Genomic DNA, 456,160 nt, shown 5'->3' on the forward strand with positions numbered 1-456,160 from the left:
GAGCCATATTATTTTACTTTGGTTTCTTTTGGATTGGCTCTGGGTTGTATGGCTCTCACATCTTGACCGATTCATAGCAGGGGTTTGAATTGCCTGTGCCTTTATATCTCTAGGTGTTAAAAATTCCAGATGTAAAAACATAAAATGCTATTTTTTTTTTGAAAAAAGTTATTGCGATTTGGAACATTTTGCCGAAAAAGCTTAGTAGAAGCAGATTCAATAATAACTTTCAAAAGGAAATTGGATAAATATTTGAAGAGAAAAAACTTTCAGGGCTATGAGAAAGAGCAGGTGAGTGGAACTAATTGAATAGCTCTTTCAAAGAGCCAACGCAGTTAAGATGACTTCCTTTTGTGCTGTATCATCCTATGTAACTTTTATTGCTCTGAAAGCTCCAACAGTAGAGCCCATTCAGTGTGAGAGTGCAGTATATGTATTTTAAATGCTTATTGGCAGCCTTACCCCATCACAAGACTCTTCAGTGACAGCAAGGAATAGATATGCATTCAGATTTATATCCAGATTTACAGCTGAACAGTGAATTTTAGTTTTGAGTAAATAGATTTATGATTGAGATCCAAAATAAAAAGAAAGACTTGCAATTATATAGTACCTTTCATTAATTTATCATACCCCAGGGTGCTTTACAGCCAAAGGTTCACTTTTGAAGTGTAGTTAATGTTGGAGGAAATACAACAGCCAATTTGCACATCACAAGCTTCCGCAAATAGCAATGTGATAATGACCAGAAAATCTGATTTTTTTTCTAGTGATAATGATTGAGGGATAAATATTGGATAGAACACCAGGGATAAGTCCCCTACTCTTCTTTGAAATAGTGCCATCTGATCTTTTACGCCCATTTGAGGAAACAGACAGTGCCACAGTTTAACATTTCAGTTGAAAGATGGCCGAGAAGTATTTATCATGAAATGGATATTTCAATTTCAGTAAAAGAGTTGTATGAGAATTCAGCAAGCCTAAAGGATGCTAACAATGCCATGAGGACTTTTCTGACTTTAATGGCTTCAATATCAATGACATAGAGTTCCCAGACAGATTGAAGGGACACAAGGATATATGATATTTATCTCAAAGAGACATAAGACTTCTGAACTGCTATAAATAATAATTAAGTATGACAAAAATGATACAGCTGTGTCTTGTTTTAGCTTTGTAGAAGTTCCTTTAATTCAATAACTAGTCGTTAGGGCTTGAATACTCCTTCCATTTGTGGGTTAATTGCAGAGCAGGATTACTAGCTGCCAATGTGGCACTGCTGCTAATCAACTATAGTTTTCTGTATAATTATACATTCAAGGCAGATTTGGAACAGCTATTTACGTAGAACTATAACTCCAAACTACTTTTAGAACTCTTTGCCTTCCAAATTGGGTTTTACCAAGCAGGCAGTCAAGCAGGAACTGCAGGAGTCGCTTGAGGGCATCTCACTCTCCAACCGTGTTCAGTTCTGAACACCAGTGAGAATGATGGTTTCTCTGGGGAATACAGCCAGAGCCAAATCCAAGGTACCAAGGGTGACTCAGTTATTTGCGGACAGGGAGGAGCAAGTTCAGGAAAGCAATAGTGATTGGGAACTCAATAGTTAGGAGAGAAGACAAATATTTCTATGGCAGCAGATATGGCTCCAGGATGGTATGTTCCCTCTCTGGTGCCAGTGTCAAGGATGGCACTGAGCAGTACAGGACATTCTGAGGAAGGGAAGCTGAAGAGCCACAGGTCACAATCCATACTGGTATCAATGGACCCTAACTTCTTGGCTCCTGGCGTTGGATTGTGGGGGGGACCTCCAAAGATACACTGGGGAACCCCTCTCAGAGCTTCACAGGTAAGGGTTTGCACGACAATTGCCCAGAAGAGCAAATTTCCTCTGGGCAATTGCCCTGCTCTGGGAACCATCCGAAAGTGTGATTTAAACTTGGGATGGTTCCAACTGGGTTACACAAATAGTTACTCAGAAAAGTTATAGTCACCAGTCCAGTCTGGGAGGCTGTGGCAGTGGCGGTCAGCACCACTGGAGCACAGAGAAGGTCAGCCATCCAGTGCAGGAAGAGGATGAATTCTCTCATCCATTCCGCCAGGATAAATCAACCACCTCAACACTCTCAACCCACACACTCTCAAACCCATCACACATCCACAGGGATGTCACACATCAAGGGACAACACCACTAACTCTCTCTCACATCTCCATCAGTTTCATATCCAAGGAGCTCGCATCCTCATCCCGCCACGGCTCCACTCACCACATAACCATTCCACGCAGTGCCATGCGTCTCGCTCACATTCTCTCCATCTGCTTTCATGCAACAGAAGCTGGCTCACAACAGCATGGAGAGGTCTCAGACTGAGTGTGAGGTGGTCCACATTAGGCCCCTCACTCACTTTGAGGAGCGTGCCATTGCACTGACTGGTGACGACATGGACCGTGCCTGCAGTGACGGTGAGGTTGCCAGCGAACACTACGAGAGGATCCTGCACCATAACATCCCCCTCTCAACGCAACCATGAGTGATGTCTCTCTCCTGCTTTTACTCTGCTGCCATGCACTAATTATCTCTACTTTGGTTCACAGGGATCTCTGCCAAGCAACCGACGACCTCAGCCAGCCAGTCCCTCAGCTCCATCTAGGTCCTCACCCACAGACAAGAGGACACCTCCTCCATTGAAGAACTGGAAATAAGCAGTCTGGAAGACCCGTCACAGCGCTTACCCACACCTTCCACCAGCACAGACACACACGCCTTGGTGGGACCTATATCTAGAGAAGGCTCGGGTTCACAATCTGGTAACCACCACACGGACAGGTGTCCACAAGAGGAGGAGGCAGGTTCACTCAGAGGACTGCTGGGGAAGAGGCATCTGTGAGGGCCAAGCCAGGTGACAAGCCTTTGGATTCAGCCTTCCAACTCATCATGGAGAATCAGCAGAAGGTGGGGGAACATCATGCAGTCATGCAGAGCTGTTGGAAACCCTCAACAGAGTGGCACATGAGTCATAAAAATGCGTCTGCCTGCTCTCTGATGAAGAGGTGCCCACATGTGTGTGCATGGAGGTCTCCATGGGAAGGATAGTGGATGCCATGGAGGCACTGATCCAGCAGAATGCGGAGATGCGTGCAGACCTACAATTCATCACAATAGCCATGGGTGAGTTCCTGCAGTGGCAACACGACAGGGAAATTGGGCACCTTGATGTCCCTCCAGGTGCTCCTTCCCTTCAAGGAGTCAGGCTGGGGTCCTCGGGTACCCGAAGGGAGGAGGAGCAGCAGCTGGACACCCTGGGGTCATCCACTCAGGACTCTCAGAGGTTGTACACTCCCTCAGAGTCCCCTTTGTCTGTGAGCCCCTCAACCTCACCCTCTGTCACTATAGAGAGAGCAGCTGGCCCACAGCAGGACAGGCAAAGCATGCGAGGCCCTCAAGGCCTTGGCTCTCCAGAGGACGCACATCGAAGCTATCAGAGGCAACAGAGCCAACCATTGCACAGGCTGTCTCCACCCCTGCTGCGGATGTCATGGCAGCACCTAGAAGAAGTGGTAGATCTAGAAAAGTTAAAGTCTAATCACAAGTGGTTGCATGGGTCAAAACATTTTCTCAGTTTATAATCTGAAAATATATTCACTTTCACTGAATAATGTGTAATGTTGTTTTTCAGCTTCATTTATGAGCTTCGCGAGTCCCCCCCCCCCCCCACTGTGTCTCCCACCCCCAATAGCAGTTTGTCTGCACGCACACGAGTGGTTCTGGAAAGAGAAGTGTGTGTGTGGCAGGGCCTCTCGGAACCTCATGCAGGTACTCTCCCACACACGCATCATGCTCATCTCACTGTCTTCAGCATTTTCAATGCTGCCTGCTGGGGCTCTCTTTCAGGTGTCCATCTGAGCTGACCTGCATCTTCGCCCACCCACTGATCACACTCCCATGCAGCACTTGCGCCCGTCCAACACGAGGCTCCGCTCACTTTCGATTTCGACAGCCATGATAGTCGTTAAGTTTCTGATCAGCTCCCCCATATTTTCCCCTCCCCCAGTCACCCATGCCCCTTCCCCCATCACTGTTGAACCCCGGCATCACCTTCCACTTCCACACCATCACTTACCAAACCGAGCCCTTTTCTTTCCAGGATGTCCACATGAATGTGCACGTTCCCTATCCGCCTGAGAGTCCCACCCCATCCAAATTTACCTCCTCGATGACCTCCTTCCCACCCCCATGGTCCGTATCTGCCTCCGAGTCCCCACCAACTACCCTCGCCGTCCCTTCTACTGCTATCGATGCACCTTAACCCTCCCACACTTCAGGCTCCCACTGTACCCATCATACTCACAACGCTCACCCTCAGTTCGCTCTCCAGGAAGCAGCCATTGACTCCACAGACTCCTCCTTTGCACATTCACCTGGACATCCCACCCCACCCCTTACTCCCTTCTCCCCCCTTCCTCAATCTGTAACCTCATGGCCTGGCATATCCTACACTTTACCATTACCACCAAGCCAGGGCATCAACACTGGTTCAATGAAGAGTGCAGGAGGACATGCCAGGAGCAGCACCAGGCATACCTAAAAATCAGGCATCAACCTGGTGAAGCTCTAACACAGGACTACTTGCGTGCCAAACAGCATAAGCAGCAAGTGAGAGACAGAGCTATGCAATCCCACAACCAACAGATCTGAGAACAGATCTGCAGCCCTGCCATATCCAGTCGTGAATGGTGGTAGACAATTAAACAACTCACTGGAGGAAGAGGCTCCACAAATATCCCCATCCTCAATGATGGAGGAGCCCGGCACATCAGTGCAAAAGATAAGGATGAAGCATTTGCTACAAGCTTCAGCCAAAAGTGCTGAGTGGACGATCCATCTCAGCCTCCTCCAGAGGTACCCAGTATCTCAGATGCCAGTCTTCAGCCAATTCGATTCACTCCACATGATATCAAGAAACGGCTGAAGGCACTAGACACTGCAAAGGCTATGGGCCCTGACAATATTCCGGCAATAGTACTGAAGACTTGTGCTCCAGAACTTACCGTGCCCCTAGCCATGCTGTTCCAGTACAGCTACAACACTGGCATCTACCCAGCTATGTGGAAAATTGACCAGGTATGTCCTGTACACAGCCACATTCCCACTGCCCTCCCACTCCCCTAAAAGCAGGACAAATCCAACCCGGCCAAATTACCGCCCCATCAGTCTACACTCGATCATCAGTAGAGTAATGGAAGGGGTCATCAACAGTGCTATCAAGCAGCCTTGCTTAGCAATAACCTGCTCACTGACACCCATTTTGGGTTCAAACATGGCCACTCAGCTCCTGACCTCATTACAGCCTCGGTTCAAACATGGACAAAAGAGCTGAACTCCAGAGGTGAGGTGAGAGCGACTGCCCTTGACATCAAAGCAGAATTTGACCGAGTGTGGCATCAAGAAGTCCGAGCAAAACTGGAGTCAACGTGAATCAGGGGTTAAACTCTCCGCTGGTTGGAGTCATACCTAGCACAAAGGAAGATGGTTGTGGTTGTTGGAGGTCAGTCATCTCAGCTCCAGGACATCATTGCTGGAGTTCCTCAGGGTAGTGTCCTCAGCCCAACCATCTTCAGCTGCTTCATCAATGACCTTCCTTCCATCATAAGGTCAGAAATGGGGATGTTCACTGATGATTGTACAATGTTCAGCACCATTCACGACTCCTCAGATACTGAAGCAGTCCATCTCCAAATACAGAAAGACCTGGACAATATCCAGGCTTGGGCTGACAAGTGGCAAGTAACATTCACACTACACAGGTGTCAGACAATGACCATCTCCAACAAGAGAAAATCCAACCATGTTCAATGGCATTACCATCACTGAATCCCCCACCATCAACATCCTGGGGGTTACCATTGACCAGAAACTGAATTGGACTAGCCATATAAATACTGTGGCTACAAGAGCAGGTCAGAGGCTAGGAATCGTGCAATGAGTAACTCACCTCCTGACTCACCAAAGCCTGTCCACCATCTACATGGCACGTCAGGAGTGTAATGGAATACTCCCCACTTACCTGGATGAGTGCAGCTCCCATAACACTGAAGAAGTTTGACATCATCCAGGACAAAGCAACCCACTTGATTGGCACCACATCCACAAACATTCACTCCCTCCACCACCAAGACATAGTAGCAGCACCATCTACAAGATGCACTGCAGGAATTCACCAAGCCTCCTTTAACAACACTTTCCAAACCCACGACCACTACCACCTAGAAGGACAAGGACAGCAGATAAATGGGAACACAACCACCTGGAGGTTCCCCTCCAATTAACTCACCATCCTGACTTGGAAATATATTGCCGTTCCTTCACTGTCACTGGGTGAAAATCCTGGAACTCCCTTCCTAACAGCACTGTGGGTGTACCTACACCACATGGACTGCAGCGGTTCAAGAAGGCAGCTCACCACCTTCTCAAGGGCAACTAGGGATGGGCAATAAATGTTGGCCCAGCCGGTGAAGTGCACACCATCAATAAAAAAAAAGTCAACCTCGACTTTCCTCTCCCACTGCCCTCCCACTCCCCAAGGCTTTTTAAAATATAATCTACAGGATGTGGGCGTCGCTGGATAGGCTAGCTTTTATTGCCCATAAATTGGCACTAAGGGTACAAAGAGATTGGTAATAAGTTAAAATGCTCAGAGAGCCGGTACAGACAAGATGAGCCAAATGGCCTCCTTCTACTCTGTTACAATTTTGTGATTCTGTGAATTTCTTCACTCAGAGGGTGGTGAATGTTTGGAATTCTCCACCCAGAGAGCTGTGGCAGCTCAGTCACTGAGTAAGTTCAAGACTGAGATTGATAGGCTTCTATATATTAAAAACATCAAGGGTTACGGGGATAGTGCAGGAAAATGGCGTTGAAGTAGATGATCAGCCATGATCTCATTGAATGGTGGAGCAGGCTCAAAGGGCTGAATATCCTATTCCTGATCCTATCTCTTATGTTCTTATGTGTAATGTAGCAGAGTTAATTATTGATGTGTCATGAAGATATTAATTTATATAATGTTATTGGAAATTATTTTAAATTGGACTTGTTGTAGGGTCTGTGTCTGTGGGTGTGAGTGTGTGTATCTTAACTGAATTAAAGCCAACTAGTTTGGGTACTTTGATGTATAGTAGTTTTGAGATGTTAAACAGCAAGGTAGAGGGTACATTTGCATTTTGTTGAATAAACCATTCAAAGGGGGTAAAATCTTGCACCTAGCTAGGAGACACCAAGCAATATGCTTATATTACTAATAAAATTGGTTCTATGAAAGGGGTTTTATTGTTAGAAGAGATGGAGTTCAAAGGGTCTGGTGATACAATGAGAATTTGCATTCAAAGGGAAGGCTAGGTATATACAGAAAAGAGTTTAGTGTGTGTAGGTCAGAGGCATGTCGCCTGTAAGCCTACAATTGTGTGAAGGAACCAAACTGAAGGGAATTTCATTTTGAATTTGGAAGATAATATGTGCTTTGCCTGGTGTCTGTTTAAGTCTATGGGTTATTGTTGCTGTTATGGCCGATGCAGTTGGTAAAGCAGAATTATTTTAAAAATCCCAGAGGGAAACTTTAAACAACTGTCATAACCTATAATTTTAAGCGTTATGTTTGAGATGCGACTCTAAACTCAGGAATCAGACCACTAGTTCGAGGTTTTACATTAAACTAAATGAAACATTTTATTAATTTACATTGGTTAAAATACATATACACATGGCTACAAATTACTACCATCATAACTTAACAAATTCCCAAACTAATCTCCGTTAAGGCAACAACAACCCATAGACTTAACCAAAACACCAGGCAAAGCATTTTCACTTTATGAATTCAAAATGAGGTTCTTTCCACTGTGGAGCCAGTTGGAGGCTTACAGCTGCCTTTTGACCTTACATTGCCTCTGCTTGCACACCCAAAAACAACTGAAGTTATACATACCAGCCCCATTTAATGTTAATTCTCATTACATCAACAACCTCTTTGAACTTTACCTTTTAACAATGAAACCCCATTCATTGTGCCAATTTTATTTGTAATATAAACATATGGCTTGGTAGCTGCTAGATAGGCATCAAGTTTTCACCCCACTTCTTGAATGCTCTATTCAAAAAATGCAAATGCACGCTATCTCTCTGTTTACATCTCAAACAAGTGCATCAATGGACCCAAACTAGCTGGCTTTAATCCAATTAAGACATACCTGCAGATTAAACCTCTATTTTAAAAGAAAAATATTGTCCAAAATTATATACATTAATAGCTTCATAACTGTTGCCTTGGTAAAGATTTACCTAGGAGTGATTAGTTTGGGAATTTGTTTAAAAGTTATTATGGTCGTAATTTGTAGACATGTGTATGTTCTTAATTCCTTGTTAAATTAATAAATGTTTAATTTAATTTATATAAAAACCTCTGTAGGCTTGCTGGTTTCATTTCTGAATTCAGAGATGCATCTCAAACATACCAATTGAAAATATAGGTTATGACAGTTGTTTAAAGTTTCCCTCTGGGATTTTAAAAAACTCAGCCTTTACCAACAGCTGTCATACCAGATGTCACAGAGTAATTATGATACTATTCAATTCCATGCTAAGTTTGAACATGACATATTCCAATTGCAAACAAAGAATCTTAAACTTAAATTAAACCAATTGCATATATATGAGGGGAGAACTTGTTAAGGTTAATTGGGTAAATAGATTAAAAGATATGGAGGTAAATGGACAGTGGGAAATGTTTAAAGAAACAATTCAAAATTTTCAACAAGAATACATTCCATTGATGAACAAAAACTCAGCAAGTGGGACCTATCTGTGGCTCCCTTGAGAAGTTAATGATAGCATTAGATTGAAAGAAGAGGCTTACAATGTTGCAAAAACAGTAGCAAGTCTGAGGATTGGGAGTGTTTCAGACAGCAGCAAAGGGCCACCAAAAAGTTGATGAAAAGGGAAAAAATTAAAAACAGATCGTAAGAGCATTATATAAAAAGGAAGAGAGTCGCTAAAGTTGGTCCCTTGGAAGCAGAGACAGGAGAAATTATCATTGGGAATGAGGAAATGGCAAAGACATTGAACAAGTATTTTGTGTCTGTCTTTACAGTGAAAGGCTAAAGTTCCTTACGAGAACTAGATGGCAATCTAGGGGCTAAAAAGAGTGAGGAAATTAACATCAGCAGAGATAAAGTGTTGGAGAAACTTTAGGAACTAAAATCAACAGATCCCCTTGACCTGATGGCCGACACACGAGGGTTCTAAAAGAGATTAGCTGCAGAGATAGTGGATGTGCTGGCTCTAATTTTCCAAAATTCCTTAGATTTTGGAATGGTCCCATTAGATTGGAAGTTGGCAAATGTTACACTACTTTTCAAGAAAGGAGGAAGAGAGAAAACAGTGTAGCACAGGCCAGTTAACCTAACATCAATTGTTGGGAAAATGCTGGAATTCATTATTAACGAAGTCTTAACAATGCACTTAGAAAAGCATTGTATGATTGGAACAAGTCAACATGGTTTTACTGAAGCAAAATCCTGTTTGACAAATTTAATAGAGCTTTTTGAGGATGAAATTAGTAGGGTAGATAAAGGGGAACCAGTAGATATAGTATATCTGGATTTCCAAAAGTCATTCAATAAGGCGCCATACAAAGGTTAGTATGCAAGATAAGGGCTCATGAGGTTGGGGTAAAATATTAGCATGGATAGAGGATTGATTAATGGATAGAAAACAGCAAGTGGGCATAAACAGAACTTTTGCAAGTTAGCAGGCAGTGAATAGTGGAATGCCACATGGATCAATGCTGGGGCCTCAGCTATTTACAACTGATATTAACAACTTAGATGAAGGGATAGAGAGTAATGTATCTAAGTTTGCTGCTAATACAAAGCTAGGTGGAAAGTTGTGGGGAGGACACAAAGATGCTGCAAAAAGACATAGAACGGAATTTTCTGTGCCCGCTAGCGTCAGACGTGATCAGCGGTGTGAACGGACGTGAAACCAGTTCACAATCGTCTGCTCAGCCCACCAACAACGGGCCGCGTTTCCCGCCATCGGACGTCGGGAACCACATTGTCATACAACAGCACATCATTATCAGCCAGCCCGCCGGAATTACTCTCCCACACTGGATCATCCATCCACATCGGCAGGAAAGTACACCAATGTGTTTCACAACAGCACATAAGTGATGTGCACTTGGTGGCCTGCAGTTTGAGGGGAACTCAGGTGAGTACACAGTAATGTTGTTCAGAGCTCGCCAGGGTTGCCTGTTGAACTTTAAGCCTGAGGTGCTGGAGGTCGGGGGTCAGGGTTAAGGGCAGCCCTGCCATTGAGGCGACTTGTGAGGGGAGGGGGGCGGGTGCAGCAGGCACAGGGGTGCCGCTGAGGCGAATTGTGGAGGGGGGAGGGCGAGGGCCTGCCGTTGAATATAGCGCACAAGCATTCAGGGTGAGGACGTTGGTGAGGGAAGTGGCCACGCATTAGGGAAACCTGTATAAAGTGACCATTCCTCTGCAACTCAGACAGTTCAGGCGCAGCCACATTGACATGATTAGAGTTAGACTCATCTGTCCACTCAGGCAATGCAGAGGCATCAAAGTGCCACTAAGTGCTCGAAAGCTTATCACAACCCCACCCCACCACCCGGCACAGACTGCAAAGTCAAGAGCATTTTAGTGGATTGCAGAACAGTTGGACGGCTGCACACGTATGATCTCCTTGCTAAAGCTGGCCATGGAGCAGTCACTGCTGGAGGCGCTCAGATCCCCTTGCAATGTCAGAATCCTGGCTTGGACCAGTCTCCCCCATGGTTCAAGCTAACAGTGCAGCCTTGCAACACGGGTTAGGAGAATGCTTGCGCCTGAGCTGAGAGCATAGCATGCAGTCCAATGGGAAAAGCTGCCACCAATCGGTCAGGTGGACTGGGGTGGAGGTGGGTGGGGTTTCGGGCAGCCATGCAGCACACTAATCTCTGGCCATCCAAGTGGTGGTCAGCACTCTCCAGAAATCGTTAAGGGGCCGTCACACTTAACCAGGACAGGTTCTTAGTACACCCATGCTAACTACATTTCTCTCTCTCATTCTGCAGGAGGAGTACATCAGGATCATGCAGCCTGGTGAACTAGCTGTATGCCTGATGGCCTACAGAGCGTGAAGAGGACAGAGGAGAGAGTGACTGAGGCTCCTGGCTGTGCGGAGGCAGGAGCAGCGATCTCAGGAAGAAAGGACAGCTGGGGCACCTGCACACACCGCCCAAGAGCCACAGCAAGCTGTCGCAGGCCAGCGCCTAGCAACACCCAGGGTCTATAGACACTGTCTTTTATTCCTACAGATGACCGAGAACCAGTGTCGCCAGAGACTGCACGTCTAGGGAACTGATCGGTCACACCTGCCAGCTACTGCAGGATTTGGCACCACGGGGACATGGAGGTCGTGGCTGGGAAAGTGATGTCAGGGCTCAATTTCTACGCCAGTGGCTCCTTTCAGGGCTCCACAGGTGACCTCTGTGGGATCTCACAAGCCTCCACCCACAAATACATCCATGAGGTCATGGATACCATCTTTGCGAGGGCACATTTCGCCCAGGATAACCAGGATGCAAGAGTGATTGGACTCGCCCAGATGTTGGGTTTCCCACAGGTGCAGGATACGATTGACTGCACTCATGTGGCGCTCAGATCTCCGTCGCATCACACGATGGACTACATCAACCGCAAGGGCTTCCATTCACTGAATGTGCAGCTGGTATGCAACCACCTGAAATGCATCCTGCATGGATGGCTGCTCGGGGACAAGGGCTACCCGCAGAGGCCGTGACTGATGAAACCCGTGTGGCGGCCTCAGACTACAGCATGAGGCTCATGCTGCAACTCGCAACTTGGTGGAGCAGACCACCGGGATGCTGAAGATAAGGTTCTGGACCAGTCTGGTGGAGCCCTGAAATATAGTTCACGCATGTTCGTCATCTGTTGCACCCTTTACAACCTGGTGCTGCAATAGGGAGAGCAGCTGGCTGAGGAGGAGATGGAGGAGCTGAGGCCTCCGCCAATGAGGAGGAAGCCAACGGGGATGAGGGTGAGGAGGTCCTCGGAGGCAACAATGACAAGGATGAGGCCCTCGCACTAGCTAGATGAGGCAGGTGCGCTTGGGAGGCCTAATAGCTGCTAGATTTGTGGAGGATGATGACAACATGCAGTGAGGTGACCCCATAGGAGCCTCACATTGCATCTGTGAATGTTTAACTCCTGTCTGGCTTATGGCAGCATGAATACCCTCTGTGAGAATGCTCCTGTCACAGAGGCGCAGTGGAGGCCCAGATAGTTGCTCAAATGCTAGATGATGATGACGACATGCAGTGAGGACACTCCATAGATCTTCACATAGGAGTCAGACGTTCTCAGAGGCTGTCTGGCTGAGGGCAGCTTGCTTGGACTGGTATATTCTTACATTCAGCTGGTATTCCTACACTTTCTCATGCTGATTCTAACATGGCTTGTATTTTTACACTCGTTTGGTACTGATATCAAAGCAACACTTAAGAGTACATTGGTGGATTAATTGTGCAAATCCAAAGTTGATAAGGGGTGGAGTGGTGCAACCCGATAGGGATGCACAGGGACTGACACACGGGTTTTTGAGATGCGCTATTTTTTCTCTAAAACTGGGAGCCAGTGTTCCCATTGGGATTGACCTCCCACTCTCCCCATCTAGATGTATGTTTCGAGGTTTGTATGTATACTTGTTGGATAGGTCTTCAGAAATTGTGAAGATTCCAAACTGTTTGCCATTTCCCAGTTCTGCTTTCCCATCATAAACATGTAGATAGAATAATGAGATCATGAAAATTTACAGCACAGGAGGAGGGCACTTGGTCAGATCAGTGCTCAATCAAAAAAACTATTCAGCCTAGTTTAATTTCCCAGTTTTTGGCCCACAACCTTTTAGGTTACAATACATCAAGGCATTTTCCAATGCTTTTGAAAGGCAATGAGGATTTCTGCCTCTACCGACCTATCAGGCACTGAGTTCCAAATTTCTACCACCTTCTGAATGAAAGAATTTCTTCTCAACTCCCCTCTAATCCTTCTACTAATTACTTTAAATCTATGTTTCCTTGGTCATTGATCTCTATGCTAAGGGAAATAAATCCTTCCTACCTACTTTATCTAATCCCCTCCTAACTTCATACATCAATAAAATCTCCCCTCGGCATCCTCTGTTGTAAATTAATTAACTCCACCCTATCCAATCTTTCCACATAGCTAAAATTCCCCAGCTGTGGGAGCATCCTTGTAAATCTCCTCTGTATCCTCTCCAGTGCCACCACATCCTTCCTGTAACGCAATGACCAGAACTGCATGAAGCACTCTAACTATGGTCTCACTGGAGTATTATACAATACTAGTATAAATAACATCCCTGCTGTTATATTCTATGCCTCAGCCAATAAAGGAAAGCATCCTCCTTAACCACCTTAACTCCTGTCTCACTACCTTCAGGGATTCGTGGACCTGCACGCCAAGGTAATTCTGTTCCTCTACATTTCTCATAACATTTAATGTGTATTCCTTGCATTATTTACCCTCTCCAAATGCATTACCTCACATCTCTCTGAACTAAATTCCATTTCCCACTATCTGCCCACCTGACCAGCCTATTAATATCTTCCTAAATTCTACAACTTTCTTTGTTAAATTAAGCTATCGTCATTAAGCTTTTCCATTAATGTTTATAAAGATTTGATACCAGTTGAATAAAAGATCCCTGTTTTATAATCTTCATGTAGTCTGTGCTTGAATCTCACATTACACAACACAGAAAGTTAGTATGCAGATACTAACAAGCGATTAGGAAGGCAAAGTCTTGCTACAACTGTTTCGGGGTTTGGTGAAACTGTGTGCAAGTTTGGTCTCTCTATTTAAGGAGAGGTGGTGGTGTAGTGGTAATGTCACTGGACTAGTAATTAAAGAGGCCCATGCTAATGCTTTGGGGACATGGATTCAAATCCCACTACAACAAATTTTTAAAAATGGAATTAAAAGCGAGACTCAATAATGATCTTCTGAAAGATTGTTGTAAAAGCCCATCTGGTTCATGAATTCCCTTTAGGGAAGGAAATTTGCTGTCCTTACCTGGTCTGGTCTATGTGTGACTCCAGATCCACAGCAATGTGGTTGACTCTGAAATGGCCTAGCAAGCCACTAAAAGAAGGAATGAAACCAGATGAACCATTTGGTTTTGACTGATAGGGTGGGCACTGTAAATAACAATGGAAAACCCAGCCCTGTTAACCTGCAAAGTCCTCCCTACTAAGGTCTGAAGGATTGTGCTTACATTTGAAGAGCTGTCCCACAATCCAGTCAAGCAACAGCCTGACATAGCCATACTCACCAAATCATACTTTACTGATAGTGTCAAGTAGGTACATCCCTGGGTATGTCCTGTTCTACTGGCAGGGCAGACCCAGCAGAGGTGGTGGCACAGTGGTATACAGTCAGGAGGGAGTTGGCCTAGGAATCCTCAGCATTGACTCCGGACACCATGAAGTCTCATGGTATCAGGTCAAACATGGGCTGGGAAACCTCCTGCTGGTTACTACCTATCACGCCCACCCCCTCAGCAGATGAATCTTCCATGGATACCCTCCATGTTGAACACCAATTAGAAGAAGCACTGAGGGTAACATAGGCACAGAATGTACTCTGGGTGGGGCACTTCAATGTCGATTATCAAGAGTGGCTCAGTAACACCGTCACTGACCGAGATGGCTGAGTTCTAAAGGATATAGCTGCTAGACTGGGTCTGCGGCAGGTGGTGAGGAAACCAAGAGGGAGAAACCTACTTGACCTCATCCTCACTAATCCACCTGTCATGTGTGCAGCTGTCTATGACAGTAATGGTAGGCTTGAAGGCCTTAATGGCCTACTCCTGCTCATAAGTCCTATGTTCCTATGAATGGCCTCTGCACAGTCCTTGGGCAGACAAAACTAAATGGGATAGGACTGTGTAGAGGTCATTCATAGAAACATAGGACTTAGGAGTAGACCATTAAGGCCTTCAAGCCCACCAATACTGTCATAGACAGCTGCACACATGATTGCTAGATTGATAAGGACAAGGCCAAGTAGGTTTTTTCCTCTTGTTGGTTTCTGAGATGAAACTAAAAGGGATAGATTTCAAACTGATCGAGAAACACAAAACTGGGCATCCATGAGGCATTGTGGGCCATCAGCAGCAGCAAAATTGTATACAACCACAATCTGTATCCTCATGGCCCGGCATATCCCTGACTCTACCATTACCATCAAGCCAGGGTGGTTCAATGAAGAGTGCAAGAGGGCATACCAGGAGCAGCACCATACATGCCTAAAAATGAGGTGTCAACTTGGTGAAGCCACAACACAGGACTACTTGCATGTAAAACAGCAGAAACAGCATGCAATAGACAGAGCTAACCGATCCCACAACCAACGGGTCAGATCCAAGCGCGGCAGTCCCGCCATATCCAGTTGAGAAGGATGGTGGACAATTAAACATATAACTGGAGGAGGAGGCTTTACAAATATCCCCACCTTCAATGATGGGGGAGCACAGCACATCAGTGCAACAAGACTGAAACATTTGGAACCATCTTCAGCCAGAAGTGCCTAGTGGATGATCTATCTCAGCCTCCCCCTGACGTCCCCATCATCACAGATGCCAGTCTTCAGCCAATTCAATTCACTCCACATGATGTCAAGAATTGGCTGAAGACATTGGATAGTGCAAAGGCTATGAGAACTGACAACATTCCGGCAATAGTACTGAAGGCTTATGCGCTGGAACTAGCCACACCCCCAGCCAAATTCTTCCAGTACAGCTACAACACTGGCATCTACCCGGCAGTGTGGAAAACTGCCCAGGTATGTCCAGTACACAAAAAACAGGGCAAATCCCAGCTGGCCAATTACCTCCTCATCAGTCCACTCTCAATCAGCAGCAAAGTGATGTAAAGGATCGTCAACAGTGCTATCAAGCAGCACTTACTCAGCAATAACCTGCTCACTGACGCTCACTTTCGATTCCACCAGGGTCACTTAGCTCCTGACCTCATTACAGCCTTGGTTCAAACATGGACAAAAGAGCTGAACTCACAAGAGATGAGCTGAGATTGACTGCCCTTGACATCAAGGTCGCATTTGACCGAGTGTGGCAAGAAGGAGCCCTAGCAAAACTGGAGTCAATGGGAGTCGGGGAAGGGGGGGAAACTCTCCACTGGTTGGAATCATACCTACCACAAAGGAAAGTGGTTGTGCTTGTTGGAGGTCAATCATCTCAGTCCAAGGACATCGATGCAGGAGTTCCTCAGGTTAGTGTCCTAGGCCCAACCACCTTAAGTCCACTTCATCGACACCCCATCCGCCCACTTAGACATCCATTCCCTCCACCGTTAAAACACAGTGGCAGCAGTATGTACCATCTATGAGAATCACCAAGGCTCCTCTACAGCACTTTCCAAACCCGCTACCACTACCACCCAGAAGGTCAAGGGCAGCAGATGCATGGGAATAGCACCACCTACAAGTACCCCTCCAAGTCACACACCATCCTGACTTGGAACTATGTTGCCGTTCTTTCACTGTCATTGTGTCAAAATCCTGAAATTCCCTTCATAACAGCACTGTGGGTGTACCTAAACCACATGGACTGCAGCGGTTCAAGAAGGTGTCTCGCCACCACCTTCTCAAGGACAATTAGGGATGGGCAACAAATGCTGACCTTGCCAGAAGTGCCCACATCCCATGAACAAATAAATAAAAGGGAAGGAGATACTTGTATTGGAGGCAGTGTAGTGAAGGTTCATTAGATTGGTTCCGGGGTGCGGGGGTTGTCCTATGATGAGAGGATGAGTAAACTGGGCCTATACTCTCTGGAGTTTTGAAGCATGACAGGTGATCTCATTAAAGCATAGAAGCTTCCAAAGGGGTTGATATGATAGACATTGAGAGATTTTTCCCCTGGCTGGGGAATCTAGAACACAGGGACATAGACTCAGAAAGGGGGACTGAAGTGCAGAGAAATTTCTTCACTCAGAGTTGGGAATCTTTGGAATTCTCTATCCCAGGAGGTTGTGAATGCTCCATCATTGAATATATTTAAGATTAAAATAGACGGAGTTGTGGCCTCTCGAGGAATCAAGGGAAAAAGGAAATAGGCGAGAATGGGCTGGGTCAAAATTCTGGAACTCCCTTCCTAACAGCACTATAGATGTACCTACACCACATGGACTTTTAAATTCGTCCTTGGAATGTGGGCATTGCTGGCTAGGCCAGCATTTATTACCCATCCCTAATTGCTCCTGTTCAAAGGGCATTTAAGAGTCAACTACATTGCTGTGGGTCTAGAGTCACATGTAGGCCAGGCCAGGTAAGGATGGCAGATTTCCTTCCCTAAAAGGACATTAGTGAACCAGATGGGTTTTTACAACAAGATAGAAGCAAAATACTGCGGATGCTGGAAATCTAGAACAAAATCAAAAATACCTGGAAAAACTCAGCAGGTCTGACAGCATCTGCGGAGAGGGATACAGTTAACGTTTCGAGTCCATAGGACTCTGCATCAGAACTAAGGAAAAATAGAAAAGAGGTGAAATATAAGCTGGTTTAAGGGGGGGTGGGACAGGTAGAGCTGGATAGAGGGCCAGTGATAGGTGGAGATAGCCAAAAGATGTCATACACAAAAGGACAAAGGGGTGTTTATGGTGGTAATATTAGCTAAGAAATGTGCTCATGGTGACATAAAGGGTAGAAAGCAGGACGAGCAAGGTACAGATAGCCCTAGTGGGGGTGGAGTGGGGGGAAGGGATCGAAATAGGCTAAAAGGTAGAGATAAAACAATGGATAGAAATACATTTAAAAATAATGGAAATAGGTGGGAAAAGAAATATATATATAAATTATTGGAAAAAAAGGGGGATCGGAAAGGGGGTGGGGATGGAGGAGAGAGTTCATGATCTAAAGTTGTTGAACTCAATATTCAGTCCGGAAGGCTGTAAAGTGCCTAGTCGGAAGATGAAGTGCTGTTCCTCCAGTTTGCGTTGAGCTTCACTGGAACATTGCAGCAGGCCAAGGATGGACATGTGGGCATGAGAGCAGGGTGGTGTGTTGAAATGGCAAGCGACAGGGAGGTCTGGGTCATGCTTGCGGACAGGCTGAAGGTGTTCTGCAAAGCGGTCACCCAGTCTGCGTTTGGTCTCTCCAATGTAGAAGAAACCGCATTGGGAGCAGCGAATGCAGTAGACTAAATTGAGGGAAGTGCAAGTGAAATGCTGCTTCACTTGAAAGGAGTGTTTGGGCCCTTGGACGGTGAGGGGGGTGAAGTAAAGGAGCAAGTGTTGCACCTTCTGCAGTTGCATGGGAAAGTGCCATGGGAGGGGGTTAAGGTGTAGGGGGTGATGGAGGAGTGGACCAGGGTGTCCAGGAGGGAACGATCCCTGCGGAATGCCGCCGGGGGGGTGAAGGGAAGATTCGTTTGGTGGTGGCATCATGCTGGAGTTGGCGGAAATGGCGGAGGATGATACTTTGATTGCGGAGGCTGGTGGGGTGATAAGTGAGGACAAGAGGGACCCTATCATGTTTCTGGGAGGGAGAGAAAGGTGTGAGGGCGGACGCGCAGAAGATGGGCCAGACACGGTTGAGGGCCGTCAACCACCGTGGGTGAAAAACCTCGGTTAAAGAAGAAGGAAGACATGTCAGAGGAACTGTTTTTGAAAGTGGCATCATCAGAACAGATGCGACAGAGGCAAAGGAACTGAGAGAATGGGATGGAGTCCTTACAGGAAGCGGGGTGTGAGGAGCTGTTGTCGAGGTAGCTGTGGGAGTCGGTAGGCTTGTAATGAATATTAGTGGACAGTCTATCACCAGAAATTGAGACAGAGAGGTCAAGGAAGGGAAGGGAAGTGTCAGTGTTGGACCACATGAAAATGATGGAGGGGTGGAAATTGGAAGCAAAATTAATACATTTTTCCAGGTCCAGACAAGAGCTTGAAGCAGCACCGAAGCAGTCATCGATGTACCGGAGAAAGAGTTGTGGGAGGGGCCCTGAGTAGGACTGGAACAAGGAATATTCCACATACCCCATAAGGAGACGGGCATAACTGGGGCCTATGCGGGTACCCATGGCCACACCTTTTATTTGGAGGAAGTGAGAGGAGTTTAAGGAGAAATTGTTCAGCGAGAGAACAAGTTCAGCCAGATGGAGGAGAGTAGTGGTGGATGGGGATTGTTCGGGCCTCTGTTCGGAGAGCCCTCAGACCATCCTGGTCCATGGATTGGACGTCCATGGTGAAGAGGAGGTGGTTGGGGCCAGGGAACTGGAAATTGTTGATATGATGTAGGGCGTCAGAGGAATCGCGGATGTAGGTGGGAAGGGAGTGGACAAGGGGAGAGAGAATGGAGTCAAGATAGCAAGAAATGAGTTCCGTGGGGCAGGAACAGGCTGACACGATCGGTCTGCCGGGACAGTCCTGTTTGTGGATTTTGGGTAGGAGGTAGAAGCGGGCCGTCCGAGGTTGGGAGACTATGAGGTTGGAAGCTGTGGAAGGAAGATCTCCAGAGGAGATGAGGTCAGTAACAGTCCTGGAAACAATGGCTTGATATTCAGTTGGGGGGTCATGGTCCAGGGGGAGGTAGGAGAAAGTGACTGCGAGTTGACGCTCAGCCTCTGCGAGGTAGAGGTCAGTGCGCCAGACAACAGCAGCACCACCCTTGTCAGCAGGTTTGATGACAATGCCAGGGTTGGACCTGAGAGAACAGAGTGCAGCAAGTTCAGAGAGAGACAGGTTAGAGACAGGTGGGTGAGAGGAGCAGAGAAATTGAGACAACTGATGTCACGCCGACAGTTCTCAGTGAAAAGATCAAGAGAAGGTAAGAATCCAGAGGGAGGGGTCCAGGTGGAGGGAGAATAATGGAGGTGGGTAAAAGGATCCGTCGAACGGGGAGAGGACTCCTGCCCAAAGAAGTGAGCACGGAGACGAAGGCGGCGGAAGAAGAGTTCAGCATTGTGCCGAGCCCGAAATTCATTGAGATGAGGGCGTAAGGGTATGAAACTGAGTCCTTTGCCGAGCAGTGAACGTTCAGCATCAGAGAGGGGAAGGTCAGGGGGTATGGTGAATACGCAGCCGGGGCTGGGATTGGAAGACGGGATGGGGACAGAGGGACAGGCAGGGGTGGAGGGTCCTGGATTGGCGTTGGTGTCGATGAGTTGTTGGAGCTTGCGTTCCTTCGCACCTGAAAGAAAGAGACAAAGTTTCTTGTTGAGGCGGCGGGTGAGACGAAGAATAAAATGAAACTGAGGGCAAGGGCAGCTTAGAAATAGGGTGCGGCGGTGCTGCTGGAGGGAGAGGTCGAGTGTGTTCATATGGCGGCGCATGGCACTGAGTGTGGATCTCAGGATGCGATGAGAACAGCAGTCAGAGGAGCGTTGTATGTCCCGGAGATACCTGTAATCCTGGGTGGGTTCGAAAAATGAGGGATGGAACTTCAGTTGAAATCCATGTGGGGTAAGTCGGAGACGGAGACGGTCACTGAGTAAGGAAAAATGGCTGTGAAAGCGAGTTTTAGTAAACACCTAGTCAAATCAGGAGAGAAATGGAAAGCAATGAAGGTGAACGAGGCAAAAGAGAGAGGCGGAAATCCTGTAGGAGAGAAGAGCAATGCTTCTTCAAGGTAGGCATTCCTTGAAGAGAAGTGGCAGTCAATTAAACACTAAGATTAAAGCAAAAAACTGTGGATGCTTGAAATCCAAACAAAATCAAAATAAAAATACCTGGAAAAACTCAGCAGGTCTGACAGCATCTGCGGAGAGGAATACAATTAACGTTTCAAGTCCGTATGATTCTTCAACAGAACTAAGGAAAAATAGAAGAGAGGTGAAATATAAGCTGATTTAAGGGGGGGTGGGACAGGTAGAGCTGGATAGAGGACCAGTGATAGGTGGAGATTGCCAAAAGATGTCATAGACAAAAGAACAAAGAGATGTTGACGGTGGTGATATTAGCTAAGAAATGTGCTAATAGGTGACATTAAGGGTAAAAAGCAGAACGCGCAAGTTACAGATAGCCCTAGTGGGGGTGGGGTGGGGGGAAGGGATCGAGATAGGCTAAAAGGGATAAAACAATGGATGGAAAAACCTTTAAAAAAGAAGTGAGGGGAGGTGGCTCTCCCAGGACATGCCAGAATTGAGGGATAAGGTAATGGTGAAGGAAATGCCCGAGAAACCAGGTTTTTCACCCAGGTGGATAGGACTTTACGAGATAATAATGATTAGCAACACTTCCGCCTGTGTGAAAGGGAAGGGGCGCTGGAAGCACTGGTCGCAATTGAGGCATGTTACGAACTGATCTTATTTTACACAACTAATCCCGACCGACCGGTGACGACTGGGATGGCTATTTGTTCAATTTAGAGTGTTGACCGTCACACCAATACTAATGGGATTGGGTAATCCGAGCAGAGGGAACGGGGAATACCGCCCGGCAAACATCACAGATGGGACTATGGCATACCACAAGCAGTGTGGAGTGCAACACCCAACATGGGACAATGAATGTAACAATGGGAGAGCAAGTAATTTTGCATTGCAGTATGGGTCGACTTAAGTTCAGACGCAGAAGCAGTAACAGTTTGACACACATGGACGGTTGGTGGAGACCCCTTTTGGGAGACCGGTTTGTTTGTTAAACTCCCGAGTCTAACTAATATATGTTTCAAACATAAGGAATGGGAGGATTTTGTTTGTGAGAAAGTCACATACATGTGGCATGCCTGACAGGATATGCCTCGTTTTTTTACTCATTCTCTCCCCAAGAATCAGGGATGGGACATTTGTGGTCTGAATCACAGTAATAGACGAATGTGAGCGCAGGACAATAATAGGTGGATGTGGGGAGTACACCCCAAGGAAAGGATCGTTACAACCACTTCACCACCTTTCACAACAACAGGATAATCGATCCCAGCAGATGCATTCAAAACCCCACAGACCACGCCAACTGACCCACCCTGTCCGACATTCAGCCCAGGGCCAGAAAATGGACTTGTGCTGGGTTAATGATAATAAGATCCTGTATAATAATGTACACCATGAGCTGGGACCCGTGGTCCTAAACACTTCTGACATAACCCTGCCCTGATGTTGCTCGACTCACACTCAAGCACTGTACACAGTCAGTTAATGATAGAGGCAGCTCAGTTCAATGGTGGAACACGGCCAATGGCCCAGGGGAAGAACCAGCTGACCCATAGCCTGGTAAATGATGTTGCTACAGTGTCTAATACAGGAAACTCTTTTTAACCTTTCACAACACAATCATGACTTGACCGGTTGCCAGCTCAGGGGCTTAACACGTGTGTATGGAACTGATGCCAAATGTACAGATACACCCGTGGATTCGGATTACCTCCCATGCCCTGGTTATTGCCCAACTGTTCTTAATTTTATATTTAACATGCCTGATCTATCACACCAGGAGGTTGCACAGGGAATGGCAATGGGGACTTAAAAGTTGGGGCAACACAGTGTTAAATCAAGGGCCTAAATTGAAGGGCTGGCTAGTATGGATGGCCTGACCCAGTACCTTACAACCCTGAGCTGGATATCTGGTCAGTATTGGTGGGAGGTGGAACATAAAGGGAAAGAACAGTACCACTGAATTAGCTACCTTGGACCAGGCCAAGGGCCAAAAGTGGGGACTGTAAGAGTAAAACAGGGACTTCTATTAGTAAAATCAAAGGTCAGCAGAATTCTCTAGGCGAACCTTATACACTATAGGGCCGCTATTAGCAGAACTCTCCAGAAGGACCTTGGGCATCATAAGGGATTATCTGGTTAGAAGACAGAAGGGGGGGTGAGGATAAACAGATAAGCAGCCGGCTTGATTGGCACCATGTCCACAAACTTTCACTCCCTCCACCACCTCCACAGTAGCAGCAGTGTGTACCATCTACAAGATGCACTGCAGCAATTCACCCAGGCTCCTTAGACAGCACATTTCAAATCCATGACAACTATCATCTAGAAGGACAAGGGCAGCAGGCACAAGGGAACACCACCACCTGGAAGTTCCCCTCCAGGTCACTCACTATCCTGACTTGGAAATATATCGCCGTTCCTTCACTGTCACTGGGTCAAAATCCTGGAACTTCCTTCCTAACAGCATTGTGGGTGCACCTACACCACAGGGACTGCAGCGGTTCAAGAAGGCAGCTCACCACCACTTTCTCAAGGGCAATTAGGGATGGGCAATAAATGCTGGCCCAGTCAGCAAAGCCCACATCCCATGAATGAATAAAAAAAAAATGAAACCCCTTCCAAGGGCGGGATGAACTCTCCGTTAGGAAATAAAATTAAGAGAAATACCTTTGGTGAAGTTTCATCATTAACAAAGCATCGCCCCAATGCCATGATCCTTTCCTACCCTACCTTGCCCACTGTATAATAGTTAGATGATAACTCTAATATATAGTCATGTGTGTGCCTGCATATTTGGGTGTGTTTGCTTCCCAGTTCATGTATACACATATGTCAGATAATGCAAAAGAAAAGAACATCCCAAAAATCAAAGAGATTTAATTGATCCCACAAAATAATGAAGACACTATGGCTTGAACTTTTTCATGGTCAAGCGTGATTGGCCTCTGACCATGATTTCACACTGGCTGGCCAGTTAACGGCCAGCCAGCATGAAACACACGCTGGAAAGCTCAGCGCTGCTCAGCGTGTACAGTTTTGGTCTCCTTACCTAGGAAAGGACATGCTTGCCATGTTTGCAGTGGAGGTTCACCAGACTGATTCCTGGGGCAGAATTTTATGCTGATTGGCTGGGCGCATTCCCAACCTGATCCAGCGTGATATTGAAGATGCAGAAAATTTGCATTTATTTTAAAGTGCTAGCCAGGACCAGCAGCTAAGGCACCAAAGCAGACACAGGCAATCACAGCCTTACATGAAAGCTAAAAACTTGTACAAAGGGCTCAGCTGTAAATTTGCAATTAGGAAATGGGAGACACACGGGCAGGGACACGGGATAATTCAATCAAGAAATGGGGAAGGCCATTTCGCACCATCTGATAGCCATATTCAAAAAAGGACAATGCCCAGTCTCTGCACTGCAATTACTGTACAAGAACACAATTATCAGCCCACCGGAGGGTCATTGTGCTGTGGCGTTTGTCTAACTAATACCATTAAGTTGTAACTGATAGTAAAAGATATATAAACTCTGCTCATTTGAACCTCGGTGGAGAAGCGCCTGGATTGCCCAGTGTTTGCTCCCCGCATGCGTAATAAAGGAACCACTTGAATATTGCATCTGGACTCCGAGTGTTGAAATTTTGTACCAGACTATTCCTCGTACCTTTCAATTGGCGCTGCGAGCAGGGTACAAAAGGCACAGGACACTGACCGGGAACCAGGACAAGTCACAATGTGAGTACATTTTCATTCATACTAAATCCGACTCCGTCCTGACCCAGGAAGTGTCAGGCGCCCCGCATATCCGAAACCCAGGCTTCAGGCAATATTTCAAGGGGTGGTAAGGGTGGGGTAGAAACGCTTGCATGATAGATTGTTATAATTACATCCAGTATTAGTCGCAAGTAACGAGTTTGGCCAGAAAAGACCCAGGAAAGAACCGTACCGCTGACGACAACTATACCCCGACCGTCTTACCCAGAGATGGCCAGTAGTGACAAACTCGAGAGGGGACCAGAGGGATCCCTGACACAGCAATTAGCTGACAAAATAAGAAATTGAGAGGCAAAATGATAAAGAACAATTGGAACTCATTTGACTCACCCACTGATCAGAGAAAATGGTGGGATAATCTAAAAAAAAAGACAAAGATGATAAAGCATGGATCCTAATGTTAAGACAACACCTAGAGTTAAGTAAGAAAGTAAATAGAGTTTTTCCAGCTATTTTTGGTTTTTGTTTCAGACTTCCAGCATCCGCAGTATTTTGCATTAATCTTAAAGTAAATAGAATGTTGGCCAACAAATCCCAAAATGAAGAGTTAGTACATGCAAAAAATCTCATGTCAGTTTCACCAGCTTTAACACAGCCACCAGTAGCTCCACAATACGCAGATAATGTAGATTGGAACGGGCTGGTGGAACAGACAGCAGGATATGAGGAACCACGGGAAGTGGGTTGGGAATCACCACCCCCATATCCCGTGGTCCCAATTAAGATAGAGTATGTGCCCCCACTGCCCGGACAACCAGGCAGACCAGGCACAGCAGCAAGCCGATTTCCGAGCCTTTCGAGCAGAAATAGCACAAGTCTTAGGGCAAGCCCCAGTTAATTGGAATATAGTGACTGAAGTAAAACAAGATAAGGGCGAGGGTGCCCATGAATATGGCAATCGGAAGTTTGTGGCATATTGTAACCACGGTGGGTGTAGGTGCTGCGCCGAACCGAGATAATGTGCAGTTTATGCAATTGTACAAGGATGGCCTTAGCCTGGCGCACCAGGCAATCCTAGACACCGGGCTAGTAGACAAGAACACATATGATGAGCGAGAAAGATGGGCCACCGGGGTAGATAACCACATAGGGAAAACTAAGATAAAGGTGTCGGCAGTGGAGGTTACAGACCCCACTGAAACGGTGGCCACCGAGACAGCTGTCCCTAAACCCGAGGTGTGCTTTAATCGTAAAAAACCTGACCACCTTCCATTGGGTCACGAGTGAGAAGCTGAGTCTTACAACAGTACAATCTTATAGTATGTAGATGATATCCTAATAGCGTCAGAATCAGAAAAGTGCCACATCGTAGCTCTCCTGATAGTCTTAAGGACACTGAGAAATGCTGGATTTAAGGTAAACCCCTTTATTAGTTAATGACCAGGAGGGCATAGCCACCGGAAGCGAGGATATGGGACCCATCAGAGATAAAATTAAAAACTATATTAAGCAATTGGATGGACAGCTAAAGGAATTACAACAGGAAGTGAAGTACCAACAGGCTATCAGGGATTTAGAAGAGAGGACAAAAGGGGGGCCCCTGTCACCACCAGCTCAGGTCGGAGACATGGTGTTTGTTCAAATCACCCCTGGCCAACCAGGTTTTGCCCCAAAATGGACTGGACCGTACGAAATTATTTTGACCAGCGATTCATGTGCCTGCGTCGATATGAAGGGAAAAGGTAGGTGAAAACATTGGTCACAACTGAAAAGGCATGATGTAAGTAAGAAAGACTGAATTACTGCGCAGTGGGGGGGAAACGGGCAATGAGCAGTCCATACTGTGTTAGCCAAGTGGTTTAGGATTCATTCCCTATCTGGAGGACTGGCCATCCGAAAGACAAAGGGGGAATCCTCAACTATGGAGAGGGTCACTGTGGGCTGTGCACTAGGAGGGGTGAAAAGGAGAAAGCTGCCTCTTATATACAACCTAACCCCTAGTGATCACCAGCAGTATGCTTCATTACAGAAATAACAATAACTGGGTAACCTTCACGCCAAGATGGAGAAAAGCTGGGTGTTGATAATCATTACCAGGGCCCTGGCTATCGCAGCCACCAGCATACAGAACGTAAACCGTGAAGCAGCGGCCGGTATGGCCTTATGCTACAAGAATGTCAACGACAGATATTGCGTGAAAGGAGGTGTGAATGTCACAACGGAAAGGTCAATGCTCTTCAAGTGTGGCACCGGGCTTATGCAACTATCCGTTGGAATGAGCGATGGAGAGGGCCTAGGGCAGAGCTCGGATATGGGAATGGATCTCCGATGGAAAAATGAGGGCCCAACATGCTTCCAGGTCAGCGATGGTTCGGACGGACCCTGGACATGTGCGAAGGGGGCACAGGTCCAGATACAATGTGTGAGAGATTTTTTGCAAGTTACCTTCACACCCCGGGACAACAACAACTGGGGTCACTGTCCCGGGGAGGAGGACTTGGGAATGACAGATACCTGGCATTGGATCTTGAGGCACAAACATGCAGAGTTGACTACAATGGCGGACCCCAGGCCGACACCACCTCGCTATCACAGGACACAACGACACCACAGAGAATATCTTACCCAGACATGACCCCTGGGCCACAGAATGGACTGGTAATGTATATAGACAGTGAACTATTGTATAATAATGTTAAACATGAAATTGTACTGGTAATTGTGAACCTGGCAGGTATACAACTGCCTGAGTATTGCAGTGACCAAGCTCCCCTACAGAAACTATACAAATGACTGAGTAAGGCTGTGATTAATCAGACGGCCGACGCCACGGGTGCCACTAGATCCAGGGGACATGCTGCTTTCCACTGCCAGAAGAGAGGGTTAGTTAACAATGTACTGACAGGGGTGAACACAAGGACTTCCCTGGTAAACTCTCTTGACATTCAAGAAATCAACTCCGAGGTCACAGATCTTAAAGGGATCAGGAGGCTGCTGCTCATAAGAGCAACGAGGGGCGGAGAAACGGCAGCGGCCCCAGGGGGCAAGAGTGTGGCATCTCTATTGGAAAGCGTACACGTTACAGAGACCCATGCTAAAACCACCAACCAATTAATAGAAAGGGAGGAACGACAAGAGGACAGCACACAAAAAAAAAAGCCAGCTTTGCCACACTTACGGCCAGTGGACGATCGGGCAATAAAGACACAATCTGGCCCAGATCCAAAGGGGGGATGTACCGGGCTGGATCAACAGTACCCGGTTGCAGGGGATGGCCAATCATTGACGCCTGTACATTGAAAGGAATGACCAGGGTGTATGTGGTGATTCAGAAGTGCACCACAAACCAAATGAATGTGATAGGCATGGTATGGGCAATCCCCTCAGTCACAGCAGACACAGGCCCGCACCCTCAGTACCAACATTGGGTTAATCCGAGACAATGACTCCCTCAGGTACTACCCCATAGACATGCATGCCATGCACAAGAATGAGGGCATATAAGGGGTATCACTGAGCGGGTGCAGGAGGAAAGGTAGCCTCACGATTTGCCCCCATCCAGTCAGAATGGGGGTGGGTGGGGGCTGGACGAATTACCCACAGAGAAAACCATCACACCCGCTCAGGATACAAGGGAAAGGGGAAATACTGTGTGACAACTACTGAACAGTCATACACGTACAGGAGCCTACATTGCAACATCACCACCCCCAACTTCTGCTTTAAACCCCGGCTCCCAGTTACTATCGGACACACGCGAATGGTGTACATCCAACAAAGGGGTCAGGTCTCAGTCAACACCTCCAACACACTCCACGATACCCTGGAACGGTATAAGGAGCCTAAGCAGGCCCCAATTCCCCACCTTCCTAAAAGTCTGGCAAAGATTAAAGGTGACTTACGAAAGGTGATGAAACAGTATTATGCGTTACAGGCGGTGTTTAAAAGGCTAAGCAATGATACGGAAGAGCAATTGAGAAATCCGGCATGGTGGAAGCAAGTGTGGGACTGGGGTCTGAATGTGGATATACACCCCTGGATAAGAATAATCTCTCATATACTCGTCGCAGTGCAGCTAATGTTAGCATTGGCCTGGGGAATTGCACCTGTAAGAAGAAAGCCCTTAGACATAGGGTAAAAATAATGTTAAAGGAGCAACAACGGCTGCTGGGGCAGGACACAATATTAATCCCAGTCCTAGCCTCCCATCTTGGTGGCCGCGCACCACCGGAAAGACAGGAGTGTTGGACATTAGGAAGCTTAAAAACTCGGGGAGAGGTCCGGGTGATGCCATGGCCTGTAGGACTTGCTCGGATCGGTACCACCGGAGCCATGACAGAACCATCGGACGCAGATTAATTGGCTAGCTTAACCTAACGGTTACACACCCAAAAGGGGGGGACTGAAGATGCAGAAAATTAGGATTTATTTTAAAATGCCAGCCAGGACCAGCAGCTAGGGTGCCAAAGCATACACAGGCAATCACAGCCTTACATGAAAGCTAAAAACTTGTACAAAGGGCTCAGCTGTAAAATTGCAATTAGGAAACGGGAGACACACGGGCGGGGACATGGGATAATTCAGTCAAGAAATGGGGAAGGCCATTTCGCACCGTCTGATAGCCATCTTCAAAAAGGACAATGCCCAGTCTTTGCACTGCAATTACTGTACAAGAACACAATTATCAGCCCACCGGTGGGTCATTGTGCTGTGGCCTTTGTCTAACTAATACCATTAAGTTGTAACTGATAGTAAAAGATATATAAACTCTGCTCATTTGAACTTCGGTGGAGAAGCGCCTGGGTTGCCCAGCGTCTGCTCCCCACATGCGTAATAAAGGAACCACTTGAATATTGCATCTGGATTCCGAGTGTTGAAATTTTGTACCAGAGTATTCCTCGGACCTTTCAATATTGTGCGAGATGACGTCGCGCAAGCGTCCCGATGTCATCCCGCGCTCACATGATATTTCGGTTGGTGGGCACGTGCAAAAGTCGGGATGGTGTCCGCCAACAATTAAGAGGCCAATTAATGTCATTAACAGAGCAATTATCCTTAATTATACATTGCCTGTCCAACCTTACGATTGGCGGACAGACGAATCGGCCAGGCGGCCTTTACAATTTTCATGAAACCTCATCCAAGGCCAGGATGATGTTTCTGTGACGAAATGAAATAAAAATAAAAATCAGTGGAGAGCATTTTCATCATGTATATTTTCAGGTGCCTGACTGGGAATCTGGGACGGTTTTTTTCTGCTTTTCAAAACTTTATTTTTGATTTTTCAGGTCTTCAACTCCCTGAGGCAGCTCTCTGCCTTCAGGGAGCTTTCTGTCAGTGCTGGTCCATGCCATCATTGATGTCAGCGTCTGCCCTCTTCCCGCCCCCACCCTGTCAGTGCTGAGCAGCACACGCTTCATGTTGGCTGGCCGCTAATTGGCTGGCCAGCGTGAAATCGTGGTCGGGGCCCGATTACGGTCGGCGGTCCATTCCACGGTTGATCCCTAGCCTGTCAATCATGCCTGCTGCCGACCTAAAAATTCTTCCCCTGGAGGAGAGATTAAGGAGGCTAGGTCTGTATTTTCTAGAGTTTTGAAGAATGAGAGGCAATCTCATGGAAGCTTACAAAATTCTTAAAAGGCGCGCCAGGGTAGATGCAGAAAGGATTGTTCCCCTGGCTGGGGGGGGGTCTAGAACCAGGGGACACAGTTTCATAAAAAGGAGCAAGCCATTTAGGACTGAGATGAGGAGGAGTTTCTTCACCCAGAGAGTGATAAATCTTTGGAATTTTCTACCCCAAAGAGCTGTGGAGGCTCAGTCATTGTGCATGTTCAAGGCAGAGAGCGATAGATTTCTAGAATTTAAAGACGCCATGGGATATGGAGATAGCATGGCTAAGGGATATTGCGGTAGATGATTAGCCATGATCAAGTTGAATCGTGGAGCAGAATTGAGGGGCTGAATGGCCTACTCCTGCTCCTATGTTCCTATGTTCCTATGAATCAAAGCAAGCACTTCATTCGCCCAAAACATTTTCAGGATTAGTCAATGCCTGGGTAGTGACCTACCTTCCGAGTTCTTGTAAAGATCTTGAAAAGATATAACTGAATTTTCTCTCATTCTGGTTTCAATTTTCTGGACTTCACTGGACATCTAGACCACATATCTACACTGGACCACATTGGAAAAAATTCATGAAGTCTAAATCTAGTTAATAATTCATATGTTTTAGAATATAACTTCTTATTTTTGGAATATAACTTTTAGTTTGGAGAGTGAAACTGAAAGAGAAACTGATAAGCAACTGTGAAGTAAGTGCAATTCAAATCGATCTGGGTGATGATAGCTCAAAGTGTTTGTTTAATGAGATCACGCTTAGAAGGGCAAGGATTTGAACTATAGATGACCCATCTCTAGACATCTGGTGGATTCAGGGTGTTTATCGTTACCTCAATAAAAGAAGCTGAAAGCAGCTTTGTAACCATGGGGGTTTCTTTGTGGATCCAGGGATTCTGGAAAGAGGGCAAATACATCCAGTAGAAATATAAATTATTCATATGGGTTATAGAATCAAAGAGTTGTGTTGAAGGTAAAATAATTTGTTTACATTTCTGTTGAGGCCATCCCAAGGCATGCCATGTTGTCGTAGACATGGGCTGTGGGGTAGAAGGTTCTTCTGTTTGGTTATCTGGATGTTTACACAGAAAGCAGGCAGTTGCAATTTTGCTTTGGTGTAGACTGCATCTCACTGAATTGAGAGGGCCAAAAGGAGAATGCTGTTAATCAGGCCTGCATTTCAAGCACAGAAAATACTAGCTTTTCCATTTACCATGCAGAATGTGGGTGGGACTCAAGCTCAGTTGGATTTTGTGAAGGAAGAAATGGAGCTGGAAGATTTGCCTAGTTTGCAGCTAGAGGACAAATATGCAGTGGACTCACAGAGCTTTGTTGCAGAAAGCAGTTAGCAGAGTTAGTTTAGAAGCTGTGAGAAGGCAGTTGGGTATCTTCAGGCAACCAGAACAAGGAGCTGAGGCATCCACAGTCGTGAGGTATTAAATAAAAGTTGGAGGATCACTTAGCCAAAAAGCTAATGGAAGGATCCCCATGAAATATTACCTTAGAGAATAGTTGGAACATTGAGGAGAATTAAAATGAATTCCAGAGGGCTGTGGCATACTTTGTGGGTTGATCCAAAAGAAGTGAATGAATTTTCAAGATTGTTGTAATGTAAAAGATAATTATTGAGGGGGTGAGGGCTAAGTGAAAATTAGAACTTAGTTCATAGCATAAGTAATTATAAACTATACTGTTCAGTTAATATTGTTTGCTTTGTTTAATTCTTATATACAATACAGTTTGTTTTTATTTAAAAATATGAAACCTCGTGGTGTAGTTCTGTCAGTTAATCTGTCTGCATTTTTCTTAAAACGTTAACAGGTCCGAACAAGATCGTAACATGTAAGACTCTGCTTCTGTCTGGAATCTGCTGCTAATTTTAACTCCTGCACACTTCCTGACATCATGTAGATGTTTCTGCTCTGCTTAGTCAAACTAAGGCCCAACATCTGTCACTGCCTTGCTGCTCTTTGCAATATTTTAAGTATCTTCGATCTGACTACTGCCCTTCCCCCATCACTGCTGTGATTGAGAATCTTCAATCTCCTGCTGAGCCTGTGTCTGGCCACTGGTTTGACTGGTTTCTCAGCTTCAGATAGTGGAGCAGGGAAGTTAGAGTGTGGGCCAGGTAGCGGTGGGGATTGGGTACCGGAGTCCAGTAGCCTGGGGCCAATGGTATTATAGAAACATAGAAAATAGAAGTGGGAGTATGTCATTCAGCCCTTGTAGCCTGCTGCACCATTCAATATAATCATGGCTGATCCTTTATCTCAAAGCCATACTCCCGCTCTCTCCCCATACCCCTTGATGCCTTTAGGGTCTAGATATCTAACTTTTACCTTCTTAAATCTATTCAGACTTCTGTGGTAGAGTATTCCACAGGCTCACCACCCTCTGAGTGAAGAAGTTTCTCCTCACCTCAGTTCTAAATGGCCTACCCTGTATCCTTAGACTGTGACTCCTTGTTCTAAACCTCCCCAGCCAAAGGAAACATCATCTCTGCATCCAGTCTGTCCAGCCCTCTCAGAATTTTATATGTTTCAATGAGATCTCCTCTCATTCTTCTAAACTCCAGTAAATACAGGCCTAGTTGGCCCAATCTCTCCTCATACAACAATCCTGCCATCACAGGAATCAGTCTGGTGAACCTTCGCTGCACTCCCTCTATGGCAAGTATATCCTTTCTTAGGTAAGGAGATCAAAACTGTACACAATACTCCAGGTGTGGTCTCACCAAGGCCCTGTACAGCTGCAGTAAGACATCCTTGCTCCTGTACTCAAGTCCTCTTGCAATGAAGGTCAACAAACCATTTGCCTTCTTAACTGCTTGCTGCACTTGCATGTTTGCTTTCAGTGATTAGTGTACAAGGACACCCAGGTCACTTTGTACATCAACATTTCCCAATCTATCACCATTTAAATAATACTCTGCCATTCTGCTTTTCCTACCAAAGTGGACAACTTCACACTTATCCATGTCATACTGCATCTGCCATGTATCTCCCCACTTACTCAACCTGTCTAAATCGCCTTGACACCTCATGATATCCTGCTCACCAGTCACATTCCCACCTAGTTTTGTGTCATCAGCAAACTTGGAAATATTACATTTGGTTCCCTCAACCAAATCATTGATGTATATTGTGAATAGCTGGGGCCCAAGCACTGATCCCTGCAGCATCCCACTAGTCACCACTTGTCATTCTGAAAAAGGCCCATTTATTCCTATTTTCTGGGGACAATTTTCCCCCCTTCATGGGGGTTGTGCAGGGGTGGGAGTGGACCTGATCAGAAAGATCTTGTGAAAGAGCGCAGAAATCTCCCTGAGGCACAGGGAGATAAGTTTTAAGTTTGAAAAATTTTAATAAAGAGAAAAAAAATTTTAAGACATGCCCTCTCATGTGACAGTGCCACATGAGCCAGGACATGCCAATGAACTTTAATGAAAACTTTATTTAATTTATAAACCCTTCATGAAACCTCATCCCGCCCGTGGATGAGGTTCCATGAAAAACTCAAAGGCTGCCTGGGCTCTTCGCCTGTTTGCCAACCTTAAGGTTGGACTGGCAGCTTTCTCAATAGGGTTAATTAGTTAATTAATGGCCTTAATAGACCTTTGACAGTTCGGCGGGCATGCAGCCAAGTCGGCTGCGTGCCCGCCAAACTGTAAATCTAAATGGCGCGTGGTGACGTCGGGACGCATGCCCGACAGGACCCCGCGTTATTTTACGCCTCAGCGAGTAGGCCCCGCCCCCGCTCACTGAGCCGAAAATTCTCCCCTGTTTCCTGTCTGCTAATCAACTCTCAATCCATGACAATATATTACCCCCAATCCCATGTGCTTTAATTTTACACACTAACCTCTTAGGTGGGACTTTATCAAAAGCTTTCTGAAAATCCAAACGTACCACATCCACTGGTTCTACCTTATCTATTCTGCTAGTTACATCCTCAAAACACTCCTGTAGGCTTGTCAAACATGATTTCCCTTTCATAAATCCATGTTGACTTTGTCTAATCCTGTTGATATTTTCTAAGTGTCTTGTTATCACATCCTTTATAATGGACTCTAGAATTTTCCCTACCACTGATGTTAGGCTAACCGGTCTATAATTCCCTGTTTTTTCCCACCCTCCTTTTTTAAATAGTGGGGTTACACTTGCCATCTTCCAATCTGTTGTGACTGTGGGGTGTGATCTGGGACGTGATATGGGGAACTGAACCTCTTTGCGCTGGAGGATATGAACCTATAAATGATCATGCACGACTCCTGCTAATCCCTTCCCACTGGTCAAGATGGTGTGGCGGTCAGCATGCAACCATCCCACGTTAAAATAAATCACACACAGGCATCTTCCTATGAAGAAGGAGTGAAGTGCAGCACTGTCTTAAATCAACTCACACACGTGGATCTAAAGGTTATTTGTAGTGGAAAACACACATTATGCTTGTTGTGGCCAAACCCAGCACCTATTAATTATCTTAACTGGTGTTTTATTCATGGTGCATTTTATTACTAGCCTGAGGAAATTCAAAATTGAAATGCAGAGTTCAAGCAATCACAGCCTGCGTTGAATTAGCGGTAGTGATAATGTTGGGCCACATGCCGAGTCAAATAACATGGCATTAAAATGCCTGTGTGTTCGTGGTTCACTGGAACATGGTTCACTGATTGCCATGCTTGCATCAGTTATAATAAATTCATTAACGCATTCATTTCAAAAAATGACTGAACATCATTTGAGAGCATCATGATTTACCCACCAGCCACAAATGGCTGTGACCTTATTTCTAGGCCATGCTTGTTTTACAGAATGCTGTACTTTACAAAGTGTGCTGACTATCTGCCAAATGCTGGAGTTGCTGATGAATAGCGCACATTATCCTACCTTTAGCCCCAGCAGAGGGACCGTGATATGCCTGGCTTGCAGTGGTACTGCATGAAAGCAGTCGTATCAGGATGGTCAACAGTCAGCATAGCCTGACAGACCAGGCCCACCACGTTACCATCAATCCAACGAAAAGTACTTCTTGACATCTGAGATTTTGGGGGAAGAATCAGATTATAGGCAGGGATCACAATGTGAAATTAGCACGTGCCAGTTCATAGCAAAGGCATTCTGTGCTGCCTGCTAATTTAAATACCTGTGGCATGCAGCCCAGTGCTAAGTGCAGTGTTGAGCAGCTGTATGCCTCAGCAGGGGATCCAAATTCGTGCAAGTCTAAAACCGCCTAAAGCTGGCCTGCATTACTTAAAGCCAGCCGGCACCTCTTAAAGACGAGGTGCATTCTGGCTGCAGCAAGTGCTGGGACTGGTTTCAGGAGTGTTTGAGTAGGAACAGGAGTGGAAATATTGAAATGGGACAGAGAGCGTGTTCCAAGGTTCTCCAATGAAGCACTGGAGACCTTGGTACAGGAGGTGGATGGAGGAAGAGAGGTGCTTTCCTCTTGGGGGACAGAAGGCTCTCAAGACAGACACTGACAGGGTAGTTGGAGCAGATAACCATTGCAGTCAATGCCAACAGTCTAACTCTGAGGATCGGGAAGCAGTGTTGCAAAATAGATTCAATGGTGGTGTGTGGTAAGGTCAGCATCTTCCCATGTCATATCCTTACAAATGAACCAGTAGCCACACACACTGCTCTGTTCAACATAGCCCATCACTCACCTATCAATTTCTATCAAGCACGACTTATATATACCATTCATTACCTTGCCTAACCTTTACACATTTAGCACTGATGCAAGACTCACCCCACGTCTCACAATCTGAACACACTGTTAGCTATTCAAACTATGAATGGCACATCGCCGAAACTCAAAGCGCTAAAAGGGGAGGGGAAGTGAAGGTGTGTATGGGAGCAGCAGTGCGCTAGAGGTGACAGAAATGGCGAAGGATAATCCTTTGAATGTGAAAGCTGGGTGGGGTGGAAGGTGAGGACAAAGGAATCCTATCATGGCTCTGGGAGGGAGGGGAAGGGCTGAGAGCAGAAGTGCAGGAATTGGGATGGACAAGGTCAAGGATCCTGTCAACCACAGTGGAGGGGAATCCTCTGGTGGAAGAAATGAAAGATATATCGAAAGCACTGGTGTGGACATTGGCACCATCAGAATGGGTGTGACAGAGAAACTGAGTGAATTTTAAAAATTCATTCATGGGGATGTGGGTGTCACTGGCTAGGCTAGCATTTATTGCCCATCCCTAATTGCCCTTGAGAAGGTGGTGGTGAGTGGCCTTTTTGAACCGCTGCAGTCTATGCAATGTAGGTACACCTACAGTGCTGTTGGGGAGGGAGTTCCAGGATTTTGACCGAGCAACAGTGAAGGAACAGTGATATATTTCCACAATGCGAAGTCAGGATGGTGAGTGACTTGGAGGGGAACTTCCAGGTGGTTGTGTTCCCATGTGTCTGCTGCCATTGTCCTTCTAGATGGTAGTGGTTATGGGTTTGGAAGGTGCTGTCTAAGGAGGCTTGATGAGTTCCTGCAGTGCATCTTGCAGATGGTCCACACTACTGCTACTGTGCGTCGGTGGTGGAGGGAGTGAACGTTTGTGGATGGGGTGCCAATCAAGTGGGCTGGTTTGTCCTGGATGGTGTCAAGCTTCATGAGTGTTGTTGGAGCTGCACTCAGTCAGGCAAGTGGGGAGTATTCCATCACACTCCTCACTTGTGCCTTGTAGATGTGGACAGGCTTTGGGGAGTCAGGAGGTAAGGTACTCGTCGCAGTATTCCAAGTCTCTGACATAATCTTGTAGCCACAGTATTTATATAGCTAGTCCAGTTCAGTTTCTGGTCAATGGTAACCCCTAGGATGTTGATGGTGGGGGATTCAGCAATGGTAATGCCATTTAATGTCAAGGGATGATGGTTAGATTCTCTCTTGCTGGAGATGGTCATTGCCTAACACTTGTGGGGTGCAAAAGTTATTTGCCACTTGTCAGCCCAAGCCTGGATATTGTCCCGGTCTTGCTGCATTTGGACATGGACTGCTTCAGTATCTGAGGAGTCGTGAATGGTGCTGAATATTGTGCAATCATCAGTGAACATCCCCACTTCTGACCTTATGATGGAGGGAAGTTCATTGATGAAGCAGCTGAAGATGGCTGGGCCAAGGACACTACCTTAAGGAACTGGAATAGATTACACACAATGACTTGCAGAAATTATAGATTACCAGCTCAGATATGGTTAAGATGAGATATCTAAAATTCTAATGCATGTGTCAGCAACCCTAGTTCCAAAGGTGATTTGCGCTTCACAAAAGCACTTTAAAGCAAAATTTGGCAGTAAACCAAGTAAGGCGATATTAGGGAAGTTAACTGAAAATGATGACAGAATAAATGCTTGCCTAGCCAGCAATGCTCATATCCTGTGAAGGAATAAATAGAATATAGAATAAATAAACTAAAGAAAGCAAGTTTGGAGTCAGCAGATATTCCAAGTAAACAGTAGGTCATATGCCAAGCAGAAATTAAATTAACAATATTGTTATGCTGAGCATAGTATCTTCAGTCAATAACACTCCTGATCTTGGACAGCAATATCTTAATTTACTGACGGGTGTGCTACTTGTAACTGATTACCAAATCCAGCGACAATGAACTCTTTTACTATCTTGTAACGACTAAGGTAACTGAGAGGGAAAGCTGAATAGGCTAATGAATCAGAAATAAAACAAATAGTACACGCTTATTTTTTCCAGCTACAATCATGCTGGGTGGCTGCCCTGAAAGTTGTTCCTGAAATGTTGCCTGGAAAGCCAAAGATTGTTTCTTATCCTTGCTACTCCTCCAAAATTGTAGCACTAAGACAATACAGGGGGAGGGATCAGCCACAGTTCCCAAATGTTTCCAACACACAGTTTTACCATTTCACTGTCCTCTGCCTCATCTACACAAAATCTCCTTCCAACTGAAGCCACTGGCCAAGATCTGTGAAGGGGAACCTGAATCAATGCTTCAACTCAAGAGATGGGATTTTCCAGCCCCTCATTGCTGGCGGAATCTTCTGGTCCTGCCAATGTGAATGGAGATTTCAATGGTACACCAGCCCCCATCGCAGGGGAGCCTGCTGCGGGGGTGGGGTGGGGGGCTGGAAAATTCCAGCCAAGAAGACTGAGACCAATTGAAACCTTTGTTATGGTCACCCCAGTTCAGATCAGCTAATGCTGGATCTGCCTGGAGGCTGAAACTGGGACCCTCTTTATCCACAGAGCTCAGCTATTCACTGTCTACATATTTGTGCCATCACTAAGATTGTCCATTTCCACCACCTAACATCACCTGACTTTGCCCTGTCTCATTTCATTGCTGCTGAAACCTTCACCCGTGCCTTTGTTACCTCTAGATTTGACTACTCCAACACACTCCTGGCTGGTCTCCCACATTCTACCCACCATAAACATGTGGTCATCCAAAACTCTGCTGTAAAACTCTAAACTCGCTCCAGGTTCTGCTCACCTATCACCTCTGTGCTCACTGACCTACTTTGGCTTTGGTTCCAACAATGTCTTGATTTTAAAATTCTCATTCCTGTTTTCAAAACCCTCCCCATCTCGATAATCTCCTCCAGTCTCAGAACCCTCCGATATCTGCACTCATCAAATTCTGGACTATTGAGCATCCCAAATTTTATTCGCTCCACCAGTGGTGGCCTTCTGTTGCCTAGAAACTAAACTCTGGAATTCCCTGCCTACACCTCTCTGCTGCTCTACCTCACTTTCCCCCTTTAAAACACTCTTAAACCTACCTCAAGCCTTTGGTCATCTAATATCTCCCTATGTAGTATGGGGCCTTATTTTGTCCTATAATGATCCCTTGAGGTGTTTTAATATACAAGCAAACATACGAACATACAAATTAGGAGCAGGAGTAGGCCACTCGGCCCTCAAGCCTGTTCCGCCATTCAATAAGATCATGGCTGATCTGAATATAACCTCAACTCCACATTCCCACCTACCTCTGATAATCTTTCACCCCTTTGCTTATCAATTATCTATCTAGCTCTGCCTCAAAACTATTCAAATATTCTGCATTTGAGGAAGACAGCTCCAAACACTCTCAGCCCTCTGAGAGAAAAAAATTGACATCATCTCTGTCTTAAATGAGTGACCCTTTATTTTTAAATAGTGACCCTGTTTCTAGATTATCCCACAAGAGAAAACATCCTCTCCACATCCACCCTGTCAAGACCCCTCAGGATCTTAAAGGTTTCAATCAAGTTGCCCCTTACTCTTCTAAATTCCAGTGGATATAAGCCCAGCCTAACCAACCTTTCCTCAACCCGGCCATTCCTGTATTAGTCTAATAAACATTCTCTGAACTGCTTCTAATGCATTTACACCTGTCTTTAAATAAAGAGACCAAAACTGGACACAGTACTCCAGGTGTGGTCTCACCAGTGCCCTGTACAACTGAAGCACAATCTCCCTACTTATGTATTCAATTCCCCTCGCAATAAGCAATAACGCTCTATTACCATTCCTAATTAATTGCTGTGCCTGCATACTGGCTTTTTGTGATTCATACACTAGGATACCCAGATCTCTCTGAACTTTAATATGTTAAAGATGCTTTATAAATATAAAATGTTTTTGTTGTTGTCAGTGTCTAACTTCCTGAGCCATTGGAGGTATACATAGCTTTCTAAGCCTCAATTTGCATCTTTACATAGCTCTTTACATCCCAGTATTCTCAGCTTGGCGAATCTAATTGGATCCATTAAGTCTATCTTCCTGCAGATCAATGACCATGCGGACACAGTCGCCAATATCAGTTGCATGATAGGAATAGGCACACAATATGCTGCTTCTGCTCAGGCTGGCCGGAAGCAAAGACTCCCTTGATCGCTGCCTCCCATATGTGCATGAATGGTCAGGCTACCCAAGCATCTCATCAGACTGTGCTTCAGCATTCTTTAAAGTTGTTCCAGGCAGCAGAAGCCAGTTAAACATGCATTATGATGGTCATTAATAAAGAATTTATGCATGGTCACATTAATGCAATCATTCATTGAACCTTGAAGAACCCCAAGTCTGAAGTTGCAGTCTCCTGTCTCATTGGCACTTGTCCTCCATGGGGAGGGTGTAGAAAGGGAGTCGTGCTGAGGGTAGCAGTTTCTAAATTTCAGCCTTGACTCGCTAGCAACACTCTTGCCTTTGAATCTGAAACTCATGCATTTAAATTACTCTCCAGAGACTAGAGCACACAAAGGGCGGAATTTTACATCCCACAGGTGGGCGTGCGCCTACCTAATTGAGCGTAAAAAAGTGCGTGATGACGTCAGGTCCCGACATCATCAGACACTCACACGATATTTCGGCGCGAGCGGGTGCTGGAGCCGCGCCCACCATTAAATAAGTGTCCACTTATGACCATTAAAAAGCCAATTGACACCGACATTTCATTTCCCGTGCGATTTCATGCTCATCGCACGAGCAAAATGGGCAGGTGTACAGCTGACATTTTCAAAAACCTCATCCACGGGTGGGAAAAAAGGGGTGAGCAGCATTGCCAGTGTCAATAGTGGGAGTTTGGTATATCGTTTGCTTGTGGTGACTTATTGGTACTTGGCAGCTTCATCTCTGTTCAGGGCTTCATAGCATTTCCAGGCTTCATTTCAGGGCTCCTTGGTGTCTCCAAGGCCTCTGGAGGATTTTGACCATGTGGACTCTTCCAGGTATCGGACAGCCTTCTGTTACCCTGGGAATGGGGATTGTGGTCTCCACTGGAGGCACCTCCTCTGAGGAGGAAGAGAGGGGAAGAAAGGAAAGGAGGCCAGGTGCCCCATGCAACTTCCAGGGGAGCGATCGGTGGGAGGAGAGGCGCAGGCACAAGGGGTGCAGGGCCAGCAGGAAGTCCAAGGCAGAAGGGGCCACAGAAAATGACACTATCCTGCTGCCAGGGTTTACAGTGGATCCTGTGCTGGCCCCATCTGGGAGGGAGCGGCCAGTGTCACGGCTGGCATCTCCCCAGTCAGCACAGTCTCATCAGATGTGACAGTTACTGGCAGAGGGGCGGAGGAGCTGCTGCCATCATCCAGACTGCCCTGAGAGGAGTCCACAGAGATGACAAGCAGCTCATGTGGCAAAGTGAGTTCACTCTGGACCTCCCTGCTCACCATTGATGGACGGGCACCTAGCTGGGATACTGTGTGCTACATCCATCTCCCACACTGACACTGACCACCTGAGGTCATTTTCTGTTTGAGAGCTTGCAGGTCCGAGCACAATCCCAGGAACCCCTCATTCTGTCCCTGGAGCTGCCTCTCCATGAGAGTCACCACTCTGTCATTGGAGGAGGCAGTGCACTCGGCCATGAGGGTCAACACAGTGCTCTTGCTCCCCTGGATTCCTCCACAACAGAGACCGGGGCATGCAGACCCTCATGGATCTCCGCCAGATCCTCCCGCACATCCTGCTAGACATCCAGCATCTGCCGCCTAAAGGACGACTCCAGTGGCTCATCATCAGTCTTCGACTGAGCGTTGTCCTGGTCCCCAGCAGTCCTCCAACTGCCAGTGTCCTGGGCACTCTCTGCCTCCACCTGCACCTCAAATGAGTGCGAAGTGCCCTCACCAATGTGCACCGAGATTCTAGCCGCCGATCTAATGCGGTGCTGGTTCAGAGAATGGGTGTGACGCAGGTGCAAGTGGAGCCTGGTGGCCCTCCAGCATCAGGGGTGGCCCTTCAGAGTCCGCAGAGCAAACACCTGCTGGTGAATCTAAATGGGAGAACAAGGACATGTCATTAGTTAAAGTCATCACTCTGTCACTGTGCATGACAGGCACCCTGGTGAAACAATGGAGATCTGCATCATGGTGCCATCGTCTTCCAATGATCAATGGAGACTCCAGGTTCGAAGTTCCCATCCATGAAGAGACTACACTAGAATGGTTTCACAATCCGAAACTCTCACCTCTGTGCACTGCACTCTTAGCTTCAGCTGACACCTCCACCTCTCCACGCCAGGTTGCATGGGGAGCATGCCAGCTCTCTAGCTCTAGGGCATCCCGCTCGAACCTGCAGCAGCAGGTTGGGCTGCCCTCCGCCTGTACGTGTCCTCTCTGCCTGGGTATGGCTTGTCTTCTCCTGAAACGACAGAGGAGCATTGACTAGTCCACTCTCTACCTGCAGCACCATTGTAGCCTGGCCAAGCCACATTCTGTGCATTCACATACATGAACATTAATCCTGATAGTTGCTTTTTAAACTTTCCCCCTTTCTCTGACCCCGTCTAATGACTTGCTATAGCCTACTGCAGTTCTTTCAAACTCTCCAAGTATTCTATTTACCTTAATGCTACTCTCTGATATATCCACATTATCAGTTAATACTTCTCTACTTCCCACTTCCAGTTTTTCTCCTCTTCCCCCCTGAATTTCTGCTCGGGTTCCCATCCCCCTGCCAATCTAGTTTAAACCCTCCCAACGGCACTAGCAAACATCCCTGTGAGGACACTAGTCCCAGTCCTGTTGAGGTGTAAACCGTCCTTGTACAGGTCCCACCTGCCCCTGAACTGGTCCCAATGCCTCAGAAATCTAAAGCCCTCCCTCTTACTCCATTTCTCCAGCCACGTATTGAGCTGCTCAATCTTCCTATTCTTATGCTCACCAGTGCATGGCACTGGGAGTAATCCTGAGATTACTCAGGATGCATTGGTAGTGGTATTGTCGCTGGACTAGTAACCCAGAGACCCAGGGTAACGCTCCGGGGACCAGGGTTTGAATCCCGCCATAGCAGATGATGGAATTTGAATTCAATAAAAAATATGGAATTTTAAAAAGTCTAATGGTGATCATCAATTGTTGCAAAAACCCATCTGGTTCACTAATGTCCTTTAGGGAAGGAAATCTGCAATCCTTACCTGTGACTGCAGACCCGCAGCAAAGTGGTTGGCTCTTAAATGCCCTCTGAACAAGTAGGGATGGGTAATAAATGTTGGCCTAGCCAGCGATGCCCACATCCCACGAATGAATGAAAAAAAACTCCTGCTTTTCAATTTCCTTCCTAGCTCCCTAAAATCTGCTTTCAGGACCTCGTCCCTTTTCCTGCCTATGTCATTGGTCCCAATGTGGGCCATGACCTGCAGCCGCGCTGTGACACCCTTGACCTTGGCACCAGGGAGGCAACATACCATCCTGGAATCACGTCTATGGCACAGAAACGCCTGTCTACTCCTCAAACTATGGAATCTCCTGCCACTATAGCACTTCCACTCTTCCTCCTGCCCTCCTGTGCAGTCTGAGTCACCCATGGTGCCACGAAATCTTGCTTCAGTCCTCTGAGGAACCATCTCGCTCACCAGTATCCAAAATGGAAAATTGGTTCTAGGGTGAGATAGCCTCGGGGGATTCCTGCACTTCCTGCCTGTTTCTCTTACTCTTCCCCATTACAATTGTGTGTTAACCAGGACTTGCAGCTTGTTAAAAGAAGTTTTGTTTTAAAATAAATTAATCATTCTGAAAGAAGCCTGGTCAGAGTCTCTTTTCTTCTGGGTACTAGAAGTACAGGTACACGATTGGCCATTTCAGTGAGGAAATTAAACATTTAAATTAATGGTACGGCCTGCGGAGTAGTGGGGCTTGATAATCCACGCACTCCTCCCATCCCGGTCGTAGCAGCTGCCTTCCACTGGTGAACAGAAGGAGTTTGGAAAGTTGCAGGCAGGGGGAGGGCCTGATTGTCGAGGCTGAGGGGCATGATCAGCACATCAGGGGCAGCAACCATTCAAAGGGCCAAAGTCAGACCCGTGGAGATCACAGGCATTGTTGGAGGCATGAGCGGTGGAGGGCCAGCGCCCAGGAAGGCGTCTGTAGGCACCAGTGGCACCATCATCAGAGAGGCAGGAGCAGCAAAATGACCCACACCCGCTACATAACTTGGACGGCCTGCCCCACCCCATGTCACTTCCCCGAATTGGTCAGCCGCTTCGTGATTGTAGTTAGCCGGCCCCTTCCGACCCACTCAGCTACTGGGTCCACCAGTGGGACCTGCATCACCTGGATTAAGTTCCACCCCTTGGGTGGAATTTTCCAAGCCCGCTAGTAGCGGGCGTGATGGGTGGCGTGCTTGGAAAATATGACAGGACCCGCTTCACGATGGTGTTAAGGCAGGTCGCGATCTTCCGCTCAGCCCACCGACGGCGGGCTGCATTCCCCGCCATCGGACGGCGGGGAGCTAATTGTGATACATTAGCATATAATTAAAAGGCCATCCCACCAGGCTCTTGGAACCCCGCCCTATCGTCCATCCACGTTGGTGGGAAAGCACACCGAGGTGTTTCACAACAGTACGCAGGCAACGTGCGACGTGCACTTGACGGCCTTCACTTTGGGGGAACTGAGGTGGTGAGCAGCAGCATTCTCCACAGCTCGCCCGTTGTGTACAGGCCACAGGGGCACCGGGGGTGGTGGGGGCAACTGATGCCTGGCCCTGGAGGTGACTGCTGAGGGGGGGGGGGTCTGCGGGCAAGTGCTACCCTGGCGCTGCATCCCACGCACAGGAAATCGAGGACGGGGGGAAGGGGGGGCAGGACAAGTGAAGGGAGTGGCCACTCATTAGGGACACATGCATAAACTGACCGTGCCTCTGTAACTGAGACAGATCAGGCTCAGCCACAGTGATATGATTGGGGTCGGGCTCCTAGCCTGCCCACCCGTGCAAGCAACACGGAGGCACCAAAGGGCCACCAAGCGCTCCATACCTTACCCCTACCCCCCAGCCCCCCACCCCTCCAGGCACAGACTTCGAGTCCGCCACTACTTTATTAGACTGCGAAGCAGTTGGGCTGCACACGTTGTACAATCTCCTCGCCAATCCTGGCCATGTAGCAGTCACTGCTGGAGACGCTCACAGCCCCTTCCAATCTCAGCATCTCGGTTTGGACCAGTGTCCCCCATGTCGCAGGTTGATAGAGCAGCCATGCAGCGCACTAATCCCTGGCCATCCGAGGGTTGACCAGCACTTTCTGGGAAAGGTTAAGGGACGGTCACACAGGGCCAGGAAAGGTGCTAAGTACAACCGTGATAACCATGTCTGTCTCTCTTTCATGCTGCAGGAGAACCACATCAGGATCATGGATCCTGGTGATCTAGCTGTATGCCTGATGGCCTACAGAGACTGTAGAAGACGGAGGAGAGAGTGACTGAGGCTCCTGGCCGTGCAAAGGCAGGAGCAGCAACCTCATGAAGAAGGGGCAGCAGGGGCTCCCACACACGCTGCCCAGGGGTGACAGCGAGCCATGGCTGGTCGGCACCTATCGACACCCTGAGTCTATAAACGCCACCTGCCATTCCTGCAGATGACTGAGAACCAGTGTCGCCGACGACTGTGCATGTCTAGGGACCTGGTGGCTCACATCTGCCACTTACTGCAGGACTTGGCACCAAAGGGACATGGAGGGCAGCCACTGCCAGTGGCTGTAAAAGTGACTGCGGTGCTCAATTTCTATGCCAGTGGCTCCTTTCAGGGCTCCACAGGTGACCTCTGTGGGATTTCACAATCCGCCACCCACAAATACATCCATGAGGTCACCGATGCCATCTTCTCCACGGCACATGACTTTGTGCCTTTTGCCCGGGACCTGGGCAGCCAGGATGCAAGGGCCATTGGATTCACCCTGATCTCAGGATTCCCACAGGTGCAGGGTGCGATTGACTGCACTCATGTGGCGCTCAGGTCTCCGTCGCTACACTCAGTGGACTTAACTGCAAGGGCTTCCACTCACTGAACGTGCAGCTAGTACGTGACCACCAGAAACGCATCCTGCAGGTATAGGCATGGTTTCCAGGGAGTGTGCACAACACCTACATCCTGAGATGCTCGCAGATCCCTGCAGTCTTCCAGGGTCCACAGAAGCTGCAGGGTTGGTTCTTCGGGGACAAGGGCTACCCATAGAGGACATGGCTGATGACACCCGTGCGGCGGCCTCAGACTGCAGCAGAGCGACGCTATAACGAGGCTCATGCAGCAGCTCGCACCTTGATGGAGCAGACCATCGGGATGCTGAAGATAAGGTTCTGGTGCCTGGACCGGTCTGGTGGAGCCCTGCAATACAGCCTGCAGAGGGTGTCACGCATCATCATCTGCTGCACCCTTTACAACCTGGTGCTGCAATGGGGAGAGGAGCTGGCTGAGGAGGAGAAGGAGGAGTTGCACGTTTCCTCTGATGAGGAGGACGCTGACGAGGATAAGGATGAGGGGGCCCTCGTTAGTGACGACGACGGGGATGAGGCCCTTGCACTGGCTAGATGAGGCAGGCGCACTCGGGAGGCCATCATAGCTGCCAGGTTTGTGGAGGATGATGATGACAGGCAGTGAGGACACTCCATAGATCTTCACATAGCCTCTGAGCATGTTTGACTCCTGTCTGGCCGAAGGCAGCTCACTTGCGCTCCATGATCAGTGCCATCTCAGAGAGGCAGCCATGAAACTTTAGACACATCTGATGCTGTGTCTGCCTTCAGCGCCTCAGCCCTTCAGGAGCTGGTGCACAGAATCTCTGGTCACAGATGCTGATGTGATGGGGGCCGGCCCCACCTTAAAGGTGCTGAGAGCACACTGAGAGTATGAGAGAACTCTGCGGTGCCTGCCCACTACATTCTGGCAGCGATGACCAGCACTGCCAAGGTGCAGGCATCAGTAATGTTTCCAGGGAGTGTGAGACTGGACCATCACTGTGGTCTGAAGGCTGCACAGAGCACAGGGAAGAGGCCCTGGACTGAGACATCTGCCTTTATCTTGTGCAGAAAGGTTTCACATCTGAGTGACATGAACACTGCTCATCAGAACAAGGAGCCATAGGCAGGGAGACATTCTTGGGAGTTTATTGACAAAAGTGAACAGTAGGTACAAGTGATCAACACCAGCAGCCTGGCTGTGCAACTACTTTTATCTAACTTTCCTAACAGTGCCATTATGTCTTGGTGGTCCCCGGACATCCACAGCGAGGGTGGAGGCAACCTGCTGACTGTGACGTCTGTGATGTCTTGGGTGGGCGTCCTCTGGAGAGCCGAGACTTGGAGGGCCCTGGCCTGCTTTCAGGGTCCTGCTGTGTGGCAGTGGCACCCTCCTCAGAGTGCTAAGCTGGATCTGCGGAGGTCACAGGAATATAGGATTCGGAAGGGCCGGTCACTAACAGAGTCACCTGGGTGGATGGCCCCGGAGTGTGCACCTGCTGATCCTCCTCCCTGTGGGTGCCCGAGGGTTGCTGGCTGACTCCATGAGCGGAAGGGGTTACTGGAGTGAGACCGAGCTGCCCAGCACCCCTCCCGCGTACACACTGTTGGAGACCATCAGTGATGGAGTTAAGCCTGTGCAGCAATGCAGGAGCGACATCCTGGTCCAAGGTCTCCATGGCGGTATTCATCCTGCCAGTGTTGACCTCGATGCACTGCAATGCCGGCGCTATCATCTCAAGCCTAAAGACAGACGGACTCCTCCATCGTACCTTGCAATCTGAGGAGTGCAGTGGACATCCCTTCCTGATGCTCCCCAGCTTGCCTTTGCAGCTCCAGCAACTGTGACATGACAGAGTCCAGAGGCTCATCATCTGACTCAGATTCAGCAACGTTCTGGCCTCCAGCAGTCCTCTGAGTGCCGGGGACATGGGAAGTCCCTGCCTCCACCTGCTGTGGATCAGACAGTGCGATGTGCTCACCAGATTGTGGTCCCGGGGCTACTCTAAATCTAGGCCCCACCGAGGTGTATCTCTCTGCACTGGTGGAGGGTGTGGGTGAGCGCTGTGACGGGACTTCAGGGAGGGTGCCTTCAGATTCCTCTTCAGAGATTTCTTCGGAGCTTGATTGGAAGTCCTGGGTCATGGACTCTGTTGGCTGTTTGGCAGTTGTGCCTGCGAAAGCAAGGGGAGATAATTAGTGCATGGCAGTGGGCTGTGAAACAGGACACATCACTCACAGCATGGTTATCTGATGGATGTTGCACTGCTGGATCCTCACTTGGTAGAGCAGCGCCGACCTCACCGTCAGCACAGGACCGGTCCCAGTCATCGCTGGCCAGTGGATGGCTCTGTTTTCAAATTCTATCAGAGATATTGATTTCTGGCATCCCTCCACCTGTCTGTGACCTTCTCCTCCTGTTGTGAGCCAGTTTGTCCTGCATGGATAGAGATGGGGAGCGTGTATCAGAATGCCTGCTGGACCAGATGATAAGTATGCCTGGCTTGTGTGGGTGGTGAGTAGTTCCATGGACGGGATAAGGACAATGGCGTGTGTGTGAAAGAGTGAATGTTGATGTCCCTTGCACTGGCAGTGAGTGAGGGTCCTGTGGGTGTGTGATGGGTTTGTGAGTGTGTGAGTTGGGGGGAGTGATGAAAAGAGTGACTTACCCCGGCGGAACGGAGAAGATCATTCATCCTTTTGCGTCACTGGGTGGCTGTCCTCCTCTACAGGGCGTTCGCGCTGACCACCGCTGCCACCACCTCCCAAGCCCAAGGTTGATGACATTGCTGCCCATCCTGCGGCCAGAGCAGGGGTATAGCACATCCCGGCGGGCCTCCACAGCATCCAGTAGTCGCTTGAGGGACCCGTTGTTGAAGCGGGGGGGGGCTGCAGTCTTTTTTGCCTTTGCTGGCCATGCCTCCCAGGCAGCGGTGGTGAGCTGGTGGCGATGAGCACTTTGCTGGCGGCTGCCTTTTAAAGATGGCAGCCGGTGTGATGCAACAGCGGGCGCCATGGAAATGGCGTGTTTCCCGGGAATGCATAAATAATGAGGCACACTCAGGAAGATACGGCGTGAAAACCCACCATTTTCGTCAGCGGGTAGGACTCCATTTTACCCACCCGCTTCCGTGCTTAGTGCAATTCTGGGAAAATTCCACCCATTAACTCTGGGCAGAATTTTTCCGTCGGCGAGTTGGAGGCGGGGCCCGCTCGCCGGCGCAAAAATGACGCGGGTGACATCAGGAGGAACCCCCGATGTCATCCCGCCCCATTTAAATATTCAGGAAGGTGGGCGGACAGCGAAATCAGCTGTCTGCCCGCCGACCTGTCAATGGCCAATTGAGACCATTGACAGGATAATGAAGCCAATTAAAGGTCCAACCTTAAGGCTGGCGGGCAGGCCAGGAGCCCCGGCGGGAACTAGAAAAAACATGAAACCTCTTCCACCGACGGGATGAGATTTCATATCTGTTTTTAAAAAGTTTAACGAAGTTTTTGTCATATTTATTAACATGTCCCATCTCGTGTGACATTTTCACATGAGGGGGACATGTTAATAATTTTTTTGTTATTCCATTTTTGAAGTTTGAAACCCTGTCAGCGCTCTCCCTGAGGCAGCATTTAGTCTCAGGGAGATGTGTGCTCTTTCGTGCGCATGCGTGAAAGAGCACACTCTGACAGTTGGGGAATCCCTCACCGCACCCCCCCACACAGGAAGTGCATAGCACTTCCCGTCGGGCAGCCCGCTGGGCGGGCTTTAATTGACCCGCCCACTTAAAATGGCGGCGCGGCCCGTTTCAGCGGCAGCGATCGGCTGCCCACCTGCCGCTGAGCCGGTGGGGCCCACCCGCCCATCAAGGGCAAAATTCTGCCTTCTGTTTCTATCTCCCCAGGTGCTGCCTGACCTGCTGAGTATTTCTAACATTGTGTCTTTTTATTTCAGGCTTCCAACATCGGCAGTATTTTGTTTGTGAAGAAGTAATTAACCCTTAATACTGCTTCTGGTTAAACACAAAAACAGAGAAAACTTATGGCACTGAAGGAAGACATTCGGCCCATAATGTCAGTGCCAGCCAAAACCTAGCCTAATTCCACTTCCCAGCTTCCAACCCGTAGCACTTCAAGTGCACCTTCAAGTGTTTTTTAAAACGTGATGAAGGCTTCTTCCCCTTTCAGGCAGTGAGCTCCAGGTCTCCATCAGCTTGGGGTGAAAAAGATTCTCTTCAACTTCCCTCCCTTCTGCCAACTACTTTATATCTATGTCCCCTCGTTATTGACCTCTCTACTAAGGGAAATAGGTTCTTCCTATCCATTCCGTCCAGGGCCGTCATAATTTTGTATACCTCAATTAAATGCCCTTCAGTCTCCTCTAAAGAAAGCAACTCCACTCAGTCTTTCCTCTTAGCAATGTCTTTGTAAATCTCCTCTGTAACCTTTCTGGTTTGATCACATTCTTCCTGTGGTTGTCTAATTACATTGCTGAATTTAATTGCTACTTGCTCAACTTGAATTTCTTTAAAAGAAGTTGTTCCCACACGTTTTGAATTTCCAGCACTTCTTCTGCTGCGTCACAGCAGTCTGATTGGAAAGGACTATCGCTGCACAAACTGCTCCATTGTTCCTCAATAAAAACAGCTAAACTCGTGACGGCCATCCGGGTTTTGTAGCACTGACACCATGAGCTCATTCGAACAATCCAAGACATTATTACACAATGCCAGGCATTGACATACATCTTCTTGCTTGACTAAATTCATCAGAGGCTCCTAGAGTCATCAACTATGTTTTTGTCGCTTCCTCCAAATAAAAGGTGTGGCTATGGGTACCCGCATGGGCCCCAGCTATGCCTGTCTCTTTATGGGGTATGTGGAACATTCCTTGTTCCAGTCCTACTCCGGCCCCCTCCCACAACTCTTTCTCCGGTACATCGATGATTACTTCGGTGCTGCTTCATGCTCTTGTCGGGACCTGGAAAAATTTATTAATTTTGCTTCCAATCTCCACCCCTCCATCATTTTCACATGGTCCATCTCTGACACTTCTCTTCCCTTCCTTGACCTCTCTATCTCAATTTCTGATGATAGACTGTCCACCAATATCCATTACAAGCCTACCGACTCCCACAGCTACCTCAACTACAGCTCCTCACAACCCGCTTCCTGTAAGGACTCCATCCCATTCTCTCAGTTCCTTCGCCTCCGTCGCATCTGTTCTGATGACGCTACCTTCAAAAACAGCTCCTCTGACATGTCCTCCTTCTTCCTTAACCGAGGTTTTCCACCCACGGTCGTTGACAGGGCCCTCAACCGTGTACGGCCCATATCCCACGCATCCGCCCTCACGCCTTCTCCTCCCTCCCAGAAACATGATAGTGTCCCCCTTGTCCTCACTTATCACCCAACCAGCCTCCGCATTCAAAGGATCATCCTCCGCCATTTCCGCCAACTCCAGCATGATGCCACCACCAAACACATCTTCCCTTCACCCCCCCTGACGGCATTCCGTAGGGATCGTTCCCTCCGGGACACCCTGGTCCACTCCTCCATCACCCCCTACTCCTCAACCCCCACCTATGGCACCTCCCCATGCCCACGCAGAAGATGCAACACCTGCCCCTTCACTTCCTCTCTCCTCACCGTCCAAGGGCCCAAACACTCCTTTCAAGTGAAGCAGCATTTCACTTGCATTTCCCCTAACATATTTTACTGCATTCGTTGCTCCCAATGCGGTCTCCTCTACATTGGAGAGACCAAACGCAAACTGGGCGACCGCTTTGCAGAACACCTGCAGTCTGTCCGCAAGAAAGACCCAAACCTCCCTGTCGCTTGCCATTTTAACACTCCACCCTGTTCTCTTGCCCACATGTCTGTCCTTGGCTTGCTGCATTGTTCCAGTGAAGCCCAACGCAAACTGGAGGAACAGCACCTCATCTTCCGACTAGGCACTTTACAGCCTTCCGGGCTGAATATTGAATTCAACAACTTTAGATCTTAAACTCCCCCTCCGCCCCCCCATTTCTTCCCCCTCCCTTTTGTTTGTTTTTTTTTCAATAATTTATATAGATTCTTCTTTTCCCACCTATTTCCATTATTTTTAAATCTACAACCAATACCCTGTCAGTCTTTCCACCCCACCCCCACTAGAGCTGTACCTTGAGTGTCCTACCATCCATTCTTAATTAGCACTTTTCTTAGATAATATCACCACCTTCAACACCTCTTTGATCCTTTTTTTCTGTGACATCTTTTGATTATCTGCTCCTATCACTGCTTGCTTGTCCCCACAACCACCCCACCCTCAACTTCTCTCTCCCCCCGCCCCCCACCTTAGACCAGCTTATATTTCACCTCTCTCCTAACTATACTTCAGTTCTGCCGAAGGGTCATGAGGACTCAAAACCTCAACTGTTTTCTTCTCCACCGATGCTGCCAGACCTGCTGAGTTTTTCCAGGTAATCCTGTTTTTGTTTATGTTTTTGTCGCTGTTATTTCTGGCCAAGTTCCACGGACACGCCCAGATGTAACATTCAGAAAGGCTTTGAAAATGAAACTGTACTACTGATAAAAGCAAAATATTGTGGACACTAGAAATCCGGAATAAAAACAGAGAATGCTGGGAAAATTCAGCAGGCCTGGCAGCATTTGTGGAGAGAGAAACCGAGTTAACGTTTTGAGTCTGTATGGCTCTTCTTTAGAGCTAAAGACAAGTAGAAATGTGATGGATTTTATACTATTTAAGAGGGGGTGGAGCAGATGTAACAAGATAGAAGGTCAGGGACCTGGCTGACAGCTGGTTGGCAGCTAAGGAGAGATTGACAAAGATGTCAAGGACACAAGACAAAGGGAGTGTTAATGGTAAAGGGTAAAGAGTAAAGAAGGTCCTGATAGTGGCATAAAGGTAAGATAGCAGAATGTGTTAATAGCAGAACAAGGGTCAGCACTCTGCGAAAGAATAACATAGAAACAAGTGACAGATGGCCCTGTGGGGGGAGGGGGATTTAGGGAAAAAGGATTAAAAAATGAACAAATAGATAAAAGAATAAAATATTTTTTAAATAAATAAAAATTGGATTAAAAAAGATGGAGCAGGGAGTTCATGGTCTGAAGTTGTTAAGCTGTTCAGTTTAACAACTAAAGTTGTTAAGTCCAGAAGGCTGTAAGGTGCCTAATCGGAAGATGAGGTGCTGTTCCTCCAGTTTGCATTGAGCTTCACTGGGACATTGCAGCAGGCCAAAGACGGACATGTGGGCATGAGAGCAGGGTGGAGTGTTGAAATGGCAAGCGACAGGAAGGTCTGGGTCATACCAGCGGACTGAGCAAAGGTGTTCCGCAAAGCGGTCACCCAGTCTGCGTTTGGTCTCTCCAGTGTAGAGGAGACCGCATTGGGAGCAGCGAATACAGTAGACCAAATTGAAGGAGGTACAAGTGAAGTGCTGCTTTATCTGAAAGGAGTGTTTGGGGCCTTGGAAAGTGAGGAGGGAGGAGGTAAAGGGGCAGGTGTTGCACCTTCTGCGATTGCCTGGGAAGGTGCCATGGGAAAGGGATGAGGAGTTTGGGGTGATGGAGATGTGGACCAGGGTGTCCCGGAGGGAATGGTCCCTATGGAATGCTGACGGGGGCGGTGGTAGGGGAAGATGTTTTTGGTGGTGGCATCACGCTGGGGTTAGCAGAAATGACAGAGAATGATCCTTTGAATGCGGATGCTGATGGAGTGAAAAGTGAGGACAAGGGGGAACCTATCATGGTCCTGGGAGGGAGGAGAGGGGAGAACTGCGGGAGATGGGCTGGACACTGTTGAGGGCCCTGTCGACCACCGTGGGGAGGAAACCTCAGTTCAGGGAAAAGAGAGATTTGTCAGAAGTGCCATTTTGGAAAGTGGCATCATCGGAACAGATATGACGGAGGCGAAGGAACTGAGAGGATGGGATGGAGTCCTTACAGGAAGCAGGGTGTGAGGAGCTGTAGTCGAGGTAGCTGTGGGAGTTGGTGGGCTTGTGATGAATATTGGTGGACAGTCTATCACCAGAAATGGAGACAGAGAGGTCAAGGAAGGGGAGAGAAGTGTCAGAGATGGACCATGTGAAGGTGAGAGAGGGGTGGAAATTGGAAGCAAAATCGATAAATTTTTACAGGTCCAGACGAGAGCATGAAGCTTCACCGATGCAGTCATCGATGTACAGAAAGAAGAGCTGTGGGAGGGGGCTTGAGTATGACCGGAACAAGGAATGCTCCATGAACCCCATAAAGAGACAGGCATAACTGGGGCCATGCGGGTACCCATAGCCACACCTTTTATTTGGAGGAAGTGAGACAAGTTAAAGGAGAAATTGTTCAGTGAGAGAACAAGTTCAGCCTGACGGAGGAGAGTGGTAGTGGCTGGGGATTGTTCAGGCCTCTGTTCAAGGAAGAAGTGGAGAGCCCTCAGACCATCCTTGTGGGGGATGGAGGTGTAGAGGGGTTGGACGTCCAAGGTGAAGACGAGACGGTTAGGGCCAGGAAACTGGAAATTGTTGATATGACGTAGGGCATCAGAAGGCACCATACTATTGATACCTTGAATGGCAAAGTATTGGCAAAGTGGGGATTCTATACCTGGACATGGCTAAGGAATTGTCATTCTTCTGCACAGACATGAGGTATGATGGATGGTTTCCTGCACACAGACCTGATTGCAGACAGTTTGGAGTTGATCTAAAAACTGACATTATTGCAACTGATTCTTTAAAGAAAGCACAGGGCAAGGTGCAAACAATATTCATGCCAAACATATGAATGAAGTCATTGACGCAAGCACATGAAGGTTTTTATAACAATTTACGATTAACTAAATGGATGTTAAGTGCTTATCATGCAGTTCTTAGAGAAAGTGTGCACTTCTACTGAACACAGATTGGGAACATATTGAGATGAATTCACATGGAGACAGTGGGAACATGATAAAACAACGATTAGAGGGTTCCTTACAAGTATGAATAGACAGTCAGATGTTACATGAGAACAAGGACAGCCCCTGATTTTCATAAAAGAAAAGACAGAAATAGGACAGGGTAGGAGTAATTGTAGTCATTCATAACGAATTTCAAACACAATTAATCCTGGGATTTTTCTACCTAAGTCAGGTTCAAAATGGTATTAAATAGCATAAACAATCAGATTACAAATTTGCCTCTAGCTAAGCTGTTCCAGCACAGCTACAACACTGGCATCTACCCGGCTATGTGGAAAATTGCCCGGGCATGTCCTGTAAACAAAAGCAGGACAAATCCAACCCAGCCAATTACCACCCCATCAGTCTACTTTCGATCATCAGTAGAAGGAGTCATCAACAGTGCTATCAAGCAATACTTGCTGGGCAATAACCTGCTCACTGATGCCCAGTTTTGATTCTGGATCACTCAGCTCCTGACCTCATTACAGCCTTGGTTCAGACATGGGCCAAAGAGCTGAACTCCAGAGGTGAGGTGAGAGTGACTGCCCTTGATATCAAGGCAGCATTTGACCGAGTGTGACATCAAGGAGCCCTAGCAAAACTGGAGTCAATGGCTGGAGTCATACCCAGCACAAAGTTGTGGTTGTTGGAGGTCAATCCCTTCAGTTCCAGGACATCACTGCAGGAGTTCATCAGAGTAGCATCCTAGGCCCAATCACCTTCAGCAGGAACTCACCAATGCTCCTTAGACAGCACCTTCCAAACCCACAACCACGCACACCTAGGACAAAGGCAGCAGACACATGGGAACCTCCAGGTCACTCACCATCCTGACTTGGAAATATATCGCCGTTCCTTCACTGTCGCTAGATCAAAATCCTGGAACTCCTTCCCTAACAGCACTGTGGCTGTACCTGCGGTGGACTGCGGTGGTTCAAGAAGGCAGCTCACCACCACCTTCTCATGGGCAATTAGCGATGGGCAATTAATGCTGGCCCAGCCAGCGATGCCCACATGCCATCAATGAATAAAAAAAACTAATTCCTGTGATCGTAGCAGTAGCATTGCTCCCTATTGATGATGCAAGTATTTAAAGTGGAATCAATATACTTGTTGGAAGACATATGAACACAGAAATTAGGAGCAGGAGTATCACAGAATCACAGACTGCAGAAGAGGCCCTACGGCCCATCGAGTCTGCACCGACATGTAAGAAACACCTGGCCTACCTACCTAATACCATTTAGCAGCACTTGGCCCATAGCCTTGAATGTTATGACATGCCAAGTGCTCATCCAGGTACTTTTTAAAGGATGTGAGGCAACCTGCCTCCACCACCCTCTCAGGCAGCACATTCCAGACCATCACCACCCTCTGGGTAAAAAAGCTTTTCCTCACATCCCCCCTAAACCTCCTGCCCCTCACCTTGAACTTATATCCCCTCGTGACTGACCCTTCAACTAAGGGGAACAGCTGCTCCCTATCCACCCTGTCCATACCCCTCATAATCATGTACACCTCGATCAGGTCGCCCCTCAGTCTTCTCTGCTCCAACGAAAACAACCCAAGTCTATCCAGCCTCTCTTCATAACTTAAATGTTTCATCCAGGCAACATCCTGGTGAATCTCCTCTGCACCCCCTCCAGTGCAATCACATCCTTCCTATAATGTGGTGATCAGAACTGCACACAGTACTCCAGCTGTGGCCTCACCAAGGTTCTATACAACTCCAACATGACCTCCCTACTTTTGTAATCTATGCCTCAATTGATAAAGGCAAGTGTCCCATATGCCTTTTTCACCACCCCATTACCATGCCCCTCCGCCTTCAGAGATCTATGGACACACACGCCAAGGTCCCTTTGTTCCTCAGAACTTCCTGGTGTCATGCCATTCATTGAATACTTCCTTGTCAAATTACTCCTTCCAAAGTGTATCACCTCACACTTTTCAGGGTTAAATTCCATCTGCCACTTATCTGCCCATATGACCATCCCATCGATATCTTCCTGTAGCCCACTCAACCTCACTGTTAGCCACCCGGCCAATCTTTGTGTCATCCGCAAACTTACTAATCCTACCCCCCACATAGTCATCTATGTCGTTTATATAAGTGACGAATAATAAGGGACCCAGCACAGATCCCTGCGGTACTCCACAGGACACTGGCTTCCAGTCACTAAAGCATCCTTCTGTCATCTGTCTCCTACAACTAAGCCAATTTTGAATCAACCTTATCAAATTACCCTGTATCCCATGTGCATTTGGCTTCTTTATAAGTCTCCCATGTGAGACCTTGTCAAAGGCTTTGCTGAAATCCATATAAACTACATCAACTGCACTACCCTCATCTACACACCTGATCGCCTCCTCAAAAAATTCAATCAAATTTGTTAGGCATGACCTCCCTCTGACAAAGCCATGCTGACCTTGCCTCTCCAAGTGGACTTAGATTCTCTCCTTCAGAATTTTCTCCAATAGTTTCCCTACCACTGACGTGAGACTCACTGGTCTGTAATTCCTTGGCTTATCTCTACAACCCTTCTTAAATAGCAGAACCACATTAGCTGTACTCCAGCCCTCTGGCACCTCTCCTGAGGCCAGAGAGGAATTGAAAATTTGGGTCAGAGCCCCTGCGATCTCCTCCCTTGCCTCCCTCAGCAGTCTGGGACACAAATCATCTGGACTTGGAGATTTGTCCATTTTTAAGCCTGCCAACACCTCCAACACCTTGTCACTCCCTATATCAATTTGTTCAAGAACCGCGCATTCTCTCTCCCCGAGGTCAATACTTTCATCCTCACTCTCTTGGGTGAAGACGGATGTGAAGTATTCATTCAAAACTCTAGCGATGTCCTCTGGCTCCACCCATAGATTGGACCCTTAGGGCCCTACTCTTTCCCTGGTTATCCTCTTCCCATTGATATACTTATAGAATATCTTGAGATTTTTCCTACTTTTACCAGCCAGAGCTTTCTCATATCCCCTCTTTGCTCTCCTAATTGCTTTCTTAAGCTCCACCCTGCACTGCCTGTACTCCATTAATACCTCCACTGATTTGCTTCCCTTGCACCTGCTAAAAGCCTCTCTTTCGCTTCTCATCGTAACCTGAATTTCTCTGGTCACCCATGGTTCTCTGGGCTTGTTACTCCTTCCTATCACCCTAGAGGGAACATGTTGAGTCTGTACCCTCCCCATTTCCTTTTTGAACACCCCCCACTGCTCCTCTGTAGATTTCCCCACAAGTAACTGTTCCCAGTCTACCTTGGCCAGATCCTGCCTTATTTTACTAAAATCCACTCTTTCCAAAACATTTTTTTGCAACTTGTCTATTTCTTTGTCCATAACAAACTTTAACCATGCCATGTTGTCACTATCACTAAAATGCTCCCCCACCACCACCTCAGCCACCTGTCCAGCTTCATTCCCCAGAATTAGGTCCAGCACTGCGCCGTCCCTTGTTGGACCCTCTACATATTGACCTAAAAGAATTTTTTGATCTTCCTGAAATATTAGCGAGGGAAAGCCCTGGATTACACCTGACGGGTCAGGCGGAATTTTACTGATTTTGACTATTTTCTGAGGTCAGGGCCAAAAGGGACATGGAGGCATCCTTGGAGGAGGAGGACAAGGATGAGGATGTGCCGACAGAGCATGAACATTCAAGATGCCTATGCTGCATCCTGGCATGGACCTGCAATTGCCAAAAAAGCCCACAACACCTTCATCCACGCATACTTCAATTGAGGGCAGTACAATCATCATTGCCCTCGTGCCACCATTGCTCTGGCACTCACATAGCAGCCTCACACACCACTCCCTTCCTATATACAAGGTCTCCATTTCAATAAGACCCCTCCCTCACATTACATTTGCTGCCCTGCATTGAGAACCTACATTTCATTCATCGCTAACATTAGAAGCTGCCAAGTAAATCTCTTTGTGCCACTAAGACCATTCCTGTGTGCTCTTTCTCTTACTTCTACATGGTGCTACCCCTGTGGCTGCAGCAGAGCTGGAGGCAGCTGCTCCATTCCAGGCCCAGGCCCAACTTTAGTTGCTAATGAGGGCCTCAATAAAGACTGTCCCACTTGCATCTGTGCAGGGCCAGCCTCAGGGGCATGTGGACTTGAGCCGCCGTGCCTTTGTCAGAGGGGCTGCTGGGAAAGCCCATACATGAGGGCACTTTGAAGAGATTTCCACTCCCTCCCAAACCCCTCCCAAATGCCATCTTCCCTTGCAGGGCTGACCTGCACCTCCCTGTCTCCCTGTTAACCAAGTGTGAGTGAGCACTTCTCTGTATTTGATGTAGTGCTCAGCCCTCAATGCTTTTCAATGTAACCACCATCATGTAGAGGCCAAGGTTTGTGTGCCTACCAACGCATTGGCCTTCCATGCCTGACGCTGCATGAGATTGGCCACTCTTTCAATAACAGTCATCATGCACTCATGCGCCAGAGACATCTCAGCCACCATGGCTGCGATGGACTCCTCTGCTTCCAATGAAAGAGACTGCACTGACTCTGGGGATTCTGAGAGGACCCAGAGACAGTAACCACCGCCTAGAGGAGTGAGAGGACCCGAAGACGGTAACCACCACTTAGAAGAGCGGGTGAAAAGAGAGCCCAGAGACAGTAACAATTGCCTAGAAGAGTGGGAGGACTCGGAGACAGAAACAACCACCTAAAAGAATGGGTGAAAAGAGGACCTAGAAACTCAGAGATTCAACTAGTTCCTTTGTTTAGAACATATAAATTCAGACATTCTCATTGCAACCAACACTGAGCATGCAATCTCAATGGAGTGTGGGAGTTTGGTGAGGGGAGGAAGTTTGGAGACAAGAGGTGGGAGGTGCTCCTTTAACTCTTTCACCCTGTAGGAACTGGTTCTTCCTCTGCTGCAGGGGAAGAAGCTAACTGTTTGGTAAGTATCTGCTAAGTGGTCAAGGTCTATTCTATTCCTAAGGTTTAAAATAGTACAGGAATTTGTGATAAGATTAATAAATATATAAAAGAAAATAAATATTTGAATAAAATAATTAAGTAATTAATTAAAGCACATAAGTATGGAGGGACAGGTGATGTGTCATGGCTGCAGCATGTGGTAGCTACTGGATAACACTGATCCAGGGCAAACATGTCTGCAGTAAGTGTCTGCGGCTTGAGGAGCTTCGGCTCAGAGACATTGAGCTGGAGGCTGAGCTGCAGACACTGTGACACATCAGGGAGGGGGAAAGTTACCTGGACGCTTTGTACCAAGAGGCAGTCACACCTGTTAAGATATGATCTTCTGATTTGTCATAGTCATAGAGTCATAGAGTTATACAGCACAGAAACAGGCCCTTCGACCTATCATGTCCGTGCCGGCCATCAAGAACCTATCTATTCTAATCCCATTTTCCAGTACTTGGCCCGTAGCCTTGAATGCTATGGCATTTCAAGTGACCATCTAAATACTTTTTAAATGTTGTCAGGGTTCCTGCCTCTACCACCCCCTCAAGCAGTGTATTCCAGATTCCAACCACCCTCTGAGTGAAAAAAAATTTCCTCAAATCCCCTCTAAACCTCCTGCCCCTTATCTTAAACCTATGCCCCCTGGTTATTGACATCTCTGCTAAGGGGAAAAGTTTCCTCCTATCTACCCTATCTATGCCCCTCATAATTTTGTATATCACTATCAGCTACCCCCTCTGCCTTCTCTGCTCTAAGGAAAACAACCCTAGCCTATCAAGTCTCTCTTCATAGCTGAAACGCTCCAGCCCAGGCAACATCCTGGTGAATCTCCAGTGCAATCATATCCTTCCTGTAGTGTGGTGACCAGAACTGCACACAGTACTCTAGCTGTGACCTAACTAGCATTTTATACAGCCCCAACATAACCTCCCTGCTCTTATATTCCATGCCTCGGCTAATAAAGGCAAGTATCCCATATGTCTTCTTAGCCACCTTATCTACCTGTGCCTTCAAGGATCTATGGACATGTGCACCAAGGTCCCTCTGATCCTCTGTACTTCCCAGGGTCCTACTATTCATTGTGTATTCCCTTGCCATGTTAGTCCTCCCAAAATACATCACCTCACAATTCCCAGGATTAAATTCCATTTGCCATTGCTCTGCCCATCTAACCAGCCCATCTATATCATATTTTAATCTAAGGTTTTAATCCTCCCTATTTATGACACCAATTTTCGTGTCATCTGTGAACTTACTGATCATACCACTTATATTCATGTCTAAATCATTAATGTACACTACAAACAGCAAGGGTCCCAGCACCAGTCCCTATGGTACATCACTCGTCACAGGCTTCCAATTGCAAAGGTGGTCAGGGACTGTAGCTGAGGCAGGTAAGGGGGCCCAGGGGACAGGAGAGCCCATTATCACACAATATGGAGACAATCCAGGATGCTCTCTCGGTAACACTTCTCTTGAAGACACCTCTATAGGCTGCTCAACTTCCATAGGCAATGCCCACATTTGTGATCCAGCTATATTATTACCCAGAATAAATTGAACCCCTGCAATGGGCAATTTTTCCACCACTCCAACAGTCACTTCGCCTGTTTTCTATTTACTCTTTAAATTTACCTTCCACAATGGACTAGGTTTAGGATCTCCATGAACCTCACTTATTATCACCTGTTCCTGCAATACTCCCTCTAAACAACAAATGTCACTATCCCACAACATTAGGGACTGACTAGCCCCTGTGTCTCTTAAAATTTTAACATCTTTACCTACTTGACCCTGTACACATAGAAAGTCTTTCCCTTCACATACAAAATCTCTAAACATTTCTGCAACCTGCTCCTCTGAATTCTCTTGGGTAAATTGTGAACACATTCCCACTTCTTTACCTACCACTGGTTCGCCCTGTTTTACCCGCACACAAACCATTGGTTTTTCCTGTGCCTGAACCTCAGAACTCACAGTACTCTGACTTCCAGTACTTTTCTGCATCCCTATAATTCCAACAATTTTTCTTGAAATTTCCAGCACACTGACTTCATGTGTCCAACTTTATTACAATGAAAATTTTTGAATTTCAATTTTTGAATGTCACTTCTACCCTCAGCACCTTTCTTTTCATTCTGAGAAAAAGCTTCCTGTGAATTTCCACCTACTCCTTCTCTTCCCTGTCTACCCACCTTCCTCTCACCTTCCCACTTTCTATCCTTTTCCAACTGGAAAGCGTGATGAGAAAAAGGTTTAGTTCTATGAACTAACTCACAATCATCAGCTATTTCTACTGCTTGTCTTACTGTTTGAGCCCTCTGCTCCCCTACATGAGTTCTCACTACCAAAGGCATTGAATCTTTAAATTCTTCCAAAAGAATAACTTCTCTAAGAGCTGCATATGTTGTCTCTATTTTTAATGCCCATATCCACAGTCAAAATTACTTTGTTTTACTCTTTCAAACTCACTATAAGTTTGCCCTGGCTGTTTTCTCATATTCCTAAATTTCTGCCTGTATGCCTCAGGAACCAACTGATGTGCACTCAATATAGCCTTTCTTACCACATCATAATTCATTGACATTTCTTCTGACAGCGAAGCATAAACCTCAAATGTTCTACCCACCAACCTGGATTGTAACAACAATGTCCAGTTTTCCTGTGGCCATTTCATTTGTTTAGCTATCTTCTCAAATGAAATAAAGAATGCTTCAACGTCTCTTCCCTCAAACTTTGGAAGAGCTTGAACAAATTTCAACATCTCCCCACTGAGTTTTAAGTTAAAGGTTTTTGTATCATCAGAACTTTCCTCAGCATTTGTGGTCTCCTTTTTAACTTCCAGCCTTTTAAGCCGATATTCTCTGTCTCTTTCCTTCATTCTCTCTTCCATTGCTAACTTTTCCCTCTGGAAATCAAGTTTTCACATTTCCATTTCTTTTTGAAATAATCTCTTTTTCCTTTCCTTTTTCTGCTGCCTCTAGTTCCAGTTTTTTCATTTCCAATTCTTCTTCCTTTTCGTTTGCCTCCAATTCAAGTTTTCTCAGTTCCTTTGCTTGCTCAAATTCAAGCCTCTTTTAATACCATTTCTAACTAAAGTCTCACTACCTCCAACTGTGACTCACTAGTGGCAGGTATCACTTCCAACTTTAAATGCTGTGTTATACCTTTAATTAGATCTGCTTTCTTAACCCCTGCAGGTAACCCCAATTGTAATTTATCCACCAATTCCAGCAACTTAACTGTAGTTACCTTTTGTAAACCAGCCAAAGTTATAACTTCAAATCCCAAACAAGTCTGAGCAACTGCCAAAGCCATACTGCAGTCTCATCACTTCAAAAAAACCTCACACCAACTCCTGAATTCAAAGTGCTTCTCGTGCTTATAACCTTAAGTTTCATGGACTCCAAAAACATCAAGGAATTTCAAATATATCCCACAAAGAGCCACCAACTACTTTATGACACAGCCGATGGTAAACGCTGAGTTGTTCAAATCCCAGAGGGAAACTTGAAACAACTGTCACAACTAATTTTCAATTTATATAAATTTCGAGATGTCTGCCTTGAATTCAGTAGTAATAAGACCACCTTCTGACACTTCTGTGTCCATTGAAACTTCTTGTTCTTTTTTAATAGTTCAATCAGTGGAGCAACCACACTGCTAAAATTTGGTACAAATTTCCAAAAACCTGCTCATGCCCTGAAATCTCAAAACTTCTCATTGTGTTGTCGGCACTGGGAAATCCATGATAGCTTTGACTTTCACATCTCGGAGCCATCTTACCATACCCAATAGTATGGCCTAGTTACATAACTTGCGCTTTTGCAAATTCATTTTTAGCGAAGTCCATCACCAAATTAGCTTCTTGTAATTGAGTAAATAATTCTTCCAGATGTTGTAAAGGCTCCTCCCACATAGGAACTGAAAACTATCATGCCGTCTATATAAACAACACAATTGCTTAGACCTGCAATTACATTGTCCATCAGTCTTTAAAATGTCACAGGTGCATTCCTCATACCACATGGCATGACTTTAAACTAATATAGTCACAAAAGCTGATATCTCCTTTGCTCCCTCCGACAATGGTGCTTGCCAATATTCTTTTAGCAAGTCAATCTTTGTGATAAATTTTGACTGTCCCACTTTCTCAATGCAATCTTCCAACCTTGGTATAGGATATGAATCTTCTTTTGTCACTGCATTCACCTTTCAATAGTCCACACACAACCTTTGTTTTCCATTCGGTTTTGGTACCAGCACAATAGGCGAACTCCAGTTACTAGACTCAATGATATCATTTTGAAGCATTAATATTATGATAATTATTATATCTTCTTGACAAACAGGTTTGAGGTTCTTTCAGCTTGTTTGGATGAGAGTGGGGGCTGCAGGGTGAATGAGCTAACTGACCATGGCACTGTGGTGCAGGAAACCATTCAAGTGGGGGGACCACAAAGGAATTGTAGGCTGTCCTTCCCTTCTGACCATGCCCTCCCAGGTTCGTAAGTTTATTCTTGATATCAATGGCCCAAAGTCAAATCCTACTCAACTACCACCTAGAAGGACAAGCTCAGAAGATAGATGGGAACACCACCACCTGCAAGTTCCCCTCCAAGACACTCACCATCCTGACTTGGAAATATATCAGCATTCCTTCACTGTCGCTGGGTCAAAATCCTGGAACTCGTTTCCTAACAGCACTGTGGATGTACCTACACCACATGGACTGCAGCGGTTCTAGAAGGCAGCTCACCACCACCTTCTCAAGGGCAACTAAGGATGGGCAATAAATGCTGGCCCAGCCAGTGAAGCCCACAGCCTGTGAATGAATAAAAAAAAACTCACAATAGGCAAGTTTGAATAAAATCATGTTGAACAGAGCAAGAGGGATGATCAGTCCATTGTCTCCATCTCCAAGTGGTGGATCAGACCACTTTCGAGCTAGCTAGCCTGTCCGTCACACGCTGTAAATTTTATCATGTCTACTTCGACTTCCAGCTATGTGTGTATGTGACTTGAATCTCATTTATCCTGCAAGTCCTCCCTGACTGGCATCTGGCCTGGGGAGGAGGGAAGCCAGGTGGGTAGTGTCTCCAGTGCAACTGATTGGCTCCACTGCACATGCCCGTTCACTTCCCCTTTTACATTATTATTGGATGCTTTAGTCAGAGAGAAACCTGCTCCATGTTGCCACAAATGTCTGGTGCCTTTATCTTCAATCCATTTCTTTTCCAAAGTTCATCCACTCCTTCCTCTTTCAATCTCTGTTCCCAGTTGTCAGTTCCAGGCAACCATCACAGGATGGATTGCACAAGTTATAATTACATTTTCTCTATTACAGAAATCTTCTGAACTTTACCCTTAACCCCGATGTCATCCCCTAATCATAAGGTTACTCCGTTAGTTATCAGCTCTTATTTAAAACACACCATTAGACAGAACATGATTAGGTTTAAACACAGTTACATATTATATGCTGTGCTTACAGAACATAGTGGTAGTAAGGGAGAGTATTGTGAGGGAGAGTGACACTGTTCTCTGTAGCAAAGAGTGAGAGTCCAGACAGCTATGTTGCTTGCCCGGTGCCAGGGTTCAGGACATTTGCTCAGGGTTGGAGAGGAACCTGCAAAGAGAGGGGAAGGATCCAGTGGTCATGGTCCTTGGAGGTACCAACAACATAGGCAGATTGAGGAAGGAGGCTCTGTGTAGTCGGTATGAGGAACTAAGCACCATATTAAGAAGCAGAACCTCAAAGATGATAATCTCTGCATTATTACCTGAGCTGTGTACAAATTGGCATAGAACAAATAAGATTAGAAACCACCTCTGTACAACACTCCCACAAGTGACTTCTTGCCTTTATCATTTCTCATTTCAACCAAACCACTTCTACATCCTAGTTTCCTGAACTTGGGTCATCCCTCCCTAATGTGCTAATATCATCATTAATTAACAAAGCCACCCATCCACCTTTTCCTAACTTCCTTTCCTTCCTAAATGTCACGCATCCTTCAATATTCTCAAATGTGTGGGAGAAATGAGTTCCGGTTTGCGGGGCACTGGCACCCGTATTGGGGAAATTGGGATCTGTACCATTGGGACGATCTACACCTGAACCGTACAGGGGCTGGTGTCCTTGTGAGCCGCATAACTGGGGAAGTAGAGAGGGTTTTGAACTGAATAATGGGGGCAAGGGATCAAATTTGGGAAGAAGTGGTAAACCAAATTGTAGAGGCAAGGCAAGAGAGAAAGGTATTAATATGGGAAATGCTAAACAGACCAAGACAGGAAGGGACAAAGAGTACAAATCTAAGAGTAAATCAGCAGATAAGCCTAGACGCTACAAAAATAATAAAAGGACAAAACTAAAGGCTCTGTATCTAAATGCACATAGTATTCAAAACAAAACAAATGAACTGATAGCATAAATAGAAATAAATAAATATGATCTGATAGCTATTACAGAGACATGGCTACAGGATGACATAGATTGGGACCAGAACATTGAAGAGGATGTAAGGAGGCTACAAAGGGACATGGGCAGGTTGTGAATGGGCAAAGATCTGGCAAATGGAGTATAATGTAGGCAAATGTGAAATTGTCCATTTTGGCAGGAAGAGTAAAAAAAGAAGCTTATCTAAATGGTGAGAGATTGCAGAATTCTGAGATTCAGAGGGATCTGGGTGTCCTAGTGCATGAATCACAAAAGGCTAGTATGCAGGTACAGCAGGTAATTAGGAAAGCTAATAGAATGTCACCATTTATTGTGAGGGGAATTGATTGCAAAAGTGGGGAGGCTATGCTTCAGTTGTACAGGGAGTTGATGAGACCATATCTGGAGTATTATGTACAGTACTGGTCTCCTTATTTAAGGAAAGATGTAAATGCGTTAGAAGCAGTTCAGAGAAGGTTTACTAGAATAATACCAGAAATGGATGAGTTGTCTTATGAGGAAAGGCTTTGTCCATTCTTTGCCCATTCACAATCTGCCTATGTCCCTTTGTAGCCTCCTTACATCCTCTTCGCAATTTACTTTCCTACCTATCTTTGTGTTGTCAAATTTAGGCTTGTTTCAACTGGAGTTTAGAAAATTAAGAGGCGACTTGATTGAAACCTTTAATATCCTGAGGGATTTTGACAGAGTGGATATGGGGGGGATGTTTCCTCTTGTGGGGGAATCTAGAACTAGGGGTCACTGTTTAAAAATAAGGGGTCGCCATTTAAGACAGAGACAAGGAGAATTTTTTCCCACAGAAGGTCGTGAGTCTTTGGAACTTTCTTCCTCAAAGGAGGGTGGAAGCAATCTTTGAATAACTTTAAGGCAGAGCTCGATAGATTCTTGATTAACAAGGGGGTGAAAGGTTATCAGGGGTAGGCAGGAATATGGGGTAGAAATTACAATCAGATCAACCATGATCTTATTGAATGGCTGAGCAGGCTCGAGGGGCCGAGTGGCCTACTCCTGCTCCTAGTTCGTATGTTCATATACGACCACACATCTCCCTTTTGCCTGCTTAGTGTAAGGCCCCTGAGGCTCAGCCTCTGTCTCCATAACTGATGCTTCATTAGACCTCTGATGGCTGTCTCTGCCTTCAGCACCTGCTCCTGTTCACATGTGAAGCATTCCTCACCTTGTGCCACCCTTTCTATCTGTACTGCTGGTCCCACCAAGGTGAATGTATCCTCGCTGGAGGAAGGTGGGCATCTGTCATGTGATGGTAGAATCTTAGAGTGCTACTCCACCTATGAGGACTGCACTACCTCCTCCCTCCTCTCTCGCTGCCCCTGTCAGACTTAAAAGACAATGGGCAGTGCAGTGCCTAGCTGACAGGCAAATGAAGCTTTTCCACTTCGCTGAAGGTTATACTTCTATGGTGAACATGGCTCACATAAGTTACATGTTGGAGGCAGCTGCAAGTGCCGTGGCACCCCCATCTTTCTATCAGCGACAGCCTCCACTGATGCCACCCTGCCAAGCTCCAGTGCCTCCTCCTCCATTGGGCTCAGTGTGGCCAAGGATGCCAGTCTGCCCTTGTTTCTGTGCCTCTCCCAGGACTTTTAATGCTCTCTTCTGTAATGTGGAAAGAAAGGGAGTGAGGACTATTATTGCATCAATCTTTGTTTAAGACAAAAGCACAATTTAAGGGGGTAACTGTGGGATTGTTAACTAACTAAGGGAAAGTGACATAGCTATCGACGGAGATGTGGGTTAAGATGCTTCCTGGGCCTTCTTATGCCTGGTTGCAAAGAAAGAGCTTCAAAGGATATGTCTGCTGGAGAAGGCTATAAAGGTAATAAATTGACGGTTGCCACCTAACACTTGAATGCCACTCACCCTGCCAGACCTCAAATGGTCAGTGAAACATTCCCTGTACTGGAACCGCATCTTCTGCACCACAATCTGGCTACTCAACTCCTCCACGGCCTCCAGCTATGCCTGTTCTGAGACTGGTTGGCCTCCTCCTGTCAGCCTCTTGAAGGAGCACCAAGCACCATCCTCAGCCAACCCCCAGTAGATGGCACACTGCTGCCACTGTGCATCGGTGGTGGAGGCAGTAAATGTTTGTGGGTGGGGTGTTAGAACCATACCTCTCAAGACTGAATTTTTCTTGGACAAAATGGAAGGACATAGCATGATTTGGACATCTGGATACTAACCTGGGATTTTTTTTTAAAGAAGGTCATAAGTTCACCTTGGAACTGTCAACAAGCAGGCCTCTTCCAAGAAATCACCTGACCTGTATGGTATTTGAGAAGGGGTTGTTTGTTTATTTTGAACTGTAAAGAATTTTAATTAATATAAAGCTGGAAGACAAAAAGGCAATCACATGGCAGAGGCAAACCTTAAGTTTGAACTTGTGGTTTTGCTTTCAGTCTTGTTGGGGAACAAGCAGAGGGAGGAAGGCTACCTTAACTGGCCCCCTCTCTCCGCCTTGCCTAAAATTGTGTGTGGCTATCAACCTGCAGCCAGAGAAACCTCATCTGAGTGTAACCAGTCTGCAAAGCTGAGACCAGTTGGTGAGAACTTCCAGATATCCACCGGGACCAGCGACCCACCTTCACACGAAGGAACTCCAGGTCAACAGGGTCGAGACCCTGTGGACTTTATCCTTTATTTTATAACGCCCATCCTCCAAAGCCCATCTCTGCAGAGAGAGACTCCATCTGTTTGTGTGTGTATCCATGTGTGTGTGTGTGTGTGTGTGTGTCTGTGTGTGTGTGTACTAGGGGAATTCTTTAGGAAGAGATAGATAGTTGTACTTCCCAAATACAATTGTGCGTTAACCAGTATTTGCAACTTGTTAAAAGCAGTTTTGGTTTAAAATAAATTAATCATTCTGAGTTTTTGAAAGAAGCCTGGTCAGAGTCTCTTTTCTTCTGAATACCATAAGTATAGGTACACAATTGGCCATTTCAGTGAGAAAATTAAATATTTAAATTAATGGTATGGCCTGCGGGGTAGTGGGGCTTGATAATTCACACACTCCTCCCATCCCGGTCATAATGGGTGCCAGTCAAGCAGGTTGTTTTGTCCTTACAGCCCTTTGATCTTCAAGTGTGAATGAGAGAATGAATGTATACCTCTTTACTCCATTTTTTCTTTGGCAAGACCACATGATTAAAAAAAGATGAAATCAAATACATTTTTTCTCAGAGCATGAAAGAAATGTCATGTCCCTAAGACTTGAACAAGATCATAAAGTGTTTAAATAAAACCTTACTTTCTGCTTATTTAAAAAGTAGACCTTGCTGAACCAAAAGATGGCTGCTATAGTTCACATGATTCACAAGTTGGTTACAGTTTCTGGAAATTTCCAATAGCAGTTACAGGACAAAAGCTCAGCCCTCATCCTTGTGGAATCTCACACCTCTCATTGGTGAGGACTACAATCAATGAAACCAGGGGCCAGCAGACAATCGGTCTCAAGCCTGGTCCTATAACACAGGGAGAGCCATTGAAACTCAGTATACCTGCAGAGACACTAAAAGCCACCATCTATCTCCTAAGGTTGAACAATGGATTTTGACCAGAGGCATAGCAACTGACTCATTAATAGGCACCATCACATGACCTAATCTTCTGGTTTTTAGAAAGTTTTAATATTACATTTCTAGACTTGGAGCTCAGTCTGCTGTTCAAACTCCAGCCTGCAAATATCAAAGCAGGACTCCAGGCTGACCAACAGCCTGCATCAAGTCCCAGCCTCCTTGTAGCTTGTTCTCTCTGGATGATTACTGCCATTGTCTGCCAAGCAGGCCAAGTCTCTGTATATGAGCATTACCCTACTGCATCAACATCAATTTTCAAGGAATTCTGCAAATCCTGCTTCAGCTAGCTGAACCCGCCTGAACTGTAGTTCCTCCATGAAGGAACCCTCACTGGACTCTGACTTTCTGAACTGTGGCAATCACATGAATCCATATCTGTGGTGCTTTTTCTTTAAGTTATTCATAGTTATCAAAACTCCTCTTTCCTATCTTCTTGCTTTGTGCTTGTGTGTGTGTGTGTGTGTGTGTGTGTATGAAGTTGCGACCATTCCCTGGGTTTGAACATGTGAATAAACTATACTTCTGATTTAACTCTAAAGAGCATTTGCTGTGATTCACTTCAAAGATTTACCTCACAAACAGGGAGTTTGGGAAACAAGCCACCTATTTCAAAAATTAAAACACCTCTGCTTACAGACAGACTGGGAGAAAATAAAGGAGTTCAGTTTTTGCCTCCCTTCCCTGTCTGTAACAACATAGCTTTGTTTTGGCAATAACCACTTAATGTTCAACCATACAAGGCTCAGAACCTACTAGCAAGGCCAGCATTTGTTGCCCATTCCTAACTGCCCTTGAACTGAGTGGCTTGCTAGGCCATTTCAGAGGGCAGTTAGAAGCCAACTACATTGTATGAACCTGTAGGCCAGGGTGACAGATTTCCTTCCCTAAAGGTTATCAGTGAAATATATGTGTTTGTACAACAAGCAATAAGAGTTTCATGGTCACTATTATTCAGACTAGCTTTACATTCCACATATATTAATTGAATTTAAATTCCACCAACTGCCACGGTCAGATTTGAGCCCATGTCCCCAGAGCATTAGCCTGGGTCTGCTGGATTACTAGCCCAGTGACATTGCCACTACTCTACCATCTCCCCAATTTTGAGGTATTCAGGCAATCCCTTACCTGCCTCAGCAGTGCCCATTTCTCCTATTGGGGCTGCCGGCCACCCAGAGCTTCGGGTCCTCTGATTGGGCCTCCTGCCTCGGGAACCTGACTGCCATCCTTATTTGGGCAGTGAATGCATAGGTGACCTTTTAACTGGCCGTCTCCTTTAAGATCGCAACACCTATGGCCAGTCAACTCCAGGGGGGGTCAGGGTTAGCTTTTGGTCATGACAGCAGAAAAATTCCAAAGCTGGCAAAATTCCACCCTGTATCAATAATTATCCAGGAGCTCTATTCCTCCCTGAGATGTTACTTAGTCTACACCTGAACAATCTCTTTGAAGATTCAAAGATTCCTCTCATTGCTCACTTACTATTACCTGCCAATCTTTGATTCCAATTCACCTGGGTAAGGTCCCTTTTCAACTCACTGAAATTAGCCCCCCTTAGTTGAATATGTTCACTTTTGATTACTTTTTGTCCTTTCCCATAACTACTCACATATAAATGTGAGTTTTTCCTTCTTTGCTTGTGGGTTGGGCCAATTCTCCTATGGCTGATTATGACATCTCTGCAATACCGATGCACAAATAACAATGCTGAGGAAGTCTGCCAGCCTTGGGACAGAAGTGCAGCAGAATGTGCTTTTCTGTCACGTAGGACCTGTCAGGATCCTGTCGGAAAGCACGATGAGGGTGGGTTCTTTTGAATAGTTGGGGTGGGCAACAGTGCCATCCAGTCACTTCAAGCCCTTAACGAGCCTAAGGAAAAGGCAGTACAAACTTATCTCATGTATTTTGGTTGCCTTTATGAGGGGAATTACTCCCACTCCAACTGACTTACTTACACAAAAATATTCTCTTTGGAATTTGGAGGAGTTAAAGCAGTGGAATTTGATGATCACATTAAACAGCTTACACTGTATTGAACTGTTTCATTTCAAGTGTCAATAGGGTATATGTAGAATTGGAATAGCAGCAGGCAAAAACTAGCTTGGGATTTTTATTTGGCCAGCATTATTCAGGCATTACATTCGGGGACTATAATTCCTATAGTGCATGATGCTTTAATAGGAGTAGGGGTGGTGATGGAGGCGGTGGTGGGGTGGGGCGGATTCTTGCTCCTTTCATCTGTGCAGAGGTAGATAAGTTGGGAACCACTGTACAATGGTTGAAAGCAGCCTGTCTCTGATCTGTTTTCCCATAGTGTTTATGGTCTATTGCCTGCGTTCCTTTCCACGGTGGAGTTGATATGTGGGGTTGATATGAGATGGATATTAGTCATTTCCAGGACTGCCGGCACCACTTCATCACAAAGAAGTAAACAGGAACCTTTAAATCATAAAAGCTAAAAACTGCGGATGCTGGAAATCCAAAACAAAAACAAAAATACCTGGAAAAACTCAGCTATCACTGGCCCTCTATCCAGCTCTACCTGTCCCACCCCCCCCCACCCCGCCCCCCGACCCTCAACCAGCTTATATTTAAAACAAAAATACCTGGAAAAACTCAGCAGGTCTGGCAGCATCTGTGGAGAGGAATGCAGTTAAGGTTTCGAGCCCGTGTGACTCTTCAACAGAACTAAGGAAAAATAGAAAAGGGGTGAAATATAAGCTGGTTTAAGGGAGTGGGGTGGGACAAGAAGAGCTGGATAGAGGGCCAGTGATAGGTGGAGATAACCAAAAGATGTCACAGACAAAAGGACAAAGAGGTGTTGAAGGTGGTGTTGACCTTTAAATCATGTTCTGTTATGATGTAAATTACCAATAATGTTTCCTTCATGTAGCAGGCAGCCTGTTAGGGGGAAGAAAGTAAATGAGAATTTATGGTAAGGTAGAATTCATTATAAGGGAATGAATTACTTAAATTAGAATCTATAGGCAGGCCAGCGCAAATCAGTAAATCAACAATTAAACAGTTAAACCAGATGAACTTTATACACTCTCAAACTTTGTACACCCTCAGGGTTTGCAATCACCAGCAAGGTCCTGGGAGTTAGACTGGAGTCAGAGGATGGCAATAACATAGATTAAGTGTGCTCTTCAACAGATAGGGGAAGGACAGATGGCCCCAGCTTAGATAGGAAGGCAGGACTCTGCCCGGGTGAAAATAGGGACATACGATGCATGTACCTGTTACCAGAGATGTCTGTTTAATGTAAACCTGTATGTTGACGAGATCGGAATCTGGAAACTGTTCTTGTATGTGACCAATAATGTATAAATATGTTGAACACTTGTAATTTAGCAGAGTGCTATCTCAAGCTGCATTGAGATGGTTCTCCCCTTGCAATTGCTTGAATAAACGGTCATGACCTGTACCTGAGACTCCTGTGGTCCATTTGTCAAAGTGACCACAACACAGCCCCGGACGGTCTCCACATCATGAGTGTCCATATGGACGGAGGTCATGGCCGGGGGCTCAGAGGCTCAGAGGCAATAATGGGTGTGGCTTTCAATGGCCCCTCCTCCTCCAAATGCCAGGTCCTTCAATTGGACACAGAGTGGCTGATAACAGGAACCTGCCCCCAGGAGGCTGCTGGAAAACCCAATAGGGTTTGCTGGGCGGCTTTTGGGAGGTGCCAGAAAGCCATGTTGCTTTTGATCCCTAAGCTACCACTGATTGCGATGGGCTCAGGTATAATGGGTGTCAATCGACTCATTAATGAGCCTAATTAACATCCCGCTGCCAAGGGCCAGGAATCCCATGTCAGCCCCTTCCATGGACATAATTGGGGGAGGTTTTCCCACTGCATGTTGATTGGCACAAGGCCTCTTCCACAACTAAATGGGCCTAGCTGTCATGGATTCCATTGCAACAGGCTGGATTAAATTCTGCCCATTAACTCTGTTTCTCTTTCCATTGCTACTGCCAGGTGAGTATTTCCAGGATGTTCTGTTCTTATTAGGGCATAATCATCTGTTTATATCAGTGACCGAAATATATGCCAGTTTGGAGAATATGTATGAATAAATTGTCACCACAGTGGATCGTAGCCCCGAATTGCTTAGGGACATATTGAGCTTTTTAAGGAAAGCATGTGTCTACCTTAGCAAAAGTTGGCTGAGACTGTAAAGTAACCACTTTCTGGAAAATTCCTATGTAGATTAAACTTGACCGACTAATCCAAAGAGAACATGGAATGTCACGCCTAAAAAGGTGTAAGGCCTACATCAGACAGAGACAATTAAAAGGAAGAGACGCAATGCAAAAGACTGAACTTTAATCTCCTGTGATTGCGGAGACAATGGCGACTGATTGCCACATCTCAGCAGAAACCATCTTGTGTTGAGTTATATCTCAGAATGTGGAAATGGTCTGAGTTGAAAGAAAGCAGATTCTGGGTGAAAGGCATGTTCATTTTTTTCCCTTCCATGAATACACTAGAAAATGGGTTAAAAAGCCAGCTGCCGACCTGATCTGTGTGTTCTAGTTCTGAAGTGCTAGTATGTGCTGTGAGGGTCACAGCAGAAGAACATCAACTCGGCATCCCTGCAGCTTACAGGTAAATGCCTCTATCTCTCTCTCTCTCTGTTACTGGAGGCAAGTCAGCAAAGACACAATCAAAAAGGAAACCGGACAACTCCTTCAGCTAACCTACAGAACCTTTATGTCTCCAAATCAATTGCTCAACTGCCAAAATCAACTCTACCAGAATCACCCAACTTAACGGCCATAACGTTTCGCCACCTACTCTTCACGGACAAGTCAAAGACTGATTCGTATACCTTTTTAAACTTGATTTTGGACTCAACTTCTCATTTCTGATCTGTGTGTATGAGTGTCACTTTTTTCAATTATTTTTTCTTGGGTTTTTAGTAACTAACAAACTTACTTTTTCTTTGATTCAGGAAAACCTGGTTAAATTGGCTCCTTCGAAAACATAAATACATTTGAACTGGGAAAAGGTATCAACTAGGGAAGGGGTCCCTTTTAAATGAGCCTTTTTGCGACAAACCGAGGGGGTTGAATAAAGAAGGAGAGCCAGTTCATTCTTCCTCACCCGTGATCATAACAAAATTGAGGTCCTGTTCAGAAAGTTAACAATTTAGGGTATCTTGTCCGGGATCATAACTAATTGGGAGGACCTCGCCCGGGTCCTAACAAAATATATATGTTGTTCTCAAGACTTTCTTTTTATCTGGTGTTTATATCCCTTTTCTTTTTCCCTTATTTGTCTTGCTTTTTTGTCTTTCATATATTGGCCTGATGAACGATCTAAACCGAGAATATAAATGTGATTTTTCTTTTTATAGATGCTGACAGGCTTGCCATTTATTTCTGGAATTTCTTGTCTTTGTTTCAAAGTTCCTGCGTTAGCATCTATTTTTATCTCTTTATTGCAATAACAAAACTAACAGAGTGGGCCATCTGGCCACTTAGAATTGGAACCTTTCCCCTTTCAAATTGTGAGGGATCCATTTAATTTAGACTGAATTGAGGAAAGTTCCTTCCCATCAAATGCTCCCCCGGAATGTGCGGCTGGGCAGATTTATTAGCTCCCGGGTTTATAAACTCCAACACCGACTCCCGCCCAAAACTGGCAAAGAATTACGCCACTGCCAGCAGGTGATCAGAGATCATGGGGTGGTGTCAGGCTGTCATTGGGAGCCCACAGAAACAGTTTTTGGCAAGGTAAGTTAGGAGTGGAAGGGTGGTGATGGGGGTGGAGAGGCAATGATTGTGAAAGTTTGTACTTGGATTTGGGGGTGGGATGGGGTGTTAAGGGGCAAGGTAGCACAGTGGTTACATCTTGGACTAGTAATCCAGATGCCTAGGTTAATGCTCATGAGTTCAAGTCCCACTGCAGCACCTGTGGAATTTAAACTCAGTTAATTAATAAATTAGTTAATCAAAAGTAAAATACTCCAGATGCTGGAAATGTAGAACAGAAATCAGCAGGTTAGGCACCATCTCTGGAGAAAGGAATAGAGTAAATGTTTCAGGTTGATGACCTTTTATGGGTTGCAGAGCCTTAGAGGGACGCAGTACAGGCTGTGCAGCCTTCAGCTATGCAGGGGCAGCCACTGTCATTGGGGCTGGCTGCAGCATTCATGCCACTGTCAAAGGGGACAATGCTGCACGTCAACACCAGGAGGGTCTTGAGCAGAGCCTCCGGTATCTGTTCCTCAGTCCTTTCATGACCGACCTGTGCTCCCCTGTTTACCAGGAATGGGACAATGCTCGCTAATGGGCCCATGTGTTGCTGGAATTCTCGCCAACCTTGTGCTCAACACTGCTCAAGCATGAGGCTGTACAGCGGGGACCAGTGCACATCTTCTGCATCCACTTGGTGGTCTGCCGCATGTGGCTTTCCAGGGGGCTAGGTACTTTCTCAATGGAGATGAGCATGCACTCACCACTCCGGATACATGGAGCCATTTATGGCATTGATGACTCCTCCAACATACGCCCATGGGGGAGAATAGTTCCCGGGAACTCTGACTGATGTCCACTCATTTCCTGCTTCTGCTCTAGTGTCAGCCATTTCGCTGATGACTATCGAGGCTCGGTATCTGCAGGAAGCCTGAGCATTGCTGGGCTTGTTCTGAATCCTCCGATGTGGACTGGACTCAGCTGTCACTACCTCCATTATCTGCTCCTACGCGCCTGTGTCTGCTCACCAGCTGGTGCCACCTGTTCTAAACATGGGTCATTGGCCACCAACTTGAGAGCAGCTGCATTGCTGAAGGGTGCGCTGGGCTGGTGTAACATTGCCTCCTTAGTCTGTGACCCCTCCTCTGAGGTCTCAGGTGGCTCTGATGTTCTTGGCAATGCCTCATCCACTACTGGCCCTGTGGGAGAGACGATAGTAGTATTAACAACTTACGCATCCATCCACATCCTGTACTTGTTCTGGAGATTCCTGTAGTCATCAAGTGACACAGGGACACCAGAGCTAATCATTGTCAGAAGGCTTGGCTCCTGCAACCAAAACTTTTTTTCACTCTCTCCTGGCTCGACACCCACCATTTGGAACAGACTGGCCTGCTGCAATCCATCCAATCTTCATTGCTTCCTCTTCAATCAGTGTGGGAAGGTGATGGCGTAGTGATCACCAGAGAAGTAATCCTGTGACCCAGGGTAATGCCCTGGGGATCTGGGTTCAAATCTCACCATGGCAGGTGGTGGAACTTGAATCCAATAAAAATATTAAAAGTCTAATGATGAGTATGAAGCCATTGTTGATTGGTTGTAAAAACCCATCTGGTTCGCTAATGCCCTTTAGGGAATTTTGCCTCTTAGGAGGGGGAAAAAATCTGCTGGTCTGGCCTACATGTGACTCAGCAATGTGGGTGACTCTTAAATGCCCTCTAAACTCACCTCCTCAAGGGCAATCAATGCTGGCTAAGCCAGTGACGCCTGACACCCACATCCCATGAATTAAAAAAAAGAAATGAAGGGCATACCACCTACTGTGTGTCTCTGCTCCAACATTATGAGAATGCTTCTCCTGCAACAACAGAAATAGTCTCCTGGCCCAGCTATGCTTGTCAAATATGCTTCTCATGCTGCTGGAAGGCTATCTACAAATGGTCGTCATGCTTGGCCCAGCAGTAAGTGCCTCTGACTGACCACGGTCCGGTGGCATGAGGCCACACACATGGTCCTTGGTGACTCCCTATGCATGAGTCAGTCATCTGGTCTCTGATCTCATGGCTGCCATAGCATGAACCTTTCCATCATGCATGTCACTCACCTTTCCAGGACTTCATTATAGCCATTGACGCGTTCGCAGCGTGCACAATGTTCACATGACCACTCCGGGTGGAGGCTCAGTTCCTTCCGTCCACTAATAATTGAGCTTCTCTCCATTTCCTTGTTACCTGCAGAAGCACCTCTAGGGAGGTATCACAGAAAGGGGGGGCACCCCTCCTCCCATTGCTGCCATTCCACCATAAGGCCCCTCCTGCCTGCATGCAGCCAGAATGAAGGTTGAATACTGGCCTTTAAAAATGGCACCATTAACCTCCCTCTACTGGCACTCACTTCCACCCAGTACTAGCCGGCTTCACTAGATGCTAATTGACCACAAGTCTAAAGATCACCACAGAAATCCTGCTATGTGCCTGTGCAGCCAAGTGACCTGCAACTGAACCCATGTTGGGAGCTTGCAATGTTTTTTGATATTATCACATTGCTGTTTGCTGTGTGCAACCTGGCTGCCTTGCTCCTACATTGCAACAGTGACTACACTTCAGAAAGGCGCTTTGAGATGTCCAGAGGCTGTGAAAAGAACGATATAAATGAAAGTCCTTTTGATAAAATCCTGCCCTTTCTGGAGGAACACAGTGCATTTATCAAGCTCCAGAGAACACGTCTCAATCACTTTTGCTCAGTTGACTCAGGAGAAGTCAGGGCAAATTGCTTGCTTTTTGTATTTTCTTGGGTAAGTGAACAACTAGCTGAAAGCAGCTGCAAGGGCCTTGAACCCTGGACCCTCAGGTTAAAATTCAGCTTTTTTTAACCTACTGAGCTAAGCAGGCTCTAGTGCCAGGTGCAGGTCAACATTGGCCCAAAGCACTGAAGTTATTTTTAGATCAGACCATTGGATTAATGAGTATATAATACAGGATTTAGCATAGTCCTCCTTAGCATGGGAATAAAGCTCATTCCTCTGCTAGCTTTACAGCAGCAGCGGTAGCTTAACAAGATTGATTTTATGCATCCTTACTGTCATGAGAACTTTATGCACCATTTATAATACTGGCACAGATTCAGCCTTCTATTTGTCAACATAAACATTGAATTGTTTGCTCTCCTGTGATCACCTGTAAGATACATAAATCAGCTGGGTAAGTGCTTTTTGACACTTGAATCACATTGAATGGAATTCCCTGGCTTATCCTCAAGGGCATGTGCTTAACCCTGATATTGCTGCTAAATGTGTGTAAATAGTGAGGGAGAATTTCCACAGGAGTTCCGCTGATCTCCTGCCTTAACTTTGGCGGAACACAACAGGCAGAATGGCCCCCTTCTGTGCTGTAACTATTCGACCATTGGCTGATGCCTCAAAGAAACAGCACAAATACTACTTACGCCACATTTTCAGGGTTTCTGTTTAAGTTATGAAAGGAGATCAGGAGAACCCCACAGAAATTCTTCCCCAGCATTTCCCACCATCGGACATCGGGAACCTCATTGTAATACTTCTACACATCACTATTAGGCCAGCCCACCAGAATTGCCCCCCACCCCCCCACCCCCCTGCTGGATTGTCCATCCACAACGAGGGGAAAACACGCCGACTTGTTTCACAACAGCACATAAGCGACGTGCACCTGGCGGGCTGCACTGCGCTCGGGACTGCAAGGTTTTTTTGCCTACCTTGCTTCGGGCAGCACTCACAGTTATCAGCATCAAGCTTCACAGACAGCACCACATCACTTTTAGATATTTAATGTTTGCTAATGGATGCAGTTGGGCAGCTGGTTGTTTCAGAGTTGGGGAGGCCCAAGATATCGTTGTGGGTGAAGAGGGTGAAGATGCAGAAAATTTGGATTTATTTTAAAATGCCAGCCAGGACCAGCAGCTAGGGTGCCAAAGCAGACACAGACAATCACAGCGTTACATGAAAGCTAAAAACTTGTACAAAGGGCTCAGCTGTAAATTTGCAATGAGGAAATGGGAGGACACGGGATGACTCGATCAAGAAATGAGGAAGGCCATTTAACACCATCTGATAGCCTTGAACTACATCCAGTCAGCCCCCGTTTACCTTTTGTATAGAACAAACATACATTCTTTGCTATCTTCAAAAGGACAATGCCCAGTCTCTGCACTGCAATTACTGTACAAGAACACAATTATCAGCCCAATGGAGGGTTATTGTGCTGTGGTCTTTGTCTAACTAATACCATTAAGTTGTAACTGATAATAAAAGATATATAAACTGTGCTCAATTGAACCTCGGTGGAGAAGCGCCTGGATTGCCCAGGTCTGGATTACTCCCCACATGTGTAATAAAGGAACCACTCGAATATTGCATCTGGACTCCAAGTGTTGAAAGTTTGAACCAGAGTATTCCTCGGACATTTCAAGGGCTAGAACTGCTCCTTTTGTCTCACAAGAAAACTTTAACAGGTTAAAAAAACGAACTGACCTCTTCACTGTTTCCCATCATAGGCTGGGATTTTCCGGTCCTGTTGTGGTAGGCTCCACAGCAGGAGATTCAGCGGAACAGACAAAAGTCCATCTGTTTTCTGCAGGACCAGATGATCCCAGTGTAGGCTGGGGCCAGAAAATCCAGCCCACAGTCTCTCCCGACCCCCTCACTCTTTCCCACTCACAGTCTCTCCCGACCCCCTCACTCTTTCCCACTCACAGTCTCTCCCGATCCCCTCACTCTTTCCCTCTCACAGTCTCTCCCGACCCCCTCACTCTTTCCCACTCACAGTCTCTCCCGACCCCCTCACTCTTTCCCACTCACAGTCTCTCCCGACCCCCTCACTCTTTCCCACTCAGTGTCTCCCGACCAGCTCACTCTTTCCCGCTCACAGTCTCTCCCGACCCCCTCGCTCTTTCCCTCTCACAGTCTCTCCCGACCCCCTCACTCTTTCCCACTCACAGTCTCTCCCGACCAGCTCACTCTTTCCCGCTCACAGTCTCTCCCAACCCCCTCACTCTTTCCCGCTCACAGTCTCTCTGGACCTCCTCACTCTTTCCCACTCACAGTCTCTCCCGACCCCCTCACTCATTCCCAGTCACAGTCTCTCCCGACCACCTCACTCTTTCCCACTCACAGTCTCTCCCGACCCCCTCACTCTTTCCCACTCACAGTCTCTCCCGACCCCCTCACTCTTTCCCAGTCACAGTCTCTCCCGACCCCCTCACTCTTTCCCACTCACAGTCTCTCCCGACCCCCTCACTCTTTCCCAGTCACAGTCTCTCCCGACCACCTCACTCTTTCCCACTCACAGTCTCTCCCGATCCCCTCACTCTTTCCCAGTCACAGTCTCTCCCGACCACCTCACTCTTTCCCGCTCACAGTCTCTCCCGACCCCCTCACTCTTTCCCGCTCACAGTCTCTCCCGACCCCCTCACTCTTTCCCACTCACAGGGCGGAATCGTCCCAGATTTGCACTAAGTGCGATAGCGGGCGGTAAAAAGGATGTTTTACCCCCTGGCTCCAATGGCAGGGTTTGGTGCTGTGTGGTCCCAGTCCCACCTCATTAATCATGCATTGCCAGAAACACGCCATTTTGCTGGTGGGCTGCCTCCAATTTGCCCTCCATGCCGTCACCTCGCCGCTTCCTCATGCCGGGTGCCATATTGCACGTGCAGGAACACGCACACCTCTCTGCTTCCAGCCCAGGACTGCTGCACAGAAGACATGGCCACGAAAGGCAAGAACACTGCAGCCCCCTGATTCAGTGACACATCCCTGGGATGCCTTCTGGACACCATTGGAGCCCGCCACAATGTCCTCTGCCCCCGCTCTGGCTGGCAAGAGGCCCATCAGTGTCAACACTCGGCTTGGGAGGCAGTGGCAGAGGTCATCAGTGCCAACACTGCACAGAAGAGGTTTGCCATCCAGTGCAGAAAGAGGATGAATGATCTTATCCGTGCCGCCAGAGTAAGGAAACCATCTCATCACTCTAAACTCAGACGCTCACAAGGTCATCACACACTCACTGGCATCTCACTCACTGCCAGCTCAAGGCACATCACCATCCATTCTCACACACACCCCCACATCTCCACCTGGCCTCATCTCCTGTGGAGACTGCCTCCTCAGCCCTCACCATTTTGAGGCCACTTGCACAGATCAACATGTGTCCCCACACACACCCTGGGATACCCACCTTACCCAGTGATGCCCTTGCCCTGCAGCCCCTTCCCTTGCCTGGGGCCACTTCTCCCCCTTCCCCAAGCAAGCCCTAGCTCTGCAGCCATTAAAAAGCCACCCCCACCTTATGGTTGGTTTCATAAGTAGAGACCTGCCCATAAGCACCCCCCTAAAAATGACGTGGTGTTGCCAGCAAAGCCTGGCACTGATGACTGTGAGTGCTGCCCGAAGCAAGGTAGGCAAACAAACCTCAAAGTCCCAAGTGAAGCGCAGCTCACCAGATGCACGTCGCTTAAGTTCAGTTGTGAAACATGTCGGCATACAATCACACTGACGTGCCCGATGATCCAGCGTGGGGTTTGATTCCGGCGAGCAGGGCTTATAATGATATGCAGATGTATTAAAATGACGTTCCCAAAGTCCCGGCAGCAGGAAACGCGTCCCACCATTGACGGGTGGAGCAGACAATCACATACTGGTTTCACGACGGCCTGAAACCGACTTTTGGCCTTCCCGGTGTATTGTCCACTCGCACCCGCCATGATGCCCGAAGTCAACCGGGACAGAAAATTCTGCCCTTGGTATCTCCCGACCCCCTCGCTGTTTCTCACTCATGGTCTCTCCAGACCTTCTCACTGTTGCCCACTCATGGAATCGTCATGCATGGTGTTTTTAAAGACTATTGTCCTTCTAGTTTCCATAGGGGAACAAATGGTTCAATGACCCGCACTGTTGGGTGGCAGTTGCTTTGATTGACCCTGCTGCATAAAAGATCGATACGGCAGTATCCTTGACAATCATTGACAGAGATCCCCCCGATCTAGAATTTCCACCGGAATCCTTTTTTTAAATTCATTCGTGGGATGTGGGCTTCTCTGGCTGGGCATTTTATTGCCCATTCCTAGTTGCCCTTGAGAAGATGGTGGTGAGATGCCTTCTTGAACCGCTGCAGTCCATGTGGTGTAGGTACACCCACAGTGCTGTTAGGGAGGGAGTTCCATGATTTTGACACAGTGACAGTGAAGAAACCGCGATATATTTCCAAATCAGGATGGTGAGTGACTTCGAGGTGAACTTCCAGGTGGCGGTGTTCCCATGTGTCAGCTGTCCTTGTCCTTCTAGATGGTAGTGGTCGTGGGTTTGGAACGTGCTGCCAAAGGAGCTTTGGTGAGTTCGTGCATTGCATCTTGTAGATGGTACACACTGCTGCTACTGTGCGTCGGTGGTGAGGGAATTTGAGGATGGGGTGCCAATCAAATGGGCTGCTTTGTCCTGGATGGTGTCAAGCCTCATGAGTGTTGTTGGAGCTGCACTCATCCAGGCAAGTGTGGAGTAATTCCATCAAACTCCTAATTTGTGCTTTGTGGATGGTGCACAGGCTTTGGGGAGCCAGGAGGTGAGTTACTCATCACAGGATTCCTAGCCTCTGACCTGCTCTTGTAGCCACAGTATTTATATGGCTAGCCCAGTTCAGTTTCTGGTCAATGGTAACCCCCAGGATGTTGATAGTGAGGGATTTGGTGATGGTAATGCCATTGAACATCAAGGGGCGATGGATTCTCTCTTGTTGGAGATAGTCATTGCCTGACACTTGTGTGGTGTGAGTGTTACTTGCCACTTGTCAGCCCAAGCCTGGATATTGTCCAAGTCTTGCTGCATTTGGACATGGACTGCTTCAATATCTGAGGTGACGCGAATGGTGCTGAAAATTGTGCAATCATCAGCGAACATCCCCACTTCTGACCTTATGACGGAAGGAAGGTCATTGATGAAGCAGCTGAAGATAGTTGGGCCAAGGACACTACCCTGGGGACCTCCTGCAGTGATGTCCTGGAGCTGAGATGACTGACCTCCAACAACCACAAATATCTTCCTTTGTGCTTGGCATGACTTCAACCAGTGGAAAGTTTTCCCCCTGATTCCCATTGACTCCAGTTTTGCTAAGGCTCCTTGATGCCACACTCGGTCAAAAGCTGCCTTGATGTCAAGGGCAATCACTCTCATCTCACCTCGGGAGTTCAGTTCTTTTGTCCATGTTTGAACCAAGGCTGTAATGAGGTCAGGAGCTGAGTGGCCTTGACGGAACCCAAACTGGGCATCAGTGAGCAGGTTTTTGCTGAGTAAGTGCCACTTGTTAGAGCTGTTGATGATCTCTTCCATTACTTTACTGATGGCCAAGGGTGGCATGATGGGGCGGTAATTAGCTGGGTTGGATTTGTCCTGCATTTTGTGTACAGGACATACCTGGGCAATTTTCCATATTGCCAGGAAGGTGCCAAGGTTGTAGCTGTACTGGAAAAGCTTGGCTAGGGGCGCGGCAAGTTATGGTGCAAAAGTCTTTAGTACTATTGCCAGAATATTGTCAGGGCCCATAGCCTTTGCAGTATCCAGTATCACACGGAGTGAATCGAATTGGCTGAAGACTGGCATTTGTGATGATGGGGACATCCGGAGGAGGCCGAGATGGATCATCCACTCGGCACTTCTAGCTGAACATCCTACTGACGTCCTGCTGTAACTTTTGCGTAAATGGCGTTTCTCTGTAAATTCCCACCAAAATTATAACGTGAGGTCAGGAAATTCTGCTTTGTCCATCAAAACAAATGGAATGAAGCAAGAGGAAGTGGCGAAGCGATACAATAGTAACAACAATCTCCCTTTATCTCCTGCTGTAACTTCAGCATTTTGCCACCAAATTCCCACCAACGTTATTCAGAAGGGTTAACTTTTAAGCCCAAGAATGGAAAGGTTGGGGTGGGTGGGAGGAGGGTTGAAATCAATGATATTTTAGACCACGGCTACTAATTGACTCCAATGCACCAACTTTTGTGTTTAGCTGATGTACCTTTGGGTGCTGGTGAGAATCCTACTCACGGAAGTCAACATACGAACATACATATGAACATATGTATTAGAAGTAAGGGTAGGTCACTCGGCTCCTCAAGCCTGCTTCGCTATTCAATAAGATCATGGCTGACCTGAATGTAGCCAGCCCCACATTCCTGCCTATCCCCGATAACCTTCCACCACTTTGTTAATCAGGAATCTATCTAGTTCTACCTTAACAATATTCAAAGACTCTGCTTCCACTGCCTTTTTTTTATTTGTTCATGGGATGTGGGTATCGCTGGCTGGGTCAGCATTTATTGCCCATCCATAATTACCCTTGTTTAGAGGGCATTTAAGAGTCAACCACATTGATGTGGGTCTTGAGTCACATGTTGGCCAGGCTAGGTAAGGGTGGAAGATTTCCTTCCCTAAAGGACATTAGTGAACCAGGTGGGTTTTTACGACAATCGGCGATGGTTTCATGGTCATCTTCAGACTTTTAATTCCAGATTTTGAGGAAGAGAGTTCTGTCTTCAGCTGCTTCATCAATGGCATTGCTTCCATCATAAGGTCAGAAGTGGGGATGTTCGCTGATGATTGCACAATGTTCAGCACCATTCACGACTCCTCAGATACTGAAGCAGTCCATGTCCAAATGCAGCAAGAGCTGGACAATATCAATATCCAGGCTTGGGCTGACAAGTGGCAAGTAACATTGGTGTGACACAAGTGCCAGGCAATGACCATTTCCAACAAGAGAGAATGTAACCATCACCCCTTGACTTTCAGTGGCATTACTATCACAAAATCCTCCACCAACAATATCTTGGGGGTTACCTTTGACCAGAAACTGAACTGGACTAGCCATTTAAATAATGTGGCTACAAGAGCAGGTCAGAGACTAGGAATCGTGCGACAAGTAACTCACCTCTTGACTCCCCAAAGCCTGTCTATCATCCACCAGGCACAAGTCAGGAGTGTGATGGAATACTCCCCTCTTGCCTAGATGAGTGCAGCTCCAACAACATTCAAGAAGCTTGACGCCATCCAGGACAATGCAGCCCGCTTGACTGGCACCACATCCACAAACATTCATTCCCTCCACCACCAACGCACAGTAGCAGAAGTGTGTACCATCTACAAGATGCACTGCACTGCAGGAATTCACCAAGGGTCCTTTGACAGCACCTTCCAAACCCACGACCACTTCCATCTAGAAGGACAAGTTCAGCTGACACATGGGAACACCACCACCTGGAGGTTCCCCTCCAAGTCAATCACCATCCTGACTTGGAAATATATAACCATTCCTTCACTGTCGCTGGGTAAAAATCCTGGAACTCCCTTCCTAACAGCACTGTGGGTGTATCCACACCACATGGATTGCAGTGGTTCAAGAAGGCAGCTGATCACCACCTTCTCAAGGGCAACTAAGGATGGGCCAGCGAAGCCCACATCCCGTGAATGAATAAAAAAAAGACTCACAATCTTCTGAGAGAAAAAAAATTCTCCTCATCTCTGTTTTAAATGAGCAACCCCTTATTTTTAAACAGTGACACCTAGTTCTCCCACAAAATGAAACACCCCCTCCACATCCACTATGTCAAGACGCCTCAGGATCTTAAAGGTCTCAATTAAGTCGCCTCTTACTCTTCTAAACTCCAGTGGATACAAGTCTAACCTCACCAGCCTTTCCTCATAAGACAACCTGCCCATTCCTGGTATTAGCCTAATAAATCTTCTCTGAACAGTTTCCAACATATTTACGTCTTTCCTTAAATAAGGAAACCAGTGCTGTATACAGTCGAGGATTAATTATTGCAAGTGTACGCATAATTATTGATGCAATTAATGTTCTTGGGAGACATTACGTGCTGGAAATTAAATCTTACTTAGTTCCAATTGAACGTCTCCTGCATGCAGTTTGGGAACCTGACCAGGGGAACAGAGGGTTGATTGACTGGCGGCTCAGGTCGGCATTTAAACTTGTCATTGCTCCTTCTGAATAAAAATTCACCGATTAAGCCACAGTTCTGTGGCAAACATCTTGCAGAGAGCTCTTGTGTAAATATAGCTTTCCTCATCTTTGGAGGCCTTTTTTTAATTCTTTCACAGGATGTGGGCATTGATGGCTAGGCCAGAATTTATTGCCAACCCTAACTACCCTTGAGAAGGTGGTGGCGAATTGTCTTTCTGAACTGGCGTAGGTACACCCACAGTGCTGTTCGGAAGACAGCTCCAGGATTTTGACCCAGCGCCGGTGCAGGAATGGCGATGTATTTCCAAGTCAGGATGATGTGTGACTTGGAGGGGAACTTGCAGGTGGAGATGTTCCCATGCATCTGTTGTCCTTGTCCGTCCGCATGGTAGAGGTCACACATATATTATACCTGTGAATCCTAAAGACACTCACCCACAGATGTGGAAGGCCATGCTGAAACCTACTATTGTGAAACTTTCAGCATACAATGGTTCACTAATTCCATGCGCAGGATCCATAGTCCTGGAGTTCAAGTACAATCAATGCTCCTGTGTGTCACAGATATTCCACATCATGGTAACTAACGGCCCAGTGATGGCAGGTCTACTGGCATGTCGAGATCTAACATTGATAATACTCGTGGAATCAGTCAGATCTCACAAGGGAAGCAAGTCAAAATACCAGAATCTTTGAGACCTGATATTCTTCAACAACTTCATCATTCACACACGGGCATAGTTTGGACAGGAAGACTGCAAGAGAGATATATTGAAGTCATCATCAAGAAGTGCAAGGCATGTCAAGAGAATATGCCAGGTCAGCACAAAGAACTACTGATTCCATATGAGTTTCCTACCGCTACCTGATCCAAAATCACTTCCGACCTCTTTCATGTCCATGGCTCTGACTTCATTGTGATCATCGGCAACTTTACCAATAAACTTTACCATCACGCTAGGCGCCACATTTAATATCCAGCTGCCCGCACACAACTCAGTTCTTCCAGGCTACAACTGCTGCAGGGAAGATGTCCACCAAAGGCATAAAGACGGCAGCCCCCAGGTTTAGTGATGTGTCATTGGAACGCCTTTTGGACGGTGTGGAGTCCCATCGCAATGTCCTCTACCCGGCTCTGGCCGCAGGATGGGCAGCGGCGTGACCAACCAACCTTGGGAGACGGTGCAGTGGTGATCAGTGCCAACGCTGCACAGAAGAGATTGGTCATCCAATGCAGATAGAGGGTGAATGATCTCATCCTTGCAGCCAGGGTATGGCAACCATCTCATCACTCTAAACTCACGCACTCACTGTCAGCTCAAGGGACATCACCAGCCATTCTCACACACATACCCTCACATCTCCATCTGGCCTCATCTCCTGTAGAGACTGCATCCTCAGCCCACACCATCTTGAGGCCACTTTCACAGATCAACATGTGCTCCCACACACACCCTGGGATACCCTCCTTCCCCAGTACAGCCCTCATCATTGCCTGAGGCCACTTCTCCCCCTTTGCCAAGCAAGCCCTAGCCCTGCAGCTATTGAAAAGCCAACCACATATGGCTGATCTGGTAGGTAGAGACCTGGTGTGAGCCCTCCTAAAAGTGATGTGGTGCTGTTTGTGAAGCTTGATGCTGATAACTGTGAGTGCTGACCGAAGCAAGGTAGGCAAAAAAAACCTTGAAGTCCCAAGCGCAGTGCAGCCTGCCAGGTGCACGATGCTTATGTGCTGTTGTGAAACATGTTGGCGTATTTTCCCCTCGTTGTGGATGGACAATCCAGCAAGTTGGGGGGGGGCGATTCTGGTGGGCTGGCCTAATAGTGATGTGTAGAAGTATTACAATGAGGTTCCCGACGTCCGATGGTGGGAAATGCTGGGGAAGAATTTCTGTGGGGTTCTCCTGATCTCCTTTCATAACTTAAACAGAAACCCTGAAAATGTGGCGTAAGTAGTATTTGTGCTGTTTCTTTGAGGCATCAGCCAATGGTCGAATAGTTACAGCACAGAAGGGGGCCATTCTGCCTGTTGTGTTCCGCCAAAGTTAAGGCAGGAGATCAGCGGAACTCCTGTGGAAATTCTCCCTCACGATCAACATTTAGCAGCAATATCAGGGTTAAGCACATGCCCTTGAAGATAAGCCAGGGGATTCCATTCAATGTGATTCAAGTGTCAAAAAGCACTTACCCAGCTGATTTATGTATCTTACTGGTGATCACAGGAGAGCAAACAATTCAATGTTTATGTTGACAAATAGAAGGCTGAATCTGTGCCAGTATTATAAATGGTGCATAAAGTTCCTATGACAGTAAGGATGCATAAAATCAATCTTGTTAAGCTACTGCTGGTGCTGTAAAGCTAGCAGAGGAATGAGCTTTATTCCCATGCTAAGGAGGACAATCCCTCATAGTACGATACCCATACCTGTAAAGTGCTCAATGGGTTAAGTGACAATGTAAAATAGGTATGGCCAGAGAGGTTTCTTCCCATCAATATGGTCCTAGCTGCTAAAGGCACATTTCTGTTCCTGGTGTAGCTTTTAGCAACTGCACTCCATTGGCCCTGCTAAACAAAGCGGTATTTCCTGACCCTTAACTGTGGGCAGGGGCTGAGCTGTAAAATTCAGTGAGCTGTTCAAAGGCCCATTGACTTTGGCGTGACCATAAAACCCTGACGGCGTAAAATTCCGCCCCATATCCCTGACATTAATCCAAAGGCAGCTTCCGAGTCTTCCAGGAAGGTGTGATCCAGGATTTTGACCCAGCGACAGTGAAGGAACAGCAACACGCTTCCTCAGGTGGCAAACTCAGCCCTGTCAATCCTGCAAAGCCCTCCTTGTGAACGTCTGGGGGCTTGTGCCCAAACTGAGAGAGCTGTCTCACAGACCAGTCAAGCAACAGCCTGGCATAGTCATACTCATGAAATCCTACCTTGTAATGTCCCAGACACCACCTTCACCACCCCTGGGTATGTCCTCTCCCACCACCAGGACAGATCCAGCAGAGGTGGTGGCACAGTGGTATACAGGCAGGAGAGAGTTGCCCTGGGACTCCTCAACATTGATTCCGGATCCCATCTCATGGTGTCAGGTCAAACATGGGCAAGTAAATCTCCTGCTGATTACCCTGTACTGACCCCTGATGCCAGCCCCTGCCCAGCACCCAACCCACCCCCCACCTCAGCTGACGAATCAGTGCTCCTTCATGTTGAACACCACTTGGAGGCACTGAGGATGACGAAGGTGCAGAATGTAATCTGGGTGGGGGACTTCAATGTCTGTCACAGAGAGTACCTCGGTAGGACCAAGCTGGCCAAGTCCTAAAGGACAGAGCTGCTAGGCTGGGTCTGCAACAGGTGGTGAGGGAACCAACAGGAGGGAAAAACATAACAAAAACAACTGGAAAAACTCAGCAGGTCTGACAGCATCTGTGAAAAGAAAGATAGAGTTAACGTTTCGAGTCCGTATGACTCTTCTTCAGAGCTAAAGAGAAGTACAAACATGGTGAAATTTGCACTGTTTAAGGCGGGTGGAACAGATGAAGCTGGATAGAAGGCCAGTGATAGGTGGAGGCAAAGGAGAGGCTGCAAAAGATGTGATAAACAAAAGGTCAAAGGGGTGTTAATGGTGGTGATACTGGCTAAAGGAGGTACTAATAGTGACAATAAAGGGAGAAAGCAGAATGAGCGAGTGACAGATGGCCCTAGTGGGGGTGGGGTGGGGGGAGAGGACGGTGGTAGGAAAAATGATCAAAAATAGGCTAAAAGCTGGGGATAAAACAATGAATAAAAATAGCAATAAATGTTAAAACTAATAATAAAAATGTGTGGAAAAAAGTAATAAATAAATAAAAATTGAAAAATAAAAATGAATATTGAAAAAAGGGGATCAAAAGGGGGTGGGGATGGAGGAGAGAGTTCATGATCTGAAGTTGTTGAACTCAATATTCAGTCTGGAAGGTGTTGTTCCTCCAGTTTGCGTTGAGCTTCACTGGAACATTGCAGCAGGCCTAGGACGGACATGTGGGCATGACAGCAGGGTGGGGTGTTGAAATGGCGAGTGACAGGAAGGTCTGGGTCATGCTTGCGGACAGACCGAAGGTGTTCCGCAAAGCGGTCACCCAGTCTGCGTTTGGCCTCTCCAATGTTTGAGCAGTGAATGCAGTAGACCAAATTGAGGGAAATGCAGGTGAAATGCTGCTTCACTTGAAAGGAGTGTATGGGCCCTTGGACGGTGAGGAGGGGGGAAGTAAAGGGGCAGGTGTTGCACCCCCTTCTGCGATTGCATGGGAAGGTGACATGGGTTGAGGTGTTGGGGGTGATGGAGGAGCAGACCAGGGTGTCCCAGAGGGAACGGTCCCTACGGAATGCCGATAAGGGAGGTGAAGGGAAGATGTGTTTGGTGGTGGCACCATGCTGGAATTGGCGGAGGATGATCCTTTGAATGCGGAGGCTGGTGGGGTAAAAAGTGAGGACAAGAGGGGCCCTATCATGGTCCTGGGAGGGAGAGGAAGATGTGAGATTGCTGCTGTTCTGAAGGTCAAAAATCTCTTTTGTGTGAGTCATAGCTAGTTATAGCTTCAGTCAGCTTAAAGCCTTTGTCCGGTTTTAAGAAAAATAATTTCATAGATTAGCCAGAATGATATATATTTTTTTTATTCAGCGTGGGACTTGGGCATCGCTGGCTAGGCCAGCATTTATTGCTCATCCCAATTGCCCTTGTGAAGGTGGTGGTGAGCTGCCTTCTTGAACTGCTGCAGTCCATGTGGTGTAGGTATACCCACAGTGCTGTTAGGGAGTTCCAGGATTTTGACCCAGTGACATTGAAGGAATGGAGGTATATTTCCAAGTCAGGGAGGTGTGTGGTTACTTTAAAAGAATTTCAGACAAATCATGCAATAAGCTCAGCTGAATTATCAATGGCTTGTTCCAAGATTCACCCCTTACCTTCCCTTATCTGTGGATATAGCCTTGCATGATTCCCCTTGCACAGTACTCAGTTTACAATCCTATGATTAACAGATAGTTGTTTTAACTCACTGTGCACTGATCTCGCAGGATTTTGGGACATTGAGGTATTCATGTAGTGTGGACTCTCATTCCCATGCACATTATTGTAATCAGACAAATTTGACACTGAATCACATGCGTAGATATTAGGACAGGCAACCAAAAGTTTGGTCAGAAAGGTAGGTTTCAGGGAGTGTCTTAAAGGAGAAGACAGATGTGCAGAGGTAGAGGGAGAGAATTCAGGAGCTTACAGTCTCGACATAGCTGACAATGGTGGAGCAATTAAAATTGGTGATAAGCAAGGGGCCTCAATTTGAAGAGTGGAGAGGGTTGTGGATGGTTGTAGGGCTGGAAGAGGATACAAAGATATGGAGAGGCAAAGCCGTTGATGCTTTGAAAGGTGAGAAATTTAAAATCAAAAGGGGACCAGACAAGCCCGTTTAGATCATTGAGCACAGGTGTGTTGGGTGAATGGGACTTGGTACCAGTTAGGAGATGGGCAGCAGTGTTTTGGATGAGTTCAAGGTTATGGAGGGTGGAAAATGGGAGGCTGGGCAGAAGGACAGTGGAAAAGTAAATTCTAGAGGTTAAAAAGGTGTGCATAATGGTTTCTTCACCAGCAGGTGAGCTGAAACAGGAGCAGACACGGGCCATCTTACGTAGGTGGAACAAGGCAGTCTTGCTGATGGTGCACACATGGGGTTAGAGGCTCAGCTCCAGGCCAGATAGGACTTGAACGTTGCTCACCCTCTGGTTCGGCCTCAGGCAGTGGTCAGGGAAGAATTCAATGGTTAAGAAAGGAACTTGTGATGAGGATCTTCAAAAGTTAACACAGTATAATGCAATTTCTTAAGAATGATCAAATCATGCCGGTTTTTGTTTACACAAAAGGGAGCAAATGTATGAGTCGCAGGGTAGGGTCATGAAATGTATCATGGATAGTATCTCAGTATTTACTGTCTACACAGAAAATCCCAGAAAAATTTCAAATCAGCTGTCTTTTATTTACCTTTATTTGTATATCTCATGGCAACATTTCCAAACCAAATATATTTTGGTTGGCTGAAGGTGACTTTGAAATAAACTTATTGTACAATCTTCTAAGAATGATTGTTGGGACAGTATTTAAGTCTTCACTGCTCTGGTATCATTTCAATAGGAACATTTGTATGACACCTCGGCAAGATAATGTCGCTAGGTATTGTCCCTTGCAGCCGATGATGAAAATTCTGGTCCCTCAGGTTTGTACCAGATGGTTATGGACTACCAGAAAATATGGGTTCATCACAAACTCCTCATTCCTGCCCCGCTATTATCTGAAACGCTAGTAATCAAAATGATAGGCTATAAATCTTTTAAATAGAAAATATTAATAATTGTCATAAATCTAGTAGTAGGAACATAGAAACAGCAGGAGTAGGCCATTCAGCCCTTCAAGCCTGCTCCGCCATTCATCATGATCATGGCTGATCATCCAACTCAACAGCCTGCTTCCGCTTTCTCCCCATACCCTTTGATCCCTTTCACCCCAAGAGCTATATCTGACTCCTTCTTGAAAACATACAATGTTTTGGCCTCAGCTACTTTCTGTGGTAGTAAATTCCACAGGCTCACCACTCTCTGGGTGAAGAAATTTCTCCTCATCTCAGTCCTAAATGGTCTACCCCGTATTCTCAGACTGTAACCCCTGGTTCTGGACTCCCGCACCATCGGGAACATCCTTCCTGCATCTACCCTGTCTATTCCTGTTAGAATTTTATAGGTTTCCATGAGACGCCCCCCCTCATTCTTCTGAACTCCAGTGAATATAATCTTAACCGACTCAATCTCTCCTCATATGTCAGTCCCGCTACCCAGGAATCAGTCTGGTAAACCTTCGCTGCACTCGCTCCATAGCAAGAACATTCACAAATTTGATTGAATTCTTTGAGGAAGTGACAAGAAGGGTTGATGAAGGTAGTGCAGTGGATGCTGTGTACATGGATTTTAGCAAGGCATTTGACAAGGTCCCACATGGCAGATTGGTCAGGAAAGTAAAAGCCCATGGGATTGAGGGTAATGTGGCAAACTGGATAAAAGGTTGCCTTTGTAACAGGAAACAGGGTAATGGTCATTGGATGTCCTTGCGAATGGAAAGTTGTCTCAAGTGGTGTTCCACAGGGCTCGGTGTTGGGACCCTTGTTGTTTGTGTTACATATTAACGATTTGGATGTGAATGTGGGGGGCACAATTGGGAAATTTGCAGATGACACAAAGATTGGCCAACTAGTGGATAGTGTAGAGGATAGCCATAATCTCCAAAACGATATAGATGGGTTGGTGGAGTGGGCGGTAAAGTGGCAGATGGATTTTACCATAGAGAAGTGTGAGGTCATACATTTAGGGAGGTCAAACAGTTACAGGGATTACACAATAAAGGGGAATATACTAAGAGGGGTAGATGAAGTGAGAGATCTTGGCGTACAAGTGCACAGGTCCCTGAAGGCAGCAGTTTAAGTAGACAAGGTTGTAAAGAAGGCATATGGAATGTTCTCCTTCATTGGCAGAGGTATAGAATATAAAAGTAAGGATATAATGTTGGAATTGTATAAAACACTGGTGAGGCCACAACTGGAGTATTGTGTGCAGTTCTGGTCACCACATTACAGGAAGGACGTAACAGCTCTGGAGAGAGTGCAGAGGAGGTTTACAAGAATGTTGCCAGGGTTAGAAAAGTGTAGCTACGAGGAGAGATTGGATAGGTTGGGGTTATTTTCCTTGGAACAAAGAAGGCTGAGAGGTGACTTGATTGAGGTGTACAAAATTATGAGGGGAATAGATAGAGTGGACAGGATAATATTGTTTCCCTTGGTGGAGAATTTTAGAACCGGGGACATAGATTCAAGATAAGTGGCAGAAGGTGTAGGGGAGACATGAGGAAAAACCTTTTTACACAGAGGGTAGTGGGTGTCTGAAATTCTCTGCCCAAGTTGGTGGTAGAGGCAGAAACTCTAAACTCTTTTAAAAAATACTTGGATCTGCACCTTAAGTGCTGTATGCTGCAGGGCTATGGGCCGGGTGCAGGAAGGTGGGATTAGAAAGGGCACCTGGGTGTCCTCAGGCTGGCATGGTCAAGATGGGCCAAATGGCCTCCTTCTGTGCTATGGTTCTATCCTTCCTCGATAAGGAGACCAAAACTGTGCACAATATTCCAAGTGTGGTCTCACCAAGGCCCTGTATAATTGCAGCAAGACATCCCTGCTCCTGTACGCGAATCCTCTGGCTATGAAGGCCAACATACCATTTGCCTTCTTTACTGCCTGCTGCACCTGCATGCTTACCTTCAGCGACTGGTGTACAAGGACACCCAGGTCTCATTGCACATTCCCCTCTCTCAATTTATAGCCATTTTTTAAAGGACATATCCCATCAGTTACTGTTTCCATATTGATTAATCCTTTTCCACCAGTGCTTTAAAATAGGTGAGTTTTTTTTTGTTTGTTTTTATTTTATGAAACCGACCTTAGATAGCCGACTGGCAGGTTAGGGTCAGGAATTATATCTTTTGCCTTGTAAAATCAGTGTTTATTATCTATATGAGAATCTGATAGCAATTCAAAAAAACAGAACCAGCATCAGTGCCAAAAAAAATTTTGCTTAACAGTATACAAGTCACATGGGATCCACACTCGTGAAAGATTTTTGTCGCGCCAGGCAGGATGACAACAGTGAATATGCTGGTCAGGTTCCAGTGCCTGACACCAACAAACCACAAAACAAGACCAAACAATTCTGAGGCAGCTTCTTAAAAATCTATTGCGTCAAAGAGATCATATGAGGGCAGATTTTCCTATCTGGTGCCAGACCACAACAACCAGATGAAAAAACAATAAGCTTAGAAACTACAATTCTATTCTCATAGCATGTCTTTTTAAATTCATTTAAGGATGTGGGCTTCGCTGGCTGGGCTAGCGTTTATTGCCCATCCCTAATTGCCCTTGAGAAGGTGGTGGTGAGCGGTCTTCTTGAACCACTGCGGTCCATGTGACGTAGATACACCCACAGGCTTTTATAGGGAGGAAGATTCAGGATTTTGACCCAGCGACAGTGAAGGAATGGTGATATATTTCTAAGTCAGGATGGTGATTGACTTGGAGGTGAACTTCCAGGTGGTGGTGTTCCCATCTATCTGCTGCCCTTGTTCTTCTAGTTGGTAGAGCACGAGAGTTTGGAAGGTGCGGTCTAAGGAGCCTTGGCAAGTTTCTGCTGTGCATCTTGTAGATGGTACTCATTGCTGCTACTGTTGTCAGTGGTGGAGGAAGTGAATGTTTGTGGAATGGGTGCCAATCAAGCGAGCTGTGTCCTGGATCATGTCAAGCTTCTTGAGTGTTGTTGGAGCTGCACTCATCCAGGCAAGTGGGGAGTATTCCATCACACTCTTGACTTGGGCCTTGTAGATGGCGGACAGGCTTTGGGGAGTTGGGAGGTGAGTTACTCATCTCACGATTCCTAGCCTTTGACCTGCTCTTGTAGCCACAGTATTTATATGGCTAGTCCAATTCAATTTTTGATGAATGGTAACCCCCAGAATGTTGATAATGGGGGATTCAGTGATGGTAATGCCACTGAATATCAAGGGGCGCTGGTTAGATTCTCTCTTGTTGGAGATGATCATTGTCTGGCATGACTGTAACTTGCCACTTGTTAGCCCAAGCCTAGATATTGTCCCGGTCTTGCTGCATTTGGACATGGACTGCATGAGTACCTGAGGAGTCCCAAATGGTGAACATTGTGCAATCATCAGCGAAAATCTCCACTTCTGACCTTATGATGGAGGGAAGGTCATTGATGAAGCAGCTGAAAATAATTGGGCCGAGGACACAACCCTGAGGAACTCCTGCAGTGATGTCCTGGATCTGAAATGATTGACCTCCAACAACCACAGCCATCTTCCTTTGTGCTATGTATAACTCCAGCCAGTGGAGAGTTGTCGCCCTGATTCCCATTACTCCAGTTTTGCTAGGGCTCCTGGATGCCACACTCGGTCAAATGCTGCCTTGATGTCAAGGGCAGTCACTCTCACCTCACTTCTGCAGTTCACCACTCTTCTCCATGTTTGAACCAAGGCTGTAATGAGGTCAGGAGCTGAGTGACCCTGGCAGAACCCAAACTGAGCTTCATTGAGCAGGTTATTGCTAAGCAAGTGCCAATTGATCGCACGGTTGGTGACTCCTTCCATTTCTTTATTGACGATCGAGTAGACGGATGGGGCAGTAATTGGACGGGTTGGATTTGCTCTGCTTTTTGTGTACAGGACATGCCTGGGCAATTTTCCTCATAGCTAGGTAGGTGCTAGTGTTGTAGCTGTATTGGAACAGCTTGGCTAGGGGTGGAGCACGTTCTGAAGTACGTCTTCAGTACTATTGCCGAATATTGTCAGGGCCCATTGCCTTTGCAGTATCCAGTGCCTTCAGCCATTTCTTGATATCACGTGGAGTGAATCGAATTTGCTGAAGGCTGACATCGGTAATGTTGGGGACCTCCGGAGGAGGCCAAGATGGATCATCCACTCGGAACTTCTGTCTGAAGATTGTTGCAAATGTTTCAGCCACTTGTTTGTGCCCATCTTATATTAAATAGAAAATACTAGGGCAGTGGGGCTAATTGGGTGTACAACTGGGTACAAATGTGTCCATAATTCAGTGCAAAATGATATTAAATAACATTTCATATTAAAACAGCAGTTTTCCCTTACGATTGGTACAGGAAGTCGCAACGCTCTTCAGTTGGAGACCGAGACAGCTGCAGCTATGACACTGATTAACGAATTATTTATTTTGAGACTTGGTTAATGTTTCAAAGCCCCAATAGTGAGTATATGGGAAGCACAGCTACTGAACTGATTGTATTTAACTGGACAGCTCTCCATTTATAGTCCCATTAAAATCCTGTTGAGGCAATATGCATGAAATCAGTCTTTAAACCGATATGACTGCTTTTGAAAAGAAAGCAATTTAGGAAGCAGTGGGTGCAAAAGCTTCATTCCTCAGCAGGTGCAGTCTGAATAATGATTTTGTTTCCATACCCCTGCTCCACTGAAGGGAATGGCTTCTTGCGAGGGGCATTTCCACAAGCTCCAATACTCCATAGAACACTACAGCACAGAAAAACAGGCCATTCGGCCCTTCTAGTCTGTGCCAAAATATTATTCCGCTAGTCCCATTGACCTGCACCTAGTCCATAACCCTCCAGACCTCTCCCATCCATGTATCTATCCAATTTATTCTTAAAACTTAAGAGTGAGCCCGCATTTACCACGTCAGACGGCAGCTCGTTCCACACTCTCACCACTCTCTGAGTGAAGAAGTTCCCCCTAATGTTCCCCCTAAACCTTTCCCCTTTCACCCTAAAGCCATGTCCTCTCATGTTTATCTCTCCTAATCTAAGTAGAAAGAGCCTACTCGCATTTACTCTGTCTATACCCCTCATAATTTTGTAAACTTCTATCAAATCTCCCCTCATTCTTCTACGCTCCAAGGAATAAAGGCCTAACCTGTTTAATCTTTCCCTGTAACTCAACTCCTGAAGACCTGGCAACATCCTAGTAAATCTTTTCTGCACTCTTTCAAACTTACTGATATCCTTCCTGTAGTTAGGCGACCAGAACTGCACACAATACTCCAAAGTTGGCCTCACCAATGTCTTATACAACCTCACCATAACAACCCAACTCCTATACTCAATACTTTGATTTATGAAGGCCAGTATGCCAAAAGCTTCCTTTACAACCCTGTCTACCTGTGACGCCACTTTCAGGGAATTATGTATCTGAACTCCCAGATCCCTTTGTTCCTCCGCACTCCTCAATGCCTTACCATTTATTGTGTATGTCCTACCTTGGTTTGTCCTTCCAAAATGCAACACCTCACACTTTTCTGCATTAAATTCCATCTGCCATTTTCTGGTCCATTTTTCCAGTTGGTCCAGATCCCTCTGCAAGCTTTGAAAGCCTTCCTCGCTGTCCACAACACCTCCAATCTTAGTGTCATCAGCAAACTTGAGATTCAACTTACCACATTATCATCCAGATCACTGATATAGACAACAAACGACAATGGTCCCAGCACAGATCCCTGAGGCACACCACTAGTCGCAGACCTCCAGTCTGAGAAGCAATCATCCACTACCACTCTCTGTCCTACACAGCCAATTTCGAATCCAGTTTACAACCTCTCCATGGATACCATGTGTCTAAACCTTCTGAACTAACCTCCCATGTGGGCCCTTGTCAAAGGCCTTACTAAAGTCCATGTAGACAACATCCACAGCCTTTCCTTCATCTACTTTCTTGGTAACCTCCTCAAAAAACTCTACAAGGTTCGTTAAACACGACCTACCACGCACAAAGCCATGCTGACTATCCTTAATCAGCCCTTGGCTGTCCAAATAATTGTATATCCGATCTCTCAGAACATCTTCCAATAATTTACCTACTACTGACGTCAAGGAGTCATTATTCATGCACAAGCAGTCAGCGAATAGGGAAGAATATCACAACAAAGGTTGACCCCATTCTCACTCCAATTTTCACTTCCAACACTGGTGGATGAATAGCAATCAGGAATCTTGGAAACTTTTCCCATCCAACACAGGGAGGAAATTCGTGAAGGTGGCAGAGCAGGCTGAGAAAGTGGTGAGTAAAGCAGACAGGAACTCGGGCCTTATTAATAGGGACAGGGAGTACAAAAGCAGTAGGGTTATAGTGAACTTTTATAAAACACTGGCTCAGCCTCAGCTGGAGTATTGCGTCCAGCTCTGGGCACCACCCTTCAGTACGAATGCAAAGGCGGTGAAGAGGGTGCAGAAAAGGTTCACAAGAATGACCTTCCAGACCTCTCCCATCCATGTATCTATCCAATTTATTCTTAAAACTTAAGAGTGAGCCCACATTTACCATGTCAGATGGCAGCTCGTTCCACACTCTCACCACTCTCTGAGTGAAGAAGTTCCCCCTAAACCTTTCCCCTTTCACCCTAAAGCCACGTCCTCTTGTGTTTATCTCTCCTAATCTAAGTAGAAAGAGCCTACTCGCATTTACTCTGTCTATACCCCTCACAATTTTGTAAACTTCTATCAAATCTCCCCTCATTCTTCTACGCTCCAAGGAATAAAGTCCTAACCTGTTTAATCTTTCCCTGTAACTCAACTCCTTAAGACCCGGCAACATCCTAGTAAATCTTCTCTGCACTCTCTCAATCTTACTGATATCCTTCCTGTAGTTAGGCGACCAGAACTGCACACAATACTCCAAAGTTGGCCTCACCAATGTCTTATACAACCTCACCATAACATCCCAACTCCTATACTCAATACTTTGATTTATGAAGGCCAGTATGCCAAAAGCTTTCTTTACAACGCTGTCTACCTGTGACGCCACTTTCAGGGAATTATGTATCTGAATTCCCAGATCCCTTTGTTCCTCCGCACTCCTTAGTGCCCTACCATTTACATCTTCCATTTTCAATTTAAAAAAACTAAAAAGGAAGCAATAAAAATGATGAACTAATTTTGCAATGCTCTTCAGTTGGAGACCGAGGCAGCTGCAGCTATGACACTGATTAATGATTTATTTTAAGACTTGGTTAATATCCCAATAGTGAGTATATGGGAAGCACAGCTACTGAACTGACTGTATTTAGCTGGACAGCTCTTCATTTATAGTCCTATTAAAATCCTGTTAAAAATCTGTCAAATACAGTTAAGAATATGAAGCAGAAACTTGCATTCAATTCCACAAATGTGAAGCCGACTTTACAACAAAACTTGCACTGTGTCAATAATTTAATAAAAAGCCCATTTTAATTTTAATATGATTCTTGATGACCAGTGAAATTTAGTTCAACGTTCCTGGGCACACACAGTAATGCAGTTCTTGCTTCTTCGCCCAACAGACAGTGAAAACTCCTCTGCTTTGCTCAAACCAGTTTCTGTCATTTGTGTAACTCCCCATGTGACCTCAATCCATCTGTTCTTCCTGCTTACGGAAAAAGTGGAAATTTGGCTCCTCCGTTGTACTGCAATTGGCAAGTAGCTCAAAGCAACATCAAGTTGTATTCACTGGCTCATCACTTGCTGCTGTAGAGAGGTCTGTGGTACTCACTCCCTTCTCTTTATTTGCCTCTTCGGATCCTGTATTTTACAGAATATATAAAAATATACACAACATAATATCCCATTCTTGCCCACTTCCAATAGCACTCTTTAATCAGACGAGTAATCATTTAAGAGGTTGCTTCAGATCAAAAAGGCCAGTGCCGCCACGGACGACTTTCCCTACCACCAGGCAGGCTGACGGAGACTTCAATTCATCATGAGCACCTGAAGGAAAAGAAATTAGAATTAAGGAATCAATGTTGAAAGAACGAGTGCTGAGCACAATAGATTTTCCTGAATCTCCTGGGATATGACCACTGGAAAGCCATGATGTTCTTCACAAATCACTTTTAAAAAGAAAAAAACCCATTCCTTTCAGTCTCATTCTTACACACTGTATCCTCTCCAGGCTGCTTAACCCGGGCAAGCCACTCTGCTTCTCAGGCACTGACAGAGAGTGCGTGAGTGAGTGCGAGTGAGTGCGTGCGTGAGTTGAGGGGGGGGGTGAGTGAGTGAGTGAGTGAGAAGGTTAAAATGGCATCACATTGGGAAATAGTTTTGGAAGTGCTGGTGTAGAGGGCACAAATTAGGTGAGAACTTGATAACTGTAAGTGTCTTCAAATGTATACTGTGATGACCCTATATTTTATGTGGCGATGGGGGTCCAGTTAAGAACTAGGGTCTGATTCCTGGTTTAAAAAAAAGTGTTCCGGAAATGATCATGTGACTAGTTTGCCTGGAGGATTAACATTAGGGAAAAAGGGGTCAACAAGTTGGAATAGAGATAGGTAGGTTCCTGGGGTGGCTCTCCATTCAAGCAGTTTAGTTTGAGAGCTAAGAACAAGCTGGAGTGAAAGAAACATCTCTTTCAGCAGAATTTGGTTGATATTCTGGATGTTATGAGTTAAAACTCTTGTTAAGTGACACTAGCAAACCTCGCAGCCAGGATATTGGTGCCCCTCCAGTTTAGATGCAACCCGTCCTTCTTGTACAGGTCCCACCTGCCCTGGAAGAGATCCCAATGATCCAGATATCAGAAACCCTCCCTCCTACACCATCTGTTCAGCCACGTGTTTAGCTGCACTATCTTCCTATTTCTAGCCTCACTGGCACGTGACAAAGGGAGTAATCCTGAGATGACAACCCTAGAGGACCTGTTTTTTAACTTTCTGCCTAACATTTATTTCTTAAATAGCGGAATCACATTAGCTGTTCTCCAGTCCATTGGCACCTCCCCCGTGGCCAGAGAGGTATTAAAAATTTGGGTCAGAGCCCCTGCGATCTCCTCCCTTGCCTCCCTCAGCAGCCTGGGACACAAATCATCCGGATTTGTCCACTTTTAAGCCTGCCAACACCTCCAATACCTTATCACTCCCTATATCAATTTGCTCAAGAACCTCGCAGTCTGTCTCCCCAAACTCGATACCTTCAATCTCATTCTCTTGGGTGAAGAAGGATGTGAAGTATTCGTTCAACAGTCTACCGATGTCCTCTGGCTCCACCCATAGATTGCCCCCTTGGTCCCTACTCTTTCCCTGGTTATCCTCTTCCCATTGATATACTTATAGAATATTTTGGGGTTTTTCCTACTTTTACCAGCCAGAGCTTTCTCATATCCCCTTTGCTCTCGTAATTGCTTTCTTAAGCTCCACCCTGCACTTTCTGTACTCCACTAATGCCTCCATTGATTTGCTCCTCTTGTATCTGCTAAAAGCCTCTCTTTTCCTTCTCATCGTATTCTGAATATCTCTGGTCATCCATGGTTCTCTGGGCTTGTTACTCCTTCCTATCACCCTAGAGGGAACATGTTGAGCCTGTACCCTCCCATTTCCTTTTTGAACACCCCCACTGCTCCTCTGTAGATTTCCCCACAAGTAGCTGTTCCCAGTCTACTTTGGCCAGATCCTGCCTTATTTTACTAAAGTCCGCTCTCCCTCAATCCAAAACGTTTTTTTGCAACTTGTCGATTTCTTTGTCCATAACAAGCTTAAGTTGTACCATGTTGCGGTCGCTATCACTAAAATGCTCCCCCACCACCACCTCAGCCACCTGTCCAGCTTCATTCCTCAGAATTAGGTCCAGCGCTGCGCCATCCCTTGTTGGACCCTCTACATATTGACCTAAAAAGTTCTCCTGTACACATTTCAAGAAATCCACTCCATCCAAGCCCTTAACACTATGTCTATCCCAATTAACGTTGGGAAAGTTGAAATCACCTAATATAATTACCCTATTACCCTATGTTTTACACACCTCCGCAAATTGTGCACATATTTGCTCCTCAATTTCCCGCGGACTATCTGGGGGTCTATAATTAACACCTAACAATGTGGTTGCCCCTTTTTTATTCCTAAGCTCTACCCACAAAGCTTCATTCGCTGCCCCCTCCAAGATATCATCTCTCCTTACTGCAGTAACTGGCTCCTTAACTAATAATGCAATGCCTCCTCCTCTTTTACCCCCTCCCGTCTCGCCTGAAGCTTCTATATCCCTGAATGTTGAGTTGCCAATCTTGCCCCTCCCTCAACCATGTCTCAGTGATGGCTACTATACCACAACTCCACGTGTCACTCGTCACCCTTAACTCATCCGTTTTACCTGTAATACTCCTGGCATTAAAGTAGAGGCCATCCAGCCTTGCCTTACTCTCTTGAAACTTAATGCAGTTGTACTCCCTCTGACTTGATTGTTTTACTGTATTATGATGTGTCCCTAGCCTGCTAACATTCTGTGTCCCCTCCCCCTGCCAAATTAGTTTAAACTCCTCCCAACAGCACTAGCATTAGAGAAGGGAAAAATAAAAACCGCTCAGGGTTTCCTGCTCCTGATAGTTGACCAGTGAACCCTGTTGAAAAGTACACATGCATTTATCACTGGAGAGAGAACTGCGTTTGGTTGTTATGTATTTGCAGTCCAATAGCTGAACAGCCACAGGTCATGCAAGGTTTTAAGGGCTGGCATCCAGCATCCACCGAATGATTAGCGCATGGATTTTTGCTGGGTAAATCTGCAACGTGTATAATATCTGAACAACTAAATGAATATATTGGAAGAACTAAACAAGGTGGAATAAATGGCAACCTGGTATCCCAAACAAGACTTGAAAAGCTGACATAAATCTAATAGCGATTGAGTGAAGTCAAGCTTAGATTTTGAAATCTTGAAAATCTTGAACTAAGGTTCAGGGAGGTAAGAAGTTTCATCGTTCCAAGTGGTCAGATAAGTGAGTTGGCGCAGACGTGGCAATGAGTCCTGATTTTAACACAGAAAGGGTGCAAGAAGGAAAACTATGCAGAATGGTTTTATTTGCAACTTAAGAGGGGCAATGACCACAGAAAAAAAATCAATAAAATATAGGAATACAAGTAATAATGAGACATGTGTGGGGTGGAGACACAATGTTGGAAATGGATTAACCAGTAGACTAGAGTGACAATGCAATATAACAAGAAAAGTAAGGGAATAAGCACAGGAACCAGGTATCACGCAAGAATATAAGAAATAGGAGCAGATCAAATTTCCAATAGCCTTAACTTATGTTCCAACAAAAGTAGTTCATCAAGTGATTAATTCTGTATTTAAACCACTTATATGGAAATACAGATACAGTACCTCAAATCCGGCAACCTGAAAACCAGCGGATTCCAAAAGCAGGATTTGTTTTCCCCCGTGCTCCAAGTGGCTCAGCAAACCTTGACCCCACCTGACCCAGCTGCTGCATCGGCACGGTAGCATGCCGAGGACCGATCGGTTTTGTGCGCCTGATGCTTCCCGTGCTCCCAGTGGCTTAGCAAAGCTTGACCCCATCCGTCGGGAAGTAGGGGAGGCATGAAAGAGTTATTAAATCCAACACGTGAGAAGTGAATTAATATGAGCAGCGACATGGCCATTAACCTAAGGTGCTGTGCAATTGGATCATTTGGTTTTCCTATGTGCCCTATTGACTGAATTAAAGGGATCTGATTTTTTTCCCCCAAACCTGGCAAGTTCCAAAATCTGGCACAGCCTCCGTCCCGAGGTTGCCGGGTTTGAGGTATACTACCTGTAACAAGAGTACATTCATAAAATTGGTTTTTCAAAAGGCATTTGATAAGCTACCAAATCGCAGGATAGTTGAGGCTCATAATAAGAAAGTGAATGTGAAAGTATGGATAGCAAGTTGGCTCGGAAACAGACAGCCAATTTACAAACAGCAAGGTGATAATGATCAGATAAAATTCAAAGCAGAGTTCTGTTAAACTTGCACAAAATTTCAGTTGCTTCACAATCAAGAGTACAGTGCACATTTTTGGTTTCCAATATTTCAAAACAGATATGGAAACACTGGGGAAATTGCAAAGATGATTTACCACGTTGATACTAGAATTTAGGTGGTATATCTATCAAGAAGCATTAAACAGACTGGGGCCCTTTTTTCTAGAAAAGAACAGACTGGAAGATGACCTGATAGAGGCCTCCAACATTATGAAGAGATTCAAGAGGATAGCAAAAGAGAAAATGTTTCCGCATTACCATTGCTGAGTTCTTCGCTATTAAATTCTAATGGTTGGGATTAACCAGAAACATGGCTACAAGAGCACGTCAGAGGCTGGGAATTCTGCAGCGAGTAACTCAACTCCTGACACCACCAAAGCTTGTCCACTATCTATAAGCACAAGTCAGCAACATGATGGAATGCACCACGCTTGTCTGGATTAGAATGGCTCCAACAACATTCAAGAAGCTTGATGCCATCCAAGATAAAACAGCCGCTTGATTGGCATCCCATCCACACCTTAAACATTCACTCCCTCCACCACTGGCGCACAGTGGCAACAATGTGTACCATCTACAAAGTGCATTGCAGCAACTCACCAAGCCTCCTTCAACAGCACCTTCCAAAAGCACAACCTCTACCACCCAGAAGGACAAGGACAGCAGACGCAAGGGAACACCACCGCCTATAAGCTCTCCTCCATCCTGACTTGAAACTATATTGCTACCTTCCCTTTTATCCCATGGGCTATAACTTATCTCACAAGCCTGTTGTGCGGCACTGTATCAAGTGCCTTTTGGAAGTCCATGTACACCACATCAACAGCATTGCCCTCAACAACCCTCTCCGTCACCTCTTCAAAAAACTCAAGCAAGTTAGTTTTAAGAAATCTATGCTGGCTTTCCATAATTAACCCACATTTCTCCATGTGACTATTCATTTTGTCCCCAATTATTTTTTCTAGAAGCTACCCTACCACCAAAGTTAAATTGACAGGCCTATAGTTGCAGGGCTCATCTTTACACCCTTTTCTGAACAAGGGTGTAATGTTTGCAATAAAAAGAAAAAAAACCTTGCATTTATATAATGCCTTTCACAGCCTGAGGATGTCCCAAAATGTTTTACAGCCAATTAGGTACATTTTTTTTGAAGTGTCAGCACTGTGTAATGTAGGAAAACGTGACAGCAATTTGCCCACAGCAAGATCTCACAAACAGCAATGTGATAATGACCAGACAATGATGTTTGATTGAGGGATAAATATTGCCCAGGAAACCTGGTCATCTTCAAAACAGTGCCATGGGATCTTTTACATTCACCTGAGATAACAAACGTGGCCTCTGTTGTTTAACATTTTATCTGAAAGACAGCATGTTGGCCCATGCAGCCCTCGCTCGGTAGTACTCTGGAATGTCAGCCTGGATTTTGTGCTCCTCCCTGGTGTGGGACTTGAACACACAAAGTTTTGACTCAGAGACAAGAGTGCTCCAAACTGAGCCATGGCTGTTTCAATTGGCACTTTACAGGTTCAGTCTTTCATTTTGCCAATCGGTTACTGTGCTACTGCTGGACAATTAACCCAGCCTCCACAAAGGATGGTGAAATACAGACCATGACCTAGGCATTGACAAACCCATTAAATGTGGAAAGAAAGAGATAAAGCAAAATTAACATGCATTAAGCAGATGTGAAGGAAAACCAGTTTCCATTACAGTGTAGGCTTGGCAGCAGCACACTACTAGAAGCTGAAAAGACAACTGATCATTTTTACATTGCTTTTTGTGATCTTGTGTGCAACTTGCTCCACATTTCCTACATTGAAGTGCCCGCATTTCAAAATAGGACTTAATTGGCTGCAAAACATTTTGGTTCGCCCTTGGGTTGTGAAAGGTGCTGGACAAGTTCTTACTTTTTCTCGGTCAGCCTTGTATCGGCTTTGGCCCAGTTGGTAACTCACTTGACTGGAGTCAGAAGCTTACAGGTTCCAGGCCCATTCCAGAGGGAGCCTTTACACTGCTGGATGTGACTCTCTCAAGTGACGTTAAAAACTATGGCGTCATTCAAAGAATTGCAGTGTATTTTCTCCATATTTTCTAAGCCAATATTTATCTCCTCAAAGTCACTTAAGAACAGAATACCTGGTGAATTATTTCATTCCTGTTTGCCAGAGTTTGCTGTGAGCAAATTGGCTGCTGCATTTTCGACATTATAACAGTGGCTACACTTCAAAATTACAACTTCATTGGCTGCAAAGAGCTTTGGGATCTGAAGGTGTGAAAAGTGCGACATGAATGCAAGCTTTTACTATCTCCAATATGACGACCGTTAAACAACAAAGCATGAAAAGACAGAGAGCATGTGTAAATGGAGACACAAGCAAAATACATACACACAGGAATGGAGCTAATGAAGTCAAGGCTGCAGAATTCTTTCAAGTCAGAAGGTTATGGGTTCAAGTCACAATCTGGATACTTGAACACAAAGTTTAGGCTGACATTCCAGTCCAGTATCGAGGAAGTGTGCACTGTCGGAGGTGCCAAGGTTTGGATGGGATTTAAACTGAAGTCCTAAGGTAACTTCACCCATGAGTCCAGTCCATGGCGACCTGAATTTCCTGAGGTTACGCTAGAAGACCAGCATCATGTAATTAAGGCTTTCAGACAACATCTCAAACCATAACAGTTAAACTTAATGAATCTTCTAAATCCCAAAAGAGTCAATTTCTGCCTGTAAACACATCTTAGTTTCATGTAGCAGACTTTCACAATTTAATAACTTCAGGGATTAATTTAGGCTGACACCACGGTGCAGTACTGAGGGAGATAACAGCTTTTAGGCTGAACTAGCACCCTGCTTAGATTGCATGAACGGTATTACTCTGAAAAGCAGGATAGTTCTCCAGCTGTCACGGCACACATTCCTCCCTCAGACATCATCTAAATGAGACACATTGTTCTTTCAGCTTGTTTGTTGTTTGTGATATCTTACTGTTTGCAATTTAGCCCCAGTACTTTTGTCTGTATAACAATAATGACTGTTGAAAAGTAATCTTCCGGATATAACTTTGAGATTTCACAGAATCACAGAACTATACAGTGCAGAAGAGGCCCTACAGCCCATCGAGTCTGGAACGACACGTGAGAAACACCTGACCTACCGACTTCATCCCATTTACCAGCATTTGGCCCATAGCCTTGAATATTATGACTTGCCAAGTGCTCACGCAGGTACTTTTTAAAGAATGTGAGGCAACCTGCCTCCACCACTCTCCCAGGCAGCGCATTCCAGACCGTCACCACTCTCTGGGTAAAAAAGTTTTTCCTCACATCCCCGCTAAACCTCCTGCCCCTCACCTTGAACTTATGTCCCCTCGTGACTGACCCTTCAACAAAGGGGAACAGCGGCTCCCTTTCCATCATGCCCCTCATAATCTTGTACACCTTGATCAGGTCGCACCTCAGTCTTCCCCAACGAAAACAACCCAAGTCTATCCAATCTCTCTTCATAACTTAAATGTTTCATCCCAGGCAACATCCTGGTGAATCTCCTCTGCACCCAGTGCAATCACATCCTTCCTATAATGTGGCGGCCAGAACTGCACACTGTACTCCAGCTGTGGCCTCACCAAGGTTCTATACAACTCCAACATGACCTCCCTACTTTTGTAATCTATACCTCGATTGATAAAGGCACGTGTCCCATTTGCCTTTTTCACCACCCCACTAACATGTCCCTCCGCCTTCAGAAATCTATGGACACACATGCCAAGGTCCCTTTGTTCCTCAGAACATCCTAGTGTCATGCCGTTCATTAAATATTTCCTTGTCAAATTACTCCTTCCAAAGTGTATCACCTCACACTTTTCAGGGTTAAATTCCAGGAAATGCCCCGAGGAAATGTAAGATATTTATCAATGCAGATTCCACCTTCCATGCAAATTGTAGCAGAACAATTAATTGTGAAACGCCACACAATGTTCATACTAAAAAATCACCTCCAAGTGAATCAGTTACTGGGGTGGGTGGGTACATGCAGGACAGTGGAGGTAACAGTTCACATGGGGCACTTTCTGCCATGGCTCATCACTCAATAAGGAATTAAAACTCTCCTCCAGCCCAACAATCCTGTTAAGGAGCATGAATTAATCTCAGAAACTTTAATTTATTAAGAAGTCAAGGTGAAGGGCAAAGGTTCACTGTGCAGGACTCTGCCAATGACAGACAAAACTCATGCTAACTTTGTTTTCACAGTTTGATCGCTGAACAATTCATTGAAATTACTACCCTGTAATAACTTTTAGACACATATTTATGTAATAAAAACTCAGTGGTGTTATGCCATCTACAGTGTTTATTTTTAAATTAATATCAGATTTCTTTACATTTAAAAAGAAAGAAACACGGATTCACATTTATCATTGAATCATAGAATGGTTACAGCACAATGGTTACAGGTCTCTCATGTCCAAGCTGGCTCTCTGAAGGAACAATTCACCTACAGCTGCTCCCCGCCTTCTCCCCGTAGCCCTGTATATTCCTTTTCACATAATAAACCAAATCACTCTTGAATCACTCAGTTGAACCTGCCTTCGCCACATTGTCAAGCGGTGCATTCTACATCCTAACGACTCGCTGTGTGAAAAAGATTTTCCAAATGTCGCCATTGCTTCTTTTGCCCATTACCTTAAATCTGTGTCTCCTGGTTCTTGATCCTTCCATCTATGGAAACATTTTTCCTCATATGCTCTGTCCGGATCCCTCATGATTTTGAACACCTCTATCAGATCTCCTCTCAACCTTCTCTTCTCCATGGAGAACAGTCCCAACTTCTCCAATCTCCGTAACAGAAGTTCCTCATTCCTGGAATAATTCTTGTGAATCTTTCCTGCACTCTCTCGAATGCCTTCACATCTTTCCTAAAGTGCAGCGCTCAGATTTGGACACAAGGCTCCAGTGGAGGCTGAACCAGTGTTTCATACAGGTTTAACATAACTTTCTTTCTTTGTATTCAGTACCCCTATTGATAAAGCTCAAGATACTGTATGCTTTATTAACCACTTTCTCAACCTGTCCTGCAACCTTCAATGATTTATGCACATTTACACCCAGATCCCTCTGCTCCTGTGCCCACTTTAGAATTGTACCTTTTATTTTATACCATCTCACTGCATTCTTCCTACCAAAATAAATCACTTCACACCTCTCTGCATTGAATTTCATCTGCCACTTGTTTGCACATTCCACCAAACTGTCGACTTCCTTTTAGAGTTCTACACTATCCTCCTCACAGTTCACAATACTTCCAAATTTTGTATCACCTGCAAGTATTGAAATTGTGCCCTATACACCAAGGTCTAGGTCATTAATATATCAGGAAGACCTGGGATTCTAACACCAATCTCTGAGGAGCACCACTGTAAATCTTCCACCAATTCAAAAAACGACTGTTGACTACTACTCTCTGTTTCCAGTCACTGAGCCAATTTTGCATCCATGTTACTATCCCTTTTAATCCATGAGCTCTAACTTTGTTCACAGGTCCGCGGTGTTGCACTTTATAAAATGCCTTTTGAATGTCCACATACATCACATCAACAGCATTATCCTGATCAACCTTCTCCATGTGTAGTCTTTTTCTATTTATATCGCTAAAGACAACTTTTGGATTCCCTTGTATGTTAGCTGCCAGTCTCTTCTCATACTTGCTGTTTGTTTCCTTTTTTAAATTCATCTTGGGATGTGAGCATCACCGGCTAGGCCAGCGTTTATTGCCTATCTCTAACTGCTCTTGAGAAGATGGTGGTCAGCTGCCTTCTTGAACTGCTGCAGACCATGTGGTGTAAGTGCTCACACAGCGTTGTTAGGGAGGGAGTTCCAGGATTTTGGCCCAGCGTCAGTGAAGGAACGGTGACATATTTCCAAGTCAGGATTGTGAGTGGCTTGGAGGGGAACTTCCAGGTGGTGATGTTTCCATGTGCCTGCTGCCCTTGTCCTTCTAGAGGGTAGTGGCCGTGGATTTAGAAGGTACTGTCTAAGGAGCTTTGGTGAGTCCCTGCAGTGCATCTTGTAGATGGTACACACTGCTGCCACTGTTCATCGGTGGTGGAGCGAGTGAATATTTGTGGATGGGATGCTAATCAAGCGGGTTGCTTTGTCCTAGATGGTGTCAAGCTTCTTGAATGTTGTTGGAGCTGCACTCATCCATGAGAGCGTCCGTCAGCAGTGCTTGCGTCGAATCCTGAGATCAAATGGGAGAATCGCCAGACTAACGCGAGCGTCCTCCATGAAGCTGCGTCTACCAGCACTGAAGCCCTGCTCCTGCCGAACCAACTCCGATGGACAGGCGATTGCGTCCGGATGCCTGAAAACCACTTTGCTTGGCAGGTTCGCTTCTCACAGCTCTCCGTTGGCCAATGCTCAAAAGGCAGCCAAAGGAAAAAGTATGAGGATACACTCAAGGTCGCCCTAAACACAGAGGACTTAACACCACTGACTGGGAGGAGAATGCTGCCAATCGCTTGGCATGGCACCACTTCGTCCACCAAGGTGCAAGCCACTTTGAGGCTCAGCGACTTGACAGCAAGTCTCGACAGCAAGACTTGACAGTGGCGGCTGAGGAAGAAGGAGGAAGCCAACTCGGGGCTGCAATTTCCATCCCCCTCACAGCAATGTGCCCCAACTGCAGAAGAACATGTGGATCCAGAATTGGGCTCCTCAGTCATCTGAATTCTCACCAAGCCTGATGGACGTCATCCTCGATTCCAAAGGGCTGCCAACGACTCATCCAGGCAAGTGGACAATATTCCATCACACTCCTACTGGTGCCTTGTAGATGGTGACAGGCTTTGGGGAGTTAGGAGGTGAGTTACGTGCCGCAGGATTCCTAGTCTTCTCTAATTTGCTTTTTCAGTTCCCCTCTGAACCTTCTACATTCAGCCTGGTTCTTGGTTGTATTCTTTACCTGACATCTGTTGATATCACACGTTTTTTTTTTCAGCTTAATCTCTTCCTCTTTCATCATTCAGGGAGCTCTGGATTTGTTTGCCCTGCTTTTCCTCTCATGGGAATATACATTGACTGTGCCCGAACCCTACCTTCTTTACAGATAGCCCAATATTCAGTACAGTCTTGTCTTTGATTCCAAATTATCTGGCCTGGATCCATTTTTACCCCAATTGAAGATGACTTTGCCCCATTTAATTATTTTTACTCTGGATTATTCCTTGTCCTTTTCCATAGGCAGCCCAAATCTTATGATACAATGATCATTGTCCCCTAAATGTTCTACTGTTACTTGATCCATCTGGCACTCCGCATTCCCAAAAACCAAATCTAGCAATGCCCCCTTCCTCGTTGGACTGGAAATCCACTGCTGCAGAAAAATTTTCTGATCACACTCTAGGAACTCTTGCCACTCTCTGCTCTTTTCACTAGTACTATCCCAGTCAATGCTCAGATAATTAAAGTCCCCGATTATAAATGCTCTATAATTCTTGCACCTCTGTAATTTCCTTGCAAATTTGTTCCACGACAACTTTCCCACGAGTTGGTGGCCAATTGACTACACTGAGCAATGTAATTGCACTTTTTTTGTCCCTTAACCTATTTGGCTAGAGCTACGTTCTCTCTCTCCAGCACTGGAATGTTCTCCTTAATCAATATCACCACACCTCACCTTTTCCTTCCCTTATTCTTTTCCTGGGCACCTTGCATTCAAGGCCAATGGATTCAAAGCACCTTACAGCCAATGCAGTATTTTTTGAAGTGCAGTCAGTGTTGTAAAGGTAAGAAATGAGGCAGCCAATTTGCACTCAGCCAACCCCCCCAATGTGATAATGACAAGATAATCTGTTTTTTTTGTGATATTGATTGAGGGATAAATAGTAGCCAGCACACTGGGGATAACTGTGCTACTCTTCTTCGAAATAGTGCCATGGGATCTTTCATATCCACCCAAGCTGGCTGATGGAGCCTCAGTTTAATGTCCCATCCGAAAGACAGCATCTCTGACAGTGCAATGCCTCCTTAGTACTGCACTGGGGTGTTAGCCTTGATTTTTGTGCTCAACACCTGGAGTGGGTCTGAACCTAGAACCTTCTGATTCAGAGGCAAGTGTGCTACCAACTGAGCCATGGCTGACACTCAACTTAATTTCTACTCATACAACATGATAACATGATTAAACATCATCAAATGATGACAAAACAAAAACAAAAATACCTGGAAAAACTCAGCAGGTCTGGCAGCATCTGTGGAGAGGAGCACAGTTAATGTTTCGAGTCCAAATGATCCTTCAACAGAACTAAGTAAAAATAGAAAAGAGGTGAAATATAAGCTGGTCTGGTGCCCGGGGGGGGGGGGTGGGGGGGGGTGCGCGCGTGTGTGTGTGTGTGTGTGTGTGGGACAAGAAGAGCTGGATAGAGGGCCAGTGATAGGTGGAGATAACCAAAAGTTGTCACAGACAAAAGGACAAAGAGGTGTTGAAGGTGGTGATAATGCTCCTCTCCGCAGATGCTGCCAGACCTGCTGAGTTTTTCCAGGTATTTTTGTTTTTGTTTTGGATTTCCAGCATCCGCAGTGTTTTGCTTTTATCTTAGTATCAAATGATGACTGCTTGTTCTAGAAAAGGAACAAACCTATATTTATATACCGTTTATATATTGTACATTCCAAAGTACTTCACAGTGTGGAAGAATAAAATACATGTATAATGAAATTACTACAGAGTGTTCTTGGGCAGTCACGCAACCAGCACATAAACTAATAGACTAGTCGCGCTATCAGCTACCTTCCCGGACTAATGGGCGCCAGATGTCAGATATGGTTGTAAACTAAGAACTATTGTGTGCATGCCCAAGATATGCCACCATACCACGTTAACAATTAGTGAGGATTAAGCAACCATTGAAACTGCCTAATCTCTAACCATTGAAACTGCCTAATCTCTGTCACGTACTTTTTTGCTATAACTGTGTGTGTACTCTAATGCTTCTCAGAGTGCCGGATCGTTCCATTGTATGCGACTGGGCTCTCCGTGACATCACGATTTAATAAAGACTTCCAAGACAAACCTCCTGGGTCCGAGTGTTCACTCCGTTTTCTGCGACAAATTGGTGACAAAGGTGGGATCCAACTGAAGTCCAGTAGCCTCTTAAGTTGGAGAGGTAACTGAAATCCTGGACCGTCGGAAAAAGAACCCTCGCGGAGAAAGGGAGGAACAACTCTCCTAAATTAGGGAGAGTACGAACTGCAACCTAGCTGAAAGGGGGATTGCAGTGAATTGCTGTCCCAGCTGAAAGGGGTCTGCGAGTAAAAGGGTAGCTACCGACCAAAGAGACTTAAGAGACCCAAAGAATCAGAGGACTTGTTAAGGAACTCTTAAACACCAGTGAGCACATAGGTAGGGAAAACGCGCTGTGCTGTTAATTGTGTTTCCTTTCTAGATATAATGGGAAGTCGTAGCAGCAAAGCGGCATCTGCTGCCTCCCGGTTCCACGGGGTTCCAAAAACAAACCAAAGCCAGAGCCCAAATCAGGAACTTTGAAGATGGGCAAGAAAACGGAAAAACGTATGAAAATGGTAACCAGGGCTCGACAAAAGTTAGGAGACCCGCTGGTCCCTCCGGGGTCGCCAGCCAACATTGTTGTAAAAGAGACAGGTGATGATAGGTATGCGGTGCCTTTTAGCAGTGACTTATATGGCCGGACCAAGGGAAATGGCCGTATGGTGGCAGTTTTAAAATACCCCTCATCCAGGCCTGGTGGGATGGAGTGGCTAATGGGGCCGGAGATCCTACTTGGGATTTTGATTATATGATGGGTTGTTTTGAAAAATGGATGGAGGTGGCCTAGTGACATCAACCCCCCCCAAACAAAAGAATAAACGGGAGGGTTTGGCTCCTGATAATGAAAACCCCTCTGCCCCTCCGCCTTATCCCATTAACCCCGGTCTACTGGGGCCTTATTCCCAGTTCCCTAGACTCATGTCGCCCGCTTCTGGCAGCTCTTGTCGGCCTCCCCTCCCTGATACCCTGACAGATGAACTAATAGAGATGGTAGCGGCTTGGAGACAGTCTAATAGAGTGGCGAGTCCGGGAGCTGGAGCAGAGGCGGAAGCGGGTCCGGGACCATCAAATCCCGTCCCGACTGACGGACAGCGCGATCACCCTCCCCGATCCAGGGAGTCGGAATCTGATAGTGGAAGTAAGGAAGCGACGCGGCAAAATGGAGCCACCATGCGAAATTGCTCTAAAAAGGTAGCAGCTGACTCCACCTCTCATGCACTTCAGGCTCCTAAAATAATGATTGGAGAAACGGCCATACTTAAACCATGGACCCCAGCTGAGGCTCGCGCCATGGTAGCCGAGGCGCCCAACCCCATTAAGCGTCCCACAGCCTTCCTCAATTGGTTGGAGTAAATGTGTGCAATTTATCGACCCCTTCCGGGCGATTTGCAAGCCTTGTTAAAATTTGTTTATGGTAGCTCCTGGGCCACACTGAAGGATACCATTCAGGTGCCGCCTGGGGAAAATGGGGATTGGCGAAAAGATGATGAACAAGCGGAAACTGGCAATGAAAGTTTAGGACATTGGTTACAAGGAAGAGGCCGGATTGCCATTATGGGGGCAGCACAGAGACATGGGGACCTGGGGGAAGTAACTCAGTGTTTGCAGAGGAAAGATGAGGGCGCCCCTGATTTTATCGCCAGATTTCGTAATACCTGGGAAGAGTATGCAGGTGTTCCCTTGGAGGGCAACGGGCCTTTGGCTATTCAGACGCTGCTGAACTGTATGCTGCCCCAACAAGCCCAGGCTTTTAAGATGCGAAATCTGAATTGGCAAACTATGCGCTGGTCCGAAATTACCACTACTTTGGTCAATATGGACCGTAAGGGACTGTTCGTCAGCCCCCAGGAGGGCCCAAAACAACAAAAGACCCAATTCTATCGTCAGGAACAGGGCAGACGTAAGGGACAGGCTAAGGGTCCAAGATGGGACAAATCCCAAGACATTTGCCGTAAGTGCGGGAAGAAAGGGCACTGGGCCAGGGACTGCCAATTTACTTCCCCCAAGGAGCCTGCTATGTCACACGGGCAGCAGATAGCCGCGGTTCCCTCCTTTACTTATAATAACCCTTTTCCGCAGGATTAGCGGGGCCCAGGGGAGTTTATGGTACAGGGAGCAGTTATATCACTTTCCCAAGACTCTGAAGCACAACCTATGGTAACCCTTAGAATAGGAGATACTCATTTGCGAGCCTTGGTGGACACTGGCGCTACCCTGTCCTCTGTACCACCCTCCCTGGGATTACCCCTTAGCCAGAACAGGGTAGTAACTGTGGGAGTGGCTGGTGTTCCCTTATCAGAGCCCCTATCTAAACGGGTTGCTCTGTCATTGAAAGACAACCGTGTAGAGGAGACACTGATAGTATCAGCAACCACTCCCTTACCCCTGCTAGGACGCCAGACCCTGTGCAAATTAGGAGCCACTATCTACTGTACCCCTCAGGGCATGTATATGGAGGTACCCTCGCCCCAGACCCATCAGTTAGCGTCCCTACTCCTTACCCCCGAAGCTAAGCCCGAACCGACCTTATACTGCTGGCAACTTGAGGGTAACCTTTATGCGGCAAAGATGGGCCGCTTGTGGCGGGAAATCGATCAGCTGCCGTTTTTGACTCCTGTTCGGACTCTGAAGAGCCTGTTACAGGTGATACAGTATTACTCTCGCTTACACGGTACTGCGTGGATTACAATGAAAGATGACCCTGAGTATCGCCAAAGGGCCAACGCTGTTGCAGGGCAATTAACCTCCATTTGCCTCGACCCCTACCTTTATTTCGGGGAAGCGGGCCTAGGCGTCCCAGTGCACTTGACCACGGAACAGCAGCCCCTGTTCCGTATGGACCTTGACTCTGAGCCCCACTTAACCCTTGCGGTTCGGCCCCCCTTCCATGCCAAACAAATAGGTCCCATGCTTAAACGGTTACAGGCAGCTCCTACCTCTGAATGCATTGGATCTTTCGAGTAGTTTGGGGCTGCTGAGGGTAGAATATACCTCCCGGGGATTTCCTGTCAATTAATCGACCCTCTTGCTGCATTTCAGCGGCAACAGCCACCTGAGCAGCCCGACTCTATTGGCCCTTTAGCGTTGGACATAGTCAATGGCGATTTGTGGGCCCTGCACAAGACTCATGTAGGCCGAGTGCTTACCGCCCCGGACCACCGTGTCACTACGAAAGGATGTTGTGCTGCCTTGCGTTCGACAGTACCGACTGACCCCTGAAGCCGAGGTGGGCATCGCCACAGTCACAGATTCCCTGCTCCAACAAGGGGTTCTTAAGCCTACTGTCAGTCCCTGCAACACACCAATAGTGCCTATACCCAAGGTCGGACGGCCAAACGAATGGCGCTTTGTGCAGGACTTAAGGGCTGTAAACAACATTGTCATTCCCATAGCCCTGGTGGTGCCGGATGTAAATGTGATCCTTTCCTCTATCCCGTCTGATGCCGCGGTCTACACTGTGGTTGATTTGTGCTCTGCATTCTTCTCTATCCCCCTTCACCCCGATAGCCAGTATTTGTTTGCTTTTACATATAAAAGGACGACAGTATACCTGGATGCGGCTTCCCCAAGGCTACACAGAGAGCCCTGCCGTATATGCAGCCGCTGTGAAACATGACCTGGACGAATGCTGTCTGAACGGAAACTCTACATTAATACAGTATGCCAATGACCTTTTAGTGGCCTCACCTACCCTGGTGGACTGTGTAGAGGACTCAGTGACTTTGCTCCAATTCTTAGCTACAAGAGGCCATAGGGTATTGAGATCCAAACTACAGTTCTGCCAGTCGCAAGTCCAGTACCTGGGATTCACCTTGAAGGCCGGAACTCGGCAAATAGGACCTGATCGAGTTCAGGCTATCCTACGATTACCCACTCCTAAGACAAAGAAGGAGGTCCTTTCTTTTTTAAGCATGGTTGGCTATTGTTGACAATGGATACCCGATTATCGCCTGCATGATGCCATCCTCCATGCTGCTACTCTGAAAGAAGCACCCGCACTTGTTCAATGGACCCCGGAACAGGCGTCGGCATTCCGAGCCCTCAAAACAGCTGTAACAACGGCCCCGGCTTTGGGGCTACCCAACTATGAGCGCCCTTTTCAGTTGCATGTCTGTGAAAAGGAAGGGATCGCCACAGAAGTGCTTACCCAGGACCATGGAGGAGGAAGAAGACCAGTTGCTTAATACTCTAAGGCTCTCCCTGCTGTAGTACTGGGAATGCCTGCTTGTCTCCGTGCCGTAGCAGCCACCGCTGCCATAGTCGAGAAGTCATTGCCGTTGGTCCTCGACCACCCTTGTGAAGTGCGAGTACCCCATGCTGTTATGCTACTTTTAAACTCCGCCGCTACACAACATTTTACCGCCTCACGACGTACGGGATACGAAGCAATTTTGCTATCACACCCCGATTACACTTACCGCCGATCGCCTGCGATTAATCCTGCCACCTTTGTGCCAGAGCCCTCAACTGATGCGGAGCATGACTGCATCACAGTGGTCGAACAATCCACTTCCCCCAGGGTGGATCTGCAGATGGATCCCCTGCTCAATCCGGATGTTATCTTTTTCACCGACGGCTCTTCTCATCGACCAAGAGACTATTTACTCCTCGCCGGTTATGCTACTGTGGATCCGCACCGCACGGTGGAAGCCTATGCACTACCTCCTGGCACTATGGCACAGGCAGCAGAACTCTTTGCCTTAACCCGAGCTTGCATCCTGGCTGAGAATCGGGCGGCCAACATTTATACCGATTCCCGCTATGCCTTTGGCGTCGTCCATGATTTCGGCCAAATATGGAAAAATCGGGGTTTCATTACATCAGCAGGAAAGTCCATCAAACATTCCCAACTTGTATTAAACCTCCTCGCAGCAATTCAGTTGCCCAAGTGCCTGGCAATTGTTAAATGCGAAGCACATACTAATTTGACTGATAATGTTTCCCAAGGGAATGCCCGAGCGGATCAGGCGGCCAAAGAAGTAGCTGCCGCACAAATGCCTCTCCTGCAAGCTCTTTGCACCTCAAGTTGCTCTCCCATCCCTGCTTTAGGGTCTTTTGAATTACAGGCAGCGCAACAAAATTCTACCCTACAGGAAAAGCGGACATGGGAGTGGGTGCAATGCAGTTTTAAGGAAGGTTTTTGGTTTCATCCGGATGGGCGGGTGGTCTGTCCCCGAAGTCTGTTTTTGCCCCTGTGCCACCTAGTACATGCACAGGCACACATGGGCAAAGGAGGGATGCAACATGCGATTAACCAATAATGGGCGAACATTTTGGGTCCAGTGACCACAATGTCATTAGTTTTAAGCAAATTATGGATAAGGATAGGTCTGGTCCTTGAGTTGAGATTCTAAATTGGAGAAAGGCCAATTTTGTGGAAATGAGAAAGGATCTAGGAAGAGTGGACTGGGATAAGTTGTTTTCTGGCAAGGATGTGTTCAGTAAGTGGAAGGCATTCAAAGGCGAAATTTTGAGAGTGCAGAGTTTGCATGTTCCTGTCAGGATTAAAGGCAAAGTTAACAGGCATAGGGAACCTTGGTTTTCAAGGAATATTGGCGATCTAGTTAAGAAGAAGAGAGAGGTGTATAGCAGGTATAGGCAACAAGAAGCAAATGAGGTACTTGTAGAGTATAGAAAATATAAGAAAATACAAAAAAAGGAAATCAGGAAGGCAAAAAGAAGACATGAGGTTGCTTTGGCAGATAGTGTGAAGGTAAACCCGAAGGGTTTCTACAAGTATATTAAGAGTAAAAGGATAGTAAGGGACACAATTGGTCTCCTTGAAGATCAGAAGATCAGAGTGGTCATCTACGTGTGGAGCCTCACGAGATGGGGGAGATCTTAAACAGTTTTTTTGCATCAGTATTTACTCAGGAAACTGGCATAGTGTATAAGGAAGGAAGGGAAACAAGCAGTAGTGTCATAGAACATATAGAGATTAAAGAGGAGGAGGTGCTTGCTGCCGTACCGCAAATAAAGGTAGGTAAATCCCCCGGGCCTGACATGATATTCCCTCGGACCTTGAGGGAGACTAGTGTAGAAATTGCAGGAGCCCTGGCAGAAATATTTAAAATGTCCTTAGCCACGGGTGAGGTGCCGGAGGATTGGAGGGTAGCTCACGTTATTCCGTTGTTTAAAAAAGGCTCCAAAAGTAAACCAGGCCAGTGAGCCTGACGTCAGTAGTAGGTAAATTATTGGAAAGTGTTCTGAGAGATCGGATATATAATTATTTGGACAGCCAAGGGCTGATTAAGGATAGTCAGCATGGCTTTGTGCGTGGTAGGTCGTGTTTAACGAACCTTGTAGAGTTTTTCGAGGAGGTTACCAAGAAAGTAGATGAAGGAAAGGCTGTGGATGTTGTCTACATGGACTTTAGTAAGGCCTTTGACAAGGTCCCACATGGGAGGTTAGTTCAGAAGGTTCAGACACTTGGTATCCATGGAGAGGTTGTAAACTGGATTTGAAATTGGCTGTGTGGGAGAAGACAGAGAGTGGTAGTGGATGATTGCTTCTCAGATTGGAGGCCTGTGACTAGTGGTGTGCCTCAGGGATCTGTGCTGGGACCATTGTTGTTTGTTGTCTATATCAATGATTTGGATGATAATGTGGTGAATTAGATCAGCAAGTTTGCTGATGACACTAAGATTGGAGGCGTTGTGGACAGCGAGGAAGGCTTTCAAAGCTTGCAGAGGGATCTGGACCAACTGCAAAAATGGACCAGAAAATGGCAGATGGAATTTAATGCAGAAAAGTGTGAGGTGTTGCATTTTGGAAGGTCAAACCAAGGTAGGACATACACATTAAATGGTAGGGCACTGAGGAGTGCGGAGGAACAAAGGGATCTGGGAGTTCAGATACATAATTCCCTGAAAGTGACGTCACAGGTAGACAGGGTTGTAAAGAAAGCTTTTGGCATACTGGCCTTCATAAATCAAAGTATTGAGTATAGGAGTTGGGATATTATGGTGAGGTTGTATAAGACATTGGTGAGGCCAACTTTGGAGTAGTGTGTGCAGTTCTGGTCGCCTAACTACAGGAAGGATATCAGTAAGATTGAGAGAGTGCAGAGAAGATTTACTAGGATGTTGCTGGGTCTTAAGGAGTTGAGTTACAGGGAAAGATTAAACAGGTTAGGACTTTATTCCTTGGAGCGTAGAAGAATGAGGGGAGATTTGATAGAAGTTTACAAAATTATGAAGGGTATAGACAGAGTAAATGCGAGTAGGCTCTTTCTACTTAGATTAGGAGGGATAAACACGAGAGGACATGGCTTTAGGGTGAAAGGGGAAAGGTTTAGGGGGAACATTAGGGGCAACTTCTTCACTCAGAGTGGTGAGAGTGTGGAACGAGCTACCATCTGACGTGGTAAATGTGGGCTCACTCTTAAGTTTTAAGAATAAATTGGATAGATACATGGATGGGAGAGGTCTGGAGGGTTATGGACTAGGTGCAGGTCAATGGGACTAGCGGAATAATATTTTGGCACAGAATAGAAGGGCCGAATGGCCTGTTTTCTGTGCTGTAGTGTTCTATGGTTTGCACCGGGCATAACCCCAACCATATAAAAAAATCACTCGCTCTTGTTCGATTTGCCAGCAGAACAACAAAGGGCCAGCAGCCAAGTATGATCACCTCCCGATGCCCAAGATGCCCTTCGAAAATTTACAAATTGATTTTGTACATATGCCCCCGGCCTCGGGATATAAGTATATGTTAGTGATAGTAGACATGTTCACCTGATGGGTAGAAGCTTACCCCACACTAAAAAATGATGCTCAAACGGTAGTGAAAATATTGTGGAAAGAAATTATACCTAGATACGGAATACCTATGGGAATAAATAGTGACCGAGGGGCTCACTTAACCAGAAAGTAAAAGACTTAGTGCAGGTTATGGGATTTCAGTGGAGATTGCATATTCCCTACCAGCCACAGTCCTCAGGGATGGTAGAAAGGGTAAATGGGGAATTAAAAAACGTCCTATCTAAAGTTTGTCAGGATAATAACCTCTCGTGGCCAGAAGCACTCCCAGTAGTGCTTTATGCTATGCGAAATAGAAAAAATAGAGCCACTGGAATAACACCCCATGAAGCTCTTATGGGGCGTCCTATGACTACCGGAGCCCAGCCTCCTGTATGTGTCGAAAAATTGGCCTTAATATGGAATGATGAGCAGACCTTGGCTTACGCCCAAGCACTATGCAAAACTGCAGCTGAATTGCATGAGAGGGTAAGGCAGGCTCAGGTGAACGTAGGAGATACTCTTATACAAGCCTTCCAGCTAGGTGATCAAGTGTATGCAAAAAATCTAAACAAAGACTCTCTTTCTCCTAGGTGGAAAGGACCCTACCTTGTGCTGCTAACAACTCGGACGGCCTTGAAGGTTAAAGGGAAGGAAGGCTGGGTCCACGCCACCCGCTGTAAAAAATATTGTCCGGCGATAATATAGCAGCTGTTACCAAGTGATCTAACTTATATTATGTATTGGATACTGCTCCTTGTTATATTCTGTGGGGTATACCCAAGGGACCCTCACCCAAACAGCTTTTTGTCTCTATGCCGCACCTACGCTAGACAGGTAGGACAGGGTGCCTGTTGGATATGCGCCCAGACTCCCCAACATGGGGGTGAGACGGGTCATTGGCGTGCTGTTCCTCTAAATGACACTGAGTACGCTGACGTTCGAACTTTTAATATTGTAACACCGCAGCGCAATATGTTTAGGGGTTGGTTCCTTCGCTCTCCACCTGTCAATGGGTGGAACTATACAGAACATGGGATTAGAATCAGACCTCCACAAGAGCCGGTAAACGCCACCTGTTGGTGTTCCAACCTTACACTCAGCATTTACGATCTGGGACGAAGCTCCTGTCACATTACGGTATCATACCTCTTTGGCCTATCAATCCGAAAGCCCGCCGGTACTAGCAGTACCGAACATCCACCAAACCCCCTCAATGGTACATACTGGGTTTGTGGAGATAAAGCTTACCCCTGGTTGCCTGGGATGCCTCAACTATCCTCTTTCTTTAATGTGCCTGTAGGAAATTCGAAAAAAACGGAACCACTCCCACCTGGAGTGGCTGTTGCTACCTAGCATACTTGAATCCCTATCTTCGCCATATAGGTAAATCAGATATTCACCCGCATCGGCGTCTACATCGCCGTGGCATCTCGGAATCTGAACGATTCTGGGTGATTGCTTTGCCCCCCTTATGGAACTGCTCGTAATTCCCGTGAAATTATCAACCTGGCAGCTGCACTTGAAAAAGTCGCTAATTCAACGGCTGATGCGCTGGTTGAGACACAGAAGCAGATTTCAGCTAGTACCACTGAAATTATAGCACTACGCCTAAACGCATTACAAAACAGGATGGCCCTTGACTTCCTTCTAGCTGAAAAAGGCGGCACTTGTGCTATGATAGGCTCAGAGTGCTGCACTTATGTACCCGACGTCTCTGAAAATATTACTGACTTGGGACAGCATGTCATGGGCAAAGTACAAGAAATAAAAAAGGTTGGGGAAAGTGAGTAATTTTTATAAAAAAGATTCTTGGTGGTCTGTAATACTAGGTTGGTTCTCCAGTTGGGGAAGTTGGTTGCTATACGTTTTAATTGGGTTGGTCGTAGCATAGGGCATTGTGCATGTGTTGCTTTGCAGATTTGCTGCTCCCAGATTATCAATGGTGTCTCTACTGGGTTAGGTGGTGCCCCAATTATTCCCCAAATGATGCGCACTGGCCCCAGCGAAGCCCACTGGTGGGGAGAGAAAGTTTACCCCGCCAGGGACCGGCCTTTTCCTTATGGTTATGAACCCCCATATGATGATGAAGATACTATTCCTCACTGGTGTTAATCTAAAAGATTAACAAGGAGGGATTGTGGAAGAATAAAATACATGTATAATGAAATTACTACAGAGTGTTCTTGAGCAGTGACGCAACCAGCACATAAACTAATAAACTAGTCGCGCTATCAGCTACCTTCCCAGACTAATGGGCGCCAGATGTCAGATATGGTTGTAAACTAAGAAAGAACTATTGTGTGCATGCCCAAGATATGTCACCATACCACGTTAATAATTAGTGAGGATTAAGCAACCATTGAAACTGCCTAATCTCTAACCATTGAAACTGCCTAATCTCTAACCATTGAAACTGCCTAATCTCTAACCATTGAAACTGCCTAATCTCTAACCATTGAAACTGCCTAATCTCTAACCATTGAAACTGCCTAATCTCTGTCATGTACTTTTTTGCTATAACTTTGTGTGTACTCCAATGCTTCTCAGAGTGCCGGATCGCTCCATTGTATGCGACTGGGCTCTCCGTGATATCACGATTTAATAAAGACTTCCAAGACAAACCTCCTAGGTCCGAGTGTTCACTCCGTTTTCGGCGAAACACAGCCAGTGGTTTGCTTTTCAAAGCAGAGTTCCTGTTAATTCCTTATATTCCATTTACATGCATCTGTTGTGGCTCAGTTGGTGGCACTCTCACTTCTGAGTCGGAAGTGTCACTCCATCCCTCAATCAACAATCACAAAAACAGATTATTTGGTCATTATCATGAGCTTGTTGTGTGCAAATTGGCTGCTGCATTTCCTACATTACAACAGTGACTAAACTTCACTTGTACTTCTTTGGCTGTAAAGCGCTTTCGGATGGCCTGAGGTCATATATTAATTGCTAAATTAATGCAAGTCTTTTTTTATGTATTTATTGCCATCACCATGACCCTGAAATCTCCACTGGCTTCTCTACTTAAGGAGGCCATCTCTGATGACGTCCTCATATCTTTCCCATTCCGGCTAATCTTCTGACTAACTAACTTCCCTTCCTTGTCGCCATTGCCTCAGATACTGTCCACTTCTCTTTCAAAACAATCATCACCATCTCCTCAAAAAAAAACCATGCTTGATCCCTGTGTCCTTGCAAACTACCCTCCCCAACTCCAACTTTGCTGTTGACTCCTCAAGAGCCTCATAAATTCATGCCTCTCTTTGAATCCCTCCCCCTCCTGGGGGAGGCGATGGCAGAGTGGTATTGTCACTGGACCAGTAATCTGGAAACCTCATGGCAGATGGTGGAATTTGAATCCAATTTAAAAGTCCAATGATGACCGTGAAACAATTGCCATAAAAACCCATCTGGTTCACTAATGTCCATTAGGGAAGGAAATCTGCCATCCTTACCTGGTCTGGCCTACATGTGACTCCAGACCCACAGCAATGTGGTTGACCCTTAAACGCCCTCTGAACAGGGGTGGGCAATAAATGCTGGCCTAGCCAGCGACACCCACATCCCATGAATGAATTTAAAAACATTTCAAATGGTATCTTCTGTGATTGTGTTGCATAATCTCTCAACTATTGCCTTTCCTCTGTTGAGTCATCAAGTCATCTCCAGAGATGACTTTTGTTCCACACTGTTACTTCAGTGCCACCCAAGCTTTCACCTTCAGCCCTTCAACTATATACTTGCCATCAACAGCAAACTTAGGGGTCAACTTCCATTTAAACTCTGACGACACCCAGCTCTGGAGTTAAATGAGAAGATCCACCACCATTTTCTTGTCGCCCAAGTTGACCCAATAAGGTGGTGGTGAACCTTATTCTTGAACTGTAATGGTCATGATGCTTCCATAATGCTGTTATGAAGAATTCCAGATTTTGATCCAGTGACAACCAAGTAATGGTAAGATGTGTCCAAGAGGGGAAGGCAGAGGCATAGTGGTATTGTCACTGAACTAGTAATCCAGAGACCCATGCTCTGGGGACATGGGTTCAAATCCCACCATGGCAGATGATGAAAGTTGAATTCAATAAAAATCTGAAATTAAAAGGCTAATGATGACTATGAAACCATTGTCAATTATCGTAAAAACACATCTGGTTCACTATCGTCCTTCAGGGAAGGAAGTCTGCCGTCCTCACGTGGTCTGGCCTACATGTGACTCCAGATCTGCAGCAATGTGGTTGGCCTAGCAAGCCACTCAGTTGTATTAAACTGCTAAAAAGTCTAAAAGGAATGGAACCGATGGACCACCTGGCAACTTCATACTCAGCCCTGTTGACCCTGGGGAGAGCTGTTCCACAGACTAGTCAAGCAACTCACGGAATCATATCTTACAGAAAATGTCCCAGAAACCACCATTAACATCCCTGGGTATGTCCTGTCTCACCAGCAGGACTGGCACAGTGGTATACAGTTGGGAAGGAGTTGCCCTGGGAGTCCTCAACATCGATTCTGGACCCCATGAAGTCTTATGGCATCAGGTCAAACATGGGCAAGGAAACCTCCTGATTACCACGTACCGCCCTCCCTCAGCTGATCAATCAGTGCTCTTCCATGTTGAGCACCACTTGGAGGAAGCACTGAGGGCAGCATGGGTGCAGAATGTACTCTGGGCAGGTGACTTCAATGTCCATCACCAAGGGTGGCACCATTACTGACCAAGCTGGCTGAGTCCTAAAGGACATAGCTGCTAGACTGGGTCTGTGGCAGGTGGTGAGGGAACCAACGAGAGGGAAAAACATACTAATCCTCACCAACCTGTCTGCCGCAGGCGCATCTGTCCATGACAGTATTGGTAGGAGTGACCACCGCACAGTCCTTGTGGAGTTGAAGTCCCATCTTCACAGTGAGGATACCCTCCATCGTGTTGTGTGGCACGACCACTGTGCTACATGGGATAGATTTCGAACAGGTCTAGCAACTCAAGGCTGGGCAACCATGAGGTGCTGTGGACCATCAGCAGTGGCAGAATTGTACTCAACTACAGTCTGTAACCGCATGGCCTGGCATGGAGTACAGGAGGGCATGCCAGGAGCAGAACCAGGCATACCTGAAAATGAGGTGTCAACCTGGTGTAGTTATAACACAGGACGACCTGCAAGCCAAAGGGCATAATCAGCAAATGATAGACAGAGCTAAGCCATTCCACAACCAACAGATCAGATCTAAGCTCTGCAGTCCTGCCATATCCAGTCGTGAATGGTGGTGGACAATTTAAAAACTCACTGGAGGGGGAGGCTCCACAAATATCCCTATCCTCAATGATGGGGGAGCCTAGCACATCGGTGCAAAAGATAAGGCTGAAGCATTTGCTACAATCTTCAGCCAGAATAATCCATCGCGGCCTCCTCCAGAGGTCCCCAGCATCACAGATGCCAGTCTTCAATCAATTCAATCCATGTGATATCAAGAAATGGCGGAAGGCACTGGATACTGCAAAGGCTATGGGTCCTGACAATATTCCAGCAATAGTACTGAAGACCTGTGTTCTAGAACTTGCCTTGCCCCTAGCCAAGCTGTTCCAGTACAGCTACAATATTGGCTTTAACCTGGCTATGTGGAAAATTGCCCAGGTATGTCCTGTAAATAAAAAACAGGACAAATCCAACCCTGCCAAATTACCACCTCATCAGTCTACTCTCCATCATCAGTAAAGTGATGGAAGGGGTCACCAACAGTGCTATCAAGCGGCTCAGGCTTAGCAATAACCTGCTCACTGATGCCCACTTTGGGTTCTGCAAGATCACTGATCTCATCACAGCCTTGGTTCAAAGATGGACAAAAGAGCTGAACTCCAGAGGTGAGTGAGATGACATCAAGGCATGGACAAAAGAGCTGAACTCCAGAGGTGAGGTGAGGTGACATCAAGGCAGCATTTGACTGAGTGTGGCATCAAGGAGCCCTAGCAAAACTGGAGTCAATGGGAATCGGGGCAAAACTCTTCACTGGTTAGAATCACACCTAGCACAAAGGAAGATGGTTGTGATTGTTGGAGGTCAATCATCTCAGTTCCAAGACATCATTGCAGGAGTTCCTCAGGGTAGTGTCCTTGGCCCAATCGTCTTCAGCTGCTTCATCAGTGACCTTGCTTCCATCATAAGGTCCGAAGTGGGGATGTTCGCTAATGATTGCACAATGTTCAGAACCATTCGCGACTCCTCAGATACTCAAGCAGTCCATGTCCAAATGTAGCAAGACCTGGATAATATCCAGGTTTGGGCTGACAAGTGGTAAGTAACATTCAGGCCACACAAGTGTCAGGCAATGACCATCTCCAACAAGAGAGAATCTAACCATCGCCCCTTGACATTCAATGACATTACCATCGCTGAATCCCCCACTATCAACACCCTCAGGGTTACCACTGACCAGAAACTGAACTGGATCAGTTATATAAAAACTGTGGCTGCAAGAAGGGGTCAGAGGCTAGGCATCCTGTGGTGAGCAACTCACCTCCTGACTCCCAAAGCCTGTCCACCATCTACAAGGCACAAGTCAAGAGTGTGACGAAATACTCTCCACTTGTCAGGATGAGTGCAGCTCCAACAATACTCGAGAAGCTCGACACCATCCAGGACAAAGCAGTCCGCTTGATCAGCACCACATCCACAAATATTCGCTCCCTCCACAGCTGACGCACAGTGTGTACCATCTACAGGGTGCACTGCAGGGACTCAGAAACTAGGAGCAGGAGTAGGCCATTGGCCCTTTGAGCCTGCTCCACCATTCATTATGATCACGGTTGATCATCTAACTCAATAGCCTGTTCCCGCTTTCTCCCATATCCTTTGATCCCTTTCACCCCAAGAGCTATATCTAACTTCTTGAAAACATACAATGTTTTGGTCTCAACTACTTTCTGTGATAACGAATTCCACAGGTTCACCACTCTCTGTTGAAGAAATTTCTCCTCATCTCAGTCCTAAATGGTCTACCCCATATCCTCAGACTGTGACCCCTGGTTCTGGACTCACCCATCATCGGGAACATCCTTCCTGCATCTACCCAGTCTAGTCCTGTTAGAATTTTATAGGTTTCTATGAGATCCCCCCCTCATTCTTCTGAACTCCAGCAAATATAATCCTAACCGACAAAGCAGCCTGCTTGACTGGCACCACATCCTCAAACATTCACTCCCTCCACCACCGTCGCACTGTGCCAAAACCCTGGCGCATGTCTGAAGTCATTGGCCTCCCAAAACCAGCAAAGACCCAAAATTACAATCAAACTACAGGCCAATGTCTCTGCTATTAATATGCTCCAAGGTAGGAGTGTGCCTAATCCTACAGCGGATCAAGACAGAAGTGGAGAACATCCTGTGGACCAAACAGGCTTTCGACAAGAAAAAAGCATGTAATAATTTAACACAATGCAAATGCCACATTAAGAACAGCTGTTAATGCTCTGGTATAAGTCCCTAAAAGTTACCTCCTCACCAAAATTCCCTTAGCCGATGCTCGTTATTATAGTGTCTTTTTAACCTTTTCAATTTTCCAGCAGCTCAAGGAACAATATTTTTCCCAGGCAGCCCTTAAAAACACTCATTTCACAACAAGGCTGAAATTGTTCGGCCCCCTAGCCTTATTACTATAATAATCATATCACAACTAAAGTAGATGATGTTTTTTCCTTTCTTTTGCAATATTCCTTCATCCGACGGCCCAACTTTCTCTTCTTGTGTATTAGGAGTTCGTGACACTCTTGCATCTGGATCAGAAAGTTGTAGCTCGAGCCATATGCTAGACTCTCAACCACACTCACTATCTGGGCCGACGCAGAATTATTCAGAGAATGTTTCACTGCCAGAGTTACTGTCCTTTGATGAATGTCTGCCTATTCCTGTGGATATTAAAGATCCAATACCACTATCTGAGAAACAGAGAGTTTGTTCAGTGTCCCAGCCAACAATCTAACCTCAAGTAATTATACCAGAAGTCAATTAAACTGCTCATTCATCTCATTGCAATTTGCTGTATATAAAGTGCCTATTGTGCTTATCTACATTAGAGCAACAGCGCTTGATAGCAATTCGTTGTTTGTGAAATAGGATCTGGTGGTGTAGTGGTTATGTTAGCGTATCAATAATTCAGAGCTATGAAATAACAATCCAGAGAATGTAAATTCAAATCCCACTGTGGCAGTTTGAGGATTTAAATTTAGTATTTACAAAAAAAAATGCTGGGAATAAAAACTGGCATTAGTTGAAGTGACCATGAGACTGATGGGTTGCTGTAAAAATGAAATGGATTCAGAAATGCCCCTCAGGGAAGGAAATCCACTGTCCTTATCTGACTTGGTTTCCAGTGCCACCCAATCTGGTTGGCTCTTAACTGCCTCCTGAAGTGGGCTAGCAATGTCACTCAGGTTTTAATTAAACTTGTTCAAGAAGACCAATCAGCACCTTCTCGGGTAACGTATACCAGTGATGGCCACACCACAATAACTAGTTTTTTTTTTAAAAAAAGATCAGACCACTCTAAAAAAAAATTTTTTAAATTTAGATTCAGAACGAAATCTGTGTGGATTTCTTTTTTCAGATTTTGAATAATTTTTCCCGCTTATCTTTAAACCCTTTGCATGTTTCCTGCATTCCACTGTGTATTGTGGAGCCGAGACCCTTATGAAGGCTTGATCCACCACCTGAAAACCTGAAGGCCAATCGAGTTATCTTGTCTGCAGCTCTAGGTGCTAACAGCACAGAAACAAGTTAGCTCGTTGGCAGGTTGGGTGTTAAATCAGAATAGTTACAAAGGCCGTTAGGTCACATCTAGTTTACAGCACAGAAAACTGACGATTTGGCCAAAATGATCTTATGCTCATGTTTACAGTCCGCACTAGTCTCTTCCCAATCCTCTTCATCTAATTCGAGGTTAGGTTACATCCCTCCTAATTTTGGGCTGACAATTGAGCAATGGAAGCTACTGTGAGTGTTCCAAAAGACACCCCCAAACTCTCCTCTGCCCACTGAGTCAACATGGAACATGACTGGGATGGCATTACGATTTTTAGCCTACAGTTTTGGGGTGACTTCAGTTCTCTGACTTGTAAACACTGCCGTTTATCACTCAAAACCAAGTGGACTATAATGCCTGACATATGTGGATTGTCGACCAAGCTAGTCTAATTGTGTGATCACTTCCCACTGATGTTTCCTCCTCTGTTTCTCTCTAAAACGCATTCCTCCTCTCTGTACCTTCATTGTGTTGAATCACGATTCATTGCAACATTCCCTACTCTAACTCATTTGTTCCCAGCATCCAAAACTGACAAGCTCCTTACGCCTTCCCTTCATTCATTACTCTAGAAACTTCTAAACCCAAACATACATTCTTATTTGTCCTATCTTTTCCCTACTTTTCAGAACCATAGCAGCACATCAACATTCAAGTTTCTCAATAGAAAAAGAAGCATGAAGCATGGTCTGGAATAGAATGTGTGACTTTGAGACTTAGTTCAAATTTTAAATTTCCTTATGTAAAGGATACCTGCTCAAGTTAAAATGAAAATGAAAAGAAATTTGCCTTCCGTGTTAACAAGGTCTTTCTTACCTAGCATAGTTGCATGTTTTAAGAACTTATAGCTGGTTTCAAAGGTCATCTGCTGAAGGGGCGAGGAGCTTGATTGCATGCCAATTCGATTAAATGGTTTGTATGATCCATCAAAACACATGTAATCTGCCACTAGGGAAAGATGGCGAGGATCCACTTGAATGCCTGCGCAAGAGAGACAGAAAGAAAATTCAATTCAGTTCATTAAAAGCACCGAGTGTGATCAGTGATAATAAGCATCCAGTTCAATGTAAGAACAGCATTGCAGTTATCAGACTATCATGGAGCCGTAGAACTGTTTGGATATGCAAGCTTAAGTCTGACCAACAATAGTGACCCTGAATTCTAAGCAGCACCCTGTTAAATTTTAAGAGTATTTGTGGCAAAAACAGGATTCCTCTAGAACAATACTTGATGTCTTTGCAGGTCAAAGGAAAGCTGTTGAGAAATAGCTGATGATGCAGCACATCATGAGGCCAAGAGGGTGATTAGGGAAATGAAGCAGATCAATGTGTTGCATTCATCTGCACTGATGCGCATTAGGCCAAATGCTTCAAAATCATATCACCTTTGCTAAAGTGTCATCACTCACCACTTAAAAAGGTTTGTGTGAACTAGCACCGAGTACCCACAAGTCTGGAACTCTGCAACAAATGCACAATGCACCCTTAAGATCTGGACACGGCTCTGCCCAGGCTGCAGTAAAGACCAAACTGCATGGGCAGTAGAAGAACTACTGCAGTTTGCTGCACACAGATATTGCCCAGTGAACCAGTCTGGCCATAAGGAATTGGATGCTGCATTGCAATGCCTGGCGAATGGTAAAGGGCCAATATTCATTGACAAGTTCCTGAACATTGTTCCAGGCAAGGAGGGCTGTAGGTAATACAAGAACATGCACTCATTTATATCAGTGCCTTTTATGATTGAGCCACAGAGAAGTAGGAAATTGCTGCACAAGTTCTCCAAATAGTGGAACCATTAGGATATGGCACGTTCCATGCTGTGATCAGGGAAACAATGGCAATGTACTCGCCCGTAGTATGGTGAGAGGTGCTCTCATCATGCCATTTAGGGAGGAGCCCTGATACTTGAATAGTCAGGGCCCAAATCCACACTCATCAATTGTCTTATGTCCAACTATTTATTTTAAGCACAGGAGAGGAGCAGGTGGTGGCAGGATGGGCGGCAGGAAGATCTCCAGGGTGGGGGGTGCCAAAAAAAAGGAAGTCGGTTAGTAGTGACTCCTTGGGTTAGAGGCAGCTCCAAGCTGATATGTTTGGCAGTGAGCATGCAGAACTAAGTTAACCTCTCATGACAAACTTAGTAATTGAATACGTGAGCCAGGCAAGCCCACTGCCCATCGACCGGACAGCCTGATTCACTAGTGGTACCATTTCCACAGATGCTTCAGCACAGAAAGCGGTCACTCAGTTCATTGTGCATGTTTTTTGTTAAAGCAGCCAAGAAGCATCCACGATTGATAACCTGCTCCATGGGGAGCTAATGTGAAGTAGGATTAGGGGAATTCCTGTCCAACATCTGTGGCAAAGTGTGTTGAAGCTTCAATGCACTTAAATAACTATGCCATCTTACCAGTTATTTTTCAAATAGGCCTTTTATATAGGGAAAACTTGTCCCAAGGTAAACAAGTTATTTCCCATAATACAAGTGAATGAAAATATTTGTAAATATATTACACAAGTAATAAAACAAAACTTGATTATCAACTTGAGTTGTAAAGAGTTACATAATTTACTGTTAAATACCACATAATCTACGTGACACTCCAGTGCATGACTGAGGGAGTGCTGTAGTGTGCAGGTTGCAGTCTTCCAAATGAGACATTAAACCAAGGCCTGTCTGTTCTCTCAGCCAGGTGTAAAAGGTTCCATTTTGAAGATCAGGAGAATTATCCTTGGTGCCCTGATCAATATGTATCCCTTGACTATAATAGACTGAGTGATCATCAAATTGCTGTTTGTGGGAGCTTGTTGTGTGCAAATTGGCTGCTGCGTTTTCTATGTTACAACAGTGACTACAGTTGAAAAGTACTTTGTTGGCTGTAAAACACTTTGGGACATGCTGAGGTTGTGAAGGGCACGATATAGGTGTGAATCTTTCCTCTCGCTGGTTGTCTGGTCATCACTCAGATCTGCTTAGAAACCAGCAGTTTCATTGCGACTTATCAATGCTCTGTAAAGTCGCAGTACCAGGGCGCAGTAATTGTAGAACTTCACCTGCCATACTCAATGGGTAACCTGATCTTCCAGTAACAATTACACCAGGTAATAGTTCCTGCTGCATTTATTCTTCTCAACTTAACTTACCTGTCAGCTGCTGTGCCTGCAAGTGATATACATCCCAGCTGTGAAGGTTTGCCCAAAAGACTCAGGTGTTGCCAGTAAATTCTCAAAGGGCAGTGTACCGTGAAGGAAAGGGGGCAGGACTTCTGGGACGATTGCCAGGAAAAGCTCATTAACGACAGAAGCTACACAATAACTAGGCTTTCAAATGGTCACATGACTGATTGAGCTAGATGCAGAGGAAACTCTCTGGCGGATAAGGGGGTGAGATATTCAAGAAAATTTAGAAGTGGAATCAGGAAGCACTGTTTCAGGCAAAGGGCAGTGGAAATTTGGAACTATCTCCCCCAAAACACTGTGGATGCTGGGCCAATTAAAACGTTCAAGAGTGAGATGATTTGTGTCCCAGACTGCTGAGGGAGGCAAGGGAGGAGATCGCAGGGGCTCTGACCCAAATTTTTAATTCCTCTCTGGCTACGGGGGGAGGTGCCAGAGGACTGGAGAACAGCTAATGTGGTTCCACTATTTAAGAAATAAATGTAGAGATAAGCCAGGGAACTACAGGCCAGTGAGTCTTGCATCAGTGGTAGGGAAACTATTGGAGAAAATTCTGAAGGAGAGAATCTATCTCCACTTGGAGAGGCAAGGTTTGATCAGGGATAGTCAGCATGGCTTTGGCAGAGGGAGGTCATGCCTAACAAATTTGAATGAATTTTTTGAGGAGGTGACCAGGTGTGTAGATGAGGGTAGTGCACTTGATGTAGTCTATATGGATTTCAGCAAAGCCTTTGACAAGGTCCCACATGGGAGACTTATAAAGAAGGCAAAGGCACACGGGATACAGGGTATTTTGATAAGGTGGATTCAAAATTGGCTTAGTTGTAGGAGACAGAGGGTGATGACAGAAGGATGCTTTAGTGACTGGAAGCCAGTGTCCAGTGGCGTACCACAGGGATCTGTGCTGGGTCCCCTATTATTTGTCATTTATATAAACGACATAAATGACTATGTGGGGGTAGGATTAGTAAGTGTGCGGATGATACAAAGATTGGCCGGGTGGTTAACAGTGAGGTTGAGTGTCTTGGGCTACAGGAAGATATAGACGGGATGGTCAAATGAGCAGATAAGTGGCAGATGGAATTTAACCCTGAGAAAAGTGTCAGGTGATACACGTTGGAAGGAGTAATTTGACAAGGAAGTATTCAATGAACGGCATGACACTAGGAAGTTCTGAGGAACAAAGGGATCTTGGCGTGTGTGTCCATAGATCTCTGAAGGCGGGGGGTGGGGGGTGGCAGGCAGGTTAGTGGGGTGGTGAAAAAGGCATATGGGACACTTGCCTTTATCAATCGAGGCATAGTTTACAAAAGTAGGGAGGTCATGTTGGAGTTGTATAGAACCTTGGTGAGGCTACAGCTGGAGTACTGTGTGCAGTTCTGGTTGCCACATTATAGGAAGGATGTGATTGCACTGGAGGGGGTGTAGAGGAGATTCACCAGAATGTTCCCTGGGATGAAACATTTAAGTTATGAAGAGAGATTGGATAGACTTGGGTTGTTTTCGTTGGAGCAGAGAAGACTGAGGGGCGACCTGATCGAGGTGTACAAGATTATGAGGGGCATGGACAGGGTGGATAGGGAGCAGCAGTTCCCCTTAGTTGAAGGGTCAGTCACAAGGGGACATAAGTTCAATGTGAGGGGCAGGAGGTTTAGGGGGGGTGTGAGGAAAAACCTTTTTACCCAGAGGGTGGTGACAGTCTGGAATGCGCTGCCCGGGAGGTTGGTGGAGGCGAGTTGCCTCACATCCTTTAAAAAGTACCTGGATGAGCACTTGGCACATCATAACATTCAAGGCTATGGGCCAAGTGCTGGTAAATGGGATGAGGTAGGTAAGTCAGGTGTTTCTCACGTGTCGGTGCAGACTCGATGGGCTGAAGGGCCTCCTCTGCACTCTGTGATTCTGTGAGATCAGTATTTCTTTTTGTTAAGCTAAGGGCATCAAGTGATATGGAACAAAGGCAAATGGAGTTGAGGTACAGAACTGCTACAATTGAACTAAATGGCAGAATCAGCTAGAGGGGCTGATTGGCTGCTTCTACTCCTATGTCAAGGAGAGGCAGTCATGTGACAGCATATTTTATAAATTCAGGGTAACACAATTTCACCAAAGATCTTTTTGATAAACATCAAACTGAATGGCACTGAGCTTTTATTTAATTAATTTAATAATATTTTTACTCATCAATTTTTGTCTATCAGAAACACATTTTTACAACAGATGAGTAGATCTGAAGTATTATCCCAAACTAACAACCGATAAACAGTTTCGTGAACTGATCCACTCAGCTTGGCAAGTCCCAACTATGTGCTGAGTTAGTGGATCCCAACCAAAAATGACAGCAGAGCTGCTATATTTAGTCTCAATCTCCCAGCGTTAGAAGTAGGGATCCCCACTCCCCGATCCATCGGCCCCACTTGTAAAGAGTGCAAGTGCAGAGATCTAGTGCAAAGCAGCTTGACTGTGATGCTTCTCTCCATTATAGCTAAACAGTGCATCACACTCACTGCTACTCGGTTGGGTTCCACTAGGACCACTTGGCTCAAGACCTTATTACAGCCTTGGAACAATCATGGGTAAAAAGAGCTAAATTCTGGAGGTAAAATAATATTGGCTTCCCTTGACAATAAGGCAATGTTTGACCGAGTGTGGCATCAAGGATCCCTAGTAAACTCAAAGTCGATGGGAATATGGGGCAGGGGTGTGGGGAGATCTCTCCGCTGATTGGAGTCATAGCTAGCATAAAGGAAGATGGTTATGGCTGTTGGACGCCAAATATCTTAGAAATAGGACATCACTGCAGCTGTAGGGGGGGCATGAGGAAGAACTTTTTTTACGCAGAGGGTAGTGGGTGTCTGGAATTCACTGCCTGAGTTGGTGGTAGAGGCAGAAACTCTAAACTCTTTTAAAAAGTACCTGGATCTGCACATTAGTGCTGTAAGCTGCAGGGCTATGGGCCGGGTGCAGGAAGGTGGCATTAGAAAGGGCACCTGGGTATCCTCGGGCTGCATAGACAAGATGGGCCGAATGGCCTCCTTCTGTGCTGTAACTTTTCTATGGTTCTATGGAGTTCCTCAGGGTAGTGTCCTCGGCCCAACCATCTTCAGCTGCTTCATCAATGACTTTCCCTCCACCATAAGGTCAGAAGTGCTGTTGATTGCACAGTGTTCAGTTCCATTCACAACTCTGCAGGTAATGAAGCAGTTCATGCTCTGTTGCAGAAAGGTACTTGCCTGAGGCAGCAGCAGTAGCAGCAGCAGCAGGGGGACCTAGGTAGATTTGGGAGCACCAGAAAGGAGATAAGGGGGCCTAGTGCTTACCTGAGGCAGCAGCAGTGTCCAGGGTACCCTCAAGTTTGAAAAAAGGTGGACAAAAAAAATCAAGTGACATTACAGGCAAGATGAAAGATTGGCTGGTGAGTACTGTTGGTGTATTTCCCTTTCTCCAAAGCTAGGGGCTGATTCTAAACTGGTGGGAGATTAAAAATGTTAATAATTTAAAGTATTTAAGGGTGAACATCCAGCAGCCGTGGTCAGGATGGTGTGGGGCTTGGAGGGGAACTTGCAGATGATGGTGTTCCCATCTTTCCCCTTGTCCTTCCAGATGGTTGAGGTCGTGGGTTTGGAAGGTGCTGTCAAAGGATGAGATGCATCCAAGGATACAGAGCGAATTGAGAGTGAAAATTGCGGAGTCACTGGCCATAGTTTTCCAGTCTTCCTTAGACTCGGGGGTCGTGTCAGAGGCCTGCGCAATTGCAAATGTTACACACTTGTTTGAAAAAGGTTGTAAAGATAAGCCTAGCAACTACAGGTCATTCAGTTTAACTTCAGTACTAGGGAAGTTTCTAGAAACAATAATTCGGGACAAAATTAAAAGTCACTTGGGCAAATGTGGGTTAATTAAGGAAAGCCAGCATGAATTTGTTAAGAGCAAATCTTGCTGGAGTTTTTTGAAGAGGTAATAAAGAGAATTGGTGATGGTAATGCTGTTGATGTGCTGCACATGGATCTCCAAAAGTCATTCTATACGGTGTCACACAACAGACTTGTCAGCGAAGTTATAGTTCATGAATGAAAAAGGACAGTTGTAATAAGGATACAAAATTGGCTGAGGAACAGGAAAAAACAGAGTAGTGGTTAATGGGTGGTTTTTTGGACTGGAGGGAGGTTTGTAGTGGAGTTCCCCAGAAGTTGGTGTTGGGACCCTTGCTCTTCCTGAAATACATTAATGACCTAGACCTTGGTGACACTTTCAAAATTTGTAGATGATACAAAACCTGGAACCATAGTGGGGACGATAGTGTAGAACTTCAAAGGGTCATAGACAAGTTGGTGGAATGGATGGACAAGTGGTGGATGAAATTCAATGCAGGGAAGTGTGAAGTGATTCATTTTGATAGGAAGAACATGGACAGACAAATAAAATAAAGGGTACAATTCTAAAGGGGGTGCAGGAGCAGAAGGACCTGGGTGTCAACCATGAAGGTGGCAGGACAGGTTGACAGCACGGTTAATAAGGCATACAATATTCTAGGCTTTATTAATAGGGGCATAGAGTACAAGAGTAAGGAGGTTATGTTGAAATTGTATAAAACACTGAGATAAAAGCAAAATACTGTGAATGCTGGAAATCTAGAACAAAAACAAAAATACCTGGAAAAACTCAGCAGGTCCGACAGCATCTGTGGAGAGGCATACAGTTGACGTTTCGAGTCAGTATGACCCTTCATCAGAACTAAGACATATAGAAATGAGATGAAATATAAGCTGGCAGAAGGGGGTGGGACAGGAGAGCTCCATAGGGGGCCAGTGATAGGTGGAGGCCAAGAAGAGACTGCCAAAGATGTCATAGACAAAAGGACAAAGGGGCGTTGATGGTGGTGATATTATCTAAAGGATGTGCTAATGGGGACATTAAGGGAAGCAAGCCAGTGGCAGATGGCCCTAGTGTGGGTAGGGTGGGGGGAAGGGATCGAAATGGGCTAAAAGGTGGAGATGAAACAATAGATCGAAATAAATTTAAAAATAGGAGGGAAAAGAAAAAATATATAGTGTAAAAAAATTATAAATTATTGGAAAAGGGGGGATCGGAAAGGGGGTGGGGATGGAGGAGAGAGTTCATGACCTGAAATTGTTGAACTCAATATTAAGTCCGGAAGGCTGCAAAGTTGTATAAAACACATGTTTGCCCTGAACTGGAGAACTGCGTCTAATTCGGGGTGCCACACTTTAGGAAGGTTGTGAAGGCATTACAGAGAGTGTAGAAAAGATTGATGAGAGTTGTTCCAAATATGAGGAACTTCAGTTACGTAGATAGATTGGAGAAGTTGGGAAAGTTTTCCTTGGAGAAAAGAAGATTGAGAAGAGATTTGACAGGGGTATTCAAAATCATGAGAGGTCTGGACAGAGTACATAAATTTCCCATTGATGGTGGAAGGATCTAGAGGGCACAGATGTAAGATAATTGGCAATAGAAGCAATAGAGACACGTGGAGAAACTTCTTCACGCAGCAAGAGGTTAAGATCTGGAATGCAGCTGCCTGAGAGTTTGGTGGAGGCAGATTCAATCGACGCATTCAAGAGGAAATTGGATTGCTATCTGAAAAGGAAGAATGTGCAGGATTACAGGGAGAAGGCAGGGAATGTTACTAGGTGAATTGCTCCTGCAGAGGGCCAGCACAGGCACGATGGACCAAATTTTTTCCTTCTGTTCTGGAATGATTCTGTGACCTGGACAACAGTCGGGCTCAGGCTACAAGTGGCATGTAACATCCACGCCAGACAAGGGCCAGGCAATGACAATCTCCAATAATCTTATGCTTTTAAGAGAGAGTCTAACCAACTTCCCTTAACATGTAAACAGCTACCATTGCTTAATCCCTCGCCATCAACATCCAGGAGATTACCACTGACCAAGAACTAAACTGGACAAGCCATATAAATACTGTGGCTACAACAGCAGGTCAGAGATTGGATATTCTGCGGCACGTGATTCATCTCCTGACTCCTCAAAGCCTGTCCACCATCTACAAGGCACAAATCAGGAGTGTGATGGAATACTCTCCACTTGCCTGGATGAGTGTAGTTCTAGCAACACTAAAGAAGTTTGACACCATCCAGAACAAAGCAGCTCACTTGACCAGCACTCCAACCACCACTGGTGCACAGTGGCAACAGTATGTACCATTTACAAGAGGAATTGCAGCAACGTGCCGAGCCTCCTTCAACAGCACCTTCCAAACCCACAACCTACATCACCTAGAAGGACAAGGGCATCAGGTGCATGGTAGCACCACAACCTGCAAGCTCCCTGCCAAGCCACAAACCATCTTGACTTGGAAATATTTTGCCATTCCATTATTGTCACTGGCTCAAAATCCTGCAACTGCCTCCCTAAGAGCACTGATAGATGAGAAAAAGAAAAGCTTACCATATACAGAAAATACATCTTTTATTTCTTTCTCTATGACTCTTAGAGCAGCTTCAATGCCATACGTGTTGGCAAAGGCATGGATGTCATTTGAATACAAGCGATTGATGTCCAAAGTCTAAATGACGAGAAACAAAGGGGGTCAGAGATAATGAGTCATCACTCAGAGACCTGAAATTCAAATTATTCTCACCACAGTAATGACACCATAATATAACCAATTATTAATGATCACACTTTACTCTTTTTGACTCCCAATCCATATTTACACACACGCATAGGTTTTCGGGGCTGAGCCTTCCCAGGGGGGAAAATACAATAAACTCATAGTTAGGTTGTAACCCCCAAAACGTTAAAGCAAATTTTTTTGGTTATGTATTCTGCTTTGGATAATGGAGCGACTGGAAAGGCCACATTTATTGCCTTACTCTAGCTTTCCTATGTGGCTTGCTAGATCACTTCAATTGGCATTACAGTTGACCATCTAATATGGACAAGGGTCAGATCTAGGCCAGAATTGCTAGTGGTGACAGGCTCCCTTCCCTGAAGCATATTAGCGAACCTGCTGAGTTTAAACATGGAACACATATGTGAGTCAATTTCAAAAGCACATTTTGTTTAAATTTCTGTTAGTTGATTAAGCAATAGGAACAAGAGTAGGCCATTCAGCCTATCGAGTCTGATCCACCATTCAATAAGATCATGGCTGATCTGATTGCGGCTTTAACTCCACGTTCCTGCCTGTCCCATGGCACTTAACTCCCTTGTCAATCAAAAATCTATCTAACTCAGCCTTCAATATATTCAAATACATCAACTGCTCTCTGGGGAAGAGAATTCCACAAACTAATGATTCTCAGGAGAAATTCATCCTCACCTCCGTCTTAAATGGGAGGCCCCTTATATTTAAAGTGTGTGCACTGGTTCTAGATTCCCTCAAGAGGAAACATCCTCTTAGCATACTAATTACCAGCATGCTAACAACCCTGTCATGCCCTCTCAGAATCTTACATGTTTCCATAAGATCATCTCTCATTCTTGTAAACTCCAATGAGTGTAGGCCCAACCTGCTTCACCTTTCCTCATAAGACAACACCTTCAGCCCAGGAATCAGCCTAGTGAACCTTCTCTGAACTGCTTCGAAGCAAGTATTTCCTTAAATAAGGGGACCAAAACTGTGCAAAGTACTCCACGTGAGTTCTCACCAATGTCTTGCACAGTTGTAGCAAGGCTTCCCTACTTTTATACTCTATCTCTCCTCCATGAGGGCCAACATTTCATTTGCCTTCCTAATTACTTGCTGTGCCAGCATGCTAACTTTTTGTGATCTGTGTACAAGGACACCCAGATCCTGTGGTGCTACAGCATTCTACAGTCTCTCTCCACTTGTTAACTGACAAAGGTATTGCAATATGAAACTTGGAAAAGAATAGCAAAACAAATTTGGTGAAAATAATGACAGCATATCAGCATTACAGAATAGAACAACTCTGAAGCATTGGGAGCAAGTCAAAGCAGGGACTGTTAAAAGCCACACAAAAGCAGTACTGTTCTCAACCAGAAAATCACTCAGTAATTGAGGATATGAAAAAAATGGTAAAACAAGGAACAAAAAAAGAGCCATTTTCCCTTGCAAGATGTCACATCACTGGGGAATATGTTATCAGGAAAGGCCATTACAGTGTACAATTCAAATAGCTTCTGAACTGTGAATGGATCATATAGCATAGAAGGATGCTATTCATATCATCATGCCCGTGCCGAAAGCTCCAATTATTCCCATGTCACGCCATGAGACGGGGCCATTATCTCAGGGTAATGCTCTGAAGACCTGGGTTCGAATCCCACCATGGCAGATGGTGAAATTAGAATTCAATGAAAAAATCTGGAATTAAAAGTCTAATGATGACCATGAAACCATTGGTGATTGTCGTAAAAACCCACCTGGCTCACGAATATCCTTTAGGGAAGGAAAACTGCCGCCCTCACCTGTTCTGGCCTACATGTGACTCCAGATCCGCGGTACTGTGCTTGACTCTTAAATGCCTTCTGAAATAGCCTAGCAAGGCCCCCAATTGCACCCAACCGCTAAAAAGTCAATAAAAAGAAACGAAACTGGACGGACCACCCAGCATCAACCTAGGCACTGGAAACGACAACGGTAAACCCAGCCCTGTCGACCCTACAAAGTCCTCCTTACTAACAGTTGGGGGCTTGTGCCAAAATTGTTGTCACAGACTAGTCAAGCAACAGCCTGACATAGTCATACTCACGGAATCAAGCCTTAATGACAATACCCCAGACACCACCATCACCATCTTTGGGTATGTTCGTTCACACTGGCAGGACAGACCCAGCAGACATGGCAGCACAGTGGTATACAGTCGGGAGGGAGTTGCCCTGGGAGTCCTCAACATAGACTTCGGACCCCATGAAGGCTCATGGCATCTGGTCAAATATGGGCAAGGAAACCTCCTAGTGATTACCACGTACTGCCCTCCCTCAGCTGGTGAATCAGTGCCCCTCCATGTTGAACACCACTTGGAGGAAGCACTGAGGGTGGCAAGGGCACAGAGTGTACTCTGGGTGGGGGACTTCAATGTCCATCACCAAGAGTGGCTCGGTAGCACCACTACTGACCGAGCAGGTCGAGTCCTAAAGGACATAGCTGTTAGACTGGGTCTGCGGTAGCTGGTGAGGGAGCCAAGAGGGAAAAACATACTTGACCTCATCCTCGCCAACCTGCCTGCCGCAGATGCATCTGTCCATGACAATATCAGTAGGAGTGACCACTGTACAGCCATTGTGGAGACAAAGTCCTGTCTTCACATTGAGGATACTCTCCATCATGTTGTTTGGCACTACCACTGTGCTAAATGGGATAGGTTTTGAACAGATCTAGCAACTCAAGACTGTACTCAATTGTAGAATTGTACTCAACCACAATCTGTAACCTCATGCTGTGCATATCACCCACTTTACCATTACCATCAAGGCAGGGGACAGCCCTGGTTCAATGACGAGTGCAAGAGGACATGCCAGGATCAACACAGGTATACCTAAAAATGAGGTGTCAACCTGGTGAAGCCACAACAGAGGACTACTTGCATGCCAAACAGCAGAAGCAGCAAGTGATAGATAGAGCTAAGCGATTCCACAGCCAATAGATCAGATCTAAGCTCTGCAGTCCTGCCACACCCAGTCGTGAATGGTGGTGGACAATTAAACGATTCACTGGAGGAAGAGGCTCCACAAATATCGCCATCCTCAATAATGGAGGAGCCCAGCGCAAAAGGTAAAGCTGAAGCATTTGCAACAATCTTCAGCCAGAAGTGCCGACTGGATGATCCATCTCGGCCTTCTCATGAGGTCACCTGCATCACAGATGCCAGTCTTCAGCCAATTCGATTCACTCCACGTGATATCAAGAAATGGCTGAAGGCACTGGATACTGCAAAGGCTGTGGGTCCTGACAATATTCCAACAATAGGACTGAAGACTTGTGCTCCAGAATTTGCCATACCCTACCCAAGCTGTCCTGTACAGCTACAACACTGGCATGTAGTTGGTAATGTGGGAATTTGGCCAGATACGTCCTGTACACAAAAAGCAGGACAAATCCAACCTGGCTAATTACAGCCCCATCAGTCTACTCTCCATCATCAGTAAAGTGATAGAAGGGGTCATCAACAGTGCTATCAAGTGGTACTTGCTTAGCAATAACCTGCTCACTGAAGCTCAGTTTCTGTTCCACCAGGGCCACTCAGCTTCTGGCCTTGGTTCAAACATGGACAAAAGAGTTGAACTCCAGAGGCGAGATAAGAGTGACTGCCCTTGACATCAAGGCAGCATTTGACCGAGTGTGGCATCAAGGAGCCCTTGCAAAACTGGAGTCAATGGAAATTACAGGGGAAAGCTCTCCTCTGTTTGGGGTCATACCTGGCACAAAAGAAGATGGTTGTGGTTGTTGGAGGTCAATCATCTCAGTTCCAGGACATCACTGCAGGAGCTCCTCAGCGTAGTGTCCTAGGCCAAACCATCTTCAGCTGCTTCATCAGTGACCTTTCTTCCATCAAAAGATCAGAAGTGGGGATGTTCGCTGATGATTGCACAATGTTCAGCACCATTCATGACTCCTCAGATACTCAAGCAGTCCATGTCCAAATGCATCAAGACCTGGACAATATACAGACTTGGGCTAACAAGTGGCAAGTAACAGTCATGCCACACAAATGCCAGGCAATGGCCATCTCCAACAAGAGAGAATCTAACCATCGCCCCATGACATTCAATGGCATTACCATCGCTGAATCCCCCGCTATCAACATCCTGGGGGTTACCATTGACCAGAAACTGAACTGGACAAGCCATATAAATACTGTGGCTACAAGAGCAGGTTAGAGGCTAGGAATCCTGTGGCCAGTAACTCACCTCCTGACTCCCCAAAGCCTGTCCACCACCTACAAGGAATAAGTCAGGAGCATGAAGGAATACTCTCCACTTTGTCTGGACGTGCAGTTCCAACAACACTCAAGAAGCTTGACATTATGCAGGACAAAGCAGCCCACTTAATTGGCACCTCTTCCACAAACATTCACTCCCTTTACCACCAACGAACAGTGACAGCAGTCTGCACCATCTACAAAATGCACTGCAGGAACTCACCAAGGTTCCTTTGGCAACACCTTCCAAACGCACAACCTCTACCATCTAGGAGAAGAACAGCATATACATGGGAACACCACCACCTGGCAGTTCCCCTCCAAGTTACTAACCATTGTGACTTTCGCTGTTCCTTCACTGTCACTGGGTCAAAATCCTGGAACTCCCTCCCTAACAGCACAGGGGCTGCAGCGGTTCAAGGAGGCAGCTCACTCCCACCTTCTCAAGGGCAATTATGGATGGGCAATAAAAGGGCAATAAATGCTGGTGTAGCCAGCAATGCCCACATATTGCAGACGAATAAAAAATGAGAGGACACCACTGTGTTTTAGTTCAAATCGTAACCTCACGGAATTGTAGGTTCCTACAGCACAGAAGAAGTGGGCCCTTCAGCCCATCATGTCCTTTGAAAAGCTATCCAATTGGTCCCATTCCCCCTAATCCTCCCCACAGTTCTAGAATTTTTTCTTCTTTATTCCCAAGTATATATCCAATTCCCTTTGATAGGATTCATTTCTGCACTTACAACCTAGCATACGTTTCTGACTGGCCACAGATAGGGAGGAGACAGTTCATGAGTGGAAGGAGGGATGCAAAATTGTCCAAGACATAAACAAGATTGCTCATTGTGCCAATTACAAGGTAATTAGCAGCTAGGTCCAGGGGTTTCCTTCTGTCCATTCTCATTTTTTAAAAAATTGGGTTACCAGTTACCTGCTTTCAACAGGAACTGGGCAGCAAGAGTTGATTTCTTTTCTGGTGTTTTTTTTGATGATTTATCAAAGAATTTGTTTTTTTTTTCCATTCTTTTTAATGGGATGTGGGCGTTGCTGGCTCAGCCAGAGTTTTTTATTGCCCATCCCCAATTGCCCTAGAGGTGGTGGCAGTGAACTGCCTTCTTGAACTGCTGCAGTCCACGTGGTGTAGGTGCACCCACAGTGCTGTTAGGAAGGGAGTTCCAGGATTTTGACCCAGCGACAGTGAAGGAACGGTGATATATTTCCAAGTCAGGATGGTGAGCGGCTTGGGGAGGGGGGTGGTGGGGGGAGTTGCAGGTGGTGGTGTTCCCATGTGTCTGCTGCCCTTGTCTTTCTAGATGGGTCTAGTGGGTTTAGTCTGGTATTACACAGCTTGCATTAGAAAGAGCAAAACTGTCCCAACCTGAAAATCTCTAAATGAAGTTCAACTCCACCAGCACAGATTGGGGTACTACTTGAATATTGAGACAACTCAATGGTTGAAATAACCTGCCCTGATACAGGCCTCTGAAGCCATACCCCCAAGCCTTGCTTTCTGCCTAAACTTGAACTCGGTGGCCTCCTTACTGTAGTTGTGAGTGTACGCAAAGACACCAAGTTACACACTTAATCAGGAGGCAGGTGATACTGCCAGATTTCAATGTAATGGATGCATTGGGGCTGAGGTTGCTGGTTGAGAGTCAGGTTAACACGTTGTAATGCTCATTTACAATTCTTGAGTTCAAACTCCAGCTAGAAACGAAACCTGTTATTTGTCCCTTTCCAAGTCACAAGACAATAGTGCCAGCCAAAATGTTGTACATACATCACCATACTTGAACATCTCAGTGAGGTTTATTCCTTCTGTGTTCAAAACAGATTCCTTCTCTCCTCTTCTGTTGGCTGTTTCATTCAAGAGGCAACGAGTGATTCCTTTAGTTTCATGAACAACTGCGTTTTGTGCTATTGACATAACTAGCGAGGACAGGTCAAAGTGCACCTTCATAATGGGAAGCTTCAGTTTAACCTGCAGGGCAAATACATAATCATTGCAATGTATCTAATTGACAGTTTTAACAAGAAAAAAATGCTCAGGAGCATCTTCTAAGATTCCAAACTATTTTTTTTAGCTACAGGCCCAGGGTTATTTTGGCACAAAAATGACAAGTCCTGATTTCAAAAGCACCTGTCCACACATATTACAATCACAAAAAAATAGCAATTTTCCCTCCTGCCTATCAATGTTGTTGGAACTAAATTCCAAGTTAAATTGCAATGCAATTCATGAAAATTGCTTTAACATGTGGAATATTGCTGGTTTTTGTTTGAGGGTCACATAGGTGTACCTCACAGGTCACATATAAAGTTTAGAGCCAGGTTCCCACTAATGCATCCCATGTTGCATCAATGGGTCTTGGTAGGAGTTATTCACCAATGAGTCAACAGAACTTTCAAAACTCCAAGCCAACAATATTGAAAGACAACTCGATCACAAGAACCACACGCATGCATACAATGAAGATATCTGGGCTCGCAGGCTGCGTGAGGCTGTAGTTTTAAGACATAGGTGTTGGACAATGGAGGCCCATCAATGGCACTGTTTATGGGGAGCTGGGTTGTGGAGCATAATGTTCTGCACATTCTGCCTGTGATTTAAAGTCACTTCTTTAGGGACCATATTAGTTAAGACTGCTGAGTAGAAACTGGGGCAGGCGCTTAAACTGGCCCATGGGCTTAACCATATCGATTCTACGAAACGTTAACTGATTTCTTCTCCGCCGATGCTGCCAGACCTGCTGAGTTTTTCCAGGTAATTCTGTTTTTGTTTTCGATTCTACTATCTTCATGCATGGGCTCTGATCTTAACCTGCTCTTCTGAGCAGGCATGAGGGAAACCCACAGGAGGTCAGCAAGTCCTTCTTGAAACATGCAGATGAGACTCCAGTGACAGCTGTGTGGGAAGAATCATGTGCAGGTTCTGTCAGGTCTCCATGTTTTTTTTGCCCGATGGGAAAATGGGATGGGAAGATGCGGATGTTTCTTTCATCCACATGCCAGTCAAATGAGGAGGTTAGGATGGGCATTAGCTACCAGGCGTCATGCCAGTTCTGCCTCCTTTATCCTGGCGTCTTTGCGGAAGTGGGGCCCAGAATGCTGGCTCCCAATGGCAATGAACTGTCATTAAGAAAGTGCCTGCTGCAAAACAGCATCTTTGTAAAAGATAAAACTCTGATTCTTATCCCGAATTGATCGCCCCCTCACTCAAAAGTGCCATCCTGAAATTTCTGGATCTGTGGGGCTGACACTTGGGGAGTGATCCAAAAGACGTGGGCACATGCCTTCTTTATGCAAATAGACTGGTCCCTAGATATTGGAGGGGGTGGGAGGGATGGGAGGGTTATTGCATTTGTCGAGGCTGGGACAGAGTGGCAGTCCTGTCCCATTGCACATTGAGCCTCTAGGAATCTCTAGCTACACAGTGCTTTAGTTCTTAAAACAAAAGATTTAAGTTACAAACACAGAAAATTTATCTTTGAGCCAATTTTTATTCATAAAATCCGACTTGGCATAAAGAGAAGTTGAGTGTAGAGGCAGTTTGAGAATATTTGCTACAGTGGTTGGGGAGGGTTTAAACTAAAATGCCAGGGGGATGGGAACCTATGCAAGGAGTCAGAGGAGGGGGAATCAAGGACAAGAACAAAAGACAAAAAGGGGAATAAGAAAAGTGATAGGCAGAGAAATCAAGGGCAAGAATCAAACAGGGCCTCAGGAACAGGACAAATAATGTTAAAAAGATAAGCCTTAAGGCTTTGTGCCTTAACGCAAGGAGCATTCGCAATAAAGTGGATGAATTAACCGCACAAATAGATGTAAACAGGTATGATATAGTCAGGATTACGGAGACATGGCTGCAGGGTGACCAGGGATGGGAACTGAACATCCAGGGGTATTCAGTATTTAGAAAGGACAGACAAAAAGGCAAAGGAGATGGAGTTGCATTGCTGGTTAAAGAGGAAATTAACACAATAGTGAGGAAAGATATTAGCTCCGACAATGTGGAATCTGTATGGGTAGAGCTGAGAAAAACTAAGGGGCAAAAAACATTAATGGGGGTTGTATATAGACCCCCAAACTGTAGTGGTGATGTTGGGAATGGAATTAAACAGGAAATTAGATACACATGCAATAAAGGAACATTTGTATTTATGGGTGACTTTAATATGCATATAGATTGGGCAAATCAAATTAGTAACAATACCATAGAGGAGGAATTCCCGGAGTGTATACGGGATGTTTTTCTGGACCAATACGCTGAAGAGCCAACTACAGAACAGGCCATCCTAGACTGGGTATTGTGTAATGAGAAAGGAATAATTGGCAATCTAGTTATGCAGGGCTCCTTGGGGATGAGCGACCATAATATGATAGAATTCTCCATCAAGATGGAGAATGACGTAGTTGATTCTGAGATTAGGGTCCTGAATCTTAATAAAGGAAACTTCGATGGTATGAGGCGCGAGTTGGCTATGATGGATTAGGAAACGTTACTTAAAGGGATGACGGTGGATAGGCAATGGCAAACATTCAAAGAACGGATGGGTGAACTGCAACAATTGTTTATTCCTGTCTGGCGCAAAAGTAAAACAGGAAGGGTAGCCAAACCATGGCTTACAAGGGAACTTAGAGATAGTATTAGATCCAAGGAAGAGGCATACAAATTGGCTAAAAAAAACAAGAGGCCTGAGGATTGGGAGCAGTTTAGAATCCAGCAAAGGAGGAGCAAGTGATTGATTAAGAAGGGGAAAATAGAGTGCGAGAGTAAGCTTGCGGGGAACATAAAAATTGACTGTAAAAGTTTCCAAAGGTATGTGAAGAGAAAAAGATTGGTGAAGACAAATGTCGGTCCCTTTCAGTCAGAAACAGGGGAATTTATAATGGGGAACAAAGAAATGGCTGACCAACTAAATACATACTTTGGTTCTGTCTTCACGAAGGAGGGTACAAATAATAACATAGCAGAAATGTTGGGGAACACTGGGTTTAGTGACAGGGAGGAACTGAAAGAAATCAGTATTAGTAGGGAAATGGTGTTGGGGAAATTGATAGGATCGAAGGCCGATAAATCCCCAGGGCCTGATAATCTACATCCCAGAGTACTTAAGGAAGTGGCCCTAGAAATAGTGGGTGCATTGGTGGTCATCACAGAATCTCACAGTGCAGAAGAGGCCCTTCGGCCCATCGAGTCTGCACCGACACATGAGAAACACCTGACCTACCTACTTAATCCCATTTACCAGCACTTGGCCCATAGCCTTGAATGTGTCAAGTGCTCTTCTGAGATTCTATAGACTCTGGAACAGTTCCTACAGATTGGAGGGTAGCTAATGTAACCCCACTATTTAAAAAGGGAGGTAGAGAGAAAACAGGGAACTATAGACCAGTCAGCCTGACGTCGGTAGTGGGGAAAATTCTAGAGTCCATTATAAAAGATTTAATAGCTGGGCACTTGAAAAACAGTGGCAGAATCGGACAGAGTCAGCATGGATTTACGAAAGGGAAATCATGCTTGACAAATCTACTGAAATTTTTCGAGGATGTAACTAGTAGAGTTGATGAGGGGGAGCCAGTGGATGTGGTTTATTTGGACTTTCAGAAGGCTTTCAACAAAGTCCCACATAAGAGTTTAGTGTGTAAAATCAAAGTGCGTGGGATTGGGGGTAGTGTACTGAGATGGATAGAAATGGTTGGCAGACTGGAAACAAAGAGTAGGAACAAATAGGCCTTTTTCCGAATGGTAGGCTGTGACTAGTGGGATACCACAGGGATCGGTGCTGGGACCCCAGCTATTCATAACGTATATTAATGATTTAGATGAGGGAACTAAATGTAATAACTCCAAATTTGCAGATGACACAAAGCTGGGTGGGAGGATGAGCTGTGAGGAGGATGCAGAGATGCTTCAGTGTGATTTGGACAAGCTGAGTGAGTGGGCAAATGCACGGCAGATGCAGTATAATGTGGATAAATGTGAAGCTGTCCACTTTAGTACCAAAAACAGGAAGGCAGATTATTATCTGAATGGCTTTAAATAGTGAGAGGGGAATGTGCAATGAGACCTGGGTGTCCACATACACCAGTCGCTGAAGGCAAGCATGCAGGTGCAGCAGGCGGTAAAGAAGGCAAATGGTATGTTGGCCTTCATAGCGAGAGAATTCCAGTACAGGGGCAGGGATGTCTTGCTGCAATTATACAGGGCCTTGGTGAGACCACACCTGGAATAGTGTGTGCACTTTTGGTCTCCTTATCTGAGGAAGGATGTTCTTGCTACAGAGGGGGTGCAGCGAAGGTTTACCAGACTGATTCCTGGGATGGCGGGACTGACACACGAGGAGAGATTGAGTCAGTTAGGATTATATTCGCTGGAGTTCAGAAGAATGAGGGGGAATCTCATAGAAACCTATAAAATTCTAACAGGACTAGACAGGGTAGATGCAGGAAAGATGTTCCCGATGGTGCGGGAGTCCAGAACCAGGGGTTACAGTCTGAGGATACGGGGTAGACCATTTAGGACTGAGATGAGGAGAAATTTCTTCACCCAGAGAGTGGTGAGCCTGTGGAATTTACTACCACAGAAAGTAGCTGAGGCCAAAACATTGTATGTTTTCAAGAAGGAGTTAGATATAGCTCTTGGGGCAAAAGGGATCAAAGGGTATGGGGACTAAGCGGGAGCAGGCTATTGAGTAGGAGGATCAGCCATGATCATGATGAATGGTGGAGCAGGCTCGATGGGCCGAATGGCCTACTCCTGCTTCTATTTTCTATGTTTCTATGTTAATACTTAGTTACATTAGGCTTCCACAGTAATTTCACTACTAAAGTAGCCAGATTTCACAGATGCAAAAAAGGCTAATGTGGCACTATTATACCTGTAATAGAGTACCTAACAATCAGCAGCAAGAATAGACAAATTGACAGAGGCTTGCAGTCCCAATGGGGATCACATCATTGAATAGCACTGTTAGCTTGCTGGTATCAGTGAATTCTAAGCGCTGTCGCTAAATTGCCCGACTGCTTGTCTAACATAGAGTACTGGATGAGCAGAAATTTCCTCCAAATACTGGGAAAGCAGGCACTGTACTGATAGAAGAATGTCCACACACAGCAGTAAAAAGTGTGGACTAAATCCATTGTTATAAAAATAAACACAGCAGGTTTATCTTTTGCATTTTGCACTATTTGTGATGTAGGAGCCTTCTAGTCTTACCTCACACCAGAGGCTGTCAGCTGTATCATATTTATAATCTTCAATAGCAGAATGCAAATTTAACACCGCATTCACTCTCAGCCCATCCATGCCCCCTGTGGCATTCCGCTTGCTTCTCGTCTTCCCTTTGTTGCTCTTAGTAAAATTGCAAGGGTTTTCTGTAAAGCTTTGATCTGCGACTTCATTTTGCTCGCTACCTGGAAAATCATCATCGTCTTTCTCTTCTGGTTCTTCTTCATCGTCTCTGGCCTCCTCTTCCTCGCTGTCATAATCAATCTAAAAGATAACCACAATAAGGAAAATAATTATACCATCAGATCCTCCCCATAGTGTAATGGGTAAACTCATTGCCTGGTATGCTACTGGGCCATGGAGGGTCGGAATGACTTGGGCTTAAAACCCTCACATTTTTCCTGGCTTGATCCCATCCTGCCCCTCTAATTTCCTGCTGCCTTGTTTGGAGTTCAGATTCCGATCAACCTTGATCTTGTTTCTAAAAGTGAACACGCAGACTTAAGGAATATTCTTCCTTTTCCACTACTCATCCCTAACCTACTGGCCACCAAACAGAATATTCAGCCCTAGTACCTGCAGCAGGGGATTATTAACTCTCAAAGTATTTGATCAACTTAATCTGCACTGATAACATCTCGTGGGATGACAAATTATGTCCTGTCAGTCAGATCCAAGAACCTCTGACATACAGCGATTGTGCATTCTAAACCAAGGGAAGGAATTTATTGCCCCCACCCATGGTGAGTTTGGTGGCGGGGGCTATGAGTGGGGAGGGAGGAGGCTGTGGAATTTAATCAGGCAGGAGGGTGGTGGGTGGGGACCCCGACGCCTTCCCGCCTCCACGCCAATTTAGTCTTTGGCAGGAAGGCCCATGGACGGCCTTCTGGCCGTCACCAATTGAGGCCCTTAAGTGGATAATTAATGGGACTCATCACGCTGCCACTGGTATTAATCCAACAGTGGACAGGAGGCTCACTATGCAGGCAGCAGGTCAAGCAAATCCGTGCAGACTGCCATGGCGGGTCCCTAGTTCAAAGGCACTGAGTGCCTGATCAGGGACCCGGCATCGGGAAGACAGCTGAGAGCCCTTACTGCCAAACCCCACTCCTGCGAACTCCACCTCACGACCCAACCCTCCCGCCATCACTCACCTATGGCTTGGGATCCAGTGGGTAGGTGTCTTACCAGCAACAGCCAAAGTGTCTCCGCTGGTGCTGCTGGTCAAGAGAGCTACCAGACTCTGATTGGCTGGCAGCTCTCAGCAGGTGGGATTTCAGTGCCCCCCGGGTCCTTAATCCCAGGAAAGGCCCGTTGCCGTCCTGTTAACTGCCTGAGTGGCATGAATATGGTAGGTCTTCCTTAAAAGAGGTGACACAGGGCTGGCCAGTGGGCAAGACCCCAATCACTTCTATTAAATACTGCTCAAGGAGTGAAACCACTAATGGGAGAGATCCTATTGCTCGTCCAATGCAAGAGCTGCAACAAAATCCGATTGTAAAAGTCTTCTCTAAATCGGGTTAATCCTGAACAAAGTGCTGCTTTTTGTACGTGTAGAATAAAATTCTTTGCTGACTAACAGAAAGGATCTAGGACTAAGAAGCTTCTTGAGGGGTGTGGGGGGTGAAGAATCACAAAATTGCTACAACACAGGAGGCTATTCCATCGTGTCTGCACTGACACTCTGAGCAATTCACCTGGTGTTATTAGAAAAGGTGGCAGAATTGTAAACAGCAATGTTGGCAAAAATATTTAAATCCCCAAAAACCTCGTAATCCCATGACATAAAAAGGGAAATGAATTAATTACTATAAAAATAGTACAATACTTATGGTCAGACTGAATTGTGGGGTACTGAACCCCAGGGATCACAAGTAACCAAAATGGAACATGACTTACTCAGTTACAGTAAATTAAGAGTCTGAAAATTATATTATAGTTAAAGTATAGGTCGGATAAGGAGGAAGTCCATCTTGCTGAACGTCTCAGCTCGATGCCAAAAGTCACACTCATCACAATTCAGGTGCAACTTGTCTTGTTATACCTCTTCCTCCTGTCTCTCGCGCCTTTTAGCCTCTGTCGCATCAGCATCTCCTTCTTCTGCTTCGGCATCAACGATTGGAGCCTCGTCTTCGCCATCGAGGTCACGCTCATCCTGTGCCTTTAAAAAAATAAACTGAATGATATGCTAAGAAAGGCAGATATTTATCTTGCTCTCAATACTGAAAAGCTCATGGTATATGGGGTAACATATTGGCATGGATAGAAGATTGGCTGGCTGACAGGAAGCAGGGTGTATGCATAAATGGTTCTTTTTCAGGTTGGCAAGATGTAATGAGTGGTGTGCCACAGGGATCAGTGCTGGAACCACAACTGTACAATTTATATAAATGACTTGGATGAAGGGATGGATGGGATGGATGTCAAATTTGCTGATGACACAAAAATAGGTAGGAAATTAAGCTGTGAAGAGGACATAAGGAGGCTACAAAAATATATATATAGGTTAAGTGGGTGGACAAAGTTCTGGCAAATAGAGTGTAATGTGGGGAAATGTGAAATTGTCTATTTTGGCAGGAAGAATAAAAGAGAAGTAGGTTATCTAAATGGTGAGAGATTGCAGAGCTCTGAGATGCAGAGGGATCTGGGTGTCTTAGTGCTTGAATCGCAAAAGGCTAGTATGCAAGTACAGCAAGTAATTAGGAAAGCTAATAGAATGTTATCATTTATTGCAAGGAGAATTGAATACAAAATTAGATAGGTTACGCCTCAGTTACACGGAGCATTCGTGAGGCCACATCTGGAGTACTGTGTACAGTATTGGTCACCTGATTTATGGAAGGATGTAAATGCGTTAGAAGCAGTTGAGAGAAGATTTAATAGGCTAATACCAGGAATGGGTGGGTTGTGTTATGGGGAAAGGTTGGACAGGCTAGGCTTGTATCCGCTGGAGTTTAAGAGTAAGAGGTGACTTGATTGAAACCTTTAAGATCCTGAGGGGTCATGACAGGGTGGATATGGAGAATCTAGAACTAGAGGTAACTGTTTAAAAATAAGGGGTTGCCCATTTAAAACGGAGATTAGGCAAAATCTTTGCTTTCAGAGGGTCCTAAGTCTTTGGAATTCTCTACTTGTAAAGGCAGTGGAAGCAGAGTCTTGCAAGGGGGTGATAGGTTATCAGGGGTAGGTGAGATGCAGATTTGAGGTTACTATCAGATCAAACATGATCTTATTAAATGGTGGAGCAGGCTCAAGGGGCCGAATGGTCTACTCCTGCTCCTTGTCCGTATATCTTTGTATGAAACGTCACACAGAACTATTCCCCGAGAGATGCAAAAATAGTCTCGGCAGTGATTCTACCCCAGTCACGCAGTTGTTTATTACAATTGTTATGAAAGCCAGGTTTACCTCGTCAGAGAGCAGGGGACCAGGAACTCCAAGCTCCGGCAATCCTTGGAAGTTTCTGAGCATGCGCAGCCCAGGAGTGGGCTGTGCATGTGCAATTCAGCATTTTAAATTCTTCAGGTCGAGGACAGGGCTAGCGAACAGAAAATGGTGCAAAAAGAATGAGTCATATGACCCAGAAGTGGGGCACACTATTGGAGGAGAATCCCAGGCAGAGGACAGGGAGAAGTCCCAAAGGGAGAGGGAACAGGGGAAGGTCCCAAATGGAGAGGAGACAGGGAGAGGTCCCAGTTAAAAAGAAAGAGGGGAGGAAGAAGTCCCTGGGCAGGAAAGGTGCTGCTGGTAAAGATTTCAGGTAGTTAGGGCCCGAGAAATCTGGAAGAGCTGAAAAGGTCATTGGCTCCATGCTGAAAGGGGTTAAGGCTTGGGTGAAGACCTGGGAGTCATATATATATATATAGGGGTGAGATTAATCAGGCCCTGCCATTGTTTAGCCAGCATTCACCCACACCAGGAATGCCTGAATCCATGGCCAACACAAAGAGGCTGTGAGAGTAGAGAGTACTTGTGTGGCTGTGGGGGTTGGGCATGGGAGTGGTGGGGAGAAGTGAAGCTGCGAGAGCACAGCTACCTGTCTGTGGCATGTGGGGGAATATATATTGGGAACTTCATTGTTGTAATTTTCCTAACCCTTACAGACAGAGTTCACTTCACTTGCGCTTACTCACTTACAGACTACAGGAGCAGTAATTAATATAAACTACATTTCGACAGCAGAACTGGAAATTATCACCATCAATCACCCACAATACTTAACAATGAATACAACAATGGCAACTCCCTTGGTTTCAGGCAAGAAAAGGAGAATTGATGCTTAAGGCCGAGTCTTCAAAGGCTCCTGGACCGATGATTTCTTTATTATTGAGCACAATAGGGGCATATTGTGCCTGATATATCAAGAGAAGACAGCTGTTTTCAAGGAACAACAATTTCAAACGACATTATTATACGAAACACACTGGCAGATTTGACAGCTTCAAAGGCCAGGCGAGAATCGACTGAGTGATCTGACGAACAGAACATTATCAGGCAACAATCTTTCTTCAAAGCTGCAAACCAGAGTTTTGAGGCGGCGACCAACGTCAGTTTCATGACAGCTGATGCAATAGCTATGAGAAGGAAACCATTTTCGGATGGGGAATTAGTGAAAGAATGTTTGAACATGTTTACATCTGTGGCATGCCCTGATGTAAAAAATCAACGGTGGAGAGAAACGGCCTTTCGCATCAGACCATTGCTCGAAGAGTGGATGATCTAGCATCCAACATTCAAAGTTCCCTGATCAAAAGACTTGATGCCTGTCAGTTTTAGGGCTTGGCAACAGCACGGATGTGAATGATGCAGCTCAACTGGCATCACTGCACGAGGGGTCATGAAAACTTTCAAAGTCATCGAGGGACTGCTCGACCTACGTCCAACAACTGGGCAAGGCATTTACAATGAAGCGCGACGTGTCTTGGTGAAATTCAATCTTCCAGAGGACAAACTTTGTGGTCTGACAACTGATGGAGCTCCTTCAATGACAGGCAAACATAATGGTCTGATGCTTAAATCAGTGCCCTAAGAAGTCACACGTCACTGCATCATCCACCAAGAACAGCTGTGAGTAAAAACCCGGAGATGAAACATGTGATGGAAAAGGTGATTTCAGCAGTCAATTTTATCAGGTGCAAGGGGTGTAATTACAGACAGTTCCGAGCCTTCCTCACAGAAGTAGAATCACAGCATGATGACATCATTTACTTCAGCCACGTTCGTTGACTCAGGAAGGCGGCTACACTAGTCAGATCCTGGGCGCTACTTGAAGAGATAAAAACCTTCATGACAAACAAAGGAAAAAAGGCGAGCTTCATGGACGATAATAAATGGTTGAATGACTTGGCATTCCGAGATAATATCACCGAGTATCTTGTAGACTTGCACGTGAAACATTCTTCCCTTTATCTTACAGGAAGGAAAGGGTCAGTTTGCCAAGAAACTGTATGAGCATGTTGGAACTGCTTCAAAAACAGCTGATCATGAAGAAAGTTGTCTATTTCACAACACAATCAGCAATGCACGCTGAGACAGTGAACCATGAGAAGTATCCTGCACTGAACGGCAGCTTGAGGGAAGAATTCAAGCACAGATTTCAGGGGGGATTGTGATGAACTGTAGCTGTTTGCAGATCCATTTGGAACTGGTGTCACTGGAATTAACTGAGGTGCAAAAATAACAGTGCCCTGAAGAAAGCCTTTGGCAGAGCATGACCGTCTGACATACAGCCAACATTTTCCTTGGGATTTTGCTCAAACCTATCAAAACATGCCCCTCGCTTCATTGCGCTTTTTAAAATATTATTCGTTCATGGAATGGGGGCATCGCTGGCTCGGCCAGCATTTATTGCCTATCCCTAATTGCCCTTGAGAACTGAGTGGCTTGCAAGACCATTTCAGAGGGCATTTAAAAGTCAACCACATTGCTGTGGGTCTGGAGTCACATGTAGGCCAGACCAGGCAAGGTCAGCAAATTTCCTTCCCTAAAGGACATTAGTGAACCAGGTGAGTTTTTATGACAATCGACAATGGTTTCATGATCATCAACAGGTTTATAATTCCAGGTTTGGTAGCACATATTGCTGCGAACAGCTTTTTTCAAGAATGAAAAGCATCAAGATTACACCCGACAGACAGGCATCTATCCAGAAAGCTCCACACCACTACCTGAAGTGTATGGGCAGACAAGAACTTCTTGTGCGAGCAAAAACAATGCCAGTTATCTCGCTGAATCACTGTTCAACACAGTGCGGAGAAGCTAAGGGGATAAATTAGCCTTCTCATCTGAAGCTTGTTCATAAAGTTGTATATTTTTGTTTGGATTCATGGCGACATACATTTGCATTCATCTGATTCTGTTTCATTTTCTTCCCAAAAGTTGCACATTGCCCCCTAGCCCCACACCACCCCATCCAGAGTGTGAAAAAAATTGAAATATGCTTTCTTACGCAAAAAGGTTGGGCAAGCCATTCGCTACATCTACCGGTTACCCTTTATCCATCCTGCTTCTAGCATCCTCAAAGAACTCTAGTAAATTTGTCAAACACAATTTCCCTTTCACAAAAACATGTTGACTCTGCCTGACTGACTTGTGATTTTCTAAATGTTCCGCTACTACCTCCTTAATAATGGATTCCAGCATTTTCCCATTGACTGATGCTAGGCTAACTGGCCTATTGTTCCCCTCTTTCTGTCTCCCTCCATTCTTGAATAGAGGCTTTACATGTGTGGTTTTCCAAACCGCTGGGACCTTTCCAGGATCTAGGGAATTTTGGAAGATTACAACCAATGCTTCTACTATCTCTGCAGACACTTCTTTTAAGACCCTAGGATGCAGGCCATCAGGTCCTGGAGAGTTGTCAGCCTTTAGCCCCATTAAGTTTTCCTAATACTTTTTCTCTAGTCATTGTGATTATGATTGTTTTAAGTTTCTCCCTCCCTTTTGCCTCTTGATTTCCCACTATTCTCAGGATGCTTTTTGTGTCTTCTACTGTGAACACATACAAAATACTCATTCAAAGTCTCTACAATTTCCTTGTCTCTCATTATTAACTCCCTAGTCTCACCCTCAAAGAGACTGCTTACTTTAGCTACTCCCTTCCTTTTATATACTTGTAGAAGCTTTTACAGTCTGCTTTTATATTTCTTGGCTAGTTTTCTCTCATACTCCAATTTTTCCCTATTTTGTTTTGGTCAGCCTTTGCTGGTCTCTAATTTTTTTTCAAATCTTTTAGGCTACCACTTATCTTTGCAGTATTTTACATCTTTTCTTTCAATTGGATACCATCCTTAACTTCCTTAGTTAGCCACGGATGGTGCATTGTTCTCATAGAGCTTTTCTTTTTCAATGGACTATATCTTTGTTGAGAGTTATGAAATAGCTCCTTAAATGTTGCCAGGACTGGAAAAATTGCAGCTGTGAGGAAAGATTGGATAGGATGGGGTTGTTCTCCTTGGAACAGAGAAGGCTGAGGGGAGATTTGATTGAGATGGACAGGATTGTGAGGAGCCTGAATAGAGTGGATTGAAAGACCACTTTAGCAGAGAGGTCAGTGACTAGGGGGCGTAGATTTGTAGTGATTTGTAGAAGGTTTAAAAGGGAGATGAGGAAATATTTTTTTATCCAGAGGGTTGTGGGGCTCTGGAACTCACTGCCTGAAAGGGTAGTAGAGGCAGAAACCCTCAACTCATTTAAAAGGTGTCTGGATATGCACCTCAAGTGCCATAACCTGCAAGGCTACGGACCAAATGCTGGAAAGTGGGATTAGGCTGGGTGGCTCATTTTTCAGCCAGCGCAGGCAAGATGGTTCAAGTGCCCTCTTTCTGTGCTGTAAACTTTCTGATTCTACTGATTCTATTCTATGATTCTAAATGTCTGCCACTGCTTCTCTACTGTCTTACTTTTTAAACTTATTTTCTCTAGCCAACTTTAGCCACTTTAACCAATTCTGTCTTCATATTTTATAGTTGCTTTTATTTAAGTTTAAGACACTAGTTTCAGATCCAAATTTCTCACCCTCAAACTGAATGGGAAATTCTATCATGTTATGATTACTTTTACCTATGGGATCCTTTACTATGAGGCCAGTAATTAATCCTGTCTCATTACCTATCACCAGGTCTAAAATAGTCTGTTCCCTAGTTAGTTCCACAACCTGCTGTTCTAAGAAACTTTCTCGAATACATTCTTTGAACTCATCCCCCAAGGTACCTTTGCCAATTTGATTCATCCAATCTACATGAAGATTAAAATCTCCCACGATTATTCCACTACTTATCCTACAAAACCCCATTACTTCTTGAACTATACTCTGTCCTACAATTTAGCAACTGTCAGGGCTCCTATAAACTACTCCCATCAGTGACTTCTTCCCGTTGCTTTTCCTTATCTTCACACAAACTGATTGTACATTTTGATCCTCCGAACCAAGATCATTTCTCACTTCTGTACTGATCTCATTCTTTATTAATAAAACCATCCTACCTCCTTTTCTTTTCTTCCTGTCCTTCCAACATGTTTACATTAAGTGACAAATGTGGTCAAGTATGGAAGTTGCAGTCATAAATTTCTCACACAATGACCCACTGCAACAGTGCTAGTCTCACCTGTTTCCCGTCGCTTTCCCCAGAGTCTTGATCCAGGTCCTTCTGCGTAGCTTTCCGGGTATTCACAACTTTAAATGAGCCCAGCTTGGCACTTTTCTTCTTGATGCCGTCAAGCAGGAGTCGGAAGAACCTGACACAAGACAAGAGCATAAAAGCAAAATATTGCAGATGCTGGAAATCTGAAATAAAAACAGAAAATGCTGGTAAAACTCAGCAGGTCTGGCAGCATCTGTGGACAGAGAAACAGAGTTAACGTTCTGAATCCTATGATTCTTCTTCAGAGCTAAAGAGAAGTAGAAATGTGATGTGATGGATTTTATACTGTTCAATAGGGGTGGAGAAGGTGGAGCAAGATAGATGGTCACACATATTATAGGACACGCATTCCACTTGACTGAGCTGCCCTACCATGTCTTAACTCTACTTCCCTTATGTTAACTTTATTCTACTTTGGGTAACTTATATTAAAGATACATGAAATAGGATTTTTGACACTAAAATTCAAGATCAGTTCTCAGCCCTTAGTTTGGTGCTAGTTCATTTGGTAGTATTCTGTCCAGTACAATGTTGTCCAATATTCTAGCCACACATGGCAAATTCATGCTCTTCATCAAATGAGAAATTTTTAATGGATGGACATTAGGACCCTGCGGCAACCCATTCCACTGAGGACACAATTTCAGACGCTGTCTGGCATAAACCGTTGCCAAGCCAAAAGTAAGTAGAAAATCCTACAGGAAAAACAATCCTTAACATTAAAAAAATGAAACCTAGTTTCCATTAAATTATGTGGTAAAAGAGGCTCCCAGTGAAAAAGTGAAAGTACATTGAAATATTTTAGTTGTTGACCATAACCGTGTAATAATTAGTTGCTGTAACTACTAAGCTGATCTTGATGGGATATGTAAAGGATAATATTGTACAAACTGGTTGATGTAAGCATGTTTAGCAAGCTTAATCTGCATGCATATCATGAACTGTTAGGGGTAAACTGGTCAGTAAACCAGACAGTTCCTTGAAGGGGCATTAAGACTTTATCTGGAAACCTGGATAAATATTCTCATCAGGATATATCCTAGCATTCTTACAACTTCTAGTCTATCCACTGTTAATTTTGTGATCCTGTCACAATGAAGTGCATGCTCTGGTTCTACATGAGAACAGTTGTTGCTAATTGAGGAAAGGTTAGGGCATTATTCTTAAGTATATATATAAGAACCGGTTTCCACCTGTGTGAGAGGGGAGAAGGAAAGGGGAGTCTGTACCTGTATTCTCTGGGTTTTGTGAAAGAACCTACATTAAGGAAAGACTGGTTCCAGATTCCTTCTCGACTCAGTGAATGAGCAGCGAGTTTTAACACCCACTGCCATCATAATTGATCATTACCCCTGCAAAGGAGCTCATTTCTATAATGAATGCTTTGACTAGGACTATAGATGGCCTTGGGGCTCTAATCTCAACTGTTACTCATGCCCAACAAATATCACCTGCTGCAGTTTGAAAGGATCCAGTTCTGTAGAGGTTCAAAGCCATAGTCAGATGGTCTCTGGCAGAGCCATAGAATTTACTTAACTGCTGCTTTAGGGATACGGCATACTCCCACAGCTGCCTTATTATTGGATACGTGAAAAGGGCAGGCGTGTCCTCAACCTCTACTCTAATTCTTCATTGTACTGATGTGTCGGTGGAAAAAAAAAGATATTCTTAGACATGACTATATAGGTCTGAATGCCATGAGTGAGGTTAATGTGTATGAAAAAAATGTTAATTCTTTCCCTTTCCTTAGGTCATCTCCTCTAAAATCAAGAACAATGATTATATATGAGATTGTTTACTCTTAGCTGTGGTTCCCTCAAAGGAGGTGGAGCAAGATAGAAGGTCAGGGATAGGTGACAGCTAAGGAGAGATTGACGAAGATGTCATGAACCCAAGACAACAGTCCCTTTACACTTAACACTACCTTTACTCCTTCAGCACTCCCTTTGTCTTGCGTCCATGACTTTTTTGTCAATCTCTCCTTAGCTGTCCCCTATCCCTGACCTTCTATCTTGCTCCACCCCCTTTTAAACAGTATAAAATCCATCACATTTCTACTTCTCTTTAGCTCTGAAGAAGAGTCATACGGACTCGAAACGTTAACTCTGTTTCTCTCTCCACAGATGCTGCCAGGCCTGCTGAGTTTTATCAGCATTTTCTGTTTTTATTACAAGACAAGAGCAACAATGGAAGCCTCTTCTGTGTAAAAGATCCGCAGCCTGCTCATTTTGGAATGTATCACAGTGATACGCTGCTTAAGACCGATGTGGTGAAATAAAAGTCTTCCCCATTATTATAGAGAACATAAAGGACACAATCAGTCCATTCAACCTAAATGGTCCATATAAGTCTACACAGAGTCACGTGAAATCTGGAGCCAATCGGAAAAATCCAAATGTCCATGTATTACTGGCAGTGAAACAATGTAGGAACTGTGAAGTCACTTACACCCATCTCCAAAAAGCGCACAAAAAAAATACACACGTACATGACACTCGACAGTCTACTGAAGTTCTCTTAATTCTAACCTCCAGATCAGAAGCGTGATTACCTGCTAAAAGGGAAACCATAAGGAACATAGGCACACATTGAGTTATCTTCCAAGCTGCAAATTTCAACAGAAATGCTGACCTCAGAAGACCTTAAGACCGAATGACAAAGGAGCAGAAATTAGGCCATTTGGCTCATCAAGTCTGCTCCGCCATTCAATCATGGCTGATAAGTTTCTCAACCCCATTCTCCCGCCTTCTCCCTGTAACCTTTGATCCCTTTACCAATCAAGAACCTATCTATCTCCGTCTTAAATACACTCAATGACCTGGCCTCCACAGCCTTCTGTGGCAATGAGTTCCATTGATTCACCACTCTCTGGCTAAAGAAGTTTCTCCTCATCTCTGTTCTAAAAGGTCTTCCCTTTACTCTGAGGCTGTGCCCTCGGGTCCTAGTCTCTCCTACTAATGGAAACATCTTCCCCACGTCCATTCTATCCAGGCCTTTCAGTATTCTGTAAGTTTCAATCAGATCCCCCCTTATCCTTCTAAACTCCATTGAGTATAGACCCAGAGTCCTCAAACGTTCCTCTCATCATCTGTGTTGCATTCCTACACGCTTAGGAACACCACAGCCAAGAGTAAACAATCTCATATATAATTGTTCAATTGTAATGGCTAGCAACTTACTTATCTCCACTGACAAAATAATCAGATTATGTAGTCAGCGGTTCAACTTGGTTTCTATTTCAATCCGACAGCTGCCTCATTATTGGATACGTGAAAAGGGCAGGCGTGTCCTCAACCTCTACTCTAATTCTTCATTGTACTGATGTGTAGGTGGCAAAAAAAAAGATATTCTTAGACATGACTATATAGGTCTGAATGCCGTGAGTGAGGTTAATGTGTATGAAAAAAATGTTAATTCTTTCCCTTTCCTTAGGTCATCTCCTCTAAAATCAAGAACAATGATTATATATGAGATTGTTTACTCTTAGCTGTGGTTCCCTCAAAGGAGGTGGAGCAAGACAGAAGGTCAGGGATAGGTGACAGCTAAGGAGAGATTGACGAAGATGTCATGAACCCAAGACAACAGTCCCTTTACACTTAACACTACCTTTACTCCTTCAGCACTCCCTTTGTCTTGCGTCCATGACTTTTTTGTCAATCTCTCCTTAGCTGTCCCCTATCCCTGACCTTCTATCTTGCTCCATCCCCTCTTAAATAGTATAAAATCCATCACATCACATTTCTACTTCTCTTTAGCTCTGAAGAAGTCATGCGGACTCGAAACGTTAACTCTATTTCTCTCTCCACAGATGCTGCCAGGCCTGCTGAGTTTTATCAGCATTTTCTGTTTTTATTACAAGACAAGAGCAACAATGGAAACCTCTGCTGTATAAAAGATCCGCTGCCTACTCATTTTGGAATGTATCACAGTGGTACGCTGCTTAAGACTGATGTGGTGAAATAAAAGTCTTCCCCATTATTATAGAGAACATAAAGGGCACAATCAGTCCATTCAACCTAAATGGTCCATATAAGTCTACACAGAGTCACGTGAAATCTGGAACCAATCGGAAAAATCCAAACGTCCATGTATTACTGGCAGAGAAACAATGCAGGAACACACTGAAGTCACTTACACCCATCTCCAAAAAGCACACAAAAAAAATACACATGTACATGACACCCGACAGTCTACTGAAGTTCTCTTAATTCTAACCTCCAGATCAGAAGCGTCTCCTTACCTGTCACCTATCCCTGACATTCTATCTTGCTTCACCTCCTTTGAGGGAACCACAGCTAAGAGTAAACAATCTCATATATAATCGTCGTTCTTGATTTTAGAGGAGATGACCTAAGGAAAGGGAAAGACCTGCTAAAAGGGAAACCATAAGGAACATGGGCACACATTGAGTTATCTTCCAAGCTGCAAATTTCAACAGAAATGCTGACCTCATCATCTGTGTTGCATTCCTACACGCTTAGGAACACCACAGCCAAGGGTAAACAATCTCATATATAATTGTTCAATTGTAATGGCTAGCAACTTACTTATCTCCACTGACAAAATAATCAGATTGTGTAGTCAGCGGTTCAACTTGGTTTCTATTTCAATCCGACAACAAACTTACGCTTAACCATGGATTAGGAACATAAAAACAGCAATATGCCCATTCAGCCTCTCGGGTTTCTTCTGCTATTCAATTAGCTAATTTTTCATATCTAAAAGGCGCAATTCTTAAATCAAAAGTGCTTTGGAAAATTAACATATTAATCATAAAGAGTTCTGCTCTTCCTTCTCCACAGGGCAGGATTGCTTATTTTCCATACCAACTGAATGCCGAATATGTGGCCCTGTAAATGAACTTGGACTCTCAGCACAGAGGATATTTCAGCCTATATAGTGCTACAAGACAATTAAAAATGACATTAAAAATTACAAGACAATTAAAAACAAAAGAAAAAGGGCGTTTGAAACATAGATGTACAAGCTTTTTGGTTACTTAATGAAAGGAACCCCACAGGCAAGAAGTATTAGCTCAAGGGTTAATGCTTCTGTCACCTTGATGACATGAGCTCAGGTCCTGCATGTGCTTGGCGGCAAGTGATTTGTGATTGGTTAATATGATCTTACAGTATTACTGTAAATATAAGAATGGCCAACATTCAGCCCAAAGGTAATTTCTGCTTCCCTCAAGTTATGAGATCCAGCTGCATTTTGAATATTCCAAACTTCAATTATTCCTTGGAGAAAATAAAATTCTGTTGACATTTGTGAGATCTTATTGCCGAGAAACTTAAAAACATTTTCACTTCCAGTGATGTTTGACAGAATAGGGGGATAGTACCAAAGCGGTAATGTGACTGGACTAGTAAATCAGAGGCCTACATAATGCTCGGAAGACAGGAGTCCAAGTTCCACAATAGCAGCTGGAGGAATTTAAATTCAACCAATTAATAAATCTGGAACAAAATCATTAATAATGATCATGAAATACCCGATTGTCCTAAAAACCCACCTGCTTCGTTAATGTCCTTCTGGCCTACATGTGACTCCAGACCCACACCAATGTGCTTGACTCTTACACTGCCCTCTGAAATGGCTGAGCAAGCCACTCATCGCCACCTGCTCAAGGGCAATTTGAGATGGGCAATAACAATGGGCACTGGCTTTGTCAGTGCTGCTCACATTCCAGGAACAAATTACAAAAGGAGGACCACAAAAAATACCAATCATCAGAGAGTTAAGTTAACTCTAGAGGATTAGACCATTCATGTCCTCTCCTTCCTTTTTTTTTTGATGATCTCATCCCTCCAGAAGATTCTGAAACCCTCGAATCAAATAATGCTCATCTTCCACAAACCCTGTTCAGTTTCTAACTGCATGCCGACGGAAATTAAACAAGCCAAAGTCATTAGATTACTTGCCTTTAAAAATCCCTTTTTAATTGTATGTGGAGCTTGCATACAGAGATTGCATTTAACATTAGGCAATTAGTTAGTATGTAAAAGGATCTCACAATCAATAAGCCCTCCACCACAAAGGGTATAGTGGCTCTATAACCATTGTGTCCGTCAGCTGTTTCCTAAAGCAATTCACTCACTACCTGGCTATCTCTTCAAATATACTTATGTTGAAAGCATTGCAACATCCTTAGGATATCTTTGAAAGACAAGAAATGAATGATAACTCTGCATTAAAGATCCTATTTCTCACCGCTCCACACATCTTTCACTGTATAATAATATAATTAGTCGTTTGGTAGTACAGAACTAGAGTATTGCTGAAAAGAGACATTTTTTCAAAGCTTTTCGTCTTGCACTCACAGGACAACCACAAGAATGCCAATGTCAGGGGAAGCAACGACTTTATGCTGTATGAGAAGAGAGTGCTGATTGATTGGCAAGCGGACTCTGATTGGTAGAGGCATTGTCATGAAGAATGTGTCAGTTAATGGTGACTGACAATAAACCGAGGAATATCACTTATTTTGTTTCGCTGAAACAGGCACAATGTGTGTACATGTCCTTTCTGTCTGCAAAGAACAGTATGTCCCTACTGCTGTTCGCAATGGACAAGATACATACCATACCCAACCGAATTCTTGTAAATTTCGCATTACAGTCAGACTACCTGCCTCTGAGAAAGGAAAGTAACCAAGAAGCAGACGACTGAGGAGGTCAGTCAGGGGGAAGAGGTTGGCAAACAGATATGAGGAAGGAGTGGGGGTGGTGGGAGAGTCAGAGACCGAGGCAGGGGGGTGGGGTCAGATAGGCAGAGACATGGGGATGTGGTCAGACAGGCAGAGTCGGGATTTGGAAATGGCAATGGGTGAGCACTCCGGAGATCAAGGAAGTGGTAGTAGCAGATCGGGGCAGGTAAGCATCTGAATATTAGGGGGTTGGGGAGGGTGGGGGGGGAAATTGGAGATTGGAATTGTTGGGGAAGTCGAACAATTTTGGGTCTAGTCGTGATGTCTGTAAAGAGGTTAGATTGTTGGATCTGGAGGAAACACCTCTCCTCCTCCTGGCCCACAAGCAGTGCTGTAAACACACCCACCTCCTTTTACCTGTCAGGACACCTGAGCCCTGGTTTAAAATTTTAAAAATCCTGTTAAAGTGGAGCTACACGGTCTCCTTAAAAGATTTCAGTCACCGACCCATCTCCTGAGAGTTGGTCTACTGGGAACAACAAGCTCTAGGTAAAGTTGTTAACCCAATAACTTTTAGCGTCAATGTGATTCTGTCTGTTTAGTGGAGTTTGGTTAGTAGAGGTGCCATGAGATTAGGAATTAGCAGGACATGTCGGATCTCTGGCACAGGAGAATGGAGGTGAGGCCACGATCAGATCAGCCATGATCTTGTTGAATGGAAAATCAGACCTAAAGGGCCAAACAGCCTACTCCAGCTCCCATTTCTTTCTTAAGCTATGATTAAGAATAAGAGGTTGCCCTCTTAAGGTAGCAACGAGGAGAATTTTTTCCTCTCAGATTGTCGATCTGCGGAATTCTCTTCCCCAGAAAGCAGTGGAGGCTGGGTCATTGAATTTATTCAAAGCTGTTAGTTAGATTTTTGATAGACAAAGGAGTGAAAGGTTATGGGGGTGGGGAGGTGGGGGTGCAGACAAGAAGGCAGAGTTCAGGTGACAACCAGATCAGTTTATCAACTGGTGGGGCAGGTTCTAAGGGCCGAATGGCCTACTCCTATTGTTGCTACGGCACAGCATGAATAATGGCTGAATAATGGCTGCTTCCCATGCTGAAATATCTATGTATAACCCATTACCTGGTTTCCATGTAGTGCAATAAATCATCTGGTGTCAAACATTTCTCTTGCCGATACAGTTTGTAATCCAGGAAATAAAACTTTACTTGGTAAATTCTGAACTTCTCCAGCCTGCTTTGAACCTGAAAAGAATCCTTCACCTTGATTTTGTGTAAAACCTGAAATTTATTTAAAAGAGAACATGCAATTCCACGTTAAAAGAAATAAGTAGCAAAATGCAAAGTGACAAATTCAAATTTCTGTGATAGAATTTTGAAGCTGCATATTATAAGCACTAAAACAGTTTGATTTATCCTTGAATGCAGTGAATGGATACAATTAAGCAGAGAGAGAGAGCAATAAACAAATCAGATAGAGGACAGATGACAATCTGCAATGGATGTAGACTACACGATACAGAAAAGATTTACATTTTCTACAAATTCAGAAAAGTAATAGACACTTAATTTGTGGTTTCAGTGCTTGTGAGATAATGCAATTAGAGGTGTCAGCTGTGGCTCAGTTCATAGCACCCTCGCCTTTGAATCAGAGGGTTGTGAGTTCATGTCCCACTCCCGGAAACCAAGAACTGTGATCGTACTCGAAAAGAGTTGCAATCTGTGACTGTTGATAACTCGAAAGAGTATCAATACTACAAACCTTTAGTGAGCTAAGATTATACCATTTGACAAGAGTGCTAGACAACAATGCTACAGGATATTGTTCGGTAACAAAGGCACAAGAAGCAAGTGCTATTTTGAAAGCCCTATAATGTAGAGAGGGGAAGTTTCTTTTTTAAACATCAGCAAAACCACAAGAAATTTAATCCCATCTCCTTTGCTCGTCAGCAAAAGCTGACTGTAGTATAACATGAAACAGTTTTTATTTCTTCTGCTCCCTCAACATTGGCGCCATATAGTAAGGCAATCATTTGAATCTTTCGCTCTGGTGCCCACGTGGCCCAAGAACAACTCTTATGCCTGCTTTAAATAGCAGAGTCTGTAAAAGGAGCATATTTTGGGGGGGATTTCCAGATAAACTCAAGAACACCACAGCTATCACCACCTCTCAACACTCTCCCAAACTGATATCCTTCCCTCCACAGGAATTTTACAGAAACCTCTTTGGAGATGGGGTTCAACCCCCAACTTCGGAGGAGAAATGCCCCAACACTTAAATTCATCTTCAAAGTGTAGTAAGATTGAAGGCTGGGAATGGGTAAATGCTATTTTAACCATGAAGGCTTAAAAAAAACAAAATATTCCTTACTTGAGACAGACAGCAAGTCACCTAGACCACAGGACTGCAGATGGCTCCTTAGGTGGAACTTGAGCATGTCCTGCATTGGCCATATCTGGGTCCCCATTGTTAGCAAAGCCCTGAAGTTAAGGAGTAAATATGACCCCCAGACCTACAGAGGTTTTAATGCTTCACTGATGTGGATGTCAAGCATACCAAGAGACCCGTGTGGAATAACTGGGACCAGAAAGATTGGACTCTTCCAACACAGGTGTGACTCAGATTGGTCAATATAACCAATCTTTCTTCGAAAATTAAAGATATATAAAATAGGATTTTTGACATTAAAATTCAATATCCATTCTCAGTGCTTAGTTTGGCGATAATTCTTTTGGTAACAATCTGTCCAGTACAATGGTGGCCAATATTCTTGCTACATGTGGCAAATTGATGCTCTTCATCAAATGAGCAATTTTTAATGGATGGACATTAGGACCCTGCGGCAACCCATTCGACTGAGGACACAATTCCAGACACTGTCTGGCACAAACCATTGCCAAGCCAAAAGTAAGTAGAAAATCCTACAGGGGAAACAATTCTTAACATTAAAAAACTGAAACCTAGTTTCTATTAAAGTATGTAGTAAAAGAGGTTTCCAGTGAAGAAATGAAAGTACTTTGAAATATTTTAGTTGCTAACTATAACTGTGTAATGATTAGTTGCCGCAACTAAAGCTATTCTTTGACAGAGACAGCTGCTGTCACGGTGCAGTGAACTATTGCTCACTTTTAGTGCATTCCCTCAATGCCAGTTCATATCTGTTACAAGATTCACCCCATTCTTTGCTTATACTTTGAGTGATGTGGCAAATATGATAATCTGATTGCCACAAGTTTGGCGAGCATTGAAACCCCTTTGGACAACACAGGTTTAGTATATGTAGAAGGATGTCTCAGAAAATCAAACAGGGTATCTCTGACACAGAGGGAGAAGGCTATAAAAGTGAAGACTTTACAGCAATAACCGAAAGATACAGGCAGATGACAAGTTTCCCTGACGTCGAGTGACATGAGATTCAATCCAACTAGAGCTAACGGTACAGATAGTGAATTTACCCAGGAGCAAAGGATCAAGGAGAATTATGATGACACAACTTAACTTCTGTAATTTGTCAATGTACCCTATCAACTCATTTTCATACTGCTATGATCCTTAAGTTAATAAACAATTATTTGTTTGTGACTTTGTTGTTTGATGACTTCTTTGATAATTGGCAAGAAAACTTTAATTTGTTATTGAGATGTTAATTAATCTTGATGGGATACGTAAAGGCTAATATTGTACAAACTGGTTGATGTAAGCGGACTTAGCAAGCTAAATCTGCATGCACATCGTGAACTGTTTGGGGTAAACTGGTCAGTAAACCAGACAGTTCCTTGAAGGGGCATTAAGACTTTATCTGGTAACCTGGATAAATATTCTCATCAGGATATATCTTAGCATTCTTACAACTTCTAGTCTATCCACTGTTAATTTTGTGATCCTGTCACAATGAAGTGCATGCTCTGGTTCTACGTGAGAACAGTTGTTGCTAATTGAGGAAAGGTTAGGGCATTATTCTTAAGTATATATAAGAACCAGTTTCCACCTGTGTGAGAGGGGAGAAGGAAAGGGGAGTCTGTACCTGTATTCTCTGGGTTTTGTGAATGAACCTACATTAAGGAAAGACTGGTTCCAGATTCCTTCTTGACTCAGTGAATGAGCAGCGAGTTTTAACATCCACTGCCATCATAATTGATCATTACCCCTGCAAAGGAACTCATTTCCATAATGGATGCTTTGACTAGGACTATAGACAGCCTTGGGGCTCTAATCTCAACTGTCACTCATGCCCAACAAATATCACCTGCTGTAGCTTGAAAGGATCCAGTTCTGCAGAGATTCAAAGCCATAGTCAGATGGTCTCTGGCACAGCCACAGAATTTACTTAACTGCTGCATTAGGGATACGGCATACTCCCACAGCTGCCTCATTACTGGATACGTGACCTCAGCCTCTGCTCTGATTCTTCATTGTACTGAAGTGTAGGTAGCTAAAAAAATCTCCTTAGACATGACTACATAGGACTGAATGCAGTGAGTGAGGTTAATGTGTATGTAATGTTAATTTTTTCCCCTTTTCTTAAATTGTCTCTTCTAAGATCAAGAACAACATATATTTCCATATGCCTTCAGTGTAATAAAGCATTCCAAGGTACTTCACAGGGGCATTATAAAACAAAATTGGACACTGAACCACATAAGGAGTTTTAGGGCAGGTGACCAAAAGCTTGGTCTAAAGAAACGTCTAAAAGGAAGAAAGTGAGGAAAAGAGGCTGAGAGGTTTAAGAAAGAAATTCCAGAGCTTAGGGCCTCAACAGCTGAAGGCATGACCACCAATGATAGTGATTAAAATCAGGATTGATCACAGGACTAGTAATCCAGAAATTCAGGTTAATGTTCTGAGGACGGGTGCAAATCCCACCATGGCAGCTGGTGGAATGTGAATTCAATTAATAAATCTGGAATATAAAGCTAGTTTCAGTAATGGTGACCATGAAACTATCATCAATTGTTGTAAAAACCCATATGGTTCACTAATGTCCTTTAGGGAAGGAAATCTGCTGTCCTTACCTGGCCTGGCCTACATATGACTCCAGACCCACAGCAATGTGGTTAACTCTTAAATGCCCTCTGAAATGGGGCAGCAAGCCACTGAGTTCAAGGGCAATTAGGGATGGGCAACAAATGCTGATCTTGCCAATGATGTCCACATCCCATGAAAGAATAAAAAGGTCAGAATTAGATCACCAGTTAACAGGGTGCCCACCTTCAAAATTTTAAATGTGGCAACTTGGAGTGCAGCTGCAAACATATCATATATGGAAAATATCAGCCTCAAATAAATACATAGAGCTACATAAGCATAAGCAAGTCAGTCAGCAAATACAAATAAAATAATACAAACAAACTGAGAGAATAGCTACAGCAACAAAACAAAATTTGGCAGCCAATAAGTCACTGGGCTCCCCTTTAAAACTACAATTTCCCATCAGGCTTAGGCAGCCTTCAATAGAGAGCTTCTTAAAGCATTGCCTTGCCACAGAATGTGACAGGAAACTGGCCTAATGCCTGCTCACCTGAATATATAATTCCCATCTCCATTCAACCCATGGCACATACCCAACTACATAATCAACCCCAGTATTTAATGTTCATATTTAATGTGATACCTATAACATGAAAAATACATCAGTCCATAAACTAAAAGTTGTCTCTTTTTGACCTTTTACCTAAAGAAATATGCCTACCTCTGCCAAACACACCCTCGTAAGCTGCTTTTTCAGTTTCTTAACCTTCTTCAATGCTTTCTTTGTGTTTAACACAGGAATGCTCATCATTGGAGTTTTAATATTGGCACTTGCCACCATTAGAATTTCACGCAACCTTTTTGAAAAGAAAAACGAGATAGATTACATTGCACCAGTCATATGTTACATTGCTGTACTTGTTTATTTTGTGCATGCAGAAAAGAGAGAAAAATAAAACACACGTTAAAAGGTCAAAGCATTTTAGACTTGTTACAATATTCTCAATTCATCAATTACACATTAATTCTGCTCCTTAACAGAAACAGATTTTAAGGAAAATGAGGAACGAACTATGATCCAGTACTCTGAAGAGCTCACAGTATTTGAATCTTGTGCAATCAGAGGCACATGGCTTACATAAGAAATAGAAGCAGAAGGCCACTCAGCCTCTTGAGCCTGCTCCACCATTCATTAAAATCACAGCTGATTTTCTGCCTCAACTCCACTTCCCCACCCACTCCCCATATCCATTGATTCCATGAAAGACCATACATCTCTCTATCCCAGCCTTGAATATACTTTGCTTTATTCGATGGGCAACAGGCTGCATCTTCAAGGAAATCAGGAGGCATAAGAACATAAGAAATAGAAGCAGAAAAAGACCATTCAGCCTTTCAAGCATGTGCTGCCATCCAGCAAGGTCTACCTGAATCTTCTACCTCAACTCTACCTTTCCGCGTGATCCTTATACGTCTTAATTCCTTTAGTAACCAAAATACATCACCATAGAAACACAGATCAAGGCCTAATATATTTGTCATAAGACTTCTTTACTTGTACACTTCAATCCCTCCAATAAAGGCTAACATACCATTTCCCTTCCTAATTGCTTTCTGTACCTGCATGCTAACCTTAAGATTTATTAAAATAATTTGATAAACAATTTAATAAATATCAACTTTCTGCACAGGGACACCCAGGTTTTAGTCTCTCACCACTTAAGAAATATTCTATTCTGGTTTTCTGTTTTCCCTACCAAAGTGGATAACTTCATAGAAGCATCATGAGGGGAACCACATTGTGTTCTGTCTGGCATGTACTTGCCCATTCTGGTCTATATTCCACTGCAGCCTCTGTGCCCTCCTCATAGCTTACTTTCCCAAATAACTTAGTATTTTTTAAATACACCTTATACAGAAATTACACACACACCAATGAATAGTGGGTTGGAAGCAAATAGGACAATAATCAGCTGGGGAAGCTGTTAGAGTAGAGAGCGTTTACTGATTGCCTAATTATCTTATACCTGTGCAAAGAGCACTTGAATCTGATACTGGATGAAAAAGATACAAAGTGTTCCATCTGTCAAAATGGATGTCCCTAACCTTATTTTCCCATCATCAGTATTTAGCAGATGCACCCAAGTCATTGTCATGGGTTCAAGTGCCTAGGCTGATGCTCCTGTACAGCGCTGAGGGCATAAAGAACTGTCAAAGCTGTCGTCTTTCAGATGAGACATTAAAGTGAGACAATGTCTGCCCTCTCAGATAGATACAAAAGGTCCCATAGCACTATTTGAAGAAGAGTAATTGAGTTTAACCTGGTGTCCTGGCCAACATATATCCCTCAATCTGAACACTAAAACAGATGATCTGGCCATTTATTTCACTGCTGTTTGTGGATTCTTGTGGAGTACCATATTTCCTACATGTCAAAAAAACTTGACGCCAAGTGCTTTGGGACATCCTGAAATTGTTAAAGGTGCTACATGAAATGCAAGATTATATTTCCTTTAGATTAAAAAAGACAAAGGGAAGTCGTAATCCTCTGTTCACAGAATCACGGAATTACAGAGCAGAAGAGGCCCTACGGCCCATCGAGTCTGCACCAACACATGAGAAACATCTGACCTACCTACCTAATCCCATTTACCAGCATTTGGCCCATAGCCTTGAATGTTATGACATGCCAAGTGCTCACGCAGGTACTTTTTAAAGAATGTGAGGCAACCCACCTCCACCACCCTCCCAGGCAGTGCATTCCAGACCGTCACCACCCTCTGGGTAAAAAGGTTTTTCCTCACATCCCCCCTAAACCTCCTGCCCCTCACATTGAACTTGTGTCCCCTCGTGACTGACCCTTCAACTAAGGGGAACAGCTGCTCCCTATCCACTCTGTCCATGCCCGTCATAATCTTGTACACCTTGATCAAGTGTCAGCTGTGGCTCAGTTCATAGCACCCTCGCCTTTGAATCAGAGGGTTGTGGGTTCATGTCCCACTCCCGGAAAACCAAGAACTGTGATTGTACTCGAAAGAGTTGCAATCTGTGACTGTTGATAACTCGAAAGAGTTTGATCAGGTCGCTCCTCGGTCTTCTCTGCTCCAACAAAAACAACCCAAGTCTATACAACCTCTCTTCATAACTTAAATGTTTCATCCCAGGTAACATCCTGGTGAATCTCCTCTGCACCCCCTCCAGTGCAATCACATCCTTCCTATAATGTGGCAGCCAGAACTGCATACAGTACTCCAGCTGTGGCCTCACCAAGGTTCTATACAACTCCAACATGACCGCCCTACTTTTGTAATCTATGCCTCGATTGACAAAGGCAAGTGTCCCATATCCCTATTTCATCACCCCACTAACATGCCCCTCCGCCTTCAGAGATCTACGGACACACACGCCAAGGTCCCTTTGTTCCTCAGAACTACTTAGTGTCATGCTGTTCATTGAATACTTCCTTGTCAAATTACTCCTTCCAAAGTGTATCATCTCACACTTTTCAGGGTTAAATTCCATCTGCCACTTATCTGCCCATTTGACCATCCCACCTATATCTTCCTGCAGCCCAAGACACTCAACCTCACTGTTAACCAACCGACCAATCTTTATGTCATCCGTAAACTTACTAATCCTACCCCCAACATAGTCATCTATGTCGTTTATATAAATGACAAATAATAGGGGACCCAGCACAGATCCCTGTGGTACTCCACTGGACACTGGTTTCCAGTCACTAGAGCATCCTTTTGTCATCACCCTATGGTTCCTACAACTAAGCCAATTTTGAATTCACCTTATCAAATTACCCTGTATCCCATGTGCATTTGCCTTCTTTATAAGACTCCCATGTGGGACCTTGTCAAAGGCTTTGCTGAAATCCATATAAACTACATCAACTGCACTACCCTCATCTACACACCTGGTCTCCTCCTCAAAAAATTCAATCAAATTTGTTAGGCATGACCTCCCTCTGACAAAGCCATGCTGACTATCCCTGATCAAGCCTTGCCTCCCTAAGTGGAGATAGATACACTCCTTCAGAACTTTCTCCAATAGTTTCCCTACCACTGATGTGAGACTCACTGGCCTGTAGTTCCCTGGCTTATCTCTACAACCCTTAATTAGCAGAACCACATTAGCTGTTCTCCAGTCCTCTGGCACCTCCCCCGTGGCCAGAGAGGAATTAAAAATTTGGGTCAAAGCCCCTGCGATCTCCTCTCTTGCCTCCCTGATCAGTCTGAGACACAAATCATCTGGACCTGGAGATTTGTCCACTTTTAAGCCTGCCAACACCTCCAATACCTTGTCATTCTCTATATCAATTTGCTTAAGAACCTTGCAGTCTCTCTCCCCGAGTTCAATACTTTCATCCTCATTCTCTTGGGTGAAGACGGATGTGAAGTATTCATTCAACACTCTACCGATGTCCTCTGGCTCTACCCATAGATTGCCCCCTTGGTCCCTTATGGGCCCCACTCTTTCCCTGGTTATCCTCTTCCCATTGATATACTTATGGAATATCTTGGCATTTTCTCTACCTTTTAGCCTATTTCGATCCCTTTCCCCCACCCCACCCCACCAGGGCTATCTGTCATTTGCTCGTCCAGCTTTCTACCCTTAATGTCATCATTGGCACATTCCTCAGCTAATATCACCACCGTCAACACCCCTTTGTCCTTTTGTCTATGACATCTTTGGCAATCTGTTCTTTGCCTCCACCTATCACTGGCCCTCTACCCAGCTCTACCTGTGCCACCCCGCTTCAACCAGCTTATATTCCACCTCATTTCTATATTTCTTAGTTCTAATGAAGAGTCATACGGACTCGAAACGTTAACTGTATTCCTCTCCGCAGATGCTGTCAGACCTGCTGAGTTTTTCCAGGTATTTTTGTTTTTGTTTCAGATTTCCAGCATCCTGAGTGTTTTGCTTTTATTAAACTGTACCATGTTGTGGTCACTATCACTAAAATGCTCACCCACCACCACCTCAGCCACCTGTCCGGCTTCATTCCCCAGAATTAGGTCCAGCGCTGTGCCGTCCCTTGTTGGACCCTCTACATATTGACCTAAAAAGTTCTCCTGTACACATTTCAAGAAATCCACTCCATCCAAGCCCTTAACACTATGTCTATCCCAATTAATGTTGGGAAAGTTGAAATCGCCTAATATAATTACCCCATTGTTATTGTTTTAACATACCCCCGCAAATTGTGCACATATTTGCTCCTCAATTTCCCGCTGACTATCTGGGAGTCTATAATAAACACCTAACAATGTGGCTGCCACTTTTTTATTCTTAAGCTCTATCCACAAAGCTTCATTCGATGCCCCCTCTAAGATATCATCTCTCCTTACTGCAGTAACTGACTCCTTAACTAATAATGCAATGCCTTCTCCTCTTTTACCCCCTCCCCAGTCTCGCCTGAAGATTCTATATCACGGAATGTTGAGCTGCCAATCCTGCCCCTCTCTCAACCATGTCTCAGTGTTGGCTACTATATCACAATTCCACGTGTCAATCCTCACCCTTAACTCATCCATTTTACCTGTAATACTCCTGGCATTAAAGTAGAGGCCATCCAGCCTTGCCTTATTCCCTTGAAACATAATGCAGCTGTACTCCCTCTGACTTGATTGTTTTACTGTATTATGATGTGTCCCTATTCTGCTAACATTATGTGTCCCCTCTCCCTGCCGAATTAGTTTAAACTCCTCCCAACAGCACTAGCAAACCCGCCCACAAGGATGGGAGTCCCGCTCTGGTTCAGATGTAGACCGTCCTGCTTGGACAGGTCCCACCTTCCCCAGAAACGGTCCCAGTGATCCAGGAATCTAAAACCCTCCCTCCTGCACCAACTCTTAAGCCACGTACTCATCTGCGCTATTCTCCTATTTCTGAGCTTGCTAGCACGTGGCACTGGGAGTAATCCAGAGATTACAACCCGAGAGGTCTTGCTTTTTTGTCTACTGCCTAACTCCCTGAATTCTTGATGCAAGACCTCATCCCTCTTTCTACCTATGTCATTGGTACCAACATGTACCATGACCTCTGCCTTATCGGCCTCCCCCTTCAGGATGCCCTGCAGTCGTTCAATGACATCCTGGACCCTGGCACCAGGGAGACAACAAACCATCCTGGAGTCACCTTGACAGCCACAGTAGCGCCTATCTGTTCCCCTGACGATAGAATCCCCTATTACTATTGCTCTTCCTCCCTTCCTCCCCTCCTGTACAGACAGGCTGCTTGTGGTGCCAGAAGCTTGGCTCTGTCTGCACTCCCTGGAGGAACCAGCGCCCTCATCAGCCTCCAAAATGGAATACCGATTTGCGAGCGGAACCCCAGGGGACTCCTGAACTACCTGCCTGTTTCTCTTGGACTGCCTGGTGGTCACCCATTCCCTTCCTTCCTCAATTCCCTCCAGCTGCGGTGTGACCACCTCTCTAAACGTGCTATCCACGATGCTCCCAGACTCGCGGATGCTCCACAGTGTTCCCAGCCGCCGTTCCAGCTCTAAAACCCGAGCTTCCAGGAGCTGCAGCTGGACACACTTCCTGCACACATGCTGGTCCCAGGCACTGGAAATGTCCCCAGCTTCCCACATGGAGCACGAGGAGCACACCACAGCTTCGAGCTCTCCAGCCATGACTTATCCCTTTAAATTAAACCTTTTAAATCAATTACTCTAGGGCCCTTCTTTCCCGATCCTCGTTACTGTAGAATATACAAACTATTAACCACAAAAAGACCTTAAACTATAAGCGATTAAAGTAGTAAATACCTTACCCACTACTTACCAGTGATTCTTTTCCCTTGTACCCTCCAGCAGGGCAAGACCCACACTCTGAAGATAGCAAAGAAAAAATGCAAAGAGCACCTCGTTCCCTATGCACCGAATTCCCACTGTGCACCAAATTGCCAATACCCACTCTGGCTGTCTCTCACTCATGTTGAGCTCTCTCCCCTGTTTATGTGCAAGCACACTATAGTGTGCTTCAAGATAGTCCCTTTCTTAAATTGAACTGAGGTGACTCACACTAGTTAAGCTTCAAATAGTAATTAACACCTATTCAGGCCCTAATCAGGCTTCAGGTGTTTGATATTTAACTGTCACACAGTCAGCTGAGTCAGCTACCTTACCAACCTTTTAACTAGGCTACTGAGAAATTAAAGAGAAAGACTTACCAGTTCAATTCCCACTGGCTATTCTTAAATAAAAACAAAATACCGCGATGCTGGAAATGTGAAATTAAAAAAACAAAGTGCTGGAAATACTCAGCAGATCAGGCAGCATCTGTGGAGAGAGAGACAGGGTTTGCGTTTCGATCCAAAATGTCTCTTCTTTAGCACTGAAGGGAGGTAGAAATGTGATGAGGTTTATGCCATTGAAAGGAGGGGAGGAAGTGGAAGAACAAAGGGAAGGTCTGGGATAGTGCAGTGCAGAGTTGTGCTTGTGGACTATGTTCCACAAAGCAGTCACCCAGTCTGCGTTTGGTCTCCCCAGTGTAGAGGGGATCGCAATGTGAGCAGCGAATACAATACACTAAATCGAAAGAAGTACATGTAAATCACTGCTTCACCTGGAAGGTGTGTTTGGTGGCTTGGACGTGAGGAAGGGGAGGTAAAAGGGGCAAGTGTTAGGCCTCCTGTGATTGCATGGGAAGGTGCCATGGGAGGGGATGAGGTTTTGGAGGTGATTAAGCTCCCGGCGGCTTGCCTTTTAATTCACTACTTTGATCTCTGTTCCAGTGAAGCTCAAGCAACAGCACCTCATCTTTCAATTATACACTTTACAACCTGATGGATTCAACATAGGGTTCAACAATTTCGGACCATGAACTCGGTCTCCCATTTTGATTCTGTTATTTTTTGCCATATCTGAACCTTATTTTTCATGTTTTAGCTTTCGGATACAGCTGTTCATTATTCTGCCATTCACACTCAATCGAGAAAAATGCTTTTTTAAAAAAAACTACAACTATTAGCATTCCTTTTGCCTTTTGTTCTATGACAGCTTGATCATTTAATCTCTCTCTGTCCTCTACCCTATCCCAGACCTTCCCTTTTGTTCTTCCTCCCTGTTTCATCAACATTTCTACCTTCATCAGTTCTAAAGAAGCCATATTGGACTTGAAACGTTAACTCGGTTTCTCTCTCCACAGATGCTGCCAGACCTGCTGAGTCTTTCCAGCAATTCCTTGCCTTCATTTCATAATTCTCTCTTACCTGGGGATACCCAAAGTGACATTCATTTCACCTCTGCCTGCAAAATGGAAAGTGTTCAGCGTCATCTGTGTTGATGGCTCTCCAATACTTTGCGCTGCAAGGAGTCCAACTGCCTCTCCTGGCTCACACAGAGCTCGCTGCCACTTGAGACACAACAGCTCCTTTAAACTAAAGAAGGGAGAGAAAGGTGCAGTCAGGCTTTTAACTGACTATAATCCAGGTGCATTTTCCTCATCCAGCCTTTGGATCAGAGCGAAGGAAAAATACGGGAAAAGTTGTCTTTCTGACAGCTAACCCACACAAATGTCCCCGTATTTTTAAAAAATATATTCATTCATGGGATGGAAGCCTCGCTGGCTAGGCCATTTCAGGTGGCATTTAAGAGTCAACCACATTGCTGTGGGTCTGGAGTCACACGTAGGCCAGACCAGGTAAGTTAGTGAACCAGATGGGTTTTTATGACATGGTCATCATTACAGTTTTGATTGTATAAAAGGGGGAGTGGGAGGAAGAACAAAAGGAAGATCTGGGATAGTGCAGTGCAGAGACGGGCTTGTGGGCTGAATAGAGGTGTTCCGCAAAGCGGTCACCCAGTCTGTGTTTGGTCTCCCCAGTGCAGAGGAGATCGCAATGTGAGCAGCAAATACAATATATTAAATCGAAAGAAGTACATGTAAATCACTGCTTCACCTGGAGGGAGCATTTGGTGGATTGGACGTGCAGAAGAGGAGGTAAAAGGGGCAAGTGTTAGACCTCCTGCGATTGTATGGGAAGGTGCATGAGAAGACTTTTTTTTAAATACAAATTTCGAAACCAGGTCCCCTCAGCATTATCCTGGGTCTCTGTCTACTAGTCCAGTGGCAATATCATTACTCCATCACCTTCCCTCAATTAGGTCAAGGGAAAGAACAGGAAAATCCAGCATTTTATCTTACGTGTGCAACATGATTTAACTAAACATGCTATATGAACACAGCAAAATGATGTGGGATCTTGTTGAGCACAACTGGCTGTCGTGTTTCCTACATTACAAAAAAGAGTTTTGTAGAGTCCTATGGGACATGGGTTGAAAATCTTTACATAAGTGCAAGATTTTATTTCCTTCACCCTTTACATACAAACAAAAAGGGATCGTTTCCAAAGTATTTAATAAGATTTTAGGAGGCAAATTTGTAATTTTTAAACAATTCTTGAAGGCACCAATTATTCTATATTTTCACAGCAAAAGTTAATTTCAGAGCCTTTTGATCCCATAGGCTCATAGACATTTACAGCATAGGAGGCCATTCGACCCATCATGTCCGCGCCGGTCAACAAAGATCTGACGACACAAATCCCATTTTGCAGCGCTTGGCCCATAGCCCTAGAGGCTATGGCAACACAAATGAATATCTAAATACTTCTTAAATGTTACGAGAGTTTCTGACTCAACCACCCTTTCAGGCAGTGAGTTCCAGACTCCCACCACCCTCTGGGTGAAAGAATTTCTCCTCAACTCCCCTCTTAGCCTTCTACCTCTTACCTTAAATCTATGCCCCCTGGCTCTACTAATGGAAAACGTGCCTTCCTATCCACCCTATGTCCCTCATAATTTTATACACCTCTACTAGGTCCCCTTTCAACCTTTGCTGCTCCAAAGTAAACAACCACAGCCTATCCAATCTTTCCTCATAGCTCAGACCCTGCAGCCCAGGCAGCATCCTGGTAAATCTCCTCTGCAGTGCAATCACATCCTTCCTATAATGTGGTGACCAGAACTGCACGCAGTACTCCAGTTGTGGCCTTACCAGCGTTTTATGCAGTTCCTGCATAACCTCCCCGCTCTTATATTCTATGCCTCGGCTAATAAAGGCAAGTATCCCATGTGCCTTCTTAACCATCTTATCCAGCTGCCCTGCTACCTTCAGGGATCTGTGGATATGCACACTAATGTCCCTCTGGTCTTCAGTACTTTCCAGGGTGCTACCATTCATAGTGTAATCCCTTGCCTTGTTAGCCTGCTCCAAGTGCAATACCTCGCACTTTTCTGTGTTGAATTCAATTTGCCACTGCTTTGGCCACCTGACCAGTCCATTGATATCCTCCTGCAGTTTACGGCTATCTTCCTCACTATTTACCACCCTACCAATTTTCGTGTCATCCATGAACTTCTTGATCACACCCCCTACATTTAAGTCCAAATCATTTATGTACACCACACACAAGGGCCCCAGCACCGAGCCCTGCGGAACCCACTGGAAACAGGCTTCCAGTCAGAGAAACATCCCTCTACCATCACCCTCTGCTTCCTGCCTCTCAGCCACCTTTGGATTCAATGTGCCACTTTGCCTTGGATCCCATGGGTTCTTACTTTCTTGACCAGTCTGCCACGAGGGACCTTATCAAAAGCCTTGTAAAAGTCCATGTAGACCACATCAAATGCATTACCCTCATCAACGCTCCTGGTTACCTCCTCAAAAAATTCGATCAAATTTGTCAAACACAACCTTTCCTTAACAAATCCATGCTGACTATCCCTGATTAATCCATGTCTCTCCAAGTGCAGATATATTCTGTTCCTCAGAATTTTTTCTAGTAACTTCCCCACCACCGAGGTTAGACTGACTGGCCTGTAATTTCCTGATCTACCCCTTTCTCCCTTTTTTAATAATGGGAGAACGTTAGCAGTCCTCTGGCACCTCACCTGTGGCCAGAGAGGATTTGAAAATTACTGCCAGGGCCCCTGATCTCTCTTCCCTTGACTCCCTCAACAGCCTGGGAAACATCTCATCCAGGCCTGCGGATTTATCCACTTTTAAGGCCGTTAAACCCGCTAGTACCTCCTCTCTCTCTATGTTAATTTCCTCTAATATTTCACAGTCCTCCACCCTGATATCTATACCTGCGTTGTCCTTTTCCATTGTGAAGACGGACGCAAAGTATTAATTGAGGACTATGTCTTCCGGGTCCATACACTGACTGCCTCTATGGTCCCTAATTGGACCTACTCTTTCCCTAGTTATTCTCTTGCTCTTTATATATTTAAAAAACCCCTTTGGGTATTCCTTTATTCTACCCACCAATGTTTTCTCATGCATTCTCTTAGCTTTCTTAATTTCCTTTTTAAGTTCCCTTCTGCACTTTTTATTCTCCTCTAGGGACCCTGCTGTATTGAGCCCTCGGTACTTGCCATAAGTTTCTTTTATTTTCTTAATCCTAACCTTTATGTCCCTTGACATCCAGCGTTCTCCAGGCTTGGTTCCCCCCCACTTTGTCTTCACGGAAACATATTTGCCCTGTACTCTCGCTATTCCCTCCTTGAACGCCTCCCACTGCTCTGTCACAGTTCCATCTGCAAGTAGCTGCTCCCAGTCCACTTGGGCCAAAGTGTATCTCATCTTAGTAAAATTAGCCTTTCCCCAATTTAGAGCTTTTATTCCTGGCCCAGCCTTATCCTTTTCCATAACTATCCTAAATCTAACTGAGTTATGGTCACTACCTCCAAAATGCTCCCCTACTGATACACCTTCCACCTGCCCAGGCTCATTTCCAAATATTAGGTCCAGAACTGTCCCCTCCCTTTTTGGGCTGTCTTTGTACTGGATCTTTACAACTCTGCTAACAGCAGAATCAGATCTTGTTTAAAATTCATTCATGGGATGTAGGCCAGCATTTATCGCCCATCTGTGGCTGCCCTCGAGAAGGTGGTGGTGAGCTCCCTTCTTGAACTGCTGCAGTCCATGTGGTGTAGATACACCTACAGTGCTGTTAAGAAGGGAGTTCCAGGGTTTTGACCCAGTGACAGTGAAGGAACGGTGATATATTTCCAAGTCAGGATGGTGAGTGACTTGGAGGGGAACTTCTAGGTGGTGGTGTTCCCATCTCCTGCTGTCCTTGTCCTTCTAGATGGTAGTGGTCATGGGTCATGATTGTTATCAGCCTCTACTGTAAGTGAGACCAAACTGCACTATCAGTGAAAGCGGACTGTGCTGGTAGTAACTACATTGTCAGTGAAGCTGAATTGTGCTAGCAGTACATACGGTCTTCACTAGCAACAGCACCAAGATGCACTCGACATAAAACTGGATTGTGTTAGCAGTCAATTGAATGGATGCAAATTATCCATAAGCAACCGAGTACTGTGCTAGCAATGACAGCAATCAACCACCAATTTGACACCAACAACTGCTGATTGCACTTCCGGCAACTATAATTAGCCACAGCCTGTATCAAATGTGATCTCAAGTGGCTGCAAAATGCAACAATCGTGAGTGCAAATGGCTATGGCCTTTGCTATCAATGGAGAGGAGCAGAACCTGTGAAACCACAGTCTTTGCAGCAATGGCTAGAAACTGAATCATAAGGTCTTCAGAGTTCCTTGTAGACGCTGGTTAAAATGATTCAGGTTATCACAATACACAGTATGATGAGTAATACAATAAAAAGCCACAGGATTCAAACTTGCTACAGTGCAAAGGTTTAAAAAAACTGCTACTTTTTACAATGACAGTGAAACAAAAACTGTTTTTACAACAGTGAAACAAAATGTAACAAATCTACGTTTCACCAACTGTGCAATCTTGCAATTAAATCAAGTAGAGATAAGTTCCTTACCCAATCTTTTCTGCCTCCAGCTCAATTCCTCATCCCTGATAAGGTATGTGTGGACTTTACTATTGCAAGGATGTGAAGTTATTAGGGAGGTTGCAGAAATGATTCACCAGAATTTATATTTCATTTTGTCACAGGATATGGGCTTCGCTGGCTGGTTCAGCATTTATTTCCCATCCCTAATTGCCCTTTCGAAAGTGGTGCTGAGCTGCCTTCTTGAATCACTGCAGTCCATGTGATGTAGGTACACCCACAGTGCTGTTCGGAAGGGAGTTCCAGGATTTTGACCCAGTGATAGTGAAGGGACGGTGATGTTGTTCCAAGTTAGTGTGTGGCTTGGAGGGGAACATGCACCTAGTGGTGCTACAATGCATTTGCTGCCCTTGTCCTAGGTCGATGTCACAGGTTTGGAAGATGCTGGCAAAGGAGCCTTGATGTGTTACTACAGTGCATCTCGTAGATGGTACACACTGCTGCTACTGTGCGCCAGTGGATGGAGTGCCAATCAAGCGGGCTGCTTTGCCCTGGATGGTGTTGAATTTCTCAAGTGTTGTTGGAGCTGTACTCATCCAGGCAAATGGAGAGTATTCCATCACACTCCTGACTTGTGCCTTTTAGATGGTGGACAGGCTTTGGGGAGTCAGGAAGTAAGTTATTCCCTGCAGAATTCCCAGACTCTGACCAGCTCTTGTAGCCATGGTATTTATATGACTGGTCTAAAAATGGTCCCAGGAATGAAGAGCTTCAGTTATATGGATAGATTGGAGAAACTGAGGTTACTCTCTTTGGAGGAGAAGAGATTAGTAACAGATTTGATAGAGGTGTTCAAAATCATGAGGGTTTGTACAGAATTGAGAAGGAGAAACTGTTCCCATTGGTGGAAGGATCAAGTACCAGAGAGCACCGTGTTAAGATAACTGGCAAAAGAAGTAATGGCGACATGAGGGAAACATTTTTTTAATGCATCAAGTAGTTAGGATCTGGAATGCACTTGCTGAGTGTGGTGGAAGCTAATTCAATCATGGCTTTCAATAGCCAACTGGATAATTATCTGAAGAGAAATTGTAGGACTATGGGGAAAAGGCATGAATGAACAAGGTGAACTGCTCTTGCAGAGAGCCGGCACAGACATGACAGGCTGTTTGGCCTCCTTATGTGTTGTCGGCAGTGTGTAATTAATTCTATGATTCTAGGTTTTGCTATGCTTGGCCTAAGGTAACGTGAATATTGAGGGCCTGGTCAACATTAAGGGACACTTAATTGAAACCATTCCCTCTCCAAATTAATTAATCACAATAATTGTAGTTAGTTAGCAATTTTTAAAAAAAAATTTCTATCGGTAACTAGCTTTTGTCCATTGTAGAGTTCATTTCCAAATGCTATTTACCCCACCTCCCCAGGCACCAGTATAACATCTGGCCTTTCTTATATTTTTAAGAGAAAAGCTAAACAAAGGTACATCAGATAAGGTACTTGATAAATACCGGTCCAGCGATAGCTCTGACTTGCTGTAGCTACTCAGTCCTTTGCCGTCTTGGTCAGTGAAGTATTTATCCACAGTATCACTAAAGTTTTCCGAAACTGAGCCAAAATAAATATCTGGGCGATAAATTGAAAAGCAAGGGTCAGGACACTGAGCAGCCTTCTTCATATATTTAAATTTTCTCTTTTCATCCAGTGACTTCCAAATCTCCAGTAGCTGCAGACAACAGAAAAACAAATCAATTTTAGTACATGCCTGGCTGGCAAAATGAGTTAAAACAGAAAAGCAAGGGACAGGACAATAGCATTCTTCAAATACTTATATTTGCTCTTTTCATTCAGCAGCTCCCAAATCTCCAGGAATTGCAAACAACACAACGCAAAATAAAACTCACTTTAGTGCATCCCTGGCTGGTACAATGGGTTAAAAACATACCTGTACTCAGTGCAGCAATTTCTGGATCCACAGTCCTTATTCTCTGTAACCTCCTTCAGCCCTCCGACGCTCTTAAGAGCCTTGCGTTCCTCCAACTCAGTCATTCTGTGCATCCCCTACTTTCTTGGTCCCACCACTGCCAGCCTGGCCTTCATCTGCCTCAGCCCAAAGCTCTGGAATTCCCTCCCTAAATCTCTCCTTCTTTGAAGCCCTCCTTAAAAACTGCCTCTTTGGCCAAGTTTTTAGCCACATGTCCAAATATCTCCTTTGGCTCAATGTCAATTTTTGTCTGATTATGCTCCTATCAAGTGGCTTGGGGTGATTTACAGCATTAAAGGTGCTACACAAATAGAAGTTGTTGCATCCACAATTTTAAAAAAGGACTTGAGAATCTAAGTTGTGAAAAATGATTTCCATTGATAACAAAATGGGTCATTCATTTGGAATCTGTACTGGATTTACATGGGAAGGTCACAAGGGATTCTTTCACACTCAGTTTCTTAAGACATGTGATGCATTACCATAAGTGGCTGCTGAAGTTGCATCAGCCCTCGACGTTTAGATAGGAAAAAAGAAAAATATTGAAGTGTATGAGGAAAGTGCAGAAAAATGAGATTAGTTAGATTAGAGTAGGTAGCTCTGGTGTGAAACCAGCACCCTTATAGAATGGGCTCTGTCTGCTGAAATTTCTCTGATTCATTGAACGCTGCCTTTTCATCTCTAGGCTCTCGATTCAGAAAGTGGTAAGGTGACAATGTAAGGTGATCGCGCTCTCAATCTGTCAGAGTCCCACAGAGAATGAGTTCGGGGAGTGCCAACCAAGTTTCAGGACAAATTTGATAGCTCATGGCCTGTAAACTGACGAGAGTTCATTCAACAGGCCACGAGTCAGTCAACCTAATCTCTGCACCCAAATTCCCTGATCTGCCCTCCCTTGCATAAACCTCAGGGGTCAATGGACTGGCGGGGGGAGGGATGATGAGGAAAGAAGCTTGTGACAGAATAGTCATACACAGACACTGGGTAGAGTAGGCTCGATGGAACAAAAAGTCTCTTCTTGCTCTTTCTGTAGTACAATGAATTCCTTATTCAGATCACACACTCACTTGGTGGGTTGCAAGTTCTCTGGAATTTGTCAGCATTCCTTCTGGGTTCACCTCCTTGATCTTACTGAACTTCTTCTGTGAATACAACAGGAATGCGCCGAGACGAGGTAAGGGAGCTGGGTGTTTTGCCTTCCATTTCTTTATTGCTTCATGTAACTTGTTTGCAGCCTTTGAATCCATTTTACTTAAAACCTCTTCCAAATGCTTTGACTTTTTGATGACCTAACAAATACAAGAGATACAGCTGCATCAAATTTGCTGAAGAGTTCCTATCCAATTTATCCCCTCCTAAACCCAGACTTCTTCCTTTATCCTTGGATACCTATTCTTCACCTGGGAGTTGAGATTGGAAATATAAGCCTAAAAACTGCAGAGGTTAGGCCAACTGAAATTTTCAAAACTGAGATTGATAGATTGTTAGGCAGGCAAGTTACGGAAGGAAGGTGGGTTGATGGAGTTAAAGACACAGGTCAGGCATGTTCTATTGAATGGCATAACAGGTTTCAGGAGCCGAATGGGATTCTCCCGCTCTTAGGCCCTTGCTCAGTGTCACACTGCCACCAAGGGTCATGAATACCAGTCAGGGCCTTCACATTTTTTAAAAAATTCATTCATGGGATGTGGTCATCGCTGGTTAGGCCAGTATTTATTGTCCATCCCAAATTGCCCTTGAGAAGGTGGTGGTGAGCTGCCTTCTTGAACCTCTGCAGTTCATGTGCTGTAGGTATGCCCACGGTGCTGTTAGGAAGGGAGTTCAACAATTTCTGCCCTCTTGTAAGGCAGATTTTTACGTGAGTTAGCCTACTAAGCAAATCTTTCAATAATTCATACATCTGAACGACAACTCACCTCATAGTTAGCAGCAATAAAGGGAAACTGTTCAGCCTGCAGGAACTGGGTCTTTGGAATATCCAAACCATCCTCACCATACAAGAACTGTACAACACTGCCATCGCTGTCTCTTACCGTGAGATCATACTGCACCACCAGCCCTTCCAAATGTTTTATAATGCATCTAAGATAAAATTCAAATCAGAGTCAATGGTATTATTTTTTCCCCTTTTCTGCGGTCAGCCGTGGCTCAGTGGTACCATGCTCACCATAGCATCACTCTCTATACTGCAGAGCAATCTGTGTTCCTTCAACTCTGACATCCTTCACTACTCTTGCTCCACTGTGCCTTCAAGCAGTTACATCTTGAGCTCTGGAATTCATTCTCTGAACCCCCTTCGCCTCTCTCTTGTGCTCTCCCTCATTAAAACCTACCTTTTGACCACATTTTCAGCCACCCATCATAACTGATAGTAAGGGGCGCACGAGAAGACTGGAGACTATACCTCATAGGCTCAGATGTCTACAGCACAGAAGGAGGTCATTCGGCCCATCGTGTCCCCGCTGGTCAACAAAGATCTGACTACACCAGTTCCATTTTCCAGCGCTTGGCCCATAGTCCTGGAGGCTAAGGCAACGCAAGTGAATATCTAAATACTTCTTAAATATTACAAGAGTTTCTGACTCAACCACCCTTTCAGGCAGTGAGTTCTAGACTCCCACCGCCCTCTGGGTGAAAAAGTTTCTCAACTCCTCTCTTACCCTTCTACCTCTTATCTTAAATCTATGCCCCCTGGTTATTGACCCCTCTACTAATGGAAAAAGTGCCTTCCTATCTACCCTAGCTATGCCCTCAATCTTATACACCTCTATCAGGTCCCCTCTCAACCTTCGCTGCTCCAAGGGAAACAATCCCAGCCTATCTAATCTTTCCTCATAGCTCACTCCCTTCCAGCCCAGGCAGCATCTCCTCTGCACCCTCTCCAGTGCAATCACATCCTCCCTATAATGTGTTGACCAGAACTGCATGCAGTACTCCAGTTGTAGCCTAACTGCTTTTTATACAGTCCCAACATAATCTCTCTGCTCTTGTATTCTATGCCTTGGCTAATAAAGGCAAGTATCCCATATGCCTGAGTGAGAAGTAGACGGAGTGTGGAGTAGGGAATTTGGTACACAAGGTGAAAGAGATGCACAGGGCAAAAGAGGTGCTCCATCTGATACCTTTTTTTTAAAAATCAGTCTCCGGTAGTTGGAACAAGAAAGGGAACTGATTGCTAAGCAAATCTGCTTTACTTTCTAGTCTCCAGTTTATAGTAAATAGTCAAAAAGTAAGCTTACAGCATGGCAGGGCAGCTCAGCTATGCGAAATGCCCAAACTGGCCTAGAGAACATGTCTGCAGGAGGCGTCGCCAGCTGCAGGAACTTGAGCGGCAGCTGGAGTCACTGTGGTGCATTCACAACGCTGAAGGCTATGTGGATAGCACGGTTAGTGAGGTGCTAAGGCAGAGAGGGACAGGTGACCACCAGAAGCTCTAGGAGGACCAGACCGGTAGTGCAGGAGTCCTCTGAATCTATCGGGCTCGTGAACCGGTTTTCCATTTTGGACGCTGGTGAGGGCGATGGTTCCTCAGGGAGTGCAGCAACAGCCAAGTTCTGGGAACCATGGGTGGTTCAGCTGCATGGGCAGGAATGAAGAAGAGTGGAAGAGGAATAGTAGTAGGGGAGCAGACAGTCATTTCTGCTGCCGTACACTTAACTCCAGGATGCTACATTTCCTCACTGGTGCCAGGGTTGAAGATATCACAGAGCGGCTGCAGGATATTCTTAAAGGAAGAGGGTGAACAGCCAGTGCCAACAACATAGGTAGAAAGAGGGATAAGGTCCTGAAAGCAGATTTTAGGGAGCTAGGCAAGACATCAAAAAGCAAGACCTCAGAGGTAGTAATCTAAGGATTACTACAAGTGCCATGCACTAGTGAGCACAGAAATAGAGCTGATGAATGCGTGGCTGGAGAGATGATGCAGGAAATATAGAAACATAGAAAATAGAAGCAGGAGTAGGTCATTCAGCCCTTCAAATCTGCTCCGCCATTCAATATGATCATGGTTGATCCTTTATCTCAACACCATACTCCCGCTCTCCCCCCAAACCACCTTGACACCTTTAGATTCCAGAAATCTATCTATTTCCTTCTCAAATTTATTCAGTGACTTGGCCTGCACAGCCCTCTGTGCTACAGAATTCCACAGGTTCGCCACCCTCTGTGAGTGAAGAATTTTCTCCTCATCTCAATCCTGAATGGCCTACCCTGTATCCTGAGATTGTGACCCATTGTTCTAGATCCCCCCAGCCAGAGGAAACATCATCCCTGCATCCAGTCTGTATCTCAGGAGGGTGGGATTCAGATTCCTGGGGCATAGGGACCAGTTCTAGGGGAGGTGGGACCTGTATAAGCTGGACGGTTTGACCCTCAATGAGGCTGGGACCAATATCCTTGCTGGGAGGTTTGCTGGTGCTACTTGGGAGGGTTTAAACAAGTTTGGCAGGGGGATTGGAACCTGAGGGTCATCTCAGATGGGGCAATATCAAAAATGGTAATAGAGGCAGAAAATCAGTGAGTGAGTCTGGAAGACAGGAAACAAAAGATAGCAAATAAAAAAGTTTGGCAGTGCTCAAGGGTAGGTACTGCGAGGAGTACAGCAAATAAAGCAGACAAGCTGAGGGTACAGATAGAAACATGGCAATATGTTATAGTGATTACAGAAACATGGCTTAAAGAGGGACAGGAATGGCAGTTCAACATTCCTGGTTACAGGGTTTTCAGATAAAAAGGGAGGTGGGTGGCAATTTTGGAAAGAGAAGCAATTATAGCTGTGAGGAGGGATGATAGGTTGTAAGGACCATCAACTGAGGCCATATGGATTGAGCTTAGGGTAAAAAAGGGACAGTCACACTACTGAAAGTGAACTATCGACCCCCAAACAGTCAGGGGGAGATAAAAGAGCAAATATGTAGGCAAATCTCTGACATTGCAAAAACAATAGAACAGGAATAGGAGGGGATTTTAACTACCTCAATATTGACTAAGGAAAGAGTAGGGCCCATAAAAGACCAAAAAGGTAACTCACGTGTGGAGGCGGAGGATGCGGGTATGGTTCTTAATGAATACTTTGCACCGGTTTTCACAAAAGAGGGGGACAATGCAGATTTTATAGTTAAGGAGGAGCAGTGTGAAGTATTGGATGTGATAAATATAGGGAGAGAGGAAGTATCAAGTGGATTAGCATCCTTGAAAGTGAATAAATCATCAGGGCCGGGTGAAATGTACCCCAGGCTTTTAAAAGAAGCCAGGGAGAAAATTGCAGAGGGTCTGACCATCATTTTCCAATCCAAAAATGATGTACCTTTGTTTAAAAAGGGAGTGAGGGTAGACCAAATAATTACAGACCAGTCAGTCTGACCTCAGTAGTGGTCAGATTAGTGGAATCAATACTGAGGGACAGGATAAACCATCACTTAAAAGACATGGGTTAATCAAGGTCAGTCAGCATGGACTTATTAAGGGAAGGTCGTGTCTGACTAATTTGATTGAATTTCTCAAGGAAGTAACAAGGAGGATTGATGAGGGTAGTGCAGTTGGTGTGGTGTACATGGATTTTAGCAAAGCTTTCGACAAGGTCTCACATGACAGACTGGGTAAAAAAATAAGTGCCCATGGAATCCAAGGGAATGTAGCCCATGGAATCCAGGGGAATGTAGCAAGCCGAATACAAAATTCTCTCAGAGTAATTGGTTAATGGATGTTTTTGTGACTGGAAGGCTGTTTCCAGTGAGGTTTTACAGGGCTCGGTACTAGAACCCCTGCTTTTTGTGGTACAGATTAATGGTTTAGACACAAATGTAGAGGGAATGATCAAGAAGTTAGCAGAAAGCACAAAAACTGACAGTGGGGTTTATAGTGAGGAGATTTGCTGTATACTGCAGGAAGGTATCAATGGACTGGTCAGGTGGGCAGATAAATGGCAAATGAAATTCAACCCAGAGAAGTGTGAGGTGATGCATTTGTGGAGGTCCAAAAAGGCAAAAGATTACACAATAAATGGGAGGTGTAGAGGAAGCGAGGGACCTTGGAGTGAATGTCCACAGATCCCTGAAGATTGCAAGGCAGCTTGATAAGGTGGTTAAGGCGGCATATGGAATCCTTTCATTTATCAGCTGAGGCATAGAATATGATAGCAGGAGGGTTATGCTGGAATTATATAAAACATTACTTAGGTCACAACTTGAGTACTGTGTGTAATTCTGGTCACCTCATTACAGAAAGGATGTAATTGCATTAGAGAGGGTACAGAGGAGATTTATGATGTTGCCACGACTGGAAAATTGCAGCTATGGGGAAAGATTGGATAGGCTGGGGTTGTTCTCCTTGGAAGAGAGGAGGCTTAGGGCGGATTTGAAGGACAAAATTGTGAGGGGCCTGGATAGAAAGGATCTATTTACTTTAGCAGAGAGGTCAGTAACTAGGGGGCATAAATGTAAAATGACTGGTACAAAGATTAGAGGGGAGATGAGGAGAATCTTTTACACCCAGAGGGTTGTGGGGGTCTGGAACTCATTGCCTGAAAGGGTAACAGAGGCAGATACCCTCAACTCATTTAAAAGGTGTCTGGATATGCACCTCAAGTGCCGAAACCTGCAGGGCTACGGACCAAATGCTGGAAAGTGGGATTAGGCTGGGAGGCTTGTTTCTCGACTGGTGCAGAGACAATGGGCCAAGTGACTACTTTCTATGCCATAAACTTTCAGTGATTCTATGAAAAATTCCTCTTACTTAAGAACTGCACAATTTAGCACATTAATTTTAAGAACGCTCAAGTTCCCAAGCAAGTTTGATCATTAATGACCCAGGCCCCGAAACAGAAATTCACTTTACCGGCAACATTCCATTTCCCCAACATGTTTCATTTGAGTTGTCTCACAGTCACTTAATAACATGAGAGAGTTGCCTTTATATAGCAGCTCAGGAAATACCAAAGTATTTTACAGATACTTCTGATCTGATGTAGGAAAAGTGGCAGCCAGGGCACAACTGCAGAATTTGAGATCTATCGTAGGGAAATTTCTAGAATCCATTATTAAGGAGCTTACAGGAGGAAAAAAATCATAGTTGTATCAGACAGAATCAACATAGTTTTATGAAAGAGAAATAGTGTTCAACTAATTTATTAGAGTTTTTCCAGGAAGTAACAAGCAAGGTGGATAAAGGGGAACCTGTGGATGTGGTGTACTTGGATTTCCAATAGGCATTTGAAAAGGTGCCACATCAAAGGTTACAGCACAAAAGTGGTTGTGGTGTAGGGGGTAACATATTAGCATAGGTAACAGATTGATTAGCTAACAGGAAGCAGAGAATAGGGATAAATGGGCCTTTTTCAAGTTGACAAGCTCTAACTAGTGGAGTGCCACAGAAATCAATTCTGGGGCCTCAACTATTTACAATCTATATCAATGACTCTGATGCCAGGACCAAATATATGGTGGCTAAATTTGCCGATGACAACAAGATAGGTAGGAAAGTAAGCTGTCAACAGGAGATAAAGAGTCTACAAAGGGACATAGCTGGGTTAAGGTGAGTGGGCAAAAATTTGGCAGATTGAATCTAATGTGGGAAAATGTGAACTTGTCCACTTTGGCAGGAAGAATAGGAAAGCAGTGTATTATTTAAATGGAGAGAGATTGTAGAACTCGGTGGTGAAGAGAGATCTGGAGGTGACCAGGTGTGTAGATGAGGGTAGTGTAGTTGATGTAGTTTATATGGATTTCAGCAAAGCCTTTGACAAGGTTCCACATGGGAGACTTATAAAGAAGGCAAATGCACATGGGATACAGGGTAATTTGATAAGATGGATTCAAAATTGGCTTAGTTGTAGGAGACAGAGGGTGATGACAGAAGGATACTTCAGTGACTGGAAGCCAGTGTCCAGTGGCGTACCACAGGGGTCTGTGCTGGGTCCCCTATTATTCATCATTTATATAAACGACATAAATGGACTAAGTTGGGGGTAGGATTACTAAGTTTGCGGATGACACAAAGATTGGCCGGGTGGTTAACAGTGAGGTTGAGCGTCTTGGGCTACAGGAAGATATAGACGGGATGGTCAAATGGGCAGATAAATGGCAGATGGAATTTAACCCTGATCTCTGAAGGCGGAGGGGCATGTTAATGGGGTGGTGAAAAAGGCATACGGGACACTTGCCTTTATCACTCGAGGCATAGGTTACAAAAGTAGGGAGGTCATGTTGGAGTTGTATAGAACCTTGGTGAGACCACAGCTGGAGTACTGTGTGCAGTTCTGGTCGCCACATTATAGGAAGGATGTGATTGCACTGGAGGGGGTGCAGAGGAGATACACCAGGATGTTGCCGAGGGTGAAACATTTAAGTTATGAAGAGAGGTTGGATAGACTTGGGTTGTTTTCATTGGAGCAGAGAAGACTGAGGGGCGAACTGATCGATGTGTACAAGATTATGAGGGGCATGGACAGGGTGGATGGAGAGCAGCTGTTCCCCTTAGTTGAAGGGTCAGTCACGAGGGGACACAAGTTCAATGTGAGGGGCAGGAGGTTTAGGGAGGATGTGAGGAAAAACCTTATTACCCAGAGGGTGGTGACGGTCTGGAATGCACTGCCTGGGAGGGTGGTGGAGGCGGGTTGCCTCACATCCTTTAAAAAGTACCTGGATGAGCACTTGCCACATCATAACATTCAAGGCTATGGGCCAAGTGCTGGTAAATGGGATTAGGTAGGTAGGTCAGGTGTTTCTCACATGTTGGTGCAGACTCGATGGGAGGAAAGGGCCTCTTCTGCACTGTGAGATTCTGTGATCTGGGTGTCCTGGTACATGAATCACAAAATGTTAGTATGCAGGTACAGCAAGTGATTAGGAAGGCAAATAGAATGTTGGCATGGAGTATTAAGTAGGGAAGTTTTACTGTAGCTGTGCAAGGCCTTGGTGAGACCACATCTGGAATACTGTGTACAATTTTCATCTCCTTATTTGAAAAAGGATATAAGTGCAATAGGAGCAGTTCAGAGAGGTTCACTTGACTCAATATTGAGATGAAGGGCTGATCTTATAGCGAAAGGTTAAACAGGTTGGACCTACACCCATTGGAGTTGAGAAGAATGAGAGATAATCTTACTGAAACATATAAGATCCTAAGGAAACTTGATAGAATGGATATGGGGAGGATGTTTCCTCTTGGGGAGACGAATTAGAGGACACAGTTTAAAAAGACATCTCCCTTTTTAAATGGAGATGAGGAAAAATGTTTTCTCTCAGAGGGTCATTAGTCTGTGGAATTATCTTGTGTAGAAAGCAGTAGAGGTTGGGTCACTGAACTCATTCAAGGCTGGGTGAGATAGATTTTTGATAAACAAGAGAGCCAAGGATCATTAGGGGCAGACAGGAAAGTGCCATAATCTTACTGAATGGCAGAGCAGGCTCGAAGGGCCAAATGGCCTACTCCTGCTCCTAAGTCCTATGTTCCAATTTAAGTCCAATCTGACCAATTATCGCTCCATGAGTCCATTCTTGATCAAAGGCTAAGTGGTGGAAGGTGTTGTCAACAGAGCTATCAAGCCACACTTAGACAGCAATAAACCCCTCTCTGATGCTCAACTTGGGTTCTGCCAGGGTCATTTGGCTCCTGACCTCATTACAGCATTGGTCCATACATAGACAAAAGGGCTAAAATCCAGAAGTGAGATGAAACAAACTGCCTTTGACATCAAGGAGCGCCAGCAAAACTGGAGTCAATGGGAATCAGGGGGAAAACTCTCCACTGGGTGGAGTCATACCTAGCACAAAGGAAGACGGTTGTGGTTGTTGGGGGTCAAACATCTTTGTCCCAGGACATCACTGCAGGTCTTCCTCAGAGTAGCATCCTAAGCCAAACCATCTACAGCTGCTTCACCAAGACCTTCCTTCCATCATAAAGGTCAGAAGTGGGGATGTTCGCTGATGATTGCACAATGGTCAGCACCATTCGCGACTCCTCAGATACTAAAGCAGTACATGTCCAAATGCAGCAAGACCTGGGCAACATTCAGACTTGGGGTGATAAGTAGCAAGTAGCATCCATGCCATGGAAGTGCCAGGCAATGACCATTTCCAACAAGACAGAATCTAACCATCTCCCCTTGATATACATTTCCCATTCTCGCCTGAAGAAGCGAATCTGTCTCCACTTGATCAGGGACAGTCAGCATGGCTTTGTCAGATGGAGGTCATGCCTAACAAATTTGATTGAATTTTTTGAAGTGACGACCAGATGTGTAGATGAGGGTAGTGCAGTTGATGCAGTTTATGTGGATTTCAACAATGCCTTTGACAAGGTCCCACATGGAAGACTTATAAAGGCGGCAAATGCACATGGGATACAGGGTAATTTGATAAGCTAGATTCAAAATTGGCTTAGTTGTAGGAAACATAGGGTGATGACAGAAGGATGCTTCAGTGACTGGAAGCCCGTGTTCAGTGGCGTACCACAGGGATCTGTGCTAGGTCCCCTATTATGCGTCATATATATAAACGACATAAATGACTATGTGGGGGGTAGGATTAGTAAGTTTGCGGATGACGCAAAGATTGGCCGGGTAGTTAACAGTGAGGTTGGATGTCTTGGGCTACAGGAAGATATAGACGGGATGGTCAAATGGGCAGATGGAATTTAACCCTAAAAAGTGTTAGGTGATACACTTTGGAAGGAGTAATTTGACAAGGAAGTATTCAATGAACGGCATGACACTAGGAAGTTCTGAGGAACAAAGGGACCTTGGATTGTGTGTCCATAGATCTCTGAAGGCGGAGGGGCATGTTAGTGGGGTGGTGAAAAAGGCATATGGGACATTTGCCTTTGTCAATCGAGGCACAGAATACAAAAGTAGGGTGGTCATGTTGAAGTTGTATAGAACCTTGGTGAGGCCACAGCTGGAGTACTGTGTTCAGTTCTGGTCGCCACATTATAGGAAGGATGTAATTGCACTGGAGGGGGTGCAGAGGAGATTCACCAGGATGTTGCCTGGGATGAAACATTTAAGTTATGAAGAGAGGTTGGATAGACTTGGGTTGTTTTCGTTGGAGCAGAGAAGACTGAAGGGCGACCTGATTGAGGTGTACAAGATTATGAGGGGCATGGACAGGGTGGATAGGGAGCAGCTGTTCCCCTTAGTTGAAGGGTCAGTCACGAGGGGACACAAGTTCAATGTGAGGGGCAGGAGGTTTAGGGGGGATGTGAGGAAAAACTATTTTACCCAGAGGGTGGTGACAGTCTGGAATGTGCTGCCTGGGAGGGAGGTGGAGGCGGGTTGCCTCACATCCTTTAAAAAGTACCTGGATGATCACTTGGCACGTCATAACATTCAAGGCTATGGGCCAAGTACTGGTAAATGGGATGAGGTAGGTAGGTCAGGTGTTTCTCACGTGTTGGTGCAGACTCAATGGGCTGAAGGGCCTCTTCTGCACTGTGTGATTCTGTGAAATGGCTAATCTTCCAGCACCAACATCCTAGGGGTTATCATTGACCAGAAACTTAAATGGTCCAACCACATAAATACTGTGGCTTCAAGATGGGCAATAAATGTTGGCCTTGCCAGTGATGCCCACATCTCAAGAAAGAATAAATAAAAAGAGCAGGTCAGAGGCTGAGAATTCTTCAGTGAGCAACTCCCCTCCTGACTCCCCAAAGCCTGTCTACAAGGCACAAGTCAGGAGTGTGATGGAATACTCTCCAACAACACTCAAGAAACTCAGCACCTTCAAGGACAAAACATCCCACTTAATTGGCACCCTACCCACCACTTTAAACATTCACTCCCTCCACTATGGGTGCACGCACAGTGGCAGCGGTGTGAACAATCTACAAGATTCACTGAAGCAACTCACCAAGCCTCCTTCAACAGCACGTTCCAAAACCATGACCTCTACCGCCGAGAAGGCCAAGGGCACCAGAACAGATGGGAACACTACCGTCTTCAAGCTCCCATCTAAGCCACACATCATACTGACTTGGAACTACATCACCATTCCTTCACTGCTGCTAGGCTAAAAAACCTGGAATACAGGAGCAGGAGTAGGCCGTTCAGCCCCTTGAGCTTGCTCCACCATTCAACTAGCTCACAGCACTGATCATCTACCTCAATGTCATTTTCTCAGATCCCTTGATGTCATCAGTATCTAGAAACCTATCAATTTCTGTCCTCAATGACTGATCTTCCACAGCCCTCTGGGGTAGAGAATTCCAGAGATTCAGCACCCTCTGAGTGAAGAAATTCCTCCTCATCTCTGTACTAAATGGCCTACCCCTTATTCTGAGACTGTGTCCTCTGGTTCTAGATCACCCCAGCTGGGGAAACATCCTTTCTGCATCTACCCTGTCGAGCCCTAAGTTTTAATGAATTCAGCAAGGGAGGACCAAGAAAGGGCGAATAGGATATGAGACTAAACTAGTGAGAAACATAAAAATGGATTGTAAAAGCTTCTATAGGTATGTTAAAAAGGAAAAGATTAGCAAAGACAAATGTGGGCCCATGTCATGCAGAGACAGGAGAATTTAGAGTGGAGAATAGGGAAATGACAGAGAAGCTAAATAATTACTTGATGTCTGTCAGTGGAAGACAGAAGAAATCTCCCAGAAATGATACAGGTCCAAGGGACTTGTGAGAATGAGGAATTGAAAGTAATTAATAACAATAAAAAAGTAGTTCTGGATAAATTAATGGGAAAATTGATAAATTCCAGGACCTGGTGATCTATGTATCAGAGTGTTTAAAAAGGTGGCTGTGGAGATAGTGGACACACTGATGGTCATCTTTCAAAATTCTAGAGGTTCTGGAATGGTGCCTGCAGATTGGAAGGTTGCAAATGTAACCCCACTATTTAAGAAAGGAGGGAGAGAGAACAGGGAACTACAGACCCTGTTAGCCTGACGTCCGTAGTAGGGAAAATGCTAGAATCTATTCTAAAGGATGTGATAACTGGGAACTTAGAAAATAATGATCTGGTTGACTGTGCCCAACATGAATTTATGAAAAGGAAAATCATGCTTGACAAGCCTGTTGTGGAGTTTTTTGAGGATGTAACTAGCACATGGATAAGGGGGAAATCAGTGGATGTGGTGTATTTGGATTTTCAGAAGGCTTTTGATAAGGTCTCACACAGGTTAGTAAACAAAATTAGAGCACATGGGATGGAGGGTTATTGGCACGGATTGAGGATTGGTTATTGGGCAGAAAACAGAGTAGGAATAAATGGGTCATTCTCAAGTCGGCAGGCTGTTACTAGTAGGTTACCGCAAGGATCAGTACTTGGGCCCCAGCTATTCACAATCTTTAGCAATGATTTGGATGTGGGTACCAAATATAATATTTCCAAGTTTGCGGATGACACAAAACGAGGTGGGAATGTGTGTTGTGAGGATGATGCAAAGAGGATTTGCACAGGCTAAGTGAGTGGCAGGAACATGGCAGCTGGGATATAAGATGGATAAGTGTTGTTCTCCTTAGAGCAGAGAAGTTTGTGAGGAGATTGAGGGGCGTTCAAAATCATGAAGAGTGTGGACAGAACAGATAGAGGGAAACTGGTCCCATTGGCAGAATGGTCGAGGTCCAGAGGGCACTGATTTAAGGCAAATGGCAAAAGAACCAAAGGAGATGAAAAACTTTATTTTACCCAATAAATGGTTAGGATCTGGAATATGCTGCCTGCGAATGTGGTCGAGGCAGATTGAATTGAGGCTCTCAAAAGGGAATTGGATAAGCACCTGAAGGGAAAATAATCGCAAGCCCAACTCAGCTAGTCCTACTCGCCTGACTATTCCCCATAGCTCTGCAGGAAGCTGGCAGGATCATGAAGGCGGCTGAATGGCCTCCTTCTGTGCTGCAACCATTCTATGATTCTATTTCCACACAACAATGGCAATGCGATAACAACCAGATGATCATTTGTTTTAAGCAATGTCAATTAAGGAAAGAATATTGACTGGGACTAATTCACTTGCTCTTCTTTGAAATAGAGCCATGGGATCTTTTACATCCCCGGCAGACAGGCCTTGGTTTAATGTCTCATCTGAAAATGGCACCTCTGACAAAGCAGCAGAACCTTGGCACTGCACAGGAGTGTTAGGCTAGATTATGGCACTCAAGGCGGAACTCAAACCCACAATCTTCTAACTCAAGGTCGAGAGTGCTTCCACTGAGCCACATTGACAGAGTACCACAGAGTAATTCACAAAACAAACTGCACACTCTCCATAGCCACCCTTACATTAACTTAGTACTGTTGTTGCGGGGAAGAGGGGAAGAACACACAAAGGAGAAAGACAAAAAAAGTGACACGATTAAAATTCACATTTCAGCATTTAAAACCCAAATAGTTTCTTACCTTTGAAGATACCCAGAACGGCTGGTCTTTACAGCTGTGTCCACCAGACCTTCTCTGCCAGCCATACAGTGAAAGAAAAATTCCTATAGCACAAGAAACCAACATCTAGAAATGGATACCCATCATGTTTTCATAATTGTAAATAATTTGTACTTCCATTTTACCTTGCAGGCTTTCATATCAACTACTGTAGTAATTTTCCTTTCATAAAAGCTTACGAAACAAAATTTTGCCATCTACTGTGTTCAAGGTTGCCATCATTTTGTTACTTCTTAAATTCTGCCTCTCACTCCCTGCCACCACCCCACATTCCCCTCCCCAATTAGGAAGCACAGCAAGCTGTGTAGACAGGAGCAGGGAGTTACAAACTCTTTCGAGTTACCAACAGTCACAGATTGCAACTCTTTCGAGTATAATCACAGTTCTTGGTTTCCGGGAGTGGGACATGAACCCACAACCCTCTGGTTCAAAGGCGAGGGTGCTATGAACTGAGCCACAGCTGAGGGAGACAGATTACACAAGTGGGCAAATTGGTGGCAGATGGAACTCAATGAAGGGAAGTGTGAGGTCATCAACCTTGGATCCAAGGAAAACAAATAGTTTTTTTTAAAATGGCGAGAAGCTAGGAATTGTGAAGAAGCAAAGGGATTTAGGTGTCCACATACATAAATCACAGCAAGCTAGTGCTCAGCTACAAAAAGGCTAATAGATTGTCTTTTTTCTCAAAAAAAGGGGTGAAATACAAAGAGGCAGGTGTTTTGCTTCAATTGTACATAGCCTTGGTTTAATGAATCACAAATTAGTATGTAGGTATAGCAGGTGATTAGGAAGACAAATGAAATGTTGGAGTTTATTGCAAGGGGAATGGAATATAAAAGTAGGGAAGTTTTACTGCAGCTGTACAGGGCCTTGGTGAAAGCATATCTGGAGTACCGTGCACAGTTTTAGTCTCCTTAGTTGAAAAAAGATATCATTGCGTGAGAAGCAATTCAGAGAAGTTTCACTTGACTCATTCCTGGGGGTTATCTTATGAAGAAAGGTTGAACTCCTATACCCACTAGAGTTTAGAAGAATGAGAGGTGCTCTTATTGAAACATACAAGATTCCGAGGGGACTTGACAGAGTGGATACCGGGAGGATGTTTCCTCTTGTGGGAATGGCTAGAATTAGGGGACACAGATTAAAAATAAGAGGTCTCCCTTTGAAGACGGAAATTAGGAGAAAATATTTCTTTCAGAAGGTCATTAGTCTGTGGAATTCTCCTCCGCAAAAAGCAGTGGAGACTGGGTCATTGAATTTATTCAAAGCTGAATTAGATAGATTTTTGATAGACAAAGGAGTCAAGGTTTATGGGGTGTCCACACAGGAAAGCGGAGTTGAGACCACAATCAGGTCAGCAATGATCTTATTGAATAGCAGAGCAGGCTCAAAGGGCTGAATGGCCTAGTCCTGTTCCTAAGTCCTATGATCCTAACTCCATCTGCTTTACTGCATTCAGTTTTGGGCCCTTTATTTCAACAGGGAAACCATAACAAAATTTAAACTTCATAGATACTTGTTTTTGAGGGCAGAAGTTCAAGTTTTTACAAATATCGTAACACTAGAAAGCCCTCTGATATTTATAAATGCAAGAAAAGGTTAGAACCGTAACAGTTCTTAAAACGATAACATTTCTTTGAAACTTTTGAATTTGGGTATTAAATTGTGGTGATGCATTTGTGATCGCTTCTTTTATCTCATGTGGACATTCCAACGAGTCAAGGAAAAACATTTTGCAAAATCCAGAGCATGGCTTGGACCAAGTTGAATTCAAGACAGCTGGTGGGATGCCACAAGGAATTGGATCCGCACCTCTTCTGCTTTGCATTGGCTGCGCTTTATAAAATGTAAACTTTTAAAAACTGCTATAAGACACTCTGTCTTAGGAACATGAGGAGACCACTTAGCTCTTCGAACCTATTCCAAATCATGGCTGATCTTTGAACTGACTCCATATAATACTGATGATTATGATAACTGCCTTTGCCCGATATCCCTTGATGCATCTGGATAACAAAAATCTTATAATCACAGATTTAAAGTTAACAATGGATCTAGCATAACTGCCATTTGCTGAAGTCAGTTCCAAACTTCTACCATTGTTTGTGTTGCTTCCTAATCTCACTGCTGAAAGCTCTGGCTTTAATTTTTAGACTTATGTTCCCTAGTCCTAGACTTTCCAACCAACGGAAACAGTTTATTTCTATTTACTTCATCTGTTCCTCTCAGTATCCTGAAAGCTCCAATCAACTAGTTAAAAAGGCAGACTTACATTTATATAGCGCCTTTCACATCATAAAGTGCTTTATAGTCAACTAAAGTCAACACTTCTGAAGTAAACACAGTAGCCAATTTGCACCCAGCAAGATCCCACAAACAGTAATGTGATATTGACCAGATAGTTTTTTTTAAGTGACGTAGTACAGGAATATATATTGTCCCAGGGGAGAATTCCCCCGTCTTCTTCAAAATAGTACCAGTGAATTGTTTACACCCACGAGAGGGCAGACAGAGCATTGATTTAACCCAGAGATTTGCAGCTGCTCCACCGTTGAGTTCATTTAAGGCTGAGATGGACAGATTTTTGGTCCCTTGGGGAATCAAGGAATATGGAAAGCAGGAAAAGTGGAGGCCGAAGATTAGCCATGATCATATTGGATATTGGAGTGGGCTCAAGGGACCGTATGATCTACTCCTGCGGCTATTTCTTCTGTTATGTTCTTATCTGAAGTCTCTGACTGAGTAGCACTCTCTCACTACTGCACTGGAATATCAGCCTAGATTTTGTACTTAAGTACAAAATAGTGGGACTTGAATCCACAACCTTCTGACACAGAGGTAAGAATGCTCCCACTGAGCCACAGCTGATAGCTCGTGACTAACATCAGGAAATATCATATCGCTTCACTACAGAATGACGTAGAGATGGCAGCATAACTCAACTCTGCTGCTCCCAACATTTCTCCAAACAAAAAGCTGATGCCTTATCTAACTGTATCCTCCAATTATTTTATACAAGCTATAATCATACAAGAACAGTATTGGTATCACCAACTTCAACTTGGGGGCAAAAACCTTAATAATGCATCTCTGCCTACCGGAGGGCTGATCCCAGTGAGGAATCGACCAGTAACAAAACCGCCAGATCGTGGAGTGAAGTCATAAGGTTGGAAACAGGGCAAAGATTTCCCAGATGGCATCAGCGGAGGTCGCCTTCCTTCCAGCTCAATCTGACCAAGAAGACATGAAATCTGGAAACAAATCATCCAGTTTACTTGTGACAATTTTTAAAAATCATTTCATGAGAATCATAAACAAAGGCAGATTCAGTTGGGTCACAGAGGATTACAAATTAAAAATGTTTAACTATTTCAAATATTTCTTAAATGAGTCATTTGACAAAAAAGAAACACAGATGCACAGAGGTTGAATAGGTTAAATCGAGCACTGCCTTCCACCAGTTTCCTATGCTACAACAGTGACCAAATTCAGTGTGTGTTAAGTATTTCTCGAGGTTGTGAAAGGCGCTTCTTTTCTTGTTCTTCAGGTTCTTTCACATTTCTCTCTGCTGGTTTTCAGGGTTTCAAGTGAAGTGAGATTGGCCATTATGGTTTGTGTATCCAAATTATTTTGTTCCTCCACAGCTTCTAGTCTCTCGCTATTAAGAGAATACCCTGTCTTTCTCAGTTCCAAAGTGGATGATCTCAGGCTTCCCCAATCTGAGCTCCATTTGCTAAAGTAGTGCCCATCACTTAGATTATCTGTCTTTTTGCAACCACCCCGACTCCCCAACCCCGTCACCACCTATAAAATTTACGATGCCTCCTAATTTAGTATAAATTCCTTCACCCAAGTCATGAATAAACCATATGATGGTTAAAAGCTGAGATCCCAGCACAGGAACACCAGGGAACATCATTTAGCACATCCTGTCAACCAGCGAGCAAATCCTTTATCCCTACTCTCTATACCTCTCACCCAATTTGTGACCCTTATCGCAAGGTTACCTGCAATTGCATGTCCTTAATAATCTCTTCTGCAGAACCCTTACAAATGATTCTGCAGCAAAATTTTGCCCTAGGCGTGCGGGACCAGCGGGGACAGTCGGGAAGCCAACCGTCGCCCGCGATCGACAGCGCACCGTGATTTCACGCTGACGGGCCAATTAAGGCCCACCCAGCGTGATACGCGAGCGGTAGCACTGAGCGCTGCTTCTGCAGGTGGCGGGGGGGAAGGAGGGCGAGCAGGCCTAGTACACAATAAACGCATGCACGCAGAAGAGTGCTGAATAATCTCCCTGAGGCACGCAGCTGCCTCAGGGAAGATGAAGAATATATTGAAAAAATTATTAAACAGCAGAAAAAAATTAATAAAACATGTCCCCTCATTATTTGCCTTTGGAAACCTCATCCCTCCCGCTCAGCTGACATCAACACGGGTCATTTCACGCTCGGTCAAGTCTGGCGCGCCCGCCCACTGAGCGAAAAATTCCGCCTCTGGAATTAAATACAGTATCCACAGGTACTTTCCTATGCAGCATATGAGTGACTTCCTCAAAATAAAATTCAGCTAGATTTGTCATTCCACACTTCAGTACTTATATCAAATAAAAGATGCACATAAATATAAGGCAAAAATCCGCTCAACTGCTATAGAAAAATAGTACCTGCATTGTATTAACAGCTGAGCCCTTCGCACCAGACTGCACCATGAGTTGCAGGTTATTCTCTGGAAATTGTCTATGAAGGCCCAGTGGCATACACACCTGTCAGTTAAAGCAAACCGTACAATGGATGTTAGCAGTAGAGTAAATAAAATCCATTTTCTTAACCAAGAGAACCCATTATTTTACCTGCATGGCACAGACAGAAAAATGTCAAAGTGTACAGGTAAAGGGAAAACAAATGGGGCAACACTTCCAAAGAGCTGGGCCGGGTACAATGGACCAAATGGTCGTCTTCTGTGGTGCAAAACTGATTCAAACAAAGGACAGATAAACGATTAAAAGTGAAAACTTTTTTTGTTCATATTTATGTACAATAGTGTATTGATAACATTTGCATTACCATTTCTTTTCATCATTCTTTACAATATATATATGAACATACAAATTAGGAGCCAGAGTAGGCCTCTTGGCCCCTTAAGCCTGCTTCGCCAATCAATAAGCTGATGGCTGATATAGAATACAGAATCCTTATAATATCTGAAATTAAATTTTAAATCCGAATTATCAACTTGCTAGTTCTGTAGAACTGATTAAATATCACTCATGGTCAATCACAGCCAAATTTACCAACAACGGCAGTCGTAATCAAATATTCCCTCATGGTCACTCAATACTGCATTAATATTATCGAGCCGCTCACTGCAACTACTGATGTCCCGAGACGTTTTGCAATCTTTTCCAGGTATACTGAGAGGAGTGCAACACAAGGTCGTTGATTTCAATGGAATCAAAATCATGCAGGTTCTACAAAGAACACAAAGTCCCTTCTGTCAAAGGAGCGCCAAGTCAACGAAAGTAAACTTAATAGGTTAGCGATTAGGCGAACGAGACAGTCGCTGGGGCTGTGACCTCTGGAGGTTGACTGCTTGGAAGCAAGCAGAAACAAAAAGCTCAGCTGCCCGAGAAGAGGGCCCAGGGTAAACAGAGGCCAGGGAATTTTGCGTCTTCTCAGACCATTATCTTCCTCTGCAGCAAATGCAGCAGAGGCTGCCATGTCAGATCAGGACTCCTGAGCCTCACCAGGCCACATTTAATACGGAGTTGACCACCACGGCGCAAACCATCAATCTTCCAACTGTGGTATAGCATATGAATCCGCTTTTGTCACCGCATTCACTTTTTAGTAGCCCACACACAATCTTTGAGTTCTATCTGGTTTCAGTGCCAGTACAATAGGCGAACTCCAGTTACTGCAACTGGATCAATGGTATCATTCTGAAGCATGAAATCAATTTCTTTTTGTACTTGTGATAACTTTGCTGGTGTATAATGTTATTGGAATTTTTTTTTTTACAATAGAGGTGTAGTCTGTGTCTGTGAGTGTGTGTGTGTGCATTAATTGGATTAAAGCCAGCTAGTCTGGGTGCTTTGATGACAAGGGTGGTGCTGTTGTTGTCTGGCGCACTGACCTCTACCTTGCAGAGGCTGAGCGTCAACTCGCAGACACTTCCTCCTACCTCCCCCTGGATCATGACCCCACTACTGAACATCAAGCCATTGTTTCCAGGACTGTCACTGACCTCATCTCCTCTGGAGATCTTCCCTCCACAGCTTCCAACCTCATAGTCTCCCCACCCTGGACAGACGGCTTCTACCTCCTCCCGAAAATCCACAAACAGAACTGTCCCGGCAGACCGATCGTGTCAGCCTGTTCCTGCCCCACGGAACTTATTTCTTGCTATCTTGACTCCGTTCTCTCTCCCCTTGTCCAGTCTCTTCCCACCTACATCTGCGATTCCTCTGACGCCCTACATCATATCAACAATCTCCAGTTCCCTGGCCCCAATCGCCTCCTCTTCACCATGGATGTCCAATCCCTCTACACCTCCATCCCCCACACCAGGATGGTCTGAGGGCTCTCCGCTTCCTCGAACAGAGGCCCGAACAACCCCATCCACCACCACTCTCCTCCGTCTGGCTGAACTTGTTCTCTCACTGAACAAATTCTCCTTAAACTCCTCTCACTTCCTCCAAATAAAAGGTGTGGCTATGGGTACCCGCATGGGCCCCAGTTATGCCTGTCTCTTTATGGGGTATGTGGAACATTCCTTGTTCAAGTCCTACTCAGGCCACCTCCCACAACTCTTTCTTCGGTATATCGATGATTGCTTCGGTGCTGCTTCATGCTCTCGTCTGGGCCTGGAAAAATTTATTAATTTTGCTTCCAATTTCCACCCCTCCATTTTCACATGGTCCATCACTGACACTTCCCTTCCCTTCCTTGACCTCTCTGTCTCAATTTCTGGTGATAGACTGTCCACCAATATTCATTACAAGCCTACCGACTCCCACAGCTACCTCGACCACAGCTCCTCACACCCTGTTTCCTGTAAGGACTCCATCCCATTCTCTCAGTTCCTTCGCCTCCGTCGCATCTGTTCTGATGATGCCACTTTCCAAAACAGTTCCTCTGACATATCTTCCTTCTTCCTTAACCGAGGTTTCCACCCACTGTGGTTTACAGGGCCCTCAACCGTGTCCGGCCCGTCTCCCGCGCATCCGCCCTCACACCTTCCTCTCCCTCCCAGAACCATGATAGGGTCCCCCTTGTCCTCACTTATCACCCTACCAGCCTCCGCATTCAAAGGATCATCCTCCGCCATTGCCGCCAACTCTAGCATGATGCCACCACCAAATACATCTTCCCTTCACCACCCCGACGGCATTCCGCAGGGATCGTTCCCTCTGGGACACCCTGGCCAATTCCTCCATTACCCCCTACACCTCAACCCCCTCCCACGGCACCTTCCCATGCAACCGCAGAAGGTACAACACCTGCCCCTTTTCTTCCCCCCTCCTCACCGTCCAAGGGCCCAAACACTCCTTTCAAGCAGCACTTCACTTGCACTTCCCTCAATTTAGTCTACTGCATTCGCTGCTCCCAATGCGGTTTCCTCTACATTGGAGAGACCAAACGCAGACTGGTTGACCACTTTGCAGAACACCTTCGGTCTGTCCGCAAGCATGACCTAGACCTCCCTGTCGCTTGCCATTTCAACACACCACCCTGCTCTCATGCCCACATGTCCGTCCATGGCCCGCTGCAATGTTCCAGCGAAGCTCAGCGCAAACTGGAGGAACAGCACCTCATCTTCCGACTAGGCACTTTACAGCCTGCCGGGCTTAATATTGAGTTCAACAACTTCAGATCATGAACTCTCTCCTCCATCCCCACCCCATTTCCGATCCCCCTTTTTCTAATTATTTATATATTTTTTAAATATATTTTTCTTTTCCCACCTATTTCCATTATTTTTAAATGTATTCCCATCCATTGTTTCATCTCCACCTTTTAGCCTATTCCGATCCCTTCCCCCCACCCCACCCCCAGCCCCCACTTGCTCATCCTGCTTTCTACCCTTAATGTCACCACTAGCACATTCCTTAGCCAATATCACCACCATCAATACCCCTTTGTCCTTTTGTCTATGACATCTTTGGCAATCTCTTCTTTGCCTCCACCTATCACTGGCCCTCTATCCAGCTCTACTTATCCCACTCCCCTCAACCAGCTTATATTTCACCTCATTTCTATTTTTCCTCAGTTCTGACGAAGAGTCACACGGACTCGAAACGTTAACTGTATTCCTCTCCGCAGATGCTGTCAGACCTGCTGAATTTTTCCAGCTATTTTTATTTTTGCTTTGATGTTTAGTAGTTTTGAGATGTAAACAGTAGGTAGAGAGTACATTTGCATTTTGTTGAATAAACCATTCAAAGACTGGGGGGGTGAAATCTTGCACCCAGCTAGGAGATACCAATTGTTATGACACAACAGTTTATAAAGGCTGAGTTATTTATAATCCCAGAGGGAAACTTTAAACAACTGTCATAACCTATATTTTCAATTGGTATGTTTTGATTGCAGCTCTATATCCAGCAATAAGACCACCAAGTCTTGAGAGGTTTTTATATCAAACAAAATGAAACATTTATTAATTTACAACAAATTTAACACATACACATGGCTACAAATTACTACTATCATAACTTTTTAAACAAATTCCCAAATTAATCTCCACTAAGAGGCTACCAAGAATAGATGAATGAGACTGATGTACGTTTCCGACTCTAGGTGGAGTTGTCGTTTACTTCATCACCAACATACAAATTAGGAGCAGAAATAGGTCACTCGGCCCCTTGAGCCTGCTCCGCCATTCAACAAGATTGTAACCTCAACTCCACATTCCCGCCTACCCCCAATAACCTTTCACCCCCCCTTGCTTATCAAGTATCTATCTAATTCTGCCTTAAAAATATTAAAAGACTCTGCTTCCACTGCCTTTTTTAAAAAAGTTCCAAAGATTCACGACCCTCTGATAGAAAAAAATTCTCCTTACATCTGTCTTAAACGGATGACAATTTATTTTTAAACAGTGACCCCGAGTTCTCGATTTTCCCACAAGAGGAAACATCTTCTACACATCCACGCTGTCAAGACCATTCAGAATCTTAAAAGGTTTCAATCAAGTCGCCTCTTACTCTTCTCAACTCCAGCGGAAACAAGCCTAACCTGTCCAACCTTTCCTCAAAAGACAACCAGCCCATTCCAGATATTAATCCAGTAAACCTTCTCTGAACTGCTTCCAACGCATTTACATCTTTCCTTAAATAAGACCAATGCTGCACACAGTACTCCAGATTTGGTCCCAGCAATGCCCTGTATAACTGAAGCATAACCTCCCTACTTTTATATTCAATTCCCCTTGCAATAAACTATGCCATTCTATTAGCTTTCCTAATTACTTGCTGTACCTGCATAATAAACTTTGGCGCTTCATGCATAAGGACACCCAGGTCCCTCTGTATCTGAGAGCTCTGCAATCTCTCACCATTTAGATAATATGCTTCTTTTTGATTCTTTCTGCCAAAATGGACAATTTCACATTTCCCTCATTATACTCCATTTGCCAGATCTTTGCCCACTCACTTAACCTATCTAAACCCCTTTATAGCCTCCTTACGTCCTCTTCACAATTTACTTTCCTACCTATCTTTGTGTTGTCAGCAAATTTGGCCAACCATACTTCAATCCCTCCATCCAAATCATTTAAATAAATTGTAAAAAGTTGAGGCCCCAGCACTGGTCTCTGTGGAACACAACTCATTATATCTTGTCAACCAGAAAATGACGCATTTATGCCTATGCTGTTTCCTGTTGGTTAACCAATCTGCTATCCATGCCAATATGTTACCCCACACCATGAGCTTTTATTTACTGCAATAATCTATGATGTGGCACCTTATCAAATCACAGAATCACACAGTGCAGAAGAGGCCCTTCGGCCCATCGAGTCTGCACCGACACGTGAGAAACACCTGACTTACCTACCTCATCCCATTTACCAGCACTTGGCCCATAGCCTTGAATGTTATGACGTGCCAAGTGCTCATCCAGGTACTTTTTAAAGGGTGTGAGACACCCGCCTCCACCACCCTCCCAGGCAGTGCATTCCAGACCGTCACCACACTCTGGGTAAAAAAAGTTTTTCCTCATATCCCCCCTAAACCTCCTGCCCCTCACATTGAACTTATGTCCCCTTGTGACTGACCCTTCAACTAAGGGGAACAGCTGCTCCCTATCCACCATGTCCATGCCCCTCATAATCTTGTACACCTCGATCAGATCGCCCCTCAGTCTTCTCTGCTCCAACGAAAACAACCCAAGTCTATACAACTTCCCTTCATAACTTAAATGTTTCATCCCAGGCAACATCCTGGTGAATCTCCTCTGCACCCCCTCCAGTGCAATCACATCCTGCCAATAATGTGGCGACCAGAACTGCACACAATACTCCAGCTGTGGCCTCACCAAGGTTCTATACAACTCCAACATGACCTCCCTACTTTTGTAATCTATGCCTCGATTGATAAAGGCAAGTGTCCCAAATGCCTTCTTCACCACCCCACTAACATGCCCCTCCGCCTTCAGAGATCTATGGACATACACGCCAAGATTCCTTTGTTCCTCAGAACTTCCTAGTGTCATGCCGTTCATTGAATACTTCCTTGTCAAATTACTCCTTCCAAAGTGTATCACCTCACACTTTTTAGAGTTAAATTCCATCTGCCACTTATCTGCCCATTTGACCATCCCGTATATATATCTTCCTGTAGCCCAAGACACTCAACCTCACTGTTAACCACCCGGCCAATCTTTGTGTCGTCTGCAAACTTACGAATCCTACCCCCCACATAGTCATCTATGTCGTTTATATAAATGACAAATAATAGGGGACCCAGCACAGATCCCTGTGGTACGCCACTGGACACAAGCTTCCAGTCATTAAAGCAGCCCTCTGTCATCACTTTCTGTCCCCTACAACTAAGCCAATTTTGAATCCACCTTATCAAATTACCCTGTATCCCATGTGCATTTCCCTTCTTTATAAGTCTCCCATGTGGGACCTTGTCAAAGGCTTTGCTGAAATCCATATAAACTACATCAACTGCACTACCCTCATCTACACACCTGGTCACCTCCTCAAAAAATTCAATCAAATTTGTTAGGCATGACCTCCCTCTGACAAAGCCATGCTGACTATCCCTAGTCAAACCTTGCTTCTCCAAGTGGAAATAGATTCTCTCCTTCAGAATTTTCTCCAATAGTTTCCCTACCACTGACGTGAGATTCACTGGCCTGTAGTTCCCTGGCTTATCTCTATAACCCTTCTTAAAAAGTGGAACCACATGAGCTGTCTTCAGGAAATCTAGTACAGTACAACCACCAGTCCCCCTTTATTCACAACACATATTACTTCTTAAAAGAACACCAATAAATTGGTTAAACATGATTTCCCTTTCGTGAAACCATACTGACTCTGCCTGATTACCTCAAATTTATCTAAGTGCCCTGTTATAATGTCTTTAATAATAGCTTCTAACGTTTTCCCTATGACAGATGTTAAGCTAACTGGCTTGTTGTTTCCTGCTTCCTGTCTCCCTCCCTTTTTGAATAAAGGGGAGAGAGAAACTATTTTCCAATCTAATAGAACCTTCCCCAAATCTAGTGGATTTTGGAAAATTAAAACCAACACATCAACTATCTCACTAGCCAGTTCTTTTAAGACCCTAGTTCATGAGTGGTCAGAGCTGGATTACTGCCTCAAACAAAAAAATATATACATGAGAAGCAAGAAATAGGAGCAAGAGTAGGCCTTACAACCCTTCGAGCTGGCTCTCCCATTTAATGAGATCATTGCTGATCTTTGACATCAATTACACTTTCCTGCTCGATCCCCTGATCCTTCAATTCCCTTCGAGTCCTGGAATTTATCGATTTCAGACTGCAATACATTCACCAACTGGGCACCCACAGCTCTCTGGAGTAAAGGATCAAAGATTCATAATCCTTTTAATGAAGAAATTTCTATTTATCCAAGTCCTAAATGGCTGATCCCTTATCCCAAGATTACACCCCCTAATTCTAGACTTTCCAGTCAAGAGAAACAGCCTGTCAGCATCTACTCTGTCAAGCCCTCTCAGGACCAATGAGATGACCTCCCACTCTGCCAAACTCCAGAAAGTATAAGCCCGTTCTCCTCCTAGAACAATCCTTTCATCCCAGAAATCAATCTAGTGAATATCGTTGCACCACCTCAAAGGCATGTCTATCCTTCCTGCAGTAGGGGGACCAAAACTATACACAATAATTCAGGTATAAGTGAGCATCTCTACTTAAAGGAGCTGGGGAATAAAAAAGACAAACACGTTACAGTTAAACTAATCAAACTGATCGAAAATTAAATCAATGAGAACCAAATGTTGCAGTTACTCAGAACCAATGAATACAACTCAGGCAGGTGGAATGAACACCTCCTCTACCTGCTGGCTACAAGAATCCTAGACTTATACCAGCTGTTGAGAGTGTAGGCGGGCCCGCATAATATGTTGATCACAAGGATAGATGCAGTGGGGACTCGAAGAAAGTCGCTTCTGCACAACAGGGTTCTCTTCTGAGGCTGAGGTTAGGTGTACGTTTTGCAATACAGAAGATGATACTCTGATCCATTCCATCAACGACTTGAGAGTGCTCAACACCAACAGTGGGCAAGAGGAGTGGGCAAGGGTTACATTATTTATTTTTTATTCTTTCACAGGATGGCAAGATCAGCATTTGTTACTCACCCCTAATTTTGTTTTTATTCATTCATGGGATGTGGGCGCCGCTGACCAGCATTCATTGCCCATCCCTAATTGCCCTTGTTCAGAGGGCATTTAAGAGTCAACCACATTGCTGTGGATCTGGAGTCGCATCTAGGCTAGACCAGGTAAGGACAGCAGATTTCCTTCCCTAGATGACATTAGTGAACCAGATGGGTTTTTACAGCAATCGACAATGGTCATCATTCAACTTTTAATTCCAGATTTTACTGAATTCAAATTCCACCATCTGCCCTGGTGGGATTCGAACCCAGGTCCCCAAAGCTTTACCCTGGGTCTCTGGATTTCTACTCCAGCGACAATACCACTACACCATCACCTCCCCATAATTGCCTTCAAGAAGGCGCTGATGAGCTGCCTTCCTGAACTGCTGCAGTCCATGAGGTGTAGGCACATCCATGGCTCTGTTACATTCTTGAGCACTCATTCTCATCACCTCCATTGGAACAAATATTCCACTGTTAACAAAAAAAACACAAATCAACCTTTAGGTTGTCTCATTTCAGACCTTGTTGATTTGGTTGTTGTACAGATTTACTTCTTCCTTAAATTTCAGATCCACCACGTTCATGTCCCTGGGATCTTTACTGAGGTGAGCATTCTGCCATTTGTCCCGAGCTTCATCACATGAGGCAGACTCTGGTAAGTTGAAAGCATTTCGGATAGCCTGTAAAAAAAGAACCCGTTCTTGAATTAACTTGTTTGCCAATAATTATGTCTACAAAGGGTCACAATAAATTAAATGCATCATTTTGTATGCTGTTTACACTAATTTAGCAGTTCCAAAACAATTTCTTCTGCTTGTTATTTTAAGTAAAACCCAAACTTCTTTGTAACTCATTTGTTTTAGTCAGAAACAGGAACGTAAGGAATCTTCCAGTTGTGTTTCAGATGCAGCTGCTCAGTTCTAGAGCCTTGGCCAGAAGCCATCTGGGTGGAGAACTGTGTTCAGGGTCTGGCACCAGACATTGGAAAAGCGGAACTGGTTTTGGAGAGGATAAAGCAAATACTGATACCAAAATAAAGTGTGAAATTGAGGTCAGGCTGCATAAGCTTGGCTTCCATACCCTCGAGTTTAGAAAATTGAAGGGTAGCTAATCGAAGTGTTTAAAATGGTGAGTGTCATCCAACACTGTAGATAAAGTATCCGCTCTAGTGGGGCATCGAGAATGAGGGGAAATAATCTTAAAATTCTTTTCACATTTTGAACACCTCGATCAGACCATCCCTCTTTCTTTTATATAGTAAAGGAAATATGCCAAGTTTAAGCGACCTTTCCCCACCATTTAGCCCTCTAAAAGACAAAAATACTTCAATTCATAACACTGAATAATAAAAGTGCCTCATTTTTAAAAATAAATGTGCTTCTCACTTTTCCACTAAATTTCCCCGCCCCTCCAATTATTCATTGACCAGGCTGGTGATAAGTTCTGAGATGTGTGCCCATGTCCCTCCTGTATCTACCAGTGGTGTACAGGACAAATCGGCAATTCTTCTTCTCTCCTCTGCCCTCCAGTGGCACCAAAAGAACAGAGCCACTCCTTTGAACATTTAAAAGGGGCAATTTTCCCGACTTCACATTTCTAATCACAAGTCTTGACTGCCAAAATGGCTCCTTTACCATCACATTCAATTTGATTTGAATTTTTTACCATGAGATGCAAACCAAGTACACTGCACTGTTTAACTGCTCATATAATTAGAAATCAACAGCATCTTCACCTTGGCTCCACACCGTGTAGATTCTGCAATGATCTTCTGCCTCTTTGTATTTGCCTTCGGCTTCACTAGAATATCTTCAACATCTAATTTGGAAAGTCACGTTTAGCAAACATTGACAAGCTGGACAGAAAACTTTTATATACATTCACTAAAGAGTAATCTTTCTTCTGATACTGCAGTAGTCTTCTTAAGCTTTCAAAAACATATACTCTAACTGAGACATCTTCTTAAAGGTTAACATCCTATATCCTGCACATAATATCTTATTAAATCCTTGGGATGTTTCAAAGCACTTTAGGGCCAATTGCTTTCTTTTGAAATGCAGTGGAAACCATTGTGTAAAGTGCAACAAATAATGAATCCATTGCAAGTTGACAAATTAATTTGGATTTTTAACTTCTGTTTGCCTTATTTAGCAAAGGAAACAAACTTATAAGGCTCCACTCATGGCCTAGCATGCAGCCATTTTAGCAGAGCCCTGGGAACTTCTACAGACTGCTTACAATTCTTTTCGACAGCTTATGTGAGCCAGATCCTTGCCCATCCTACCATAGTCATAAAAGCAAAATATTGCGGATACTGGAAATCGGAAACAAAAACAAAAACACCTGGAAAAACTCAGCAGGTCTGACAGCATCTGCGGAGAGGAATAAAGTTAACGTTTCGAGTCCGAATGACTCTTCATCAGAACGGTTCTGATGAAGAGTCATTCAGACTCGAAACGTTAACTGTATTCCTCTCCGCAGATGCTGTCAGACCTGCTGAGTTTTTCCAGGTATTTTTGTTTTTGCTACCATAGTCATACTCTGCTTTCCATTCCAAGCCAATAATCTAATTTACAATTACCATGAGCCTTGGTCTGCCTTCACAGCTTCACATTTGGAACTTTCCCAAATGCCTTCTGGAAATTCAGGTAATTTATATCCACTTAACAGTTCTCAATGGCTAACAGAGAGATAATCTTTCTTAATGAATCATGTAACATTGATCTCTTCCCATTTAACATTCCAGCAGCCTGATTAAATGGACAGTTCTTTCTTTGCACAACTTTTCCCTGACAGCTGTTGAATGAGCAATCTGTGTATATACAGGTATTGCTCAGCCCACGTAAAGTAATTTCCCGATGACTGTGTCACTTTACGTGGGCACATAAAACAAAGTAATTGATATTCGATACAAAGATCTAAAAATATCTTTTCCTATGAGGAAAGATTGAGGGAACAAGGCCTGTATGCTCTAGAGTTTAGAAGAATGAGAGGTGATCTCATTGAATGTACAAAATTCTTGCAGGACTCAACAGGGTAGATGCACGAAGGATGTTTCCCTGGTTGGAGGGGTCTAGAAGCAGGGAACACAGTCTCAGAATAGGCCATTTAGGACCGAGATGAGGAGGAATTTCTTCAGTCAGAGGGTGTTGAATCTTTGGCATTCTCTAACCCAAAGGGCTGTCAAGGCTCAGTCATTGAGTGTGTTCAAAGCAGATGTCGATAGATTTCTAGATATCAATGATGCTAAGAGATACGGGGATAGTGCAGGAAGATGGTGTTGAGGTAGAAGATCAGTCATGGTCTAGTTAAGTGGTGGAGCAGGCTCAAGGGGCCAAATGGCCAACTCCTGCTCCTATGTTCCAAAATAAAAGTTTGAAACAGGGGAGAGACAGGTGACGTATTACATGGTAAGTCATAAACTGTTACCTAAAGTAAATCCCCTGTACAGCTGGAGGTAAGCTGTGAAGAGACGAGCCAGACAGGTCAGTACTTTTCCACTAGTCTCACCACCATACAGTTCCTGACAGCAGTGGACCAAGCCATAGGCTGAGCTGCCATAATGTGCTTTGTCCAGGACACCGCAGAGCAACTCTCCTTCCAGAATGACGACCTGCCATCCAAAAGAAAACCAGTGTAAGTACAATAAACATTAATGGGATGAAATCACATTCTGCTATATCAGCAACATCATTGCAAAATTGCATGCACTAATTTAATAAAGCATTAATACAGAAATAACTTTAATTTATATAATAACATATCACATCTTTCAGAAATGTCCCCAAGTACTTTACATTGAATTAATTCCTTTGACATGTGGTCACTGTTGTTATATACATAGCAAGGTCCAATAAACGGCAGCAAGATGAATAACCAATTAATGTTTTTTGTGTGTGTGTGTGTGTGTGTGTGTGTGTGTGTAATTGCGACAACCATCCGACAACCAGCGTATGAATAAACAATACTTCTGATTTAACCCTAAAGAGAGTTTGCTGCAAATCTAACAAACAGAGGCTTTGGGGAAACACAGCGATAAAAATAAAGGAGTTTAGTTTGCCTCTCTCCCTTGTCTGTAACGTAACACAAGCAATGTTAAAAAGACAGAGAAATCAATAATGACGCTAAGCTCCAAGTATAGGAAAAGTTGCATTGCAGTCATTCTAAGCTGTATTGAAGCAGCTGGCAGATGTCTCTAGTGGGTATTTTCTAATGATTTTCTTCTCTTTTCCACAGTTTTAAGTTGCCAGTTAGGGCTTCTCTATAATTAACTATCCCAGTAATTAATCCTCCATAGCAATAAGAAGCAGCCAGTTAGGTAAAGAGCTAATGGGTGAAGTGGCTTGAGCAGATTGCAGCTGCACCTCAACCAACCCCATCCCCACCAAGTGGAACTCACAATGTCAAAGCTCTGGGGTGGTCAAGCTCCCCCACTGTACCTTTATTTCTTGACGAGATCAGTCATCAAGATAAATGTCTTGTATGAGTACTAGTCAGCCTGCAGATCTAGACATTATTAAGCAGGTTTTCCAATTATCAATATGCTTTGAACACATTATGCAGACATGACACTCTGGTACAAACCAAAATGACAAACTGGTGGAATTTGAATTCAGTTAATAAGTCTGGAATATAAAGCTAGTCTCAGTAATGATGACCAGGAAACTGTCATTGATTGTCGTAAAAACCCATCTAGTTCACCGATGTCCTTTAGGGAAAGAAATCTGCCTTCCTTACTTGGTCTGAACTACATGTGACTCCAGGCCCACAACAATATGGTTGACTCTTAACTGCCCTCTGACATGGCCTAGCAAGCCTTTCAGTGCAATTGCAATTAGGGGTGAGCAACAAATGCTGGCCTTGCCAGCGCCATCCACATCCCAAGAAGGAATTTTTAAAAATCGAAGCTCCTGATTGGCCCAGTTGATAAAGACACTGTTGTGCCCTACAGAGTAAGAAGAGCCCACTCTGGTTTCCCTCGTCTGAGCCAGGTTAGCTGATCTCAGCTGGGGAAACATTTGGATCTGGTAGCTCAGCTGTAGAAGGGGGAAATCACCTGGTTTTACTCACTCCTGATCATTATCCAGTGAGCCTGCTGTAAAGTGTGTGCTTGTGGCAAGAACAGTAGCAGGCTCAGATGGGATTCATAGCCCACAACCGTCCATCTCACCGACACGTCAAATACCCCACTAAATCTCACACCGTCCAAACTCTCAAAGGAAGGAGGACAGCTCGGTCGAGTTGTCACAGGTGCCTGGTGCCCACAGAATACAACCCCCTGTGAGAGTCAGCACCTTGAGGGCAGAAGGCAAGAGGGAAAACTACCAAGCACCAAAATTCGATTTTGGACAGTCCAAAGATTGCAAAACACAATGCAAGTACTAACATACCTTGGACTCGGACATCCATTCCGGATCGAAGTTTACCACCAGGCGCTGTGGTTCTTTAGCCCAAGCCTTCCCACTGATTTTCGATTTTCCTATCAAGTTCAATGGTATTTGATCCTTGGGGATTACGTTAATCAGCAACGTAGAAACAACCTGAGAAGACAGCAATATGTTTAGATGCAGCACAGAGGAACAGGAAATAACCAGTGATAGCCCAGTAGTAAATAGCATTTTATTAACACAATAATTATATGTCATCCACTGCATTTGATACGCATGCAGCACCAACAGTGTCAGGGTCACACCATATTAAAGCGCTTAAAATTTTTATTCTTATGCAGTTCAAGCAGGGTTAAAATGGATACATTTTTCCTCATTTCAATGTTCTCTGTTCCTTCACTGAAAGTGCCAACTTCAGCACAAAAATGATTCCAAGGCGAGCGGGCACCACTCTCTCACATTGCCCAAGCAACCAAGTGTGAGCCTAAACACAGAGTTGAGGATCTATTGGCTGTGGATGGTTTCACAGCTAAGCCCAATCCTGCCCCCTTTTATCATCCACACTTTCCAGTGGTGGTGTGCAGAAGGGGCCACTCCATACCATTTGGCAGTGGGGAGGCTGCCTGGTTCCAATGCCCCCAACTCCCTTAACCAAGAGAGGTTGAAGTGAGCCTGCAGCATCCTCTACCAGCACCCCACCCAAGGTCAGTTAACTCACCAAAAGGAGGGTTGATCCTGAAAACCTTCCTATTACGTGTGGCTCACTACCAGATTGAAATCGCTCTCACTACTTAAGTCACAGCGGGGTGAATACTCTTCATCTGTTATTTCATTCTCTCTCTTTAAGACACCCCACCCACCCCCACACATGATCCCCTAGGAAACAGTGACCATAACATGGTAAAATTTAGCATTCAGTTTGAGTGTGAGAAATTTGGGTCGGAAACAGCTGTGCTAAACTTAATTAAGGGTAATTACAATGGAATGAGGGCAGAGTTGGCTGGAGTGGACCGGGAAATGAGTTTAGCAGAAAAGACGGTTGATGAACAATGGCAGGCGTTTAAGAAAATAGTTCATGACACACAACAAAGATATATACCAATGAAGGGTCCTAGGAAGGGGATAAACCAATCATGGTTAACCAAGCAAGTTAAGGATAGTATCAAATTGAAAGAAAAGACATACAATGTGGCAAATATTAGTGGTAACCCAGAGGATTGGGAAAGTTTTAAAAGCCAACAAAAGATGACCAAAAAAATAAAGAGGGAGAAAATAAACTTGGCATCATCTAATAAACTTAGGGGCCAAAGTGAACATAGGCCCCTTAGAGAATGAGGCTGGGGAAATAATAAATGGGGAACCAGGAAATGGACGAGGAGTTGAATAAATACTTTGCATCAGTCTTCATGGTAGAAGACACTAATAGCATTCCTTAAGTACAATAACTATCACTAGACAAAAGATACTAGGGAAACTAATGGGGCTAAAGGCCAATAAGTCATCTGGACCTGATGGGTTGCATCCTCAGATATTAAAGGAAGTAGCTACAGAGATAGTGGATGCACTGGTAGTAATCTTCCAAGAATCATTAGATTCTGGAAACATCCCAGAGGATTGGAAAACTGCCAATATAACATCCTAATACAAAAAGTGAGGGAGACAAAATACAGTTAACTATAGGTCAGTTAGCTTAACATCGGTCACTGGGAAAATGTTACAGTCTATTATAAAGGGTGTAATAGCACAGCATTTAGAAATGCATAACATAATCAAGCAGAGCCAGTATGGCTTCATGAAGAGGAAATCATGCCTGGCAAATTTATTAGAATTCTTTGAGGAGGTAACAAGCAGGATAGATAAAGGGGAACCAGTAGTAGTAATATATTTGGAATTCCAAAAGGCATTTGATAAGGTACCGCACAGAAGGCTACTTAATAAGATAAGAGCACATGGTGTTTGGGGTAGTATATTAGCATGGATAAAGGATTGGCTAACTAATAGCAGACAGAGTTACGATAAGGGGGGCATTTTCAGAATGGTAACCTGTAACTAGTGGAGTGCCACAGGGATCAGTGCTGGGGCCACAATTATTTACAATATATAGCAATGACTTGGATGAGGGAAGTGAATGTACTATCGCCAAGTTTGCAGATGACACAAAATAGGTGGGAAGACAAGTGGTGAGGATGACACAGAGTCTACAAGCGATATAGACAGGTTAAGTGAGTGGACAAAAACTTGGCAGATGGAATATAATGTGGGAAAATGTGAGGTTATGCATTTTGGCAGGAAGAATAGAGAAGCTGAATATTATTTACATGGAGAAAGACTGCAGAAAGCTGCAGCACAGAGGGATTTGGGGGTCTTCGTGCATGAATCACAAAAAACTAGCACGCAGGTTCAGCAGGTAATAGAGGAGGCCTTCATTTCAATGGGAATGGAATATAAAAGTAAAAAAAGTCTTGCTAAAACTATACAACCACGCATTAGACCACACCTAGAATACTGTGAACAGTTCTGATCTCCTTATCTAAGGAAAGACATACTGAAATTGGAGGCAGTCCAGAAAAGGTTCACTAGGCTGATCCCGGGGGTGATTAGATTTTCTTATGAGGCAGAAGTTGAGCCTGTACTCATTGGAGTTTAGATGAGGAGGAATTTCTTCTCTCAGAGGGTAGTCAATCTGTGCAATTCTTTACCGCAGAGGGCTGGGAGGCTGGGTCATTAAGTATATTCAAAGCTGAGATAGACAGATTTTTAATCAGTAGGGGAATCAAGGGTTATGAGGAAAAGGCAAGAAAGTGGAGTTGAAGATTATCAGATCAGATCAGATTATTTTTTTCCGTCCAATATTTTTGCTTTTGAACATCGAGTGACAATATCGTCAGGGGAACTGGGTATTGGGTCCAAAACAAAATGCAAGGCATTGTTCGACAGGGGTATTATTGGTTATGAGACCAAGGCAGGTGGATGAAGATACAGATCAGCCATGATCTAATACAAATGGCTTGAGGGGCTGAATAGTCCATCCCTGTTCCTAAGCAAAAGGAGCTCAATAAAAGTCAGCAAAGCTGTGTGGTGCTTAAACTCAGGAAAGCTTCTGCAAAAATCACCCACTCCAACTGGGTCTGGTAAGATTTTCCACCCACACACATCCCATCAAGGTCATCAGCACTCACTGATTAAACACAGCTGATCCTTTATTCCCATCACTAAATTCAGAAGCAATAAACAGAAGATCAGCAAATGGAATTAAAAATCTTTCTCAAGATTTGGTTGCGGAACTTGCAGGCAGGGGTGAGGAGACAGATGGTGGCACTCTGTTGGAACTTATTTTTATTGTCATGGACTGTACACAGTTTATCATTCCAGCACTAATTAATCTTTTATCAACTTCTGTTAGTGAGTTATGATAGGCTGCTTGATAATCAGCGCAATCACCTGCTTTCCAGTCCAGAGTGGATATGGTTTAATCACAGCGGGTTGAAGAATCTTCACCCGGCCCTTTTTGTCCGTAAGGCCTCGGTAGACGAGCTCCATGTACTGTTCCCGGGTGAAGAACCGGCCACGGATGGTCATACTAGTGCCAGAAACCATGTGATCCTGAATTAAACCTGCCAAAGGTTTACCGTCCTAATGGAAAATATCAAAGAGCATTTTATATTTAATAACTGATGTAATATGCAGGGAGAAGGTGACAACAGGACTACTTTCTACATAAACACAGAGAAAAAACATCCTCTTTCATCGAGTGGAAGGCAAAACATACTCATTGTTTCGACTAAAGCCATTGCCCCAGGGACAGCAGGTTGCAAATTGACATTGAAGGAAATGTTCACCGTCAATAAAACATCCTGATTCAGCATCAAGAGGTGTCAACAATAGCACTTACACTTATCAGAGTGAAAAGCTTCATCAGGTGGAGGGGAAATTAGGCACCAAGACAGGATTGGAAGAAAATGAGGTTCAACGGCTGGCATTAGAGGGTGTTTCTGAAGGTGGGAAGGAATAAGACCATAAGACCATCAGACATAGGAGCAGAAATTAGGCCATTCGGCCTATCGAGTCTGCTCCGCCATTCAATCACGGCTGATAAGTTTCTCAACCCCATTCTCCCGCCTTCTCCCCGTAACCTTTGATTCCCTTACCAATCAAGAACCTATCTATCTCAGTCTTAAATACACTCAATGACCTGGCCTCCACAGCCTTCTGTGGCAATGAATTCCATAGATTCGCCACTCTCTGGCTAAAGAAGTTTCTCCTCATCTCTGTTCTAAGAGGTCTTCCCTTTACTCTGAGGCTGTGCCCTCGGGTCCTAGTCTCTCCTACTAATGGAAGCATCTTCCCCACGTCCACTCTACCCAGGCCTTTCGGTATTCTGTAAGCTTCAATCAGATCCCCCCTCATCCTTCTAAACTCCATCGAGTATAGACCCAGAGTCCTCAAACGTTCCTCATATGTTAAGCCTTTCATTCCTGGGATCGTTCTCGTGAACCTCCTCTGGACCCTCTCCAGGGACAGCAAATCCTTCCTGAGATACGGGACCCAAAATTGCTCACAATATTCTAAATGTGGTCTGACCAGAGCCTTATAAAGCCTCAGCAGCACATCCCTGCTTTTATATTCTAGTCCTCTCAAAATAAATGCCAACATTGCATTTGCCTTCCTAACTACCGACTCAACCTGCAAGTTAACCTTAAGAGAATCCTGGACTAAGACTCCCAAGTCCCTTTGCACTCCAGATTTCTGAATTCTCTCCCCATTTAGAAAATAGTCTATGCCTCTATTCTTCCTACCAAAGTGCATGGCCTCATACTTCCCCACGTTGTATTCCAACTGCCACTTCTTTGCCCATTCTCCTAACCTGTCCAAATCCTTCTGCAGCCTCCCTGCCTCCTCAACATTACCTGTCCCTCCACCTATCTTTGTATCATCTGCAAATTTAGCCAGGATGCCCTCAGTTCCTTCATCTAGATCATTAATGTATAAAGTGAAAAGTTGTGGTCCTAACACTGACCCCTGCAGAACTCCACTAGTCACCGGCCGCCATCCTGAGAAGGACCCCCTTATCCCCACTCTCTGCCTCCTGCCAGACAGCCAATCTTCTATGCATGCTAGTACCTTGCCTCTAACACCATGGGCTCTTATCTTACTGAGCAGCCTCCTGTGCGACACCTTGTCAAAGGCCTTCTGGAAGTCCAAGTAGATAACATCCATTGGCTCTCCTTTGTCTAACCTGCTCGTTACCTCCTCAAAGAATTCTAACATGTTTGTCAGGCATGACCTCCCCTTGATGAAACCATGCTGACTTTGCCCTATTTTACCATGCACTTCCAAGTATTCTGAAATCTCATCCTTAATAATGGACTCTAAAATCTTACCAACGACCGAGGTCAGGCTAATCGGCCTGTAATTTCCCATCTTTTGCCTCACTCCCTTCCTAAACAGGGGGTTACATTAGCGATTTTCCAGTCCTCTGGGACCCTCACTGACTCCAGTGGTTCCTGAAAGATCACCACTAACGCCTCCACTATCTCTTCAGCTATCTCCTTCAGAACTCTGCGGTGTAATCCATCTGGTCCAGGTGATTTATCCACCTTCAGACCTTTCAGTTTTCCTAGCACCTTCTCCTTGGTAATGGCCACCATACTCACTTCTGCCCCCCGACTCTCTTGAACTTTGGGGATGTTACTCGTGTCTTCCGCCGTGAAGACTGATGCAAAGTACCTATTCAGTTCCTCCGCCATTTCTTTGTTCCCCACTACTACTTCTCCAGCGTCATTTTCCAGCGGCCCAATGTCCACTTTTGCCTCTCTCTTACCCTTTATATATCTTAAAAAACTCTAGCAATCTTCTTTTATATTACTGGCTAGTTTACCCTCATATTTAATCTTCTCCCTCCTTATTTCTTTTTTAGTTGTCCTCTGTTGGTCTTTGTAGGCTTCCCAATCCCCTGGTTTCCCACTGCTCTTCGTCGCTTTGTATGCTTTCTCTTTAGCTTTTATGCTGTCCCTGACTTCCCTTGTCAGCCATGGTTGCCTTGTCCTCCCTTTAGTATGCTTCTTCTTCCTAGGGGTAAATTTTTGCTGTGTCTCCCAAATTACTCCCAGAAATTCCTGCCATTGCTGTTCCACTGTCTTTCATACTAGGCTCATCTCCCTGTCAACTCTGGCCAGCTCCTCCCTCATGCCTCTGTAGTTGCCTTTATTCAACTGTAATACCGTTACATCTGATTCCAGCTTTTTCCTCTCAAATTGCAGGGTAAATTCTATCATATTATGGTCACTTCCTCCTAAGGGTTCCTGCACCTTAAGCTCCCTTATCAAATCTGCCTCATTACACATCACTAAATCTAGAATTGCCTGTTCCCTAGTGGGCTCCACCACAAGCTGCTCCAAAAGGCCATCTCGTAGACATTCCACAAATTCCTTTACTTGGGATCCACTACCAACCTGATTTTCCCAGTCTACCTGCATATTGAAATCCCCCATGATCACTGTAACCTTGCCTTTCTTACACACCTTTTCTATCTCCTGGTGTATCTTGTGCCCCACATCCTGACTACTGTTCGGAGGCCTGTACATAACTCCCATTATGGTTTTTTTTACCTTTGCGGTTCCTCAACTCTACCCACACAGATTCTACATCATCTGACCCTACGTCGTTTCTTGCTATCGATTTAATTTCATTTCTTACTAACAAAGCAACCCCACCCCCTCTGCCAACCTGCCTATCTTTTCGATAGGATGCAAATCCTTGGATATTTAGCTCCCAGTCCTGATCCCCTTGCAGCCATGTCTCCGTGATGCCCACCACAACATACCTGCCAATTTCAATCTGTGCCACAAGCTCATTTACCTTATTTTTTGGGACGCAGCGAGTGGTTGTGATCTGGAAGGCGCTGCCTGAGAGGGCAGCAGAAGCAGATTCACCCTCGGAGTCAGGGGTGGGGCGGAGGGAATTGGATAAAGATACGAAGGGGAAACGTTCGCACGGCCGGGGAGAAGACGAGCGGCCGAGACCGGACGGGAGAGGGTGGGGTGGCGTGGGTAATGACTGTGGGGCTGACTGGATGGCTGCTCCAGACGCACAGCAGAAGGCATGACAGGTGGAATGGCCTCCTCCTGTGCCGTGAGATGAGGCCATTTTGGCACAGGAACAGGAGGAGGCCATTCAGCCCCCCTCCTCGAGCCTGCTACACAGAAACAGGAGGACATTCAGCCCCCCTCCTCGAGCCTGCTACACAGGAACAGGAGGCCATTCAGCCTCCCTCCTCCAGCCTGCTACACGGGAACAGGAGGCCATTCAGCCCCCTCCTCCAGCCTGCTACACAGAAACAGGAGGCCATTCAGCCCCCCTCCTCCTATTACACATGGATGGGAGGATGCCATTGAACATCTTTGATCCTGGTGCGCAGGAACACTGGCTGAAACAGGTTACAGAGATAGCGAGGGTGTTTCTTTATTGGTTCATGGGATGTGGGCGTCGCTGGCTGGGCCAGCATTTATTGCCCATCCCTAATTGCCTTCTTGAGAAGGTGGTGGTGAGCTGCCTTCTTGAATCACTGCAGTGCCTGTGGTGTAGGTACACCCACAGTGTTGTTAGGGAGGGAGTTCCAGATTTTGACCCAGCGACAGTGAATGAACGGCCGATATATTTCCAAGTCAGGATGGCGAGTGGCTCAGAGGGGAACTTCCAGGTGTTCCCCATGTGTCTGCTGCCCTTGTCCTTCTAGACGATAGTGATCGTGGGTTTGGAAGATGCTGTCTAAGGAGCCTTGGTGAGTTCCTGTAGTGCATCTTGTAGATGGTACACACTGCTGCTACTGTGCGTCAGTGGTGGAGGGGGTGAACGTTTGTGGATGTGGTGCCGATCAAGCGGGGCTGCTTGGTCCTGGATGGTGCAGAGCTTCTTGAGTGTTGTGGGAGCTGCACTCATCCAGGCAAGTGGGGAGTATTCCATCACACTGCTGACTTGTGCCTTGTTGATGGTGGACAGGCTTTGGGTAGTCAGGAGGTGAGTTACTCTCCACAGGATTCCCAGCCTCTGACCTGCTCTTGTAGACACAATATTTATATGGCTGGTCCAGTTCTGTTTCTGGTCAATGGTAACCCCCAGAATGTTGAGAGTGGGGAATTCAGTGATGATAATGCCATTGAACGTCAAGGGGCGATGGTTAGGTTCTCTCTTGTTGGAGATGGTCATTGCCTGACACTTGTGTGGCATGAATGTTACTTGGCACCTGTCAGCCCAAGCCTGGATATTGTCCAGGTCTTGCTGCATTTGGACATGGGCTGCTTCAGTACCTGAGGAGTCGCGAATGGTGCTGAACATTGTGCAATCATCAGCGAACATCCCCACTTCTGACCTTATGATGGAAGGGAGGTCATTGACGAAGCAGCTGCAGATGGTTGTAGGGGCTGGAGGGTGGTTACAGATAAAGGAAGGGTTGTATGAGCTGGAGGAGGATAGAGAGATTGGAAGGTTTATGGACGTTGGAAGAGATTAGAGTTTCGGGGCTGGACGAGGTTAGAGATAGGGAGGGCTGATGGAGGTTACAGAGATGGGGATGGTTGTAGGGGCTGGAGGAGGTTACACAGGTAGGGAGGGTTGTAGGGGCTAGAGGAGGTTACACAGGTAGGGAGGGGTGTAGGGGCTGGAGGAGATTACAGAGATAGGGAGGATTGTAGGGGGCTGGAGGAGGTTACAGAGATAGGGAGGGTTGTAGGGGCTGGAGGAGGTTACAGAGAGAGGGTTGTAGGGACTGGAGGAGGTTACAGAGATAGGGAGGGGTGTAGGGCTGGAGGAGGTTACACAGGTAGGGAGGGGTGTAGGGGCTGGAGGAGATTACAGAGATAGGGAGGGTTGTAGGGGGCTGGAGGAGGTTACAGAGATAGGGAGGGTTGTAGGGGCTGGAGGAGGTTAGAGAGAGGGTTGTAAGGACTGGAGGAGGTTACAGAGATAGGGAAGGGTGTAGGGCTGGAGGAGGTTACAGAGATAGGGAGGGTTGTAGGGGCTGGAGGAGGTTACAGAGATAGGGAGGGTCGTAGGGGGCTGGAGGAGGTTAAAGAGATAGGGAGGGTTGTAGGGACTGGAGGAGGTTACAGAGATTGGGAGGGGTTTAGGGGTTGGAGGAGGTTACAGAGATAGGGAGGGGTGTAGGGGCTGGAGGAGGTTACAGAGATATGGAGGGTTGTGCACAGTTGTGCACAGTTTTGGTCCCCTTACTTGAGGAAGGATGTAGTTGCATTAGAGGCGGTTCAGAGGAGGTTCACTAGATTGATTCCAGAGATGTGGGGCTTGTCTTATGAGGAGAGATTGAGCAGTTTAGGCCTATACTCGCTAGAGTTTAGAAGGATGTCTAATTGAGGTATATAAGCTGCTAAAGGGGATAGACAAAGTAGATGTGGAGCAGATGTTTCCCCTTGTGGGGCATTCTAGAATGAGAGGCCATAGTTTTAGGCCTCTTAAGGTGGTAGATTTAAATCAGAGATGAGGAGGAATTACTTTTCTCAAAGGGTCATGAATCTGTGGAATTCACTACCTCAGAGTGCAGTGGATGCCGGGACGCTGAATAAATTTAAGGAGGAGATAGACAGGTTTTTAATTAGTAACGGGTTGAAAGGCTATGGGGAGAGGGCAGGAAATTGGAGTTGAGGCCGAAATGAGATCAGCCATGATCGTAATGAATGGCGGGGCAGGCTCGAGGGGCTGAATTGCCTACTCCTGCTCCTAGGTCTTATGTTCTTATGGAGGAGGTTACAGAGATAGGGAGGGTTGTAGGGGCTGGAGGAGGTTACAGCGATGGGGAGGTTTGTAGGGGCTGGAGGAGGTTACAGGGATGGGGAGGGTTGTAGGGGCTGGAGGAGGTTACAGGGATGGGGAGGTTGTAGGGGGTGGAGGAGGTTAAAGAGATGGGAAAGGGAAAAGGTGTTTCAGGAAAGAATTCCTAAATACAGAGCCTTGATGGGTAAAGGGTCGGCCACTGCTGATGGACAGAGAGAAACCATGTGGTAATTTGATGGGGGCAGGGGCAGGGGGCATGGTGGAGTGGAAGATGTGGCTGCAGGAGGTGCAGATTTAGGATTGAGTAAGAGTATTGAGGGAACGTAAAGGATGCTGAGGTTTTTTTAAACAAGCGCTTTGGGAGCTAGAAAGCAGATGAAGGTCAACGAGGACAGGGATGAGAGGTAGTACAGGATAGGTTACAGATGGCAGAGCTCTGAATGTGCCTGGTGAGGTTGAGCTCAGGAGGCCAGTGAGGAAAGCGTTGACGAAATTGTGCCTGCAGAACATTTTCATCGTCAAGTTATCACCAGATAATGAAGCATTTCAGGAAAACTGCACCCAGTCGTTTAAAAAAAAATCATTTAACCAGCCAGTTGATCAGTGATAAAAGATGGGGTGGACAAGGTATTAGACGGGGGTTGGGGGGGGGGGGGAGGTGGTCAGTGGAGTAATTCCAGTGTAAAATATTACCACCTCAGGAAAGACTGGATTTAAAAAGCGAGGGGAAAAAAAAAAGAGCTGGGAAGTGTTTGAGGTAACATCAGGTAAAGCTGCAATCGGGCTCAAATGCATTGCCCCCCACACCCAGAGTTGTTATTGTTTGTTTTCAAGAAGGAATTAGATCTAGCTCTTGGGGCGAAAGGGGTCAAAGGGTATGGGGAGAAAGCGGGAGCAGGCTATTGAGTTGGATGGTCAGCCATGGTCATAATGAATGGCGGAGCAGGCTCGAAGGGCCGAATGGCCTACTCCTGCTCCTAGTTTCTATGTCTATGTTTCTATATTACAGCACAGAAGGAGGCCATTCAGCCTATTGTGTCTGTGCTGGCTCCCCAAATTCACCTAGTGCCATTCCCCCACCCAGTGTTGGACTGTATACTCATTCAAATTCATCACACAACCTTAACCAGAGTATATATACAGCAGTAACAATGCAGGGTCATGTTTTTATTGAGACACCCTGCTCATGATTTCTATATGAATGTCCCTTCACAATGATTTGCTCACACTTAAATACCATTGTGTCCTTTGATTGTTATATTTCATGCCTAATATCAGTAATTCAGTGTGAAGCAAAGATACTTTCAGGTGACAGTATAACCAATGAATTATAAACATAGATACATGCACACAACTAAAATATATTTCATCTTTTGCAATCCCTTCCAATTATCCCACTACCATGGTAAGCTGCCTTAATTAGCTCAGTACCATTTCGCAGAAGTGCCAGTGGTCAGATCGCCATATTTCAGGCCATAAGTGACACTGCTAAGTGTTTACTTTCACACGGTGTGTCATTTTCCATCTGTGGAGATGACTGTTCCCTGCATCCCTTCACAATCCCACGTTCAGCAAAAAGTTATTTTAACTCATCGTGCGCTGGTCCTAGTTCAGTGTGCTACAGGCTGTCCAGGGCATTGAGGTCCTCAGCTGGTATCTCCACACTCAGTAGAAAAAGCTGCCTATATTCTCCATTAGGACACATTAGGAATGGTCACTTGGGGCAGATACAGAAGGACTGCCAGCACGTATAAACTTATAGCCCAGGCCATGAATCACTGCCTCTGAGAATCAGTGATAAGATGCAAAAAAGAAAAAGGGAAGGATGGGGAGTTGTATGGTAATCACACTGAAAGATGTTACTTTTTCATTCTGAAGGAAAAGCAGGATAATTTTCCTGTCTTTATCTGCTGACTTTATGTACTTGCCTTGGGAACCAAATACTGTTCGTCAGTACTGGCAATCACATAGGCCTCTGCTCGGCCAAGTTCATTCTGTGGGAAGTGTGCGTTCATTTCATCACCATCAAAGTCAGCGTTGTAGGCTTTACAGTTCGCATAGTGAAGCCGGAGGACCTTCTCTCCTGGGAGGATCCGGGCCCGATGACCCTGTATGGAGGGCCTGTGCAAAGTTGGCTGGCGGTTCAGCAATAGAACATCTCCGTTCTTAATATGCCGGCACACCTTTCAAAGTTATATAAAATATTGTATCACTTCACTGTTTTATTAAGTTATATAGACACATTAGATTTAAGCACAACTGGCAGATACAGCTCTTGTCTTTGATGGTTCCAGGCCTTTGGGTCCATTCATGCTCTTGGCCTCACTATTTCGTATATTCCACATCCTCTCCATGGCTAAAGCTCAGTTTCCTCTTTCATACCAAATACCACATTCCTGCAGCTCTGCATAAAGCTCAGCTTTGAATACCCTGCCTTGCCTGGAGAGATTCTAACAGCCCCACAAATACCAGCACAGAATGGAAGAGAAAAAGCTCATCTGTCCAAATCTGTCCACGTTCCAAATGAATGCTAAGCAATGCGATGTGAGATCCCAGCAATGTAACAACCAGGGAGAGAGAGGAGAGGAAAAAAGAAACAAACCATCGAATGGTTACAGCACAGGAGGCCATTTGGCCCACTGGGCCGAATCTCGCTCTGAGCTTGGGAAAATCTGATATGCACATTGCGGATTGCAAGCTGTGCATTCAACCTATGTATGACTTCACATGCCCATTTTGTTTTTACACACTGGGATCGGGCTCAGGCTCACAGTGCAGTTTGCGAGCTGGCCTGGAGTTCATGAGGAGTGTGGATGGGCCAGTTAGAAGGCTGACCTCAGTTCCCCAACATACTATTCCAGCTCCCAACAATGTTCAAAGGCCCCTAAAACTCACCCCTGTGTGGAACACTTAAGTTCAGTCCACAAACATGAGCCCAAACTTCCACTCGCCTGTCATTTCAATTCTCCACTTTGCTCCCCCTCTGACCTTTCTGTCCTTGATCTGCTACAGTGTTCCCATGAAGCACAATGCAAGCTCAAGGAACAGCACCTCATCTTTCAACCTGAAACTCTACAGCCTTCTGAACTCAACATGGAGTTCAACAATTTGAGCTTATAACCCCTGCACCCTTTTGCTCTGTGTTTCTTTCCTGTTTGGTTTTTTTTCCTCCTGTTTCTCTCCTGGTTCCTTTACTTTGTGTTTGGATGACAGCTATCCTGCCATTCACACCTCCTCTAGATACTTCTTTTGTTTCTTTACTTGTCCCTAAACCAGTCCCTTTGGCCTCGCACCGTCAATTTGTCATTTCATTTCTCCTTCTCTCCATCCTGTCACAGATCTTCCCCTTTGTTCTTCCTCCCCCCATTCATTTGCTCAAAGCCCTTGACACTTCTATCTTTCCTCAGTTCTGAAGAAAGGTCATCGACCTGAAATGTTAACTAAATGTTTCCCTCTCCACACATGCTGCCAGACCTGCTGAATATTTCTAGCATTTTCTGTTTGATTACTAACTTATTTGTACTTTTATGCAAAAGGAATAATCCAAACATTTATCCAGCTTGAACTGCCAATGGCCTCAACTTACAATTTTCATCCCCATGTTCTGTTCTCCAGTACTAGGTGTTAGCAGTTGTTTGGCGATGGCCTCTCTCTGGGTTGGATTGGCGGCACTCAGAATAGTACAAGATCCATCTTCGTTGATTATCATTGAAGCCCCAGGATGTGTATTTGGCCCATTTAACACTGCTTGCCTCAGCTCCTGCACATTCCACGGTGTCACTGGCTGAGGATAGGTCAGCTTTGTAGCAAAAACCTTGTAATAAAAGTCAGTACTTTACTTAGTGGCTGAAAAATACAGACTCACACAGACAGGCGCACACACAGACAGGTGAACACGAACACACACACACAGGCACGCACGCCCACAGGCCCACACCCGCAGACACACCCATAGGCCCACGCCCGCAGACAAGTTCCCAACACTCCCATCGCCCACCCTGATCACGAACAGCAGCCCATATCAGACAAATGGTCCTAACTATCTGCCATCAGCATAGGCATTAATTACAAAGGAGCTGCTTAAAACAAATTGCGCACACACTGGCTTTCTCAAGCAATTCCATACGTAGCTGATTGAAGCTGATCAAAGTTTCTACATTCCCACTGTCTACTGTAGTTGGTAACAACGTGACAGCCAATAGAGACTTGGTGCAGCTTCAGTGAGCTGTTCACACTGTTAACAACCACGGGAGGCAAACGGAAAGTGGAGACTTTCGACAGCCTAATTCGAATGGTTTTAGCTTCCACTATGTAAATCATGTTAGCATGAACAGGGTGAGACCATACTTCATCTTAAACCTCTTCAGGATTTGGCATCGTCTTCAAAGCTTTCAGGCACTCAGCTGTGTTACAAGGACCTGTCCACGCATGAGCATCTACAGGCCTCGCAACCTAAACAGGAATAACATCTGGAATTGCAAATCTCTTCAATTTCTTTAAGGCGGTTACAACTTAAAATTGACATATTATGTTTACACACCCCGTCCAATGTGTTACTTTCTTGGGCTTCTTTGGCAAAGTTCTGTATTAAATACTTCTAACTTAGATATTGCTGAACAGACAGACATGTTGCTGAAGCTTTTCATCTTGCACTCATCAGGGCAAACACAAGGCAGCCAAATTTCATATGTAGTAATATATACTACAGGAGAAAAGGGTGCCGATTGGTTGGAAAGTTGACTCTGATTGGCTGAGGTGATGGAGAAAGCAACAAGGAACCCGATCAGAGTCGGCTTGCCAACCAATCAACACCCTTTTCTTGTTTGTTTGAAATTTGACATTCTTGTGTCTGTCTTGATGAGTGCAAGATGAAAAGCTTCATGAACATGTCTCTCTTTTTAGCAATATTCAAATTCTGTAGTAGCAAGCAGCTGTTCAAAATTAACTTTGTTTTTGAAGTGGAATCACCATAGTTTGGTAGGCAAATATGACAGCCAATATGCACACTGCAAGATCACACAAACAGCAGTGAGATAAAGGACCAGTTGAGTTCTTTTGCTGATGGCTCAACAGGTTGGTGCAGGAATGAATGTTGGCTAGGACGCTCCCTGCTTCTCATATCCACCGTTTACATCCACCTGTACAACCAGTTGAGGCTTCAGTTTAATATTGGGAAGCTATCAAGTCTAGCTCAACATGATCTGGGGAAATGACTCACTGGGCTTTTGTTGTTTCTAATTTATATGCAAGGTCTGCATATCAGGACTAAAGGTTCCCTTGCACTTTGCACTTTTTGCCCTTGTCCTTCGAGGCGGTGAGGTCGCAGGTTTGGGTGATACTGCTGAATAAGCATTGGTGAGGCCAGTGATGGAGGCAGCAAACAGTTAATCCAATGGATGGGTGCCAGTCAAGCTGGCTGCTTTGTCCTGGATGGTGTGGAGCCTCCTAAGTGTCGTTGGAACTGCGCTCATCCAGACAATTGGAGAGCATTCCATCACACTCCTGACTTGTGCCTTGCCGATGGTGGACAGGCTTTGAGGAGTCAGTTCTCACAGAATTCCCAGCCTCTGACCTACTCTTGGAGTCATTTATGTAGCTAATCCAGTTGAGCTTCTGGTAACTGGGGACCCCAGGAAAATGATAATGAGTATCTCAGTGATGATAATGCCTTTGAACGTCAAGGGGAGATGGTTAGATTCTTTCTTGTTGCCTGGCACTTGTGTGGCACAAATGTCACTTACCATTTATCAGCCTAAGCCTGAATGTTGTCCAGATCCTATTGCATATGGACACAGGCTGCTTCAATATCTAAGAAATTGCCAATCGATCTAAAATTTGTGCAATCATCATTGAACTTTTGACTTTATGATGGAGGGAAGGTGACTGATGAAGCAGCTGAAGATGGACGGGCCTAGGACACTATCCTGAGCACTTTTCATGCAGCGATGTCCTGGGACTGAGATAATTGGCTTCAAATAAGCATCACTATCTTCCTTTGTGCCAAGTATGCCTCATCCTCTGGAGAGTTTCCTTAAAGCTCCTTGTTGTTACAAATAATTGAATGCTGCCTTGATGTCACTTCTGGAATTCAGCTCCATGATTGGACCAGGACAGAAATGGGGCCTGGAGTGGTCCTAACAGAGCCCAAACTGAGCATCTAAGTGCAGGAATAAGTGCCACTTAATACTGTTGCCGACCCCTTCTGTTACTTTGCTGATGATTGAGAGTAGGTCGATGGGGTGGCAACTTCCCAGGTTAGATTTGTCCTCCTTTTTTTGTGGTCAGGGCAGAGCCAGGCCATTTATGTTGTAACTGTGCTGGAACAGTTTAGTTAAGGCATGGCTAGTTGTGGAGCACAGGACACCATTACTACAGCCAGCAAGGTGTCAGGGTCCACAGTCTTTGCTGTGTTCAGTGCACTCAGCCGTTTCTTGACGTCATGTGGGGCAAACTGAATTGACTGAAGAGTTCTATGAAGCATTGAGTTTTAAATAAAATAGTCCAAAATCGTTCTTCAAATTAAGATTGGAAGGCAGGACACGAAGATGCAAATTTAAACTAGCAAAATGCAAATTTCAGTGCTATTTGAAAGAATGTCTTCATTCCAAAAGCTTTAGATATTTGAGAATATTTCTGGGTTGCGGTAAGCAGAGAGACAAAGACCGTGGACTTTCAAAGTGCAGCTGGATGCTATTTGGAAGAGTCAGAGCACCAGAGTGCTAAGTTTCGATTAATAAATTCTTCACAATCTTCCATTTCTCACAACCGAGCAGGGTGGCAGAGCTCCCTCTAGTGGCATTTCAATTTAGTTTACATGTGTGGTATTTTGAGAGACTGGTTTACGGTGACAAAATGAAATCAAGATTTATCTTTTATAGATAGAATGTTTTTCCAGTATTTTCAGATCATGTTCCACACTTCTGTCTGTTTTCCAAGAAAACTGGAAACAAGCAATCTGGTTTGTGTAGCAGAGTTGCGCAGCGGAAGCCTGCTGGGCCCATAACCCAGAGGTTGATGGATCAAAACCATTCTCTGCTATTTACGTTTTTCATTAAAAGCAGAAAAAAAACCTTTGGCTTCTCCTCATAAATATATCTGATATTTCTTTACAGTACACAAATGTTCTGGGAGTAATTTGCGAGACACAGCAAAAATTCATCCCTAGGAAGAAGAAGCATACTAAAGGGAGGACGAGGCAATCATGGATGACAAGGGAAGTCAGGGACAGCATAAAAGCTAAAGAGAAAGCATACAAAGCGACGAAGAGCAGTGGGAAACCAGGGGTTTGGGAAGCCTGCAAAGACCAACAGAGGACAACTAAAAAAAGAAATAAGGAGGGAGAAGATTAAATATGAGGGTAAACTAGCCAGTAATATAAAAGAAGATTGCTAGAGTTTTTTAAGATATATAAAGGGTAAGAGAGAGGCAAAAGTGGACACTGGGCCGCTGGAAAATGACACTGGAGAAGTAGTAGTGGGGAACAAAGAAATGGCGGAGGAACTGAATAGGTACTTTGCGTCAGTCTTCACGGTGGAAGACACAAGTAACATCCCTAAAGTTAAAGAGTTGGGGGGGCAGAGGTGAGTATGGTGGCCATTACCGAGGAGAAGATGCTAGGAAAACTGAAAGGTCTGAAGGTGGATAAATCACCTGGACCAGATGGATTACACCCCAGAGTTCTGAAGGAGATAGCTGAAGAGATAGTGGAGGCGTTAGTGGTGATCTTTCAGGGATCACTGGAGTCAGGGAGTTCCCAGAACACTGGAAAATGGCTAATGTAACCCCCCTGTTTAAGAAGGAAGTGAGGCAAAAGACAGGAAATTACAGGCCGATTAGCCTGACCTCGGTCGTTGGTAAGATTTTAGAGTCCATTATTAAGGATGAGATTTCAGAATACTTGGAAGTGCATGGTAAAATAGGGCAAAGTCAGCATGGTTTCATCAAGGGGAGGTTATGCCTGACAAACCTGTTAGAATTCTTTGAGGAGGTAACAAGTAGGTTAGACAAAGGAGAGCCAATGGATGTTATCTAGTTGGACTTCCAGAAGGCCTTTGACAAGGTGCCGCAGAGGAGGCTGCTCAGTAAGATAAGAACCCATGGTGTTAGAGGCAAGGTACTAGTATGGATAGAAGATTGGCTGTCTGGCAGGAGGCAGAGAGTGGGGATAAGGGGGTCCTTCTCAGGATGGCGGCCGGTGACTAGTGGAGTTCCGCAGGGGTCAGTGTTGGGACCACAACTTTTCACTTTATACATTAATGATCTAGATGAAGGAACTGAGGGCAGCCTGGCTAAGTTTGCAGATGATACAAAGATAGGTGGAGGGACAGGTAGTATTGAGGAGGCAGGGAGGCTGCAGAAGGATTTGGACAGGTTAGGAGAATGGGCAAACAATTGGCAGATGGAATACAACGTGGGGAAGTGTGAGGTCATGCACTTTGGTAGGAAGAAGAGGCATAGACTATTTTCTAAATGGGGAGAGAATTCAGAAATCTGGAGTGCAAAGGGACTTAGGAGTCCTAGTCCAGGATTCTCTTAAGGTTAACTTGCAGGTTGAGTCGGTAGTTAGGAAGGCAAATGCAATGTTGGCATTTATTTTGAGAGGACTAGAATATAAAAGCAGGGATGTGCTGCTGAGGCTTTATAAGGCTCTGGTCAGACCACATTTAGAATATTGTTAGCAATTTTGGGCCCCGTATCTCAGGAAGGATGTGCTGGCCCTGGAGAGGGTCCAGAGGAGGTTCACGAGAACGATCCCAGGAATGAAAGGCTTAACATATGAGGAACGTTTGAGGACTCTGGGTCTATACTCGATGGAGTTTAGAAGGATGAGGGGGGGTCTGATTGAAACTTACAGAATACTGAAAGGACTGGATAGAGTGGACGTGGGGAAGATGTTTCCATTAGTAGGAGAGACTAGGACCTGAGGGCACAGCCTCAGAGTAAAGGGAAGACCTTTGAGAACAGAGATGAGGAGAAACTTCTTTAGCCAGAGATTGGTGAATCTATGGAATTCATTGCCACAGAAGGCTGTGGAGGCCAGGTCATTGAGTGTATTTAAGACCGAGATAGATAGGTTCTTGATTGGTAAGGGGATCAAAGGTTACGGGGCAAAGGCGAGAGAATGGGGTTGAGAAACTTATTAGCCATGATTGATTGGCAGAGCAGACTCGATGGGCCAAATGGCCTAATTTCTGCTCCTATGTATTATGGTCTTATAGTACTGGAAAATCCTAATCCATTCTTACCCCACACCTCTTAACCCACAAATAAACCTATCGTGCCATAAGATTATCTATCCTTGCTTATTTACTAGAACACATCTAAATAAATAAAGATTTTTACCATTGGGATACCAATCTCATTGGTATTAATGTACATGTCAGGGCAGATGACTGAACGGGCTGCATAATCCACACGTTTTCCCATCATGTGCTTGCGGAACAGACCGTCCTTCTTTTCCAGGATCTAAGTTTAAGAAAAGGGGAGATCTTTGGAGAAAGGATATCTCAGCACACGTTTGTTCACCCACGCAAAGATCTCGAAACACAAAATTTCATCCAATCCACCTGTCTACTCCGAAGGGAATATGAAATAAAATTGTAAATCCGTGAATTTGGTTTTACTTTGCTGCTAACCTCAGGACCATCTCTAATGAAGCTAGATATGGTTCCGGTGCCTCTGGTGCTCGATCCAACCGGCATTCTTTACACCGTTAAGCCTGGACCGTTAAGTTCAAACACTGCACAGGGAGACAGCCGACAGGATCCTGTCATTACCCACTGTCCATGGACACACACTAGCAATAAGGACCAGTGAATGTGCATGAAGGCGGCAGGCTACTTCTCCACTTCATTTCCCGGGGACTACTGGGGGATAACTGCAGCGCCCCATTGGTTGCTTCCCCAGCAAAGATCAGCTGACACAAACAGCTGGAGCCATCCTTGTTTATTTGACTTAAACGCAATGGCATCCAGCTTATTATTCAAGATGAGATTCCTAAGAACACCTAGGCTAGAATTTTACACTCCTGTTGTGCCAGGGACGAGACTGTAAAATGCAGCGTGCCATTCTAAACTCCATTGACTTCGGCGTGAACGTAAAATCCTGTCCCTAATTCTAAAAAAAAACAGACAGGGAGCACGTAATGCAGATTCACTTTACAAGGTATATCAAAGCTTTTTGTGTCGGATTACTCAGCATCTTAACAAAAATATTTCACATGAAACAGCACAAAGGGGTGTTAATCTTTGTCCAGGTACCTTCCTTTATTTAAAATACCGGCCATTACCATCTTAACTTTCGCCTGAAAGTGTCAACCATTTTATCTGCGCCAAATGGCTTGATAATAATCTTTATATTTCTTCGTGCTTTAATGGTAAATTTTAAAAGCTGCAACAGTGGCGTGTCCAGCTTTTGATAACCACAGTCACCAACATTAACAAACTACTGCAGCCTGAAGCAACACATCTGTTGGGGGAAGCTTTTGTAATTAAGTATTTTTTAAAAATCTAACGTCACATTTTGTACAAGCAACGCAATTAAAGGAGCAAGGTAGAGCAAGATAGAATGCAATCATCGCTTCAATTTCTAGCATACCTGACGGATGCCTGGAAACTTGTCCGTAATCAGTTTGTCCATATCGCTGTCAAAAACAATATTGACGTGGCTTTGAAGGTGTATCCAGGCATTGTACAGTTTGTCAGTCAGCGTCTGCCCAGGTATGCCAACTAAGAAGGCAAGGTCCATCCTGGCTGGCGTGTCTTCTGCCTGAAATTTCAGCAAACAATGTTTATTGTGAAGTCTGTACTTCTCTGGCGGAAGGTCATCAACCTGAAACATTAGCTCCCTCCACAGATGCTGCCAGATCTGCTGAATGTTTCCAGCATCATCTGTTTTAATTTCATATTTCCAGCATCTGCAGTTTTTTTTTTTGCTATCACACCATAATTTCTCTACTGTGCACACAAGCTTCTTTGTCTGTCAGCCTCTCCCTCACCTCATCCAAATGGCCATTCTTTGCGAGAGCCTTGATAGTGATGTTCAGACTGTGAGCAGTAAAACAGCAGACCCCGACTGTGACCCCACCTGACGGCCAAGCACACACTCTGCCATCAGACATCAGTGAATGCAGATCAGGGTCGAGAACACTGACCCATTTTCTGTTTCCTTGAGAAGCACTGAGGCCAACTGCAGCTAACTCCTGATTTGTTGTCTCCTCCAGCTGAGATCAGCTAGCTGCACCTACGCGCGACAGACAGCTGCGGCAACCTTTCATCACAACTGTCGGAAAGGATGCAAATGTATTCAGGGAGGTTTTCATCACTCTTTTGTAGATTTATTACCCAGAACAAACAGAAAATGTTCCCTCCTGGGGGGGTATGTGTGTGGCGTGCGGCGTGATGTGTGGTGTGTAGCATATGGTATGTGCGTTTGTGTGTGTGTGTCTGTCTCTCTCTCTCTCTCTCTCTCTCTGTGTCTCTCTGTGTGTGTCTGCATGAGAGAGAGTGGGACAGGCCAAATTAGGCAAAAAGATATCTCAAGTAACAGGAGCTAAAGCATTTTAAAGATGTTGATAAAGGTGAGCAGTAGATGTGATATACTTGGATTTCCAAAAAGCATTCAATAAGGTGCCAGGGTAAGGGCCCATGAGGCTGGATTTTACAGCCCCTGCCAGCAAGCACGTGACCTCACATCCCTTCCCTGACATTTCTCCCATTTTACAGTGGGCGGGGAAGACATCAGGCAGCCCCACCCGCCGTTAGGCCGATTGAGGCCTTACTAATGGCCAATTAAGTGTCTTATTCCACCACCACTACTATTTTACCCACAGGAGGGGGAGACCCATGCCAGGTGGCTAGCCCGCCAGCTTTTACAGTGCGGGCTGGTGTTGGGCAAGGGAGGGGCTGAACCTCCTTTGAGGGCTCTCTGTGCCTATCGGAAGCACCCAACCGTCGAAGGTCATAACTCCCCACCTCCCACCCTTAACCCTCTGTGGCCTCTCAAGCCCAGCACCACCCCCTCCCACAATCCCCCAACCACCGTAACTGGAGTCTGTAAGCCAGGCCCCACCGATACTTAGTTGGAGTCTGGCTCCGTAACCTCCTTTTATTCAGGGACTGTCTATAGTCCCAGCAGCGGTCACTGCTGAACTTGGTGCAGTTCAGACTACAGAGCTGCTGGCCAATCAGATTGGCCGGCACCTCTCCAAGGCATGACTTCTTCCCCAGATGGTGGCCAGAATTCGTGACCTTACGCAATTAACGCTGCTTCCAGTGTAAAATGGCTGTGGGGCAGTTGGTTTTTTGGTGGACGGATTCCCTACCGGCTTTTTAGTCTGGTGGGGTGGGGGAGGGGAAAATGGGTGACCGGGAATATGGCACTCTGTAAAATCCAGCACATAGAGTCCACAGTATCCCTACAGTGCAGAAGGAGGCCATTCAGCCCATCGAGTCTGCACTGGCTCTCTGGAAGAACATTCTACCTAGTCCCACCCCCCTGCTTTATCCCTGTAACCTTGCACATTATTTCTTTTTAGATGATAATCCAATTCCCTTTCGAATATCTCAATCAAACCTGCCTCCACCACCCTCAGGAAGTTTGTTCCAAACTCCAACCATCCTCTGGGTGAAAAATTTTTTCCTCACATCAATTACTCCTTTTGCCAATTATTTTGAATCTGTGCCCTCTAGTTCTTGATGTTCTCTTGAGTGGGAACAGTTTCCTCACTATTTACCCTGTCCATAACCCTCAGGATCTTGAATACCTCTATCAAGTCTCCTCTCACCCTTCTTTTCTCCAAGGAAAGCAGTCCCAACCTCTCCAATCTATCCTCATAGCTACAGTTCTTTATCTCTGGAACCATTCTTGTGAATATTCTCTGTACTCCATCCAATACCTTCACATCCTTCCTCAAGTATGGCGCCCAGGACTGGACACAGTACTCCAGATGAGGCCTAACTAGTGTCTTATACAAGTTCAACATGACCTCCTTACTCTTGTACTCAATGCTCCTATTAATAAAGCCTAAGATACTATATGCTTTATTAACTGCTGGAGGTAATATATTAGTATGTATGGAAGATTAATTAAAGAACAGGGATTGAGAGTAGGGACAAACAGGCATTTTAAAGTTCGTGACCTATAACTAGTGTAATGCTACCTTGGTTATTTACAATCTATATTAATCACTTAGAAAACGACACTGAGATTAATGTCTGCTGACAATACAAAGCTAGGTTGGAATATAAGTTGTGAGGACACAAAAAGGCTGCAAAGAGATGTAGATAGATTAAGTGAGTGGGAACAAGTTGGCAGATGCAGTAAAATATGGGCAAATGTGAGATTCACTTTGGTAATAGGAATAGAAAAGCAGAATTTTTTTTTAGAAGGTGTGAACCTTTTCAATGCTGATTTTCAGGAGACTGAAATGCAGGGTCAGCAAGCACTTAGGAAGGCAAACGGGAGTTGGCCTTTATTGCAAGGGGATTGGAGTACAAAAATCAAGAAGTCTTGCTGCAGTTGTACAGGGCTTTGGTGAGACCGCATATGAAATACTGTGTGCAGTTTTGGTTCCATATTTAAAGGATATACTTGCATTGGAAGTGGTACAGCAAAGGTTGGTCCCTGAGTTGAGAGGGTTACCCTATGAGGAGAGATTGAGTAAATTGGGTCTATTGTCTCTGGAGTTTAGAAGAACTAGGGCTGATCTCATTGAAGCATACAAGGTCCTGAAAGGGACTTGACAGGGTAGACACTGAGGAGGTTGTTCTCACCTGACTGGGGAATCTAGGGCATGGAGGCACAGACTCAGGATCAAGGGATGATCATTCAGGACTGAGGTGAGGAGAATGGTTGTGAACCTTTGGAACTGTCTACCCCAATGGGTTGTGGATGCACCATTGTTGAGCATCTTCAAGACTGAGATAGACAAATTTTTGATCCCTTAGGGAATCAACAGATATGGAGAGAGGGTGGGAAAGTACCCATGATCATAGTGAATGGCAGAACAGGCTTGTGGGGTCACGTGACCAACTCCTGTTCCAATTCTTATTTTATGTGTAGAAACACAATATATTTGTAATGAGGTTACCATTTGAACTCAGCATCAGACTTGATACTGCTGACAGCCTTAAAAGAAAAAGGGTGACATGTCAAACATCCAACAATACCAATGTCAACAATAGCTAACTCCAGCTATCAAAAAGTTAGGATCTCGTGTGTGGATTTGACACATTGGGCCACAAGTCCTGTTATACACAAGTCACGGTACTGTTCTACCAGTGCACAGTGTAAAGTCGTACAGCTGTAGTTAAAATGGACTTAGTAACCAATCCCTAGTTTTCAAAGCAGCCCGCTTGATTGCCAATTAATACCACTCCTCCATTTATTTAGACAAACTTAAAAAATAGTCTGCATTCTTACAACTGGTGTCTTTAATATCTCCTCAGTCTGAATGGACTGCACTGTCTTGATCTGCTCCTGTGCCATTAAAGCCAGGAGCTTGTGCATCACTTGAACATCTTTCATCACTGCTTGTAGATTAACCGTTTGACCATTGGTGAACATCTGGTCTCCAAGCCGATTAATTGGACGAAACCTACGAATTGCAAAAAAGAAGGAATAATGCTACATAGGAACTTAAAAGAATGCTGAAAATCTTTTGTGACATTTTATACTGAGAGCAAAAGAAAGGTTTCTCTTCGTCACTAAAACTAACTTCAAAAGTTACAAACAGCTCTGTGGGCATGCAGCTATTTTTTTATATATGAAAATAGTTAAATTAAGTTACCACTTTAAGATATTATAACCAAATTGGCAGGTCAAATTGTCCCTTTGAAGCAGTCTTACCTGGAAGGAGGTACGACAATAACATCGAGGAAAAACATGTCCAGGTTCCAGCTGGTCTTTGTATTTTGGTGTATTCTCAAGCTAGGAAATAGATATTTCAGGAAGAAACCTAATAGAAATAATGGATTGGTTTTAATGAAGGATATATGAATATTTTGCATATACCATTGTTTCCCTGGGCTTTCTTGGTATGAGCATCAGAAACTGTCAAAGGATTTTCAGTAAAATTGCTTTCGAATTTCTAAAGTCACACTTCAATTTCAGTGTTATGTCTATTAACAGTCCACCTGCCTTGTTTGGGCAACATTACAGATTAGTGCATTAGCTTTAAAGGTGCAAGTTTGAATCCAGTTCAAACTAATGATATGAATGTCTCCTTTCTACACTTGCTCCAAGAGCTCTGCCTGAGCTGAATCTGATCATACCAATCCAGTTCATGGTGCACATGCATACTGCAAACACTAATTTGGGGGGAGATAGTGGTAACATCATTGGACTAACAACTTAGAGGCCCAGGCTCTGGGGACACAGGTTCAAATCCCACCACGGCAGCTGGTGGCATTTAAATTCAGTTAATTTTTTTAAAATCTGGAATTGAAAAGCTAATCACAGAATTGTTAAAACACAGGAGGCCATTTGGCCGATTGTGTCCACACCGGTTCTCGTGAATGAGCAATTCGCCTAGTGCCATTCCCCCGCCTTCTCCCTGTAACCCTGCAAATTCTTCCATTTCAGATAAGTATAATTCCCTTTTGAACGCTTCAATTGACCTGCCTCCACCACAGTCTCATGCAGAGCATTCCGAACTCTAACCAACTGCTGCGTAAAAAAGTTTCTCCTCATATCAATTATGCTTCTTTTACCAATTACTTTAATTCTGTGCCCTCTCGTTCTTGATCCTCTCATGAGAGGGTACAGTGTCCCCCATCTACTCTGTCCAGGCCCCTCATGATTTTGAATACCTCCTTCAAATCTCCTCTTAAACCTCTTTTCTGAGGAAAACAGTTCTAACTTCTCCAATCTATCTTCGTAACTGAAGTCCCTCATCCCTGGAACCATCCTCGTGAATCTTTTCTATAACCTCCCTAACGCTTTCACATCTTTCCTAAAGTATGACGCGCAGAAATGGATGCAATAATCTAACTGAGGCTGAACTAGTGACTTCGACAAATTCACCATAACCTCCTCACTCTCATACTCTATGCTTCTATTAATATATGCTTTATTAACCAGTTTCTCAACCTGTCTTACAAACTTCAATGATTTATGAATTCATAAATCATTATGTATACGCCCAGGTCCCTCTGTTCCACCATGCCTTTTCAAGTTGTCCCCTTTATTTTATATTGTTTCCCCATGTTCTTCCTACCAAAATGAATCACTTCACGCTTTTCTGCATTGAACTTCATCTGCCATCTGTACGACCATTCCACCAACCTGTTTATGTCCATTTGAAGTCCTACACCATCTTCCTCATAGTTCATAACACTATCATTTTGTATCATCCGCAAAGTCTTAAAATTGTGCCAGCACACCAAAGTCTAGGTCACACCCCCAGTAACAGTGACCATGAACCTGTCATCGATTGATGTAAAAACCCAACTGGTTCACTAATGCCCTTTAGGGAAGGAAATCTGCCATCCTTCTTCAGAGCTGAGCTTCTTCAGTTCTGAAGAAGAATCATACAGACTCAAAACGTTAACTCTGTCTTTCTCTCCACAGGTACAGGTGCTGAGTTTTTCCAGCATTTTCTGTTTTTGTTTCAGATTTCTAGCATCCGCAGTATTTTGCTTTAATCTGCCATCCTTACCTGGTCTGGCCCACATGTGACTCCAGATCCACAGCAATGTGGTTATCTCTTAACTGCCCTCTGAAATGGTGTGGCAAGCCACTCTGTTCAAGGGCGATTAGGGATGGGCAACAAACAATCTGCCAGTGACACCCACATCTCACGAAAGAATTTTTTAAAAATTAGGAATTTCAGACCACGAGGATTGTTGGTTGGGAAGTAGGTGAATTTCAATGGCATTGGAGGACACATTGTAAGGACAGTCCAGAGGAAGCTACACACTTAACCCACCTTGAGCCATCCCTGGCTTTGGTGCACTTTACACTACAATGAGTGCAAAGTGTTCAACTCCTCAAACATGGATATTACCGGCCTTGAAGCGCATAAAGTAAAATTTACCACCAGAGGACTAATCAGAAACATTTCACTTTAATCAGTGCCACGCAGTGCAAGGCAAACGTTTGTTTTGCTGAAAACCATGTACATAAATGTGCAATTTGACTGCAAAGAAATTACACAATTTTTGGTTTTGGCTCTCTACATGCAATGTCTCTCTCCTGACTTCTTCCAGTCTTCCTTAGCTCTTCCCCAGGACTAATAAACTCTGGAGTTTAGAAGAATGAGGGCCTCTCATTGAAAGGTATAAAATTCTTAGAAGACTTAGGGGCACAGACTTGATGCAGTAGCCATCAATTGGCTGCTTCCCCTGGCTGGAGAGTTAAGAACTAGGAGCTATAGTCTCAAAGTTAAGAGGTTGGCCATTCAAAACTGAGATGAGAAGGAATTTCTTCATTCAGAGGCAATGTTCCCACTAGGCTGTAAGCATGCACAACTGCCTGGAAGGTACCAGGCAAGCTTTGACCCATGTTCAATATAACAATTTAAAGGGACAATGCATTGAAAAAACTGACACACACAACAATGAAATTTTAAAGGGAGCATTGCTCAGAAGATCGCGAATCTTTGGAATTCTCTACTTGTTACGAAAGTGTAATAATTTTCATAATATTATTCTGGTTTATTGTAAGGTAGGTTTATGGGTATGCGTGTAGATGGTTCTGTCTGTGTGATTTAATTACCCTTGGAGTCAAGTAGACTGCAAGCTTGAAATTATCAAAAGAAGCTAGGTGTAGAAATGTACTTGAAATGCTAATGAGTAAACATGGATGCTGCTTTAGCACGTAAAGTGTGAAGGGAATAGGCATTTTTAGATAAGTGAAGGGAATTTTCGGATTTCAAAGGGATGTTAGTCTGTTTACAACTAGCCAGATAAGCAAGACCAAGGAGTGTGTTTATTTTTCCCAAAGGTTACTGACAATATTGGCAAATTTTTATATTATTGAAAGGGTACAGTTCCAAAGAACAATGGAATTTACATATTAAAGAAAGGGAAACATATATAAAGGAGAATGAAAGGCAATGGTGAGGGCCATGTAAGATCTAATAGGAGTGTGAGAAACAGCCTTGAAGAAGCCTCCAGCCATTTGTGCATAAGTCTGTTGTATCCAGTAACTAAAGTTGGAGAAAGCCATTTGGAATTCCACTGTCAAGTGGGTACTGTGTTAACTTGCTTTTTTTTTAAATCTAAAATCTATTTAGAATTGTTACCTTAAAGACGATGTGTAATTAGGAGTCGGGTTAATTAGGAATTTTAGGATTTGTTATAGTGTTAAGTAACTGTAGTCTTATGTATGTGCTTGAAATCTTTTATTTTGTTAATAAACATTTTAATTTCATTTTTTAAATCGCTGGACTCATTACTTCTGAATTCAGTGCACATATCTTTTCATAATAAATACAAATTGCAAAACCGTTGTGATAGAGTGGCCAAGTTTCTCTTGTGAATTTGATCCTCCTGGCGCACATCATCTGCCATGTCGTAACATACCCCAGAGAGTTGTGAACGCTCAGTGATTGAGCATGTCCAAGATTGAGATCAGCAGACAGTTGGCCACTGAGGGAATCAAGAGGTATGATGATAGGTTTGGAAAATGGAGTTGGTGCAAAAGGTCAGCCATGAGTGGCTGAGCAGGCTCCTATCATCTACTCCTGCTCCTGTGCTTAAGTGCACTCTCTGCCACCTCCTCATTAGTTTTGCGCACTGCCTTGTTCATCTCTCCAGGTGAGGTAGGGTCAGAAGTTCTGCTACACCCTGCTTCAAATCAGCCAATAGAGTGATACTGAGCCAGGTCAATGTTACCACACTTAAAATACAGACTGAAAAAGCCCTCAGCTGAAGACCAGCACCATTAATATTCTAATTAAATAATCAAAGCTATAACTGTACATGGGTTAAATGAAAATGCGATACGCATGATTAACAATGCAACCAACCAAGTGGTGCTCACTAGTCGTGGAAGACTTCAAGTGGACAATGCATGACCTCAAGCTGTAAATGGATATAAGGCCAAGGTATCTGTAAAATGAGGAGTTCTGCTATGGATTGCTGGCCTTACCTCTTCTCCTCAGCACTGAATAACTATTATTTCTATTCATAAAGGGAAGGATGTAAACACTAAACATCTGAAAATGCATTGCAGGCATGTCAGCATTCATAAAGAGAAATTCATCTTTACTCTTCAACCAGAATTGTCCACCTTCAGCATCTTCGCGAAGGATTCTTTATACAAAATGCAATTCTCTCTACCTCCCTCCCTGACTCTCATTAGTTCCCCCTAAATGCACTCACCATCATTTTTCCATAATTCCAGCATGTGGTCCTTGGCAGTAGAGGGAGTCAGAAATCCTCGTTTTCCAAATAGAGAATCATCTAGGCCTTGTCAAAAGATACAAAAAGAATAATAAATGTTTGCCCACAAGTGCATGACAGAGGAAAAAAAAGTAACAGCTTGCATTTATGTAGCACAGTGTCAGTATGTTGCAAATCACTTCACAGTTAATGAATTACTTCTGAAATGTACTTACTGTTCTGTAGGCAAACATGACAAATATGTACATAGCAAGGTCCCACAAACAGCAATGTGATAAATGACCTGTTAATCCACTCTTACCTATTCGATCATAGCCAGCGCATCACCAGCAATGGCTTCTCTTTCTCCTTTTAAAATCCCTTTTCAACCTCACCACTACATATCTCTGCAACTTTTCAAGCCATATAACACTCCTGCCACCCACTCATCCTGAACTCTCCAGTCCTCTGACCTCTTATGAATCTCCCCCTACTTTCACCCCCACCATTGGCTGCATTACCTTCAGCCTCCTACGTTCCACATTTTGGAATTCCATCCCTGAATCCCTTTACTGCTCCACCTCTCCTTGCACAAAGCTTTGGGATCACATTTCCTAACATCTCGTTTTTTGTCTCACAGTCCCATTTTTCAGATGACACCTTTGGGAAGTGCCTTGGGATGGTACAATATAAATTCCGATTGCTGATGATGTTGATCTATTTCAGTGGTGTTGATTGCAGGATAGATGTTGGCCAAGAGAGCTCCCCGCTAGTCTTCAACAACATGCCATTGACTCTTTCACATTCATGCTATCAGATAAATGGGGCCTCAATTTAACATCTACAACCACACGTGCCAATATAGCAATCCACCAGTATTGCAATTAAGAGTGGGACTTGAACTTAACCTTCTGACTCAAAAGCTGGAAGTATCACAAGCAAACTAAAGAATGACAACAAAAAGGAATAGAACAAATTTTCTTCGCTGTTGCTGGGTCAAAATCCTGGCACTCCCTCCCTAACAGCGCTGTGGGTGTACCTACACCATATGGACTACAGTGGTTAAAGGAGGCAGCTCACCACCACCTTCTCAAGGGCAGTTAGGGATGGGCCATAAATGCTGGCCTATCAAGTAATGCCCACACCCCATGAATGAATGATTAAAAAAAAACAAAATAAAATGGTTCCCCCATCTTCCACTTTGCTATTGTAGGAGAAATATTCAAATAGATAATGCTAAGTATTTTAATGCTAATAAAGGACCTGATTAGTAAAAGACTGAAAAGCAGAAGAGAAAAAGTGCCAGTCATTTAAGTTACAATCAAAGTATCAAGTCCACATCAGCAAAATGGTCTCAGGTGCACAATGAGAAAGCATAACTCTGGAATAAATAACTCTGGAGAAAATGCTGGAAATACTCAGCAAGTCTGGCAGCATCTGTGCAGAGAGAAACAAAGCTAATGTTTCGGGTCAGAACTGAGTGTTTCCAGCATTTTCTGATTTTATTTCAGGTTTCCAGCATCTGCAGTATTTTGCTTTAATGTAACCCCGGAGTTAGGTCGAGAATCCGACTACCAACATGTTCAAGTTAAAGTACGTCTAGCAGATTGTCTCAGTATTGGCGATTCATACTGGTTGTAGCGCACTACTGGTGCAGTAAAATCCACCTTGGAGCAGTGTATCTACACTGTTTCTTAATGGGTCTTCTGAAACCTTTATTAATTTATCTATGATATCATTTAACATTACCAGGGACCACTGCTCCCATCCACTCTCACCATCTGTGGGAGATGTGGTGCACAGGTTAAGTTTTAGTGCAGACTTACCTCCACTGTCTTTCACAGCCTCATCTGTATTTTCTTTGCCTTTGGCTTTCAGAGCAGCTGTGGGATACGTCACTATTAGTTTGCTGTTGTGTTCCTTCCGCACAACTGATCTGCCAGCTCTACAGAGAAAATAAACAAGATTTTTCATGAATTGCAGAATTTTATTATCACCTCATTGTACTCAGCAAACATAATCAATAGTACATTTGGTGAGTGCAGTTAAATGTTTTTGAAGGTTAAATGGAAGCAAACAACGGATTGCTTCAGATCACTAATTTTACTCTGCATTTTTTTTACCACTAATATGAATTTGAAAAAGGTACAATTCACCCTACTTTTCTGTCTATTTCACTCTTTACAGTTCTCCCTGGGCTACATATCTCCTGCTTCCAAGAGCACAGTACATTTCACCTTGCACAATTGTGTCCTGGAATTAAATCGTCATTGCAAGATGACTGGCTTCTCATTAACAGCACAGATGTGACCACAAACTGAAACCTATATCCTCCCCCTGCTAAACTCTGGCTCCTTACATCAACGCACTGTACCAACAGACAGGCACAAACACACACAAACATAAACACACACACACACACAAGACGCATCTACAAGATGCATTGCAGCATCTCACCAAGACTCCTTCAACAGCACCTTACAAACTTGCGACCTCTACCACCTAGGACAATGGCAGCAGATACATGGGACCACCACCACCTGGAAGTTCCCCTCCAAGTCACTCACCATCCCGACTTGGAACTATATTGGTGTCCCTTAACTGTCACTCTGTCACTGGGTCAAAACCCTGGAACTCCCTCCCTAACAGCACTGTGTGTACCTACACCACACGGACTGCAGCGGTTCAAGAACTCACCATCACCTTCTCAAGGGGAACTAGGAATGGGCAATAAATGCTGGCCCAGCCAGCAACGTCCACATCCCACAAAAGAATTTTTAAAAAGAGTACAGGACCACTTAGCTAAGAGCTAAATTACAGAACAATATTGACTTAGTCGGAAGGGCTTTTTCTCTCCCTCTTGAATCAGCTTTCTTTATTGCTATGTCTCCAAGATGAACACTTTTCTACATACCTCTAAGTACCCTGCATTCTCCTATTTTCTGAAACCTTCTGATATTTGTCTGCCCACCATCTGTTCCTAGGTCCCTCCTTACACCTTCACTGTGCTTCTACCATTCCCCTCCCATTACCATTCCCAACATCCCTATCCTGTCCACTCTATATCTTCAAAATTGGCATGCTACCTACAACAGCTGCAAGGCTTCCCCATGCACTTAGACACACCCTCCTGTCGCACATCTCCATAATACTCTCTCCATGAATGCAAGGTTCTTCCTCAATCATTCCTTTGAAATCCCCAACTTCAGCTCAGTTACACACTGCATGAACAAACTTAAACACTGAAATTAGGAGCATACATCTTTTTTTAAAGGAATGAACACCTTATTACTTTCTGCTTTGAGTTAAATTTCTACAATTAAATTACTCCTAACAAACTTAGTTAGTTAGTAGTAACCACTGGGCTCATGGATTGCTGAATTAAGGCAGATTGCAATCCAGCAAAGACATAAATAACGGCAGGGCCATGAGATTAAAATTATTTCCCATCAGTTCCCAGTGACTAGGTCATAAAATAGACAAAGATGCAAGATTTAATTCTCTACTTTGCGCTAAACTATATGACCTCAGGTGGAGCAACAGAAGGGCTGCAATAATTGACCTTGGCAAAGCCAAGCATCAGCATCACACCTACTGTTGGTTGCAGCACGTTGTGCTTTTGATCACAGGGCTGCTTCTCGCTTCTACGAGATGACACAATTCTCTTCACACATTGATCCTTGATGAGGTTGAGATCTCTCTCTATTGGCAGCAGCTGACATGCTGGCTGATGTAGTAGCAGATCCTAACTACCTAGTTTCCATGTAATAGCTCACCAAGCTTCTTTTTCACTTGCCCCCATGTCTTATTTCTTCATTAATTATGATTCAATTATACCCTCATTTTAATGGGTAGATTGAAGGAATGAGATTCCTCATTATTATATCTCCTGCTCTGCTGTTTGACTGTCTCTGGTGACCCTTAATGACACCTTTATAGCTAGCGCCAAGAACATAATGTTGACTAGAAGGAAAACATGAGGAAATTTGTCTGTCCCCCAAAAAGAAATCATTGCATTTACTCATTTAGTCATTAATCACCTTCAGTGCATCCTAACAGAAATTTAGAGAGCATGAGCAAAGAACTGCATTTTAATTGACAGTTACCTCATGCTTTTATTCCAATGAACAAAATAATAACACCCCACATTATGGAGATAAGTCACTTACTTGCAATTTGGACACTTTTTTGATTTCATGTAGTTTTTCCAAAAATTTCCTATTAATTTATCCTTGCAGTCACTCACATTTTTCACCTTGTAACAAAACAGAACCATAAATATATAGGGTTAATATGTTAAAAAAACTTGAATACACTTATTACCAAGTCAGTGTCTTTTTAAACATTTGCTGGCTTTATTATTTTTCTGCAGTTTTCTTCATTTCACCCCTTTCGTTTCCCAAAATGCCATCTGTCGATGTCAGGCAAGAATAGAATTTCTGCCATGTTCAAATAGCCTGATGGCATCCACAGTCTAAATTCACAGAACGAAACAGTCACTTGAACAAAGTACTATGGGACGCAACCACCTACAGAAAAATATAAAAACCACCCACTTATAATGCAGCTTTACTGTAGTGAAACCTCCCAGGAGGATAGGAATAATACGCACTAGCAGGAGTTGAACGCAGGAGGAAGGTGATTGAAAAGGTGGGTTTGGAGAAGGCACTTAAAAGCAAGGAGGGTTGTAGTAAAGGTTTAGGAAAAGCATTCATGAGAGCTTTACCACTGTTGATGGTGTGGAGAGTAGGGGTGTGGAGAGTAGGGTTAGAGTTTGGGGGGAAATAAACAATCTGTAGACAGGGAGCAATCTGTGGTGTAGAGCTAGAGGAGGTTGACTAACAAGAGTTAGTACCTTCAGGAACAATAAGGAAAAATTAAAAAAATGTTCCCAATGTACCAATGGAACAAAGCTCAGAACGAGAGATCACAAAAACAGAACAGACTAAATTGATTACTGAATCACTGAATTACAACAAGATACTTACCAGTTCTTGGAGGCCATTGAAAACTCATAAAATAATGACACAGAGAACAATACAACACAACAGTTTTGGGCATAATACTCAGAATCTTCAATCATCATTTCTTCCCATTGAAGTTTCTGATTTAGACTGGGTTTGTACAGGGAAATACGCCAGCTAAGTCATGGAGCACTCTCCATTGCAAAAGAGAAAGAGCTATAGAGTGAGTGAAACAACTGCATGCTCGTACACCATTTAAGCTCCAATTATTGTCCAGCTCTGACAATAACTGACTAAGGGAGTGGAGTAGAAATTACAAAGTAAACGGGAAGAAAAGCAAGGAAGAAACCTTGCTTTTAAAAAATCTGCATTCATGACCTTTCATGACGTCCCACAGGGCTTTACAGCCAATGAAATGTTTTTATTTAATGAAGTGTAATCACTGTTTTAATGTAGGAAGATGCGGCCCTGCAACCAGTTTATGCACAGCAAAATCTCATTAACAGCGATGAGATAAATGGCAAGATAATCTACTTTTCCCGAGATATCAGAACTCTCCTGCTCTTCTTCACATCGTGCCACGTAATCTCACACATCGACCTGAGGGTATCTGAAAGATGGCACCTTTGACAGTGCAGCATTCCCTTTGTACTGCACTAAAGGGTCCGTCTAAATCATGGGGTTAACTCCCTGGAGCACGGCTTGAACTCACAACCTTCTGACTCAAAGGCAAGACTGATATCTTTCACCTGTTTGCCTCTTCTGCTAATCTTCTGTTAATGTTTTCCTGATGTTTTATTTTACAGTCTTCTTTGTTGGCCTAGCTCTCTAGTTTTTTTTTAGCAATTGCAAACTTCAAAATTGTGCTTCCCATGCCCATGTTAAATATCTGTAGATATGATTCACAATAGTGGATTGAGTACTTGCACCACCAATTCCCTTCCAGCCCTTCTCCAATGTGAGAAACAGCAGGCTTTTTCTCTTTTTCATGGGATGTCGGCATTGCTGACAAGGCCAGCATTTGTTACCCATCCCTAAGTGCCCTTGAACTGAGTGGCTTGCTAGACCATTTCAGAGGGAAGTTAAGAGTCAACCACATTGCTATGGGTTTGGAGTCACAAGTAGGCCAAACCAGGTATGGGTTTCCAGATTTCCTTCCTGAAAGGACATTAGTGAACCAGATGGGTTTCTACAACAATTAATGTCGATGACAACGATAGTTGTCATGGCCACAATCACTGAGACCAGCTTTCAATTCCAGATTAATTAATTGAATTTAAATTCCACCAGCCGCCATGGTGGGATTGAAACCCATGTCCTCAGAGCATTAACCTGGGCCTCTGGATTACTAGTCCAGTGACATTACCACCATGCTACTGTCTCCCCTTGACTCTTTGCTTCTTACCTAACTTTCTATTCAGGGTGCTTCATTTTCTTACATCACACAGCTGAATTTATGTAACATCATACTGTACATCTTCTGAAAAGGCAATAGGCACATATACTAGTGTCTGCATGGCAATGTTTACTGATCAGTTTTATACCTACTTGTGAAACTTTGCAATTCACTCGATCATTCAGCACAATTTGAGTATGTTCATTCAGTGCTGTTTGGATTTCATCCACTGTGGCCTGAACATTTTTCTCCAGCACCTGTACAAAACAGAATTATATCAAACCACAATAAAGAAATATTGAAAATTTATGTCTTTTTCCCTCACTTAAAATCCTCCCTGCAATCATTGCTGTAATGCAGGCAAACATGACAGCCAATCTACTCACAGCATTGTCCCAAATACAACGTGAGATAAATGTTAAGATAATACTCATGTTTAATTCATTCATGGGATGTGGGCAGCACTGGCAAAGATTGCATTTCTTGCCAATCCCTAAATGCCCTTCAGAATGAGGTGGCGAGCCACCTTCCTGAACCACTGCAGTCCTTGTGGTGCAGCAACATTCACAGTTCTGTTAGGAAGAGAGTTCCAGGATTTTGACCCAGTGACAGTGAAGGAATGGTGATATAGTTCCAAGTCAGGATGGTAAGTGGCTTGGAGGTGAACTTGTAGGAGGTGGTGTTCCCATCTATCTGCTGCCTTTGTCCTTCTATGCGATAGAGTTTGTGGATTTGCAATGTGCTGTCAAAGGGACCTCGACAAGCTTTGGGAATGGTAACATAGTCGTTACGTTAAAGTGAACTCGTAATTCAGAGGCCTGTTCTAATGATCCAGGGACATGAGTTCAAACCCCAAGAGGGTAGCTGAGGAATTGAAGTTCAATTAATTAAATTTTTAAAAATCTCCAATCAAAAGCTAGTATAAGTAATGGTGACCATGAACCTATCGGATTTTCATACAAACCCATCTGGTTCACTAGTGTCTTTACTTGGTCTGGCCTGTAACTGCCAACCCACGCCAATGTGGCTGGCTCTTTACTGCCCTCTGAGACCATCTTGCAAGCAACTCACTTAGGCTTTTGCATCGTGGTTTAATCTAATAAGAACCCATTTCAACGGTATCCATTTCAGGGATAAATTTTGGCCAGGTCACCCGGAAAACTGCCTTATTCTTCATCAAATACTGCCAAGGCATCTTTTATAGCCACATAAGCATGCAGGTGGGAGCTTAACTTAGTGGCACACTCGAAAAGATGACACCTCCAACAATGCAGCACAGCTTTAATACTACACTGAAGCGCCAGCCTAGATTCTCTATTCTTCAGAAAGGGGTTTGAATCTTTGACCTTCTGAATCAGATGCAAGAATGCTGTCACAGAGCAAAAACTGACACTTGAATTTGTCAAAAGGCTTTCAAATAACTGAACTGAAATCTTAACAGGGGGAAAAAAAATTATCTTGTAACCTCCGAGGTGAAATGGCACGCGATTTTTCAAGTACTCACCTCGTTCAGTACTTTCTCCAATTCATAAATAGCTTCAATAGCTCCAACATTTACAACTTGTAACTGATTTAACAGCAGGTACATCACTGAACGGGGGCAAGTCAGCATGTGGCAATTCAAACAGGAGCCTCTTATCATCAGATACAGTTTCTGTGCGGAAAGATATTTATTTCAAGACATAAAAGAATCTTTAGAATAACACAGACGTGTGATGAAACACAGAAATTAAGTGATTTTTATTTTTCCATTATCTCAATATAATCAGAACGTAATTTTTTCTATTCATTCACGACATGTGGGCTTCGCTGGCTGAGCCAGCATTTATTGCCCATCCCTAGTTGCCTTTGAGGAGGTGGTGGTGAGCTGCCTTCTTGAACCACTGCAGCCCATGTGGTGTCGATGCACCCACAGTGCTATTAGGGAGGGAGTTCCAGGATTTAAATAAATTTAAAATCACAACGAAACAGGGTAAGAAAGCCAAGCTAAAAGGTTTAACGTTAACTCACGTTTAAAAGAATGCTGTAAAAGCAGTTAATTTCATGATGCAAAATTGTTGCAATAGCCATTCATGTGCTAGCCGAAGTACCAAATCCAGTACTGAACGATGCATTTCAGATTACAACCTCCAAGTGCGTTTGTGACTTTAACAAGGCTTACATCGTGGGAAAAAAAGGAACATTTTTATCTAAGATTTGGCTCGGTCTTAGCTGCTTTAATTCTGTTGGTATATAAAGGGTCAATAAAAAGCTACTCTTAAAAAATTAGGCTTTGGCTTAACTCAATACATTGTTGCAGTGACTGTACATTTGGTTGCCAGACAGCTACTTGAAGGAAAAACCAAATCATTTAGTTCAAATACAAACATACTACATTACTTCTTCAGATACATATCTGATTGGCAGTTTCTTGAAATTTAAATTCTGCCTTGCTCTGGTTACTGTTTCAGAGGGCTCCAAAAGCTTAAACTTTCAGTCCACTTCATCTCAAACTCTTGATAAGGAATGAGGCTTTCTAGAATTGTCAAAGTGAATCTATCTGAAATGCAAATCATCTTCTCAAGGGCAATCAGGAAGCAGAGTTGGGATAAATGGGGCATTTTCAAGCTGGCAATGTTAATTGTATATCAATTGCAATGAACCATATGTTATTGAGGGTATTGACTGGGTTGTTACTTGAGCACATATAAAAAGACACCTTTGAGTTAGGAGGGTATATACTTGTAATGTTTCAATCTGTGAATAAATCTAAACTGAGTAAAGATTGGCTATGGCTTCATCCTTCACCAACTGGCTATCAGGAATATAACAGGCAGGCTATAACTGGTGGAATCTGGCAAGGATCAGTGCTATTTACAATCTATATTAATGACTAAGACGAAGAGGTCAAGGGTAGCCAAGTTTGCTGATAATACAACGCTTGGTGAAGAACACAAAGAGGCTGCACAGACATTATAGGCAAGTTAAGAGAGTGGGCAACAAGGTGACAGATGGAGTATAATGTGGGGAAGTGTGAGGTTATTTTCTTTGGTAATAAGACTAGAAAAACTGAATAATTTTTCAATGTGTGAATTTGTTAAAATATTGATGTTAAGAGGGAATTGGGTGTACTAACAAAGTTAGCATGTAGGTACAGCAAACAATTAGGAAGACAAATGGCACGTTGGCTTCTATTGCAAGGGGATTGCAGTATAGGAATAAAGAATTCTTGCTACAATTGTACAGGACTTTGGTGAGACCACATCCAGAATACTATGGGTAATTTTGGTCTCCATATTTAAAGGAAGGATATATTTTGCATTGGAAGCAGTACAGCAAAGGTTCACTAGATTAGTTCCTGAGATGAGACAATTGCTCTACCGCGAGATGCTGAGTAGCTTATTTCTATATTCTCTGGAGTTTAGAAAAATGAGAGGTGATCTCATTGAAACATACATGAGTCTTAAGGACTTGAAAGGTCATTTCCCCTGGCTGGGGAGTCGAGAACATAGATCACAGGCTCAGGAAAGGGGGTTGACCATTTAGGATTGAGATGAGAAGAAATTTTTTCACTCAAATGGTTTTGAGTCTTTGAAATTCACTAACCGAGAGGATTGTCAATTCTCAATCACTGAATATATTTAAGGCTGGGATAGGCAGATTTTTGGTCTCTCAGGGAATCAACTGATATGGGGAGCAGATGGGAAAGCAGAATTGAGGCAGATGATCAGCCATGGTTGTAAAGAATGGAGGAGCAGGCTGTATGGTGTCTACTCCTGCTCCTATTTCCTGAGTTGTGTGTTCAGATATAACTGTTACTGTTCTATTAGCTCATGTAAATGTTAAAACATAAAACAGTAGACAGAAGAATTTCATACATTAGATTTAAGCAAAATCTGCTAACATTAGCCGCAGTAATTTTTGGATTGGTAAGTCACTGTGCCAATTTTGAATGATGCACGTGTACCAGGGAGCACAGAGTAGCGAAGGAGTCCTGGCGATTTAGAACCTACTTCTGCTATTTTGAGCAAAGGGAAGTTAGGGGCATTGCACAAATTATTCCACTGCTGTCAATTATAATTCCAGGAGCTTGAACAAAAGTAATCAGCTATAGTGGACCAACATGTAGCGATTTATCAGTTTCCTCGTAATTGCCCCAATGCTGAAGTTTCCAATATAGCTGCACACACAACAAAAATAGCAGTCATCTCCATATATCCAATACCTGCTGTATACATTACATCATTGTATCTTTACAGTTTAGAATACTTACATCAAAAAATAGGGGATTATAGACTGTTAATGGGAGATCGATATGGCCCATGTGTCCAGGGCAGTTATTGTAATCTTGTGCACAGGTACCACATACTTCCTTGGAATCAGCCGGACCCAATGCCAAATCATACAGACCATTTGCTGCTGGATTGCCCACATTATCCAGGAAATAAGGATTAGTGATTGCTTTTACACTCAGTTTCCTAAGGAAAAAAATGAGATCATTTTGAGTTAACCCAAGTAAAGGGGTTGTTATTAAACAAGAGTGAATGAATATTGCTAAATCGATCGAGGTTACATACAAACATACGAACTAGGAGCAGGGGTAGGCCACTCGGCCCTTCAAGCCTGCTCCGCCATTCAATAAGATCATGTCTGATCTGATTGTAACCTCCCACCTACCCCCGATAACCTTTCAGGTTCCTTCTTAATAATTGCTACTTAAAATGCAATTAATGTAGGAGCAATGCAAATAATTACAAGCAGTTCCTGAAAACATGTCCTCATTTCAAAGTATGAGGTCCCAATCTAACGCCATTCAATTGGTGTGCAAATTGCCTTTATCTCACTCAGATAGTGAAGCTGGGTTACAGCTTCAAGACAGCTTCATTACATAGAAGGCACAGCCCAAAAATGGGTCATTCGGCCCAACTGGTTCATACTGGTAGTGGGGGTCACCAGCTAGGCCAGCGTTTACTGCCCATCCCTAAGTGCCCTCATTCAGGGTCAACCACATTGCTGTGCGTCTGGAGTCACACATAGGCCAGACCAGGTAAGGACGACAGATTTCCTTCCCTAAAGGACATTAGTGAACCAGATGGGTTTTTACAACAATCGGCAATGGTATTGTGACATCACCAGACTTTTAATTCCAGATTTTTATTGAATTCAGATTTCGAACCCGGGTACCCTGGATCGCTGGAATACAAGTCCAGTGACAGTATCACTATGCCACCGCCTCTTTGTGGTCGCAGGTCCCACATTCGAACTACTCTCTGGATAAAGAGGCTTCTCCTGAATTTCCTATTGGTAATTTATTGGTAACTACCTTATATCTATGGCCCTTAGGGGAGGTGATGGCGTAGTGGTATTGTCACTGGACTAGTATTCCAGAGACCCAGGGTAATTCTCTGGGGACCTGGGTTCAAATCCCACCATGGATGAAGAGATTTGAATTCAATAAAAATCTGGGATTAAAAGTCTGGCGATATCACAATACCATTGCCGATTGTTGTAAAAAAATACCATTGCCGATTGTTGTAAAAACGCATCTGGTTCATTAATGTCCTTTAGGGAAGGAAATCTGCTGTCCTTACCTGGTCTGGCCTACATGTTACTCCAGATCCATAGCAATGTGGTTGACTCTTAAATGCCCTCTGAACAGGGCAATTAGGGATGAATAATAAATGCTGGCTGAGCCAGTAATGCCCACATTCCATGAACAAATTTTTAAAAAAGTGTTCCAAGTAATATGTATTACAATTATGAGTCACTATCTTTTCCAGTTGAAAATGAGACAAAGAAAATAAAACAAACTTTATTAAAGAAAAAAAAATGCTTCCAGGCACTTGCTCAGAACTGTCCTTCAGCAGAGGGGAAGGTTGGCCTACGAAGGTACTTTTCCTTTCTTCCTGCCAGGAAAGCATCAGCTCTCCCCCCTTCGCTTTCATTGTAAAACCTCTTCCAGCAAATTGGAGATCTTTTATACTTAATTTGAAAAAAGTAACGAAAGAGATTTAGGAACCGTACTTGAGCAAGAGTACTCATGCTAAACTTTTCATCATGTTCAATCTTTACAAATCACTGGTCTGGCCTCAGCTGGAGAATTGTACATCATTTTGAGCACCATGCTTTAAGAAGGGTGCCATGGTCTTGGAGGGAATTCAGAGGAGGTTTACCAGGTTGATATCGGGTCGTGGAGAGATTGGAGAAGCTGGTGTTGTTCTCCCTAGAGCAGAAAGGGGAGACCTAATCGAAAGTTCAAAATTATGAGGGGCTTTGACAGTTTATCGCTATTGCCCTATTTCCCAGAGGAGAAATTCTTCTCACACACAGGGTTGTTAGGACCTGGAACATACCGTCTGAAAGGGTGGTGGAATCAGACTCCATAGAAACTATCAAAAGGCAATTGGACATGTACTTGAAGAGCACTAACTGAGACAGCACTTTCAAAGAGGCACAGGCACAATGGGCCAAAAGGCCTCCTTCTGTCTGTAAGATTGAATTCTATACAACTAGGGAAACCGCAGTTGTTTACACTTGAGACGAGAAGTCTTGAAGGGAGATCATATTGGGTCAAAATCCTGGAACTCCCTCCCTAACAGCACTGTGGGTGTACCTACACCACATGGATTGCAGTGGTTCAAGAAGGCAGCTCACCACCACCTTCTCAAGGGCAAGGGATAGGCAATAAATGCTGGCCCAGCCTGCGACGCCAGCATCCCACGAGTGAATGTTTTTTAAAAATCAGGTTTTTCCAGATTCTAAGAGTGGTAGATAGAGTGAACTTTTAACACATTGATTGAAATAGAACCATACACCCTGATCTTATCACAGAGCCAGGAGTGGGTTCAATTTTGAGATGAGGAATCAGAACAAGTTTCACTCAGGTGCTGCTGAATTTACCAACAGGACCCATTTAACATTTTCTTTTCCCCTTCATTTCCCAGCCACAGCCAAACAGGTTGAGAGGCGGACTAGCCGTCAGGCTGCTAAGCCTTCTGCACCAAGCCACAGCTGGGGAGTGGACGGGGAGGGTTTGGAAAATCCATCAGAGGCCTGAAGGCAGATCGAAGTCCAAGGTATTTTTTTTTTTATTCGTTCATGGGATGTGGGCTTCGCTGGCTGGGCCAGCATTTAATGCCCATCCTTAGTTGCCCTTGAGGAGGTGGTGGCGAGCTGCCTTCTTGAACCGCTGCAGTCCATGTGATATAGGTACACCCACAGTGCTGTTAGGAAGGGAGTTCCAGGATTTTGACCCAGCGACAGTGAAGGAACGGCGATATATTTCCAAGTCAGGATGGTGATTGACTTGGATGGGAACTTCCAGGTGGTGGCATTCCCATCTTTCTGCTGCCCTTGTCCTTCTATGTGGCAGTGGTCGTGGGTTTGGAAGGTGCTGTCTAAGGAGCCTTGGTGAATTCCTGCAGCGCATCTTGTAGATGGTACACACTGCTGCTACTGTGCATCAGTGGTGGAGGGAGCGAAATGTTTGTGGATATGGTACCAATTGAGCGGATTGCCTTCTCCTGGACAGTGTCCAGCTTCTTCAGTGTTGTAGGAGCTGCACTCATCCAGGCAAGTGGGGAGTAATCCATCACACTCCTGATTTGTGCCTTGTAGATGGTGGACAGGCTTTGGGGCATCAGGAGGCGAGTTACTCATCGCACGATTCCTAGCCTCTGACCTGCTCTTGTAGCCACACTATTTAGATGGCTAGTCCACTTCAGTTTCTGGTCAATGGTAACCCCGAGTATGTTGATAGTGGGGGATTCAGTGATGGTAACGCCATTGAACATCAAGGGGTGATGGTTGGATTCTCTCTTGTTGGGGATGGTCATTGCCTGACACTTGTATGGCGCGAACGTTACTTGTCACTTGTCAGCCCAAGCCATGATATTGTCCAGGTCTTGCTGCATTTGGACATGGACTGCTTCAGTATCTGAGGCGTCGCGAATGGTGAACATTGTGCAATCATCAGCGAACAACCCCTCTTCTGACTTTATGATGAAGGAAGGTCATTGATGAAGAAGTTGAAGATGGTTGGGCCTAGGACACTACCCTGAGGAACTCCTGCAGTGATGTCCTGGAGCTGAGATGACTGACCTCCAACAACCACAAACATCTTCCTTTGTGCTAGGTATGATTCCAAACAGTGGAGGGTTTTCCTCCTGATTCTCATTGACTCCAGTTTTGCTAGGGCTCCTTGATGCCACACTCAGTCAAATGCTGCCTTGATGGCAAGGGCAGTCACTCTCACCACACTTCGAGAGTTCAGCTCTTTTGTCCATGTTTGAACCAAGGCTGTAACGAGGTCAGGAGCTGAGTGGCCCTGGCGGAACCCAAACTGGGCATCAGTGAGCAGGTTATTGCTAAGCAAGTGCCACTTGATAGCACTGTTGATGACCCCTTCCATTACTTTACTGACGATCGAGAGTAGACTGATGGGGCAGTAATTGGCCGGGTTGGATTTGTCCTGCTTTTTGTGTACAGGACATACGTGGGCAATTTTCCACATAGCCGGGTAGATGCCAGTATTGTAGCTGTACTGGAGCAGCTTGGCTAGGGCTGTGGCAAGTTCTGGAGCACAAGTCTTCAGTACTATTGCCAGAATATTGTCAGGTCCCATTGCCTTTGCAGTATCCAGTGCCTTCAGCCATTTCTTGATATCACATGGAGTGAATCGAATTGGCTGAAGACTGGCATCTGTGATGCTAGGGACCTCCGGAGGAGGCCGAGATGGATCATCCGCTCGGCACTTCTGGCTGAAGATTGTTGCGAATGTTTCAGCCTTATCTTTTGCACTGCTGTGCTGGGTTCCTCCATCATTGAGGATCGGGATATTTGCGGGGCGACTCCTCCAGTGAGTTGTTTAATTGTCCACCACCATTCACGACTGGATGTGGCAGGACTGCAGAGCTGAGATCTGATCCGTTGGTTGTGGGATCATTTAGCTCTGTCTATCACTTGCTGCTTATGCTGTTTAGCACACAAGCAGTCCTGTTTTATAGCTTCACCAGGTTAACAACTCATTTTTAGGTATGCTTGGTGCTGCTCCTGGCATGCCCTCCTGCACTCTTCATTGGACCACGGTTGACCCCCCTGACTTGATGGTACTGGTAGAGTGGGTGATACGCCGGGCCATGAAGTTAGATTGTTTTCGAGTCCAATTCTGCTGCTGCTGATGGCCCACAGCACTTCATGGATACCCAGTCTTGAGCTGTTAGATCTGTTCAAAATCTATCCCATTTAGCACAGTGGTAGTGCCACACAACGTGATGGAGGGTATCCTTAATGTGAAGGCGGGACTTCATTTCCACAATGACTGTGCAGTGGTCATTCCTACCGTTACCGTCATGGACAGATGCATCTGCGGCAGGCAGGTTGGTGAGGATGAGGTCAAGTATGTTTTTTCCTCTTACTGGTTCCCTCACCACCTGCCGCAGACCCAGTCTAGCAGCTATGTCATTTAAGACTCGGCCAGCTCGGTCAGTAGTGGTGCTACCGAGCCACTCTTGGTGATGGACATTGAAGTTCCCCACCCAGAGAACATTCTGAGCCCTTGCCACCCTCAGTGCTTCCTCCAAGTGGTGTTCAACATGGAGGAGCACTGATTCATCAGCTGAGGGAGGGTGGTATGTGGTAATCAGCAGGAGGTTTCCTTGCCCATGTTTGACCTGATGCCATGAGACTTCATGGGGTCCAGAATCAATGTTGAGGACTCCCAGGGCAACTCCCTCCCAATTGTATACCACTGTGCCGCCACCTCTGCTGGGCCTGTACTGCTGGTGGGACAGGACATATCCATGGATGGTGATGGTGGAGTCTGGGACACTATCTGTAAGGTATGATTCCGTGAGGATGACTACGTCAGTCTGTTGCTTGATTAGTTTGTGAGACAGCTCTCCCAATTTTGGCACTAGCCCCCAGATGTTAGTAAGGAGGACTTTGCAGGGTCGACAGAGGGGAATATGGGGGAAGATCAGGGTCAATAGCAGGGGGGAGGTCAGAGGCTATGAGAGAATGTGGGAGAGTTGGAGTTGGGGAAGAGGTTAGAAGGATTTATTCATTCTCAGGATCTAAGCGTTGCTGGCTAGGCCAGTATTTATTGCCCATCCCTAATTGCCCTTGAGAAGTTGGTGGTGAGCCATCTTCTTGAGCCGCTGCCATCCATGTGGGGATCATGTCAGGATCTGAACTGGATGAGCAGGGCAGTATCTTCCCCCACCCCTAGTTGCTCTGAGAAGCTGGTGGTGGTGCCAGGCTACTTCACAGGACCCATTATTATAGCTGAGTCAGTAGGTCGTAGGTCAGAGATTCTCTTCCCTGAAGGGCACTGATTAATCAATTGGGCTTTTATGACAAGCCAGCAGCTATATTTTATGGTGTTTATCAGTTGCCTGCAAATGACGAGAATTTAATTTCACTGCCTGACACAGCGGGATTTGACTCAATCTCTCGGTTGCATGCCCAGTGCTAATACTGTATCAACGACTTGAGATCGAAGATAATTATGGAAGAGGGAAAATATTCACCCTATCTCAGCTCATTCATGCAGCAGTTGTACAGTCAATATGGTACACAAGACCACTTGGCCCATTGAGTCCATGCTGGCCTTCTGTAGAGCAATCCAGTCAGTCCCATTCCCTCACTCTATTCCCATAACCCTGCCAGTTTATTTCCCTCAAGTGCCCATCCAATTTCCTTTTAAAATCATTCATCATCTCCACTTCCATCAACCTCTTAGGCAGTGAGCTCTGTGTCGTCAGCACTTGCTGCGTGAAAGGGCTCTATGTCATCTCTTGCCCAAAATCTTAAATGTGTGTCGCCTAGTCCTTGTACCATCAGCTAATGGGAAAAACATTTCTTTGTTTACCTTATCTAAACCTGTCATAATCTTGTACACCTTCATTGCAGCCTCCAAATAGTTCTGTACACAATCCCATATCTTTCACCAACATTGCTGTGTCTAGCAGTCTGTTCCATATGCCATTGTTTCTGTGAAGAGCTTCCTAATTTCACTCCTGGATTTGCCTTTATATTTTGAACTTGTGACCCTTCTTCTATTCTCGTACCCATTTTTTAAATTCATTTGTGGGGTATGGGCATTGCTGGCAAGGCCAGCATTTATTGCCAATTCCCAATTGCCTCAAGGAGGAGCTGGTGTGCTGTGTTCCTGAACCACTGCCATCCATGTGGTGTTGACGTACCCGCGGTAATGTTAGACCCCTCAGATTAGGTAATTCAAATCTGGTCTGTGATCAGCGACAGGAGGGTGTGACTGCAGGTGAGGCAGGTATGGGGACCCAGGGGTTAGCGTTCATGGAACCTCAGACCCTGCAACTGTCCAACAGTTACGAGGCTCTTGCAGGCTGTGTGGACAAGAGCAGGGATTGTAGGGAGAATGAGCGAGCTGACTACGGCACCGTGGTACATGGAGCCATTCAAGTCGGGGGAGGAAATAGGAATGCGGCAGTGGTAGGGAACAGCATAATTTGGGGGACAGATACTGTTCTCTGCGGCCATGAGCGTGAGCCCCGAAGGCTGTGTTGTCTGCCCGGTGCCAGGGTTAAGGATGCCTCCTCAGAGCTGGAAACAAACTTGGAGTTGGGGGGGGAGGGATCGAGTTGTTGTTGTCCACGTTGGTACCAGTGACATTGATAGGACTAGAAAGGAGGTTCTGCTGAAAGAATTTGAAAAGTTAGGAGTTGAATTAAAAAGCAGAACCTACAAGGTAATAATCTCGGGATTACTACCTAAACCACGGGCAAACTGGCATAGGGTAAATAAAGTCAAGGAGTTAAATGCTCAAAGATTGGTATGGGAGGAATGTGCTTCAGTTCATGGGGCACTGGCACCAGTACTGGGGTAGAAAGGAGCTGTTCCGGTGGGATGGGCTTCACTTGAACCATGCTGGGACCAGTGCTCTGGCAAATAAACTAAATAATTTGGGGGGGGGGGGGGGGGGGTGCGTGAATACATAGGCTAAAAATGCAAAAGGATATGACAGCATTGCAGGGCAGCTACTTAGGTAATGAAACCCAGAGTGTGACAAGAAGGGGCAGAGTGTACAAACTTAAAAAAAAGGGTCAAAGGGAGAAAAAAATGATAAAAAGGCAAAATGAACGGCTCTGTACTTAAATGCACGTAGTATTAGTATTATTTAGTATTAATAAATGAATTAACGGCACAATTAGAGGTTAATGGGTACGATCTTATAGCAATTATGGAGACGTGATTACAAGGAGATCAAAGCTGGGAACTAAATATTCAGGGGTATGTGACCTTTTGAAAGGACAGGCAGGAAGGAAAGGTTGGTGGGGTAGCTTTGTTAGTACGAGGCAGAATAAGTACAATGGCAGGAAATGATCTTGGATCGGAAGATGTAGAATCCAGACGGGTGGAGGTAAAAAAAATAACAAGGGGAAGACGACACTGGCGGGAGTAGTCTATAGGCCCCCAACAGTACCTATACTGTAGGACAGAGAATAAATCAGGAGATAATGAGGGCATGTAAAAACGGCAGTACATTAATCATGGGTGACATTAACCTTCATGTAGGTTAGGAAAACCAAATTGGAAGAATTTGAGCAAGAATTCTTTGAGTTTATTCAGGACAGTTTCCTAGAACAATATGTTGTGGATCCAACCAGGGATCAGAATATTTTGGATCTGTTAATGTGTAATGAGGCAGGTTTAATAAATGATCTCAGAGTAAAAGATCCCCTAGGAAATAGTGACCATAATATGGTAGAATTTAGCATTCAGTTTAAGAATGATAAATTTGGGTCAGAAACAACTATGCTAAACTTAAATAAGGGTAATTACAAAGGAATGAGGGCAGAGTTGGTTGGAGTGGACTTGGTAAGGAGTTTAGCAGAAAAGACAGTTGATGAAAAATGGGAGACGTTTAAAAAAATAGCTCATGACTCACAACGAAAATATATCCCAGTGAGAAAGAAGGATTCTAGGAAGGGGATAAACCAACCATGCTTAACCAAGCAAGTTAAGGATAGTATCAAATTGAAAGAAAAAACATACGATGTGGCAAAGATTAGCAGTAACCCAGAGGATTGGGAAAGTTTTAAAAACCAACAAAAGATGACCAAAAAAAATAAAGAGGGAGAAAATAAACTTTCAGGGTAAACTAGCAAGTAATATAAAAACAGACACTAAGAGCTTCTATAAATGTTTAAAAAAAGGGAGAGAGGCCAAAGTGAACATAGGCCCCTTAGAGAATGAGGTGGGGGAAATAATAATGAGAAACCAGGAAATGGCAGAGGAGTTGAATTTTTTTTTCTTTTATTCATCCACGGGATGTGGGCTTCGCTGGCTGGGCCAGCATTTATTGCCCATCCCTAGCTGCCCTTGAGAAGGTGGCTTCGAGCTGCCTTCTTAAACCGCTGCAGTCCATGTGGTGTAGGTACACCCACAGCGCTGTCAGGAAGGGAGTTCCAGGATTTTGACCCAGCAACAAGTGAAGGAACGGCGATATATTTCCAAGTCAGGATGGTGAGTGACTTGGAGGGGAACTTCCAGGTGGTGGTGTTCCCATCCATCTGCTGCCTTTGTCCTTCTAGATGGTAGTGGTTGTGGCTTTGGAAGATGTTGTTGAAGGTGCCTCGGTGAATTCCTGCAATGCATCTTATAGATGGTGCACACTGCTGCTACTGTGCGTCGTGAATGTTTGTGGATGTGGTGCCAATCAAGCGGGCTGCTTTGTCCTGGACAGTGTCAAGCTTCTCGAGTGTTGTGGGAGCTGCATTCATCCAGGCAAGTGGGGAGTATTTCATCACACTCCTGACTTGTGCCTTGTAGATGGTGGACAGGCTTTGGGGAGTCAGGAGGTGAGTTACTTATCGCATGATTCCTAACCTCTGACCTGCTCTTGTAGCCATAGTATTTAAATGGCTAGTCCACTTCAGTTTCTGGTCAATTGGAACCCCCAGCATGTTGATAATGGGGGATTCAGTGATGGTAATGACATTGAACATCAAGGGGCGATGGTTGGATTCTCTCTTGTTGGAAATGGTCATAGCCTGGCACTTGTGTGGCATGAATGTTACTTGCCATTTGTCAGCCCAAGCCTGGATGTTGTCTTGCTGCATTTGGGCATGGTCTGCTTCAGTATTTGAGATGTCGCAAATGCTGCTGAACATTGTGCAATCATCAGCGAACATCCCCACTTCTGAGCTTATGATTGAAGGTCATTGATGAAGCAGCTGAAGATGGTTCAGCTGAGATACGGCCCTGAGGAACTCCTGCAGTGATGTCCTGGAGCTGAGATGACTGACCTCCAACAACCACAAACATCTTCCTTTGCACTAGGTATGACTACAACCACCGGAGAGTTTTCCCCCTAATTCCCATTGACTCCAGTTTTGACAGGGTTCCTTGATGCCACACTCTGTTAAATGCTGCCTTGACGTCAAGGGCAGTCACTCTCACCTCACTTTGGGAGTTCAGCTCTTTTGTCAATGTTTGAACCAAGGCTGTAATGAGGTCAGGAGCTGAATGGCCCTGGTGGAACCCAAACTGGACATCAGTGAGTCGGTTATTGCTAAGCAAGTGCCGCTTGATAGCACTGTTGATGACCCCTTCCACTACTTTCCTGATGATTGAGAGTAGACTGATGGGGCAATAATTGGCTAGGTTGGATTTGTCCTGCTTTTTGCGTACAGGATATATCTGGGCAATTTTCCACATAGACGGGTGGATGCCAGTGTTGTAGCTGTACTGGAACAGCTTGGCTAGGGGCGCGGGAACTTCTGGAGCACAAGTATTTGAATAAATACTTTGCATCAGTCTTCACAGCAGAAGACACTATTAGCATTCCAAAAATACTAAATAATCAAGGGGCAAAGGGGTGGAGGAAAAAATACAATAACTATCACCAGAGAAAGTGTACTAGGGAAACTAATGGGGCTAAAGGCCAATAAGTCATCTGGACCTGATGGGTTGCATCCTCGGATATTAAAGGAAGCAGCTATACAAATAGTGGATGCACTGGTAGTAATCTTCCAAGAATCCTTAGATTCTGGAAAAGTCCCAGAAAATTGGAAAACTGTCAATATAACACCCTTATTCAAATAGGAAGGGGGACAAAAAAACAAGTAATTATAGGCCAATTAGCTTAACATCTGTCATTGGGAAAATGTTGGAGTCTATTATAAAGGATGTAATAGCACAGCATTTAGAATTGCATAATCTAATCAAGCAGAGTCAGCATGGCTTCATGAAGAGGAAATCATGCCTGACGAATTTATTAGAATTCTTTGAGGCGGTAACTAGCAGGATAGATAAAGGAGAACCAGTAGATATGATATATTTGGATTTCCAAAAGGCGTCCGATAAGGTACCTCACATAACGCTACTTAATAAGAGCCCATGGTGTTGGGGGTTGTATGTTAGAATGGATAGAGGATTGGTTAACTAATAGAAGACAGAGAGTTGGGATAAGGGGGGCATTTTCAGTATGGCAACCTGTAACTAGTGGAGTGCCACAGGGCTCAGGCTGAGATAGACAGATTTTTAATCTGTAAGGGAATCAAGGGTTATTGGGGAAAAGGCAGGAAAGTGGAGTTGAGGATTATCAGATCAGCCATGGTTTCATTGCATGGCAGAGCAGACTCGATGGGCCAAATGGCCTACATCTGCTTGTACATTCTATGGTCTAAGGTAGAGTTCTATGATTTTGGCCCAGCAAAAATGAAAGAACAGTGATATATTTCTAAATCAGGATAGTGTATGGCTTGCAGGGGAAGTTATGGAGGTGGCAGTGTTTCCATTGGCTTCTGTTTTCCTGGAAGGTAGAGTTAACAGGTTTGGGAGGTAGACATTACAGAAACTTTGGAAAGTTGCTACAGTGCATCTTGTAGACGGTTCACAGTGCAGCCACAGTACACCAGTGGTAGGGAGAGTGAGTCTTTAAGGTTGATGTACATAACTCCATAAAAGAATATTTCTCATACACACCCTTGAAAAGCCTTTAAAGGTCTTTTAAACAATCGTGACCTCAAAGACTGCAAACATGTGCAAAGGATCTGGAAAGCAACTCAATAGGCTGAGGCTCCTTTGCAGCCCACAAAGACAAGTAGGACCACAGCATCCAGTCTAAGGCATCAGAATCAGAATGGTAATAAAAAGCAAAATACTGCCGATGCTGGAAATCTGAAATAAAAACAGAAAACGCTGGGGAAACTCAACAGGTCTGACAGCATCTGTGGAGAGAGGGCAGAACTCGGAACCCTAACTCTGTTTCCCTCTCTCTCCACAGGTGCTGCCAAACCTGCTGAGGTTCAGGATTTTTAAGGGTTTTTTTTTTAAAAAAACTTAATTTTTGTTGCTGTGTTTAAAAAAAAACACACACACATCCTGACACACGTCCCAGCTTGTCCTGTTTCACATTTTACATACATCTTTCAGCTTCCTGGAGTGCCCACCAGTTCATGGACTGAAGGACAGTTATTTTAAAGATGAGACATTTCACACTGAAGAAAAAGAATATGAGAGGAACCGTTGAATGTCAGCAGCCCCCAAACTGGCGAATAACCTGAAAGATTAACTTTACATTTAAGGGGAGGAGTGGAGGCCGGGTTGCTACAGGTGACCTGCCTGCTCACATTGCCTCCTCTCCCTTTTTTCCTTTTTTACCTGATTTCTTCGGTGGAATAAACGCTGAAGGAGATCCTCTCCAGGCGTCTCCAGGGGATCTCCTTCCCAATGAGCATTTTGCTGCGATGAAGGAAGAAATTTCACAGGAAACGAGAAACCTCCACACTCCGGCCACATGGAGGGGGAATCTCCGAACAACAAGTGGGGGAGGGGAGTCGCACAAAATATACGAGCGCACTCATCCAAAGCAACAAGCTGCCGGATGAGGACTGAAGGAGGATTACGAATCAGAACGAGGATCAAGTGTTTTAACACGACCTGCGTCAGTCGGGGCCTTTGCTTTTCTTTAATCGGGTGGAATGTAATGCGCAGGCTCCCCCCCACGCTCCGCGTTGGCAGGTGCCCCCCACCTCCCCCACAATGCAGTGCGCTGCAGGGTAAGATGGCGGCGCCCTGTGTCCGCTTGTGTCGCCGGCTGGTGGGCAGGAGCGGCCCGGCCGGGGCACAGCGGCTGCAGAGAGGCGGCGGCGGCGGGGCGCATTGGTAAGAGCGAGCTGGATATCTGACCGTCCAGGGGTATTTTATTTGGAGGGTTGGATGGTGGGCTTTGGGCGGCCGGGGTCGGTCAAAGGCCGTTCATGTGGGTTTTTTTTTAATCAGTGGGCTCGGAATGTTCAGTCCTGGACGTTAGACTCAGGAACGCTCGGGGGTTCTAGAACGCGGGGCCGTTGTCCTCACGCGGGGCGGCGTTCCATCAGTGTAAGGGCGGCGACCTGCAACGGACACTCTCTCCCCCTCCCCCACACACCTATTGCACCCACTGCAGGAAGGAGCACTTGGCTTTTCGATAAGATCGTGGCTGATCTGGTTGTGGTCTCGACTCCACTTTTCTGTCTGCTTTTCCCCCCGCCTTATCTATATAAAAACCTGCCTAGCTCTGCTTTGAATAAATTCAATGACCCAGTCTCCATTGTTTTCTGGGGGAGAGTTTTTTTCCTCTCTTTAGTAGTTCAGTATATCCATAGGAACACCGAAAAATTGGAGCAGTAGGAGGTCATTTGGCCCTTCGCGTCTGCTCCGCCATTCAATATGATTATAGCTGATCTTCTATTTCAACACCATACTCCTGCTCTCTCCCCATACCCCTTGACGCCTTTAAAGCCTAGAAATCTATTTCCTTCTTAAATATACTCAGTGACTTGGCCTTTACCACTGGTAGAGAATTCCACAGGTTCAACGCCCTCTGACTGAAGAATTTCTCCTCATCTCAGCCCTAAATGGTCTACCCCATATCCTGAGACTATGACCCTTTGTTCTCGACACCCCAGCCAGGGGGAACATCATCCCTGCATCCAGTCTGTCCAGCCCTGTCAGACTTTTATACGTTTCAAATAGATCCCCAATCGTTCTTCTAAACTCCAGCGAATACAGGCCTAGTCAGCCTAATCTCTCCTCATACGACAATCCGGCCATCACAGGAATCAGTCTGGTGAACCTTCACTACACTCCCTCTATAGCAAGTATATCCTTCTTAGGTAAGGAGACCAAAACTGCACACACTACACCAGGTGAGGTCTCACCAAGGCCCTGTACAGCTGCAGTAAGACAGCCTTGCTCCTGTACTCACAAGTCCTCTTGCAATGAAGGCCTTCTCAACTGCTTGTGCACCTTCATGCTTGCTTACAGTAATTGGTGTACAAGGACACCCAGGTCCCTTTGTACATCAACATTTCCCAATCTATCACCATTTAAATAATACTCTGCCATTCTGTTTTTCCTACCAAAGTGGATAACTTCGCACTTATCCACGTTATACTGCATCTGCCATGTATTTGTCATTTATGTTATCTGTGCTTCTTGGAATTACAAAAATAAACCCAGAACTAGATTTTTTTCTATTAGCTTTGTCATCCTTTGAATCCTATGTACGAAGCCATTTTAAATTTTATTCCATTCCTGGATGCAGTGATTTAGCCCATTATTCCTGTGTCAGTTTTGTGTTTTTCTTGTGATTGTCAAATTCCCTGTCAAATAACATAAACTTTGCTTTAATAGCTACTGCAATGTATTTGTTTTTTTTTGCATGAACGCGCAACTTTTTCTATCCTCCTTATGCTTTTGAAAAAATGGTGGCCCAAAACCAGATGTGGGGATTTGCCATGACCTATTCTCAGTAATGTATTCTTGAGATTTTGGCTGAGACATTCGTAGTTCAAAGTCTCTTTGAGCCCCTATGAGCCAGAGAGAGTATTCATTAGGCATGACAAGCCATAGTTGTGAGGAGTAAAGGACTGACACGGGTATGATGGACCAAGCTGCCTTTTGCTGTGCCGTAGCTTCTGGACTTCACTTGCTCAACCGGTCCCTGAATTTGAACGACAGTTTATCAATGCTCCACCCTGCCCACGGCATCGTAATCACGGCAGAGGACCGCCGATCTTGCTTGGAGACCCAATCCTGTTACCTCCTATATATTTCTTAGAAACCGGATAGTAAACAAAACTATGTATCAAAATGTTTATGTAACTTGCCTCTAAGTGGGAATTTGTGTGTTTGTTTTGGTTGCTGCTCTGGACCTCAGCCTGTTGCGTTATTTCCACTTGCGCTTTTTACGTTTATTTTCTGTCTATCCCTCAAAGACCCCTCTTTTATAATCAGGCCTCCTTTCACTTCTCCACTCTCAGGTCCTCTGTCATTCCAATTCCCTATCCCAACCCTTCAGTATTCCTTGACCTTCTTTCTGCTCTCTTCCACTGTCCCAGGCTTGACTGCCTGTTAAATAAGCCTGCAGCTTCCCTCTGTGCTTCTCCCGGCATCATCCGAGAGCCTTGTCAAGGCACTTGGCGCTGGTTCATCATGAATAGGAGCCCCATTCGTACTCTCACCGGCCTTCCCCCCCGCCAGTGCATTAGCAAGGGGCTAATCCTGCCAATCTCCTCCCTGTGCAACTCACCCCTCCCACTGCTGACCTCAAGGAGTCTGCCAGCATCTCAGCTCTCTCTATCCCTTAGTGCATCTTCCTCAAGAAAGTCTGATCACTGTACAAGGCCCTTGCCCTCTATGAACTTATTGTGGATGATCACATTGACATTGTGGCCTTAACAGAAATCTGTCTGAGGGATGCTTTTCTCCTTATTGAATTTTCACGGCCTGGCGACATCTTCCATCATTTGCCCCATCAAGACTCGCTATGGCAATGTGTTTCTTATCACAAATCTCACCTTCTTATCACAAATCTCACCTTCTTATCACAAATCTCTGCTTGTCCTCTGGCACCTTCCTCTCCTTTGCACAGTTCCACCCCTCTCACCTCTCATTCAAAGTCATTATTCTGTACTGCCCTCCCAAGTACGATAAATGTTCTTCCTGAGATATCTTCACTGCTTCCCTTCCTCAGTCTCTTCACCGAACGACTTCTCATCCTCTGTGATTTCAACCTCCATCTTAACTTGTCATGTTCTCTTTCCTGTGGGTTCACAGGCCTCTTATCCTCCCTAAATCTCTCCTTCCATGTGAACTCCTCGAGCCATTACTCATAGCCAGCCACCTGACCTTGCCTTCTCATGCGGTCTTGCTAGTCCATCGTATCAATCACAGGTAAAGCCATGGCTGATCATTTACCTTGGATCACTGTTCACCCAGATTCCCTCCCCCATGCCCCAACCTTACCATTTTCTAAGACCTGGGAAAAAACTCTATTCCACAATTCACTCACAACTGCAATTTCAAAATCCCAAATATCTAGCCTTTGGCCCCCTCTCCGCCTTAACATTTCTGCAGCTACTGACTTGCTCAACTGTTCCCTTACCTCCAGCTTTGTTGCCTCAGCCCCTAGTAAAACCATCATTCTCTCTTGCCCTGGCTGTTCCCCAATACGGCCCTCATCTTTCTGCCTCAGGGCCAAGGGACTTGAAAGGATAGAGCATACAAAGGATAGGACATACAAGTAGTTTTGCCATCCATCACCAGATCTGGCTGGACCACATAAAGGACTATTGGGCCCTGCTGTTGCCTGCTAAGGAATCCAAAGACAACTCCCGCCTCCCCCCAATTTCTCTTTTGTACTGTATACCATCTTCTTAAACCCCTTTCCCCTGTCTCCTCACCTCCAGCAATAACTGCGAGGAGCTCATGGACTTCTTTGTCACTAAGATCGAGGCAACCTGCTTCTGCTGCCTCCCTGCCCCCTTCCACTAGCTCACCAGACCAAATTTCCTCTAAAAGCCCCTACTTGCCCTAGCCCTGAACTTTCATGTTCCTCTACTTTCTCTCCTCATGGTCTCTCCGAGCTCACCTTGTCCATACAAACATGCAAAATTCTTGCAGGGCTCAACAAGATAGATGCTAAAAGGATGTTTCCCCTGGCTGGTGAGTCTAGAACCAGGAGACGCAGTCTCAGAATAAGGGTCAGGCCATTTAGGACTCTGATGAGGAGGAATTTCTTCACTTAGAGGCTGGTGAATCTTTGGAATTCTCTGCCCCAGGGGGCTGTGGAGGGATACGGGGGTATTGTAGGAAAATGGCGTTGAAGTAGAAGATCAGCCATGATCTCACTGAATGGTAGAGCAGGTTCGAAGGGCTGAATGGCCTACTCCTCCTATTTCTTATGTTCTCCTGCTCCCTTGATCCTGTTCCCACTAAACTACTGATCACCTAGCTTTTTGCCCTGATCACCCAGCTTTTCCTCCTGGTCCCCAGTTTGGCTGATAATGTAAATGATTCTCCTTAGGCTTTTTCTCTCTCTCCTTTAAACCTGCCGTCATCACCCCCTCCTCAAAAAAGCAACCTTTGACTTCACATCCTTGCAAACTACCGTCCTATCTATTTACTCTCCAAAGTTCTTGAAAGTGACGTCACCTCCCAAATCCATTCCCATCTTTCCTGGAACTCTCTCTGAATCCCTCCAATCAGGTTTCCGTACCTGCCACAGTCCCGAAACAGCTCTTATCGAAGTCAGATGATATCTTACGTGACTGTGAAATAAGTAAACCATCCCTCCTTAAACATTTCATCCTGCCTGTGGCCTTTGACCTGGGTGACCACATCATCTTCCTCCAACGCCTCTCTCCCACTGGGTGGGACTGCACTCGCCTGGTTCCATTCTTATCTATCTAATCATAGCATGAGAATCACGTGCAATGGTTTCTTTTCCCACTCCCACGCCATTACCTCTGGTGTTCCTCAAGGATCAATCCTTGGGCCCCTTCTAATTCTCATCTAAATACTGCCTCTTGGCAATATCGTGCAAAAGCCTAGTGTTAGTTTTCACATGTACGCCACCCAGACCTACCTCCCCACCACCTCTCTCGACCCCTCCACTTGTTGCTAACTTATCAGACTGTTTATCCAATACCCAGTAGCGAATAAGCAGAAACTTCCTCCAATTAAATATTGGCAAGACTGAAGTCATTTCTTTTTTAAACCCCTGTTCCCTAGCTACTGATTCAATTTCTCTCCCTTGCAATAGTTTGAGATTAAACCATTTTGTTTGCAATCTTGGTGTCATATTTGACCCTGTGGTGATCTTCTGACTATATATTCATGCCATCACTGAAGCAGTCTATTTCCACCTCTGTAACATCGCCCAACTTCGCTCCTGTCTCAGCTCATCTGCCGAAATCCTCATTCATGCCTTTGTTACCTCTAGACTTGACTATTCCAGTGCACTCCTGGCTGGCCTCTCACATTCTACCCTCTGTAAACTTGAGGTCACCTAAAATTCTGCTGCACATGTCTTAACTCATATATAGAGTCCCGTTCGCCCTGTGCTCACTGACCTACTGCTCCCAGTTTTGATTTTAAAATTCTCACTATCCTTGTTTTCCAGTCCCCCCATGGCCTTGCCACTCCCTGTCTCTGTAATCTCCAATCCCACAGCCCTCCAATATATCTACCCTCCCCTAATTCTGGAATCTTGAACACCCTTGATTTTGACCACTCTGCCGTTGGTGGCTGTGCCTTCAGCTGCCATGGCCCTGAACTCTGGAATTCCCTCCCTCCACCTCACCATCTCTCTTTCCTCCTTTACGATACTTAAAGCCTACTACTTGGACCAAGCTTTCTGACCCAATGTTTCCTTGTGTGGCTTGGTGTCATATTTTGTTTATAATGCCCCTGTGAAGCGCCTTGGGACATTTTATTAGGTTAAAGGTGCTATGTAAATGTAAAGTTGTCAGCTCTTGTGGTTCTACCTAGGCAGTGACCTGAAGCATTGGTCAAGAAAGGGTGGTTTAATGGTAGCACTCTACTTATCATTCATAATTTGATGAATTTTGTTTGACAGGAATTATTCCACAAGTCCTTGCCATTGTCAGTGTGCAGCACCCAAACAGACAGGTAACTTATTTTTGTCATTCCTGGTGGTGTTGACGTAGGCCCTTGTTGTTTGGGCCAACAGAACGTTTCTGGTCATGTACTCAGCTGCCAAACCTTACCGGAAGATTCAATGTTGTGTTTGTGCTTTTTAAGATTCTGCAGAAGAAATAGTCATTCCAAGAAAGAAAACATGGTAAGTATTTTTATTTTCTCATGTCACTTTGTACTTTGCTCAGCAGAATTAATCTACATGAATTATGATAATATAATTAGAGTATAGTGTTGTGGTGTGAGGGAGCACTCAAATCTGAGTTTCCTGTAAACAAAGGTTTTATTCAAGCATATGCCGGAGAGAGAGAAGCACATTCAGCTCTGGTGCTTGTCTCGATGATACAGGCTTTGTAGCACACATTTATAATTATCTTCCTAGTTTTCATTATAATGTATCTCATTAATTTCTTAACTAACTATACTATTCTATCAGCAGATGTTCCCATTATCTCACCCCTCAGCCTCGGGTATGGCCATGACTTCCCCCTTATCTCCTCCTTGCCCCATTCAGCAATGAATGTGTGTGAAAGCTGTTGTTGTTACCACTGCTGGGCTAGCCACCTCTGGAACTATCCTCGGCCAAGGACCCCATCATACCTATAGTATTGGCTAAATTTACCATCATATCTAGAAAGACCCCTCATAACTACATTTGTCTATTCGAAAGCTATTAATACATTTTTAATATCAATCTTAATAAAATCAATTCATTTATTACACTTCAATAGTAGATGATTGCAACATCCACCAAAGAACTAATCACTAATGATGCTTCAGGAGGTGTCTCTTCAGTGCCGCCACTGAAATGTCAGCCAGATTTCTTTTTCCATTCGCCCCTGGAATGTGAGCATCGTTGGCTAGGCCAGCATTTGTTGCACGTCCCAAATTGCACTTGAGCAGATGATGATGAGCTGCCTTCTTGAACCGCTGCAGTCCATGTGGTGTAGGTGCACCCACCATGCTGTTAGGGAGCGAGTTCCAGGATTTTGACCCAGCGACAGTGAATGGTGAGTGACTTGGAGGGGAACTTCCTGGTAGTAGTGTTCCCATGTATCTGCTGCCCTTGCCCTTCTAGGTGGTAAAGGTTGCAGGTTTGGAACATAATACAAGAAATAGGAACAGGAGTAGACCATTCGGCCCCTTGAGCCTGCTCCGCCATTCAATAAGATCATGGCTAATGATCTTGTGTTTCAGTTTCCACATTCCCATCTAACCCCGATAACCTTTGATTCTCTTGCCTAACAAGAACCTATCTACCTCTGCCTTAAAAATATTCAATGGCCCCCACCTCCACCACCTTCTGAGGCAGAGATTTCCAAAGTCGCACAACCCTCTGAAAGAAAAAAAAAACTCCTCATCCCTGTCCTAAAAGGGCGACCCCTAATTTTAAAACAGTGTCCCCCAGTTCTGGACTCTCCCACAAGAGGAAACATCCTTTCAACATCCACCTTGTCAAGGCCGTTCAGGATCTTATATACTTCAATCAAATCATCCCTCACTCTTCTAAACTCCAGTGGAAACAAGCCCAGTCTGTCCAACCTTTCCTCATAAGACAACCCACTCATTCCAGGCATTAATCTAGTAAACCTCCTTTGAACCGTCTCCAAGGCATTTACATCCTTCCTTAAATAAGGAGACCAAAACTGCACACAGTATTCGAGGTGCAGTCTCACCAATGCCCTGTATAACTGAAGCATAACGTCCTTACTTTTATGTTCAATCCCTCTCATGATAAAGGATAGCATTCCATTAGCCGCCTTAATTACTTGCTGTACCTGCATTCTAACTTTTTGTGACTCGTGAACTGGAACACTTAGATCCCTCTGAACCTCAGAATTATGCATCCGTTCTCCATTTAAGTAATATTCTGCTTTTTTGTTCTTCCTGTCAAAGTGAACAACTTCACATTTTCCCACATTAAACTTCATTTGCCAGATCTTTGCCCACTCACTCAACCTATCTATATCCAAGTGCAACTGCCTCATGTCCTTTTCACAGCATACTTTCCTATCTATCTTTGTGTCATCTGCAAATTTAGCTACCATGTCTTCACTCCCCTCATCTAAGTCATTGATGTAAATCGTAAAAACTTGAGGCCCCTTTGGGACTCCACTTGTCACATCCTGCCAATCTGAAAAAGACCTATTTATGCACACTCTCTGCTTTCTGCCGGCCAGCCAATCTTCTATCCATGCTAATATGTCACCCAGTACACCATGCGCTTCTATTTTCCATAATCTTTGATCTGGCACCTTATCAAATGCCTTCTGGAAATAAGGTAAACATCGCTGCCACTGCGCACTGGTGGAATGAATGCTTGTTGTAGATGGATTGCTTGGCAAATTGCATTTTGAGATGCGTATTTGTAGGGTGAAATACAAATGTTTCCCTGATGGTGTGCTGTTTAACCCAATGCACTAAGAATCTCAACAGAAGAATAACATTCATTCCTGTAACACCTTAACCATGTTGAAATGTTCCTAAATGATTAGATCAGTGCTTCACAAACTATTTTCCAATGTGACCCCAGACTCCAACAAAAACAAAACAGCAACACAGCAGCAAAGTAACATTCTGTATATAATTATTAAAGTTCACATATATAATTGGGGTTGCGACTGCTGCATTAGAGTGTGAAATTTCCTACCTCAAAGGGAAAGTGCGGTAAATAACATAAACATAGTTATGGGGAAGCTAGATAAGTGCGTTAGGGCGAAAGACATAGAAGTTTATGCTGATAGGGGTGAGATTAAATAAAGTGGGAAGAGGCTTGTGTGCAACATAGACCATTTGGGCTGGGTAGCCTCTTTCTGTCCTGTAATTCCTATGTAAAGGGGGAATTACGACAAGATTCTTGAAATACTGAATGAATATTGAATTGAATTCAGCTGACGCTGTCAGGTTTTTTTTGTTTTTTAAGGGACAAATTAGCAGTCCTTCAAGCTCTTGCTGCCACAGTGAACAGAGTGAGTATTTAATTTTAGTAAATAGTCTGCAGAAAAAAATTTACTCTGTATAGGCTGCAGATGTTCAATATATGTTGGCTTTGTTTTGCAGGACCACACAGCTGTACATTACAGGTTCCAGGATGACCCATACCTCATTCCCAGGACATCACCTGAGTTTGTGAGTGCTCCGGCAGTTTGTTTGTGCCTGCTCATTTTTCATAAGTAGGCCCCTGTCAGAGATCCAACAACACAGGGTGCTTAGAATTGAGTATTGCATATGGGCTGAGTGGCAGTCAACTGCAGGGTAGCAGTCTTGTTAAAGAACTCTGGGCTGATCGGACGGTTAATTCTTTTTCTAAGTCCCTTTATTTTTACTTTTGCAACTGTTGCCTGTAATTCTATGACTGACAATCTGACCATCTTTCTCTTACATCAAAGTCACTGCCCTTGTTATAACGACACATTTGATTTATGGTTTTCTTGCCATCTAATAGCAAATAGTAAGCATTATTGTTGAGCAAAAGATAAATGAAATGCAAGAGTTGAATATATCAGTAAAAATTAAACAGAAATTAAGAAGCCAAAAGAAAACTTTTGTATAATTCTTATGTAGTCACTTTTGTAAACCTATCCATTTCCCAGCTCACTCCTTTTAAACAGTTAACCTACAAGCCTTATTTTTTTGACCTTTTGATATAAACAGACTTTTTATATTGTAAAGTCTGAGTAGAGATTTGTGTAACTTATGTTACAGAAACAAATTACATAATGTTGTTTAGGCTTCTAAAGAAGCTATGCAATATGTTAACATTGGGCATCTTGAACCTGCTCTGCCATTCAATAAGGTCATGGCTGAACTGATTGTGGTCTCGACTCCCCTTTCCTGCCTGACTCCCTTAAATCTGTCTAACTCAGCTTTGAATATAATCAGTGCCCCAGCTCACTGTCTAGGGTAGAGAATTCCACAGACTAGCGATCCTCTGAGAGAGTAAATTCTGCCTCATCTCTGTCTTAAATGGAGGCCTCTTATTTTAAAACTGTGCCCCTCCAGTTCTAGATTGCCCCACAAGGGGAAACATCTTCTCAGCATCTACCCTGTCAAGCCCCCTCAGAATTCTATGTTTCAATAAGATCACGTCTCATTCTTCTAAACTCCCAAGGAGTGCACAACCTGCTCAACCTTTCCTCATAAGACATCCCCCTTCATCCCAGGAATCAGCCTAGCGATAAAAGCAAAATGCTGCGGATGCCGGAAATCTGAAATAAAAACAGAAAATGCTGGAAAAACTCAGCAGATCCGGTTGCATCTGTGGAGAGAGAAACAGAGTTAACGTTTCGAGTCCACATGACTCTTCAGAGCTGAAGAGAGGTAAAAATGTGATGGATTTTATACTGTTGAACAGTGGGGACGCGGTGGTAGAGCAAAATAGAAGGACCTTCTATTTTGCCCTACCCACCCACTCTTCAACAGTATAAAATCAACCTAGTGAACCTTGCCTGAACTTCCAATGCAAGTATATCCCTCCTTAAGGAGACCAAAACTCTACACAGTACTCTCGGTGTGGTCTCACTGCCCTATACATTTATAGCAAGACTCCCCGACTTGTATACTCCATACCCTTGCAGTATAGGTCAACATTCCATTTGCCTTCCTAATTACTTGCTCTATCTGCATGCTAACCTTTTGTGAGTCATATACAAGGACAACCTCAATACCGCAACATCCTATCCCATTTCTCTATTTAAATAACCTGCTTTTCTATTCTTTTGACTAAAGTTGACATTTTCCCATCTTCCTTTCTGCCAGTTTATAGCCCACTCACTTAACCTTTCTATATCCTTTGTAGATTTTTTGTATCCTCCTCACCACTTGGTTTCCCACCTTTCTTCATATCACCAGCAAATTTGGCTATCGTACCTTTGGTCCCTTCATTCAGTAGTGGCAGCTTTCCATCTCGTAAGACGATGGTTTGCACCGTGGTGGGCAACTGTGTTAAGCATTGCCTGTTGTGGCTCAGGAGCCCCACTCTGGCAATGACAGTCTCTGCCGCATTTGCTGCAGAGGAAGACAATGGGCTGAGCAGGTGCACGATTTGCCAGCCTCAGTTTTCTCTACGCCCTCTACTTGGCCAGCTGAGCTTTTGGTTTCTGATTGCCTCTTCCAATGCCCATCTAAACAGTCAGAGGTTGCAACTGTCTCCCAGTTGTCAGTGTCAATGTCTGTCATCGTCACATCTCACTTGCAGGTGTCCTTGTTGCAGAGCTATGGATACCCAGGAGGTCATGACCCTATCCACCTTTGAGCTCCATTCCAGATTTTTTGGTCAGGGTTTACTCCCTTAGCCTTCACTTCCCCCGAGGTATCCACAAGCCAGCGGAGCTATATTTGCCCATTGCTGGGAGTTTAGTTTATGAGTGCCAATGCGTGTTCACCTGCCAGTGAGCTTACACACTGCATGCTTGGGGGCAAACCTCCTCTGAGCTTTAGTGTGGGGCCATGAGGGACCCAGTTTCTGTGTTTTAACAGCTAAGAACTTGTTAATGGAGATCAGAAACAGAAAATGCTGGAAAAACTCAGCAGGTCTGATAGCTTCTGTGGAGAGAGAGAAAAACAAAGTTAATGTTTCGAGTCCGTATGACCCTTCAGAGCCAGTTATACGGACTCAAAACATTAACTCTGTTTTTCCCTCCACAGATGCTATCAGACCTGCTGCGTTTTTCCAGCATTTTCTGTTTTTGTTTCAGATTTCTAGCATCCGCAGTATTTTGCTTTTATCTTTGCTAATGGAGATGTTGTGTATTGATAGGGAGATACTAGCACCCTTGGTGCTGTCTTTCACATTGCTGCCTACAAGCAGTGTAAGTTGAAAAGGAGAAACAAACTGGCACACACAAATGGAAAGCAAGCTAACTCTCTTCACCCATACACTAGACACATCACGTCGACCTGTTGGACACACAAGACATTAATGTAGATTGCAAATAGTGGAAGCCCCAGCACTCATCCTGGAGCACCGCAGCAATTCATCAACCTTAAAATAACCCATTTACCCTGTCTCATTTCCTGTTGGGTAGCCAAGCCTCTATCCATGCTAAAGTATTACCCTGACACCATGAACACTTACCTTGTGTAGTAACCTTTTATGTGGCTCCTTGTCGAAGGCTGGAGTGTTCATGAAAAGAGGAGATTCAAGGTTTTAAGTGAAAAATACATTGAAATATTAGCACAGCCTAGTGTTTTCACACTTTGCCCCAGTGCTTTTTCAAGTTCTAGTGATGGGTCCTATAGGTCAGGCCTGATGGGGAAATGATTTTGGTTATTGTTACTTTTCAAAGGTGTCCTTGGGATGACCTTGGCCACGGTGCATGACTCTGTAAATCTGAATATCTTTTCTTTCTTGCAGCGTCTCTACTCACTGTCGCAGGAGTCGGGGCGTAATGCCGCAAAGTATATTGTTAATACCTATCCCCACCTTTTCCAGAAGGACATTGCTGAACCTTCTATACCTGTAAGTTTTCTCCTTCCTTTGTAAAAACAATCAAAGCACTGTTGTGTAACTAATGAACTCTCCATTATAAAGCCTGGCCTTGACCTTATTATGTTGTCTCAATATAGCCAGTTTCAAGTGCTCTATTATATCAGATTTCTGTCTTAAGGGTCATAAGCTGGAATCTCAGCCTGCTCTGAACTTGTTGGCCAGTTTTATTTTAACTTTCTTTCCCTGCTCCAATACACTACCCTCTGCTGAAGGTGTTAAATCATCCCATTTAAGAAAAGACAGTGATGTAGAGGTAAGACACTGGACTAGTAATCCAGAAGCCCAGGCTAATGCTCTGAGGACACAGGTTCAAATCTCACCACGGCAGCTGGAGGAATTTGAATGCAGTTAATAAACCTGGAATATAAATCTGGTCTCAGTAATGGTGGCCAAGAAACCTATCATTGATTGTTGTAAAAACCCATCTGCCCTTTAGGGAAGGAAATCTGCCATCCTTACCTGGTCTGGCTTACATGTGACTTCAGATCCACAGCAATGTGGTTGACTCTTAAATGCCCTCTGAAATAGTCTAGCAAGCCACTCAGCTCAAGGGCAGTTAGGATTGGGTAACATCCTCAGTGGCACCCACATCCCATGAAAGAATTAAAAACCAAAATCCTGAGCTATTGTTCATGAGGAGGAGATACCCCTCATTTTGCTCGTGGCCGTTCATCATGTGAGTTAGTTGCAGAGCCTTCGGTCGCTTCAGCCTTACTTTCCGGGACTCCCTCACTGAACTGTCCACTTCTTTCCCCAAAAGGCGCCTTAAAATCCATATTTTTCATACAGCTTTTCATCATCTCTCCTAATCTCCTGTTCCTGCTCTCTTTGACTCACTGTATATGCCACTCTCCCATCCCATGAAGAATCTTGGAATGCTAAAGGCTCTATAGAAATGCAAGCCTTTGGCCGAAGCGACTTACTGAAATCTTTTCATTTGTAGTGTTTAATGCCAGAGCAATTAGAGCCTCTGGTAAATGAAGTGAACGTGGCTGCCCTGAAAGAACGCATTCAGCTCAGGAAAGTGACAGCTTCTGTGGATCTGTATGACCAGCTTGTGCAAGCAGGTAATCCTTGATTTCCATCACGTGTAATCTGATGCCAATCGCTACATAAAGTATGTGGATGTGCTTTCTCCTGTACTTAAAAGAGGAAGGACATTCTTGGGAGCATGCTTTTTAGATCTGTTAACAATGTGATTTTTCTGAGATTTGGTGCTTCCGCATCTTCTGAAATTTCTGGCCTCTACTGAAGTGAATGAATGAGGCCCATGACACAAATGGACCCTCTACATCCCTTAGAGGGAGGCCTGAAATGTTGGCTCTTTTCACCTGTAGTTTGTGATTTTTATACGCTCAAAATATTTTTTCTACAAATATTGAAGGGCCAGAAATTTCTATGATGAGTTCCCAGTCCAATATATAAAATCAGTCTCCTGTGAATTACTTTATAATTATAATTAATTATATCAATTATTACACAACATGAGGCTTTCTGTGCCTTTCTCTGTTAAATGTTTTTTTTATATGTTCACGGGATTTGAGTATCGCTGGCTGGGCCAGCATTTATTACTCATCCCTAATTGCCCTTGAGAAGTTGGTGGTGAGCTGCCTTCTTGAACCGCTGCAGTCCATGTGGTATAGGTACACCCACAGTGCTATTAGCGAGGGAGTTCCAGGATTTTGACCCAGCGACAGTGAAATAACGGCGATATATTTCCAAGTCAGATGTTGAGCGGCTTGAAGGGGTACTTGGAGGTGGTGGTGTCCCATCTGTCTGCTGCCCTTGTCCTTCTAGATGGTAGTTGTCATGAGTTTGGAAGGTGCCGTCTAAGGAGGTTTGGTGTATTCCTGCAACGCGTCTTGTCGATGGTACACACTGCTGCTACTGTGTGTTGGTGGTGGAGGGTGTGAATGTTTTTGGATGTGGTGCCAATCAAGTGGGCTGCTTTGTCCTGGACGGTGTCAAGCTTCTTGAATGTTGTGGGGGCTGCACTCATCCAGACAGGTGGGGAGTATTCCTTCACACTTCTGATTTGTGCCTTGTAGATGGTGGACAGGCTTTGAGGAGTTAGGAGGTGAGTTACTCATCGCATGATTCCTAGCCTCTGACCTGCTCTTGCAGCCACTGTATTTACATGACTAGTCCAGTTCAGTTTCTGGTCAATGGTAACCACCAGGATGTTGATAGTGGGGGATTCAGTGATGGTTATGATTTAGACATTTTCACCTCAAATCACCTAAAGGTGGTGTGTGACGTGGCTTCCTCCTTCCCAAATTTAAAGGCACTTAGCAACCTAGCAGAAAACTGAGGAGCGTTATGTGTTGAATCTGAATATCAGCTGTGGCTGAGGTTTCCCTTCAGACTACTGACCTAACATTGCTGCTGAGCAAAGTCATCGATATAAATGCTTTGATATAATAGCAGAGACTGTTGGGAATCATAGTTTGTATTTTTGTTTTGCCTTAACAGGGACTCCTGTGTCTCTTGACATCACCAATACCTTGCTGGATCTGCTATGTGTTTATGGAGACAAAGAGCCACCTAGAGAAGATCAGCTTGAGCCAAGAGAAGCTGAAGCTAAGGTATGAAGGATGCCACATTGTGACTGCTTGCAACAAAAAGAATGCAGCAGTGTTCATAGAAACAAAACTGCACACCATTATTGCATGGTACCATTGGTGACTGTGCCTTCAACTGCCAAGGTCCCAGCTTTAGAACCCCTTCCCTAAATCTCTGTCTTTTAAGCACTCCTTCAAAATAGCCTTTTTGACCAATTGGTCACTTGTTCGACTGTTCCCTCCTTTGCCTTGGTGTCAATTGGTTTGGCTGATTACGCTTGAACAAAGCACCTAGGGATGTTTTACTGTATTAAAGGCGCTATAAAGATCCAGTTGTTGGTGCTTCCTTCAAAAATACTTTTGCGCACCAAAGGATTAGCTTGTCACCTTGTTCCTGATACATTTACCATTCATTTTAAAACAGGGTGAAGGCATTTTTCCTCCTTGATTCATCTCTCCAGTTAAGAATGTCATTTCCGCCAGGTGTTTTGGGAGCAGGTGTTGATCACTTTTTTTCATAAAAATTTGCAAAGTCACATTCTTTAACAGTTCATATTAGACATTTACTGAACAAGCAGTACAGTTCAAGTTCTTTCCATACAGATTGGTGTGATTGGTGTTTGAAGAGTGGTGTTCTGGTTTTAAAATTGTACGTCTGCTTTCTTTTTACCAAGTATTTGTGTACTAATTTCATGGGTATCCCCTTTAGGGTGAGGAGACTGGGGACTTGCAGAAAAGGCAAAGAGGTCGTCCACGCAAAGCTTCGGATTTGCTTAGCATCACCTGGAGGTAAATGGCTAGTGCTTTTGTAAACTTTCCATTTAAGCAACCCCTTGGTGGGGTTGCTACACCCTGTCGAGTTTAATTTTGGTCACTTGTCGACAAGTAAGATTGTTGTGAAACCTGGTTTTCACAGCTGTACAAACTTTAAACTCTGAAGCAGTGAAATGCAGAGTGCCCAGGGAGTTCTGTTTGGCTTTACAATTTCTGACATTTACTTTAGCAGTGAGCCTTAAGCCAGCTGAGCTAGTAGTATCTGGTACAAAAATTAAACCAGAAGTAGCTGGTAACAGTGGCTCACCTGGCAAAGGTGCGGTGTTCAACTTCACAAGCCAAAGTTGAATCCCCAGTCTGGATTGAATCAGCTGAAATAAAAACAGAAAATGCTGGAAATAGTCGGCCAGTGTGGCAGCATCTGTATTCTCGCCTTGACTGAAAAGATGGGACTCGTGAGTTTTTTGCCAAGTCTTTCTGAATAGCACTTTTGTTTGTTATTTCATTGCTTTCTTTAATCTGTTCTTCATTTGAGTGTTTTTTATTTTTGTAATTCAGCTATAGTTTGTGAGGGACTTTATCGTTGTTTGTTATGGCAGGGGAATAAGTGAATTGTGGTGGGGGTGGGGATTCTGTGTTTTTTTTCAAAGAGGCTGTCTGCACTTGAAAGTGGTCGATGACAACTGGCCCACTACTCAATCTGTGTTCCAGTGTGAACATTAAAGTCAAAACTAGTGCTGGGTAGAAACCTGAGACCAAGTTATGGCAAAAAAAAATTGTCAACCACGTACTGTGGGACTAAAATTATCTGTTGGTCAGGCGCAGTGCTGACAGGTTTCTTTCCTCCAGGTATGAATAAATCAATTAACTTTCAGACTGATATTCAAAAACCTATCACTAATTGATATCTAGGGTCTCCATGACCACTTGGATGAGGTCCTGGAAGACAGTTGGAGCAATATCTTGGCACAGAAGAGTTTTTTTTAAATTCATTCATGGGATGTGTGCATCACTGGCTAGGCCAGCATTTGTTGCCAATTTCTAATTGCCCTTGTTGCTGTGAGTCTGGAGTCACATGTAGACCAGACCAGGTAAGGATGGCAGATTTCCTTCTCTAAAGGACATTAGTGAACCAGATGGGTCTTTACAACAATCAACAACGGTTTCATGGTCATCATTGGACTTTTAATTCCAGGCAAGAAGAGACCCATTTTGTCCTGATCACCAGGCCCTAACATGAGTTTGCCCCTTCAGGCCGGGCAGAGGAAAAAAATGGTGGAAGGGGTGCAGGTCGCCAGGACACGATAAAACGTTTACCTAGCTGAGCTTTACCTGTGGTCTAGTGTGCATCGTCATGATGATCACCGACTACATCGGCTTGACAACAGGCTCCAACACTGAAAACAACAGCCCACAACAACATCTAACCACTCATGCTTCTTACTGGTTTATTCAGCTATCAGCAAAACGGGCACCGTAGCCCCACCATACAAAACTACCCCATTCCCGACGGATTTGATTTGCTGCATTTCCATCATCATATGCAGATGAAATGATGTTGGTGACGACCTACCTGAGCTTTACTGACAGTTGAGGTGTTTACCCACCTTTTTTTTCCCTCTTTTAAAATTCTTTGGGAGGCAAAAATTCAAGTGGTTTATGACTGCAGGAGGTGACTGCCTACAGGTGTCAGTGAGGTGTAACATTTCATCCTTCATTTTATCATATCGATTGACAAATTAAATTTATTCACCTGAATTTTCTCAACTCTCGGCGGCCAAAGGAACAGCTTTTATTGTTTGCCTGGTGTATAAATGCCCACAGACCTCTTGCAGACCTGTCAGTGGGGATTTTTACCTGGCATCTGTCTCAACGTCACAGCCTCTACCAAGGGACCTGTGGTATTAGAACAGGGGGAGTGACAGTAAGGCTGTTCCACCAATCAGATTGAAGTATCCTCACTGAGACACCCAGAGTCTAAAACGGGAAGCACAAATTACTTTTAAATCATGTACAGAAAGTGAAATAAGGATTCGGAAATACAGATGGAATTGAGGGAGAGAGCTGAGAGAAAAACAGGAAAAGTACTAAAAAAAAGTGCTAATTTTAAAAAATATCTGCAACATTAATTTTCTTGAAATGCAAGTCCACGCAAAATTATGTTTTTTTTAGAGCCAGTGAATTGTTGACTAATCATTTATTACACCATTTAAAAACTTACTTTATTCCTAAATATGCCACCACTAACTTTTCCAGCTGCTCTTTGTGCTGAAATAGTTTGCTAATTAGCCCAAGTTCATGCCCTTGCAGTGGTTTCAGTGCCAAGCCTATTGGCATGGGCTGCAACAGCGCACCCTGTGGAGGAACTGGGAATTACTGACAGCCACTTTGTGGTTTAACTGTGTATGTGCAGCGCCAGATGTTGCTGTCATTTTCCCCATAATAACAGAGTACTGATGGCCTCACTGTTGGTACTAGAATACAATCCAGATCATTGCTTCTACTCATGAAGTGTATTCATTAAAAGTATTTGAAATCCTATCCTAGTTTGCCGGTTGTCCAGTTATTGCATCTAAAACCCCACCAAAGCCTGTATAAATTTGGGAAATAGTTTAAGCTGAAACTTTATATTTTTCCTTCTTTTTAGGGAGAACAACAATGCAGAGAGAATATTCAGCCTGATGCCCGAGCAGAATGAGCATTCCTTCTGTACAATGATTCGAGGAATGATTAAGGTATTGCTAGTGATCCAATGTGCTCGTTCACTTTTATGTCGTACATTTGATTTGAGCTTTCGTTAACTTCTGTTTTGTTTGTTTAGTATGGTGCTTATACAAAGGCCATGAACATGTACACCGACCTGCTGAACAATCGAATGAAAGGTGAATGTTGAAAAAAAGCTGCTTTTGATGATTGCACATGCTCCCTAAATTTTGAGTGCATAATGACATACTCTTATTTATAGAGGTATGTGATGATGTAATCCTGTTGAATGGTTGCATAATCATTCCATGTTATGAGGCCGGATATATATGGAACTTTGCTCTCTTTTGTTTTGTTGCCTTGCTTTAACTGGGATGAGAAGCAGACTGGGAGCAGCTATTTTGTCTTAAATTTCTGCTTTTATTTAACATGGAGCAACTAGGTAGGCTGAAATTAAATCTGTTTCTGATCTGTATCTAATATTTGAAATAAGATCTGGTAATAACAAAAGAGGAAAAATCACGGCTTAAATGGAATGATTTTGTTTCTTGAATGCTGATGGAGTGCAGTTTAATTAACTTGCTTGGTCTTCATCACACCTTGGTTTGTCCCCTACTCCTCTGGCACTTTCTTGCCTTGTTTCAGTGGTCTCTCAATTGTTCTGTACCACTCATCCTTTTTAAGAAACAAAACTCATAATTTTTTTAAAAAGTTCTCAGCTTTGCTGCTTTCCTCCCTCAACCCCTGCTCGCCCTCAGTGATTTCAATCTCCATCTCAGTTCACTGTACTCTCGCTCAGTCTGTGCCTCACTCGTTCGCACGTTCATAATCATCCAAACCTCCCTTTTGGCTTCTTTTCTGAACTGAAAACTATCTCCTTAAACCCCTCTCTCGTCTCCTCCACCCTCAACTCCAACATGTGGAAGGGGCTCGAGGAATTCTTTGCCACAAAGATTGAGTATCCGTTCAGCTGCCTCTGTCACTTCCCTCCCCCAGCCCACCAGCCGAAACTTCCCCTGGGGTTTGCATCCCCAACCCTGTACCATAGCCCTAACCTTATTCATTCTCTAATTTCTCTCTCCTATCTCCTGTCATGCCCTCTCTGAGCTAATCTTGTCCAAGATGCCCATGTTAGCTAAAATTGTTAACAATATCCGAGCTTGGGCTGACAAGTGGCAAGTAAAATTCGCACCACACAAGTACCAGACAATGACCATCTCCAACAAGTGAGAATCTAACCATCGCCCCTTGACATTCAATGGCATTGCCATCACTGAATTCCCCTCTATCAACACCCTGGGGGTTACCATTGACCAGAAACTGAACTGGATTAGCCATATAAATACTGTGGCTACAAGAGTAGGTCAAAGGCTAGGAATCCTGCAGTGAGAAACTCACCACCTAACTCCCCAAAACCTGTTCACCATCTGCAAATCAGGAGTATGATGGAATACTCCCCATTTGCCTGGATGACTGCAGCTCCCACAACACTCAAGAAGGTTGACACCGCCCAGGACAAAGCAGCCCGCTTGATTGGCACCACATCCACAAACATTCACTCCCTCCACCACCGACACACAGTAGCAGCAGTGTGTACCACCTTCAAGATCCACCACAGGAATTCGCCAAGGCTCCTTAGACAGCACCTTCCAAACCCATGACCGCTACCATCTAGAAGGACAAGGGCAGCAGATGGATGGGAACACCACCGCCTGGAAGTTCCCCTCCAAGTCACTCACCATCCTGACTTGGAAATATATCGCTATTCCTTCACTGTCGCTGGGTCAAAATTCTGGAACTCCCTTCCTAACAGCACTGTGGGTGTACCTACACCACATGGACTACAGGGCTTCAAGAAGGCAGCTCACGACCACCTTCTCAAGGGCAACTAGGGATGGGCAATGAATGCTGGCCCAGCCAGCGAAGCCCACATTCCGTGAATGAATAAAATAATAATTCTCTCTCCTCAGGTACTGTCCCTCGCAGCTTCAAATCCACTGCCTGCACTCCTCTCCTCAAAATGCTAACCCTTGGCTCCACCCTCTGTTCTTGCAAACTACCGTCCCAACTCCAACCTCCCTTCTCTTTCAACACTTTCAACGTGCTATTGTCTCCTGAATCATGGAATCATTATGGCACAGAAGGAAGCCATTCGACCCATCATGTCTGTGCTGGCTCTCCAAAGGAGCAGTTCACCTCATGCCACTCGTCTGCCTTTTCCTTGTAGCCCTGCAAGGTTTTCCTTTTCAGGTAATGACCCTTTTGAATTCCTCAATTGAACCTGCATCCACCACACTCTCAGGCTGTGCATTCTAGGCCCCAACCATTCGCTACATAAAAAAGTTTTTCCTCATGTCACCATTAGTTTTTCCATTACCTGGTCCTCTACTCTTCCACCAATGGGAACGGGTTCTCCCTATCAACTCTACTGACCCCTCCTGATTTTGAATACCTCTATTGAATCTCCTCTCAACCTTCTCTTCTCCAGGGAGAACAGTCCCAACTTCTCCAATCTATCTAAGCAACTGAAGTTGCTCATCCCTGGAACCATTCTCGTGAATCTTTCTTGCACCCTCTCCAATGCCTTCACATCTTTCCTAAAGTGTGGTGCCCAGAACTGACACAATACTCCAGCTGAGATGAAACCAGGTGTTTTTTTTACAGGTTTAACATAACATCCTTGCTTTTCTACTCTAAGCCCCTATTAACAAAGCCTAGGATACTGTATGCTTTAGCAATTGCATTCTCAACCAGTCCTATCACCTTCAATGATTTATGTACATATACGCACAGGTCTTTCTGTTCCTGCTCCTGCTTTAGAATTGTGCTTCTGTGTCTTCCTACCAAAGTGAGCCACTTCACACTTTTCTGCATTAAATTTCATCTGCCACTTGTCCACCCATTCCACCAACCGGCCTATGCCCTTTTGAAGTTCTACACTGTCCTCCACAACGTCTACAATGCTTCCAAGTATCCTATCATATCCGCAGATTTTGAAATTGTGCCCTGAGCACAAAGGTCTAGGTCATTAATATATTTCAGCAAGAGCAGGGGTCCTAACACCAATGCCTGGGGAACTCTACTATGAACCTTGTTCCAGTCCGCAAACAACCGTTTACCATTACTCTTGTTTCCTCTCAGACAGCCAATTCTATATCCATGTTGCAGCTGTCCCTTTTATTCCATGAGCTCTAACTTTTCTCAAGTCTGTTCTGCAGCACTGTATCAAATGCTTTTGGAAGTCCATGTGCACCACATCAACAGCATTACCCTTATTGACTGTCTCTGTTGTCTCATCAAAAACTCCAGCTAGTTAGTTTCCCTTCAGTTCATGCTGGCTTTCCTAAATTAACCTGCATTTGCCCAAGTGACTATTAATTTTGTTCTGAATTATCGTTTCAAAAGCTTCCCCACTACCGAGGTTAACCGGTCTGTTGGGCACCTGTGACATCATTCCTGGAACTCTGTTTGCACCTCTCCATGTTCCCCATCCTGCCTGCAGTATTGAAATGGATCATACTGAAGTCACGAATTTCTTCTATATGACTATTCTTCAAAGGTTATCAGGGTTAGATGGGAATGTAGAAATTGAAACACAAGAAAATAAGCCATGATCTTATTGAATGGCAGAGCAGGAAAGGCAGAGTATTATTTAAATGGTGATATATTGGGAAATGTGGATGTAAAAAGGGATCTGGGTGTCCTTGTACACCAGCCAATGAAAGTAAACAGGCAGGTGCAGCAAGCAATTAGGAAGGCAAATGGTATTTTGGCTTTCATTTCAAGAGGATTTGAGTTCAGAAGTAGGGATGTCTTACTGCAGTTATACAAGGCCTTCGTGAGACCACACCTGGAGCATTGCGTGCAGGTTTGGTCTCCCTACCTAAGAAAGGATATACTTGCCATAGGGGGAGTGTAGCGAAGGTTCACTAGGCTGATACTGGGGATGGCAGGAGAGGATGAGGAGAGATTGGTTTGACTGGGCCTGTATTCACTAGAGTTTATAAGAATGAGAGGGGATCTGATTGAAATGTATAAAATTCTAACAGGCCTAGATGGAAGGAGGATGTTTCCCTTGGTTGGGGAGTCTAGAACCAGGGGCCACAGTCTCAGGATACAGGGCAGGCTATTTAGGACTGAGATGAGGAAAAATTTCTTCACTCAGAGGGTGGTCAACCTGTGAAATTCTCTACCACAGAAGGCTGTGGAGGCTGGGTCACTGAGTATATTCAAGAAAGAAATTGATAATTTTTTGGATATTAGGGGTATGGAGAGAAAGCGGGAATATGGCGTTGAAATAGAGGATCAACCATGATCACGTTGAATGACGGAGCAGGCTCGAAGGGCCAAATGGCCTACGCCTCCTGGTTTCTATGTTTATGACTAATGGTTCACACCATCCTTCATGCCTCCACTCTCTTTTCCTCCTGGGTGGGATTACACTCCAATCTCATCTACCTCGTTATAGTCAAAGCATCACCTTGTAATACCTTATTTTCTTGCTCCCACTCTGTTACTTCTGATGTCCCCCTCCCCCCCCATCCCCTGGACCTCTGCTTGGCTCCCTCCTATTTCTCATCTGTGTGCTACCCCTCAGCAACATCTTCGGAAAACACACCAGTTTCCACAGTTGTGCTGATGACACCCAACTCAGCTTGACCACTGCCTCGCTTGCCTCTTTTGCTGTCTCAAAATTGTCGGATTGTTTACCAGATATTTGGTACTGGGTGAGCAGAAATTTTCTTCATCTAAATTTTGTAATGCCCAAAGCCGTTGTCTTCAGACCCCACCACAGACACTGTTCCCTAACCACCAGTTCCTTCCCTTTCCTTAGCACCTGTCTGCTGAACCAGACTGCTTTCAACTTTGGTGTAGTATTTGACCTGAGATAAGCTTCCAGCCGCATAACCGCAAAGACCACCTATTTCCTCCTCCGTAACATTCCTCCCCTGCCTCAGCTTATCTGCCATTGAAACCCTCATCCACCCTTTTGTTACCTCTAGATTTGACTATTCCAATGCACTCCTGGTCAGCCTCATGCATTCTACCCTCCGTACACTTGAGGTCATCCAAAGCTGCTGCCTGTGTCCTAATTCTCTCTCACTCCAGTTCACCCATTTCCTCGTACTTGCTGACATATATTGGCTCCCAGTCAATACTTCAATGTTTAGATTTCATTCTTGCTTTCAAATCGCCCCATGGCCTCGCCTCTCCCTATCTCTAATCTCTTCCAGCTGCACAATGTTCCCTGTAATTTCCCTTGGCTGTGCAATGCTTGCTTCTTGAACTGCATGGTCTGTAAGGTTGCCGCACCTACATCTTAGAGCCCACTGTTTATGTGCAACCTGTTCGTCCTGTTTCTGATCACTGGGCGGCCACCAAACTTGCAGGAAGCTTGTCCTCTGTGCTCCTCTAATTCTGGCCTCTCGTGTAACCCCAATTTTTAATCACTCCGCCATTGATTGTTGCCTCTAGCTGCCAAGACCTGAAGATCTGGAATTCTACTCCTAAACCTCTCCGCCTCTCTCTCCTTTAAGATGCTCCTTTAAACCCACCTTTTTGACCAAACTTTTGGTCATCTGCCCTAATAACTCCTTATGTGACTCGGTAACACATTTTGTTAATGCTCCTGTGCAGTGCCTTGGGATAATTTACTAGGTTAAAGGTGCTATATAATATATAAGTGGGTTACTTATTTATTAATAAGCTATCTGTTTTACAGCGGACGTTTATACTTTTAATGCACTAATATCAGCAGTGCCAGAATTAAGGGAGATGTACAATGAGAAAGCGGATTTAATTGTGGTGAGTAGAAATTGGAACATGCATCTGTCTTTCCCTATTGAGTATTAGTCGATGTACTCTGTATTTTGAGCTTTCTGTGTCTTTTAGACAGATGGGACTTGTCAGAGTGGTTCTGAGGTTGTCGGCAGAATGTCAAGGACGTGACTGTATCTGACCTGCTTTTTACACTGAATGCCTGATGCCAAATTATTCGCTCCCCAATCCAGCTGTCCCCAAAAGCAGAGGCAACCTTGAAAATAAGAGAACCCATTAAACCCACTTGGCTCAATTTGTATTGTCACTGACTCCAGTTCAGTAACAGGGAAATCGAGACTTCAAAAAAGGCCCTAAAAACACAAGCTCACTCCCTCTAATCCTAAGGGTACTGAAATTTTAGGACCAGTCAGGTCAATTTATCCTGACCCTTTTCTCATCCTGACCCGACGAAATAAAATCTGAGGATCTTAAGGTTAATATTGCATACTGTGTTCTTCAATCCCACTGCTTGGGCACCGTGGACAATTCCCTGGACTCAAATGTGAGAGAATTTTGTATGCCATGAAGCAAATTGTGCACGTTTCTATGCTTGCCACATCTAGGCTGAGTTTCTGGTTGTTTTGCATTATAAGGTGGTTTCCAAACAATAACTAATCATTTCTCGATCTGTGTATTTATAGCTTCGTTTCCTTTCATAGAATCTTTCATTCCTGGGATGTGAGCGTCACTGGCAAGACCAGCATTTGTTTAAAACACAAAAGGTGGCCATTCAACCCACCATGCCTGTGCCTGCTCTTTAAAGGAGCTAGCCAATTAATCCCACTCCCCTACTCATTTCTCATGCCTGTAGTTTTCTTTTTACTTTCAGTATATATCCAATTCTCTTTTGAAAATTACTGTTGAATCTACTGCCATCAGATCTTGAGTTGTGATATCAGGCTTTAATTATCATTCGTGGGCTCATCCTTTTGCCTTCTGAAAACAGGAGCTGCTGAAGCAAATGGCTGAACAAAAGGTGCAGCCGAACTTGTTAACCTTTAATTCCGCATTGAAGAGTCTCCGAAAGTGTGGCTCAATCGCAAAAGGACTTTCCCTCCAAATAATTAATGAAATGAAATACCTAAATATTGGTATGTAACTGAGCCTTTTCCTTTTTTATATTTGTATTAGCCATGTATCTCAGTATTTATTGGTGTTTATCTTGTATGTTGATGTTACTTTAATTGTAAAAAAGCATGACTCAATCTATACTAAGTGGCAATTTGGCCATATATTCATCGTCACAAGGTCAAAATCCTGGCAATGGCACTGGGAGCACCGGGAACTACTGCAGTCCACATGGTGGAAGAAAGTATCTTGCCCCCACCTTCTCGAGAGTAACCATGGATGGGCAGTAAATGCTGGCCTTGCCAGCGATGCATATGGAGCAAGAATGAATATTTTGTAGGATTCCTGGTCTGTTACTTTATCTGAGCTGACATAGCAACTGAACACTGCAAATAGCATTGCTGGCCCGCCCTTCCCCAAGGTTGGAGAGAGGGAGAGTGAATCAGCCCCTGTTCCAGCTACTGAATGCTACTGGTGGGTGTGTATATTAACAGGGTCAGACTTGGCGTGCTGCCATAGATTCACACTTGAAGATTGGCCACCTGGGCACAATTCCCTTGGGACCTCAACAGACCTCAGAAGAGCCTTGGAAGTGAAAACTAATGGGGAAAAAACACCTGACCGTAGCACTGTGTAGATACGTGATCACTTTTGTTCACGTCTTCAGGTAAGTGAATGGTATCGGGAGTGTGGGCAAGGGGGGGTGGTTTGGGCAGAATGAGAGCAGGATCACAAAGTGAATCACTGCCATTCTTGTGAAATGCTTGTAAAATTGTGTGTCTTAGTTGAACTCCCATAGTCAAGCTGAATTGTAATTTGAGGTGAAGTAGGGTTTATAGGGCAGGGAATGATTGGATGAAGGAACATGGGTATAATTCAGTAGCTGTTTCAAAGTTGTATATTTTGATTTTATATTAGTAAATTAAAACAAAACTTGCAGCAGTTTGAACAGCCCGGTAGTAAACGTTGGTCAGAGCACAGGAGTTTGTCTGCAGTATGAACTGAGTGGAGAGATGTGACTCGGAGTACTAAAGCATCACCACTGGTGGAAGGTGGAATTACACCATGAGAAGTTTACATAGGCAATTTCCATTATAAATTGATGTAGGAATTTAGAAACAGGAAAGGTATGACCAAACATGTCAACAGGAAGTGAGGTTTTGTAGGTAGGCCAGTATTTTTATTTATTGGAGGTAGGTGTGTGTGTGTGTGTGTGTATGTTCAATCTAAATATGTCTAGCTGCGGGCAATGATGATTGGCGCAGGGGTACGGACCTCAGCTGGATAATGGGAGCTGAGTGTGGATGTTTCTTGCTCAGCTTACATGTGGTGGGCTGTTTGAGAAGCATCCACACGAGAAAAACGCCAAGGTCTGAGCCAGCGCTCCACATGTTTGAAGTGTGACTTAAGCTAAAAGAAAGTCCGTCCTGAATTCGTGATCATGATGACTATTACCATCATTTTGAACTGTTTTGGGGAGACAATGGCGTAGTGGTATTGTCGCTGGACTAGTAGTCCAGAGACCCAGGGTAATACTCTGGGGGCCACGGCAGATGGTGGAATTTGAATTCAATAAAAATCTGGAATTAAAAGTCTAATGATGACCACAAAACCATTGTCGATTGTCGTAAAAACCCATCTGGTTCACTAATGTCCTTTAGGGAAGGAATTCTGCCGTCCTTACCTGGCCTGGCCTACATGTGACTCCAGACCCACAGCAATGTGGTTGACTCTTAAATGCCTTCTGAGCAAGGGCAAATAGGGATGGGCTATAAATGCTGTCCTAGCCAGCGACGCCCACATCCAATGAATGAAAATAAACTGTTTTGGTGTCTTGGGTTGTCTTGTGGCCTGTTGTGGCCTGTATTTTAGCTGAAAGTTTCGACATATCCGGATGCTCTCATTCCGGGTGTCTCATTCTCTAAGCATGAAACATATTCCAGTGCATGAAAGTTCTAACCCTGTCCTTTTTTTAAAAATGTCCCATTTTTAGAACCAAGTTTGGCTACCTTCGATCATCTACTTGCTATATTCTATAAACCTGGTAAGTAAACACAAGTATAGGCAGAAGCTGGGACTCTTTGGGAATCATAAAGCCACAACCATAAATTGGGGAAAGTGGAATTTGGGCTTTTTTTAAACGTATGCTCTTTTTTCGTTTATATCGTGTCACCTTTTTAACTGGAGGTTTCCGCTGCAGCTCAGAAAAACAGTAACATGTCCTAAATTGTCTGCAGAATACTTTAGGGACCTGGACTGTGCGGAATAACCTAACTGCAATCATACATAGAATTGCACAGGATTATATAGGATTGCATAGGGTTAATGTCACAGGAACAGTCCATTCAGCCCAACCAGTCCATGCTCCACTTGAGTCACCTCCCATCTTTTCTATCTGTTATGACCCAGCAGTAGGTAAAGCTGAGTTATTTAAAAATCCCGGAGGGAAACTTTAAACAACTGTCATAACCTATATTTTAAGTGGTATGTTTGAGATGCAACTCTAAATTCAGGAATCAGACCACCAGTTCTCAAGTGGTTTTATATTAAACTAAATGAAACATTTTATTAATTTACACAAGTTAAATATATACACATGGCTACAAATTACTACTATCATAACGTTTAACAGATTCCCAAACTAATCTCCATTAAGGCAACAGCACCCATAGACTCAACCAGACACCAGGCAAAGCATTTTCACAGTACAAATTCAAAATGAGGTTCTTTTCACTTTGGTTCCTGTGGAGACAGTTGGAGGCTTACAGCTGCTTTGATCTTACATTGCCTCTGCCCTGCACACACACAACTAGTGTCTGTTATACCAACACAGCTCATTGAATGTAAATTCTCATTGTATCACCAGCCTCTTTGAACTCCACCTCTTCTAACAATAAAACCCCTTTCATAGTACTAATTTTATTAGTAATATAAACATATTACTTGGTCTCTGCTAGCTAGGGACCAGATTTCACCCCACTTCTTGAATGCTCTACTCAATAACTTCTCTGTTTACATCTCAAAACTAGTACACATCAAAGCACCCAGACTAGCTGGCTTTAATCTAATTAAGACACCCACAGACTAAGCCTCTATTTTAAAAGAAAGATATTTTCCAATAATGTTATATACATTAATGGCTTCATGGCATATCGAAATCTATCATTACAACCCTTTACTCCCTTCTCCCTAATATGCTTGCCTAGTCTCCCCGTAAGTGCATCTATACTATTCGCTTCAACCACTTCCTGTGCTAGCAGGTACCAAGCTCTCATCACTCTGTGTAAAGAAGTTCCTTCTGAATTCCCTATTGGATTTTTTTTTATGGCTATCTTAATAGCTTCCAATTATGCTCTTCCCCACATGAAACTTTCATAATTTTAAAGAACTCTATTGGGTCACCCCTCAACTGCTTTTTTTCAAAATCAATTTCTGGGGTCACACATGTCAGAACATTATAACCAACTCAATAAACAATCACTCCGCATATACTCCAAAGTTGACTTTGTCAGCATTCCTGTTCCTAAGAGGATCCTTGATTAGCTACGAGGCTTGTGCCATTGAGTTGTGTGTGTAACAGCACTGAAACCTTTCTTTATGTCAAGAATTAATCCTATTAAGCATCCTAAATATTAAAGACAGCATAGAGTGTCACCACAAGTCTGGGCCTGAATGAAGATGATTTCCCTCATTAATGATGTCCAGGCTGGGACCCACCTTGCTAACTATCCTTTACTAAATGAATCTTTTGCTGGAGAAATCCTAAAGTGGCTGTTGTGCATCGTGGCTAGTGTGGAGCAGCTGGCAATGATGAGTGGCGCAGGGGTACAGACCTCAGCTGGATAATGGGAGCTGTGTGTGGGTGGTCTTTCTTCAGCCTGCATGTAGTGGGCTTTAAGAAGCACCTGCATGAAAAAACATCGCCTATGTCTGAGCCATTGCTGCTGCCATTTTTAAAAGCTGGATCTCTTAGACATGATGGGTAGTCGCAGTTTCAAACAGTCGTGCAAATTGGGAGAAGATCATTGGAAACACATGAACAGTATTTGAGAGGGAAAGTGTGTTGAATGTTTTCTTGCTGTGACCTTTCATCAGTGCTGATTTCAATTCTCTTAAATATAAATTAAAACAGCTTAGGGTACTGTCCCATTCAGAACTGATGTACGGGCAAGTTCCCGATTCTAACTTCGTGTTTCTTGGCAAATTCATCTGTGTCAGCAGATTCAGAGTTTCACTTTTTCATTGGCGATCCAGGCAATGGAACACATTGTGAAGATCTGTCTGTGCACAAATGACACCCAGACACTTCCCCCTACAATGTGTCAACGATTTCCCTTTTATCCTCACAGCCGCAGCTAACCGACCACACACTGATATTATCTTTGAGGTGCTCGATAAAATAGAAGGGAAGCACTTTGAGGCACAGGATCCTGATGACGGTACGTAAGGAGTAAAGTAAGCAACACTCGTACAACTTGTGGTTGATTTGGAATTATTCAAACGTGACTCTTTTTTCCCAAGTAAATCTGTTGGACTCTTCCATCAGTGTTCGATTATTACATCGTCTGGTTTGTTTTAGAATTGCTAATAGATTGAGCTGTGAAGCAAACTGCACTGTAAGCAAAGTTTATCCACTTGGTTAACATTAAAGGATTTCTATCTTTCTTGCTTTTTCTATGCTCATTCCCTTTTCTAACATGCATCATAAAATCTGGTCCCTGTCGTAAGATGTTATAATTTGCAAATCTGTAGGCTGTGGCCCTTTTTAAATGCAATGAAACCTTTTGGGTTTTTGCACTAGTCACATTTAGCAATGTATTTTTTTTTGGTGCCACATCAGTGTCACTCGCTGTCCGTTATGTGCCTCAGTCTGCATTGCAATGGAATTGGTTCAATACCACCCAAACTCATTTCGCAAAGGATCCTTGCCGTTGACAGTGATAAGGCCATAGGTTGAAAAGAATAATGGTCAGGTGAATCAGGAAGTGATATTTGGCTGATTCATGGAATCGTAGCACAAAAGGAGGCCATTCAGCCTATCATGTCAGTGCTGGCTGACAAGAGCAACTCTGCTAGTCCCATTCGCCTACCTTTTCCTCCATGGCCCTGCAAATTCTTTTTCTTTAGATAATGATCCAATTCCCTTTTGAAAGCCATGATTGAATCTGCCTGCACACACTGTCAGGCAGAGCATCCCAGCTCCTATCCACTTGCATAAAAATCACCTTAAGTCAGTATCCTCTGCCTCTCAATCCTTCTCTCAATTGGAATAGTTTCTTCCTATCTACTCTGTCCCTCAAACACCTCTATCATATCTCCTCTCAGTCTTCTCTGAGGAGGACAGCCTCAGCACCTTAAACCTAGCCACAGTAACTGAATTTCCTCATCCCTCAAATGTCCTTTAGGGAAGGAAATCTGTCGTCCTTACTTAGCCTGGCCTACGTGTGATTCCAGACCCACAGCAATGCGGTTGACCCTTAAATGCCCTCTAAACAAGAGCAATAAGGGATGGGCAATAAATGCTGGTCTAGCCAGCGATGCCCACATCCCCTGAACGAATATATATTTTTAAAATTTGGGGAATCTTTTCGGCACACTCTCTAATTCATCTGGTGCCCAGGATTGGGCACAAAATACAACAGTTGAGGCCAAACCAGTGTTTTACACAGGTTCTTCATAACTTCCTTGTTTTTGTACTCTGTGCTCCTATTTATAAAGCCCAGGATTTTGGATGCCTTATTAACTGCTTTCTCAATCTGTCCTGCCACCTTCAATGACTTGTGCACATATGCCCCCCAAGTCCTTTTGCTCCTGCACCACTTTAGAATTGTACCCTTTATTGTATACTGCCTCTCCTCATTCTTCCTACTTCACACTTGTATACGTTAAATTTCATCTGCCACACTTCCACCCATTCCACCGGCCTACACCCTTTCAAGTCTATCACTATCCTCCTCACGGTTCACAATTTTCCAAGAGGAATGAGGCATTTGTAGTTATGAGGATCTAGGGGTGGGTAGGAAACTGCAGCTCCTTGCAATTTTCATTGGGAGACGATGGTGTAGTGGTAATGTCATTGGACTAGTAATCCAGGGGCCCAGGCTAATGCTCTGGGGACATGGATTCAAATGCCACTACAGAAGCTGGTGGAATTTAAATTCAAGTAATAAAAACAAATCTGGAATTGAAAGCTAGTCTCAGTAGTGGTGACCACCATTACGACCACCATCTGCTTCATTAATGTTCTCTTGGGAAAGAAATCTGCTGCCCTTACCTGGTCTGGCCCATATGTGACCCCAGGCCCACAGTATTGTGGCTGACTCTTAACTGCCCTCTGAAATGGCCTAGTAAGCTACTCCGTTCAAGGGCAATTAGGATTGGGCAACAAATGCTGGCCTTGCCAGTGATGTCCATATCCCATGAAAAAAATTAATGCGGCGAGGATCTCCAAGAAGAAAGGGTGAGTAGGATTGTGTATTTGAACCGCAAATGGAAAGAAAGAGACACATTCATGTGCACTAATCAGTAACGGTGAGTGAGAAAATGTAACGGAAAATGTAGAGTTAAAAGCTAGAGGAGAGGCAGGGATTGCATTGGTTAAAAAGCTTTCAACACATGGCAGCAACATTACCATTGGCTATCGAAAATACTTCTTGTGTCATAGCATTGAGGTGAAATTATATAAGCCAAATTGTACAAGGAGTGCTGCTGAAGTGAAAGCTTGACTCAGTTGGAAGTATTCTTGTCTGTGAGTAAGGGGGCTGTGGAGTTGAGTCTCATGAGGAAATTGGAATGATACAATACTGAGATCGTGCTGCATTGTATATGAGACATTTGAACCAATTCCCAAATGAGCACAAAAGATCTCATGACATTGTTTGAGCCTGTCCATCATGCCTTCCTCTATTGAATTGACCCCACTAAAAATAAATGATTAACTGGTCTTGTTTTCTTTCTCTGCAGTGAACTTCTTTATCAGTGCTATGAGGCTGGTAAGTATTTAACTCTTTCTGGCATATCTGTACTTTCATAAATAAAGCAGCTGTTTCTTCCTCCTCCAATTGGAGTTGCTAGTTTAGGCTGCTCTTAGTGTGACTCTTAACTGCTTCCAGCGTACAGGCTTGTGAAGAATGAAATACTATATATTTATCTATAGTACCTGAGTTTGGGGGGGGGTGGGGTCATACTATCCTGAGCAGTGGGGGAAACTAATCCTTCTCTCTAAAGCTGGCTCTGTTGACCGCATTGCTCAACCTTTCAAATGGTCTTCCGACTTGGTGCAGCCTAATTTAAAGCAGCCCTGAAGTTTTTCTGTAACTGAAGCTAAATGCGATTGGTGTTTAAAGAGATGATGCAGTTGCAGAAACTTTATTGAACTACTTTTCACTCCTTTTTCCCAACAACCACCCCCCCCACCCTCCCCATGCCAACTCCTGCCATCAAAATAGCCTGAAAAATTAACAGTAGCTTTCCTGCATTTGCATTTATTCAGGTGCATCCCACTGTAGTTGTCATTAAAATATACTTTGTGATTGACAGAAAATATGAAGTATAATAGCTGGCCCAGGTGTTGCAGAATATGAAAATTGAGCCATGTTGGGTTGCCTGAGTGCGTCCATGGTATACAAGAGTTGGACACTTCCTAAAGCTTTGAGGCAATGTGGAGATTATTGTAACCAAATGAAGAGATACGGACATCTGTGAAGGGTTTAGAAAAGGACTACAGGAATCATTTCAAGCACTTGAGGCTGAGGAAGCTGAATCTATTCAATAGAAAATCATGATTAGGCATTGAAGCGAAGGAAGCTGATGTGAATGAAGAACAATTGTGAAAACTTGAAATGGGAGAACTGGGTATCATGACATTAATTAAACTTTCATTTAAGAATTACACCATGCTTGGAGGTGATTTCTGGAACACACTGCCACCAAGCAGGAAATTGGATCAGTTTCTCATTTTAGTGACTCTTTGAAAAGGCCAGTGGACAGGGCTGGGGGTGGGGTGGGAGAGATAAGGAGGGATGGTGAGACAGTAAGTCAGCCAGCTCTGTATACTTATCAAATTTGAAAATGCATCAACTGAGGGGATGGGATGGTCATTGCGTGCAAGCCACTTGTTCAAATTCCAGTAAATGATATTTTTGAAAAGAAAATTTTGTGAGCACTGAGGTAGATGTAAATGTTGCAAAGTCTGACGCATTCAAGTTCAAAATTTTCTTTTCTCTCGTTTCCTTCCTGCAGTGTTTTGATTTGAAAGACCTTGACGTGGCCTACAGATTACACAAGGTTCTTGAAACTGGGAACAACTGGATGTTATTGGGCGATTCTTATCAACAAAGTATTTATTAGTAAGAGCATTTGACGTTTGTTCACCAGATTGTTTTTAAAGTTTGCAGGCTTTTTAAAAAATTCCTTCATGGGATGTGGGCATCGCTGGCAATTTGTCACCCATCCCTAATTGCCCTTGAACTGAGTGGCTTGCTTGGCCATTTCAGAGGACAGCGAAGAGTCAACCACATTGCTGTGGGTCTGGAGTCACATGTATACCAGACTGGTTGAGGATGGCAGATTTCCTTCCCTAAAGGATATTAATAAACCAGAACGATTTTTACGACAATCAATGATAGTTTCATGGTCACCATTACTGATGTTAGCTTTTAATTCTAGATTTATTCATTAATTGAATTTAAATTCTACCAGCTGCTGTGGTGGGATTTGAACCCACATCCCTAGGGCCTTAGTTTGGGCTTCTGGTTCAGTCATCCAGTGACTTTGCCACAATGCCCCTATTTGGTAATCCGGCACCGTTTTTAATACAGTTTTTTTTTGTCCTTTTAATTTCTAATTTATTCATTTTTATTTATTTATATACTTTATCCTTTTTCCCCAACCACCACCACCCCCCCCAACACACACACACACAGGGTTATCTCACTTGTTTCCATGTTGTGCTTTCACAGAGTGCTGACCCTTGTTCATCAATTAACACATTCAACTATCTTACCTTTTATGCCACTATCAGGACCTTCTTTAGTCTTTAACACTTCCTTTTCTTGTGTCCGTGACAATTTTGTCAGCCTCTCCTGAGCTCCCGCCTCATAGATGTTTACAGCACAGAAGGAGGCCATTCGTCCCATCATGTCTGTGCCAGTCAACAAAGATCTGACTACACTAATCCCATTTTCCAGCGCTTGGCCCATAACCCTGGAGGCTTTGGCAATGCAAGTGAATATCTAAATACTACTTAAGTGTTACTCAAGCACCCTTTCAGGCAGTGAGTTCCAGACTCCCACCACCCTCTGGGTGAAAAAAATGCTCCTCAACTCCCCTCTTCGCCTTCTACCCCTTACCTTAAATCTATGTCCCCTGGTTACTGACCCCTCTACTAATGGAAAAAGTGCCTTCCTATCCACCCTATCTATGTCCCTCATAATCTTATACGTCTCCATCTTATACCTCTCAACCTTTGCTGTTCCAAGGAAAACAAGCCCAGCCTATACAATCTTTCCTCATAGCTCAGACCCTCCAGCCCAGGCAACATCCTGGTAAATCTCCTCTGCACCCTCTCCAGTGCAATCACATCCTTCCTATAATGTGGCGACCAGAACTGCACGCAGTACTCCAGTTGTGGCCTAACCAGTATTTTATATGGTTCCAGCATAACCTCACTGCTCGTGTATTCTATGCCTCTGCTAATAAAGGCAAGTATCCCATATGCCTTCTTAACCACCTTATCTACCTGCCCTGCTACCTTCAAGGATCTGTGGATATGCACACCAAGGTCCCTCTGATCTTCAGTACTTTCCAGGGTCCTGCCATTCATATTGTAATCCCTTGCCTTGTTAGCCTTCCCTAAGTGCATTATCTTGCACTTTTCCGGGTTGAATTCCATTTGCCACTGCTCTGCCCACCTGACCAGTCCATTGATATCATCCTGCAGTTTACGGCTATCCTCCTCACTATTTACCACCCTACCAATTTTCATGTCATCTGCGAACTTCTTGATCATACCCCCTACATTTAAGTCCAAATCATTTATGTACACCACAAGCAGCAAGGGCCCCAGCACCAAGCCCTGCGGAACCCACTGGAAACAGACTTCCAGTCACAGAAACATCCCTCTACCATCGCCCTTTGCTTCCTGCCTCTCAGCCACCTTTGGATTCAACGTGCCACTTTGCCTCGGATCCCGTGGACTCTGACTTTCTTGACCAGTCTGCCATGAGGGTCCTTATCAAAAGCCTTGCTAAAGTCCATGTAGACCACATCAAATGCACCTTCCATTTTGCTCCATCCACTCCTAAATAGTATAAAATCCATCACGTTCTACTTCTCTTTAGCTTTGAAGAAAAGTCATATGGACTCGAAACATTAACTTTGTTTCTGCCTCCACAGATGCTGCCAGACCTGCTGGGTTTTTCCAGCATTTTCTATTTTTATTTTAGGTTTCCAGCACCCACAGTATTTTGCTTTTATCTTAACTTCAGTTTGGCCATCCTAGTCCCAGAGGTTAAATCTAATTGAAAGCCAGACGATGTTGTGAATCACATGGACATTCTGTCGAACTGGATTTGAAAGGTCCTTTAGGGAAGGAAATTACCTTAAGATAAAAGAAAAATACTGCAGATGCTGGAAATCCAAAATAAAAAGAGAAAATGCTGGGAAAACGTAGGAAATTACCATACCCAGTCTGGCCTACATGTGACTCCACAGCCCTCTGAAATGGCCTAGCATGCCACTCAGTTCATGGGCAGTTGGGGGTGGGCAACAAATGCTGGTCTTGCCAGCAATGCCCATATCCCATGAAAGAATTTTTGTTTTTAAATGTTGTGGGTGTGTTATAAGGAAGTGAAATTTGAGTGAGGAAATCCTTAACCTCAGGGATAGTTAGTGACTATTTATATATAGTAGCACCCTTTTTAGGGTCATAAAAAGAGAAAAGAGGGATAGAGAATTTCCAGGGTTCAAGACCAAGGCAGCTGGACGCATGACCACCATTGGTGGGACAAAGGAAATCGGAAATGTGCAGGAGGCCAGAATAGGAGGAGCACACAGAAATGGATGTTGGGTATCAGAGAAAGGAATCCTGAATAAGACCAATTTAATTTTGGTACCCACTTTAAAATTAGGATCTGAAGGCTTCGCACTGAGATAATCCCATTCTTGTGCATCAATCTTGTACATTAAGTTGGAGAATTCTAGTGCACAGACTGAATTCCAACATTTTCATTTTTTGCATTAGAGTTTGTTCATCAAGCACTTTATTCTCGCTTCAGAACTAATGATACCTCTGGTCAGGCTGTTCCAGTACAGCTGCAGCACTGACATCTGGGACAATGTGGAAAATTGCCCAGGTATGTCATGTCAACAAATAGCAGGACAAATCTAACCTGGTCAATTACTGCCTGATCAACCTACTGTCCATCCAGAACAAAGTGTTGGAAGGGGTCATCGATAGTGCTATCAAAAAGCACTTACTCAGCAATATCCTGCTCATTGACATTCAGTTTGGGGTCTGCTAGGACGACTCAGCTCCTGACCTCATTACAGCCTTGGTCCAAACATGGACAAAAGAGCTGAACTGAACTGATGGTGAGGTGAGAGTGACTGTCCTTGACATCAAGGCAACATTTGACTGAGTGTGGCATGAAGGAGCCCTAGTAAAATTGAAGCCAGTGGAGTTCAGGGGGAAAATACTTCACTGGGTGGAGTCATACCACCCACAGAGGAAAAAGTGGTTGTTGGAGGTCAATCATCTCAGCCCCAGGACATGACTGCAGGAGTTCCTCAGGGTAGTGTCCTGGGCCCAACCATCTTCAACTGCTTCATCAATGACCTTCCCTCCATGATAAGGTCAGAAGCAGTCCCATGTCCATATGCAGCAAGAGCTGGACAACATTCAGGTTTGGGCTGAGTGGTAAGTGACATTCGTGCCACACAAGTGCCAAGCAATGATCATTTCCGAGTGAGAACCGAACCATCTCCCCTTGACATTCGATGGCACTGCCATCGCTGAATCCCCCACCATCAACATCCAGGGGGAGACCAGAGACTGAACTGAACCAACTACATAAAAACTGTGGCTACAAAAAAACTGGTCAGAGGCTGGTTAAGCTGCAGTGAGCAGCTCACCTCCTGACTCCCCAAACCTGTCCAATAAATATTGTCCTTTTACAGTGATATCCACATTCCGTCAATTAATTTTTTTTAAATCAAAAAAAGAATTACAGCTATTTTATAACTCCTGTGATGCGCCTTGGACAGTTTACTACAATAGTTAATGAAGGTAGATTGGGGAGGTTGGGACTGTTTTCCTTGGAGAAAAGGAGGCTGAGAGGACATTTGATAGAGGCATTCAAAATCATGAGGGGTCTGGACAGAATAGGTAGGGAGAAACTGTTCCCACTCAAAAGGATAGAGAACCAGAGGGGACAGATTTAAAGTAATTGAGGTAAAGGAAGCAAAAGCAATGTGAGGAAAAGCTCTTTCATTAAGCAAGTGGTTAAGGCCTCGAATGTTCTGCCTGAGTGTGTGGTGGGGGCAGGTTCAACCAAAGTATATTCAAGAGGTAATTAGAGTATTATCTGAAAAGGAAGAATATATGCAGGGTTATGGGGAGAAGGCAGGAGAAAAGGAGATAAAGAAGGCACTAAGTGAGTTGCTCATTCGGAGAGCCAGTGCAGACACGATGGACTGAATGGCCTCCTGTGTTGTAACAATTCTGTGGTAAAGGTGCTATATGAATGCAGGTAGTTGTTGCTGATAAACATTAAAATGCTTAATAAATTTGTTTTTAATTCTCAGTGGGAGATTCTTTAACATCTTGTGCATGATGGAGAGCATTGACGTGGTTCTCAAGTGGTATAAAGCCCTCATTCCATCGGTAAGTCTGTTTTACAACCCTTTTAATAGTTAACAACTCCCAGCTGATAAGCAACTGAAGTACTGATTTTTGGTTCTGAAGATAAATTAAATTTTTTTAAATTTGGAAGCTGGTTTTGAAACCTGAAAATGCTCAGAACACATACACTTATAATTGATAAGCGTCTGAAAGAGAAAAGTTTGGGTGAGTTCTTCTCCCAGGATCAGAGCTAGGGCTTTATCCCAGTGACTGGGAAAATCGGAGAGGGCATGGGGCGGGTGTAGAAAATGGACAAGGGATAAAGATCACTAAAGAAATCATATTAGGAATTAGTATGGGACTAAAAACTGACAATTCCCCATGAACTGATAGCCTGCATCCAAAGAAAGTGGCTACAGAGGTAGTGGATGCATTGTTGTAATCTTCCAAAATTTCCTAGATTCTAGAAAGTTCCCAGCAAATTGGACAACCATTAAATGTTTAAGAAAGGAGGGAGGCAGAAAGCAGGAAACTGTAGGCCAGTTAGCCTAATACCTGTCATTGGAAAAATGCTGGAATCAATTACTAAGGCAGTGGTAGCAGGACATTTAGACAAAAACTGGCAGAGTCAACGTGGTTTATGAAAAGGAAATTGCGTTTGACAAATTTATTTGTGCTTTGAGGATGTAACAAGCAGGGTGGATAAAAGGGAGCCAGTAGATGTGGTATATTTGGATTTCCTAAAGGCTTGCGTTAAGGTGCCGTATAAAAGATTACTACATAAGCTCGTGGTATTTGTGGCAAGATATTGGGATGGATAGTGGATTGACCAACTAACAGGAAACAAAGTCGGAATAAATGAGTCATTACAGGTTGACAAACTGCAACTAGTGGAGCGCCACAGGGATCAGTGCTGGAGTCTCAACTATTTACCATCTATGTTAATGACTTGAATGACGGGACTGTGTATTGTAGCCAAATTTGCTGATGGTACAAAGATAGGAGGGAAAGCTAGTTGTGGGGAGGCCACGAGAGTCTGCAAAGGTTTATATATATGTTAACTGTGTGGGCAAAAATTTGGCAGATGGAATATAATGTGTAAAATGTGAAGTTGTCCACTTTGGCAGGAAGAATAAAAAAGCAGAATATTATTTAATTGGAGAAAGACTAGAATGCTGCAGTACAGAGGGACCTGGGCGTCCTTGAATATGAATCACAAAAAGTTAGCATGCAGGTACAGCAAGTAATTACGAAGACAAATGGAATGTTGGCCTTTATTGCAAGGGGTGGAGTTTAAAAGTATGAAACTCTTGCTACAGTTGAACAGGGCATTGGTGAGACAGTACCAAGAGCATTATGTAACAGTTTTGGTCCCTTTTAATTAAGGGGGGGATATACTCGCATTGGAAGCCGTTCAAAGAAGATTCACTTGTTTGATTCCTAGGATGAAGGGATTTTCTTAAGAGGGAAGGTCGAGCAGCTTGGGCCTATACTCATTCGAGTTTAGAAGAATGACAGGTGATCTTGTGGAAATATATATATGATATATATGATTTTATGGGGACTTGACAGGGTAGATGCTGAGAGGATGTTTCCTCTTGTGGGGGAATCTAGAACTAGGGAACACAATTTCAGGGGGCTGTTAGCCTTTGGAATTCTCTAGCCCAGAGAGCAGTGGAGGCTGGTCATTGACTATATTCAAGGCCTAATTAGATTTTTGATCTACAGGGGAATCATTGGTTATGGGGGCACGCAGGAAAGTGGAGTTAAAGCCACAGTCAGATCTTATTGAGTGACAGAGCAGACTCGAGACCAAATGGCCTATTCCTCCTGTTTATGTTCTTAAGGAAAAAAAGGCTTGGTAGGATACGAATGGACCAGCAGGAGTAATCCCATTTATAAACCTTGGGGAAGGAGTTAGAAAATGGCATTGTGTAGATAAAGAGCAGGAGATCAGAGGCTGTTAGTGGAGGGGGCAAGGAGAGTGGTATGGCTTATGTTCAATAGTGAGGGAGATGGGAAGAGGAGCTATATAAGTGTCTGTTTTGTTCGTGGGGGACATTTAGCTTCCAGTTTGTAGCCTTGGCGTAGGATATTGTCTTTTCTGAATCTACTTGACTGCGTGTTTCCAATGTTTTAATTTTTTAGTGAATGTTACATTTGATAGAACTGCAGGAAACGTTTCATTTGAGAAATACTGAAGTGCAATTTTTTCTTTTTACAGCTCTACTATCCTAACGTACAAGGTATGAAGGATCTGCTCCAGGCATTGGATACAGAGAATCATTTGCACCTGATTCCACGTGTCTGGAAAGGTCAGTGTTGCCTGTTTGACCATTTGAAGGAATGAAGAAAAATTAAAGTTTACAACCCTTAAATCAAGGTTGAGGTGTTAGTATTTTGATTCTTTCACACAGACATTAAGCAACTTGGTCACAGTAACAAGCAGGATCTTGTGGAGGAGGTGCTTGAACTGATGGGTCGTGACAAACACAGTCCAGAGGTAAGAAAGATTCCTTGGAACAACTTTGTTGATCGTTGGTGCATTTTTTTAAATTTGGCCTTTTACGAGTGTGGATATCCCTGGCTGGGCCAGCATTTATTGCTCACCCCCAATTCCCCTTGACAAGGTGGTGGTGAGCTGTCATCTTCAGCTGCTGCTGTCCCTGTGGTGTAAGTACACCCACAGTGCTGTTAGGGAGGGAGTTCCAGCGACACTGAAGGAATGGTGATATAGTCCCAAGTCAGGATGGGGATGGGGTGTGTGGCTTGGAGGGGAATTTGTGGGTGGTGGTGTTCCCATGCATCTTCTGCCCCTGTCCTTCTAGCTGGTAGAGGTCACAGGGTTGGAAGGTGCTGTCGAAGGAGCCTTGGTGAGTTGCTGCAGTACATTTTGTAGGAACAAACGTAGAATTTAGGAGCAGGAGTAGGCCATTTGGCCCCTCGAGCCTGCTCCGCCATTCAATAAGATCATGGCCGACCTGAATTTAACCTCAACCCCATATTCCTGCCTACCCCAATAACCTTTCACTCCCTTGTTAATCAAGAATCTATCTAGCTCTGTCTTAAAAATATTCAAAGGCTCTGCTTCCACTGCCTTTTGAGGAAGATTTCCAAAGACTCTACCCTCCAAGATAGAAAATTTCTCCTAATCTCTGTCTTAATTGAGCGACTCCTTATTTTTAAACAGTGACCCTTAGTTCTAGATTCTCCCACAAGAGGAAACATCCTCTCCACAACCACTCTGTCCAAACCATTCAGGATCTTAAAGGTTTCAAGCAAGTCGCCTCCTACTCTTCCAAATTCCAGTGGATACAAGCGTAACCTGTCCAACTTTTCCTCATAAGACAACCTGCCCATTCCTGATATTAATCTAGTAAACCTTCTCTGAAATGTTTCTTATGCATTTACCTCTTTTTTAAAATAGGAGACCAGTACTGTACGCAATACTCCAGATGTGGTCTCACCAATGCCCTGTACAACTGAAGCATAACTTTAGTAATCCAATCCCCTCACAATAAATGATAACATTCTATTAGCTTTCCTAATTACCTGCTGTACCTGCATACTAGCCTTTTGTAATTCATGCACTAGGACATCCAGACCGCTCTGAATCTCAGAGCTCTGCAATCTCTCACCATTTAGATAATAAGCATTTTTTATTCTTCCTGCCAAAATGAACAATTTCACATTTGCCCATATTATACTCCCCTTGCCAGATCTTTATCCACTCACTTAACCTATGTCCCTTTGTAGCTTCTTATGCCCTCTTCACAATTTACTTTCCTACCTATTTTTGTCGTCAGCAAATTTAACAACCATTCCTTTGCTCTCTTCATCCGAGTTATTTATATAAATTGTAAAAAGATGAGGCCCCAGCACTGACCCCTGTGACACAGCACACTTCACATCCTGCCAAACAGAAAAAGACCCATTTACACCTCCTCTCTGCTTCCTGTTAGCTAGCCAGTCTTCTATCCATGCCAATTTATTACCCCCTGCACCTTGAGCTTTTATTTTCCGCAATATCTTTGATGTGGCATTTTATCAAATGCCTTTTGGAAATCTAAGTACGGTACATCCACCGGTTGCCCTTTATCCACAGCACATGTGACTCCGTCAAAGAACTTCAATAAATTGATTAAGCCTGATTTCCCTTTCACAAAACCATGTTGACTCTGCCTGATTGACTTGAATTTTTCTAAGTGCTCTGCTATAATATCTTTAATAATAGTTTCTTAGTGTTCTACTATAATATCTTTAATAATAGCTTCTAACATTTTCCCTATGACAGATGTTAGGCTAACCGGCCTGTAGTTTACTGATTTCCGTCTCCCTCCCTTTTTGAATAAAGCAGTTACATTCGCTATTTCCCAATCTAATGGAACCTTTCCCAAATCTAGGGAATTTTGGAAAATTAAAGCTAATGCATCAAATATTTCACGAGCCACTTCTTTCAAGACCTTAGGGTGAAGTCCATCCGGACCTGGGGATTTGTCAGCCCGCGGCCCCAACAATTTTTTCAATACCATTTACCTGGTGATTATAATTTCCTCGAGTTCCTTCCTCCCTCCCTTCCATTTCCTGATTTACAATTATTTCATGGATGTTACTTGTGTCCTCTATAGTGAAGACCAAAACAAAATACCTGTTTCATTCATCCACCATCTCCCTACTTTCTATTATCAATTCCCCAGATGCATTTTCTATCAGACCAACACTCACATTAACTCTCTTCTTTAAATATCTATAGAGACTCTTGCTATCCGTCTTCAGCTAGCTTTCTCTCGTACTCTTAATTTTTTTCCTCCTTGTTAATCTTTTTGCCATTCTTTGTTGTTCTTTATATTCTTTCCAATCTTCTGACCTGCCACACGTCTTCAACTTTTTTGGTTAACCACGGATGTTAGGCCCTCCCCTTGGAATTTTTCTTTCTGATTGGAATGTATCTATTCTGCGTATTCTGAAATATCCCTTTAAATTTCTGCCACTGAACTTCTATTGACCTATCCCTTAACCTCATTCGCCAGTTCACTTTAGCTAGCTCCACTTTCATAGCCTCATAATTGCCCTTATTTAAGTTTAAAATACTAGCCTTGGACCCACTCATTTCTCACTCAAAACGAATATAAAATTCAATCACATTATGATTGCTGCTACCTAGGGGTGCCTTCACTATGAGGTCATCAATTAATCCTATCTCGTTGCACAATACTAGGTCTAGTATAGCCTGCTGTCTGGTTGACTCCAGAACATGCTGTTCTAAGGAACTAAGAGAACATTATCTGAACTCCTCATTTACCCTACCTTTGCCCAGATGGGGTACACTGCTTTCGTTGTGTACGGTGGTGGAGAGAGTGGATGTTGAACGTAGTGGATGGGGTGCACATCAAGCGAGCTGCTTTGCCCTGGAAGGTGTCATGCTTGTGTGTTGTTGGAGCTGTACTCATTCAGGCAAGTGGAGAGTATTCCATCACACTTCTGACTTGTGCCTTGTGGATAGTGGACAGGCTTTGGGGAGTCCGGAGGTGAGTTACTCACCGCAGGGTTCCTAGCCTCTGACCTACACTCGTTGCCACAGTATTTATATGGCTGGTCCAGTTCAGTCAACGGAAATCCCCAGGGTGCTGATAATTGATATTTAACTTCTTTCTTGAATTGTGTGGCTATGATTGCCACATATTAAGTTTAGAAAGTAGAAAAATATAAATGAATTGAAGTGGATGTCCCATTATATATAGGTAGAGAGAATAATGCAGCAATACTTGGAGATTTGAACTTCAACACGTATAAGTATTGCACGCAAGTGGCTGACCTTATTTTTACCCATTCCTAGTTGCCCTGAGAAGGTGTTGGACTATCTTGAACTGCTGCTGTCCTTGTAGTGATGTTGCTCCTGAAGTAGTAGGAATGCCATAGTTTTTGACCCAGTGACAATCAAACCACTATGAAGTGGAGGGATATTGGGGATTTGGGTAGACATATATTTTAACATGTCCAGTCATTATAGAACAGTGATCAAATGAGCAATGGCGTTGCTAAATTTTTCAGCCATAACCATGGAGTGTATGCAAAGAATATCTTGTTAAAACTGTACAGTGCTCTGGTCAGACTGTACCTTTTGCCCAGCAAAACACACACGGTCATATTGAAGCCCAAGAGGCAGTGCAGAGCATCAAGGAATGACTTTAAGATGAGACAAATATCAGTCACCCTTGAAAAGAGATTGAGAGAAGTCCTCATCAAGGTATTTAAAATCGTAGACAGTATAGAAAAGGTCAATCCAGAATATTGTCATGATTTATTTGAATAGGATTAAGGGTGCAAAAGGCAAATTTAGAATTGTGTTCAACAGCATTAACCACTTGCATTTGTGCTATTTAAAGGATAAAACATCCCCTACAGGGCCATAAGGAAAAATGGGCACCAAGCTAAAGAAGGCATGATTTAAAAGGGGCAACCAATTGATCAAAGAGGAGGAGAGAGGGGATGAGGGATTTGGAAATGGGTGGAGGGGCCCAGAGCCTGGCACCTGGGCACTGAAGGCATGGCTGCCAATGGCTGGGTGAAAAAATGAGGGTGTGGTGGTGTTGGAAAGAACCTAGTTAGAACAAAGGAGAGTTTGGGGGTGAGGCTTGTAAAACAGGGTTTCGGGTTTAGGAAGGGCATAGCTTTTGGGATGGCCTCACCAGGAGAATTTGGATTCTTGGGGAGCCAGAATGCTGCGTTGATCAGAACAGCCTGGGAAAATGGGGAAAATAGGACTTGGTGTGGGATGGGATATGGGTGGCAGAGTTTTAACTGAGCAGAGGATGAAGGATGGGAGGCTAGCCAAGGAAGAGCAATTTGAGTTAGGAGGTGGCAATAGCAGATGACCAGAGGCAGAGGTGATGACGTTATCAATTTTGGAAGTGGATGTCTTTTTTCTCTAATTGACCAGATATAGGATAGACCTTCAAATCGGGTTCTATCAGTTGCTCTGTTTGCAAACAGTCTGGTTCAGCCTGACCAGTGACAGAGGAAGGGATGGAGTCCATTGCAAAGGTGTGCAGTTTGAGCAATGGCTATAATTTCAACCCCTCACAGAATGAGGAATAGACTTCCAGGCAGAGTGCATGCTATGAATTCATTCTATTTGGATGAGCTTAAATGGGCCGAATGGTCCTTATCCGTATCTATCCTGTGATACTAAATTTAAATGCAAGATGATTATAGTCCAACAGTTGAAGCAAAAATAAAGTGATTAATGGTAACGTCCAACAGTTGTATCAACAAAGTCTAAAGTTTTATTAGAATGAGTGTTGATGAAGACTAACCAGTGAAGGACATGAGGCTGGATTTTTGACAGGGGCACTTGGGTTATATAATTTACAATAGGAAGAATCTTGAGCACATTTATCGGTTTTTGAAGGATTGGTGCAATGAGGAACAATTAACCGGAGGGAATTACAGACTGGCATGAGTCTAAAAAACAGGCTGAACTAGACTGTTTGCAATTGGAGCAATGGGTGGAACCCAATTTGAAGGTCTCGCCCCATATCTGCTCAATTAGAATCAGGAATGTTAATGTGTTTAGTAATGTTACCTGTACCCACTTGGATAGGACATTCCAGCTTAGAATAATCCTTCTGGTATGAAAGGTTGTTTATCTGATATCAAGTCGTGGATGAGCCAAACCTTTCTGAAATTTAACATTGGAAAGATCAATGGCATCTCATTCTGATCCTGTCAAAACTCTGCCTGTTTTTCCCAATTCCATCATTCCTGGGTTGGAAGGGAGATGAGATCCCCAGTATACATTGAGGTACTACATACAGATATTTAAATTAGCCTGTGGATTTCTTTACAGTTGCAAGTTGTATTTGCTGACTGTGCCCTGGATATGAAGGCTGCCTATAAACGGGACCAATTCCGTAACGTAACATGGACAGCTACTTCTTTGGGAAATATGACTGCTGTGCTCTTAAGAGGAGGTCGAACTCAAGATGCTTGGTGAGCATTCTGGAGATTAATTTATGGCTGACCGAAACCTACTTTAAATGACTATATGTTAATGCAGAAGAAAGAATTGAATGATTAGCTATTAAAATACTGTGTTTTGAAAGTGAGAATTGAGGGTCACAAATTATATATCAATAATATAAAGGAGGAGAAGACTAGATTAATGAGTCTTTGACTGGTGGGCTAACACCGTTCCTTCACTTCTGTCAGGTGCCTGGATTCGGCATCAGCTAATGGAAATCATGTCACCTCTCTGTAAGGGTTCTCTTAAAAGTTTGGAAACTCAACACAAAAATTCTAGGAGTATGATGCCGTGACATCAAACTTGCCCTAGATACCCAAGTGATAGTCTCACTCAGGGATCAGTGCAGCAGCAGATGCTCTTCAGATATTTGGAATTAAGCTTTCTTTGAGGAAAAGTGAAGGGAGTTTAATTCAGTCGTTGCCTGTGCTTCACTGGCTGTCCTGGAAATGCTTAGTGGTGAAGTGTTTTCTCATCCAAACTGATCTCATAACAATAGGTGTCAAACAAGAAAATGTTCCATTCCCCCACCATTCCTTGCTCATCGACAATTGCTTTTGAAAATGTGTATGATGGAAACTTTCTGTAGAATGAAATAGAATCCACAGCACAAACGGGTCACTCGGTCCAATTGATCCAAGGTTTATACTCTTCCCATTCTTCCATCCTACTCCCATGTCCCTCTATTTCCTCCTCACTCGTTTCAACATCTGCTTAAATGTATCAATGCCAACTTCAACCATTCCATGTGGCAACAAGCTTCATGTTCTCATTATTCATGTAAAGACTTTTGTCCTAAATTAATTATTTGATCTGTTAGTGCCTATCTTTTAATTAGGCCTCCTTTGCTCTTGACTCACTCACAAGCAGAAACTGGTTCTCCACATCAATTCTGTTAAACCCCTTCATAATTTTGAAAACCTCTATCCAGCCTCTTTTTGGACCAGGGCTACAGATCATTCATTTTCCTGAGCTGCTGTGGGCACTTGTTTCATCTCCCCGTGGTACCCCAAAATGAATTTACTCATGAAGGGTTTTGAAAGAGCAGTTAAGGAAACAATGTTTTCAGTGGTAGAAGGGTTGGTAATCATAGGGCTCACATTTAAAGTAATTGGCAGACAAACCAGAGGTGACATGAGAATTTTTTTAATACACCGTGACTATTGTGATCTGGAGTGGACTGCCTGAGAAAGGATGATGGGAGCTGATTCAATGGTTGCTTTCAAAAGGGAATTGGACAAATACTTGAAAGGGGAAAAAAAAAATGACAGGGGCACTGAGAGTGGGATTAATTGGATAGCTCTGCCATAGAGCTGGCATAGGCACAAAATGCCAAATAACTTCTCTCTCTCTGCTCTAAATTTAGTGAGTGCAGGGTGGACAGGAGATCCTACTGAATAACTACAGCATTTCCCATGCTCCGTAACTCTGGATATTTGTGGATCGCCTGCAATCTCATCCAGTGACAATTTCAACCCCAAAAAAGGCAATTTTTGACTTTAAATAGTCAATGATGTGTATGCAATAACTTGTTGTCTTTATTGCCAGGGGGATGCTGCAACTTTTTAAAACTAACAACAGGGTTCCTGGGTAAGTTGTCTCTTGTCAATGTTCAACAATTCAAATTAATGCCACTTGGATCTGTAAACTTCAAAATGAAGGGAGGAAAACTCCCTTAGCAATTGCTTAGTGTGTTTTTGAAATTCCACAGGGGTGCTTTTCTGAAGTGTCTCTATCTTTTTTTAATTCAGTAAAGCACTACTGGATGAGTTTTTGGACCACGCTAAGGAAAGCTGTAACAAGGCTCTGGCTCTTGACTTGGTGAAGCTGGCCGGTGCGTTCAGTTTACCTGCAACATCAGAGTTGTTTGACCGGGTGATGAAGGATTTTGAGCTGACTGATGAAGAGAAGTAAGTCTGTCTGCTTGTCATAATTCACACTTGTAACCAGTGTTTTCAGCATAATTTTCTTTTTTAGTGTGACAGAGGGTAAAGTGCATGTTCTACCTCACTTGCACCAATCCACATTCTGTGCCTATTCTGCACTGGGTGTATGTAGTATGATGGAATGCTCTCCACTTGCCTGGATGAATGCAGCTCCAAAACACCCAAGAAACTTGACGCAATCCAGGACAAAGCACCCCATCCACAAACATTCACTCCCTCCACCACCGACGCGCAGTAGCAGCAGTGTGTACCATCTACAAGATGCACTGCAGCAACTCACCAAGCCTCCTTAGCGCCTTCCAAATCCACGACCACTACCATATAGAGGGACAAGGGCAGCAGATGGATGGGAACACAGCTACCTGGAAGTTCCCCTCCAAGTCACTCACCATTCTGACTTGGAAATTTATCGCCGTTTCTTCACTGTCGCTGGGTCAAAATCCTGGAACTCCCTTCCTAACACCACATTGGCTGCAGCTGTTAACGAAAGCAACTCACGACCACCCTCTCAAGGGCAACTAGGGTTAGGCAATATAAAAAAAAATGCTGGCCGAGCCAGCAACGCCCACATTCCATGGATGATTTTTTTTTAAATGGCAAAGAATTGAGATTTGTTGCAAAGCAAGATTGTGGGTTTTGTAAAGCTTTAATTTTTTTTCCTTTTTTTTTACAAATAAACAGAGGATCACTGGAAGTGCTGAATGCCACCAGCAGCGACAGTAGTGACAGCAGTGATAGTGACCAAGAATAACATTTTGAGCATCCTGGGTTTATCAAATGTTGTTCTGTTAAACACAAGAATGATTGCTCAAGGATTGACCTTGGTATTTGTTCACAACATGTAACCTCTGCACTGGACTGAGTGTGGCACAGATATTGATGCATTGAAATAATCTTCCACCTTTTACAGTTTTATCTGCTGTATTATTAATGCCATACTACATAATGATGTAAGTTTTAAGTATATGGAACATTAAAAAAAGTGACATAAAATTGACACACTCAGTTGCTGCTGTAATTCTGTTGATGACATGTTGAAAGTCAAAGATATTTAGCTATCTGTTTTATGTAATTCCCAACTTCTTCACAGGCACATCAGATGACCAGTGCCATTGTAACACTGAAAGCTTAGAAGTTTCAGATTAAATTCTGTGCTGCCAATGATCAAAAGCCTAACAACCCATTTAGCTCTATATTAGTAAGGCCAACAAGCTCATTCATTTAATAATCCCTTGCAGAACGATGCCCTGAAGTTCATCCTCTCCGACATTGTTAGTGCCATTGTGATCAAAACAGAGAATTTGCAAGCAGAAGTTAATTCAATTGTCTACATATACTGTTCTGTATTAGAATAATGTAATATACCTACATTCTTGTATTGGTGACTTCAGGCCTATGGTTTCCAAAGCTGTACACCACTGGGGTATTCCTCATGTCATGTTTGGGTCTGTTGTAGACCAAGTGATAGATTTTGATTACTGGAGTAGTCAGCAGTTCCATTATTGTTGTATCACATGACTACCAGGATGGTAGAAGGTGAACCAGATAGACCTTGATCATCATTGTCAAGCAGTTCCTTTTGAGTGCCTGGAAAGTCCTTGGCGTTCTGTTTAAATTGGCTTTGGCACTGGAGTTGCATTCCACATGGTGTCAAAACATAGTGGTGGAAGACTTGTCTCCTATGTACTGTCACCACATCTCTGTAAAGCCAACTCTAGAAGCTAATTGCAAGATAACTGCATCCTAAAAATCTGGGTCAAAATTCCATCATTTGATACGCATCTCAGAAGTAGACAACTGTGTGGTAAATCCTTGGAAAAACTGAGAAAGTCAGAGCAGGTGTGGGGAGAATAGGAGTTAACATTTCACAAAAACAATTTTAAAATTGAATCCCCATGCAAAAGGTTATCTTTTAATTTCTTACCTATGGAGGGAATAAAATTTAGAAATAAATAGGAGCAGGAGTGGCAGACTTTTAAAGGGATATTTCAGAACACGCAGAATAGGTACATTCCAATGAGAGAGAACTTCCAAGAGGAGGACCCACCATCTGTGGTTAACTAAAAAAGCTAAAGACAGTATCAAACTTAAAGAAAAATTGTGCAAAGAAGGGTGACAGGTCAGAAAACTGGACAGAATATAAAGAGCAGCAGAGAATGACAAAAATTAATTAGGTAAAATTAAAGTATGAGACAAAGCTAGCTGGAAATGTAAAGACATAGTAAGAGTTTCTATGGATATTTTTTAAAAAGTTAAAGTGAGCGTTGGTCCTATACGAAATGAGTCTGGGGAATTAATAATGAAAAGTAAGGTGATGGCAGATGAATTGAACAAGAAGTTTGCGTTGATTTTCACTATCGAGGATACAAGTAACATCCCAGAAATAGCTGTTCAATCAGGAAATAGAAGGAAGGGACGAACTCCGGAAAATTACAATCGCCAGGGCAGTGGTATTGAGCAAATTGTTGGAGCTGTGGGCTGACACAGCCTAGGGTCTTGAAAGAAGTGGCTAGTGAAATAGTTGGTTTTAATTTTCCAAAATTCCCTAGATTTGGGGAAGGTTCCATTAGATTGGAAGAGAGCAAATGATGTTCAAAAAGGGAGGGAGACAGAAAGCAGGAAACAACGGGCCAGTTAGCCTAACATTTGTCATAGGGAAAATGTTAGAAGCTGTTATTAAAGATGTTATAACAGGGCACTTAGAAAAGTTTATGGCAATCAGGCAGAGTCAGCATGGTTTTGTGAAAGGGAAATCATGTTTAACCAATTTATTGGAGCTCTTTGAAGGAGCCACGTGCTGTGGATAAAGGTAAGCCGGTAGATGTGCTGCACTTAGATATCTAAAAGACGTTTGATAAGGTGCCACATCAAAGGTCATTACAGAAAATAAAAGCTCATGGCGTAATATATTGGCATGGATAGAAGATTGGCTAGCTAACAGCAAGTAGAGGGTAGTCATAAATAGGTCTTTTTCTGGTTAGTGGGATGTGATGAATGGTGTGCCACAGGGATCAATGCTGGGGCCTCAACTTTTTATAATTTATATAAATGACTTGGATGGTATGGTTGCTAAATTTGCTGATGACACAAAGGTAGGAAAGCAAATTGTGAAGAGGACATAAGGAGGCTACATTGGTTAAGTGGGCAAAGATCTGGCAAATGGAGTATAATGTGGGCAAATGTGAAATTGTCCATTTTGGCAGGAAGAATAAAAAAAGCATATCTAAATGATGAGAGATTGTAAAGCTCGGAGATGCATAGGGATCTGGGTGTTCTTGTGCATGAATCACAAAAGGCTAGTATGCAGGTACAGCAGGTAATTAGGAAAGCTATTAGAATGTTATTGTTTATTGTGAGGGGAATTGGATACAAAAGTAGGGAGGTTATGTTTTATTTGTACAGGGCAGTGGTGAGACCACATTGTACAGTACTGGTCTCCTTATTTAAGGAAAGATGTAAATGTTAGAAGCAGTTCAAAAAAGGTTTGTTAGACTAATACCAGGAATGGGCAGGTTGTCTTTTGAGGAAAGGTTGGACAGATTAAGTTTGTATCCACTGGAATTTGGATCAAAACTTTTAAGATCCTGAGGGGTCTTGACAGAGTGCATGTGGAGAGGATATTTCCTCTTGTGGAAGAATCTAGAATTAGGGGTCACTGTTTAAAAATAAGAGGTTGCTCATTTAAGACAGAGATGAGGAGAAATTTTTTCTGAGGGTTGAGAGTATTTGGAACTCTGCTTCCAATGCCTTTTGAGGAAGAGAGTCTTTGAATATTTTTAAGGCAGAGCTAGATAGATTCTTGATTAATAAGGGGATAAAGGTTATCAGGGGTAGGCGGAAGGTTACAATCACAACAGCCATGATCTTATTGAATGGCAGAACAGGCTTGAAGGGCAAGTGGCTCCTAGATAAAAGCAAAATACTGCGGATGCTGGAAATCTGAAACAAAAACAAAAATAGCTGGAAAAACTCAGCAGGTCTGACAGCATCTGCGGAGAGGAACGCAGTTAAAGTTTCGAGTCCGGATGACTCTTCATCAGAACTAAAGAAATGTAGAAATGTGGTGAAATATAAGCTGGTAGAGGGGGGGTGGGACAGGTAGAGCTGGATAGGGGGCCAGCGATAGGTGGAGGCAAAGCAGAGATTGCCAAAGATGTCGTGGACAAAGGGGTGTTGACGGTGGTGATATTATCTAAGGAATGTGCTAATTGTGACATTAAGGGTAGAAAGCAGGACAAACAAGTGGCAAATGGCCCTAGTGGGGGTGGGGGGAAGGGATCGAAATGGGCTAAAAGGTGGAGATAAAGCGATAGATTTAAAAATAGGTGGGAAAAGAAAAACATTTTAAAAATATAAATTATTGGAAAAGGGGGGATCGGGGGATGGAGGAGAGAGTTCATGATCTAAAGTTGTTGAACTCAATGTTGAGTTCGGAAGGCTGTAGAGTGCCTAGTCTCTTCCACTGCCTTCGTCTCAGTGCTCGCTTCTTTGGGCAGGAGTCCTCTTCCCGTTCAACGGATCCTTTTAATCCGCCTCCAATATTCTCCCTCCACCTGGACCCATCCCTCTGGATTCTTACCTGCTCTTGATCTTTTCATTGAGAACTGTCGGCGTGACATCAGTCGTCTCAATTTCTCTGCGCCTTTCACCCGCTCTAACCTGTCTCTGAACTTGCTGCACTCCGTTCTTTCAGGTCCAACCCTAACTTTGTCATCAAACCTGCTGTAAAGTGCCTACTCGGAAGATGAGGTGCTGTTCCTCCAGTTTGCGATGAGCTTCACTGGAACAATGCAGCAGGCCAAGGACGGACATGTGGGTATGAGAGCAGAGTGGAGTGTTGAAATGGCAAGCGACAGGGAGGTCTGGGTCATGCTTGCGGACAGACTGAAGGTGTTCCGCAAAGCGGTCACCCAGTCTGCATTTGGTCTCTCCAATGTAGAGGAAACCACATTGGGAGCAGCGAATGCAGTAGACTAAATTGAGGGAAGTGCAAGTGAAATTCTGCTTCACTTGAAAGGAGTGTTTGGGTCCTTGGACAGGGGAAGTAAAGGGGCAGATGTTACACCTTATGCGGTTGCATGGGAAGGTGCCGTGGGAGGGGGTTGAGGTGTAGAGGGTGATGGAGGAGTGGACCAGGGTGTCCCGGAGGGAACAATCCCTGCAGAATGCTGCCAGGACGGGTGAAGAGAAGATGTATTTGGTGGTGGCATCATGCAACCGCAGAAGGTGCAACACCTTAATGTCACCTATTATCACATTCCTTAAATAATATCACCACCTTCAACACCTCTTTGTCCTTTTGTCTATGACATCTTTTGGTTATCTCCACCTATCACTGGCCCTCTATCCAGCTCTACCTGTCCCACATTCCCCTCCACCCCCCTCCTTAAACCAGCTTATATTTCACCTCTTTTCTATTTTTCCTTAGTCCTGTTGAAGAGTCATACGGACTCGAAACGTTAACTGTGTTCCTCTCCGCAGATGCTGTCAGACCTGCTGAGTTTTTCCAGGTATTTTTGCTTTTGTTTTGGATTTCCAGCATCTGCAGTTTTTTGCTTTTATATAAGAACATAAGAAATAGGAGCAGGACATTCGGCCCCTCAAGCCTGCCCTGCCATTCAATCAGATCATGGCTGATCTGCCCCAGGCCTCAACTCCTCTGTTGTGTCAGCTCTTCATAGCCCCCAACTCTCCGATATTTCAAAAATCTATCTTTCTTAAATAATTTCTTTGATCTAGCCTCCGCAACTCTCTGGGATAGAGAATTCCAGACATTCACTACCCTCAGAAGAAATTGCTTCACATCTCAGTTTTAAATGAGTGTCCCCTTATTTTGTAACTATGTCCAAGACTCCCCCCACTAGCGGAAACATCATCTCAACATCTACCCTGCCAAGCCCCCTCAGAATCTTGTACGTTTTAATAAGATCACCCCTCATTCTTCTAAACTCTAATGAATAGGGGCCTAACCTGTTTAGCTGTTCTTAATAAGTCAACCCTTTCATCTCAGGGATCAGCCTAGTGAATCTCTTTCGAACTGCCTTCAATGCCAGTGTATCCTTTCTTAAATATGGGGACAAAGACTATACACAGTACCCCAGGTGTGGCCTCACCAACAGCTGGAACAAGACTTCCCTATTTTTAAACTCCAACCCCCCTAGCAATACAGGCCAAAATTCCATTTGCCTCCTTAATTACTTGCACCTACATGGTTTTTGTGTTTCATGCACAAGGACACCCAGATCCCTCTGTGCTGCACTTTTTTGGAGCCCCTCTCTATTTAAATAATAGTCTGCCTTTTGTTTTTCCTACCAAAGTGCATGACCTAGAGTCAGAGGTCTACAGCACAGAAAAAGGCCCTTTGGCCCATCGAGTCTGTACTGGTCAAACAAATGCCCAACTATTCTAATCCCATTTTCCAGCACTAGGCCCATTGCCTTGTCTCACACTAGCCATAGACCTCATACTTTCCTACATTAACCTCCATCTGCCAAGTTTTTGCCAATTCTCTCAATCTATCTATATCCCCTAACAGGTTCCTTATGTCCTCATCACAACATGCCCTCCCACCTATTTTTGTATTGTCAGCAAATTTGGATACATTACACTCTGCCCCCTCCTCCAAGTCATTAATATAGATAGTAAATAATTGAGGCGCTAGGACTGATTCTTGTGGCACTCTACTGGTAACGTCTTTCCAACCTGAAAAAGACCCATTAATCCTGACTCTGTCTTTTATGTGTTAACACTCTCTCAATCCATGCTAATACATTACCCCCAATACCGTGAGCTCCTATCTTGTGCAATAACCTTTTATGTGACATCTTATCGATATCAAGAAACGGCTGAAGGCACTGGCAAAGGCTATGGACCCTGACAATATTCCAGCAACAGTACTGAAGAATAGTACTCCAGAACTTGCCGCGGTCCTAGCCGAGCTCTTCCACTACAGCTACAACACTGGCATCTACCCGGCAATGTGGAGAATTGCCCAGGTATGTCCTGTATGCAAAAAGCAGAACAAATCCAACCTGGCCAATTACCGCCCCATCAGTTTACTCTCCATCCAGTAAACTGATGGAAGGGGTCATCAACAATGCTTTTCTTTTGATTAAACCAGTTAAACTAAATTAGGACAAATGAGGAACAAAACAAGATGCAGCCCCTTAAAGGGACACAGTGAACAAAAAAAAAAACATGTTAAAGGATACTTACCAACATTAAACCAAAATATGATCAGAGTGGTCTATAAAGCACCCCAGTCATAGAGGTGCCCACCAAGCATAGAAGGCCTCTATTGTGCCAGCGGACACCATCTGCTCCCTCTCCAGGGAGACCCAGCCGCGAACGTAGCCGCGGAAGAGGGACAGGCAGTTGGGCTGGCCTGCTGGCCTGCTGCCTGGACCTGTTGATGGCCAGCCTGGCCACACCCAGGAGCGAGCTCACGAGGAGATGGTCCTCCCTCCCGCCCCTCTCTGCACCACGTATCTGAAGATCAGGAACGTGCAACTGAAGTGCAAACAAATTAAAAGCAAAAGGCTTTTTAAATAACCAAAAAGGGGGTGCAGTCTACGATATGAAACAGAGATGGCCCACGGACTCCAGAAGGCCGCAAAACGTGCAGGCATCTTGGGAGTCCGTGAACCAAGACAACCTCTGGTTGTATGGGACTGCTGCATGCAACCTCCTCCACCCCGAGTCCCCAATGGTAAGGGGGAGGACAGGACTCCTGAGTACAGAGCCCTCCACTGGGGACCATCGGCAACAAGACAAGCCAAGGCGTGTCTGGACAGCAGTCAAAAGCAAAGAGGTGAAGGGTGTGCAGCAGCAGCCCTTACAGGAAACCCCTCATCGCCAAGCTAAAAGGCATGGAGGGTATTTCCATCAGGCAAATCAGGTCATCAGCAGTGTTATCAAGCGGCATTTGCTTAGCAATAACCTGCTCGCTGACGTTCAGTTTCGGTTCCGCCAGGATCACTCAGCTTCTGACCTCATGGCAGCCTTAGTTCAAAAGAGGACAAAAGAGCTGAACTCCAGAGGTGAGGTGAGAGTGACTGCCCTTGACATCAAGGCCGCATTTGACCGAGTGTGGCACCAAGGAGCCCTAGCAAAACAAGTCAATGGGCATCAGGGGGAAAAATCTCCGCTGGTTGGAGTCATACTTAGTACAAATGAAGATGGTTGTTGTTGGAGGTCAGTCATCTCAGCTCCAGGACATCACAGCACAAGTTCCTCAGGGTAATGTTCTTGGCCCAACCATCTTCAACTGCTTCATTAATGACCTCCCTTCCATCATAAGGTCAGAAGTGGGGTTGTTTGCTGATGATTGCACAATGTTCAGCACCATTTGGTGACTCCTCAGGTACTGAAGCAGTCCGTGTCCAAATGCAGCAAGATCTGGACAATATCCATGCTGGTCTGACAAGTGGCAAGTAAAATTCATGCCACACAAGTAGCAGGTAATGACCATCTCCAACAAGAGAGAATCTAACCATTGCCCCTTGACATTCAATGGCATTACTGTCGCTGAATTTCCCGTTATCAACATCCTGGGGTGGTTACCATTGACTAGAAACTGAACTGGACTAACCATATAAATACTGTGGCTACAAGAGCAGGACAGAGGCTGGGAATTATGCAGAGAGTAACTCATCTCCTGACTCCCCAAAGCCTGTCCACCATCTACAAGGCACAAGTCAGTTGTGAGAAGGAATACTCCCCACTTGCCTGGATGAGTGCAGCTCCCAGAACACTTAAGAAAGTTGACACCATTCAGGACAAAGCAGCCCACTTGATTGGCACATCCACAAACATTCACTCCCTCCACCACCAACAGTAGCAGCAGTGTGTACCATCTACAAGACGCAATGCAGAAACTCACCAAGACTCCTCAGGCAATATGTTCCAAACCCACAACCACTACCATCTAGAGGGACAAGGGCAGCAGACACATGGGAACACCATCACCTGGAAGTTTCCATTCAAGTCACTCACCATCCTGCCTCGGAAATATACCGCCGTTCCTTCACTGTCGTTGGGTCAAAATCCTGGAACTCCCTCCCTAACAGTACTGTGGGTGCACCTACACCACATGGGCTGCAGCGGTTCAAGAAGGCATCTCACCACCGCCTTCTCAAGGGCATCTAGGGATGGGCAATAAATGCTGGCCTAGCCAGTGATGTCCACATCTTGTAAATGAATTTTAAAAATCCTAATCTCTGACCTCTTTTATCCACCTTAAAGAGCTGGTTCAGTTAACTTTCTGGACAATGTTAACACCCATGATGTTAATGCTTGTCATTGGTAATGTCATTGAATGTTAGGAACAAAACAAGTCCAGCAACCTACTATGTTGCGTGGTATGAATGTCATTTGCCAATTATCATCCCAAGCCTGGAGAAGGAGATAATGTATATTAGCTATGCTTTTCTTGGTATAACTAATTAATAATGAAATGTTCAGACTCCCACTAAGTCCCTGAGGCATCCTCCTTTGTAAGCCCTGAACAGCAACAGCTATTTGAGAAGGAAGATGAGAAAGAGAAGCTTTGTCCTGGGTAGTTCCAACTTACAGAGCAAAGAATAACTGCAGAACTGGAGAGAGATAGAGGAAGAGCAGCCAGACCTTTGTATATGAATTCTATTTTTATATATATATTCATTGGATGTGGGCTATCCCTAATTGCCCTTGTTCAGGGGGCATTTAAGAGTCAACCACATTGCTGGAGTCACATGTAGGCCAGACCAGATAAGGCCAGCAGAGGGCATCAGTGAACCAGATTGGTTTTTACAAATGTCTCTTGTCCCACCCTCCCCTTAAACCAGCTTATATTTCACCTCTCTTCTATTCTTACTTAGTTCTGTTGAAGGGTCATTCGGACTCGAAAAGTTAACTGTGTCCCTCTCCGCAGATGCTGCCAGACCTGCTGAGTTTTTCCCAGGTATTTTTGTTTTTGTGTGGGTTTTTACAACAATTGACGATGGTTTCATCAGACTTTTATTGGATTCAAATTTCACCGTCTGCCAGTGGGATTTGAACCCAGGTCCCCAGAGCATTACCCTGAGTCTCTGAATTACTAGTCCAGCAACAATACCATTATGCCATCCAAGTGGTTTTTTTTCCACAAACTGCAAACTGACCCTCACCCAGCTCATAGAAAACCTGGCATTGAGAATAGACTCCTGCAATGCAACGGGTTTGAGGAGGACATCATTCCTATGCTGAGAATCACTTGTTCACTCCAGCCTTGTTCACTACAATAAATTAACCATTTCTTTACCTTGCAGCCAGAACTTCTTAACACTTGTATAGGACATTCTTGTATTGTAAAGACTTCACTCCACAGGCTTATGTATATTTACAAATATATACAAATGAGAAATGGAAAGCAGTCCAACAATCCCTCCTCCTGGCCTTATGACAGAGGGAAGGTCAGTGACCAAGTAGCTGAAGAGGGTAGTTCCTTGGTCAGCGCTCAAAGAGCTAAAATGGCAGGGTTCCAACAATCACGTCCGTCATCTTTTGTGCTAGGTATGACTCCAGCCAGGTGAGAGCTTCCCCCCGATCCACACTGACTTCAATTTTATTAAGGTGACTTAGTGCCACACTTGGTCATTTGCTGCCTAGAGGTGAAGGGCAGTCACTCTCACCTCATCCTCTGGAATTCAATTCTTTGGACCAAGGTCAATGGTTATTTCGAACTGGAGTCACTGTTGCTGTGTGAGCAGATACAACAGGCAATTTACACACAACTAGATCCCACAACCAGCAATGAGATAGATGACCAGTTAATATTTTAGCTAGTTTACTTTAGGCGTTAAGGTTAACCGTGAAGTTTTTTATTCTTTTAAATAATGCAATAGGATCTTCATCTAAGGTTTAATATTTCATCTGAACGACTGCTCCTCTAAAGATGCATCACTCTCTCAGTAATGGACTGAAACGTTAGCCAAGTTTTTTTTTGCTCCAGTGCTGGAGTAGGTTTTGAACCTGCAATCTTCTGACTTCAAGGTCACTATGCTACCAATAAGCAAATGTTTTGTCTTTAAGGTTTCGTTGAAAGGCTATATATTACATTGTATGCACCACTAAAATCTCAGTGCATTGTACAAGGTTTAGCTGTTGTCATCTTAAGTGGATTTTTGAAATATCACTGCAGCAGACACTTTGTGCATAGTAGAGTTTTGTGCAGCAGAAATTACTGCATTTCTGGTATTATGGTGAGGTGGCCTGAAGTGGAAAGCACTGCTAAAACTTGCAATGGGAACCAGGATCAGCAGCACATCCACTGTCACCAAGGCAGCTACCAGGGCATTCTAAAGGAGCTACCAAAATGAATCACTTCATACATCTCTGCATTAAAGTTCACCTGTCAAATGTCTTCCCGTATATTTCACCCGTCTGTCTACGTTCGTCTGGAGCCTGTTACTATCCTCCTATTCACTATATTTCTGAATTTTGTGTCAGCTGCAAACTTTGAAATGATGCCCTGTCTCTCCAAGTCCAGGTCACCCACAGCAATGTGGTTGACTCTCAAATGCCCTCTGAACTAGATGGCAACTAGGGATGGGTAATAAATGCTTGCTTGGCCAGCAACGCCCACATCCCATGAACGAATTAAAAAAAAGTTCCCCCTTGGTCTGTCAGTTACTGGATTGATCAATTTCCCCTTTTTTAAAACATGAGTATAATATTTGCAATATCCCAGTCCTCTAGTACCATTCCCATATCTGAGGATTGGAAGAATGTGGTCAGAACCTCCACAATTTCCATCCTTCCTTCAGCAACCTAATTTTTCAACTTTGAGCACCGCTAACCTTAACTACCTCTTCATCTATTTGTATCCTATCAAATTTCTCTCTTCTTCCTTTAATGTGACATTGGCAGCATTCTCTTCTTTAGACAGAAAGTATTCATTTAGTTCCTTAGCTATGCTCGCTGCCTCCAAAATCCTTTGGTCTCTATTCAGCCACCCTTCCTTTGAATCTTTAAAAGTAGTGATAATGGGAGAATTTCAATTATTCTTATATAAACTCAAATTTTACTGTATGTTCATAAAAGACTTGTGTGTTCCCTTTTACATTACCTGCTATCTATTCTCTTATGTTGCCACTCTGCTTTTGTCAGTGCTCCTTTGCCAGTGCAGACACGAATGGGATCCTTCTGTGCTGTTAAAATTCTGTGATAATGTTTTGTATTCAGCCTGGTTCTCCACTGAGTTATGAACCTTACGTTTATCATAAGCCTTCTAGTCTGGTTCATTTTGATCTCTAGTCATTCAGGTTTGGATGCCCTTTATTTTCTCCTCTTGAGAATATGTCTAATCTGTACTCAACCTACAGGGCAATAGACCAAGAGGTGGAATGCAGGATTAGACTGGATAGTTCATTTTCAGCTGGCATCAACATCTTTTTTGTACCTTAAATCTTTCTGTTTCTATGTAACTACAAAAACATGGCAAAGTACCATTTTCACTATGTGGGCACTGCCCACCAAATACCTTATTTTAGCTGGTGAGATGTGAGTGGATTCTTCCCCCAACTCCTGTCAACGTTGCTGATCATTTCACCAGCAAGAGGTGCTTCAGCATGTTAAATTACATGTTTCCTTCTGTCTTCACAGCCCACTCAAGACTGGAAAAGATTCCCATTACTCCAGTGCTTGATGTCAAAATGGTCTGGTGCTTGACCTATTAATGCGTTAAAGATAACCGAGAATGTCCATGATACTAAATGAGGAAAGAAGGAAATTATTCAGACTATTGACTTTGTTCATTAGTGTTCTGTATTGCTTGGTCATACTCTAAAGAAATATCAGACTGTCCCGAATGAAGTCTATTAATGTTATACTTTTACGGGTCTATTTAAAAGTCTATCTTAACAGTCACATCTGAAACGAATTAAACCCTTGATCGGATAGCAAAGTGTGTTATACTTAGCTCAACAAGAGCTTATTAAACAACAGCTTGTATTGATATAGTGCCTTCAAATGTAACAAAAAGTCCCAAGGTGCATTAAAAAAAACCTTTATACAAAATTTGACACTAAGCCACGTAAGGGGATATTAGGCCAGATGACCAAAAGCTTGGTCAAAGAGATAGGTTTTAAAAGGAGCAAAAAGAGAGATAGAGAGGACCTTGGTACCTGAAGGCATGGGCACCAATAGAGCAATTAAAATGGGAATGCTTAAGAGGCCAGAGGGCCTGTAGGGCTGAAGATGATCACAGAGAAAGGGAGGGGCAAGGCCATTGAGGGATTTTAAAAACAAGGATGAGAATTTTAAAATTAAGCTGTTGCTTAACCAGGAGCCAAATGTAGATCAGTGGGCACAGGGGAGATGGCCGAGTCGAACAAGTGCACATTCAGACACAGGCAGCAGCTTTTAATGTCAAGTTTGCGGAAGATAGAGCTAGGAATGCCAGCCAGGCATATGTTGAAATAGTCAAGTCTATTAGATAATAAAGGCAAGGATGAAGGTTTCAGCACCAGATAAGCTCGTGCCAAGGCAGAGTCGGGTGATGTAACCAAGGTGGCAAAAGGCAGTCTTCGTGATGGTTTGGAAACGCAAGGAAAACTAAAGGACAAATCAATTATATTCTCTTCATATGGAGTTGTATTTTACCTTTAAATTTAGCTATGGTATTTGCTGAATGGTATAGATGGTCACAGACTGCATTAAAAAAAATGTATAAAACCAGGCAGTGTAATGAGTATTTGGGTTCATAAAGGCCAAAGATACTAAGCTCAGAACTGCAACAACCTTGAATCCCCAACCAATAGCCATTAGCAGGGATTGTAAATACTACCTTTTAAGTACCATTGCATGTATTGTGCATGAATAAATCTATAATGCTTCAATTCAATCTTTAAAATTGAGAACCTTATGCTAATAACTAGGTCCATTATGAATTTGCCCTTAGCTGCTTCTTGATGGATGTTCAGATGATCAGTTTCTTTACTTGGTGTTAACTCATCTCTACAAATCCAATTATTCAACAGATTTAGGTCACTACAAATCAAGGAGTAACCAACAGTTATTCCAACCCTTGGTTGATCATCCACAGAGCAAAAACAGAATCTAGGGACGCATCATCTGATGATTCACTATCACTTGAACTAGTAACTGGTCATACTTCAATTTTAGTATTTTTAAATATATCAATATAAATTTTCCATTCATTGTTTAATTGTTTTATTGATATGCATCTGAAGGGAAAAATCAACATACAGTGAGTTGAAATGATTATTTGGTTCAATTACAAAGTCCAATCCATAAAACTATTATACCAAATTACAAACACACATTCCAACAACGTACTTCATTGTACCATCTACTAGAAATACACTGGAACAGTCAGTGAAATCAGTAACATAGTGCTTACAGGGTTGGACTCCATTTTTCCTGTCGTGATAAGGACTGTTTTCTGTTGAATTATTGAACTTGTGTGGTACCCAAACCAACCGCATTGGCATAAGCTGAAAGGATTTCTACTATTTGCTTTGTTTCGAGGGTCACACGAGCTTCTGTCAGCCAGTCTCGTGCCACCCTTCTTGGTTCTCCACGAAGTTGGTTGACAAATTTAGCTGCAAGCTCTAGGTCGCCATGTTCAACGCAGAACGAAGCGTACGATAACAGTCTAAATGTGTCCAGGTCTTCAGGGTTAAGTTCCTCAGGAGGCTTTGCTACTTGGGGCTCCATTAATAGGAAGGACTGCAGGTAGGAGAGGAAATATTGATAGAGGCTATTTCTCGTCTCATCTATCATGGCCACACGTCGTGCTATTTTCCGTACTGTGTAGAATCGATGACGCAATGCCTCTTCACTGTACACGCCACGGGAGAGACACTCTTGAGGAAGAGCTTTAACTAAGGCCTGTGTGAACTGATCATCTCCACAGCTATTTGTAATAGCTTCCAGGGCTTTCTGTAGAGGTTCTGTCAGACTATCACCAGAGGCCGTTTTTAGTGTGTATTGCAGAGCTTCTATGGAGAGCCAGAGTTGATGCGCCTTTCTAGCCTCCTCTTCAGCAATTGCATGACCTGAAATGAGACATTATACAATTCATGAAGGTAGTTGAAGAAGACACTAAGCTTTTAATTATAAATAGATATGTAATTATAATTATATATATGCATATATGAGAAGCAATGAGAAATGATACAGCTTGATTCATATTTTTTATAGTTGGGAGACACTTTTGAGGAAGAGCTTTAACTAAGGCCTGTGCAAACTGATCATCTCCACAGTTATTTGCTAATAGCTTCTTGGGCTTTCTGCACAGGTGCTGGGTAGGGAAAATCTGTTTTAAAGGATGTGATAACAGGACACTTAGAAAATATCAATGGGATTAGACAAAGTTAAAATGGATTAATGAGAGGGAAATCATGTTTGACAAACCTACTGGAGTTTTTTTCGAGGATGTAACGAGCAGAATAGATAAGAGAGAACCAGTGGATGTGGTTTATTTGGATTTTTAGAAAGCTTTTGATAAAGTCCACATAAGAGGTTAGTCTGTAAAATTAAAGCACGTGGGATTGAGGGTAATATATTGGCATGGATTGAAAATTGGTTAGCAGACAGGAAACAGACAGTAGGAATAAACGGGTCTTTTTCGGAATGGCAGACGGTGACTTGTGGGGTACCGCAGGGATCAGTGCTTGGGCCCCAGCTATTCACAATATATATCAGTAATTTGGATGAGGGAACCAAATGTAATACTTCCAAGTTTGCTGACGACACAAAACTAGGTGGGAATGTGAGTGATGAGGAGGATGTTAAGAGGCTTCAAGGTGATTTGGATTAATTGAGTGAGTGGGCAAATACATGCCAGATGCAGTATAACGTGGATAAGTGTGAAGTTATCCATTTTGGTAGGAAAAACAGAATGGCAAAGTATTATTTAAATGGCGATAGATTGGGAAATGTTGATGTACAAAGGGACCTTTTTTATAAATTCATTCACAGGATGTGGGCTTCGTTGGCTAAGCCAGCATTTATTGCCCATCCCTAGTTGCCCTTAAGAAGGTGGTGGTGAGCTGCCTTCTTGAACCGCTGCAGTCCATGAGGTGTAGTGCTGTTAGGAAGGGAGTTCCAGGATTTTGATCCAGCGACAGTGAAGAAACGGCGACATATTTCCAAGTCAGGACGGTGAGTGACTTGGAGGGGAACTAACAGGTGATGGTGTTCCCGTCTCTCTGCTGCCCTAGTCCTTCTAGATGGTAATGGTCGTGGGTTTAGAAGGTGCTGTCAAAGGAGTCTTTGTGAACCTTGGTGTCCTTGTCCATCAATCACTGAAAACAAGCCTGCAGCTGCAGCAAGCAGTTAAGGGGGCAAATGGTATGCTGGATATATTTAAGGAGGAAATAGATGGTTTCCAGATTCTAAAGGTGTCAAGGGGTATGGGGAGAGAAAGAGGATTAGCCATGATCATATTGAATGGCGGAGCAGGCTCAAATGACCTACTCCTGCTTCTATGGAAAATATGTTGCCACAATTACATAAAAAATTGGTGGGACAGGCTGGATTGCTTACTCCTATTCAACAACAACTTATACTTGTATAGCACCTTTGAATGCAAAGAAACGTACCAAAGCACTTCACAGGAGCATTATAAAACAGGATATGACACCGACCTACATAGGGAGCTAGTACGTCAGATGATCAGAAAACCTACTTCTTTGATCAAGTTAAAGCAGTGTCTTAAAAGATGTCAAGTGAATATAATTATCTTAATGTAATTGGAATTTATTGCAAAATAGAGTAATAGCAGGATGTGTCTCTATATATATATATATATATATGTATGTGTGTTGTTGTGTGTGTGTGTGTGTGTGTGTGTGTGTGAGAGAGAGAGAGAGAGACTTAATTTAATTAGTCTGGGTACTAGGATCTAAGAAGAGGGGTTAGGTTTGAAATGTTAATTAGGTAAACATGGGGAAGTTTAAAAGCATAGGTGTCAAGGGAATATTTGCATTTTTAAATAAACCAGACTAGATTGTTTTCAAAGGAGGGGTGAAATGTGTCACCTAGCCAGGTGAGGTTTAGAAACAGTGTGTTTATTTTTGCCAAAGATTAATGGTAAAACTTAGTGCCATGAGAGGGTTTTATTATCAGGGAGATAAAGTCCAAAGACAGTGAAACAATGGGTATTTGTATTCAAAGGGGAAAATACATATAAAGGAGAAAAGGCTGTGTGTCAGGGAAGGCATTTTTAAGATCTTACAAGTGTGTGAAAAGCCTTCAGCATCTATGCCTCAAGAGGCTATCCTCAAAGTACTAAAAGTTAAGAAAACTCACTTGGAATTCGACTTGTTCAGGATATCATGATTCTTTGCCTTTGAAATCTGTGTCTTACTGTTGCCTTAGTGAAGGTGTAACTGGGAGTTAGATTGATTAGGGGGATTTAGAAGTTATCATAGTAGTAATTTGTAGATCTATGCATGTATTTAAAATCATTTCTCTTATTAATAAATGTTTGATTTAGTTTTATAAAAATCTATAAGATTTGGTGGTCTTATTACTACTGAATTCAAGGCACACATCTCGAAATTTATACAAATTGAAAATTAGTTGTGACAGTTGTTTAAAGTTTCCTTCTGGGGTTTGAACAACTAAGCATTTACCATTGGCTGTATCATAACAAGGAGGAAAGCAATGTAGAGAAGCAGAGAGGTGTAGTGAGGCTATTTCAGAGCTTGAGGCCCAGGCAACCAAAGGCATGATCACCAATGGTGGAGCGATTAAAATCAGGGATACAAAAGAGGCCAGGACTAAGGGAGGGCATGTATCTCGGTGGGCTGTGGGGTTGGAGGAGGTTACAGAGATAGGGATAAAGCCATGGAAGGATTTGAAAACAAGAATGAGAATGTAACTGTGTATGTTATCTCTCCAACATTATTTTTGCTTTTTACTTATAATATGGGATGGGCATTCCATATCAGTACATGACCAGCAACATAGTCCATTCCCCTGTTGTCACTTGCCTTTTTCTTCCATCATACTCCCAAATCACTGGGACATTGTCTCCCCTCTGCCCTCCTGCTTTAGCTATTTACATATCCCCAGATATATCTTTTATTTCTCTCATTATTGCCTCCTTTTGTCATCTCCTGACCTCCACCAAATCACAGACCAATTTCTTTTTCCCGCCTCCTTTTCTTCAGATCAGTTCATCTGATGTGGACATTGGCCTGAATTGTTAACCCTATCTTTTCCAGGTGCCCCCTAACTTGCTGAATGTTTTCAGCTCTTCCTGTTTTTAATTTGAGTTTTCCAGCATTTGGAATATTTTGATTTTTAACAATATGCCCTCCCATAATTATAGGATTTGTCACTCATCTTCCAGAATAGCATCCCTATCATAGGAACAGGGGTACGCCATCAAACCCTTGGAGCCTGTTCTGCTCTTAGGACATTTTATTACATTAAAGGCAAATATACAAATATAACGTTATTGTTGTTGGATCGTCTGTACTTCAACTCCAAATCCCTTATTACTCATGCCTACATGACAATCTTATCAACCTCAGTCTTAAAAGATTTCAATTGTTCCAAAATTCACAGCATCTTGGGGAAAGACTTCACTACACTGTATGTGAAAAAGTGCTTTGTGATTTCACTCCTAAAAGGTTTAACTTCAATTTTGATTTGCTATCTTTTTTCAACAAGAATACAATATGTACCGTCCAGTGACAATAATGTCATTACTCAGAGACCAATTCCAGCAACCTGTTGACAAATATCACACACCACTATATAAGATGGGTGTGGGGATTAAGTATTAAAAACTAAATTGTCAGGGAAGAATTAGTTCAGTGACTCTTCATCCACAATTATTGTCAGAAAAATGTGATAAGAATACTCGCTGGATGCATCTCACCAAGTTTTTGTAAACTTTAGGCAAAATACTTGCTAATGACCAGCAATCACTCACTTTCCATTGCTTGTTCAATACCCTTCAACCTGGAATAAGCTGCATTCATGTCCAGTGTAAAATTGTCCAGTTGTTCCTGAGCCAAGCGTCTGAATTCAATTTCATATTCAGATATCTTTTGTTGCAACTCCTGCAAATTTAAAAAAATGCAATCAAGCGGTATAAAATTTTACTACATATAAAAATTGTACTAAGCTGCCCTTAACAACCCTAATTGGCCCAAAACGAATAATTTTACTCAAGGCTACTTGATTGGCTTGACCGGAAATGGAAGAATCAGTGACGTTCTTCACACAGTGGAATTGCGTCTTTCAGATAACTAACAATCTTTGGTGTAACTGTGAAAGGTGAGAAATGTATGTGTGCTTGCACACGCCATTTCTTACTCAAAATTACAGTCTGAAGTGTTTTTAAACATTCCATTTTCAGTGCTGAGTTAAACCAGTTAATAAAATTCTGCACAAAGGAACTTTTCAGAGGAAATCAGGCTCCTTCATTGCAAGATAAAAGCAAAGTACCACAGATGCTGGAAATCTGAAACAAAAAATGCTGAAAAAACTCAGCAGGTCTAACAGCATCTGTGCAGAGAAAATCAAAGCTAACATTTCGAGTCCTTATGACTCTTCTTCAGAGCCATTTGGGAGCCATTAGGCATAATGTGAAGAGCAAGCTTTGGCTGGCTTTGAAGGTTTAATTATTTTATTTTGCCATAAGTGGCTTAATATTCAGTGTAAAGTTTACCTCCTGATATTTTCCTTTGCATTCCTGTTCCTGAACCTTCAGTACCTCCCTCAGATGATCAGTGTGAGCAGCAGCTTGCCTGCGTAGCTGGGTTCGCATCTCGGCCTCCATCACTTCTCGTACTTCTTCTGCCTGAATTTGAAAGAAAACTGTACTCAATTGATTTCATTTTGACATTTCTTGTATTCCTTTCACTTCCATCATCTTGGAAATAGAGCAGCCTATAACACAGCTGATACTAACATTACTTAACAAAATATGTGGTTACAGCCGGGCAGGTATTCTTTTCATAAAATATCAGTGATTTTTGCCATGACTCTGCAATTGTTAACTAGAGCAAAGCCATTGCCTTGCCTTCTCCTTTATCTTCCTCTGCTTCGAATGTTGAGCTTATCCACTCCAATCTTATTTCTCGATACCAATCCTGAATCAACACAGTCATGACCAAATCATCAAACAGTAAAACCAGCCAGTCATTCATTCATTATTCAGCCTCTCAATTTATGGTGAGAATATTTATCAATATGAATTATCCCAATGTGTTTTTATATTAATTTTAAAATTTCTAATCTCCTTTTGTGCTCCACTATATCTCCTTTCAGCTTCTCTTTCACCCTACCTTTTACATCAAATAAACACTTCACATAACCAGGCTATTACCTACAAATATCTGTTTGCAAAAGATAGAATCCTTCAAAACAAAGCAATAAAATGAGGAATCTCATCATGTGGAGAGTAGCATGATCAGGATGGGTTCTGGAACATTGCTTAAATCCTCAAATCACAAAAGGTTTTTAAATACTAGATACAAAACTATATTCTGCAGACACTATGGGGTCTGCTCCTTGAGTATTATAGTGTCAATGTTACTTTGCATTAGCTGACATTATAATGTGCCAACATAAATCTTTTTTCTGCCCTCTCCATGGCTGTGAAATAATCCATCAATTCTCCCAGAAGTGAAAAACCTTAGACCATAAAGGGTCATAAAAAGCCAGTAGAGTCAGTTTTGAAGCAGTTTACCACTCTTATCACTTCAGCTACGAACTAGGAAACAGCATGACAAATTAAGATTTGTGCAACTTTTCAAAGTTTAATTGCACAAGTTCTGGTTAATAGTTATTAATTGACTAGTGTTTATAATAATCTGTACATAAAATCTTAGGAGCTTACAGCACGTAAAAGGCCAATCAGTCTGGCTCTTTAAAAGAGCAGTCTTGTTAGTTCCATACCTTTTGTCTATACCCCATAGGTCCCTCACCTTCAAGTTCTCTTCCAAGTCCCTTTCTAAAATTATTAGCATTCCAGATCCTGTCAATTCAGTGAAGAAATTGCTTCTCATCTCCCCTTTAGATTTTGTGCCAATGGTTTTGCATCATGACCTCTAGTTATTGACCCACTCACCAGAGCGAATAATTTCTCTTTATCTACCGTATGAAAACCTTTCATCTTGAAATCTTCTATTAAGTCATCGCTTAACTTTCTCTGTTCGAAGGAGAAATCCTATCTTTTCCACCTCTCCTCATAACTGAGTCCTTGAAATGACTCCAGCCACTCATCAAAGCAAAAGCTTGAGCAACTGACAACTCTTCTGAAAACCAGGTGTGCAGGAAGTGTCCTGTAGGTCCCATATAAAACAGGATGTGCCAGCAACATGCTGGTGTGCCATGATAGCAATCCACTAACCTCTAAATTATTGAGGCCCATACCATTAAAGTACTTGGCAATGTATTTTAAAAATCTAAGAAACTATTCTTTATAATGTCTACAAGATATTGGCTAATAAAGCCCATGCAGAACTGGGCTTGTGCCTTACCTTTTTGTCCCTTTCAAGAAGGATTTCTGATCGATAATGCTCCAGGGCTTTTGTCACTGCTGTTTCCAAAACTTTCTTATGTTCCAGTTTCTGATGCTCAAGTGCCATGTCAATGTGCTGCTGTTCCCGCACTTGCTGTTCTGCCAACTCTCTATTCAATTGGTCAATGCGACGATGGGCATGGGCAATCAATGAGTTAAGGTCATCGGTGCTCAGCTGGCCAGCTACAGTTTAGAAATACCATTTAAAAAAAAAAGAGTATGTAACAAGTTTACTCTGGGAGAAGAACCATTCATTTGGGATTAATTTTTTTTCAATTACAGAAAAATTAAATACAGATAAAAACATTTCATGGAATTAAAATGGCAATTACACAACCGCATGCCAGTTATTTTACATGCATAGTACTATATATAAATTTGCACAAAGCTTAGTTAAGCAGCTCACATACTTGGGAAAATTTACACAGTAACATTGAGGAAGGGAAAAACTTTTGCACAAGTATTTTCTAGGATTATGATATTTTAAAATTAATTTTCATTAAGAGTACTCTTTCAAAAGTACTAAGGACATTAAGAGTATTTATTTATTGTGACATGAAAGCCTCTTGTATATTTCCTTTGTGAAAGCCTTCTGCAAAGACATGTGAATCTACATTTTCAGCCAAGAGTCACAGAATTGCTACAGCGCAGGAGGCCATGCCCATCGTGCCTGCACCAGCTCGCTGAAGGAGCAATTTACCTAGTGCCATTCCTTTGCTTTCTTCCCATAACTCTGCACATTCTTCCTTTTAAGATAAGTCTTATTCCCTTTTGAATGCCTCGATGGAACCTGCCTCCATCACTCTACCCTCATGATCTTGAATTCCTCTATCAAATCTCCTCTTGGACTTCTCTTTTCCAAGGAACACAGTCCCAACTTCTCCAATCTGTGTAACAAAAGCTCCTCACCCTGGAACCATTCTTGTGAATCTTTTCTGTAAATCTCTCTCTCATGCCCATGTCATTAATATATATCAGGAAGTGCAAGAATTCCAACACTGACCCCTGGGAAACTCCACTACAAACCTTCCTCCAACCCAAAAAAACAGATGAAGAGAAATTACTTCACTCAAAGGGTTTTGAATCTTTGGAATTCTTTACATTTATGGGTTGTGGATGCTCTAATCGTTGAAAACATTGAAGGCTGAGATAGATAGGTTTTTGGTCTCTCAGGGAATTAAGGGAGTGGGTGGGAAAATTGAGTTGAAGCCCAAGATCAGCCAAAATGATATTGAATAAAGGAGCAGGCTCAATGGGCCATATGATCTACTATAGCTCCTTGTGTTTTATATAAGGACACTTTTTTTTCTTCATCTTAAACCTGAATCTCTTTTGTCATCCAGGAGATCTGAATTGGTTTGTCCCGCACTTTCCCTTCGAAGGAGTATGCCTTGACTGTGCCCGGACAGTCTCTTTTATCAAGGTAGCCCATCGTTTAGCTACCATTTTTCCTGCCCACCTTTGATTCCAATTTATTCGGCCCAGATCCATTCTTGCCCCACTGAAGTTGGTAAATAGGAGTAGCATATGATAAACTTGACTAGGTTAGCAATAACCAACGGTAATTGCAGCATTATGAACAACTCTTAAAACAGAAATCAGGTATGCATTCATTATTCACCACACAAAGGAAAAGGCATCCACAAATCATTTCTTATGATAGTTAAAGGTCACTTTGGTTACAAAACAGAAAGGCATATAATTCATAGTTATTAACCTAAATATTAAACAAACGTGACATGTACACAAAAGACAACAGGGAACAAATTAAAACATTAAAAACAGGAATTAGATTCATTCTGGAAATCACATTAAGATAGCTTTGATTTCAGAAAATGTATTACTTGCCAATCAGCAAAAAAAAGTGTTACTTTCCCTTGCACAGGACAACAGATGTAAAGATCATGATCCAAAGTCTGCAATTCTAGTATAAAAACAGAAAATACTGGAAATACTCAGCAGGTCAGGCAGCATCTGTAGGGAAAAACAGAGTTAATGTGCTGGATTTTAGCAGAGATGGGGAGGTTCTAAGGACCTGTTTAAAAAAAAGGCGGATGGGATTCCTGCTCCCATTCCCAGCGCCCCAATGTTTGCTAGCACAAGTTCCCGACCTGGCTGGCTCCATTGCATAAGCATCTCCTAGACCCTCCGCAATTTTGATGAAGTCTGGTCAGCTTCTCAAGGACTCGTGGTTCATGGCCCCTCAGAGGAACCATAGTATGGATGTGGGGACAGGTCTTGCCCATGCCAACCCCTGCACATCCACCCGCCCTCAATGGTCCCTCATACCCTCTATGCCAACTCATTGTACTTCCATGCCCATTCACCCAGTACACACATTGTACAGAACCAATGAACCCTATAATAACAATGGCATGTCTTTAAACAGCCATTTTAAAAAAATATCAGACATTCATAACTTTAAAAAAACTGCTGCTACTACAACCCTATAAAAGTGTCAATCAATGAAGCCTTTAAAGTATCAATAGCAGAAACTATAAGCAGTTGACACCTCTTTATCTTGTGTAAATAAACATTGAACCATTGACAAAATAGATCCAAGAAAAGCAGCTGCCAATCGAGCAACAGTTTCCCTTGTGTGCAACTGTTTCAAGAAACTAACAGAAGTCGGGCTCTCAGCCAAGCATACGTAATGAGACTTTAAGTTACGAATAGCTGTTTCTCTTTTTACGTTTTTCCACACATGCCATTGCGCTAGATTTTCCGGAGGGTGGACGGAGGTGGGGGCGGGCTGTACTGTTTGCTCCCCAGAAAAAAAGTCAGTTCCAAACCAAATAAGGTCACCCTGCAGTTTTAACAGCCCTCAGGTAGAAGAAGTCCCACTCTCAAGAGCTGTCAGCCAATCTGATTGGTTGGTAGCTCTTGCAGCCTCAGCAGCGCCAGAACTCAGTAGTGAGCACTGCTGGGACTGCAAGGAGGCCCACAGTGATCAAGGATAGATAACAGGCCCAGGTACGTCAAGGGCCTTTTGGGCAAGGAGGGTTCAGGCACCCTCGGGAAGGAGGGGCTGAGGAGTGAAAGATGGATGGGATTTGGAGGCCAGGTAGAGACACACAAGGAGGGTGGGAGGCTGCCTCGGATACACACAGGGCACGCCTGAATGATGTTCCTTCCTTCCCACCTTTTCACCAACTTTGTTTAAAGAAAAAGGCCTCCCCACTCTTGCCTAGTGTATTATGGCAATGGAAGTGAATTGAAGGCCTTAAGTGGGCAATAGCTGACCACATACGACCCTCAATAGGCCTATGGGCAGGTGGGTTAGTGAGCACCTCTCCCAATGCCATCCTTCCACATTATGGAGAGTGGGTTGAGGGTGGATGGGAGGCAGTGGGCTACCCACCTGACATATTTTACGTGCCCCGCTGAAAACACGTGCAGCCGTAAAATCTAGTCCATTGTTACTATAGGGTTCATTGGCTCTGTACAGAGTGCACACTGGGTGAATTGTCATGGAAGTGCTACAAGTTGACACGGATGGTATGAAGGAAAACTAGGGTGGGTGAAGGGCATAAGTTGACATGGATAAGGCATGATGATTGGGTGGGGGGTGTGAGAGCAAGGGCTAGAGGGCTTAATGTTTAACAACATAACTGGGACAAAGTCCCAGAGAACTGAGGTGGGCCTTTTAACCAGCCTGCCTCGACACCCGGCAGCCTCTGTGGCTGCCTCCAATCATGGCGGGCCTGACTCCATCATCAGCACACACACTGGACCACCATCCCCCCCCACCCCCCAGCTGAAATGTTAACTCTATTTCTCTCCATGGATGCTGTCTGAACCGCTAAATATTTCCAGCTTTATAAATTTTTTTGGTTTCATATTTCCAGCATCTGCAGTATTTTGCATTTGAAATTCTGGTAGCTCATCTGTCTAGTTAACAGGTACTGTAAAACTACACATCATTTGGTTGCAATCTTACCAAGTACAATGGTATGCTAAGGAAAGTAACTTCACCATGTAGTGTGGAATAGAAATATAAAATACCATGAAACAATGCATGTCACTGTAACTCTGGATGCAAGAACTCCAACCCAGCAATCAAGACAGCGTTTAAGTAGTGTAACCAGTTTCCAGTATTCAAAGCTGCTTCAATATTTGCCCGCACTAGAGTGTGGCTTTTTGCCCGCACTGAAGTGTTTAAGTTGGAGTTTGGTGAGAGAGGGAGTTTGCTGAAGAGGGAAGGAAGTGATCCTTTCATTTCCTACCTTTCCTCAGAAGAAAGAGCAGCAGCCTTGGTAAGTAGGACCTGGTGAGTATTTATTCTGTCCTTGATATTCTCTAAACTCAAGGAATTAAAAGTAAAACAAGTAATTTAAGGGCAAGTCATAACAGGACAGCTCGGCCTCTTGAGTGATGTTGGAAGTCAGGGACAGTTCCAGCGTCCAGGAAGTCCATGTGTGCATGAAGTGTCTCCAGCTGCAGCTACGCGAAAACTACATTTCGGAGCTGGAGCTGCAGCTTGAGTCACTGTGCAGCATCCACAAGGATGAGATCTTCGTGGATAGCAGGTACAGTGAGGTGGTCACACTGCAGGTAAAGAGCGCACAGGCAGAATGGGAACGGGTGACTGCCAAACAGAGTAAAAGCACTAGGCAGGTTGCGCAGGAGTTCCCGGAGTCCACCTCCCTCCCTAATAGATTTTTCTGTTTTGGATACTGCTGGGGGAGATGGTTTCTCAGGGGAGTGCAGCAAGAGCCATGTCTGTGGCACGAGTGGCTCAGCTGCACAGGGTGGGGAGAAAAAAAAGTGGGAGAGCAATAGTGATAGGGGATTCTATTGTAAGGGGAACTGATAGACATTTTTGCGGCCGTAGTCGTAACACCAGGATGGCATGTTGCCTCCCTGGTGCCAGGGTCAAGGATGTCACTGAGCAGCTGCAGGAAATTCTGAAGGGGGAGGTTGAACAGCCGGAGGTAGTCATCCATATTGGTACCAACGACATAGGTAAAAGGAGGGATGAGGTCCTGAAAGCAGAACATAGGGAGCTAGGAAATAAATTAAAAAGCAGGACCTCAAAGGAAGTAATCTCAGGATTACTCCCAGTGCCACATGCCAGTGAGATCAGGAACTGGAGAACAGACCAGATGAATGTGTGGCTGGACAGATGGTATAGCGGGGAGGGATTTATATTCCTGGAGGCAACTCATGGGAAGATGGGACCTGTACAAGCTGGACAGGTTGCACCCCAACAGGACAGGGACCAATATCCTCGCAGGGGTATTCACTAGTACTGTGGGCGGTGGGGAGGGGAAGTTGGGGGGTGGGGTTGTTGCAGTTGAAACTAGAGTGGCGGGGGGGTGGGAACCTGTGCGAGGAGACACAAGAGAGAGGGAAACAAAGATAGGAATGAAACACAGAAAAGTAGAAAGCAAAAGCGGAAGGCAGAGGAAACAAGGGCTAACAGCAAATAGGGCCATAGAACAAAAAAGAATGTGCAAAAATATGTTAAAAAGACAAGTCTAAAAGCACTGTTTCCGAATGCATGGAACATTTGCAATAAAAATAGACAAATTAACAGCACAAATAGGTCTAAACGGGTACGATATGATTACGATTACGGAGGCATGGTTGCAGGGAGACCAAGGCTAGGAACTGAATATCCAAGGGTACTCTATTTAGGAAGGAGAGGTAAGAAGGAAAAGGAGGTGGCGTGGCATTGTTAGTTAAGGATGAAATCGGTGCAATAGTGAAAGAGGATATTGGCTCAGAAAATCTAGATATAGAATGAGTCTGGGCAGAGCTAAGAAGCAACAAGGGGTGGAAAATATTAATGGGAGTTGTCTACAGGCCTCCGTATAGACTGAGCAAACCAGATTAGCAATAATGCTGTGGCAGATGAATTCCTGGAATGTGTACGAGATGGTTTTTTTAGACCAGTACGTCGAGGAACCAACTAGGGAACGGGCTATTCTGGATTTGCTATTGTGCAATGAGAAGGGGTTAATTAATAATCCTGTTGTGTGGGGTTCTTAAGGGAACAGTGACCATAACATGATAGAATTCTCCATTAAGATGGAAAGTGAAGTCGTCCAATCTGAAACTAGGGTCTGAAATATAAACAAAGAAAACTATGAAGGTATGAAGCGTGAGTTGGCTAAGATAGATTGGAAAATTTCATTAAAAGGCATGGTGGTGGATAGACAATGGCTAATATTTAAAGGGACGAATGTATGCATTGCAATAGTTATACATTCCTTTCTGGCACAAAAACACATCAGGAAAAGCGGCCCAACCATGGCTAACAAAAGAAATTAAGGATAGTTTTAGATCCAAAGTTGCTAGAAAAAGTTGCAAGCCTGAAGTTTGGGCAAATTCAGCACAGAAGGACCAAGAGATTGATTAAGAGGGGAAAAATAGAGTATGAGAGTAAACTTGCAAGGAACATAAAAGCTTCTATAAGTATGTAAAAAGAAAAATATTAGTTAAGACAAATGTAGATCCCTTACAGCCTGAAATGGGAGAATTTATAATAGAGATCAAGGAAATGGCACAGCAAATAAACAACTATTTTAGTTACGTCTTCACGGAGGAAGACACAAATAATCTCCCAGAAATACTAGGGAACTAAAGGTCTAGTGAGAAGAAGGAATTGAAGGAAATTAGTATTACGAAAAAAATTGTGCTGGAGAAACTAACGGAACTGAAAGCTGATAAATCCCCAGGGCCTGATAAATCTACATCCCACGGTACTGAAGGTGGTGGCAATGGAAATAGTGGATGCATTGGTTGTCATCTTCCAAAATTCAGTTGATTCTGGAACAGTCCGGGCAAATTGGAGGGTGGCAAATGTAACCCCACTATTTAAAAAAGGAGGGAGGGAGAAAACTGAGAATTACAGACCAGTTAACATACCATCAATAGTAAGGCAAATGCTAGAGTGATAACAGGGCACTTAGAAATATCAAGGGGATTGGACAAAGTCAGCATGGATTTATAAAGGGAAATCATGTTTGACAAACCTATTGGAGTTTTTTGAGGATTTAACTTGCAAAATAGATAAGGGAGAACCAGTGGATGTGGTGTATTTTGGATTTTCAGAAAGCTTTCGATAAAGTCCTACATAAGAGGTTAGTATGCAAAATTAAAGCACATGGAATTGGGGGTAAGATATTGGCATGGATTGAGAATTGGTTGGCACAGGAAACAGAGTAGGATTAAATAGGTCTTTTTCGAAGTGGTAGGTGGTGACTTGGGTCTCTGCTATTCACTATATATCAATGATTTGGATGAGGGGACCAGGTATAATATTTCCAGGTTTGCTGACGACACAAGGCTTGATGGGAATGTGAGCAGTGAGGAGGATGTGAAGAGGCTTCAAGGTGATTTAGACATGTTGAGTGAGTGGGCAAATACATGGCAGATGCAGTATAACGTGGGTATGTGTGAAGTTATCCACTTGGTAGGAAAAACAGAATGGCAGAGTATTATTTAAATTGTGATAGATTGGGAAATGTTGATGTACAAGGACCTGGGTGTCCTTGTACACCAGTAAATGCAAGCATGCAGGTTCACAAGAAATTAAGCAAGCAAATGGTATGTTGGCCTTCATTGCAAAAGCACTTGAGTACAGGAGCAAGGATGTCTTACTGCAGCTGTATAGGGCTTTGGTGAGACAACACCTGGAGTATTGTGTGCAGTTTTGGTCTCCTTACCTAAGAAAGGATATACTTGCCAGAGAGGGAGTGCAGGGAAGGTTTACCAGATTGATTCCTGCGATGGCAGGATTGTTGTCTGAGGAGAGATTGGGTAGACTAGGCCTGTTGAGAAGAATGAGATGGGATCTCATTGAAATGTTTAAAATTCTGAGAGGGCCAGACAGACTGGATACAGGAATGATGTTTCTTCCAGCTGGGGTTCTAGAACAAGGGGTCACGGTCCCAGGTTACGGGATAAGCCATTTAGGACTGAGATGAGGAGAAACTTCTTCACTCAGAGGGTGGTGAGCCTATGGAATTCTCTACCACAGAGGGCTGTAGAGGCCAAGTCACTGAATATATTTAAGAAAGAAATAGATAGATTTCTGGAATCTAAAAGCGTCAAGAGGTATGGGGAGAGAGCAGGAGTATGGTGTTGCGATAGAGGATCAGCCATGATCATATTGAATGGCAGACCAGGCTCGAAGAGCCAAATGACCTACTCCTGCTCCTATTTTCTATGTTTCTATTTGGCTCTCAGCAAAACTTTCAACAATAATGCATTGTTCCCCAATTTTGCTGTCAGTGGCAGCGTCAAAAGCTGCTAATTCACGTAAAAACCACGGATACTTACGCACATTGACTATTTTTCTGGGCCTCAAAAAGGTGGGGGTCCAGTGTACCACTGTTTCACAATAAACAGCACTTTCTTTACAAATTATAGAAGCAGTGCAAGTTAGAATAAAAAAGAATGTAAATACATCCAAAATACTTTTGCAGCCTCTTTCAACTTAATGCACACAAATATTTCAACACTTTCAGTGCACTGGTTCTTTTTTTAGCCTTTTACATTCTCTGTTTTTACTTGGAGTTTCCTTGAATCTAGTTGGATTGGGAGAAAAGGAGGACCACAATACTTCCTGAATTACAGTGACAAGGATTCAAAAGTCCCTCATTTTGCTGAGAGTCCTTAACTATGCAAGGATCTCACAGCCTAATAAAAGTACTTAAAACACAGTGGGTTAATAAAGAGTATATATACAACAAACTAGCCAGACTCACCTAGATCAGACACCTCTGCAAGAAAAGGGTGGGGAGAATTAATACGAGTTGACAACAGCACCACTAGAAGCAGTCACTCAGGCAAACTGTTACAGCATAAATGAGAACACACTAAACATTCATATCAGTAATGAAGCCATTCATTTTTAAGAACGTACATATTTTTCCTAACTAATTTGGAAGATATATGATATATAAATAATATATTAAAAAAAAGAGAAAGTAGAACGTTAACTGAAACTAAGCAGAACAACGCACTCTAAAATCCATGCATAAATGAATATCCATCTATAGCCAATTTTCATAATTTATGCCAGCAAGCGAGCACAAGAATTCTCCAATGAATTCTCGAATGAAGCTGCAAAACTTTAACTGCAATACACACTAAGCTTGAAAAGAATTCTCAGAACGTCATTTTCTGTTCATTCTTGGGATGTGGGCACCACTGGCAAGGCCAGTATTTATTCTCCAACTCTAAATACCCTTGAGAAGGTGGTGGCAAGCTTCTTTCCCAAAATGACAAGTTGAGTTTTCCCTCGTGACTTTTACAGGTGCCCATTTTTATTTATTTTTTCTTTTAAATTGAATTCAATTCCACAAACCATCCAGTTATATCTGAAACCACGTTCTCTAGATTGCTAGTCTAACCTACTGGGCAATTGGTAACATGACCACTCCAAAACTGTACCTGGTAAATGTGAAAACTGCTTTAAAAAGGCTTACACACCTCACTTGCCTAACCCTAGACACAGTTTGGTCAAGGTTTAAAAATCCCACCCTCCTATTCCCCATGATGTCTCATGGCATCAGGTCAAACATGGGCAAGGAAACCTGCTGAATACCATGTACTGCCCTCCCTCAGCTGATGAATCAGTGCTCCTCCATGTTGAAAACCACTTGGAGGAAGCACTGAGGGTGGCAAGGGTGCAGAATGTAGTCTAGTTAGGGGACTTCAGTGTCCATCACCAAGAGTGGCTCGGTAGCACCACTACTGACCGAGCTGGCCAAGTACTAAAGGACACAGCTGCTAGACTGGGTCTGCGGCAGGTGGTGAGGGAACCAACAAGAGGGAAAAACATACTTGACCTCATTCTCACCAAACTGCCTGCCGCAGATGCATCCGTCCATGACAGAATCGGTAGGAGTGACCACTGCACAGTTGTTGTGGGGATGAAGTCCAAGCTTCACATTGAGGATAATCTCCATCATGTGTGGCACTACCACTGTGCTAAATGGGATAGGTTTCGAACAGATCTAGCAACTCAAGGCTGGCATCCATGAGGCACTGTGGGCCATCAGCAGCAGAAGAATTGTACTTGAACACAATCTGTAACCTCACAGCCCAACATATCCCCCAGTCTACCATTAGCATCAAGCTAGGGGATCAACCCTAATTCAATGAAGAGCACAGGAGGGCATGCCAGGAGCAGCACCAGGCATACCTAAAAATGAGGTGTCAACTTGGTGAAGCTATAAACACAGGGCTACTTGTGTGCCAAACAGCATAAGCAACAAGAGACAGACAAAGGTAAACAATCCCACAACCAACAGATCAGATCTAAGCTCTGCAGTCCTGCCACATCCTGTCATAAATGGTGGACGATAATTAAACAACTCACTGAAGGAGGAGGCTGCACAGATATCCCCATCCTCAATGATGGGGGAGCCCAGCACATCAGTGCAAAAGATTAGGCTGAAGCATTTGCTACAATCTTCAGCCAGAAGTGTCGAGTAGATGATGCATCTCGGCCTCCTCCGGAGGTCCCCAGCATCACAGATGCCAGTCTCCAGCCAATTCAATTCAGTCCACATGATATCAAGGAACAGCTGAAGGCACTGAATACTGCAATGGCCATGGGCCCTAACAATATTCCAGCAATAGTACTGAAGACTTGTGCTCCAGAACTTGCTGCGCCCCAAGCCAAACTGTCCCAGTACAGCTATAACACTGGCATCTACCTGGCAATGTGGAAAATTGCCAAGGTATGTCCTGTACACAAAAAGCAGGACAAATCCAACCCGGCCAATTACCAACCCATCAGTCTACTCTCAATCATCAGAAAAGTAATGGAAGGGGTCATCAACAGTGCTATCAAGTGGCACTTGCCTTGGCAATAACCTGCTCAGTGACACCCAGTTGGGGTTCCACCAGAGCCACTCAGCTCCTGACCTCGTTACAGCTTTGGTTCAATCATGGACAAAAGAGCTGAACTCCCGAAGTCAGGTGAGAGTGACTGTCCTTGACATCAAGGCTGCGTTTGACCGAGTGTGGCATCAAGGAGCCCTAGCAAAACTGGAGTCAATGGGATTCAGGAGGAAAACTCTCCACTGTTTGGTGTCATACCTAGCACAAAGGAAGATGGTTGTGATTGTTGGAGATCAGTCATCTCAGCTCCAGGACATTACTGCAGGATGTCCTCAGGGTAGTGTCCTCAGCCCAACCATCTTCAACTGCTTCATCAATGACCATCCTTCCATCATAAGGGTCAGAAGTGGGGATGTTCACTGATGATTGCACAATGTTCAGCACCATTCGCAACTCCTCAGATACTAAAGCAGTCCATGTCCAAATGCAGCAAGACCAGGACAATATCCAGGCCTAGACTGACAAGTGGGAAGTAAAATTCACGCCACACAAGTACCAGGCAATGAACATCTCCAATAAGAGAGAACCTAACCATCGCCCCTTGACGTTCAATGGCATTACCATCACTGATCCCCCACTACAACATCCTGGGGATTACCATTGACCAGAAACTGAACTGGACTGACTATGTAAATATCATGGCTACAAGAGCAAGTCAGAGACTAGGAATCATGCAATGAGTAACTCACCTACTGACTCACCAAAACTTGTCCACCATCTACAAGGCACAAGTCAAGAGTGTGATGGAATACTCCCCACTTGATACCATCAGGACAAAGAAGCCCACTTCAAAAACAAAAATACCTGGAAAAACTCAGCAGGTCTGGCAGCATCTGCGGAGAGGAGCACAGTTAACGTTTCAAGTCCAAATGACCCTTCAACAGAACTGTTCTGTTGAAGGGTCATTCGGACTCAAAACGTTAACTGTGCTCCTCTCCGCAGATGCTGCCAGACCTGCTGAGTTTTTCCAGGTATTTTTGTTTTTGTTTTGGATTTCCAGCATCCACAGTTTTTTGCTTTTATTTTACTAAAGAAGCCCACTTGATTGGCACCACATCCACAAACATTCACTCCCTCCTCCATTGATGCACAGTAGGAGCAGAGTGTATCATCTACAAGATGCGCTGCAGGAATTCACCAAGGCTCCTTGGACAGCACTTCCAAACCCACGACCACTACCATCTAGAACGACAAGCAGACAGTGGGAACACCACCACGTGGAAGTTCCCCTACAAGTCACCCACAATCCTGACTTGCAAATATATCGCTGATCCTTCACTGTTGCGGAGTTAAAATCCTGGAACTCCCTTTCTAACAGCACTGTGGGTGTACCTACACCACAGGGTCTGCAGCAGTTTAAGAAGGCAGCTCACCACCGCCTTCTCAAGGGCAACTAGGGATGGGCAATAAATGCTGGCCCAGCCAACGAAGCCCACATCCCATGAATGAATGAAAAAAAGGATACTGCTGGAGTCTAACCAGCTAAAGCCATACAATATATTAGCTTAGGGTACATGAAAGATTATTTTCCAGCCACTGAGATCCTAACTGCCAGTTAATGCATAGGCTAAGGGGTTATCTGGACTTGACAGAGGGAATCTCAACACTAATGACAGATCACTGCCTTCAGAACTCAGCAATGAGTTATGTTGGTTGATCAACAAGCAAAAGCATCCTGAAGTAACGCCAATCAGCCTGGCACAAGAATTGGATTACCAATTTCACTCAGGGTTCTACTCCTGACCAATCTCAGAACAGGTCATGTCATCCTGAAGCCAAGAGATACTGCTAACCTATCCCATCCCAAAGAGGAATGTCACTTGCTGGTTAGTTGCCTAATGACCATCAAGTGTTTCAGCCTTTGCTTGAGACAGGTTGGAAGAAATCCTGAACAACAGGGTCAACCACACAACTTACCATAACCTGCAAGTGGACTACCACCATCCTGACCTCAGCATGACCGCACCAGTTCAAGGTAAACTCTACAAACCAATAATGGCAGCACCAAATAATGGATATACGAGCTTATAATCATATAATCAACCTTCAAATAACACCTCCAGAGATGCCATTTGAGCTATTTGATGGACGTTTGTCTTCAAGTGATAATAGTACCAACTTGGACAATTTGCTTGTTGTCCTTGATGTGGTACACATCAAAGTTGAATGGCACAGATACAACTCATTCAACTATTTGATCTAGGTCCTCACTTTTACAGACCTTTGGCAAAGGATGTGCCGACAGAGGATGACTCCACTTTGAAACTGCTAAGTGACAGCATTCATGTTGGCTTGAGATCTCCCTTCCTCAAACTCCGCTTTTTGTCATAACTGCAAATGGAATACGAAAGCGAGAAAACTGATGCTTCAGTAGTGCAGAGCTTAGGTCAGACTCACTTGGGAGTACAGCATTTAATTTGGGGCACCGAACGTCATGAAAGATTTACTGGTCTTAGAGGTGGTATAGATTCACTGGAAAGATAGAAAGGCTTAAAAGGGTTAAATTAGTCAACCACTCCATTATTGTCGTGCTACAACCAGTATGGTGGAAGGTGAACTAGATAGACCTTGTTCATCTTACATCTACCAATTCCTGTGTTACGGGATGCATAAAATTGGTTTGCATTTCCATCAGGTTGAGGAGTGATCTAATAAAAGTTCTTCAATGTGTCAGAGATTGGGATAGGACGGGTGCAGAGAAACCATTTCCTCTGGAGAGGGAATCCAGAACCAGAGGGGCTGGTAAGTCAAATTAGAGCTCAGTCATTTAGGAATAAAACTGGGACAGTCACACAAAATTTAGTTCAAATCTTGAATTCCATAAAGGTTATGGATGCTGGATCAACTGAACTTATCAAGACTAAGATTGATATATCTTTGTTAGATAAGGAGATCAAGGGATATGAAGTAAAGGCAAGAGAGTAAACAGACCACCATAACCTAACAATGGTGGAACTGCTACAAGGGGCTGTACTCTTCACTCGAGTTCCAATATTGTGAAATATCTTGTAGCAGCCAAGTTTAATAGAAATCATGTCACCCATTGCTATGTTTATGTTAAACAGAAAAACACAGATAGAGACCACTTACAATATAAACAGCACAATGGATTTAGAAGAGGTTTCTATTTTAGAAGAAGTAAATTCTGAAATATTCCTTTGTAATTAAAATTCATACAGGATCCTTAATGCTGAATTAACACTACAAAGTTAGCATTAGTGAAAAGCCATTTTAGCTTTGCATTGCATTAAACAGTTATCTATAAATCAGTTGTTAGGGTCCAAACCAAATTCAAAGTAGGGTGAAACTTTTCCAAAAAGAGTCTCACTCCATTTCTAGTGTCAAGTCAGGAGTCTGGCTCTGGGTTCAGGTTACACTGACAATATACAAAGCAACTCTGCTTCAGACTAACACTAGAGTTGCAGTGCGAATTCCAGTCCAAATTAAGTCTTACAGCAAATTTTGCCTTTCCACGCATGACTACTAAATGACAGTGTCTCAATTTAATTCACTAGACATAACAATTTTGAATTTTGGCTATTGACCACCCCGCTCCCAATCAAGGAGATATCAATAAACCATGTTCTCTCACATACTTAGTAAGTGCAATACAGTTATTAACAGAAACTTACATTCACATCCATGTGTCAGATTTACTTCTATTCCTGTTATCAACTTTTTCTTATCCCTACCTCGGAGAATTCATAGCCGTGCAATATCACTGGCCTCAAAAATAGTAAATACATTTAAGTGACTTTTCCCAATGTGTGAATCTAGACAGCAATTGTCATAAGGTTTCCTATCTTCACTCCACAAATACACAAGTGCACCTTCCAATAGGAACTTTTGGATATCAATCAAGACCTCGAATTGTGGCTGACTTTCACCTTCCTAATCAGAAGATATTGAGGCTACTTATAATGGCCACATTGCTGTTCTTGTAAAATTGCTCAGGTTTATGAGGTGACAACAATTTTCAGTGGTCGGTATATAATCTATAATTGGAAGCCAGCATTTTTTATTTAATTCTGTCATGGAAAGTGAGCCAGCCTTTGCTGCTCATCCCTAATTGCCCTTGAGAAGGTGGTGATGAGGCACCTTCTTGAGCCACTTCAGTCCATCTATTGTAGCTCCAGCTACAATGTTATTAGGAAGGGAGTTCCAGGGTTTTGACCCAACAGCGGTGAAGGAATGAATGGCGATATAATTCCAAGTCAGGATGGTGTTTGGCTTGAAAGGGAACTTACAAGTGGTGGTGTTTCCATGCCTCTGATGTCATTGTACTTCTTGGTGGTAGAGATCCCAGGTTGGAAAGGTGCCTTGGTGTGAGTTGCTGCACTGCATTTTGTAAATGGTTAATACACTGCTGCCACTGACTTGGAACTATATCGTCATTCCTTCAGAGCCGTTGGGTCAAAATCATGCAGACAATTACCTCCCCCTCGTACATGCACTGCGGTTGCATCTGTTTACTGTTCTCCAAACATTCCACAAACTAGCGGTTAGGCTGACCCTTGGGGATCAGCGCTTTCTTATCTGTATTTCACAAGATCTGTGCCCTGCTGCTAACTCCCTTTTCAAACTGGTATTGTTCAAGAAAATATCTCCTAACTGTATTTTGTCGGCACTTTCTCCAATCTGTATCAATGGCAACACACATCTCAAAAATTTTAAATGTAATTCACATGTTACCATTTCATCTGAGTCTATTGTTTACATACAGTTAATTATTACACCAGCTGTGTTATCTTGCTTAAGTGGTCCATCTTTGTATAGGAAGTATTTCTGGCTTTCAGATTCTCTCTTGCCTGTCTATATTCACCACAACTCCCACACCAAGGAAACCATAGTGCTTTCTGCTCATGCCAAGTTATTCAGTTAGTCATTTTCTTACTCATCCCTACAGATAGCACAAAGCATGTTTTTGATGGTTCAACATTTGCTGTGAGCAATGATATTTGTCACCTTGAGTTTCAGCATCATCAAGGCATGTTTTAAACCAACTAGGGTTATTTTCTTCCTTCTAAACTTCTTGGCAATTTTTCCAGTTTCATGAAGGCAAGCTCAGAAATAAAATGCGAAATACCACCAGGCCACGCACTGGAGTTTCCCAGCCACTGTGCCTTTACTTCAACTGGCTTCTGTGGGCTTAAACTGTAGAACAGCACCTCTACTGCACCAGTAGGACGTTTTTCACTTCCCATTACTGTCCAGCCTTGACTTCTGAATCAGCTGGTACCAAATAGTGCTGCCTGGGGGGGGCCATGCATTGGGGACAGTACAGCAAAGGTTCACTAGATTGGTTCCTGGGATGAAGGGATTGTCCTATGACCAGAGGCTGAGTAAATTGGATCCATATTCTCTGGAGTTTAGAAGAATGAGAGGTGATATCATTGAAACATTGTGAAAGGGTTTAACAGGAGAGACAGAAAGAGGCTGTTTCCCATTGCTGGGTAATTTAGAACATGGGTTTCAGTCTCAGGATATGCAGTTGATCACTTAGGATTGAAATTTGAAGAAATTTCTTGAGTCACATAATTGAGAAACTTTGAAATTCTCTACCCCCGAGGGTTGTGAAAGCTTCATCATTGAGTATATTTATGATGGAGATAAGACAGATTTTTGGTCTCTCAGGGATTCAAGGGATATGGAGAGAGTTGGGAAAGTGGAGTTGAGGCTGAGAATCAGCCATAATCATATCGAATAGCGGAGCAGGCTCAAGGGGCCATATGGTTTACTCCTGCTCCTATTTTTTTAATGTTGTGTTCTTATTAGCAACTAGGTTAAGACTGTCAAGCTAATTTCTAATTACAACCAGTAGAGAAGCTGCACCAAAGTTCATATTAAGGTCTCAAGCATTAAAAGGGCTAATCTACTGAACTGCTGTGTCTCATAACAGACATGTTTTTTTTTAAGCCTGCTAACAGCCTGGTACATAAATAATTTCAACCGCTATAGCATGGTTTAAAGCTCAATAAAAGAAAGTAGCAGTAATCTTTCAATGAACAAAAATACAAGGAAAAAAACTTAAATAGAACTCGAGAAACTAGCAGCATAGAAAGATGCCATTCAGCCCATCAGGTGTGTGCCAGCTCTTTGCAAGAATAATCCAAAACTAATTCCACCACCCTGCTCTCTCTCCCCACATCCCTCTATTTTCCTCTGTTTCAGTTATTTATCAGTTTTTGATTTAAAAATGTAACAGCTTCTGTATCAACCACTTATTCTGGCAAAGCATTCCATGTTCCATGCAAGAAATTTCTCCTAACTTCTCATTGTGACAATTTTAAATTAATGGACCACCAATGAACATAAGAACACAACAGGGGTAGGTCATTCGGCCCTAGGTCATTAGGATGAACACACACAGCAGAAAGCTGAGGGGGTAGACGCTGACCCGGGAATACTCCCGGGAGGCAGGGATACCCAGGAAGCTTTAATCCAAAGAACCTTCAGCTAGTCCGCCAGAGATGGGCCTTCAACACACAGCCAGAGCTGCAGGCTCCATACTCAATACCCAAATACTAAAATAAAAACAAAAAGCTAAAAGCTACTGCGGATGCTGGAAATCCAAAACAAAAACAGAATTACCTGGAAAGGTAATCAGTTTATATTTCTCCTTTCTCCTAACTATGCTTCAGTTCTGCCGAAGGGCCATGGAGGCTCGAAACGTTAACTGATTTCTTCTCCGCCGATGCTGCCAGACCTGCTGAGTTTTTCCAGGTAATTCTGTTTTTGTTTTGACCCAAATACTAAATCTGCCTGGATAAGGCCCTTAAAGCTCAATGTCAAACAACTCACTCATAACATCACGGGTTCCCGTCCACTTGGAGAAGTAAGGAATCACCCTGAGGCATGGCAACTTATCAAAATTTATTGAGAACAAATGTAACTTCATTAATCAAAAAAAAAGTGTGCACATCACTCCAAGTCTTCAATAAACTACTATGGGCCAACATAAAAGCACCAATGAGAAACCCGTGGTGTGCCTAAGGTGCCTTAAATTTACACTTACGGGTGCTACATCCAGGTGTTGTCCCCTCGCTGGCACTGGCGTCCGAGACTGCCTGCTCACTGTGGCTGTCTTGTTGGCCTCGATGATCTTGGCGGACGTCCTCTTGCCTGCAGAGCATTTGATGGCCCTGCCTGGGAGGGAGCAGCCAGTTCCACAGCTGACTTCTTCCCAGTCGCCGCAGCCTCATTGGATGCCACGGTCACTGGCAGAGGGGTGGAGGAGCTGCTGCCCTCATCCGAAGCACCCTGAGAGGAGCCCGCAGAAACGACAGACAGCTGCTGCGCTGATGTGAGGTCACTTCGGACCTCCCTGCTCACTATAGATGGATAGGCACTGAGCTGGGATACTTGCTGCCCAAACCACCTCACACACGGGCAATGACCAGCTGAGGTCAATGCCGCCGTGAGGGCTTGCAGGTCCAAGCACAACCCCAGGAGCCCCTGACTGTTCTCCTGGAGAAGCCTCTCCACAAGCGTCGCCACTCTCTCCATGGAGGAAGCATGGCGCTCGGCTATGAGGTTCAATGCATCGGTGATGCTCGGCGTGGACCCCTCAAGCACGGGCACCATGCCACGCATAGCCTCATGTATCTCTGCCAAGTCCTCCCACATACCCTGCTGCACTTCCAGAGTTTGCTGCTTCACAGACAATGCCTGAGGCACATCATCAGCCACCGACCAAGCATGTGCCTGGTCCCCTGCAGTCCTCTGACTGCAGTGCCCTGGGCACTCTGTCTCTGCCCACACCTCAAGCAAGTGTGAAGTGCCCTCACCGCTGTGCCCCAAGACACAAACCAAAGATCTAATTCCCACTGAGGTGCTAGTATCTGCGCTGGTGCCTGCCTGGCTGAGATGGTGTGACACTGGTGAGTGGATTTCCTCTGGGCCCTCAAGTGTGAAAGGTGGCCCCTCTGCCTCCTCCTCCCAGCCCTGCTCCGGTGATGCTGAAAGGAAGAACAAGGATTAGTTACAGTGCAGACAATGTCAACTTGCATGCCGGTTCCCTGGATCATTAAGCGCTCATCCGTCCATAATCAATGGTAAACCCATGTTGCAAACTTCAATCACTGAGCATTCAGCAGTGTCATGGTTTTTGGGACATACATGGTGGCCTGAGTGCTTGCCAAACATGCCTCCCCGTGGCACCCCAGCCTCAACGTCACCGGTGGACCTGGGGGCATGACGCCTCTCCAAATCAATAGCCTGCTGCTCCAAAGGTGTCGGGATTGCCAACTGGGCCTGGCCTCCGCCAGTCTGCATCTGCCCTGCGGAACTGTGCGCAGTCTTCTCCTGAATTAGTCCAGCCTGTACCCGGATTCCCGTCGCATCCCTGCCAACCCAGCCAAAGCGGGACATTGCAGGACTCCAGTTCTTTGTTACCCCGCAGCTGCCGCACACTCACACAAAGAAGCCAAGGCTGACCCCACCCTCCCACCTTGCCCAAATGCTGCCTCCATCACATGTGGTACCACAAGGTGTAACTTTACTAAGCAAGGAAGCACAAGCACATGGAGCACAAAGACCAGCAGATAGCTTGGTGCCCCACCACCTGGAAGCTCCCCTCCCAGCATGTTAGCACCCTGACTTTGACATGCTTCCCAGTTCCAGCACTATGCCTAGGCGCAGATCCTTGAGTTTCACCCACATTTTATACTCTGGGTGTCAGTGTCACAAATGCTGCGGGTGCAGAACTCATCCTAGCTCAACCCTCCCAGGGTGAACCAGGCATGGGAAATATCTGCTGGCACACCCAGCGAAGGATCCATGCCGTGGGGGATTCAATGCTGTTACTGTACTCAGGGCTGCAGGGCGGGAGGAAAAAGGGCGACGGCTGCATTAAGTAATCTCAACCAACATGGTACTCACCCTTTCCGAGCACAGGAGGTCGTTGAATTTTTTACGGCACTGGACCGCACCACATCTTGGGAGCTCACACTCTCGGCCACCTCCTCACACGCACGTTTGGTCAGGTGGGGAAGCCTCTGCCTCCCGTCCCTCGGAATCAGGACCTCTAACCGTGTTGCCACAGGCAGCTAGGCACTCATCTGAGAAACGAGGGGCACACTGCCCTGCTGGCCTATCCTCCGGCCTGGCCTGCCCCACTGGCCTACCCTCCGGACTTGTATGATGCACAGTAGCCCTCTGCTGTGCTCTTCTCCCGGCCATTGTGAGCAGCCTTGCAAAGGCTGCCAGGCCTTCATTGAAACAGGCTGCCGGGTCACCATTGGACCTGGTGGCCTGTGCACACCCGCCACTGCCCGCCCACTCCTGCTATCCTCGGGAGTCGAGAAATACGCTGGGTGGGCCTTAATTGGCCCACCTGTGTAAAACGGCGGCACGGACCCGATCGCAGGCGGCGATCGGGTCCACTTGGCCTGCCCAACATGGGAAAAATTCTTCCCCAGGTGCGGCTTCACCTACACCCTGTACAGTTGTAACAAGACTTCCCTATTTTTATACTCCAACCCCCTAACAAGACAGGCCAAAATTCCATTTGCCTTCTTAATTTAGGCAATGGCCTCGTGGTATTGTCACTGGACTGGTAATCCAGAGACCCAGGGCAATGCCCCTGGGACCTGGGTTCGAATCCCACCATCTGTGGTGGAATTTGAATTCAAGAAAAATCTGGAATTAAAAGTCTAATGATAATCATGTTGATTGTTGTGAAAACTCATTTGGTTTACTAATGTCTTTTAGGGAAGGAAATCTGCCATCTGGCCTACATGTGAGTCCAGACACACAGCAATGTGGTTGACTCTTAAATGCCCTCTGAACAAAGGCAGTTAGGGATGGGCAATAAATGTTGGCCTAGCCTGCGATGCCCACATCCCATGAATGAATAATAAAAAAATATACTTGTTGCACCTGCATGCTAACTTTTTGTGTTTCATGCACAAGAACATCCAGATCCCTCTGTGCTGCACTTTTTTGGAGTCTCTCTCCATTTAAATAAAACCTGCCTTTTGATTTTTCCTACCAAAGTGCATGACCTCACACTTTCCTACATTAAACTCCTTCTGCCAAGTTTTCGCCCACTCACTCAATCTAGCTATATCCCCTTGCAGATTCTTTATGTCCTCATCACATGCCCTCCCACCTATTTGTGTATCATCAGCAAATTTGGATACATTACCCTCTGCCCCCTCCTCCAAGTCATTAATATAGATAGTAAATAATTGAGGCCCTAGGACTGATCCTTGTGGCACTCCACTAGTTACATCTTTCCAACCTGAAAAAGACCTATTAATCCCGACTCTCTGTCTTCTGTGTGTTAACCAATCCTCAATCCATGCTAATACATTACTCTCAATACTGTGTGCTCCTATCTTGTGCAATAACCTTTTATGTGGCTTCTTAACGAATGTCTTCTGGAAACCCAAATACACTACATCTACCGGTTCCCCTTTATCAACTCGGCTCTTTATATCCTGAAAGAGCCTCTAGCAAATTTGTCAAACATGATTTCCCTTTCAGAAAACCACGTTAATGCTGTTTGATTGCGTTAAGCTTCACTAGAAGCAACACCAAAAGCAGTCCTTTCCAAATCTTCAGGCGCTGTAAATGCAGACAGAAGAAATCAATGAATGAGCAATGAATACAAATAGGACCAAGTTACTTGGGCTTTCAGAGCTGCACATGGCCCCTTGGTCACAGGTTATACGTTTTACTTTCTGGTCCTGCTGGAGACTTATTAATTTTACTTACATTTATACTTACACTTTCAAGCTCAGTCCAAGCTAAGTAGCCTGGTTGTGTACTCAATTTTTCAAGGTATTTTAGAAGTCTCAATCGTGCTGCCCGTCCCCACCCCCTCAAATTGTTTCCTAAATAAACAAGTTCAGTTCTAAGTATTAAGCTGAAATGTACACTTCATTAGCTCATGGAATGCATGAGAAAATAAATTAAAAGTTTCACAAACCTGGCTGCACATGCCACAGAGACAAAGGTTAATAATATTTTAAGACTCTTCTACCGCTTCTTACGGCAAATAAAAACATTTTGCATTTTTGCTGCTTTGGTTGTGTGCTGAAACATTTTTTTTAATCTAAAATTTTTGTATACCTCTTTGGGTGCAAATACTTTCATTAAAGCAAATAAGACAGCAAAAATGTTGCACTGAACTTCATAGGAACAATGGCAACTTGACTGAAACCATGAAGATCCTGAGGAGTCTTGACAGACGGATGTGGAGAGAAGTTTCCGCTTGTGAGAGTATCTAGAACTAGGGATCACTGTTTAAAAGTAAGGAGTCACCCATTTAAGACAGAGGAGGAGAAGTTTTTTCTCTCAGGGGGTAGTGAGTCTTTGGAGTCCTCTTTCTCAAAAGGCAGTGGAAGCAGAGTCTTTGAATATTTTTAAGGCAAGGTAGATAGATTCTTGATAAACGAGAGGGTGAAAGGTTATCGGGGGTAGGCAGGAGGTTACAATCAGAGCAGCTTATTGAATGGTGGAACAGGCTCAAGGGGCTAAGTGGCCTACTCCTGCTCCTAATTTGTACGTTCATAATACTTGAAGTCAAAACAACATTTAATTCTCTCTTTTGTTAGTATGAATGACTGTAAAAGGAAATGTAATTAAAATTACAATACAAGAAACAAACACTGTACTTACTGAGATTTTTCCATCCAGGCTTTACGTCTGGAGTGATGCTCTCCAGTTCCTTCTTGAACTCATCCCTGGCCATAGCCACCAGCTCACTGTACTGAACAACTATTTTGGCTTCTGACTGAGCTGCCTGCACCTAAACAAAAAGTAGATATTTCAGCAGAAAGAAACCAGAATTACTCAAAATGAGAAGCAGTGCAATATGGAAGACAGGTTGAGAGAGTACAGGTTATAAAGAATAAGACACTGTTGCCAGAATTTAAAGTGTAATTCAATCCTAGGGCTCTGACTAGTTATGCCCTGGATTTCCAATCATTTGTTTCATGGGGTACTTCAGTCAATCCGAAATAAAAAAAGCATCAAACAGTTCACCTAGTTACTCCAATGTGCACGCAGGTCAGGCATTAACGTTTAGTCCATCAATTAGTTGGTTAAAAACCAGTTTTTCTGTCAAACTATGAAAGGTCGGAAGTCGACAGTGCAGGCATGATAAGAGATCAAGTTTTATTTTTTGAATAGTTAAAGTTAAAAGAAAGAAAATAAAAGTTAAAGTTAAATTCAGTGATGAAAATAATGAACGCAAAATACTGTTAAAAAATAGAAACAGAGAAAGGTTAAAGCTTTAAAAACTATTTACTGTTAGTCGTTTACTAATAATTATTGCTGACATTCAACTGAATTTTCTTAAAATATTTGGACATTTTAGTTTAATGGGGATAAGCTGAAATCTTTATCTTTTTAAAAACAGGCAGTCCAACATTTGCTCTCAGAAATCACCTGGTTGCCAGCTATCTCCAGATGCACATTTAACATCACTTTAAAGCAGCCTGATACTAAGGTTGTAGTACAACAATGCATTCAGGACCTAATTCAACAGTGGAAAGAGGAGGCGTGACAATGCATGACGTAGGTTCCAGTATGATATCAAACTGCTTGACAAAGTTTTCATGAGACTCTTTAACCTGTTTGGAACCTCTTAAACCTGCCTGTAATTGATTTAAACATTCTGAGTATGAAATTTCCCACTCACGATCTCTGAACATTTAAGCTTTAAATGCTGGATGAAGAGCTCTGTATACTTGTGCACACATGCACACCATCTCATGCAGCTTGAATCATGCCAAGCACTTGTAATTGAGATACTGCCTATCTGAAACTAGCTATCTCAGACCAGTAGCTGTAATATGATGCAGTGCAAGGTATAAATCACAATACTCAGTAGTTTGCATTTGATACCTGCCTCTGGGATTGAATTACTAACAGAATGCTGCATCCCAAGACTGGAGTTATTACTAATTTTGGTTGCCTCTTCAGTTGATTGCAGGAACAAATTATAACAAGGTTTGCAAAGCATAAAATATCACTACATAATTTAATATGCAAGCAAAGGCTGAGCAAAAATATATTATATTGCATTATTACCATTTACATTTATTTCCCAAGTCCCACAAAGATACTGTACAGTTTTCTTACTCATGCTTGCAATACAATGGCAACCTGTGAATTGTTTCAGCTCTTCAAAAGACAGATGGTTATTTAACTTTTGACTGAAACAGATCTGCAAAATATTACATGGAAAGTTTGATGTTTACACCCCATACATGATAAGACACCGTCAAGTAGTTTGGTATTCAGCTATTCGTTAAAGCTTGTTTGTTTTCAAAGACATATTAAGTAGCATGAATGTTACAGGAGGGAAAAAAAGACAAAGAGTTTCAGGGTTTTAAGGTCCTGAAAAAGCACAAGTTAGACTGGGTGGCTGCGTGATGACTCCTAATTTCAATAGAAATGTAGTCTTTTTACGTCAAATGGAAATGTTACAACATTTAAATTTCGCCATAGTGAAGAAGGGAAACAAGAAAGGGCCTTCATTCCTTATCGCTATCTAGAATTTCTTCGAGTGCGCAAAAGCTGATGAAAGGATTGATTAATGTTTCTTCAAACAGCCCAACACTCACTGACTGGCTAATAAAAATGAAGAACCAATTTGGTGAGATGTTGAATGCTGTTGCTCCATTTCAAATTGTACCGCAACAACAGTAGCTGCATTTGATAAAGGGGATATCACATAAGAACATATATAAGGACATAAAAACTAGGAGCAGGAGTAGGCAATTCAGCCCCTCGAGCCTGCCCCGCCACTCAATACGATCATGGCTGATCTTATTTCAACCTCAACTCCAATTTCCCGCCCTCTTCTCATAACCTTTCAACCCATTACTAATTAAAAATCTGTCTATCTCCTCCATAAATTTATTCAGCTTCCCAGCATCCACTGCACTGAGGTAGTGAGTTCCACAGATTCACAACCCTTTGAGAAAAGTAATTCCTCCTCATCTCTGATTTAAATCTACCACCCCTTAGCCTAAAACTATGACCTCTCGTTCTAGAATGCCCCACAAGGGGAAACATCCGCTTCACGTCTACTTTGTCTATCCCCATTAGCATCTTATATTCCTCAATTAGATCTCCTCTCATCCTTCTAAACTCTAGCGAGTATAGGCCTAAACTGCTCAATCTCTCCTCATAAGACAAGCCCCGCATCTCTGGAATTAATCTAGTGAACCTGCTCTGAACCACCTCCAATGCAACTACATCCTTCCTCAAGTAAGGGGACCAAAACTGTGCACAGTACTCCAGGTGCAGTCTCACCAATGCCTTGTACAGTTGCAACAACACGTCCCTATTCTTATGCTCTCTTCTTTTAGCAATAAATGCCGAAATTCCATTTGCCTTCCTTATTACCTGCTGTACCTGCATATTGGCTTTCAGCGATTCATGCACGAGGACACCCAGATCCCGCTGCACTGAAGCATTCTGAAGTTTCTCTCCATTCAAATAATAAGTCGCATTTTTATTCTTCTGACCAAAATGGATAACCTCACACTTATCCACGTTAAACTCCATCTGCCAAATTTTGGCCTATTCACCTAACCTGTCCATATCCATTTGTAAATTTCTTATTTCTTCATTGCAACTTACGTTCCCACCTATTTTGGTGTCATCTGCAAATTTAACTCTAGTACCTTCTATCCCTGAATCCAAGTCATTAATATAGATTGTAAATAGTTGGGGCCCAAGGACTGAACCCTGTGGCACCCTACTAGTTACAGCTTGCCATCCAGAAAAAGACCCATTTATCCTGACTCTCTGCTTTCTGTTGGTTAGCCAATCCTCTATCCAAGCTAATATATTACCCCTAACTCCATGTGATCTTATCTTGTGTATTAATCTTTTGTGCGGCACCTTATCAAAGGCCTTCTGGAAGTCCAGATATACTACGTCTACAGGATCCCCATTAGCCAATTTGCTCGTCACATCTTCAAAGAACTCTAGCAAATTAGTCAAACACGATTTACTCTTCATAAAACCATGCTGACTCTGATGGATTGCATTTTGACTTTCCAAATGCCCCATTACTACTTCCTTAACAATGGATTCCAACAATTTCCCAACGACAGACGTTAACCTAACTGGTCTATAGTTTCCTACTTTCTGCCTCCCCCCATCTTTTTGAATAAGGGCGTTATATTAGCATTTTTCCAATCCACTGGAACCTTTCCAGAATCCAGGGAATTTTGGAATATTATAGCCAATGCAACCACTATCTCTGCTGCCACTTCCTTTAAGGCCCTGGGATGTAGGCCATCAGGTCCTAGGGATTTGTCATCCTTCAATCCGAATAGTTTGCTCAGTACTTTTTCCTCTAGTGATGGTGATTGTTCTAAGTTCCTCCATCTCTATACCCTCTGCACTACCTGTTACTATTGGGGTGGTACTAGTGTCCTCCACTGTGAAAACTGAGGCAAAATATTGATTAAGCTTCTCTGCCATTTCTGCGTTCCCCACCATTAGCTCCCCAGTCTCACCCTCCAAGGGACCAACATTCACTTTAGCTACTCTCTTTCCTTTTATATACTTGTAGAAGCTTTTGCTATCAGTTTTTACATTTTGCGCTAGTTTTCTTTCATAATTTACCTTTGCTCTTTTTATTATTTTTTTAGTAACCCTTTGTTGATCTTTAAAAGTTTCCCAATCTTCCAGCCTGCCACTGACCTTTGCAATTTGGTATGCCTTAGTTTTTGCCTTTATGTTATCTTTAACTTCCTTGTTTAGCCATGGATGCTTTTTCCCCCTCTTACCATCTTTCTTCCTCTTTGGAATATATTTTACTTGGGAGGAATTGAATATCTCCTTAAATATCAATATCACATGGGAGGGGGAAGAGTTTTATCTGACTTAAAGTGCACATTGCTCATTACCTTCCTTTCTACATGATCCAGATCCACCAACATGTGGTGGAGATTCTCTTCCGCAGCCAGGAGCTGTGGTCTAACAGAAGAGATCTGACTCTGTTTGGCTTCTTCAATTGTGCTCCGAAGGTTGTCCAATTCTTCTCTGAAATTGAAGAAAAATAAGACGGCATATGACAAAACATAAAAGGCATGTCACATTTCGATTAGTCAATGCTGAAGCGCTACTGTCATCAACTACTCAGTAACATCTAGTTAGTAAGGGCTGCATTTAAGTTCACGTTTACAAAGAAAGGTTAGTGTTCTTACTCATTCCATTGTAAAATTTCCTTTAACATCACAATGCTTTGGACTCATTTTAGCATTACGTTACTGATTATTCCATTTAAGCAGACACATGATCAAAGTGCAACATTTCAATACACCTAGTGTATCAGCAACCATTAGGTGTGAATTTAAGTTCACCAATATTGATTAGATTTTTTTTGAAAGTCAAGAAGGTTATTAGGACATGCAATGTTGCAGAGATAGTTTATGTTATCTTTCTTTAAAAGGAAGTGGATAAATATTAGAAAATTAAAAATATGAAAAGGCATGTGAAAAAGGGCAGAGGAAGGGGACTAAGTAGATAGTAATTTGTGAAGGCCGGGATAAGCACAAGGGGCTAATGGGCCTCCTTGTGTAGCATAAATTTCTACAATTCTCTAATCCAACTGCTTTAAAAGTGCTTTTCCTGACATCTACAGAATTCTGCTCTCACCCATCCAAATTTATGTCAGAAGATATAAAATTTATATTGGAAGATATCCTAGAGGAGAATGCGACAGGAAGACCCTGGGACAGGCAGTCAGCAGCACCTAGAGGATCAAGCATCTAGTCTATACTCAAGTAGGAGTAAGGGTAAAATAAAAGCAAGGGTACATACTCTATTTAGTTAAGATATGACTGGGGAGCTCAGTCCCGTGATTTGCACATCCTGCGCTATGTGGGAAATCCTAGATGCTCCTGGCGGTCTAGATGACTGTGTATGCAGGAGGTGTCTTCGACTGGAGCAACTCGAGGTTTTGAAGCTTGAGCGGCACTACGGTGCACTCACGAGGCTGAGAAGTTCGTGGATAGCACGTTTCAGCATGTGGTCACCCTGCAGCTTAAGGAAGTGCAAGCAGAGAGGGAATGGGTGACCGCTAGACAGAAGAAGGGGACCAGGCAGGTAGTAAGGGAATTCCCCCGAGTGCATCTCACTTGCAAACTATTTCTCGGCCTTGGAAAACGGTGAGAGTGACGGTTCCTCTGTGGAGGCCAAGCAGGGCCAAGGCCATGGCACTGTGGGTGGTCCAACTGCTCAGTGAGGGAGCAAGAAGTGTGGAAGGGCAATGGTGGTAGGGGATTCGTTAGTGAGGGAAGTAGACAGGCGCTTCTGCAGCCGTAAATGTGACTCCAGGATGGTATGTTGCCTCCCGGGTGCCAGGGTCAATGATGTCACGGAATGGCTGCAGGGCATTCTGAAGGGAGAGGGAGGGTGAACAGCCAGAGGTTGGGTACATGTTGGGTACAATGACATAGGAAAAAAGAGAAACGAGGTCCTGCAAGCAGACTTTAGGGAGTTAGGTAGGAAATTGAAAAGCAGAACTTCAAAGGTAGCAATCTCCAGAATATTCCCAGTGCCACAAGGTAGTGGGTATAGGGACAGAAGGATAGAGCAGATGAATGCATGGCTGGAGAGATGGTGCAGGAGGGAGGGCTTTAGATGTCTGGGGCATTGAGACTGATTCTGGGGGAGGTGGGACCTGTACAAGTTGGATGGATTACATCTGAATAAGAATGGGACCAACATCCTTGCGGGGAGGTTTGCTAATGCTGTTGGGGCGGGATCCTGAAAAGTAGTTCAGAGGGGAGAGAAGCTGAGATGGAATTAGAAGTTGAAATGCTAGTAAGTGAATCTGGAAGGCAGAGGAAACATAGGCTAGATAAGTAAGAAGAGAGTTTAGCAAGGCTAAATGGAATATATTTTAATGCAAGGAGCTTGAGGAATAAGGCAGACAAGCTGAGGGCACAGATAGGCAAGTGGGAGTATGATATCATAGCTATGACCAAGACTTGACTAAAAGAGCAGGATTGACAGGTCAACATTCCTGGTTATAGGATGTTCAGACGAGATAGAGAGAGAGGGATAGAAGAGGAGGGGGTGTTGCATTATTGATCAAGGAGTCAAGCATAGCAGTGAGGAGGGACAATACCCTGGAAGGATCATCAAATGAGGCCATATGGGTATAAGTAAAAAACACAAAAAGGGGAAAACACACTGTTGGGTGTGTACGATAAGCCCCCCAACAGCCAGGGAGAGATAGAGGATCAAACATGTAACCAAATTTCAGAGAAGTGTAAGAATAATAAGGCAGTAATAGTATGGGATTTTAACTACCCAAATATTAACTGGGACAGTTTTAGAGTGCAAGGCAGGGGGGGAGCAAAATTCTTAAGTTGCATCCAGGAGAACTTTTTAAGCCAGTACGTAGAAAGCCCAAGGAGGGAGGGGGCAGTTCTGGACCTAATATTCGTGAATGAGCCTGGGCAGGCGGAAGGCATATGGGGAGTATTTTGGAGATAGTGACCATAACTCGGTTAGATTTATGATAGTTATGGAAAAGGATAAGGTTGGGCCAGGAATAAAAGTTCTAAACTGGAGAAAGGCTAATATTACTAAGATGAGATAAGATTTGGCCCAAGTGGACTGGGAGCAGCTACTTGCAGATAAAACTGTGTCAGGGCAGTGGGAGGCATTCAAGGAAGAAGTAGCGAAAGTACAGGACAAATATGTTCCCGTAAAGACAAAGGGGGGGACCAAGTCCAGAGAACCTGGATATTAAGGGACATAAAGGTTAGGATTAAGAAAAAAAAAGCATATGGCAGATACTGAGGGCTCAATACAGTAGAGTCCCTAGAGGAGTACAAAAGGTGTAGGGTTGGGGGTTTGGGGGGGGGGGGGGGAGGGGGGAAGAAACAGGACTTCAAAAGGAAACTAGGAAAGCTAAGAGGGGGTGCATGAGAAAGCATTGGTGGGTAGAATAAAAGGAAAATCCAATGGGTTTTTTAAAATATATATAAAAAGCAAGAGAATAACCAGAGAAAAAATAGGGCCAATTAGGGACCATAGAGGCAATGTGTGTGTGGACCTGGGTATAGTCCTCAAATGAAAACTTTGCATCGGTCTTCACAATAGAAAAGGACAATGCAGGTATAGACATCAGGTGGGGGACTGTGAAGTATTAGAGGAAATTAACATAGAAAGAGAGGAGGTATGAGTGAGTTTAGCAGCCTTAAAAGTGGATAAATCCGCAGGCCCGGATGAGATGTATCCCAGGCTGTTGAGGGAGTCAAGGGAAGAGATATCAGGGGCCCTGGCAGTGATTTTCAAATCCTCTCTGGCCACAGGTGAGGTGCCAGAGGACTGGAGGACTGCTCACGTTGTCCCATTGTTAAAAAAGGGAGGAAGGGATAGAAGGGAACGTCATGTTTGACAAATCTGATCGCATTTTTTGAGGAGGTAACCAGGACTGTTGATGAGGGTAATGCATTTGATGTGATCTACGGGGACTTTAGCAAGGCTTTTGATAAGGTCCCTCATGGCAAACTGGTCAAGAAAGTAAGAGCCCAAAGGATCCAAGGCAAAGTGGCACGTTGGGTCCAAAATTGGCAGGAAGCAGAGGGTGATGGTAGAAGGATGTTTGTGTGACTGGAAGTCTGTTTCTAGTGGGGTTCTTCAGGGCTCGGTGCTGGGGCCTTTGCAGTTTGTAGTGTGTATAAGTGATTTGGACTTAAATGTAGAGGGTATGATCAAAAAGTTCATGGATGACACAAAGATTGGCCGGGTTGTTAACAGTGAGGTTGAGTGTCTTGGGCTACAGGAAGATATAGACAGGATGGTCAAATAGGCAGATAAGTGGCAGATGGAATTTAACCCTGAAAAGTATGAGGTGATACACTTTGGAAGGAGTAATTTGACAAGGAAGTATTCAATGAACGGCTTGGCACTAGGAAGTTCTGAGGAACAAAGGGACCTTGGCGTGTGTGTCCATAGATCTCTGAAGGCGGAGGGGCATGTTAGTGGGGTGATGAAAAAGACATATGGGACACTTGCCTTTATCAATCGAGGCATAGATTACAAAAGTAGGGAGGTCATGTTGAGTTGCATAGAACCTTGGTGAGGCCACAGCTGGAGTACTGTGTGCAGTTCTGGTCGCCACATTATAGAAAGGATGTGATTGCACTGGAGGGGGTGCAGAGGAGATTCACCAGGATGTTGCCTGGGATGAAACATTTAAGCTATGAAGAGAGGTTGGAGAGACTTGGGTTGTTTTCGTTGGAGGAGAGAAGCCTGAGGGGGTGACCTGATCGAGGTACACAAGATTATGAGGGGCATGGACAGGCTGGATAGGGAGCAGGTTTTCCCCTTAGTTGAAAGGTCAGTCACAAGGGGGCAAAAGTTCAAGGTGAGGGGCAGGGATGTGAGGAAAAACATTTTTACCCAGAGTGTGGTGACGGTCTGGAATGCACTGCCTGGAAGGGTGGAGGAGCCGGGTTGCCTCACACCCTTTAAAAAAGTAACTGGATGAGCACTTGGCACATCATAACATTCGAGGCTATGGGCCAAGTGCTGGTAAATGGGATTAGGTAGGTGGGTCAGGTGTTTCTCACGTGTCAGTGTAGACTCAATGGGCCAAAGGGCCTCTTCTGCACTGTGATTCTGATTCTGTGATAATGAGGATAGCCATAAACTGCAGGGAGGATATCAATGGACTGGTCAGGTGGGCAGAGCAGTGGCAAATGGAATTCAACCCGGAAAAGCGTGGGATAATGCACTTGGAGAGGGCTAACAAGGCAAGGGATTACACTATGAATGGTAGGACCCTGGAAAGTACTGAAGATCAGAGGGACCTTGGTGTGCAGGGCAGGTAGATAAGGTGGTTAAGAAGGCATATGGGATACTTGCCTTTATTAGCCGAAGCATAGGATACAAGAGCAGGGAGCTTATGCTGGAACTGTATAAAACACTGGTTAGGCCACAACTGCAGTACTGCATGCAGCTCTGGTCACCACATTATAGAAAGGATGTGATTGCACTGGAGAGGATGCAGAGGAGATTTACCAGGATGCTGCCTGGGCTGGAGGGTCTGAGCAATGAGGAAAGATTGGATAGGCTAGGGTTGTTTTCCTTGGAGAAGCGAAGGTTGAGAGGCGACCTGATAGAGGTGTATAATCTTATGAGGGACATAGATAGGGTGGATAGGAAAGCACTCTTTCCATTAGTAGAGGGGTCAATGACCAGGGAGCATAAATTTAAGGTATGAAGTAGAAGGCTAAGAGGAGGAGTTGAGGAGAAATTTTTTCACCCAGAGGGTGGTGGGAGTCTGGAACTCACTGTCTCAAAGGGTGGTTGAATCAGAAACTCTTGTAATATTTAACAAGTATTTAGATATTCACTTGCGTTGCCATAGCCTCCAGGGCTATGGGCCAAGCGCTGGAAAATGAGATTAGTGTTGTCAGATCTTTGCTGGCCGGCTTGGACATGGTGGGTCGAATGGCCTCCAGTGCTGTAAACATCTATAAGATTTATCCATAATAAGCCAGAAGATTTGTACAACTTTAAAGAAAAGGTTTAACCCTAAGTTGCTTCACTTGATTTGCTAATGTTAGCGTTAGCCATTATGAAACCGTACACATAATGCTGAGAACTGGTTGCTGATAATATGCTCCAGTTAGGGACAAGTAACCTTTGGTGTAAAATTTGAATTCCCAAGTATTTACTAAGAGAATAAAGGTACAAGATTCGACAGTTTTAAACAGAGTAGAACTTTTACTATACAAAAGTCAGCAAAGCAAACAATCAACACTATCTACCTTATGCACTAACACATCCATAATTAACATGAGGTAAACATGAATTAACAGGCAAAGTGTGGTTGAACACACCACAAACTACACATTAAACGGCAGACACAGCCAAGACAGATCCCACAAATTTTCTTAGCAGCCCACCGAGACATCAGTATTCACCGAGTCACCAAAATCACTTAAAACTCTGTCTTCCTCATGAGGGATTTCAGGTCTTCTCTTTCAAGGACCTAGCCTCTGATTTCCCTCAACAGCAGCTCCAATTCAGATTGCCCAAGATCTGCTCACCTTCCAGCTGCTCAATCTCTTCTCCCAAGACTGCATTCCACTGGATTCACAAAACTGCACCCCAGCATCTAAATACCAGCACTATTCCAGTTCTCTAGCTACTCCAAGCAAAACACCACTGCTCACAGGTTTTCCTTTGTATACAACTGCCAGCAGCACAGAGGTACAAACTGTTCCTGGACTTCTCTGAGCACTAGCTACACAGAGCTAGCAGCCTTCTGCTAGCTGATCAGCTCCTGGCTAATCTGGTCACATGGGTTCTTTTTCGCATCCAAAACCCCAATCCTGTGGTTAGCCTTTTCACACCAGAAACCAGTAACCTGAGCAATATTGCTGCGCTCTGAGCACCACCTTTGAGCATGCAAGGCCTGTCCCCCGCCGCTCCCTGCACTTGCGCCGGAACTCCAGGCATGCTGGGAGACGTAATCCTCCCAACAGCATGACACAGAGCAGCAGGCAACAGTATCAAATTCCCCCACACCAAGCATAACTTCTCGATCTTAGTGTTAATAGATTTATGATTTGTCCTAAGACCTCATCGGAAAAGAAAGTGAGCCTTTAAAACAAAGAATATAAAACTCAAACTTACTTGGCTTTCATCAGTGCTTCATTGGCTCTGTTCACAATGTTGCTGCGGATGCTCAGTGCAGTTTCCAAGGCTCGCCATTGTTCTGACTTTCGATCTGCAGTATTCTGATAAGAACATATTTAATCACTAAAAGAAAAAATCTGCATAATATGCAGCAAATACGAAAGGCAACCCAAGTAAATAGAAAAAAGTTCTCCTAGTGCCGTGGCAAGAATTTATTCATCAAAACACCAAAAATAGACTAACTTGTTGTTTGATTGTTTGTGCACAGCAAAGTTTATCTACCACATTTACCTACATAACCATGCTAACTAAAAATAATTCTTTCACTGTTTAAAAATAAGGGGCTGCTCATTTAAGACAGAGATGAGGAGAATCTTTTTCTGAGGGTTGAGTGTCTTTGGAACTCTCTTCCTCAAAAGGCGGTGGAAGCAGAGTCTTTGAATATTTTTAAGGCAGAGCTAGATAGATTCTTGATTAAAAAGGAGGTGAAAGGTTATCGGGCTAGGCAGGAATGTGAGGTTGAGGTTACATTCAGATCAGCCATGATCTTATTAAATGGCAGAGCAGGCTTGCTTTCCAACATCCTGAGGACATGTAGGGCACTGTATACATTGAAAATGGTCTCACTGAACCAATACTTGTTACAGGATTATACTCCAGACCAGTTATGTAGAGAGTGAAGCAAACAAACAGATCATGATGCAGATTTTTTAATTCAGTATCTGAGATTCATACTGCTTAATACTGCTGCACAAATATTTTTAACAAATAGGGACATAGAGTATAAAAGCAAGGAAGTTATGGTAAACTTAGACTCCTAGACGTTTACAGCACAAAAGGAGGCCATTCGGCCCATTGTATCTATGCCGGTCAACAAAGATCTGACTACACTAATCCCATTTTCCAGTGCTTGGCCCATAGCCCTGGAGGCTCTGGGAACACAAGTGAATATCTAAATACTTCTTAAATGTTAGAAGAGATTCTGACTCAACCACCCTTTCAGGCAGTGAGTTCCAGACTCCCACCACCCTCTGGGCGAAAAGATTTCTCCTCAGCATCCCTCTTAACCTTCTACCTCTTACCATAAATCTATGCCCCCTGGTTAGTGACCCCTTTTTTCACCGTCTGCTGTGGTGGGATTCGAGCCTAGGTCCCCAGAGCTTAACCCTGGGTCTCTGGAATACTAGTCAGTGACAATACCACTATGCCACCACCTCCCTGGTGAATACTGGTTTGGCCTCAACTGGAGTATAGCATCCAGTTCTGGGTGCCACGCTTAAGGAAAATGTGAAGGCATTAGAACGAGTGTAGAAAAGATTCACAAGAATATCCCAGTTCCAGGGATGAGAAATTTCAGTTATGTAGCTAGATTGGAGAAGTTGGTCCTGTTTTCCTTGGAGAAGGGCAAGATGAGGTTTGATATAGGTATTCAAGGTCTTGAGGAGTCTGGACAGGTAAACAGGGAAAAACTGTTCCTAATGAAGGAAAGATCAAGAACAAGGCGGCACAGATTTAAGGTAATTGGCAAAATAGTAACATGACGAAAATCTTTTTCACGCAGCGAGTGGTTAGGATCTGGAATGCACTGCCTGACACAGTGTAATGGAGGCAGATTCAATCGAGTGGGAATTGGATTGTTATCTGAAAAAGGAAATGTGTGTGCAGGACTACAGGGAAAAGGCAGGAGTGACAACAGGGAAATTACTCCTACGGAGAGACAGCGCAAACAACTCCATCTATGTTGTAACAATTCTGTGACTACCAGGGGAGCTTGGTGACACATTCTTTCCAGCATACAATGTATAAGTACACATGAGCTAAACAAGATGGACTTGATTATAACAGAGCCATATCAATATATGAATTAGAAGGTGTAGGCCATTCAACACCTCGAGCCTGCTCCACCATCGAATAAGATCATGGCTGATCAAATTGTGGCCTCAACTCCACATTCCACCTACCCTCGATCCTTTGTTAGTCAAGAGTCTATCTATCTCTGCTTTAAAAGTATCCAATGACCCTGCTTCCACCACTCACTGGGGGAAGACAGTTCCACAGACTCATGACCCTCAGAAAAAAATTTTTCATCTCCACTTTAAATGGGAGATTCCTTACTTTTAAACTATGCTCCCTAGTTCTAGTCTTCCACAAGGGGAAACATCCCTTCAGCATCCACCCTGTCTAATCCCCTCAGAATCTTAAATGTTTCAATAAGATCTCATTCTGCTAAACTCCAATGGATACAGGCCCAGCATATCCAACCTTTCCTCATAAGATAACTACTGACCCCCATCCCAGGTATCAGTCAAGTGAACCTTCTCTGAACTGCTTCTAACACACATATATCCTACTTAAATAAGGAGACCAAAATTGTACACAGTACTCTAGATGTGGTCTCACTAATGCCCTACACAACTGTAGCAAAACATCCTTACTTGTATAATCCATTCTCCTTGCAATAAACAACAACATTCCATTTGCCTTCCTAATCACTTTCTGTACCTATATACTAACTTTTTGTGATTCCTGTACCAGGGCACCCAGATCCCTCTGTGCCTTAAAAATTTCTGCAATCTCGCTCCATGTAAATAATATGTTGCTCTCCTATTCTTTTTGCCAAAGTGGGCAAGTTCACATTTCCCACATTTGCCAAATTTTTGTCCATTCACTTAACACTTAACCTAGCTATGTCCCTTTGCAGGCTCCTTATGTCCTCTTCACAACTTACTTTCCTGCTGATCTTTGTGTCATTCAGCAAATTTAGCAACTACACATTCAGTCCCTTCCTCCAAGTCATTGATATAAATTGTAAATATTTGAGGCCCCAACACTGATCCCTGTGGCACTTTACTCATCACATCTTGCCAATCCAAAAATGATCCATTTATGCCTACTCTCTGCTTCCTGTTAGTTAACCAATCTTCTATCCATGCTGTCATGTTACCCCTTACACCACGAGCTCTTATTTTTCATAGTAACCTTTCATGTGGCACCTTATCAAATGCCTTCTGGAAACCTTAAACATTCCTTACAGTAACATCTCATATTAAAAATTCATATTCTTCTTCATTGGTTTACCTCAGAATTATCCATTGCTTCCTTTAACCTCTGGGCATGCGAGGTAATGGCTTCTATTGCTGAATCCTGAGCTTCAATTGCCTTGAGTGTTACTTGGGCACTTCGACCAAGGGCATCCTCCAAAGTTGATGTTATTTCTGTACAAGAGTAATACACTTTTTAAGAAGTTCAGCATTACAATCAAACTTTTTTCATAAAAACTACTGAAAATTACTAGTTTATCCCAGGACACCACCTGCAGTCATTAATAATAGGGTATTCAATGAAGCAGAATGGGTTCACTAGTTTCTCTATAAAGTTTAATGTCAAGTGGTGATTCCTCATGTGAACCTTGGGACAGAGGACTAGCAGAGCCTTTCACTACGGAGCATCACAGTTAAGTCTCAGCTTGTCCTTAACATGCACATTCTATCAGGAGTTGCTGGAAAGCAGTTAGGATCAAACTCAACACAAGATTAGTAGTAGCATAGACCAAGGATTGAACATGGGAGATTCATGGCTCATACTGCTCCACTGCACAGTAGATGGTGTATTTGCCTAAGTGAAACATCAAGGGAGGCAGGTTGTATCAAACTTGGTTCTTAGCTTCAAATAAAGAACAAGTCCCTGGAGACACAGGAATCGAATAAGTTTACAACTCAGGCAAAACAAGAATGAAATAGAGAAAATAAATGTCAACAGGGTCTTTGTGATAAGAATTTTAAGTGCACTTAAACCAAGTGCCCTGTCTGCCCTCTCAGGTGGACATAAAAGATCCCATTGCACTATTTCGAAAGATAGCAGAAAAATCCTTCTATTGTCCCAACTAATGTCTATCACTCAACCAATGTAATTAAAAAACAAATTATCTGGTTCAGTATTACAGTGCTGTTCTGGGGACCTTGCTGTGTACAAAATTAGCTGTTGGCGTTTCCTACATTACAACAGTGACTGCACTTGACAAGTATTTCTTTGGCTGTAAAGCATTTTGGGATGCCCCAAGGTCATGAGAGGTACGTGAAAAACATGTACGCAGTTCTTTCCTTTCTTATTTGGAGGTGGCAATGTTGAGCTGCAAGAGGCTGTGGAACACTAATGTAATAGGAGTTGCCACCTTCAGAAGATAGGAGCAAATTAAGAAGAAAGGTCACCAATAAAACAATGCAGTTTAGGACCTACCACTCTTGCAGCTGGGGAATGAGATATATGGCTATGTTAGTCGCAAAATTTGTCTGTTAGAAGTAAAGCAATTTGAAATCGATTTTATTTACCAACAACTTTGACGTTTTCCTCTCTATCTTGCTGAGCTAGGTGTTTTGCAACCTCCTGAGGTGGACGTTCTTCTACTGCGATGTGTTGGCCCTGCAAGGCTTCATTTTCACAACTACAGCTTTCACCTTATAAGAGCACAAGGACATATTTATGACCAGGAGGTCACTGTGCACCAGAAGTGTGTCCTTTTTTTAAATAAAGGCTACCTCAACATATCCCTCAAACATTTTCTCTCTCAAGAAACGTATCTAGTTGTCTACAGATCCCATTTTTGCCGTACAATCTAATAGAGTCTCTAGTAATTTATAACAACCACGTTTTCCATCTCATCAGCTGCATCTAAAAAAACCTCCAGCATGGCTGTTTTTCCTTTGCACTTTAATAAATTATACTTTACCAAAGTGATCTCTGTTTAAAATGCTTACAATTAACTCAGATATTTTCCCTACAAATGGCATTAAACTTGCCGGTTGATGGATTCCACGTATACTTGATCCTTTTTTAAAATAATCTGGCTATGCTAGTCAATTTCCAATCTTTGGAGTTCGTTCCCGTCATTTAATGAAGTTACACAGATGTTAGAGTTTTGAGCTCTTGTCTACTATAAGAGGTGGTGAATCCAATTATGCTTCAGATACTTTGCTTATTCGAAATGCATCTATTTAATTTATTAAAAGCATATCATAGTCACTAACTAATTTCATAACATCCAACTAGACGCAAGTGGAGTATTAGCCGTCATTTGTTTTTCTCGAAAATCTAGCTCCCAATCTGATTCCCACTGCTTATAAAGGGGTACATTAGGATTAACGCAATTTACTCAATATGAACAGTAAAGTCAATCTCCACTGCTGTAATCCCGGTTAGCTTTGCTGATCACTAAAATACAAACTGATGATGGGTGTAGCTTCCACCCAGTTCCTGCACTGAAGTGCCATCAGAAATTGAGAGTCTGCCAGCAAATGACAAATTGTGGGAAGGACACATGGCAACCATGAAGTTTCCTGAAATCCTTGTTGGGATAAAAACTGAACATCCCACATCAGTAAATACTGAACAGAAGATTAATAAAATAGCCAACATGCTTTAATATGGTATAGCAGCACCTTTCTAATTAACTCTTATGGTAATGGAAAATGGTTAGTGCTTTTTGTTCAATATACATGGTCGTCTACGATAAGCATAGCATGGACTGTATAAGTGGTGAGGGCCATATCTTGCAAATGCAGCAATGTTCACACAAACATATGTACAACAATTTGCACTTTTTATAGCAAAACATCCAAAGGTGCTTCACAAGAATACTATCAAACAAAATTTGACACTGAACAATGTAAAGGGATTAGGACAGTTGACAAAATGCTTGGATAAAGAGGTAGGCTTAAAGGAACATCTAAAACATGAAGAGGGGTAAGGACACAAAGAGATTTAGGGAAAGAATTCCACAGCTTAGGACTTAGCTGAAGGCAGAGTGATCAATGGTGGAGCAATGAAAATTGAGAACACAAATGATACATGTTCATTTTACACACATAAGCAAGCAGATCTTCTGTGGAATTATGCTGAGTGAGTCAGAGAATGCTCTATGCAATATATATTACTGGTTACGTGATTGAATAAGGGTGGTAGGGTATGATAGAACTCAAATATAAAACTTTACTCCTTCCCTCTTAACAGCAAGTATTTCAATTTCCCATTTCAGTTCTGTGAAGGAAATATCATTTTTGTCCTAATATTACTGTGGGATACTGAAGCAGGTTTATGAAGGGATGTGTGCGCGTGTCTAACTTAATTAAACTGAAAACAGTCAGACTGCAAGGTTTAAATAATCAAAGTGGTTGGGTGTAAGTAGGCATTTTGAAATGGACGAGCTAACGTTTTGCATTTTTAGATAAGTTGAGAGGTTGTTTGAAGGTGACAAGGCAAATGGTTGCATTTTGCAGGAGTTCATAGGTAAACAAGCAGTGGGGATATCATGTTTTATTGATCCAAAAACAAAGCCAAATTGGAAACATGAAAGATATTTACATTCTGGGAAAAGTAACTTCCAAAGAAAGGTTGAAATGATGGGGTTTACAGATCAAAAGGAAGAAAATATATTTAAAGAAAGACAGAAAGCTGTATGTGGTGGCCATGTGAGATCTTGACTATATAAAACAGACCTGTGAAAAAGCAGCCTCTAGCCACCTCTGATAAGTGCCAGCTTGTACCAGAGTGCAAGGTTTTGTTAGAGCCTTGGAGTTCCATTGTCAAGTGAGAGGGAGAGAGAAGCTATGAAACACCTCCCTTATAGCGACAATGGATGCTTGTGGTAACATTGCTTTATAGGTTAAGAATCTATTTGGACAGTTGCTTGAAAGGGGTGTGTAGTTGGGAGTCCAGTTAAGTAGCAATCTTTTGGGAACTGTTATAAGACTAAGTAACTGTATAACTGTAATCTTGTGTGTATAACTTTCTTTTGTTAGTAAATGTTTTAAACCTTTAAAATCGCCAACGGTGGTAGTGAACTCGTTACTTCTGACTTCAGTGCACATGCCTTCTCATAATAAATACAAATTGCAAAATTGTCATGATAGCTTGAACAAGTTTCCCTTTGGAATTTGGTCAGCCTGGCAATTACCATCTGCCAAATCATAAAATTTCACTCAAGCTAGAGCACCATGGCTATAGCTGGCATATTTGTAATCTTTCTCTCCATTTAGAACTAGTTTATTGCTGACATGTATTTGCTTTTTCTGTGTAGCACTACAGCCAGTAGCCCTTAGCTCTCAGGGTCCAGCTGGTAGATCATCATCAGTTTTGTGTGGCTGGTATTTTTTTTTATTATTAGTTTCTCCACCAACAATTATAAATAAACATCTAACAGCCAAGGTCATCAAAAGAGGCTTTAGAATAAGTAACCTGATGAAATTTCTCTTTGAATAGACTAAAACAATCTCTGATGCAACAGGCATAATCTTTTGTCAATAAACATGTTGCTTTACTTACCACTTGGATCAGGTTTTTGTTTCATTTCATGCTCACAGGTGGTTTCTGGTCTATGCTCCTGAGGTATGGTACTAGGTTCACCTTGGACCACAGGAGCAGGGACTGTTGGAGCGTCACCAACAGCAGAAATAATTGCAGCTGCATGTTTGGAGGAATCTGAAAATAGGTTGGGATTTGAGATGGGCAAGAGGATTATATAGCTTTAAAATCATGATCTGTATAAAGCATCCAAGAGAAAAACAGTCAGGCACTCAACTCAAGCTTCTATGCTCACCGATTTAAGGTTTGGCACGAGTTACTCAGTATTATACCTTTTGAGACTATCTTAAGAACACTTCTTGCAAAGAACAAGTAATTGTTCAAAGAAACCTGAATATTTTCAAAATGCACTCTTCCAGGAGGGGTTCTGCCCAATTGCCTTTCTGCAGGAGCATTTTTCCATAAACATTTTCCTCCGTTTTTATCTTCATGGCAGCTCCTTCACATATTTATCATTTAATAAAACTTATTTTCTTTCACAACTTGACTCTTCTCTTCTATGTCCTTCTTACTTTCTTTTCAATACCCCTTTTTTGAACTCCGTTCTACAGTTGTCCACATTTCAATTTTAATAGTGATCTAACTCTCCATTGCACATAGATTTCCTTTTAAAAAAAAACTATTTTCCTTTATATTATTTATTTAATCTCTTATCCTATTTGCCATTCTTCCTAATTCTTCATTATTTCTTATGACTGCTTTGTTTTCTTCTATTCTTCATGTCCACACTGAAAGAGCCTGTAAGCCTAAAATAGGGCTCGCAAGCCATCTGTGAACACCCAGCCAACAGTGGCATCTCACTTAAACACAGCCATCTACAAGAAAGAATCATCTTCAATATGAGCGATTGCCAATGATGACGATAATAGGTTAGATAAAGTAGAGTAAGGGGAGGCTTATGTGAAGCATGAACACTAGGATGGACCAGTGGGCCAAATGTCCTGATTTCGTGCAGTAATTTCTAGGTAATTCTATGTAAAAAGCCAATTATTAAGAACTTTTGGAAGAATCATTAATCAAAAATTAACTTTTAAGCACCAAATTATCTGAGATCCATATATTTAAGATAGGCTACATCACTGAAGCATAAACTGACAGGTATGTTCCTCATATCTTCCCAACATATTCTGATCAAATCTATTACTAAAACTGCAGTTCAAAATTGAACATTTTAGACAATAATACTCATTAACATTGCCAAGTACTTTTGTATACTTAACCTGTATTTTCTGGCAAGAGTAAAGTAATAGTATGCGCTGAAATCTTTACTACATGATTCAGAATTACCTTCTCCTATGGTCGCTTCAAAGGGTGAAGCTTCTTTATCTTGCATGGATTTTGGCAGTTTGGATTCCTTCGATATTTCAGAGGACGTTAATACTTTCAATGGATCCTCCATGTCCTTAAAACAGTAATTTAAATTAAGTATTAACCACAGCCACTCTACAAACTTCAAAAATATAACCTGTAGAGCCAGAAATTCTTGATCATAAGTGGGTAATATACTGGAGGCAGCTGCTCATATTATAATTTGTACAACAAGCTCAATTTATAAGTCTGTCAAAAATATACAACAACACCGGACCCACAAACTCCATCTTGGCAGAATGAATTCCAGAATTTTAGCTTTAATAAATAATGGCTCTTCAACCACCTCTCCACGTTCTTGGATCTTGCAGTGACTGAGGAACCAGACAAGGAAATACAAATATGCACAAACAGCTCTTTGGGGATTCAGACTGCAGTGCAAAAAGAATCAAATTAAACCAATTTCAGTCCACTGGTCAATCGCCCTTCTCTGTAACTTCCAACTCTGCAAATTTGTTTCTAAAGGGTTCTACCAATTAGTAATATTGACTTCACATATTTGAAAACAGAGACACTTTTTCAAATAGAAGTGTAACCAACATCTACAGTTCAGGAAAGAGATGAATGTGACACATCAAGGTCAGGCATCAAGGTAAGGAATTGGATCTGTGCCCACCAACTCAAATATGGACATGCAAACCACATATTCATGAGACATGTGTAGCCTGCAAAATTCTGCCAAGCCAGGTCATGAAGTCCAGACAGTTCAGACCTACTCATGCTTATTTATTTTTTGTATGCTTGTATGAATATGGAGGGTCAATGAATATGTAACAAACTGGTTCAGCTCCAGCTGAAGTATTACGTACAATTCTGGGCACCACAATTTAGGAACAACACGAAGGCTTTGGAGAGGTTTCAGAAGAGATTTACAAAATGGTTCTAGGAATGAGGGCTTACAGTTACAGATAGACTAGAGAAGCTGAGGATTTTATCCTTAGAGCAGAGGCGGCTAAAATTAAATTTGGATCACGAAGCTTTTAGTTAAAGTAACTAAAGAGAAACTGTTTCCAATGACCAAAGGGGGTCGATAACCAGATAGCACAGATTTAAGGTGTTTGGCAGAAGAACCAGAGCCAATATGAAGAAAACCCTTTTGTTTAAAAACAGAGCAAGTAGTAAGGATTTAGAATGCACCACCTGATAGCATGGTGGATACTGATTCCATAACAGCCTTCAAAAGAAATTGAATAAATACTTGAAGGAAAAAAATTGTTGGGATAATGAAAAAGAGTGGGGGAGCGGTACTAAGAGGACTGCTCTTTCAAAGAGCCAGCAGAGATTTGATGGATTGCATAACCTCTGTCAATACCATATTATTCCAAGAAGTGAACTGGAAGTGGCGATCTTTCAGGAATCACTGGAGTCAGGGAGGGTCCCAGAGGACTGGAAAATCGCTAATGTAACCCCCCCTGTTTAAGAAGGGAGTGAGGCAAAAGATGGGAAATTACAGGCCGATTAGCCTGACTTCGGTCGTTGGTAAGATATTAGAGTCCATTATGAAGGATGAGATTTCAGAATACTTGGAAGTGCATGGTAAAATCGGGCAAGTCAGCATGGTTTCATCAAGGGGAGGTCATGCCTGACAAATCTTTAGAATTCTTTGAGGAGGTAACAAGTAGGTTGGACAAAGGAGAACCAATGGATGTTATCTACTTGGACTTCCAGAAGGCCTTTGACAAGGTGCCGCACAGGAGGCTGCTCAGTAAGATAAGAGCCCATGGTGTTAGAGGCAAGGTACTAGCATGGATAGAAGATTGGCTGTCTGGCAGGAGGCAGAGACTGGGGTTAAGGGGGTCCTTCTCAGGATGGCGGCCGGTGACTAGTGGAGTTCCACAGGGGTCAGTGTTGGGACCACAACTTTTCACTTTATACATTAATGATCTAGATGAAGGAACTGAGGGCATCCTGGCTAAGTTTGCAGATGATACAAAGATAGGTGGAGGGACAGGTAGTATTGGGGAGGCAGGGAGGCTGCAGAAGGATTTGGACAGGTTAGGAGAATGGACAAAGAAGTGGCAGATGGAATACAACGTGGGGAAATGTGAGGTCATGCACTTTGGTAGGAAGAATAGAGGCATAGACTATTTTCTAAATGGGGAGAGAATTCAGAAGTCTGGAGTGCAAAGGGACTTGGGAGTCCTAGTCCAGGATTCTCTTAAGGTTAACTTGCAGGTTGACACGGTAGTTAGGAAGGCAAATGCAATGTTGGCATTTATTTCGAGAGGACTAGAATATAAAAGCAGGGATGTGCTGCTGAGGCTTTAAAAGGCTCTGGTCAGACCACATTTAGAATATTGTGAGCAATTTTGGGCCCCGTATCTCAGGAAGGATGTGCTGGCCCTGGAGAGGGTCCAGAGGAGGTTCATGAGAATGATCCCAGGAATGAAAGGCTTAACATATGAGGAACGTTTGAGGACTCTGGGTCTATACTCGATGGAGTTTAGAAGGATGAGGGGGGATCTGATTGAAACTTACAGAATACCGAAAGGCCTGGATAGAGTGGACGTGGGGAAGATGTTTCCATTAGTAGGAGAGACTAGGACCCGAGGGCACAGCCTCAGAGTAAAGGGAAGACCTTTTAGAACAGAGATGAGGAGAAACTTCTTTAGCCAGAGAGTGGTGAATCAATGGAATTCATTGCCACAGAAGGCTGTGGAGGCCAGGTCATTGAGTGTATTTAAGACTGAGATAGATAGGTTCTTGATTGGTAAGGGGATCAAAGGTTACGGGGAGAAGGCGGGAGAATGGGGTTGAGAAACTTATCAGCCACGATTGAATGGCGGAGCAGACTCGATGGGCCGAATGGCCTAATTTCTGCTCCTATGTCTTATGGTCTTATGGAATGAACAGTCGAGTGAGATTGCAGAAATTCAAATTTCAATGGCTTATACATACATACCTGTTTCTTTAATAGAGGGAGGTTATACGGTGCAGGACCGAGAGCCAACTCAAACACTTTTTCAGCGTACGGGACGGTTTTCTCTATATTCTCTCGAAATCTGGGATCCCACTTTGCATACAATATAGTGCCACCTAGGCCACCTCCAATAAACAGGATACTTCCTCCCACTATTTTGCCTGCTGACGTACTGTTATTAAAGACAAAAAAACACTGCTAGAAAAATGAAAGGTAATACATTTGAAAGAATTGTTTACAAATTTAATTACTTTCTAACTATCATAATATTCATTCATAAAAGAAAGCCACTTTCTGTCTAGATACACATGACTGAATGCAGGTATCAGTAGAAGTCAATTGGCAGGAGCTGGCTATAGTTTTGCCATGCAGTGCAAAACAATGTGCCTGCCAAAAGGCTCCTCAAATAAATTAATGTGAACAACAAACTGGATTTACTTTCATTACTGAAGTGCATACTTTTAAAATCTATTCTGTAAAATTACACCAAACGTTTAACTGATCTCATTTTTGTATTGCCAGCATTTATCCTGAGATGCTTATTTTTCTGACTTTGCAAATGCAAATGGATTTGGTATATTAAAAAACTTCCATAATCCAATACAGATACAACAATCAAAAAATACCAGCACTGCTCCAGTGCTCCCAAGGGCTAATTTTGTCCCCAAGTTATCATTGTCTCTTTAATACCATGCAGAGTGAACTTTCCTCAACAATGTCAAAGGAGGGGGGAAAAAAACATCAGGTTGAATATATTCCACTCCTGCACTTCACAAAGAACCAATAGTAAAGGTCCAGGATCAGATGACCCATCACCCTATCCCAGCAGGTACACTACAACAATGACTGACTGGTCCCACCACAGTAGAATTCTGCTCAGAGCAAGCCTTCTCTTTTATTAGGAGGAGAAGGAACATTTAAATTATTTTCCTCACATTAAAAGGAACTAGAAGTAAAAATATTTCAGCCCTTTGGTTTTTTCCCAAAAAAAATTACGTTTTTAATTAATAATATTGTATACACACCGAGCACTACTTCCAGTTGTATACCCACGGCATTGTCGCAAGGGATGGAGCTGTGATTTACCACAAAGGCACTTCTGTGGGAGAAGGGAAGAGAGAGCAGTTTAATAAAATTAGAGGAAGTCCACACCTGAGGAACAGCAAGGTTCAATTCTCAAAATACTGCTCAAAAATTCTATTTTGTAATATACTGTAAATTGAGTTTGAGTGACTGATTTGGCATACAATAGTATTAGCCTGCACACCACATATTTCAGCCAATTATGGGAAACATTTAGAATAAGCACCATGACAATAGAACTACGAAGTAGTTAGTAAGACCATAAGACGTAGGAGCGGAAGCAGGCCATTCGGCCCATCGAGCCTGCTCTGCCATTCAGTGAGATGTAATATGCAATGAGGCAGGTTTAATATATGATCTCAGAGTAAAAGATCTCCTGTGACCACAAAAGCAACCATAATATGGTAGAATTTAACATTCAGTTTGAGAGTGAGAAACTTAGTTCAGAAACTAAGTGCTAAACTTAAATAAAAAGAGTAATTACAAAGGAATGAGGGAAAAGTTGGCTGAAGTGGACTGGAACAGGAGTTTCGCAGAAAAGACAATTGATGAACAATGGCAGACGTTTAAGAAAATAGTTCATGACTCACAACAAGGATAGATTTCAATGAGGAAGAAGGATTATAGGAAGGGGATAAACCAACCATGGTTAACCAAAGAAGTTAAGGATAGTATCAAAGTGAAAGAAAAAAAAACATACAATGTGGCAAAGATTAGTGGTAAGCCAGGGGATTGGGAAAGTTTTAAAAACCAACAGAAGATGACAAAACAATTAATAAAAAAAAAGAGGGAGAAAATAAACTTGGAGGGTAAACTAGCAAGTAATATAAAAACAGACAGTAACAGCTTCTTTAAATATATAAAAGAGAGAGGCCAAAATCAATATAGGTCCCTTAGAGAATGAGGCTGGGGAAATAATAATGAGGAACCAGGAAATGGCAGAGGAGTTGAATAAATATTTTGCATCAGTCTTCACAGTAGAAGACACTAATAGCATACCAAAAATACTAAATAATCATGGGGCAAAAGTAGGGGAGGAAATAAATACAATAACTATCACTAAACACAATAACTATCACTAGAGAAAAAATACTAGGGAAACAAATGAGGCTAAAGGCCGATAAGTCACTTGGACCTGATGGGTTGCACCCTAGAATACTAAAGGGAATAGCTAGATAGCAGAGATAGTGGATGTACTGGTAGTAATCTTCCAAGAATCCTTAGATTATGGGAAAGTCCCAGAGGATTGGAAAACTGCCAATGTAACATCCTTACTCAAAAAGGGAGACAAAAAACAGGTAACTATAGGCCGGTTAGCTTAACATCTGTCACTGGGAAAATGTTGGAGTCTATTATAAAGGATGTAATAGTAGAGCATTTAGAAATGCATAATCTAATCTAAAAGAGTCAACATAGCTTCACGAAGGGGAAATCATACCTGACAAATTTATTATAATTCTTTGAGGAGGTAACAAGCAGGATAAAGGGGAACCAGTAGATGTAATATATTTGGATTTCCAAAAGGCGTTTGATAAGGTACCATACATAAGGCTACTTATTAAGATAAGAGCCCATGGTGTTGGGGGTAGTATATTACCATGGATAGAGGACTGACTAATAGAAGCCAGAGGGTTGGGATATGGGGACATTTTCAGGAAGGCAACCTGTCACTAGTGGAGTGCCACAGGGATCAGTGCTGGGGACACAATTATTTAATATACATCAATGACTTGGGTGAGGGAAATGAATGTACTATCGCCAAGTTTGCCGATCACACAAAAATTGGTGGGAAGGCAAGTGATGAGGATGACGCAAAGAGTCTACAGGGGGATATAGACAAGTTAAGCGAGTGGGCAAAAACGTGGCAGATGGAATATAATGTGGGAAAGTGTGAGGTTATGCATTTTGGCAGGAAGAATAGAGGAGCTGAATATTATTTAAATGGAGAAAGACTGCAGAAGGCTGCAGCACAGAGGGATTGGGGGTCCTTGTGCATGAATCCCAAAAAGCGAGCATACAAGTTCAACAGGTAATAGGGAAGGCAAATGGAATGTTGGTCTTTGTTTCAAAGGGGATGGAGTATTAAGATAGGGAAGCCTTGCTAAAACTGTACAAGACACGAGTTTGACCACACCTAGAATACTGTGCGCAGTTTTGGTCCCCTTATCTAAGGAAAGATAAACTGGCATTGGAGGCAGAACGGAGAAGGTTCACTAGGTTCATCCCAGATATGGAGGGACTTTCTTCTGAGGAGAGGTTGAGTGGTTCGGGCCCTCATTGCAGTATAGAAGAATGAGGGGCGACCTTATTGAAACATATAAGATTCTTATGGGGCTTGACAGGGTAGAATTTCTTCTCAGAGGGTGGTTAATCTGTGGAATTCTTTACCGCAGAGGGTTGTAGAGGCTGGGTTGTTAAGTATATTCAAGGCAAGAGAAGGTGGAGTTGAGGTTTATCAGATCAGCCATAGTCTTATTGAATGGCGGAGCAGATTCGATGGGCTGAATGGCCTATCTATGCTCTTACTTCTTATGGTCATATGGAGATCATGGCTGATTTGATAATCCTCAACTCCACTTTCCTGCCTTTTCTCCCATAACCTTTGATTCCCTTACTGATTAAAATTCTGTCTGTCTATCTCAGCCTTGAAAATTCTTAAAGCAGAGGGCTGTAGAGGCTGGGCCGTTAAGAATTCTACAGATTAACTGCCCTCTGAGAAGAAATTCCTCCTCATCTCTGTTTTAAATGGTGATCCTTTACTCTGAGATTATGCCCTTTGGTCCTAGACTCTCCCACAAGGAGAAACAACCTCTCAACATCTACCCTGTCAAGCCCCCTAAGAATCTTATGTGTTTCAATAAGGTTGCCTCTCATTCTTCTGCACTCCAGTGAGTACAGGCCCAACCTACTCAACCTCTCCTCAGAAGAAAATCCCTCCATACCTGGGATGAACCTAGTGAACCTTCTCTGGACTGCCTCCAATGCCAGTTTTTCTTTCCTTAGATAAGGGGGCCAAAACCGTATTCTAGGTGCAGTCTAACTAGTACCTTGTATAGTTTTAGCAAGACTTCCCTATTTTTATACTCCATTTCCTTTGAAATAAAGACCAACATTCCATTTGCCTTCCCTATTACCTGTTGAACTAGTATGCTATCTTTTTGGGATTCGTGCACAAGGACTCCCAAATCCCTCTGTGCTGCAGCCTTCTGCAGTCTTTCTCCATTTAAATAATATTCAGCTCTTCTAATCTTCCTGCCAAAGTGCATAATCACATTATATTCCATCTGCCAAGTTTTTGCCCACTCACTTAACTTGTCTATATCCCTCTGTAGACTCTATCATCCTCACCACTTGCCTTTCCACCAATTTTTGTGTCATCAGCAAACTTGGCGATAGTACATTCATTTCCCCTCACCCAAGTCATTAATATATATTAAATAATTGTGGCCCCAGCACTGATCCCTGTGGCACTCCACTAATTACAGGTTGCCATCCTGAAAATGCCCCCCTTATCCCAACTCTCTGGCTTCTATTAATTAGCCAATCCTCTACCCATGCTAATATACTAGCCCCAACACCATGGCTCTTATAAACAGACACATTCCTGGTAAATATTGATGTACCCTCTCCAGAGCTTGACATCCTACCTAAAAATGATGGTTCTGATGAAAGATCATAGACCTAAAACATTAGGTCTGTTTCTCTCTCCACAGATGCTGTCAGACCTGCTGAGTATTTCCAGCATTTTCTGTTTTGATTACTCAAGAGGTTTCTTTGCTTTGGTATTCAATGCCCCAATTCAAAAATCAAGTATCCCAAATGTTTTCCTAACCTCCTCAGCAACTTTCCCTCCTACTTTTAAAGATTTGGCAATGTGTACCCCAAGGTTTCTTTGTTCTTGCATCCCCTCAAATAGTAACATTTAGATTATATTGCCTCTCCCAAATTGTTTCATACTTCATACCTATGCGTTAAATTGCATTGCTGTGTGTCTGTCCATTTCACCAGTCTATGTCCTCCTGAAGTCTGCTACTATCATGCTCACTATTTACTGTGTTGGCAAGTTTATTATCATGCACAAACATCGAAATTGTACTCCCTATACCAAACTGCTGGTCATTATGTAGAACAAGAAAAGCCATGAACCCAATACCAACGCCTGGGGACTCCACAGGATACTTCTCTCCAGTCAGAAAATCACCTGCTCACCACTACTTTTTGCCTCCTATCCATTAACCAATTTTGTTCCCAAGTTATCATTGTCTCTTTAATACCGTGTGTGTCTATTTTCTAAAGTAGTCCATTATGAAGTATGTTATCAAATGCTTTCTGAAAGTGCATATATACACATCTCCTGTACTACCTTCATCAAGCCTCTCTGCAACATCAAAACTCAGTCAGGCTAGTCAGACCTGATTTAATACCAGAAAATCCACACTTGACTGTCCCTTATTAAGCCATGCCTCTCCAAGTGAGAATTAATTATGTCCACAACTCTTGTCTCTAGTAGTTTTCCCAACATGATTTGGCCTGCGGTCGACAGGTTTATCCCGCTCTCCTTTTTTGAACCGGGATTAAAATTTGTAATCCTCTGGTACCACTCCAACATCCAAGGAGGATTGAAAGATTGTGATCAGAGCTTCTACTATCTCCAACCTAACTTCTCTCAGCAACATCAACAAATGTCAATCATTTGGACCATATAGCTTGCTAACTCAAGAGTATGGCAAATTATTTAGCACTTCCTTTCTACCGACCTGCACTTTCATCCTATCCAATATCTATTTTTTTATTCATTCACGACGTGGGCTTCGCTGGCTGGGCTAGCATTTATTGCCCATCCCTAGTTGCCCTTGAGAAGGTAATGTTGAGCTGCCATCTTGAACTGCTACAGTCCATGTGGTGTAGGTACACCCACAGTGCTGTTAGGAAGGAAGTTCCAGGATTTTGACCCAGCAGCAGTGAAGGAACTGTCACTGGGTCAAAATTTCTAACCACACACCCTCCTCCCCCCCACCCACTCCAACATCAAATTCAACTGCTGCTTCTGTGAAGACACATGCAAAGTACTCATTCAATACTTCAATCACACCTTCCAGAGGGAAGGGGAGATGATGACGTAGTGGTAATGTCACTGGACTCGTAATCCAGAGGGCCAGGCTAAGGCTCAGGGGACATGGGTTCAAATCCCACCATAGCAGCTAGTAGAATTCAAATTCAATTAATAAATCTGGAGTTGAAAGCTCAGTAACGGTGATCATAAAACTAGCGTCAATTGTCATAAAAACCCATCTGATTTACTAATGCCCTTTAGGGAAGAAAATCTGCCTACATGCAACTCCAGATCCACAGCAATTGACTCTAGCAAGTCATTCAGACAACAAATGCTGGCCTTGCCAGTGACGCCCACACCCCATGAAAGAATAAAGGAAAAAAAATGCTGAAACTTCCATTTTGTGAATGACCTGAACAGAGGAATTCCTATTTGGGGCACAATTGTGGCATTTGTGAATGCAATTAAAGCCAATGTTTTCTTGGGGAAAAAAAGATACTACTGTTTCCAATTTCAATTTGAAATCTGTGCACAACATAAATCAATTGACACAAAACAATTTACTATTTCCAATACATTATCGTAAAGTATCAGAAAGTACAAGACCCAAAAAGACAAGTCCATCTAATGTTTTTAACTCTTTGATTCAATATTGATCGCAATTGAACTTTTTCAGTAAAATATCAATACATTTTTAAAACTCAGCTTATGTAACAGAAACTGTTCGAGTTCTCAGTTGTGCACTACTGATAGAAATAGAATTGCATCGACTCTACAGCAAAGAAACAGGCCATTCGACCCAACTGGTCCATGCCAGTGTTTATGCTCCACATGAGCCTCCTCTACCCCTCTAATTCTTACTCTATCAGTAAGTCCTTCTATTCCTTTCTCCCTCCCTCATATGCTTATCTAGTTTCCCCTTAAATGTATCTATAACTATTCTCCTCAATTACGCCCTGTGGCACTGAGTTCTACATTGTCACCACTCTCTTGGTAAAGAAATGTCTCCTGAATTCCCTAGTGACTATCTTATCTTTATGACTTCTGCTGTTGGTCTTGCCCACAAGTAGAAACATCTTCTCTGCGCCTACCCCATCAAGCCCCTTCATAAATTTTAAAGATCTCCAGAGCAGAGAGCCTTAGCCTGTTCAATCTTTCCCAAAATAAGTACAACTGAGAGGTTCTAACCATCATCTTTGTAAATTAATCCTTGCATCCTCTCCAGTGCCTTGACATCCTTTTTTGTCACATGGAGACCAAAGTCAAACAAGTACTCTCAGTGTGAGCGGTCCTCACTCATCCTGGCATGATGCAACTTGCCCCATACTTATATCTTCTCACCCTTGTCATCATCCTTGTGAATTAATAAGCAAGATCTAAATATTGGCTTTAGCCAGCAGTCTAACTAAACACAAGCTCATGGGCAGAATTTTCTGCCCGTTGGGTAGGCGGGCCCAACCCAATCTCCGGCGGGCAGGGAGACGACGATCCCTGTCGGAGAAGCAGGCCCCACCACCAGTTTACATGGGCAGGCCAATTAATGTGCTTCCTGTGTGGGCAGGGGGATTTCCCAAAAGCGAGTGCGCACATCTCCCTGAGGCTAAGTGCTGCCTCAGGAAGATGGCTTCCACGTTGAAATATATTAAAAATAGAAAATTCCCTAACATGTTCCCCTCATGTGACAATGTCACGAGTTGGGACATGTTCATAATTTACATAATAACTTTATTATAATTTTTGAAACCCTGCATGAAACCTCATCCCGCCGCTAGATGAGGTTTCTTGTTTTCTCCATTTGCCGCCGGGGTTCCTGGCCTGCCCGCCTTGGCACCTTAAGGTTGGACGGGCAGGTCCTTTAATTGTATAAATGATCCTGTTATTGGCCATTGACAGGTCGGCGGGCCCGCAGCTGATTTTGAATTTAAATGGGCCGGGATGACATCGGGGGTTCTGCCCGACGTCATCCCGCATCATTTTATGCATCAGCAAGCGGGCCCTGCCCCCTGCACGCCAACAGCAAAATTCTGCCCCATGTTTCTGAGGCCCATATTTATCTGTACAAATGAGACACGGCAGAAGGTTCCAGCATGGATTCCAGTTTTGGCCTCTAGATTAGATGGTGCCAGGACATGAACATGTTTTCAGGTGTATTCCTAACCTTCAATTACATGTTTGAGGTATTCGCTTCATCTCTTGTTTTATGTGTAACCTAGAATGGATAATTTTAGATGCTGCAATCTGGTATAAGCAAGAAGCACCTGGCATCTGATGAGAACAAACTTGTTTTCAAGCAGTCCATCTATCAGAACTTTCCAAAGTATTTTAGCGCAGAGTACTTTGAAATATACACACCACTGTAATGTCATTCAATGCAGTAACCAATCTGTGCACAGCAAGATCCCACAAACATAAATACTGATTGAAGGAAAAATATCACATAGGGATACTGGGAGAATTTCCCTGCTCTTCTTTGATAGTGCCCTGCAATGAATTACCCGGGAGTGCATACAGGGCCCTGGGTTTAAGGCCCTAGCTAAAAGACCCGAAGAGGACGGTGCTCCCGGAAGGTCTGGGTCAGGTTTGCAGACTGCAATGCGGTCTCCTCTACGTTGGAGAGACCAAAAGCAGACTGGGTGACCACTCTGCGGAACACCTGTCAGCAAGCATGATCCGGACCTTCCTGTCGCTTGCCATTTCAATACCCCATCCTGATCTCATGCCCACATGTTCGACCTTAGCCTGCTGCAATGTTCCAGTGTAGCCCAACGCAAACTGGGGGAACAGCACCTCATCTTCCGATTAGGCACCTTATAGCCTTCATGACTTAACATAGAGTTCAACAACTTCAGACCATGGAACACTCTCCTCCATCTTCACTCCCTTTTTTTTTTTACACCCTTTTTTCAATATTCATCTTCATTTTTATCTTTTATCCATTTTTTTTATTCATTGTTTTATATCCACCTTTTATCCTAATTTTCAATCTTTTTTCCCACCATCTCCTCCCCCAATCCCACCCCCACAAGGGCCAACTGTCACTTGTTCATGTTGTTCTTTCCAAAGAGCTTACCCTTGTCCTGCTATTATCACATTCTACTTTCTGACATTAATGCCACCATCAGCACCTCCTTTAGCCAGGTATCACTATCATTAACACCCCTTTGTCCTTTTGCTCATGACATCTCTGGCAATCTCTCCTTCGCCTCCACCTACCACTAGCCTTCTATCCAGCTTTACCTGCTCCACCCCCCTTAAGCAGTATAAATTTGATCACATTTTACTTTTCTTTAGCTCTGGATAAGAGTCATATGGACTCGAAACGTTAACTCTGCTTTTTTTCTCTCCACAGATGCTATTAGACCTGCTGAGTTTTTCCAGCATTTTCTGTTCTTGTTTCAAATTTTCAGCATCCGCAATATTTTGCTTTTAACATAAATATGTAAACTATCCTGGGCAGGCAAACTTCTCTGAGCAGTACTTTTTTTGTCCATGGGACAAGAAAATTTAGAGTTGGGCAACTGGCAGCTTGAAAGTGAAATTGTAAGTGACTTGGGGAAAAGTTTTTTTTTAAAGAAATGGACAGGAAGAAGGAAACTTGGATGGGAGTTGGTGATGCTGCTAATGCTGGATACTAGGGAATGATCGGGAACATCATTGGTCAAGACCACTGAACATGGCAAGGTTGAGAATATTGATATGAGAGTTTAAATGGAGAGAAATGTTTTGAGAGGACAGGAGGGCAGTTAATTTATAAAAGCGAAAAGGCAGCGAACTAGGATGGAGATTAAAATCAATAAGGATGTTGAATCTCAGTGTACAGACTGGGAGGAAAGATATTTCTGGAAGAAACTCAGTGGGGCTGGTAGCTATAGACAATAAGAATTTTATAGGAAAGTGAGGAAATGCTCTAAGGAAGAGGTGCCAGGGTGTGGGGGGAGATAATAAGGCGTGACGATGATGAAGACTACAGCACCATCTCAGCAGTTTGGCCAGAGCAAGTACTGGAAAGTATGACTAAGCACAGAGGCTTTGGTAAGGAAAAATATGCTACCACTGTGAGCCAAGTTTCAATTGAAGCTAGGATATCAAATGTAATCATCCACAATGAGGCTGTGAATGGCAAGGGTCTTGTTCACAAGTGAAAGGACTTTGTAGAAGGACTTTGTAGTAGAAAATGCTAAAAGGGGCACTGATTGTACTCTGCTAGTGGATCAGCAAAGAACAATGATGGGTTGGAGGAGTGGGAGAGGAGAGATTGGCGACTTCAGTCCCCAGCAAGCATAGTAGGCAAGAAAGTCGATGAGAAGATGAGAAAATTGGAATTGCTGCTTATAAGGAGACAGTGATGTGTGCCTCCACAGGCGCTTCAAAAAAATGCCAACAGTAACAAATGGTAGCTGTGGCATATTTAAAAAGAATCAAAGCCAGGATGACAGCAAAGGGAGGCAGCGATTGATTTTTTGGGGTGGGAGGAAGTACCCCTAAGAGAAGAGAAATGAAAGTTGGCATGACCAGGTGACAGGAAGGGGAGGAGAAAAGACAGAGGGCTCTGAGGAAAAATATAGGGGGACAGAAGAAATGGGCTTGGGTCTGGAGTGGCAGCCAAAATGTGCAAACAAATAGAAAGAATTCAGGATACACAAGCATGAGAGAGATTAGATTGGACTTGGTATGCAAAGTACCTTCTGTCTTTGTACAAACAGAATGTCACTGATCTACAGAACTTTCTTTCCAACATCTTAAAAATCTAATCCTTGGGATTAAAAATAGAAGTAAAATTTATGTTAGTGACCAATTAATGAAATCTACCAGTTTTCAAGTCATCAAAAAAGAGTTAACTCTGAAAACTGGGTGACGAGCAGGAAAATAGCCCGTGTACCAGAATACACACAAATGCATACAAGGTGATGTAAAAGCCTGTAGAGAAAAAGTTAATATTTCACAGCACTGAGTAGATTATTCCAGAGTTTATACTACTGCTATTGGGCAAATTATGATTTAATGTTGATTGAAACCATGCATATATACATGAGCATTGCCCCACCAGGGGCTGTCACTCCTCTGATTTATTGATTTTTCGTTTACTTTATTGATTTTGTTTCTCAAAAGCGTATACATGAGCATTTTTGTAAGCTTGCCAGTCAAACTGGCAGAAGAAGACAATTCCAACAATCAAGCCCTGTTTAATAATACTATGAATTAGCAGCATGACACAGCCAACTAAAAAAATGTGTAATGAAACACAGTGAGAAAAGCAACAGCCATTTTTTTTAAAAATAACATCTCACGGCTGAGGCAATGGAGTTCATTCCAACCTGACCACAATTAAAATTGCCCAATAGATGGCAAATGCAATATGCTTGTTAGATGACTGAAAACGTTTTTAGTTTTTGTAATAGAAGCTTGATAACCCCACTGGCCAGACAAATACAGCCGGTGCGAGAATCCAGCACTAACCCAACGCCCTGCCACGAGCACATAAATGTGTTTTGCCCCATTCCCAACTACCCTATTCTCTCGCTGATGTGCCCCTTGGTAAAGTCACAAATGACATCCTGTTACTGTGACCATGATATTCTGAAGTTGTGAGAAGTGCTATATAAAATCAAGTCCTCCTTTTCTCTTTCTCCACTCATGATCAGAGAACCACCTACACAGTGTTTTTCTCTCCATACCTGCACCATTAGCTCTGACGCCTCCCCGCCTTCCCCCAAACAAGGATCTAGCCTTGGCTTCCTAGGTGACATTATCCAAGCATGCCAGGTTCCATATAAATGCTGACAACACCCTGCTCCACCATCTCTCTCAACCCATTCACTGCCTCTGATCTGTTTCAATGCCGGAGAGAGCAGTGTATGAACAGAAATTTCTTCCAATTAAATATTGAGAAGTCCAATAACACTGTATTCAATCCCCACCAGAAATTCTGCTACCTAGCCACTGTCTCCATTCAATTCTCTGGTCACAGAGGCTGAACCAGACTGTTCACCACTTTGAAGCCAGTCCCTTCACCATCACCAAGGCCAACCACTGCCACCTCTCACATCATCCATTTCCACCCCTACCTCAGCTCATCTCCTACTGAAACCCTCATTAATACTTTTGTTACTTCTGGATGAAGCTATTCCAATGCTTTCTTGGTCAGCCTCCCATCTTGCACTCTCCATAAATTTGAGGTCATCCAAAACTCTGCTCACATAACCTAACTTGCACCAAGTCCCACCACACCATGGGTTCACTGGCTTACCCTGACTCCCAGTTCAATAGCTTCAAACTTGAAACTTCTTATTCTCAAATATCTCCACTGTCTGCTCCTCCCCATCTCAGTAACCTCCACCAGTCCTACAACGCTGAGATTGCTGCGCTCCTCCAATTCTGGCCTCTGCACAGCCCCAATTTTTAATCACCACCACTGGCAGCTCTGCCATCAGCTTTTTATTTTTCATTCATGGGATGTGGCATTGCTGGCTTAGCCAGCATTATTCCCTATCCCTAATTGCCCTTGAGAACTGAGTGGCTTGCTAGGCCATTTCAGAGGGCATTTAAAAGTCAACCACATTGCTGAGAGTCTGGAGTCACATGTAGGCCAGACCAGGTAAGGATGACAGATTTCCTTCCCTAAAGGACATTAGTGAACCAAATGGGTTTTTAGGACACTCAACAATGGTTTCATGGTCATCATTTGAATTCCAAATTTTTATTGAATTCAAATACCATCTGCCGTGGTGGGATCACCAGTCCAGTGACACTACCACTACGCCACCGCCAGTCCCTAAACTCTGGATTTCTCTCCCCAAGCCTGTCTACCCTCTCTACCTCCTTGTTGAAAAATGCCCCTTAAAACTTACCTCTTTGAGCAAGCTTTTGGTCATCTTTCCTATTATCTCTTGTGGCTCATGTCAAATTTTGCTTGATAATGCTCCTGAGAAAGGCCTTCTATAGGTATGGGTTTATGCAAATGACAGCATGGAACGGCCAAGAAAATTCTGGAGAGGGTGAAGTAATAAAGACCCAATACCTGCTCACAGAACAGTTTACCCCCATTATACACTAACCCTGGCTGGACTGAAAGTGCCCTTGATCTTAATTCCCCATGCTCAATCCCACAAGGGATTGATCAGTATTTTTGAAAATATTCCTTTGCTTTTTATTATTTATCATCCCTTCTGCTGATTTTAAGTACAAATAAATTGATCTGTTGCTTAGGAAAAGCAAAGACTAAGGTAAAACAACTTTCAAAGTGTTTTTTTCCTGCTCAAGTTAAACATAAATCCGCCATGAAATCTGGTAGCCTTTTAGAATATTATTTATTTAATTTTTCATTAAAAAAATTCCTTTAAGAGTGGTAACTTGGTGCAGTCTGGCAGAAAATGGGTTTATCACAAAAATAAGGATTTTTAATCAAGTTATCCACTTATAAATAATCCAACTATTCAAAATAATTTTAAATACTTGAAAATGACTAAATAAACTATTCAGAACCATTTGCTAGTTATATTACAGTACACAATCGAGTTTTAGTCATTTTAAAAATTAAAAGTTTTTAAACGGTGTCTTCTCAAAGGCCCGCAAACTGGCACAAGTAGCAGAAACTCAGTGATTAATTTGATCTGGGCCATGAAGGATCAACTTCGAGCACAATGCTTCTTAAACTAGCACAAAACATCATGGAAACTAATGCACCGAACATAATTTGTGCTTAAAATTCGTTGATCTTTTACGTTGGCTTGGCTAATTTTGGGTGAGCTGCACTGAGCAAATTAAAGCAACCCTGTGGTCTTCAGAATTCCCTTACCACTGTTCTCTGTTCCTTCAACAGGCTCCCTAAAGGCCTTTCGTCTCTATGACTATGCTTTTCATCCATCTGTTATACCAGAATTTTTCCCAACTCCTGCTCGGCCTCAACATCTTTCTCTCTCTTTCTGCTGTACGTCCAATAGCCTTCTTTCTCATCTAGGATTGCTGTGGTGTGGTTTGGGGTCGTGGGGGTGGGGGTTCATATCTGGGATGCTTTATGGCACAACTTTCCTTCAATCTACTGATGGCATTCTCCGGCTTTAAAACCTTCATTTATAGTTTAGAATCAATCTCCAACACAAAGTACCCATACTTTCCACAATTGTACACTAACTGCAGTGGAAGTGGGTTACGTAAAGAAGTTCATTGCAAGCAACCTTAGGTCCAAATAAATCAGTAGACTCAGCTCTTAAATTACCTTAGAAATCTAGTTTAGACCATAAGAGCAATTTGGTTGTTATACTTTCCAGTAAAAAAAGTATTATGCTGCAGTTATTATGAATACTTAAGCAACATCCAGAATGTGCTAATGCAAAACAGGTATTAACCATATACAACTCCCCTCCTTTCTACTGCATTTCCAGATACTATATTGTTACACTCTGGAATTGAAACCCTCCATTTTGCTCTACCTGCCTCTCTTCCATAGCCTTCCAAAATCCACCGGTTCAACTTCTCTTCCTCCATTTCTTGCAACCATCGTACTTACAAAACTCAAGTTTATTCACATACTACAGAATGAAAGAATGTGACAATCAACTGCATCCAGCCCACGAACAGCAATGCGATGAATGACCATTTTCTACTTTGGTCGACAAAGAGAAGCTACAAAGAGTCTACAGCATAGAAACAGGCCATCAGCCCAACTAGCCTATGATGACATTTAAGAAGAAGAAGAATAAAAAAGGACTAGGCCGTTCAACCCTTCAGCCTGCTCCATTATTCAATATCATAGCTGATGTTCATCCTCAAAACCACCTTCCTGCAGTATCCTAAAATCTATCAATCTCTGTCTTGAATTTACTTAACAACAGAGCATCTTCAGCTCTTTAGGCTAGAGAATTCCAAAGACTCATAACACTTTGAATGAAGAAACTTCTCCCCAGCTCAGACTTAAATGGCCAAATCATTAATCTGGGACTGTAACCCTAGTTCTAAGCTCACCAGACAGGGGAAACATCCTCCCAGAATCTACTCTGTCAAGCCCCTTAAGATTTTATTTGTTTCAAAGAAACCCCCTCTCATTCTTCTAAACTCCAGGAAACATAGTCTACTCAAATTCTTCTTGTGCGTTGATACCCTCATCCCAGAATCAGTCTAGCAAACCTCTGTTGCACTTCCTCTGAAACAAGTATGTCCTTCCTTAAGTGAGGAGACCAATATTGTGCTACACATGCTGTCTTGTCAAGGCTCCATATAATTGCAGTTAAGGCTTATTTTCTCTTAAAGGCTATTTTACTACAGTATTTATTTTCCTATTTGCTTGCTGTACCTCAAGATAAACTGATTTATTTTTTAATTTCACTCATAGGGCACGAATCTTGCTGGCAAGGGACAGTTTTAATTGCCCATCCCCAACTGCCCTTGAGAACCGCTGCAGAGCATATGGTAAAGGTGCACCCAAAATGCTGTTAGGAAAGGGGTTCCAGGGTTTTGAATCAGCAGTAGTAAGGGACGATGACATAATCGCAATTCATGGTGGTGAGAGTCTTGGACAGGAACTTGCAGTGGTGGTGGTCCAATGCTCCTGCTCTAAGTGATAAAGGTCACAGATTAGGATGTTGCTATTGAAGTACCCTTGGTGAGTTGCTCATACCATGTTGTTGATGGTTTACTGTACACTGCTGCCTAATGTGGTGTCTAACAAGCAGGCTGTTTTGTCCTGGATGATGGTGTCGAGTTTCTGGAGTGCTGTTGGAGCTGCACTCATCCAGGCAAGTGGAGAGTGTTCTATCACACTCCTGATTTGTGCCTTGTAGATGGTGGACAGGTTTTGGGGAATCAGGTGGGTTACTCTCTGCAGAATTCCCTGACCTGTTCTTGCAGCCACAGTATTTACATGGCTGATCCAGTTTAGTTTCTGGTCAATGGTAACCCCAGAATGTTGATAGTGAGGGATTCAGCAATGGCAATGCCATTGAATGTCTAGGGGAGATGTTAGATTCTCTTTTGTTAGAGACGGTCACTGCCTGGCTCTTGTGTGATGTGAATGTTACTTACCACTTAGCCCAAGCTTGAATGTTGTCATGAAAATATAATAATTTTCATAATATTGTGATTTATTGTAAAAAGAGAGATGAGGTTATGTGTAAAAGGAGAAGACATTCTAAGATCTAACACGTGTGAAAAGCCTCCAGCCTCTATGCATCAAGTTGCTGTCTACAGGAACTGAAGCTAAGAAAATTCACTTCAAATATCATTGTCCAGGGGTATTTTGTGGTTTGCCTGGGTCTGTTAAAATCTGTTTTGTTTTACTGTTGACTTAACAGAGATGTAACTGGGAGCCAGGTTAATTAGGGGAGCTGGGAGTTATTATAGTTGCAATTTGTGGACCTATGTATGTGCTTAAAATCTCTTCTTATATTAATAAATGTTTAATTTAGTTTTGTAAAAAAAAACCCTCTAAGTATCGGCAGGCTTATTACTACTAAATTCAAGGCACACATCTCAAAATAAAATACAAATTGCAAAACAGTTGTGGCAGCTGTTTCAAGTTTCCCTTTGGGATTTGAGCAGCTCAGCATTTACCATCCGCTGTGCCATAACAATGTTGTCCAGCTACATGCATGAACAAGGGCTTTAGTATCCGGAGGATTTGCAAACCATACTAAACACTGCGAAATCACTGAACATCTCCAATCCTGAGCTTAAGATGGAGGAAAAGTCTTTGATGAAGCTGCTGAATATGGTTGGGCCTAGGACACTACCCTGAAGAACTCTTGCAGCGATGTCCAGGATTGAGACGATTGACCTCCAACAACCACAACCATTTGTGCTAGACATGTCTCCAACTAGTGGAGAGCTTACTCCCCGATTCTTATTGAGAACCACAAAGAGGAAAAAAACCTACTTGACTTCACTCTTGCCAGTCTACCAGTTGTAGATGCACCTGTCCATGACTTTTGCTAGGATTCCTTGATGCTACACGCAGTCAAATGCTGCCTTGATGTCAGTAGCAGTGATTTTAATCTCACCTCTGGAATTCGGTTCTTTTGTCCATGTTTGGATCAAGACCATGAGGTCTGGATACAAGTGGCCTTGGTGGAATCCAAACTGAGTGTTGATGAGCAGGTTATTGCTGAGTAAGTCCCACTTGGTAGCACTGTTGACAGTTTCTGCCATCACTTTGCTGATGGGGCAGCAATTGGCCGGGCTGGATTTGTTCTGCTTTGTGTGGACAGGACGTACCTGGGGAATTTTCCACATTGTCAGGTAGTTGCCAGTGTTGTAGCTGTACTCGCACAGTTTGGCTAAAGGCACAGCTAGTTCTGGAGCATAGGTCTTCAATATCACAGTCTGGGTGTTGTCAGGGGTTGTAGTCTTGGTAGTTTCCGTTGCCTTCAACCATTTTTTGACACCACATGGAGTGAATTGAATGCATCTACAATGCTGGAAATCAGAAGAGGCCAAGATGCATCACCCACTCAGCATTTCTGGCTGAAGTTGGCTGCAAATGCTTCAGCCTCAGCTTTTGCACTGTCATGCTGGGCTCTACAATCGTTGGTGTTGGGGATGTTTGTAGAGCCTCCTCCTCCAGTTAGTGGCTTAACTGTCCACCACCATTCACAGCTGGGTGAGGTAAGACTGCAGGCTTTGACTTGATCTGTCGGTTGTGGGATCACTTAATGCCGTCTGTAGCATGCTGCTTCCTCTGGTTAGCATGCACATAGTCCTGTGTTGTAGCTTCACTGGGTTGACATCTCATTTTTAGGTATGCCTGGTGCTGTTCCTAGCATGTTCCACTACATTTTTGTCCTTTGGTCGATGGTAATGATAGAGTGAGGTATGTGCCAAACCATGAATATATAGGTTATGGTCAAATAGAATTCTGCTGCTGCTAATGGCTCACAGCACCTGAAAGATGCCCCAGTTTTGAGCTGCTAGTTCTGTATGTATTCCATTTGGTATGGTGGTGGTGCTACACAACACGACGACAACACCCCTCAGTGCAAAGATGGTCTACATCTCCCCAAGACTGCACAGTGGTCATTCCTATGAATACAGTCATGGACAGGTGCATCTACAACTGATAGACTGGCGAGTGTGTCAAGTAGGTTTTTCCATCTTTGCGGTTCCCTCACCACCTACCATAAACTTAGTCTTCCACATAGGTCTTTCAGGGCTCAACCAGTAGTGGTGTTACTGAGACATTCTTGGTGATGGGCCTTGAAGTCCCCTATCCAGACTATATGCTGTTTCCTTGCTACCCTCAGTGCATTTTCCAAGTGGTGTTCAACATGGAGTATTGATTGATTGGCTAAGGGAAGGCAGTCAGTGATAACCAGCAGAAGGCTTCTTTGTCTGTGTCTGACCCCATCCATGAAACTTCACGGGGTTAGAAGTCAATGTTGAGGACTCCCAGGGCCTTTCTCTCCTAACTGTACACCAGTGTTGCCAACTCTGCCAGTTTCACAGAACAGACCCAGGAATGGTGATGGTAATGCAGGAGTCTGGGACATTGGCTGTCAAGCATAACTTGCTGTGTATCACTATGCCAGGTTGTTGCTTGACTAGTTGGTGGGGCAGCACTACCAATTTTGGAACTAGTCCCCTGATCAGAGGAAGACTTTGAATGTTCAACTGGGGATGGTGTGCCTAGAGTGATGCCGGGTGGTCCATCTGATTTTATTCTTCAATATTTGTGTTGTGGTTTGACACAACCAAGTGGTTTGCTGGGCCATATCAGAAGCAGAAGGAGGGTCTGGAGTCACGTACATTTGCTACCTTCCAAAACATGGGGACCATTCTAGAATATAGAGAATCCTGGAAGAAATTACGTTTATGCTCAATATGAGCCATCTTCATCTAACCCTATTAGCATTTCCTTCAATTCTTTTATTCCCCTCATCTGTCTACCTAGCTTACCCTTAAATGCATCCACATGATTTGCCTCAACTACGTCACAGAATCACAGAGTGCAGAAGAGGCCCTCCGGCCCATCGAGTCTGCACCAACACGTGAGAAACACCTGACCTACCTATCTAATCCCATTTACCAGCACTTGGCCCATAGCCTTGAATGTTATGACATGCCAAGTGATCATCCAGGTACTTTTTAAAGGATGTGAGGCAACCACCTTCCCAGGCAGTGCATTCCAGACTGTCACCACACTCTGGGTAAAAAGGTTTTTCCTCACATCCCCCCTAAACCTCCTGCCCCTCACCTTGAACTTATGCCCCCTTGTGACTGACACTTCAACTAAGGGGAACAGCTGCTCCCTATCCACCCTGTCCCTGCCCCTCATAATCTTGTACACCTCGATCAGGTCGCCCCTCAGTCTTCTCTGCACCAACGAAAACAACCCAAGTCTATACAACCTCTCTTCATAACTTAAATGTTTCATCCCAAGCAACATTCTGGTGAATCTCCTCTGCACCCCCTCCAGTGCAATCACATCCTTCCTATAACGTGGCGACCAGAACTGCACACAGTACTCCAGCTGTAGCCTCACCAAGGCTCTATACAACTCCAACATGATCTCCCTACTTTTGTAATCTATGCCTTGATTGATAAAGGCAAGTGTCCCATGTGGCTTTTTCACCACCCCACTAACATGCCCCTCCGCCTTCAGAGAACTATGGACACACATGCCAAGGTCCCCTTGTTCCTCAGAACTTCCTAGTGTCATGTCGTTCATTGAATACTTACTTGTTAAATTACTCCTTCCAAAGTATCACCTCACACTTTTCAGGGTAAAATTCCATCTGCCACATATCTGTCCATTTGACCATCCCGTCTATATCTTCCTGTAGCCCAAGGCACTCAAACTCACTGTTAACCCGGCCAATCTTTGTGTCATCCGCAAACTTACTAATCCTACCCCCTACATAGTCATCTATGTCGTTTATATAAATGACGAATAATAGGGGACCCAGCACAGATCCCTGTGGTACGGCACTGGCATTCGCTTCCAGTCACTAAAGCATCCTTCTATCATCACCCTCTGCCTCCTACAACTAAGCCAATTTTGAATCCACCTTATCAAATTACCCTGTATCCCATGTGCATTTGCCTTCTTTCTAAGTCTCCCATGTGGGACCTTGTCAAAGGCTTTGCTGAAATCCATATAAACTACATCAACTACACTACCCTCATCTACACACCGGGTCACCGCCTCAACTTCTTCGGCAGTTCCTCCAGAATGAGTGGCAAGTGGCATTTGAAGGGTCAGATTGAGGAGTTATTTGGAGGTTTGTGCGCTTTCTCCAACAGCTCAACTTTGCCTCTGCATGTAACTGAAATTTCTCAATGTGTTCAGTGTCTTCCTGAATAAACCTTCTCCGTTTAGTCAGTCACAAGCCAGGTACTCCCTTGAGTTGGTGGGGATATTTAACCTCTTCAGGGATGTTTTGAGTACATCTCTAAAGCGTTTCCATTATCCTCCGGGAGTCTCCTGCCACAACCAAGTTCAGAGTAGAGCGGTTGCTTCAGGAGTCTGATTGCAGGCATACAGGCTACATTTCCTGCCTGGTTTTGAGTAATTAGGCATCAAGGCGCGCTAACAAAATCGAAGTCAGTGGGAATCGGGAGAAAATCTCTCCACTAATTGGAGTCATACCTAGCACAAAAAATGAATGTGGCTGCTGGAGCACAATCATCTCAGTCCCAGGACATTGCTGCAGGAGATCCTCAGGGTAGTGTCCTAGGCCCAGCCATCTTCAGCTGCTTCATCAAAGACCATCCCTCCATCATAAGGTCAGGAATGGGGATGTTCACTGATGATTGCAGTGTTTAGTAATTAATTTTAGTAATTTTGAGGTGATTAACTCACCTCTTGACTCCCGAAATCCTGTCCACATCTACAAGGTCAGGAGTGTGATGCAATACTCTCTGCTTGCCTGGATGAGTGCAACTCCAACAATGCTCAAGAAGCTCGATACCATCCAGGACAAAGCAGCCTACTTGACTGGCACCCCATCCACCAACTTAAACATTCATTCCCTTCTACACCGACATACAGTAGCAGCGGTGTGTATCATCTACAAGATGCACTGCAGCAACTCACCAAGGCTCCTTCGACAGCACCTTCCAAACCCACGACCACTACCACCTAGAAGGACAAGGGCAGCAGATGATGGGAATGCCACCACCTGCATGTCCCACTGCAAGCCACACACCATCCTGACTTGGAATTATTTCACCATTCCTTCACTGTTGCCAGGTCAAATCCTGGAACTCCCTCCTTAACAGCACTGTGGGTGAACCTACACCACATGGACTACAGTGGTTTAAGAAGGCAGCTTACCACCACCTCCTCAAGGGCAATTAGGGATGGGCAATAAATGCTGACCTGGCCAGTGACGCCCACATTCCATGAAAGAATTTTAAAAATTGAAATTGTCAGCCAATAAAAATGAACTGTTGAAAAACATTTACATCTACTTTCTTCAAATGTGAATTGTAAAGACAAAGCAGAAACTTGATCATTTTGCAAAACAACTGATTCAAATTACAGATCCAAACCACACGATTTGTATTGTGCCAACAGCATATATTCTACAGAACATTACTGCATCGGTTTCTTGTGTAGTATGTTACTGACGAACACAAACAACGGTTTCTTGTGTAGGATGTTACTGACGATCACAGCAATTGCTGGGCATATTCAATTTACTCCAGCCCATCAAGCAAAAGTCAACTTTACAATTAGACTGATGCTATACCAGTGGTACATTATTATCCCGCTCTCCTCTGCTTGAGAATTATGGGGGCTAATAGAGGTGAACTTATACTTTACTCCTCCCCTTCTGCAATGTCCTCTGCTTGAGAATTATGGGGACTAATAGAGGTGAACTTAAACTTTACTCCTCCCCTTCTGCAATGGAATATTTTCAAATCCAAATTTAGCTTTCCCTAACTACTACATACTGATTTGTCTTGTCTCACCCCTATAATGTTTTTACTATGGGTCTTAGGTCTCCACCACAAAGGAAAGAACTTTCAATTAAAATGTTGAAAATTTGTACACAACTGTATTGTAATTAAGTTTACAGACTCTTTGAAGAACTGTGAAATCGCCCTGGTGCCCTGAGATCCTTAACATTGCATGCCAAAATAATATATTAAATTGGAGGGGAATTCAGGATTGTTGAAAAGAAAGTACAAGAAATTAAAACGCTAAAAAACCACATGGGTTCATGCCTTTTCATGGCCAATATGTACAACGTTTCTAATATTCACGTACAAGGTCATACCATTTTCTCACTACAAATGCAATTTTTGAAAATGCATGCCTTCCGGTGCGTTACCAATTTGGGCGGGGAGAGGGAAACGCTGTAGCAACAAGACATCGAAATTTTAACGAGTTAAATATGAAATCCCTTTTTCCTCACCCACCCACCGAAACTGCATTTCCCACTGTCATTATGGTCCAACCTAGCATGATTCCCCAGACCCTCCCTCGCAGGGGGAGGACCCGCCCCTTCACGCGGCTGATTCGTTAGCGGTCCCACACCTCTCGGTGCTCGCCTGATCCGATTGGCGCAAACCCACGTCAATCACCGCCTCCTTCCAGCCAACTAAATTAGGTTGAACCAACGGCCTGCCTGAAGCCCCCAGGTGTGGCCCGGCTTCACTATCCGGGGAGAGAGGACAAGGACACTCCGGGGCAAGGAGGAAAGGAAAGATCTCTCCCTCAGTCCATTTTAATGTCAGAATCAGATATCTCACCACCGACCGATCTCCTACCTTTAACGGCGGAGCCACTTTCCATGAAGCCCTCAACATTTTCTTTTAAAAACCCTCGACGATTTATGTTCTTTGATGAAGAAAAGTAGTCCGCCGTCCGGATTAAAACATTTTCTGTTTTGGAAAAGAAATATGAAATGCACAGCCCGCGGCCTTGCTCCCTCTCCCTCTGAGGCGGGACTAACCGCGTTGACCGCTCTCGTCCGACCGAGGCTGCGCCAGCCCAATACGCATGTGCGCCGCCCTTCCGTTGCTCAACCTAACCTTCTGCATCCCAGCAACCAAACTTTATAGCGGATAGGTTGGGTCTGTGATGATTGATTCTCTCTGCAATTTTACACCAGTGGTTTTGCTGGGCTTCCCAAACCCTCCTGGATTATTGGCCTGGAGTCTCCAGGAATTGAAGAATAATCTCCAGGATATTGTTATGTGCAATCCTGGAGAAAAATCACCGGGACATTAAAAAAAAACGATTTTTTTTTGTTGTTGTCATTTTCTTTGAGCTTTTCTCTTATTGAAGATGGGAGAAAAGGGCCGTTTGGCTGACAGCCAAGCATCATCCCAAAGGGTAATGGGTCTTTGCTTTCCAGTTTGGAACAGGAAGGCAGTGCATCGCAAGGATGAATGTGTTGGCTGACTAATGGCTGGAGTACGGGGGCAAGTGGTGATGAAATCTCCAGAAATACATGTAATCACAGTTGGCAACCCTGGGTTTTGCCCTGAGGGGAATCACCCCCCCCCCCCCCCCCCGCTCTCTTTGCACACATTGGCAGTCCTAGACACACCAGCCCCCATCATAACCTCCAAAGATAATTTTAAAGGAGAGAGCAATCTGCTGCCCCTTTTGTGCCAATGCCAGCTCCACCAGTATCCACTTAATCCCAGTGCTCTGCCATTTTCTCTCCACCCCTTTTTAAAGCTTTACTTTTCAAGTATTTATCCACTTGTGCTTTGTAAGCTATTACCAAGTCTGCTTCACCACTGGTTCTCTCATTTCCGCTGTGCATGCTGGCTCACAGTCAACCAATGTCCCGATTTTAAAATTCTCATCCTTGCTTTCAAATCATTCCACAGCTTCACCCCTCCTTATCTCTATAATTGTCTTCAGTCTTACAACGACCCTAGATCTCTGAGTTCTATCAATTCTCACCTGTTGAAAATTCTCAGTTTTAATCGATGCAGCATTGGGTGTCGTGCCTTCAGCTGCCTTAGCGCTAAGCTCTGAAATTCCAGCCCTATATCTATCCACCCCTTTACTTTTCTTTCCTCCTTCAAGACAGTCCTTAAAACCTACCTCTTCGGCCAAGGTTTTGGTTATCTGCCCTAATATCTCTGATTGATATCAAATTTTGTGCCATAACATTCCTGTAAAGCACCTTAGGTTTTATTACATTCAAATCACTGTACAAGTTGTCCTTGTTTTGGCAGTACATTCCAATATCTGTGGTAAATTAATATCTCCTCATCTTTCTTGACCTGTCTGCAGCCTTTGAGATGGTTGATCACACCAGCCTTCTCCAACACCTCTCCTCTGTCATCCAACTGGATGAAATTACCCTTGTCTTGTTGCATTCTTATCTACCTAGTCATAGATAGACTAGGTAGACCTATTTTTAAATGGTGGAGTTGCCGGATTGGGAAAACTATTTGCACTGGCTTCTCTTCCCACTCTCAAACTGTTATTTCCAGAGTCCCTTAAGGATCTATTCTCGGGCCTATTTCTCATCTACTGCTGCCTCTCGGTGACATCATTTGAAAACATAGTATCAGACTGTACATGCAGGCTGACAACACCCAGCTCTACGTCACCACCAGTATTTTCTCTAACCTTTTTTTGCTGTGCATGGTCGGCCTGTTGCATTGCAGGATCCCTTTAAGATTGATGTGTGACTTGTGCGCAAATCCTAAAGGAAGTGTTACTTATCCCTGGCCTGTTTGTTCCTCCTGCCGCATATTCCCGATTGCTGTGCACCCGTGCAACATAGAGGGAACATTGCTCCCCACCACTTCTCTCAAGCACTTCGCTGGCTCTAAAGTGTCACACTGCTGGTTGGAGATCCAGTCCCGCATAAGCAGAAATTTCCTCCAATAAAATATTGAGAAGACCAAAATCATTGTCTTTTGTTTCCACTACAAACTCTATTTCCTAGGCACTGACTTCAGTCTTCTCCCTGGTTACTGTTAGCGGCTGAACTGGACCTTTCACAAGTTTGACATCCTATTTGATTCAGAGATGAATTTCAAACCATCTGTCTGCTCCATCAACATCTGCCTATTTCTACCTCTGTAAAGTCACCTACTTGCATCCAGGCCTCAGCACACCTGCTGCTGAAATCCTCATCTGCGTCTTTGTTATCTCTAGACTTGATCATTCAATGGCCTTCCATCTTGCACCCTCCATAAACTTGAACTCATCCAAAACTCTGCTGTCCAGATTCTAACTCACAGCAGTTCATCTATCATCAACTATGTGTTCACTGACCTACATTGGCTCCCGATCTGGCAATTCCACCATTTAAAAATTCTCATCCTTGTTTTTAAAGCCCTCCTCGGCTTCACCCCTTTCATATCTTCAACCTCCTCCAGCCCTACAAACCTCCAAGATCTCTGCACTCATCTATATCTATTCTTTTGCACATCTGTGATTTTAATCACTCTGCTATTGGTGGCAGTGCCTTCACTGCCAGGGCCCTGAGTTATGGGATTCCCTCTTTCAGCCTCTATGTTTCTCTCCTCCTTTAAAATGCTCCTTAAAACCTACCACTTTGACCAAAGTTATTCTTATGTGGCTCAATGTCAATTTTTGTTGATGGTATTCCTGTGACATGACCTGTACCTTTTTAACTATGTTTAACGTGCTACATCAAGGAATGTTGTCATTACATTCTACTCTTGAATATATGTGGTACTGTACTCCAAAGTCAGTCACAGTGTTCTAATTGTGGCCTAACCATTGACTCATTTAGGGTTAGCATTCCGTCTTTGGCTGGGCTGTGCTTGGTCCTTCATTCAAAGATGAAAACCTCAGTCAAACCTCTTCTAAACCTACATTTTTCCAAAGTGACATATGAATATTATCCTGACCTGGAACTGAAACTGAGTTAGCTTTGCATATCAGGTGAATAAAATTCTCTGAATATTGCAATGGATTTCCCATCCAAAATATTTCAGCGTGTGTGAATCTTTTCTCAAATTCACCTGTGAGATGATTGGCAAACAAGAATGAGTTTAATTAAATTAATTAGACCCGCAGATCAAGGAGGAACAAATAAATGACACTGAAGTTTTACCATCTGGCTTACTAAGTGTCTAATCTGTGATTAAGGTTAAACATCCCTCTCGTATAGGCTTTTTACACGTCTGGTCATGACAGATCTATCTCAACAGTCTGGAAGATTTGCGGCGAGAACATGGAAGTTGCAATTTGTGATTTTATTATGTGTCACTGCTGGTCTCCAGCATTCCCGGAACCTCCAACAAGTGGCTCAGATTCCAGAACATTAGGAACCTCGCTGATAGGAACAGTAGTTTAATAAAAGCAAACCTTCAATATAAACTGTCCAAAGTTCCAAATCAGCTGCTTTTTTTCTACAGCAGATGCTCAGAAATGCTCATGAAACATTACAAAGGATAAACAAGGCAGCGGATTCTACACTTTATATTAAATTCTTTTTTTAAAATGTTCTAATCCAGTGCAGTGGAGTAATTTTTTTCATTAAAGAATATAAACCATCGAGGGTTTAAAAAATATATTGAAGGCATCATGGAAAGTGGCTTCACGGTTAAAGGGAGGAGACATTTGTCAGTGGCAAGATGGTCTGATTCTAACCCTAAAATTTACTGAGAGAGATTTTGATTGTTACAGAAAGGTGAAATCTTGCCCATTGGTTGTTTCATTGGGGTTGTTCGGTAAATTCGCTTCTTTCCACAGGGATCTTAACAAGTGTTTTGCTTTTGTAACTTGCTGGACTATATTGTTCAACACCTCTCTACATCAAGCAACTAAGCCTCCATTTTTAAATTATGGAAGCAGACAGATTAACAAGGTCAAATCAGATGGTTATATAAGAATAAGATCAAGCAGTGGTGGTGGCAGCCTTCCATCTTGTAAGAGAATGGTTCGTCTTGTGATCATCAACTCTGTGTTCAACATGTGGCTCAGGAGGCCCGCTGTGGTATGACAGTCTCTGCTGCATTTGCTGCTGCGGGCTGAGAAGGGGCACGATTCACTGGTCTCTGTTTTCATTGGGCTCTCTTCTCGGCCAGTTGAGTTTTTTTTTCCCTTCCTCTTCCAATGCCCTTCCAAACAGTCAGCCTCCAGAGATCATTGCTGTTAGCGACTGTCTCCCAGTTGTCAGTATCCAGCATCTTTATATTCCACTGGCAGAGGTTCTTGTAGCAGAGGTATGGACACACAGGAGGTCGTGACCCAGTGGCCAATTCACCGTACAGAAGGCCTTTGGATATATGGCTGTCATCCATCCATCAAATTTAGACCATGGTAAGAGACTGGAGGGTGTGACTGCGAGTGAGGCAGGTATGGGGAGCCAGAATTTAGCTTTGGAGGAGCCTCAGCCAGTGCCCTTGTACAATAGGCATAATGTATCCAAATTTGCTGACTATACAAAAATAGGTGGGAGGGCATGTTGTGATGAGGACATAAGGAATCTGAAAAGGGATATAGATAGGTTGAGTGAGTGGGCAAAAACTTGGCAGATGGAGTTTAATGTAGCAAAGTGTGAGGTCGTGCACTTTGGTAGGAAGAATCAAAAGGCAGACTATTATTAAAACGGAGAGCGACTCCAAAAAAGTGCAGCACGGAGGGATCTGGATTTTCTTGTGCATGAAACACAAAAAGCAAGCTTGCAGGTGCAGCAAGTAATTAAGAAGGCAAATGGAATTTTGGCCTGTATTGCTCAGGGGTTGGAGTTTAAAAATAGGGAAGTCTTGTTACAACTATACAGGGTGTTGGTGAGGCTGCACCTGGAGCACTGTGTACAGTTTTGGTCCCTGTATTTAAGAAAGGATATACTGGCATTGGAGGCAGTTTAAAAGAGATTCACTAGGCTGATTCCTGGGATGAAGTTGACTTATCAAGAAAGGCTAAACAGGTTAGGCCTTTATTCATCAGAGTTTAGCAGAATGAGGGGTGATCTTATTGAAATGTGCAAGATCCTGAGGGGGCTTGACAGGGTAGACGTTGAGAAGATGTTTCCACTAGTGGGGGAATCTCGAACTGGGGGCATAATTACAGAATAAGGGGACACTCATTTAAAACTAAGATGCAAAGGAATTTCTTCTCTCAGATGGTAGTGAATGTCTGGAATTCTCTACCCCAGAGAGTTGCGGAGGCTAGATCACTGAAAGTTTTAAAGAGGAGATAGTTAGATTTTTGAAGTATCGGGGAGCTGAAGGTTACGAGGAGCTGGCACAAAAGAGGAGTTGAGGTCTGGGCCATATCAGCCATGATCTTATTGAATGGCAGGGCAGGCTTGAATGGCCTACTCCTCTTCCTATTTCTTATGTTCTCAATGAATATGGCTGAGCCACCGCAGATGTCATTGACTTAGCAGTGAGTGTATGCTCCTGGACCTCTGAGTTAGTGACCTTGTCCTGCCAAGAGATGCCGAGGATATGTCTGAGACAGCAAAGGTGGAAACTGTTCAGCCATTTCATCTGCCTAATATATGTTGTCTAGATCTCACCACTATAGAGTGCACTGAGGACAGGGGCTTGGTATACTCACGGTTCAGTATTCTCAGTCGGGTTGTTGGTGTTCCACACTCTCTTACTCAGCTTGGACATTTGTGATGTTCTTTCAGATATTTTATGAATAAAATATATTTTAGCAAAAAAAGAGCTTGGATATAACAGCTGCACCTTTTGTGATGCATGTGTTGATTTCAGCATCAAGTGACAGATTGCCGGTGATTGTGGAGCCTGGATATGCGAAACTAACTCAGAGGTCCAGGAGCATACACTCATACTAAGCCAACAACATCAGTGTCACATTGTCAATGCTGATAGATGGCAGTATGGTAACATCCTTGACCATGATAATTGTCTATCTGATACTGATAGTTTTACAGGCATGAGAGAAATCTGTCTATTTGCTGCTGAAGGTATGGAATGCTAATGTGGCATAGTAAGCGTAGAGGAACTTGATGAGAACTTGGTACACCTTTGTCTTGGATATCAGGCAAGCATAGCTTAACAGCTTTCTATCAGTTCTGATACAAGTCTTCGGCAGTAGTACTGAAGACCTTTGCTCAAGAGCTAGTTTCAGTATAGTTACAATACTGGCATCTACCCAGCCATGTGGACAATCGCCCAGTTATGCTCTGTCCACAAAAAAGCAGCACAAATTCAACTCAGCCAATTATCGCCCCATCAATCTACTCTCGATCATAAGCAAAGTGATGGAAGATATCGTCGACAGTGCTATCAAGTGGCACTTAATAAGCAATAACCTGCTCACTGATGCTCAGCTTAGGTTCCACCAAGGCCACTCAGCTCCTGACACCCTTAGTCCAAACATGGTTAAAAGAGCTCAACTTAAGAGGCGAGGAGTTAGTGACTTCCCTTGATATTAAGGCAGCATTTGACCGAATATGGCAGCAATGTGCCCTAGATAAATTGGAGTCAATGGAAACCAGGGGGAAAAGTCTCCGCTGGTTGGAGTCAAACGTGGCACAAAGGAACATGGTTATGGTTTTTGGAAGTCAATCATCCCAATCCCAGGACATCACTGCAGGAGTTCCTCAGGGTAGTATCCTAGGCCCAACCATTTCAGCTGCTTCATCAATGACCTTTCTTCCATCATAAGGTCAGAGGTGGGGATATTTGCTGAAGATCGAACAATGTTCAGTGCCATTCATGACTCTTCAGATACTGAAGCAGTCCGTGTCCATATGCAGCAAGACCTGGACAACATTCAGGCTTGAGCTGATAAGTAGCAAGTAACATTCGCGCCACACAAGTGCTAGACAATGACCATTTCCAACAAGAGAGAATCTAACCATCTCCCCATGACATTCAATGGCATTACCATTGCTGAATCCCCCATCAATATCCTGGGGGGGTTACCATTGGGCAGAAACTGAACTGGACCGGTCATATAAATACTGTGGCTAGAAGAGCAGATCAGAGGTTGGGAATTCTGTGGCGAGTAACTCATCTCCTGACTCATAGCACAAGTCAGGACTATGATAGAATACTCTCCACTTGCCTGGATAAGTGAAACTCTAAAAGCATTCAAGAAGCTTGACACCATCCAGGACAAAGTAGCTTGCTTGTTTGGTAGCGCATCACCACTGGCATCTACCCGCCAATTTGGAAAATTGCCCAGATATGCCCTGTGCACAAAAAAGCATCCATCACCGACACACAGTAGCAACAGTGTGTACCATCTACAAGATACACTGCAGCAACTCATGAAGGACCCTTCGACTGCACCTTCCAAACCTGTGAGCTCTACCACCTAAAAGGACAAGGGTAGCAGAGATATGGGATCACCATTACCTGCAAGTTTCCCTCCAAGCCACAACCATCCTAAATTGGAACTATATCACCGTTCCTTCACTGTCGCTAGGTCAAAATCCTGGAGCTCCCCACCTAAAGCACTGTGGGCATAATTACACCACATGGACTGCAGCGGTTTGAGAATATGGCTCACCACCACTTTCTCAAGGGCAACTAATAACGGACAATAAATATTACCTAGCCAATGATGCCCACAAATCATGAAAGAATAAAAAAAAGTAAGTAGCTACCCTCTGCAGATAGCAACAAAGAGAATATGCCAAAAGGTGTCAGTGTCAAAACACACATTTTACTCCACTACAAATGTCAAAGGGTTCTGATGTTGCCCCGCCATAGTTTCCCATCATGTTGTCATGGAAAGAGATCACACTGAGCAGCTTTGAAAGGCAGCCAATTTCCTCCAGCAGCTTAAAAACACCGCCTCTGCTCACATGTTTGAATGCCTTGGTGAGATTAATGAAGGCAATATTTAGTGGTCTCGTTTTTTATTTATTCTTTCACGTGTCTAGGCCAGCAATTATTGCCCATCCCTAATCGCCCTTGGGAAGGTGGTGGTGAGCCACCTTCTTGAATCGCTGCTGTCCATGTGCCATAGGTACACTGCATTTCTCCTGCAGCTGCTGGACTGAGAAGGTCATGTCAATTGTAGATCTTGCAGTCCTGGAACCATGCTGGGATTCAGCATTGATGCATTTAAACAAGGTCTGACAAGTGCAACACTTTTCCCATGATGTTCAGCAGGGAGACGCATCGATTATTGTTATTTCACCCCTTTCCTATTTCTACTTAGTTCTGTTGAAGGGTCATGAGGATTCGAAACGTCAACTTTGCTCTTCTCCGCCGATGCTGCCAGACCTGCTGAGTTTTTCCAGGTATTTCTGTTTTTGTTTTGGATTTCCAGCATCCGCAGTTTTTTGTTTTTATCGATTCTTGTTGTACTGGGCGACAATCGTTGGATCATGCATATCCTGGATAACGGGCGGGTTACATTACAGTGATTTTTATCTCGAACCAGTCAGCAACAAGCAACAAGGTTGTATAATTACAAAGTGCTCAAAACACACACTGGGTCAGTCAATGTCCGAAACACTGTAAAGTTCTTCCTTTTTTGGGATGTGGGCCAGCATTTATTGCCTATCCCTAGTTGCCCTTGAGAAGGTGGTAGTGAGCTGCCTGCTTGAACTGCTGCAGTCCATGTGGTGTAGGTACACACACAGAATCACAGAATCACATGCAGAAGAGGCCCTTCAGCCCATCTAGTCTGCACAAACAGGTGAGAAATGCCTGACCTACCTACCTAATCCCATTTACCAGCACTTGGCCCATAGCCTTGAATGTTATGATGTGCCAAGTGCTCATCCAGGTACTTTTTAAAGGATGTGAGGCAACCCACCTCCACCACCCTCCCAGGCAGTGCATTCCAGACCGTCACCACCCTCTGGATAAAAAAGTTTTTCCTCACATCCCCCCTAAACCTCCTGCCCCTCACCTTGAACTTATGTCACCTCATGACTGACCCTTCAACTAAGGGGAACAACTGTTCCCTATCCACCCTGTCCATGCCCCTCATAATCTTGTACACCTCAATCAGGTCGCCCCTCAGTCTTCTCTGTTCCAATGAAAACAACCCAAGTCTTTCCAACCTCTCTTCATTACTTAAATGGTTCATCCCAAGCAACATCCTGGTAAATCTCCTCTGCACTCACTCCAGTGCAATCACATCCTTCCTATAATGTGGCGACCAGAACTGCACACAGTACTCTAGCTGTGGCCTCACCAAGGTTCTATACAACTCCAACATGACCTTGTCTCTTTTGCTCTGTTCACCTTCATTGCTTTCCATTTGTCTCCTGGTGTTTGACAAGGTGTTTACTAAAAATCACTACCGTCAACACCCCTTTGTCCTTTTGTCTATGACATCTTTGGCAATCTCATCTTTGCCTCCACCTATCATTGGCCCTCTATCCAGCTCTACCTGTCCCACCCCCTCAACCAGCTTATATTTCATCTCATTTCCATATTTCCTTAGTTTTGACGAAGAGTCATATGGACTCGAAACGTTAAGTGTATTCCTCTCCACAGATGCTGTCAGGCCTGCTGAGCTTTTCCAGCTATGTTTGTTTTTGTTCAAACATGACCTCCCTACTTTTGTAATCTATGCCTCGATGTATAAAGGCAAATATCCCATATGCCTTTTTCACCACGCCACTAACTTGCCCCTCCGCCTTCAGAGATCTATGGACACGCATGCCAAGGTCCCTTTGTTCCTCAGAACTTCCTAGTGTCATGCCGTTCATTGAATACTTCCTTGTCAAATTACTCCTTCCAAAGTGTATCACCTCACACTTTTCAGGGTTAAATTCCATCTGCCACTTATCTGCCCATTTGACCATCCTGTCTACATCTTCCTGTAGCCCAAGACACTCAACCTCACTGTCACCCGGACAATCTTTGTGTCATCCGCAAACTTACTAATCCTACCCCCCACATAGTCATCTATGTCGTTTATATAAATGACAAATAATAGGGGACCCAGCACAGATCTCTGTGGTACGCCACTGGACACGGGCTTCCAGTCACTAAAGCAGCCTTCTGTCATCACCTTCTGCCTCCTACAACTAAGCCAATTTTGATTCAACCTTATCAAATTACCCTGTATCCCATGTGCATTTGCCTTCTTTATAAGTCTCCCATGTGGGACCTTGTCAAAGGCTTTGCTGAAACCCATATAAACTACATCAACTGCACTACCCTCATCTACACACCTGGTCACCTCCTCAAAAAATTTAATCAAATTTGTTAGGCATGACCTCCCTCTGACAAAGCCATGCTGACTATCCCTAATAAAACCTTGCCTCTCCAAGTGGAGATAGATTTTCTCCTTCAGAATTTTTTCCAATAGTTTCCCTACCACTGACGTGAGACTCACTGGTCTGTAGTTCCCTGGCTTATCTCTACAACCCTTCTTAAATAACAGAACCACATTAGCTGTTCCCCAGTCCTCTGGCACCTCCCCCGTGGCCAGAGCAGAATTAAAAATTTGGGTCAGAGACCCTGCGATCTCCTCCCTTGCTTCCCTCAGCAGTCTGGGACACAAATCATCCGGACCTGGAGATTTGTCCACTTTTAAGCCTGCCAACACCTCCAATACCTTGTCACTCCCTATATCAATTTGCTTAAGAACCTCGCAGTGTCTCTCCCCGAGTTTGATACCTTCATCTTCATTCTCTTGGGTGAAGACGGATATGAAGTATGCGTTCAACATTCTAGCAATGTCCTCTGGCTCCACCCATAGATTACCCCCTTGGTCCCTAATGGTCTATAATAAACATCTAACAATGTGGCTGCCCCTTTTTTATTCCTAAGCTCTACCCACAAAGCTTCATTCAATGCCCCCTCCAAGAAAGATATCATCTCTCCTTACTGCAGTAACTGACTCCTTAACTAATAATGCAATGCCTCCTCCTCTTTTACCCCCTCCCCTGTCTCGCCTGAAGATTCTATATCCCGGAATGTTGAGCTGCCAATCCTGCCCCTCCCTTAACCACATCTCAGTGATGGCTACTATATCACAATTCCACATTTCAATCTTCACCCTTAACTCATCCATTTTACTTGTAATACTCCTGGCATTAAGGTAGAGGGCATCCAGCCTTGCCTTACTCCCTTGAAACATAATGCAGCTGTACTCCCTCTGACTTGATTGTTTTACTGCATTATGATGTGTCCCTATTCTGCTAACATTACATGTTGCCTCCCCCTGCCAAATTAGTTTAAACTCCTCCCAACAGCAGTAGCAAACCCGCCCACAAGGATGTTAGTCCCGCTCTGGTTCAGATGTAGACCATCCCGCTTGTACAGGTCCCACCTTCCCCAGAAACGGTCCCAGTGATCCAGGAATCTAAAACCCTCCCTCCTGCACCAACTCTTAAGCCACGTATTCATCTACGCTATTCTCCTGTTTCTGAGCTCGCTAGCATGTGGCACTGGGAGTAATCCAGAGATTACAACCTGAGAGGTCTTGCTTTTTAGTCTACTGCCTAACTCCCTGAATTCTTGATGCAAGACCTCATCCCTCTTTCTACCTGTGTCATTGGTACCAAAATGTACCATGACCTCTGCCTTATCAGCCTCCCCCTTCAGGATGCCCTGCAGCTGTTCAGTGACATCCCGGACCCTGGCATCATGGAGTCAACACACCATCCTGGAGTCATGTTGACAGCCACAGTAGCACCTATTTGTTCCCCTGACGATAGAATCCCCTTTTACTATTGCGATTCCTCTCTTCCTCCCCTCCTGTACAGACAGACTGCTTGTGGTGCCAGAGGTTTAGCTCTGTCTGCACTCCCTGGAGGAACCAGCACCCTCATCAGCCTCCAAAATGGAATACCAATTTCTGAGCAAGACCCCAGGGGACTCCTGAACTACCTGCCTGTTTCTCTTGGACTGCCTGGTGGTCACCCATTCTCTGCCTTCCTCAAGTCCCTTCAGCTGCGGTGTGACCACCTCTCTGAACGTGCCATCTGCAATGCTCTCAGACTTGCGGATGCTCCACAGTGTCCCCAGCCACCGTTCCAGCTCTGAAACCCGAGCTTCCAGGAGCTGCAGCTGGACACACTTCCTGCACGCATGCTGGTCCCAGACACTGGAAATGTCCCCGGCTTCCCACATGGAGCAAGAGGAGCATACCATGGCTTTGAGCTCTCCTGCCATGACTTATCTCTTTAAATTAAACCTTTTATATCAATTACTCTAGGGCCCTTCTTTCCTGATCCTCATTACTATAGAATATACAAACTATAAACCACAAAAAAACCTTAAACTATAAGCGATTAAAGTAGTAAACACTTACCCGACCTTACCCACTACTTTCCAGTCATTCCTTTCCCTTGTAGCCTCTACTACTGCAGCAGGGCAAGAGCACTCTCTGAAGATTTAAGAAGTTGGATAGCAAGGAAAAAATGCAAAGAGCACCTGTTACCCTATGCACTGAATTCCCACTGTGCACCAAATTACCAATACCCACACTCACTCTGGGTGTGTCTCCCTCAAGATGAGCTCTCTCCACTGTTTGTGTGCAAGCACACAGTCCTGTTAGAAAGCAAGTTCCAGGATTTTGACCCAGTGACAATGAAGAAACAGCAAAATATTTCCAAGTCAGGATGATGAGTGTCTTGGTGGGGAACTTCCAGGTGGTGCTGTTCCCATGTATCTGCTGCCCTTGTCCTTCTAGGTGGTAGTGGTCATGGATTTGGAAGATGCAGTCTAAGGAGGCTTGGAAAGCTCCTTCAGTGCATCTTGCAGATCATCCACATTGCTGCCAATGTGCGTCGGTGGTGGAGGGAGTGAATGTTTGTCGATGGGGTGCCAATCAAGTGGGCTGCTTTGTCCTGGATGGTGTCAAGCATCTTGAGTGTTGTGGGAGCTGCACTCATCCAGGTTAGCGGAGAGTATTCCATCACAGTCCTGACTTGTGCCTTGTAGATGGTGGACAAGCTTTGCGGAGTCAGGTGAGTTACTCGCTGCAGGATTCCTAGCTTCTGACCTGCTCTTGTAGCTACAGTATTTATATGGCTAGTCCAGGTCTGTTTGTCAATGGTAACCCCCAGGATGCTGATAGTGGGGACTTAGTGATGGTAATGCCATTAACTGTCAAGGCATGATGGTTAGATTCTCTCTTGTTGGAGATGGTTCACTTCAGAATGCTTCAGTGCAGAGGGATCTGGGTGTCCTCGTGCATGAATCGCTGAAAGCTAGTATGCAGGTACAGCAAGTAATAAGGAAGGCAAATGGAATTTTGGCATTTATTGCTAAAAGAATAGAGTATAAAAATAGGGAAGTGTTGTTGCAACTGTACAAGGCATTGGTGAGACCGCACCTGGAGTACTGTGTACAGTTTTGATCCCCTTACTTGAGGAAGGATGTAGTTGCACTGGAGGCGGTTCAGAGGAGGTTCACTAGATTGATTCCAGAGATGCGGGGCTTGTCTTATGAGGAGAGATTGAGCAGTTTAGGCCTATACCCGCTAGAGTTTAGAAGGATGAGAGGAGATCTAATTGAGGTATAAAAGATGCTAAAGGGGAATAGACAAAGTAGACGTGGAGCAGATGTTTCCCCTTGTGGGGCATTCTAGAAGGAGAGGCCATAGTTTTAGGCTAAGAGGTGGTAGATTTAAATCAGAGATGAGGAGGAATTACTTTTCTCAAAGGGTCATGAATCTGTGGAATTCACTACCTCAGAGTGCAGTGGATGTCGGGACACTGAATAAATTTAAGGAGGAGATAGACAGATTTTTAATTAGTAAACGGTTGAAAGGTTATGGGGAGAGGGTGGAAAATTGGAGTTGAGGCCGAAATGAGATCAGCTATGATCATAATGAATGGCTGGGCAGGCTCGAAGGGCTGAATTGCCTACTCCTGCTCCTTGTTCTTATGTCCTTATGTTCTGATGATCATTTCCTGGCACTTGTGTGACGCAAATGTTACTTGCCACTTGCCAGCCCAAGCCTAGATATAGTCCAGGTTTTACCGCATTTGGATGTGGACTGCTTCAGTATTTGATGAGTCACGAATGGTGCTAAACATTGTGCAATCATCAGCGAACATCCTCACTTCTGACCTTATGGTCATTGATGAAGATGGTTGGGCCTAGGACATTACCCTGAGGGACCTTATTTTTTTTGTTCATTTGTGGGATGTGGGCTTCGCTGGCTGGGCCAGCATTTATTGCCCATCCCTACTTGCCCTTGAGAAGTTGGTGATGAGCTGCCTTCTTTAGCCGCTGCAGTCCATGTGTTGTAGGTACACCCACAGTGCTGTTAGGAAGGGAATTCCAGGATTTTGACCCAGTGACAGTTTCTCCTTGCCAATTTTGAACCCTTCTAGTGACAGAGTTTCTTCGTCTGTCACCATGGCCTGGGTAGCAGCTACCTCCTTGGTAAAGATGGATGCAAAGTATTCATTTATTCATGGCCCCTTCGGCCATGTGTAAATTCCCTTTTAGGTCCCTAATCAGCCCTACTCCTCCTTTTACCACCCTTTTACTATTTATATGTCTATAGAAGACTTTGGGATTCCCCATTATGTTGGCTGACAGTTTTTTCTCATAATCCCTCTTCGCTTCTCTAATATGCTTTTTCACCTCCCCTCTGAACCTTCTGTATTCCTCTTGGTTTTCAATTGTATTTTCTATCTGACACCTGTCATAAGCGCATTTTTCTTCTTCGTCTTAATTTCAATCACCTTTTTCATCCAGGGAGCTCTGGATTTGTTTGCCCTACCTTTCCCTTTTGATGGAATATACCTTGATTGTGCCCAAATTAATTCTTTTCTGAAGGTGACCCTTGTTCAGCTAGTTTTTCCTGCCAATCTTTCGTTCCAGTCTATCTGGCCCAACTCCGTTCATGCCCCATTGAAGTTGACTCTTGTCCAGTTGATTATTCTTACTCTGGATTGTCTATCGTCCTTTTCTAACATCATCCTAAAACATACAATACATTGATCACTGTCTCCTAAATGTTCCTCCACTGACAGTTGATCTACTTGGCCCACCTCATTTCCAAGAACCAGGTCCAACAGTGCATCTTTTCTTGTTGGATTGGACACACACTGCTGTAGAAAATTTTGCTGAACACAATCTAGGAACTTTTGTCCCTCTCTTCCCTTTACAATACCACTGTCCAAGTCTACATGTGGATAACTTTGGTAGGAAGAATAGAGGCATAGACTATTTTCTAAATGGGGAGAGAATTCAGAAATCTGGAGTGCAAAGGGACTTGGGAGTCCTAGTCCAGGATTCTCTTAAGGTTAACTTGCAGGTTGAGTCAGTAGTTAGGAAGGCAAATGCAATGTTGGCATTTATTTCGAGAGGACTAGAATATAAAAGCAGGGACGTGCTGCTGAGGCTTTATAAGGCTCTGGTCAGACCACATTTAGAATATTGTGAGCAATTTTGGGCCCCCAATCTCAGGAAGGATGTGCTGGCCCTGGAGAGGGTCCAGAGGAGGTTCACAAGAACGATCCCAGGAATGAAAGGCTTAACATATGAGGAACCTTTGAGGACTCTGGGTCTATACTCGATGGAGTTTAGAAGGATGAAGGGGGATCTGATTGAAACTTACAGAATACTGAAAGGCTTGGATAGAATGGACGTGGGGAAGATGTTTCCATTAGTAGGAGAGACTAGGACCCGAGGGCATAGCCTCAGAGTAAACAGAGATGAGGAGAAACTTCTTTAGCCAGAAAGTGGTGAATCAATGGAATTCATTGCCACAGAAGGCTGTGGAGGCCAGGTCATTGAGTGTATTTAAGACCGAGATAGATAGGTTCTTGATTGGTAAGGGGATCAAAGATTACCCGTGTACCCTTGTCCTTCTCCTATAGTTTAATTTGAAGTAGTACTCCAATCTCACCTTGTATATACCATTCACTTCCTTCAATATCACTGTAAGATCACCAAAGGTGTCTCCCCAGTCTTTCCTTGTAACTCAGACCTTTAACACTAGCTGTTCTCTGACCTGCCACCAGTGCTTTAACATCTCCTTTGTTTCTTGATAACCAGAGCTCATGGGATGAAGGTGTCACTGATAAGCATTTGTTGCCCATCCCTAATTGCCCTTGAACTGAGTGGCTTGCTAGGCCATTTCAGGAGGCAGTTAAGAGACAACCACATTGCTGTGGGTCTGGAGCCAGACCAGCTAAGAATAGCAGATTTCCTTCCCTAAAGGGCATTCAGATCCAGGTGGGTTTTTCTGACAATTGAAAATGGTTTCATGGTCACCATTACAGAGACTAACTTTTTAATTCCAGATTATTAATTGAATTCAAATTACATCATGGGATTTGAACCCATGTCCCCAGAACATTAGCCTGGGCCTCTGGATTACTATTCCAGTGACATTATCACTTTGCCACTGTCTCCCCCAAACAAATGACTCAAGGTGTCACCAGGGCACAAATCATGACTTCCTCTGACATGTTTTGTCTGTGTAATTTCACATTCTGTTGGATTGCTGCTTCCTAATCTGCATTGATTGGACATTTTGGGCTGGATTTTATGGCTGCAAATCGGGCCGGTTGGCCCTCCAACTGCTCCCCACTCCCTTTGTGAATGTAAAAAACAGCGTGATGATGTCAGGTTGGCAATATACGATGTCATCATGCCAGTGTCCGAAATTACGAAAGGCAACCACCGTTTTGTTGAAGTGACTAATTAACAAGCGATGTGCTTGTTAGGGACCCAACCTTCTGCAATTTTTCATTGCCTGCTGCATTTTTTGGCGTCAGGCGTGATAAAGTTTGGGAATGTTTTATGGCAGCCATGATAAGGTGACGCAAGAGTGGAAGATAAGCCTGCCATGGCTGCATGTAGCAGCAGATTCTGCTGGTGAAGGTGACAGCGTCTGAATGCTTTTTAAAATTCTTTTTTAAAATCTTTTTGAGCCTTCGATGCAAAAGCAAAGACAGATTCTGAAATCCGGCGCCTTTAAATTTGTAGCCATGAGCGACTTCCTGTTCGCAGCATAACCCCTCTGCCACATGACGTCCCAATCTAGACTCCTGATTGGGCGCGGATCTCCCCTTTCCACCTCTAATTGGCTGCCTTCCCACCAAGCGGCCACCGATTGGCTTGATTAGATGAACTGGGATGGCGCGGGCGGGAGCGAGCAGATCGCTCAGCTTCCGTTCTGCCTCCCTCACCCCACTAAATAACGTAAAATCCGCGATGAGAGCAAAATACTGCGGATGCTGGAAATCTGGAAAAAAACCAGAAAATGCTGGAAAAACTCAACAGGTCTAGCAGCAGAGAGAAACAGAGTTAACATTTCGAGTCCTTATGACTCTTTTTCAGTGCATAAAATCCATGCCTATGAGTCCTATAATATTCCTCGGCTTCTTTCAGCTCCATTCACAGAACTTTCAACACTATTTATGGGGCACTTCTGACATGTAGTATTTTACTCATAAAAGTCTGCAATTTCATTCACCACAATTATTTCCACTTACGTTTTTTTTTTGCAGCTCATTTTGTAAAATCTGAGCTACTTCGAGTTCCACTGCTGCTCCTAGTTTTCATAACATATACAAATTTCATAAACTTGCATTAGGTTTTGCGTTCAAACCATTGATGTAATTTACAGCCGTAGTCCTTCATCACACCCTTTCCACCCTTCAGCCGATTTCTTATCCATTCTCAAAATTACCTGAATTCCCACAAATTTAAGCAAAACTAATTTCAATGTGTGAAATTCCTAGACTCCTAGAAGTCTAGGTGTAACACACTGTAAGGCTTACCATTGTCTACCTTCTCAAAGAAGTTAAGGAAGTTGGTCAGAAAGAATTTGTCTCTTCTAACTCTATGTTAACAGCAATTAGCCAATTCCATTATTTTATTTAGGATTAAAGTAAGACTGATATATCTGTAATTGCCTATTTCTGATTTGCCACCCTTTATATATATGGTTTCATGTTGGTATGGTTTCAGTCTACTGATGATTGACGTCCTTCCATCTCTTTGGTGAGGTCAGGTGAGATCATCTGCTGCACTTCCTTTGATGGCAAAGTCTGGCAAGTCAAAGACTGTCATAAGTGTCACGCATGAAGTTGTCCCTTGCCGGCGGTGTGGGATGATCTCTGCTTGCACCTTGTTTGCAGGGCTGGTGTCTGCTTTGGAGCTTCCGAAACCACATGTTGTCATGGTGCCAAATTCCTGACCACAGCTGGTGTCGTCATTTGCTTCAATCGTCAGCTAGAGTTTCCCACTTGTCATGATTGATGTTGAGGCTTTCATGTCACTTTTGACAGCATCCCTGAATCAGAGCTTTGAGCATCTTGCAGGGCTCTTGGCACAGGCTACTTCCCCATATAATATATCCTTGGGGATGTGGCCATCTTCCACCCTGTGCACATGCCCAAGCCAGCGAAACCTTCTTTGCTTGATTAGCGCTAGCATGCTCAGCATGTTTTTCCTAGAAAGGACTACTTCATTGGTGATTTTGTCTTTCCATGTGATGTCAAGGATGTATCATAGACACCGGAGATGGAGGTTTTCTTGGTAGGTGTAACTTGTCCAGGCTTTGCTGCCATACGGCAATGTGCTGAGGATACAGGTCTTGTAGATTAGCATCTTGGTCCTGTGGATCAGTTTGTTATTTTTCCATGCCCATTTTGTTAGTCAACCCAAGTTGGTGGCTGCCTTTCCAACCTGTGTGTTGACCTCTTCATCGAGAGGCAGTTTGTATGTTACCATAGATCCAAGGTAACAGAATTTGCTGACTGCTTCCAGTGGTGTTGTTCAGTCTGATTACAGACGGAGACACAACATCCTGTCCCATTACTACAGTTTTCTTGACACTGATGGTGAGGGAGAACATGGCACAGGCATAGGACAGATGATTTATGAGGCTTTGGAACTGCTCTTCTGTCTGGGCAACTGTGCAGCATCATCAACATACAGTAGTTCTCTGATCAGGACATGCCGCATTTTCGCTCTCGATAGGTTGAGGAGTTTCTCATCTGATCGGGTGTGGAGATACACTCTTTCCATGTCGGCCAGGCTAGCATAGGTCAGGAGGACAGGGAAAGCGATACAAAGCAGGTTAGGAGCTAAGACACAGCCTGTTTCACCCCATTCTTGATTTTAAAACAGTCAGAAATGGAGCCGTCGAACTGAGTGGTGCCATGCCTGTTATCATGGAAGGACTGTATGAGACTGCGAAAAATTGGGGGGACAGCTGGTTTTCCTCTAGTATCCGATAGAGGCCTGTCCTGTTGACAGTGTCAAATGCTTTTGTGAGATCCTCAAAAGCAAGCTGGAAGGGTGTTTGCCATTCTATGCACTTCCCTTGAAGCTAATGGAGGGAGAAGAGCGTATCTGCCATGGATCTGCCTGCCACATTGTGCCTCCATGTACATTCAGTTGGCTAATCGATGGAATGACTCTGGAAAAGGCCTTCCCAGTGACTCTGAGGAGTGAGATACCCAGTAGTTGTTGCAATCACACCCGTTCACTGATACCTCCCAAAATATACAGTCATTTCTTCACACTGGGTGTCAATCCTTCACAAATATCCTCCCTAGTCTCCTTTAGCAGCCTGGATTGAATATCAGTCTATCTCTAGGGATTTATTGTTTTAATTATTTTTAGTTTGTCTAGGACATTGTCATTTATATTAAGGTCATCAATTTTGCCTGAGTTAACTATGTTTAGGGAAGACGTTATTCATGATTTCTGTTGTGAATATTTAGTCGTAGTTATTCAGAATGATTACTAATTTGACTTCATGCTATTTCAAGCTGGTTTGCAAATGTTGACGCTACTTCTCTGACTGACCTTTTACCATTCAAGTATTGGAGACCTTCTCATCACTGTTATGCTTTGTGTCCTCAACTAGGCTTACAAATTACATAACAAAAACAAAAATAAAAATACCTGGAAAAACTCAGCAGGTTTGACAGCATCTGCGGAGAGGAATACAGTTAACGTTGCAAGTCCATATGAAGTCTATCACCAGAAATTGAGACAGAGAAGTCAAGGAAGGGAAGTGTCAGAGATGAACCATGTGAAAATGATGGAGGGGTGGAAATTGGAAGCAAAATTAATAAATTTTTCCAGGTCCAGACGAGAGCATGAAGCAGCACTGAAGCAGTCATCAATGTACCGGAGAAAGAGTTGTGGGAGGGGGCCGGAGTAGGACTGGAACAAGGAATGTTCCACATACCCCATAAAGAGACAGGCATAACTGGGGCCCATATGGCTACCCATAGCCACACCTTTTATTTGGAGGAAGTGAGAGGAATTTAAGGAGAAACTGTTCAGTGAGAGAACAAGTTCAGCCAGACGGAGGAGAGTAGTGGTGGATGGGGATTGTTCGGGCCTCTGTTCGAGGAAGAATCAGAGAGCCCTCAGACCATCCTGGTGGGGGATGGAGGTGTAGAGGGATTGGACATCCATGGTGAAGAGGAGCCGGTCGGGGCCAGGGAACTGGAAATTGTTGATATGATGTAGGGTGTCAGAGGAATCGCAGATGTAGGTGGGAAGGGAGTGGACAAGGGGAGAGAGAATGGAGTCAAAATAGCAAGAAATGTGTTCCGTAGGGCAGGAACAGGCTGACATGATCAGTCTGCCGGGACAGTCCTGTTTGTGGATTTTTGGTAGGAGGTAGAAGCGGGCCATCTGAGGTTGGGAGACTATCAGGTTGGAAGCTGTGGAAGGAAGATTTCCAGAGGAGTTGAGGTCAGTAACAGTCCTGGAAACAATGGCTTGATATTCAGTGGTGGGGTCATGGTCTAGGGGGAGGTAGGAGGAAGTGTCTGCGAGTTGACGCTCAGCCTCTGCGAGGTAGAGGTCAGTACGCCAGACAACAACAGCACCACCCTTGTCAGCGGGTTTGATGACAATGTCAGGGTTGGACCTGAGAGAACAGAGTGCAGCAAGTTCAGAGAGAGACAGGTTAGAGCGGGTGAGAGGAGCAGAGAAATTGAGACGACTGATGTCACGCCGACAGTTCTCAATGAAAAGATCAAGAGAAGGTAAGAATCCAGAGGGAGGGGTCCAGGTGGAGGGAGAATAATGGAGGTGGATGAAAGGATCCGTTGAACGGGCAGAGGACTCCTGCCCAAAGAAGTGAGCACGGAGACGAAGGCGGCAGAAGAAGAGTTCAGCATTGTGCCGAGCCCGAAATTCATTGAGATAAGGGCGTAAGGGTATGAAACTAAGTCCTTTGCCGAGCACTGAACGTTCAGTGTCGGAGAGGGGAAGGTCAGGGGGTATGGTGAATACACAGCCGGGGCTGGGATTGGAAGACGGGATGGGGACAGAGGGACGGGCAGGGGTGGAGGGTCCTGGATGGGCGTTGGTGTCGATGAGTTGTTGGAGCTTGCGTTCCTTCGCACCTGAAAGAAAGAGACAAAGTTTCTTGTTGAGGCGTCGGATGAGACAAAGAATAAAATGAAACTGAGGGCAAGGGCAGCTTAGAAATAGAGTGTATCGGTGCTGCTGGAGGGAGAGGTCGAGTGTGTTCATATGGCGGCGCATGGCACTGAGTGTGGATCTCAGGATGCGACAAGAATAGTAGTCCAAGGAGCATTGTATGTCCTGGAGATACCTGTAATCCTGGGTGGATTCGAAACATGAGGGATGGAACTTCAGTTGAAATCCATGTGGTTAAGTCGGAGACGGAGACAGTCACTGAGGAAGGAAATATGGCTGTGAAAGCGAGTTTTAGTAAACACCTTGTCAAACACCAGGAGAGAAATGGAAAGCAATGAAGGTGAACAAGGCAAAAGAGAGAGGCGGAAATCCTGTCGGAGAGAAGAGCAATACTTCTTCAAGGTAGGCATTCCTTGACGAGAAGTGGCAGTCAATTAAACACTAAGATAAAAGCAAAAAACTGCGGATGCTGGAAATCCAAAACAAAAACAAAAATAAAAATACCTGGAAAAACTCAGCAGGTCTGACAGCATCTGTGGAGAGGAATAAAGTTAACGTTTTGAGTCCGTATGACTCTTCAACAGAACTAATGAAAAATAGAAGAGAGGCTTTCTACTACACTGCTTTCCACAGCTTTCTACCCTTAATGTCACCTATTAGCACATTTCTTAGCTAATATCACCACCATCAACACATCTTTGTCCTTTTGTCTATGACATTTTTTGGTTATCTCCACCTATCACTGGCCCTCTATCCAGCTCTACCTGTCCCACTCCCCCTTAAAGCAGCTTATATTTCACCTCTCTTCTATTTTTCCTTAGTTCTGTTGAAGAGTCATACGGACTCGAAACGTTAACTGTGTTCCTCTCCGCAGATGCTGTCAGACCTGCTGAGTTTTTCTAGGTATTTTTATTTTTGTTTTGGATTTCCAGCATCCGCAGTTTTTTGCTTTTATCTTAGTGTTTACAAATTACATATCGTATTGAGCTTAACAATTCTTCCCCCAACCTTGCCTCTTAAGGTTTCTTTATGTCGTCTGGACATTTAGTGCAGTCTGGGAATAACTGATAAGTTACCCGGTGTGGAAGAATTTGTCAGAATCTTACCAATGCCAAAATTCACAACTTTCTTATGTCTCCCCCCCCTAACAGCGCTGTGGGTGTACCTATCGCACATGGACTGCAGCGATTCAAGGAGGCAGCTCACCACCACCTTCTCAAGGGAAAGTACCAATACTATACAATCCTGTTAAATAATTGGCCACATTAAAAATGAAAATAAATATAAATATTCGTGATTACATTTGGACTCCAGGGTTTACAATCCAGAGACACACCAAAACAGCTCATTTCTAAATTAGGGGTGGGATATATTTGTCCTGCGCTCTCTTTTTATCCAATAAAACTGGTCAGGACAGATTGAAGGGACGATTTGCCGAGCCATTTTGCAGAAACGATAACCAGCTATAAATGCAGGCTGCACAAATCCTGCCCGCCCCCCAGACAGAGGTGGAGATGGAGCGAGAGCGAGAGCCCAGGGAGCTGGTGGAGAATTTTGAAATTCGCGAGTCTGAGCTCTGACTGGGCGTGGCCACCGTAGGTTGGGGGTGAGAGGTGAAAGGTGAAGATGGCGGCGCTGAGGAGCGCGGCCGGTGGGTGCAGCAGGGATAAGGCGGAATGGACGGATCGCTCGGCCCTGCGATGGTTTGGAGTTGGGCCTCGGTGGAGGTGGCAGCTCCCTTGGGGATTGCTGAGGCCGGGAGAGGCGGCTGATAGTCTACCCCGAGGCCGGGAAACTCTGCCCCCAAACCCGCGGCCTCTCTCCCCTCGGCGGAGGCAGCTGTTTGATCGGCAGCCTGGCCTGGCCTGACCTGAGACAAGCGGGAATGTTTTCTTTGGTCAGACAAGGGAGGGATACTAGGAGAATTGCTCCTTCAGAGAGGCAGCACTGACGGGGAGGGCCGAATGGTCTCCCTCAGTGCTGCAACCACTCTGTGATTCTAGATAGTATTTCGGTCAGGCGATGACCATCTCCAACAAGAGAGAATCCAACCATCGCCCATTGACATTCAATGGCATAACCATCACTGAATCCCCCACTATCAACATCTTGGGGGTCACCATTGACCAGAAACTGAACTGGACTAGCTATATACATACTGTAGCTACAAGAGCAGGTAAGAGGCTAGGAATTTTGTGGAGAGTAGATCACCGCCTAACTCCCCAAAGTCTGCCGGCCATCCACAAGGCATATATCAGGAATGTGATGGAATACTCTCCACTTGCAGCTCCCACAACACTCAAGAAGCTTGACACCATCTCGGACAAAGCAGCCCATTTGATTGGCCAATCGATTCACAAACATTCACTCCTTCCACCGCTGACGCACAGTGGCAGCAGTATGTACCATCTACAGGATGCACTGCAGGAACTCACCAAGTCTTCTTAGACAGCACCTTCCAAAACTGTGACCCCTACCAAGAAGGACAAGGGCAGTAGATAGATGGGAACACCGCCACCTGAAAGTTCCCCTCCAAGCCATACACCATGCTGACTTGGAAATATATTGTTGTTCCTTCACTGTCACTGGGTCAAAATCCTGGAACTCCCTCCTTAACAGCGCTGTGGGTGTACCTACACTACATGGACTGCAGCGGTTCAAGGTATTGACCTTGACGGCAATTGGTGTTGGGCAACAAATGGTAGCTTTGTCAGTGATGTTCATATTCATGAACATTTTGTTTTAAAAAAAAAGAGAGCCTACTGAAACTTAAGAGGCGATAGTGGATAAGTATTTCAACCAGAGAAAGGGATTAGTGTGATTGATCTAGAAATAGCTGGCAGCAAGCAAGATGGAATGACTGACCTCTGCTTGTCCATGTGGTGTGGACACACCCCAGTGCTGTTAAGAAGGGAGTTCCAGGATTTTGACCCAGTGACAGTGAAGTAACAGTGAATAGTTGCAATTCAGGATGGTGAGTGACTTGGAGGGAAGCGTACAGGTGATGGAGTTCCCATGCATTTGATGCCTATGTTCTTCTAAGTGGTAGAGGTCTATGCTTTGGAAGGTGCTGTCAAATGAGCCTTGGTGATTTGCTGAAGTACCTTGTAGATAGTACAGACAGGTTGTTGCCACTGTGTCGGTGATAGAGGGAATGAATGTTGAAGGTGGTGGGTGGGGTACCGAGCAAGCAGGCTGCTTTGTCCTGGATGATGTCAAGCTTCTTGAGTGTTGTTGGAGCTGTACTCATCCAGGCAAGTGGAGAGTATTCCATCACACTCCTGGCTTGTGCCTTGTAGATGGTGGATAAACTTTGGGGAGTTACTCACTGCAGAATTCCCAGCCTCTGACCTGCTCTTGTAGCCATGGGATTTATATGGCTGGTACAGTTCAGTTTCTGGTTAATGGTAACCCCCTCAGGATGTTGATAGTGGGCGATTCTTTGATGGTAATGCTATTGACTGTCAAGGGGCAATGATTTGATTCTCTCTTGTTGGACATGGTCATTCCCTGGCACTTGCGTGGCATAAATGAATATGCTGGACTTTCAACAGTCATCACTGTTGTTGAGATCTTGGAACTGTGTTTATTCTTTGTTACGCTTTAAAACCAAATGCAGATGGGACACAACTGTGCTAAATTTGGTGAAAATTGGTCCTGCTTATTCTGTGTCTATTATTGCTCCCATATGTTTTCCTGATCAGAGTTGAGACGGACATCCAATGTTCTAAAATGGACACATGGACATCCTGTATGCACTTTTCTGACATCAAATTCAACCTACATCATAGGATCCAGGCATCCAGTGTTGTTGGGGGGTAACTGACTGGTCAAGTGAGAGTTTGTTTGAGCGCTGCAAAATACCTCTGCCATTTCTGATCCTTTTGGGAACTGCAGATTGTTGGCACTTGGGCTTTCCTGATATTTTCCTATTGTAAAACTCTTGAGCTGACCTACTTGGAGGCATTCTGGAGGGATTCTGTATGTCTGCACTTGCATCTACAGACAGGTGCGATACCTCCCTCTGGATGATTTTGGTCATTTGATATGCTGATTGCTTGATTGATTATTATGCAAGAAGATTTTTTAGAATTGAAACATGTCACACTTAACATGGTATGCATGAAAAAAAGCGTGCCAGGATCAAGAGCCAGTGTTGCCACATTGGCTGTATCAAAGATGCCACCAACCATATCTGTAGGCCCTGGTATGTATGCCTGGTAAGACCATGGGAGAACTGGGTTTCTCAAAGTCTTGGTCATCAGCTGCAAGGGTATCTGCATTAACTGTGCAACATATGGCTGGCCCATTCAGCAATGGTCAACTGTGATCTGAAACTGGAATGCACCTCTTTGCAGGCATACTGATCAGGCAAGATGGTTACAATAGAAGGGAACAGAGGGCAGCTGTTTTTATAAGTAGTTCGCACAGAACAGCCTTGACTCAAGCAGCTCTTTAGCAAGGGGGCTGGTTGCTGGGCTGTTGCATCACTTGCCTGCAGACAGAGGCTTACAGAATTTTGTTCCCCATCATGTCCACATCCCTTTAAGATTCACTTGGGCATGATATTTTTCACCCCCATAACTTAGTCTGCTCTTGAACTTGTGCAAAATCATACAAATTAGTTTATGCTGGAAAATTGGCAAAGGCTTAAACTTGGAAGAAGGGAGAGTGAAATGGCAATTTATCCATAACTAGTTTACACATGAACACATGGAGCGGATCACTAAGGGAGGCAGTCAGGACCAATTGTATCAGTACATTCAAGAGGAAGTGCTTAAGTACTTGGAGAGAAAAATGATGGTGGGGTATGAGGTATCATGGGCTACGATGCTTCGTGAACATTGGGACTTGCCAGTATGTTAAATGATCTTTGCAAACAATGTTTCATTCAATTGTTTGATCATTCTGGCAGGACTTACACCAGTGTTTAACCATTCTGAACTAACTTACACCTGTGGATAAAAATGGTACTTTTAAGAAAAATAAGTGAAATGTTATAATTTTTAAAGATAAAGTATTCTCTCTTGTTTTGTATTGTAAGGAACCTTGAAGTACTTCCTTCCTTTGGTCCAGAAAAATGCATCAAGAGGTTTCTCCGTTACACAGCTGGTCTCCAGGTTTGCCACCCTCAACCTCCGACATGTTCAATCTCCAACTATATCCACAGTAACCAAACTGGGGGCACCTTTGGACAGTAACATTATTTGTGCACATAAACTCTCTGCTCTCAAGAGGTGAGTTTAAAAATGAAAATTTCATGGTCAGGAAAGCAAAGTGCATTTTGCTGCAGCTTAATAGCTCAAATAGGTGAATCTCCCTTGTGACTTAAAATTCCAAGTCTATTTGTTTATCACATGGATGTGTGTCCATTGTGTGTAGATTCAGGTGTATTTTTTTAAAATTCATCCATGGGATGTGGGCATTGCTGGCTGGGCCAGCATTTTATTGCCCATCGCTGGATGCCCTTGAGAAGGTGGTGGTGAGCTGCCTTCTTGAACCGCTGCAGTCCATATGTTGTAGGTACACCCACGCTGCTGTTAGGGAGGGAGTTCCAGGATTTTGACCCAGTGACAGTGAAGGAACGGCGATAAATTTCCAAGTCAGGATGGTGAGTATCTTGAAGGGGAATTTTCAGTCAGTAGCTCTTTACAATTGGTAACAGAGGAAAGAACCTGGTCAGTTGTCTTTTTGCACATCTAACTAATGAGTCGTTTGTTGGTTTGTCCCTTCGAACCCGACAACCCTCTGAGATATCAGTGTTCTTTCAGTTCTGGCCTCGGAACCATCTCAATTTTATTGCTCCACCATAGATGGCTGTGCTTAAACTGTGCCTTGGACTTCCCTTCCAAACCTCTCCTTCCACCTTTAGGATACTCCTTAAAACCCATTGACTTTGATCATACTCTTGGTCATCGGCCCTAATCACGATTATGCAAGGAGCCGTTGTTATTGTAGTCCTCAAATAAAATCTCACCCATTAAGTTGTAAAGCCACAGCTGTTGCTGTCTGATCTCCACTCCAGTATGCCCCCAGTGGCAGAGCTGAGGTTAGAAACTAAGGGAATCAGAAATGAGGCCCACTACGGCAATGTTCATCATTGATCACTTTTCATTTGCAACAGGGTCACCACTGCTCAAGTCCAAGAGAGCCAACAGACATTGAGGTTTAAATATATCAAGATTTTTACTGTCAGCCTGTTCCCCACTCCTGGATTCTCCAGTTGGCCTGTTGTGCTCTCAAGCTGCCATGTACTGTACACCTGTACAATATTCCTAAATCTGGCCAGTTCATCCCAGAACAAATGCTGTGTTAGCCATGTCGTATCTTAAATGTATTAAAACACTTCTGTAGTTTTATTTATTTTTCCTGTCTTTGCCTTTTACTGAGTTGACAATTCAGACATAAAATCATTTTTAAAAGGTGGATTTCCTGAAACTGTATATTGACAACAGATAAAAATGTATGTAGCCAAAATTACTGACCAGATAAAATGTTTCATCTAATGTTTCTAAAGAGTGATGAAATTTTGTAAATATTGTATTAATGTGACGATTATTTCTCTCATGTATAGCGTGCCTCATCATGCTCCTAGTTTTCAACAACCAGTGAGAGCCCTGACTTACTGCAGTCTGCGCAAAGGAAAACGGAAGTCGGTGAAATCTGTTGTCAAAAGGTTCCTACGGTTGCACTGCGGTCTGTGGGTGCGGAGAAAGGTTTGTGTTTCCAACATTCTGCATTGGAAGGGATACAATTTATTTTTAAAGAAGTTTCAAGCTAATGACATAATGTAGGAAATTATCTAGGAGGCATTTTAGGGCAGGGAGGGATGTAGGTGAAGTAGTTTGGGAAGACAATTCCAAAGGGACAAAGGTTCAGTTTCCAGATGGTGGAGCAAAGAACAAGCAGAAATCCAAGGCTAGACAAGCAGAGGGAGTGGTTGGACCTAGAACAAGCAAGGATTCCCAAATAGAACGGAGGAATTTGAGATGAGGACCTGAAGTCAATTCAGTGGAATACAGGGAATGAGGACAGGGGCAATGTGTGAAACATTTTCCAGGAGAGGAACTGGGATTTGTTTTAACCCCCTCTCAGTACAGCTCAGGTTTATTTACTCTCTGCCCTCCCTCATTCAAAATTCACATTAATGATTACAAGAAATCAGTTTTGTTTCCTAGTTTGAGAAATGACCTCCGTAAACCACTCAGCCATTTAGTTTGATAAATATGGGATAAGGTCATAAGATATGGAAGGAGGAAAGGGCATTCATGTAGTTTTGTACTGTCATGGACTCTCTCATAAGACACAGGAGCAGAAGCAGGCCATTCAACCCACCGAGTCTGCTCCACCTTTCAATGAGATCATGGCTGATCTGAGAATCCTCAACTAAACTTTCCTGCCTTTTTCCCATAACCCTTATTTCCTTACTAATTAAAAATCTGTCTATCTTGACCTTGAACATGCTCAACAACCCAGCCTCTATAGCGCTCTCTGGTCAAGAATTCCACAGATTCACTGCCCTCTGAGAGAAGAAATTCCTCCTCATCTCTGTCTTAAATGGGTGCCCCCTTACTCTGAGATTATGCCCTCCTGTCCTAAACTCCCCCACAAGGGGAAACAACCTCAGCATCGACCCTGTCAAGCCCCCTAAGAATCTTATATGTTTCAATAAGGCCGCCTCTCATTCTTCTAAACTCAAATGAGTACAGGCCCAACTTACTCAACCTCTCTTCAGGAAAATCCTTCCATACCCAGGATCAACCTGGTGAACCTGGTTTTGTGAAAGGGAGGTCGTGTCTCACTAACTTGATCGAGTTTTTTGAGGAAGTGACAAAGATGATCGATGATGGAAGGGCAGTGGATGTTATCTACATGGATTTCAGTAAGGTCTTTGACAAGGTCCCTCATGGCAGACTGGTACAGAAGGTAAAGTCGCACAGGATCAGAGGTGAGCTGGCAAGATGGATACAGAATTGGCTTGGTCATAGAAAACAGGGTAGCAGTGGAAGGGTGCTTTTCTGAATGGAGAGCTGTGACTAGTGGTGTTCTGCATGGATCAGTGCTGGGACCTTTGCTGTTTGTAGTATACGTAAATGATTTGGAGGAAAATGTAACTGGGCTAATTAATAAGTTTGCAGACGACAGTAAGGTTGGAGGAGTTGCAGATAGTGAAGAGGATTGTCAAAGGATACAACGGGATATAGATCAGTTGGAGACTTGGGCGGAGAAATGGCAGATGGAGTTTAATCTGGACAAGCGCAAGGTAATGCATTTTGGAAGGTCTAATACAGGTAGGAATTATACAGTAAATGGCAGAACCCTTAAGTGCATTGATGGGCAGAGGGATCTGGGTGTACAGGTCCACAGGTCACTGAAAGTGCAACGCAGGTGGATAAGGTAGTCAGGAAGGCATATGGCATGCTTGCCTTCATTGGCAGGGGTATTGAGTATAAAAGCTGGGAAGTCATGCTGCAGCTGTATAGAACCTTGGTTAGGCCACACTTGGAATATTGTGTGCAATTCTGGTCGCCACATTACCAGAAGGATATGGAGGCATTGGAGAAGGTGCAGAGGAGGTTTACCAGGATGCTGCCTGGTCTGGAGGTTATTAGCTATGAGAAGAGGTTGGAGAAACTCGGATTGTTCTCACTAGAGCGACGGAGATTGAGGGGCGTCTTGATAGAAGTTTACAAAATTATGAGTGGCATGAACAGAGTAGATAGTCAGAAGCTTTTTCCCAGGGTGGAAGAGTCAATTACTAGGGGACATAGATTTAAGGTGAGAGGAGAAAACTTTAGAGGTGATGTGCAGGGCAAGTTTTTTACGCAGAGGGTAGTGAGTCTGGAATTTACTGCCAGAGGAGGTGGTGGAAGCAGGTACGATAGTGGTGTTTAAGAGGCAGCTTGACAAATACATGAATGGGATGGGAATAGAGGGATACGGACCCTGGAAGTGCAAAATGTTTTAGTTTGACAGGCAATATGATCGGCGCAGGCTTGGAAGGCCGAAGGGCCTGTTCCTGTGCTGTACTTTTCTTTGTTCTTTGAACCTGGTCTGCCTCTAATATCAGCATATCTTTCCTTGGATAAGGGGATTAAAACTGTTCACAGTATTCTAGGTGTGGAAAACTAGTGCCTTGTATAGTTTGAGCAAGACTTCCCTATTTTTATACTCTATTCCCTTTGAAATAAAGGCTAACATTCCATTTGCCTCTTCTATTGCCTGCTGAACTTGTATGCTAGCTTTTTGTGCTTTTTGTCATGCACGAGGACCCCCAAATCCTTCTCTGCTGAAACTTTCTGCTGTCTTTCTCCATTTAAATAATATTCAGCTCCGCTATTCCATCTGCCAAGTTTTGCCCACTCACTTAACCTGTCTATATCCTTCTGTAGATTCTTGTCATCCTCACCACTTGCCTTCCCACCTATTTGTATCATCCGCAAACTTGGCAATAATACATTCACTTCCCTCATCTAAGTCATTAATGGATATCGCAAATAAATGTGGCCCCAGCACTGATCCCTGTGGCACTCCACTAGTTACAGGTTGCCATCCTGAAAATAAACCCCTTATCCAAACTGTCTGCTGTTAGTTAGCCAATCCTCTATCCATGCTAACATACTACCCCCAACACCATGGGCTCTTATCTTATTAAATAGCCTTATGCATGGTACCTTATCAAATGCCTTTTGGAAATCCAAATATATTACATCCACTGGTCCCCCTTTATCCTACTTGTTACCTCCTCAAAGAATTCCAATACATTTGTCAGGCACGATTTCCTTCTCATGAAGCCATGCTGACTCTGCTTGATTAGATTATGTAATTCTAAATGCTCTGCGATTACATCCTTTATAACAGACTCTAATATTTTCCTAATGACAGATGTTAAGCTAACCTTCCTATAGTTACCTGTTTTTTGTCTCCCTTCCTTTTCGAATAAGGGTGTTACATTGTCATTTTTCCAATTTTCTGGGACTTTTCCAGAATCAAAGGATTCTTGGAAGATAACTACCAGTGCCTCCATTATCTCGGTAGCTACTTCTTTTAATATCCTAGGATGCAACCCATCAGCTCCAGGGGACTTAACAGCCTTTAGCCTCATTAGTTTCCCTAGTTCTTTTTCTCTAGTGATAGATTATTTATTTCCTCTCCCCACTTTTGCCCCTTGACTTAGTATTTTTGGAGTGCTATTAGTATCTTCAACCATGAAAACTGATGCAAAGTATTTATTCAACTCCTCTGCCATTTCCTGGTTCCCCTTTATTACTTTCCCAGATTTGTTCTCTAAGGGGCCTATGTTCACTTCGGCCTCTCTTCCTTATATATTTAAAGAAGCTGTTACTGTCCATGTTTATATTACTTGTTAGTTTACTCTCAAAGTTTATTTTCTCCCTCTATTATTTTTTTTTTGGTCATCATCTTTTGTTGGAGTTTAAAACTTTCCCAATCCTCTGGCTTACCACTAATCACATTGTATGTTTTTTTCTTCAATTTGATACTATATTTAACTTGCTTGGTTAACCATGGTTGGTTTATCCTCTTGCTGGAATCTTTCTTCCTCACTGGGATATGTCTTTGTTGTGTGTCATGAACTATTTTCTTAAACGTCTGCCATTGTTCATCAACCGTCTTTTCTGCTAAACTCCTTCCCCAGTCCACTCCAGCCAACTCTGCCCTCATTCCTTCGTAATTACCCTTATTTAAGTTTAGCGCAGTTGTTCCCCACCCAAGTTTCCACTCTCAAACCGAATGCTAAATTCTACCATGCTTTGGTCACTGTTTCCTAGGGGATCTTTTTCTCAGATCATTTATTAAACCTGCCTCAATACAGATTATCAGATCTAAAATAGCCTGATCCTTGGTTTGATCCACAACATATTGTTCTAGGAAACTGTCCCAAATACACTATGAATTCTTGCTCGTGTCTATCTCTACCAATTTGTTTTTGCCAATCTACATGAAGATTAAAGTCACCCATGATTAATGTACTGCCTTTTTTACATGCCCTCATTATTCCTGATTTATTCCCTGCATGTGTCGGTGCAGACTCGATGAGCCGAAGGACCTCTTCTGCACTGTGTGATTCTGTGATTCTATAACTACTGTTAGGGGGCCTATAGACTACTCCCACCAGTGTCGTCTTCCCCTGGTTATTTCTTACCTCCACCCATATGGATTCTATATCTTCTGATCCAAGATCACTTCTTGCTATCATACTTATTCCATCTTGTACTAATAAAGCTACCCCACCAGCCTTTCCTTCTTCCCTGCCTGTCCTTTCGAAAAGTCACATACCCCTGAATATAGTTCCCAGTTTTGATCTCCTTGTAACCATGTCTCCGTAATGGCTATAAGATCATACCCATTAACCTCTATTTGTGCTGTTAATTCATTTATTTTGTTCCGAATACTATGTAAGTACTAAGTAAAGAGCCATTAATTTTGCCTTTTTACCATTTTTTTCTCCCTTTGACCCTATTTGCTGCTGTTTTTTAATGTTTGTACACTGTCCTTTCCTGTCACTCTCTGGGTATCATTGCCTAAATAACTGCCCTGCAAGACTGCCATATCCTTTTGCTTTGTAAGCCTACATATCCCCTCTCCAGAACCCTCCCCCACCGCAACCCCTCTATTTAGTTTAAAGCTCTCTCTACAGCCCTAGCTATTCAGTTCGCAAAGACTCTGGTCCCAACACGGTTCAAGTGAAGCCCATCCCACCAGAACAGCTCCCTTCTACAGTACTGGTGCTAGTGCCCCAAGAACTCCACCCATTCCTTCACATCAATCTTTGAGCCATGCATTTAACTCCTTGGCTTTATTCACCCTATGCCAGTTTGCCTGTGGCTCAGGTATAAATCCTAAAATAACTGGAGGTTCTGCTTTTTAATTTAGCTCCTAACTGTTCAAATTCTTTCAACAGAACTTCCTTTCTAGTCCTATCAATGTCATTGGTACCAACATGGACGATGACAGCTGGATCCCTCCCCTCCCCCTCCAAGTTCCTCTCTAGCCCTGAGGAGATGCCCTTAACCCTGCCACTGGGCAGGCAACACAGCCTTCGGGACTCATGCTCACCGCTGCAGAGAACAGTTTCTATCCCCCTAATTTATGCTGTCCCCCACCATTACTACATTCCTTTCCTTCCCCCCACTTGAATGGCTCCCTGTACCACGGTGTTGTGGTCGGTTCGCTCATTCTCCTTGCAGTCCCTGTTCTTATCCACGCAACTTGCAAGAACCTTGTAACTGTTGGATAATTGCAGGGGCTGAAGCTCCTCAAACACTGCCTCCTGGGTCCCCATACCTGCCTCACCTGTAGTCACACCCTCCTGTCCCTGATCACAGACCAAATTTGAATTACCTAATCTGAGGAATGTGACCACATCCTGGAGTAAAGTGTCCAGGTAACTTTCCCCCTCCCTGATGTGGCACAATGTCTGCAGCTCGGACTCCAGCTCCTCAGCTCGGATCCAAAGTGCCTCGAGCTGCAAACACTTATTACAGATGCGTTCGCGCTGGATCACGTTGGTGCCCAAAAGCTTCCACATGCGGCAGCAGCAACACATCACCCATCCTGCCATCACTATCATATTTTATTTAATTTATTAATTAATTACTCTAATATCCCTGCTCTTTCCACTTGAAGAATCCCCCACTCTTTCCACTCAACTGTATTTTTTTTTACACCAGTATCAATTTTATACTTAACAAGCTACTTTTAAGAAAAAGAGAGAGAAAAAAAGACTAGAGACCTAAACACAAACTAAATACCTTACTTTTACTTTAAAGACAAGAAATACTCACCAGTCCTACACACCCATCTGCTGCTTCCCCTGCACTCATATCATGTGATTTTGAGCCTTTAGGAATAGGATGAACCTTAAACACTTACCAGATACTCACCAATTAACCAACTTCTTCTCTTGTAGCAGAGCAAGAATCAATTCCTGGAGGCTGAAAAAGTTTAGGCAAAAGCAACCAGACACCTCTGAATTTATGTGCTTCTAATACAAAAGGCCTAGCTGAGTCACTTAATGAGGATCCAGCATCAGCTGGTTCTTAATTAAACTGCTCTTAACTGGAACCTTTGAAATAAACCCTGCTTAAGGCTGGCAACTACAGAATTTAAACTGTAGATTTCAGTTTAATGCCAATGTCAATTACAAACTAAATTAGGTTTGTATCAAATAAAAATTTAGACTTTCTTACCCAACAACTGCACGTACTCAGTCCCAATTTATCTCGTATTGCCAACTATTTAAATTGTTCCACCCTTGGCGACTGGACCTTAAGCTGCGCGGGCCTTAAACTTTGTAATCCTCTCTCTAAACCTCTCCACCTCTCCCACTCTCTCCTCCTCTAAGTCACTCCTGAAGATCTACCTCTTTAACCAAAATTTTGGTCATCTGTCCTGATATCTCCTTCTGTTGTTTTGTTTCCAGTTGTTTGATAACTGTCCTATGAAGCATTTTAGGATATTTTACTACTTTAAAAGTGCTATATAAATGCGATGTGTTGTTTTGTCTAAGAAAAACCTGCAATATTTATGAAGTCGTGTGAAGGGAAAATTGCCGTCCAGTTCAACTTTTAAGCTGTTGCTTTTTTGTAGCGGATATTTCTGAAACCATCTATAAGTCTATTTTTTTTTGGGCACAAAGTCTATAACTTGTGCCCAGAAAAAAAATCACAATGAATGCTGTCATATTGTGGTGCTAAACAAGAACAAACTAATCTGTTAATATTCTTCAAGTAAGGGAATTTGCCATCTTTGCATGGTCTTACCCACATGTAATTCTAGTCCACTTTAGGTGGTTGACTCTTAATGTCCTCTGAAGTGGCCTACCAAGCCAGCCCACTTAATTATACAAACAATAACTTCAAGAAGCTGGTTTGCATAGGATTATGTACATCGGCACAGAAACAGGCCATGCTTCTCCACTCCTGCCACCTCCCATCTTTTTATCATCTAAATCAACCATCGTAACCAGTAAATCCCTTCTCCCTTATATACTTGTCTAGTTTCCCCTTAAATGCATTCGTACTATTCACTTCAGCCGCTCCCTTTGGTAATGAGTTCCACAATCTCACCACTCTTTGGGTGAAGAAGTTTCTTCTGAATTCCCTCTTGGATTTCTTGATGATTATTTTATCTTAATGGCCTCTAGTTATGCTGTTCCCCACAAGAGACAATTCTCTTTGTCAAAGCCTTGTATAATTTTAAAGACCTCTATAGGTTACCCTATAAAACAAGGTCAGCCTTTTTTTTTAAGAGAAAGGAGTAAATGTCAATCCTTTCCTAATCTGTATACCCACACACTTCTGATGTCATCCTTGTAAATCTTCTGTGCACCCTCTCCAGAGCCGCTATATCCTTTTAATAATATGGCAACCAGAACTGCATGCAGTACCTAAGTGTGGTCTAACCAAGGTGTGATACAGGTTTAGCATAACTTCCCTCTATATCCCTAGATGTTCTTTTATTTTCTCCTTTATGAAGGATTCCATTATTTTCCTACTACCAATGTTAAGCTGAATGGGCTGTAATTCCCTAGACATATCCTTTTCCCCTCCTTAAATATAGGAATTACATTGGCTACCCAGCAGTCCTCTGGCACTAAACATTTTTCTAATGAATTATTAAATATGAGTATTAATGTGTCTGGTACCTCTTCCCTATATTCTTTTAAAATAGGTGGATGCAATCCATCCTGACCAGGGGCTTTATCCTCTTTTAGTTTATTCAAACATTGCCCTTTTTATTTTAAATGCACTTATCTCATTACTCATCTCATCATTCAATGTCATGCTTGCCTTTTCTATCACCCCAGTAAATACCAAAGCGAATTAATCATTGAATATTTCTGCCACATCTCCATCATTCCCTGTGGTATTACCTTGTCTATCCCTTAAAACTCCTATTCTTATCACACTGTTCCTTTTTTTTCATTGATGTGCTTGTAAAATATTTTACTATTTTGTTTTAGTTCCTTAATTTAAGTTCATTGTTCCTTTTCACCTTCTTAGTTGTTTTGACTTCTTCCCTAATCTCTTCGTATTCTCTTATCCTGAACTCCGCTGCTGTCTATGTACTTAATTTATGCCTCTTTCTGAGCCCTCCATTGTTCCCTTATGTCTTTATTCATCCATTAATGATTAGTTTGTTCTTTTAGCAGAATATATTTTTCCTGCACTCTGTTAAGTGTTTTAAATGTTTCTGATTGTTGTTTCACATTGTTATTCGCCAATATAGTTGCCCATTTTGTTTTTCCAAATTGGATTCTCAGTCCCTCAAAATCAGCTTGTCTCCAACCTATTAACTTGATTTTCGTCATATTAATGTCCTTCTCTATCATCATAAAGTGTATTATATTATGGTCACTATTGCCTAGATGTTCCCCTACTTTTACTTCTTTTATCTGCTCTGGTTCATTGCCTATTACTAAACCCAATAGTGAATCTTCCCTTGTTGGACTTTTCAACAAATTGGGTTAGAAAAGCACACTGTACACATTGTTGGAACTCCATTCCCTTATCAACTTTGCCTACCTCTTCTGTCAAGTTAATATCAGGGTAGTTGAAATCCCCTGTGATTATTATTCTATGTTCAATTCCCTGATTTGTCTGCATATTTCTTCCTCCACCTCCATTCCACTTTTACCTGGCCTGTAGACTACACCTATTAATGTGATGGACCCTTTATTACCTTTTATCTCTATGCATATGAATTCTGTTTTTTGTCTTGCTGATGGCTGTGTCCCTTTATTTCTACTGCCATCATGTTATCCCAGATATGTACACTACTCTACCTCCCCATTTTCTCTCTTTATCTTTTCTAAATATGTTATACCCTGCAATGTTTAATTCTTAGTCTAGATTGTTCTGCAGCCATGTCTCCGTAATCCCTGTTATGTCTGGTTTTCCCAACGCATGGTTGCCTTCAGCTCCCCTGTTTTATTATGGACACTATGTGCATTGATGTAGGACACTTTATCTCATTTTTAATAGGATTTCTTCTTACTTCATTATTTAAAATCGTCATGAAATCCATTGATCTGTGTGTCCCTGGGTGCTAAATTCACAGTCTGTGGAGATTGTAAAATTGAAGGTACAGGATGTGAGTTTGAAAGCCTGTGAGGTGGGCCGTTGTTAAAACCGTTCATGTGGGAGCAACTTTAAGAGAATTCCAAGGAGAGATTTTCGAAGGTGAAGCTAGGAATCCCTCATGAGACAGAGTTTCAACAATATTGTTTGCCTTGGTGTTAACTGTCTTGTCTCGGTGAGTTCTTGAGAAATCTGTGGACCCTGTCTTGGTTGCATCTGTCATTTACTCTGTAGTGTGTTGGGTTCAACCACAGTTCGTCTGTTAACTCTCTTGTACCTCATTCTTACCCTGAATGTCAGAGTATAAGATACGTATTGTAAATTGTTTTTATCTTTCTGAACTTGTATAATAAAGGTGGTTTTTGTTACTTCAAAACAAATGGAATCTTGTGGCTTTGTTCCAAAAGCAGGTGTCTTGAATCTCAAACTTTATCTACTGTAAACAAAAAATTATTGATCTCCGGGCCTGGCCAGGGATCATAACAGACCCTTGTTTCATAACCCTAGTTATTTCCTGTAGATCCCTCTACCCCCTGCTTAACTGGTTTTAAGCCTTTGCCACCTTCCTAATTTTCCACAAAGACACTGGTCACATCCTGGTTCAGGTGGAGCCCATCCCTGCAGTACAACTTCCTCCTGTCCCAGAACTGGTTCCAGTGTCCCATGAAAAGGATCCTCTCTCTCCCACTAGTCCTTTAGCCACATGTTAACTTTCCTGCTCCAATTCGCACGTGGCTCAGGCATAGTACTCCAGAGATTATTACTCTCGAGGTCCTGCTTTTTGATTTAGAGCCTAACTCCTGATACTTTAATCAGGATCTCCTCCCTGTTCCTTTCTATGTCGATTGTTCCAACATGGAACAGATCAACTGGATTTACCCCCTCCCTTTCCAAGTTCCTTTCCAGCCATCATGACATATCCCTTATCCTGGCAACAGGCTGGCAACTTTCATTCAGAAATGATAATAGGATTAAGATAAGTAATAATAGAGCAATATATGCAGGATTGCCAGTGTTGCCTAAATAAATAATTAAGAAAAAAAATCTCAATTGTAATTCACATGGAAAGTACTATGAAAAAATGCAAAGCAACCTATATTTTTAAAGAAAGTGGAATTAGAAAATTGAAACTAGATTAATTAAAATAAGTTCAAGATGTGTAATTACTGACCAAATTTCTCAGCATGGGGCAATAGTTGCAAAGGCAAAATTATAGTGTTTAAGCAAACAGATGGAATACATGTGCAAGAATGTGCTACTAATTTTCTGGTATCATTTTCTAAACCTAGTTCTTCCAATATCTCGATTTACATTTCCCAATAGTTACAAGAAAGGGACTAAAGGTGCGACACAAGTGAATTTGGGAAACTCCCTTTCACCCCAATCTACTTGCCAATTGAAAGTGACACTTTTTCTATTTCCTTAGCAGTCATTAATTGGGATTGAACAGACCGTCCTATCAGGTGTTGAACCAGCTATGAATACAAGTCATGCTGCTTAGATCCTCAGCAATGCTCCCTTTGCTTTCAGGCAGGTTACAAGAAAAGACTGTGGAAGAAAAGAGCTACAAGAAAACGTCGACTCCGACAGCATGTCTTCTGCAACAGGACCCAAAGCAAAATGCTGGACAAGATGACGACGGATTTCTGGAAAAGGCGGAACTGGTATGTGAATGATCCATACCAGATGTATCATGATCGAACAAACCTGAAGGTTTGAATATTTGTGACAATTCTGGCAAAATTTTCAGCTGTTCACTGCATTAATCCAGAAACAGAAGAAACACCAAATATGTTTGGAGTTTAATGCTGACCAACCTTTTCCAGAATAACTGACTGTTAATATCGGGAAGCTAGGAGACGTTGCTTTGCCTGTAATATTTCTTGTAACGTATATCTGTACTCTTTAATGCTCCTTAATAAATCTTCCAATCCATGTAACCATGAGTAATATGCTTGAATTTTTATGCTTTGTATCGGTTTTTTTGGGAAAGCACTTTTCAAACTCCATGTTGGGTGGCATTCCCTGGCAAAGGTAACAAATCTCATCTGAGGCAATGGCACTCTTGATCTGGCTGTGTAATAACAATAAGAAAGAGGACCTAAAAATCCATGACCAACTGTGCTTTCAGCAGTCTAGGTCCTAAGGTCTGGAATTTTCTCCCTAAACATCTCCCTCTCCTCCTTTAAGACCCTCCTTAAAACCTCTTTGACTAAGCTTTTGTTTGGCCCTCCTAATGGCTCTGCCTTTGGCTTGTTGTCAATTTTTTTGCTTCTCTGGAGTGCTTTGGGACAGTTTATTATGTATAAAATGCCAGTTTGTCCCTAAAGACACTATATAATTCGATTTGTTGTTAGCTATAAGGAAATATGAAGAGCAGCCTGTAAAAATTATTTTCGCTTCACCCTCCCTTTCCTTGGGAAAGTATCTTGCCTTTATTTGGTGCCTCTACACTGAGGTAGGCATTGAAATGGTCAGTCCAGGCAGTATGTGAACACACATTGTATCAGTCTATTCAACTTTGCAAGCAGAAATCTAATGAACTGCGCTTTAAAAGACAGCAGCTGTGCATTGTCTTTTGTGTGTGTTCCCAAAGCAAGAAACTGCAGCCATTCCTGTTATAATATTTCAGTCTTTTATTACAATGGCAGGAATTCTGTGACAAATGTATATAAGACAACAATCCTTTAATTCATGCAGCACTCTGAATGCAACCAGTGTAACAGCAACAACAAATTCTCTATATACAGTTAACTGTTGTAGTCAGGGAACACAAATGTGAATGAATACAACTGTAAAGTGCTCTGGCCTGCCAGATCTGCAGTTATTTGTTGCAACTTTAAAGAAATAAAAAGATTTTTGCACACCAGAAGGCAAAAAAACACAGTAGAAATTAAGACTATCACCATCTATCCTCATTAGCCTATTGTTTGTTAAAGATATTAAAACCAGTGCATCTCGCAAACAAATTATCTTAAATATATGCCAATGAAAAGTACAAGTACATATTTCGACATGTACATCATTCTTGTATAGATGCACAGTGTCGTATAGCACAGTCTGCATTACAGTTAAGTCCATATAATTGTTACAAAAACATGAAATTCTTTTTACATTCGCACTCGATGTGTCTGTATGTGAACAAGCTAGCACAGTGATTTTGTACTCGGGAGATAAGGCAGCACACATCCAGACTGTTGCCCACTATTGCAGTGCAAGATCAGATTAGTTAATAGTTGTGTGCTCAACACTTAACACCAGTCTATAGCTTCTAGCCTATCTACCTATTAATTTTTTTTGCTTTTTTTTTATTATCCAGCCTACTACATGAAGAATGTTTGAGACTATAATCATGATACCAGCACACAAAGAAATGGTATCCCTCAGAAACTTTATTCACACCTACTGTTTCAAATGATAGGAGATAAATTTTAGTTACAACTATATTGTGTTTATACAGCAAACTGGTTGACAGGAGTCTTATGGGATCATCAGAAACTTGGCAAAGGTGAAGGTTGGTTTCCAGCCATGTCACTGGGCTAGGTCAAGTGCCTTAAAGAATTTTCTGGTTCAAAAGGAGGTCATTCTGCCTATCATGTCTGCACCAGCTCTTTGAAAGAGCTACCCAATTAATCCCACTCACCTGCTCTTTCCTCACAGCCCTGCATTTTGTTCCCTTTTCAAGTATGTTTCCAATTCTGTTTTCAAAGCTTCTATTGAGTCTGCTTCTGCCACCCTCCCAGGCAATACATTCCAGGTCATAACCAGGTAATAAGATTCACATTTCTGGAAACAAAATGTGGGGAAAATAATTCTACTCAATAGAAGGAAAGTGCTGACGTTTTCTATTTTGTCACCAGAACTTGGATTTATTTTGCGCCTTTAATGTAGGGAAAATGCCCCAAGGTGCTTCACAGGAGTGAAAAGGGAAAAAAAATGCTGATCCATGAGATCATTTATACTTTTTAAGGAGGGCGTGAGGGAGGTGGAGAGGCAGAGGACATGGCTGAAGGCATGCTCACCATGATCGGCAAAGGGAGTTGGCGGGTGGGTTGTGGGGGGGATGCAGAATGCCCAAAAGTTTGGAGTCAGAGAATTAGAGAGTCTGGAGAGCTGGAGGAGGTTACAGAGATAGGGACAAGGCCATTAAGAGATTTGAACACAATGTGAATTTTAAATAAAACTATGGTTTCCAAGAACCTGCCCAAGCCTCGATGAGTCAACAAAACTTAACAAACTTCTTAAATCTCTTTAATACCCTGAGTGTTTTGAAACACTATGTACAGCTGTCATTTAATTTCTGGCAAATCTTTGTGATACATTAACGGGTTTACACAGCAGACCGTAAATTGCACAGTTATGTCTCATTTTGCCATCTTGGAATCCGAAGTAGAAAATCGTTCCTTACATCCAAAAAAAACCGAAATCAGAATCATGAGGAAACCTCGGCCATTTCCCGCTTGATCACAAATTTATCAGGATGAGGAAATCTGTTCAGCCCGTCCACTCGGGAGAAAATCCTTCCGTCCCTCCCATCACACCATCCTAAAAGCCAGCACTACTCCAAAGCCCGTTTTATGTGTTGAGCACAATTTTTATAACAACCTTCCTGACACCTACCCTAACATTCAGTTTGAATCTGTGGCCCCTTGCCAGGATTATGGCCAGGATTTAGCCTGGCATCGAGATCTGGTCCTTTTACGTATTGATTCATGTCTTGTAAAGCTCTACGTGGTTACTGCACATTGACAGAAAACCCCCTGAAGACAGTCTGAGTATCAGTGAACTCAGTATTTTGTCTTCAGTTTAATCTCCTAAATTATTAATGTACGAAGTGTTACTGAGCTTGTAATCCACAGAACATGAATTCAAATCCCACCCTAGCAAGTTGAGAAATTGAATTCAGTTTTTTTTAAAAATCTAAATAAAAAAGCAGTGTCAGTAAGAGCGACCTTGAAACTGACTAAACAGTCATAAAACCACAACTGTTCCCTAATGTCCTGTAGGGAAGGAAATCTGTTGTCTTTACCTGGTCTGATGGTATTGTCCATTAATATTGCCGGAAGATGGTCACATGACCTTCTTTATGAGAAGGTAGCCAGAGCCAGACGACCGGTGAGGCGCCCAAGACTCCTCTTCAAGGATGTTTGCAAGCGTGATATGAAGGTCCTAAACATCAACTATCTTTCACACCTTAGAGTCACTAGCTGGTGAAACACGGAAATGGCGACAGTTCTAGTGAATTGGTGTGCACAACCATGCCAACCAGTGGCTACAGCAACTCGGCAACAGGTGCCAAAGCTGAAAACAACAACCCACAACAGGTGGCAGCTTCATCGCACCACTTGTGGCAGAGCCTGCCTCTCAAGGATTGGCCTTCAAACCATCAGCAAAGGTGTAACAAATGAAGACACCACACCTAAATGGATTGTTTGCTGCATGTTCATCATCTCTTGTAGATGGAAGGACGTCAACAACATTTAAATCAGAGTTTCCAAAATATAGCATATCATTGACTAGATTAATTCCATTCCACCTAGAATAAAGCTTACAAATTTAGAAACAGCAAGAAGCCTTTTTGACTCATCATGATCGTTCAGTTGTTTGATTTACATTGGAGTTATCAACAGTAGTTCTTACCTGCTCTTCCCTCATACGCTTCATAGAGTTTGTTCAAAGTTTTGACTATATTATTTATAATACTGATGAGGACAGAGGATGAATTTACTTCGGTCCTCAGGCCTCTCCATTCTGGCATACCATTGTTAGTACCATCAGCGTTTGGGGCGCTGAGGAATTTAGGCCCCAGCTTGTCCGCTGAGAGCCCTGGTCTACCGCGGAAAGGGAAGTTAGGCCCTAAGAGGCCCCAAGTCATATTAGGAATATCAATCCACTGTGTATATTTAAAACTAAGCAAATCCAGTTCATTCAGGCAGAGTTCAAGCCTTGCAAAAGATCTGTAAGACACTTTGTGGTTGCATTAGTGTGAAATGATCTTTATGAAAGATGAGATTTGATGACATTTCTAGTTAAAATACATGTTCATTCTGCACACTTTACCTTCAAAACCTAACTCTACTTGCATGCATGCATGCAGCTTCGAAGGCCAACTAAAGTGATTTTCCAAGGTTTTCTGCTTCTGTGCTAATCAGACCACAATTAAATCACAGGCCGGTGAGGGCACAAAGCCCTCATGTCCTGCAATAAACATTTTAGGAACCATTAAATTAGCCCAATAGAAACAGGTAAGACTTCCTGACACTTATGTTAATATTCACCAGTTTGAGAATACATTTACAAAGGAAGTACTATCGCTACTGAACAGCCACTCCCCATGACATTGGGTGGAAAGTTACAGAAAAGGAAACCATAATTAAGTTGAACAATTTCAGAAAGGAACAATATTAAGTTAGTTATTAAGAAAGTCCCTATATTGGGTAAGGTATTAAGAGACCCCCACACACAGCCCAAATGCTGCCACATAGATCTGCATTGCAATCGGCTTGGAACATGCTGCTTCTTTCGTAGTATTTAAGTAATATCACCCTTAACAGCACAAAATGTTTGAAATCCTGTTCTATCTTACTGGTAGCATTAATTGGAAAAGCTTACTTAACACAAAGTGGGTTAGCAGCACTTTAGTATACACAAAGCCATTTGACAAGGACACTGCAGAAAACTCAAGCTTCGTAGTATTTAGAAAAGAAAGGCAATGTTGGAACTCATACATACCATATAGTTAGTTTTTAATATATTTGTCTTTCCAATGTACTGTTCAACTTTACAACGATGGAGAAAAATGCCCTTGATGTTTGTAGGTAAGAAAACAATTGATAAACTGCAAAGAGTAACTTATGTTCAGAACAGGGTAACTTTAAGAGACTTGATGCATTTGGCAATTTAGCATGGAAAATAAATGACAGCTTATGTTTATATAGTGCCTTTCTGGAGGTCCAATGAAGTGCTTCTTTGTAATGTAGGAAATGTAGCAGCCAATTTGCACACTGCAAGGCCCCACAAACAGTAATGTGATAAAGGCCAAATAATCTGTTTTCAGGTGTTATGAAGGATAACTATTGGCTAGGACATCAGAGAGAACTCTCCTGATCTATTTCTAAAGCATGCCATGGGAACTTTTACATCCACCTGAGACGACAGATTGGGTGTAAGTTTAACGTCTCATCTGAAGATGTCTTAAGGCTAAACAAGGAGGCAATAAAGAGTTCCTGAAGTAACAAGCTAATGGAATACTAAAGTACACACGATTAATCACAAGCAAACAGGCCAGTCCTACATATTAAAGGGAAGATCTATCAACTAAACACATCCCCTATACCGTATGCCAGCTACAGTTTAATGCATGCCTCTGGCGTTCCGAGACAGTAAACGCGCTCTCAAATACGCTTTCTTCTGCAACACACAAATTCATGAGTCATGTGGCCCTTCTAGATTCAAATGCCTGGACGATGGTTTGCACCAAAATAAACCAAGAAAGTAACTTGTGGATCAGTCGCCGAATTTTGTTATTCCCTTCGATTTGCACCGACATCTCCAGCATCAGAAATTTGCAGTATGGATGGCCTGTTGAGGCTTTGCAGTGAAGAACTGCTGCCCTGAAGCACAGCATGAGGGCCCGCCAGTCCTCCCAGCCACAGCCTCCCCCCCCGCCACCAACGGTGAGTTCCAGTCGTCAGCTAGGTTACGATGGGAACTGTCATGGAGCATGGATTAACCCAGAAACTTCCTGTGAAGTTATAGAGCTGCCAGATAAACAGCAAAGACCTGAGTACAGAATTTATATGCTACCTTTCGTGACCCAATGCACTTTACAGCAAATTAATTATTTTAGATGTGGGACTGTAGCAAACGCAGCAGCCAATTTTGTGCACAGCCGGTTTCTACAAACAGCAGTATAATTATGATCCGATAATCTGTTTTTGTGACGCTGCTTGAATGGTTATTATTGGCTGAGACACCATGGAAAATTCAACCGCTCTTTTTCAAAATAGCGTCATTGGATTTTTTACAATCACCCTGGTTGGGGAGACGAAGGCGGGATTTTACAGGGTCCCTTGGAGAGCGCAGGGAAGTGAGGAGCAGCATAAAGTCAAGTGGGATAGCCAGAGGGTGACGTGTCCATGGCCTTCCTGCCACTGCTGCTGGAGTTTTGCCAGCGGCGGGAAAAATGCTGGGCAGCCCTCCCACCCTTCGGCGAATTTAGGGCCTCAGGCAGCCAATTATTAGGACCACTTATGAGCCTCTTCCCACCACCACTGGTATTTTAACCAGTGATGAGTGGGCACTTTGCAACATGGGGAGACCACCAGGGTCCTTGTGGGCTCGGAAGGGGGAGCTCTCCTGATTGGGCACCTTGTGGGTCTTTGGAGGGCCCCTCAGCGGGAAGGGCTGCCCCCGGGACTTCTCCATGGATACTGCTGCTGTCTGGCTGCAATCCCAGCTGTGGTCACTGCTCTCAGTGGCACCGCTGGGAGTGAAGAACTGCTGACCAACTGACTGGGACACGGGAACGTGTTGGCAAAGGGATGGGAATCTCGGCTGCAGTTAATTGCCGCTGCTGCTCGTAAAATGCAGTTGGTGCTTCCACGACCAGCCAAAGCAGAGTTGCCCCCGACTTTCCGGCTGGTAGACGGGGTCACCAACTGCCCCATAAAACCCCGTTCTGGATCTTGTCCAAAAGACAGCAACTCCAACAGTGCAGCACTCCCTCAGTACTCCACTGAGGTGTCAGCCTAGATTTTGTGCTCAAATCCCTGGTGTGTTATGTGAACCCACAACCTTCTGACTCAGAGGCAAGTGACACCAGCTGAGCAACAGCTGAACACTGCCCCTCGGCCATGTCTGCTCAGAGAATATTGGATATCATAGAGGAAGGGGCAAAAACTTAAGTGAAGGGAGTGAAAAATATATTTTCTTAAGTAGTCAAGAAGTTTCCACAATTATTTATTTAATGTTAAATGGTATATGCTATCTGATATTAACGGAAGGAACACCTGTCATACATATATCAAATTCCCTTGTCTGC

The 456,160-nt window shown here is 44.0% G+C and overlaps 4 protein-coding genes and 2 non-coding genes across 12 annotated transcripts; 4 read left to right on the forward strand and 2 right to left on the reverse strand.

The window, feature by feature from the left end:
* Positions 1–100,227: 100,227 nt before the first annotated feature.
* On the reverse strand, positions 100,228–271,700 carry polr1a (RNA polymerase I subunit A). The gene is made up of 34 exons (XM_078553686.1): positions 271,474–271,700; positions 259,100–259,304; positions 256,352–256,501; positions 255,000–255,104; positions 252,657–252,742; positions 250,314–250,432; positions 248,488–248,574; positions 244,010–244,118; positions 243,584–243,758; positions 239,759–239,929; positions 238,505–238,627; positions 232,749–232,976; positions 231,091–231,345; positions 222,818–223,009; positions 219,380–219,529; positions 217,419–217,602; positions 215,725–215,807; positions 214,511–214,669; positions 205,780–205,878; positions 204,212–204,364; positions 201,075–201,157; positions 188,649–188,814; positions 187,800–188,021; positions 186,260–186,474; positions 180,186–180,353; positions 172,675–172,810; positions 168,108–168,265; positions 160,291–160,420; positions 153,729–153,845; positions 151,673–151,948; positions 146,234–146,434; positions 140,009–140,126; positions 131,217–131,381; positions 100,228–100,782 (listed from the first exon to the last, which is right to left on the reverse strand). The coding sequence occupies exons 1-34, from the start codon at positions 271,548–271,550 to the stop codon at positions 100,682–100,684; spliced, it is 5,166 nt and encodes a 1,721-aa protein (XP_078409812.1). The 5' UTR covers positions 271,551–271,700; the 3' UTR covers positions 100,228–100,681.
* Positions 271,701–271,856: 156 nt separating this feature from the next.
* On the forward strand, positions 271,857–321,014 carry ptcd3 (pentatricopeptide repeat domain 3). The gene is made up of 24 exons (XM_078553697.1): positions 271,857–271,977; positions 277,718–277,770; positions 277,903–277,942; positions 280,721–280,766; positions 280,858–280,926; positions 284,153–284,257; positions 285,231–285,354; positions 286,760–286,872; positions 287,558–287,637; positions 290,270–290,357; positions 290,444–290,504; positions 296,048–296,130; positions 297,092–297,236; positions 299,207–299,257; positions 301,563–301,652; positions 304,177–304,205; positions 305,455–305,561; positions 310,018–310,096; positions 312,279–312,369; positions 312,472–312,557; positions 317,904–318,046; positions 319,626–319,667; positions 319,829–319,987; positions 320,705–321,014. The coding sequence occupies exons 1-24, from the start codon at positions 271,877–271,879 to the stop codon at positions 320,772–320,774; spliced, it is 2,055 nt and encodes a 684-aa protein (XP_078409823.1). The 5' UTR covers positions 271,857–271,876; the 3' UTR covers positions 320,775–321,014.
* On the forward strand, positions 298,457–298,594 carry LOC144688936 (small nucleolar RNA SNORD94). Its single transcript, XR_013578512.1, has one exon. It is a non-coding gene; the product is annotated as a small nucleolar RNA SNORD94 (small nucleolar RNA).
* LOC144688941 (small nucleolar RNA SNORD94) lies at positions 301,015–301,152 on the forward strand. The gene has a single exon (XR_013578513.1). It is a non-coding gene; the product is annotated as a small nucleolar RNA SNORD94 (small nucleolar RNA).
* Positions 321,015–334,189: 13,175 nt separating the features above from the next.
* On the reverse strand, positions 334,190–409,768 carry immt (inner membrane protein, mitochondrial (mitofilin)). 5 transcript variants are annotated; one of them, XM_078553741.1, is made up of 15 exons: positions 409,544–409,768; positions 387,729–387,802; positions 386,686–386,875; positions 383,703–383,817; positions 382,377–382,532; positions 379,388–379,513; positions 378,138–378,274; positions 375,057–375,160; positions 368,297–368,432; positions 364,041–364,170; positions 350,270–350,284; positions 341,512–341,735; positions 339,696–339,827; positions 338,955–339,084; positions 334,190–335,061 (listed from the first exon to the last, which is right to left on the reverse strand). In XM_078553741.1, the coding sequence occupies exons 1-15, from the start codon at positions 409,580–409,582 to the stop codon at positions 334,454–334,456; spliced, it is 2,316 nt and encodes a 771-aa protein (XP_078409867.1). In that variant the 5' UTR covers positions 409,583–409,768; the 3' UTR covers positions 334,190–334,453. The 5 variants fall into 5 exon arrangements, with proteins under 5 accessions (XP_078409867.1, XP_078409884.1, XP_078409877.1 ...); XM_078553758.1 differs by lacking the exon at positions 350,270–350,284; XM_078553751.1 differs by lacking the exon at positions 350,270–350,284 and having other exon boundaries at positions 364,026–364,170.
* Positions 409,769–432,553: 22,785 nt separating this feature from the next.
* Positions 432,554–449,057, forward strand: mrpl35 (mitochondrial ribosomal protein L35). 3 transcript variants are annotated; one of them, XM_078553862.1, is made up of 4 exons: positions 432,554–432,665; positions 436,059–436,251; positions 437,589–437,730; positions 448,648–449,057. In XM_078553862.1, the coding sequence occupies exons 1-4, from the start codon at positions 432,641–432,643 to the stop codon at positions 448,834–448,836; spliced, it is 549 nt and encodes a 182-aa protein (XP_078409988.1). In that variant the 5' UTR covers positions 432,554–432,640; the 3' UTR covers positions 448,837–449,057. The 3 variants fall into 3 exon arrangements, with proteins under 3 accessions (XP_078409988.1, XP_078409996.1, XP_078409979.1); XM_078553870.1 differs by lacking the exon at positions 432,554–432,665 and adding an exon at positions 435,068–435,221 and having other exon boundaries at positions 448,544–449,057; XM_078553853.1 differs by lacking the exon at positions 432,554–432,665 and adding an exon at positions 435,071–435,221.
* The last annotated feature ends 7,103 nt before the right edge of the window (positions 449,058–456,160 follow it).

This window comes from Cetorhinus maximus, chromosome 1 (genome assembly GCF_964194155.1).
Source record: "Cetorhinus maximus chromosome 1, sCetMax3.hap1.1, whole genome shotgun sequence".
In the NCBI taxonomy this organism is placed as follows: domain Eukaryota; kingdom Metazoa; phylum Chordata; class Chondrichthyes; order Lamniformes; family Cetorhinidae; genus Cetorhinus; species Cetorhinus maximus.

Bases quoted from the DNA above. Each gene is read 5' to 3' on its own strand.
- polr1a (XM_078553686.1), bottom strand. From the start codon at position 271,550: ATGCTCATTGGGAAGGAGATCCCCTGGAGACGCCTGGAGAGGATCTCC. The intron at 244,119-248,487 runs GTGAGTGCATTT...TATTTCTATTAG, and splicing joins GGAATTATGGAAAAATGATG to GTTTCTTCCTGAAATATCTA. The intron at 188,815-201,074 runs GTAAGAAACTAT...ATTTTATCTTAG, and splicing joins CGTTCTGGGTATCTTCAAAG to ATGCATTATAAAACATTTGG.
- mrpl35 (XM_078553853.1), top strand. From the start codon at position 435,086: ATGCAAGAAGATTTTTTAGAATTGAAACATGTCACACTTAACATGGTA. The intron at 435,222-436,058 runs GTATGTATGCCT...TTGTATTGTAAG, and splicing joins AACCATATCTGTAGGCCCTG to GAACCTTGAAGTACTTCCTT. The intron at 436,252-437,588 runs GTGAGTTTAAAA...TCTCATGTATAG, and splicing joins AAACTCTCTGCTCTCAAGAG to CGTGCCTCATCATGCTCCTA.
- immt (XM_078553741.1), bottom strand. From the start codon at position 409,582: ATGTTGAGGGCTTCATGGAAAGTGGCTCCGCCGTTAAAG. The intron at 364,171-368,296 runs GTAATGAGCAAT...CTTTTTGTTTAG, and splicing joins TGGATCATGTAGAAAGGAAG to GTGCAGGCAGCTCAGTCAGA. The intron at 335,062-338,954 runs GTGAGTGATTGC...GTCTCATTTCAG, and splicing joins TATTGAACAAGCAATGGAAA to GTCATGCAATTGCTGAAGAG.
- ptcd3 (XM_078553697.1), top strand. From the start codon at position 271,877: ATGGCGGCGCCCTGTGTCCGCTTGTGTCGCCGGCTGGTGGGCAGGAGC. The intron at 271,978-277,717 runs GTAAGAGCGAGC...TTTGTTTGACAG, and splicing joins GGCGGCGGCGGGGCGCATTG to GAATTATTCCACAAGTCCTT. The intron at 277,943-280,720 runs GTAAGTATTTTT...TTGTTTTTTAAG, and splicing joins ATTCCAAGAAAGAAAACATG to GGACAAATTAGCAGTCCTTC.